At 41.6% G+C, this 576,716-nt stretch overlaps 5 protein-coding genes across 7 annotated transcripts; 4 read left to right on the forward strand and 1 right to left on the reverse strand.

Annotated features, from left to right (window-relative positions):
- The first annotated feature begins 8,670 nt into the window (after nucleotides 1-8,670).
- On the forward strand, nucleotides 8,671-127,149 carry plpp1a (phospholipid phosphatase 1a). Of its 3 annotated transcripts, none has more exons than XM_041194829.1 (6): nucleotides 8,671-9,320; nucleotides 44,083-44,237; nucleotides 63,987-64,267; nucleotides 94,962-95,019; nucleotides 120,704-120,880; nucleotides 126,640-127,149. In XM_041194829.1, the coding sequence occupies exons 1-6, from the start codon at nucleotides 9,263-9,265 to the stop codon at nucleotides 126,763-126,765; spliced, it is 855 nt and encodes a 284-aa protein (XP_041050763.1). In that variant the 5' UTR covers nucleotides 8,671-9,262; the 3' UTR covers nucleotides 126,766-127,149. The 3 variants fall into 3 exon arrangements, with proteins under 3 accessions (XP_041050763.1, XP_041050841.1, XP_041050931.1); XM_041194907.1 differs by lacking the exon at nucleotides 44,083-44,237 and adding an exon at nucleotides 54,474-54,625 and having other exon boundaries at nucleotides 8,675-9,320; XM_041194997.1 differs by lacking the exon at nucleotides 8,671-9,320 and adding an exon at nucleotides 54,474-54,625 and having other exon boundaries at nucleotides 44,098-44,237.
- Nucleotides 127,016-290,316, reverse strand: mtrex (Mtr4 exosome RNA helicase). Its single transcript, XM_041193483.1, has 27 exons — nucleotides 290,191-290,316; nucleotides 276,165-276,305; nucleotides 274,070-274,136; nucleotides 271,878-271,940; nucleotides 269,955-270,067; nucleotides 263,493-263,667; nucleotides 261,424-261,514; nucleotides 256,518-256,642; nucleotides 250,290-250,388; nucleotides 247,829-247,931; nucleotides 232,834-232,965; nucleotides 211,665-211,744; nucleotides 208,615-208,725; nucleotides 206,939-207,040; nucleotides 205,263-205,388; nucleotides 196,907-197,057; nucleotides 188,062-188,234; nucleotides 187,271-187,339; nucleotides 180,184-180,312; nucleotides 177,699-177,809; nucleotides 177,305-177,493; nucleotides 173,933-174,096; nucleotides 160,480-160,585; nucleotides 146,064-146,120; nucleotides 137,632-137,794; nucleotides 128,874-128,978; nucleotides 127,016-127,356 (listed from the first exon to the last, which is right to left on the reverse strand). The coding sequence occupies exons 1-27, from the start codon at nucleotides 290,286-290,288 to the stop codon at nucleotides 127,304-127,306; spliced, it is 3,096 nt and encodes a 1,031-aa protein (XP_041049417.1). The 5' UTR covers nucleotides 290,289-290,316; the 3' UTR covers nucleotides 127,016-127,303.
- A 4,871-nt stretch (nucleotides 290,317-295,187) lies between these two features.
- dhx29 (DEAH (Asp-Glu-Ala-His) box polypeptide 29) lies at nucleotides 295,188-452,454 on the forward strand. Its single transcript, XM_041199536.1, has 28 exons — nucleotides 295,188-295,416; nucleotides 306,202-306,281; nucleotides 327,062-327,175; nucleotides 328,186-328,315; nucleotides 330,242-330,381; nucleotides 337,760-337,909; nucleotides 340,937-341,063; nucleotides 343,291-343,452; nucleotides 343,550-343,721; nucleotides 371,739-371,862; nucleotides 377,270-377,854; nucleotides 379,819-379,962; nucleotides 380,369-380,545; nucleotides 382,393-382,533; nucleotides 385,253-385,397; nucleotides 387,627-387,747; nucleotides 400,480-400,564; nucleotides 401,183-401,271; nucleotides 401,583-401,711; nucleotides 414,763-414,838; nucleotides 422,081-422,305; nucleotides 424,145-424,281; nucleotides 428,068-428,158; nucleotides 428,427-428,750; nucleotides 432,047-432,178; nucleotides 439,474-439,570; nucleotides 447,586-447,647; nucleotides 451,885-452,454. Exons 1-27 carry the CDS (start codon nucleotides 295,251-295,253, stop codon nucleotides 447,639-447,641), a joined length of 4,119 nt encoding a protein of 1,372 aa, XP_041055470.1. The 5' UTR covers nucleotides 295,188-295,250; the 3' UTR covers nucleotides 447,642-447,647; nucleotides 451,885-452,454.
- A 49,370-nt stretch (nucleotides 452,455-501,824) lies between these two features.
- Nucleotides 501,825-505,673, forward strand: LOC121275680 (cyclin-O). The gene is made up of 3 exons (XM_041183221.1): nucleotides 501,825-502,250; nucleotides 502,784-502,969; nucleotides 505,164-505,673. The coding sequence occupies exons 1-3, from the start codon at nucleotides 501,825-501,827 to the stop codon at nucleotides 505,638-505,640; spliced, it is 1,089 nt and encodes a 362-aa protein (XP_041039155.1). The 3' UTR covers nucleotides 505,641-505,673.
- A 27,686-nt stretch (nucleotides 505,674-533,359) lies between these two features.
- Nucleotides 533,360-544,397, forward strand: LOC121284507 (multicilin). Its single transcript, XM_041200038.1, has 5 exons — nucleotides 533,360-533,745; nucleotides 537,091-537,160; nucleotides 538,771-539,000; nucleotides 542,189-542,299; nucleotides 543,794-544,397. Exons 1-5 carry the CDS (start codon nucleotides 533,692-533,694, stop codon nucleotides 544,256-544,258), a joined length of 930 nt encoding a protein of 309 aa, XP_041055972.1. The 5' UTR covers nucleotides 533,360-533,691; the 3' UTR covers nucleotides 544,259-544,397.
- The last annotated feature ends 32,319 nt before the right edge of the window (nucleotides 544,398-576,716 follow it).

The raw sequence follows: 576,716 nt of genomic DNA on the forward strand, positions 1-576,716 counted from the left end.
TCTAGTGGTGTCTGTGTGTCTTAATTGGATTAAAGCCAGCTGGTCTAGAGGCTTTGATGTATAAAAAAAGTAGGTTTGAAATGTTAATTAGGTAAATACAGGGAAGTTGGAGATGTGTAAAGGGGGCAGTTTGCATTTTTAAAGTAAACCATTCAAAAGAATGGGTGAAATATTACACCTAGCCAGAAGAAGTCAAACAATGTTTATTTTTTCCAAAGCTTACTGATAAAATTGGTGCTGTGAAAGGGTTTTATTGTTAGAAGAGGTAAAGTTCAGAAAACCTAGTGATACAATGAGAATTTGCATTCAAAGAGGAAAATATGTATAAAGGAAGAGAAGGCTATTGGTAAAAAGGGAGGGATTCTAAGATCTGATGCCTCCAGACTGTAAACCTCAAGCCACTGTCTGCAAGGACCCAGAGCTGAAAGAAACTCATTTTGTATGTGACTGTCCAGGTATGCTTGGCCAGGGGTCTGTTTAAATCTGTGTTTTACTTGTTGCCTTAACAGAGGTGTAACTGGGAGTCAGATTAATTAGGCGATTTTTTTTTTTTTAGAAGTTATAGTAGTGATTTATAGACATTGGTCAATCCAGAGTGAGAATAATCAACTGGCAGAGAGCGGACTTCAATGGGTCAAGATCAGAGCTGGACCGGATAGACTGGAACCAAAGGTTGCTGGGAGAAACGATAGCTGAACGATGGGCTACCTTCAAAGAGGAGATGGTTTGGGCATAGTCAAGGTATGTTCTCTCAAATGGGAAGGGTAGGACAAACAAATCCAGAGCTTCCTGGGTGGTAAAAGGAGGAGTAGGGCTGATTAGGGTCCAAAAAAGGGATATGCACAGAGGCAAGAGGCATGGCTGAGGTGTTGAATACTTTGCATCCGTCTTTACCTACGAGGTAGATGCTGCCCAGGCCATGGTGACAGAGATGGAAACTTAGTCACTGGAAGGGTTTAAAATTGATAAGGTCTTGGGTAAACTGTCGGTACTTAAAGTCAACAAGGCACCGGGACCAGATGAGATGCATCCAAGAATATTGAAGGAAGTGAGTGGAAATTGCAGAGGCACTGGTAATCTTTAAATGTTCCCTGGATTCAGGGGAGGTGCTGGAAGACTAGAGAATTGTAAACATTACACTCTTGTTCAAAAAAGGTTGTAAAGATCTGCCCTGCAATTACAGGCCAGTTAGTTTAACTTCAGTAGTGGGGAAACTTCTAGAAACAATTATTCGGGATGGAATTAATAGTCAGATGGAAAATTGTGGATTGATTTGGAAGAGTCAGCATAGATTTGATAAAGGAATATAGTGTCTAATTAACTTGCTGGAGTTTTTTGAAGAAGGAGGAGATTTTTGATGAGGGCAAGGCTGTTGACGTAGTGATCTAGATCTTGGTGTACAGGGGACAATTTCAAAGTTTGCAGGTGACACAAAACTTGGGAGAATTATTAACCGAGGAGGGCTGTGTAGAACTTCAAAAGGAAATTGACACGTAGGTGGAGTGGTCAGATAGGTGGCAGATGAAGTTCAATGCTGAGAAGTGAGAGGTGATACACTTTGGCACAAAGAACATGGAAAGACAATATAAAATAAACGATACTATTCTAAAGGGTGTGCAGGAGCAGAGAAACCTGGGCATATATGTACATAAGTAATTTAAAAGTGTCAGGACAGGTAGAGAGAGCTTTTTCTAAAGCATACAGTATTCTAGGCTTCATTAATAGGGGCATAGAGTACAAGAGCAGGGAGATTTTGACAAACCTATACTCAGCTGGAGTATTCTGTACAGCTTGGGTGCCACACTATAGGAAGGATGTGAACGCATTGGAGACAGTGCAGAGGGGGTTTACGAGAATAGTTCCAGGGATGAGACAGTTCAGTTCTGAGGGAAGATTTCATTGGAGAGGAGAAGGCTTAGGGCAGACTTGATAGAAGTTTTCAAAATCATGAAGCAAATGTGAGGTGAGAAAAAACTTGTTCATACAGTGAGTAGTTAGACCATAAGACATAGGAACAGAAATTAGGCCAATTGGCCCATCGAGTCTGCTCCACCATTCAATCATGGCTGATAAGTTTCTCAACCCCATTCTCCCGCCTTCTCCCCGTAACCTTTGATCTCCTTACTAATCAAGAACCTATCTATCTCGGTCTTCAATACACTCATTGACCTGGCCTCCACAGCCTTCTGTGGCAATGAATTCCATAGATTCACCAGTCTCTGGCTAAAGAAGTTTCTCCTCATCTCTGTTCTAAAAGGTCTTCCCTTTACTCTGAGGCTGTGTCCTCAGGTCCTAGTCTCTCCTACTAATGGAAACATCTTCCCCACATCCACTCTATCCAGGCCTTTCAGTATTCTGTAAGTTTCAATCAGATCCCCCCCTCATCCTTATAAACTCCATCGAGTATAGACCCAGAGACCTCAAACGTTCCTCATATGTTAAGCCTTTCATTCCTGGGATCATTCTCGTGAATCTCCTCTGGATCCTCTCCAGGGCCAGCACATCCTTCCTGAGATACGGGGCCCAAAATTGCTCACAATATTCTAAATGTGGTCTGACCAGAGCCTTATAAAGCCTCAGCAGCATATCCCTGCTTTTACTTTCTAGTCCTCTCGAAATAAATGCCAACATTGCATTTGCCTTCATAACTACTGACTCAACCTGCAAGTTAACCTTAAGAGAATCCTGGACTTCTTCTCCCAAGTCCCTTTGCACTCCAGATTTCTGAATTCTCTCCCCATTTAGAAAATAGGCCATGCCTCTATTCTTCCTACCAAAGTGCATGACCTCACTTCCCCCGTTGTATTCCATCTGCCACTTCTTTGCCCGTTCTCCTAACCTGTCCAAATACTTCTGCAGCCTCCCCGCCTCCTCAATATTACCTGTCCCTCCACCTATCTTTGTGTCGTCTGCAAACTTAGCCAGGATGCCCTCAGTTCCTTCATCTAGATCATTAATGTATAAAGTGAAAAGTTGTGGTCCCAACACTGACCCCTGCGGAAGAGCCATGGGCTCTTATCTTACTGAGCAGCCTCCTGTGCTGCACCTTGTTAGGGTTTGGAATACACTGTGTGGTGAAGGCAGGTTCAACTGAGGCATTGGATGAATACTTAAATAGAAACGATGTGCAGGGTTACGGGGAAAAGGCAGGAGACTGGCACTAAGTTTAAAATGCTTAGAGAGCCAGTGCAGACATGATGAGCCGAATGGCCTCTGTACCATAACTATTCTGTGACATATGTATATGCTTACAATTTTTAAATGAATAAATGTTTAATTTACTTTTATAAAAACTTCTCGAGACTCAGTGGTCTTATAACTGAATTCAAAGCCTGTATCTCGAACATACAAATAGCAAAAATTGGGATAAGGCAGTTGTTTCAAGTTTCCCTCTGGAATTTGAACAGCTCAGCATTTACCACCTGCTGTATCAAAATCATAAATATAGTTTCAGGCCATGCATTTATTTGTTGTAGCTGGATCTTACTGCATGGGATTAGCTTGCTCTAAAGAACAGTGACTACTCCCTTTTGGGAAGTAGTTTGGGAAATATTGAAGACATGATGAGGTGTGATACAAATATAAGTTTGTTTTTTTCCTTAGTTCCTCTTTGTGTTTAGAACATCTGTTCTCATCCTCTGTGTCTCACCTATTCCAGTAGCCATGGCATTTTGTGTGGTTGGTCCAGCTGAGTTTCTCAAAAGGAAAAAAAATTATATAGCACTTTTCATGACCTCTGGATGTCTCAAAGCACCTTACGCCAATTAAGTACTTTTTTTCATTATTAATTCATGGGATGTGGGTGTCGCTGGCTAGGCCAGCATTTATTGCCCATCCCTTGTTCAGGGATGAGAGTCAACCACATTGCTGTGGGTCTGGAATCATATGTAGACCAGATAAGAATGGCAGATTTAGTCAACTAGAGGGATTTTTACAACAATCAACAATGGTTTCATGGTCATCGCCAGACTTTTAATTCCAGATTTGTTTTTATTTAATTCAAATTTTGCCATCTGCTGTGGGGGGATTTGAGCCCAAGTCCCTAGGGCATTACCCTGGGTATCTGGAATAAAAGTCTAGTGACAATACCACTATGCCACTGCCTTCCCCTTCCCCTACACTTTTGAAGAGTAGTCACTGTTGTAATGTAGGAAACATGGCAGCCAATTTGTGCACAGCAATCCTCCACAAACTGCAATGTGTTAATGACTGGCTCATTGTTTTTGCGATATTGAATGAAGAATAAATATTAGCCAGGTTAACTCTCCTCCTCGGTTTCATGACATTGTGAAACCAGTTTGCAATCATTCACTCTGCCTGTCAATGGTGGGCATCGTTTTCGGATGTCAGGAACGTCATTGTAATATACCTGCATATCATTATAATCCCAGCTTGCTGGAATCACCTCCACATGCTGTACCATCTGAGCATTCATGCTGACGTGTTTCATAATTGTACATAAGCGATGTGCACCTGGCAAGCTTCACTTCACTTGGGACTTCAAGGTTTGTTTGCCTACCTTCCTTCAGGCAACACTTGTGATCATCAGTGCCAGACTTTGCAGATAGCACCATGTCACTTATAGGGAGGCTCACAGGCAGGTCTCTACCTACCAGACCAGCTGTAAGGCGGGTATGGCTTTTCAAAGACTGCAGGACTAGAGCTTGCTTGGGAAAGGAGAGAAATAGCCTCAGGCAAGGGAACAGGCTGCAGGGTGAGGGCTGTACTGGGGAAGGGGGGTGGCCACATGTTGATCTGTGCAAGTGGCCTCAAGATGGGGAGGGCTGAGAGGGCAGTCTCTAGAGCAGATGAGGCCAGATGGAGATGTGGTTATGTCCCTTGAGCTGGCAGTGAAATGCCAGTGAATGTGATGGGCTTGAGTGTGAGAGTTTAGAGTGATGATAGGTTGCCTTACCCTGGCAGCACGGAGGAGATCATTCATCCTCTTTCTGCACTGGATGGCCAACCTCTTCTGTGCAGCATTAGCACTGTTCACCACTGTCATCGCCTATCATACCAGAGTGGTGAGATTGCTGGACCTCCTGTAGTTAAAGCGGGGACAGGACATCATAGCGGACCTCCACAGTGTCCAAGAAGCGTTCAAGGGTGCATTACTGAAATGGTTGTAGTCTTCTTGCCTTTCGGGGCTATGTCTTCTGTGCAGCAGTCCTGGCCTGGAAGCACAGAGGCGTGCACGCAGCTGCACTTTAAATATGGCGCCCGGCATGAGGAAGTGACGGGGTGACTGCGTGATGGGCAAACAAGAGCCTGCCTGCTATTGAAATGGTGTTTTTCCTTGGAATGCATGATTAATAAGGCATAACTGGGACAATTTGGTGTGAAAAGCCACCAATACAATGGTGGGTAAAATGTTCTTTTTTCTGCCCACTACTACATTTAGTGTAAATCTGGGATGATTCTGCCCTTAGAGTTGGACTTAAACCCAAAACTCTGTGACTCAGAGGCAGAGTGCTACCACATGAGCCACACTGACAGGGTGGTGAACGGCAGGATGTTGATTTCGGGCTCGGCAGGATGCTGAACTCTTCTTCCGCCGTCTTCGTCTCCGGGCTCACTTCTTTGGGCAGGAGTCCTCTCCCAGTTCAACGGATCCTTTTACCCATCTCCAATATTCTCCCTCCACCTGGACCCCTCCCTCTGGATTCTTACCTTCTCTTGATCTTTTCATTGAGAACTGTCGGCGCGACATTAGTCGTCTCAATTTCTCTGCTCCTCTCACCCATTCTAACCTGTCTCTCTCTGAACTTACTGCACTCCATTCTCTCAGGTCCAACCCTGACATTGTCATCAAACCCACTGACAAGGGTGGTGCTGTTGTTGTCTGGCGCACTGACCTCTACCTCGCGGAGGCTGAGCGTCAACTCGCAGACACTTCCTCCTACCTCTCCCTGGACCATGACCCCACCACTGAACATCAAGTCATTGTTTCCAGGACTGTCACTGACCTCATCTCCTCTGGGGATCTCCCTCCCACAGCTTCCAACCTGATAGTCTCCCAACCTCGGATGGCCCGCTTCTATCTCCTACCCAAAATCCACAAACAGAACTGCCCCGGTAGACCGATCGTCTCAGCTTGTTCCTGCCCCACAGAACTCATTTCTCGTTATCTTGACTCCCTTCTCTCTCCCCTTGTCCAGTCCCTTCCCACCTACATCCGTGATTCCTCTGACACCTTACGTCACATCAACAATTTCCAGTTCCCTGGCCCCAACCGCTTCCTCTTCACCATGGACGTCCAATCCCTCTACACCTCCATCCCCCACCAGGATGGTCTGAGGGCCCTTAGCTTCTTCCTCGAACAGAGGCCCAAACAATCCCCATCCACCACTACTCTCCTCCGTCTGGCTGAACTTGTTCTCACACTGAACAATTTCTCCTTCAACTCCTCTCACTTCCTCCAAATAAAAGGTGTGGCTATGGGTACCCGCATGGGCCCCAGCTATGCCTGTCTCTTTATGGGGTATGTGGAACATTCCTTGTTGCAGTCCTACTCCGGCCCCCTTCCACAACTCTTTCTCCGGTACATCGATGATTACTTCGGTGCTGCTTCATGCTCTCGTCAGGACTTGGAAAAATTTATTAATTTTGCTTCCAATCTCCACCCCTCCATCATTTTCACGTGGTCCATCTCTGACACTTCCCTTCCCTTCCTTGACCTCTCTGTCTCAATCTCTGGTGATAGACTGTCCACCAATATCCATTACAAACCCACCGACTCCCACAGCTATCTCGACTACAGCTCCTCACACCCCGCTTCCTGTAAGGACTCCATCCCATTCTCTCAGTTCCTTCGTCTCCGTCGCATCTGTTCCGATGATGCTACATTCAAAAACAGTTCCTCTGACATGTCCTCCTTCTTCCTTAACCGAGGTTTTCCACCCACGGTCGTTGACAGGGCCCTCAACCGTGTCCGGCCCATCTCCCGCGCATCCGCCCTCACGCCTTCTCCTCCCTCCCAGAAACATGTTGGGTCCCCCTTGTCCTCACTTATCACCCCACCAGCCTCCGCATTCAAAGGATCATCCTCCGCCATTTCCGCCAACTCCAGCATGATGCCACCACCAAACACATCTTCCCTTCACCCCCCTTATCGGCATTCCGTAGGGATCGCTCCCTCCGGGACACCCTGGTCCACTCCTCCATCACCCCCTACTCCTCAACCCCCTCCTATGGCACCACCCCATGCCCACGCAAAAGATGCAACACCTGCCCCTTCACTTCCTCTCTCCTCACCGTCCAAGGACCCAAACACTCCTTTCAAGTGAAGCAGCATTTCACTTGCATTTCCCCCAACTTAGTCTACTGCATTCGTTGCTCCCAATGTGGTCTCCTCTACATTGGAGAGACCAAACGTAAACTGAGCGACCGCTTTGCGGTCTGTCCGCAAGAATGACCCAAACCTCCCTGTCGCTTGCCATTTCAACACTCCACCCTGCTCTCTTGCCCACATGTCTGTCCTTGGCTTGCTGCATTGTTCCAGTGAAGCCCAACGCAAACTGGAGGAACAACACCTCATCTTCCGACTAGGGACTTTACAGCCTTCCGGACTGAATATTGAATTCAACAACTTTAGGTCGTAAGCTCCCTCCCCCATCCCCACCCCCTTTCTGTTTCCCCCTTCCCTTTTTTTTCCAATAACTTAAAGATTTTCCTTTTCCCACCTATTTCCATTATATAAAAAAAACCCCACTAGAGCTATACCTTGAGTGCCCTACCATCCATTCTTAATTAGCACATTCGTTTAGATAATATCACCAACTTTAATTTTAACACCTATGTGTTCTATTGTACTATTGTCGTTGACATCTTTTGATGATCTGCTTCTATCACTGCTTGTTTGTCCCTACAACCACACCCCCCCCCCCCCCACCTCTTTGTCTCTCTATCTCTCCGCCCCCCACACACACACCTTAAACCAGCTTATATTTCAACTCTTTCTTGGACTCGAACGCAAGTTCTGTCGAAGGGTCATGAGGACTCGAAACGTCAACTCTTTTCTTCTCCGCCGATGCTGCCAGACCTGCTGAGTTTTTCCAGGTAATTCTGTTTTTGTTTAGGATGTTGATGGTGCTGGATTTCGTGATGAATGTCAATAGCAAGTTCTTGAGTTCTTATTGTTGGAAATGATCATTCCCTAGCACGAATGTGGTACAAATGCTGCTTGTCACTTGACTTATCAACAAGTCTCAACGTTACGGATTTTTTGTACTATTCGGATTCTGCGTATTCTATAATATACTATTTTATGATGTAGAAGTATTGCAAACGATGACATAAAGTTTGTTTCGCTACAAGACATTGCTCAATGTAGACAATGGCGTGATCCCTTGCATTTATTTCCAGAAGGCTGTAACATCAGGCATCAGTGTGGCTACCTTAGTTTGGTAGGATATTTCGATTTGGGTTTGGGAGGAGTGTAATAGGGTCAAGATTCTGCAATGTTGAGGCTCGATTGCAAAATTCATTTGCTTTGTACTCACGTATCTGTACAATCTAAAAAGTCATTTATGGTACAAATACATGATGGATTCATTAGCCTCACGTCACTGTATTGGTTTTTCCATTGAGGCCAGGAATGGATTGGCACTCCCCCAACCTTTTCTATTTCCTGCAGCTGGACAGCCTGGACTTGTACTGCCGGGGTTGGCGCTGACGTTTTTGGTAGGCGTTGCTTTGGCGAGCAGCCTTTTGTTTGGGCGGCCCCGGGGACAGAGTGGGGTCGGTCCGGGGGTTTTTCAGCCTCTCATTGTTCCCATTGTGACGATGCTGCCGCCGCCAGAGACCGGGTTCTGAGCCTCGCCAGCTAGCTCGAGCCCGATCAGCCCTGCGGAGGGCGGGACGGAAATCGGGGCCGAGCGGGAGAGGAGACGAGGCTTTGATTTTTTTTTGAAGGGGCAGGGGCAGGGGCAGGTGTGTTTGCTCTGTTCTCTGTCGGTGGTGTGAAGTAGGACATCGACAACAATCACATCTACACATCAAAGCTTGGATCTCCTCCTTCAGCTCGGCAGCAGAGATAGCCTGTGTCGGCCATTAGTCTTCACACTCATTCTCCAGCAGTTCACATTGTGCGGACTGCTGCCAAGGCGTCCTTTTAAACCGCACTCCCTTTCCCCTCCCACACACACCCCGAAGCGAGATCGTGCCGCAGACAAAACCAAGCAAATTTCAACTACTCGCAGAACTGGCTGCACGGGAAACATCCACCATCACCCCTTCAACACACGAGAACACCGGGAGGAAGATGTTTGACAGGCAGAGAATTCCCTATGTTTGTTTGGATATAATATGCATTATACTGGGTAAGTTTATATACAAATATTTATATATTATGGGTATATTGGTTTCCCTGCATCCAGCTTTTTGTTTATATGTTTGTCCATTTGAATGCGATTGCACATGATTTTTTAATAATGAACTTGCGATGTGTACTTTCACTGATTTCGGTTACTCCTGCCGTGTTTTGCTTCTCAACTCTCAATGAATGCGATGGTAAAAGGAGACGAGGTGAAGGATGGATGTGACCTGTGAAGTGTTCAGATTCTGATTAAAGAGGTAAACACGAAACAGTACGGGCTTGTTCTGGCACTCAATTTCTCTGCAGGAATAAAGTATTATTTTAACAGACGGTAAACTACTGCTGGCAGTTAAGTATTTGCTGCCACCACCCCACCACCGCCCCCCTCGTCACAAAGGGAACCGGTTTGTTAATGTGATCCAGGCGGTCTCCGCAGTCAGTCACTTAGTGTCAGCCCTTGGCAGCCTAAATTGTTGACTAGAGCAGATTTTTCTTTTTTCTCTCTCCAGTTAGTCCCTTTGCCTTTCTCCCTTCGCAGCTACGGAGCAAAACTTTCAGAGTCAAAAGAAAGGACACGAATTGATAAAACGGTTCGCTGCAAAAAAATAATTAAATTCTATACGGACTACAAAAGAAGGAGAATTAAATTAATAATTATTTAATTGCCCCAAATTGGATTTTAAATATTTAGCTGAACTAGTCAGAGAAACGGTGGACTTCAATTGTGATTTGCTAAGATAAGAAATATTGCTAAGCAAGGAACAAATGTAATTCATATTTTAGACATAGATTATTGACATTGAGCCAAAGCAGTCATCAGTGTAGTAATATTAATGATTTCTTAATCCCTGTCGAACAATTTTGGATACAGTTACCAGTTCGTAAACAATTCAGTGGGCTTTGCTCTTTCAGCGGCAAAGGTTTACATCAAGTCAGGTGAACTTCACACACGGTAACATTTTCAGTTACTTGAAAGAAGTTCTACGTTCTTTATTCGGTTGCCTTTTCAAACCTGGTAATATACTCAACTTTTATTTGTGGTAACAGTATTATTTTAACACTTGCTCAAGATCTTGGCAATGGGCCCGGGAAGAGCTGTTTTCATTTTACCTGTTATTTCTAGGACGGTAATGACATAATGGATATAATGACAACGCTAAAATTGGTTCAGACAAAGTCATTCGAAGAATAAAAAAGGACTGCCATTTATGCAGCGCTTTTCACGACCACCAGCTCTTTACAGCTGTAACTTTTGAAGTGTTTTCAGCCACTGTTGTAGGAAATGCACAGCTAATTTGGGCACAGCAAGTTCCCAGAATTATCACAAACAGCAATATGATAATGACCAGATAATTTGTTTTGTGTGATGTTGATTGACAGATAAATATTGGGCAGGATGTGTTGATAAGGTCCAAAATTACAGTAATGAAGTTAAAAATTATTATTATTAATGTTTGAATCTTGTGCATCCTGGTATGACTCATCGGCTCAAGTTTAAATGCAGATTGTAAAATGGTGCATATAATTCACTCTGCTAAAGTAGTAGGACATTGATTCACCTCTGTGATCCTGACATATTGACTGATTGCAGCTTTCTCATTGCAGAATTCTTCCACAAGTCATAGTCATTATGGTGCAAAAGGAGGTCATTTGGCCCATCAAGTTCATGCCATCTCTCCATGGAGCAAACCAGTCAGTCCCATTCTCCCCGCTCAATCCCCATAGCCCCAACCCTGGAATTTATTTCCCTCAAGTGCCCATCTAATTTTCTTTTAAGATCATTGATCGTCTCCATTTCTATCACCTTCGTAAACTGAGAGTTCCAGGTCATGACCACTCAGAATCACAGAATGGTAACAGCACAGAGGAAGGCCATTTGGCCCGTTGTGTCTGCGTCAAATCTCCGAAGGAGCAATTTACCGAGTGCCACTCCCTGGCCTTCCCCCCATAGCGTTGCAAATGCTTCCTTTTCAGACAATAATCCAATTCTTTCTTAAACGCCTCGATTGAATTGCCACCACTACACTCTCGGGCAGGACATTCCAGATCCCAACCTCTGGCTGTGTGGAAAAAGGTTTTCCTCATGTCTCCATTGTTTCTTTTGTCATTTACCTTCCACCTGTGCCCTCTTGATCCTTCCAGCAAGGGAAAGTTTTTCCCTTTCCATCTGTCCTGATCCCTGATGATTTTGAATACGTCTGTCAAAGGTATGACATAATGGATATAATGACAAAGTTAAAGTTGGTTCAGACAAAGTCATTTGAAGAATAAAAAAGATTGGCATTTACGTAGCGCTTTTCATGACCTCCAGACGTCTCACAGCTCTTAACCTTCTCTTTTCCAAGGAAAACAGTCCTAACTTCTCCAATCTATCTATGTAACTGAAGTTCCTCATCCCTGGAACCATTCTTGTGAATCTTTTCTACGCGCTCTCTAATGCCTTCACACTTTTCCTAACATGTGGCACCCAGAACTGGACAAGAAACTCCAGTTAAGGCCGAAAAAATGTTCTTTACAAGTTTAAACTAACCTTCTTGCTATTGTACTCTGTGCCCCTATTAATAAAGCCTAGGATGCTGTGTGCTTTATTAATCTAGTTCTAAGCCTGTCCTGCCACCTTCATTGACCTAGGCACACATAGATCCATGTCCCTCTGCTCTTGCACCTCCTTTAGAATTGTACATTTTATTTTATGTTCTCCCTACCAAAATGTATCACTTCACACTTCTCTACATTGAACTTCATCTGCCACTTGTCTGCTCATTTCACCAACCTATCTATGTCCTTTTGAAGTTTGACATTATCCTCCTCACTGTTCACAATGCTTCCAATGCTATCATCCGCAAATATGAAATTGAAAGGAACAGCTCAAAATTGGATGTGAGATCCACACCACCCAGAGAGTTGGAGAGTTATGTGATGGAGTGAATAGCTAGGTGATAAGACCTTGAGAAGATGGTTCATCAGACTGTTTCAATACAGCTACCACACTGGCATCTAACTGGCAATCTGGAAAATTACCTAGGTATGTCCTGTCCACAAAAAGCAGCACAAATCCAACCTGGCCAATTACTGCCCCATTAGCCTACTCTCAATCATCAGCAAAGTGATGTAAGGGATTGTTGACAGTGTTATTAAATGGCACTTACTCAGGAATAACCAGCACACTGATGCTCAATTTGGGTTGCAGCATGGTCACTCAGCTCCTGACCTCTACTGTTTTTGTCACTTAGCCAATATCATATTCATGTCGCCTTTATTCCACCAAAATTTATAACTTTGCTTACAATTCTGTTATGTGGCACTGTATTAAATGTCTTTTGGAAGTCCATGTACACCACATCAGCAGCTTTACCCTACCCTCATCAACCCTCTCTGTTGGCCTATAGTTGCTGGGTTTATCTTTACACCCTTTTAAACAAGGTTGCAATTCTCCAGTCCTCTGGTACCACCCCTGAGTTTAAGGAAAAACTATGGTCAGTGCATCTGCACTTTCCACTGTCACTTCTCGTTGTATCGTTGGATGCATCTCATCTGGTCCTGATTCCTTATCAGCTTTACGTACAGCCTATCCTACCACCACCTTATCAATTTTAAACACTTCAAGTGTCTGAATTACCTTGTCCTTTCACCATAACCTGTTCAACATCTTCCTTGGTAAAGATAGATGCAAAATATTAATTTAATACCTCAGCCATGCCCCCTGCTTCCATGTACAAATCTCCTTTTTGGTCCTTACTTGACCCCGCTCAACCTCTTCCAAACCTTTTACTATTTATATGCCTACAGTAGACTTTTGGATTTTCTTTTAAAGTTAGTTACCAGCCTTTTTTCATACAGCCTTTTTTCATACTCTCTTTGCTTTGCTTTTCTTATTTGCTTTTTCACTTCCCCACTGAACTTTCTATATTCAGTCTGATTCTCAGTTGTATTATCCACCTGACATTTGTCGTAAGTACTTTTTCTGCTTCATCTTAATCTCTGTCTCTTTCATCATCTAGGGAGTTCTGGATTTATTTGCCCTACCTGTTCCCTTCATGGGAATACACCTTGACTGTGACTAAATTATCTCCTCTTTAAAAGCAACCTATTATTCAGTTCTGTCGAAGGGTCATGAGGACTCGAAACGTCAACTCTTTTCTTCTCCGCCGATGCTGCCAGACCTGCTGAGTTTTTCCAGGTAATTCTGTTTTTGTCTATTATTCAGTTACCATTTTGTCTGCCAACCTTTGGATATGCGGCAGATAAATTGGAAGCATTCTTACCCCATTGAAGTTGGCTTTTCCCCGGATAATTATTCTTGCTCTGGATTGTTCATTGTCCTTTTCCATAACCAACCTAAAGCTTATGATACAATGGTCACTGGCTCCTAAATGCTCCCTTGCTGACACTCGATCCACTTGACCCACTTCATTCCCAAGAACCAGGTGTAGCAGGGCCTCCTTTCTCATTGGACTCAAAACAGATTGCTATAGAAAATTCTCCTGAACACAATTTCAAAACTCTTGCCCCTCTCTGCCCTTTACAATACTACTATGCTAGTTTATATTTGGGTAATTAAATTCCTCCCTTTATATTGACTCTATAATTCTTGCATCTTTCTGTAATTTCCTTACAAATTTTCTACATCCTTCTCATTAGTTTGTGGCTGAGCAACGTAATTGCACCATTTTTATTCCTTAGCTCTAACTAAATAGATTCTGTCCCTGATTCCTCTGGGACACCCTCCCTCTCCTCTCTGATGCTTTCCTTAATCAATACCATCACCCTATTCCCCTTTCCTTCTTTTCCTGTCTTACCTGAACACCTTGTATCCAGCAATGTTTAATATCCAGTCCTGCCCTTCTTTGAGCCATGTCACTGTTATAGCTGCAACATCATATTTCCAAATGGTAATCTGCACCTGTAACTCATCAATCTTGTTTACTACGCTCACATACATAGTAACCCTAATTTAGACTTTATCACTTTCTCCCTTACTCCGAACTCATCTCATACCTTACTATTTCCTGCTGTAGTACTGGGTCTCTCCGAGTATTCTATGCAGCATGGTATTCCATGCTGATATTATTTCTTCGTTCCCCAAGTTAGTTTAAGTCCTTCCCAATAGCATTAACAAAGAAAACGGTCCCGGGTCTGTTTAGACGCAACCTGCCTGATTGGTATAGGTTCATCTCCCACAGAGCCAGAAATCTACAGCTCTCCCTCCTGCACCATCTTTCTAGCCATGCATTCATCTGCTTTATCCTCCTATTTCTATACTAACTTACGCATGGAGCTGGAAGTAATCCAGAGATCACTGTTTTGAAGTCCTGCTTACTAAGCTCCTACCTAGCTCCCTGAATTTAGACTGCAGGAACTGCATCCCTCTTTCTGCCTTTATTATTGATACCAACATGGACCACGACTGCTAGCTCTTCACCCTCCCCACTCAGAGTGCTCTGCAGCCGTTCAGTGACATCCATGACCTGGATGACCATGACATGCAGTGAGGCAACATACCTTCCTAGATTCACGTCTGTGGCTGCAGAAAAGTCTGTGTATTTCCCTGACTATTGAATATCCTATCATTCTTGCTCTTCCAGTCTTCTTTGTGCCTCCTTGGTGCCATGGACTTGGATCTGACTGCACTCCCCAAATGAATGATCACTCTCATCAGTATCTAAAACTGAATACTGGTTGGAGAATAAGATGCACTCAGGGGCTTCTGCATTAAGTGTCTGTTTCTTCTTGATGGCTGGTGCCCACCCATTTCCACTCATTGCTTAAAAAATGTTCTTGCTATATATTTATACAGAAAATGTTATTTAGCCCATCAGATACGTTATTTACCACAAAAAACCCATTCCACTTTTTAATTAGCACAACCCATTATAACTGTAGGTTCGGCAAAATTGTTTCTTGAAAAGGAAATTATGCTAAACTCCAAAATATTTGTCGGACCTTCTAATCTGGTTGATTTCAAAGCAGAATAAATCGAACAGTGTGAGGTTCAACATGTTCTACATAACATTCAGTCATCTGTTAGTACTTTTTGTTATAATTCTGGACCCTCATCTTAACCAGATAGTCACCCAGCCCAATATGTTAATCAACACGGTGATGCACAACATTTAGGGAAACATTAAATGTCACTATCGCCATGAAATAGGATTCATGTCTATTCTGGAGACGCCCTGCTGCACTAATTGTAGATGTTGATTCTACAATTGTTGTAGTCGATAGCATAGCAATTTGCTCCCACTGCGGATATATTTAACCAGGACTGTATCTGCCACACTGTCCACACATTTCTTTTACTGTAAGAATAGCTTAAATAGTGGACAAAAATAGTGGAAATGAAGTTTCCTTCTTCCTTTATGATCAATGTACTTTTTTTGTGGAATTATGACAGAAGTCCGCAGTGTATTTCCATTTGTACATTGTAAGTCAACCAACCTTCCAGGGCTCTTGATGGGGGGCATTGTCCATAAATCAGTTCTGATGGCTTTGGAACTTTTTGTTCTATAAAGAAAGCAGCAAAAACTTTTGGATGAAACTGGCCAGGCATATCTTCCACTTGCACTCTGACAAAATATTTAATGAGCTGTAACTGTCACAGCCAACAAACTTTAGATTCCGTTCAGTTCTGTAGAAAATAAAATTGACCTTTTGCCAGACTGACAAAAATGAAGACTCAATATTTGAGTTTTGCTGCATAATGAGACATGTTGTCAAACCTTTTCGACTTGCATTCATCAGGACAGATGCAAGAATACCAAATTTCAAAGGGAGCAACAATTGATACAGCATGAGAAAAGGGTGCTGATTCTGATTGATCAAGGTGTTGCCATGGAGTTTGCATCAGTGAAATATTGTCCCCATAATTTTGGTTAATTCAAAAAAGTGCAATGCGTGGACATGATCCTTTTTCCTGCAGAGGACAGGTCCGTGGGTATGAATATTTGTGACTTCTAATGAGTATAAGCAAGCCATATTGCAGGCCCAACCGAGAATCTTAAATTGATTGTTAGTCTAATTCTTAGCATACTTGGGATTATTCAGCAAGTGCTGTACAATCGCAGAATCACATCTAATGTTAGATATTATGTTCTGAGTTTTGCAAGCACGGGCTGGTTGAGTATGATTGGTACTCACCGTTTCTAGATTTTTGCCATTCATTTTGATCTATCCATTTTAGGTCCAAATTGGACACCCTAAATTTGCCTACATTGGACTCCATTTGCCACAGTTTTGCTTATTCACTTAATTTGGAATATCTCTTTATATTCTTATGCTTCCATCCGCACTGCTTACAATGTTAACTATATTTATGTCATCAGCAAACTAGCATACATGCCTCTTTATCTGGTAATCTAATTTGTTAACATGTCCAGTGAATATTTGTGGCCTCAACACAAATTCCTATGCTACACCAGTAGTCATATGCTGCCAATATGGGTACCAGCACATTATCTCTACCCTCTGTCACCTGCCACTCAGCCAATTTCCTAACCAAGTCAATAATTTACACCAACCTACATAGAAGTTAAGAGTCCCCCATTAGAACCACTCTGTCTTTACTACATGTTTGTCTAATCTCTGCATTTGTACATTCTGCCACTTCATAGTTACCACCAAGGGGCCTACGCATAACGTAAAAACAAAATACTACAGGTGATAGAAATTTGAAATAAAATCAGAAATAGCAGGTCAGACAGCATCTGTTGAGAGAGAAGACCTTTCGTCAAAATTAGAAATGTAAATTTTAAGTGAAGGAGGGAGAGTAGGAAAAGAACACACGGGAAGGTCTGTGATAGGATGGAGGAAAGGGGAGAATTAACAATAGGAGATGCTCCATTTGCGTAGATGAGCCTAGCTCCAACAATACTTGAGAAACTTGATGCCAACTAGAGCAAAGCATCCTGCTTGATCAGCACCCCCTCCTCAATTGGTGTACGGTAGCAGCAGTATGTACCATCTATAAGATGCACTACAGCAACTTGCCAGGGTCCCTTTAAACACCACCTTCCAAACCCCTGACCACCACCGCCTAGAAAGGCAAAGGCAGCACCACCACCTGCACATTCCCTTCCAAGTCACACACCAGGATGACCTGGAAATATTTTCACTGTCACTGGGTCAATAATCTAGACTTACTTCCAAAAACCACCTACACTAGATGGATTACAGTGATTCAAGAAGACCTTCTCAAAGGAAATTACAGATGGGCAACAAATGTTGGCCTTGCCAGTGATGCCCACATCCCACAAAAGAATAAAAAAGATTGATGATGCAGGGCCAAAAGGAGTGATAATGGGACAAGTAACGAAACAAAAGATGTGTCTAGAAGAGATATGAATGGCAGAATCATAAACAGCCACAGGCAGGTAGCAAAAATAAGAGCAAAAGAAGAGTTAAGCCAAAACCTCCAAAGGAAAACTAAATAAAATGGGCAGAGATTGCAGTCTAAAATTCTGAACTCAATGTTGAGTCTGGAAGGCTACAAAGTGCCTAACTAAAAGAAGAGTTGTTATTCCTCCAGCATATATTAAGCTTCATTGGAACACTGCAGGTGACCAAAGACAGAGAGGTCAGCATGAGAGCAAGGTGGAGAATTAAAATGACAGCCTACTGGAAGCTTGGTGTTATGCTTGTGGACTTGATGGAGCTCCGCCCAGTCACCCAATCTTCACCTAGTCTCCCTGATGTAGAGCAGACCACTGTGAGAAGTGAATACAGTATATTAAGTTGGAAGAAGTATAAGTAAATCACTGTTTCACCTGGAAGGAATGTCTGTAGCTTTCTAGAGGCGAGAAGAGAGGAGTTAAAAGGGCAGCTGTTGCATCTGCTGCACTTGCACGGAAAAGTCCCATGGGACGAGGGGAGGTGTTGGGGATGATTGAGGAGTGCACCAGGGTGTCGGAGAGTGCACAGTCCTTTTGGAATGCTGAAAGGGGAGGGGAAGATATGTCTGCTTGTGGCATCCTGCTGGAGGTGGTGGAAATAGTGGAAGATGATGCATTGAAAACAGGCTGGAGGGGTGGAAGTTAAGGGCAAGGGAAATCCTATTATGGTTTAGGGAGGGGAAAGGCTGAGAGCAGAAGGGCAGGAAGTGGGATGGATAGGGTCAAGGGCCCTGTTGACCATGATGAGGGAGAATTGTCGCTTGAGGATAAAGGAAGACATATCAGAAGTATTGGTATGACGGCTGCATCATCAGAACAGATGCAATGGAGACTGAGAAACTGGGAAAATAGAATGGAGTCCTTACAGGAAGCGGGGTTTAAGGAACTGTATTTGGGATAGCTGTGGGAATCATTGGACGTGCAGTGGATATCAGCCCATTCCCAGAGACAGAGATTGGAGACTCCCACTGCAATCTTAAATTCTTTTCCATTTCTTATTCCTATCCATAAAATCCCCACTGCGTGTTTACCTCTTGTTATATCTTCGCTTATCATTGAAATGGTTTCACCATTAAGAACTAAAGGTGCTCCTCTCGCTCTCCCCAGAGGGAGAAGGACTCCTCTCCCTCTGCCAGTTTCGCAATCCTTCCAGTATACCTTATAACCCGGTATATTCACTTTCCAGTCCTTCCATGGTCTTGCAGCCATGACTCAGTAACGGCTACCATGTCATACCCTCTAAGTTGAATTTGTACAGCAACTCATTCAACTTGATGCTTATACTACATGGTGCTCCAAGGTGCCATGGTTAGCATTCTGATTGTTCTTCTAACAGTCTTCATCCTTATCTTCAGAGTTAGCTATTTACCTGTTGTACCTGTCAATTGTATCTTTTATATTGGAATGTGAAGCATCATGTGTTTTCTATAGAGAACTTTCTGACTGCCCCTTATCAGTCATAGAAAATAAGGGCAGGGGTAGGTCATTTGGCCCTCCGAGCCTGCTCCGCCATTCAATATGTTCATGGCTGATCCTCTATCTCAACACCAAAGTCCCACGCTCTCCCCATAACCCTTGATGCCTTTAGTGTCCAGAAGTCTATTTCCTTCTTAAATATATTCAGTGTTCTGACAGCCTTCTGTGGTAGAGAATTCCATAGGTTCACCACCCTCTGAGTGAAGAGGTTTTCCTTGTCTCAATCCTAAATGGCCTGCCCTGTATCCTGAGACTGTGACTCCTTGTTCTAGAACCCCCAACCAGAGGAAATGCCATCCCTTCATCCAATCTGTCCAGCCTTGTCAGAATTTTATACGTTTCAATGAGATCTCCTCTCATTCTTTTAAACTCCAGTCAATACAGGTCTAGTGAGCCCAATCTCTCCTCATACGACAATCCTACCATCCCAGGAATCAGTCTGGTGAACCTTTGCTGCATTCCCTCTATGGCAAGTATATAAGGAGACCAAAACTGCACACAATACTCCAGGTGTGGTCTCACCAAGGCCCTGTACAGCTGCAGTAAGAGGTCCTTGCTCCTGTACTTAAGTCCTCTCGCAATGAAGGCCAACATACCATTTGCCTTCTTAACTGCTTGCTGCACCTGCATGCTTTATTTCACTGACTAGTGTACAAGGACACCCCGGTCCCTTTGTACATCAACATTTCCCAATCAATCACCATTTCACTAATACTCTGCCATTCTGTTTTTCCTACCAAAGTGGATCACTTCACACTTATCCATGTAATACTGCATCCGCCATGTATTTGCCCACTCACTCAACCTGTCTAAATTGCCTTTAAGCCTCTTAACACCCTCCTCATCGCTCACATTCTCACCAAGTTTTGTGTTGTCAGCAAACTTTCATTTTAAAAGTGCTTGCATTTCTAATGAGAGTTTGCGATGTAAGAGAAGTTAAGCCAACATGGGTAGAAAAACTGGGCTGTTGCCTGGCAACAGGGTCCAGAGAGGTAGGCCCCTCCCACAGACATGCACACAGAAAGAACTAGAAACAGCAGTTTGATTTGGAAACTGTTTGAATTCAGTTGGTTTTGAAGACAGCTGCCAAGCAGAAGCAACCCAGAAGGGGCAGCTAGCCAGTTCCAAGCTAAAGTTGGTTGAAAGTAGTGGCTCGGGCGAGACCGGAGCAAAGGAGACAGATAGCCAGTCCCAAGCTAAAGAAGAAAATCCCTAAGCAGACCTTCTAGTCAAAGGACGGACAGGAACCTGGAAAAGGTCCTGTTAAGTGAAGTTAAGAGGGCAGAGAAAGACTCCAAACTTCAAGCTGAAAGCTCCAAGCTGCAGGAAGCAGAGTCAAAGCGATGTAAAGGCTTGTGGAAGCCAGAAGATCCAAAGAGACAACTGAAGTTCTGTAGCTCTTTGCTATGGACATGTGAAGCAGTGATGCCCTGTTGACGGCTGAGTCGGTGAGAATGAGTGCATGGAAGACAGCTTGAGGCATGTGGTGACACAGGGAAGACGAACATCAGAAGGAAAGTTCGATACCATGGAGGTGAACCCTTGCGGAAGGTGTCTGAGAGAAAGCATCAGTTTGGGAGAAGATTCCAAGGAGAGTTCTTGAAAAGTGGAGATTGAAAACCCTTGTGTAAAAGACAGAGCTCAGTGAGACTGGTTGGCTCATGGTGTAACAAGCATTTGGTGAGGGCATTTTGGAGAAATCCAAAGCATCTGTCTGGGATGGCATCTGTCACTTGGTTTCAGAGTGTGGTGTGTCTGACCTTGGGTTGCCTATTGGTACATGGACTGTTACCTACTGTGAACATTAGATTATAAGATAGCTTTTGTGTCTTATGTTATCGTTACAAATTGTACATATCTGTAAAGGTATAGATGTGGGTGAAGGAGTACTGTAATTTGGCTCATCTTTTCTTATTTAATAAATGTTTTATGTTTTTGTTAAAAGTTCATCAGCTGACTCTGGTGACTCTGTTTAGTAGCCCCCTCTGCATGTATCTAAACAAACAAAAGTTAGGATCTATCAAGCTGGGTTCCACCCTGGGATCAGGCCTGTCCAGGGGTAACCTCAGCTGGGGATCATAACACTTTATAATAGACTCTAGCATTTTCCCTACTACTGATGTTAGGCTAACTGGTCTGTAATTTGCTGTTTTCTCCATCTCTCCCTTTTTAAATGGCGGGGTTACATTTGCCATCCTCCAATCTGCCGAGACTGTTCCAGAATATACAGAATTTTGGAAGATGACAACCAATGCATCCACTATTTCCATGGCCAACTCCTTTAGTACACTGGGATGTAGATTATCGGGCCCTGGGGATTTATCGGCTTTAAGTCCCATTAATTTCTCCAGCACTTTTGTTTTATTAAAACTAATTCCCTTCAATTCCTCTTTCTCGCTAGACCCTTAGTTCTCAGAAGTTATTTGAGTCTACTTCTGTGAGGACAGAACTAAAGTAGTTGCTCAATTTCTGTCATTTCCTCGTTCTCTATTATAAATTCTCCCGTTTCAGACTATGAGGGACCTACATTTGTCTCCACTAACCTTTTTCATTTTACATACTTATAGAAGCTTTTACAGTCTGCTTTTACGTTCCTTGCAAATTTACTATCATACTCTATTTTTCCCCTCTTAATCAATCTCTTGGCCCTCCTTTGCTGAACCCTAAAATGCTCCCAATCCTCAGGCTTGCTAGAAAAAGTAGCAACTTTATATGACTCCTCTTTGGATCTAATACTATCCTTAATTTATTTTGTTAGCCATGGTTTTCTTATTGTGTTTTTGTGCCAGAAAGGAATGTATAACTGTTGCAATGCATACATTCGTTCCTTAAATATTAGTCATTGTCTATCCACCATTATGCCTTTTAATGAAGTTCCCCAATCTAAGCAAACTAAGTTTCCTTTAAGATTTAGGACCCTAGATTCAGATCAGATTACTTCACTTTCCATCCTAATGAAGAATTCTATCATGTAATGGTCACTGTTCCCTAAAGGACCCTGCACAACAAGATTATCAATTAAACCCATCTCTAGCACAATACCAAATTTAGGATAGCCTGTTATCTGGTCGGTTCCTCGACATATTGGTCTAAAAGAAACCCATCTCATACACATTCCAGGAATTCATCTGCCACAGTATTATTGCTAATTTGTTTTGCCCGTCTGTATGTAGATTAAAGTCACTCATGATTACTTAGCACCCTTGTTACATGCATCTCTAATTTCCTGTTTAATGCCGTCCCTACCTTACCACCACTGCTTGGATGGCTGTAGACAACTCCCACTAATGTTTTTTGCCTCCCTTAGCTCCACCCAGATTGATTTTACATCTAGATTTTCTGAGCCAATATCCTCTCTTACTATCGTACTGATTTCATCCTTAACCTGGGATCCTTAACCTAGGTGGCCACGCCACCTCCTTTTCCTTTCTGCCTGTCTGTCGCAACATTCACCTGTGTTTAGCTCCATCAACTTATTATAGTATTCAAAATAATGCTGCATTAGTTTTAACATAATTTTATGCCAAAAAAGGCCTTGTTTGTTGAACCATTATATTTAACATACGTAAGACATGTGAAGATAGAACTGTTGTTAATTATATAGTATTGAGTAATTATGCTCAGCTGATGGGTATTAACTAAGGATTTACTTGTATTCCTATGAAAAGGAACAGACTAAACTGTGGTTGTTGGATGAGGAGATGTATGTTTGTAATGTGCATCTCTGTAAATAAAAGCTTATAAAGCATGTAAAGATTAAGATCCAGTACTATACTTCACTGCTTTCTGAAGTAAAACAACTGTCACCATTTTTCTTCCCCTTTTTTTCTGGCAGTGGTGTCTTATGGCAGGGTACCACAAGTGTCTGGGGCCAAGTGGCCATTACGTATGGTAGCACAGCACTACATTTGGTCAAACATATTTGAAGCATGAAAGGGATGGACATGAGGCTGGAGATCAATGTTAGTGGTCTTAGAGCTGAGTTCTGTAAGTGTTAATCACAAAATAATTCTAAATTCCAATTTAATTCTAAATGTCCCATTTCCGGCTACATTTTTCAGATAAGAACTTAATCAGATTGTGATGGATGTAGCTGATAACCGCAAGATACTTAAGAACCTCACTTTGTGGTGCAATATGAATTAGATGGCATTAAAATAATACACCAGCCCAAAGGTTCTTGTAACAATGTAACTGGCAAATTCTACCTAAGTTTATATCAAAATTTACCCCAATCCTACTGTTGGCAACTTGTACCAAATATCCCGAAAATCTCAATCACCTATGCCTGAAGGTAAAAATCTTTGTCAAACAAATGAAAATCATCATAAACAATCAGGTCTGAGGAAAGCCTGGAACATACATAAAGGAAGACTTAAAATCCATAGAGTCACAGGGCTGGATTTAACACTCCCCTGTTGCTAGTTTTGAAGGCAAGGGGCACATAAAATCCGGTGGGTTTTGTGCCCATCACATCCCAGCACACCCCTGCACTCGCTGCACTTTTACCAGTGGTGGGAAGGGTGGGGGTGGTGGTGCTGTCAAGTGACTTATCTGCCCATAGGCCTTTTGAGCTCTTGAAGTGGCCATTTAATACCCACTTAAGGATCTTATCCCGCCATTGCTAGTATTTAACTGGTGGCGGGAGTGTGCAACCCAGCAGCTTTCCTGCATGGATTGGTGGTGGGAAAGGGGGATGACTCTTTAACAGGTTCCCTGGCCCTATTAGAGGGTCCCCGCAGGCCTTCCCACTACCCTGGTTCCCTGACCTCTTGATCCCCCACCAGGGCCTGCCAATCTGGCCTTGCTGAGACCCCCAGGCTTACCTCTGGTCAGAGCTCGGCATGCCTTCATGCAGGTCTTACAGCAACAAAGGCAGTGGCCTCCTCTCCTGGTGGTGCTGCCAGTACTGGAGAGCTGCCAGCCTCTGATTGACCAGCAACTCTTTGAGGCAGCAAGATGGCTGCCTGGAGCAAGGGCAGGTTTCCCTCTGACCTTTTAGCTGAAGGGCCGGGGACCACAGCGCCCCATTAAATCCAGCCCATAAAATAATCCTGCACAGAAAGAGGCCATTTAGCCCATCAATTCCATGCCAGCTCTTTGTAGAGCAATCTAGTTGGTCCAATTTACCAACTGAGCCAGTGGAGATACTTACCTACGTTTATTGAAAGAAAAGTCATATTTTGATGTAAAAGGCATACTAAAACCCATTAATTTTAACATTTGATGGGTGCTAAACATGGACAGGTGTTCAGCTAAACAAAATAAGTGACAGCCATTCACTGACTCATTCCTCAGGGCAATGCCTTGACCTAACAGGGTCAAGATACCTGGTTTAAATTTCAAACAATTCTTGGCAGTTAACTGTCAGTCACCATCAGTGGTGTATACTGCATGCCAATGTCACTTGCCATCCAATTAACACTCTCTTCACATACGGTATAAATTGTTGTTTTCCCCCTTATATTGGTATTCTTGTGAGTAACCTGATGAGTGCAAGATGAAAAGCTTAGATGTCTCTTTTTTCAGCAATACTCAAAAATGAGACATGGTTAGCAGAGACTTGAAGAAAAAGAGAAAAGCGTGTTGTTTGCTTTTTCAGTCTAAACAGTACTGAAAAAGTACTTAAGAGAAAAAATAACATTTACATTCAGATTCATGTTTTATTTGCCTGTTTGTGGTTGATGAATATGGGTCCTTATCAGACCTGAAGGAGGACAAGATGTTGGCGATACCACTGGGAAGCAGTGCAGATTTTCTTTAAATATGCAGTGTCTTGCTACTAATGTGCTTTGGGAGCAGACAGGACATCCTTACACTTTGGTTCAGTAAACACATTTCCCAAATATTTCATGTTATGTTTAATGTTTCCTCAATGGCATATCTTAAAACCACAGTCCCTAGTTGCTCAACAAAATTGAAGCCCACAGGATTAAAGGGACAGTATGGATACCAAATTAGCTACGAGTCAGAAAGCTGAGAGCAGCTGTTTATCAGACTGGAATAAAGTATACAATGGTATCCCCCAGCGGTTGGGATTAGGGCTACTGCTCTCTTTCATCTACGTTAATGACCGGAACTTGGGTCTAAAAGATAAACTTTCAAAGTTTGCTTAAAAGGTGGAAGTTTGGGAATATAGTTAACAGTGAGGTGGATAGTAGCAGGCTACAGTAGAATATAGACTGGTGAAATGGACAGACACATGGCAAATGAAATGTAATGCTTAGAACTGTGAACTGATGCACTTTGGAGGGAAGTTTGAGTAGAGGCAATATAAACTAAATTGCACAATTTTAAATGGTTATCAGGAGCTAAGAGACCTGGGGGGTTCATCTACACAAATCTTCAAAGGTGATAGGACCCATCAATAAAGCTGTTTATATTAAAAACTAGGCATATAGAATCCCTGGCTTTATAAGTTGAGGCATATAATTTAAAAGCAAGAAAGTTAAAGTAAACCTTTATAAATCACTGGTTGGCTTCTGCTATAGAGTATTGTGTTAAACTCAGGCACCAAATTTTGGGAAAAATGTTAAGACCTTAGAGAGGGTGCAGAGAAAATTTACTGGAACCGCACCTGGGATGAGGGACTTCAGTAATACAAAGAGACTAGAGAATCTGGGAGTGTTCTCAAAGAGAGGTTAATGGGGGATATAATAGAAATATTCAAATTTTAAGAAAATGTTTTGATATAGTGGATAGGGAGAAATGGTATTCACTGGTGGGAGGGTTGATAACCAGAGGACAAAAATACAAGATAATTAGCAAAAGAAACAGGGGAGAGGTGAGGAAAAAAATATTTCTGCAGCAAGTTAGTGATGATCTGGAATGCACTGCCTAAAAAGGTGGTGAAAGCAGATTCAACAGTAATTTTCAAAAGAGAATTAGCTATATACTTGAAAAGGAAATATTTATAGGGCTATGAGTGGGGCCAATTGGATAAGTCTTTCAAAGAGCCACTTACGCGCAATGGGCTGGATGGCCATCTTCTGTGCTGTAAGATTCTGTGAACTGTTAGATTTCTTTCTGTATCACTTAGAGCTGGTAGATTTTTTATTGAGATTAGATTTTTTTTCCCCAATTTCTGGAGAGAGCAAGGCTCACCTGAGATTATTTTCTTCCTTGATTAGGCATTTCCAAGGTTGGATACCATTCCTAGTTCCAAGAAAAGTTGGTAACTCCTCTGAGGGTTTTGCCAAAGCAGCTCTGACACTGATCCCTCACTTGTGTTGCCTGGCATGCACTTTGTGACATATAAAAATAGCAAATGCTGGAAATACATAATATGTTTCTCAGCATGAGGAAAGAAAAATCTGAGTTCTTATGAAGGGTTTCACCTTTCTTTTCCCTCTCTAGATGGTGGCTATTTCTGCATTTTCTGTTGCCCATTGCCCCCACACTCCCACTTATCAATATTTGCAGTTCACTTTACCTATTGGTAAACCCCTTCACTTTTCCTCTGTCGTCATTGTCTCTAGTCCCGTATTGCAACTGCGTTGAATTTGGAATGTGCAAAATTGGGTGCAAGCATGGCATTGACCAACTTACCTATTTTATTTTGTAGTTTCTGTAGCAAAGGTCAACTTTAGTGCTTATACCCTAACTTGCCCAATTTTTCAAGAACGTGGATGAGATCCAAATGTCAACAGCCTGGCACACCAAGAGGTTCTAGAATCAGCGATTAGCTAAAATGGGTGGCTCTGCAAAAGAAATTTACTAAACACTCCATTCAAATGAAGCAGCGCTTCACTTGCACTTCCCTCAATTTGGTCTACTGCATTCACTGCTCCCAATGTGGTCTCCTCTGCATTGGAGAGACCAAATGCAGACTGGAACACCTTCGGTCTGTCCGCAAGCATGACCCAGACCTTCCTGCCGCTTGCCATTTCAACACACCATCCTGCTCTCATGCCCACATGTCCGTCCTTGGCCTGCTGCAATGTTCCAGTGAAGCTCAATGCAAACATTGAATTCAACAACTTCAGATCATGAACTATCTCCTCCATCCTCACCCCTTTTTGATCCCTTTTTTCAAATATTTTTTAATTTTTATATAGACATTTTTTCCCACCTATTTATTACTTTTTAAAAAAATATTTCCATTCATTGTTTTATTCTCATCTTTTAGCCTATCTTGAACCTTGCTCCCACACCGTCCCCTCCCTCCACCACATCCCACTAGGGCCATCTGTCACTGGGTCATCCTGCTTTCTACTCTTAATGTCACCATTAGCACCTCCTTTAGCCAGTATCACCACCATCAACACCCCTTCCACCTTTTGTTTATGACATCTTTTGCAATCTCTTCTTTGCTTCCACCTATCACTGGCCTTCTATCCAGCTTCATCTGTCCCACCCCCCTTATACAGTATATATTTCACCACATTTCTATTTCTCTTTAGTTCTGAAGAAGAGTCATCTGGACTCGAAACATTAACCCTGTCTTTCTCTCCACAGATGCTGTCAGACCTGCTGAGTTTTTCCAACAATTTTTGTTTTTGTTTCCGATTTCCAGCATCTGCAGTATTTTGCTTTTATCTTAAGTTTACTAATGGATTGTCTCTTTCAGTATCCTTTCCTGTGTTTAAAATATTGAGTTATTGTTTGGACACTTCAGCTCCAAATGCAAAAACAGACCATACTGTCTTAAAACCTCTCTGACATATACTTTTCTTAATTGTTTAAGGGACTTGAGTGCTACCTAGAGTGTGGCTTCTGTTTAGGTGAAAATGGCAAGTTATGTTCATGGTGGCAGCACAATCTTTGCAAACATAATAAGCATGTTTACTCTGATTTGGGAGTAAGTGCTGTTTAACTGAAACAACGGCCCACAGGTAGCCATCTTTTGCTCAATTGGACCCTGGTGTGCTGTCATTTGCAATATATGTGATATCAGTAATTTTCTGTTTTTCACTAGAATTATAATGCAGAGAGAGCGTTGGAGCTGTTGTCCAGGAGCTGCCTGCAACTCTTGTCTCTACAGGGCATTGCTCTGCACGGATACATCTTTCTTTAAAAGTTCATAAACAACATATCCAATCTGGGTTTGCACAGCTCATCGTTCATTGGCATACGTTATTGTGCAAGTCTGGCCTTTATGTGCATGGAAAGATTTGTGCCTAAATATGGTGGAAAAATGTTAAACAGCAAGTTAATCAGGAGCAGATGGCCAGACCCAAGCAGAGTTGGCTGTGGCAGCGGATGTTACGTGGGTACTTAATGATCTCAATAAACAGCAGAGAGCAGAGTGACCTGTAATATACACAGTTATTTGGAAAACTGATAGGGGAGAGCAAACTCACCTCCTTCTCTACCCCAGGTCATTAATAACAGCTCCCAAATAATTTTGACTGTTTCTAGAAAGCACTTGGCAAGGTTGACACTTAATTCCATTTTCTTGACAAACTTCCTCTAATTATTCATTACATCATATCACTTAAAAAGCTTAAACAAATCATAAAAGCAAACTTTTTCTTTCCTTAATTTGTCAGCAAATGCCTGTAACATATCAATATAAACTAACTGTTCCTGTCCAACTTTTCATCAATGTACATATATTAAAACACATTCTCTTTGGTGGTCTGACACTCTGCCCATCTCTCACCTTTTAATACAGCCTTTCCACCTTTTTTTCCCCTTCTCTCAATTGATTTCACACTCTCTGTAACATATTTTTGTTTCTTGTTTCTAATTTCCCTTTCTCTGTTTTCCTTTTTAATAGAATCATCAGATTCTATTGGAAGGAGATGATTCGGCTCATCCTGCCTGTGCTGGCTCTTTGAAAGCTATCCAATTAGTTCCACTTCCCTGCTCTTTCACCATAACCTTGTAAACAGTTCTTGCCCTCTTCCTGCATTATAATTCTGGAGGAAAAGAGAAAATCAACTTTTACTGGCAATGCTTGCTTTCATTGCAATTGGCAGCCCACCAGTGCCCATGTGAGTAATAGATGGTTAGCTGTCCTGTTTCAGTGAAACAGATCAGCTCCAAATTTCAGATATATGTCCAATTCTCTATTGAAGGCTGTTGAATCTGCTTCTACAGCCTTTCAGACAGTGCATTCCATATCATAAGAATGCACTGCATTAAAAAAATTGCATCTTCTGTCTGGTTTTTTTTCTCTATATTTCTATTGTTTGATTTTCAAACACAATGCTCATGTGGAAAACAAGAAATGTACAGGGACTGGGGGCAGAAACAAAGGAGAGGTGCTCACTATTGTGTCCAATGCCTCCAGTGTTGTCATCAGTCAGCTTCCTGCCAAAGGCCCAGCAAGTATTGTTACGCAACCTCTGGCATTGGATGAGAAGACAGATATGAAAAGCTAAGATCTCACCCTGTAGATTATTTTTTTATAAATTATATATAAAGATGTGCTCATTGCTATCTCTAAAAATTTCAAATTGGACAAAGTCCTAAAATGGCAGAATCTATGTCTGTCTGTGACCCCGAACAAAAGAAGCAACCTGGTAGTATCAGGGAAACTCATACATTGTTATCCCTGAAGTTCCACGAATGACCCCTGTGGGCTGCACAGACCAAACTCGAAGGCCATCTCATTTCATAACCTGGGGTGGTCAACAGGAATCCGCTCGCTTGCTAAGTAATACAAAGGGCCCGTAACGTTCCTTTCAATTCTTAATGGTTGAGATGTTTAACAATCTCTGGGACCTAGATGAGAGATACACGTCTTTTGTCAAAGACAGTGTGGAGAGGTGGGAATCATGAGACATGGGCCTTTGGCTCGTGAAACCAGTAATATTGCCTTGCTGAACTGCAAAGTCTTAGTCTGCATTTTTATCATCTGACTAGCAGCCTCACAGACAAAGCAGTTTGGACACCTGGCCCCATCTACACTGCTTCTGCTATACCATCGCCTATGAGACTGATTGTATCATCTCAGCCTGCCTATCACATGATGTGAAGTCCACACCACTGGAAAAGTGAATTTTCCATCATCTTTTCAGCTCACCGACCTCCATGAAGGAATAGCTCTTTGGACATTGATTCTGGACTATGGAACCCACAATATTCCTTTTCTCTGTGGTCTCTTCACTGTAAATCTTTCTTTTCTCAATCCCTCTCTTTTTATGTATGAATGCAAAGGAGGCAACGTTGCAACTTTGAGTATTTTTTTTTATTCATTCACAGGATGTGGGCTTCGCTGGCTAGGCCAGCATTTGTTGCCCATCTGTAGTTGCCCTTGAGAAGGTGAGGGTGAGTCGCCTTTTTGAACTGCTGCAGTCCATGTGGTGTAGGTACACCCACAGTGCTGTTAGGAAGGGGGTCCCAAGATTTTGACCCAGTGACGGTGAAGAAACGGCGATATATTTCCAAGTCAGGATGGTGAGTGACTTGGAGGGGAACTTCCAGGTGGTGGTGTTCCCATCTATTAGCTGCCCTTGTCCTTCTAGATGGTAGTGGTCATGGATTTGGAAGGTGCTGTCTGAGGAACCTTGGTGAATTCCTACAGTGCATCTTGTAGATGGTACACACTGCTGTTACTGTGTGTCGGTGGTGGAGGGAGTGAATATTTGTGGTTGTGGTGCCAGTCAAGCGGGCTGCTTTGTCCTGGATGGTGTCAAGCTTCTTGAGTGTTGTGGGAGCTGCACTCATCCAGGCAAGTATGTGTAAATAAACTAACCCTTTGAGTTCATCCTATCTTGAGTTTGCTGTGGGATTTTTAATAGAAAATTGGGTCACACTAAAACTGAGAGGTTGGGAAATATGCCACCATTAAAAAAGAGGGAAGCAAATCAAAAACACCTTTCTGTTTCTGGATGGGTGGTGAGAGGAGAAATTATTGCTGTTTAAATTAAACCCCCTCCTGAACATAACACAGAGAAATCAGATAGAATTAAATCCATTAGTTATAAACAAAGAAAAGATTGAAGTAAAGGCAGTGTAGCTTAGACAAAATAAAAATGATGGGAAAGGGAGTAGTTTATCTAAAAAAAAGTTAGTACATGGATTTTTCTTTCTTTCATGGGATGTGGGCATTGCTGGCTAGGCCAGCATTTATTGCCCATCTCTAATTGCCTTTGAGAAGGTGGTGGTGGGGTGCCTTCTTGAATGGCTGCAGTCCACGTGGTGTAGGTACACCAACAGTGCAGTTAGGAAGGGAGTTCCAGGATCTTGATCCAGCAACATTGGAGGAACAGCAATATAATTCCAAGTCAGTGGCTTGGAGGGGAGCTTGCAGGTGGTGGTGTTCCCGTGCATCTGCTGCCCTTGTCCTTCGAGGTGGTAGAGGTCACAGGTTTGGAAGGTGCTATCACAGGAGCCTTGGTGAGTTGCTCCAGTATGTTCAGAGTATGGGAAGTGAGGAACCTGGAAGAAATTATTTCACAGGAAGATCTAGACTTAATAGCATTAACAGACACCTGACTGCAAACTAGACAAGAACAGGATATAAACATGTCAAAAGGAGATAGAAGATATTGAAAAGCTAAGAAAGGAGGTAGAGTGGAAATACGAGGAAGGGCTTATGAAGATTGGAAGGGATACAGACAGTGTCAATTTAAGTCAGCTTAGCTCAGGTCATTCATCTCTGTAAAGTGCAAGTTATCAAAAATAACTTCCTCCAAATCATGTCGGACAAAGTTCTCTTAATTGAACTATAATAAAACCAGTGAATACAGTTCTACACATGCCTAATTGTAACAATGGGCACACTAATAACCCTGTTGCCCAATCAAAGGATCTTGTGTTCTGTGGGGAATTTTGGCCTTAAGATTTCAATGCACCACATGTAAGCTGATCAAGCAAAATCAGTGATTCAGGACAATGTCCCAGTAAAGTATGTGTTCAGCAAATAATTAGGTTGAACATTTGTACAGTATATGCCATTGTACGTTTCTGCCTCCTTCCCTAATTCTGTGGGATCCATGGGCCACAGGTTTCTCTAGTTAACCAATTTTTGCCTTTGGTGATGTTGCACAATACGGGTTGTTTTGTGTCCATTTTTATTTTGACTTTACACCTCACAATCCAACGTGTGCCATGCTTCCACAGAAAAAGATTTAGTTTTTACTTGCACACATCCATGTGTGTTAAATATTTTTTGCTGACATGAATTTTGCTATGCTCTACTTAATGTTTTCTTACAGGTGTAACCACTTCTTTCAAAGCATTCAGATTGCATTCACTCTGAGAATTAGCTCTTAAATTCTGCAACTTTTATTAAAGACAAGTTTAAAAATAGATATGCTTAACCATAAGCTTAATAATAACTTCTTAATCCCGCATATTTATTATAAACACATAATGCAAGCATATAATTAAACATTTTTCCTTTACAAACTATCTTTCAAGTGTTGTTTACAGTGCTGTTTTTATATTCAATGAATTTCCCATTTTCCCCTACTCTTTTGAAGGTGCTGTATCACATTACAAGAACTCACCATTTTCTGATAGCTCACTCAAGCCTAGATGGCTAGTGTCATCAGAATATTCAATTGTAGAAGGAATCAAAAACATGAGACACCTCCAGCGATAGGAGTAAAGTTGTTTCTCCATTGCTACCTTATTCTTTGAATTCCACCTGCCACTATGAATTAGACAAATTCATAGCATTGGGAGCCAACACGGATGGAAAAATTGTTTTATGGAGAGCAATTTCTGCAATCTGTAATAAGGTCGAGAATGTAAGTTGCCCAGTTTAATGTCCTATCTGTGTCTCGACGTAAGTACTTCCTGGACAATATGCTTTTTATATGCCACTTGTAGTTATCCACAGGAACAGGCTGGTATTTTTATCAGTTTGATTACATATATTTAAGAGTTATGCAAAGAAATGTTGAAATAAATTTTACAGTGGAGGACTGCACTTACTTAGCAACTCAAATGTAAAATTTCATTTCTGCTTATAGTTGTAGCATGTTTGCAAAGTGATACAGGAAGAAATTTGAACATTATTTTCTGATTCATATTGAAATAACAATAAACCTCTTCAGGTTCTCATATCCAGTTTAGTTGTTTCAGAGCTTTCACACGAAAGGCAGATAAAATTATGTTTAACCCCTCACCAGCCTTTTAAATGATGCAATGTTTCATTGTGGTATAGTTATTTTCTTCATTCTTGTCCCAAACCAAATATATATCCCTTTTTGGCTAGTGAGGGGTCAAATCAGCCAAATTTCATGCACTCAATTACTATCTGGTGACCTCTGCTAGAAAATGGATGCTTATAGCTGTTCGATGAGAACAAGATCAAGGTCAACAGTGTTTCCCCACAGGGTCGCGGAGTTTGCCAGTAGTTGGTCTCTGAGATTGTATGTGAAATATGATTACTTGTGTAACACATCAGAAGAAGAAAGGAAAAAAGGCTCCTCAGCATATCCAGGCCAAAAACACAGATGTTTGCTTGTACTGATCCATAAATGGCCACCCATAGGTCACTGGGCTCTGTTGGGCTGGGATATCCTGATGATTGATTTCCTATTCTTTCATCCCTATGGGTGGAGACTGGGCTGTGCTAGACATGCACTGTTGGCATTTTGGTGGAGCTTGGAATGGGTTAGGTTATGATCAGTAGCATTTCAGATGTGCTGATATTTATGGAGGGTAGAAGACGTGAGGCCAGGCAGAAGAACGTTGGTACTATTGAAAACAAAAACAGAATTACCTGGAAAAACTCAGCAGGTCTGGCAGTATCGGCGGAGAAGAAAAGAGTTGACGTTTCGAGTCCTCATGACCCTTCGACAGAACTTGAGTTCGAGTCCAAGGAAGAGTTGAAATATAAGCTGGTTTAAGGTGTGTGGGGGGGGCGGAGAGAGAGAGAGACTATTGAGTCTGGAGGTCACCAAGCATATAAGCACATTGGATATTATGCTGTTACAGCATTTTCATGGCCAAGTTGAAAGCTAGTAAGCTCCTGAAACAAAGGTTAATAAAGTTAAGCTTTGAAGTGCTCTTGCATTAGTTTCCAATCAAAATGAACCCTTAATGCATCAGCCACCTGTTACTTCTTTTATTCTATTTCTCCAGACCTTTACTTCAAATTTTCGTTGCATTGATGAATATTTTCTCCTGGTGTTCAGACTATTTCTTTTAATGTACTGTAGATGGGTTCAGAAGGGAAATAAAATAAAATACAGAGAAATAATAAATAACTTCTTCCAAAAAGGGGCAAAATGCAACATGGAGGTTAGCAAGAACTTGCCAGATTGGGAATTAGGAAGGAGATAAAAGTTGAAATGAAGGAAAAGAAAATCCCTCAGTCTGAGCTTATTTTGTCAGTAATAACCAGGTTTTATCTTCTATACCCAATTATCACTGCTTTCAGAAGCATCAAAACAAAATGAAAGTTCTGCTGTTTTCAGCGTAATTTGAAAATGTGGTGTTAAACGATGTACGGAAAATTCAGGACATCTCTGTCCTGACAAAAACCATGTCTGATCTTTCAGAGTCAGGATTTTTCTGTTTATCTTCACCAAGTTGTTTGGGAGCTATGTAAATTATTATTTTCTGATAATAGTACAAGTCACTTTGAAATGCAGATAACCATGAAACACTCACATAAGAAAGAGACATAGTCAGTGGCGTTTGTGAAAGTGATTCCACAAGCGGCAGACAATATGTGCTAATTGTTACTGGCCGCAGGTCCACATTATTGTGCATTTACTTGGATGTGCACTTGAAATGCCTACAAAGTTACGTCTGAATGCTGGAAAGTATGATTAGACTGGATAAACTCAAGGGGGATACAAAGCTAAATACAGCATATTCATGATGCACACAAAGAATAGCTGGGTCAGTCAATCAATAGGAATGAGCGGTAAATGCTGAATAGTTAGATCAAAAAGGCCAACAGGCATATAGCCACTTGAATTATCATAGTTTGCAACCAACATGATCTAAAATTAAGAAAGGAAGGAATGACTTACATTAATGCAGCATCTTTCATAAAGCTCAGGACATCCGAAAATGCTTTGTAGTCAAAGAAGTACACATGGCTGTTGGTGTTTAGTGCAGCTGTTTCCACTACACTTTTATAAGGCTGCAAGACTTGAATTCTTTCCCATAAGAATATGAAACAGCTAGAAAAATCTCAAAGTCAATACAATTTCTCTTGAAAATTAAGCAAAGCAGAGTGGCATATCAACATAATACAATATTGGCCATTTTGATATAATTGTTAAGCATTTACTGCTCAGTCCTATTGATTTGTTGGCCCAGCTATTCATTGTGTGCCCATGAATATGCTGTATTTAGTTTTGTCCCCCTTGTGATCTTGAGTTTATCACAAGATTGCTGTTGTGCAGGCCCACATATAAATTTGGTCTTTTTTAAACTAAACTATCTTGTACCATTGATTCACCATACAAATTCATAATAACAACAACTTGCACTTGTGTAGGCCTTTCTTCACTCAGAGAGTCATTAATGTTTGGAATTCTCTTCCTAGAGCAGTGGAAGCTAGGTCATTGAATATATTCAAGGATAAGTTAGGCAGGTTTTTGATCTACAAGGAAGTCAAGGTTATGGGGGAACAGGCAGAAAAGTGAACTTAAGACCACAATCATATCAGCCACATTTCTGTTACTCCTGCTCCTATCTCTTATGTCTTATGTTTATGTTAATGTACAAAATGTACACATGCAACTGGACAAGTAACTGGACCCTGAGTCATGGAGGGAGAGATTAAAAGAGAAAGTTTTCTCCAACACTGGATTTTGAGATGGTTTTAAAAGATGGGGAGGAGAATGGTTTAGAAAAAAGGTTCGAGAGAGTAGGGCCAAGACAGATGAGAGCCATGCCAACACTGGTGAACTGTGGCGAGTTGTTGAAAAAAGCAAGCAGAGGACTGAAGGCTATGGCGGGTAATGCAAGGCAGGAAAAATTTGCAGAGAAAGACTGGGCATGAGTGTGGAAGGATTTGAATATAAGGACAAGTTACTTAAATTAAAATGTTGAGGTCAGGGAGGCAGCGTAGGTCAATAAGAAAAGGGTGATTGACATGTGGAACAGGATAATATTAGTTACATTTTGGCCACGTAGAATTTCAGCATTCTGGTGGTGGGGAGGCAAGAAACCAGAGCATTGGAATAATCAACTCCAGAGATGGAAGAAGCATGGCTAAGAAAAGTGCCCGAGGATGGAGACAACAATATTGCTCATGTGCAAATTGACAGCGTTGATCTTGGATGGAATGTGTTTGAAGTTCAATTTGGGGTTGAACAGCATGCCAAGGTTTTGCATGGTCTGGTTTATTCTGAGCAAGTGGTGGTGGTGGGAGGGGGCAGGTGAGTGTGAAGGAGAAATCAGTGGCAAGGGAGAGGAATTTATGACAGAAGCCAAAGATGATTGCTTCAGTCTTAATATTTTGTTGGAGGAAGTTATGACCCATCCATAATTTGATATTGAACAGATAATCTGATATGTGGTGGTGAAATTGAAAGAGATGGGGGAAAGGTGGTACTGGGTATCTTCAACAAACGCAGAGAAGCTGACCCAGTGCCTGTGGCTGATGTCGCCAAGGGGCAGACTGCAGATGAGGAAGAATAGTGAGCCTAGAATAGAAAGCTTGGGGAACTCCAGAAATCAGCTTGTGGGGCAGAAAGAGAAGTCATATTGTGACTATTGTCATATTGAGAGGCCTAGATAGGGTAGACAGTAAAGGCTTTTCTTCCCCTAACTGAGGGGTCAGTTACCAGGGGGCATAGATTTAAGTTTATTGGCAGAAGGATTAGAGGGGATATGAGGAAAAACTTTTTCACCCAGAGGGTGGTGGGTGTATGGAATTCACTGCCTAAATTGGTGGTTAAGGCTGAAATACTCAACTCATTTTAAAGGCACTTGGATTTGCATCTGAAGTGCTGTAATCTGCAAGGCTACAGACCAGGTGCTAGAAAGTGGGATTAAAATGAGTGGCTAGTTAATTTTTCACCTTTTTCTGGCCAGCACAGACATGATGGGCTGAATGGCCTTTTTCTGCACCGTAACTTTTCTATGGTCCTATGATTCTATTAGCTTCAGAATGTGCAGAATTAACCCTGATATCATCCCTTTTTCTTTCCAATCTGCTCTACAAGAGTGCATCTTTGCTCTACCCCACCAGGACAATTGCCTCTTTGTCTCTTGCAAATAAATATGTCCCTGATGACTTTGTTCATAAATGTGTGTCAACCATGGCTCAGTTGGTAGCTCTCTACTAGGCATGAGGGACCGCATGAGCTATCACTGCCTCTAATTCGTATGTTCGTATACTTTCTTGCCCCTGAGTCACAAGGTTCCAGGTTCATATCCCATTCCAAGGCTTGAGCACAAAAATCAAGGCTGACACTCCAGTATAGTACTGATGGAGCACTGCACTTTCGGAGGTGCTATCTAAAAGATGATATGTTAAACCAAGGCCCCATTTGCCAGCTTGGGTGAATGTAAAAGGTCCCATGGCACTATTTTCAAGAAGAGCAGGGGAGATGTGTAAAGTAATCTCTAGTGTCCCAGCCAATATTTACCCCTGAATCAACATCATAAAAACAGATTATCTGGTTATTATCATATTGCTGTTTGTGAGAGTTTGCTGTGTGCAAATTGGCTGCTACGCTTTCTACATTATGACAGTGAATACATTTCAAAAGTCCTTCATTGGCTGTAAAGTGCTTTGAGAAATTCGGTGGTCATGAATAGTGCTATATAAATGCAAGTCTTTCTTTCTACTAGTCATGCAGAGCAGGAAGATCCTGAGAGAGTTTGTTAGCCAGTTTCAGCAGTGATAAGAGTTGGGGCACTGCAGTTTTCTTCAGCATATGTGCATCAGGAGGGGAAAATCAGCCAAGGCCCCTGCTCCTGATAGCTATGCAGTAACCTGTTTGGTAAAGTGCCAATGTGTAGTTGTTGGTTGAGCACAGGGTAGGGCGTGAAGAAGCCTCATAACGGACTGTCCTACAAAGTTGCATTATTCAGTTTTACGGGCGAAGAAATTTTTTTTAAAAGATGTATGAGAAGGTTTGCATTAATTGGCATGGGTCACTTACTTCAACAGATGAGAAGTAAAGGGACTGTTGGAGGAGAAAAGAATAAAAAGTGTGCTCCAAGACAGCAACTTAGGCTGAGGTGATGGTAATAAGCTGTTAAACTTTGCTCTAATGGATACTATGGTCAGAATATTGCTGTCAGCGTGCGGGGGCGGGCCCAACACACCAATGCGTAAAATGACTCGAGATGACATTGGGCATGCGTCCCGACATCATCATGCATCATTTCGACTTTTCATTCGGTGGGTGCACGTGGGAGGTTGCTGCACGCCCGCTGAACTGTCAACAACCTATTAAGACCAATTAAAAAGCTTATTAACAATGCTGCCCGTCCAACCTTAAGTTGGGCGGGCAGGCGAAGAGCCCAAACGGCCTTCCCATTTTTCAGGAAACCTCATCCATGGGTTGGATGAAGTTTCCTGAAGGATTCATAAAATAATTTAACAAATTTTGCAACACTCACAAATGTCCCAACTCATATGACACTGTCACATGAGGGGACATGTTTAAATCATTTTTCACTTTATTTATAACAACATTTTTTTATCAACTTAATCTCCCTGAGGCAGCTCCGTGCCTCAGGGAGATTGCTGTGCATGAAAGAGTGCTGGCCCCAACTCTCCCTCCCCCACCCGCACAGGTAGCGCTGAGCGCTATGGAACGCGCATTACTCTTGGCGAGCTTTAATTGGCCCACCCACGTAAAATGGAAGCGCACAACTGATTGCAGGCAGCGATTGGCTCTGCTCCCGCTCAGCCTGCCTGACTTAGGTAAGATTCAGCCCTATGTGATCTCAACCTCTTATTGCAATGTCGCTTTGTAATACTTTTTAAATTAAATTATGTATGTATGTCCAAAACTAACCTGTTATTGCCCACATCATTAGTTCTAAATCTGTTATCAATATTTAATGAATCTATCCACAGGATTAAAAAGAAATTGCTTTAAATTTGTCCAGTGTTGGCACGGCATTGATCGCTGAACAGTTCTGAGGAAGTGAAGTCTGCCTGATTCATTAGTGACTAACTGCAGAACTGGGATCAATCCTGCAAAATAGGTGCATCTCATAACAATTTTTCTACCTCACTACTCTGGCACACATTAGTCTGAACTGAAGCTTTATTTGCTTTAAGGATTGAGTGATGTTTTATATTTTAATGCATCAATGTGAGAATGTGTTTCTGCTGTGGATGCATGCTTTTTTAGAACTGTTCAAACTAATTTCACTTTCCAAATGACCTTTACATAGCCGTGAGAGGTGAAAGGATTATGTCTTTGCCCATCCTGAAAGGTTGAGTAAATCCACCCATGTTTGAATTGTCAAGGCAGTTTGACCTAGATGGCTGGAGCCAATCAAACTCAGAAGCCAGATGTGAACCATTGAAATTGCTGAAGCAGTCAGTGGTTCAGGTCACTACCCTACTCAGCTCAAAAGTGTTTGTTCAGGTGCTGTCTTTGGATTTCTTGATGAATGGAATAACCTATAGTTTTTTTAATATAAGAAATCACTACCAAGCCTATATATCAAAAGCCCTGTTATACTGTAACCAGCCACAGTTGGGCATGTTTAACTTTTAGCCTCTTATTGCACTCTCCCTTTAAATTTTTACAAACATCACAATTTTCCTCATTTAACACTAAAGTATTTACAAAAATAACTCATAACTTGGAATTAATTCTGCCTTCAGATGTGTAAAGTGATCTGTTTTTGTTTACTTCTGAGAGTTGCTGATGTGGGCGGATCTATTACTGTTAGACTGGAGTCTAACAGTAGCCTGCAGTCCAGGTCAAGTTGCCCATTCAATCCAAATGTACAGAACATTGTGATTATGTTGCTGTGCAACTTAGTAATTAAACTGAATTGGAGGATTTATTTTCAAATAAGCGTTATTTTGGATAGTACTTTAGAATGAGAGAAAATTGCATGGTTTAATAAAAGAAATACAAGCTTTAATAAAATAAAATAAAAGCAAAAGCTTTTACAAGCTTTAATATCTGCAAGCTTTCTACAAGCTTTGATATCTGTTTTAGGCCCCTGTAGGTATAGTTTATAATCAGAACAACACCAACACCAATAAACACCCCTTCCATCCTTTTGTGATGTTAGACATTAAAGGAAAAGGTATGGGCAGGGGATAGAGCAACAAGGCTCCAGAAGTCTGCAGCCAGCATGGGAATTAATTTTGCAATTTCTGTTACAAGTTAAGAGATTTATAAAAATGATTATTTGGAAGAGTTTTCTATTGAACCTCCTCCCCCATATTAATCTTTTACTTTAAAGGAAAATCAGTCTTGAATGTGTTTCTATTTTACATTTAATATGTTGCTCATGAATAAAACCCTTGTCAGTTCTGCTGATCTGCTGGTCTGATGTACAGAGATTTAGCTCAAGTGTAACTTCCCTTAAGGAGGGCCTTGCTTCTTTATCCAGTACATTCTGAGTATTAGCCCACAGAGGGGTCACAATCGCATGTATTCAACACTTTGACTTTACCACTTGTGTGTCAATAAATAGGTTCAAGGTGAGCACAAACTGCCAGATATGTCTCCTATAATAAGATAATTGGACATATGTTGGCTACTAAGCAGATAAAGTGGCTAAAATATCTAATCTGGAATCAATTTTAGTGTTATGCAATGATGCCTTTTAAGGTGAAAGCTTCTCCTATTAGTAGCTAGAATTGGAGAGAAAAGGCAAACTTGCCTGAGGGAGGTGCTCGGCCACCTGGGAGTAGGCATAAAGTTAATGAAATAAATAAGGCCCTTTTACATTATAAATGAGTTCAACACAAACTAGGGATCTATAATTATTGGGTTAAGTGAGTTGATTTATTGATGTCAATGCAGAGAGCTGGTTTTGTGTATTTACCTTGTATGTAAGTGGAGCAAAGCATGTTTATGGAAGCTGTTTATTCAGGTCTAAATGTAAAAACAGGAGGTCCTAGATACTTAAAAGTGGATAGTTATATTTAGAAAAGAACCTGAAAAGAGCATAAAAGAGATGGTGTGGCATGGATGGGGCTGGGGACATGGGGGATATGTACTTAGTTTTCATTTCTTAGTTTTTGTTGCCCTTTTTTGCTCCTCCCCTGAGTAAGCAGGTTCCATAGGTTTTGGCAGTCCAAATGCGGATGAAGAAAAAAGCTCCAAATTGCTGGTAACCCAAATTAAAACCAGGTGATAGAAATACACAACAGTGCTACCAGCATCAGCAGAGAGATGAGACAAGTTGTTTCAGATGCTCTATAGCACAATGTTTTATTTTTTCCAATGTTGACAGACCAGTGTATTTCCAGCATTATGCGTTTGTGTTCATATATGTTCACTTTGAAACTGGGATCGCTGTTTAGAGACAGTGAGGTAGACCTTGACTTTGGATGATAGTTTAAAACAGGTGATAGCAAGACAGCAGCTGGTTTTACATCTCTGCTGGTTGACATCAATGGAAATGAAAATGGGTGGCTGCTCACTAACACCCATTTTACACTGTTGTAAAAAGTTGAGCTTTCCCCAATTTGGACACTATATATGGTCACACTGCACAGAGTGGAATATCACATGCCAGAGGTAGCAATGATATGACCCCCTTCCCCTCGTAGAATACATGTTAAAGAACCATTGAAAAAGTAAACTGAAAACACACTATTGAAAATAAAATGAAGGCAACTTCTCTTTAAGTAGACACTGCTCAGGCTGTCATGAAGTCTGTGAGGTCATTTTGTCCTTGGATAATAGTATAAAACACATATTGAATCAGTCACTTGTTACATATTTCACCTGATTTTCCATTTCTATTGAATTCAGTGGAATTCAGGAGAGATGATTAAAATATGGCTGATTCAATAGCTACCACTGCCCGCTATTATCCAAAGTTAAGGTTGCCCTCTCTGTGTGGAAGTGCACTGAGCTATTCACACCAAGAAGTTTCTAGATTAAACCTCTCACCTGTCCAGAGTGATGGTAGGAATGTCACAGGTTTAGGGATAAAGAAAGGAAAATCATCTATTCAATGAATTCTGCTGACAGCAGCTCCTATGTGGTCATTGGGTGAGGGTAGGATTGGATTTGGCAGCTTAGATAAATTGGTGAGGAATAGATTACCGTGAGGCAGGTTAGTTTTACCTCGTTGATGTGTTGTTGCAGTTGTCATCCTGCTCAATGCAAGAGAAATCACAATCGAATGTGGTTTGTGGATGGTGCCCAGTGCCTATAGACATGTACTTCATTATAAGATATCTCCGGGAGAAGAGGGGAGAAAAGAAACTCACTGTTCCATAAGCAAGATTAACATTGGCTCAGAGCTTGGTCATATCTAAATGAGCAGATCTGAGCAGTAATCATACTATGATGAACTTAGACCCATGTAGGAGTGGTGTATTTATTGACTGTCTTTGATGTTCTGTTTACTCACTGCTAAACTACTGTTACTATTTCCTTCAAAATTACATTAGTTAAGACTTCCTGGACTTTTAAATATAATGAGCTTTTTTTTTGAACTGGAACATTAACATTAAAACTGCTAACATTAGTGTTCTGTATTGTGGCATTGAATAAATCAGTGGGTTGGACTATTAGATCTGTAATGTAACACTTTAAACCGTGCAACCTGTAATCAGAAACAGAGATGACTCTTCAAGCACTATGATTGGCCTCGGATCCTTTGGTTGATGAAGGGGAAGGTTGTCTCGGGATCCTGCCCCTGATTGCTATCTAGAGAGTCCTGTGCATGTTGCTTGTAGACTAGGTCAGGCTCTGAATTTCCCTCCATAGCCAAATAACTGACTCATTGTCAAAGTTCACATGTTAATTCTGGAAACTTAGTAAGGAACCAGAAGGTGACTGGCACGTGTGGCTCCATAACCCATCTAAGATTCAGTGCTTTTAAGAGAGAAGGGGAAATGAAAAATTGCAAGGGGAAATGAATAATCTTATAAGGTTTATTAAATAGCAAAGAAAAATATCACTACTTTTTGAATGGAAATTTCTGATAAGATAAAGATAAAAAGATCAATGTATTTTGAAACTGCTAACTTTATCCAAGTACAGAGATGTTAAGTACTCAATACATGGCTCATTGTGGAGAAATGGTGCCCAAGATGAGCGAAGTTTCTTAGTATGACTTCAGTTTACAGGAGAACATATTGGGGGAAAATAACCATTATACTCCCAACTAGGAATATCAGCATAACAAAACATTGTACAATACATAAATTTTGCCCCAAGCTGATTGGGAGATGCCCAACTAGTCTCCTTCTCCAAAATGAAACAGATAGCAAAACTGTCGTTCAGCAGAATAATATTACACAGTATTTCCAGATAATCTATAAGAATCTCAAATCACTTCTCCAGTCTATGACTAAAGACTTGTTAGTTATGTTATGGTGTTTCTATTTATTTGGTGAAACTAACAAATAAAAATATTGGTCCTAAGATGAGCCTATGAATGCCATAGCAGTGGTTTTGTGAAACAAAGCTATGGCATTTCTTGTGTACAGGCACATCACTGAGTTTGCTTTCTGCAGTATGTGGACTGCACTTAGCCACATAAATTTTAAACAAAGATTAGGCATAATTATTAAATTATGTCAACACTGAAGGAATAGATATAAATCTCAAAGATTGGGGATCATGGACATCCAATGGTATGGTTTGACAAGTGTTCGTGCCCATGAGCTGTCATCAATTCTAAATAGCTGATCTGAGCCATTTGTCTCAGACTGTTGCTGAGTGGATGGGAGGCACTTCACCACAGGATGGGCGGAAAACTGGAAAGCATGTCGCCCCACCCCAGGCCACTGCATGCACATCTGACAAATGGGTTGTTTTGTAATTTGAATATTTTGGAATCAAGATTCATAAATGTTATCTGCTATTGTAAAGTAGTTTAAGGTGCACTTAAAAGCTCTTTTTTCCTTCTTCACAGCTGGTATGCCATTGGGCGTTCTAAATTTGTTCAAAATAAAACCGTTTGAAAGAGGTTTTTTTTGTGATGATGAAACCATCAAGTTCCCTTTCAAGAACAGTACCATCACTTCCACTGTGCTGTATACAGTTGGGCTTTCACTGCCTATATCAGCTGTAAGTCGCCTCTTATTCTTCTAAATTCCAGTGGATACAAGCCTAACCTGTCCAGCCTTTCCTCATTAGGACAATTTGCCCATTCCTGGTATTAGTCTTGTAAACCTCTGAACTGCTTCTAACTCATTTACATCTTTCTTTAAATAAGGAGAGACCAGTACTGTACACAATACTCCAGATGTAACCTCCCTACTCTTGTAATCAATTCCCCTCACAATAAATGATAACATTCAATTAGCTTTCCTAATTACCTGCTGTACCTGCATACTAACCTTTTGTGATTCATACACTAGGACACTCAGATCCCTCTAAATCTCAGAGCTCTGCAATTTCTCATCATTTAGATAATAAGCTTCTTTTTTATTCTTCCTGCCAAAATGAACGATTTCGTATTTGCCCACATTATACTCCATTTGCTAGATCTTTGCCCACTCACTTAACCAATCCATATCACTTTGTAGCCTCCTTACATCCTCTTCACAATTTAGTTTCCTACCTACCTTTGTGTCGTCAGCACATTTAGCAACCATTCCTTCATCCAAGTTACTAAAATAAATTGTAAAAAGTTGAGGCCTCAGCACTGATCCCTGTGGCACACCATTCATCACATCCTGCCAACCAGAAAAAGACCCATTTATGCAAATCTCTGCTTCCTGTTAGCCAATCTTCTATCTATGCCAATACATTACCCCCTACACCATGAGCTTTTATTTTCTGCAATAACCTTTGATGTGGCACTTTATCAAATATCTTCTGGAAATCTAAGTACAGTACATCCACCAGTTCCCCTTTATCCACAACACATGTGACTCCTTCAAAGAACTCCAATAAATTGGTTAAACATGATTTCCCTTTTACAAAACCATGTTGACGCTGGCTGATTGCCTTGACCTTTTCTAAGTGCCCTGCTATAACATCTTTAATAATAGCTTCTAACATTTTCCCTATGACAGATGTTGAGCTAACTGGTCTATAGTTTCCTGCTTTTTGTCTCCCTTTTTGAATGAAGGAGTTATATTTGTTATTTTCCAATCTAATCAAACCTTCCCCGAATCTAGGGAATTTTGGAAAATTAAAACCAGCGCATCAACTTTCTAAGTTAGCCTGCGGATTGCATTAAGAAAGAGTGAGCACAGACACAGTGGGTCGATGGCTTTCATCTGTGCTATAAACCTTTATGGTATATGTAATGTGACTAGTGGTTTTGAGGGTCAGGCAATAGCTAATGTCTTAATTAAAATAAGATGCTTATTTTAAAAATAGGATTTTGTCTGTTTGTAACTGCATGCGCCTGGCTACTGACTTCTATTTTGGCCATGAATGCTTTAATCTTTTGGAAATGTCAACAGCTGCACATTCAGGCACTGGCTTGCTCCGGCCTATTATTTTTATTCAACTAAATTATTACTGCAGCCAATCAATGTTGCTATGTCTGATTCTTTCAGCTATTTTGTACTCTTCCATGTAATGTCAACTAGTCTTGGACAGGATCAACTTTCGAGTTTAACCTGCAAGATCCTTGCGCTGAAGAATATGTGATTCTTAAAAAGCCACTGAGAAGGAGCAGGGTTGCACCAGTTCCAGCACTTGAACAGTGCTGATCAACTCAAGAGTCACAAATTTATACCTCGGCTTCCACTGATTTCTCTTTGTTGCTCCATCTTTGCCACTTTTCTGTCAGAACCATATGTGATGCTGGAGCATTCCAAACCTGAGGGGTAAAATGCTGATTGAGTCAAAGATTGGGCAGAGAGGCAATATTGCCAGCCTGTTATGGAGTGACATTGACTGCAGTTGTTGAGAATTCAGCATGCCATCCTGGTTGAATGAAAAGTCATGATAACTGGGGAGGTAATGAAGTCCTGAACTACAATAAAACTGAGGATGCAAGGGCTCTCCCCACCTGGGCCCACAGGATGCAGCTCACTGTCAAACTGATACACTGCATTGAGTGCAACTTGGTGGTGTTGAGTAGCTTTGAGAATGAGAGACTAGCAACATGAAGAACATTATAAACATTGTAATTCAGCAGTATCTTTATTGACTCTATGATTAATAGAATAGTTTCAGCTAATGTTCAAACAGGATGCACAGACACATTGAGTGGTGCTCACAGTACTGCAGATGACTTCCATTTATACTTTGGAAACTGCAGCTGCATTTCAGCTAAAGGAAGATGAAAAGAAAGTGTTCTCAGTTTATTCCTAAACTCCATGAGTTAAGAACTGTTTTGTGGATTAATATCATTGTATTTTTAGAGTACTCAGTGTTACATGTAGAAGATTATTTTTAATGTAGGAATTATATGCATTGTTGGTCAAATGTTCAGTGCTCAAAGAATTACTCTTGCCTCACCGCATACACAGGTACTGCAGATTTCTTGCAGGTCTAGTCATGCTGCAGTGCAATCACGATGCACTCCTTTGAAAAACTATTTCACATTAATTTAAATGGGCACTGTGGACTTAATAGTTATAACCCACAACCCCGCCCAAATTAATGCTACTTTCATTGCGTTTGTCCATGGTGATGGAAATTAGTTTGACCCAATTCACTTGCCACTGAAAATATTGTGAAGTGCATGTCCTAGTTTATGGTAATTTATTAGTAATTGGTCAAGAAAAACTTAGTGAACTGATTAGCACTTTATTGTTTTGCTGTTGGAGGAAAAATAACTTTTCCTTTGGAGTTCCCAGTGAGGTGCTAGAAACATTGCTTTCAGCCAGGGGACTATGATTAATCTTTCTACCTCCTGATTTCTTGTTTGGACAATTCCATTAGTGCTGTGGCTAAAATATGGGATAACAAAATGAAGTCATCTGTGAATTCTGTGCCTGCTACGTAGTGAATTTAATGTCACTGTATGATAGATTGCAGTGTCTTGGTTTTATTGCTGCCATAAAATTCTCTTCTAGAAACCGTGTTATTGTATCAGTTTTAAGTTGCCATGGGTAACCCTTTCATCCAGTAGCATACCAACTTCAGATCTGACAACTTAGAAGACTTCTTGCTGACAAAGATGCCGTCCTCTTTGCAGAAATTAAAAATGCGCATCAAAAGGGAATGAGAGAATATTGAACAACATGGGTTGTTTCATGGCTTCCTCTATCAGGGGTTTCTTTGAAGCTGATCTGTATGAGTTGTAACGTAAATTAGTTAGTAGAGTGAAAATTGACAACTTAAGCTGCTTAATGGTTCTAATATTGCATTTCCAAAATAATTGACATACATATTGGCTATCTCCATGATCAGCAGTTATGTTCATCCTTTTTGTACAATTTTTGGCCATTATATTTCAAAGAGAAAATAAAATAGTAATTGTCTCATCATGATGGAGTGCATTTAGCAGACCAATATGTGGCAGAGCTCATTATGTGAGTAATTCTGTCGGTGCTGGAAGTCAGAAGTAGAGTGGGTTTAATGCTTTGTCATAATCCGGGTTTCCTGGTTGGATAGATTTAGCTACAGAGAAATCGTAGAGTAGTAATTCCATTGTTTACAAGTTGACTTTAGGAACATGGGGCCAGAACCTTTGTGCAGTGGCAATCACAGTCAGATTGCCTCTCCATTCCTTTTTACTTACCTTAGTTGGGAGCTGCACATTTCTCACCTAACCTTACAACTCGGGCCTGCTAGGAAATATGCAGTACCGGCACCTGGGATTCCTCTGTGCAGGGCAGCAGCATCGGGGGAATTGAAGCCATGCCCCCTATTTGCAGAACTAGCTGCCGTAAACGAGGCAAGGTTATAGGTCCCAGCCAATTTCAGAAGTCGGGGAGAAGGTAAGTGAGTATGGTCAGTGGGCAGGATGGTGGGGGAGGGTAGAATGGGATAGGATGGATCGGGGAATAGGATGGGTCGGGTGGAGGTAGGATGGGTCGGGGGATAGGATGAGCTGGGATGGGTGTAGGATGGGTCAGGGGAATAGAATGGGTTGGGGTTGGGGTGGGGGTAGAATGGGTCAGGGAATAGAATGGATCGTGGGAATAGGATGGGTTGGGGGTGGGGGTAGGATGGGTCAGGGGTAGGATTGGCTGGGATGCACATAGGATGAGTTGGAGGAATAGAATGGGTTGGGGATATTTGGTTGGTCAGTTGGGGGTGATGGGGTAGTTGAGAGTGGGGTGTAATCAGGAAATGGAGGGTAGTTAGAGGCAGGGGAATAGTCCAGGGGCTGGATCTTGAGGTCGGTGAGCAGGGGGCGGGGCCTGCTCGTCGATGCATAAGGTGACATGGAATCAGCTGTGCGCCCGCTGACCTGTTAACGGCCAATTGAGGCCATTTAAAAAGTAATTAGACTAGTTAATGGACCTGCCCGTCCAACCTTAAGGTAGGCAGGCAGGCTGGGAGCCCTGGCGGGCTTCAGAAAAGGCATGAAACCTCATCCATGGGTGTGATGAGGTTTCATATAGGTTTTTAAAAATGCAATAAAAGTTTACTTAGTGATGGACATGTCCCAACTCATGACAGTGTCACATGAGGGGACATGTCAGGGAAATTTAATTTCTCTACATGTACCACTTTTAAATTTGGCAGTACTTAGCCTCAGGGAGATGAGTGCACTCTTTCGTGCGCATGCTTGAAAGAGCACACTCCCGGCTTAGCACATGGAGCGCAGAATGCTTCCTGGCGGACATCACGCTGGGCGGGCCTTAATTGGCCCGCCCACATAAAATGGTGGTGTGCCCCCAATCGGGGGCGCTGATCGGATGTGCGCCCGCTCCTGAACTTCTGAACTGGGGGGTGTAGTTGGGGGGGGGGGAGGGGGTTGGGAGGAAAGTTGTGGGCGTGGGGTGTAGCTGGGGAATGGGGCGGTAGTTAGCTGGTTCTCAGGGGTTGGGAGGTTAGTTGAGGGATTGGGGTTAGTTGTGGTGGGGGTCATAGTCAGGGAATAGAGAGGGTGGTCAGGGGGGTGGGCTGTAGTCCACGGGTAGGGGGGAGTCAGATGGTTAGGAGGGTAGTCTGGGGGCTGGCATGTAGTCGGCAGTTTGGGAGGATAGTTGGGAGTTGGGGGGCTAGTTGGGGGCAGGGCGTGTAGTTGGGGGGACCAGCAGGGTGTCGGGTGGGTCACTTGTATAGTTACCCACTTCTAACTTTTCCTTCTATCCAGCTTCACCTGCTTCAACCCCCTTAAACAGTATAAATTTCATCACATTTCTACTTCTATTTAGCTCTGAAGGAGGGTCATACAGACTCAAAACATTAATTCTGTTTCTCTCTCCACAGATGCTGTCAGACCTGCTGTGTTTTTTCAGCATTTTCTGTTTTTACTGTAAATGCAGTCTGACCAGTGACCTGCCCAGTGTCAAATGGTGTCCTTTGAATTATACTAAATTGTTCTGTTAGTATAGCCCAATACTTTGATAGCTTTAGCTATGATTTCCATATAATGGTCATGAAGATTTAGTGATCTATGCATAATAACACCAAGATCTTTTTCACTGTCAACTTCCTCCAGTCTAATCCCCTGCAGTGATATTCTGTGTTGGCCTTAATAACATGCATGACATTTATAAGTAAACACCTTTGCATGGTCCATCCCTTTTCATGGAACGGACTCCAGGAAACTCAGTGGAACACATAACGAGGAAGTCAAGTGAGGCATCCTGGGGAAACCAACAAAATGCAAGATGCAAGTAAAAGAGGAATGATAAGTTGGGGTGGTGAGGAGGCCAGACCTGGGGTGGATCTGCAGGTGGAAGCACATTTAATTGCGCACTCATATTCAAACATGGGTAATAGTCTTTTCAAAGGTCTTGCTTGGGTTTTCTTTCTCCTGCTAACATTTAAACTTTCCTGAGGCAGAACACTGCCAAGCAAGTCAGTGTACCTAACAGATGTCTGGGCCTCCTGCCCTTATCTTAACCCACAAACCAATGTCTGTAGAAAGGTAGCACTTTGTAGATCAGATTGGAGGTTCCTCTTCCATGTGACAACAATACCATCAGACCTCCCAATGATATACCCATGAGCCATGAATGCCTGTCTAATTGTTATCCTTGCAGTTCCTTTGGATGGCTCTCAATCACATCACAACATGTTTCAGATAGTACTACATGGAATATTGATCCAATACCATCAGTCTTCCACTCCCACTTGAGTTGAAAATTGCTTGATTTTTGAGCTCTACTTTAATCACTGAATTTAAAATATAAAATTCATTAGTGTTATCTTCATTGTCATTATAAATGCATCTTTCAATCTTCAGAAGTAAAGCATTTGATTACTTTGCTTGGTAAAACAGCGTCTTGGGATGTTTTACTGCGTTAAAGATGATATATCAATGAAAATTATTGTTGTTTCCAAATATAAATTAATTCCTTCTGTTCTTCTCTCTTATCCTGAACTTATGCTAAGATATATTCCACAGCTGTAACCAACCCTTTGAATAATTCAACGAAGGAGTCATACATAGGTGGGAGCACAAGCGGTGTCAGAACAAAACCCAACAAGGATAAACAGTATAACTGAATTCTATGTTATCCTCTCCTAAAATAAACTCTTTAACAGAAGTTTCTGGTTAATGATTTGGAAACTCGTTTCTCACTTATTTAAGCTGGAGATGCAAAGTTTGTAGAAGTGGGAATTTAAAAACACTCATTTTAGATATTACACAAACATATGAAGGTAGGACACTCGGTCCTTCGAGCCTGCTCCGCCATTCAATAAGATCATGGCTGATCTGATTGGGACCTAAACTCCCCATTCCCGCTTACCCTTAATAGACTTTCACCCTCTTGCTTATCAAGAACCTATCAACCTCTGCCTTAAAAATATTCAAAGACTCTGCTTCTGCCATCTTTTGAGGAAGAGTTCCAAAGACTGTCAACCTCAAAGAGAAAAAAAATGCTCCTCTTCTCTGTCCTAAATGGGCGACCCCTTATTTTTAAACAGTCGTCCCTCGCACCAGATTCTCCCACAAAAGGAAACATCCTCTCCACATTGACCCTGTCAAGACCCCTCAGGAACTTTATATATACATTTCAGCCAAGTCACCTCTTATTCATCTAAACTCCAGTGGACTCAAGCCTAGCCTGTCCAACCTTTCTTCATATGACAACCTGCCCAATCCAGGTATATTTGTAAATCTTTTCTGAACTGTTTCCAATGCATTTATATCCTTCTTTAAATAAGAAGACCATATCAAACCCTTTATTGGAATTTCAGCAATCAAGGCAAGAAATTGTTTAGGCAGAAACATTGAGGCCATTTATAGTACCAATTGCCTAAGTGGCTGAGATAAACTAACTCAGCACAGATCATCCATTAAACAGAAGATTTTGCCATTTTCAATTGCTTTATTCACACTATGGATATTTACCTAATAAAGGCATCAAAGAGCTTCTGGGAAGAGTTATTTTATGAATAAACTGTGGAAATGTGTACTTCGAAGTCTGATAATGCCACCCCTTAACTCCATTTGCTCTGTACTTTATCATGTTCCACAGGCACATCAAAAAATCTTTGTTACTGATACAGATCTCTATATAACTTTGCTATGGTTTCATATTAGCTCATCAACATCTTGTGTTTTTGTTTTATTTCTTGGTTAGATTAGCAATCTGAATTAACCTGGAGTCAATAGTGGGAGTTTTGTGACTTTTCCACAAATATTTTTGTAGTTACTTTGTGCTGCTGAAGTTTTGTAATTTTGCTGAAGATTGGTGTGAAAGTTTTACAACCCTCATTGAATTTGAGAGTTCCAAACAATGTTGTTTTGTCTTCCCTTCTCTTCATTTTTGTCCATTTTCTGCCTCTGCATCGCTCCTTCCATAAAGCATCTTGAATTATGTGTGAGATGTGCAAAAGTGCACTCAATATAACCCACTTGTTCCTAGCTTGACCTTTGGCAATAATCATTTGCCAACCTTTCTTTCAATTTCTTGAATGCTGCTGTGTTGACATTAATGAGATCTATGAAACTATAAATTTACATTACTTTAAATAAATGAGTTTGTGACTTTTTATGGAATAGCTATTAATTTCATTAGGAAATAGCTGGGTGTTAACTAGAACAGTGCGTCCATTGGAGTGTAGGCATTTCCAGTCTCTGCACATTACCGACAGCTGCTGCCTCATGAGATAATTAACATGGTTGTCATTTTTGGCAATGATCAAACTAACCTCAGTCACAGGATAATGTTTAAATTATGTGGTGCTTGCTGCTACCCTATCATAAATAAAAAGAAACAAATATGCTTTTTGTAAAAAAAAGAAATTACATAACAGACAATCCAAAAAGAATGTGCAATTTTAAAAGCCATGATTTGTCTACAGTATGCAAACCTTAATTCTTGTTGATTATTTGAAGTCCTGACGGAGAAGCTTGGGTCACTGTAACTCAAAGCAATTTCTAATCCATGGAAATCTTGCTTCATTAAAATTTGATAAATGCTGTCTTCACCATGAGACCTAGATGTGAAGGGATGCCTTGGCCCTGGTTCCACCAAATGCAGTGCAGGAAGAATAATGGGCAGGTGTAGAACAATCTCCTTTTTTTCAGCGTCCTGGTGCTGGATGAACTGTGATGCTTGTTGGGGGAATTGGAAGCCAGTAACTGCCTTGAGTTCTGCCAAACTGCAGTTTTTAGGACAAACTGCTACCTCATAAGCACAATTATTTCTGCCTTACCTACAATGGATGAGGTGAAGAGAAACAAGAAAACTTTCTTTTAATGTCCCTTCCTGATGTTTTCAATGTTCCATGCTGAAAACTACAGTCAAGATAAGCTAAAATGCTGATCATACAGGCCCACAGGAGAATGATGGTGGATCCTGGCAGCAGTAGTAAAATCTGATTTCACTTATAGTTTGCAGAAAATCTTGTTTCAAAATTTAATCTCTGAAGAATAATTCCAGGATTTTCTGTATCATTAAGTCGCATAAACATTTTGCAAATATTTCTTATCATTTGGTAATTGCTACTTATTATTTCTTTGTTACAAAAAACCATTTTGGATTAGAAAACTGAGAAATGAAGTTAGTTTTATTTTATCACTATACTGTTTACTGTTTACACAATGCAGAAATAATACATGCATTTGGTTTAAAAAGAAATGATTTGCACAACATTCTGCTGCATATATAGCCTATATAATCATTAGCACTGTCAGGTTATCATCCCAGATATCATTTCCAATTCAGGGTTCAGAAGGTATATATGGAAACCTGGTTAATTCTGTCCTTTTTTATGACACTAAAATGAGGCTCAGTTCCATGATTAGGAACTCCTGGTGCAGAGCTTTGTGTGGCAGAGTGCCAATCGGGAATTTGGACATGTGCCTCAGGTGCCGTATGTAATTGATCATATCTCCATTTTAACAGACTCCCACTACATAACTCCCACTGACAGCAGCACTACTTCATGAAATTCACAAGAATATCCAAAGTTTAACCAAAAATCGTGGTTTAATTTCATCGCTTTCCCCTGCCTGTCAACTTTGTCTGTTCATGACAGTACAGTTCTGCAGGTGCTGGTAACCCTTTACTACATAACCTAATTGGCCATTCCCTGTGTGAGAGCAGCAGTATATTACATGACCATGGAGGACAAAGACTGTCCCCAGTTTGAATCAAGGGAGAAAACTGGATAGGAATATATAGTTTAATCATAATTGTTTTAGCATTCTTAGCAACCTTTCATTGTCTGAAACTTGGGCAGTTGTAGCTCCACTAAAAATGAAGTTCAAGTTTACAGTGGACTGTTAACATGATCTGAATTCAAGTGTTCAGTGGTGCCATGTATTGATTGTTTGTCTAATCAATCTTTTTCTTGATTCTAGGTTTGTTTCTTTCTTAACTGGTCTTTTGAAAATGGTGACTTTTTTCCTTCCTCTTTTGTTCCCTCCACATCACAAACCATTCTGCGTCCAAAAAATGGCAGGCAGGTGCACTGCAGCTCAGCTGACCTGGCTAGCAGGATGCACACAACAATAGACCCCTCTGACGATTTTTCCATCTTCTATGTGGCCAGTTTCATTTAACAATAATGGTAATGTGCCCATCAAGTGGGGAATCACCTTGGATGCCCATTTGCTGTGATCACATGACATAGCATGTTAGTGTACCATCAAGTGTCACATCATCTGCCTTTACATTTTCTGTTGTTTTAAATCTATACCCAGTAGCCTGGTGCTAGCCAAATAATTAAGTCAGGTAACATTTGGACATGGATCATTGAGCAGCTTATATGGTATCTGATTATACTGACAGTCTGGTTTCTCATTGCTTTTGCTAGCTGGATTGCCCTTTGCAATTCTTACACCGATGCATTCACCATTCAGACGAGGATTTTACTGTAATGATGAAACTATCAAGTACCCATACAAAGAGGACACCATCCCCTACCAATTATTAGCTGGCATATTTACTCCATTTGTTCTACTGGTAGTAAGTCAACTCATTTTTACTCCATACAATTCACTCTGTTGCTTTCGTCTGCTGTTGCAAATTATGTTGCTCACGATCTGGCCTGTGCATCAGTTGCACCATGGAAAACTAAGTCCTTTTTGACTTTACTTTGGTAGCTGCCTCAATGGATTAGTGGATAAATAGACATTCCAGCTTGATACTCAGCCTTTCAATGAAGTTAGCCCAGGTTCATCACCTAGTCAGTGCTGAGTGAACTGTTTTTAGCTGGGGTGGCAGTTTGGGTGTTGCAGTTGGCCGTATTGCCCAGTCACAGTTCCCACCTAACCACTATCCAGTCATTCCTGGGGGAAAGTCTTAACTGTGGATGTCAGATGAGGTCTTAATAGGATTCAGCTAAGATGCCACATTGATGGAATCGTCTATTGACAGTCATTATTTCGGCTTACATAAAAAAATATTGAGGTACTAGATTGCTGATTTTGTCCTGGTAGCTGTCATTGCCTTCTGGAGATAAAGAATATGGAAGGAGTATTCTTAAAATTAAAACCATGTCACTGATTTTCTTAAAAGCAAAATACTGCGGGTGCTGGAAATCTGAAATAAAAACAGAAAATGTTGGAAAACTCAGCAGGTCTGACAGCATCTGTGGAGAGAGAAACAGAGCTAAAGTTTCGAGTCCGTTTGACTGTCCCTGATTTTCATGTCTGTTCATATTGATAAATCAGCAGGTGAAGAAGAAAATTTGGATGGTGAGCTAGTTGTTCATTAGTTCCCGCCCTTGACAGCATTTCTAACATATTCTGTTGAAAGTGATATTGGGTGTGTTTTATAGGTTACTTGATGGGGATAACTTTAAGTAGCCAATTGTTTAAATTATGGGATGTGGGCATCACAGCATTTATTGCCCACCTGCCCTTGAGAGTGAACCAGATTGCTGTGGGTCTGGAGTCACATGTAGGCCAGCAGATCTCTTTCTCCTAAAGGGCATTAGTGAAATGAGTTCTTACAATTAATCATGGTTTCATGGTCACCATTATTGAGACTGGCTTTCAATTCCAGATTTTTTGAGACATAATTGAATTTAAATTCCACCAGCTGCCATAGGTGGAATTTGAACCCATATTCTCAGAGCATTAACTGGGCCTTTGGATTACTAGTCCAGTGACATTACCACTCCGCCACCATGTCCCATCCCCATGTCCCATCCTTTGGCAAAGGTAAATATTTAAAATATTTTCCAATATCTTTGGACCACAGGCCAACTGAGACACTCATCACATTGGCATTATAAATAGCCCCAGGTCATCTTAGATACATAAATGGTCCTGACCCCCGGACCTAGGCTGACATCAGGGTACTACTAAATATGGGCAGAGCTCCTGCCAATGATCTGCCATCATTGTGACTTCATTGCAATTTCTAGGATAATTACTTTAGCTTTGCTGTATTGCTTTAATATCAACTCCCGGGTGTCACTTATACCTCTTAAAGGAGTATCATCTTCAGGAAAAAGAGCTTTATTGTCAAAGCATTTTTAATATGTTTGTTGTTGTCAGCTGTCCCTTAATTTGAGGATGATATCAACTTGGGTCATGTGTTTCTGCTTTGTGACTGAACAGGCTGATTCTCAACTCGCAGATCTTTGGGCAAGTGTGGCAGGACATCCCATTGGGCGGTGGGATCTGGAGTGCATGATTTGCTTCCTCTTCTTTCCTTCTCTGCCATTGCTTTGCCTCATCATTAAGACATTGTGACTCAAACTATTATACAGCTTGATGGATAAGTTGTCACCATTTTGAATGGCAAGCTTCTCCTGGTCATTGATGTCAATGCTGCTGCACTTCAAGGAGAGCTTTAGAGTGTCTTTGAAGTGTTTTCTTTGCCCTCCCCTGGAACGTTGGCCATTTGAGAGTGGAGAAAACAGAACCTGGTGGGGAAGATGCTTTTCGGGCATTCGGATACAGTGTCCAAACCATTGTGATTGATTTTGCAAGAGTTTTTCCTGAATACTTGTGAAGCTGGCTTCAAGACGGACACTAGCGTTTGTTCAAAGGCTCTCTCATTGAATCCAGAGGATGCAGCTGAGGCATTGCTGATGGAATTTCTCTAGCGAGAGCTATAATTATGCATATGCACATCAGTGTGACATCATTGGGAAGAAAATGACATCCAGCCTATCTTTTTCGTCTTGTCCAGTAGTATCGCTTTCCCTTCTCTCCTAAAGATTACCACCTATTACACCCCCTCTATCCCCCCACCTCAGCTGATGAATCACAGTGGTTTGGTAGCATAACTACTGACCAAGTCTTAATGTTCATAACTGCTAGACTGGGTCTGCAGCAGGTTGTGAGTGAATCAACAATAGGAGAAAACCTACTTAACCTCACCCTCACAATCTACTTGTAGCAGGTGCATTTGTTCATTACAGTATTGGTAGGAGTCACCACCGCATGGTCCTTGTAGAGATGATGTCCTGCCTTCACACTGAGGATACCCTCCATCATGTTGTGGGGCACTACCACCATGCCAAATGGGATAAATTTCAAACAGATGTAGCAGCTCAAAAATTGGCCATCCATGAGATTCTCTGGGCCATCAGCAGCAGCGGAATTGTATACAACAATAATCTGTAACCTCATGGCCCAGCATATCCCCCACTCTACCATTATCATCAAGCTGGGAATCAACCCCGATTCAGTGAAGAGTCTAGGAGGGCATGCCAGGAGCAGCATCAGGCATACCTAAAAATGAGGTGTCAACCTGGTGAAGCTATAACACAGAACTACTTGCATGCCAAACAGTGGATGCAACAAGTAATAGACAGGGCTAAGTGATCCCACAACCAATGGATCAGATCTAAGCTCTGTAGTCATGCTACATTCAGTCATGAATGAATGAATTAAACAACTCACTGGAGGAGGAGGCTCCACCAATATCCCCATCCTGAATAATGGGGGAGCCCAGCACATCAGTGCAAAAGATAAGGCTGAAGCGTTTGCTACAATCTTCAGCCAGAAGTGCCAAGTGGATGATCCATCCCAACCTCGTCCTGAGTTCCCCAGCATCACATGATGTCAGTCTTCAGCCAATTCGACTCACTCCATGTAATGTCAAGAAATGGCTGGAAGCACTGGATAATACAAAGCCCCGACAACGTTTCAGCATTAGTACTGAAGACCTAGAACTAGCCGTGCCCCTAGCCAAGCTGTTCCCGTACAGATACAACACTGGCATCTACCCAACCGTGTGGAAAAATGCCCAGGTATGCCCTGTCCACAAAAAAGCAGGACAAATCTAACCACTATCCATTAGTCTACTCTCAATCATCAGCAAAGTGATGGAAGGGGTCATCAACAGTGCTATCAAGCGGCACTTACACAGTAATTACCTGCTCACTGATGCTCAGTTTGAGTTCCACCAGGGCCACTCAGCTCCTGACCACTTTACAGTCTTGGTCCAAACACGGACAAAAGAGCTGAACTCCAGAGGTGAGATGAGAGTGACTGCCCTTGGCATCAAGGAGCCCTAGCAAAACTGGAGTCAGTAGGAATCAGGGGGAAAACTCTCCACTGGTTGGAGTCATACCTAGCACAAAAGAAGATGGTTGTGCTTGTTGGATGTCAATCATCTCAACCCTGGGACATTGCTGCAGGAATTCCTTAGGGTAGCGTCCTAGGCCCAACCATCTTTAGCTGCTTCATCAATGACCTTCCCTCCATCATAAGGTCAGAAATGGGGATGTTGCTGCTGATTGCACATTGTTCAGCACCATTCGCGACTCCTCAGGTACTGAAGCAGTGCGTGTCCATATGCAGCAAGAGTTGGACAACATTCGGTGTTGGGCTGATGAGTGGCAAGTAACATTCACTCTACACTAGTACCAGAAGAGAGAATCTAACCATCGCCCCATGACATTCAATTGCATTACCATTGCTGGATCACCCTCTATCAATATCCTGGAGTTGCCATTGGCTAGAAACTGAACTGGAGCAGCCATATAATTACTGTGGCTACAAGAACAGGTCAGAGGTTGGGAATTCTACAACAAGTAACTCGCCTTCTGACCCCCAAATCCTGACCAACACCTACAAGTAAGGGGTGTGATGGAATTCTCTCCACTTCTTGGATGAGTGTTGAGTGCAGCTCCAACAACTCTCAATAAACTTGACACCATCTAGGACAAAACAGCCCGCTTGAGTGCCATCCCTTCCGCCACCTTCAGCATCCACTCCCTCCACCACCGACTGTTGTGACTCACTGGGGATAGTGCGCTGTAATATCATGCCACACTGTTCCCTGAGCCGCGACAAATGTGAAGTCTGACCAAACCACCAAATTGCCACAATTTTACTTAGCTGCTTAATTTAGGTTAACACCAGGTTTGTAAACTTATTAAGTAAATAACTGCTTATTGAACAACTGTCATTAACCAGTGGCAAAAGGAAGAAATATGAACTGCTAATTTCTAACTCCATAACTTAAACTCTACCCCTTCTTAAATCCGTATACACACATGCAAGACATATAAGACACACAAAACATGGATTTTAAGGGTGGAATAAAACAGCTCAATAGCACCAGTCTGGAGTACAGGATTCGATGAGTTGATTTTGATCAATGTCTTCCAAATTCCTTTTAGTTCTTGTTGATATGAGGTGTTCTTCCAGCACTTTCAGTATTTAGTTCACTGGTTGAGCACTTGCTTTTCAATGCCCTTAACAGTGGTTTTCCCCTTTTCCTTTTTACAGGGGCTTCCTGAGCTAGAGAGCAAGTTATAGAGATGTGAGGAAAAAACGCCAGCTATCTATTATTGGGGAATTATTGGAATCTTCTACACACAGGAAAAAGAGGTTTTAGATCTTGTCCCTTTCAGGCTAGGAGCTATTCAGCTGCACTTCCCTCACACAAAACCTGGTCACCTGGTTAGGAACCAATTAAAATGCTATTGTCAGCCAGCACCCTTGGCCCAGGACTCCTTTCTGGCACCATCCTGTCTTTCATGGCACACTCTGTTCCAGGACTGCAACATTGTATATATATCTTTCACCCTGTTCCAGTGGACATGTCTTTCAAACTTCAGCCATTGTAATTTTAATCCATATTCCAACAGAAAATAAAAAGATATGTTCTTTACAACACTCCAGCAGAAATAAAAAGATATGTTCCTTACACCGACACACAGTGGCAGCAGTGCGTACCATTTACATGATGAACTGCAGCAGGTCACCAAGGCTCCTCCGACAGCACCTTCCGAACCCGTGACCTCTACCACCTTGAAGGACAAGGGCATCAGGCACAAGGGAACACCAGCACTTGCAAGCTACCCTCCAAACCACAGACCATCCTGACTTGGAACTATATCATTGTTTCTTCACTGTTGCTGTGTCAAAATCCTGGAACTCCCTAACAGCACCGGACATGTACCTATACCACATGGACTGCAACGGTTCAAAAAGACAGCTCACTACCACCTCTCAAGAACAATTAGGGATGGGCAATAAATGCTGGCCTAGCCAATGATCCCCAAAGCTCATGAATGAATAGGAAAAGGGCATTGATTCCATTGCTAGTGTTTCATTCTTCAGGTGTCAGTGGCACCATTCATTTATGATTCTTAAAATGGCTATTAGCAGTTTATTTGACAGTGGGGTGAGGGAGGGAGAAAGCTGGGTGGTGGATAGTTCACAGACAACTTCCTGGATAATGATCAGAAAGGGAAGGCATGGATGACCGTCCTTGGAGCAGGGGAACCGAAGCCAACTGCAACTTCTATACTGCTGCCCTGTCTGAGACCACCTAACTCAGCAGGATTGAAATCTGAACCCCCCTTCCAGATGTGGCTCAGGCACTTACTGGATTAACTTGCTGAGTAACCGAGCATGGCTTTTCAGCCTCATTAAACAAAAACTGGTTTTCTAAACACGCTTTCTGCACCATTGACTTGGCACCTTTATGTAATTCCAGTGCAACATGTATTAACAGACCTTTGAACAATGTATCTTAATATGTGTCAGATCAGGAAGATATGGAGTTCCTGTGTTGTCACATTTTTTCCTCTGTTCTCAAGAAAAGCTGCAATGTACTTGTTATATGATAGGGTGTGACTTTGTGATGATACACTGTACCCATTTCAAGGCCATCTTACATCATCAAGTAACACCAATTTCTTATCACTGTCAAACGGGTTGGTTCAATATTTCATGTTTTATGTTGGCTTTGTTTTACACCTGGCTAGGTTAATTCAGAGGGCATTAAGAGTTAACCACATACTGCAGCTCAGAATATCAGTGAAGCAACAGCTTTCTCCTGCCCATAAATTATCAGATTTATTGAACTCAATTTCACAGCTTGTTGCAGTAGAATTTGAATTCACAACTACTTGGCTGTTAGCAAACATCATAACACTATATTACCATACCCATACTGTGGTTATCGAGTTGTTAAGTTCCAACTTGCACAAGTCTGTCATTGCTAGATTTGCCAAGCTGGAGGATTGGTTCAAAAGGAGACTTGATAGTGGGCTTTATACTTCTCAGTGATACCCTGCAATCTTTTCTCACAGAAATCATAGGTAGTGATCAATACCTGGGGCACAGCAGGAGAAGGGGAGAGAGAGAGAGGCAGATTCTCCATTGTCTAAATCACCAAGCCGCCTCAAGTAATTGAAGTAGTGCTGGATCCTGATGTACCTTCAACTGTTGTAGGGCCAATTTATGCTACTTTACCTTTGTGCCAGATTAGTTCAGGGCTGTATTTGCTATTACTGTAAATGGATATCAGTGACTGCCTACTGCAGTAAGCCTATGGTTTCACATCTGTCTCCTCCCCCTCATGTTCTGCTTCTTGTGGACCTTGGACCTCTGCTTCGCCTACTTCCCTTGATATTGCAACGCAGCAGACCGTGATTAAATTGTTCTGATGTAAGGTTGTTGACCTGAAACTTTAAGCCTATTCCTCAGGTTCTGAGTGTTTCCTGCATTTTCTATTTTTGGTTTCCTTTACTGGGCTGTAGAAGTGGTCCAAATTTTGGAGTCTCTGGGCGGGCCTTCCCAGTCCCAGCAGGCGTGTTTGAAGTTGGTCAACTTGAAGTTCAGGTCATCAGGTTGGCAGGCCAATGCATTCCCGCCTCAGTGTGCTCCCACCAGAGGCGGGTCAACAACAGAAGTGGCTACCTACCTGGCAGCAGAGGTTAGCCAATAATTAGCAATTAAGAGTCTATAATGGGGAAAGGAAGGATGCCACCAGGATCTTCCTGGCATCTGAGTGGCCTCCAACAGTGCTGAGTCCAGCAACCCTGGATGGCAGACCATTAGGGAGGGGGGATCAGAGCCGGAGAGTTTATGCCCCAGTGACTGGGTTGTGGGCAAGAAAGGCTGCACTCACGGCCGAAATGATTCCTCTAAGGAGCTTTTTCCTCCACTCTGAGGGGCCTACCAGCTTCAACCCTCATTATTTTTAAAATTGATGCACATGTCATCCCTGTGTTAAGGTGCCTTGCGCTCTCCTTGCTGTTTGAGCAGCACTGACCTGTGCCAGTGAGCTGCCAGTCTTTCAAAGATACCAGCACTTTGATTGAGCTGTCAGTCTCAGGAACTTGCCCTTAGTTGGATAGGGTTCACAGAGGAGGCCGCTAAATTAGCCGCCTCCGGGAAGATCGTGCAGATAGGTGGGACTTGCCATTGGGTCAGGACCCTCATGATGATCAGATGCCATTGAATCATTAATGGAATGAAAGCCCTTCCTGCTTATATGGGCCAAGGGTTTGATGCGAAAAGCTATGATGTCTACTGGGATTCAATCTACCATGTTTCGGTCTCTGGGAATCGTGTCACTTGGTTAACGTTCTTTGCCTCATCCAATTGATGCCTCACTTCGGAAGGACAACTAATAAATTGTTCCTGTTATGAACATTATGGGGGAAGTTTTCCCAGGGTCTCAGAGGCACGTTGGAGGTTGAAAATCGTGAAGAAAGTGGTCATGCCAGTTCCTCAATGTGTTCCTGTCTCCTTGGTCTTTTCCCGGATGCAGTTTCAGTGCTGTGATGGCAGCCTGCTCAGTAGCTGCAAGAAGCCAGTTAAGGCTCATCAGCAACCAATTAGCAGTAATTTTCCAGTGTAAGTGAAAGTTTTTCTGTTATTGCACAAGTCACTTGCTATGTCTGCAGCTCATCAGGTAAGAAGAGGTGTGTACAGAGCAGGAGTTCTTAGAGTACTGAGACAAACAATGCAAATCTACCACCTTAAGGTGCAAATTGGCAAGCCTGAGGTCTTCTGCAGGCAGACGCTTGCAATCTCCTTCCAGTTTCCTGGAGACTGCAGTAAGAGATAGTGCTTGTTGATGAGGAAATGATAGCCATTGCCTCCAGCCATTTCACTCCTCTATTTTGTACAGTCCTCTTTTATCCCCTGCACTCCAGCAACACTCTGCATACACAGTGAAGGTTGCCTGCTGGCCTTGCAAGTTTCACACATTCAATTACCCTCCCGCCTCCCCAATCTTTTCACCATTCCGAATTGGGCAGTGATTCTGAAGATGGCCCCTTAATTGGGCATCTCTTGTAAGTTTCCTGGGAGGCGGGCTGCTGCTGCTCATTCGCAGTTTGGGACTCAAAAATGCTCCTGACTGTCAAAAAATTTCAAAGTCCAGGAGATTCAGCCCCTATATCTCTTAGTTATTTGACAGACATTTCCGCTGAACTGATTTTGCAGTGACTTGGAGAGATTTGGTAGCATAGAAGTTTAATGTTGTGGTAACCATCATTGCCACAGATGGGAGCAGTCTGTAGTAAGTCTGCAGTTTTCTACACCATGCGCTGGGCTGTGTGCTGATTTTATGACCTGTGCTTCTGTACCACGAAGCTTCATGTTTTCAACGGAACCACGGAATATCAAACCTATGCGGTTAAGCCAAACATTATGAAAAATAAATACGATGTCTGATTCAGCTACTCCTCCTTCAGCTTCAGCAGTTTTAGCTGTGATAGATATGTTGATCATGGGTTGTTACACTGACCTAAGAACAATAGGTTAAATGCTGCATACCAATTGCTTGTTTCTCAACCAGTGAGCGACATTAACTGTCGCAGTTATAAGTTACATCGTTTAAAAATTGTGGCTTATTAAGGAAGGAACACCGTACACATGAGCACCACTCAAACTTGTCTGATTTTCTAGTGAGGCAGTCATCAAATTCCAAAATATGATTCATAAGAACTCAAGCCATAGAACCCAATGCAAATGTGATTTATTTTTGCTGTTGCTTCTTTTCCCTGTGATTACGTTTGCTGAACTGCTTGTGAATGGCAATGTGCATGCTTTGTGAATTTCTTGTATTCATTATTTCCTGTGCAAAACTGATGCCTGATTTTTCTCTGTTGCAGATAATCATAGGAGAGTTAGTTTCAGTTCATTGGAACCGTTTGTACTCAAACTCCTTTATTAGAAATTCCTATATAGCCACTGTATACAAGGGAATTGGTGCATTTCTGTTTGGGGCTGCTGCGAGCCAGTCCCTGACTGACATTGCCAAGTATTCAATTGGTCGCCTTCGGCCCCACTTTCTCAATATTTGCAAACCCGATTGGACGAAAATCGACTGCACTTCAGGGTACATAGATGAGTTCACATGTCTGGGTGACCAAAGAATGACGACTGAAGCACGGTAAGTCTAAGATTAGCTGTATATGAATTATACAACATTCCAACCATAGGACAGAACTTTTAATCTGCTGCTCATTATGTCTTCAACTTCTTGTACCGTAGAGAACAACGACAATGTATTATCGTGTCTTATAACTTAATAAAATGTTGCAAGATACACATAGGAGCATTATAAATCAAAATTTGACACCGAACTACAAAAGACGTTATTAGAAATAAAAACAAAATGCTGGGAAAATTCAGCGGATCTGGCACACCTGTGGAAAGAGAAACAGAGTTAATGTTTCACGAGATTAGGAGATATTAGGGTAAATGAAAGCTTTGAAAGCAGTTCATACAAGGCTTCCAGACTAATACCTGGAATGGACGGGTTGTCTTATGAGGAAAGGCTGGACAGGCTATGCTTGTATCTGCTGGAACAAAAACAGAATTACCTGGAAAAACTCAACAGGTCTGGCAGCATCGCTGGAGAAGAAGAAAGTTGACGTTTCGAGTCCTCATGACCCTTCAACAGAACTGAGTGAAGTTAGGAGAGGGATGAAATATTAGTTGGTTTAAGGTGGGGGGGGGGGGGGTAGTTGTAGGGAGAAGTAAGCAGTGATAGGAGCTCCTGACCCGACAACCACGCCACTTCTCTCCCCCCAACCCCCCACCTTAAACCAGCTTATATTTCACCCCTCTCCTAATTTCACTCAGTTCTGTTGAAGGGCCATGAGGACTCAAAACGTCAACTTTTTTCTTCTCCGCCAATGCTGCCAGACCTGCTGAGTTTTTCCAGGTAATTCTGTTTTTGTTTTGGATTTCCAGTATCCGCAGTTTTTTGTTTTTATCTTTGTATCTGCTGGAGTTTAGAAAAGTAAGAGGCCACTTGATCGAAACATATTAGATCTTGAGGGGGCTTGACAGGGTGGATGTGGAGAGGAGTTTAAACTAAATAGAGTGGGGGAGGGTTCTGGAAAGGTGGGAGTAGTCAATAGGCCCCTGAACAGTAGCTATACAGTAGGACAGAGAATAAATTAGGACATAATGAGGGCATGTAAAAAAGGCAGCACATTAATCGTCGGTGACTTTAATCTTCATGTAGTTTGGGAAAATTAAATTGGCAGAGGAAGCCACGAACAAGAATTCATGGAGTGTATTCAGGACAATTTCCTAGAATGATATGTTGTGGATCCAACCAGGGATCAGGTTATTTTGGATCTGATAATGTTTAATAAGGCAGGTTTAATAAATGATCTCAGAAGTAACAGATCCCCTAAGAAACAGTGACCATAACATGGTAGAATTTAGCATTTAGTTTGAGAAACTTGGGTCGGAAACCACTGTGCTAAACTAAAATAAGGATAGTTACAAAGGAACAAGGGCAGAGTTGGCTGGAGTGAACTGGGAAAGGAGTTTAGCAGGGAAGGCGGTTGATGAACCATGGCACACGTTTTAAGAAAATAGTTCATGACTCACAACAGATATATCCCAGTGAGGAAGAAGGATTCAAGAAAGGGGATAAACCAACCATGGTTAACCAAGGAAGTTAAGGATAGTATCAAATCGAAAGAAAAGACATACAATGTGGCAAAGATTAGTGGTAAGCCAGAGGATTGGGAAAGTTTTAAAAACCAATAAAAGGTGAACATAGGCCACTTACAGAATGAGGTGGGGAGATAATAGTGGGGAACCAGGAAATGGCAGAGAAGTTGAATAAATGCTTTGCTTCAGTCTTCACTGTAGAAGGCACTAATAGCATTCCAATATAAAATAATCAAGGGGCAAAAGATGGGGAGGAAATAAATACAATAACTATTAGTAGAAAAAAAGTACTAGGGAAACTAATGGGGCGAAAGGCCAATAAGTCCACTGGACCTGAAGGGTTGCATCTTAGGATATTAAAGGAAGTAGCTACAGAGCTAGTGGATGCACTGGTAGTAATCTTCCAAGAATCCTTATATTGTGGAAAAGTCCCAGAGGATTGGAAAACTGTCAATGTAACACCTTTATTCAAAAAGGGAGGGAGACAAAAAAACTCTAACATCTGTTAGAGTCTATTATAAGGGATGTATTAGCAGAGCATTTAGAATTACATAATCTAATCAAGCAGAGTCAGCATGGCTTCATGAAGGGGAAATGATGCCTGACAAAGTTATTAGAGTTCTTTGAAGAGATAACTGGCAGGATAGATAAAAGGGAACCAGTAGATGTAATACATTTGGATTTCCAACAGGCGTTCAATAAAGTACTGCACATTAGGTTACTTAATAAGATGAGCCTATGGTGTTGGGAGTAATATATTAGCATGGATAGAGGATTGGCTAACTAATAGAAGACAAAGAGTTGGGATAAGGGGGTCATTTTCAGGATGGCAACCTATAACTAGTGGAGTGCCACAGGGATCAGCTCTGGGGCCCCACTTATTTACAATATATATTAAGGAGTCGCCCATTTAAAACAGAGATGAGGAGGAATTTCTTCTCTCAGGGTAGTTAATCTGTGGAATTCTTTACTGCAGAGGGCTGTAGAGGCTGGGTCATTAAGTATATTCAAGGCGGAGGTAGACAGATTTTTAAGCAGTAAGGGAATCAAGGGTTATGGGGAAAAGGCAGGAAAGTGGAGTTGTAGATTATCAGATCAGCCATGATCTCATTGAATGGCGGAGCATGGCCTACTTCTGCTCCTACGTTGTATGGTCTTAGGATGTTTCCTCTTGTGGGAGCATCTAGAACTAGGCATCACTGTTTAAAAATAAGGGGTCTCCCATTTAAAATAGAGATAAGGCAAAACTTTTTCTCTCAGATGGTCATGAATCTTTGGAACTCTCTTCCTGAAAAGGTGGTGGAAGCAGAGTCTCTGAATAAGTTTAAGGCAGAGGTGGATAGATTCTTGGTAAGCAAGGGGATGATGGCAGGCGGGATGCAGATTTGAGGTTACTATCAGATAAGCCATGATCCTATTGGCGGAGCAGACTCAAGGGGCCAAATGGCCTACTCCTGCTCCTTATTCATATGACCAAAAACGTGGCCAAGGACTTTTTCTGAGCATTTTAGAAAGGGAAAGAGTTGTTGATTGGCGGATGGGTTTAGGAAGAGAATTGCAGAATAGGAAGGGCCTTAGCAACTGAAGGCATGGATGCCAGTGGTGGTGCAATTAAAATTGGGGATGCTCAAGGAATTAGAGAACACAGTTATATCAGAGGGTTAAAGGGCTGGAGAAGATTACAAAGATAGGGAGAGGGCAAGGCTATTGAAGGATTTGAAAACTGGATGAGCAATTTAAAACTGGCATTGATTAATCAGGAATTAGCAAGCGTTGAGGTGATGGGTGAACAGGGCTTGGTGTGAGTTGGAAACTGGGCAAAAAGATGTTCTGCCTACCACATAAATGAGTAATGTGGTATATGAATTTCAATGCCAGTGCAGTCCCAGGTAACAAGATTGTACATCCCAATGACTGACAGATCATATCAAACAGCATGTCCCTCCAACAAAAGCAGAAAATGTTGGAAAAACTCAGCAGGTCTAACAGCATCTGTGGAGAAAAAATGAACAGTTAATGTTTTGAGTCCTTATGACTCTTCTTCAGAGCTCTGAGGAAGAATCATAAGGACTCGAAACATTAACTTTTTTTTTCTCTTCACAGATGCTGTAAGACCTGCTGAGTTTTTTCAGCATTTTCTGTTTTTGTTTCAGATTTCCAGCATCCACAGTATTTTGCTTTTATCAGCATCTCCCCCCCCAGCTGTTCACAATAGGTAGAGTACTGACTATCCTCAACTAGCCTGTACCTGTAAAATTCAGGACATAATATCTATCGTTAGATGTGATTCCACAGTTGAACAGTGCTTGCTGAACAATCCTGAGTGTGCTAGAGTTACACTAGTAACCAATTTAAGATTATCGGTTGGGCTCGCAATGTGGCTCACTTATTCTTGCTAGAAGCTGCATATCTCATATGAAGGGTCCTGTCCTCTGCAGGCAAAAAGAACTTATCCAGGCATTGCACTTTTTTTAAAATTAAATAAAAGCATGGAGGACAATAGTTCCCTGGTGCATTGACTAAGGCAATGCCTTGACCAATCAGAGGCGACTTGCCAACCAATCAGCACTTTTTCCTCATGCAGTATAAATTGTTGCTCCCGTTGAAATTTGGTATTTTTGCATCTGTCCTGATGAGTGCAAGACAAAAAGCTTGGACAGCATAACTCCTTTTGTGATTTATGCACAAGGATCCCAGAACCCTCTGTACCGCAGCATACAATAGCCTCTCTCCATTTAAATAATATCCTGCTTTTCTATTCTTCCTGCTAAAGTGGACAGCCTCAAATTTTCCCACATTATACTCCATCTGCCAAACTTTTGCACACTCACCTAACCTATCTATATCACTTTAGATTCCTTATATCCTCACAACTTGCTTGCCTATCTACTTTTGTTTCGTCAACACATTTGGCTACAATACAGAAGGTCCCTTCATCCAAGTCATTAATATAGATCATAAAATGTTGAGGCCCCAATACTGGTCCCTGTGGCACTCCACTAGTCGTAGTTTGCCACGTTGAAAATGACCCATTTACCCTGAATCTCTGTTTCCTGTTAGTGGTCAATCCCCTATCCATAGTAATGTATCACCCCCAATACCGTGAGCTCTTACCTTGTGCAGTATCCTTTTATGTGGCAACTTATCGAATGACTTTTGGAAATCCAAATACACTACATTTACTTGTTCTCCTTTATCCACCCTGCTTGTTACATTATCAAAGAATTTTAATAAATCTGTCAAATATGATTTCCATTTCACTGTTAACAAATTTATTAGACTTCTTTTAATTAAGGAAGTAGTAGCAGGACATTTCAAAAATCATAATACAATCAGGCATGGTCAAACATGATTTCCATTTCACTGTTGACTATGCCTGATTGTATTATGATTTTTGAAATATCCTGCTACTACTTTCTTAATAATGGGTTCTAGCATTTTCCCTATGACAGATATTAGGCTAACTAATCTGTAATTTCCAGCATTGTTGCTTGGATAGAGGTATTACATTTGCAGTTTTCCAATCCACAGGGACCTTTCCAGAATCTGTGGAATTTTGGAAGATTACAATCAAGGCTTCTACTATCTCTGCAGCCACTTCTTTTAAGACCTTAGGATGCAGGCCATCATGTCCAAGGGACTTGTCAATCTTTAGTCCCATTAGTTTTCTTAGTTTTTCTCTAGTGATAGTGATTGTTTTAAGTTTATCCTTCTTTTTTGCTTCTTGTTTTTCTACTATGCTTGAGATGTTTTTTGTGCCTTCTCCTGTGAAAACAGATACAAAATCATTGTTTAAAGTCTCTGACATTTCCTTGTTTTCCATTATGAATTTCCCAGTCTCATCCTCTAAAGATGAAAACTGCTCTTTTCCTTTTTATATACTGGTAGAAGCTTTTACTTTTCTTTTTACATTTCTTGCTGATTTTCTCCCAGACTCTAATTTTTCCTTCTTTATCTTTTTTAGTTACCCTTTGCTGGTTTATAAAAAATTCCCAATATTCTGGCCTACCATTAATCTCTGCAGCATTCTAAACCTTTTCCTTAATTTCCTGAGCCAATGATCCTTATCATAGAATCTTTCTTTCTCTATGGAATATATTTTTGTTGAGAATTATGAGTTATCTCTTTAAATGTCTGCCACTGATTCTCTACTTCTTACTTTTTAACTCATTTCCCAGTGCACTTTAGCCAACTCTGTCTTCATGACCTTGTAATTGCCTTTAAATTTAAGACACCAGTTTTAGACTCACATTTCGCACCCTCAAACTGAATGTGAAATTCTATTGTTATGATCACTCTTGCCCAGAGGGTCCTTTACCATTAGGTCATTCATTAATCCTGTCTCATTGCACATTACCAGGTCTAACATATTCTGCTCCCTGGGCGCAGGTGGGTACGGAGCCGATCGCCGCCCGCAATCAGCTGCACGCCACCGTTTTACGTGGGTGGGCCAATTAAGGTCCACCCAGCATGACGCGTACCCACCTGTGTGGGCGGGAGCAGGAGGGAGAGACAGCACCTGCACTCTTTCACACATGTGCATGAAAGAACACAGAAATCTCCTTGAGGCACGGAATTGCCTCAGGAATATTAAGTTCAGTTGTATAGGTTGAAAAAAAGAAAGAATAAAATTATTCAGACATGTCCCCTCATGTGACAGTGTCACATGAGCTGGGACATGTTTATGAATTGTCAAAGAAATTTTTATTTATTTAACAAAACCTTCATGAAACCTCATCCCGCCCGTGGATGAGGTTTCATGCAAAACACGAAGGCCGCTTGGGCTCGTCATCTGCCCGCTAACCTTAAGGTTGGACGGGCAGCCCTGTCAATTGCCTAAATTGGTTCCTAAATGGCCTTAACAGGCCTTTGACAGTTCAGCGGGTGCGCATCTGACTCTGGCACACGCCCACCAAATGAAAGATCGGAATGACGCGCGGTGCCATCAGGATGCATGCCTGATGTCACCGCGCGTCATTTTACGTGTCGGCGTGCGGGGGCGGGCCCCGCGCGTCAAAGAGAAAATTCTGCCCCTAGTTCCAGAATGTATTGTTCTAAGAAACTGTCCCGAATACATAGGAACGTAGGACCATGAGTAGGCCATTCAGCCCATTGAGCCTGCTCCGCCATTCAATATGATCATGCCTGATCATCCACTTCAATACCTTTTTCCAACACTGTCCCCATAAACCTTCATGTCATTGGTATCTAGAAATCTGTCAGTCTCTGCTTTAAACACACTCAATGACTGAGCTTCCACAGCCCTCTGGGGTAGAGATTTCCAAAGATTCTAAAGGCGTCTGAGTAAAAAAAATTCTCCTCATCTCAGTCCTAAGCAGCTTCCCCTTATTCTGAAATTGTGTCTCCTGGTTCTAGACTCCCTAACCAGGGAAACATATTACCTGCATCTACCCTATCTATCCCTTTAACTATTTTGCAGGTTTCAATGAGATCACCTTTCATTCTTCAAAACTGAATACAGGCCCAGTTTCCCCAATCTCTCTTCATAGGACAATTCCGCCATCCCAGGAACAAGTCGGGTGAACCTTCGTTGCAGTTCTTCTATTGTAATAATATCCTTCCTAAGGTAAGGGGACCAAAACTGCAAACAGTACTCTCGGTGCAGTCTAACCAAGGTTCTATACAATTGAAGCAAGACTTTGCTACTCCTGTACTCAAATCCTCCTGTGATAAAGGCTAACATACCATTAGCCTTTCTAATTGCTTGCTGCACCTGAAGGTTAGCTTTCAGTGACTTGTTGACGAGGACACTGAGGTCCCTTTGTATGTCTATACTTCCTAATCTCTTACCATTTAAGAAGTACTCTGTACATCTGTTTCTCCCACCAAAGTGGATAACCTCACATTTTTCCTCATTATATTCCATCTGTCTTGTTCTTGTTCTCTCACCAAGTCTGTCCAAATCCCCTTGAAGCAACTTTGCATCTTCCTCACAACATATATTCCCACCTAGCTTTGTGTCATCCACAAATTGGAAATATTACAATTGGTCCCCACATCCAAATCATTGATATATATTGTTAACAGTTGGGGCCCAAGTACTGATCCTTGTGACACACCAATAGTCACAGCCTACCAATGCGAGAATGACCAATTTATTCCTACTCTTTGTTTTCTGCCTATTAACCAACTCTTAATCCATGCCAGTATATTACCTCCTGTCCCATGTGCTTTAATTTTGCTAACCAACCTCCTGTGGGGGATTTTATCAAAAGCCTTCTGAAAATCCAAGAATACTACGTCCATTGACTCCCCTTTATCAATTCTGTTCATAACATCCTCAAAATTCTCCAAAGATTTGTCAAACATGATTTTCAATTCATGTTGACTATGCCCAATCAGATTATTATCATCCAAGTATCCATTTATCACATCCTTTAGAATAGATTCTAGAATTTTCCTTACTACTGATGAACTCATTCTCCAGGCTATCTTTGCCAATTTGATTTGTACAATCTACATCTATATTTCTTGATTTATATTCAATCCTACAGTGTAGCTACAACTAGGGTGCCTATAAACTACTATGACCAGTGACTGCCTCCCTATACTATTATCTTATCTCCACCCAAACTGATTCTATATCTTGGTCCTCTGGACCAAGATCATTTCTCACCACTGTAGATCTCATCCTTTATTAATAGAGCTACCCCATCCCCTTTTCCTTTTTTCCTTCTGAAAGGTCAATTTGGCATTTGAATATTCAGGCCCCAGCCTTGTAACCACATCTCTGTATGGTTAATGTATCATACTCACTTATTTCTAAAGCACATTTAAAGAGACTTGTTTTCAACCCCGAAGGTCTGATGGATCACTTGGCAAATTGTATTATCCCCATTTCTCATAGTGCTTTTCATGTGCATCAGGATCCTGAGACCCAGTACTTTGCTAACTTTTTCATGCTATCCTAATATCCTGGGCTCAAGATCCAATGAGAGCAACCACCCCATATTTATCTTCAGTTGGTGTTTACAATACCAAACCAGAATATTATGTAATCCTTAGCCCCCAAGTATTTGGTGAATGTTGGGAATTCCTTGCTCTGAGGCTTTGCCTGCTGAGAGTGCATATCTTGAGTTCAGACACAGATATCAACAGGATCAGCAGGATTACTCTCAATGGGCAGAAGGGCCTGCCAACCTCTGTGCCCAGTCTCCGAATATGTGCTCTTCATAGGAAAAGTTCAAACTGGGAGTGCAGCTTCATAAAATAGCCCCATTAAAGTCTGGAAAAAGCAATTGCATGTGATGCCTGTAGGCTGGTAATAACTGCTGATCAGCTATTTGTTGATGCGATTCCTGGAGGGAATTGCCGTTAGCAATCACATCTTTGTGGGGGTCCATGGTCAGCATCAGAAGTTGTGAGTTGGCTTGCTACTGTAACCCCTTCAGAATTAAACTAGCAAACGTTTGCTAATAGACTTGGTACAGTGCTACAGTTAATCTCAGCATCCCTGGGTTAATAAAGAGAAAATTGCTCAGAGTTCTGTTTCGGATCATTTCTTGCTGGAATTGTGATGTGTAAATGTTGGGCTAGGACAGGGTCCGATTTTGGCAGTAGTGGTGAGAAATGGCCACATGGTTGAGGCAGGTGGTCAGAAAATGTGGGATTTACCTCAGCCTAAGCTTTCAGGAGAGAATGGTTGGAGATTTTGAATTAAAATAAAATAGAATCTTATTCAATGCTGATTCTGAACATTATAATCCAACAATAGCTGTGCTTTTACTATAGGAATCAGGGATTCGATGTAATTACAAAATCTGCTCTTCACAAAGCTTAATTGTTAATACTAATAGAATTAAGGAATTCAGTGAATAGCCAGAGTTCGAAAAAGAGCATAATTGGAACAGCAGTGAGAATTTGTCTCTATCTAATTTGTTTGACATTTTACAGGTTGTAGGGGAGTGTAAACCTAGATAGATTTCATTTTGATTAGGTTGAAGTCTGTAATGCAAATATCCTTACTCTCTCAGCAACTAACATCTGTTTGGACAGCTGTTAGCCATAATTCTCATTTTAAACTCATGGGAAAAAAGGCTTCCTAGCCTTAAACCCATCAGTTTACAATGGACTGCATGCTGGCATAGAATTGATATTAATCCTACTCCATGGGAAAATCTTGTCAGGCTTAAAACTCCATTTAACACTAACAAGAAAGAGCACATGATGGTAAAAACACTTTGAATCATGTTCCACAGAAAAGTCTTATTTGGCTAGCACTTGGAGCTGCTAATATGAGACAAATTATTGATTAATATTTGATATTAATTAATTTCAGGCTTGACATTTTACATCATGTGCTATTTATCTGAGGAATCCTTTCTCCAAAAAAAAAGAAGTTAATAATGAAGAATTTTTATCAAAGTAAAGGAAAATTGGGCAGTGTTTACCAGATGGCCAATCCGCTCCCACCAAAATTGAAATTTACCCACATTAAGTATACTTAAACCCCTAATTCTCTAATAACAGTGCTGGAGAACATTCACTATCATCATGAATGCTGACATAGACTTGCGTCAATGAAATTCTCTTGTCAGATGAGAAAATACTTCATCTTATTCTACTTAGGACAGATGAATTGGAGTGTCAGGCATCCTTGGATATCAAAATATCACTGCCTTGTTGCAAAATGTTGAGAAATAACTGCTTATGGCAGGTCTCTTTGTTACTCTAATAAAGAAAACGAAACACGACACAAGGAAGCAACCTATTCAGTAACATTTAAAAATGCAATATTAATTATTAATGCCGTATTAGTTAATTATACTCTTAAGGAAAATGTTTTCCCACTAGAAATGGAAAGCTAGGTCTTTTGTTTTCAATGGAACCTATGATGTAAGAGTTTCAGACATTGTGTTACCTGATTTATTGGCATTTGCCTTTGAAAATAAATAGCAGATGACTAATGATACCCTAATCCCTTAGCGGGTATCTATATTCATTGCAATATGCAAGGCAGACTCCTGCAGCCAGCTACCAAATAGTCTCTGGCTGTGGCTTAATATAGTTCGGCCAGAAATCTGTGTACTTATTCAGTAAAGACTTGCCAACTCATCTTGTGACCTTTGAAGAGTCAAAGTAAGCTGCATGCTTTTCTGCTGAAGTCAAACGCTGCGTAGAGTTACACTTTTATCAACCTTTGCCAAATAGCAGAATAAAAGTATAGAAAGCAAAGGCTATATTTCCATACAATCTGGACATTAAATTTGAACTGACTGTAGAATCTCCTGGTGCATCTGCAGATGGAAAGTAGATCAATAGAAATAATGACTGGAAGACTGGGTGGAAAGTTGCATCTTTATCAGTTTTGTGTTTCAGTAACTTAAAAGTTATTTGCTTTGGTGATTTTTTTCATTTTCTCTTTTCATTGCCTATCTTTGCCAGTTCTTTTCGTAATTGGCAACTGGGAGATGAATTAGAAACACTGCGCAGGATTTTTAGTTTGGCAGGTGCGGAGAAAGTCGGGCATTGACCTAAGCGCGGACCTGGGGGAATGCGGAATGAAAGCTCCCTGAAGGCAGAGAGCTGCCTCAGGGAGCTGAAGAATTTAAAAGCAATGAATAAAGATTTTAACATGCAGAAAAAAATGTCCACGTATCAGAATCAGTCACCTGAACATATACATGATAAAAATTCTGTCCAAGCATTTTTATTTTTTAAAAATTAATAACAGAAACTTCATCCCGCCCTTGGGTAAGGTTTCATCAAAAATGCAAAGTCTATAAGGTTGGACAGACCATGAAAAATCAGAGTCAGTTGGAACTTTAATGGGCTTAACTGCCCTCTTAATTGTCAGCGGGCACGCTTTAAACTTTTGCGTGCGCCCACTGAGTGAAATATCATGCGGGATGACGTTGGGATGCTTGCCCGATGTCATCACGTGCTATTTCACGCTCGAGTGGGTTGGGTGCACGCCTGCATGCTGAGCTAAAAATTCTGCCCAATGTGATTTTTCCTTATTCCTTTCACCTTTGAAAGGTTGCTTGAGTAATCCCTGAACAGCTGAAATTGAGATTAGGAGTTGACTGAACAGGGATAAGATGAACAATAGCACGCATGGTGCACTGTGTTACCATACAAATGGAGGCTGCCACAGGGCTATTGGGGATGCACATCTAATTGGATACTGTACTCATTTTGAGGCACTTTGGTTTCTCTCTAAAACTACCACACACTACCATTTCACTCAATCTGACACCAATGTGAATACCTTAATCTGTGGATGTTATGAATTTTCTGTTATGAATTTACTCCCCAGCACAGAACCAATAGATGGAAAATCCTGATGGACACATAGAAGCCTGCTTACAAATTTCAAAATTGCACTCCAACTCTGCAGAGCTCTGTGATTGGAGAAGGAATTTGTAAAGTATATAATGCAATTAAGAGCAAAGCTATAACTTTCACTAACAGCACATGGAGCTCATAATCACAATTAATAATATGCAAATAAGACAAACTTTTCATCAGCTTCAGCCAAAGGATTTGCGCCATCCTGATATCTTTGTGCTCTGATTTTTTTTTCTGTTGAAATTTCTAAAGTACATTTTCAATTCCAATGTGTTTGGAAATGGATAACTGGATTCCTGTCTTTTCTCGAACAACAGTTTGCTTTATATGACTGGTTTGAAAAAGGTTCTTTTTTAAAAAATGTTCTGTTGTGACAGGAGCCGTTCCTAGCTGGTCTTACATTAATAGTACAACTCCCACCTTCAATAAAAAGGTGAACCGATGCCAGACATTTTCTTTTTATCAAGAAATGCCTACAGGAAGCCATAAATACTCTGGCTGTAGTCACTGGCAGTAACTTTCTGTCAGAGAGGAGTCACATTTTGTACTACCAGCACAAGCAGCATTTATAATATTATGTACATAAGAACACAAGAATTAGGAGCAGGAGTAGGCCATTTAGCTCCTCGAGCCTGCTCTGCCATTCGATAAGATTATGGCGATCTGATTATGGCCTCAACTCCACTTTCCTATCTGCTCCCCACAACCCTTGACTTCCATGTCAATCAAAAATCTATCTAACCAGCCTTGAATATATTCAATGACCCACTCTCTACTGCTCTCTGGGGAAGAAAATTCCAAAGACTAACAACCCTCTGAGAGAAAAAAAAATCTCCTCATCTCAGAATTACATGGGAGCCCCCTAATTTTTAAACTATGGGCAGCATTTTCCCATCAGCGAGTGGCGGGGGGTGGTGGGGGGGGGGTCCACTCGCCAACGAGTAAAATGATTGACAGTGACGTCAAGCGGGTGTCCTGACGTCACCGCACGTCATTCAGATATTCAGTTCAGTGGGCACACAGCCAAGTTGGCTGCATGCCCGCTGAACTGTCAAAGGCCTGTTAAAAAGTAATTAAAGTAATTAACTGAGCTGCCCATCCAACCTTAAGGTCAGCGGGCAGGTGAAGAGCCCAGGAGGCCTTCACATTTTTCATGAAACCTCATCCATGGTCGGGATGAGGTTTCATGAAGGGTTTATTATTAAATAAAAATGTTTGAATTAAATAATAGACATGTCCCAGCTCGTGTGACAGTTTCACAATTAGGGGGCTCCCATGTAATTCTGAGATGAGGAGATTTTTTTTTCTCAGAGGGTTGTTAGTCTTTGGAATTTTCTTCCCCAGAGAGCAGTAGAGAGTGGGTCAATGAATGTATTCAAGACTAGTTAGATAGATTTTTGATTAACATGGAAGTCAAGGGTTGTGGGGAGCAGATAGGAAAGTGGAGTTGAGGCCATAATCAGATCGCCATAATCTTATCAAATTGCAGAGCAGGCTCAAGGGGCTAAATGACATGTCCTTAAATCTTTTTCCCACCTTTATTCAAATTTCCATAACTTAAACAAATCTCCCTGAGGCACCGATCTCTGCGCTCTTTCACCTGCATGCACGAAAGAGCACAGGGAACTACTCAGGGAATCCCCCGCCTGCCCGCACAGGGAGCGCTCAGTGCTTCCGGGCACAAGCCATGATAGGCGGGCCTTAATTTTGGCCCGCCCATATAAAATAGTGGCGCAGACCCAACGGAGGGAAATTTCAGGCCTATGTCTCCTAATTGTAGACTCCCCCACAAAGTGGGGTGCCTTCTCAGCACCCACCCTATCAAGTCCCTCAGGAACCTACCAGGTTATGATAAGATCACCTCTCATTCTTCTAAACTCCAATGGATATCGGCCCAACCTGCTCAACTTTTCGTCATAAGATAAATCCTTCATCCCAGAAATCAGTTGCATGAACCTCCTCTGAACTACTTCTAATGCAATTATATTCTTTCTTAAGTAAGGAGACCATGGAGCAGAATTTTCTGCCTGTTGGGCGGGCGGGCCCAACCCAATCTCCGGCGGGTAGGGAGCCAATCCCTGCCAGCAAAGTGGGCCACACTGCCATTTTACATGGGCGGGCCAATTAAGGCCCACCCAGCATGTAGTCCAGCAGGAAGTGCTTTGCGCTTCCTGTGCAATCGGGGGGATTCCACAAAAGTGAGAGTGCGCTTCTTTGTGCGCATGGGCACAAAAGAGCGCACATCGCCCTGAGGCTAAGTACTGCCTCAGGGAGATCGCTTCCACATGGAAAAATATTAAAAATAGAAAAAAAAAAATTCCCTAACATGTCCCCCTCATTTGACACTGTCGTATGAGATGGGACATGTTCATAATTAACAGATTAACTTTATTAAAATGTTTAAAATCCTGCATGAAACCTCATCCCGCCGCTGGATGCGGTTTCATGTTTTCTCTATTTGCCACTCAGGCACCTGGCCTGCCTGCTAACCTTAAGGTTGGACGGGCAGGTCCTTTAATTGTTTAAATGATCCTGTCAATGGTCTCAATTGGCCATTGACAGGTTGGCAGGCCCGCAGCTGATTTTGCTGCACCCCACCTTCCTGAAAATTTAAATGGGGCAGGATGATGTCGGGGGTTCCACCCAACATCATCCCGTGTCATTTTACACGTCGGCGAGTGGGCCCCACCCCCTGCTCGCCGATGACAAAATTCTGCCCCATAACTGTACACAGTACTTCAGACGAGGTCTAACTAAGGCCCTGTACAACTGTAGCAAGACTTTCATACTTTTATATTCCATTGCTCTTGCAATAAACATCAATATTCCATTTGCTTTCTTAATCACATGCTGTAAGTGCATGCTAACTTTTTGGTGATTCATGCACCAGATCACCTAATTCCCTCTGTACCATAGATTTCTTCAATCTCTCTCAATTTAAATAATATGTTGCTTTTCTATTCTTCCTGCCAAAGTGGAAAGTTCACATTTTCCCACATTATACGCCATCTACCAAATTTTGTCCACTCACTTATCCATACTCTCTGCTTCCTCTTAACTGATCAGTCCTCTAACCATGCTAATATGTTACTCTACACCATGCACTCTTACTTTGTGTAATAGCCTTTGATGTGGCACCTTATCAAATGTCTTTTGGAAATCCAAGTATACCACATCTACAGGTTCCCCTTTATCCGCCTTGCTTTTTACTTCCTGAAAGAACTCTAATAGTCAAACACAATTTCCCTTTCACAAAACCATGTTGACTCTGCCTGATTGCATTATGATTTTTTAAATGTCTGATTATTATTTCCTTAATAATGCATTCTAACATTTCCCTATGACTATTGTTAGGTTAACTGGCCTATAATTTCCTGCTTTCTGTCTCCCTCCTTTCTTCAATAAAGGTGTTACATTTGTGATTTTCCAGTCTGCTGGGACCTTTCCAGAATCTAGGGTATTTTGGAAGATCACAGCAAATGCATCTACTTTCTTTGCAGCCACTTCTTTTAATACTCTAGGATGCAAGCCATCAGGCCGAGGCACATGTCAACCTTTAGTTCTAATAGTTTTCCCAGTACTGTTTCCCTAGTGATTGTGATTGTTTTAAGTTCCTCCCTTTACCTCTTGATTTTTAAGTATTCTTGCGATTTTTTGTGTCTTCCACAATGAAGGTAGACACTTAATACCTGTTAATCGCTTTGGCTATTTCCTTGTTTCCCTTTATTAATTCCTCAGTCTCAACCTTTAAAGGGCCAACACTCACTTTAGATACTCTTTTCCTTTTTAAATACTCGTAGAAACTCTTATTATGTGTTTTTATATTTCTAGCTAGCTTTCTCTCATACTCTAATTTCTTACTCTTTTTTTAGTCATTCTTTGCTCGTTTCTAAATCTGTCCAATCTTCTTAACTACCATTAACCTTCACAGTATTGTAAGCATTTTCTTTCAATTTGACACTATCCTTAACTTCTTGGGTTAGTCACAGGTAGTACATCCTTCTGGTAGTGTCTTTCTTTCACAATGGAATATATCTTTGCTGAGAGTTATCAAATATCTCCTTAAATGTCTGCCACTGCTTCTCTAATGACTTTTAACCCATTTTCCCAGTTTACTTTAGCCAACTCTGTCCTCATACCCTTGTAATTGCATTTATTTAAGACACTTGTGTTAGACCCACACTTCTCACGCTCAAACTAAATATGAAATTCTATATGTTGTGATCACTGTTGCTTAAAGAATCCTTTACTATGAAATCATTAATTAATTCAGTCTCCATGCACATTAGCAGGTCTAAAATAGCCTGCTCCCTGGTTGGCACTAGAACATACTGCTCTAAAAAATTATCCCAAATACACTATGAATTCCTCCTTCAACCGACATTTACCGATCTGATATTTCCAATCTATATGAAGATTAAAATCACCCATGATTATTCCAGCACCTTTCTTACAAACCCTTAGTATTTCTTCCTGAATACTCTGTCCTACAGTGTAATTACTGTTAAAAGGACACATAAACTCAAAATTATTGGCCTGTATTAAATTCACAGCGTTTTACCAACACCCACATTTCTAATTGCCACGAGAGTGTACTTTTTTGTGGAAAGACTTTATTGAAGGAAGCATTTAACTTTTGCTAACTTGCTTATTACAAAAATTTGCTTCAAAGATGCTCTTAAGTCCTAGGCAGCAAATCATCAAATTAACACATCACACTCTCAAAATCCAGTGATATTATGAACATTTTTTGGAAAATCTGTATAGATATTCCCTGATCCCTAAAGGTTGTGAGTAGTAACTATGATCTGCAGTCATCCTTATATCTCCACTATTCAGCCATGGCTTACTGTCCACTATAGACAGTGATATGGTGGTATTGAATGGTGAACTATAATGGAAATAAAAATCAGGACAGATGTAAAATGAACTGCCGACTTGCTATCACCAATTTTACGCAATCACACAAAACATAGGTCTACACAAAAATCCCCAGCATGGAGAAATGTTGTGTCCCATGGAAAGGTTGATCCTTTAAGGTCAAACTTACAGAATTTGATCCCCTAAAATGCCGGTAAAAATCTTAAATTCCATGTAATAAAAATAGGATGTGACTTATTTCTGATTGTTCAATCTGTACTTGTTCTTACAATCTCCAGTATTTCAACAATCAGATCTCATAGTCATGAAGTTATAGAAGGGGGCCATTTGGCCATCAAGTCCATGCCAGCTCTCTATAGAGTAATCCAGTCAGTTCTATTCCCCCAATCTATCACCTGTAGCCCTGAAAGTTCCCCCCTCCCTTCAAATGCCTATCCAATTTCTTTTTGAAAATATTGATCACCTCTTCTTCCAATACCCTTGTGGGCAGTGAGTTCCAGATCATTACCACTCACTGCATAAAATAGTTCTTCCTTATATTCCCCCCTGCATTCTTGTCCAAAACCTTAAATTTGTGTCCCCTAGTCCTTGTATCATCAGCTAATGGAAATAGTTTTTCTTTGTCTACCGTATCTAAACCTGCCATAATTTTTAAAAAATTCTTTCATGGGATATAGGCATCACTGGCAAGGCCAGCATTTGTTGCCCATCCCTAATCGCCCTTGAACTGAGTGTCTTGCTGGGCCATTTCAAAGTTAAACACATTACTGTGGGCTGGAATCACATGTAGGCCAGACCAGGTAAGGTAAGGATGGCAGATTTCCTTCCCTAAAAAGCATTTTTTAATGACAATCAATGATAGCTTCATGGTCACCATTACTGGGACTAGCTTTCAATTCCAGATTTATTAATTAAATTTAAATTCCACTGGCTGATATGGTGGGATTTGAACCATTGTCCCCAGAGTATTAGTTTGTGCACTGGATTACCACTACGCCACTAATCTTGTACACCTCTATCAAAACTCCCTCAATCTCTTTTGCTCAAAGGAGAACAACCCCAGCTTTTCTAACCTGACCTTGTAGCTAAATTCCCTCATCCCTGAACTATTCTGATAAATCTCCTCTGCACCTTTTCTAGGACCTTCCCAAGAACATAGGAGCAGGAGTAGGCCATTCAGCCCATCAAGCCTGCTCTGCCATTCAATATTATCATAGCTGACCGTCCACTTCAATGCCTTTTTCCCACACTATGCCCATAGCCCTTTGTGTTACTGGCATTTAGAAATCTGTCAATCTCTACCTCAAACATACTCAATGACTGAGCTTCCACAGCCCTCTGTGGTAGAGAATTCCAAAGATTCACAACCCTCTGAGTAAAAAAATTTCTCCTCATCTTAGTTCTAAGTGGCTTCCCCCTTATTTTGAAATTGTATTCCCTAGTTCTAGACTCCCCAACCAGGAGAAGCATCTTACCTGCATTTATCCCTTTAAGTGTTTTGTAGGTTTCAATGAGATCACTTCTCATTCTTCAGAACTCTAGAGATTACAGGTTAAATTTCCCCAATCTCTCTTCATAGGACAGTCCTGCAGTCCCAAAAAGAAGCTTCCTAAAGTGTGGTGACTGGAAATTATGGCCGGACAGAGCTTTATAAAGTTCAGCATAACCTCCTTGCATTGTACTTAACACTTCTATTTATGAAGCCCAAGATCACATTTGCTTTGCTAACTACTCTCTCACTATGACCTACCATCTTCAAAGATCACATGAACGCTAAGCCCCTCTATTCCTGCACACTCTTTAGAGCTGTGCCATTAATTCTATATTGCCTCTTCCTATCCCTTCTGCCAAAATGCATCATCTCAAACTTTTCTGTATTAAATTCCATCTGCCATTCTGCGAGTCTGTCTATGTCCCGTTGCAGTTGATTTTTGCCATCTTTATTGTTTGTCACACCTCCAAGCCTGCTATCATCAACAAATTTTGAAATTTTACTCTGCATTCCAAGTCATTGAAATATGGATCAAAAAGGCAATGGTTCTAGCACTGACCCTTGTCGAACAGCAGTGTCTGTTGTCCTCCTGTCTGAAAAACAACCATTCACCATCATTCGCTGTTTTCTGTCCTTAGGACAATTTTTTTTTTACCCGAGCTGACAGAGAATCTCCTATTCCACGAGCCTCAATTTTGTTCGCCAACCTTTCATGTGATACTTCGTCAAACATTTTTCTTAAAATCATTATAGACACCATCCACTGAATTGCCTTCGCCGACCTTCTCTATTATTTCATTAAACATTTCAGTTTGATTAGTCAAGCATGATCTGCCTTTTACAAATCTATGCTTACTCTCCTTAATTAAATGAGGCATCTCCAAATGCCTTTTAATTTTTTCCTGATTATTGTTTCTGAAACTTTACCCACCACTGATGTTAAACTAACTGGCTGTAGTTGCTAGGAATATCTGTACATTGTTTCTTCAATAAGAGTGTCACATCTGCCACTGTCCAATCCTCTGACATCTCCCCTGTATCTGGAAGAGATCGGAAGATTATGGCAAGTCTTTTCACTATCTCCAGTCTGGGATGCATGCCATTTGAACCATGAATGCCCGGTTTTGAGCTGTTGGACCGTTCTGAGTTTAGCGCGATGGTAGTGTGCTCATCTTCACAAGGACTGTGCAATGGTCACTCTTACCTATGTCATTGTCAGATGGATCTGTGAATGTAGATTGGTGAGGACCAAGCCTAGAGGGCTTTCCACCTCACCAACTATCTTAGTCCCTGTCTGGCAGATATGTCTTTCAGGATGTGCCCTGCTCAGTCAGTATTGGTGCTACTGAGCCATTATTAGCGATATTGACGTCCCCAACCCCAAGTACTTTCTACGCCCTTGCCACTCTCAGTACTTCCTGCAAGTGCTGTTCAACATGGAGGAGCACTGATTCATCAGCTGGGGGAGGACGGTTGGTGGTAATCAGTAGGAGGTTTCCTTGCCCGTATTTGATCTAATACCATGAGACTTCATGGAGTATGAAGCCAATGTTGAGGACTCCCATGGCAACTCCTTCCCAACTGTTTAGCAGTGTACTGCCTCTGCTTGGTCTGTTCTGCAGTGGGACAGGACATGCCCAGGGATGGTGATGGTGGCTTCTGCGGCATTGGCTGTAAGGCATGATTCTGTGAGGACATAGCTGGGCAATTTTCCACATTGCTGAGTAGATGCCAGTGTTGTAGCTGTACTGGAACATATTGGCTAGAGCTGCAGCAAGTTCTGGAGCATAAGTCTTCAGCACTATTGCCAGAATATTGTCAGGGCCTTCAGCCATTTCTTGATATCAAATGGAATGAATCAAATTGGCTGAAGAATGGCATCTGTGATGCCGTTGACCTCCGGAGGAGGCCGAGATGGATCATCCACTCGGCACTTCTGGCTGAAGGTTGTTGCGAATGCCTCAGCCTTATCTTTTTCACTGAGGTCCTGGACTCCCCCAACATTGAGGATGGGGATATTTGTATGAGTTATTTACTTGTCCACCACCATTCATGAGCGGTCGTGGCAGGACTGCAGAACTTAGGTCTGATCTGTTGGTTGTGGAATCGCTTAGCTCTATCACTTGTTAGCTATGTGGTTTGGCATGCAAGTAGTCCTGTGTTATAGCTTCACCAGTTTGACACCTCATTTTTAGGCATTCCTGGAGCTGCTCCTGGCATGCCCTCCTGATTCTTCAATGAACCAGGGTTGATAATCTGGTTTGGTGGTAATGTTAGAGTTGGGGTTATGCCGGGCCATGAGGTTACAGATTGTGCTTGAGTACAGTTTTGCTGTGCTGATGGCCCACGCGCATCATGGTTGTCCAGTCTTGAGTTGCTAGATCTGTTCGAAATCTATCCCATTTAGCACGGTGTTAGTGCCACACAGCACGATGGCAATATCCTCAATGTGAAGATGGGGCATGGTCTCCACAAGGAGTGTGCGGTTGTCACTCCAGTTGATACTGTCGTGGGCAGATGCATCTGCAGCAGACAAGTTGGTGAGGATGAGGTCAACTATGTTTTTCCCTCTTGTTGGTTCCCTCGCCACCTACCGCAGATTATAACAAGTCCTTCCACTATTTCCAATAGGAGATGCTATGTCTTTTGGAACTCAGTTAGTCATGATGCAATGGAGCCACTCTTGGTGATGGACATTCAAGTCACTCACAAGGAGTACATTCTGTGCCCTTGCAACGCTGAGTGCTTTCTCCAAGTGGTTTTCAACATGGGGAGTACTGATTCATCAGTGGGGGTGGGGGGGGGTGCTAATCAGCAGGAGGTTTCCTTGCCCATGTTTGATCTGATGTCATAAAATGTCATGAGATCCAGAGTCGATGTTGAGGACTAAGGGAGGCATCTCCCTCCCTCCCGACTGTATACCACTGTGCCACCACCACTGGTGGGTCTGTCCTGCCAGTAGGACAGGACATACCCAGGGATGGTGATGGTGGTGTCTGGGACATTATCTGTAAGATATATTTCCTGTCAGGCTGCTGCTTGACTGGCCTGTGAGACAGCGCTCCCAATTTTGGCACTAGCCCCTAGATGTTAGTAAGGAAAATTTTGCAGGGTGAACAGGGCTGGGTTTGCTGTTGTCATTGCCAGGTGGTCCATCCGGTTCCATTCCTTTTGGTGAACCAGATGGGTTTTTATGACAATCAACAACGGATTCATAGTCATCATTAGACTTTTAATTCCAGATTTTTATTGAAATCAAATTTCACCATCTGCCGTGGTGGGATTCTAACCCAAGCCCCCAGAATATTTCCCTGGGTCTCTGGATTAATAGTCCAGTGACAATACCACTATGCCACCCAAGGCTCCTTGCACAGCTCCTTCCAAACCCACCGCCACTACCATCTAGAAGGACAAGGGCAGCAGAGACATGGAAACACCATCACCTTGAAGTTCCCCTCCAAGCCACTCATCGTCTTGACTTGGAACTATATCACTGTTCCTTCACTGTTGCTGGGTCAAAATCCTTGAACTTCCTCCCTAACAGCACTGTGGGTGTACCTACACCACATGGACTGCAGTGGTTCAAGAAGGCAACTCACCACCACCTTCTCCTGGGCAATTAGGGATGCCCATATCCCATGAACGAATTTTTAAATGTATGACTATGTCAGGCTCTTGCATATCTTACAACCAAAAACTGTGCCAAAATTGGCTGTCATAGTCGTACTCACAGAATCATACCTTACAGCCAATTTTGGCGCATGCCCCAGTTGTTAGATCGACAGGGCTGGGTGTGCCTTGTTGTTTCTAGTCAATGCCAGGCAGTCCATCCAGTTTTATTCCTTTTTGGCTTTTCTGGAGTAGTTTGGTACAACTGAATGCTAGGCTATTTCAGACAGCAATTAAGAGTCAACCACATTGCTGTCTCACATGTAGGCCAGACCAGCTAAGCATGCAGATTCCTTCTCTAAAGGGCGTTAGTAGTTTTGAAACCAGCTTTTGATTCCAGATTTTTATTAATTAAATTAAAATTCCACCAGCTGCTGTGGGGGGATTTGAATCCATGTCCCCAAGGCATTACCTGAGACTCTGGATTATTAATCTAGTGATATTATCACTGCAACACTGTCTTCCCCTTACTGCTCCCTGCTTACTTCACACACCAACTGAAAATTGATAGGCAGGGTGCACTGAAAAAGCTGGCTGTGCTTAGAGTGAATAACTTCAGAGGAAAGGACTGTCTTCAAAGGTGGTGGAAGAAGACCATGAGCAAATATGCCATATGGCTGAAGCAGAAATGCTTGTGAACCACTTAGGAAACATATTTGAACATACATGAGATGCTCTGGGCCATCAGCAGCAGCAGAAATGTACTCAACCTAAATCTGTAACCTCATCACCAGGCATATCCCTCACTCTACTATTACCATCAAGCCAAGAGATCAACTCTGGTTCAATGAAGGAAGGCATGCTAGAAGCAGCACCAGGCATACCTAAATACGATGTGTTAGCTTGGTGAAACTACAACACAGGACTCCTTGCATGCCTAACAGCCGAAGCAGCATGTGATAGACAAAGCTAAGCAATCCCAAAACCAATGGATCAAATTGGAGCTTTGCAGCCCTGCCACATCCAGCTGTGAATGGTGGTGGACAATTAAACAACTAACTGAAGGAGGAGACTACACCAATATCCCCATCCTCAAAAATGGGGAGCCCAGCACATCTGTGCAAAAGATAAGGCTGAAGCATTTGCAAAAAACTTCAGCCAGAAGTGCTGAATAGATGATCCATCTTGGCCTCTTCCTGAGGTCCCCAGCATCGTAGATGTAAGTCTTCAGCTAATTTGATTCACACCATGTGGTATCAAGAAACAGCTGTAGTCACTGGATACTGCAAAGGCTATGTGCCCTGGTAACATCACAGTAGTACAAAGTCTTGTGCTCCAGAACTAGCTGTGACCTTAACCAAGCTGTTCCAGTATAGCCAGAATATTAGCATCCACCTGCCAATGTGGAAAATTGACCAGGTATGTCCTGTCCACAAAGAGCAGGACAAATCCAATCCAACTAATTACTACTCCATCAGCCTCCTCTCTAACATCAGCAAGTGATCCAAGTTTTTGTCAATAGTGTTATCAAGTGACACTTACAGAGCAATCGTCTGCTCATTGATGCTCAGTTTGGGTTTTGCTAGGGCCACTCAGCTCCTGATCTCATTGCAGCATTGGTCCAAATATAGCCAAAAGAGCTGAACTCAAGAGGTGAGGTGAGAATGACTGCCCTTGACATCAAAGCAGCATTTAACCATGTATAGCATCAAGGAGCCCTCAACTACATTTAACTAAATGGAACCCAGGGGAAACTCTTCACTGGTTGGAGCCATACCTAGCACAAAGGAAGACATTTGTGGTTGTTGGAAGCCAATCATCTCAGTTCCAGGACATCACTGCAGGAATTCCCCAGAGTAGTGTCCTGGGCTCAACCATCTTCAGCTGCTTCATCAATGACCTTCCCTCCATCATAAGGTCAGAAGTGGGTATGTTCACTGATGACTGCACAATGTTCAGCACCATTTGCAGCTCCTCAGATACTGATACTGCAGCAAGATCAAACAACATTCAGGCTTGAGCTGATAAGTGGCAAGTGACATTTGCACCACACAAGTGCCAGGCAATGATCATCTCCAACAAGAGAGAGTCTATCCATTGACCCTTGTCATTCAGTGAATTCCCCTAATATCAACATCCAGACATTACAATTGACCATAAACTGAACTGGATCAGCCTTATACACACTATGGCTACAAGAGCTAGGCTGTAGGCTGGGAATTCAAAAGTCAGCAATTCACCTTCTGACTCCCCAAAGCCTGTCCATCATCTACAAGGCAGGAGTGTGATGGAATACACTCCACTTGCCTGGATGAATGTGGCTGTAGCAAAACTCAAGAAGCTTTACACCATCCAGGACAAAGCACCCTGCTTGATCAGCACCCTATCTGGCAATCTAAACATTCACTCCCTCCACCACCAATGCACCATGGCAGCAGTGTGTACCATCTCCAAGATGCACTGCAGCAACCTTCGACAGCACTTTCCAAACCCATCACCTTGACCACCTGGAAGGACAAGGGCAGTAGGTGCATGGGAACATCACCACTTGGAGGCTCCCCTCCAAGCCACATACCATCCTGACTTGGAATTATATCGCTGTTCCTTCCCTGTCGTTGGGTCAAAATCCTGTAAATCCCTTCCTAATAGCACTGTGGGTGTACTTACAGCAATGGACTGCATCAGTTTAAGAAGGCAGCTCACTGTTTCTTTCTCAAAGGCAATTATGGATAAGCAACAAATGCTGGCCTTGCCAGTGACCCCCCACGTCCCAAGAAAGAATTTTAAAAACTGTCCAAAATTGGAGACAGGTAAAGAGAGAACTGGAGAGTCTTTTAAGGCCTTGTCTCGGTTTCATGCTGTTGTTCCATCTAGTCTTGGCTTTAGATGTTGCCTTCTGTGTCTCCTGATTTTTTTTTTGGGCGTGGTATGATAATGTTTATGATGCTGCCCCAGGCAGTGATATTAGTGGTAGGAATTTGCTTGCTTTGCTATCCGAAACGTCTGTCGTTTAATTGCATGTACTTACCCTGTATATGCTAATAAATTAGAATTAGCAGCACTCCTGCAAAAAGATAAGGGATATTATTAAGTGAGGTGACATGCGGGTAGCACAGCCAATCTATATACCTGTTAACAATAATTAGGGATATTTCCTTCTCAAGTTTATTTGTGATCATTTAATTAGAAAATGTCTCTGATAGAATGCTGCTAATTCACACGTGCAAGCAAATTTTGCCGCAGAGGATAAGTTAAAGGAGTAGTTACACTAATATGCCACCAAATTTGGGTACGATATACTACCTTTACTCATACACCTAGTAGAGTTAAGTGAATGTATTCATCAGTCTCAGTGGCATTGTTGCATTTAGATGGGAGGGATTGGGAGGTGGTCCTATTCAGGGGACATGTCTCGGTTTCATGCTGTTGTTCCATCTAGTCTTGGCTTTAGATGTTGCCTTCTGTGTCTCCTGATTTTTTTTGGGCAGGTATGATAATGTTTATGATGCTGCCCCAGGCAGTGATATTAGTGGTAGGAATTTGCTTGCTTTGCTATCTGAGACGTCTTGTGCAACAAGTAAGTCAGAAGACACGTAGCTTAAAACTTACGGCTTTGCGCAAAAGTTAGTCAGAGAGGGCTCAATAAGGATATCTTCCCCTCAAAGCAGGGAATATTTATGATTATTAGATTATTCATAAGATTATTAACATTTAACCTTATTAGATATCCTTTTTTGTAGAATAGTAGAGTGGGAAAACTTTGAAATAGGGCACAGTATAGAATGTTGCCAAGATAGAGGGATTCTGGAAGATAATATCAAGTTTTAAAAGCTTATTGCAGCTGGAAGCAAAAGTCCTTGAAGATTGCCTTTAAACTGCCTGTATAAGATAAAGGCAGGAATGCAGAGGCCTCTCTCTTCAAGATAAGAGACTACAGGATTAAAAGCCTGAGATACATTGGTGAACACAAAAGGCACTATGTAACTCTGTAAGGTTAGCAACAGCCACATGATCTGTTACTTGTTGGTCATAAAAAACATGCTCAGGGATGAAGATTAAGTTGGGGATAGGGAAGCTTTAATTGGATAGCAGCCAGGATAAAAGTAACTAGACCAACCAAAGCCACGTGGAGGAGAGGAATGAAAACCTAATACATGAGACAGAGAATGAGAAGCTCGAACCGAAGACCAAATGCTGCAAGAGTTGTTATCTAGAATAATATAAAGAGTATACAGCCCACATTAGATCATAAATCACTACTTGAGTTTATTGCTATAGTTTACATGAAACTTAATAAACTTGTTCTGACTTCATCTCATTAAAGAAGCCTCACAACTGAATTTGCTGCCATGTTCTGTCCTGCCAGTAAGGTAGCTGTAGAGGAGGGGGGACCGGAGAGTGGTGGCAAACCTCCCAAACCTACAGTTGGTAAAACTCCACAGCCAACAAACCAAACACATGAACTCAGCTTCAATTGATAGTGTTGGGATGGAAATTGGGCATGTGGAGGATAATCATTCAAAATGGGAAATATTTTGGTAAAGGCAAGTACCCTGCCCCTTGTTATTATCCTCTACATAACATGGACAATTGTCCCAAAGTAATTGCTGTTCAGAAGGATGACCTACCATAAGGATCCACAATCTGGCCACCCTTTGTGAGTTGCTGCTCTAGATTCATAGCTATGTAAGGGATAACTTTTGATAAATGAGGAATATTATACCCAAAAATGAGTAATTCATGAGTAAACAGTGGAAAGTTCAGGGCTATTGGCCTTTGGCTTTCATTGCAGAATGAGCATCTGCTTACAAGAGAACCAAGAGGTGGTGCAGGGAAAGACATGGAGCCTTAAATTCTCATGGATGAAAAGAATGGGGATTGGGCACATTACCTATTGGTCTTGCCAAGTTTAAATTCCATCTCAGGTTCTGACTGGGGTGCGGCACGGTTGATTATTTTGCCTCCAACCCCTTCCATAACCTCCTGCCTACCCTATAAAGGAAGCTGTCCAGGAGATGTTCCAGTCCAGCTCAGAAATCCTGTCAGTTATCCACTCTTGAAGCCTCCTCTCACGTTTTGCCTGATATCAGCTGGACTGAGCTGCAGGAGAGCAGGATGCCTCCTTGGCGTTGTCAGGTAGTAATTAAAATAGGTCATTAACTGCTTTTTAAAACATCCTTCCTGGCTTTAACAGTCATTTCCTACTTCCTGAGTTGTCAGCAACTTGCCAGCATCAGCCAAGCAAGTGCACAGTGGGGATTGCTTCTTTAGTGAAATTGACAGGTTGGGGAGGTTTTAATCAGTGAAACTGAAGAGCTGCAGCCATGCCCTGGAGAGAGGCCAGTGCTCACAGCGCTCCTTCTCAGAGCATGCTTTCAGTGATTTGCAACTTCTTGGTAGCCTCCACCATGGCATGGGAGTACTTTATGCAAGTCTACCTTGAAGCTCTGATGAAAAGAGGAGCAGCAACACTCAAATGAGGCCATATGGGTAGAACTTAAAAACAAAAAAGGGGGCAATCACATTTCTGGGAGTGTACTATAGATCCCCAAACAATCAGGGAGAGATACAAGGGCAGATATGTAGACCAATCACAGAGAAGTGTAAAAATAATAGTAGGGGATTTCAACTTCCCCAATATTAACTGGGATAAACAAAAGGTGAAAGGCTTAGAGGGGGCAGAATTCTTAAAGTGTATCCAGGAGAGTTTTATAAGCCAGCACGTAGAAAGTCTTACAAGAGAGGGGGCGGTGCTGGACCTAGTTTTAGGGGTCGAAACAGGGCAAGTGGTAGAAGTGTCAGTGGAGGAGCATTTCAGTGATAGTGACCATAACTCAATAAGATTTAAGGTAGTTGGGGAAAAGGACAAAGATGGACCAGAAATAAAGATACTGAATTGGGGGAAGGCCGTTTTAATATGATAAGACAGGATCTGGCCAAAGTGTACTGGGAGCAGCTACATGCAGGAAAATCAGAGCAGTGGGAGTTATTCAAAAAGGAATTAGTGAGAGTGCAGTGCTAACATGTTCCCGTAAAGGTGAAGGGTGGGACCAACAAGTCCAGAGAACCCTGGATGTTGAGGAATATCCAGAATTGGATAAGGTAAAAAAGGGAAGCATTTTTCAAGGCGGTGACTATTTGTATAGGTGAGGGTAATGCAGTTGGTGTAGCCTACATGGACTTCAGTAAGGATTTTGACAAGGTCTCGCATGGGAGACTGGTCAAGAAGGTAAGAGCCCATAGGATCCAGGGCAATTTGGCAAATTGGATCCAAAATTGGCTTAGTAGTGGGAGGCAGAGGCTGATGGTCGAAAGTTGTTTATGTAACTGGAAGCCTGGGTCCAGTGGCATACCGTAGGGTTCAGTGCTGGGACCCTTGCTGTTTGAAGTGTACATTAATGATCTAGACATAAATGTAGGAGGTATGATCAGTAAGTTTGCAGATGACAGGAAAATTGGTGGTGTAAATAACGAGGAGGAAAGCCTTAGACTACAGGATGATACAGCCAGTTGGGCTGGTCAGATGGGCAAAACAGTGGCAAATGGAATTTAATCCTGAAAAATGTGAAGTGATGTATTTTGGGAGGATTAACAAGGCAAGGGAGTACATGATGAATGGTAGGACCCTAGGAAGTACAGAGGATCAGAGAGACCTTGGTGTGAATGTCCAGAGATCCTTGAAGGCAGCAGGATGGGTAGATAAGTTGGTTAAGCAGGCATATGGAGTACTTGCCTTTATTAGTCGTGGCATTGAATACAAGAGCAGGAAGGTTATGATGGAGTTATAGAAAGCATTAATTAGGCCACATCTGGACTTCTGTGTGCAGTTCTGGTCGCCACAATATAGGAAGGATGTGATTGGACTAGAGAGAGTGCAGAGGAGATTCACCAGGATGCTGCTTGGGCTAGAAAGTTTCAGCTATGAAGATAGACTAGATAGGCTGGGTTGTTTTCCTTCGAGCAAAGAAGGCCGAAGGGAGGGACCTGATTGAGTTGTGCAAAATTATGAGGGGCATAGTTAGGGTAGATAGGAAGAAACTTTTCACCTTAGTAGAGGGGTCAGTAACCAGGGGGCATTGATTTAAGGTAAGGGGCAGTAGATTTAGAGGGGATTTGAGGAAAAATGTTTTCACCTAGAGAGTGGGGGGTATCTGGTAAGGGTGGTAGAGGTGGGAACCTCACAATATTTAAGAAGTATTTAGATGAACACATAGACGCCTTAGCATACAGGGCTACGGGCCAAGTGCTGGAAAATGGGATTAGAGTAGATAGTGGCTTGATGACTGGTGTGGATACGATGGGCTGAAGGGCCTCTTTCTGTGCTGTAAAACTCTGACTCTATGACCAATACCAATAATGCCAATGACAACAGCAGGAGCAACACCAACAGCAGCTGTCGTCTCCTCAAACACAAGCATAGGGGATGGATACAGGGATCCATCTCCAAAGGGGTGAGACCCACAAAAACAGGGTCTCCTAGCAGAGGATCAGCTCTTGTGTGAATATTTGTGCCTCATGAGGCTCAGGCTTTCATGCCTGGTCATTTCTGATACTTGTAGCCTTCTTGAACGTGAGCTGCTTCCTCGTGGACCAGGTAAGCAGACATTGCTAGTGGCCGGCAAGGTGGCTATCACTGGAGGGCCAAGTCCCACCTCCCCCCAGGTCTTTGCCTCTCCCCAAAGTTGTGTGCTCTCTTCACATGCAATGAGAGAAAGCAGAGAACTATGACTGTTAGAAATGGCTTGTGGGGATAGAAGGGCAACATTTGCAGTGGATGACTGTGAGATGACACAAAGATGTGAGTAGGAGTGTTGACTGTCCAGTGGGATGTGAGGAGGTGACTGGAGAGAAAAGAATGAGTCCAGCTGCAATGTGTGCAGTGCAGGAGAATGCTGGGAAAGTCAACAATGTGGGGCATGGTACCAGCAAGTGTTATGGGAAAACTTTTCCACCCTCCCCAGGTCCTGAGTCCTCTTGGTGCAGGTTGGAGGGACCACACTCCTGCTGCTGACTTCCTTGGCCATTTCTTTGCCCTCTTCCCTGCACGCTTACTAGTTTGAGGGGTTGGCTTCTTCCTCCCATTCTTGGGGAAGATCACCTCAATGCAGTCACTCATCCCTTAGCAGGATCTCCAGAGAGTGAGAGACATAGGAGCCTTCCCAGGTCCCCTCTCCACTCCTGTGGTTGCTGTAGCCTCAGGGATTTATGTCTTGTTGAGCCCAGATTAAAATAATCTCTTTGACCAATTTGGTGTGTTATCCCACCCACCCTGTCAAATTGGTTGAAGAAACTGGAAGTGGAATGTAGTGCCATGACAGTTAAAGAGCCCCAGCAAAGTCTGTTGCAGATGCCTACTGGTTCCTGACCCACTCAAGTCCCACCGTTTCAGCAGAGACTATTGCTTGAGAATTCTGCCTGATGTGTCAGTTATTGTAATATATTCAAGGTGCTTTGAATATGGTTAATGTTTTCAGAAACCATATGAAACTTACTCTGGAAAAATGGTGTTTGATAATGATTGATTGTGTTGGATTAGCTGAACAGAAGCTTTTAAATTGGTTAACTTGGGATAGTATGATAACATTGAAATATAGCCCACTCACTGTAGACAAAATTGGCATTAAAGAAATTCCATTGACTCTTGTGATAGGCAATATAATTATTTCTTGAAAAAATACAAGTTTTATACCTGTCAACTTTAAAGTTTTCTAAAGTTAACCTAAAGTATTTTTACAATTTTCATTATGTATATTTTCAAATATTGAAAGATGTTTGTCACAACCTTGGCTGATTTTACGTATCTGAAAGATCCATTTTTGTTCCTGGAAGTGGCACTTCGGTGAGGATCGTAATAACATTGTATTGTTCATCCCTCTAGGTTATCCTTTTTCTCTGGCCATTCATCCTTCTCCATGTACTGCATGATGTTCCTCGCAGTAAGTATTTTTGCATTTTTATTGGCATTGACACATATTTGCAGCACATTATCTAGCTGTTTGCCTCATGAGCAGTGCCTTCAAATTTGCAAGAGTTGAGATGATATTTAATTTGCAGGTGGCTCCATGCAGCTGAATGTAAGTGTGGGGGAGGGTTTTGTTTGCAACTGTGATAAAACTGAAAAGTGGAGAAAGGGAGCAGACAGGAACTATTAATTGTGATTGGAATCTATCATATTAAATAGATACTGTCTGATTAATTTAGCTGGTTGCCTGCTCAATTGGACATATTTTCATAATCTTTTGACATTTTTAAAGGTATCCGGGACACTGTAGACACAAGGAAACCTCTTCCAAGATCCACAAACTGTGCAGGAAAAAGTGATCAACCTTTAGCAACAGGGGAATTTAAAATGTTTTAATTCATCAGAAGGTTGGTGGCCTCCAGATTGGGACCATGTTCTTCCTTGCATTTCTCAAGCTCAATTTTAGAGCTTTGGTCAGACATGCAACATTTACAGTTATTTCCAAACCTTTCTTTTTCTGCCCTATGTCAATGAGGTGTTTAGTGGCATCTTGATAATATTGCATCATTATATCAAAACACAAATTGCTAGTAACAGTTTAACAGTGCAGTTATTGAAACAGAAAGAAAGTTAGTAATACACTGGTCTCTGCAACAAAATTGTTATTACTCCTTATGCTACTGCAGAGCTTCTCAGATAAGATTTTGGGGTCACGAGCTTTGACGCAGCAATGGCTGCTGTGGAGCTGGGACTGATTTCTGACAGCTACAAGACCCCTTTAAATTCTTGTGGTTTTTTCCTATTGCTGGGTGTGGCCTAATGGACTGCTATCTGAGGCCTGATTGCTGCTGCAAAAACAGCCTGTGAAAAAGTAGCTGTTCTTTTTTTTTAAGAATCCTGCCTTTTCATCAACTTCCCCAATTCATTAGACAATGCCAAACCAACACAAACCCTCACCCTGAGTATGAAGATAGATATAACAAGCTTGCTACCTCTTCTGTCATTGCAACAGCCAATTCAGCTTGTGCAAATCAGTCTAAATTAGAGGTATAAATACTCAGTTTTAATAACTATATATTCATGCTTACTAAAAGTTTTATGAGCCATAATATTTTTGTAGGGAACAAGAATCCTTTATGACTCTATATCACACAGATATTTTCTATTGTGTATGACTAAAACCCTTTTGTTGGGACTATTATATAATCTGGTTCTGCGTGTAATTTGCAGTCATGTGTATCAAATGTCCGTACATGCAGAAATGGGATTTCAAGATTTGATGCAGCAAAGAATTATAGAGAGTTGTGTGAAATTTTAGTTGAGGTTATCATGGACATTTAGCTGCTTCAAGTGCTCCAAACAGTAATGACCGCACAAGCACCTGTCTGAAACCCTATTCAATAGCTGTTGTACTCCCAAATTTTCACTTTAGGGTCACACAAGTTAAAATGGGATCACACTGGGAAAAAGTTTAGGAAGCATTATTTGGCTGAACAGAAAGCAACTGCTTTGGACCAATTGTTTGTAATGATTGAAAGTCGTTTTGTGATAAAATTAACACTGATATTACTCATCATGCTTCTTAATTTATTTTTATGATTACTTATTATTATGGTGTCATGGTTTAAGTTTGTCTATTTTAGCAAGGTAAAAGCATACTGCCCACAATGCAGAACACCACTCAGAATACAAATAATGATAAATAAGACAATAAAAATCAGGAAATAGTGATTAGCCAATACTAAGTTTAGGTTTTGAAATTTTGAAAATGGTTGGAGGGGAGCAAGATAGGGAAAGAATTCTACAGTTTTAAGGTCCTTGGAAAGAATAACTTAGAACAGGAGACTTCAATGAGCCTTCATTGCAGCACACTGGAGTCATAGGAGGAGTAACATGTAGGTTGGTGGCTGCACACCTTGTAGGATGATAACTTCAAAAGAATAAATTGAGGAACACTGTCCAAACTAGAACAAAAACAAAAATACCTAAAAAAAACTCAGCAGGTCTGACAGCATCTGTGGAGAGGGGTACAGTTGACGTTTCGAGTCCGTATTACCCTTCATCAGAATGGGTCATGCGGACTTGAAACGTCAACTGTATCCCCCTCCGCAGATGCTGTCAGACCTGCTGAGTTTTTCCAGGAATTTTTGTTTTTGTTCTAGATTTCCAGCATCCGCAGTATTTTGCTTTTATCTTACTGTCCAAACTAGAAATGGTAAAATAAGCAGTTGGGAACATTTGTGAAAGAGAGAGAAATTGTGGCTCAGAGGTAAAAGGTGAGAGGGTTTGCCTGTAAGGCTGGTATTTTTCTAGTATCCCGTTAAGGTGTATGAGAGGCAATAGAACTTTCAAAACATGGGAACAATGTTGGCATCTTTGAGCTTTAAAAAAAGTTAAGAGTTTTTGAGAGCAAGAGGAAATCTCAATGCAAAGACAAAGCTGTACTTCTTGGGGCCAGATTTAGCATTGTAGGCAATTTATAGTTCTAGTAGATAGTATGAGACATGAAATAACAATGTCAATGTTACTACTCTTTATGTGTTTGACTGCATGACTGTCACTATGGTGCCTGGCTGCCTTTTGAGTTTTAATGCGTTCAAAACATCTCCTGATCAATGTCAGTAAGACAGTTTGCATTAGAGGCATCAATTCCACACGTCTTCTGACTCACTTAGGTGTCACAACCTTAGCATCCTGCTGAGTATCAAAGTCCATATTTGGTTCTTTACCAGGATTTCAGACTTTTTCACAACATTGCCTGTATCCCAACACACCCTCACTGTGATTCTTGCTGTCACCATCTCGGTGCCTGATTTCTCTAAAGACTTGCTCATCATCCTTCTAATCCCTAGCCAATAAAAACTCTATCTCATTCATAATTCTGCTGATTCTCCTATCTGCATTAATTCTCCCGATTAATCATGTCTGCTTAACTAACCTCTACTTTCAGATGAGATCCCACCTACCTGTTTGGGTAGTGCCTATGGCATTGTTCTGAGAAAGAGCAGGAGACTTCTCCCCAATGTTCTGGCCAATATTTATCTCTCAATCAATATCACAAAAACAAATTATCTGGTTATTATCACATCGCTGTTTGTGGGAGTTTGCTGAGAATATTTTGACTGCTGTATTTCTTACAGTAATTACACTTCAAAAAAAAAGTGCTTCGTTAGCTGTAAAGTGCTTTGAGACATCTGATGGTAGTGCAAAGTGCTATGTAAATGCAAACCCTTCTTTCTTATGTCTCCCCATTCTCCGGTGCATTGATTTTAAAATTCTCTTTCTTGTTTGCAAATCTCATCATGGTTTTGCTGCATTCAATCTCTGCAATTATATTAATGCTCATGTAAGACCATAAGACGTAGGAGCAGAAGTAGGCCATTCAGCTCATTAAGTCCACTCCACCATTCAATGAAATCATGGCTGATCTGATAATCCTCAACTCCACTTTCCTGCCTTTTCCCCATAATCCTTGATTCCCTTACTGATCAAAAATCTGTCTATCTCAGCCTTGAATGTACTTAATGACCTCTACAGCCCTCTGTGGTAAAAAAATTCCACAGATTCACTACTCTCTGAAAGAAGAAATTCCTCCTCATCTCTGTCATAAGTGGGCAACCCCTTACTCTGCGATTATGCCCTCTGGTCCTAAAGTCTCCCACAAGGGGAAACAACCTCTCAGCATCCATTCTGTCAAGCCCCCTAAGAATCTTTTATGTTTCAATAAGGTCGCCTCTCATTCTTCTAAACTCCAATGAGTACAGGCCCAACCTACTCAACCTCATCTCAGAAGAAAATCCCTCCATACCCGGGATCTCACTGGTGAACCTTCTCTGGACTGCCTCCAATGCCAATATTTCTTTTCTTAGATAAGGGGACCAAAACTGTTCACAGTATTCTAGGTGTGGTCTAATTAGTGCCTTGTATAGTTTTAGCAAGACTTCCTTATTTTTACACTCCATCCCCTTTGAAATAAAGGCCAACATTCCATTTGCCTTCCCTATTACCCGCTGAACTTGTATGTTAGCTTTTTGGGATTCATGCGTGAGGACTCCCAAATCCCTCTGTGTTGCAGCTTTCTGCAGTCTTTCTCCACTTAAATAATATTCAGCTCCTCTATTCTTCCTGCCGAAGTGCATAACCTCACATTTTCCCACATTATATTCCATCTGCCAAGTTTTACCCACTCACTTAACCTGTCTCTATCCCTCTGTAGGCTCTTTGTGTCACCACTTGCCTCCCTACCTATTTTTATGACATCCACAGACTTGGTGATAGTACATTCATTTCCCTCATCTAAGTCATTAATATATATTATAAATAATTGTGGCCCCAGCACTAATTCCTGTGGCACTCCACTAGTTACAGGTTGCCATCCTGAAAATACCCCTCTTATCCCAGCTCTCTGTCTTTTATTAGTTAGCCAATCCTCTATCCATGCTAATTTACTACCCTCAACAGCATGGGCTGGTATCTTATTAAGCAGCCTTATGTGAGGTACCTTTTCGAACACTTTTGGAAATCAAATATATTACATCTACTGGTTTCCCTTTATCTACTCTGCTTGTTACCTCCTCAAAGAATTCTAATAAATTTGTTAGGCATGATTCCCCCTTCATGAAGCCATGCTGACACTGCTTGATTATATTATGCATTTCTAAATGCTCTGCTATTACACCCTTTATAATAGACTCTAACATTTTTCTCAATGATGGATATTAAGCTAACAGGCCTATAGTTAGCTCTTTTTTGTCTCCTTCCCTTTTTGAATAAGGATGTTATACTGGCAGTTTTTCAATCTTCTGGATTTCCAATCTAAGGATTCTTGGAAGATTACTACCAGTGCATCCACTATCTCTGTAGCTACTTCCTTTATTATCCTAGGGTACAATCCATCAGGTCTAAGGGACTTATCGGCCTTTAGCCCCATTATTTTCCCGAGTCCTTTTTCTCTACTGATAGTTATTGAATTTATTTTCTCCACCCACTTTTGCTTGATTATTTAGTATTTTTAGAATGCCAATAGCGTCTTCTACAGTGAAGACTGAAGCAAACCACGTATTCAACTTCTCTGCCATTTCCTTGTTCCCCATTATTAGTTACCCAGCCTCGTTCTCTAAGGGGCCTATATTCACTGTGGCCTCTCTTTCCCTTTTATATATTTAAAGAAGCACTTACTGTCCATTTTTATATTACTTGCTAGTTTACCCTCAAAGCTTATTTTCTCCCTCTTGACTATTTTTTGGTCATCCTTTGTTGGTTTTTAAAACTTTCCCAATCCTCTGGCTTACCACTAATCTTTGTCACATTGTATGCTTTTTCTTTCAATTTGATACAATCCTTAACTTCCTTGGTTAACCATGGTTGGTTTATCCCTTTCCTGAAATCCTTCTTCCTCTCAGATATATCTTTGTTGTGAGTCATGAACTATTTTCTTAAACATGTGCCATTGTTCATCAACTGTCTTCCCTTCTAAACTCCTTTCCCAATTCACTTCAGCCAACTCTGCCACTATTCCATTGTAATTACACTTATTTTAGTTTAGCACAGTTGTTTCCGACCGAAGTTTCTCATCCTTAAACTAAATGCTAAATTCTACCATGTTATGGTCACTGTTTCCCAGGGGATCTTTTACTCTGAGATTGTTTATTAAACCTGCCTCATTACACATTACCAGATCCAAAATAGCCTGATCCCTGGTTGGATCCACAACATATTGTTCAAAGAAACTGTCCTGAATACACTCTATGAATTCTTGCTTGTGGCCACCTCTGCCAATTTAATTTTCCCAATCTACATGATGATTAAAGTCACCCATGAATAATGTACTCCCTTTTTTACATGCCCTCATTGTCGCCTGATTTATACTCTGTCGAACAGTATAGCTACTGTTAGGAAGCCTATAGACTACTCCCACCAGTGTCTTCTTCCCCTTGTAATTTCTTACCTCAAGCTATATGGATTCTACAACCAAGATCATTTCTTGCTATTGTGCTTATTCCATCTCATATTAACAAAGTTACCCCAACTCCCTTTCTTTCTTGCCTGTCCTTTCAAAAAGTCACATACCCCTGAATATTTAGTTCCCAGCTTTGACCTCTTTGTAACAATGCCTCCGTAATGGCTAAAAGATCATACCCATTAACCTCTATTTGTCTGTATCTTCAATCACCTTCCCTAACTTCTGCTCAGTGCCCTGCAGGCTCTTGTGTTTTGCAACTTTCATTACATAAAAGGGACTGTATAAGTTTAAGCTGTTGTCTGATGAATTGAAGGAATCATAATCAACCATTTGTTTTAAGAAGGCTGGATAGCTTGAGCACTGAGTGCACGTGATCTGAAGGAACTTGATGAGTGTAGAGTGCAAGGAATGGGAGATAGCAGATAATGAATGGCCGAGATCACTGGTAAAACAAGCAGAGGGAAAGGACAGTGGAATTCAGAATGAAATAAACAATAATGCTATTATAATATATAGTAACTTTGGTATTTAATAATATTAGAGGAGAGTTTCTAATACTGGAGGCTCAGAAGACTGTCATACTGGAATACATAGAAGTTATTAAAGGGTACAAAAAATACAAATTAAGATGCAGCTTAAAAGGATAATAGAGTAGAAGTAGTGCCTACAGCTCCTCGAGCTTGCACCACCATTCATTTAGGGCTGATCTTCTCAACTCCACTTTCCTGTTCTCTCCCTATAGGATATATCCCTTGATTTCCTAAGAGACCAAAAATCTATCTCAGCTTTGAATATATATATGATAGAACATCCACAATTCTCAGAGATGGAGGTTTGCAAAGTTTCACAACCTTCTGAGTGAAGAAATTTCTCTTTATTTTAGTCCTAAATGATCGACTCCTCATCCTGAAACTGTAGCCCCTATGTTCAGGAAAGATTATCCAGCCAAGGGAAACAACCATTCAGTGTCTATCCTGACTTCTCTTCCCCCACATTTCCTAACCACTATGTTTTATGCTCAGCTGTAAAACACAGAATTCCAAAATAACATTTTGGTTTTCACAACTTATGTTCTTAAAAGTTGCATGTTCTCTGATTTTGAAAGTAACTGTAAAGGTGCAATTTTTGGTCTTTCTGATTTGGTACTTTGCTTTCCCTTCAGTGCATTTTTTTTGGATGGCTTCAATTTCCTGGAATATTTTTTTAAAATATCAAATTTTCAAGGTAGTTGCTGTCAATGGCAAACAGGTCCCACTAAATAAAGAAAGGAACAGCGAGGAAGTGGCATTGTACAACCTGAATAGAGGCAGCATTGCCGGCACTGGAAGGACAAGCTCACTCCTATCAAAAGAGGATGTCAATTGAGGGAATTAACTGGGTAGAACTTGGGTTTTGTGAACACTCAAAGGTTAAGCTGTAAAGGAAGTGCTACCAATAACATTCAGTTGAAAACCAAAGAAGTTTACCGCACAAGAAGAAACTATTTAGCCCATGATGTCTGATCCAGCTCTTTGCTAGACCAATCCAAAAATCAACTCTATTGACTTGTAACAACACTCTTCTTTAAATATTTCTATTAAAAAGTGCAATGGGTATGTTTATCAAGCATTCAATTTGGTAAAGCATTCCATACCTCAACCATTGTTGGTGAAGATATTATTCCTATCCCATCAACTTACTTCCTTAGTGACAATCTAAACCAAAGCTTCTCCCTTTAGCTATGGCTGCATCACACTTCCTTTGCTGCTTTAATGAAATAGCGAGCAGCTGAGGGGAGATTTTGTATTTTTAAAGTACAGGACATATCCTCGCTCACCTAAAGTAGCTTATTCCTAATGCTTTATCAAGTGACCTAGTTCATGTGGACTAGGATTTAAATGTCTTTTTGAATGATACTCTATGCTTGGAGTAGAGTCACATGGACTCTAGTTTCCGTTGTGACTGTTCTATATTGTTTAATTCTCAGCACAGCGTTTAGTTATTGAATGCTGCATATGAGAATAAGTAAAGTGGAGAATCTGCACTGGTCCTTGCAGTGAGTCATCTGGAAATCCCCACTCAGTTCATGTTTTTTCTTTTGAAGTTCAATACATTTCTGCAAGACATTATGACCCATTAGTGTTGACTAATCACCAGGTGACAGCAAATTAACAACAGCGTTACTAATAAAGTATGTTTAACAATGGACCATTTGCTTAGCAATTTGGAAACGAAGGGCTGTGTGCAGTAACATTTAATGCATAGGTAGTGGAGTTAAGAATTTCCTGACATACCAATTGCAAACAACATCCTCAAGTGTGTGAGATTGTGATTGTAAGAGTATAGGTACTTGGTTCTAAACTGGCAAACTAGTACTACCGCTGTGGTTAAGTTTATTTCAATTTTAATCATCATATAGCTTGATCATTAATTGACAGTTTCCCCCCCAGGTTCTTGAAGGCAGGGACTCGTGCTAGGGTTTAGTTCTATAGTTAACAGCAGCTCTCCTGCAATTTGCCCAAGTGTCCAATTCTTAATATGTAAGCCATGACAATGCTGGTTAGCAAGTTTTGAACCATGCATGGAGATGCAGCCTTGGGGTAGCCCAATCTTGTTCTAGTGAACATCTAGTATTGTTTTAAAATGGATTATAATGGTTTTATTTATTTCGTAATTTTAGTTAACCATTTCACTGCATTACCTCTAAATATGTTTTATTCATTTAGTTTTTATGGCCTAAATGGACAATATTAACAAACCATGATTGACTCAATCACTAAACAATTTTAGTTCTGCAGTGGTGGTGTAAAAATAGTACAAGGAATCTGTGGATATGTCAATGAAATGGATCACAACTCTTTGTGGTGACTCTACAGCTGTACAATGCAGCATTTTGCCAGTGACCCAGATAGCAGCAAATCTAGTATTTTTCTGGTTTTAATTTGGAGTGTGAGAGAAATCATGGTTTATCAAATTTACAGGGACTAATGTTGACTAAACACAGGGAAAATGTTTGTTATCTAATATAATTTGACCTCTCCTGTAAGTTTTGCATTCTTTATACCTGCTTTCGGTGTCTGGTCTGAGTGGTAATTCTTCACTTGGGACTAGATTTGTTAATTGTGGAGGACATCAAAGCAATTCCCAATCCTGTCCTCATCTGATACCCACACAATAGGAATCCTGTGATTTTATTTTGCTTAACCTACTCCAGTGTAACTGAGACAGATTGAAGAATAGCTTAGATTAGGTAATAACACAGTCTGAGCAGCTCCCTGCTCTATATGTCTCGGCTTCACACCAGGTGGTTTGTTTACTAACTGAACTATCGGATGAGCTACTTTTGAACAGACACTTAACCGGCCTAGGAGAAATTGCCATTTATAAATAATATTAGCCATTTTGCATCTTCACACATGTCCTGTTTAATTTTAGCAGTATAAATTTTTTTTATTAATTCACAGGATTTGGGCTTTGTTGCCCAGGCCAGCATTTATTGTCCATCTCTTGTTGCACTTGAGAAGGTGGTGGTGAGCTGCCTTCTTGAACCTCTGCAATTCACGTGGTGTAGGTACACCCACAGTGCTGTTAGGAAGGGAGTTCCAGGATTTTGATCCAGCAACAGTAAAGGAATGGTGATTTATTTCCAAATCAGGATGGTGAGTGACTTGGAGGGGAACTTCCAGGTGATGGTGTTCCCATCTATCTGTTGCCCTGGTCCTTCTAGATGTTAGTGATTCTGGGTTTGAAAGGCACTGTCTAAGGAGCCTTGGTGAGTGGAGCAAGTGTCATACAGTCACATACAAAGGCTAAACAAGGGTGTGATTTCAGCTCCATTGATATTCATTTCCCCTGCTGTTAGTAGAATCTCAGAAGGAATGTAAAGGCACAGCACATGTTCTAATAGATGTTTTGTTATATACTCCAACACAATCTTAGTGTACAATAGCAAATGCCATTTGACTAAACTTTGACACTACAAGTGTTTGGAAGACATAACTGTGACTAATCAACATTGTTGAATGCTGGCCAGATGGAAATCAACTCCTCCAGAAGTTATAGTTTCATCGTCAGCAAAAAAAATCTTAAGAGCATTCAGAGAGATGAGTATAATCAGATTTGTTCAAGCCATAGTTATGCTGTTAAATCTCAGTGTAAGTATAAGCTAATTACCAGAACCAACTCTTGGAACCAGATGTTCAGTAGGCAATGGTGTTGCTTGTGGGAAGAATGGGCCTGAGAATGAACACAAACAAAAAAGCCTCAAATTTTCGAGCATCAACAAAAATCAAACATTTTTATCCCCTGCTCCAGTATAAATCAAGAAAGGGACACAAGCACAATGGGCCTTAAATTTAACTCGTCAGCAATTTAAAAATACTTTACTAAATTTTAAACAAACTCTGTCTCATGGAGTCTGACCCTCTATAGAAAATACAAAACCTCTATGCCTGAATCACAGCTCCCCAAAACAAGTGGGATCAGGGCATGTCAGAAGCTACAATGCAAAGAGTCTGGAACAGAAACCAAGTTTCTGATTTTAATGCGGGGGTTGGGGTTGAGGGGAGCAAGTGTCAGTCAACCAATCCACACTCAGGCAGTGGATGCAAGGTCATTTTAAATATCACGAGTTTGTGTGCCTGCATTTTACCAGTCATTTTATTATTGACCGTAGGCAGCCAAGTTTCCCAGGCCTCAGCAAACTTGGCAGCTTAAAGGTAGCGAGAAGGGCTGAACCCCTTTTGCTGCACTGCTTGTAGGCCAGAAGAAGCACAAGTGTTTCTTCCAGGCCCAACAAGCATCCCATGCCCGGAACACCATCTCCTTCCTCTACGATTGGAACTCCTGTGTACCCCCATCCTCCCATTGGATTCTGCCCTCCACTCCATCCCCCATGACCTTTCTCATCTGTCGGCCATCTTAGGCTTTGACCATGTCATGTGAAGCAGACGTCCCGCCTGAAAGGCCTCCAGCCTCAATCAAGCTTCCTGTGTTGGCTGAAACCCCACTTAAAGGAACCCTTCGATTAAAGTTGGCAGGGCATTTGAAAAACCCATTCATCCAGCTTTCCCTATCGCTCAACAGTATCCCATTCCATATAAAACTCACCTCCCAGTTAAAACCAAAATCTATGCCCCTAAAAAGTGATAGATTTCCTAAGCATTTTTAACACTTGGGATTTATCACTAAACAAGATGGGCGATTTCCCCTCATTGTCTACTGTGCTGTTTTTCTATAATTGAACCAAAGGTTCCAACTTTCTATAATTGGAACCAAAGGAAACCTTTGTGAAAATCGGGTGCCAATGGTTGTTTCAGGCCACTTTTTGAAATTTTAAAAATTCATTTACAGAATGTGGGCTTCGCTGGCTGGGCCAGCATTTATTGCCCATCCCTAATTGCCCTTGAGAAGATGGTGGTGAGCTGCCTTCTTGAACTACTGCCATCGTCCATGTGCTGTAGGTACACTCACAGTGCTGTTAGGGAGGGAGTTCCAGGATTTTGATCCAGCGACAGTGAAGGAACAATGATATATTTCGAAGTCAGGATGGTGAGTGACTTGGAGGGGAACTTCTGAGTGGTGGTATTCCCATGTGTCTGCTGCCCTTGTCCTTCTAGATGATAGTGGTCATGAGTTTGGAAGGTGCTGCCTAAGGAGCCTTGGTGAGTGGATTGCTACTGAGCATAACAGGCTGTGTGTGCTATGGTCAACTTATTAAGACCCTTAACAGTCAAACCAGCAACAACAACAGCTTATATTTATATAGCACCTTTAACCATAATGAAACGTAACAAGGCATTTCACAGGAGCTTTATAAAACAAACCCATAAAAAGAGATAAGAAATTAGGTCAGATGACCAAAAGCTTGGTCAAACCGACTGGTTTTAAGAACTGTCTCAAAGAAGGAAAGTGAGTAGAGAGGCCGAGAGGTGTAGGGAGGGAATTCCATAGCTTAGGGCCTAGGCAACTGAAGGCATGGCCACCAATTGTGGAGCAATTATGATTGGGAATGCACAAGAGGCCACGATTAGAGGAGGGCCATGAGGCTGGAGGCAATTACAGGGATAGGGAGGGGCAAGGCCATGGAGGGATTTGAAAATAAGGATGAGAGTTTTGAAATCAAGATGTTGCTTGACCAGGAGCCAATGTAAGTCAGTGAGCACAGGGGGTGATAGGGGAACAGGTCTTGCTGCGAGTTAAGACAAGAGCAGCAGCATTTTGGATGACCTCAAGTTTATGGAGAATAGAATGTGGAAGACCAGCCAGGCTTGTGTGTGAGTAGTCAAGCCTAGAGGTATTGAGGGCATGGGTGAGGGTTTTAGCAGCAAATGAGCTGAAATGGGGTGAAAACAAGCAATGTTATGGAGGTGGAAAAAGGCAGTCTTAGAGGTGGTACGAATATGAGGTCAGCAGCTCATCTCAGATTCAGATGTGCCATCAAGGTTGCAAACAGACTGTTTTAACCTCAGACAGGGAGACAGATGGGGTCAGTAGTTAGGGAATGGGGTTTGGAGTGGGGATCAGAAACAATGACTTCAGTCTTCCCAGTATTTAATTGGAGGAAATTTCTGCTCATCCAGGACTGGATGTCAGATAAGCAGTCTGATGGTTTTGCAACAGTGGAGGAGTCGAGAGAAGTGGTGGTGAGGTAAAGCTGGGTGTCATTGCCTACATGTGAAAACAAATACTGTGCCTTTGGATGAAGTTGCCAAAGGACAGCATGTAAAAGGGAAATAGGAGGGGCCAAGGATTAATTCTCAGAGGACAACAGAGGTAACAGTGCAGGAACAAGAAGAGAAGCCATTGCAATTGAGTCTCTGGCTACGATTAGATAGATAAGAATGGTACCATGTGAGAGCAGCCCCTCCCAGCTGAATGATAGTGGAGAGGCATTGGAGAAGGATAGTGTCGTAAACCGTGTCAAAGGCTGCAGACAAGTTGAGAAGGATGTGGGGGGAAGGTTTATCTTTGTCACAGTCACATAGGATGCCATTTGTGACTTTGATAAGAGCATACCATAGCGGGGCGGAAACCTGATTGGATGGATTCAAACATGGAATTCTGGGAAAATGGGAATTGTTTTGGGAGATGACAAGACACTCAAGGATTTTGAAAAGAAAAAGGAGGTTGGAGATAGTAGTTTGCAAGGACAAAAAAAATCAAGGATTAGTTTTTAAGGAGAGGGTCTTAAGCAGTTCGTGAAAGGGTATGTTGGAGACTGCTACCCGAAAGGTAAGATTTTGTTTACTTGCTTTTTTGTGGAGCTGCAATGAGCGCTTCTGACCACTGCTCACCTCCTCTTGATTGCCTGTCTGAGGTAGCCTCCTGACTCAGGCATTACATAATTTCTAGGCCTTCCAGAAAGGCTTGTATCTCTCAAAAAGAGGGAACAAAACTGATAATTGAAACCAGAATGCCTCAGCATAGTTGCTAAAGTTCTAAAACATTTTACTTCACCATTAATTACTGTCATCAATCTTATTGTGCAAGTTCTACCCTGCTTAAATCACATCAAAACACTTTATAGCTATCCTACATCCAGAAAACTTGAACTGTACCAAAGTGCAATCTTTAAATAGCATCTTAGATAGTTTGTAAAAAGATATGTTTGTTATATCTCTTACAGCATCCTGCAAATGCAAAGGTTGAAATGAACTCAAGATAAATGCAGATGATGATAATTAGCATCTTAGCTCATCATATAGAACCCAACCCTACCCCAGTCATTACAACTGTTGCTTATAAATATCTGTTGATGCTTTTAAAAATACACGTTTGTTGCCTAGATAAGCTGACGGAGAATCAGAATGTTGTTGGTTAAGATTTAATTATGTATTAATGAATCACATGGGGAGCAGATGGCAAAAATATGAACAGATCACCAAATGATGTATCATTTGATGTCATCATTAACCATTGCTGCCTGTTATGACTCAGAAACATGTTTATACCTACTGTAATTATGCTTCTCCAGCCCAACACCTGCAAATAAATCAACGATGAGACATCGGTTTATTAGTGGAATTGGCAGCAGTAATTATGAAACTCAAACATTTGATACCAGGTGAAGGGAAACTCAGCATCAGATACAAATACCTTTGAGTCCACACCCAAATCTATTGAATATTCTTCTTCCAAAGTTTCTTACATTTTTTACATTGTCCACCAAAAGCAGAACAAATCCTATCCAGCCAATTACCGCCCCATCAGTCTACTCTCAATCATCAGTAAAGTGATGGAAGGGGTCATCAACAGTGATATTAAGTGGCACTTACTCAGCAATAACCTGCCTACTGACACTCAGTATCTACTATCTTCAGCTGCTTCATCAATTACCTTTCCTCCAACATAAGGACAGAAGTGGGGATGCTCGCTAATGATTGCACAATGTTCAGCACCATTCGCAACTCCTCAGACACTGAAGCTGTCCATGTCCATGTGCAGCAAGATCTGGGCCAGAATTTTACTGCCCTCTTGGGGTGAGAATGGGGCCATAAAATGAGGTGAGGCATTCTAAACTCCATTGACTATGGCGGGATCGTAAAACCCCACTGGCGTAAAATTCAGCCCCTGGACAATATTCAAGCTTGGGCTGTTAAGTGGGAAGTAACATTCATGCCATACAAGTGTCAGGCCATGACCATCTCCAACAAGAGAGAATCTAACCATTTTTTCTTGATATTCAATGGCATTATCATCACTGAATCCCCCACTGTCAACATACTGGGGGTTACCAGAAACTGAACTGGACCAACCACATAAATATTGTGGCTAAAAGAGTAGGTCAGAGGCTGGGAATTCTGCAGTAAGTAATTCACTTCTGGCTTCCCAAAGTCAGATACAAATACCTTTGAGTCCACACCCAAATCTATTGAATATTCTTCTTCCAAAGTTTCTTACATTTTTTACATTGTCCACCAAAAGCAGAACAAATCCTATCCAGCCAATTACTGCCCCATCAGTCTACTCTCAATCATCAGTAAAGTGATGGAAGGGGTCATCAACAGTGATATTAAGTGGCACTTACTCAGCAATAACCTGCCTACTGACACTCAGTATCTACTAGTCCACCATCTACAAGGCAGAAGTCAAGAGTATGATGGAATACTCTCAAATTGTCTTGATGAATGCAGCTCCAACAACACTCTAGAAGCTTGACACCATGCAGGACAAAGCAGCCCATTTAACTAGTACCCCATTCACCACCGCCGCACAGTGGCAGCATGTGTACCAGCTACAAGATGCATTGCATCTCCTTTGACAGTACCTTCCAAACCCGCAACCCCTATCACCTAGAGGAACGAGGGCAGCAGATGCATGGGAACACCAACACCTGCAAGTTCCCCTCCAAGTCACTCACCACTACCTATAATGTAGTTGAACAAAGAACAAAGGACAAAGAAAAGTACAGCACAGGAACAGGCCCTTTGGCCCTCCAAGCCTGCGCCGATCATATTGCCCGTCAACTAAAACATTTTGCACTTCCAGTGTCTGTATCCCTCTATTCCCATCCTATTCATGTACTTGTCAAGCTGCCTCTTAAACACCACTATCGTACCTGCTTCCACCACCTCCTCTGGCAGTGAATTCCAGACACTCACTACCCTCTGCGTAAAAAACTTGCCCCGCACATCTCCTCTATATTTTTCTCCTCTCACCTTAAATCTATATCAAAAGCTGAATTAAAAAGCAGGGAAGTTGTGTTAAACTTGTGTAGAGCCTTTATTAGACCACACTTGCAGTACTTCGTATAGTTCTGGCCACCGTATGACAAAAAGGATACAGAGATACTGGAGAAGTTGTAAAAAGGATTTACTAAGGTGAAACCAGAACTGAGAGGTTATAATTGCCAGGAAAGACTGGAGACCCTGGGGCTGGGATGGCCTGATTGAGGCTTTTTAAGTTAATGAAGGGATTTGCTCAGGTAAAATGAGAGTAGATGCTTCCATATTTGGGGGTATCCAAACTTATGTATGAAAAATAAACACAAGTCCAGGGCATTCGGCCGAATAGTGCATATCTGTGCTGAAAGTTCTTTGCAAAAAATAACTTCTTCATTGAACTTGCTCTGTTTCCCCTGGTTGTACCATTTTTGGTCATCTTTTACCTATTCCCTTCAGAATCTTGAATTTGAGCCATTTTTGAACATTTTCTTCTCCAGACTAAATAATCTAAGGCTCCCCTCGTTGTTGAAACGGTGTAAAGTAAGTATAAGTTTAGTTGCTGTTTTCTCCACTGCTAACAATGCTTAGATGTCCTCAATGCAGTACTGTAAACAGAAACAGTGCTCACCAGTATCTTGTACACTCATTGTACCCACTGGAGTTTGTGCTCCATTCATGTGGCTACATATCCCAAGATCCGTTACTGTACTTGTTTCAGTGAGTTACTTATCAATGATCACATCTCTCTCATGTTGTATCATGTAGTCTAGAGATAATTATGCTATATTCCCTCCTATTATTTCCCTTCCCTAGCCTCAGTACCTGGCATTTTTCCACGTTAAATACCATTTTCTACTCATCACCCCACCTTCCTAACCAATGAAGGTCCCATTATCTCTTCCCTAGAGTTCAAAGCCCCACCAATGTGTGCCCTCTTCAAACAGAGGATATTTTTTTCTGATCCCCAGCTCTAATAATTTATAATGTTAAAACAGAAATACCCATAGCTCTGATCCCTGCAACACACATCTGATGACCCCTTGTCATGTTGACTAAGCTTCATTCACTACCAGGCATTACTTTCTCTAGTATAACTCATTTTTAACTAAATCTTGCCTTTGTTTCTATGTATTTTTGCCAGTGGACTTACCACTTGTTTGGCATGGTATCAAAAGCCTTGCTGAAACATAAATATGTAACATTCAGAAAATTTGTCTTACCAACAAAATCTGCCACTTCTTCAAATAACTCTAGCATATTTGTTAGGAAATACCTTCCTCCCATGAATCCATGTTGATTCCCACACCATATCTATTGTATTTTGTTACCCCTTCTTCACAATGCCTTCTAATAAGTTATCACAACCAACATTAGGCTCATTGATTTGTAGTGTTCTGAATGATCTTTCTTCCAATCCACAGGCTACTTCCACTTTGAACGGTTCCTTAAAGACAGTGGCAAATACATTACCAATTTCACTAGTTACTTCGATGCACTCTTGCATCTAATCCATCTTGACGTTTTTTCTGTTATATTATTTGCCTATCTGTGAATGCTTCATCTGAAAATTCCATTTAATATAATTTTTTCCCAGTTTCCTACTGGTAAATTGAAGCTGCCCATATCCATTGCACTTTTTCCTGTGTACACTTCTCTTATTTGACTATTGAGTTCAGGTCCAGTCCTCCCTCCTGACCTGGTGAACTACAGCTAAAGTCTATAGCTAATTTCCTTCCTCACGCCTTTCCACAGGGTTTAGATCCATGGATCAGATATGCCCATTCCTGTTGGGTCTTATATGAAAGTTCTTTTTCAAATAAAAATGTTGTTTTTTCTTTCTCTGAAAGTTATCTGTATCTATGTACACTTGTCCAATCCATATTAATGTTGAGCTAGATCTCGGCACTATTTTATCAGTCTTTCTTTCTCGCTAGCAGTGATTTCCATATTTTCCCTACTCCCTAGATTGATGAGAAACAAAAACAGAAAATGCTGGAAACGTTAAGTCAATCAGCATCTGTGGAAGGAAAAGACGAATTAACCTTTTGATCAGAATTCTTGCATTTGCAGTTTTTTGCTTTTTGCCCCAGACTAATGTGTTTATTTATTGTCAGTGTTTTCCCGTGTACAAAAATCCTTATGCTCCAAACATCTTACATTCTATATCAGTGTCTACACTTGAATCACTATATACTAGACCCTGTCCTATGTCATCACATTTCTACCTCTGTCATTGTCCTATGTCATCACTTTTCTACCTCTGTCACTGTCCTCTGTCATCACTTCTCCACCTCTGTCACTGTCCTCTGTCATCACTTTTCCACCTCTCTCACTGTCCTCTGTCATCACTTTTCTACCTCGGTTATTGTCCTCTGTCATAACTTTTCTACCTCTGTCACTGTCCTCTGTCATCACTTTTCTACCTCTGTCACTGTCCTCTGTCATAACTTTTCTACCTCTGTCACTGTCCTATGTTATCACTTTTCTACCTCTGTCATTGTCCTCTGTCATCGCTTTTCTATCTCGGTCATTGTCCTCTGTCATAACTTTTCTACCTCTGTCACTGTCCTATGTCATCACTTTTCTACCCCTATCACTGAATGCTTCTCTTTTCTGGACCTGTTCTGTTTGCCATTCCTGTTGCACTAGTTTAAATGTGCCTATCTGCAAGGACACTTTTAATAGTCCATTCACACTTTTAAACCTTTCTTTATCTGATAGAAGGCTTTATCATTTGCAAGGATCTATCTACAACTCCCTAAAATATAAGCTGTTTAAGGTAATTGGTAGATAAGTTGTAGAGATAAGATACATTCTTTGGTTCATGGAATACTCACTGTCTCTGTGTCAAAATCCTGGAACTCCCCCCTAACAGCACTGTGGGTCTACCTACACCACATGGACTCAGCGGTTCAAGAAAGTAGCTCATCATTACCTTCTCAAGGGCAATTATGGATGGGCAACAAATGCTGGCCTAGCCACAGATGCCCACCACCCATGAATGATAAAAAAGCTGATTTCAGCTGAGCAATGGTAAAGGTGTTAAAATTGCCTTCAAGCTCCCTGGGAAAATAATAGTCCTTGGTTAACTAACTAATTTGAAAAGCAGCTGTGTCGCCTGAGAGTTAGTCATGCTCTTCTGTCTCCAAATGAAATAGCCTCCTTCCCAATAAGTTAAACAACTGCTTTCCCAATGGTAGGGTAGTAACCCCAATGGGTAACTAGTTGGGAAAAAAGGAACCACTATAATCTGCCAGAAATACCCTGAGTCATTTTGGTTTATTTAAATAATATTTCTCCAGCATTGAATATTAATTGTTCTAATATACTGCAAGGTTATGCAATTTGAATTTGTGAATTACTAAATTACTAATGTCCTCGGCCCAATCCTCTTCAGCTGCTTCATCAATGACCTTCCTTCCATCATAAGGTCAGAAGTGGGGATGTTCGCTGATGATTGCACAATGTTCAGCATCATTCATGACTCCTCAGATACTGAAGCAGCCCATGTCTAAATGCAGCAAGACCTGGACAATATCCAGGCTTGGGCTGACAAGAGGAAAGTAACATTTGCGCTACACAAGTGCCGGACAATGACCATCTCCAACAAGAGAGAATCCAACCATCGTCCCTTGATGTTCAATGGCATTACCATAGCTGAATCCCCCACTATCAATGCCCGTGGGGTGGGGGGGGGGGTTACCATTGATCAGAAATTGAACTGGACTAGGCATATGAATACTGTGGCTACAACAGCAGGCTAGGAGTCATGCAACGAGTAGCTCACCTCCTGACTCCCCAAAGCCTGTCCACCATCTACAAGGCACAAGTCAGGAGTGTGATGGAATACTCCCCACTTGCCTGGATGAGCGTGGCTCCCACAACACTCAAGAAGCTGGATACCGTCCAGGACAAAGCAATTCACTTGGTTGGCACCACATCCACAGACATTCACTCCCTCCATCACCGATGCACAGTAGCAGCAGTGTGTACCATTGCAGGAATTCACCAAGGCTCCTTGGACTGCACCTTCCAAACCCATGACCACTATCACTTAGAAGGACAAAGGCAGCAGATAGATGGGAACACCATCACCTGCAAGTTCCCCTCCAAGTCACTCACCATCCTGATTTGGAAATATATCGCTGTTCCTTCACTGTAGCTGGCTCAAAATCCTGGAACTCCCTCTCTAAAAGCACTGTGAGTGTACTTACACCACATGGACTGCTGTGGTTAAAGAAGGCAGCTCACCACCACCTTCTCAAAGGCAACTAGGGATGGGCAATAAATGCTGGCCCAGCCAGCGAAGCCCAAATCCCGTGAATGAATTAAAAAAAATTACTGTAGGTTCCAAAAGATTGAATTTCTTCAAGCCCCTGTTCTAGTTTTCTCAATATCTTGTGGGGAAAGGAAAATCTATTCTGCAACTTGACAATTCAAAAGCACTTATAAAGCTTGTTGAAGTGTGGTTTTAATAGCTTCATGTTATTATGGTATTCCACTGCAAGTATATATTAAGCTGAATGTTAACTCTTGTGGATTGCCTGAACTTTTGCCATGATCCAGTAGAAGAGGTATTAAATGAAGATGGAATAAAAAGCATATTAAGATATTGTTGAGACAAATTTAGCTTTTATAAATATACATTTCAAACATTTTCGTGTAATTTTATAATAATAAAGTGCACCCAACAAGGCGAAATCATATCTTCTTTTTCATGTATATGTTTCAGTTTCATTGGATTTTCTGAAGGACAATTCATATTCTTATTTGATCTCCTAATGCAACTGGAAATGCTTTGCTTGGTTTAATTTTCAGGTCCACTACATTGTAGAGCCAGTAATAGTTTTGCACTGTAGTAGTTGAGTTTTGAAACCCACCCCAATTAGTTAGTATTATGTGCAATGGTTTGTGAAATCTTAATTTAGTTTGTGAGCAAGCTAGTGCAAGTAGTTTTAACCTTGAAACTCCTTAAAGAAGTTTTCTCAATTGAATTATCTACAACTCTCCATCTGCCTCTACACATGCCTCACTTCCATTTCTGCTAAAACTCTTGTTGACATATTTGTTACTACAAGTACAATTATTCCAGCGCTCTCTTACCTGCCTCACAAGTTCCACTATACCTAAATTACAACTTGCCCAAAACAGTGCTGCCCATATTCTAACCTGCACACAAACAAGCTGCACTATCATCTGTGCTCACCAGTCACCCCATGCTCCAACAAATTAAGTTCAAAAGCCTTTTCCTCACCTGCTAATTCCTTCATAGCCCCGCCCTTCCCTACAATTACAACCACTTCCAACCCTATGTGCCAGCATGTGTCTTCTGCACTTTTGCTGCCACTGAGTGTCCCCCACCAATTGCTCCATTCAGAAATCTTCAACCCACACTCTGGAGTACCTTCATTTTGCTTTACTCTCCGTCCTTCAAACACCATCCCTAACTCTTTCACCATGTCTTTGATAACTTCTCTTAACATAATCCTTTTCCCATTACTGTTGAGAAGGATGAGTAATAAATTGAGAAAGATGGGTAAATGCTGGCCTAACCAGTGACTCCTACATCCCCTGAATGAATAATAAAATAATACTAACCAGATACTGAACAGTGATGGGAAAAAGATTAGGTTAAGAGAGGTTATCAAAGACATGGTGAGAGAGTTAGTTAGCACTCTGTGAAGCACTGTGGTATGTTTTATTATGTTGAAGAAATTTTAAAGAAAAATAAGCACTTGTTGCTGGCAGGATGCTTTCCTCCAACTTAGCTATGTTACATATTGAATTACACTTTCTAAACCACTTAAAATTGTATCCAAATGTTATTAAATTCAAACAGTTATGCTTTGCTCTCATGCCCCAAATTACAGTTTTTTCCAATTTGTGCATTGTACATTCAGGAACATTTTTTAAAAAAGATAAGCGAAGTTATGCTGATTAAATAGTCAGTTTGTTTAAAATACTTGGCTACTAGGGAGCCGTCTTGTGTCATGTCTGTGGAATGTCACTTGGTGTTATTCAAACATAATTTATTGCTGAGCTTCAGGACAAAAAGGTCACAGCAATTTTTTAAATCAATAAATGGGCAATGCCCATCCCTAATTGCCCTTGAGAAAGTGGCAGTGGCCTTCTTGAATCGCTACGGTGCATGTGGTGTAGGTACACACAATGCTGTCAGGGAGGGAGTTCCAGGAATTTTGGCCCAGCAACACTGAAGGAACGGCAATATGTTTCCAAGTCAGGATGTGGTTGTGCTTCCGTATACCTGCTACCCATGTGCTTCTGAGTGATAGAGACCGTGGTTATGGAAGATTCTGTTGAAAAAGACTTTAAATCTTTTGGATGGTACACAGAATCAAAGAATCGTAACGACCCAGAAGGAGGCCATTCAGCCTATCGTGTCTGCACTGGCTTTCCACTGGGCATTATGACCTAGTGTCATTGCCCTGCCTTTTCCCTGTACCCCTGCACCTTGTTTCTATTCAAATAATCATTTAATGCCCTCATGAATGCCTCGATTGAACCTGCCTCCAGCACACTTCCAGTCAGAGCATTCCAGACCCAAACCACTTGCTGTGTGAAAAGGTTTTTTCTCAAGTCACATTTGCTTCTTTTGCAAATCACTTTAAATCTGCGTCCTCTCATTCTTGATCCTCTTAGGAGTGAGAACAGCTTCTCCCTATCTACTCTGTCCAGCCCCCCCCTCATGATTTTGAAAACTTCTATCAAGTCTCCTCTCAGCCTTCTTCTCTGCAAGGAAAACAGTCCCAACTTCTCCAATCTATTCTCATAACTGAAGCTTCCCATCCCTGGGACCATTCTTGTAAACCTCTTCTACACTCTGTCCAATGTGTTCACATCCTTCCTGTAATGTGGCACCCAGAACTGTACACAATACTCCAGCTGAGGTCTAACGAGGGTCTTATATAAATTCAGCATAGCCTCCCTGCTCTTGTTCTCTATGCCCCTGTTAATAAATCCCAGGATACTAAATGCTTTATTAATTGCTCTCTCCACCTGTCCTGCCACCTTCAATGATCTATGCACATATACACCCAAATCTTTCTGCTCCTGCACCCCCTTCAAAATTCTACCCCTTATTTTATAATGTCTGTCCATGTTCTTCCTACCAAAATGCATCACCTCATACTTCTCCACTTGGAACTTCATCTGCCACCTATCTGCCCACTCCGCCAGCTTGTCTATGTCCTCTTGAATTTCCATACCATCCTCCTCGCAGTTCACAACACTCCCAAGCTTTGTATCATCGGTAAACTTTGAAATTGCCTCCTGCACACCAAGATCGAGATTATTAATATGTGTTAGGAAAAGCAAGGGTCCCTGGGGTACTCCACTACAAACCTTCCTCCAGCTGGAAAAACATCCATTGACTATTACTCTCTGCTTCCTATTTTTCAGCCAATTTTGTATCCACATTGCTACTGTCCCTTTTATTCCATGAGCAATAAATTTTCTCACAAGTCGGTTGTGTGGCATTGTATCAAATGCCTTTTCAAAGTCTATGTACACCACATCAACAGCATTACCCTCATCAACCTTTTCTGTTACCTCTTCAAAAAACTCGAGCAAGTTAGCTAAACACAATTTTCCCTTTAGAAATCCATGCTGGCTCTTCCTTATCAAACCATATTTTTCCATGTGACTATGAATTCTATCCCGAATAATTGTTTCTAGAATCTTGTCCACCACTGAAGTTAAACTGACTGGTCTTTATTTGCTGGGCTTATCCTTACAACCTTTTTTGAACAACGGTGTAATGTTTGCATTCTCCATTCCACAAACACCCACGAGCCTAGGGAAGGATGAAACATTATGGCCAGTGCCCCTACAATTTCTACTCTCACTTCCTTCAATATCCTTGGATGCATCTCGTTTGGTCCCAGTGTCTTGTCAACTTTAAGTACTGACAGTCTATTCAATACTTCCTCCTTATCAATTTTGAACCCTTCTACTGACAGAGTTTCCTCGTTTGTCGCCATGACCTGGGTAGCATCTACCTCCTTGGTAAAGACAGATGCAAAGTATTCATTTAATATCTCAGCCATGATCCCTTCGTCCATGAGTAAATTCCCTTTTAGGTCCCTAATCGGCCCTACTCCTGCTTTTACCACCCTTTTACTATTTATATGCCAATAGAAGATTTTGGGATTTCTCTTTATGTTGGCTGCCAGTCTTATTTAATAATCCCTCTTCACTTCTCTAATGTGCTTTTTCACCTCCCATCTGAGCCTTCTGTATTCCTCTTGGTTCTCAATTGTATTCTCTACCTGACACCTGTCATAAGCACACTTTTTCTTTATCTTATTTTCAATCTCCTTTTTCATCCAGGGATTTCTGAACTTAGTTTGCCTCACCTTTCCCTTTCAATGGGATATACCTTGACTGTGCCGGAACCAATTCTTTTTTGATGGTAGCCCATTGTTCAGATACAGATTGTAATTTAATTTTGCTTTTTCCTCAAAGTGTGCTCTACGTAAAGCAATAATAACTTTGCAAAAAGAAAACTTAATAAAAATTATTTTTCAGAGAACTAACTGATATTCAGAAAACAGCAGTGATTTGAAAGAAATTCAAACTTAGTTTTAAAAGTTAGAAATTTCATCTTCGTTCATTCAGATGGAAATTCCTCTGTCCAATATTGTGAATCACTGTTGTAGAGAAACCACATTTATAAACTGCCAGAGTTCTTGAATCATAGTTTATTTAAGAGAAAACATTCAGATTTCCCTACATCAGTGGAGAGTTAATTGCTTAACTTCCCTGTTTGGTTTGCATTTATGACAGAGACATTTTAGTAATGCGCTGTTTTGAACATGAACTGCAGAAAATTGTGATTACATTATGGTTTGGTGTATAAGCGTTGTACAAAGAGTTTCCATTTCCAATATTTCAGTATAATCGTAATCAAACTGCGAGTGAGATTCCAGTTTATACACTAACTACAGCTTTGTTGTGATGTGCCCTGAATGAACACTCATTAACTAACAAGGTTTATTTGGATTGTTTAATGGGTGGATGTCCTGTCTAGTGTGTAACAGAGGCATAAAGACCAGAAAAACTCGTGGTTCAATGCCAAGCCTATGCAGATTGGGTGAAAAAAATTAGGGTTAGCACCTATTGTTGATGAAGGCATGTGCATGGACATTGGTTGATGATGGAATTGGTTTTGATTGTGATGACTCTATGACCAAAGAGCCTGCTATCTGTGAAGAATTACAAGGTGTTATAAAGCTTCTGGTACCCAAGAAACAATACCCTGCAGTATGAGCTTCTAGGAGAGAAGGGGAAAAATGTATGGGTGGGGGAAGGAGAGAAAGACAAAAAAAATCACTGGAAAGCTTTCATTGATGTTTTAATTATATATACAATTTGTTACATAAGCCTTTAGGGATCCGCTGGAGTATAGGTCTTCAAGATCAAATGAGTAACTTCTTTTGAAACCATTAGAAAGCTGGCTCCTGAAATATCTCCAGTACTCTCAAAAACTGGCTATTACTATCATTATTGTAGCATTAAATCCCATAGATAAATTATATAATGGTGAGATTTTTCACATTTTCACGAAGTGTATGCTCAAGATGTCCCAGCAGTATTTTTGTGTTGCTTTTAAATATGTGCATAATCTAGGACTCACACATGAATCGTGAAATTTAATTCATCAGTGAAAAATCAACTGAGTTGCACAATGATTTTGCAAGTTTTAATCCTATGCATTGCTTGGTTTGGCTTTAAAACAAAGGGATTTTTCCCGAAGGTCTTTTATTTTCACTGATGAGAACAGTAATTTAAGAACCATGATAAAAGTAGTAATGCTTAAGAAAAAAATCAAATTTATGATGAATAGAAATGGAGAATTTCAAACTGAACTTCAGCACACATTTTGGAACATGAGAAAGATCATTTGAGTGAACAATTAACCGTTTTTCCTTTACCAAAAAAGAATGGTTTCTGTTGTCAAAAAACAAGTTCATACTGTTAAATACCCAAAAAAACACATCATGACTTTAACATGAATTTGCATTTTTGATCAGCTTTACCTACAGGCACGAATGGTGGGTGATTGGTCCAGACTGCTACGTCCAACAATTCAATTTGCCTTAATTGCATGTTCAGTTTATGTGGGTCTTTCACGTGTGTCTGATTACAAACACCATTGGAGCGATGTATTGACTGGACTCATCGAAGGAGCTGTTGCTGCCATACTAGTTGTAAGTAGAAACAAATTCTTCATTTATTGCACTGTCATTATTGACCATTTATCACTAAAGCAAAATACTGCAGGAGCAGGAAATTTGAAATAAAAACAGAAAATGCTGGAAGTACTCAACAGGTCAGGTGGCATCTATGAAGAGGGAAGGTGATAATGTTTCAGGTTGTCAACCCTTCATTTCAACTAGTGAATATTTTTGTTATATAATTACCATTCAAGTGAATAGGTAACTTACAGAAAAATCAAATTTATAGCTTGAAAAATTTGTGTTATGAATTTGTAAGTTTCAACTTGGTTTCAATCACAAAACATAAGTGATCATTATCAGGTACGTTAATTCACAATGCTAACACACAATCATTTACTGCTTTGCTTAAGCAAATATTACTGCCTTACATTCAACTGTTTATCGAAATGCTACAACTTACACACAACTATAAAGGACAATCAATCTCTTGAGCCTACTCAACATTTCTGTTTGCTAAGACAGCTCCAATCTGTTTTCCTGACTTCGGATGAGCGCTTGAGGGAAATAGCTTGTAGGGCTGTAGGGATAGAGCAGGGAATGGAACTTATTGACTACAGAGAGTCGGCATGAACTCAAAAATGTCAAATGGCCTCCTCTGTGCCATAATGACACTCGACTATTCTAAATATCCCCTAATACATTTGCTTCTCAACTAACTATCCCTCTCCCTCTTAAACACCTCAAGTGAATTTGGTGTGGGCCTGTGTCTTCCACATTCTCACCACCATTTGTATGAAGATTTTTTTTCCTGGATTCAACTTTCAGCAGCTTAACTCAAAATCTAAAATCAAGTCTCATTAGTCTGGTTACAGCACTAGAAGGAAGAGTAACTCTCTACTGATGTTGCTAACTCCAAATTATTTCAAATATCTCAATTAAATTATTCCTTCAGCTCTGCATTTTCAGAAAATGGAACTCGTGATCATCAGGTTTCTCACAATAGCATCCCTTCATTGCCCTGGTTTCTTTCAATGCAGGTAGAGCACCAAAAACTGGAAAAATTCTAAAACAAGCAAATAAAAATTGAAAGGACCCCATATACTAACTCAAGACCTTTTGTAAGTTAACTGGAAAATTAATTTACCATATAAATGAACAGACATATAGTGAAATTACCATTTACATATGATAAAAATAAAACTTCTCATTGTCCATTGTTTTAACCATAAAAAATAGGATTATGTATCAGAGAACAGGAAAATTATGACAAATCACTTAATCCCTGCCTAAGCATTAACTCAGTGACATTAACTCCTAAGTTTTTGCATAACGATAGAAGACTGTGGCATGAAGCATTGGGTGACACACACTGGTACTCTTTACCGAAATCCTGGCAACTAACAACATACCAATTTCCTGTAAGAGATCAAATTCAGACAATTTTAGGTAGAATTTTTGGATGTAGTTTTATTCTGCCTTCCCTGGCTGACTATGCTAGATATGGTGAGTCAACAACAACTTGCATTAAATAGTGCTTCTAATGTAGAAAAATGACCCAAGGGAAGATTGGGAACCAGTGTAGGTGAAGAAGGGCAGGAATGATGATTAACAGGACTTGGTGCCGTTTTCGATAAGCTGAAGTTCAAGATGGCAGAGCCTGCCAGGAAAGAAATGGAATAGTAGAATCTGGAGGTGGCAAAGGCATGTTTGAGCATCTCAGTAGCAGATGAGCTGAGGTAGGTGAGGAGGTGAGTAATTTGGAGAGGTGGTATTTGTGATGGAGAGGATATGGGGAAGCAGAGTAGGGATATAAATAGGGCATTTTCAAGTTTGCAGGCTAAGTTGCAAGGATCAGTGCTGGGGCCTCAATTATTTACCATCTATGTTAATGACTTAGACAAAGAGACAGAGAGTAATCTAAGTTGGCTTTACAAAGCTAGGTGGGAATGCAAGCAGTGAGAAGGACACATAGAGGCTGCAAAGTAATGTAGGCAACAAGGAGACAGATGGAACATAATTTGGGAAGGTGTGAGATTATTCATAGAACCATAGAAAAGTTATGGCACAGAAAGAGACCATTCAGCCCTTTGTGTCTTCGCCAGCCAAAAAGAGAAAAAAGAAACTAGCTGCTCATTTTAATCCCATTTTCCAGCATGGTCCATGGCCTTGCAGGTTACAGCAGTTTAGGTGCAGATCCAGGTACCTTTCAAATGAGTTGAGCGTTTCAGCCTCAACCACCAGCTTAGGCTGTGAATTCCAGATGCCCACCACACTCTGGGTGAAAATGTTTCTCCTCGTGTCCCCTCTAATACTTCTACCAATCACCTTAAATCTAATTCACTTTAATAGTAAGAACAGAAAAGCAGAATATTTTTTAAAAGGCATGAAACTTATAAATGTTGATGTTCAGGCGGACTTGGGTAACCTAACAAGGGACATTGTTAGTATGTACCTTCAGTAGGAAGGCAATGGCATGTTGGCCTATATTGCAAGGGGATTGAAGTACAAGGAATAGGAAGTCTTGCTACAATTATACAGGGCTTTGGTCAGCCCACACTTGGGGCAAAATTTTACCCTTGGCGGGTAGGCTCAGGGTGGGGGGGTGTGTTTGGGAAACTGCCACCCGCAATTGGCACCGGACCACTGAGCGCTGCCTGTGTGGGGCGGTAGGTGGGGAAGAGGAGGGCGAGCGGGCTGGGCGCAAACTTCACGCATGCTTCATAATCTCTGTGCCTCAGGGAGATGAAGCTTTTTTAAGAAAGAAAATAAAAATGTAATGAAACATGTCCCCTCGTGACTCACCTGAGCAGGGACATGTTATTAATTCAGTTGTTAAACTTTTATTTTTATTTGCTTTTGGAAACCTCATCCTGCCTGTGGATGAGGTTTACAAAAAAATGCAAAGGCCGTTTGGCCTTTTCGCCTGCCCACCAACCGTTAGGTTGGACAGGCAGCAAAAAATTTAGGTTAATTGATTATTTAATGGCCTTAACAGGCCTGTTAATTGTTGGCGGACGCACAGCCGGCTCCGGTGCGCGCCTGCCGACCGCACTATCGCACGAGTAAGTGTTGATGTCGGGACACTTGGCCGACGTCAGCGCGCGTTATTTCACACTCGAGCAGGTAGGGCGCTGTTCTGGTCTCTTTATCTAAGGAAAGATATACTTGTTTGGAGGTGGCACAGCAAATGTTCACTAGCTTGGTTCCTGGGATGAGGTTATCCAAATTGAGAGCCTGAGTAAATTGGGCCTATATTCTCTGGATGTTTAGAAGGACGAGTGATGATCTCATTAAAACATAAAAGATTATGAAAAGGCTTGAGAGGGCAAACACTGAGGAGGTTGTTTCCTGGCTGGGGAAACGAGAACAAGGGGGCACAGTATCAGGATAAGGCCCTGATCCTTTAAGATACAGATGGAGAAACTTCTTCACTTAAAGGGTTATGAACCTTTAGAATTGTCTACCCCAGAGAGTTGTGGATGATTCATTACTGAATATATTAAAAATGTCTAGATTTTTGGTCTCATGGAATCAGGCGATATAGGTAGTGGGCAGGAAAGCAGGGTTGAGGCTGAAGATCAGTCGTGACCGTATTAAGTGGTAGGGCAAGGCTTGACAGGCTGGATGGTCTACTCGTGCTCCAGCACAAAGTAGAATGGGGCCTCAAAGTTCAACCTGAGGAAATGGCTGTTGACGGGTATGGAATTGGTCGCAAGGGTACTAAGTTTGTAGCACGCATCAGGGCAATGGATGTGACCTGAGAGTCATTGTGGCATAGAAGGAAGCCATTCAGTCTATCGAGTCTATGCTTCATTAAATCTCCCCTCAATCTCCTTTGCTGTAAGGAGAACAACACTAGTTTCTCTAGCCTAACCTTGTAGCTAAAATCCCTTTCCTTGGAACCATTTTGTAAATCTCCTCTGCACCCTCATCATTCTTAAAGTGTGGTGACCAGAACCGGATGCAATGTGGTGTCACATTTGCCACTTTTCAGTCCTCTGCCATCTCTCTTGTATCTAGGGAACATTGAAAGATTATGGGAAGCCCCCCACTTCGCTCAGCAACATGGCTTATAATTCGGAGGAGGTGACATAGCCACACCTACCAGTACATCCCATCAATTTTTGCCCACAAATTGCCTCTTCTAACTATAGTTTGTCAGCATCCCCCTCCTTAGTAAACATTGACACAAAGTACTCATTAAGTATTTTCACCTTGGACGAAGTGCTTAGAGGGGTAGAGCAAGATCCACCCTGCCTCTTATCAGCCCCTTACTATTTACATGCCAGAAGATTTTTGGCATCCCTTTTATGCTAATTGTCATTCTATTCTCATTCTCTCTATTTTGCTGTAGAAATAATAGACTAACAGCGCTCACTGTTACCAAAGTGTAAATCGGACAGTAACTTACAGCATATGCTCACACACTGTTAAACATGAAGCCCTGGAAGTTGCTGGCAGAGTTGCCCTGAATCTTCAGAAAAGAAAGATTCACTACAACAGAATGTCCAAGGGACTCGGCATTGAAACAAATAGAACAGAGTGAAGTTGCGACACAAACATGATACTTGCAAGGAAAAGTTTTGCCCTGTTTATTCCAATGTAATCAAATTTTTAACATCCTTATAAGTCTTATCTGACACTGAAAATTAACATCCACGTGTCAGCTTATTCATTTATTAAAAATTAAAATGTAAATATTTAAAGACTTTTTTCTTTTTGTCTACGACTCCCTTAAACCCATCCTGCTTTCCCTCTTTATTTTGCTTTCTATACATGATTCGAACATTCAAACTTACATCTGCTTCGGAACTCTGCTCAATATTAATTCTACAATTTGATTGGTTAGTGATTGTTGCTTTCCCCAGAAGAGGGTGCTGTGCCAAAAAGCTAGGTAATGGATGGGGTAAAAATTGATAGGCAGGATGTACTGGAAGGGCTGGCTATGCGTAAGAGTGACTATCACCTGATCCAAATGATTTGCAAGCCAGGTTGCTAATCTTAGCAAGTTCCAGTACAAAATCCCACAGTCTGTGGGAAAGTGGTAAATGTAATAAATGGTTGGTGGCATTTGTTCACTACTGACTGCAAAATCCAGCCCAATGGTTTTGGTTTTCCTTATTTTTAACTGGAGAAAATTGCAGTTCATCTAAGATTGGAAGCTGAACAAACAATCTGACAACAGAGGATTGATAGGTGGTGAGAGAGCTGTCATCAGCGTACATGAACAAACTAACACCATGTCTTTGGTTGATACTGCCATTGAGTGCCATTTATATTCTTGGGCCACTCTAAAACTAATGGTGCAGGGCTTAGAAGAAAAACCATTGCTGGAAATGCTTTATGGTTTGACAAGTGAGAGTGGAGCCAAGTGATGACAGTCCCACTGAGCTGGACAGTGGAGGAGGATTAATCACAATGTTTACTAACCTTGTGGCATGGAATAAATTCAGACCAATTGAAATGATATCAAGGAACCACAGACAAGCTATTTAAAATAGTTTAATTCTCCAGTTGCTTTTCTGGAAAATGAACTTCAGTGCGACTAGTATTGAATTTTAATCTTTTAATGCTTTTTCCCCCTCAAAATATTAGGTTTGAAAACTTATATTACAATCTCCTGCCTAAAGATATGACTAAATTACAACAATAATCTGTTTGTTTGGGTAAAATGCATAAAGAGAATCGAAAGGCAACTTATTCACAACCATCCCAATTGCCTGCTTCTCCCTGTCCCCTGTGCAAGCTGGGTACAAATATTACTCTAATACATCCTTTTTTAAAATCAGGTGATGTTTGTGTCAGACTTTTTCAAAGTGAGAGTGCCCAGAATATCAGCAAAAGATGAGGAAAATTCACATACAACTCTACATGAGACACATGGAAACCATTATGGCAGAAATCGTCAGCAATGAAGATCGTCATGGGCATCAGCGAATGTAAATCTGTCTGATTGTATTACTGTCAAAACATAGTTTCATGATAAATACCTACTCAAGTTGATAACCGTCTATATGAATAAGCACCTGCTGCTATACCCTCAGAATCCACTTTGTTATATTAAATGTGCTTACATACAATTCAATTTTGTTTATAATTTCAATATTTTTATTTGTACCCTCTTATAAAGGCTGTTATCATTAAAAATGATGAGAAGCAGTTAGATTAGTGCAAAATGTAAAATGTTTATTAAAATAACATGAAGCTTATGTACAGTTTCAGCTGTTGGAAACTTGCTTTGATGGTACTTGAGTTCCACTAAACACAATTTCGATGGAAAATAAAAAAATTACACAAAATCTGCCAATGCTCATCTGTTGACTGTTTATTCCTTTACTAAAGAAATCTCTCCATGAAAATCTTCTGCTTCAATGTTGTTGGATATTTCACAACTCTTGCTGATTGGTTGATTTCAGCTTGAAAGTAGATAGCATTTGTGGTGCTTCTTCAAAATTATAAGTAAAGACTTGCAGCAAATACAATATCTCTTTTGATCTTGGTAATGCCTGAAAATAAAGGATAATCCTATATTAGAAAAAAGCAGCTTTCTCGTTTGATAAAAATTACCGAGTTCTCAGCAGTTGCTTTTTTATATTCACATTTATTTGCTTTGCTGCTGATGCCAACCAACAGATAACGATATAGACCTTACCAAAACTTTCAACTGCTTTGCTGGTTCAAACTAGGAAGTATGCAAGATCAAACAAAAAAAAAGTTTTTCCCTGTAATGGAGCACCTCATTTCTTGCCTTGGCTCAGAACTAGCAACTTACTTCTCTCCTCTAAATGATATCCTGTTTCCTTCTGTAAGTCCTAACTTGTGCCAGGTCATGAATCCATGGGTGCTGATATGGCAGCCATTGGTGACTTGGCCAAATAGCATTCATACTATGTCAGACGAAGCAGTGAGTGTCAAACTATTTAGCTCTGGGAGGACCTCATCACCATCCCAAGGGCCTGCCCTTGCAGAATATCTTTCCAGCATGCGTGAGGTTCACTGGTACACTTTCCCCTCAGCTCAAGGATTCTGACAAAACCGACCCTGGCATCCCAATTGCAAAGATCAGTTACCCCACACACAATGAGAATAAACTCTGGAATTTTATTTTTGATTTAATATTAATTCTCATAAAGTTCATATAATGGTCTATGAATAAATACAAACTTTCGTTTTCAATAGGTATATTAATAAAATGTTGACTCTTGCACCACAACAGTGAAGTTTCATTAGCCTTATGACACTGCTGTTAAACTACTAGATGAATCCAATGTATTCTGACTGTTGCCTTTTTTGGTGCAGCCAAATGTATTTCTGCAAGGTCTGGCATTCCAGTTTGCCAACTATCATGCAGAATTGTCTTTTCAAGGTCCAACTCAGCATGTTCAGCATAAGGCTGACACATTCAGTAGCAGTAATGATCAGCCATGGCCTGAATCTTGGTTCAATTTCCACACAGACACACTGCATTGTCGATTCATGGCGATGGTAGAGCTCTTTCCCACCACTTAACACAGTAGTACCTTGACTTCAGCAATCAAGAGTTAGGTGATGGACTACTTTTTCCACTTACCTACAGATTGAGGCCAGCACCTTGGGTTTTATTTTTTCATGTTGATCTGTCTCTTCTCAGTCCTTTGCTCCTTCAACCTTGCCATTAGCATGGCTGCTAATGGTTGAGATGTCTTTTAACACTTTTCAAAAGCTATCAGAATTTTTGTCCCTTATTGTGATATTCCCCACATCCCATTAAATTTATTTTGGATTGAACTTTCCTCTCATCTATTCTTTAGATCTGCCCAAAAAATATGTGAAATCAAGTCAATAAGCTGAACCTCAGGAGTGGAATAGCTTTTCCTTTGAACTGCCACCCATTTGATAGAAAAGGTAAATGTAATAACCATGAATATGACAAGATATTTTTCAATGAGAATAACATGACTACAAAATATGATTGCAGACAAAAAAAACACATTTAAAACTTGGCAATATGGCCCTCCTAACTAATAGTTATTTAAACACAAACCTTCTGCGAATTTGTTTTCCAGTTCTGTGTTTCCTATAGCCTTTGCTGCTTGACACATCTGTCGCAGGAGTTCTTCCAATCGTCTCATGCAACGAATTATGCTCCCTGTTTTAAAATTCAGTAAAATGATTCATGTTGTGTTACGTTGACAGAAAATGACTTTATCCAGCAAATATTGGTTGTATTAATTTCATTAAAATTTTGGTAAGCTTAAATAAGCAACTCATTGTCTCAAGCGTTAGCTTAGTGCTCTTTAATCAACTTTAATTTCACGATTTTGCTCCATATAACAAGCTGATGCAAAACATCCTTACAAAATATTGCCAAGCAAGTAGTTCAGTTTGATAAAAAGTTGGTGTATGTATCGAAAAGATAAATATAATGTTGGTCTGTGTAATGGTGCATGAAGATTCTAGCAACACATACTGGAGTGCAGAATTTTGACTGGCAGTTCCATAATTTTCAAGTTTACATATTAAAAGAATTGTTTTTTCTGTTCAAGGTCTGTTCTCTCCCTATCCACTATATGCAACTGAAAATATCATCAATACATTTTATCATTAAAACAAGTCTCAAAATTTGCTACATAATGGAGACCCATCCTTTCAAATCTGTCACTTCAGTGATGTTAATTATGGACAGATGCTATCTGAATCCTAGATAAGAACAAAAACTTAGTTTTATAGCACTTTAATTATTGTACTTCGGACCCCATGAAGTCTCATGTCATCAGGTCAAACATGGGCAAGGAAACCTCCTGCTGATAACCACGTACCACCCTCCCTCAGCTGATGACTCCATGTTGAACATCACTTGGAGGAAGCATTGAGGGTGGCAAGGGTGCAGAATTTACTCTGGGTGGGGACTTCAATATCCATCACCAAGGGTGGCTCGGTAGCACCACTACTGACTGAGCTGGCTGAGTCCTAAAGGAGATAGCTGCTAGACTGGGTCTGTGGCAGGTTGTGAGGGAAACAACAAGAGGGAAAAACACACATGACCTCATCCTCACCAACCTGCCTGCCGCAGTTGCATCTGTCCATGACAGTATCGGTAGGCGTGACCATTGCAAAGTCATTATGGAGACAAAGTCCCGCCTTCACATTGAGGATACCCTCCATCATGTTGTGTGGCACTACCACTGTGCTAAATGGGATAGATTTCAAACAGCTCTAGCAAATCAAGACTGGGTATCCATGAGGCGCTGTGAGCCATCAACAGCAGCAGTTTTGTACTCGAACACAATCTGTAACCTCATGGCCTGGAATATCCCCCACTCTACCATTACCATCAGGCCAGGGGATCAACCCTGGTTCAATGAAGAGTGCAGGAGGGCATGCCAGGAGCAGCACCAGGCAGACGTAAAAATGAGGTGTCAACCTGGTGAAGCTATAACACGGAACTACTTGTGTGCCAAACAGCATATGCAGCAAGTGATAGAGCTAAGTGATCCCACAAACAATGGATCACAGCTAAGCTCTGCAGTCCTGCCAAAACCTGTTGTGAATGGTGGTGGACAATTAAACAACTCACTGGAGGAGGAGGCTTGACAAATATCCCCATCCTCAATGTTGGAGGAACCCAGCACAACGGTGCAAAAGATACGGCATTCACAACAATCTTCAGCCAGAAGTGCTGAATGGATGAACTATCTTGGCCTCCTCCAGAGACCCCCAGCATCACAGGTGCCAACCTTCAGCCAATTCAATTGACTCCACGTGATATCAAGAAATGGCTGACGGCACGGGATATTGCAAAGGCTATGGGCCCTGACAATATTCCGGCAATAGTACTAAGACTTGTGATTCAGAAATTGCTGTGCCCCTACCCAAGCTGTTCCACTACAGCTATAACACTGGCATCTAGCCCGCTATGTAAAAAATTGCCCAGGTATGTCCTGTACACAAAAAGCAGGACAAACTACTCTCCATCATCAGTAATGTAAGGGGTCATCAACAGTGCTATAATGTGGCACTTGCTTAACAATAACCTGCTCACTGTTGCCCAGTTTGGGTTCCACCAGGGCCACTCAGCTCCTGACCTCATTACAGCCTTGGATCAAGCTTGGACAAAACCCTTGAACTGAGGGTGAGTGTGACTTGCCTTGACATCAAGGCAGCATTTGACCGAATATGGCCTCAAGGAGCCCTAGCAAAACTGGAGTCAATGGGAATCAGGGGGAAAACTCTCTGCTGGTTCGAGTCATACCTAGCACAAAGGAAGATGGTTTGGTTGTTGGAGGTCAGTCATCTAAGCTCCAGGACTTCACTGCAGGAGTTCCTCAGGGTAGTGTCCTAGGCCCCACCACCTTCGGCTGCTTCATCAATGTTCAGCACCAATTGTGACTCCTCAGATACTGAAGCAGCCCATGTCCAAATGCAGCAAGACCTGGACAATACCCAGGCTTGGGCTGATATGTGGCAAGTAACATTCGCGCCATACAAGTGCCAGGCAATGACCATCTCCAACAAGAGAGAATTCAACCATCGCCTCTTGATGTTCAATGGCATTACCATCACTGAATCCCCCACTATGAACATCCTGGGTGTTACCTTTGACTAGAAACTGAACTGGACTAGCCATATAAATATGGTGGCTACAAGGGCAAGTCACAGGCTAGGAATCCTGAGAGGAGAAATTGACCTCCTGAGTCCCCAAAGCCTGTGCACCATCTACAAGGCACAAGTCAGGAGTGTGATAGAATACTTCCCACCTGCCTGGATGAGGGCAGCTCCTACAAGACTGAGGAAGCTGGACACCGTCCAGGACAAAGCAGCCCACTAGATTGGCACCACATCCACAAATATTCACTCCCTCCACCACTGATGCACTATAGCAGCAGTGTGCACCCCATCTACAAGATGCACTGCAGGAATTCACCAAGGCTCCTTAGACAGCACATTCCAAGCCCATGGCCACTACCACCTAGAAGGACAAGGGCAGCAGATACACGTGAACACCACCAATTGGAAGTTCCCCTCCAAGTCACTCACCATCCTGACTTGGAAGTATATTGCTGTTCTTTTACTGTCACTGGGACAAAATCCTGGAACTCCCTTCCTAACAGCACTGTGGGTGTACCTCCACCACATGGTCTGCAGCGGTTCAAGAAGGCAGCTCACCACCACCACCTTCTCAAGGGCAGCTAGGATGGGCAATAAATGCTAGCCCAGCCAGTGAAGTCCACATTCCGTGAATGAATTTTTTAAAAGTACAGAAATACCTTTACACTTGGGTAATTATCAAGGGGGAGGTGATGAAGTAGCAAAGTTGAACAGGGGAACATGATCTAAAAGGTTTTTGAGTAAAGTTTTGAAGACAAGGTGGAAAGTGGAATGATAGCGATGCTGAGAGAAGGGTGTTCAGGGTCCAGAAGGAACAGTCACCCATAATGGAATAGAAAATGAGCAGCGGGCTGGTGTTGGAGGCCCAGAAATAGCAAACATGGCCATAGGGCTGGAGTATAATGCAAGGGCTGAAGCCATGAAATGACTTGAGTGCGAGGAAAATAAACTTAAAAGTTGATCCTGGGACACGGAAAGCCAATGAGAGCTTAGTAAAAATGTAGATGGCAGGGATGTGGGTCTCAGTACAAGTGCACATGCCTGGCATTCTGGATCATTTGTAGTTTGTGAATGGGAGAAGTGGTGAGGGCAGGAAAGAAAAATTTGGAAGTCAGTTATGAAGTGCGACAGGTGTTGATTAGGATTTTGGCAGCAGAGGGGGAGACAGGGTGAAAACAAGGGATGTTGCATAAATTTGTCTTTTTCTTTCAATGATGACTTTAAAACTTCAATCTGGAACTATAGGAAGTCCCAGCAATTAGTTTTTGTTCTACTTGTACAATGGGTTTGTCGCAAGAAGTTAATGCCTGTCTTTTGGTGGCAGGGAGAGATTTAAACATTCATATTTCCTGTTGAGAATTCAGTTCCAATGAAAAGTCATGTAAAGCAGAATTCAGTATATTTGTGGTATTAACTTTATATACAAGATGGGTTTTTGTAATAAAACAGTTGACTCAGTTGTATTTAGCATTCCCCTTCTTACTACAAGAATGTTACTTGAATAAATTTAAAAGGACATATGTCAGGATCCGATGCTTTACCAAATGAATGGCAAATATGGCATGAATGGAAGTCAATGGTAAGCTGAATGAATAACTTACCACAAGCCAATACTTTCATGTACAACATGCATCCTACTTACAGCAAAAACTTAATGATTTACAAGTTTAAACACACTCCATTATATATTCATTTTGGATGCATTGTTTAAATGTGGAGTACTACAAAGTGACAAGCCCAGTGTCATGACATCATGTTTGCAATGTGACTGATATTAGCTTTATTTAATGTATGTTGCAGCAATGTGCATTGCTGAATAAAGCTAATGTGTCATTAAAAAGATATGGTGGTTGCTCAGGGAAGTGTAATCCACAAGGCACAAACCTCAGATTTGGACTCCACCATTATGTGCAAATATAGTTGCATTTTGAGAAGGCTGTGCATCATTTGTACATACAGGGATTTGAAAACCTAACAAAAAATGTAGCACATTTACTTTCAACATTAACTGGGCTGTTATTGGAACAATTTTTATTTTTGCATGATAAAATAAACTATTTTCTTTGTTTGTTGGTCTACAAAGCTGCCAGAACCCCTGCAAATAAGCTGGCATACTTGCAAATGAACTTATATCCATGAATCCCAATGGTTCCAAGAAGCCCCAAACCCATCTGGAATGAATCATAACAGGGCAGAAACCCAAGGCAACTAAAGTTGCTACACATTCCAAAAGCAGAGCCACGCTGCACTTTGGCACAGATCAGGTTTCATTTTAATCTTTAATTACATGTTACCAGTACAAACTCCTCACTGCAAATGTACTATTAATCCAAGCATTTAAGTACAGGTTAGTAAAGCATCATTGACAACCTTAAGTTCTCCTGTGAAGTACTTTGAGATGTTTTACTATGTTAAAGGCACTATACAAATGCAAGTTGTTGCTGTTAGCAAAACTTCCGACTTCAATGCTTAAAAATCTAGAATGCAACTAGCTTCCAATCATACCTCATTTGAGAGTAAGTTAATGTGAGTTGGGTGGGTGGAGGGGGGCAATATTGATATCTACTGTTTCTAATTTACATCAATGACTTGGAATCTGAAACTCAAAGGAAATTGGTTCAACTTGCCAATTATACCAAATTAGGAAGTTCAGTGGAATCAAAAGGTGCCAGCTGTAAAACTGAAGAATCAGCTAACTAAAATGAGTGGGTCAAACAATAGCAGGTGAAATTTAATACAGACAAGGGTAAAATATTACACATGAAAATGAAAAATATGTGACACAAATATTCCAGACTGATGGTGAAATAGCTGATAATTTAAATTGAAAGAAACATAAGTGTTTTACTTGACTCAATACTCCAGATTATGCAGAGCAATCAACAATGCCAGTAGGACATTAAATTCCATGGCCAAAACATTGCAATATAAATCACAGGAAACTATGATCAAGTGTGCTCTGGTTACACACACCTTGAGTACTATACTCAGTTCTGATTATTGAGAAGAGCCTGGAGCTGAACGTTGGATTAGGGGTCTGAGTTATGAGACAAGATCTGAGAACCTTGAGTTTTTCAGGCTGAAACAGAGGCATCTTATAGAGATAGACATAATTTCTTGCATGAAATAGATAAATCATGCAATACCACTTTAAATTATACAGTGGGAACAGGAGACAGGTTAAAGTAGTAAAAGGTAACTTTAAAATCTTTTTCACATAAAGAATAAACAATACATAGATTGGACTTCTGGTCAGAATGTTGAGAGGTGAAAATTCTGGAATCATTAAAGAAACAATTAGGTGCAACAATGGGGGAAGTATAGGTCTGTTATGAATGGAAATACTGAGATGGGATGAATGGTTTTCTCAGCTGCAGTTATTTTGGGAATAGGATTTTATTACAGCCCTGTGTGATTAGAAGGGGCTAAATTATTTTCACTGCTTTGGAACATAATGGAAGCATCTCTATATAAAGAACGAGGAGGTGAAAGTTTGAGAGAAATCAATGTCCCTTACTGAGAAATCAAATGCTCAACATGAGCTTTCTTTACATAGAGATATAAACAAATTGTCCACCATCTCCAGTTAAATCTGAATCCCTGAACAAAGCAGTGTAAAACATTTATGTGTTCTTCTATGGTTATAGTGAGGCAATCTACCTTTAGGAATTTAAATATACGCTTTTGCATTCTTGTCAGGTACAATGGGTTCACTGTCACTATATCAAGTTCACTGATTGTGAGCTGATATGAGAGCAATCTTTAACAGGAAATAGTAAATACAAAAATATCTACCTAGTTTATTCAGGATAGGCTACCCAAGAAAGAAAGATTCAGGCCTTCTATGCTCACATCTTAAAAACAAAAAGCAACGCTAGTTCCCTTTTGTCTGACCAGTAAGGTGCTGACATTGCTGAAGTGCAAGACTACTGTGATATTGTCAGTAACCTGACTCATTATCCTGGATGTCTGCATCAAAACATTTAAGACCAGCCACATTGCTTTGAGATGGTTGATGAGGCCAGTGGGAGCAGGCAAATGTTAGACTGTAGGTCCTTTTTGATCACATATATCTCTTGAACTTAAAAGCTCTTAAACAAATTTTTGCCAGCTTCTACTCTTAGGTTTTAAGGTTTTGGGTAGACTCTTTATAAAAGCCTGGCATTGGCAACAGTCAAGTGAAAGTACCAAGTTTCATCCGAGCTCTATCTCCATCGTGAAACATAATGTGGAAAATTAACTATGCATATACATACTGAAAGCAGCTGAATTAACAGAAATGACCAGCCATATAAAGCTGATCTGGACTACATAAGATTGAAATTTGGAATGAAAAATACATCTAGATTAACATATGCAGCTGTGAAATCCAAATTAAAATAAACATAAAGGTTGAATGTTATGGAGGACAAAGCTGTGACACAGTGCAGTGTAGCGCCAGAATGGAGGAAGTTTATGTTTAATCCCAAATTTTAGTTGCTGCTGAGAGTAATTAATGGATGCAATGAAGGCAGGCAGCTCTCCATAGGGGGAATCCGAAGGACAGTTGTTGTCAGGTGCCCCTGGTGGCTGCCAGAGCAATAACATGAAAGAGGTCTGAGAAACAGGAGACACATAGCCAAACTTAAAAAAGGAGCTGGGGTGAAAAAAAGGGGTTTTCAAAGTATGTTAAAAATGGATATTATGGAAGCATCTTTATTAATAGTAATGTATTGGAAAATGTTTTTGCATAAAAACTTACAGAACCTATTATGATTTTGAGGGGCTTTTCCACTCAATTTCCTTGCCTTAGTACTCTCTTTGAAACTGTAGCTAAGGAAAGTAACAGGTTTTGATTCAGGGAAGAAAAAAAAAATCAACATGGATCCGCTAAGGGCTAATTATACCTCTTGCCATTTGGCTGATACTGAAAAGAACGGGCCAGCTGTCAATGCTCTTGGCCAGGGACTATAAACCATGGAGACCAAAATATTTTTGTATTCAATTTATTGGAATTCATAATTTTTGCTCACAAATTTAATTCTCAAAATGGGCTTGAAAGATATTAGAAGATAAATTCCAAAATCAGCTAATGTCATTTGGTTTAATTATCCTACTTTAACACTTAACAACCAAAGGCCATGCACAGAGAAACTATCAAAGTGATACTAAGAGGAAGAATGAACTAAACGTACTGCATAATCAAACTAGAACAATTAATCATAGCACTGCACAGCATAAAAGAAAGCACCAGCCCATTGTGCCTATGATACCCTGCTAATGACAACAATCTGTAAACTAACTACATATTGTCCCTAAAGACATTTACATTCCTTGACTTCAAAAATGTATCCACTGTTCCCTTAAAATATGCAAGTCCCTGCCTCAATTACTCCCTATAGAAAAGCGTTGCATGGTTTGTCAAGAAATTTCTCCTAATCTTTCTTTTCACTCTTAATGACAATTTTACGAGGGCCCAGATATTGTTTATGGTCACATGCAAAGAACAGGTTGTTCTTTCAACTTCCAACCCATTTCTCTGGCATTTCAAATCAACTTTGTTCTCTATTCCTCAGAGGTTTTACATGAAGGTTATTAGGAGATCATTTTCTCCCAGCTTCATTGTAAGTGAAATAACTTTACAACTACAACTGAAAAGTATTATAATTATCGCTGAAAAAAGACATCAAAGCTTTTCATCTTGTACTCATCAGGGCATTTGCAAGAATACCAAATGCATTCTCTTCTCATGAAGTATAAATTGTTGCCCCCTTTACATTTGGTATTCTTACAAATGTCCTGAAGAGTGCAAGACAAAAAGGTTTGACATGTCTTTTTTCAGTGATACTCAAGCTCTACACTACCAAATGATTATTTATTATGTCAGGAGTATGTTATATGGAAATAAAACTCTATGCATGCAGGTTTAAAGCTCCAAGTGTTATTAATTAAAGTTATGAAACAAGGTTTTAGCATTTAGTGCATCTAAAATGATATTGGGATAGCTATTAATGGACGAAATACAAACTGTAGATGCAAAACTACTTGAAAGCATCAATCTGTGATATTGCCTTGATACCTATAAATAAGCTTGTGGCTTCACATGGATAAAGGAAACTTTTTTTTCAAATGCTAAATCAAAATAGCTGCAGGAAAAAAGTATGCTACCAAGAACATTGTTATATTCAAAAAAAATTCATAAAAATATTTATTACCCTCAAAAACCTCTGTCATTTTGCAGATCTGAGCAAAAGTGGCTCCATTCGCCCATGTAAATACAACGTCCATTAAGTGGGGACGAAATGAGTCCAGGTACATTTCCTCATCGACCTCCAGTTTGGCTTCTGCTGAAACTTTGGCTATTCTCCTAGCACATTCCTGAAATCAGACACGAGAAAACATTACCTGAAGTTAATTTCAATTCAGGTTTTTGCAATCACAGAACAGGCATATAGTTTCACAAGGGATTTGTCTTCTCCATGCTTAAGAGGTGTTGGTATTTATTAATGTTCAAATTATATTGCTAACTGCATTGATGACACCTGTCTGCTTATAAAGGGAGAGTTATTGCTAGATCTACTCACGTGTAACATGGTCAGGTAGGGGAGATAAATGTGACTGAGAATGTCACAGATAGTGACAATAATATTAAACAAAAACAGAATTACCTGGAAAAACTCAGCAGGTCTGGCAGCATCCGCCGATGCTGCCAGACCTGCTGAGTTTTTCCAGGTAATTCTGTTTTTGTTTTGGATTTCCAGCATCCGCAGTTTTTTTGTTTTTATCGACAATAATATTAACCCTGATTTGTGGGTGGCGGGCTCCCAGAGGTAATGATGGGATAAGTGACCAGATGGTCTTATTTTGGTGTTGATTGAGAGGTAAATATAGGATTTTAAAAAAAAATTTAAATGTGGTGCACAGAATATAAATTCAAGTCTTTAACCCCAGGGGTCTGTGGACACTCAAGTCATTGGGCATATTCAAGGTAGAAATCAATAGATTTTGGGGTACTAAGGGAATTAAGGGATATGGGTATAGTGTGGGAAGGTGGAGTTGAGGTAGAAGATCAGCCATCTTCTTGAATGGCAGAACAGGCTAACATGGCTGAATAGCCTATTCCCGGTTCTTCTATTCTTAAATGGTTTTAAATTCAAATAAAATGGAAAAAAACATAGCACAAAAAGCAGAGCACCAGATTCATTTAAGGCATATTTTTGAAAGATGAGGAAAAAACTCTGTGAGATGAGGTGGAAAGAGATATTGGCACACAGGAAGTACTGTAGATCAGTATGGGAGACTGCAAAGCAGAACATCTATGAAAAAAGAAAATCATTTAATGTTTCAAAATGCTGTAAAAACAAGCTAAAACCACTGGCAACATAATGGGCCAAAGAGTATGATGAAAATGATGAGAGAACATGGGAAAATAAGGAAGGAGATTAAAAAACGGATAAGAAAACCATAAAGGTAGTATGAGGAGAGAATCTCAAAAATATATAAAATAATAATGTAATCCATAAATATATCAACAAAATTGTCAATTCACAGGTGGGTGTCTTAGAGAAGATAGTGAGTTTGTAGAGAATATGCTGAAATCAATGAAAGCTTTGCTTCAGTGTTCACAGAGGAGGGTATTGCAAAAAATATAAAATTGTGGTGATATAATAAAAAATAAAATATTCGGAAATGCAGTTAAGCTAAAAGAGGATAAGGGGACAAAGTGTGGGGTCTTAACGGGATACATCGGAGGATTCATTGGAAAATCAGGGAAGAAATATTTCAGGATTCTACTGGGACTGGATGTGTGTCAGAGGACTGAAGAGGAGTCAATGTAATATTTATTTTCAAAAGGGGAGACAGAGCTAACTCAGGTAATTACTTGCTAGTTTAGTTTAATATCTATGGTAAAATTCTGAAGACTTTAGTTAAAAATGAAATTGGATCAACAAAAATTTCAGTCAATCCTGAAAAGAGATCTTTAAGGAGGTGACAGATTGATGGATAAGAGAAAATGTGGAGTACATGGACTTTATGATCAAAATACAAAAGTAGAGACTCTTGTAAAAAACTAAAGGGTATAGAGTTAGGGAGAAAATTGGTACCAAATTAGATCCTAAACTGTTTAGAAGGAAAAAAATCAAGGGTGCTTAATTTTAGCGTGGTTAATTGCTTCACCATTGCTGGCTGTGCCTTCTATGCCCCAAGCTCTGGAATTTCCTTCTTAAACTTATCCGCCCCTCTAACTTTCTTTAGGATTCACTCTAAACTCTATCTCTTTGACCAAGCTTTTGGTCACCTATTTTAAGCCTCATATGGCTTGGTGTCAAATATTGTTTGATAAAGCTCCTGTGAAGCATCTTGGAATGTTTCACTATGTTAAAGGTGCTACATAATGCGTGTTATAACTGTAACTTTTGGAAACGGGTAGCAGAATCACAGATTACTGGCTAGAGACTCTTTCAGTTCACTGTCATTTGGATATAGGGCACAGGAGTAGTGTTCAACTCTGCACATGATACAAAAATAGAAGGCACAGTAAATCATTTTAAGGACTAATGAAAGCTGCGAGAAAATACTGATAAGATGGTGCAATGAGCAAAAGTGAGCAGTTAGAATTCAATGCAAGTGTGAGGTGATACATTTTGTTTTAAAAAGAATAATGTATATGATTTGAATGGGAATGCCAGGTGAAATAAAGAGCCGAGGGATCTGGATGTTCAGATTCACAAGACATTAAAATAACACCACAAGTGAATCGCACCTTAAAAAAGCTCTCAGAATATTGAATTTCATGGAAAAAAGTAGTTGAGATCTAATAGTAAATCTATATATAATCCTAGTAAGACCACAGCTGGGGTACTGTGCAGTTTTGAGCTTCACACTGCAGAAAGGGTGTTGAGGTAATCAGAAGGGTATTAACACAGAATAGAATACTGCGAGGTATGAACAAATACAAATACAAATACAAAGAAAGGCTTGAAAAATTGATGTTGACTTTGTAAGAACAAAGCAGATTATGGGTTGATCTAATAGAACTATTTAAAATGATTAAGAGATACAAAGAAAAAGTAGAAAGTAGCATTTGTATAGTGTGTTACATGACGCCAACCCATCTCAAATCACTTCACAGGTGATGAATGGCTTTTCAGGTGTAACTCTTTCGAGTACAAACACGTTTCCATCTGTTCCTATTCAGATGAAGTTACATTGTTTCATAGTTTGCCATTGTGAGATTTGAACTCTTGATACTCTTTTGAGTAAACCTGTTTCCATCTGTTTCAGATGAAGTTACATTGTTTCATAGTTTGCCATTGTGAGATTTGAACTCTTGATACTCTTTTGAGTAAACCTGTTTCCATCTGTTTCAGATGAAGTTACATTGTTTCATAGTTTGCCATTGTGAGATTTGAACTCTTGATCTTGGGGTTATAAACCCAGTACCATAACCACTTGGCTATTTAGGCCAAGCAAAGCATGGTCAACTGCTATCAGCTCTTTTGAGTACAAACCCATTTCCATCTGTTTCAGATGAAGTTACATTGTTTCATAGTTTTGCCATTGTGAGAGTTGAACTCTTGATCTTGGGGTTACAAACCCAGTACCATAACCACTTGGCTATTTAGGCCAAGCTAGTTTTGCCATTGTGAGATTTGAACTCTTGATACTCTTTTTGAGTAAACCTGTTTCCATCTGTTTCAGATGAAGTTACATTGTTTCATAGTTTGCCATTGTGAGATTTGAACTCTTGATCTTGGGGTTACAAACCCAGTACCATAACCACTTGGCTATTTAGGCCAAGCCCAAACCATCTGTTTCAGATGAAGTAACATTGTTCCATAGTTTGCCATTGTGAGATTTGAACTCTTGATCTTGGGGTTACAAACCCAGTACCATAACCACTTGGCTATTTAGGTGTAATCATTGCAGTAAAGAGTGGAAATGCAGCAGCCAATTAATGCACCGCAAGGTCTCACAATAGCAGTGAAATAAATTACCAATTAAACTGTTTGTGGTGCTGATTGGAGGATAAATATTGGCAAAACTATTGGGAAAAACTGCTTTTCTTCAAATAGTGCCATGGATTGGAACAGAATGTGGGCTCTAGAATGAAAAGATATAGTTATACGATTAATTGCAACAGATTTAAAAGGGCAGCAGAAACTTTCTTCCTGAGACAAGAGAATCGAGAGGCTGTAGTATGATATATGGAGTAGTGACTGAAGCTGAAACTACATAATATTTAAGAGGACATTAGATGACTGAAGGAAACTGAAATAAAGAGGCTACTTAGAAAAAGGATGGCCCATAAAATTTGTATGGCTGCCTGTGTGGAGATAAACACCGACATGGATTGGTTGGGCTCAAAGGCTTGTTTCTGCATTGTAATTTCTGTGTCATTTAATGGCTTATGCAGCCCGTAAGAAAGTAGAATAAAACAGCAAGACAATAAAACACAATATACATTAGAATCAATATTATTCAGATAATATTTAATGTCAGATCATGCAAGTCTTCCTAAAGTCTTTGTATGGCACATCTTGACTTGTTTTTCCAATTTTCTTGGCTTATAGTGTTCACATTTACCTTTAACCAAAATGAAACTCAGGAAGCAAGTTTGAAACTATTGAAATAAAAATAAAATGAAAAAACTCAGCAGGGCTGGCAGTATCTGTGGAGAGTGAAATAGATTCCAATATGACTCTTCTACAGAACTTAGCTATTGAATTTTGCTTAAATTACCTATATTTAAATATCAAAAAATTAGATTAGATTATAATTAGATTTAGACATTTAACTTTGCATATGGCAAATGTATGGAATACTTCTGTATAATAAAAGCAAAATACTGTGGACGCTGGAAATCTGAAGTAAAAACAGAAAATGCTGGAAAAACTCAGCAGGTCTGGCGGCATCTGTGGAGAGAGAAACAGGGTTGTTTCTCTATCAGGTTCAGGTAAAACCTTCGACCGCTTGAGTTCAAATCACTTCTTTACTGATTAAGATAGCAAATGAAAACCTCTTCTGTCTATAATTTCCTCACAACTGATCTCCCAAAAATTAAACCACCACGTCTGTGTTAAGGCTAAGGTAGTTGCAACTACAGAGAAAAAAAAGGTAAATTACAAGCTGGTAGCCACCCCAATCAATCTGAATTATTTGCTTCAATATCCTGAACAGAGTATTGAAAATGGCACCTAACAGAATCATAGAAGGTTTACGGCACATAAAGAGGCCACTTGGCCCAGCCTGTATGTCCCGGCCGACAAACGAGCCACCCAGCCTGACCCCACTTTCCAGCATTTCCAGACACCTTTTAAATGAATTGAGGATTTCTGCCTCTACTACCCTTTCAGGCAGTGAGTTCCAGACTCCCATAACCCTCTGGGTGAATTTTCTTTTCCTCATTTTCCCTATAATCTTTCTACCAATTACTTTAAAACTATGCCCCCTTGATACTGACCTTTTCACTAAAATAAACAGGCTCCTCCCATTCAGTCTATCCAGACCCCTCACAATTTTGTGCATCTCAATCAAATCTCCCCTCAGCCTCCTCTGATCCTTGGAGAACAATCCCAGCCTATCCATTCTTTCCTCAAAGCTGCAAGTACCAGCCCTGGCAACATCCTTGTAAATCTCCTCTACATCCTTTCTATAATCAGGTGACCAGAACTGCACACAGTACTCAAGTTGTGGCCTGACTAATCTTTTATCTAGTTCCAGTATAAACTCCCTGCTCTTATATTCTATGCCTTAGCTAAAATAGCCATAGAAAAGTTAGGGCATAGAAAGAAGCCATTCTGCCCATCGTGTCTGCACCAGCTGAAAAAAACTAGCCGCCCATTCTAATCCTACCTTCCAGCAACCATAGCCTTGCAGGTTACAGCACCTCAGGAGTAGATCCAGGTACATTTTAAATTAGTTGAGGGTTTTAGCCCCAACCACCAATCTGGGCAGCGAATTCCAAACAGCTACCACACCCTCTGGTGAAAAGGTCTTTCCTATTATTCCCTCTAATCTGTTTAGCAATCAACTTAAATCTGTGTCCCTTGGTAACTGACTCCTCTGCCGTCCTTACATGTTCTGGCCTACATGTGACTTCTGTCTCACAGCAACATGGTTGACTCTTAAATGCCCTCTGAACAAGGACAATTAGGGATCGGCAATGAATGCTGGTTTAGCTAGCAATGTCCATATCTTATGGACAAATAAAAAAAAGCACTAATTACATAATAAATGAAAGGATTCCATTTGCCTTCTTAACCACCTTATCAACCTGTCCTGTTACCTTCACTCCAAGGTTTCTCACTTCCTCCACACCTCTCAGTATCCTTCCATTTTTTGTGTAATCCTTTGCCTTGTTTGACGTCCCCAAATGCATCGCTTCACACTTATCTGGGTTGAATTACATTTGCCATTTTTCTGCCCATCTGACCAGTCCATTGATATTTTCCTGCAGTATACAGCAATCCTCCTCAATATCTACCATGTGGTCAACTTTTGTGTTGTCTTCAAACTTTTTGATCATACCCCCTACATTTACGTCCAAATCATTTATACCACAGAAAGCAGGGGACCTAGTTCTGAGCCTTGTGGAACCCCACTGGAAACAGCTTTCAAGTCACAAAAACAACCATTAACAATTATCCTTTGTTTCCTGCCACTGAGCCAATTTTGTATCCAGCTTGCCACATTCCCCTGGGTCCCATGAGCTTTTATTCTTTTAACCAGTTTGTCATGTGAGACCTTGACAGAAGCAGTAAGTAACAATTAAATATTGGGAAGGCTGAAACCATTGCTTTCGATTCCTGCTCCAAACTATGTTTCCTAGCTACCAACTTCATCCCCCTTGCTAGCAACAGTCTGAGATTAAGCCAGGCTGTTTGCAAACTTGGTGTCATATTGACCCCGAGATAAATTTCCGACCAGATATTTGCGCCCTCACTAAGACTGCCTATTTTCACCTCCATTGCATCACCCCACTTTGTTCCTGTCTCAGTTCATTTGCTGCTGAAACTCTCACTTTGTTACCTCTGGACTTGACTATTCCAATACATTCCTGGCTGGTCTCCCATATTATTCATTCCATAAACTTGAGGACATTGAAAGCCCTGCTGTCCATGTCTTAATTTGCACCAAATCCCCTTTACCTATCACTCCTATGCTCACTAACTTACATTAGCTTCTATTCAAGCAATGATTTTAAAATTCTCATTTTTGTTTTCAAATCTATCCATGGCCTCACCTCTTCCTAGCTCTGTAATCTTCTCCACCCCCACAACCCTCCAAAATGTGTTCACACCTAATTCTGGCCTCTTGCGCATTCCCGATTTTAATCATTCCACCACTGGTGGCCATGCCTTGATTAGGCCCTGGAATTCCCTCCCCAAACCTCTAAGCCTTCTGTACCTTGCTTTCGTCCTTTATGACGGGACTGAAAACCAAGCTTTTGGTCATCTAACCTAACATCTATGTGGCTCAATATCATAACCTGTAAAGGGCCTTGAGATACTTAAATAGCAACTTTAAGGTAACAAACATATGTTGTTTTGGAAACTTGCAGTTATTTTAATATTCTTTCATGCGATGTGGGCGTCACTGGCTAGGCCAGAATTTATTGCCCAGTTGTAATTGCGCTTGTGAAGGTGATGGTGAGCCACCTTTTTGAACCGCTGTATCTGGTGCAGATACAACCCAAAGTGCTGTTAGAAGGGAACCACGAGTTTAATCCAGTGGCAATGAAGCAACAGTGATGTCTTTCCAAGTCAGAGCAGTGAGTGACTTGGAAGGGAACTTGCTGGCGGTGATGTTTTCAAGTGTCTACTGCCTTTGTCTTTCTAGGTGATAGAGGTTATAGGTTAGGTAGGTGCTGTCAAAGAAGCCTTGGTGCATCTTGTATATACACACTCCTTCCATTGTGCTTTGGTGGTGGAGGGAGAGGACGTTGAAGTTGGTGGATGGGGTGCCAATCAAATGGGCTGGATGGTTTCGAGCTTCATCAATGTTATTGCAGACACACACATCCAGGCAAGTGGAGAGTATTCTATCACACTTCTGACTCTGACCTGCTCTTGTAGCCACAGTATTCATATGGCTGGTTCAGTTCAGTTTCTGGCCAATGGTAACCCCCAGGATGTTGATAGTGGGGAGATTCAGCAATGATAATGCCATTGAACATAGAGGGGAGATGGTTCGATTCTCTCTTGTTGGAGATGGCCATTGTCTGGCACTTGTGTGGCACAAATGTTATGTTATTTTAGTTTATAGAACTTGCTTTGAAAGCAGTACTGAAGAAATCTTGGGAAAATTGAAAAAAATTTCTCTGCAGAAAAGTACAGCTAGTTTTGTACACATTGTAAAATTAGTTACCAAAGCTTTTGTTGGTGGGAGGATGGATGGGGGCGAGGGGTCTGTGGAGGGATTCTGTGCACAAAATATGATCAAAACCGATCCCAAAAGGCATTGTAACAGAAAAATAGCTACAAAACTATGGCTTATTTGTCACTTTAAGTAGAAATACAACAATAAAAATAAATAGCTATTAATGATTTGTACAAGTGTATGAACAGTACCCTAAGTGTCTGAATAAGTACATCCAAACAGAAGAGCAGTTTCAGTGACAACTAGCTATTAAGAAATACCTTACCTGCATCTGTCGTAATGGGCCTGCTAGTTGTTCTGTCAGTTTGGGCATTTCATTTGCCTATAAATTAAATTACACACATTCAAATTACAGTATCGCTCAATAGTTATTGTGCATTAAATAGATGATTCAGAGATTTAGCGCTACACAGCAGTGGGAATCTCCCAATTTTTAGTCTTGTTGGATCACTTAGATGCATATCACAGACCCCAATGGGCCAGATACAAAGTTTAAACAAACATTCCCAATTATGTGCACATGGCTGAAATTGCTGATTCAAACAGATCTTGGGATTCAGATTGAGGACTTATACATTAATAAAAGAATGGTACTGAGAACAGACATTTCTGCAAAAGACAACAGGAAAAACAGAGTGAAGTAAAACATTTTAGCGGTCAGGCTATTTTAGCTGGGGTTCCAAAGTCCAGCTTTTGGATCAGGGTTGTAATTTTGTATGATTGCATTAGATTAACAAAAATACACAAAGTTGTTACATTTCTGTGATGTATCAGGGATGGAGAAAGTTATTTGGGCACTTTGTTCCAGAAGGCAGTCACACCCTTGAGGACAAGGTCTTCTGGTGGTTAGGAAAAGGGGGTGTGACTGCAAGTGAGGAAGGTAAAGTGATCAAGAAGGTACAGGTGAAGGATCCACAGCCCTTGCAATTATCCACAGGTTTAAGGTTCTTGCACCTTGAATGAATGAGAGTGGGGTCTGCAGAGTAGATGAACGAATAACTAGGAATGAAGCTGTAGTAGGGAACGGTATAGTCAGGAGGGTAGACACAGGTCTCTGCAGCTGAGAGCGATTCCAGAAGGCTATGTTGCCTGCCCGGTGCCAAGGTTTGGGACACCTGATCGGGCTGGAGAGGAACTTGCAGTTGGAGGGGAAAAATCCAGTGGTTGTGGTCCATGTGGGTGTCAATGATATAGATAAGACTAGGATAGAGGTCCTGCTTAGGGATTATGAGCAATTAGGGGCAAAAGTAAAAAGCAGAACCACAAAGGTAATAATCCCTAGAATACTACCTGAGCCATGAGCAAATTGGCGTAAGGTAAATAAGATTAGAGAGTTAAATGCATGGCTCAAAGATTGGGGTGGGAGAAAAGGGTTTCAAATCATGGGGTACTTCACCTGAGCTGAGGAAAGTGGGAGCTGTACCGATGGAACGGATTTCACTTGAACTATGCTGGGACCGGTGTTCTGGTGAGTCGTATAACTAGGGCAGTAAAGAGGGCTGTAAACTAAATGGTTTTGGGCTGGGGGCGGGGAGGGATCATGTGAGCAGAGATGTGGTAATTAAAGGGAAAGGCCAAGGCAATAGTACAGGATAGCAACATGGGTAACAATAACCCAAATGTGCAGGAAGGGACAGTGTACAAACTTAAGAGTGCACCAGCAGATAAGGCCACAGTTTGCAAAAATAGTAAAAAGACAGAACTAAAGGCTCCGTATCTGAAATAAGAACAGAATGTGCTGGAAAAACTCAGCCAGTCTAGTAGTATCAGTGGAGAGAGAAACAGAGTCAATGTTTCGAGTCCATTATGACGCTTCTTCAGAACAATGGCCTGAATATTTCAGGTGGCGGGCGGGCACAGCAGGGGCGGGCAGGGGCGGTCAATCGCTGCCCACGATTGGCTCCATGCTGCCATTTTACACGGGCGGGCCAATTAAGGCCCACCGAGCATAATATGTGAGCGGTAGCGCTATCTGTGCAGGCCAGGGGAGGAGGGAGAGTTGGGGCCACAGAGTTGCCTCAGGTAGATTGAATCGATGTTGAAAAAATTAAATAAATGATTAAGAAATTTATTAAAACATGTCCCCTCATGTGACTGTGTCATATGAGATGTGTCATGTGTTTGTGACATGTGTTTATTTATGAACATTTTAATTTAGTTAATAAAAGCTTTAGGAAACCTCATCCCGCTCATGGATGAGGTTTCCTAAAAAACATGAAGATCGCATGGCCTTCTCGTCTGCTTGCCATCCGTAAAATTGGACAGGCAGCGTTTACAATTGCCTTCATTAGTTCTTTAATGGCCTTAATAGGCCGCTTACATATCGGTGAGCACACAGCTGACTCCGGCGTGCGCGCACTGATCGAAACATCATAACTCAGTGCGATGATATCGGGACGCATGCCCAACGTCATCACGCATCATTTTATGCGTAAGTATGTCGGGCCCACCCCCCCGAGTGAAAAATCCTGCTTTCCGTTTCTTCCTCCAGCACTTTGTTTTTATTTCAGACCTCCAGCATCTGCAGCATTTTGCTTTGTACCTGAATGCATGTCGCATTCATAAAATAACGGATGAATTGTTAGCTCAAATAGATTTAAATATGTATGATCTGATAACCATTATAAAGATGTGCTGCAAGGTGGCCAAGGCTCGGACCTGAATATTCAAGAGTACTTGACATTTTGGAAAGACAGGAATCCAGGAAAACATGGTGGGGTAGTTCTGTTAATTAAGGATAATGGTGTTACAATGGTGAGAAATGACCTTAGTGCAAAAGATCAAGATGTAGAGTCAGTTTAGGTAGAGATAAGAGATAGCAAAGATAAGCCATTGGTGGGAGTGGTTTAAAGATGCCCTTATAGTAACTACACTGTAGGATGAAGTAAACAGGAAGTAGTAATGGGGGCTTGTAAGAAAGGTACTATTTATCTATATATAGATTGGACGAATCAGATTGATAAAGGTAGCTTGTAAGATGAGTTCACAGGGTGTTTTTGTGACACTTTCTTAGAGCAGCACATTCCAGAACCAGACCGCAGGCTACTCTAGGCCTGGTAATGTGCAATGAGACAGGATTAATTAATTCAGAGTAAAGGAGCCTCTAGGTATCAGTGGTCATAACATGATTAAATTTCACATTCAGTTTGAGGGTAAGAGGCGCAGGTCGAGGACTCATTTTTAAACCTTAAATAAAGGGTATGAGGGCAGAGCTGGCTAAACTGAATTAGTAAATTAGGTTAAAAGGTAGGACAGTAGAGGTGCAGTGGCAGACATTTAAGGTGATATTTTATAACACTCAGCAAAGGTACATTCCGGTGAGAAAGAAAGACCTAGGAGAAGGATGCACCGCCTGTGGCTAACTAAGGAAGTTAAAGATAGTATCAAATTGAAATAAAAAATGTACGCTTTTGCAAAGATGAGTGGCAAGTCATTAGAAGACTCGTTCTGGTGAAAGGTTATCAAGATGAAACGTTAACTCTGTTTCTTTCTCCACAGATGCTTTTTTAAAATTCATTCACAGGATGTGGGATTTGCTGGCTGGGCCAGCATTTGTTGCCCGTCCTTAATTGCCCTTGAGAAGGTAGTGGTGAGCTGCCTTCTTGAACACATTGCAGTCCGTGTGGTGTAGATACACTCACAATGCTATTAGGAAGGGAGATCCAGGATTTTGACCCAGCGACAGTGAAGGAATGGTGATATAACTTCAAGTCAGGATGGTGAGTGACTTAGAGGGGAACTTCCAGGTCAGACCTGTTGTGTATTTCCCACATTTTCTGTTTTAATTTTGTAATGGGTGAAACCTTCTGGTCTTCGTATTGTTGGAGCCTGGACAGACGACCAAATATGCGCCTGTGGACCCTGTGGAAGTCCTGACGTGTGGATCTGCTTGGGAATTGCCTGGGAAGTTTGAACTACTGATGGGCAATTCCCTGCTCCCTGGGATCCTCGACGAATATCTCTAAATCTGAGTTGGAGTCAGGAACTTGGGACAGATCTGTGATACCTACCCTGAATAGTTACCCAGGAAATGTTGGACAGAAAAAACCTAGTCTAACATCCAGTAACTTCACAACTCACCCCCCAACACCCCCGGCCACCCGGCTATCTCCTTGACCCGACCAGCCCACCTCACCCCCTGACAAACAACACCCCCCCAAACCTAAACCAGCACCCCCCGACCCATCCACCAACTCACCCACCTCACCCAACTAACCACTCAGCTACCCACTTTATCCAAACTACTGACCATACCCAATTACCCATTCACTCATTCACCCACTGATCCATTTACTCACTCATCCACTCGCTAACATTCAGACTGGACATTTAACCTCACCACACAGCAGCTAGTGCCATAAAAAGGAAGGGTGGTGGGGGGAACATGTCCTGTCTTATCCTGACTCTACTCCACTTTGATGGAGTTCCCCAATGGACACTGCACATTTCTGTGAAAGCCAGGCTCGGAAGGGTCCCGAAGAAATGTGCCGCAATGTCAAGTCAATGGAACTTTCGAGCAGAGTGGCAATCTGACTATCACTACCACTGCTCGGAAGATCTGGCTGTAAATTCCAAATAGAAATTTCGTCAAAGAAGGGAACTATGATTCTATATATCCAATTATACTCCTAGCTCTATTTGTAGCATAGAAGTTTAAATTGGGAATGTGGTATAATTCCCAAAATCTGATACACTGGCTTACCAATGCTCCACCATATGAGCTCCATCTTTCCAAAACCACTACCAAAGTCTTATTCCACTAATTCTGGCCCAGTTTGCTTCCCTTTCCGATCAGCACTGGTACCAGAAGGCCCCTACACAATGGAATGCACACTCTAAATCCCACTATCTGGTTACTCCTTTACTTATCATCAAAATCTCTTCAAAGCTTAGCTCTAGCATAATTAAAGCAGCTCCCCCAGGAGGTTCTACACCTCTGGATCTTTACTACATTAAAAGTTAGTGGCACTGTATCATCCAAATGATTAGGAATTTTACCTATATCCAGCACTATTTAAATTGTTTTATTTTCTTATGCGTTTTTTAAAATCACAACAAGCCTATATACAATAGCAATACTTTGACAACTTCTAATGTGGCATTTCAGAATTTTCCAAAAGTCCATACATCAAAAAAGCTGAGATCAATTTTAAAAACAAATGACAACTATTTAACTTCTCTTTTGAGGCACTTATGATTGCATTAAGAATGCATAAGTTTTAAAACAATCACTCAGAAAAAAACACTAAGTATTTAAAAGGTCGACAAATGTTTATTACTGAATTAGTATTGATAGCTAGTTACTTTCATATGAAGCTACCAATATGAGAAATTATGATTCAATTCAATTGCTCTGCAATGAGTTCCAGAAAACTATTTTGTACCTATTAACTGACTAGAGCACAGTATAAGGATTGTTAAAGGAATATTCCAGGCCACATGCTGAAAACAGAACTTAGCAGTACTGCAAAACAGGGTGCCCACTCCCTGGAATTTCTTTATCTAAGATATTAAAAACTACTTAGAAGCTACATCATGAGCAGATCATATTTATTGTCGGTACTCCAATATCCTGAGTGATGTGATCTGATAAATAAACTATACATTGCAGTTTATCTGCAAAGCAGTAACTACAGAAACAGATGATCTTGGGTGTGAAAAGTGTATCAGTAATTGAGAGATAGGAAATTTCAAGAGGAAAAAGATGGTCAAATTTGACAATAAAAACTTAAGTGAAATTACAGAAGAAATGGTCAGCAAAGGAAATATTGCATCACCATTGAATCTATAAAGCCATCAAAATTAGAACACAATTTACATTTATTGCCATGCATTTTAGGCCTTAATCTGTATTTTATAAAATTTGGTATTGGGAATAGAAACCATTGACAATGCTCAATAACAGACAGATGGCAGAAACCTCAAACCAGGCAGGCAAAAGGAAGTTGCATTAAGACTGTTGAGCACTTTGTTTGTATAGTTTTGTAGACTGAAAAGTAAATCACGAATAAAATGTAATCAAACTGTGTTAAAGAACACAAAAGCATAACAGAATTTATTCATTTGATTAATGAAAGAAGTGAAACAGCATGAAGTTATCCAGAACTACATAAAAGAAAACATGTTGAAAATTTAACACCTTAGGATTTTCTGCATGCAGGAACCTAGAACTATAAAGGGATTTCCGACTGTAAAACCAGCCAAGCTAAAGAGAGGGCTTATGCCATAAAATATAACTTCTAGGTATAATAATCTGTCTTAATGCAGAAATCAATGACAAAGTTGTTAAAAATTAGTACATAATACTAGTCATTGAAAGTTCCACAGAACAGTTTTTCTTTGAATTTTCTCCTTTGCTCTCAGCTGGGGTATGGGTCTATATGTACTGACATTCCTATGATATCTTACCTGAGTGGTCATTCTTCACATGCAAGGCTGGGCAGATGACTTGAAAAAAATTGCAAGCCAGCATGGGTGAGCCCGAGCTGTGCTCAACCAATGTTGAAACATACTCTTTCTCAACAGTAGTCAGTAATTTGACATTGGGAGCAATTGGGAATTTGGAAACTACATGGTTCTGGAATGCAGACAGCACAACTATTATTAGATAAATTACCCTCCACTGGGAATCAAGTCAATAACCTTGTAACTCATACAGTTCAGCAATGCACCTCATGGCACCTGAAACTGGCTCAAATTAGAAAAGCCAAAATCTGTGAAGAAACCAACTTTGGCTTGATTTTCAATCAGGGTGCATCATAGCAAATTTACAATCATGAGGTATGGAGAATTCTCTCATCACAAAATTACTCCACAGATGTTAGGATCAACTTAGAATTAAACCTATGGACCAACCTATCCTGTCAGTTATTCTTGCAATTAACTAACTTTCCTAAGTAAAATCAAGAAAATCAACAAGGCTGCTTTCCATTGCAGAAATCATAAAAATGTCACAAAGTTGTGAAGCACCAAAATCAGATTGGGCAAATGTCTACTATGAGGATCCTTTAGGCTACCTTCATAAGTCAAGAAAGGATTAATACATTGGTGAATAAACTTATAGCCTCTAAATAAACATCAAGCAATGGGAGATGAAAGAATATTATGATTGTCACATGGACATAAACTCAGCACTGAGTTCAATAATTTCAGATCACAACCTACTGTTAGAATCTTTTGGACTGTAGGTGTTGGTTATAATTCTGCTGTAGTCATTTCCAGCTCCTCTAGACCTCTCTCCAGAGTTTCTTTACTTATCCCATTACCACACAGTTTTTCCTTTCACTATCACCCCTTTATCATTTAATCTCCCATGCCTTCCACCCCATCAATGATGTCTTTGTTCTTTCCTTGCCTCCCCCTTTCCTTACTTCTATGCTTAAAATCTAGTATGTCTCTAACTTTTTCCAGTTCTGATGAAAAGTCATCAACCTGAAACATTAAGTCTATTTCTCTCTCCACCGATAATGCCTGATTTGTTGAGTATTTCTACCATTTTCTGTTTTTCTTTCAGATTTCCAACATCGGCAATATTTGGCTTTTACAATACTATTTTTCCAGGCTTATAACAACTTAATAGGCAGTCAACTGGAAGTTATTTGATGAATAATGCCAAATTAGGCTTTGCTCATTCAAAAACTGTGATGTACTTGGCAAAATAGGTAATCAGAATCATTACTACATGCTGTCCCTATGGTGTCAAAGTAAGTTGGGATGGAGATAAATTAATAAGAATTTCACATTGCTGAATGTTAGGCTTCAGTAATCCTTGTGCACAGAACAATTATGGAAAGTACTAGTCTACAATACACCTTTTCCTCAATTGATGTAATTCAAAAAAAATCTACAATTTTAATATTGAAACTATTGGGGAGAGACTGCTTTTGTTGATTCTGGGAGTAGGTAACAGTTGTCAATACAGGCTACATCAATAACTGACCAAAAATGCTGTAAATGGTGTGCAAACAAATCTGCTATTAATCTTGTGGTGTGGTGCATCCAAATAAAGGTAGATTGCTGTAGAATATGCATAGAAGTACAGAAATACAAGACGTATGACCTTGAATTCAAGCTATATCTATGTTATGAAAGCCCTTCTCTGGTCTAAGCACCAGGAATTCATTGCTTTATAAATGCCCTTCTCTGTCAAACCTATGAAAAAAGCATAAATTTGCAAGATGTGAGGCAAGAGAATGGTGTTTATTACATTCTGAACTTTAAGAGGTTATTTATTCCAGGACAGGACATGGGCTATTTGCATCAAGTATTACATTAGACTGCTGGAAATCCACTCATATAGGATTGGAATCAATTCTAACAGCTTGAATTTGGCCACCCCACAATGTCAGTTGTTTTCAAAATATTTACTATTTGGCCTATCCATTCTTCCTAACAGAGGCTGAGTTCCTGAACATGAGCCTATCAACCGTGGCTATGTTGGTAGTATACTCCCAAGTCAGAAAGGTTGTGAATTCATAATCCACTCAGACAGCTGAGCAGATAATCAAGGATAGTACAGCATGGAAGGAGGCCATTTGGCATATCAAGTCTGTGTCGAGGCTGAAACTTCAGTGCAATATGAGAGTTTCAGATCAGAGTTGAAACAGAGGCCCAGTCTGCCCCCTCTGTTGGTTACAAAAGGTTTCACACCAATATATACTGTTTTACAACAGTATATTTTGCTCCAAGAAATAACCCCCTCTCCCTACGACTTTGCTGCCACTCTTCACACTCATTGTTCTGCTAAGATCATGCAGTTTTCCATAATTATGGAAGGGAACTCTACAATTACTAATGCTGCTCTGGACCAGTAACAAGAGAGACAACTCAGATAAACTCCTTAATATTCTGTCCTTCCCTTGTGATGAGCGCTTTGGCTTCTCTTTGGCAGGCTCTCATGCTGATGAAACTTACTTTGGGAAATTACGGGGTGACTCATCAAATCCTGCCTTCCATCATCATTGTCAATCTGCTGCCAGATCAATTATTTCTGAAGTGCAGCATTCTATAACAAGTCTATTTTGTCTGATGTGCGGCTCAGACCATATAAAATATTAAAACAGAAATGCAACTGATTAATTAATCGTTTGTTGAACAAAAAACAAACTGAAGCACTGTTTTTTCATATTATGTGGCACCACCAGTATGTGAAATGGGAGTTAGAACAGATCTAGCAGCTCAGAACTGCGCATTTGCCAAAGCTTTATGGGCCATCAGCAGCAAAAGAATTGTATTCAACCACGATCTGTACCCTCATGGCCTGGCATATCCTTCACTCTACCATTACATCAAGCCAGTGGACCAACCTTGGTTCAATGAGCAATGTAGGAAAATATGCCAGGAGCAGCACCAGACAGGCCTAAAAATTAGATGCCAACTTGCTGAAGTTACAATACATGGTGAACAGCATAAGCAGCATGCTATTGACAGGGCTAAGCAATATAACAACCAAAGGATCAGACCAAAGCTCTGAAGTTCTGCCACATCCAGTTGTGAGCAGTGATGGACAATTAAACAGGAGGCAGCTCAAAAAGCATCCCATCCACATTGATGGTGGGTCCCAGCACATCAAGTGCAAAAGATAAAGCTGAACCGTTTGCTACTATTATTAGCATGAAGTCCTGAGTGGATGATCCATCTAGGCCCCCTTCTCAGGTCTCCACCATCATAAATGTCAGTTTTCTGACAATTTGATTCACTCCACATGTCATCAATGGTTGAAGGCAGTGGATACAGGAAAGGTGATGGGCCCTGGCAGTATCCCAGCTGTATTACTGAAAATTTGCACCCTTTGCCAAGCAGTTCTATGACTGATACAACATTGGCATCTACCTAACAATATGGAAATTGCCCAGGTATGTCCTGTCCACAAAAAGCAGATTAAGTCCAACTCAGCCAATTACATCCTCTCAGTCTGCTTGCGATCATCAGCAAAGTTATGCAAGGAGTCGTCAACAGTTTTATCAATTGGCACTTAACACAGTAATGACCTGCTCACTGATGCTCTGCTTGGATTTTGCCAGGGCCACTCGGCTCTTGACCGCCATACATCCTTGGTCCAACATGGACAAAAGAGCTGCAGTCTAGAGGTGAGGTGAGAGTGACTGCCCTTGATATCAATGGGACATCTGACCAAGTGTGGCATCAAGGAGACCAAGCAAAACTGAAGTCAATGGGAACCAGGGGGAAAGCTCCCTACTGGTTGGAGTCATACCCAGCAGAAAGGAAGATGTTTGCTGTTGTTGGAGGTCAATCATCCCAGTTCCAGGGTTTTGCTGCAGGAGTTCCTCAAGGCCCAATCGTCTTTAACTGTTGCATCAATGACCTTCCCTTCATCAAAAGGTCAGAATCGGGGTGTTCGCTGATGACTGCACAACGTTCAGCACTATTCATGACTCCACAAATTCTGAAGTAGTCCATGTCCATATGCAGCAAGACCTGGACAACATTCAGACTTGGGCTGATAAGTGGTAAGTAACATTCACGTCACAAGTGCTAGGCAATGATCATCTCCAACAAGACAGAACTTAACATTTAATGGCATTACCATCACTGAATTCCCCACAATCAAAATCCTTAGGGGCTTACCACTGACCAGAAACAACACTCAAGAAGCTCAACACCATCCAGGACAAAGCAGCCCGCATGTCTGGCATTCCATCAACAAGGTGTACTGCAGCAACTCACCAAGGCTCCTTCGACAGCACCTTCCAAAACTCTCAAATTCCACCACCTAGGAGGAGAAGGGTAGTGGATACTTGGAAACACCACCATCTGCAAATTCCCCTCCAAAGCACACTCCATCCCAACTTGGAACTACATTGCTGTTCTTTCACTGTCGCTGGGTAAAAATATTGGAACAGCACTATGGGTGTACCTACACCACATGGACTGCAATAGTTCAAGGCAGCGGCTCACCACCACTTTCTCAAGAACGATTAGGGAATGGCAGCAAATGCTGGCCTAGCCAGCTATGCCCACATGCCCTAAATGAATTTTAAAAAGGCTAAACAGTTTCTACCTTCACTTTCTCAGATGTATTCTCAGCATCTTTTGGCAGAGCAAGGTCATCAACTCAGGGGTCCTGGAATGTGCTAATTCCATCAGCATATACTCATTACTAAGCCAGTGACTTCTGGACTGGCTTGGCCATGCTCATCGTATAGATGACAGCCATATGCCCAAAGATTTTCTGTACTGTAAACTGGTCACTGGGCCCTGACCTCCTGGGCGTCCACAACACCACTATAAGGACACCTGCAGGCAAGGTAAGAAGATTGTGGGCATTGACAACTGGGAGAAAGTTGGTGGCAGCCATGGCCTTTGGAGGCTGACATTTTGGAAGGGTATTGAAAGTGGTGAACAGAAATGATGAGCTCAGCTGGCCAAGAACAGGGTCCAGAGAAGACAGAGGCCTGTGAATCGTGCACCTTCTCAACCCAATTCCTTCCTCAGCAGCAAATGCAACAGAGAATGCCATGCCAGAGTGGGGCTCCTGAGCCACACCAGGCGATGTTTAACACAAGTACTAACCATCAAGGCTCAAACCATCTTATTACAAGACGGAAAGCTGTCACTGACACACAGGAATGTATTGTGATCATTCTACAAATTTATAGTTTAGATGTAAACTGTACTGGCTATTCAAGTGCTGGTTAATTCAAGCAGTAACACTAGCTGAATCAACAATCAGCTTAACACTATCCAAGTTTCACAACATTAGTACAAGTATCATCTCCTAGTTCACAATTAAGCTGGTAACCACAGAATCTCAGATAGAAAGCTACATTTACATCAAACTTTATAAAAATTTCCAGAAATGTATTTATACTATTCTATAAAGTTGGACCATGAAAAGATTTATTTTAGTTCACAGAATCACAGAATGTTAACAGCACAGAAGGAGGCCATTCGGCACATCATGTCTGCACCGGCTCTCCAAATGAGCATTATGACCTAGTGCCATTTCCCTGCCTTTTCCTGTACTCCTGAACCTTGTTTCTATTCAAATAATCATTTAATGCCCTCTTGAATGCCTCGACCACACTTCCAGTCAGTGCAGTCCAGACCCGAACCACTTGTTGTGTGAAAAGGTTTTCTCTCACATCACATTTACTTCTTTTGCAAATCACTTTAAATCTGTGCCCCATCGTTCTTGATCCTTTTACGAGCGGGAACAGCTTCTCCCTATCTACTCTGTCCGGCCCCCTCATGATTTTGAACATCTCTATCAAATCTCCTCTTAGCCTTCTTCTCTCTAAGAACAGTACCAATCTCTCCAATCTATCTTAACTGAAGTTTCCCATCCCCAGAACTTCATTCTGCAGTATCCCTAATGTGTTCACATCCTTCATGTAATGTGGCGCCCAGAATTGTATACAATACACCAGTTGAGGTCCAACGAGTGTCTTATACAAATTCAGTACAATCTCCTTGCTCTTGTACTCTACGTCCCAATTAATAAAGCCCAGAATACTATATGCTTTATTAACGGCTCTGTCCACCTGTCCTGTCACCTTCAATGATGTACATACACATCTAGGTCTTTCTGCTCCTGCATCCCCTTCAAAATTTCACCCCCTATTTTATATTCTGTCCATGTTCTTCCTACCAAAATACATCACCTCACAATTCTCTGCATTGAACTTCATCCGCCACCTATCCGCCCGCTCCACCAACTTGTCTATGTCCTTCTGAAGTTCTATACTATCATCCTCAGAGTTTACAACACTCCCAAGCTTCATATCATATGCAAACTTTGAAACTGTCTCCTGCACACCAAGACCTAGAGCATTAATATATATCAGGAAAAGCAAAGGTCCCAATACCTACCCCTGGGGAACTCCTCTACAAACCTTCCTCCAGCTCAAAAAATATCCATTCCTCTCTGCTTCCTATTTTTCAGCCAATTTATACCCATGTTGCTAATGTCCTTTTTATTCCATGAGCAATAACTCTTCTCACACGCCTGGCACTGTATCAAATTAATGTCCTTTAGGGAAGGCAATCTGCTGTCCTTACCTGGTCTGGCCTACAAGTGAATCCAGATCCGCAATAATGTGGTTGACTCTTAAATACCTTTTGAACAAGGATATTTAGGGATGGGCAATAAATACTGGCCTAGCCAGCAACGCCCACATCCCATGAACGAATAATAAAAAAAGAAAAAAGTGCTTTTTGAAAGTCCATGTACACCAATCAACAGTATTACCCTCATCAACCTTTTTTGTTACCTCTTCAAAAAACTCCAGCAAGTTAATTAAACACAATTTCTCCTTTAGAAATCTGTGCCGGCTTTTCCTAATCAACCCATATTTTTCAATGTGACTACTAATTCTATCCCGAATAATCATTTCCAGAATCTTTCCCACCACTGAAGTTAAACTGCCTGGTCTGATCCTTACAACATTCTTTGAACAAGGGCGTAACGTTTGCAATTCTCCGCTCCTCTGGCACCTCCCCTGAGTCTAGGGAAGACTGAAAAATTATGGCCAATGCCTCTGCAATTTCTATTCTCACTTCCTTCAATATCCTTGGATACATCTCGTCCAGTTCCGGTGCCTTGTCAACTTTAAGTACCGACAGTCTATTCAACTCCTTATCAATTCTGAACCATTCTAGTAACAGAGTTTTCTCGTCTGCCACCATGACCTTGTTAGTATCTGCTTCCTTGGTAATGACAGATGCAAAGTATTCATTTAGTCCCTCAGCCATAGCCCCTTCCTCCATGTGTAAATTCACTTTTTGGTCCCTAATTGGCCCTACTCCTCCTTTTAACATCCTTTTACTATTTATATGCCTATAGAAGACTTTGGGATTCCTCTTTATGTTGGCTGCCAGTGTTTTCTCATAATCCCTCTTTGCTTCTTTAATATGCTTTTTCATCTCCCATCTGAACCTTCTGTATTGCTCTTGGTTTTTTAAGTCAATCCTAGGTGTCAGACTGGTAGTACTCATTTTATTTTTCCCAAGAGACAATATTACCAAGTTTTGTTGAACTGTCCACATTTTAGAAATATGTCAATTCCCCCAATGGCTGAGTTGGAATGTATATTCCCTAGTGTGCAACTGATCTAACAGACTTGGAAGGATTTGAGTCTGATCCATGATCATTGTTGAGCTAAGCGGATCTCAGCTTGCAAAAAAAAGACTTGCATTTAGTTCTCTCTCACTTTGAAAAGTGCTTTACAGCCAATGAAGTAATTTTAAAGTAAAGTCAGTATTGCAATGGAGGAAAGAAGGAAGTCAGTTTCTTCACAATAAGCTCCCACAAACACTAGGTAAACCAGAGCAACAACAGTAATGGAAGGACCCAGTTCCTGTAAAGTGCCTGTGTATGGAGAGGAGTAAATTAAGCTGTTCTCTTATCCCCTCTCTCACAGTTACATAACCTGTAGAAGCTACTATGATGGACAAATTACTAAGTTTATTCAACCAGGGCCAAAATAGTTACCATCAAGGGCCAGGAAAGAAATGGAAATACATGTGGAAAAAAAAATCTCAAACTGTTGATATTTTCAGATACAAAAAAACCTTCTAAATTTGAAGTCAAGATTTAGTTTCTGTGTACGCAGAAAAAAATTAAAAATGTGCCAAAATGTTCACACATCTGATGATTACATCAGCAGAATCAGTTTACAGTGCATTTTTCTTAACGGAGAAGGGCGAGTAAGTGTATTTACCTTCTCTTGAAATACAAAACAGCTAAGTAAAGCTGTAGCCTGCTCAGCTGCCAAATCATTGAAGATCCCATTAAACATCATTTCTGTCAGAAGAAGTTCATCCGCACTACAAGAGAAACGAATGATCTGGTTACACCAATCACAGAAAACACTGATGGTCATTTGTATAATTCATGCTTTACTACTACACAGTTGCATTGCATAAAACAAATTGAATATATAGCACTCATCTTGTATAGGATGGCATGTCTAAAAATTGGACAACAAGTTAATATAGCTGTCAAATAAAACATGCAACATCTAAGATTTTATAAATAGGGGTACCAGAATCCAAAAGTATGGATCATAGATCCAATACAAATCATTGGATGGTCTAATGTATCAAGAATGGCTGAGCATTTAAACAAGTATGAGCTGGTCAAAAGCAGTCAGCATAAGAACATACTTAAATAAAGAACTTAATGAGAGGTGGTGGTAAGAGAACGGATTAGTCCAAGGTAAACTGCAATCAAAAATTGACGGGACAATGTACTGTTTTAAAGAGGAGACAGTTCAGTTACAGCCAAGATGCATCACTACAAGGGGGAAAGGAAGTGCAACCAAAGCCAGAGCTTTCCAGATGACAGAAGAGACAGAAAGTAAGATGGAGCAGAAAAGGGTGCACATGACAGATGACAGGTTGATAATACAAGTGAGACTAAAGGTTCGGAGGGAAAATGAAATAAGAGAAGCAAAGAGTGTGTGAGAAGTGACTTAGCAGCTAACATGAAAGGTAGTCCAAAAGTCTTTCACAGGTGTTTCAATAGTAAAAAGACACATGGCAGATGAAATTTAATGCAGGAACGTACAAGGTGATCCATTTTGGTAGGAAAAATGTGAAGCATGTCACGAGGCATTACCCTTTTATTTTTGAAAATGTGATGTTTCAACTTTCAACTGACTGGAAATTTTGCAATTTGAACTGAGACAGAGCCAACTAGTAAAAAATGCAAGGCCACTTCCCAAGGTGAAGGTGAGAAAAAAACAAATAATCCTTTGAGGTGTGTGAAGAGAGAGAGACATTGCCTGTAATCCAGACACTCACTGAAATTCGTAACTGTCAAAGGAAGAGATGTTAAAAATGCAAAGTACTGGATATTGAAACGATGGCTGCTGCAGACAGACATACCCAAAACTTGTTGGTGCAAAGAAAACTTCATTTTTTTCATAATACTATTGTGGGATACTAAAGCAGGCTTGTGGGGCCTGTGGTTTTTTATTCATTCATGGGATGTGGGCTTCGCAGGCTGGGCCATTTATTGCCCATCCCTAGTTGCCCTCCAAAGGTGGTGAGCTGCCTTCTTGAATCACTGTAGTCCATGGGGTGCAGGTACACCCACAGTGCTTTTAGGAAGGTGTTCCATGATTTTGACCCAGTGACAGTGAAAGAACATCGATATATTTTCAAGTCAGAATGGTGAGTAACTTGGAGGGGAACTTCCAGGTGCTGATGTTCCCATCTAACTGCTGCTCTTATTCTTCGAGATGGTAGTGGTCATGGGTTTGGAAGGTCTTGTCGAAGGAACCTTGGTGAATTCCTGCAGTGCATCTTGTAGATGGTACATACTGCTGCTACTGTTTGTGAGCGGTGGAGGGAGTGAATGTTTGTGGATGTGCTGCCAATCAAGCAGGCTGCTTTGTCCTGGTGGTGTCAAGCATCTTGAATGTTGTGGGAGCTGCACTCACCAGGAAGGTGGGGAGTATTCCATCACACTCCTGACTTGTGCCTTGTAGATGATGGACAGACATTGGGGAGGCAGGAGATGGGTTATACGTCACAGGATTCCTAGCCTCCGACCTGCTTTTGTAGCCACAGTATTTATATGGCTAGTCCAGTTCAGTTTCTGGTCAATGGTAACCCCCCAGGATGCTGATATTGAGGGATACAGTGATAATAATGCCATTGATCACCAAGGGACGATGGTTAGATTCTCTCTTGCTGGAGATGGTCATTGCCTGGCACTTGTGTGGCGTTAATGTTACTTGCCATTTGTCAGCCCAAGCCTGGATATTGTCTTGGTCTTGCTGCATTTGGACATTGATTGCTTTAGTATCTGAGGAGTCGCGAATGGTGCTGAGCATCATGGAATCGTCAGCGAACATCCCCACTTCTGACCTTAGGATGAAGCTGTTGAAGATGGTTGGGCCGAGGACACTACCCTGAGAAACTCCTGCAGTGATGTCTTGGAGCTAAGATTATTAATGTCCAACAACCACAACCATCTTCCTTTCTGCTAGGTATGACTCCAACCAGTGGAGAGTTTTTCCCCCGATTCCAGTTTTGCTCGGGCTCCTTGATGCCAGACTCAGTCAAATGTGGCCTTGATGTCAAGGGTGTCAGTTTGTGTGCTCGCCTTGCGGTAATATTATTGGATGTTTTATATATTAAGAATCTATTTCGATGGTTGCCTGGCAAAGGGTGTTTATTTGGGAGTCTAGCTAAGTAGAAATCTTTTAGAAAATAAACTGAAGACAGGCTGCAGGGTTTAAATCATCAAAGGGGTTAGGTGTAAAAGAAGGCATTTTGAAATGGAGACGGGCAAGCTAAGGTGAGATCCTAGCAGATCGAATATGAATGGGAGTTTGTATTGGGAGATAAGTGGGGAGTGAAGTGTCAGCTGTTTGAATTTAAAAGAGACATGACAGGAAGCTTTACAACTGGCAAAAATTATAAATCATGACACAAAGTTATTAAGTTTATTTTTCCCAAAAGTGCTGGCCATTATGACAACATGAAAGATTTTTATATTCTGGGAAAGGTAACTTCCAAAGAATGTGTATAACAATGGATTTAAAGATCAAAAGGGGAGAAAATATATTTAAGGAAAGATTGAAAGCTGTATGAGAGGAGTGACCATATGAGACCCTGAAAGATGGGCTGTGCGAAGACAGACTTGTGAAGAGCAGCTTCTAGCCCAGAGAAGTGTTTGCTTATTCCGGAAATCAAGGTTTTGTTAAAAGCCTTGGAATTTCCATTGTCCAGTGAGAGAAAGAGAGCAACTGTGAAATACCTCGCTTACAGAAATAGTGGGTGCCTTGCAGTTATATTATTGGATGTTTTATAGATAAGAATCTATTTGCACTGTTGCCTGGAAAAGGGCGTTTATTTGGGAATCGAGCTAAGTAGAAATCTTTTGGGAAATGTCAAAAGACTAAATTTAACTGTGTGAGTGTAATCTTGTGTGTTTAAGTTTTCTTTTGTTAATAAGTGTTTTAATTTAATCTTTAAAATCTCCGAAAGTGGTAGTGGACTCTTTACTTCTGACTTCAGTGCACATACCTTCTTGTAATAAAAATACAAATTGCAAATCGTTGTGATAAAAATGTAAATTGCAAATCGTTGTGATAAAAATGTAAATTGCAAATCGTTGTGATAGCTTGGCCAAGCTTCCCTTTGGAATTTGGTCAGCCTGGCAATTACCACCTGCTATATCATAACATTGGAAATATACAATGGATGAAGTGTTTCGAGGCAAGGCTGCCCAACCATTAAAGAGAGATTGCATGTGACACAGGCAGTGTCAAGAAAGTCTCAGGAAACAGGCTGAGGGCTGCTCTCTCTACCTCCCTCTCTTTTGAAATAAATGTGTCGCTCAGTTCAAGAAGCCAACTCTACCAAAAACCTACCAGCAAACTGAGATCACGTAATAATTGCAACATCTTCTACATCTAACCACATCCAAGAAACCAGCTAACCTAAATCATCCGCAACGTTTAAAATCTATACATCACAATCAAAGGACACAATGTAAATTCTTTACCTTTTTTATTGGACTCTAACTCCTCTTATTTCTGGATTGAGAGAGTGTGTATGTGTGTGTGTGTGTGTGTGTGTGTCTGCGTGCGTGTGCGTGCATGTGCTTGCGCGCACACGCCCAAATGACTGCATGAGGGCTGAATGTGTGACGTTGCACTTTTGTTATTTTTCTCAGGTTTAGTGGTTAATAAATTTGCTCGCTCTTTAACTCAAGAAAACCATGTTTGATTGGCTCCTTATTGCTCACAGCTTAAATAGTTAAATACATTCTGATTTGGAAAACGCATATCCTTGTGAAAAAGAAACAAATCTTTGTTGTGACCAATTGAGGAGGTTGAATAGAGGGGAGCCAGTTCACCCCTTCTCACCTGGTCATAATAAGAGACAATATGAAATAAACAATACAATTCTAAAGGGGATGTAGGAACAGAGGGCCTCAGGGTATATAGGCACAAATTGTTGAAGCTGGGAGGACAGTTGAGAAAGTGTTCAAAAAAGCCGAAAGGATCCTGCACTTTATAAATAGAGGCATTTGAGTACAGAAGCAGGGAGTTATGGTGAACCTTTATAAAGCACTGGTTCGGCCACAACTCGAGTACTGTGTCCAATTCTGGCCACTACACTTTAGGAATGATGTGAAGGCAGTAGAGTCTATGCAGAAAAAATTCATGAGAATGAAGTCCCTCAACCCTGGAACCAATTATGTGGATAGATTGGAGAAGCTGAGACTGGTTGAGAGAAGATTTGATAGAGGTGTTCAAAATCATGAGGGGTCTGAACAGAGTGGATAAGAGAAAATGTACCCATTGGTGGAAGAGTCGAGAACTAGAGGCCACCAATTTAAGGTGAAGGGCAAAAGAACCAAAGGCAAAATGAGGAAAAAAATTTATGTAGTAAGTGATTAGGATGTTGAATGCTCTGCCTGAAAATGTGGTGCAAGCAGATTCAATGTGGCTTTCAAAAGGGCATTAGATAGTTACCAAAGAGAAAACATCTCCAGGGCCACGGGGTAAAGTGGGGGAGCAGGACTAGTTGTGTTGCTTTTGCAGAGAGCTGGCAAGGGCACAACATTTTATGATTCCATTCTGTAAAGAAGGGTGGTGCCTTGAGGGACCAAAAGGAGATCTATATATGGAGGGAGAGGGCATGGCTGGGGTACTAAGTAAGTACTTTGCATCTGTCCTTAACAGGGAAGGAGTTGCTACTGAAGTCATAGTGAAAAAGGAGGCAGTTGAGATACTGGATGGGCTAAAAATTGATGAAGATGAGTTATCAGAAATGCTGGCTATACTCAAACATGATAAGCAACCAGGGTCAGATGGAATGCATCTGAGGATGCTGAGGGGAGTATGGGTGCAGTGATTCAAGAATGCCACCACCACCTTCTCAAGGGCAATTCAGGCTGGGCAACAAATTCTGGCCTAGCCAGCAACACCCACATCCTGTGAAAGAATATATTTTTAAAAACTTGCAGGGGCACTGATCATAATTTTCCAAGCCTCCTCAGATATGGGGGTGGTGCAAGAGGACTGGAGATTTGCAAATGTTACACTTTTGTTCAAAAAACGTGTGATGATAAGCTCAGCAACTACAGGCCATCAGTTTAACCTTGGTGGTGGGAATGATTTCAGAAATGTAAATGCAGGATAAAGTAACATTTACCTGAGCAGGTGCTGACAAATTAAGGAAAGCATTAATTTGTTAAAGACAAATCGTGTTTAACTAGCTTGATTGGCATTTTTGTTGAGTCAGTGGAGAGGGTTGATGTGGTTTATGTGGTGTACATGAGCTTCCAAAAGACATTTGATAAAGTGCCACATAACCAGTTTGCTAGCAAAGTTGAAGCCCATGGAATAAAAGGGATAGTGGCAGCATGGATGCAAAGTTGGCTGAGTGACAGGAAGCGGGATAGTGGTTGTTTTTTTTGGGCTTGAGGAAGGTATACAGTGGGGTTCCCCAAGGGTTGATACCAAGACCAGTGCTTTTCTTGATATTAATGACCTAGAGTTGGGTGATCAGGGCACAATTTCAGATGACACAAAACCTGAAATTACTGCAAACTGTGAGGAGGATAGTGATGGACTTCAAGAGGACACAGAATGGCTAATGGAATGGGCAAACATGTGGCAGATGAAGAGTAAAGTGCTAGCAAGAATGAGGAGAGGCAATATAAAATTCCAAAGGTGGTGCAGGAACAGATGGAACGTGGGTATATGGGCACAAATCATTGAAGGTGGCAGGGCAAGTTGAGAAAATGGCTGGAAAGACATATGGGATCCTGGATTTTATAAGTAGAGGCAGAGTGTGCAAAAGCAAGAAGGCTATAGTGAAGCTTGGCCTTAACTGGAGTATTGTGTCCAATTCTGAGCATTGTATTTTAGGCAAGATGTGATGGCTTTAGAGAGGGTGTAGAAAAGATTGACAAGAATGGTTCCAGGAAAGAGGGACTTCAAATATGTGGATAGTTCAGAGAAGCTGGGGTTAAATGCGAACATACAAACTAGGGGCAGGAGTAGGCCACTCAGCCCTTCGAGTCTGCTCCACCATTCAATAAGATCACTGCTGATCTCCTACTGCAATTCCACTTTCCTGCCTTATACCTGGATTTCAAGATTCCCTTAGCGCCCAAGAATCTATTGATATCAGTCTAGAATATAGTCAATTGCTGAATGTCCTCAGCCCTCTAGGGTAGATAATACCAAGGATTCAGAGTTGAATGAAGAAGCCTCTCCTCATTGCAGTCCTAAATGACCAACTCTTATCCTGAGACTATGACACTCCCCAGTACTGGAATTTCTCCAGCGAGGGTAAATGGCCTCTTAGCAGCTTCCTTGGCAAGTCCTTTTAAGAATTTGATACATTTCAATGAGATAGCATCTTATCCTTTATATTCTGGAGAATATAGGCACATTTTACTCGATCTTTACTACCAGGATAGCCCTCTCATCCCAGGAATCAGTCCAGTGAAGCTTTGTTGCACCCCTCTAAAGCAAGGACATCTTAGGTAAGGTGACCAAAACAGTACGCAGCACTCCGATTGTAGTCTCAACAAAACCCCACATGGTTGCAATAAATCTTAAATACTCTAATTCCTTTGCAATAAAGATCCACATAGGATTTGCTTTCCTGATTGTTTGCTTTAAACATGTTAACTTTCTGTGATTCATGTACAAGAAACCCCCAATGCCTCTGAAGACCAACATTTAAGAAAAGAAAGATTTGTATTTATATTCCACCTTTTACGACGACCAGGCGCCCCAAAATGCTTTACACTTTTGAACTTCATGAAGTATCATCACTGATATAATGTAGGAGTGTATCAGCTAATTTGCATACAGTAAACTCCCACCAACAACAATGTGGCAACAACCAGGCAATCTGTTTTACTTTGATGTTGATTGAGCGATAAATATTGGGCAGGACCTCCAGGGATAACTATCCTGTTCTTTTTCAAACTAACGCTATGGGATCTTTTACCCCACCTGAGAGAGCAGGCCCAGCCTCCGTTTAACATCTCAAATGAAAAACAACATCTCTGATGGTGCAGCACACGTTCAGCACTGCCCTGGAGTGTTAGCCTAGACCTTACAACTCCGGAGCAAAAGTGTTGCCCTACTGACCACAGCTGACACTTAATAGTTTGTCACCTTTTCAATAAAAATTCCGCTTTTATATTTTTCCAACAAAAGTGGATACTTGCACATTTCTCCAACATTATCCTACATCTGCCACCTTCTTGCTCACTGAAATAACTTCGATATAACTTTTCCAGCCTTTGTGTTTTTACCTCACAGCTTACTTTCCCATCTAGCTTTGTATCAGCAGCAAACATGGATATGATACACCAGGTTTTTTTCAACTAAGTTACTGACATAAATAGTAAACAGCCAAGCCCAAACACCAATCTTTGAGCCAATCCATAGTTAAAACCTACCAAACAAGGTGGTAGATGTAGCTCAGTGGGGAAAAGACCTGCTTGTTCCTACTGTGTTTCTGTCCTTCAGGTGATCAGTTAGCTCAGTTGGCTTGATGGCCTGGTTTGTGATGCAGAGTGACACCAACAACACGGGTTCAATTCCCACACTGGCTGAGGTCATCCAGCCTCATGAGGCCTTCTCAACCTTACCCCTCGCCTAAGGTGTGGTAACCCTCAGGTTAAACTCACCACCTGTTATCCCTCTATAGAGAGAGCAAGCTATAGTCCTCTGGGACTACAGTGACTTTCACTTTTTTCACCTCTGTCCTTAATTTTCAATCCATGCTAATATATTACCCCCCCCCAATACTGTAAGCCTCAAACTTGTCTAACAAGCTTGTGTGATGCTTACTGAATGCCTTTTGAAAATCCAAATGTATTATATCCTTATACTGTTCCTCCTTACCTACCCTACTAGCTGTACCCTCAAAATCTCTAATAGATTTGTCAAGCACCATTTCATTTTCATAAGACTAGGCTGGCTCTGCCTAATCATCTTCACAACCTTCCAAGTACCTTGTTACCATGTCCCTAATGATATAATCTGGCATTTGGCCTGTTTCGTCTCACCCTCATTCCTTAGAGCTTTATTTGCTACCTTCCAGTCCATTTGGTCCAGAATTTTAAAAAATCAAAACCAATCATAACTTCTTTTAAAACATTATGGCATAAGTTATCAGGTCCAGAGGATTTGATGGCTTTTAGTCTCATCAATCTCATTGGACTTTAGTTCTCCACAATTTCTAGTATGTTTTCTGTGCCTGTTACTGTGAAAACAGACACAATATTTGTTTAATTTCTCTACCATTTCCTTATTTCCCATTATAATTTCTCCTATCACGGTCTCCAAAGGGCCTATGTTTACTTTGCTTATCTTTTCATTTTTACACATCCAGAAACTCATACAATCTATTTTTATATTTCTTGGTTTGCTCTTATATTCTTATTTCTCTTGCTATCAAACTCTTGGTCATCCTTTGCTGATTCTGAAAACCCTCCCAATCTTCAGGTTTACTACTCTTTTTGGCAATGTTGTAAGCTTTTTTTAGATGATTACAATCCTTAACTATATAAGCAATAGCTGGGCCATTTTCTCATGGAGGTTTTATTCCTCAAGGGAATACATTTTTGTTGAGAATTATCAATTATTTCTTTAAATGGTCGCCCTTCTTCATCTACTGGCATATCTTTTAACCTAATATCCCAATCTACCTTAGCAAATCGCCCCCATACCTATGTAATTGGCTTTGTTTAAATTTAAAACCCGGTTTTGCACTCAACCACATCACTCTCAATGAGAATTGTATCATAAAATGATCACTCTTTCCTAGAGGATTCTCTATAAGATTACTAATTAACATGGTACAATCCTGGATCTTAAATAGCCTGTTCCCTGGTCGATTCCTTAACATATTGTTTGAGAAAACTGCAATTAACTTGTCCTCCAAACTATTTTTGTCAATATGGTTTGCCCAGTCAATGTGAAGATTGAAGTCACCCAACATTATTGCATTGCCTTTATTACATGGTCTTCCAGCTTCCTGATTCATACTGTAACATTATAATGACTGTTAACAGGCCTGTAAACCAGCACTACCAGCGTTTGTCCTTTTTTTTCCTAGTTCTACCTATAATGATTCTAATTCCTTATTTTCTGGGTCAAGATAAATTTGTGAAGGTTAGGACATATCAAGCTAATCTAGTTGAACTTTGTTTTTGTAGGCGGTCACAAACGTGGTGTCTAAATGGATTTCCAGAAGGCATTTGATATGGTTCCACCTTAAGACATAGGTTGGTGATTAGATGGGAAGTGGGAAACAGAAAAGGAAAAACTGGGAGCTCTGATTTGTGCACTATCACGAGCAGTTTTTCTCAAGGATCTTTGCCTCAGCATTTCACTGCAAATTAGTGATCTGGATGAAGAATTAGAGAGCTAGAAACCCAAGTTTAGATATGACACTGAGACAGGAAGACCAGTAATTGTAAGACAAAGTTGTGTACATAGAGGCAGGATGTTACAAGAGAAAATAGACAGATTGAGTGAGCAAAACTATGACAGATTAAGTTCAATATGGGGAAGTGTGAAGTCATTCACTTCCAATCCAGGGAAGACAAATCAGCATATCTTCTTAATGACAAGGAACTGCTGAGGAGCAAAGAAATTTGGGAGGCTAGGGACACAAATCACTAATTCTTAGTGCACAGGTTCCAAACATATTCAAAAGGCATCTCAAAAGACTTGTAATTCCAAAGTTAGGAAATTATGCTTCACTTCTACTGTGCCTTGCTCAAAATGAACAGCAGCTAGTATTTATATTGTACCTGTAATGTAGGAGGAGAATGCTTCACAGGGTCATTATCAAAAATCTGATAAATTCACATAAGGCAATCTTTGGGCAAGTTTGGTCAAAGAGGTTGGTCTTAAGGAGTGTCTTAAAGGAGAAGAGCTAGAGAGGCAGAGAAGTTTAGGAGGAAGTTCCAGAACTTAGGGTCAAGGCAGCAGAAAAAACAGCTGCCAATTGTGGAGCAATTAAAATCGTGGGTGCACAAGAGGTCAGAATTAAAGGAGCAGAGTTCAGACACCACCTTGTAGTGCTGAAAAAGATTACAGAGATATGGGGGGGTGAAGCCATGAAGGGGTTTTGAAAATAAGGATAAGAATTTTAAAATCAAACTGTTTCCAGACTTGGAACCAATGTGGGTCAGTGGGTACAGTGGGTAAACCGTATTTAGTGCAAGTTAGGACATGAGCAGCAAAACTTTGGATGAATGGCATCCAAATCAGATGGGAGAATGGCCAGGAGAGCACTGGAATAGCTAAGTCTAGAAGTAACATTGGGGTGGGCTGAGGCAGAGTCAAAGACGGTGTTAAAGGCTGATGGAAGTCAGATTCCACATGAAGAGCTGTGTTCAGTGTGCAGCACCACATATCAAGGAAATATACTGGCCTAGTAAAGGGTACAGGATAAATGCACCAAAATGATATCAGGGCTTAAAAAGCTGCAAGGACAGTCTGTATAGACTTGGCTTATGAGTTCATATGGTTGAAGTGTGATCAAATCAAGGTATTTGAGAAGAGAGAGAAAAAAAAATAAATTTATATGGTGCTTTTCATGTCCTCAGGATGTCCCAAAGCACTCTTTAGCCAATAAAGTACTTTTGAAATATAGTCACTGTTATAATGTAAGGTATGTGGATGTCAATTTGCATACAGTAAGGTCCCATGTGACAATGACCAGATAATCTGTTTTCAGAATGATACAGGAAAACTATACAAGAGATACAATCTTAAAAATTAGAACAGGCTGTTTAATTGTGAAATCAGGAAGCGCTTTTGCAGCATAAAAGGTAGTGATAATCTGGAATAGAACTCATGCAAGCTCAGCTGAAACTTTTAAGACTGAGATCAACTTATTGTTGTTAGATGAGGACATCAAAGGATATGAATCAAAACCAGGGAAATTGTACTGAGGTACAGATCAGACATGATTTAGTAGAACGGCAGAAGAGGCGCAAGGGTCACCTATTCTTCCAATGTTTCGGGACCTTGCATTAAGAAATCAGATATGGTCATGCAGAATATAGTTACAACATGATATCAGGGCAACAGAATTTAATTATGAGGAGGAACTGAGATATTATAACAGAGAAAGTTAAGAGAATTAGTGATCAAAAACACTTAAATGAGGGGCTTTGACAAGGTAAATGAGGAATAACAATTTTCACTTGCCAATGAGTTAATAATTGGCATAAATTTATATTAAGAATGAGAATTTAGGACAACTATCTTTTAGCCATAGTTTTTTTTTAGAATATGAAGCACTCTACAAAAACAACTGTTCAAATAGAGTCCATAAAGTTTTTCAGCGGGAAGTGGGTAAATGCCTTTTTTTTTAAAAAAGAAAGGGTATGGGGAACAAGGGGAATGGAACAAAGTAGATAATTGTATCAGAGCTGACACAGGCTTGATGAGACAAGTGAATTCCTTCTCCACTATTAAATTTTATAACCCTACCTCAGAGCATTTTGCATTAAGGGTGACAAAAGAGTTGCCTGAAAAAAATAGACATTTTGGAGCTTTTTGTCTTGCACTCATCAGGACACTTCGCAAGAATACCAATGCAAGGGGAAAACAACAATTTATACTGTATGAGAAGAACAATTTATACTGTATGAGAAGAGAGTGCTAATTGTTTGGTAAGTGGACTCTTACTGGTAGAGGCATTTGCACTGGAGAATGCACCAGTGATGGTGACCGACAGTTAGCTGCCAAGCATTGTTTGAAATTTAAACCAGGCTGCTTCACCCTGATTGGTCAAGGCATTGCCCTGAGGAATGAGTCAGTGAATGGCTGTCACTTATTTTGTTTAGCTGAAACAGATGCAATGTGTGTGCATGTGCTTTCTGTCTGCAAAAAACAGGGCCCTGTGTATTAATATATGTAGCTTCCAGTACAGGCAAGTGCGTCACACCGTGAGCCTGACTGACAATCTTAAATTGGTTGTCAGCTTCCAGTACACGCAAAAACGTGTCGGACTCACTGTGCGGCATGTGTGTGAGAGAGACTTAATTAAATTAGAGGTGGCTAGTCTGGGTGCTTTAATGTTAGAAAAGTTAGGTTTGAAATGTTAATTAGGTAAACATGGGAAGTTTAGAAACATAGGTGTTAAGGGAACATTTACATTTTTAAATAAACTAGACTAGATTGTTTTAAAAAGAGGGAATGTATCACCTAACAAGATGAAGTTAAGCAAGTGTGTATTTATTTTTCCCAAAGATTACTGGTAAAACTTAGTGCTGAGAGAGATTTTTATTATCAGAAAGATAAAGTCCAAAGACATAGTGAAATAATGGGAATTTGCATTCAAGGGGGAAAATATGTATTACGGAGCAAAGGTTGCAAGTAAGGGAAGGCAGTCGAAGATTCAAAACGTGTGAAAAGCCTTCAGCACCTGCGCCTTCAGGGACTGAAGTTAAGAGAACTCATTCAAGGTATCGTTTACTTTGGGTTTTTAAAAAATGTGTTACTGTTGCCTTAACGAAAGTATAACTGGGAGTCAGATTAAGTAGGGGATTTAGAAGTTATCATAGTAGTAATTTGTAGATCTATGCATGTATTTCAAGTCATTTCTGCTGTTAATAAATGTTTAATTTAGTTTTGTAAAAGCCTATAAGACTTAGTGGTCTTATTACTACTGAATTCAGGGCACACATCTCGAAATTTATACAAATTACAAAACAAATTGTGGCAGTTGTTTCAAGTTTCCCTTTGGGATTTGAACAACTCAGCATTTACCATCAGCTGTGCCATAACCACAAGTTCTATACTACCAAGAGTCTAGATGACAAAAGAGTGGGTGCCAATCAGAAGAGGAAATTTGCTAAGGTGAGGGATGAAAGCCTTACCACTGTAACCTGAAAGTAAACCTGCTATGCACTTATCCTAAAATTGTAGTATAAATGCAACATAAAGGAGAACTAAACATTTGTGTTGCACTGGGCCACATTTACAACTGAAGTTTTAAAGTTTGCCCAGAAATGAAGCGTGCTTACAATGGAGATTAGAAATTATGGCATTAATTAGGATAGGGGGAAATAATGTAATTCAAAGTGAAATATCCAAGTGTTTTCAGAAAGTGTAGATAATATAAACTGTATTGCTAGCTTTCTTGATGCCTGACCTGCTTATTTCACAAGCAACTCGTCCTTTCATTTCGATGACATCAGACGAAGTGGCAAAGCCTAATCGCCTGATGACTCGTTTACGGCATTTCAGTTCATCCATCTGCAAAACTGTTCGTGCTTTCTTCAGCTCTCGCTTCGCTGCTTTGATATCTCCAGCAATCTATATATAGAAAGATATGAATATTTAATACATGCAATTAAAGTTTAATAGGTGGCATAATCGACCAGGTGGTACAAATCTCAAAGCAATTATCTACAGGGTATCAACGCTTTGGTTCAAAGTTCATTCAAGTTTGTCACTTTTTGTTCTCATTTCATGTCAAAGGCTTTTCATCAAAACTCGAAGATGTTGCAGGTGAACAACTTTTAAGCAAGTGGAAAGCCAGGCAAAAAACAGGGAGGGAAAAAGAACTGAGTGGTAGGGTGCAGGGCAGGAGTGATTAAATTACAGAAGTGATGATGGTGCAAGGCAAAATGAAGTGATAATGAGTGAAGTAACTCTTTCGAGTACAAACACGTTTTCCATCTGTTCCTATTCAGATGAAGTTACATTATTTCATAGTTTGCCATGGTGAGATTTGAACTCTTGATCTTGGGGTTACAAGCCCAGTACCATAACCACTTGGCTGTTTAGGCCAAGCTCCTGAGTCTGCTTAGCTTCCGAGATCAGGCGTTTTCAGACTAGTATGGCCGTAGGCAGTTAGAGAAAGGTCCAGAGGATGGTTATTTAATGATCATAGCAGAATAGCAGATAAGAAGTGAAGCATGGGGGATCTGGCAAAATAGGGAGGCTCCCAAGAGTGCAGCGGATGAAAGGCAATGAGACCCTATTTGCAGGTCATTGACCTGAACCATTAACACTGTCTTGCACTTCACAGATAGTGCTTCACTTGTTGAGTGAGTGTTACATCATCGAGTTTCATCAAATCTAGACCACAGAAACAGGCAATTCGGCTCATTAATCTATGTGATATTTATGCTTCACACGAGCCTCTTCCCACTCTTGATCTAACCATGTCAGCATACTTTTCTGTTCTTTTTTCTCCGGTGTTTATTTAGTTGCCACTTAAATGCATCTATACTTTTTAGCTCAGTTACTCCTTGTGACGGCAAATTCCACACGCTTACCACCCTTTCGTTAAAGAAATTTCTCCTGAATTCCCTACTGAATTACTACTGATGATCGTGTTATCTAGTCCCTAGTTTTTGATGGAAAACATATTTTTTATGTTTACTCTAACGAACCCCATCGCCATTTTAAAGACCTCTATTAGATCACCCCTCAGCCCTAAAGAGACCAGCCTGTTCAGTCCTTCCTGACAGTCATACCTTCTTAGTTTTGATATCATACATGGAAACTTTTTTGTTTCTTCACCATTGTCTCTATATAATACGGACACCTGGCTATGAAGAGTACCTCAAAGGTTGTCTAACCAAGGTTCCATAGTAGTTCAACATGACTCTCCTGTTTTTCAATTCTACCCTTTTTGAAATAAACCGCAAATCTTGGTTTGCTTTGTCCTATGGTTGGGTTAATCTATGTCATGACTTTTAATGATTTGTGTATATGTACCAAGGCTCGTTTGCCCCTCTACACCATTTAAACTCTCATTATCCAAACAGTATGTGGCCTCTTTACTTCTACTACCAAAATGTGCATTTTCACACTTAGTATATTGGAATTTACTTGCAAATTAAATGCCCATTCTGCAAGTTTATTAATAGCTTCATGCATTTTGTCACAATCTTCCTTTGTATTAACTGCACCCCACAATTTGGTTATCCACAAATTTAGAAAATGTACTTTTGATTCCAGAGTCCAAATTGTTCATGAAAATTGTGAACAACAGTGGTTCCAGTAAGATCCCTGTGGAACAGCACGTAATGCCTTTGCCAGTCTGAGCAGTTGCCCTTAAGCCTATTTCTGTTTCTCTTTTGTAGCCAACTTGATATTCATTCTGCTAACTGGCCCCTAATTCTACATGTCCATCCTTGGCCTGCTGCAACATTCCAGTGAAGCTCAACGCAAACTGGAGGAATAGCACCTCATCTTCCGATTAGGCACTTTACTGCCTTCCAGACTTAACATTGCGCTCAACAACTTCAGATCATGAACTCTCTCCTCCATCCTCACACCTTTTTGATCCCCTTTTTTCAAATATTTATTTTTAAATTTATATATATATATATATATATATATATTTATTTTTCCACCTATTTCTATTATTATTTTAAAAATGTATTTCCATTCATTGTTTTATCCCTACCTTTTAACCTATTTTGATCTTTTCTCCCACACCGTCCCCTCCCCACACCCATCTGTCACTTGCTCATCCTGCTTTCTACTCTTAATGTCACCATTAGCACCTCCTTTAGTCAGTATCACCACCATCGACACCCCTACAACCTTTTGTTTATGACATCTTCTGCAATCTCTCCTTTGCCTCCACCTATCACTGGCCTTCTATCCAGTTTCACCTGTCCCACCCCCTCTTAAAGAGTATATATTTCACCACAGTTTTACTTTTCTTTAGTTCTGAAGAAGAGTCATAAGGACTCAAAACGTAAACTCTGTCTTTCTCTCCACAGATGCTGTCAGACCTGCTGAGTTTTCCAGCAATTTTTGTTTTTGTTTCAGATTTCCAGCATCCGCAGTATTTTGCTTTTACTTAATTCTACATGCCCTGACCTTATTCATGAATCTGCTGCGCAATATTTTATCAAAGGCCTTTAGAATATCCAAATATATTAAACAGCCTGTATTATCCATGTATACTTTTACTTCTTAAAAAAAATCAATCAGATTGGTCAAGCATGACCTTGCCTTTGAAATGTGCGCTGACTGCTCTTCACTATATTTTCAGTTTCTAGATATTTTCTTCTTGCATTTTTATTCAGATTTCATTATCTTTCCTAATACCAATATTAACCTAAGTGGACTATAGCTCCTTATACTTTTTCTATCTCTTTTAAAAAAAAATTAAGTGCTTTTAGCATTTTCTGTTTTTATTCCACATTATCAGCATCTGTAGTATTTTGCTTTTGTTTATAATATATTTTTCTTTGATGTAAATTGTCATTTGTTCTTCAGACCCGTCTATAGCCAATGGTTCTCAACTGTTATTTTTGGTTTCATTTATCTTTAGCCAGTTTTAATAAGAGATAAAATATTTTTTATGAACACAAGGTATTGCCAAAAGGATCATACGGACACAAATCAGCTCATACTTCAATGCTTCCTTAACATGCATTAGGATGCCAAAAGTTTATAGGTACTATAAAGATACCCATAAATACCATTTTACAGCCATGATGAAAACAATTTAGTTTCCTCCTAAACAATGTATCACTCAATGTAGGTCCCTTACCTGTGCTTTCCTCTCACAAAGCCTGTAGACAGTTTCCAAATTTGAGTCATTGTGCATAGAATGTGAATACATTCTGTGCTCAAAAGCCTCAATTTTCTGGATTACTTTCTTCAGTCCCTGATCCTTGATTCCCATATCATCAATTGGATCCAGTAAAGGTACACCATCAGGAAATCTCTTCTGCACTTCCTAAAACACACAGGTATGGTAGGAATAAACAGTGACAGAGCAAAAAAGCTTTGAAAATACATTTCATGTGGAATTTTAAAAAATCTTCGACACATTTTCTCAAAAACGCATTGTAATCATTTCAGGTTTAATGTGCTTTAAATAAGAAACCGAGATAGCTGGGAATGGGACTGGTACAAGAATACATCTATATAAAATAATTTACCTGTATTGATTTCAAAACACTTTGCCTATTGTCTATTGGCCTCAGATCTTTTGGAATATATAAACGCACACTACTGATGGATGTTATTAAATGAAGTAGGATGGGAACAACCTGTTGAATAAAGAAGAAATGAACACTATATTATTGCCAAATTCACAGAATACAAAAATGTGCTCAATCTATTGGCATTTGATGAATTAGCTCAAAGGATATAAAGTATATGGAAAAAGTTATGAATATCCTGCCTAATCTATGCACCCATTAATCTATGGAACAGAACACACAGAAAAACTCACTGCAGGATCAGACAAAAATGGATGATGTGGGATAAAATCAGGCAAGGGGGTAATTGTTTTATCACAATTTAATCATGCAAACTTAGGGCACTGATAAGATCCAGCATAGATTTAACATGCATAGAAATTTGGAAAGTGTTATTAAGTATTGGAAAGTCCTGTTCTTATTGAATGGCGGAGCAGGCTTGAAGGGCCGAATGGTCCTGCTCCTAATTCATATGTTCCTCTCACATCGTCTGCCAATTAATGATTAGACTAAAACCAGGAATGGAGGAGGGGGGGTGGTGGATTGTCTTATGAGGATAGGTAGGACCAATTAGGCTTTTATCCACTGGAGTTTAGAAGAGTAAGCGGCGACTTGATTGAAACTGTTAAGATCCCGAGGGGTGTTGACAGGGTGGATGTGGAGAGGATATTTCCTCTTGCTGGAGAATCTGGAACTAGGGGCCACTGTTTAAAAATAAGGCGTCGCCCATTTAATACAGAGATGAGGCGAAGTTTTCTCTCTCAGAGGCTAGTGAGTCTTTGGGACTCCCTTCCTCAAAAGGCAGTAGTAGCAGAGTCTTTGAATATTTTTAAAGCTGAGGTAGATAGAATCTTGATAAGCAAGGGGGTGATAGGTTATCAGGGGTACGCAGGAGATACAATCAGGTCAGCCCTGTTCTTATTGAATGGCAGAGCAGGCTTGAAGGGCCGAATGGTCCTGCTCCTAATTCATATGTTCCTCTCACATCGTCTGCCAATTAATGATTTGTGCATTTTTTTTGCTGCTTCATGCATAAAGTGATGTCCAAAAACTCAGGTGTCCAAGCATCTGAAGATGCATTAGTAACATTAAAAAAAAACTAATTAGATTAAAAACTAACAAGAGAAAAAAAAATCTGATCATATCTTTATGTGTAACTATATATGTGGGGGTGGGGGGAGGGGTGAGTGGGAAGGGCGCCCAACAATGTTTTATTTACCATAATTGATTTTATACGCTAATGTGTATATCTGTAGGTTCCTAAAGTTGGCACTTGCTGGTATGCACCTACATTCTTTGGGCTTAACTAAATGGGATATCTTCCTCTTGGGCAAGAGCAAGCGCATTCCATGTTGGGAATACAGATAAATTCCTTAACATGGATTTCTCCTGGGCTTGGTTTAGAGTTTCTTCAGAATGAACTTGAAGAAATGGATCACTGGTCGGACACTAAGATTACTCCAAAAAGGTACACATTTAATAAATGGGTAAAGCAACATGTCTGACAGACATATATAGCATAAGACACAGAAGACAGATGACAGAGGGAAAATGTGACCGCGATAAAGACAGAGATGGAGAAAGCATAATAAAACGTCAAAGTCAAGTTTAAAAAAAATGCATGAAAGCCAGAGAAGGAATCAGTGCAAGATGGGAGAAAGCAAATACGAAAAGCAAACAGCGATTATGAAAAAAGACTGGCAGCTAACATAAAAGGAAATCCCAAAGTAAGCTATAAGCGCATCAATAGTAAACGTGTGGTAAAATGGCGCTGATCATGGTGAAATCGTCAGTGAATCACCCCATTCCTAATTTCTAGATGCAGCACAGGCCATTGGTGGTTGGATGGCAGATACTTCCTTGAGGAGCTCTTGCAGCCATGTACTGGGGCTATACTGATTGGCTTGATAAGCGCAGCAGGGAGAGTTGATATCAGATTAAATATAATTGTTTTTATAACATTTTTTTCACATGTCAAAAAAGTTCAAATCAAATCAAAGCAATGAAATATATATATTATTTGTCATTTTATCAAGTCATTATGCTAATACTAAATTAAACAAATTATGCCACTATCGTGTTTTTGACTGTAATACCAGGAATAAGAATTAATTAACATAAGAATGGAGTTACAGTACAATCTCTGAACTCAAACTGAATAGAGAAAGGCGCCTTGGTATGAAAACCTTCTGACTTTTCAAGGACGTGCACTTAAAAAATCTTGATACTGATGCACAACTGACAGTATCATCCCACCATGAGCATCCACATATCTAGACATATTTAACACAATAGGTTGCTAAAAGTGTGCAATCAATTGGGATTAAAATTTCCAGTGGTCAGGGTTTAGGATTTGGACTTGCGCCAGAATTATTCACTACCAATTAAATGGCTGTATTAATGTTGTTTTCAACTGAATTGAGATCAACTGCAATCCACAAACCTGCATTTCTCCTTTGTCGCCTGGTTTTGCTGGTTTAGCTGCTCCTGATGCTGCAAGCTTCACACTGTCTTTACTGCAATGCAACAAAACTTCCACCACATACAAGGGATCCAGTTCCCCAGTGTTAGGCTGTGAATATGAACAAGGATTAAAAACTAAAACCAGAGTTCTAATTTCTTTCAGTATATTTTTAATATTTGTGCATATTTTCTATTATTGGTAGCCTGTAAATCATAGAGAAACTAAACACATGAATGAAACTGCCAAGTCTTTTTAAAAGAGACATGCAACACAATGGTTTTTAAACTTAAATGTTTACTTGTGAAATTTTATGACTTTAATATTAAATTAATATCACAAAACATTTGTAAATTTAATAAAGTTGTACGTCAGGATTTGTAGAATTAATGATAAAGTAGCTACCTAGATCTGAAGAAAGTTTAGCAATAAGTAGGGATAAAAGAAAGAAGGTCCAACTTAGAACACTGATTACGATGATATAGTGGAATCTGTTTTGTGTTCTGTATTCTGTATATAATTTATAAATTAACATAGGGGAATGTATTTATTGAATCTAAGGTAATTGCTGATGACATCTAATCTGTGATCAGATATTCAAAAAGATCTAGAATAAATCAATGCTCTGTATGAAGTAGGCAGATGTATTTTAAGTTTGGTTATGTTATGTTTTGCATATTAAAGCAGGAAAGATAGGTTCTCTGAACAAAATGAAAGAATAACTATTTTGGAAAACTGTTAGCAAAAGTGGAAAAGGAGTTAAGATATTATGAAACTTAACAAGTCAAGTGACTCGAGGATTAAATTGACAACAGCAGCATACAGATCAAACAGTTCCAGTATTCATCTGCAAAGTTTGTCGAGGTCGGCCAGCATAACATCAGCATCAATAACCCTGGGCTTGGGAGGGAATCTAAGGCATGCTTCCTGCTCCATATCACCAACAATTCCTGCTGAAAAATGCATCTAGTGGACATCCAGTAAAAACAAGATTTGGCTTAGCCCTGATTATTTCCTTCATTCAGCTGTCTCCAGTCATACTTTGGGGCTCATATTGAAACCAGGTTATTTAAATCATGTAATGGAAGAGATATAGTGTGTCCAAAAAACTGTAATCCAGCATGATTAAGCACAGGACACAACAAACAATGATTTAATAATCTGCAATAATTAGCATCTGTCTGCGTTCACTGATCATAACAAAAAAAAAGGAAAGCATTGCACAGTTTTGTGCCGTTCTGGGAATTCTGGAAGAGGGTGACAGCCCAATTTGGTTCTCTTAATAATTTATATTTGAGTAGTCACTAACATTTTCTTCGTAAGAACAAATTGAATGAGATGTATTTGAACTCTCAACGCTATTTTTACAGGAATATGCTCAGTATGCTGGAGAATGTATTCACATTTACTTAATATGTACAGCATATGGAAAGCAGAAGACAAGAATTACAACTGTTTTTGCCAATTGCACTTTCCATGAAAATCTGTGACAAGGAATCTGAGGCATCAATAAAGGGATATTACTCCAGGCTCAACAATATTTTCTGTCACAAACAACTGGTGGGCTGTAGTGCAGTGAATAAAATCTTTTGTTTCCAAGTGGTTCTTCTGTCTTTTTGCAGCTGATAAATCAACTAAATTAATCCAATTAGATGGTAAGCATCTCAGTTCAGCATCTAATATCTGCCATTGTATAGTGAGATATTGTCATGCCTGCAGCTGCCACCCATAATTCACTCACATCACCACCTTTAGTGGTGACCTCTTTCACGGAATACAATATCTGATTAGGGTTGAGTGGCATCCTTCATTGCTTAAAGTGCTTTATTCGCCCATGCTAGATTGGTGTGTTAAGTTAGTGATAACAACTTTTAATTGATCCAGCTTGCCTAGAGAATAGAAAAGTTTGAGGCAGTTGTAACAAGCATAGGTTCTCTAACCTCTTAGTCATATAAGCCATATAAGCTATGGATATGAGACACTGATGGTGGAAGTACCAGTTGTTCACATGAAAGAGCACTTTTTAAACCTTGGGGTGAGCATAAATATGTCTAATAGTTTGTTGAAAAAAAAGAGTAGAACAGAGAGGAACACCTTCAGTCTGTCCTCAAGCATGACCCAGACCTCCCTGTCGCTTGCCATTTCAACACTCCACCCTGCTCTCATGCCCACATGTCCGTCCTTGGCCTGCTGCATTACTCCAGTGAAGCTCAACACAAACTGGAGGAACAACACCTCATCTTCCGACTAGGCACTTTACAGCCTTCTGGACTGAATATTGAGTTCAACAATTTTAGATCATGAACTCTCTCCTCCAACCCCACCCCCTTTCCCAATAATTTATATATATATATTTTTCCCCACCTATTTCCATTATTTTTAAATGTATTTCGATCCATTGTTTTATCTCTGCCTTTTAGCCTATTTCGATCCCTTCCCCCCACCCCACCCCCACTAGGGCTATCTGTACCTTTATTATTATCACATTCCTCAGATAACATCACCAGTTTCAAAACCTCTTTGTCCTTTTGTCTATGACATCTTTTGGTTATCTCCACCTATCACTGGCCCTCTATCCAGCTCTACCTGTCCCACCCCCCTTAAACCAGCGTATATTTCACCTCTCTTCTATTTTTCCTTAGTTCTGTTGAAGAGTCATATGGACTCAAAACATTAACTGTGTTCCTCTCTGCAGATGCTGTCAGACCTGCTGAGTTTTCCCAGGCATTTTGTTTTTGTTGTCGAACAGAGCTATTCTTTGGATGCTGCATTTCAGATTATACAGCCTTTACTTAACTATCATAACTAAAAAAAGGAAACATATGTGGCTACTCATCAAATAGTTGTCACTATTAATGAATTCAGGAAGAAGTTGTTCTTCAACAGGCAAGAAATATGTTATTCACTGCTTTCTGTTAACCAGCCCAGATTTCCTACTATGAACATAACTATATAAATAATTTGACACTGAGTTTTCTTTCTTCTCTAAGGTCTGTAATTACAGTTGAAAAAATAGACTGGCTATGAACAGGTTTGGAGGTGGAGGATTTTTGCCTTATAATTTTATTATATTGGAGATAAAGCCATCTGCAACTAACTAGCTAGGTGTTTTCATCTGGCAATTAATCAGTTGGGACTTAAAGAGCTAATAAGTAACTATTGTTCATTTTTTCTTTGGTCAGAAAGGTACAACTGTTTAAAAACAGGCCAACACACACATGTGCGTGCACACACAACACAAACGCACACACAGGGGTAATCATTTGGATTGTTGACTCATCAGACGTTGAAAAATTGCTGTTGAGGCATTTCAGCCTGGATGCTGATCCTCAGCTCCAAGCTTAGAGCTCACTTAATAAAGAAATACATACTAAAACCTTTTTCCTAGTTATGAAATTTCCTTCTTGTTGTACTGCTGTACAGGTGATTGTTAACAAGAGCTCCATAGCAGTTTGGTCTTAAGGAAAACCTTGCAAAGATGCTTTTGTTTAAAATTTCTCAGGATGTGGATGTTGCTGGCATTTGTTGTCCATCCCCAGTTGCCTTAAAGCAGCAGTGGTGGGCTGCCTTCTTGAATTGCTGCAGAACTTGTGCAGATGGTACTCATACAGAATTTTTTTTCCCCCATGGAATGTGGGCATTGCTGGTTAGGCCAGCATTTATTGCCCATTCCTAACTGCTCTTGAGAAGGTGGTGGTGCCTTCTTGAACGTCTGCCATCCATGTGATGTAGGTGCACCCACAGTGCTGTTAGGAAGGGGGTTCCAAGATTTTGACCCAGCAACAGTGAAGGAACTGCAATATATTTCCAAGTCAGGGTGGTGTGTGGCTTGGAGGGAAACTGGCAGGGGGTGGTGTCCCCATACATCTACGGCCCTTGTTCCTCTCAGTGGTTGAGGTCACGGGTTTGGAAGGTGCTGTTGAAGGAGGCTTAGTAAGTTGCTGCAGTGCTTCTTGTAGATGGTGCACACTGCTGCCACTGTGTCGGTAGCGGAGGGAGTGAACATTTAAGATGATGGATGGGGTGTTGATCAAGTGGGTTACTTTGTCCTGGATCGTGTCGAGCTTCTTGAGTGTTGTTGGAGCATCCTGTACATATGTACTGAGTCACAGTGCACCACTGGTGAAAGGAGTACTGAATTCACTGGCACAAGAACCAATCAAGCAAACTGCTCTTTCCTGAATGTTGCCAAGTTTCAAATGTTGTTGTGACTGGCAAAGTATCCTGTTACGCTCTTGTCCTAATGGCTGCCTCAGTTAAGCTTCTGTATTCAAATTCTCCAAGATTCATACATTTGCTGTTTTACTGATTCAACCAAAAGGAATGTTTCTGAGATCCACAACAGCTTTAAAACATCTCACTTTGCTATTTTGAGCAGAGATCTTGTGTGAAGTGTGGTTCAGCAGTCCAGTGGAATATGTTGTTTTGTCTTGTTTGCTTTAATAAACTTAATTCCTGGTTTCCAGTTTGAAATATATATTGCATAGCATTGCTGGCATGCTACTCAGGGAAGAGTCATATGGACTCGAAACGTTAAATCTGTTTCTCTGTCCACAGATGCCGCCAGGTCTGCTGAGTTTTTCCAGCATTTTCTGTTTTTATGCCATCAGGAACATCCCCACATCAAGAAATCTCCTACTTAAACCCCATATAAAGCCTCAGAATCTTTGGAATACTGGTTAATTTCAAAGGTACAAAAGAACATTTGCATTATCTGACTGATGCTTTAAAATATCTCAGGGTGATGATATGCATAAGGAAAAGATGAACACCAAGATAAAAAGGATATTATAATAGGGGTATTCAAAAGCTTGGTTAAAGTAATGGGTCTTCAGGAGTCTCCAAGGAAGCCACAAGATAGCAGACAAAATTCCAGGCGTTGGACCCAGGTGGCTATAGGTACAGCCATCAACAGTGCAAAAGAAGGAGACATGCAGGTGAAGCCAGCATCGGAGGAATGGACATTTGGGGATGTAGGTGGCGTGTAGGACTGAAGTAAATGAGTAAGATTGGGAACCGTGAGACCATGGAAGGAGTTAATCACAAAAATTAGAACTGTAAATTTGAGGCACCGGAGGATTGAGAACCAATATGGGCCAGCAATGAGCCAGGAGTGAATGATGTTATGAAGGCGGTCTAATATTTTCACCTTTCCCATCACACACAGGGGGAAATTGCATCATTGTTATTTGTAACTAGGACTTGAAGTGAAATAGGACAGGGCCAGCAAAGTTTTAGATGAGTAAACATTTGCAGAGGATGGTATGGAAAGTCAGCCAGAAGAGTATTAGAACAGTCAAGACTGAAGTTGACAAAGGCATGAATGAGAGTTTCAGTGGCAGATGGGTTTAGGTAAGGCAGATGCAGATCAAGTTATTGATGTGGAAGGAGCCAAAACTTTGTGATGGGGAGGATATGAAGTCAGAAACTCAGCTTGAGTTCAAATAAAATAGTAATGGTGTAAATAGTCTGAAGAAGTGGCCAGGGAGGTGGTTATAGGAGCTGAAGATGTCTTTAGTCTTCCTGTTTAGTTGGAGGAATTTGCAAATCATGAACAAGCAAACCTCACTCAAGCAATCCAACACTGGAAAGTCAACGGATGGGTCAACATTAAGTGGTGGAGAGTACAGCTGTACAAGTGGAAGCAGTGAATGATGTTATCAAGAGGCAGCATATAACTGTGGAAGAGGAAGAGACCAAGGATAAATCTTTGTCCCACTTCTGGTGCAATGGTGTAGTCATGGGAAGACTGCCATGGTTAGAGGTGATCCAGCTCAATGCTTCTCAAAATCTTTTTGGTTGAAAAACCCCTTTTTAGATGGATTAATAATCACAGAGCTCCCATCTAAATTAAATTGCTATATATTAGTCTTAATATGAAACTGCTGCATAGAATGGGCTTTTCAATAATGTTTAAAACAGGTATACACGTATAGATTCCAGTGAGATTGGTGTGCTTGCTGCTTACTACAGAGTCTGCATTTGGCAGGAGCCTGGGAAGAACACTTAAGAAGGAAGGAGAGAGAGCCTGAGCCAAGACAGCAGAACATGCTATCTGAGTACAAGATCCTAAAAGTAAGTTTATTCAAAACTCTTCTACCACAAAACAACAATTACCACAGAGTCTAAATCAGTGTGTGTGTGATATAATTTGAAGAATGAAGGCGGTCTAATATTTTCACCTTTCCCATCACACACAGGGGGAAGTTGCATCATTGTATGAGGAGAAAAGCCCAAACCAAACATGCCAAAATAGATCTGCCAAATCTTTGCTTTGGGTGTTGGCCAAATTTAAACAATCTGGTATTAATTTGAGAGGTAGTCTGTCGGTGCTCTATACATACATTCAACTGAACCTTAATTAAGAAGCAGCTATGGGTCACCAGCTAAATGGTACAAAGCAAAGTACACTCCATTAGGCATTCCACTGCACACTGCTTTCCCATCAGATTCTGAGGCAGTGAACAAACAAATTAAATAATAAGCTCTGTTATATTGTACCTTTCACTCACTCATGAATGTCCCAAAACATTTTGCAGCCAATTAAACACTTCTGAATTCTATCCACTGTGCTAACCTAATGAATGCAGTAGTTGATTTGCACAAAGCAAAACCCTAGTAACAGATACCTGACCAGATGAGCTGTTTTAGTGGTGTCGGCTGAGGGATAAATGTTGGCCAGAACACCAGGAGAACTCTTATAGAAAGAAAGAGATGAGAGAGAGGGAAAGATACATCTTGCCAGTCAAACAGGTGAGCACCAACATTTCTCCCTCAGCTTTAAGCGTATGGGACATTTTAGTTTTTATCCTTTCACGGAACGTGGGCGTTGCTGGCAAGGCCAGCATCTTTATTGCTCATCCTTAATTAGCCTCGCGAAGTTGGTGGTAAGCTGCTAAGTATTTCACATTATTGACAACCACAAGCTTTTATCAGTCAGGTTGTTTTATACCTTCAATTAAACAATACAATGCTTAAACAAGTGTTCCAATAAACATTATGTTCAGCGAGTACACCATCCTTCCTTAAAGATTAAATTTTTATATACCTTATTAATCCAACTGTTTACCTTAACATTAGATTTCTTATTGAAATTTATGACAACTCCCCAACCAAAGTCATCGTCATCATTTTTCACCTGAAAGATAAAAGATTATTACAGATTACCTAAAATTCTGTTTTTCTATGTAGTTCATATTATATAGCAAAGATTATGGACAGCACCTCCCAAATCAATGAACTCTACCATGACAGCAAGGTGCATGGCAACACCACCATCTCCAAGTTTCTCTCCAGGACAAAACACCATAATGACTTGGAAATATTTCCTTCATAAATGCCTTCACTGTCATTCGGTCAAAATCCTAGAACTCCCTATCTGACAGAATGTGGCAGTACCTACAGCATAAACTGTAGTGGTTCTAGAATGCTCCATCATCTTCTGAATTGCAAATAGGGAAGGGCAATAAATGCTGGTCATGCCCATGACGCCCATATCCCGTCAATTGAGCAATCTTGACATGTTATTTTTTATTTTACACAAATTATATCCAATCTACAGCAAAGAAAATGGCCATTCGGCCCAACTAGTCTGTGCTGTTTATACCGCAAGTAAGTCTTAATTCATACTGGTTAAACAACAAAACACAAAACTAAGTTGAAAGGTGTTTGACTGTGAGCAGCATTGAATAGAATAATGGTGGAAGGAAGCAACAAAGTTGAAAAGGCTGCTTGGTTCTTAGCCTTCATGTGTGTTGTGAGTTGCTTGAGTGTCCCCTGCTGAAATTCAAAGCAATGTAAACATGATCATAAATGTACAGCATGCCTCGGGAGAAACAAATGATAACGACGTAAGCATACCTTAACAAGCCTGCCTGGCTGAAGAAATGGTAAGCAGTATTTTGGTTTATGTATATATTCCTCAATTTCTTTACCCAGTTTAGCCAGTTGCTGCCTTATTTTGTAGTAAGTAACGACACTTTCTTCATTGGGAATTTCAATTTCATTGTACTGCCCTTCCAATATCTTGACCTCTGTAAGACACACAAAATAATGAATTACACAAGGTGAGCTATATTTACATTTTTTTTTTGTTTGTGGGAAGGCCAGCGTTTATTGTCCGTGCCGAATTGCCCTTGAGGAAAGTGATGGTGAGTTGCCTTCTTAAACCACTACAAGTTTATATGGTTTAGGTACACCCACAGTGCTGTTTAAGAGGGAGTTCTAGGATTTTGACCCACTGACAGAAAGGAACATCGATATAGTTCCAAGACAGGATGCTGTGTGACTTGGAGGGGAACTTGCAGGTGGAGTGGTGCTCTTTTACACCTGCTGACTTTGTTCCTCTATGTGGCAGAGGTTATGCGCTGGAAGATGCCTTGACAAGTTGCTGCAGCACATCTTGTAGATGGCACACCATGGGGGGACTGAACGTTTAAGGAGGTGGATAGGTTACGAATGAGGCAAACAGCTTTGTCCTTGGTGGTGTTTAACTTCTTGACTTTTGTTAGACTGCTCTCATCCAAGCAAGTGAGGAGCATTCCATCACTCTCTTGTAGATGTTAAAAAGGCTTTGGGGTGAGTGATGTGCCACAAATTTTCCAGCTTCTGATTTGCTCTTGTTACCACAGTATTTTTATGGCTAGTCCAGTTAAGTTTCTGGTCAATGGTGACCCCCCACCCCCCACCCCACCTCCATCACCCCCACCCCCACCTCTCCTCCTCACATCCCCAGGATGTTGATGGCAATGGTATGCCATTGAATGTCATGGGGACGTGGTTAGATTTTCTCTTGCTGGAAATGGTCATTGTCTGGCACTTGTGTGACACAAATGTTACTTGCCACTTCTCAGCCAAAGCTTGAATGTTATCCAAGTCTTGCTGCATGCGGCAAACTGCTTCATTATCTGAGAGGTTGTGAATGGAACTGAACACTCTCCATTAATAAGCATTCATTAATAATGAAGCAATGAACTGAATACTTGTAATATATACAATGGGCACAGGTGAGCACCATATGGCACTCCATCTCAGAACAAAGACTGAAGCTTTTTATAAGGAGGTGGATCTTCTGTGGCATTGCCTATATTAAAAGAGAGGATTTGTTATCTAGAAAAGGAGATCTGGGTTTTTTAGGAATTTTGGTGCAGGGGATGGATTAAGACAGAAAATGCTGGAAATACTCAAGAGATCTGACAGCATCTTTGGAGAGAGAAACAAGAGTAAATGTTTCAGGTCATCAGAATAATTCTCGCCATCCATTATTAAAGAAAACTTTGAATGTTTATAGTGCCTTTGATATAATAAAAATTCCAAGGCACTTCACAGGAGCATTATTAAATAAACAAAAACAAAAAATGCTGGAAAATCTCAGTTCTGACAACATCTGTGGGGACAGAAAGACAGAGCTAATGTTTCGAGTCCATATGACTCTTCTTCAGACTCTTCTTCATTATTAAACAAAACTTGACACCAAGCCACAAAGATGTGTTACGGCAGATGATCAAAAGCTTGGTCAAAGAGGTAGGTTTAATGTGTATGTCCAAGGAAGTAAGGGGGTAGAGAGCCAGAGAGGTGTAGGCAGGGAATTCAAGAGCACAAAGCCTTGACAATCGATGGCTGCCAATGGTGAAGCAATTAAAATTGGGGATGCGCAAGATGCCAGAGTTAGAGGAATGTAGATATTGTGGGGCTGGGGGAGATTACAGAGATAGGGAAGGCTGAGGCGATGGAGGGATTCAAAATTAAGATTAAGAATTTTAAAATTCAGGCATTGCTAAGCCAGGAGCCAACCAAGATCAGTGAACAAAGGAATGATAGGTGATTGGGACTTGGTGCAAGTTAGATCATGGGCATGATTTAATTCTCAAATGAGCACTGCACTATTTTAAACAATAGTTTCTCACATCACCTTTATGGTCAGCATTAGATTGACAAAATGAACACAAATTTCTGCAAGGATTTGTATAGGATTTCCCAAATTCATTTCACAAAGCACAATTGCAGGTGGCAGAGAGATGCTCACTTCAAACATATGGCTGGGTTTGAACCAAAATGTTCAAATCAGGAAGATGAGGAAACACACTGACCCCATGTACCAAATGAATTGCTGAAGCAAACTACAGAGAGCTGTGGCAATTAAATTGATTACACCCACATGCTACCCCCGGAATTTACCCCCAAGAGCCTGCATAAAGTTGCATTAGCAGAGGCCCGAAAGGCACCAGCTGGAATTTTGGATGCACAAGGTATTTATCAACAAGAAGTTTCTTCTCCTATACTTAATTACTCTCCTGTTCCTCCAACCTTCTGCTAGGGTACACAATTGCAGCTTGTATAAAGCTAAAGGGAAAGAATCCCACTTCCCATGACAGGCATACTCCTTCAACCCTCAAAAATGATCCAGGCTGACTGGCCTAGTCTTAAACTGGTACGCAGGACTTTCTAGGTCAAGAGACCTGGGAGTTAAATGGATTGCCTCAGTACAATCTCCCGTTGTCAAACGCACCATCTTAGAGTCAACCTAACCTGAAAGAAATTCTTGCACATGAGCAAACAAACTCTTCCATTGCATGCCAAGTTCCAAACTATGATAGGAAACTGCATGGATTTGTTCTGCATGATTGTGAGATTCTGTTGACCAAAGTTCCATTCAGCCAAAGAATTGCACTCAGCTGATGTTAACATCCAGGAGAAAGACAAAGGATTGGGATAGATGCCCTCATACCTTCCAATCAAAACCTTTGAGTTCCATTCTTGAGTTATGCCATGCACTGTTCAGTCAACAGCTTCTGAAAACTCCTTATAAGTAGCATAACAGTGTATAGCAGGACATAAATATAGTTAAGGCAGGTAAATTTCTGATTTCAGATACCTCAACATTTTGATTGGGGTGGTTGCTTGCAGTACAAAAAAATGTGAAAAAATCTGAATTGATGCTATCACTGTTGCATGAATTCTATAGGCTGATTAACTATAAAGCCAAGATCAACTTCTTTATCTGAAGAACCTAACTGCCATGAAAAATAACTAAATGGACTGCAACAGTTCAAAGAACGCACTGCCACCTTCTTAATGCAACAGGAGATGGGAATAAATGCCAACCTTGCCAGCACATTCAAAGAACGAATAAAATTTACATAGGTAATGCCTCAGAATGAACTCGAGGTTTTGCTGCAAGAAATCATCAAAAGTGCCTTTTTATTGTTCATGAAATGTGTTTTAATAGTAAAAAACAATTTAATGCTGAAATCAGCTTTGCATTAATTTATTCTCAGCTCACACTTTGAAGAATCAACTTTAGCAAGAGAATCCAGACAAAGTGCTTGCTTTCTGCTTTTTATTATTTCATAATTTATCAATAATGATTACATCATGCTCCCCAGGTAGCACTTTGCCATGAACTTTTGTTTTTGGTCCTTGGGGTATGCAATAAATTATTCAAATTTTTTTTAAGACTAGTTTCCTCAAATCTGCACACAATTACTGTACTGAGCAGATTCAGTACGTCGCTTATTCTGCCTGATCCTTTATAGATGCCTGCTGGGATACTTATGACAAGGTTAGTGAACCTACCCACAGGGGTTCAAACTCAAATCAAAATACATTATCATAATGTATAAGTGACAGCCATAAAACATCTACATTGACTGAAAAACAGGTTGTGGCATTATAAAGGCTATATTTGCCATTTATACAGTCATCATACAAATAGGTTTACCTAACCTTTTTTAATTAAAAAAAACATACTTGAAGAATATTACAAAATAAACAATAAACAACCTCAGAACGAAGTAGTTTTTAAATTTTATTATTTTTAATATAAACTGCAGCTTACCCACAAAAATAAGAAAGTAGAAAGAGAGAACAAGAGCTAATATTCCAGAAAATGCCCAATTATGCTTTAATTCTGGCTTAAATTAAAATCTTACAGCACTTTATCAATTGCCTACTTAAAGAAATGCAATGGGTGAGTTGTGGGTATCACATTCTTTAATCTAGGAGTTAAATAAATTATTTTTCTTAGAGCTGAAATCAGGTTCTTTTCACATTTAATTAATTTTGTACAATTAAATTAGGAAATGTCTGACTACTTATGTAAACCTAAACAAACTGAATACGATTTAGCAAACATTTGGCCTAATTGATCAAGGTCAAATGTAAAACTTTTGAACTGGAAATGGTGAAAAGAACAAACCAACAAGGATGAGAGATCCTTGTTGCAGTCCTACTCCGGCCCCCTTCCACAGCTCTTCCTCCGGTACATCGATGATTACTTCGGTGCCGCTTCATGCTCTTGTCAGGACTTGGAAAAATTTATTAATTTTGCTTCCAATCTCCACCCCTCCATCATTTTCACGTGGTCCATCTCTGACACTTCCCTTCCCTTCCTTGACCTCTCTGTCTCAATCTCTGGTGATAGACTGTCCACCAATATCCATTACAAACCCACCGACTCCCACAGCTATCTCGACTACAGCTCCTCACACCCTGCTTCCTGTAAGGACTCCATCCCATTCTCTCAATTCCTTCGCCTCCGTCGCATCTGTTCCGATGATGCTACATTCAAAAACAGTTCCTCTGACATGTCCTCCTTCTTCCTTAACCGAGGTTTTCCACCCACGGTCGTTGACAGGGCCCTCAACCGTGTCCGGCCCATCTCCCGCGCATCCGCCCTCAAGCCTTCTCCTCCCTCCCAGAAACATGATAGGGTCCCCCTTGTCCTCACTTATCACCCCACCAGCCTCCGCATTCAAAGGATCATCCTCCGCCATTTCCGCCAACTCCAGCATGATGCCACCACCAAACACATCGTCCCTTCACCCCCCTTATCGGCATTCCGTAGGGATCGCTCCCTCCGGGACACCCTGGTCCACTCCTCCATCACCCCCTACTCCTCAACCACCTCCTATGGCACCACCCCATGCCCACGCAAAAAATGCAATACCTGCCCCTTCACTTCCTCTCTCCTCACCGTCCAAGGACCCAAACACTCCTTTCAAGTGAAGCAGCATTTCACTTGCATTTCCCCCAACTTAGTCTACTGCATCCGTTGCTCCCAATGTGGTCTCCTCTACATTGGAGAGACCAAACGTAAACTGGGCGACCGCTTTGCAGAACACCTGCGGTCTGTCCGCAAGAATGACCCAAACCTCCCTGTCGCTTGCCATTTCAACACTCCACCCTGCTCTCTTGCCCATATGTCTGTCCTTGGCTTGCTGCATTGTTCCAGTGAAGCCCAACGCAAACTGGAGGAACAACACCTCATCTTCCGACTAGGGACTTTACAGCCTTCTGGACTGAATATTGAATTCAACAACTTTAGGTCGTAAGCTCCCTCCCCCATCCCCACCCCCTTTCTGTTTCCCCCTTCCCCTTTTTTTTTCCAATAAATTATAAAGATTTTCCTTTTCCCACCTATTTCCATTATATATATATAAAAAAAAACCCACTAGAGCTATACCTTGAGTGCCCTACCATCCATTCTTAATTAGCACATTCGTTTAGATAATGTCACCAACTTTAATTTTAACACCTATGTGTTCTATTGTACTATTGTCGTTGACATCTTTTGATGATCTGCTTCTATCACTGCTTGTTTGTCCCTACAACCACACACCCCCACCCCCCCTCCACCTCTTTGTCTCTCTATCTCTCCGTCCCCCACACACACACCTTAAACCAGCTTATATTTCAACTCTTTCTTGGACTCGAACGCAAGTTCTGTCGAAGGGTCATGAGGACTCGAAACGTCAACTCTTTTCTTCTCCGCCGATGCTGCCAGACCTGCTGAGTTTTTCCAGGTAATTCTGTTTTTGTTAAGGATGAGAGATGAACTTGTGCAATAGAAGAGTGAGTAACCGATGTTACCCAGCATGATATCTTCAAAATTCCTTAGTGACATTATTCTTGCCGTTATCCAGTCAGGTTTATGATAAATGATGGATAAAAAACAAAAAAAAGTGCAATTTTCCTCGGTAGCTTTTAAGCAGAAACTAATTCTATGGATTGTTTTTCCTTTTTGCCTATCTCCGTCACCACCGCAACATTGCACAACTTTGATCCCGCCTCAGCTCACCTGCTACTGAAACCCGCAGTCACTCCTTGTTACCTCTAGGTTTGACTATTCAAATGCACCCCTGGCTGGAAAACCACATTCTGTCATCCGTAAACTTGGGTCATCCAAAATTCTTCTGCCCCTATCCTAACATGAACCAAGTCCCCTTCACCTATCTACCCATCCTCACTGACCTACATTGATTCCCAGTTAAGCAATCCCTCAATGTTAAAATTCCCATCCTTGTTTCAAAATCCTTCCATGGCCTTGCTTTCCTTGCTTTTGTAATCTTCCCCAGCCCCACAACCCTCTGAGATATTTGGGCAGATACAATTCTGGCTGATTGTAACTGCTCCATTGCTTGTGGCCATGCCTTCAGTTGCCTATGCCCTTAGCTCTAAAATTCACTCCCTTCACCTCTCCACCCTGCTTTCGTACTTTAAGCCACTCATTAAAACTCATCCCTTTGACCAAGCTTTTGATCATCTGACCCAATATCTCCTTGCATGGTTCCGTATCATATTTTGTTTTACAATGTTCCTATGAAGCACCTTGGGATGTTTAATTACATTAAAAGTGCAACATAAATATAAGACGCTGTTGTTAATTCTTTCAGGTTCCTGTGAGTTAACATCGTGCTAAATACCAAAATGATAATTTTAAGCTATAGTCAGGTTGCTGATGTCCACTTGTCAACTTTCAGGATTAAATTAGATAGGTGAAAGAAAAGGGATTAGAGATATGGAAACAGTTTGACTATATGTATTAAGCATTGGTTGGTCACATGGAAGGCAAACACAAACACTGAGTAGATGGGCTAAAAGGCCAGTTTTCATCCAGTCCCATTCTAAAGCTGATCTCCTCCCATTAGTTCTTTCAACAAAAAAATGGTCACAGGAATTTTGCAGGAATAGTATGTGTAACCACTATATATATGGTATTGAATTATAGAATGATTACAACATGAAAGGGGACAATTCAGTCCATCAAGTCCATGCTAGTTCCACTCCCCACCCCTTTATACATATCCCTGCAAACTCTTTCCCTTCAATGCTTTTACAATTCCCTTTTGAAAACCAGGATTGAATCTGCCTCCACTCACCCTTTCATGCACTGCATTCCAGGTCATATACAATTGCTCCATAAAAAAAGTTTCTCATGTCTCCCTTGGTTCTTTTGTTAATCACTTCAAATCTGTATCTTCTGGTTTTTGACTGTTCTGCCAATGGGAACACTTTATCTCTACCTACTCTGTCTAGACCCGTCATTATTTTGAACAGTTCCATCAAAATCTCCCCTCAACCTTCTCGCTCTAAGGAGAACAACTTCAGTTTCCCCAAGCAATCTGCGTAACTGAAGTCCCTCATCCCTGGAAACATGTTTCTAAACCTTATTTGCACCCTTCAATATCTTCACATTGTCCCTGAAGTGTGGTGCCCAGAACTGGACACAATACTCCAGTTGAGTTCAAACTAGTGTTCTTTTTATGTAAAGGTTCGTCAAAACTACCTTGCAAATACAGTAGGATTGGTTGACTGGAAAATTAAGCACACCAATGACAATATTGGATAAATGTCAAGAGAGGTGGCCATCACTACACTTCTGTCCTCTTCAGTGGTTTGGTGTAAATCCTAACTAAACAGATAGGATATACCAATGTGTTGATAATAAATTAACTGAACTGGTACAACCTCCAGCCAGATCTTAATGGATGTGAATTTACACACATGCTAGTCATAATTTGGCATTAATTAGCAGATTCAAGAATCACAAGGAGAGTGAGTGTGGAAAATGGAAATGGCAAACCGACAGATTTAAGGCGTGTTTCTTTGAGTTTTGGGTACATGGCACCATTTGCAACTGGGGAGATTGGATACAAGGCACTATTTGCAACAGGAGAAAGCATCTCATCTATTTTATAAGATATGCAGTAAGAAATTGCTCACTATTTGACACACATTTGTAATTTCATTCTAAAATTATTGGTGTTACTTAATGGCAGAGAGTGCAGGAAAAAAACTTTAAAAAGGTAGGGAAATTTTCTTTCCACAGAACAAATACAGCTTGATCTACATAGAGTCATAGAGTCATGTACACAAAAACAGGCCTTTCGGGGAACGGGGAATACTGAAGTACAGAGGACAGATAGCTAGATAGCTTATTTTGTGTACATGATCCTGAATACAGAATGCTATGTTGATTCCCAGGTGTCAATGTTCAGGATGTGGGAACAAATATAACTGGTATGGGAATGAGAGGGTGAGCAGCCAGAGGTCAAGGATCATGGATCGTTTTGAAAGCATTAAGGGCTGGGACCAGCCTCAAAACAGCAATTCTGAGTACCTTAAACCGAATGGCACATCAAGCTGTTTCACCCAACTGGGATTGTTGGCTTTAGTTTTAATGATTACACGACTTGGCAAAAATCTATTGCAACCGAACTCCACCATAATTGAAAATACATGCATTAGATATTGGTTATACTGATTTCACCAGCCACAAGATGAAATCTGCGATGGCCTCAGCAAATTAGAAGAATGGAAATACCATGCCTGTAATGAGTACATTCTAATTCAGAGCATTATGAAAATCATAAGCTCCAGGCCAGGTTATTAAACTGTGAAACTTAGGGAAAATAATTTTACTCACTTTCCACCACTCCTGGGATTGCCTTGTAATTCTGGAATTGGTAGAAGGATTTTTCCAACATGTATTCAGGATTGATCTCTTCAACACGAAGAAGGTTCAAAACCATGTTATAGGTCAGATGAAATGCACTGTTAAGGGGATCAGCTGAACCCTGGAAAATGAAAAACCAAATTGCTGAAACATGAAAATAAAAATCATTTTGAGTTTCATTTTCACTTTTCTATTCTCGATAATCTGATGACACCAACTGTCGTAAAGTGATTTGCTACAAAAGATAGTGTAACCAATAAAACAAGAGATGTTTGCCTCATCCCTATCTGATCAATTCTTTGAGAAAAATATAATTGTACAACTTAAATGTGGTAACCTTCCCACCCTGGAAAACAGCATTAATCATGCAGGCACTGCTGAACAGGGGAACCGTGTCAGTTAAATTCTCGTCATAGCTGTAGTCCTCCAAGGAGACAGAGGCTTTGTACTTCAAGAACCAAGTAGCAAGGTCTTTGCAGCTGATTTTTAAAAAATTCATTCATGGGATGCGGGCATCTCTGACGAATTGCCCCCAAGAGGGTGGTGGTGAGCTGCCTTCTTGAACCGTTGCAGTCCATGTAGTGTTGGTACACCCACAGTGATGTTAGGGAGACAGTTCCAGGATTTTGACCCAGCAACAGTGAAGGAAGGATGATATATTTCCAAGTCAAGATGGTGAGTGGCTTGGAGGCGAACTTCCAGATGGTCAGCAAAAGGCATACAAGGAGGCAGGCAAAGCCAGACTGTGAAGGAGACTGAGCGAATTAGGTTTATGTGGGAATATGGTGCACATGAGATAAAGGTGTGGTATACATAGGAATTATTCTAAGTGAATTCATGAGTAATTAAATTAAGTTGACTGAATAACCTAAGTAAAAAAGGCAGGACAGGTGTTATGTTGCAGCTGCTGAATGTGGATGCTTTTGGACACCAAGGCAACTTAGATATACACGTCTGCAAAAAGAGTAAGCAGCTACAGAAATTTTGGATCAGGATTATTGGTCTGGAAGCCGAACTGCACACACTGCATAATGGAAGGGAGGGGGAGAAATACCTGGACACTTTGGCCAGGATTTTACAGCCCCGCTGTGGCATGCCCCACCAGCAGAGCAGCAAGCTATTTAGATCTCCATTCAGTTTGGCGGGACCATAATAACACGTTGGGTGGGAGGTGCCGTAAAATCCTGTTCTTTATTCCAGAAGACAGTCACACCTGTTAGAATAGGGTCATCTGTTTTGGTCAGCAGTGAGGGACAGGAGGATGTGACTGTGAGTTAGGCAGGTAATGGGACTGAGCAGGCAGTAGTTGGGCAGCCTCAGACTTTACAACTGTTGAAAAGGTTTGAGGTGCTCCACCACCTGTGTGAAAGAAAGTAAGGTCTGCGAGGTGGATGAGCAGGTTGGCCATAGCACCATGGTACAGGTAGTCATTCAAGCGGGGGGAGCAAAGAGGAATGTAGTGGTAGTATGGGAAAATATAGTGGGGGATTGACACTGTCCGTTGCAGCTGAAAGCGAGAGTCCAGAAGGCTTTGTTGCCTGCCCAGTGCCAGGATTCGGGACATCTGCTCAGGGCTGGAGAGGAACATACAGGGGGAGGGGGAGGATCCAGTTGTCGTTGTCCATATAGGCGACAACGAAATGGACAGGACGAGGAAAGAGGTTCTGCTTAGTCAGTATGAGAAGCTAGGTACCAAATTAAGAAGCAGAAGCTCAAAGGTAAATCTCTGGATTGTTACCTGAGCCACATGTAAATTGGCATAGGGCAATTAAGATTAGGGAGATGAATGCATGGCCCAAACACTGGTGTGGGAGAAGTGGGTTCTGGTTCATGGGGCACTGGCACCAGTACTGGGGGAAGTGGAGACTGTACTGTTGGGACGGTCTATGCCTGAACCACACCGGGACAAAGGTTCGCTAGGGAAGTAGAGAGGCCTTTAAACTAAACAAGGGGGTGGAGAGGGATCAAGCTTGGGTAGATGTGGCAAATCAAGGGGTAGATTCAGGCAGGAGAACATACTGACAATATGGGAAATGAGAATCATAGAATAGCAGGAAGGGACATAGAGATAAAACCAAAGAATGTACCAGTAGTCAAGACTAGATGATATAAAGATAACAAAAAGACAAAACTAAAGGCTCTGTATCTGAATTCATGTGGCATTCATAACAAAGTAAATGAATTGATAGCACACATTGAAATAAATAAATCAATCTGATAGACATTATGGATACATGGCTGTAGGATGACAAGGATTGGGTCCTGAATATTGAGGGATATATGACATTCAAGAAGAATAGGAAGTTAGGTAAAGGTGGAGAGGTAGCTCTGTTGATCAAGCATGGCATTGGTGTAATGACGAGATATAACCTTGGTTCAGCAGGATCAGGATGTACAGTCGGTTTGGATGGAGATGAGGAAAATAGGGGAAAGAAGTCACGAGTGGGAGTGGTCGACAGGCTGCCTATCAGTAACCACAATATAGGACAAAGTATACAAGAAGAAATATTGGGTGCTTGCTATAAAGGGATGGCAATAATCATGGGTGATTTTAATCTATATATAAACAGGAAAAATTAGATTGGCAGTAGTAGCATGCATGAGGAGTTCACTGAAAGCTTTCGAGATAGTTAGTAGAGCAGCACATTCTGGAAACAACCAGAGAGCAGCTTATATTAGACTTGGTATTGTGTAACATAACAGGATTAATTAATGACCTCAGAGTGGTAGCAGCGACCACAACATAACTCCATTTTAGATCTAGTTTGAAAGGAAGAAAAGTGGTCTAAGACTAGTATTTTAAACTTAATTGAGGGTAACTATGTGGGCATGAAAGCTGAGCTGGATGAAGTGAACTGGGATATTAAGCTCGTGACAGGTCAATAACGAAGCAGTGGCAGACATCTAAGGGGATATTTCAGAATGCATAATTCTACATTCCTACTATAAAGAAAAATTTTAAGGGAAGGACCCATCTTCTGTGGTTAATTGATGTGATTAAGGAAGGCATCAAACTTAAGGAAGAAGCATAGGAAAAACCACGCAAAGATGAGTAGCAGGTCAGATGATTGGTCAGGATACAAAGAACAGCAGAGAATGACTAAAAGTTTAAGCAGTAGGAAGAAATTAGAGTATGAGAGGAAGCTAACTAGAAACGTAAAAACAGATAGTAAGCGTTTCGACAGGTTTTTAAGCAGGAAAAGAGTAGGTAAAGTGAGTGTTGATCCTTTAGAGAGTGACAATAGGGAATTAATAGTCGATAATAGGGTAAAACAGATTAAATGACCAAATATTTTGATTCAACAAAATATAAAAGCAAAATACTGTGGATGCTGGAAATCTGAAACAAAAGCAAAGATTGCTCGAAAAACTCAGCAGGTCTGATGGCATCTGCGGAGAGAAAGACAGAGTTAACGTTTCGAATCCGTATGACTCTTCTTCAGAACTTCTTCAGATTGCTCTTCAGAAATATTTTGCTTCTGTCTTCACGGTAGAGCATACAAAAGACATTTAAGTAATAGCTGTAAATTGGCAGGTGGAAGGGAGAGAGGAACTTGGTGAAATTACAATCACTAGGGGAGCGGTACTGAGCAAACTGATGGAGCTGCGGGCTGACAAATCTCTGGGTCCTGATGAACTGCACCCTAGGGTCTTAAAAGAGGTGGCTAATGAGGCAGTAAATGAGTTGGTGTTCATTTTCCAAAACTCACTAGATTCTAGAAAGGTTCATCACACTGGAAAGTAGCAAATATAAACCCTCTATTCAAGAAGGGAGAGAGGCAGAAAACACAAAGCTTTAGGCCAGTTAACTTTGACATCTGCTGTGGGGAAGGTGTTAGAATCATTCATGAAGGAGGTTGTACTGGGCACTGAGAGAAGCTCAAGGTAAATCGGGAAGAGTCAGCATGGTTTTATGAAAGGAAAATCATATTTAACCAATTTATTGGATTCTTTGAGGAAGTAACATGCGCTTTGGATAAAGGGGATGTACTGTATTTAGATTTCCAGAAGGCATTTGATAAGGTGCCACATCAAAGGTTATTAAGGAAAATAAAAGCTCACGGTGTAAGCGGTAACATGTTGGCATGGATATAAAATTGGCTGGCTGGCAGAAAACAGAGAGTACGCATAAATGGATCTTTTTCTGATTGGCAATATGTGATGAGTGAAGGCCCGCAGGGGTCTGTGCTGGGGTCTCAACTTTTTACAATTTATACCAATGACTTAGATGAGGGGAGTGAAGGCATGGTAACTAAATTTGCAGATGACAGAAAGATAGGTTTGAAAGTATGTTGTGAAGTGGACATAAGGAGTTTGCAGACAGATACAGATTGATAGCTTAAATGACTGGGCAAAAATCTGGCAGATGGAGTATAATGAGGGAAAATGTGAAGAATAAAAAAGCAGAGTATCACTTAAATGGAGAACAGCTGCAGAATTCCGAGGTACAGAGGATGAGTCACACAGTGCATGAGTCACAAAAAGTTTGGATGCAGGTACAGCAAGTAATGAAGAAGGCTAATGGAATGCTATCCTTCATCACGAGAGGAACTGAAAATAAAAGTAAGGATGTTATGCTTCAGTTATGCAGGGCATTGGTGAGACCACATCTCGAATGTTGTGTGCAGTTTTGGTCTTCTTATTTAAGGAAGGATGTCAATGCGTTGGAGGCTGTTCAGATGAGGTTTACTAGATTGATACCTGGAATGAGAGTGTTATCTAGTGAGGAAAGGTTCGACAGACAGGGCTTGTCTTCACTGAAGTTCAGAAGAGTGAAGGATGACTTGATTGAAGTATAGAAGATCCTGAACGATATTGACAAGGTGGGCGTGGAAAGAATGTTTATAAACTGCTATAAAACTAGGGGTTGGCTTTTGAGGACAGAGATGAGGAGAATTTTTTTTCTCTGAGGGTTGCATGATTTTGGGACACTCTGCTTCACAAGGTAAGGGAGGCGAGGTCATTGAATACGTTTAAGGTGGAGGTAGATTGATTCCCTTGTCTAATAAGGATCTAAGGTTATTGGAGTAGATGGGAATGTGGAATTTGAAACACAAACAGATCAGCCATGATCTTGTTGAATGGTGGAGCAGGCACGAAGGGCCAAATCGCCTACTTCTGCTTCTATTTTGTATGTTCATATTGGTGTTCCCGTGCGTCTGCTGCCCTTGTCCTTCTAGATGGTAGCGTGGGTTTGGAAGATGCTGTCTAAGGAGCCTTGGTGAGTTTCTGCAGTGCATCGTATAGATGGTACACACTGCTGCTATTGTGCGTCAGTGGTGAAGGTAATGAATATTTGTGGATGGGGTGCCAATCAAGTGGGCTGCTTTGTCCTGGATGGTGTCAAGCTTCTTGAGAGTTTTGGAGCTGCACTCACTCGGGCAAGTGGAGAATACTCCATCACACTCCTGACTTGTGCCTTGTAGATGGTGAACAAACTTTGGGGAGTCAGGAGCTAAGTTACTCGCCGCAGGATTCCTAACCTCTGACCTGCTCTTCTAGCCGCAGTATTAAATGACTAATACAGTGCAGTTTCTAATCAACGGTAACCCCAGGATGTTGATATTGGGGGATTCAACGATGGCAATGCCATTGAATGTCAAAGGGCAATGATTAGATTCTTTTTGTTGGAGATCATCACTGCCTTTGTGTGCCGTGAACATTACTTGCCACTTGTCAGCCCAAGCCTGGTATTGTCCAGGTCTTGCTGCATTTGGACATGGGCTGCTTCAGTATCTGAGGAGTCGCAAATGATGCTGAACATTGTGCAATCATCAGCAAACATCCCCACTTCTAATCTTATGAGGGAAGGAAGGTCATCGATGAAGCAGCTGAAGATGGTTGGGCCCAGGCAAATGCCGCTTGATAGCCCTGCTGATGACCCCTTCTATCACTTTACTGATGATCGAAAGTAGACTGATGGGACTTAATTGGCTGGGTTGGATTTTCCTGCTTTTTGTGTACAGGACATACCTGGGCAATTTTCCACATTGCTGGGTAGATGCCAGAGTTGTAGCTGTACTGACTAGTTATGGAGTACAAGTCTTCAGTACTATTACTAGAATATTGTCAGGTCCCGTAGCCTTTGCAGTATCCAGTGCCTTCAGCCGTTTCTTGATATCATATCGAGTGAACTGAATTGAATTGGCTTGGCTGAAGACTGACATGTGTTATGCTAGGGACCTCAGATGGAGACTGAGATGAATTATCCACTCGGCACTTCTGGCTGAAGATTGTTGCAAACGCTTCAGCTTTATCTTTGTTTCTCCTTATGTTCTGATGAATTATTCTTTAGGTTCACCCAGTCACAAATAGAGCAGTGATTATGCAATGCAGCAGGGACGACATTTTGGCAAGTATACAAGTCGTTCTCCCAAACTGTGTGACAAAGATATTCATTTAAATTTTTCACGTCAAAGCCAAAATATGAACACATAGTGTTGCTCAAGGACTGACACAATCATGAGATTTTATGCAATGACAAAGATGTTCCAGAAATGGTCACACCATTTCAGGGATGGTTTATTTCAAGGAACAGCAGTTAACGGTGAAAACCTGCCCCATATTCAGCAGAATGATGTGGGGGAAAATCAGACTTCCTCCAAAAAAATGCGAAGAGTGGCCATTCGCGCACTGAAACACGCCTCTGCACCCAGACGAAAATTCGCCCCAAGTAATGTGAATAGATATTAGGACAGACAGCCAAAAACTTGGTTACTAAGAGGAATGAGGTATAGAGAAGTTTATCGAGGAAAGTCTAGAATTCAGGGCCTTGGCAGCTGAACGCATAACACCAAAGGTGTGACAAAGGAAATCGGGAATGCACAAGAAGCCTAATTTGGAGGAATAGAGTTCTTGGACGTTTTTTACAAACATACGAATTAGGAGCAGGAGTAGGCCTCTCAGCCCCTTGAGGCTGTTCCACCATTCAATAAGAACATGGTGATCTAATTGTAACCTCAAGTCCACATATCTGCCTACCCCCGATAACCTTTCCTCCCTTTGTTCATCAAGAATCTATCTACCTTCGCCTAAAAAATTGGTACTGTGATAGATTTTTTGTTATTCAAGAGGTAAAGTCCAAAGACATGGTGAAATAAGGGGAATTTGCATTCAAAGGGGAAAATATGTATAAAGGAGAGAAGGCTGTGTGTAAGGGCAGGCATTCTAAGGTCTAACACAAGTGTGAAAAGCCTCTAGCATCTAAGCCTCAAGCTGCTGTCTATAAGGAACCAAAGCTGGGGAAAACTCACTTTGAATTCAACTGTTCAGGGTGTGTGTTACTTTGTCTGGGTCTTTCAAAATTTGTATGTCTTATTGCTGCCTTAATGGAAGTATAACTGGGGGTTAAATTAACTTGGGGATATGAAGTTATCATAATAGTAATTTGTAGATTTTTGTATGTACTTAAAGTCATTTGTTCTATTAATAAAGGTTTAATTTAGTTTTGTAAGAAACCTATAAGACTTGGTGGTCTTATTACTACTGAATTCAAGGCAAGCATTTTGAAATATATACAAATTGCAAAGCAATTGTGGCCGTTGTTTCAAGTTTCTCATTGGGATTTGAGCAGCTCAGCATTTACCATCAGCTGTGCCATAACAACCATCTACAAGATGACCTGCACAACACCTTCCAAACCTACGACCTCGACCACCTTGATGGACAAGGGTAGCAGACAAGGGAACACCGCCACCTGCAAGTTCTCCTTCAAGTCACTACCATCCTTACTTGGAACTATATTGCTGTTCCTTCGCTGTTGTTGGGTAAAAATCCTGGAATTCCCTCCTTAATAGCAATGATTACTTCCGATTACCACTCTCCACCCACATTCCCCCGCAAACCTGGAAAAAAGACTGTAGCCCAACGCACCTACAACTCCACTTTTAACATCTGAAACTGTCTGGTCTCGCAAGGTCACTGAAGTCAATAGCAATGTCTGAAAATTACAACTTAAGCTATTTCTTACAACTTTACTGATCATTCACACTGTGATTCAAGAATGGGGTTAGGCAGTTTATGAGAAGTAAACCAGCTGCCACAAACATACGTCTCAAGTTATAACATTAGTGTTATTTGGAGGTGTACTTTTCATAAATATGCTTCATCCATATATTAATCAACACTACAATGCAGGGAGTTAAAACCACAAAGTTGGGAAGATATTTTAAAGCATGTTAATAAAACTAGTATAGAGAGCTGGGGGCTTGGTGTCTTTCATTCTGATAATGATTAACCCTTCAACTAAGAATGATACCATGTTTAATCTGATATAAATTTCAAGCAAAAACAATACAAGGGAAAAATGTGACACCAAATCTATTACCTTTAGAAGCTGTTTTCCAACTGTTGGACTCATCTTTTCATCCACCATAAGAATAACAATTCCTCTTTCGTCCATGCCACGCCTGCCAGCTCGACCGGACATCTGAATGTATTCCCCTGAAGAAATCTATTAGGAAAAGGAAAATAGAGTGCATTAACATTTTGGACAATGTTTTTGAAAGTATACCACTGCTGCAATATGAATCAATATTTGAACAACATTAATTTGACCAAGTAGAAATGGATAAATCGACATACTTGAATCAAATGTAACTTAAGTAAACTACAACGTCATCAGAATCATTTACCAATTGAAATATTGAGTTATGCATGTAACATTTGCAACTTACTCACGAGAAGAAAACGAGAATAAATTGTATTGCACTTTAATAAATAAATGAAACTGCCAATGATGCAGGTAAGGCTACTTCATTGTCGCATTAGCTTCTAATGCAGCAATTCTATGCATCAATTAACAATTATATATTTATTGAGGGAGCAAAGAAAGGGACGAGATCAATGTGACACATATAAACCAGTAGTAGTCGCCAAATTACAAGCAGATACAATCACAGAACATAATTTCCCAAAATGCTGATAAAAAAAATCTCTGAATCTTGCATTATAAAAACCAATTTGGACTTATTCAAATGTAGCAGCTACTCAATGTGCTCAACCAGAAAATGGCTTTTGAATTCAATGTCTCTGTACTGGCATTCAGGCCTACCCGAGTTTCTGGTTTCCAGAAAATCAGTGGAACCAGTCTGGGTCACATGCCACCTTAATGCATGTCAATCACCTAAACAGCCAAGGAGCAAAGGAAGCACAAAATCAACTGGACACCTATTCATGCACTAGCATCAGTTTATAGCACATAGAGAGCAGTACAGAGCCTGTGATTCTCAGAAAAATAAAAGCACAAAATCAAGGAAATGAGCTGTAAAACAAAGTTCTGGAAAATTCTATGTATTAGAACATTCTAACTTTCCAACTACCCTAATACGGTGGTCTCAACTACGAGCAGATGGAATGACGGGATGCGATTCCCCAAAATATTGAGAAAAATCTCAGAATCTCATGTAATTAAAACTGATTTGGACTTATTCAGTCACAGAAAACTGGTGGAATAAAAACAGAAATTGCTGGAAAGACATGTTTCTTAGGCAGAAAATGCAAATCTGGACTGTTCAGCCTTTATTGAAATCTTTAGCGAAGACTGAAAACTAAATGGGCATTTTATTAAGGTTGGAAAAATCTGACGGCGGATGAGGAATGAATCAACAGAAGATTGTTAGGTAAAATAATAAATCAGATGTTACAGATATATGAAGGATAAAAGCTTGTGGAGGAAGCAAAGGAGGCAAAGATCTGAAAAATCACAGAAGTCCTGAGACAAAAATGTGAGAAAATCTGCTGATTCTTTCCCCCTATTAGTTACAGTGAGATACCCAAATATCAAAATTTGTGTACTTGAAACATGCCATACAACAAATTTAACCACTACAAAACCACTTCCAAGAGTGATGTACAAAGCTGGCCTTCAAAATAACTTTGCTTACTCAGTACAATTCATTCTCACCATTATGACAATGTGCTTAACAGCTTTTTAAAAATTAACTAGCATTGCAAGTGCTGTGAACAATATAAAAAAACTGAAAAAAGGTAACTTCTCTATACCCAACGGAAATCTTTCCCATCAAATTTGCGTGCACTGGTGAACAGAACTGTCCTTGCTGGCATGTTGATGCCCATAGCAAAGGTCTCTGTTGCAAACAACGCCTAGAAAAAAAAAGCAACACCATTAAATTGAATCAAACTAGTGCACAAGTATAAATCTTTTAACTTGAGAGTTTAAAATATTCAGTAGAAACCATCAATCCTTATTACCTAGAAATGAAGGCTGGTGTATTAAGTATCTATTCATATAGGCTAACAAGCCACCTGGTTCCACCAATCCATTACAAAAATTACATCACCTACACCACATGGACCATTGGTTCAAGGTGATGGCCAACCACCATCTTCAAGTCAACAAAAGATGTGCAATAAATGCTGGTTTTTCCAGCAATATTCCAAGAATTTACTTCTTTTTGAAGTTAAAATACACACTGGGAATCTTTAAGTACACCAGGTGAAATCCAACAAACCAGGAAGGAAACTATATTCAAAGATTGTTTTCTGAAACAAATGATATAACTTTTAAAGATATCTATTTGAACTTGAACAAAAATTGCTAAATACAAACATCAAGACATAGGAATAGTGGTGTGCCATTCAGCCCCTTGAGGCTGCTCTGCCATTTAATTAGATCACGACTGATCTGTACCTCAACTCCATTCATCCATCTTTGATCCATATCCTTTGATATCCATACCTGATAAAACTGACAATCTCAGTCTTGAAACTTTCAACTGACCGAACATTCAAAGTCTTTAGAGGGAAACAAATTGCCATTATCCTCCGAGTGAAAAAATGCTTTCTGATTATGTTCCTGAATGACCCTGCTCTAATATTATGATTCTATCTACTTGTTCTTTGAACAAAAAGAAGTAAATTCTTGGAATATCGCTGGAAAAACCAGCATTTATTGCACATCTTTTGTTGACTTGAAGATGGTGGTTGGCCATCACCTTGAACCAATGGTCCATGTGGTGTAGGTGATGTAATTTTTGTAATGGATTGGTAGAACCAGGTGGCTTGTTAGCCTATATGAATAGATTCTTTGAACAGTGCTGTTCAACTGCTTATCCAATATGTTTAAGTTGTAGATGAGCCAGAACATCCTCTAAATAGGGGCACTAAGGGAAAAACTACCCTGTTATCTATCAGAAACTTCATTCTAGCCAGTTATTCTACTCACCTTACAATATTCACTCAGGCTGAAGCCAATGGCTCTAACCTCAATATTTTGCTGAAGCTTGAGTATAATTTCAAATCCGATATCCAGACCTTCACCAAGACTGCCCATTTCCACATTCCAGATATTAGTCACTTCCAGCCCAACATCCCCAAAACACTGAATGCTCATCCACATCTGCACGGTTACCTCACTCACTGCCAGCCCCACACAACTTTAATTTATCTCTACTGCTTGCATCTACTCAAAATCAAGTCCCACCCATCCATATGAACATATGCATGTACGAATTAGGAGATATTCTGCCCCTACAGCCTGCTCAACCATTCAATAAGATCATGGCTGATCTGATTGTGGCCTCAACTCCACATTCTTTCTAACTGCCTTTCATCTTATTCGTATCGGCTCTACTGGTTCCTTAACACAGTGACCTATATGTTGTGTAAAGCACTCTATAAGTCAATTGCAAAATATATTTAGTAAGGACAAACTTTACCTTCAGAAGTCCTTCAGAGAAAAGAATCTCAATGGTTTCTTTCAGTATAGGAAGCAAACCTCCATGGTGGATTCCAATTCCTCTTTTTAAAAGAGGCAAAACATGTTCAACCTGGTTACATAGGAATTAAAATGTCAATAAATAGCATTTCAAAAATGCACACATTGGGATTTAGTGATAAAGGGTATGGTTTTGTAATTGCAGAATATGTTCACTGCTCTCTTCGCATTTCATGTAGGCAGCAACTCATATCAACTTACCAAAGGCATTTGGCAGCCTTCTGCCACCTCAGCCTAAGTGACCATTCTTCACGTGAAAGCTATGCTTGCCTCCTAAGCATAATAAAATCTGCAATTGGTACTCCAGCACCACTCAATTTCTACAAGTAATTCAAATCCATAGTGCTTAATATGAATTATAAAGTCTCCACTGTATACTACAAGCACAAAGTACTCAACTCACTCTCAGCCAGTCTATCAGCTGCTTTTTCAAGCACCAAGTCTGCTGGGAGATCAAAATAATGAAAGTAAGATGGAACATGATTGTGAATGAAAAGCATGTAGCAACTGGTCTCATGTTATTGTTTTCTGAAAAATTGCAATGCAGAGCATACCCTAAATTTTTGTGTTACGAGGTTTTCACATGCAGTTGCATTCTCTCACGCTGCACAAAAAAGTATCTAAACTAAATGATAGGCCGGTTCTTACTGATCTGCATTTAGCAGCTTGCTTATAATTCCTCAGCTATAAAACTAATTTTAACAATCTAAGCAAGGCTTGAGGCAGTGATTAAGAGAAAGATCTTGGCCTAGATTTTGCTCTCGGTGGTGAAAGAACAGTTTTCTTTGTTCATTCACTCAACTTCCTTGTCTCAGAAACCTTTACCCATGGCTTTTTCTTTCTGTCTTCAACTATTTCTGTTTCTGCCCCTAATTCAATGAAAACTGCTGTAATAAAAACAACAACTGCTGGAAGTGCTCAACGGGTCAGGCAGCATGTATGGAAAGAGAAACAGGGATAACATTTTCGATCTGTGACAGACCAAAATGCCTCACCTGCTGAATATTTTCAACATTTTCATTTTTATTTCAGATTTCCAGTATCCATGAATGCGTAATAAAAACAGAAAATGCTAGAAAAACTCAGCAGATCCAGCACCATCTGTGGAGTGGGAAACTGAGTTAACGTTTCAAGTCTGTATGACCTTTTTGAGAGCATGTCTGTTTCAATGCAGTGTTCACGACAGAGGATTGGCATCTTTGAACGGAGCAAGCAAGATTATTTGACCAGATTCCAATACCCTCACTGAGATAGAGTCCAAACCAGGAAGTAAAAAGCACAAGGTTTTATCTACATTTAAATCATGCGGAGAATCATGTACAGAATCACGTAGAGAAAGCTAAATAAACATTGGGAAATACAGACAGGATTAAAGGAAAAAGATAGAGGAGACAAATGGAAGTAGCAAAAAGAAATGCTAATTTTATTTTTTAGGCTGCAATATTAATTTCCTTCTGAGGAAATGAGACTTCACAATTGTAAATTTAATTTGATTTTAATTTTTAATTTTTGAGTGCCATTTGTTATTCAGCAGTAATTATCACTTAAGACATTTAGAAGCTGCTTACTCCTAAATGTACCAGCCCTAACTTGTTCAGCCATTCTTAGTACTGAACTAGTGGGGAATTACGAAGTTCGCGCCATTTGTGATTTCAATGCTAAGTCTATTGGCAAGGACTGCAACAGCACACCCTATGGAGGAGCAGGGTGTCCTGAAGGCAACTTCTGGATTTCCTCCCAGTGCTTTAAACTTAAAATTCTCATTTTTGTGCTTGAATTCTTTATGGCCTCATCACTCCCTACCTCCATAACCTCCTCCTGTGCTACAACCATCCTCCACCAATTACTTTTCATTCCTCTGACTCTGGCTTCTTGCACATTTGTCCGCCCTTGAGAACTCACCACTGCTGGACTTGCCTTCAGCCAGCCAAGTTCCATTCCTCAGAGTTCCCTACCTAAAACTTCTCTTGCCAGCCCATCAACATCTAATTTTTGAAGGCTTTAAAACCCACCTTGTTACCATTTTACACCTTTCTGCCTATTTCCCATACACCTATGCAAAGTACTTCAGGACATTTTTCTATCTTGAAAGGCATGATATAAATGCAAGTTCTTGTTGAAGAACTTATCCAACCTCCTCTCCAAAATACTTCACAATTCCACCATCTAACTAAGGTGGCTTTCCCCACTCCTATCGAGAGATTACTTTCCTCCCTCCTTCCTCCCTCCCTCCTTACGCATCTATCTTAGCTGTTCTTGCCAACTTCCTACATTCAATATACCACAATAAGAAATGAATGGCAGAGAATGGCTCTTTGAACTGAGGGCAATGTACCAAAACAGAGACAGAAAGGGTTGGGGATAGAAAGCAAAAGCCAAGGGTAAAAGTTTCTCAGGCAGGAAAGGTGATTGAGTGGCGTTACGAAGAGATGGGTGTTAAAGCCACAAATGATCTGGGCTTAGGAATTGGGGAACCCCACTCAATTTGGCAGAAGGCACCATAAATGAGTGTAGAAAATCAATGCCTTTTGTTTCACTCTATCAACTTCAACAAAAACAATCCTCAGAAGCTTAACACAATGCAAATCAACTTAACCATTCAGCTACAAATACAGAGTCCAATATTCCAACTTGGGCTGAAGAATTTACCTAGGCTAAATATGTCAACAAACTTGGGAAAGTTGCATATAGTGAGTGTTTCTATTTTATCCAAAACTCAATGGTCAAGGATTCACAAATAGGCTATGCAGTGACTCTCCAAGTTTCACATGAAACAGATAACCAGCAGATGTGTGTGGCATAATTTAATATTGACTTGCTCATGTAACAGCAGCATTGTAACATCATTTTAATCAACATAGCTAGAACAAGACGCATATTAATTTTTAATATTCCTTGCAGTACTCCTGATAAAGTTATTCAGAGGATAAATTTGACTTACTACTTGGATTTGCTTGAACAAGGTACCAGATTTGGTACCAAAACACTCACCTGAGGTAGTTTTTTATCTTCATCAGACAAGCAGTCAATAGCATTGTTGAATACTTCTTCCACCAGCTTTTTTTCATCTTCTGAGGGGAGAGAAATATTTTGATGGCTTAAAATTTGCTTTTTACAATTCTATAGCACAAAGTATTTCTAACCATTTATAAAAAAAGCAATTTCTCACAATAAAACTAAACATTAAAGGAAAGTTCTTCCAATTTTACCTTTCATTTTTATTTTTCATCTTGCTTAATAAGAACATAAGAAATGGGAGCAGGAGTAGAGCATACAGTCTAATATACGAGGGCAAATGAAAATTACTAGTTCGTACATCTCAACTAATGTTTGGTGTTATTTCACTTACACTTTATCAAATCTATATAACTGCGATATTAATGTACACAAATTCAGTAAAGCATGGAGGTGCATTTCTTGTAATGTCAACAAACTTGCAAATGCTCCTTGTTCACATATCTATTAAACTGTCTCAGGTCTCGCTGTGACAAGGTAAATAGTGTTCCCAACTACTGGTTGGGAATTCCTTCCAATATCAGAGTCTCTTATGCTATCTTTGGTGTAAGCTTTCAATTCTGAGGAGCCTGGAATAAGTGGAGTGTCTTGTCACTAGAAAGGACTCAGGGCATTCAAGCCAAATTTGAGAATTATCCATTTGCCATGGGGGCTAAAGCTGATGACAATCCTTGATGAAAATGATACAGGACAAAAACTAAAATTGAAATGTGAGAAACTGAACAAACAGCTTTGATGAAATGGTTCTCCACATATTTAAAACCTTGCAAACAAACTGAAGAAGTAACACCTGAACAATGACTACATTTTTACTGATTTGAAGATAGAAAGCAACAACCTGTATCTAGTAATTTTGAACTTTTGTATTTTTTCAACTTCACAGTGGGACAGAAAAGAACAGGATGGCAAGCCCAAGCTTGAGGTAGGGCACAGAAAAATAGGAGAAAATTGTCATAACATCCAGCACACCAAGTGGTCTAAATGCCAGATGACTTTCTCCCATGCTGGGTGACAGCAATTCCTAATTGAATGTGGAAGTTGAACAAGCAAGGAGGAAAGCAAGTTTTCCCTAGCCAATAATGAGTTACAGGCTTCTGACAAGGTCTTGCATGGGAGACTGGTCAAGAAGCTAAGAGTCCATGGGGTCCAGGGCAATTTGGATCCAAAATTGGCTAAGTGGCAGGAGGCAGAGGGTGATGATCGAAGGTTGTTTTTGTGACTGGAAGCCTGTGTCCAGTGATGTACTGCAGGGTTCAGTGCTGGGTCCCTTGCTGTTTGTAGTCTACATTAATGATCTAGGCACAAATGTAGGAAGTATGATTAGTAAGTTCACAGATGACACAAAAATTGGTGGTGTGGGAAAGAGCGAGGAGGAAGCCTTAGACTACAGGTCAATATAGATGGGTTGGTCAGATGGGCAGAACAGTGGCAAACGGAATTTAATTCTGAGAAGTGTGAAGTGATGCATTATGGGAGGACCAACAAGGCAAGGGAGTACACGATAAATGGTAGGACCCTAGGAAGTACAGAGGATCAGGGGGACCTTGGTGTGTATGTCCATAGCTCCTTGAAGGTAGCAGAACAGGTAGATAAGGTGGTTAAGGCAGCATTTGGGGATACTTGCCTTTACTAGCCGAGGCACTGAGTACAAGAGCAGAGAGGTTATAATGGAGCTGTATAAAATATTGGTTAGGCCACATCTGGAGTACTGTGTACAGTTCTGGTCGCCACACTATAGGGAGGATGTGATTGCACCAGAGAGTGTGCAGAGGAGATTCACCAAGGTGTTGCCTGGGCTGGAGTATTTCAGCTATGAAGAGAGAATAGATAGGCTGGGGTTGTTTTCCTTAAGAGCAGAGAAGCCTGATTGAGGTGTACAAAATTATTAGAGGCACAGATAGGGTGGACAGGAAGAAACTTTTCCCCTTAAGTGGAGGGGTCAATAACCAGAGGGCAGGAGGCTTAGAGGGGATTTGAGGAAAAAAATGTTTCACCCAGAGGGTGGGGGATATCTGGAAAGGGTGGTAGAGGTGGGAACCCTCACAACATTTAAGAAGTATTTAGATGAACACTTGAACACCATAGCATACAAAGCTATGGGCCAAGTGCGGGAAAATGGGATTAGAGAAGATAGGGGCTTGATGATCAGCGCAGACACGATGGGCCAAAGGACCTCTTTCCGTGCTGTAAAACTCTATGACTCGACGGCTATGAGCATTATAGCAAACCACCACATGCAGGCAAGGTTGGTGGAAGGAGGTTACAGAAATATTCAATGACAAAAATTCCCAAACAATTAATCTGTTATTTCAAACAAAATTTTAGCAGCTATTTGTTCTGGAGGTTACAATGAAAACCATCTTTGGGTAACTTGACCTGTTTCTTGATGGAGTACGTCATCTTCCTGCCAAGGGAACTGCTTAATATTCTATATCACTGCAAGGTGTTGAATATGACTGTGAAAATCTTTTAATTTACAAACCACACTACTTCCATCATACTAATGGGCCCCAACTATTAACTTTTCTTTTTCTTAATGGAGAGAAACCGTACAAAGTTCAAGTTTGTGTATATGACATGTGAATTCCAGTTAGCTCAAAATGTGAGCCCCTAAAACCATTCCATAATTCTGGTTTAGTCAGTTTTGGGGGGAAAATAACAAAATTGAACCCAATTTTCCTGCCCAAAAAGGTTCAATCATGGCTTTTTTACTGACAGTATTTGTGAGGAAGCTTCACTAAAGCGCAAAGAATACCCTCGGAAAATTTCCCTGCCTACAGTTTTGAATCCTGTTTTCAAGTTTCTGGGAGCTCTGCAACACAAAGACATTGGAAGTGCTAGAGGGAGTGCCAATGATTTCTTCCTGGCCTCTGAGGCCAGCCCCAAATGAAAGAGCCACTTATTGTGACACCATTAAATCAAAAGCTTCTGGATGGAGATTTGTTATTTGACATATTGCATTGGAAAAGCCATAATGGTTTCTCCAACAATTGAATGAAGTCAGTCTTTTAGGGTCAATATTCTTTAAAAGATGGATACTGATTTGAGAGGTGACCATATGTTTTTTTTTTATTTATTCATGGATTGTGGGCATTGCTGGCTAGGCCAGCAATTATTGCCAGCTAGGCCAGCAATTATTGCCCATCTCTAATTGACGTTGAGAAGGTGGTAATGTGCTGCCTTCGTGAACCATTGCAATCGACAGTACTGTTGGGAAGGGATTTACAGGATTTTGATCCAGTGACAGTGAAGGAATGGTGATAGAGTTCAAGTCAGGATAGTGTATGACTTGGAAGAGAACTTGGAGGTGGTGGCGTTCCCAGGCATCAGCTGCCCTTGTTCTTCTGTGTGGTAGAGGTCAAAGGTTTGGAAGGTGATGTCGAAGGAGCATTGGTGAGTTCCTTCAGTGCATCTTGAAGATAATACACACTGCTGCCACTGTGCATCGGTGGTGGAGGGAGTGAATGTTGAAGGTGCCAATCAAGTGGGCTGCTTTGTCCTGAATGATGTTGAGCTTCTTGTGTTGTTGGAACTGCACTCATCCAGGCAAGTGGAGAGTATTTCATTATGCTCCTGACTTGTGCCTTGTAGATGGTAGACAAGCTTTGGGAAGTCAGGAGATGAGTTACTTTCTGCATAATTCCCAGTCTCTACACTGCTCTTGTAGCCAAGTATTTATATGGCTGATCCAGTTCAGTTTCTGGTCAATGGTAACCCCCAAGATGTTGATAATGGGGGATTCAGCAACAGTGTGCCACTGAATATAAAAGGGAGATGGCTGGATTCTCTCTTGTTGGAGATGGTCATTGCCTGGCATTTGTGTGGGACGAATGTTTCTTGTCACTTATCAGTCCAAGCCTGAATATTGTCCAGGAGGAGTCGTGAATGGTGCTGAACATTGTGCAATCAGCAGTAAACATTCCACTTCTGACCTTATGATGGAGGGGAGATCAATGATGAAGCAGATGAAAATGGTTGGGCCTGGGACATTACCCTGAGGAACTCCTACAGCGATGTCCCGGGACCGAGATGACTGACCTCCAACTATCATCTTTAGTGTTAGGTATGATTCCAACATACATTCAAGGGCTTTAGAGTAAAGGGAAGTTGGAGATGGGACAGTAGTTCACAACTACTGTCAGTGAAAAAATTCTAAAGTCAGGAACAATCACCTTGTGATGAAAGCAAATTACCGTCATTGTTTGAAACTGAAAATCTCTTTCAATGCTTCAAATAAAGTCTTAGAAACTAAAATAGTAAGCTGTTTTCTTACAATAATTATCGGCTTTGTGAGGAGCCAGCTGATTCCCCACAGTGCCGTTCATTCCTAAATATCTTTAAAATGATCTCCTTCTATGCCATAAGTTTTTAAAACAATTTTTTCCAAAATGTGAAACTTGCAGACAATTTTTAGACATATTGAGATAGATCTTAGAATCAAGTTATTTTGCTACCAAAGAGGTAACAAAAATAAGAAAAGCCAACGGACAATAAAGGAGCTGCTCTGTTCACATGCTTCAACTGGAGTTGCAGAATTGATTACAGATATAATTACTTGCCGGATAGGGAAGAACCATTTTAGTACCAAGAATTATATTCTGTCCTGGAGCCCAAAAGGAATAATTTAATAAATAGAGTTCCACTGTTTTATCAGATCTTTTCACTGGTATCTAAGATGATCGGTGGCCTCATAGCTGAGACGGGATCATTTTGCCCACGCAAAACAGCTTTGTAAGATGTCTACGGAAGTCTCATGGTAACAAAATTTGAGAGAAATGCATTTTAAAGATAATTAAACTCTTGCAACTTTGTTCGGTCTCTGTAAATTTGATAAATACTTGCAGCTCTAGATTCATGTTGTAATTTTTAACTTTACTGTAATTATAATTTTTATAAGTAAAAATGGTTACTAGTTTTAACCAGAACATAATCTAAAATATGATAGCCTTTACTGCCTGATCCATCTCTCAATATAAAAAGATGAGCAGCATCATACGTGATTGGCAGGGTGAAATATCACATGGAAAGAGAAGCAGGCACACTACCTCTATTAACATGTATAAAGTTACAAATTTCAAACCATAGGTTTTGCTGATAGAAATTGCCGATTGCTGTGACCTACACCACCGAAACAGATTAACTGATGAGTCACCTCATGCTGCTTGTGGAAGCTTACTTTTTTGTATGGGCTCTATTGTCTCAGATACAGATAATACTGCTTTCTTATTGTTATTTACAATTAAAAGCAGGATCTCTCTGAAGTTTTCAACAAGACATTCCAAAATTGACTCATAGAGGGGGGAATGGAAAGAAGTAACAAGAATGAAATTGGGAAGCATGTTAAACTTGCACCATTCTGCTGCATTAAAAAAAGCACATTGGTGGCATTGTTGTACTGGATATCTCAGTTTGGTCTTGCAATTCAATACTACCTCCAAGACAAAACAACATTTTTGCAGATCAATGGTCATATAATTTTGTTAAAAAAAATCTTCTATTTCAAAATGCTAGACAACCTTATAAATGCATGGGAAAAACTGGAAAAGTCATTTAACATGTATCATATTAACATGCATATAAAGCCACAAATACATCCTTCTAAAGCCAAGGAGGCCCCTTCCTCAGGTGCAATGCATATTTATTTAGGCCTTTGGAAAACCAGTGCTTAAAGCCTTTATTTCCTGTTTTCTTTGAAAACGTATTAGGATTTATTAAAAAAAAATACACCAAACCCTCAACAGAGTAGAGGGAATTCAGAAACTTCATACTTGAATCAAATACAGTTTAGCTGTTTTCCGACACATATTTCACACAAGTGCCAGCCTTTACCCGAGTCTTTTCCAACTGATTCAAAATCATGATTCATATATTGACCAATGCTAATTCAATAATTTAAATACTAACATATTTCACAGGAAAACTTTGATAAATGACTGGTTCTGAAGTACTTAATAGTCGAATAACACAAATGTTTTCTGTAAATTATGCAAAACCAACAAGAACTTCTTTTGAAATATAATGCTGTCTATCAAAAATGGAAATCAATCTATTTGAAGTTGCTTAGGATAAAGTGGGTTAGAAACATTTTCTTGACTTTACCAGTTATATGGTATGTCTCAAATGTAAATACTAAAAAAAAGTTCTGTTTGAACTTTATGGAAACACCAATAATGAATCACTATCAGAATAAATTAAGTAGATACCTTAACTGAAAAAAATAAAACCACAGCTTGGAAATATTTAGAGCTTTTCCTTTTAATGCAAAGTTAATTGCTGGATATTTAACATGAAGGCAAATTACAACCATTTATTTTAATTATATAAATTTACAATAAATATTTATATATACCCGTATTATATCTATTTTAAAATACAGCTACTATGCTCATTATATACAATAGCCAGTTGCAGTCTCATCATCTTGGATTGTCAAAGTTTCTTACCATATTACTCAGATAGGGTATCTCAAATGAAATTGGGAAGCATATCAATTATGAACAGCCTACAGAAATCTACTACGCCTTCAAGAAACAGCACAATTCAAAGTTAACTTGTTACACCTTTAATTCTTCTGTGTTTTAACTTGTGGGGATCTAAAATCCAAATACCATCAAGCTCACCTTTTCTTACTAAACTACTAAACATGTAAGCCGTGTTCCCATATGCCTGCTTTGGAGTGAATATACTCCTCCACCATCTGCACAGAATTTAAGAAATAGGAATTATATCCCCTTGCCTCTAGTCCCTAGTGTGCACAAGCTTCCCATTGCTCCTTTGGCTTGGACCATCCTAACTGTTAGGACATTGGTTCAAAACATCATCGAGACCCAAGTGGAAAGAATAACTTTCACACCAATACATATCTTCAGTCCCATAAATCAGCATATCTGACTGGTGAACTGTTAGCAGCATCCTGGACTAATATCATCCTGCCTGATTTAGTACCAGATTACTGCTATGAATGATCAAGATAGTTCAAACCTCCCATTGCCAAGTTGGTCAACAATTAAGTTGACCTCCATATAGACTCAAAGCATTGAAGTGTATTATTACTGCCTTCCTAACCATAAAATAAACATGCATTCACACCTCATGGAATTTTGTTTCATCCAATTGGAGTTATGGAGCTGCAACAGCAATCTTCTTTCTCTTTGCAATCTACATTTACAAGCCCATGCCTGCATACTTGGTTTTCGGATAATATGCTCATTCACCTGTTGCTCCAAGCTTTAGAATGTCCTCATCGGATACATGACGCACCTGTGCCTTCAGCATTTTCAACACAGCACATTCTGCGATCTGCCAGCCAGCTTGATACGTTTCCATATTCTTGGATGCCCAATTCTCATACAGGGTGACTAGTTTACTCATCACCAAGTGCTTAATCCAGAACTCGATGCACGAAGCTTTGGAAATCATCTTGCCCAATGTGAAACTCATTCCTCCTCCAAGTTAGTGTAAGTGAAGATTGATGTCAGCTGCAGGTCCTCTCTGTCTGCAATTGCATTTATTTTATTGCCAGAAGTTCACCTTATTGTCTTGGTCCCGGACCTCAAATATGGGCCAAAAAGCTCTTCCACTTTTTGCTGAGGAGCTTTGCATCAGGAAAGAGAAATTACGACATAAATCTGATACTCCACAAGCTTAATTTGCGTTTGATCTTCACTGATATTGCAGAGATTTGTACTTCTCACCAAAGAAATAAAGCTACAGTTCTGTTGGAATCCTCATGTATCATACTAAGCTAACAATTCAGACAGACACTACTTGTATTTTTCAATATCCACTCTTGATCTGAACCAGCCATAACAATGCGTTAGTTAATTAGTTAATCCCACTGATCAGTCCATTATTCAGTTTAGCAAACGAGAGATATCAGATTGCCAAGCAGCCTGCAAATAATTACTACAATTTTTTTGGCCTGCATCAAAAGTCTCATGCTTACAATGACATAGATGAATGGGTGACATTGGATAGCCTTCACTCACTTTTCTTTCAAGTGAGAGGGGCTTTGTGTGCCTTATACCAACTCTTACAAATGACCTTCAACTAGAGTATAAATCACTTAGTTTCCTTGAAGATCAAAACAACAACATTATTTTGACATGCAACAGCAGATTCTAAGCCATGGATCAATGGTACAGTTTGTGCTTCTGTGTCAGAAGACTGTGATTACAAGTCCCACTCCAGAGACAAGCACATAATATAGTCTGACTACTCACTATAATATTGAGGGAATGCTCCACTGTCAGAGGTGAGACATTTTGGATGATGTGCGAGACAAAGGCCGCCTTAGCCCTTATGAGTAAACTATTTCAAAGAAGAGCGTGCTGGCCAATATTTGTCCCTCAGTGAACATCACTGCAACAAGATTTGGTCATTACATCCTTGCTGCTAATGAGGCCTTGCAGTTCACTGATTGGTTACCAGATTTCTCTAAGTTACAGCGGTGACTAGTTCAAAAAAGTACTTAATTGGCTGTAAAGTGTTATGAAGTGTCCTGAGTTCACAAAAGGATATAAATGAAAGTGGTTCCAATATTTCACCATGATTAGAGTCTAAAATAATCATGATCTCTTGGAATACTAATGAGGATTTACATATATACTCTTTCAATTCATACCTGCCAACACTTAGGCACCCACAGCAAAAGATTCCAATGCCTGGTGACAAACTGTTACTCAGTTCATAATCTAAAATACATAATATAATATAAACATAAAATAAAGGCTTCAAATCTGTAATGCAGTTAATAGATCTCACCAGGCATTTCACATCACAAGTAGAATCCATTTTAGCTGGGTTATCACAGTTTGTAAGCATGTGTACAGACCAAATTTCCTGTACCTGACACATGATAGATGAAAAAGAGGTTCTAAAAGGTGCTTCAAAGAATGGCCATTTCTGATTATTAGGTACATAAACTAGACCCATTAGCCGCAATCTGAGTTAGCATTATGACAAATATTTAATTGAGCATGACTACACACAATAGTAGAGATACATACATTCCAATGCATGAGGTAAAAATGTAAACATCAGCTGTCATCCTAAACTTATTCAACTTTTCATCATGTGGTGTTATCTGCAGTTTAACTTGTATCAAGCACTTCCACAGATAAGCAACTATAGTTTTCAAAAACTTGGAAATAAAAATATTGCTGTACCAAAATTTCTAACCACAAAATTTAGCTAACATGGGGAGATTTCCTCTACTTGCTACATTTAACCAAATCATCTCCTCAATTATAAAGAAGTGATTTACAATTTTGTTCTATATAATTCGGAGGGCAATTTTTCCACCATTCTTTTCCTGAGATTTTGTAGGTGCGACATTTCTCAGCAGAATAAAGGGCAATGCAAGAAGCACTGCATCCTCTTTCTGTTCAGAAGAAATCAATAAACAAAGAAACGTACTGTATAATCCTGTCTTGCCTGGAAAAAAAATCTCATCCATTACATGCCAAGAATTAAAGCAAATTATCCCCGTAAGGAGACAAAAGTTGTCAGTTTAGAAAGATAGACTGTGGGTAACTCAAAAGCATGAAACACCTTATGTCTGTGAACCTACTCAATTTTTCAGAAATTGAGTGAGTGATGTTTATTCCTTGCCAGATACTTCCAAGAAACATGGTCTGCTTGACTGCTCTCTTAACCTTCAAGTCCAAAGTCAACATAATGACCATAGAGGAGATATTATCCAGGCACTTGGCAACCAAGAAAGTTCAATTTATTAACATATAAGGCGCTAAAAGTGACTCTACAGGGTTCACTTTGTGAATGAATTTCATTATTAACAGACCACAGTCAGTACATAATGAATTTGAATCCAATTTTAATTGCATGCTTAATTCTAAGGTAGATTAGTAACTGTCTGGGAGAACTAGCATTGAGAAACTATCATGGTGTTAGTTCTTAGATATTAAACAAAAACCAATGGAAACAGCCACTTAAAAAGACAGTTTGGAAAAATGTCACCTTTGTTTTCAATAATTACATAATGTTGCACTGCAAATAGAACTGATTTTAACAAGAATAAGTAAATTTCCCAAAATCAATACAATGTAATTTGGAAAAGCTCAGGTGGAACAAGAGCTGCTGTGGGATTTATTTCATGCAATCTAACCTAAAAATCACTGTGGTAATCAGGAAATTGAGTTAGTGCAAAGTATATTGTAAAGCTATTGAAGACCTTAGGGCGCAGAGGCGATTCACTCGAATGGTCTCAGGGATGAGGAATTTCATTTGTATGGAGAGACCAGAAAAGCTGGGATTGTCCTCTTTAAAACAAGAAAGGTCCAAGGGGAATGGAATACTGGTGCTCAAAATTATAAAGGGTGTTAATGGAGTAGATAGTAAGAAATTGTTTCCACTGGCAGGAAGATTGATAATTAGAGTTTGTAGATTTAAGATAACTGGCAAAAGAACAAGAGGAGAAAATTCTTATTTCTCAGTGAACTGTTATAATTTGGAATGCACTGCCTAAGAGGGTAATGGAAACACTTCAATTGTAACTTTCAAACGGCAAAATTGAAAAGGAACATTTGTATGTCTTTGGGGAAAGAGCAGGAGAGTGGCACTAATTGGATAGCTTTTCAAATAGCTAGCACGGGCATGATGGGATAAATAGAACCATAAGTACTGTATGATTCTAACTTTAAAATCACATGCTCAATATATGCCACAGTTGTGCCATGTGCTATATGTGACAGCATCAGAAGGACTAACTCAATATTTTAAAAAGGCGTTGGAGGTGACTTTGCTATCAAAAAATAACGAAAGGACAATAATTTTAAACAACTGCACCTTTAGTTAATGTTTTGGGGCAGCGTGAAATAGTGTGATACTACAGATGAATCAGAATTCAAATTTCATTAATATAAAATCAGGAAATTGTTTTCACTGTGAAAATTACATCCTGCTAAAACATAATTTTATCAGTACACTAACTGTTGATTATTCTCAGTAAATTAGTAAATTTACAGCAAAGTTTAATACATTGGCATGGACGTCACCATGCAGCGACTACATACATACATATTCAAATTACCTTTCATGACCTCTGGGCATCCCCCAATGTGCTTTGCAGCCAATGGAGTGCACAGTCAACGTTGTAATTGTCCAACAGACAATTTGCATACAAGGTCCCACAAATAGCAAAGTGATAATAACCAGATAGACTGTTGCAATGAGATTGGTTAAGGGATAGATAACAGCCGGGACACCACACAGCACTTCTCAACTCTTCTTTGAAATCAGACCATGGGATCTTTTATGACTACCTTTAACATCACATCCAAAATACTCAAAACAGTACAGCAGTTCCTTTAATACAGCACTGGAATGTCAGTCTCGATTTTGAGCTCAGGTTCCTGGAGAGAGACTTGACCTACAACCTCTGACTCAGACATGGGAAAGCTACCACTGATTCATGGCTGACACTTTAGTTATATACCAAGTCTGTAGGTAACACTAAACATGCATGGGAGAAGAAAGTTACAAAGATAGACAAGTACAACACAATGGTCAATAGATTTGAATATGGTAAACTATGAAATTATCCACTTTGGATCTCGAAGAGAGAACCAGAACATTTCCTTAATGGAAAGAGACAATAGCTGTGGGATTTAGTTGTAGAGGTACACATATCAGTAAAAGCTAGAACACAGGTACAAAAAATAATTAAATGTTGGCCTTTATCTGAAGGGAATTGGAATTCAAAAGTGAGCAAGTAATGCTTTAATTTTCTAAACACTGAATTTAGTTTTGTGTACCAAACATCAGGAAAGATATAGTAACAAAAAAAAGCACAGAAAATGCTGGACTTATGAACAGTCATCATGACCTGAAACATCAACTATTTTAGACACTGTCTGAACTGCTAAGTATTCCCAGCATTTCTCACTTTTATTTCAGATTTCCAGCATCTGCAGTATTTTGCTTTTCTATCAGGAAAGATATAATGGCCCTGGAAGGGATACAATATAGCTTCATCAGATTGATGCCAAAGCTTAAAGGGTTAAATTTCGAGGGCAGGTTGCTTAAACTTAGCTTGTATTCCCTTTAGTATAGATGGTTGAGGAGAAATATGATCAAGGTGTTTAAAGTGATTGAAGGATTTGATAAGAGTAGATACAAAGAACCAATTTCCTCTGGCGAAGGAACACAGAAAAAGAAGCCATAATCTAAAAATAGAACTTATCCATTTAGGGGTGAAGCCAGGAAGTATTTTTTTTCCACACACAGGGTACTGGAAATCTGGAACTCAGCCCACAGGAGACTGTGGAAGCTCAGTAAGGTTATCAAGGGATATGGAGCAAACCATGGGAATGGAGTTGAGTTAAAGGTCAACTATGCTCTAACTGGATGGTGGAATCGGCTCATGGGGTTGAATGATCTAGTCCTCTCAGTAGTATGTGGAGTAACCTAAAGGGTATTGCCACAGAAGCTCAATTAAAAAGAAAAACCTCAAGTTAAACAAAACTGCCTTCACCAGCTCCATTGTGCGGCAATGTCATTGATATCAGACAACAATTTTAAGTCAGATTCCAAATGCATGCTAACATAACAATCGGTCAAGGTAACTGCTTTGAAATCACCCCAAACAGCCACTCATTTTTCATTTCTAATTTATCTCTCACATGATGCCAACCACATTGAAACGTGGCTCCCACTTATCATTCATAGTGAACTGGACAGAGTAAGCTATTTGACAACCAAATCCCTATAGATCCTCGCTAAAATCACAGAGATATGCATTCCCAACAGGGAACACTCGATGTAAGTCAGCAGGTTGAATTTTCCCCTCTGCTCATCCAATGGCTCTCAAGACAATTTGCATTCATTTTTCAGTAAACAGTGCACTGTAACTTAATTTGTTTTCTCAATAAAAGGGTAAAAAAAAGTATCTCTATAAATTATAGTGCTATTTTTTTCTCTTGGAAATTTAAGTTTTGTACTCTTCATATTACTAATTTTGAATTAATTTTGACATGCAATTTTAGTTGCATGTGTTTTCAGCCATTATAACATCAAAACTAATCATACTTGTAATGAATTTTATTTCTGAGCAATTTGTCTGCCATTTTTCACTTCTTTTCTAAAACCAAAGTACTGTTGTTTGGGTATGGCTCTACGGGTACCAGGAGATCTCTGATGCTTCACCCAAATGGCCATTCTTCATGTGTAAGCCATAACATTTACTATCAAGAAACAACTTATCCTTGATAGAATATGAGAGCCAAACCTAGTCATTCAATGAAGGGACCAAATTTATAGTAACTAAACACTGATAGGTGTGCAAGTAAGTAGTCAAAAGGACAAAAAGTCTGCAAAGAGATGTAGATGGATTAAGTGAGTGGGGAAAAATTGGCGGACGAAGTGTAATGTGGGAAAATGTGAACTTGTCCACTCTGGCAGGAAGAATAGAAAAAGCATTATATTATTTGAATGGAGAGAGGTTGCACAACTCTATGGTATAGAGGGAATTGGGTAACCTGGTACATGAATCACAAAAAGTTAGCATGCAGTTACAAGTGATTAAGAAGGCAAATGGAATGTTGGCATTTATTGCAAGTGGAATGGAATATAAAAGTAGGCAAGTCTTGCTGGAGTTGTACAGGGCCTTAGTTAGGCACAACTTGAAGTACTGTGTACAGTTTTGGTCTCCTTAAGGAAGGATGTAACTGCATTAGAAGTGGTTCAGAGAAGGTTCACAAGACTGACTCCTGGGATGAAGGGGTCTGAAGGGGAGATGTTACACTCTCCGATCCTGCAACGACCACACGAGACTCAGGCTTCCTTTTAACTGATTTTATTCAAGCATGTGCAAGGGGGCCACAATCATTCCTAAGAATGAAGACCCAGCCACCTGATTGATTACATTTCACTACTTTTGTACCTTTCCTTATCATAACACATTTGAGAACATTTGAATACATCCAATTGGTAACTGACACACCGACTCCATATTATCTCTATCCTATTGAGTACACAAACATGTGATTTTACTATCCAATTATTCTAAAGCATGTATCCATAACGATATTATCCGATCAGGATTAAGGCATGCATACATGAACCTTGATTCTTGCAACTCAAGGCTGTTTGTGTTTCATCTTTGTCCATTGTTCATCTTCCTATAACTAAGCTAAAACCATTTTGTCCCTTCCCTTGTCTGACATAGAAGCACACTTAATCTAATTTATGTCATACTTTATCTCCAGCCTGGCTCTCAAGCCTGTGCAATGTCCGTCTGGTTTTCCTCAACTATTAAAAAGTTTAGCATCAATGGCTGCCTGGAGATTTTAGGGGTATTTCAGTAAATTCTTACTGTATTCTCTTTTAGTATTTTTAAATTCTCCCTAACAGGTCATCTTATGAGGAAAGGTTGAGCAGGTTGGGCCTATACCCATTGGAGTTCAGAAGAATGAGAGGTGATCTTACTACAAGTTAGAAGATCCTGAGGGCACTTGACAGAATGGGTGCTGAGAAGATGTTTCCCCTTGTGGGGAGTCTATAACCTGGGGGCATAGTTTAAAAATTAGGGGGCTCCCATTTAACTCTGAGATGAGGAAAAATATTTTCTCTCAGAGGGTCCTTAATCTTTGGAATTCTCTTCCCAAGAGAGCAGTGGAAAGTGGATCATTGATTATATTGAATGCTAGATACATCAAGCTAGATTTTTGATTGACAAGGGATTCAAGGGTTAGGGGGAGCACGCAGAAAAGTGGATTTGAGTCCATGATCAGATCTTATCGAATTGCAGAACAGGCTCGAGACCCCGAAATACCTCCTCCTGCTCCAAATTCTTGTGTTCGTATGCCACTGGATGTCTATATATATGCACACCCAGAAGTAATTATATTGCCACGAGTAGCAGGAGGAACATTTTTTTTCACGCCCTGTCTAGTGTGCTGAGGGCAAGTGTAATGCTGTGCCACCAGGTTTACTGAAGGTAGCTATGTCAAGTCAGGTCAGGTGCTATATATAGGTTCTTCCCAATATGGCTCAGCTACTCACTGGTTAAATTTTATTAGCCACTGGAGAAGTCACTGAAATATTTCTCTGTAGGTTGCACAACTCTCAATACTAGAATATTGTTACAGTTGAAATATAAATCAACACTGTGAAATCTTTCCTTCCCCCGTGTCTCCCTTATTGCAACTAGCCATTTTTAAAGTTTTATGCTTCTTGTCAACACTTTCAAGAGTACAGAGAATCTCTTTTTTTTAAGTTAACTCTCCATTTTTTATTTGTCTCTCATAAACACAGGCCTTTTCCTGGTCAAAATGTAACCTGCTCATTTACAACTAGATTAGCTTATGGACCATCCCACTACTTATTTTTGTTCAGCTGTGAGTTCCTCTTCCTCCATTCGAATGACCTAGCTAATGAGGCAAATTCAGCCAAAAGGCACAAAAGTACAAATTACCACCCACTTGTTCATCAAAGCATCTACACAGAAGCCAAATTATGCAAACAGGCCACTTCATCCACCAGTGTCAGTGTTTACACATTCTGCAAGCAAATAAATCAAATCACATTTACACATCTATTTCTATATCGCTTCATCTATCTATCTATCCAATCGAATATTAAATGTTGGATGTATTTGATGCATCAACTACTAAGCCTGGAAGTGAATTCCCTAGACCTATAATTGTTCAACTCAATTCTAAACCTTTTACACTTACTCTTGTATCTATGACTTCTCATTCTCGAGTCCTCAACTGCTAGAAACAGCCTACTTCTATTTACTCTGTGCAATCCTTTTATTGGCTTAAACATTTTTGTTGAAGTGCCCAGTTATCTGCATTGTTCTAACAAAAAAAGTCTCAATATTAAGTATTTTCTTTGTATTTCTATTTCCTCATGGTATGACAGAAGGTTGCTTGAACATAGAGACATAGGGAAGTATAGGATGAATATTTTTGGTGGCAAATCAGAAGTGACATTACAGTTCAAGTTGCTGATACAGCATTGTCTCTTCCCTCCTCCCCCAGAAAACATTATAATCACAATAGCTCAGCAACTCCAATGAAGCAAAGTTGATTCATTACACTGCTAAACCCACAGGTGGAACCATGGCTATAACTCCCCAACATGCACTTACAGTTTTAGGTTCATCTCCCTGAATTACTAGAATAAAGATTTCAACAGATGACCTAACTCCCAGCAGCATTAAGGGAACCATATGGATACTGCTTGACTCAAGAAACTAATCATGGAATTCAAGTTACTTAAATTACTTGGCACATAAATATTTTATATTATTTATATCAGCAGAACTGTTAAAAGGAAGAAAACAATGTTGGATCATTGGTACTGGCAGAAAACAAAATGAATATTTATTGTATTAAAAATATGCTGCATAGTCTTGATCTGGCAGCACCCTTACACAATGGTCTAAAGGAGCAAAGGGAGATTAGGCTTGCATGTACATATACACATAACAAAGTATTACACATCAACCACAAAACTGGATTGCTCATAGCTGCAAAATTTGTGAGGCCACCAAGCATTTTGGAATAATAAATGATTGAAAATTTATTAAGAGATATAGGTGTAACAGAAAATGCAATTTGCAGTCCAAGCAAACATGCATAAATATGTTTAAGTTAAAAACTTACTTGGCTAAATACAGTCAAGTTCACTCATCTGTCTAAAAAGAAAGCCGAAATGCTATAAAGTATAGAAGTATACAATCAAGGATTTTTTCAAATATCACATGCAATGGTTCAAAGCAAATGCAGTCAGATGTTTTTATTGTTCCTGTCACTGACACACCGTCACATAATCTTTTCTCTCCCACAACTTAAAAAGCAACACCTTGCAAGGCCTCTAGGTTCTTTCCCCCTCAACTAGAATACCTGAAAATGCATATTTATTAACAGGTACTAGGAAAGGCACATCATATTTACAGTTATAAAATCTCATATTCTGAACTGGTACAGCAGTGTAGCAGATACAGCACTGAATTAACAACCTAGAGGTCATGATTTCCAATTCTATCAAAGTAAGTTAAGATTAGTTCAATAAATCTGGTAATTAATGGGCTAACACCAGAGAATTGAGAACTGCAATAAAAACCTGACTGTTTCAGGCAATAGAACCTGCCTGGTTACTGCAAAGAACCCCAATCTACACAGGTCAACTCTTAATGCCCTAAGGGCAAAAAATACCATCATGCTAGCTCCCAAGAGCAAATAAAACTTAAAAATCTTCATAGTTCTGTGTACTTGTACATGCACCTGACCTTGAACATATGCCACAAATCATGCAGTCTTCAGCTAGTTTCACGCTGTCTTTCCACTCCCAAGTGCCTCCATAAAATTGGATTGTTCTTCAAGTCATATTTTGTTGTCACTATGACATTAGTATCGATACCGAAAATATTTTACCAGCGTCCAATGGATTTTTACCTTTAAATAACTACAGTTTAAAATTTATCTAGAGGAAGCAATGCAATACCTATCTCATGAACTGCAGCAAACCTTGTGGAACTTAAATTTTGGGAAGCTGGTGAGAATAAATTATGAAGCATATTTCAGGAATTTGGCTAAATTTCTCTGGAAAATTGGAGGCTATGAGTTGGCCAAACTTTCAAGTTGGCAAAGAAAAGGTAATCCAGGATGATTGGCAGAAAAAGATTCAAATGCCAGGCAGTACAAGTTAAAACTTAAGAAATTCACAATAAGAGATGAAACTTTTCACTCAAAAGGCAATAATGTTTTAGATGAAGTTAACAGGAAAGACTATTGAAGTTGAAAGTGTAAATTTAAGAATCAATTGCATGCATTTCTTGAGAAAGGAAGAATTGGTGAATCTGCTGAGATGTCAATTAAGTGTCATGAAGGGTCATGAGGACTCAAAACGTCAACTCTTTTCTTCTCCGCCGATGCTGCCAGACCTGCTGAGTTTTTCCAGGTAATTCTATTTTTGTTTTGGATTTCCAGCATCTGCAGTTTTTTTGTTTTTATGTCAATTAAGTGGAGCTGATCTACACAAAAATTAATTTGACTAGTTGTTTGCAATGATATCTTCCTGTTCTTAAAAATTCCAATCCAATTAGACTGAGCAAACACCAATTTGATTAGTGACGCTCAGTATTGACTGAAAGGCAAAAATAAAATTCTTTTTTCATACTGTATTTATCTATATTTATTCTTCCAGATGTTGACGATGGCAAGACCAGTATTTATTGGCATATCTACCTCAAGAAGGTACCTTCCTGAACTATTGCAGATGGTGAAAGTGCCTCCACAAATTTGTTAACAGAGCAAGATCCAGGGCTTTAAACCAGCAAGATGGAAGTAAAACTGCAATATACATCCAAATCAGAGTGCTGTGTCTTGGAGCAGAACTCAGAGACTTGGTACTCTCGGTGATAGAGGTTGCGGGTTTGCGTGGTGCTGCCGAAGAAGCCATGATGAGTTGCTGCAGTGCATCCTGTAGTCAAGATATGCTACTACCACAGTGTAATGACAGTGGAGAGAGTAGACATTTAAACTAATGTATGGGGTGCCGATCAAACATGAGAACATAAAAAATTAAGAGGAGTAGACCATTCTGCCCCTCGAGCCTGCTCCATCATTCAGTACAATCATGGCTGAACTTGCAACTAATCTCTACTTTCTTGTCCACTCCCCAGATCCCTCGATGCCCAGAGTCCAACAATCTGTCTCTTCAAACTGTAATTATACTCAATAATGGAATATTCACAACCCTCTGAGGTAGAGAATTCCAAAGATTCACAACCCTTCAAGTAAAGAAGTTTTTCCTCATTTCAGTTTTAAATGATCACTCTCACGCCCCTATACTGTGCCTCTATGTTCTAGATTCCTCAGCCAGGAGAATCAATCTCTCAGTGTCTATTCTCTCAAGCCCCTGCAGAATCCTGAATGTTTCAAAGTGATCATTCTTCTAAACTCCAATAGTATAGGCCCAATTTACTCAGCCTTACATCATAAGAGACTCTCTCATCTCAGGAACTAATCCAGTGAACCTTCGCTATACAACCTCCAATGAACCTTTATCCTTCCTTAAAAATGTAGACCAAAATTCTACGTCGTGCTCCAGGTGTGCTCTCACCAATTGTACAAATGTAGCAGGTCAAACTTATTCTTGTACTCCAATCCTCATGCAGTAAAGACCAACATGCCATTTACCTTCATGATGGTTTTCTGTACCTACATGCTAACTTTGTTTCCTTGGGCGCATGCACCCAAGTGTCTTTGATAATTTTGAAATTTCATACCCATCAAAAAAACATTCTGCTTGTCTGTTCTTACTACTTACTATCAAAGTGGTAACTTCAACCTTCCTCCAATTACTCCAACTGCCAAATTGTTGACCATTCAGTTAATCTGTCTACTTTGCAGCCTTTGTGGGATCTCCTCACGCTTACAATCCCACTTGGCTGTGCATTATCAGCAACAAGTGGATGCATTACTCCGTCTCTTCATCTCAATCATTAACATAGACTGTAAATAGCTGAGGCCACAGCACCGATCTTTGCAGCCCTCCGCCAGTCACAGTCTGCCAACTTGAAAATGCCCCATTTAACCCTACACTTAGCTTCCTGTCTGTTAACAAATTCACTATCCATGCAAATACATTACCTCCAACTCCATGCATCTTTATCTTGCATATTAGCCTTTTGTGTGCACATTATCAAATGCCTTTTGGAAATCCAAGTATATGACATCGACTGGCTCTATCTGTCCTACCAGTTACATCATTAAAAAACTCAATGCATTGGTCAAACATGATTTCCCTTTCGTAAAAACATGCTGACTCTGCCTGATCATACTGTGATTTTCAAATGCATTGTTAACACTTCCTTAATAAGAGATTCCAGCATTCTCCCAATAACTATGTCAGGCTAATTGGCCTGTAGTTTCTGCTTTCTCTCTCCCTCCTTTCTTGAATAGCAATGTTACATCTTCTAATTTCCAATCCACCAGAACCGTTCCAGAATCTGGGGAATTTTGGAAAATTATAACCAACGTATCAACTATGTCTGCAGCTACCTCTTTTAGAACACTCAGATCAATAATCTGGAATTTTTGGTTTTTAGCCCCTAAGGTTTTTCCAATAATTTGTTGATACTAATTACTTTAAGTTCCTCACTCTTATTAGCCCCTAGGTTACCCTCTAGTTCTGGTACATAATTTGTGTCTTCTACTGTGAAGACAAACACAAAATATTTGTTCAATGCCTCTGCTATTTCCTCGTTCACCATGGTAACTTCTCCTGTCACTACATCTATGGGGCCAACGTTTATTTTACCCACTTTCCTTTTTATATATTTATAAAAGCTCCTGCAGTCTGCTTTTACATCCTGGCTAATTTACTCTCAATTTTTTTTTCCCTTTTAGGAATTTTTTGGTTGCCCTCTGCTGGTTTCTAAAACACTCTTAAACAGAGTTGCTGCTATATTTACAATATTATAAACTCCTTCTTTCCATCTAGTATTACCTGGACACCCTGAAGTACAAAAAGATTTGATTGGAAAGGACAAGCTCACAATATCACAGGCTATAGAAACTGCTAGAACACACAAAGCCACAAGTAGACAGATGAAGACATTTACTACCCAAACATTAGCCTTCAGTTAAATAAATGATAGCATGGTTGATGCAGTGAAACAGCAACAAAAGAAAGCATAATGGACAGAGAGAAAGATGTGCAAGTGAAGAGAGCTGTAAAAAATAACACTCGATGAAGCTCCAGCATTTTGAATCAAAGTGTGAATATTTCAAACCTCTGGGAACAAGAAGACATAACAGCAAATCTAAGAAACTAATATGACAAAAACACCTGCTATTCCTACTTGGTCTAGTATTGCTGTTAACGCTGAGTCTGTTAGAACAACAACTACATAAAATGCTTCCAGCTGACCATGAGGCCATTGGAGATTCATTAGTAAAAGGATACCTTCAAATAGGAACTGCACATGGACTCATGCTGCTCACAAGTTATTCAGTGAGCTTTGTAAAATAAATGTTAACATTTAACAATATGCCAGTCGGCTCTATTAAATAAGAAAAATGGATGAGAATTTTCTCTCTTACACCATTTCTTTGAATGATGTTTAGCATTACTGTGGAATTAAGATGTTTAATCTTGCAAGTACTCCTACCTGTATTGAAGTCCAGTTTAGACATCTGCAGAGCATATGCTTCACAGTCTTTTTTGCTGAAGCTGAAGATGATAACAGGCTGAAAATTCCTTTCCATGATCATCTTTACAATTTTGAATACATTTGATGGTCCTACAAGTCAGAATAACAGCATTTTACATGCATCAATGTAGTTAAATAAAAGTTCAATGCACTAAAATAAGTCATACAATATAAATAATGTTACAGTTACAGCTCATGAATTCAGAACAAAACACGTAATCCAACATTTTCCCTATACTAACCATAAACCTTATTCCAGGAAACAAAATGTTATTAATGGAGAATGATATTTCCTCTGCAGCAACATAGACATGGCGTTTGGCTATAAAAAAAGGTCACCGCATTTAAAATGATTGCTTGATTAAACCTTCCCTTCACTTGCACCTACAAACACATTTTATGACTGACTCTAACTCAGGAGATTCTAATTCATTGATAGAAATGACACTGACTTAGCACAAGGACTTTTTGCAATTACTCTTGCAAATGCAACTCTTGAATCTGTGGAATATTGGCTTCAAACATAGAAATTAATTTGAAAGACATGTTCTGGTAAATATATGAAAAATATTCCCAATTTGGTAAGCTTATCAGAGGTCTTTACAAGCTGATTTGGTAATTGTGACTACCATTCCGTCAATTACTTTTTTTGTTTTCTCCTCTGAATTTTCTGATCAAGGTGAAGGATGTTCGTGCCAAGTACTGGAGATCCCCAGGTCAGGTGTGGCATGACTTAATGCAGGGTAAAGTTCGAACAATGCAAGTCTGCAGCAGCCTCCAAAAAACCCTTTTGCATCAATGAGTCATTTTCCCATTTCTCTCACGAGCCTTCCCAAGCAAGATTGCCAATTTAGCAGGAACAGCTTTATGACGTTGGGCCACACAAACTCAGAACTAAGTTGAGATGTCTCAAATGTAATATAATGTGGGGAAATGTGAAATTAGTCACTTTTTTAGGAAGAATAGAAAAACTGAATATTTACTAAATGGTGAGAAACTATTGAATATTGGTATTCAGGGAGACATGGGTATCCTTGTATAAGAAACACAAAGTTAACATGTTGGTACAACAAGCAATTAGGAAGGCAAATGGTAGATTGCCTTTTTTGCAAGAGGGTGCAGCACTAGTGGAAGAACGTCTTGGTGCAAATGTGCAGGGCTTTAGTGAGCCACTATGCACTGTTTTGGGCACCATACCTCAGAAAAGATATAGTTAACTTAGAGGGGGTGCAATGAAAGTTCACCATACTGATTCCTGGGATGAAGGGATAGTTCTATGAGAAGAGATTGAGTAGAATTAGCCTTTACTCTCTGGATTTTAGCAGGATGAGAAGTGATCCCATGAAACAGTTAAGATTCTAAGAGGGCTTGACAGGGTAAATGCTGAGAGGCTGTTTCCCTGGCTGGAGAGTCTAGAAATAGGGGCAGTTTCAGGATAAGAGGACATCTATTTCGGACTGAGATGAGGAGAAATTTCTTCACCAAGAGGTTTGCAAATCTTTAGAATTCTCCAGCTCAGAGAGGTGTGGATGCTTAATCATTAAATACATTTCAGGCTAAGACTAATAGATTTTTGGACTCTGAAGAGGATTGATGGATATGGGGATCAGATGGATAAGTGGAGCTGAGGGCAAGGATCAACCATTATTTTACAAATGGTGGAGCAGAGTCTAAGGGGTTGTAGGGCTTACTCCTATCATTTCTATTCTTAATTTATTTCATGAGAAAATTTTATCCAGCAATTGGAGTTAGATTTAAGGGTCAGTTTATTTTTCAGATGGTTTATACTGTGCCCAGCATAGGAGTGCTGGTTACTAATATCAGATGCATAATGCAAAATGTTTCCAATTTTGCACCATCAAGTAATTAACATCAGTCTTAAGCTAATGTTTTGGCGTTTATTCGTAAGTCTAATTTGGTCATCACAGAATAGTTACAGCGCAGGAGTCCATCATGTCTGTGCTAGCTCTCTGAATGAGCAATTCACCTAATGGCACTCCCCCACCTTCTCTCCATAATCCTACATATTCTTCCTTTTCAGATAATAATCAAATTCCCCCTTAACTGCCTCGATTGAACCTGCCTCCACCACACTCTCAGGTAGTGCTTCCGGATCCAAACCACTCATTGCATTTAAAAGTTCCTCATGTCTCCATTGTTTCTTTTGTACCAGGCTTATCGAACCCATTATCCGCAAAGCCCTTCTATCCTGGCCCGCAGAGACAGTTCTCAACATGCCACTAAGATGGTAAGTGGAGTGGAAGATTCTGAAAGGAACTGCTCCTCCAATCACAGGCCGTTCCTCTCATGCATTTACTGCTGGGCTCAGTAGTGAGCCTATCAGCAAATGTGGGAGAGAGAAAGGGTATGAATGGAGGAGCAATGAACACTGGCGGCAGTGATTGTGCTGGGGAGAAACAGGCTTTCGGGGGGGCGGAGAGAAAGAGAGAGAGAGATGCTGGCTGCAGCGACTTGGGGTGGGACGCTGGCTGTGGGGTCCGGAGGTGGGATGCTGGCTGCGGGGTCTGGGGGGCAGGGGAGGCTGGTTTGTTTTTATGTGTGTGTCTGTGAGAGAGGGAGAAAGTGTGTGTGTGAGAGAGAGACAGAGAGAGTGAGTGAGTGAGAGAGAGAGAGAGAGAGAGAGAAAAAGAAAAAGAGTGAGTGTACGCAAGTGTATGTCTGATTCACTCCTAGTTTTAGGTTTCTCACTCACCACAACACACCAACACATACTCACACCCACTCACACAGTGGGTGATGGTGAATGACTGAACACACCGAGTATGGAATGAGCTGGATACACACATTGTCCCCCAACACAATCGAATAGCCATTTTTATTAATTACTGTTTTTTTAAAAAAAAAAGTAACAATTTATTGCTTTGACATTGCTTTATTTTTGCTCAGTGAGTTGCTTTTCTTCATAGCTAAACTTTTTTTGAAATTCATCTTAATGTCGTGCCAAACCTTCTTTCTGAAATTTGCTCATCAGCCTCTTGGAGTGAGAAAAAATGGAATGTGGCCCCCAAAGTGAAAAGGTTGGTCAAACTTGTTTTGTACCTTAAATCTGCCTCCTCTCATTCTCCATCCTTTCACCAATGGGAATAGTTTATCCCCATCTACTCTGTCCAGACCCTTCATGTGTTTGAACACCTCTATCAAATCTCCTCTCAGTCTTCTCCTCTCTAAGGAGAACAGTCCCAACTTCTCCAATCTAACTGCAGAACCGTAGTTCCTCATCCTTGGAACCATTCTTGTGAATCTTTTCTACACTCTCTCCAATGCCTTCACTTCTTTCCTAAAGTGTGGTGCCCAGAACCGGATACAATAATTCAATTAAGGCCGAATCAGTGTTTCATACAAGTTTAATGTAACCTCCCTGCTTTTGTACTCTATGACCCTATTAATAAAGCCTAGGATATTGTATGCTTTATTAACCACTCTCTCAATCTGTCCTGCCACCTTCAATGACTTATGCACATATATACCCAGGTCCCTTTGCTCATGCACCCACCTTTAAAATTGTACCTTTTATTTTATATTGCCTCTTCATGCTCTTCCAATCAGAATGAACATTTTTCTGCATTGAATTTCATCTGTCACTCCACTTGTCTGCCCATTCCACCACTGTCTGTCATTTTGAAATTCTACACTATGCTCCTCATAGTTCACAATGTTTCCAAGTTTCATATCATCCACAAATTCTGAAATTGTGTCCTATGCTCCAAGGTCTAGATCATTAATGTATATCAGGAAAAGCATGGGTCCCAACACTGATGCCTGGGGAACTCCACTGCAAACATTCCTCTAGTCCTAAAAACATCCATTAACCACTACTCTCTGTTTTCTGTTACACAGCCAATTTGATATCCATATTGCTACTGTCCCTTTTATTCCATGAGCTATAACTTTGTTCAAAAGTCCTTTGTGCAACACTGTATCAAATGCCTTTTGGAAGTCCATATACACCACACCAATAGCATTGCCCTCATCAACGCTCTCTGTTACCATTTCAAAAAACTCCACCAGGTTAGTTGAACATGATTTTCCCTTAGCATATCTATGCTGGCTTTCCTTAATTAACTCACATTTGCCCAAGTGAGTATTAATTTTGCTGCAAATTTCTGTTTCAAGAAGCTTCCTCACCAGCAAAGTTAAACTGACTGGCCTGTAGTTGCTGGACTTATCTTTACTCCCTTTGGGGTCATGGGGTGAAAAGCATCTGCAACAGGAAAAAGAATATTGCATTCTGACAAAGTATTTGACAGCTGGGATCAAAGAAGTAAAGAATTCCTCGTGTAAGGAATTTTGTTCCACACAAATCACAACACTGCATTTACTTTGTCAAAATGTTCACTATATGATTGGGTATAGCATTAAAAGAATCTGATTTTTTTTAAATACCAGAAACTTATCAAGGCAGTGTTTTCCTTCAATGTCTGCATTTATGTAGCATTACTGAAGCCTTGAAATATTTCAAATGCCTAATGAATTTTGTAATACAGTCCCAACTGCACATAGTAGGCACAATTATGCTTAACATTATTTCCCTGCTATATTTGGAGCCGGTAAACCCATCTGAATTGAAACAAGACACTGCAGAGATTGAACTAAGAACATAATAGGAGTAGGCTGTACTGCTCCACCATTCAACAAGATCATAATTAAACTTAAATAAACTTCATTTTCCCATGCTATCCCCAAATCCATTGATTGATCCCTTAATGTCCAAAAATTCATAATTCTTGGTCTTGAATATATTCTATAACTGATCATCTACAATCCCCTGGAATAGAGAATTCCAAAGATTCACGGCCCTCTGCAAGAAAAAATTTCTCATCTGTCATCAATGGCTGACCCCTCATCCTGAGAATATGACCCCCCTAATATTAGATTCTCCAGTTGGGGGAAACAGCATCTCTCTGTGCAGTTAAGCGCTCTAAGAACTTTATACATTTCAATGCGATTCCCCTCTCATTCTTCTGAACTACAGAGAATATAGGCCTATTCATGGGATCAACGTTTTATCCCAGGAGCTTCATTGCACTCCCTCTATGGCTGTGTGTCCTTCCTCAGGTAAGATGACCAAGACTGTATGCTATACTCTAGGTGTTCTCTCACCAAAGCTGTATATAACTGTAGCAAGATTTCTTAACTCTTACCCTCCAATTCCTTTGCATTAAACACTAACATACTATTTGCCTTTCTTAGTTGAAAACAAAAAACTGCAGATGCTGGAAATCCAAAACAAAAACAGAATTACCTGGAAAAACTCAGCAGGTCTGGCAGCATTGGCAGAGAAGAAAAGTGTTGATGTTTTGAGTCCTCATGATCCTTCAACAGAACTGACTGAATATTAGGAAAGGGGTGAAATATAAGCTGGTTTAAGGTTGGGGGGAGGGGTGGTGGTGGTTGTAGGGACAAGCAAGCAGTGATAGGAGCAGATAATCAAAAGATGTCACAGACAAAGGAACAAAGAAGTGTTGAAGGTGGTGATAGTATCTAAACGAATGTGCTAATTAAGAATGGATGGCAAGAATGGATGTTTCCAGGACTGTCACTGACCTCATCTCCTCTGGAGATCTTCCTCCCACAGCTTCCAACCTGACAGTCGCCCAACCTCAGATGGCCTGCTGCTACCTCCTACCCAAAATCCACAAACAGAACTGTCCCGGTAGACCAATCGTGTCAGCCAGTTCCTGCCCCACAGAACTCATTTCTCGTTATCTTGACTCCCTTCTCTCTCCCCTTATCCAGTCCCTTCCCACCTACATCCATGATTCGTCTGACACCTTACGTCACATCAACAATTTCCAATTCCCTGGCCGCAACCGCTTCCTCTTCACCATGGACGTCCAGTCCCTCTACACCTCCATCCCCCACCAGGATGGTCTGAGGGCCCTTAGCTTCTTCCTCGAACAGAGGCCCGAACAATCCCCATCCACCACTACTCTCCTCCGTCTGGCTAAACTTGTTCTCACACTGAACAATTTCTCCTTTAACTCCTCTCACTTCCTCCAAATAAAAGGTGTGGCTATGGGTACCCGCATGGGCCCCAGCTATGCCTGTCTCTTTTTGGGGTATGTGGAACATTCCTTGTTCCAGTCCTACTCCGGCCCCACCCCACAACTCTTTCTCCGGTACATCGATGATTATTTCGGTGCTGCTTCATGCTCTCGTCAGGACTTGGAAAAATGTATTAAGCTTGCTTCCAATCTCCACCCCTCCATCATTTTCACATGGTCCATCTCTGACACTTCCCTTCCCTTCCTTGACCTCTCTGTCTCATTTTCTGGTGATAGACTGTCCACCAATATTCATTACAAGCCTACCGACTCCCACAGCTACCTCGACTACAGCTCCTGACACCCCACTTCCTGTAATGACTCCATCCCATTCTCTCAGTTCCTTCACCTCCGTCGCATCTGTTCTGATGACGCTACCTTCAACAACAGTTCCTCTGACATGTCCTCCTTCTTCCTTAACCAAGGTTTTCCATCCACGGTGGTTGACAGGGCCCTCAACCGTGTCCGGCCCATCTCCCGCGCATCCACCCTCACACCTTCTTCTCCCTCTCAGAAACATGATAGGGTCCCCCATGTCCTCACTTATCACCCCACCAGCCTCCGCATTCAAAGGATCATCCTCCACCATTTCCGCCAACTCCAGCATGATGCCACCACCAAACACATCTTCCCTTCACACCCCCGGCGGCACTCCGTAAGGGTCGTTCCCTCCGGGACACCTGGTCCACTCCTCCATCACCCCCTACTCCTCAACCCCTACCTATGGCACCACCCCATGCCCACACAAAAGATGCAACACCTGCCCCTTCACTTCCTCTCTCCTCACCGTCCAAGGGCTCAAACATTCCTTTCAAGTGAAGCAGCATTTCACTTGCATTTCCCCCAACTTAGTCTACTGCATTCGTTGCTCCCAATGCGGTCTCTTCTACATTGGAGAGACCAAATGTAAACTGGGCGACCGCTTTGCAGAACACCTGCGGTCTGTACGCAAGAAAGACCCAAACCTCCCTGTCACTTGCCATTTTAACACTCCACCCTGCTCTCTTGCCCACATGTCTGTCCTTGGCTTGCTGCATTGTTCCAGTGAAGCCCAACGCAAACTGGAGGAACAGCACCTCATCTTCCGGCTAGGCACTTTACAACCTTCCGGACTGAATATTGAATTCAACAACTTCAGATCTTTAACTCCCTCCTCCATCCCCTCCCCCTTTCCGTTTCTTCCCCCTTCCTTTTGTTTTTTCCAATAATTTATATAGATTTTTCTTTTCCCACCTATTTCCATTATTTTTAAAACAAAAACAGAATTACCTGGAAAAACTCAGCAGGTCTGGCAGCATCGGCGGAGAAGAAAAGAGTTGACGTTTCGAGTCCTCATGACCCTTCGACAGAACTTGTTATTTTTAAGCCATTATTTTTAAATCTTTTATGCCCTGCTACTCTTTCCACCTCACCCCCACTAGAGCTGTATCTTGTATGTCCTGCCATCCATTCTTAATTAGCACATTCGTTTAGATAATATCACCACCTTCAACAATTATGTTCCTTTGTGACATCTTTTGATTATCTGCTCCTATCACTGCTTGCTTATCCCTACAACCACCACCACCCCACCACTTCTTTCCCCCCACCCCACCTTAAACCAGCTTATATTTCACCCCTTTCCTAATATTCAATCAGTTCTGTTGAAGGGTCATGAGGACTTGAAACATCAACTCTTTTCTTCTCCGCCGATGCTGCTAGACCTGCTGAGTTTTTCAAGGTAATTCTGTTTTTGTTTTGCCTTTCTTAGTGTTGGTTGTACCTGCATGTTAATTTTGTGATTTCAGTACACAGGCACCTAAATTGCCCAGGATGCCAACTTAATCAGCCTCTTACTAAAATTGATAATTTCACATTTCCTTCCCATTAAATTCTATCTGATACCTTCATGTCCAATCATTTAGACAGTCTATGTATCCCATTGCAGCCTTTTAGCATCCTCTTCACAAATAACGCCCCCACCCAGCTTTGTATAGTCAAAAATCATAGACAGCTTACACTTGGTTCCCTCATCCTATTCATTGATAAAGGTTGTAAATATCTGAGGCTCAAGCACTGATTCCTGCAGCAATTCACTGGTTATACCCTGGTACCCAAAAAGTGACGTATTATTCCTACCCTCTGTTTTGTGTCCTCTAATGGATTCTCAAACTATGCGAACATATCATGCCCAATATCATGCAACAACCTCTTAACAGACACCTTACTGACTGCCTTCTGAAAGGCTATATATACATCTCCCTTATCCACCCTGCCAGCTACACCCTCAGAAATGTCTAATAAATTTGTCGGAAACACAATTTCCTTTTCACAAAACCATGCTGACTTTGCCAAAGAGCACGGTGATTTTCCAGGTGCTCTGTTACCACATCCCTGATAGGTCTAGGATTTTCCTTACTGATCCCACATTAAATCTATCGGTTGACTTAAACTTCCCAAAGTCTCCTTTCCAACTGCCGCCAGTAGTTAACAATGTGAAGACCTCAGGCAGCTTCAAGCAGTTGTTCGAGCTGTTAACAACCAAGGGAGACAGTGGAAACTTTAGGCAGTTTCCATCTGCTGATATGTTTAACATGATATCAGTTCAAACTCTGCTACAATGTGTTCATTCTACTCGCTACTCTGTGATTCTAATATTTGCTCACTTACAGTGCAAAGAAAATACTAATTGAATGCAGGCACATTTTTAAAAAACTGGCCTTTAAATAGTTGCTAAGTATGCTCAATAATGGCTCAAAATAGCTAGCGCCTTTGTAATTGACACCTATGTTGATGACAAGTTTATTTTTTATTAATTCATGGGAAGTAGGCTTCAGTGGCTGGGCCAGCATTTATTGCCCATCTCTAGCTGCCCCTGAGAAGGCGGCGGTGAGCTGCCTTCTTGAACCGCTGCAGTCCATGTGGTGTAGGTACACCCACAGTGCTGTTAGGAAGGGAGTTCCAGGGTTTTGACCCAGAGGCAATGAAGGAACGATGATATATTTCCAAGACAGGATGGTGAGTGACTTGGAGGGGTATTTCCAGATGGTGATATTCTCATCTACCTGCTGCCCTTGTCCTTTTAGGTGGTAGTGGTTGCGGATTTGGAAGGTGCTGGCTAAGGAACCTAGGTGAATTCCTGCAGTGCATCTTGTGGATGGTGCACACTGCTGTTACTGTGTGTCGGGGTGGAGGGAGTGAATGTTTGTGGATGTGATGCTAATCAAGCAGGCTGCTTTGTCCTGGACGGTGTTGAGCTTCTTGAATTTTGTGGGAGCTGTACTCATCCTGACTTGTGTCTTGTAGATGGTGGACACCTTTGGGTAGTCAGGAGGTCTGTTACTTGTCACAGGGTTCCTAGCTTCCAACCTGCTCTTATAGCCAGCATATTCATATGGCTAGTCCAATTCAGTTTTTGGTCAATGGTAATCCCTAGGATGTTTATAGTGGAGTATTCAGTGATGGCAATGCCATTGAATGTCAAGGGGCGATGGTTAGATTGTCTCTTGTTGGAGATGGTCATCGCCTGGCACTTGTGTGGCGCGAATATTACTTGCCACTTGTCAAGTTGGATCTTGTCCAGGCCTTGCTGCATTTGGACAGGGACTGCTTCAGTATGTGAGTAGTCACGAATGGTGGTGAACCATTGTGCAATCATCAGCGACATCCCCACTTCTGACCTTATGATGGAAGGAAGGTCATTGATGAAGCAGCTGAAGATGGTTGGGCCGAGGACACTAATCTGAAGAACTCCTGCAGTGATGTCCTGAAGCTGAGATGACTGACCTTCAACAACCACAACCATCGTCCTTTGTGCTAGGTATGACTCCAACCAGTGGAGTTTTCCCCCTGGTTCCCATTGACTCCAGATTTGCTCAGACTCCTTGATGCCACACTTAGTCAAATGCTGCTTTGGTGTCAAATCACTCGCACCTCCCTCGGGGGTTCAGCTCTTTTGTCCATGTTTGAACCAAGGTTGTAAATGATTAGCAATATTTGCTCAATAGTTCATGAAAAATGAAGATGATCTAAAAGGTTAGCACTGTATAATGAAGTAGGCACCGTTTTTTAGCATGGGCAAGAAGCCCATTGGTCATCTTTGAATACACCTCATCAAATATTAATCAATTTCAAAAATAGTGGAATGGAGTTCAAGCAAATGAACACTTCGCTCATCATGTAACGTCTATTTTTCTAAACAATTAGTTTGATTTTCTCAGCAGTTATTAGAGGCCCTGTTAAAAATATAATTCATAGAATACAAACAAACCTTCACTGACTATCAATTTTGCAAATAAATTGTACAGGATTCAGAAGCAATCAGTGGCACACAAATGCCAGACTGCTGCCAACAATCGTAACAAATATCTATAATTAGGGGACTTTTGAACATGTATAGGCATTTCAGCAATCTAAGAGCAAGAACTGTATTTTTTGAAACAATTATACATTATTCAGTAATATTCTGTCTGGCCTCATAGTAAAATGGAAATGAAGAGACAACTGATGCACCACTTTTCACTGAAATTCAGCAACGTTCATTTTTGAGATCTATAAACTTGGATTATGCTATCTCTACTGGTCTTACATTTAAATGTTCCACTACAAAATCTAAGTTTTACTGAATAGCGAATGCTTTTGCTGGATTATACCAGTACATCATTACATGCACATTCTACTCACACCGAGATAAGAGCACGTGTGTCTTGCATTTAGAGGAATGAATGGAGAAACTGGGGCTGTTTTGATTCAAATAGCAATTGTGAAAAGATCTGATATGGGTGCAGAAAATTGAGAGACGTTTGATAGTGCAAATGGAGGAAAAGAAAAATATTCTCACTAGTCAATGACTTATTTTTAAAATCGAGATAGTCGCTGAAAGTCACATTAGAGTTTTTTTTAATGCAGCTGGTTAAGGGGATATCCCAGTGCAATTATCACTGAAAGCAGAGTAGAAAATAACTTTTAAAGAAAGAGTTTGATAAATATTGTAAAATAATTCAATTTTAAAAATTATTGGGGTAAAAAAAAATGGTTATGCAGGAAGATCTTTCAAGAAGACAGCGCAAGTGCAATGAGGCAAATGACATTCGTGCATGCTTCAAAGCTGTATGATTTTATGGAAATGTCCACTCTCAACCTCAATTCACCCAACAGCAATTGGTGCAATTATTTCTTCTCAAATAACAGGGATGAGAGTGAGTAAAGACAAAAAGATCTGACATTTTTTTATGGCAAGGAATCATGTACATTGTAATGCAAAGCGGCAAAGTCACCGCAGCCCGAGAGGACAGAAAATGATCTCACTTTTTAATGATATGCTGTGAAATGCAAATGCGCATTTAGAAATAAATAATTAGGATTTGATAGCCATTACGGAGGCATGGTGCAGGAGGACAAGGATTGGGACCTGAATACTGAAGGTTACAGGATATTTTGGAAGGACAGGTGAGAAAAAGCTTCTTCAAACAGCGAGTAGTTAGGGTTTGGAATGCGTTGCCTGGAAGTGTGGTGGAGGCAGGTTCAATTGAGGCATTGGTTAATTATTTAAATAGAAACAACATGCAAGTTAACAGGGGAAAAAAGCAGGAGATTGGCATTAAGTTAAAATGTTCAGAGAGCCTGTGTCGACATGATGGGCCTAATGGCCTGCTTTTACACCGAAACAATTCTGTGATTCTGTGACAGGAAACGAGGAAAAGGTGGAGGGATGGCTCTATTAGTTAATGATGGTATTAGTACAACTGATAGGGATAATTTAAGTTCAGGAAGCCAGGGTATGGAAACAGTTTGAGTAGAGATAAGAAATGGTAAAGGCAAGAAGTCACTTGTGGAAGTTGTGTACAGGCCCCCTAACAGTAACCACATGGTAGGGTTGAGCATAAAGAAAGAAATAATTGGAGCTTGTCAGAAAGGCACGGTGATAATCATGGGAGATTTTAATTTACAAAAAGACTGGAAAAGTCAGATGGGTAAAGATGGTCTTGGCGAGGAGTACATTGAATGTTTTTGGGATAGTTTGTTAGAACAGCATGTTCTGGGGTCAACCAGAGAGCAGGCTATACTAGACCTGGTAGTGTACAATGAGATGGGATTAATTAATGCTCTCATAGTGAAGGCGCCCCTGGGTAGCAGCGACCATAATACTGAATTTTACATTCAGTTTGAGGGAGAGAAGAGTGGGTCTGTGACTAAGTTTTTAAACTTAAATAAGGGCAATTATGAGGGCATGAAAGCTGAGCTGGATAAAGTGAATTGGCAAATTTGGTTAAGGGATAGGTCAATAGAGATGCAATGGCTAATATTTCAGGGGATATTTCAGAATGCACAGAAAATATCAAAGGGACAGATACACCATCTATGGTTAACTTGAAAGGTTAAAGACAGTATCAAACTTGTAAAAAAGCATATAATTGAGCAAAGACAGGTGGCAGTTGAAAAGATTGGACAGAATATAAGGAAAAGCAAAGAATGACTAAAAGACTAATAAGAAGGGAAAAATTAGAGTATGAGGGGAAGCTAGCCAGAAATATAAAAACAGATAGTAAGAGTTTTTATAAATATTTAAAAAAAGAAACGAGTTAATAAAGTGAGCCTTGGTCCTATAGAAAGTGAGTCTGAAGAATTGATAATGGAAAACAAGGAGAGGGCAGATGAATTGAACAGGTATTTAGCATCAGTTTTCACTATAGAGGATACAAGAAACATCCCAGAAGCAGCTATAAACCAGGAAATAGATGTGAGGGAGGAGGTCAGGAAAATTACAGTTAGCAGAGAATTGGTACTGAATAAATTGTTGAAGTTGCGAGCTGACAAGAGCCTGGGTCTTGATGGACTTCATGCTAGGGTCTTAAAATAATTGTCTGGTGAGATAGTTGATACATTGGTTTTAATTTTCCAAAACTCCCTAGACTGGGGGAAGGCTCCATTAGACTGGAGGATAGCAAATGTAACTGCATTATTCAAAAAGGGAGGGAGACAGAAAGCAGGAAACTCGGACCAGTTAGCTTAACATCTGTTGTAGGGAAAATGTTAGGAGCTATTATTAAAGAAGTTATAGCAGGGCACTTGGATAAGCTCAAGGTCATCAGGCAAAGTCAACATGTTTTTGTGAATGGGAAATCATGTTTAACCAACTTATTGGAGTTCTTTGGGAAAGTAACATGTGCTGTGGATACAGGGGAACAGGTGGATGCACTGTATTTAGATTTCCAGTCAGCATTTGATAAAGTGCCACATCAAAGGTTATTGAGGAAAATCAAAGCTCATGGTGTGGGGGTAACGTACGATAGAAGATTGGCTGACTAACAGGAAGCAGAGAGTAGACACAAATGGGTCTGTTTCGGGTTGGCAGGATGTAATGAGTGATGTGCAGCAGGGATCAGTGCTGGGACCTCAACTTATTACAATATAAATGACTTGCATGAAGGGATGGTTGCCAAATTTGCTGATACACAAAGATAGGTAGGAAAGTAAGTTGTGAAGAGAACAGAAGGAGGCTACAAACAGATTTGGATAAGTTAATTGAGTGGGCAAAGATCTGGCAAATGGAGTATAATGGGAAAATGTGAAATTGTCCATTTTTGGCAGGAAGAATAAAAGAGAAGCATATTACCTAAATGGTGAGAGATTGCAGAGGTCTGAGGTGCAAAGAGATCTGGGTGTCCTTATGCATGAATCACAAAAGGCTAGCATGCAGGTACAGCAAGTAATTAGAAAAGCTAATGGAATGTTATCATTTTTTATGAGGCAAATTGAATACAAAAGTATGGAGGTTATGTTTTAGTTGTACTGGGCACTAGTGAGATCATATTTGGAGAACTGTGTACAGTATTGGTCACCTTATTTAAGGATGGATGTAAATGTGTTAGAAGCAGTTCAGAGAGGGTTTACCAGACTAATACCTGGAATGGGTGGGTTGTCTTATGAGGAAAGGTTGGACAGACTGCACTTGTATCCACTGGAGTTTAGAAGAGTAAGAGGTGACTTGATTGAAACATATAAGATCCTGAGGTGTCTTGACAGCGTGGATGTGGAGAGGATGTTTCCGCTCATGAAAAAATCTAGAACTGGGGATACCTGTTTAAAAATAAGGGGTCACCCATTTAAAACAGAGGTGAGGCGAATTTTTTTCTCTTAGAGGGTTGAGTGTCTTTGGAACTCTATCCCCAAAAAGGTGGTGGAAGCAGAGTCTTTAAATATTTTTAAGGGAGAGGTAAGCAAGGGGTGATAGGTTATCGGTGGTAGGTGGGATGCAGATTTCAGGTTACTATCAGATCAGCCATGATCTTATTAAATGGCGGAGCAGGTTCGAGGGGTTGAGTGGCCCACTCCTGCTCCTTGTTCGTAATTTTGTTATATTCCAGGCAACTTCAAATGGGCAGAATTATTAGATTTTAAGTCAGTAGTTTTCCTTTGTTTACCTTGTAGTACCATCAAGACAGTGGGCCAAAACGTTTGTATAAAATCACCAAAGGGACCTTAGCATTTCAATATTTCAGCATTCAATGCAGCTAGTGCATGCAATACAGGATGAAGCCCATACTAACAACAGAACGTGAACTTGCTTCACTTCGCATGTACATAATCCAGCAAAGGACTAAGGAGAGTGCAAGGCAGAGGTCGGAAAAACATTTCAAATTCCATAATCAAAAAGTTGGAATTCTGCCAAAGGGCAGAAGTTTCTCATCCCTGAAATAAGCTAAGGAGGGAGAGAAAACACTTCAAATATGGATCACAAATCACAGAAGATGCAAATTAAATAGAAAAAAGATTTCAAGCTGCAGCAAAAATGGTGCAGGGAAATAACAGGAGAACGGCTAAAACAATACCTTAACGAAGATACAATGCCTAAATTCGTTGCATGATCAGGCACGCTGCCGCAAACAAACACATCACTTTTTCAGTACCTTTTGTTCCTCCTTTCCGCCCTTTTGGATCACCCTTTGCAAGATCACCGGCATCTCTCAGTACCTGCATGGCTGTGTTGAAGTTATCTTCTCTAAAATCTCCCTTTGATATACAAAAAAAAAGATGCATTTTTCTGCAAAGTAAATACTTATTAGAATCAAGAGTGGCTATAAAGTTGGAGAGAAGTACTATCATCTTTCTGCATTTGTCATACTAGAAATTATTTTCCAATTTCCAAGGTCAAAGTCATTTTGCATATCTAAATTTGTGCGCTTTGTGATCAAAACCAGCAAATGAAAATTAAGCTGCTCCACCTCTGATGAAGATTACACACCAAAAACATGAATTTCCTCACTTTTCTCTTCACAGATGCTGACTGATCGGTTTGTGTATTTCCAGGAATCTCTGTATTTATTTTAGAAATAGTCCCTATTCTAATTTACTTTAAGGGGAAATTGGAGTTAAGCTGTGATTGTCTTCTGGGTATAATTTACTTCAGTAGGTCTCCTTACAACTAGCCATCTCTGCCTTGCCTCGTTTCCCGCTTTCAATGGCCTTAAAAATGTATTTTTCCGAAATGAGTTAACACACCTCTTAAACACCATGCAAGGCAGGGGCTGGAGTGGACGAAACCTATACATATTTATTATGGTGGAATGCCTTGAGTAGCAAGAGACAGCTATAATGTAAACAGTTGCATGATTAATTTAACTCTGGGAACACACATGCTTGAGGACATACATGCTTGGACAATACTTTATAGCGATATTGGCATTTGAACAAATCAGTATAAAAGACAGAATGCCAGGCAACAGCTGCATTGCCAGAAGCAGTGCATGAAGTTTCAGTGCTGCAGTCACATTTTCACTCTTAAGCATTCTAAAATGCAAACCTACCATTACTCCAGCAGTATCAGATTGCAGAGCAGATTTATTATTTTATTTATATAAGTCACTCGAACATTTCTAATTCCATTTGCTTCTTTTTGTTAATTGATGACTTAGGTAAAAAAAAGCACTTCAAGGACCAAGTGAAATTGAACCAAAATAGAAAAATTGTAGTCATCGCTGCAGGTACTACAAAGGTAGCTTTGAGCTGTTGTTTACAATCATTTTTGCTGATTTGATTAAACTTACAATTAGAATGAGTGAATAAATTGTGGAAAATGGAATTCTGATGCAAAGGAATGGTCAGTGAACCAATAGTGCTCCCTCTGTCAAGCTGGGACACAACATTTTTTTGCCCATTCTAAGCTATCAGCTGCAACAGGATTCCAGTTATTCCCAGCTAAGTTTGTCTCCCAACTTTGAAATTAGTGATCGTGCGGTTATCATTTTTATCTATTAAAATTAATATACTGACCAATCTTCAACTGGTTATCTACTTTAGGTAAAATTGAGAACACAATATTTTTCAAAAGAAATGCACAGCAAAATGCCTAAATTACAAGTACCAGTAAAATGTTTAAAACTAAGTGTTAAAGCCAACTGGCCATAATCTGTAAATGGTACTGGAATAAATTGGGTATCACTGTTAAATCTTTCTTTAAAATTTCACAATTATCTCAAATTTGATTTAATATCTAGTTGCCTGTGCCTGAACATTAATTTAAAAACAGATAGTGACAATATTTCTAGTTGTGGATATTTGAAAATAAATTAAAATTTGAGAAAATGCAGGGCTGACTCAAACATACCAATTTATTACACGAAGCAAGGACAGCTAGTTCCTACCATAGGCCTGATTTCAAAACAATTGACGGACAAATTGTGAAGCATCACAAAATCTCCAATTAATTGTTCATGTTTAAAAAATGAGCAAATGGTCAAGTAACATTCCAAGTTTATTTACACAGGAGTCAGTTAACTATGTCACCCCATGGGAGCAATTTTGGACTTCTGCTTGAAACAAGCATGAAGATGTCAGAGTGGCATGCTATTTACCTGCTGTCAGCATCACGAAGCCCAAGCTATTAATAAATTTGGGCCTCATTTAACAGGGACAGCTGGTGAGGGGGTGAGGATGGGGGTAGGCAAAGAAGGCCTTGCATGGAATGACAGTTGAGGTTCAATGACCTCAGAAAAATTAAAATGCATCTTATCACCTATTTTTTGCATGGCCTCCTGTGATCCATCTAAGGATACTCCACCCACATGGCTGAAAATCGTAACCAAGATCCTACATCTGGTGTGGGACTTGATTTATAAATTCCAATAGTCTCTCCCTTTGCCCTGGAAACAGGCAGACGGCTGCTCAGGCATTCACAGGCACATCTGCAACTTTTATCAAACAGACTTGGAGTCAATAGGGTGACCAGCACCCAGAAGTTTCACTTGCTTAGCCACTTTTCTGGCAAAAATAACCCATCTAATATTGTGAATTTAAATATTCATGGTACAAAGTATACAAACAAAATTTAATTAATCTATATAGTGCATTTCAAAGTTCTGCTTCACTTACATTTTCATCGACTACTAGGTGCAATCCATCACCTCCTGCTGGAAAAATATAATGCTGCAGCGGTGTCGGTCTGTAGTCGGTATAGATCACATGGCACGGCTAAAACAAAAATTATGATTAAGAAGCTGAATATAAATTACAAAATGTGGATTTAACCACAAATATACACCTCAAATACAGCAATTAGTTTATAAGTCATACATTTCAATAACATTCAATATTGCAACAATATTGCACACAATTTAAACTGCTAAAATATTGAAGACTTTTTTTAAGCTTACAATTTCAGAAATGCAAAATTTAATAGATTACATAGATGGTTGAATCTATGGGAATATATGGATACAGGATAAAAACTAATAGGCTGTTTTGAACCAAATGACCTATTTTGTGTTATTTTTGCATAATTTTATGATAAAACTAAAAGAAGGTGTGAATCCAGCTCCCAATTAGAATCCTATTTTGTTAGGAGATGAGGGAAAACATGCCTACTTGAGATCTTCTTGAATTCTACAGCCAGAAGGACAGGGCTATTCTATTAGAAGTATTCCAAATGTTTTAATTTTCTTCATGTCAGAGAGCATGGTTTTAACATTGAGAAATTGTGATGAAACAAGCCGGGAAAAGGAATCTTGATCAGTTACTGGTTTGTGAACTAAGATGCCACCTAGTGTGCAGAATACTGTCAGATTCTATTGGACCTGTCAATTCTGAAACCAGTTGAAAATAAACAAATCTGTTTACTATTTTAAACTACATTTAGTGGGAGAAAAGGCTTGTACTTCAATAAACACAAACAATAACATTATTAACCATCAGGAAATAACAAAAATAGGAATTTGAGTGTACAAAGCATCCCTGAAAGTAATCATGCTGCTTATGCTCGAGAAAGCAATGTAACTATAAGTTTTGAAAAGATTCAGATAAGTATGAGAATAAGGGAACATTATAAATAAGCTAGTGGAATCAGGGGTACAAAACTGTTCACGTTTTTGGATTAACCAAAATAAGTAAGTTGTGTTACAGTACACGTTTAAATAAAATTCACATTTCCACTGCAAAACCCTGAACCAAAATCAGGCATTACATTAAGGTGATTAAATTGCCTCCTTCCAGGATGATGAAATTGATCCCAGTTCTAATCTTGCCTCTAAGCTCACATTCTTCATGGCCTGACTGAATCCTTGAAAGAAGTGGAGCTAAAAACAACTCTGCCAGTTTCTCCCACTTGAATTTATCAAAAGGCCATTTGTGGTAATCACTCCAAGGCATTGAATCCATGGAAAACTCATTTCAGAATTGTGCGTTGTACAGGTTAATGCCTTCAGACTGTGATCCTTAAACTTTTAGTACAAACCGGTATTCCTGTTTGGATTAATCAAAAGACAAACAGAAAATCTGGTAGTATAATGTGTGGTAGAGTATATTGTTGGGGTTAGGTGAAGAGGGGTGGGAGGAGATTGGTGTAGAGCATGAACACCGGTATAGCTGAGGCAAATGGCCTGTTTTTGTGCCATTGGCTTGATGTATCATGATAAAATAGCTTAATGCACATATCGGGACAAAAATGCAATGTTGGGAAAATACACACGGGATGTGACTGACAGCATGATCAAACAAATAGCTTTTAAAGGACCTTTTGAAGGAGAGAGGGATGGCAAGGAAGCGGACTTAAACAAAGGGCTCAAGTGTGCGGGAACAGAACAATTGAACGTTCTGCGACTGAAGGCTGAGAGAAGAGGGAGAATGCAAAAGACGCCATAGCATGAAGAGTTAAGAACGTAAGAAAAAGCAGCTGGAGTAGACCATATGGCTCATTGAGCCTATGTGCCATTCAATGTGGCTGATCTTCGGCTTCAACTCTACTTTCATGTTTGCTCTCTATTGTCAACAAAACAAGAAATTGTAACATCTTTCATCTGCTAATATCACTGTCACTTTTCTTATGTACTGGAGGACAGGTGGTTTGGGTAATTGGAGTAAGAGTCTGAGTGACTGCACAAGTCTAAAACCAATAATCAGAAGAGGTTTTGATATGTTAATGAACCGAGAGGAACTTCAATCAGAGTTTTACATAAAGCAATAACAGGACTGTTTTTGAACAGAGTTGTTTTAGTTCAAAGGGGGGTGTATGCAGGTTGTAAAAGGTGTAAGTAAGGTAAAGGTAGGGTAAGTTTGTTAAGAGCTAGGGATAAGGAACGAGTTTAATCAATTTTGGGAAGAAAGCATTTCTTAAGAGACTGGTTAAGACAATAAAGAGATCAAAGGGAAGGAATGCATTTAAAGAAGACAGCAGGGTAGCTGGTAGATCTCCCAGGAGACAGCAGGGTAGCTGGGCAGAACTCCCAGAAGACAGTGTGAACAAGGCCAGACTGGGAGAACGAGGTGCTGTCAACCTCAGAGGTCACAACAAGGAAAAGGCACCGTGTGGTAAAAATTTCTAGAATTCTACACATTTTAGAATCTATAAGGATAGTTGCTGAACAGAAAAGGGGAAGGTTAGCTCTGAGGGTAGTTAAGTTAAGATCTTATGGAACTATTTTAAATTACTGTTTACTGTTTAAAGCCATTCTTGTGTTTAAGTGTAATTGTTTTTTTTACTTTATTCTTTTAATAAATGTTTACTTTAATATAAAATCATCACAAGTACTCAGGGACATCATTTCCTGATTTCAGAACGCCTCCTCATACTATACAAATTGTAAAAGCCATTTTCGCAGCTGTTTCCAAATTTCCGTCTTGGATTTGGGCAGCTCAGCATTTACCATCAGCCGTGCCATAACACCATATCCTTGATTCCCCAAGGCACCAAAAATCTATCTCAACCATGAAGATATTCAGATGGAGCATCCACAACTCTTTGGGGTAGAGAATTGCAAAGATTCACAACACTTTAGGTAAGAATTTCTCCTCATCTCAATCCTAAATGATTGCCCCCTTATCCTGAGCCTGTGTCCACATGTTCTAGATTCCCCAGCCAGGAGAAACAAAGTGTTTACCCTGCCAATCACCTCATCTTTTGAATTTAGCTCTTTTGTCCATGTTTGGACGAAGGAGGTCAAGAGATTAATGGCCCTGGCAGAACCCGAACTTAGCATCTGTGGGGAGGTTATTGCTAAATAAGTGTTGCTTGATAGTACTGTCAGCAACACTTTCCATCACATTATTGGTGATCAAGACTAGACTGAATGGGGTGGTAATTGGCCTTATTGGATTTGTCCTGCTTTTTGTGGACAGGACATACCTGGGCAATTTTCCAAATAGTTGGGAAGATGCCAGTACTGCAGCTGTACTAGAACAGCTTGGCTAGGGGCATGGCTAGTTCTGGAGTACAAATCTTCAGTACTGCACATGGTATGCTGTCAGGACCCCATTGCTTTTGCAGTGTACAATGTCTTTAGCCATTGCTTGGCATCGTGTAGAGTAAATAAAATTTGCCGAAGACTGGCATCTGCAGCCGCATAATTGTATACCGTAGGAGGAGGCCGAGATGGATGATTCACTCAGCACCTCTGGCTGAAGATGGACACAAATGTTTCAACCTTGTCTTTTGCACTGTTGTGCTGGGCTCCCTCATCCTTGAGGATGGTGTATGTGGAGCCTCCTCCTACAGCTAATTTTTTAATTGCCCACTACAATTCACGACCAGTTGTGACAGGATTGCAGATCTTAGATCTGATCCACTGGTTGTGGGATCGCTTAGTTCTATCGCATGCTGTTTCCATTGTTTGGCATGCAAGTGTCGTACCTTCACCAGGCTGACATCCCATTTTGAGGCATGCCTGGTGCTGCTCCTGGCATGCCCTCCTACATTCTTCATTGAACCAGGGTTGATCCCCCGGTTTGATGGTGATGGTAGAGTAGGGGATATGCCGGGCCATGAGGCCACAGATTGTGGTTATATACAATTATGCAGCTGCAGATGGCCCACAGCGCCTCATGGATGCCTATTTTGAGTAATACTGAATTTGGACATATAGCATGGTTACAGCACTGTCAATGGGTTGATATTGTGGAGTTCCTGACCAAACATAATAGTGGAAAAACCATTACCAGAAGGACTCAAGTTGGTGAGACAGGGATGATAGGACAGGGTGTCTTACTATGAGTCAGGTATAGAATTTAAACAATTTGTTTGTCAGGTGGAACTTGGGAAGACTGAAAATTAAGTGTTAGAAGAATCATAAATCTTGGGCAGAATACAGCCAAGAAATGGAGCTAAGAAGAGTTTAATCGAGCTCATGGTATCCTGCACTTAAGGGTGCCAAGTCTACCAGAATATGAAACAAATCACCCCAGTTCTGCTTCTGAAAGCCTGGAAGAATTTGATAAGAGAGCCAGTACCAGCTATGGGTTGCATGGACTTAAACAAGGACTTGGGGTTCAACAGATTGGGACTCAGGATGACAGAGGCAAGCTGAAGAATGGCAAGGTGAACAGCTTGTCTAGTATTGTCGACCTGCTGCATCCTCAGTAAGTCTTGGGAGGTGAGCAACAGAAAGTGTAGAGGGGCTCGTGTTGCCTTCAATAATGCTGTAGAGCCAGGAAATGTAGTCGTTTCCCACTGTCTTCAATGACCCCCTAGTATGCCCTTCCAAACTACAACTTAAGCAGAAACAAAAACAGAATTACCTGGAAAAACTCAGCAGGTCTGACAGCATCGGCGGAGAAGAGTTGACGTTTCGAGTCCTCATTACCCTTCAACAGAACTGAGTGAAATTAGGAGAGGGGTGAAATACAAGCTGGTTTAAGGTTGGGGGGGGGGGGGTGTGTGTGTGTGTGTGTGTGTGTGTGTGTGTGTGTGTGTGTGTGTGTGGTTGTAGGGACAAGCACGCAGTGATAGGAGCAGATTCAAAAGATGTCACAGACAAAGGAACAAAGAGCTGTTGAAGGTGGTGATATTATTAAACAAATGTGCTAATTAAGCCATTAATTAGCACATTCATTTAGATAATATCACCACATTCAACACCTCTTTGTTCCTTTGTGACATCTTTTGATTATCTGCTCCTAATTAGCACATTCGTTTAGATAATATCACCACCTTCAACACTTCTTTGTTCCTTTGTCTGTGACATCTTTTGATTATCTGCTCCTATCACTGCTTGCTTGTCCCTACAACCACATCCCCCCACTTCTCTCCCCCCAAACCCCGCCCCCCCCACCCACCCCCACCTTAAACCAGCTTATATTTCACCCCTCTCCTAATATTCACTCAGTTCTGTTGAAGGGTCATGAGGACTCGAAACATCAACTCTTTTCTTCTCCGCCGATGCTGCCAGACCTGCTGAGTTTTTCCAGGTAATTCTGTTTTTGCTTTGGATTTCCAGCTTCCGCAGTTTTTTGTTTTTTTTACAACTTAAGCTGCATGTTTCATTCAAAATTAAGAATATATACAAGTGTTTTTAAACGCAAAATTCAGGTTTCAGTCCTTCGTTGAGTTCTAGTGGTTTTAGTAACCTGTATATTGGCAAGCATAGTTATTTAGTATAGATTGATGGATACATAGGACCAGAAATAGTCAATTCAACCCAGCATCTATTCCATCATTTGATTAGATCAATGCTAATCTGTACCTCAGTTCCATTTACCTGCCTTTCGTTCACATTCCTGGGTAATCTTACATGATATAAAGTTCAGCCAATCTGAGTCTTGAAAATATTAATTGAGAGACAGCATCCACTTTTCAGGGGGAGAGAATTTCAGATATCTAACATAGTTAATGTGCAAAAATTCTTCTGAATTTCAATCCTGAATGGCTTGGCTCTAATTTTAAGAGTATGCCCCTTGTATTGGATTCCTCGTGCGGCAAGCTTCTCAGTATTAGCCCTCTGAATCCCTTTATTATTTTGAAGACCTTAATTAGATCAAAAAATCACGTTTATGCAATCGGTCTTCATAGCTTAACCCTTTAAAGCCCAGTGTCATTCTGATGAATGAGCACAGAGCCCGCTGCAAAGCCAATATATCCTTACTGAGGTGTGACATCTGTAACCAAATATAGTTCTTCAACTGAAGTCTGGCTTTGAAACCCTAGTACATCACTTGTCATTTCCCACCAGGGTATACTCTCTTTCATCCTACAGTTTCCTACTTTCTAACCAATTAACTTCCTTCTTCAACAGTCAACAGGCCTCCATTTTCAAGGGGTCCAAGTTAATGTCAAGAATACTCCAGTTTCTCCCTCAGCATTACTGCACTAAAAGATACAAAATAATACATAATTACCTGCTTGTGAAGGTGGCATATCCATTCGGCAAACTGACGTGCATTGGGGATAGTTGCAGAAAGGAACACATAGTGAACATTGTCTGGGAGAAGAATAATCGTTTCCTCCCAAACAACACCTCGCTCTGAAAATAGAACATAATAAATTTAACTTACGTTTCCAAGAAAATTGTTAAATAGTGCATAGTCTAGCATCTTGTCACAACGAAGCAGAATCTAAGAACTGGCTCACCAGCAAAATAGCCCTTCGTTAATGGAATCTTCATACAGATCCAAAATTTTCCCCTCTCTTTTAAGTGCTAACTGAAAAATATCTGCCTGTACTAAACTTCCAAGTAGTATACTTTAAACCTTGCATGTTTTTGGTAATAAAACCAAGGACAAAGATCCAAACTGCTAATCCAAACAGATATATGTTCAGAAAGCTTCAATCTGTTGCAATTTCATTGGCTTGGAAATATGTTTTTTTTCCACACATTTTTCATCTTCAGAAAGACACTTACTTGCAGGCTAATCACTTAGAACACTATGAGATGTCCAAGAACAGCACAAAATTAATATCTGCAATTTTTATTTCCTTGTTAATCTCTTTCAGTACAGGATCATCAATCTTTGTGTGTGGGTGTGTGTGTGTGTGTGTGTGCGTGCGTGCGTGTGTGAGAGAGAGGGAGAGAGCAAAGAGAGAGAGGAGAGAGATAGATGGTAGAAGGAAGTTAACATCAATCTAATTTTGTTATCATAATGTCAAGAAACTATCATATTTTTCCTAATATTATTGTGGGACATTTTAAAGCAAGCTTATGTGTGTGTGGCTAAGTTAATTAAACTGGAGACAGTTAGGCTGTAAGATTTACATTATCAAAAAAGTGAGGTGTAAAACAGGCATCTGAGATGGATATGAGTATAGCTCGTGTGAGGTCAACAGATGTGCAAATGAAATTTGCATTTTTATATAAATTAGATAAGGTGTTTGATTTTCAAAAGAACATTGTAAAGTTTTTACAACTGGCAAGATATATAGGGCAAGGTTACTACATTGATTTTTCCCAAAAGTGCTGGCCATAATGAGAATATGAAAGATTACTATATTCTGGGAAATGTAACTTCTAAAGACAAGTGGCAACAATGAGATTTAGAAAACAAAAGGGATAAAATGTAGTTAAAGAAGGATGGAAGTCTGTGTGAGGTGTGGCCGTGTGAGATCTTGAAAGGTGACTGCGTGAAACAATTAGAGAAAAGCCTCTAGCCACCTTGCAGAAATTTGCTGTTCCAGTAACCAAAGCTGTGTAAAAGTTTTTGGAAATCCATTGTCCAGTGGGTGCTTCTGGTAATATTGCTGGATGACTTTATAAATTCAGAATCCATTTGGACTGTTGCCTTAAAGGGGATGTGTAGTTAGGAGCCTGGTTAAGTAGAACTTTTGGGAACTGTTATAACTGTGTAATTGTAATCTTGTGTTTGTTTAAGTTTTTTCTCTTCCTTTGTTAATAAATGTTTTAATTTGATCTTTAAAATCTCTAAAGGTGGTAGTGGATTTATGACTTCTGACTTCAGTGCACATGCCTTCTCATAATAAATAAATTGCAAAATCGTTGTGATAGTGTGGCCAAGTTTCCCTTGTGGATTTGGTCAACCTGGCAAATACCACCTGCCATGTCATAACAAAATGAACATAAGAAATCGGAGCAGGGTTAGGCCATTTGGCCTTGCAATCCTGCACTGCCATTCAATCAGCTCATGGTTGGTCTGACTGTGGCCCAAGTCCAGTTCTTGCTGGCTTTCCATAGCTCTTGAGTCCCATTTAGATCAAAAATCTAGAACTTGGCCTTAAGTATATTCAAAAACCCAACCTCCATTGCTCTCTGGGTACAGAATTGCAAAGACTAACAATCCCCAGAGAAGAAACTCCTTCTCATTTCCATCTTAAATTAAGCCCGATATTTGGAACCTGCAACCCATAGTTCCAGATTCCCTATGAGGTGAAACATTCGCTCAGTGTCTACTCTGTCAAGCCTCCTCAGAATTTTAGATGTTTCAATAAGGTCGCCTCTCACTCCTTTTCCATTGAGTATAGGCCCAAACTACTCAACGTTTCCTCATTAGACATTTCCTTCATCCCAGAAATCAACCCAGTGGACCTTCTCTGAACTGCCTACAATGCAAATATATCCCTCCTGAAGGAAGGAGACCAAAACTGTACACAGTACTTTAGGTGCGCCTTAACCAATGGTCTTGTCGTAGCAAAACTTTCCTACTTATATACTTCATTCACCTTGCAATAAAGGCATACTAACTTATTGTGATTCATGTACAAGAACATGCAGGTCTCTCTGTACCAAAGCATTTTGCAGTCTCTCTGTATTTAAATAATATTTGCTTTTCTATTCTGCCAGCCAAGTTCTCATTTTATGACATTATACTCCATCTGCCACATTTTTGCCCACTCATTTAATTTGTCAACAAACCTTTGCAGAACATGTTCTCCTCACAACTTAATTTCCTAACTATCTTTGTATTGTGAGAAAATTTGGCTACAATGCATTCAGTCTCTCCATACAAGTCATCAAAATAGAGTGCAAATAGTTGTGGCCCCAGCACAGACCCCTGTGGTACTCTACTGGTAACAGCTGTCAACTTTAAAATGACCTATTTATCCAGATCCTGTTTCCTGTTTGCTAGTCAATTCTTTATCCATGCTTAATCCATATTACCCTAACACCGTGATTCCTATCTTGTGTAGTAACCTTTTATATGGCACCTTATCAAGTGCCTTTTGGAAATCCAAATACACCACATCTACTGATTTCCCTTTATCACCCTGCTTGTTACCTCCTTAAAGAATGCTAATAAATTTGTCAAACATGATTTCCTTTCTCATAAAAGCTTCAACTTTTTTTCAATGATTTTCTAAATGTCCTGCTCCTACTTCCTTAATAATGGATTCGAGCATTTTCCCATTGACAGATGTTAGGCTAACTGGCCTACAGTTTCCTGCTTTCTGTCTCCTTCCTTTCTTGAATAGAAGTATTACACTGTGGTTTTCCAGTCTGCTGGGACCTTTTCAGAATCCAGGGAATTTTGGAAGATTACAACCTATGCATCCACTACCTCTACAGCCACTTCTTTTAAGTTCCTAGGATGTAGGCCATCAGGTCCAGGGGGCTCGGCAGCTTTTTGTCCCATTAGCTTTCCAAATACTTTTTGCTAGTGATTGCAATTGTTTAAAGTTCTCCCTCCCATTTGCCTCTAGATTTTCTATATTATTCTTGAGATGCTTTGATCTTCTACCGTGAAGACAGGTGCAAAATACTTGTTCAAAGCCATTTCCAAGCTTCCTATTATTAATTCACCAGTCTTATCCTCTAAGGAACCAATGCTCAATTCAGCTACTCTCTTTTTACATACCTGCAGAATCTTAGTGTCTTTTTATATTTCTTGCTAGTTTACTCTCATATTCTAATTTCTCTCTCTTATTTTTTTCATCATCCTTTGCTGGTTTTCAAACTTTTGCCAATCTTCTGGTCTACCACTAATCTTTGCAACATTGCATATCTTAGCTCTCAATTTCATACCAGCCTTAACTCCCTAAGTTAGCCATAGATGATGCATCCTTCTTGTAGAGCCTTTCTTTCTGTAAAGAATATATCTTTGTTGAAAAGTAAGAAATATCTCCTTAAATGTCTGCCATTGCTTCTCCACCACCTTATTTGTAACCTATTTTCCCAGTCCACTGTAGCCAACTCTATCTTCTAACTTTGCAGATGCCTTTATTCATGTTTAAGGCACTAATTTCGGACTCTAGTTTCTCACCCTCAAACTGAATATGAAATTGTATCACACTATGATAACTCTTGCCTACAGGATGCTTTGCTATGAGTTCATTAATCAACTCCATCTCATTATATATTACCAGGTTGAAAATAGCCTGTTTCCTGCTTGGTTCCAGAATATATTGTTCTAAGAAACTGATCCAAATACACAATTTGAACTCATCCTTAAGACTACCTTTATCAATTTGATTTGCCCAATCTATATCAAGATTCAAATTGCCCTCGACTATTGCAGTGCTTTCTTACAAGCCCCTATTATTTATTAATTTATACTCTGTCCTCCAGTGTAGCTACTGCTATGGGGCCTTTGAACTATTCCCAACAGTGAGTTCTTTCCCTTGCAATTTCTCATCTCCACTGAAACTGATTCTACATCTTGATCTTCTCAGCCACAATCATTTCTCACTACTATACTGATCTCATCCTTTATTAACAGAGCTACCTCACCACCTTTTCCTTTATTTCTATCTTTCCAAATGTCCAAATGAATATTCAGCTCCCAGTCTTAGTCACCTTGCTACTATGTCTCTGTAATGGCTATCATGTCTTACCCATTTACTTCAATTTGTGCTATCAATTCATCTATCTTGTTATGAATATTGCACGCATTCAGATAAAGAGCATTGAATTGTGTCGTTTTACCATTTTTCATACTCTGACCCTATTTGCTGGTGCATTCTTATCTTTGTATACTCTGTCCTTCTTGTCACACTTGGGTTATCATTCTCCATATCGCTACCCAGCACATGAACATTTCCTCTGACGATTTAGTTTAAAGCCCTCTCTACAGCCCTAGTTTAATGATTTTCCAGGACACAGTTCAAGTGAAGGCTGTCCCATCAGTACAGCTTCCTCTTATCAGTACTGCTGCCAGTGGCCAATGAAACAAAACCCGTTTCTCCCACACCAATCTTTGCATTCAACTCTCTGATCTTATTTATCCAATGCCAATATGCTCATAGCTGAGGTAGTAATCTATTGAGTATTACTTTTGTGATCCTGCTTTTCAATTTTGCCTCACTTTGCAGAGTGCCTCCCCAATATCACTGCATTTTCTTAATCAAGTGTTTACTTACCTGCATCTCTCATATAATGGATTTCATCAAAGATAACCCAGGCTACTTCTCTCATTACCTCTGATCCTCTGTACAGCATACTCCTTAAAATCTGTTTTAAAAAATTCAATCATGAGGTTTAAATCACAAGAAATACAACATACTTTGGGACATTAATGAGCACATTAAACTTCTGGCCGTTTTTAACAATTAGAAATCTTCTTCAATCTAGTCAACAGTAAACTGAATTGGGCATTGAACAAAGAGGAATAATGATTATTATTGTGAAGGTTTCTCTGAAGATGTGTTATATAAAATATTAATTTATAATTTTATCAGCTGGGCATACATATACATTGAACGTATTTGAAAAGAATACTTTTCCTAAGCAAAGGTCATTGGCTTACAACAGCTACTACGTTGCATTTGCAAAGCACAGCCTACTTTTATGGAGACACGGGCTATGGAGCTCTCAGAAAGAGGTCACGCGACCCAGCTCTTGGGTGTTAGAGGATACTAGAATTTTGGATAGTCAGAGAGAGACTGCCACAGGGGCAACAGCCTTACCCCATCTCTTTCTCTTCTGAAATCCCTCTCATCAAAGCTAAGCTGTTTGTGATTTGAAAAACTCACCATAAGACCTCATTACTGCAAGCCGAGAGTTCTTAAAGGATAATTCCAAATCAACACTGCTGTCATCCCAAGAACCAGCAGCTACTGTGGACTGGAATTCGTCAGCTGTGAACAAGCAGCTGTACACTCAGGGAATATATAGTTTTTTTGAAACAAAAACAGAATTACCTGGAAAAACTCAGCAGGTCTGGCAGCATCGGCGGAGAAGAAAAGAGTTGACGTTTCGAGTCCTCATGACCCTTCGACAGAACTGTCGAAGGGTCATGAGGACTCGAAACGTCAACTCTTTTCTTCTCCGCCGATGCTGCCAGACCTGCTGAGTTTTTCCAGGTAATTCTGTTTTTGTTTTGGATTTCCAGCATCCGCAGTTTTTTTGTTTTTATATAGTTTTTCTGACTTCACTTATTACTTGGCCAAGTTTTTAATATCTAATATTTTGCAGAGCTTTAGTTTTTTGCATGCTCAGGGGTGGGGGTGGGGGTGAGGATTGTGTGTGTTGTTTTTACATTAGTGGGCAGTTGGGCATTTGAAACCTTTTGTTAACAATTTCTGCATCTTTACCTGAGTGAATTACAATAATAAAATTAACTCTTCACTTGTTAACTTAAGAAACCTGGTTGGCTTATTTTTTGCAACGAGTTATCCACAGCTGAATGTACGTTAAACTGGCAATAACACCCTGCTTTTACATTCACATTCTTTTATAACCAACTCAGGAGTGGGGCAAAGGGAGGAATCAGTTCACCCCTGCTAACCTGGTCGTTAACAGAGCTCATACTAGGCCCACCTGAAGTCAAATTAAGGCAAAAAAAGCTGGGGAAAAAAATCAGATTTGCAGTGTTAAATGCAGAAACCTGTATTATTAAACAAAATGCTACTCTGCTGCCAGCTATGAAGAGCATCCAATTTTCTTTTATCAATTGAGAACCTTCGCACAATAACACAATTGAGATTAGGAACTTACTATGCTCGAAACCATAGGAATTAGTTCTCATCTTAGTAGTCAGGGCCATGTCATCAAAATCTAAGCTGACTAGCAAATTTAATTTAATCAGTGTAACGTGTTTGATGATGTTGGATGGATTTTCTGCTGAAACAGAAAACTAATTAGGATAGTTTTACTGACATTTATCAGTTCCATTTTCAAACCAAAAAGCCCAGATATTAACTATTGTTATTAGTCAGCAGAGCTGCTAACTGCTGAATTAAGATCATAAATCATAAATTAATGGACTTGTAGGTTAAATCTTCATTTAGTTCAGAACCCAAATTCGATTGGCCGGGGTTTTGCAGCAATAACAGTGAAGCTATCAGCACTGAAACGCCTCACAAAAGTCAGCTGAATGTCAGTGGGCATCAATAAGCATTTGCCGTTGTCTGCAAAATTCACATCATTTTCTTTCCATAACACAAGGCAAGTAAGCAGGAATAAATGTCAATGTACAGATCAACATTACCTCAGTTGTCATGACCAGACAAGAGGCTGTTGGATTGATAGTGACATCGCCTGTCATCAGTCCTACATCCTGGAATTCTTCATACATCTCACGATACTTCTGATTGCTCAACGCTTTGATAGGACTGGTAAAGATAACCCTTTGCTTATCACGTAAAGCCAGGGCTATTGCATACCTAAGGAGCAAAAAAGTTTCATTTTAAGATTATTTTTAAAACACGCAAATGAGAACACCCGCTGCCTTTCATTCTAATCACACTGATAGAAGGGGAAACAAAGAAAAATACAGTTATTGTAGAAAGTGTTTTTTAAAAACAAAATTAGAGAATAAGAAAACTAAATCTAAAGTAAACAGATAAACATCGGAAATACGAATGTTTTGACCATGCTGATGATATGAAAATGCTGATGAATCTGTTACTTATTTTCATTTTTTGTGCTTTTATTTTTTTTAAAAGAAGCCAGAAATAAGGGCAGCTTTAACACAAAGGGAGTTTCATCAATCCCACACAGTCCTTTAAGCGTCACACAATAAATGAAAGGAGATCTGAAAAATTTCAACCGATCAGAAAAAGCTAGACACTTGAATCCGATTGAAATTTTTGAAGAGATGATTAAAGTACTGGATAGAGGGATATCTATAAATGTTATTATATGGACTTACAAAAGGCATTTCATAAAGGCCCTCAGAAGAGACTGTTGGTTAAAGTTGCAGCTCATGGAACTGAACATAAATTACTTACATGGTTCAGAAACTGGCTGAGTATGGGAAACAGGCAGGAACTCTAATTGACAGGGTATGACTAGTGGTGTCCTGTAAGGAATTATTTTGGGGCCTCAACGACTCACTTTTTTGATTAATGACTTAAAGATGGGATAAAATGACACATATCCAAAATTTGCCAGTAACACAAAGATAAGTAATATTGTAAGCAGGTAAATGGATGCATAAAATTACAAAGAAATATTGATAGGTTAAATAAATGAGCAAAATTGTGGCAAAAAGATTTTAATGTAGGCAAGTGTGAGGTCATCCACTTTAGACCTAAAAGTCCACAACAGGGAACTTTCTAAATGGTGAAAAGCCAGAAACACTGGAGGCCCAGAAACACAGGTTATTAACATTTCATGGACAGGTGCAGACAATAATGAAAAAGGCTAATGGAATGCTGGCCTTTGCATCCAAAGGAGCCAAATACAAGGGCATAGAAGTCATGCTTCAGCAATACAAAGCACTGATTAGGCCACATCTAGAATATTGCAAGTAGCTCTAGGTCTCACACCTTAAGAAGGAGATTTAGCCTTGGGAGGAGTATAGTGTAGACTCTAAGGGTTAAGCTATGAGGAGAGATTAAACAATCCTTTGCTATATTCTCTGAAATTTAGAAGGTTAAGGAGTGATTTGACTGAAGCTTGAGAGATATTAAGGAGCACAGATTTGGTAATTGTGAGGAACTATTTCTGCTCATTGGCGAGTCTAGACTAAGGGCCATAGACTAAATATTCGAGCCAGACCTTTCCGGAATGAATTTAGGAAAGATTTCTTCATGCAAAAGGTAGAAGAATTTTGGAATTCTCCTTCAGAAATGGCAATTGATGCTGGATCAATTGTTAATTTTAAAACTGAGATTGATAGATTTTTATTAGCTAAAGGTATGAAGTGACCAGAGCAATGGGAGATATCTGAAGTTAGGTCACAAATCAGCTGTAATATCATTGAATGGCAGAACAAATGGAAGGGGCTAAATGGCCTACTACGATATTTCTAGAAAATGAACAGGACTGACAATGAAAAAAAATCATATAAAGTTAACATGCAGGTATAGCAGGCAATTAGGTAGGCAATTGGTGTGTTTGCAATTACAACAAACTTAGTGCAATTGTACAGAGCCTTGATGAAAGCACCTGGAGTACTGTATACAGTCTGGTCTCCTTACCCAAGGAAGGATAGAAAAGCCCTGCAGGGAGTTCAACAAAAATTCATCAGATTGATTTATGGGAGGAGGAGATCATCCTGAGAAGAGATTCATTGAACTGGAGCTATATTCCCTTAAGTTTGGAAAAAATGAGGGGCGGTCTCCTTGAAACATAAAATTTTTAAGGGGCTTGAAAAGGTAGCGGCAGTAAGGTTGTTTCTCTTGACTGAGGAATCTAGAACTAGGAGGTCACAGGTTCACAGAACTATTACAGTGCATAAGGTGGTCATTTGGCCCATCATGTCCCAAACAGCTCTCCGAATGAGCAATTCACTTAGTGCCATTCCCCTTGCCTTCTCCCCTGGACCCTGCACATTCTCCCTCTTCAGGCGATAGTCTAATGTCCTTTTTAATGCTAAAGTTGAACCTGCCTCTGCCATACTCTCAAGCAGTGCATTCCAGACCTAAACTACCTGCTGCATGAAAAGATTCTTCATGCCGCTTTTGCCAATTGCCTTAAATCTGTGCCCTCTCATTCTCGATCAGTGGGAACAGTTTCTCCCTATCTAGTGTGTCCAGACCCCTCATGATTTTGAATACGTCTATCAAATCTCCTCTCAGCTTTCTTTACACATTTCCTAACTTCTCCAAACTATCTTCATTATTGAAGTTCCTCATCCCTGGAACCATTCTCGTAAATCTTTTCAGCACTCTCTCTAGCCTGAAGTGCGGTGCCCAAAACTGGAAGGATTACTCCAGCTGAGGCTGAACCAGTGTCTAATACAAGTTCAACATAACCTCCTGGCTCTTATGCTCAATGCTGCTGTTAATAAGGCCCAGGACACTGTATGCTTTAGTAACCATTCTCTCAACCTGTCCTGCCACCTTTTATGACTTATGCACATATAAACCCAGGTCCCTTTGCTTCTGTACCCCCTTTAGAGTTATACCCTTTATTTTATATTGTCTCTCCGTGCTCTACCTACCAAAATGAATCACTTCGCATTTCTCCACATTGAACTTCACCTGCCACTTGTCCTCCCATTCCATCAACCTGTCCTTTTGAAGTTCTATATTACCCTCCTCACAATCCACAATGCTTCCAAGTTTTATAACATCCACAAATTTTGAAATTGTACCCTGTATATCAAAATCTAGGTTATTAATATGGAAAAGCAAGGGTCCCACACCGACCCCTGGGGAACTTCCACTAAAAATCATCCTCCACCCCAAAAACATGCTTTAACCACAATCCTTTGTTTCCTGTCACTCATCCAATTCCATATCCATGCTGTTCTAGTCCCTTTTATTCCACAAACTGTAACTTTGCTCACAGGTCTGTTGTATGGCACTGTATCAAACACCTTCTGATTGTTAATTTTGTCCTGAATTATTGTTTCTACAAGCTTCCCCACCGCTAAAGTTAAACTGACTGCCCTGGAGTTGCTGGGCGTATCATGACACCCTTTTTGAACAAGCATGTAACGTTTGCAATTCTCCAGTCCTCTGGTACTATCCCTGAATCTAAGGAAGAGGAAAAATTAAGACCAGTGCCTCCACAATTTCCACTCTCACATCCCTTAGTATTCTTGGATGCATCTCATCTGGTCCTGGTGCCTTACTCGCTAAGTACAGACAGCCTATCCAAAATTACCACCTCATCAATTTTAAACCCTTCTAGTGTCTGAACTACTTTACTTCACCATGGCCTGGGTAGCGTCTTCTTCTTTGGTAAAGAAAGATGCAAAGCATTTGCTTAATACCTCAGCTATAGCCTCTGCCTACATCTGTAAGACCCCTTATTGGTCCATAATCGGTCCTAATCTTTTACCACCCTTTTGCTATTTATATGTCTATAAAAGACTTTACGATTTCCTTTTATGTAGGCTGCCAGTGTTTTTTCATACTCCCTCTTTACTTCTTATTTGCTTTTCCACTTTACCTCTGAACATTCTATATTCAACTTGTTTTTCAACTGTATTTTCTACTTGACATCTGTCATAAGCACATTTTTTCCTTTATCTTAATTTCTATCTTTTTTGTCAGTCAGGGAGCTCTGGCTTTGTTTACCCCATCTTTCCCTTTTGAGGGGATATACCTTGACTGTGCACAAAATACCTCTTGTCTGAAGGTCGTCCATTGTTCAGCTACCATTTCTCCTGCCAACCTCTGACTCCAATTTATTTGGTCCTGATTCACTCTTGGCCCATTGAATTTGGCTTTCCCACAGTTAATTATTCTTGCTATGGATTGTTCTTTGTCCTTTTCCATTGCCAGCCTAAAACTTATGGTACAATGATCACTGGCCCTTAAATGTTCTCCCACTGACACTCGATCCACTTGGCCCACCTCATTCTCAAGAACCAGGTGTAGCAGGGCCTCCTTTCTCATTGGACTGGAAACACTGCTGTAGAAAATTTTCTGAACACACTCTAGGAACTCTTGCCCCTCACTGCCCTTTAGTACTACTGCTACTCCCTACTACTAAACTATATATTTGGATAATTCAAGTCCTCCATTATAATTGCCCTTTAATTTTTGCACCTGCCTATAATTTCCTTGCAAATTTGCTCTTCTACATCCTTCCCACTTGTTGGTGACCTATAGACAACACTGAGCAATGTAATTGCACCCTTTTTCGTTCCTTAGCTCGAGCCAAATTGATTCTGTCCTCAATGTGTCTGGGACATCCTCTCTCTCGAGCACTCCAATGATCTGCTTAATCAATGCTGCCACCTCTCCCCCTTTAGTCCCTTTGCTTTCTTTCCTGAACAGCTTCTATCGAGGGATATTTAACACCCAGTCCTGCCCTTCTTTGAGCCAGGTGTCTGTTATATCCATAACATCATACTTCCACAGGTCAACTTCTCAGAATAAGAAGTCAGCCACTTAGGACTGATATAAAGAGAAATTTTCTCAGATGTTGTGGATCTTTGGAATTCTTTATCCCAGAGAGATGTAGATGTTCAGTTGTTGGGTATATTCAAGTTAGAGACTGATAGATCTTTGGATACAAAGGAATATGGAGGTGGTGCAAGAAGGTGGAATTGAGGGAGATCAACTATGAGGGTGCAGGCTTAAAGAGCCAAATGTAATCCTGTCTCTATTCCTTATTTTGCCAGTATATTATGTTCTAATGAAAATTATCACAAGCTGTTGCAAAAGTTACTTATACAATTGGCACCATTTATAGTGGGCATCTTCAGTGAATATGATTGGCCTATTATACGCAATGCCTGGTATGATTTATTCAGACAAACCAGTAATGTCCTCTTTAATTTTGCTTGGAACCAATGTCAACTGGAGGGACTAGTCCAAGGACAAGGGGACAATTAACTAAGACTGAGTTGAGGAGAAATTTCTTCAATTCTCCATGCTAAGAGGGCAATGAATGCTCAGTCATTGAAAATGTTCAAGGCAGACAACAATAGATTTTGGGATTCAAGGGATACAGGGATTGGGCAGGAAAATAGAATTGAGGTCAAAGATCAGCCATGATCTTATTGATTGGTGGCTTATTCCTACAATTTCTTGTGTTTTTATGTAACATTATGCCATTGCTTCTTGGAGCGAGTACCTGAAGATTTGCAGCTGCCTTGGGCTCAGCAAGCCTGTATTTCAGAGAAGAGTGCTTACAAAGCCCACACCATCTGCAATATTCATGGTTATAACAGCAAAACTGAAAATGATGGTGAATGAGCAAAGGTCTTACAACAACTTCATTGAGTGGAAATATAAACATTATGACTTTATACCATATTTTGTAATGAGACTGTGCAATGCTCAATTCATCTAGAGCATCCATTTTGATAAGAGATATAGAACAATCAAATCACTCCTTAACCTTCCAAATTCCAGAGAATACAACCATGCTTTAATATCTCCTCATAGCTTAACCCTTAAAAGAGTAGACCATACCATCCTCGAGCCTGCTCTGCCATTCACAACACGATCATGACTGATCTTCTTCCTCAACTCCACTTTCCTGCCACTCCCCATATTCCTTGATTCCCTGACAGATGACATGGGACGTGGACATCGCTGGCTTAGCCAGCATTTATTGCCCATCCCAAACAACCCTCGAGAAGGTGGTAGGGTGCTGCCTTTTTGATCTGCTGCACTCCATGTGTTGTAGGAACACCCACAGTGCTGTTACATGAAACCAAAGTTGGGAACAATCTGGTTTCATCTCTGACTGTTGACAGGAGGGGAATGAAACCTGTAGCTATGGAATGAAGTTTTGAACAGGGACCAAAAATAACGGCTTCAGCCTTCTCAATATTTAAGAGAAGGGAATTTCTGCTCATGCAGTACTCATGTTGGTTAAGCAATCTGACAATTTAGCAACAGTGGCAGAATTGAGAGAGTCGGAGGTGAGATACAGCTGGGTGTCGCTGCATACATGTTAAAACTAAAGCTGTGCTTTCAGATGTTGTTGCGAGGGGAATCATATAGATGAGAAATAGGAATAAATAAGAAATGAGGATTCCTCACTTCCTTAACAGAAACATTCAAGCAAGTTAAAACAAATCGTAATGAGTACTTACTCAGCACAAACTGTTTTGCCAGCTGATGTATGTGCAGACACCAGTACAGATTGATTGTTATCAATGCAAGCAATGGCCTCTCTTTGAAAAGCATCAAGAATAAAAGGATATTCCTGTAATTAAGATGACTTACTCAGAAGCAGTAATGATAACATTTTACTGGTTGTTTTCCAATATTAATCAATGTCATACATTCATTCTTGATTTTTAAATAATACTGTACATCAATTTTATATGATAAATAGCAAATAGAGATGATGGCATAGTGGTATTGTCACTAGTAATCCAGGCTAATGCTCTAGGGACAAGGGCTCAAATCCCACCATGGCAGCTGGTGGAATTTGAATTCAATTTAAAAAAGATCTGGAATATAAAGCTAGCCTCATTAATGGCAACCATGAAACTATCAATTGCCATAAAAAACCATCTGGTTCACTAATGTCTGTTAGGGTAGGAAATCTGCTGTCCTTACCTGGCTTTTCCTACGTGTAACGCCTGATCCACAGGAACCTGGTTGATTCCTCTGAAATGATCTAGCAAGCTACTCAGTTCAAGGTAATTTGGAATGGGCAACAATTACTGGCCTTAGCACTGATGCCCACATCCCATGAATGAATAAAATAAATGGATCAGTTCAGTAGCAACAAAGACTACAGCTGACCTGACGAACAGTGATGGCTGAAAACAGGACCATGGCTGACTAGTGGTAGCACAATGGGGCATTAAAGTTGGTCATTGTAATGTTAGAACTGAGGGGAGGGGAGGGCCAAATTCTTCTGAAGATAAATCAAACAAAATATTAAAAGTAAAAGCAGCAAATGGCAAATTTAAACATGAACCAAATTTACCTGCTTCTTTCAGAAGATCCAACAGTTGAGTGAATCAGAGGCAAGACTTCCTCCAGAGGTACCCGACTGTGCAATAATATTGACTAGCTTACATTAGCAATTTTCTTTTTAAATGTACTTTTACAGGAATTTATAAGAAAATGTTGATGCAAAAAGTGTGACAAAAACATGATAATAGAAGACAAACGTTGTAGACAGGAAGTGCGCATGAAGGTAGCTTTTTAAATTGGGAAGCAATCTGCATTTATTTAATGTCTTTCCTTTCCCCAGGTTGTCTCAAACTGCTTCCCATCAAATGAAGCGCCACAACAGTGACTGCTCTTTAAATACGTTGAGAAATGTGGAGGCCAATATCCAGGGTGTGGGGGTGTCAGGAAACATGGATTTCTGAGGGGCCCAGGAAGAGTTCAGTGAATGTAGCTTTAGCAAAATGCCTGTTGTGCTCCAGCAAATATACTGTTATAGCACCATCTTGTGGCCAATTTTCAGTATTGTAGTTGGAATTGACATAAAGGACTTTAAGTTCAGTTGATTAATAAGTCACAAAGTTTAAATCATGAAATGATATGCTCACAGCACCTTCTACAGGTGTAATGCCATTAGAATGCCATGACCAGTGTTTTTAATTATGTTGTGATTGTGCTATAATTATGTCTTCTTATTTGGTGCCAGATATTATTTCTTTTTCTTAACTGTTAAAATGAATATGACAAGGTTCTATCTTTGACAATGTCACTCCAATAACTCCACAAAGCACTAAGCTTTTGGAGTGTGCTTGAGAAAGCCCAGAACAGAAAATTAAAGCCAGAAACTTGATTAAACATGTCTCAGCTACGCCCATGGAAAACAGAGCTTTAAAATTTGTCCCAACCATCTGACCAGAAGAAGTCTAACTTTGATACGAAAGTATATGCCTGTAACCAAGCCAATGCTGGAGGCTGAGTTAACACATTGATGGCACAGATAAAGAATTTCACAGTGAGCTAAACCCTTTTTACATTAACGTTAAGACAGCTTATGAAAGTGGCAAAATGGCTTCCATAGACAGTAGCACAAATCCCCATCTCTATTATACCTTTGCTGCTTTTCCGACACGAGGTTTTAGTTGCTGATATTCATCGCACATCGGAATGGCCACCTGAAATTAGGCAAATTAATGGTTAATTCATTTGCCACAACTCCAAAATAGAATTATCAAAGCCCACTTCAAGTTCACATGAAGGAAACAACAGCAACAGTGCACGATTAAAAACATCTGAAAACTGAAGGAAAAATGTTTTAAAAATTAGAAGTGAGACAGGATGAAAAAGTCTGCCCATCTTGTTTGATTTAGTGGTATATTACCAAATTCACCAGGACATAAGATACAAGTACAATAAGAGAGAAATTATGGTGTCCAACATCTATGAAGGAATAATATTTTAACATATAGTACTCTCCAAAGTAACAATATTCTTTCTACGATTAAGGAACCAAAAAACATATTGTTCTCAAATGCCAATGATTATTGATTACTCCTGCATCCTTACTATTCTGCTTCTCTGCTGGGAATTTTTCACTTCACTGTTCTTGCTGATTTCCATCCTGCTCCATTGCTGAATGATCTTTGTTTTGTGGTTTCCTGCGCCTCCTGATTCCACTCACTTTTCAGAACTCCTTAGTCACCATGAGTCGGACTGGCTCTTCAAACTCTTACCGCTGTCCCCTAATCCATATAAGTTTCATGAATTTATCTTTAACTGTGTCTGGCTCAACCACTGTCAGTCCTTGGATTTCACTTCTACTGCACCTTGTTTCTCTGCTCATATACCAGATCCCTGGTGTGTGACTAGCATCGAGATCCCTACTCACCTCCACTGGACCCCTGAATCAACCTTTTTGGTTCAACATCCATGCCCCCACATCTATCCCACCCAAATTGTATTGGTGGAGGTGTGACACCTCGACATCAAATCTCACTCTGGTCTGTCCCCACCACTCCACCCAATTCCTCTAGCATCTTCTCTTTTGAGTATCTCATCTTGTTCCACACCCTTCATCTCTCGTTTAAAATTATCATTCTTATTACCCTCCCACCTTAAGTTTCTCACCAAAATACAGCCCTCACATCATGCTGGATTATATTTACTCCTCTTTGCAGATGTGTCAGAAAACTGATGCAATGTTGTCCTGACATGATCAAGCTGAGAACAGCCACTCTCCGAAAGGCAGTAGCACCATGAAAAATACCACAGTTTCTTCACATAAAGAAGTGCTTCTCCCATTAAAGCTGCCATTAATGGCTCGCAGTATCCCAATCTCCCAACACCTCAAACTTAAAATTCTCATTCTTGCTTTCAACTTCATTCATGGTTTTGCTACTCCCTATTTCTGCAACCTCCTCCAGCCAAACACATCATCCTCAATCTATCCATTCCAATAACTGTGGTCTCTTGACTTCTGTAACCCAACAGTGGTAGCAACGAAATTCTTTCAAATTCTGTCCTGGGACCCCTGTGCCTCACTCTCCTCTTTTAAAGACGCTACTGAAACATAATCTGTTGACTAAGATTTTAGTCATCCCCCAGAATAGTTCCTTATTTGGTCTGGCATTCAGTTTTGTCTGATTATGACTCTGTGAAGTGCCATGGGACATTCTTCTCTGTAAAAGGTGTTACATAAATGAAAATTGTTGCTGTTGATTGTTAACACCAACCATACTAGTTGGTTCCTTAAGTTAACAGCACAATAATATATCAGCATCTTTTCTCCAGATGTATCAGTGACAAGTACAGAAAGTCAAGCTCTAATAAAGAGATGGAAAAATTTAGAACTTGACGTGCAAAATGCATTTGGAAATTTAATTATTTACATAATATAACTTGGTATCTCAATACAAGTTCAAAACAAGCTCAATGCACTAATCATGTTCAAGTATCTAACGAGGCCTGCAATATACATCTTGGAACTATATCACCGTTCCTTCACTGTCGCTGGGTCAAAATCCTGGCACTCCTTTCCTAACAGCACTGTGGGTATTTCTACAATACATGGACCGCAGTGATTCACGAAGGCAGCACACCACCATCTTCTCAAGGGCAATTAGGAATGGGCAATAAATGCTGGCCTCGCCAGTGACACCCACATGCCATGAACAAACCAAAAAAAGATGGCCACAAGTGAATTTCACAAATATTTTATATTTACACTGAGTGTTTTATAAAGTTAATTTCATCAATAGTGAAAGTTGAGAAGAAAGAAGAAAGCAAATATCTTTAAGGCACTTACCTCATGGTTACATCCTTCTACTGTATCAAGTTGTTCCACCTTCACTTTGGGCATCAAGTCTGCAAGACTAAGTTACTATAAAATTAACAGGCATGCCATAACATGAAAATTCAACACCAATGTATTCATGGTGAATCAATCAAATCAACTTTAAAAACAAGATATTTGTTCATGTGAAAACAGACTTTCTGGCCTTGACTATGTCCCAGAATGCACAAAGACTCAGCACTTCTATGTGTATGCTAAAATATCACATATGTTGTGGCAGCAGATTATCATTGAACACAATGGAGTAAGTATAGCCAATAAACTGTTTCCCTAGCCCTATGATAATGACTGGGGGTTAGCAGATACACTTAAGTTCCTATGCTTAATTTTTAGAAACTGAATGCACCTCTCCAACAAATACACATCTAATGAAAAAAGAATTGTTTTGCACTTAGCTTATGATTATTTTGCTCAAGTGCCAAGATGATATAAGATGGTATGTATGTATACATCTGTTGTTGACTTAGGACGTGATACTAAGTTTTATGCAGAATCTTACCCACTGAGTTGAAATGGAAAACAAGTGTTATTGCAAAGGTGCTAATTTTCATCATTGGCTCTCAATGTTCTATCTATTTCTATATTTTCTGCTGTGCAGGAGGAGGATGGGGTGGGGTGGGGTGGGGGGGGGTGGTAAAAATCTCTTCAGTCTCCACTGATTTAAAAAAAATACAAACACCATAAAGAAGTGTTCAAGCTTTTTTTCACCAGCTGTCCATTCACATTTTTCTGGATTTGTATGTCAGACAACTGGTGCAGTCCTACCCCGATACCTTCTGAAACTGAAGCAAGCAGCCTCAAAAAAGCAGCAATACAGTTAAAATTGTCAAGTTTTCTTCACATAAGGAATACAGTTGTGCCAAACTGCCATCAATGGTTTCATCAGAACTCTGGGATGAGTTTATGGTTTTAAACATTTCTGTAAATTTTTAAGACCTGAAAAATCTACAGAAATGTTCAAAACCAAAACTCACCCCAAAATGATTGATAAATTCATTGCAAGTGTCTTCAGTATCAACAGATACAACCTCCTCCATATGAAGAAATCATGAGATCTATTCTGATAACTTTGCATATTTCTGCTGGCTTTCAGGGATAGCATTCCTCAGTTCCGCCATGACAAGGCCAATGCTGAACGGGTATTCTGACAAACAGTCATGGGAAATGGCATTATTCAATCTGGTACAAAACGAGTAGCCATGAGCAGAGTGCTGTTGAATGCAGCATTTTGCCATGTTCATGCTTACGTATTTACACATGCAAACATTATTCTCAGAAATGCAGCACAGAGATTGGAGTGGAAACTCATTCTGCACTCTCACACATGAGCCATGTGGATGGCAGTTAGTCAAAAACAAATAAAAAATACATGGAAGCAAACATTACACTGGAGATCATTCCAGGGAGACGGTGGTTTTGTGGTAATGTCGCTTGACCAGTAATTCAGAGGCCCAGGCTAATGCTCTGGAGACATGGGTTCAAATCCCACCGTGGTAGTTGGTGGAACTGGAATTCAGTTAATAAATCTGGAATATAAAGCTAGTCTCAGTAACTGTGACCGTGAAACAATCATAGATTGTCGTAAAAACCTTCACTAATATGCTTTAAGGAAGGAAATCTGCCATCCTTACTTGGTCTGGCCTACATGTGACTGTGACTCCAGATCCACAGCAATGTTATTGACTCTTAAATGGCCTAGCAAGCCACACAGTTCAAGAGCTTATGGGATGGGCAACAAATGCTGGCCTTGTCAGTCATGCCCCTAAAAAATTCCACCTGGTCCCCCTCCATTACCACTCCAAGATCTAGGACATTTCTAGGATTTAAGAAAAGCTGACTGTCTAAAAGTAAATGGTTAGCAACCAATCATGGGATCATGATGTTTCAGTTTTCACAGGAAAGCAAATCAAATTCACCAAGTTTAACAATTACAGACTAATTAAAATAACAAGTGTATGTTACATGTTCCTAATATTTTGCTTTGAATGTTAACTATATTCAATGTAGCTGTTTTGTTTCATGTTATGATTTTTAAAGAAATTATTACTTAATTTCTTCAGTGGACACAGCTTCAAGTTTGGGCTTTTTTCCAAATAATACATCATCTGGATTATCAGGCTCGACTTCACGCTTGCTCTTCACTGATGAGATTGCATTAGCTCCTTGAGCAACTCCAGCAATGGTCTTCCTACAGAAGGCAAATTAAAAAATGTCACCAACATTTAAAAAATAATTTGGTTTTAATCTAGGCAATCTTTAAGTGATACACACTGAGTTCTCAAAAAGTTGACAGTATGATTTCCTTGATGGACATAAACCATTTTGATTAGAAGTATTTGTCAAGAGCAAAAGGAATTCCATTAATCTAGGGACCAAAAAGAGGACTTACACATGGAGGAAGGGGGTACAGCTGAGACTTTACATCAGTCTTTACCAAGGAAGCAGATATTATCCGGTCTATGGTGACAGAGGAGGAAACTCTGTCACTAGTAGGTTCAAAATTGATAAGGAAGAGGGAATGAATAAACTGTCATTACTTAAAGTTGACAAACGCCAGGGCCAGATGAGATGCATCCATGGATATTGAAGGAAGAGGAGTGGAAATTGTTGGGGCACTGGCCATAATCTTGCCGTCTTCCATAGACTCAAGGGGCTGGAAATTTGCAAACATTGCGCCCTCACTCAAAAAAGGTTGCAAGGATAAGCCCAACAATTACAGACCAATCAGTTTTAACTTCAGTGTTCGGGAAGCTCCTAGAAACAATTACAAGAGAGAATCTAACCATCACCCCATGACATTCAATGGCAATACTATCACTGAATCACCCACTATCAACATCCTGGGGGTTATCATTGACCAGAAACTGAACCGGACCAGCCATATGAATCTGTGGCTACAAGAGCAGGTCAGAGGCAAAGAATCCTACAGCGAGTAATTCACCTTCTGACTCCCCAAAGCCTGTCCACCATCTACAAGGCACAAGTCAGGAATGTGATGGAAAACTCTCCACTTGCCTGGACGAGTGCAGCTCCCACAAAACTCAAGAAGCTCAACAGCATTCAGGACATTTCAGCCCACTTCATTGGTACCACATCCACAAACATTCACTCCATCCACCACCAATGAACAGTGGCAGCAGTGTGTACCATCCACAAGATGCACTGCAGGAACTCACCAAGGCTTCTTAGGCAGCATCTTCCAAACCAATGACAGCTACTGTCTAGAAGGACAAGGGCAGCAGATACATGGGAACACCATCACCTGGAAGTTCCCCTCCAAGCCACTCACCATTCTTATTTGGAAATATATCGCTGTTCCTTCACTGACAATGAGTCAAAATTCTGGAACCCCCTCCCTAACAGCCTTGTAGGTGTACCTACACCACATGGACTGCAGTGGTTCAAGAAGACAGCTCACCATCACCTTCTCAAGGACAATTAGGGATGGGCAATAAATGCTGGCCTGGCCAGTGACACCCACATAAATGAATAAAAAAAATTAATAGTCACATGGAAAAATGTGGGTTGATTAGCAAGATCCAGCATGGATTTCTTACGGGAAGATCATGTTTAACTAACTTGGGAGTTTTTTGAAGAGGGGACAGAGAGGGTTGATGAGAGTAGTGCTGTTGATGTGATATACATGGACTTCCAAAAGGCATTCGATACAGTGCCGCACAACAGACTTGAGAAAAGTTATAGGTCATGGAATAAAAGTGTCCCTTGCTTTTCCTGATATATATTAATGATCTAGATCTTGGTGTACCGGGGATAATTTCAAAGTGTGCAAATGATACAAAACTTGGAAGCATTGTAAACTGTGAGGAGCACAGTGCAGAGCTTCAAAAGGGCATAGACAAGTTGATGGAGTGAACAGATAGATGGCAGATGAAGTTCAATGCGGAGAAGTGTAGGAAGAACTTGGAAAGACAATATAAAATAAGTGGTACAGCTCTAAAGGGTGTTTTTTTTTGCAGGAGCAGGGGGACCTGGGTGTATATGTGCGTAAAGCATTAAAGGTGACAGGGCAGGTGGAGAGTGCAGTTAATAAAGCATACAGTATCCTAGGCTTTATTAGCAGGTGCATAGAGTACAAGTGCAAGGAGGTTGTGCTGAACTTGTATTGGGCACAAGTTAGACCTCAGCTGGAGTACTGTGTACAGTTCTGGGCATCACACTGTAGGAAAGGTGTATAAAATTATGAGGGAACTAGATCGAGTGGAGAGGAAGGACCTATTTTCCTTAGAAGAGAGGACTATATCAAGGGGCATAGATTTCAAGTAATTGATCGAAGGATTAGAATTTGAGTAGCAAAAGTAAACGTTGGTTCCTTAGCAAAGACAAGAGAAATTATCATGCGGATGAGAAAGTGGCAGAGGTATTGAATAAATATTTTGTATCAGTCTTCACACAAGATGACACAAGTTTCATACCAGAACTAGAGGGCAATCTAGGGGCTAAAAAGAGCGAGGAAATTAAAGAAATTAATATGAGAAGACAAAAATTATTGGAGGAACATAAATGGCTAAAATCTGACAAATCCCCAGGACCTGCTGGCCTAAACCCTCGGGTTCTACAAGAGGAAGCTGTAGAGACAGTGGATGCACTGGTTATGACTTTCCAAAATTCCTTAGAGACAGGTATGGTCCAACAGATTGGAAGTTGGCAAACGTTGCACAACTTTAAGAAAAGAGGGAGAGAGAAACAGGTAACTACAGGCCAGTTAACCTAGCATCAGTTGTTGGAAAAAGGCTGAAAACTATTATGAAGGAAGTATTGCTGAAAAAAAGAGAGATGTCTAAGCTTTTCGTCTTGAACTCATCAGGACACTCGCAAGAATGCTAATAAGGGGGAAAAGAACAATTTTTCCTGTATGTGAAGAGAGCGCTGATTGGTTGGCAAATGGCATTGCCATGGAGAATGCAGCACTGATGGTGACTGACACTTAACTGCCAAGCATTGTTTGAAATTTAACCCAGGCAGCATTCCATCGATGTAATGACACCTAAACTCCGATACCCGTCACATATTTCCATTATGTGGATGATACGTTTGCTGTATTTAAATTCAGAGCTGTATATAATAATTTCTTTACATGTCTCAATGAGCTCCATCCTGCACTCAAATACATCTATGAAATGGAGCAGTCAAAAGAACTCCCCTTCCTTGATGTACTAGTTGAGAAATTTGCCAGTGGATTCTCTACCATAGTCTACCCCAAGCCTACCCTAACTGGTCAATGTACGTGTTGGGATTCTTACAGTTCCACACACTATAAGATTGGTCTTATCGGCATCCTTGTAAATAGGGCCTGAGCTATTTGCTCCCCATGCAAGCTTGATGCTGAAATAGGGCACATAAAAGGCCTCCTGCAGGAATAATGGCTACCCTGATCAGATCATTTTGCGCTGTATAGTGCACAAACTCATGAACGAGCCTAGGGTCGTGGAAAATGCGCAGTCTACCTCAGATTACCCTGGAAGGGCAAGGTATCTCAAAAATTTCAGCAACAGGTGAAGCTAGCTGTTTCACACTACTATTATGCAGTAGCAACATGAGAGGTATTCGCCACTAACACAATATTGCCGTCAAGCCAAAAAGGCATTTTGCCTATCACACAAATGAGTAATGCAGTATATGAATTTCAGTGCCAGTGTGATGCTAGGTGTATAGGCTGTATGTCCCAAAGACTGGCAGATCGTATCAAACAGCATGTCCCAGCCGCTGTACACAACGGGCAGGGTACAGACCATACCCAACCAGCCGGTGTTTGCAAAACTCAAAACAAAGTGTCCAACATTAAATGTGATTCTGCGATTGGACAACATTTGCTAAATAATCCTCAATGTGCTAAGAATTACGCTGGCAACCAATTTAAGATTGACAGTTGGGCTCGGAGTCTGGCACATGTGCGTGCACTGGAAGCTAGATATATATTAATACACAGTGCCCTGATCTTTGCAGGCTGACAAAAGATGTACATGTATTGCATCTGTTTCAGCTAAATAAATTACATGACAGCCATTCGTTGACTCATTCCTCAGGGCAATGCCTTGACCAATTAGTGTCAAGCTGCCTGGTTTAAATTTCAAACAATACTTGGCAGTTCACTCTCAGTCACCATCACTGGTGCATTCTCCATGACAACGCCTCTACCAATCAGAGTCCACTTGCCAACGAATCAGCATTCTCTTCACATCCAGTATAAATTTTTGTTTTCCTCCTTATATTGGTATTCTTGATGAGTGCAAGACAAAAAGCTTAACATTGTCTCTTTTTTCAGCAATACTCAAGTTCTGTACTACCATATGACTAGTTATTGAGGAAATCTTAACAATACATTTAGAAAAGCACGGAATCATTAAAACAGGTCAACATGGTTTTACTAAAAGGAAATCCTGTTTGCCAAATTTATTACAATATTTTGAGGATATAACTAGTAGGCTAGATAAAGGGGGAACCAGTAGGTGTAGTCCACCTAGATTTCCAAAGGGTATTTTATAAGGTGCCACACAAAAGGTTAACAGGCAAGATAAAGGCTCATGAAGTTGGAGGTAATATATTAGCATGGATAGAGGATTGGTTAACAGATAGAAAGCAGAGATTGGGCATTTATGGGAATTTTTCAAGTTGGCATGCAGTGAAAATGGGAGTGATGCAAGGATCAGTGCTGGGGCCTAAGCTATTTACGATCTATATTACTTTCTGATTCTTCATCTAAGTCACTAACGTATCTAAGTTTGTTGAAGATACAAAGCTAGGCGGAAAGGTAAGCTGTGGAGGGGACACAGAGAGGCTGCTAAGAGATATAAACTGGTTAGGTGAGTGGGTAATAAGATAGCAGATAGAGGCTAATGTGGGGAGGTGTGAAGTTATTCACTTTGATCATAAGAATAGAAAATCAAAATATTTTTAAAAGGTGAGGAACTTCTAAATACTGATGTTCACAAAGACTTGGGTGTGCTTGTACAAGGAACGCAGAAAGTTAGCATGCAGGCGCAGCAAGCAACTAGGAAGGCAAATGGCATGTTGGCCTTTATTGCTAGGGTATTGGAGCACAGGAAAGAGAGCTCTTGCTACATTGTACAGGGTTTTAGTGAGATCACATCTGGAATACCATGTGCAGTTTTGGTCTCCATGTTTAAGGAAGGATATATTTGCTTTGGAGGCAGTACAGCGAAGATTCACTGAATTGGTCCCGGGGATAAGGGGGTTGTCCGTTGATGAGAGACTGAGTAAATTGGGCTTATATTCTTTGGAGTTTAGCATAATGAGAGGCAATCTCATTGAAACATACAAGATTCTGAAAGGGCTTGATAGGTTGGATGCTCAGAGATTATTTTCGCAGATCGGGGAATCCAAAACACAGGGCACAGTCTCAGGATAAGGGGCCAATCATTTTGGGCTGAGATGGGGAGAAATTACTTCACTCCAAGGGTTGTGAATTTTTGGAATTCTCTATCCCAGAGGGTTGTGGATGCTCCATTGTTGAATAAGTTTATGGGTGGTATAGACAGGTTTTTGGTTTTGCAAGGAATAAAGGGATATAGGGAGCAGGCGGGAAAGTGGAGTTGGAGCTCAAGATCAGCCATAATTGTACTGAATGGCAGAGCAAGCTTGACAGGTTATATGGTCTGCTCCTGCTCCTATTTCTTGTGTTCTTGTACAAGGAAATAATCTCACTGGAGAGAAGTACTACAGCTTCCAGGAATGTCAGATGAGTGGAACTGTTGAAATTGAAAACATACAAGAGAAATCAAATGATGTATAGAAATCCAGGACTATCTGTAAGCCTTCTATAGAAATTACTGTATCAACCAAAGATCTATGTCAACTAAAGGTACATCCAAAGAGTCAAAAGTTCAGATTTCTGAGTTTAAAGAGACAATAGAACATCAGGCTGACAACAAAGAGTTAAGAGCATCCAGAAACAGATCAAAGCTAAAATAAAAATGCCTGGAAAAACTCAGCAGGTCTGGCAGCATCTGCGGAGAGGAACACAGTTAACGTTTTGAGTCAGTATGACTCTTCAACAGAACTAAGTAAAAATAGAAGAGAGGTGAAATATAAGCTGGTTTAGCGGGGGGGGGGGACGACGACACACAGGTAGAGCTGGATAGTGGGCCAGTTATAGGTGGAGATAGCCAAAAGATTTCACAGACAAAAGGATAAAGAGGTGTTGAAGGTGATGATATTATCTAAGGAATGTGCTAATTAAGGGTAGAAAGCAGGATAAGCAAGGTACAGATAGCACTAGTGGGGGTCGGGTGGGTGAAGGAATCGAAATAGGCTAAAAGGCAGAGATAAAACAATGGATGGAAATACATTTAAAAATAATGGAAATAGGTGGGATATTGGAAAAAAAAAAAGGGGGGGTGGGGATGGAGGAGAGAGTTCATGATCTAAAATTGTTGAACTCAATATTCAGTCCGGAAGGCTGTAAAGTGCCTAGTCAGAAGATGAGGTGCTGTTCCGCCAGTTTGCGTTGAGCTTCGCTGGAACAATGCAGCAGGCCAAGGACGGACATGTAGGCATGAGAGCAGGTTGGTGTGTTGAAATGGCAAGCAACAGGGAGGTCTGGGTCATTCTTGCAGACAGACCGCAGGTGTTCTGCAAAGCAGTCACCCAGTTTACGTTTGGTCTCTCCAATCTAGAGGAGACCACATTGGGAGCAACGAATACAGTAGACTAAGTTGGGGGAAATGCAAGTGAAATGCTGCCTCACTTGAAAGGAATGTTTGGGCCCTTTGACGGTGAGGAGAGAGGAAGTGAAGGAGCAGGTGCTACATCTTTTGCGTGGGCATGGGGTGGTGCCATAGGAGGGGGTTGAGGAGTAGGGGGTGATGGAGGAGTGGATCAGGGTGTCCCGGAGGGAACGATCTTTAAGGAATGCCGACGGGGGGGGTGAAGGGAAGATGTGTATGGTGGTGGCATCATGCTGGAGTTGGCGGAAATGGCGGAGGATGATCCTTTGAATGCGGAGGCTGGTGGGGTGATAAATGAGGACAAGGGGGACCCTATCATGTTTCTGGGAGGGAGGAGAAGGCGTAAGGGCGGATGCGCGGAAGATGGGCCGGACACAGTTGAGGGCCCTGTCAACGACCGTGGGTGGAAAACCTCGGTTAAGGAAGAAGGAGGACATGTCAGAGGAACTGTTTTTGAAGGTAGCTTCATCGAACAGATGCAACGGAGGTGAAGGAACTGAGAGAATGGGATGGAGTCATTACAGGAAGCAGGGTGTGAGGAGCTGTAGTCGAGGTAGCTGTGCGAGTCAGTAGGCTTGTAATGGATATTGGTGGACAGTCTATCACCAGAGATTGAGACAGAGAGGTCAAGGAAGGGAAGGGAAGTGTCAGAGATGGACCACGTGAAAATGATGGAGGGGTGGAGATTGGAAGCAAAATTAATAAATTTTTCCAAGTCCCGACGAGAGCATGAAGCAGCACCGAAGTAATCATCGATGTACCAGAGAAAGAGTTGTGGAAGGGGGCCAGAGTAGGACTGGAACAAGGAATGTTCCACATACCCCATAAAGAGACAGGCACAGCTGGGGCCCATGCGGGTACCCATAGCCACACCTTTTATTTGGAGGAAGTGAGAGGAGTTGAAGGAGGAATTGTTCAGTGTGACAACAAGTTTAGCCAGACGGAGGAGAGTAATGGTGGATGGGGATTGTTCGGGCCTCTGTTCGAGGAAGAAGCTAAAGGCCCTCAGACCATCCTGGTGGGGGATGGAGGTGTAGAGGGATTGCATGTCCATGGTGAAGAGGAAGCGGTTGGGGCCAGGGAACTGGAAATTGTTGATGTGACGTAAGGTGTCAGAGGAATCACGGATGTAGGTGGGAAGGGACTGGACAAGGGGAGAGAGAAGGGAGTCAAGATAACGAGAAATGAGTTCCGTGGGGCAGGAGCAAGCTGACACGATCGGTCTACCGGGTCAGTTCTGTTTGTGGATTTTGGGTAGGAAGTAGAAGTGGGCCGTCCGAGGTTGGGCGACTATCAGGTTGGAAGCTGTGGGAGGAAGATCCCCAGAAGAGATGAGGTCAGTGACAGTCCTGGAAACAATGGCTTCGACATGACCTTAATGAGTTTCTTAAAATAGCTCAGGAGGCAGTGTTAAAACTACATCTCCTTGAGAAAAACAATGAAAGTTTAAATCATGGGAATAAATATAAAAATAAAAGTAATCCTGCATTTAAACAAGGGAAAGACAATACAGCTATGTGCCTGGCTGAGGCTTTCTTTACAGATTTGGACATTAAAAAATCTGCAGCCATGGAAAAGAATAGGGCTCAGGAGTTAGAGCCTGAACAGGATGGTTCAAAGACTGTGCGAAAGGTGATGACAATGTTGTTTTTGACAAAGTTAATCAAACCAAACTAAATCCAAATTTTTCTAACACTGGACGTGAAAAAGCTGTAAAACTTCTTCAAAATGTTGAGGCTTTCTGGGAGAAAGGTACAAAATGCTCACACCTGAAAACAAAGGCAGGAGAAACTGGGATGACTTTCAGTCTCTGAGATGTTAGACAGAGAGAGACAAGCAGAGAGAGAGAGAGGGACAGAGAGAGACAAGCAGAGAGAGAAAGGGACAGAGAGAGTCAGACAGACAGAGGGAGAGAGAGAGAGAGAGAGAGACAGACAGAGGTAGAGACAAAGACAGACAGACAGTCACCCGAGTGGACCTTACTGCTGGTACTCAGTTTGGAAATTCTCTGAAAAATGTTCACTCAATGTTACGCCTCAACAAAGCAGGGGGAAATGAACCTACTTGAAGCTGGAAATAACCATGGACTGATTTTTATAATGACTGCAATCCTGTGAAGAGCATGCTGCAATGTATTCAGATGTGGTGTGAGTTCATGGGTAATGATCAAACATTAATAAGAGTTATCTTTTCCGTGGTTCTGTGATTTAGCTATTAGTTGTCTATTACGTAATGTTTAGCCAATTTTGCTGACAGTTTTGTAGTTACAATAAAAGTCTTAAAACTTGAAATCTTGTGCAATTCCTTTAAGTCAGTCACTGGGAATTCAAATATCTTTTTAAAAGTTATCGGCCTCTACAGGAATTGTAACAAATTGCTTGAGGTTCTCCCCTTTCCCTCAGCTAAGGATTCACCACATCGCCATAATCCTGTCACATGCTATCTCCAAACTTAACTTAGGGAGATGCATCCTTTTGCTTCCATAACTATTCTAGTGAAACATGGCTTTCCTTCCCGGTCCTCATGCTTGCTACTATAAACAGTTCCATTGCCTTGGGCACTTTCAATTACCCTTTCAAAACTGCCGTCATCATCCCATCAAAAGGAAATCAACCCTCGAATGCAATCAATTGCGAACCAGCAAGCAATCTCCCTTTTTCTCTTCAAGATTCTAGACTATGTCCCATCCCAGATGTACCCATCTCTTCCAAAACTGGGTGATTTCCCCTCATCAGCTTCCTGCCACTCCTACAACATCACAACAATTGTAAGGTCATAAAAGTCTTCATACGCATGATCTCTTCTCATTCACCTCTCCACAGCCTTCAATATATTTGACCATACTGAGCTCCTACAACATCTCTCCTCTGCTTATTGTCCAGCTCCATAGGACCATCCTCACTTGGTTGCACTATTATCTTCACAATCATAACCAGCAGTTCTCTTTTCATCCCTGCATAGTGTCTCCACTTTGAATTTCCCTCTAAATAGTCTTCAGTCTCTCTATCCTCTTTTTAAAATTTATTCATGGGACATGGGCTTCGCTGGCTGGGCCAGCATTTATTACCCATCCCTAGTTGCCCTTTAGAAGGTGATGGTGAGCTGCTCTCTGAAACCACTGCAGACCATGTGGTATAGGTACACTCAGAGTGCTGTTCGGAAGGGAGTTCCAGGATTTTAACTCTGCAACAGTGAAGGAACGGCGACATAGTTCCAAGTCAATATGGTGAGTAGTTTGGAGGGGAACTTCCAGGTGGTGATGGTTCCATCTATCTGCTGCCCTTGTCCTTCTAGATGGTAGTGGTCGTGGGTTTGGAAGGTGCTGTCCAAGGAGCCTTGGTGAGTGAATTCCTGCAGTGTATCTTGTAGATGGTACAGACGACTGCTACAGTGTGTCAGCGGTGGAGGGAGTGAATGTTTGTGGATGTGGTGCCAATCAAGCGGACTGCTTTGTCCTGGACAGTGTCAAGCTTCATGAGTGTTGTTGGAGCGGCACTCGTCCAGACAAGTAGGGAGTATTCCATCACAGTCCTGATTTGTGCCTTGTAGATAGTGGACAGGCTTTGGGGAATCAGGTGGTGAGTTACTCGTTACATGATTCCTAGCCTCTGGCCTGCTCTTGTAGCCGCAGTATTTGTACGGCTAGTCCAGTTCAGCTTCTGGTCAACGGTAACCCGAGGATGTTGAAAGTGGGAGATGCAGTGATGGTAATGTCACTGGATGCCAAGGGGCAATGGTTAGATTCTCCCTTGTTGGAGATGGTCATTGCCTGGCACTTGTGTGGCACAAATGTTACTTGCCACTTGTCAGCCCAAGCCTGGATATTGTCTAGGTCTTGCTGCATTTGGAAATTGACTGCTTCAGTATCTGAGGAGTCGTGAATGGCACTGAACATTTTGCAATCATCAGTGAACATCCCCACTTCTGATCTTCTGAGGGAAAGAAGGTCATTGATGGAGCAGCTGAAGACAGTTGGGCTGAGGACACCCTGCAGTGATATCCTGCAGCTGAGGTGACTGACTTCCAACAGCCACAACTATCTTCCTTTGTGCTAGGTATGACTCCAACCAACAGAGAGTTTTCCCCAATTCCCATTGACTCCAGTTTTGCTTAGGCTCCTTGATGCCACACTAGGTCAGATGTGGCCTTGATGTCAAGGGCAGTCGCTCTCATCTCACCTCAGGAGTTCAGGTCTTTTGTCCATGTTTGAACCAAGGACGTAATGAGGTCTGGAGCTGAGTGGCCCTGGTGGAATCCAAACTGGGCATCAGTGAGCAGGTTATTGCTAAGCAAGTGCCGTTTGATAGCAATGTTGATAACCCCTACCATTACTTTACTGATGATCAAGAGTAGGCTGATGGGGCGATAATTGGTTGGGTTGGATTTGTCCTGCTTTGTGTACACAGGACATAACTGGGCAATTTTCCACATAACCAGGTAGATGCTGGTGTTGTAGCTGTACAGGAACAGCTTGGCGAGGGACAAGGCAAGTTCTGGTGCACAAGTCTTCAGTACTATTGCCAGGGCCCATAGCCTTTACACTATCCAGTGCCTCCATCCATTTCTTGATATCACGTGGAGTAAATCAAATTGGTTGGAGATTGGCTTCTGTGAGGCAGGGGACCTCCAGAGGAGGCAGAGATGGATCACCCACTCGGCACTTCTGGCTGAAAATTGTAGCAAATGCTTCAGCTTTATCTTTTGCACTAATGTGCTGGGCTCCCTTTTCATTGAGGATGGGGATAGTTGTGGAACTTCCTCCTCCAGTGAGCTGCTGAATTGTCCACCACTGTTGATGACTGGATTTGGCAGGACTGCAGAGCTTCAATCTGATCCGTTGGTTGTGGGATCACTTAGCTCTGTCTATCACTTGCTGTCTGAGCTGTTTGGCATGCAAGTAGCTGTTATAGCTTCACCAGATTGACACCTCATTTTTAGGTATACCTGGTGCTGCTCCTGGCACACGTCATTGAACCAGGTTGATCCCCTGGCTTGATGGTAATGGTAGAGTGGGGGATATGCCGGGCCACGAGGTTACAGATTGTGTTCGAGTGCAATTCTGTTGCTGCTGATGGCCCACAGCGCCTTGTAGATGGCTAGTCTTGAATTGCCAGACTGTTCAAAATCTATCCCATTTAGCATGATGGCAGTGCCGCACAACACGGTGGAGGGTACCCTCAATGTGAAGATGGGACTTTCTCTCAACAATGACTGTGCGGTGGTCACTCCTACTGATGTTGACACGGACAGTTGCATCTGAGGCAGGTAGATTGGTGAGAATGAGGTCAAGTATGTTTTTCCCTCTTGTTGGCTCCCTTACTGCCTGCCACAGACCCAGTCTCGCAGATATCTCCTTAGGACTCGGCCAGCTCGGTCAGTGGTGGTGCGACCGAGTACCCAGAGTACATTATGCACCTTTTCCACCCTCAGTGCTTCCTCCAAGTGGAGATCAACATGGAGGAGCACTAATTCATTAGCTGAGGGAGGGCGGTATGTGGTAATCAGCAGGAGGTTTCCTTGCCCATGTTTGGCCTGATGCCATGAGACCTCACGGGTCCAGAGTCGATGTTGAAGACTCCCAGGGCAACTCCCTCCCGACTGTATACCTTTGTGCCACCGCCTCTGCTGGTTCTGTCCTGCTGGTGGGACTGATATGACACTGTGAAGATGACTATGTCAGGCTGTTGCTTGAATAGTCTGTGAGGCAGCTCTCCTAATTTTGGCACCAGCCCCCTGTAAGGAGGATTCTGCAGGGTCGACAGGGCTGAGTTTGCCATTGTCGTTTCTGGTGCCTAGGTGGTGGTCTGTTGGTTTCATTCCTTTTTTGTGACTTTGTAGCGGTTTGATACAACTGAGTGGCTTGCTCAGCCATTTCGGCTGACATTTAAAAGCCAATTGCTGTGGATCTGGAGTCACGTGTAGGCCAGGCCAGGTAAGGACAACAGATTTCTTTTCCTAAGTGACATTAGCAAACCAGATGGGTTTTTATAACAATCAACATCATTATCGTCATCATTAGACTTTAATTCCAGATTTTTATTGAATTCTAATTCCACCATCTGCCATGGCAGGATTTGAACCCAGGTTCCCAAAGCATTACTCTGGGTCTCTGGATTACTCATCCAAGGACAATACCACTACACTATCACCTGCGATATTAATTTTCTTTCATTCCTGTGAATCACCTTGGAATTACTTCCACATTAAGGATGTTGTATAAATCGTGTTACTGTGTCGCTTACTAAAATGCATCATTAATTCTAACAGTACTCCTCATGGGTCAATGAGATAAATACATCACATGATACAGGGTTAAATAGTAGAGAGCAAAAAAACGCACAGAATCTAACCTTGTTCTGGTCCATGTTAAGTTATGTGAAACAGGTGGCAGTCAGGGTATTAAGATTTGTTTTACTGATTGTGGGCTTGGGAAAGGAATAAAATAATCAGAGTCTTCCTTCTAGAAAGGTACACATGCATGGAGGTGGGAAAGTACAGGGCCAGATATGGTTTGACCACCAAGTACTGATGAATGCTGGCCAAAAGTGTTCCACCCCACCTCTTCTGTTTTGACTAATTATAGAATCACAGAACAGTTTCAGCAGAGGAAGCCATTCAGCCCACCTAACCCATGCCAGCTCTCTCAAAAAGCTCTACCCCCATAGCCCAGAAATTTATTTCCTTCCAGGAACTTATCCAAATCCTTTTGGAAAGTCAGAATTGAATCTTTCTGCACCACAATCTCACAAAGCACATTCCAAACACTAACCATTCGCTGCATGTAACAAACATCTTTCCTCACATTACTGTTTGTAATACCATAGAAACTGACAACAGTGTTTTCTGTGCTAACACATGGAACGTCAAATCATAGTCTTTCTCTCATCAGCTAATGGGAACTGTTTTCCCTTGTCTACCTTATCAAAACTTGCCATAATCAGGAACACCTCTATCAAATCTCTCCTCTATCTCCTTTGCTCCAAGGAACAACAATCCCAGCTTCTCCAAACTAAATCTGTTGCTGAATTCCCTCATCCCTGAGCCATTCTGGTAAATCTCCTCTGCTTCCACACTATATAGAGGACTCTCGGGGCCATCAAAATGGTTCGGAAAAGGAAATTGGGGGATAGACACTTACAGGAAATACACCTGTACAGGGCTCCAGGGATAGAGCTGAAAAATGGGACTGACTGGATTGTTGTCCAGGGGTTAGGAATGGCCCTGGCTCTTCCCTGTGACTCTCTCATCATTACCCCGAGAGCAGCAGGAGCCGCCTCCGGACCGCGCGCTCTGGGTTTGGGGGGACGGGGGAGTAGTTGTCACCGATTCCCTCGGGTTTGCTTTAACATTGACACCAGTCTTCCTCACCCTGCTTTCCCACAGCCGCCACCATCCCCTCCTTTGGCCTTTTTGGACGATTCTTCTTCGAACACGCTGAACAGATCATCACCAAACGCATCCGCCATCTTTACCCTGTGACCCACAATGCCTAGCGTCAATCTCCGGTGGCCACAAACAGTCAAAGTGAGCGGCAGCAAAGCAGCGCATTTCGACTGCTGGTGCACTCGGTGAGTTCATAAGCCAAGTGCGCCTGATTTCAAGGACGGATTCACTTCCTCTCTAACCTACTAAATGCAATTCATTGAAAATTACTCTCATTCAATGTAATTTGTTGTGGTCCATATTCCACAGTTGAAATTAATTCGCATTCTGTGCTCACTCTTGCCGATCTTCTTTTCCCTCTCTTGGTAAACCCGGTAATCTGACTGAGTGAATCGCTAGAGAACATGTACACTTTTTAATGCATTGAAATAAAAGTAATTAAAATCGGATAGGTTCTATATTACAGTCAGTTGACCCACTCTGCCAGACTGCTGCCCATGTAGTAAAGATAAAAAAATTACCCATGTTAGGTCATTGACAAGGTTCGAGAAAAAAACTTCAGATACGTAATATTATGACCATCTACTAAATTAAACTCTGTTGAAGGTACTTTCAAGAGTTAATTATTTATGTGAATTCAAGATGGACTGTTTGATCATCTTGGAAGTCTGCTGAAGGTTATTTATGGTCTTTTTATTTTAAAAAATCAACATGAATACCCTCATTTCTTTCCTTTCTGAAAATGCAATTCTGAGCCTTGAAATGCATCAATTTCACATGGAGCTGAAGATCAGTAATGAAATATTCCCTGAGTGTTGGAGTTCCTGAATATTGAGTATGCTGAATGAGGAACTGCAGATCCAAATTAAGGAGCTGCAGTCTGAGCTGCTGACATTGCATCACGTCAAGGAGGTGGGGGGGGAGTTACCTGGATGCTTTGCTTCAGGAGGCGGTTACACCCCTCAGATTGGGTCATTCAAACTTGGTCTGTGACCAGGGACAGGAGAGTATGACTGCAGGTGAAGCAGGTATGGGGATCCAGGGGGTACTGTCCGAGGATCGTTGGCCCCTGCAACTGTCCAACAGCTACAAGGTTCTTGCAAGATGTGTGGATGAGAGCGGGGACTGCAGGGAGGATGAGCAAACTGGCCTCAGCACTATGGTCCAGGGAGCCATTCAAGTGGGGGGAGGAAATAAGAATGTAGTAATGGTAAGGGACGGTATAATTAGGGGGATAGATACTGTTCTCTGCAGCTATGAGCGTGAGTCCCGAAGGCTGTGTTGCGTGGGTTAAGGATATCTCCTCAGAGCTGGAGAGGAAATTAGAGTGGGAGGGGAGGGATCCAGTTGTTGTCATCCACATTGGTATCAACAACATTGATAGGATTAGAAAGGAGGTTCTGCTGAAAGAATTTGAACAGTTGGGAGCGAAATGAAAAAGCAGAACTTCCAAGGTAATAATCTCAGGATTACCATCTAAGCCACAGGCAAACTGGCGCAGGGTAAATAAAGTCAAGGAGTTAAATGCGTAGCTCAAAGATTGGTGTGGGAGGAGTGGGTTTCAGTTCATCAGTACTGGGGTCGAAGGGAGCTGTTCTGATGGGACAAGCTTCACTTGAACTGTGCTGGGACCAGTGTCCTGGCGAATCAAATAGGGCTGTAGAGGGGGCTTTAAACTAAATACCAGGGTGTGGGGGAGGGTTCTAGAGAGGGGATATGTAGGCTTACAAAGCAAAAGGATATGGAGGCATTTCAGGGCAGCTATTTAGGTATTGATATCTAGAGTGTGACAGGAGGGACAGAGTTTATAAACATAAAAAAAGCAGCAAATAGAGTCAAATGCAGAAAAAAATGGTGAAAAGGCAAAATTAATGGTTCCTTACTTAAATGCATATAGTATTCAGAACAAAATAAATGAATTAACGGCATAAATAGGGGTTAATGGGTCTGATCTTATAGCCATTATGGAGATGTGGTTACAAGGAGATCAAAGCTGGGAACTAAATATTCAGGGGTATGTGACTTTTTGAAAGGACAGGCAGGAAGGAAAGGGTGGTGGGGTAGCTTTGTTAGTACAAGATGGAATAAGTATGAGAGCAAGAAATGATCTTGGATCGGAATGTGTAGAATCCAAATGGGTGGAGGTAAGAAATAACAAGGGGAAGAAGACAATGGTGGGAGTAGTCTATATAGGCCCCCCAACAGTAGCTATACTGTAGGACAGAGAATAAATCAAAAGATAATGAGGGCATGTATGAAAGGCAGTACATTAATGATGGTTGATTTTAATCTTCATGTGGATTGGGAAAATCAAATTGCCAGAGGTAGAGACAAGCAAGAATTTATAGAGTGTATTCGGAACAGTTTTCTAGAACAATATGTTGTGGAGCCAACGAGGGATCAGGCTATTTTGGATCTGTGTAATGAGGCAGGTTTAATAAATGATCTCAGAGTAAAAGATCCCTTCAGAAACAATGACCATAACATGGTAGAATTTAGCACTCAGTTTGAGAGTGAGAAATGTGGGTTGGAAACAGCTGTGCTAAACTTAAATAAGGGTAATTACAAAGAAATGAGAGCAGAGCTGGCTGGAGTCGACTGGGAAAGGAGTTTAGCAGAAAAGATGGTTGATGAACAATGGCAGACGTTTAAGAAAATAGTTCATGATTCACAACAAAAATTATAGGACGGGGATAAACCAACCATGGTTAACCAAGGAAGTTAAGGATAGTATCAAACTGAAAGAAAAAACATAAAATGTGGCAAAGATTATTGGTAAGCCAGAGGATTGGTAAAGTTTTAAAAACCAACAAAAGATAACCAAAAAAAAGGGAGAAAATAAACTTTGAGGGTAAACTAGCAAGCAATATAAAAGTGGACAATAAGAGCATCTTTAAATATATAAAAAAGAAGAGAGAGACCAAAGTCAATATAGGCCCGTTTGAGAATGAAGCTGGGGAAATATTAATGGGGAACCAGGAAAATGGCAGAGGAGTTGAATAAATACTTTGCATCAGTCTTCACAGTAAAAGAAGCTAACAGCATTCCAAAAATACTAAATAATCAAGGGGGCAAAAGGGGTGAAGGAAATAAATACAATAATTATCGCGAGAGAAAAAGTGTAAGGAAAACTAATGGGACTAAAGGCTGCTATGTTCCCAGGACCTGATGGGTTGCATCCTAGGATATTAAAGGGAGTAGCTGCACAACTATTGGATGCACTGGTAGTAATCTTCCAAGAATCCTTAGATTCTGGAAAAGTCCCAGAAGATTGGAAACTGCCAATATCACGCCTTATTCAAAAAGGGAAGGAGACAAAAAAAAGATAATTATAAGCCAATTAGCTTAACATCTGTCATTGGGGAAATGTTGGAGTCTATTGTAAAAGATGTAACAGCAGAGCATTTAGACATGCATAATATAATCAAGCAGAGTCAGGATTGCTTGATGAAGGGGAAATCATGCCTGACAAATCTATTAGAATTATTTGAGGAGGTAACAAGCAGGATAGATAAAGGAGAACCAGTAGATGTAAAATATTTAGATTTCCAAAAGCGTTAGATAAGGTACCACACATGAGGCTACGTAATAAGAGTCCATGGTGTTGGGAGTAGTATATTAGCATGGATAGCGGATTGTCTAACTAATAGTAGAGAGTTGGGATAAGGGGAGTGTTTTCAGGACGGCAACCTATAACTAGTGGAGTGCCACAGGGATCAGTGCTGGGGCCACAATTATTTACAATATATATTCATTGCTTAGATGAGGGAAGTGAATGTACTGTTGCCAAGTTTGCGGACGGCACAAAAATAGGCCGGAAGCCAAGTGGTGAGAATGACACAAAGATTCTACACAGGGATATAAACAGGTTAAGTGAGTGGGCAAAAACTTGGCAGATGAAATATAATGTTGGAAAATGTGAGGTTATGCATTTTGGCAGAAAGAATAGAGAAGCTGAATATTATTTAAATGGAGAAAGACTGCAGAAAGCTACAGTACAGAGGGATTTGGGGGTGCTCATTCATGAATCCCAAAAAGCTGACATACAAGTTCAGCAGGTAATAGGAAATGTAATTCAGAGTTGCATCTCAAACATACCAATTGAAAAAAATAGGTTATGACAGTTGTTTAAAGTTTCCCTCTGGGATTTTAAATAACTCAACCTTTACCAACTGCTGTGTCATAACAAGGTAATAGGGAAGGCAAATGGAATGTTGGCCTTCATTTTAAAGGGAATGGAGTATAAAATCGGGGAAGTCTTGCTAAAACTATACAAGGCACTAGTTAGACCACACCGAGCATACTGTGAAAAGTTTTGGTCCTCTTATCTAAGATAAGATATACTGGCATTGGAGGCAGTCCATAGAAGGTTCGCTAGGTTGATCCCAGGGATGTTGAGAGGTTGTTTTCCCTTATGTGAAAGTCTAGGACCAGAGGGCATAACCTCAGAGTAAGGGGCCGCCCATTTAAAACAGAGATGAGGAGGAATTTCTTTTCTCAGAGCGTAGTGAATCTTTACTGCACAGGGCTGTAGAGGCTGGGTCATTAAGTATATTAAGGCGAGATAGACAGATTTTTAATCAGTAAGGGAATCAAAGGCTATGGGGAAAAGGCAGGAAAGTGGAGTTGGGAATTATCAGATCAGCCATGATCTCATTGAATGGTGGAGCAGACTCGATGGATCGAATGGTCTACTTCTGCTCCTTCATGTTATGGTGTTAATACAAGGTCATGCTACTAGGTTGAGACCAAGGAGAGTGGAAGAAGGCTCTTGCAGACCATACGCAGTGACACAGACTAGCTCAGCTGAGTGTCTTTGCCTGTGTTGTGAATTCTATCCAATACTATGCTTATAATACACACCAGCCAATCAGGCCGACACTTCCGGGGAATTCTGCGCGTTTACCAATGGTCTTTGATGTCATTTCCTGCAGATCGCCGGGTTCAGGTATTAGCGCATGCGTACTGTGTTTTAACCGGCTCCATTCCACCCGAGAGCGCGAGTGGCTGTGATAAACGGTTTCCAGTGTCTCGCGGGAGACTGAATGGGGGGAAAGAAGAAGAAGAAGCGAAATGAGGTCGTGGTGCTGGCCGCGGCGGCGTCCCGGATCCAGCACCCTGGCGGAGCCGAGCCTGCAGCTGATAGACAAAATCAGATCCCACGGCCAACGACTGCTAAACCGAGCACGAAGGAAGTTAAAGCCAAAGCAGGTGCTGTGCGGGAGCGGCGCTGAATTTCTGTTCTGTTCCAGTGCCGGTGCTTTCTCTAATGGACTTGTCCATTGCCCCTGGCCTTGCACTCAGTGCACAGCTTTCAAAACATTAGCTTCAGTGGGGCACAATCGGCGCCACAGTTTTCACTCCGGTGGTGTGCGGGGCTGCATCAACCGAGAAGTTTCCTGATGGACCTTCTGCCCCTAGTGTGGTCGGGGAAAGGGGTAGGGTGGGTGTGGCGGGTTTGCTCGGTCCAGGATGTTGACCCAGGGATGATGAAGAATGTGCAATGGGGAGTTTGACTCGGAGATGATGCTGTATGTTGATAATGTTGCAGAATCAGTTTGGGTGGAAATAAGGAATAGCAAGGGGAAGAAGTCATGGGTGGGAGTCATCCATAGCCCTCTGAAGAGTTGCCTCATTATAGGACAAAGTATAATTTGGGAAATAATGGCGGTGTGGAAGGGCACTACAATCGTCATGGGTAATTTTAAACTGCATATTGACTGGGCAAATCAGTTTGGCAGGGGTAAATGGAAGATGAATTTGTGGAGTGCATCAGGGTTTGTTTTAGATCAGTAATGTGTAATGAGGTGGGATTAATAAGTGATATCATAGTTAAGGACACTGTAGAGATTAGTGATCACAATGTGGTAGAATTTCAAATTCAATTTGAGGGTGAGCAACTCTGGTCTCAAACCAATGTCCTCAACTTAAATAAGGGCAATTATAGAGGTATGAAGAAAGAGTCGTCTAAAGTGGGCTGGGAAAATAGACTAAGGGGAAGGTCAGTGGCTAAGCAGTGGCAGACATTTAAGCAAATATTTCATAAAGTTCAGCAAAAAATTATCCTGGTCAAAAAGAAGGGCTTGATGAGAAGGATGAGCTACCCCTAGTTAACAAATGTGGTCAAGGAAAGTATCCAAATCAAAAATTAAGGCATACAAAGTGGTGAAAACTAGTGGTCGGCCAGAGGATTGTGAATCTTTTTAGGAACCAGTAGCAGGTGACTAAAAAGCTAATAGAGGGAGAAAATTTATTATGAAAGTAAATTGGCAAGAAATAGAAAAACAAACATCAAGAACTTTTACAAGTATATGGAAAGAGAGTGGCTAAAGTGAGCATGGGACCCTTGGAGGATGTGACTGGAAAATTGATAACAGGGAACAGGGAAATGGCAGATAATTGAAACCAATATTTTGCATCGATCTTCACAGTGGGGGACACTATAAACATCCCAAAGATATCAGACAAGCGAGGAGCTAATGGGAGGAAAGAATTTGTAACAGTCTCTATCACGAGGTACAGAGTCATAGAGGTCTACACCACAGAAAAAGGCCCTTTGGCCTAGCAAATCTGTGCTGATCAAACAAGTACCTAACTATTCTAATCCCATTTTCCAGCATTAGGCCCATAGCCTTGTTTGCCATGGCATCGCAAGTGTATATCCAAATACTTAAGTATTTGACAAACTATTGGGGTTAAAGGTAGACAAGTCGCCAGGACCTGATGGCCTGCATCCAAGGATTTTAAAGGAAGTGGCTGCAGAGATAGTGGAGGCATTGGTCAAAATATTCCAGAACTCACTGGATTCCAGCAGGGTCCCAGCGGATTGGAAAATCGCTGATGTGATGCCCCTGTTCAAGAAGGGAGGGAGACAAAAAGCAGGAAACTATTGGGCCAGTCAGCCTAACATCTGTCTTTGGGGAAATGCTAGAGTCTGTTAGTAAGGAAGAAATAGGACATTTGGAAAAGCTTAACACATTCAAACAGAGTCAACATGGTTTTATGAAAGGGACATCATGTTTGACAAATTTGCTAGAGTTCTTTGAGGATGTAACAAACAGTTGATAAAGGGGAACCGGTAGAACCGGTATTTGGATTTCCAGAAGGCACTCAATAAGATGCCACAAAAGGTTATTGAACAAGATAGGAGCTCACGGTATTGGGGGTAATGCATTAGCATGGATTGAGGATTTGTTAACACCCACAAGACAGAGTCGGGATTAATGGGTCTTTTTTAGGTTGGAAAGAAATAATTAGTGGAGTGCCACAAGGATCAGTCCTAGATCCTCAATTATTTGCTATCTAAATTAATGACTTGGAGGAGGGGGCAGAGTCTAATGTATCCAAATTTGATGACAATACAAAAATATGTGGGAATGCATGTTGTGATGAGGACATAAGGAATCTGCAAGGGGATATAGATGGTTTGAGTGAGTAGGCAAAAAACTTGGCAGACGGAGTTTAATATAGGAAAGTGTGAGGTCATGCACTTTGGTAGGAAGAATTAAAAGGCAGACAATTATTTAAATGGAAAAAGACTCAAAAAAGTGCAGCACAGAGAGATCCGGGTGTTGTGCATGAAACACAAAGTTAGCATGCAATTGCAGCAATAATTAAGAAGATAAATGGAATTTTGGCCTGTATTGCTAGGGGGTTGGAGTTTAAAAATAGTGAAGTCTTTTACAGCTGTACAGGGTGTTGGTGAGGCTGCACCTGGAGTGCTGTGTACAGTTTTGGTCCCTGTATTTAAGAAAGAATATACTGGCATTGGAGGCAGTTCAAAAAGAGACTTACTGGACTGATTCCTGGGATGAAGGGGTTGACTTATTGAGAACAGCTAAACAGGTTAGGCTTTAATTCATTAGAGTTTAGAAGATTGATCGGTTGATCTTATTGACACGTACAAGATGCTGAGGGGGCTTGACATGGTAGATGTTGAGGAGATGTTTCCACTAGTGGGGGAATCTGGAACTAGGGGACATAGTTACAGAATAAGGGGGCATTCATTTAAAACTTGAGATGCAAAGGAATTTCTTCTCTGGAGGCAGTGCATGTCTGGAATTCTCTACCCTCCAGAGTTGTGGGAGCTAGATCACTTTAGTATTTAAAGAGGAGGTAAAGATTTTTTAAATATTGTGGAGTTGAGGGCTATGAGGAGCTGGCACAGAAGAGGAGTTGAGGTCTGGGGCAAATCAGCCATGATCCTATTGAATAGTGGGACAGGCTTATGGGGCAGAATGGCCTACTCCTATTTCTTATGTTCTTATGTTCTAATGTTGCTCTTCGCGATGGGGATGGAGATGATGAGGGGATGGGGACAAGAACGGGAGGTACTGTTTCAGTCGCCTTGTGAGTTACTGCCATGCATCCTGTGGGTCCTGACAAGGGCAGCTTTTACTGCTGGTTGCCCGAGAAGGGTATTGCTGAGCCACCTCAGAACTGCTACAACAGTGCTGTCATAGTGTCCTGGAAGCTATCCCACAAAGCTGAAATTGATGAAGAGGTGGACCACAGAATAGCTCAGCCTATGGTAAATTATGTACTCAAGTTTGAGAATCTATTATCTCATGACATGAAACTCAAAGTCTGTTGGGCAGTAGTTTTCCCGACACTTGTCTACCATGCTGAAATTTGGACAATTTATAGACACCATATCAAGCTCCCAGAGCAACACGAATACACACTTAGAAGGACCTTGTGAATCAATCGGAGGACAAAGAACAAATCCTTCAAGGTGCATATATGTCAAGTATTGAGGCCATGATAACCTCACATCAACTGGGATGGATGGGACCAGGTAAGAATGCCCAACTCGGCTGTACAAACGGGTGCTCTACTCAGATCTATGCCTTGGAGTGCACATGGGAGCCAAAGGAAATGTTTCAAAGGCAACTTTGAAGTCTCCATGAAGGTCTGTTCTGTGAACATTATCACATGGGAAGCAGATGCTGAATCTTGACCCAAGTGCCTATTCTTCTTCAAAAATGCGTCAAGACCTACAATCAACAAGAACTGTCAGAAAGAACTGAGGGCAGCTGCTCAAACCAACAATCCACCACCACCAATACTGGCTGGCAACGGATGTGCTCTCTCTGGAAGAGCCTGTAAGGGTTAGTGGTTATAGCCATCTGTGAGTCCATAGTCAACACAGACATCTCACAGAGATAAAAACAAAAAAACTGCGGATGCTGGAAATCCAAAACAAAAACAGAATTACCTGGAAAAACTCAGCAGGTCTGGCAGCATCGGCGGAGAAGAAAAGAGTTGACGTTTCGAGTCCCCATGACCCTTCGACATCTCACATCTCACTTCCACCCAGCTATCTGCAGGAAAGCATTATCCTCAACACAAGCTTGCTGATTGAGGTTTTGGGGAGGGAGGTCCACAATTTTGACCCAGCGGCAGTGAAGGAATGGCAATATAGTTACAGTTCAGGGTGGTGTTCCCATTCATCTGTTACTCTTGTTCCTCAAGACAGACCAAGGCTGTAAAGAGGTAAGGAACTGAGTGGCCCTGATGGAACTCAAACTAAAGGTCACTGAGCAGCTTAATGCTGTGAGAGTGCTGCTTGATAGCACTGTCGACACCTGCCACTTTGCTGATAGTCAAGAGTGGACTGATGTGGCGGTAATTGACTGAGTTGGATTTGTCATGCTTTTTGTGCATGGGACAGACCTGGGCAATTTTTCACATTGCTGCATAGATGCCCTTGTTTTATCTTTGTTCAAACAGCTTTGCTAGGTGTGTGGCTCATTCTGGAGCATAAGCCTTCAGTACTGCACCTTGAATGTTGTCAGGGCAAGCAGCCTTTGCAGCATCCAGTGTCTTCAGCCTTTGTATCATATGAAGCAAATAAAATTTGCTGAAGGCCGGCATCTTTCTTGGAAAGAGATGGTAATGGATGATCCATTCGCCACTTCTAGCTGAAGATGGTCACAAATGCTTCAGCCTTGTCTTTTGCACTTATGTTCTGGGCTCGTCCATCATTGAGGATTGGGACACTTGTGGAGCTTCCTCCTCCAGTTACTGTTTAAAAACAAGGGGTCATTCATTTAAGACAGATGAGAAATTTTTTGAGGGTAGTGAGTCTTGAAGTCTTCCTCAAAAGGTGGTGGAAGCAAAGTCTTTGAATGTTTTCAAGGCAGAAATAGATAGATAGATTCTTGATTAACAAGGAGGTGAAAGGTTATTGGAGGTAGGCAGGAATGTGGGGTTGAGGTTACAATTAGATCAGCCATGATCTTATTGAATGGCAGAGCAGGTTGGTGGGACTGAGTGGCCAACTCCTAATTTGTTGTTTGTTAGTTGTTTAATTGTCTGCCACTATTCACGACTGGATGTGGCAGGACTGCAGAATTTGGATCTGATCCATTGGTTGTGGCATCATCTAGCTCTGTCTATCAGATGCTGCTTCTGTTTAGCCCACAAGTAGTCATGTTTTGCTTCACCGGTTGACACCTTATTTTTAGGTATGCCTTCCTCCTGCAGTCTTCATTGAACCAGGATTGATCCCCCGTCTTGATGTTAATGGTAGAGTGATGAATATGCTGGACTCTGAGGTTATAGATTGTGATTGTATTCAATTGTGTTGCTGCTTATGGCCCACAGTGCTTCAGTTTTGAGTTGCTAGATCTGTTTGAAAGCTACCCCATTTAGCACGGTGATAGTGCCACACAACACAATGGAGGATATCCTCATTCTGAATACAGGACTTTGTTCCCACAAAGACTGTACGGTGATCACTCTGACCAATACTGTCATGGATAGATACATTTATGATAAGTAGATTGGTGAGGACGAGGTCAAGTAGGTTTTTCCCTCTTGTTGGTTCCCTCAGCATTTGCTGCTGACCCAGTCTAGCAGCCAGGTTCTTCAGATTTGGCCAGCTCGGTCTGTCGTGGTACTATGAAGCCATTCTTGATGGACATTGAAGTCTCCCAGCCAGAATATATTCTGTGCCCTGGCCACTCTTGGCATTTCTTTGAAGCAGGGTCAACATGGAGGTGTACTGATTTCATAAGCTGAGGATGGTGGTAGCTGGTAATCAGGTTGGTTCCTTGCCCGTGATTGAGCTGATGCCATGAGACCTTGTGGGGTCCTTAGTCAATATTGTGGACTCCCAGGGCCAACCCCTTTATGATTGACCGTAAGACATAGGAGCAGAAGTAGACCATTCGGCCCATCGAGTCTGTTCTGCCAATCAATGAGATCATGGCTGATCTGAATGAACTCCACTTTCCTGCCTTTTCCCCACAACCCTTGATTCCCTTGCTGAATAAAAATCGGTCTATCTCAGCCTCGAATAAACTTTACGACCCGGCCTTGACAGTCCTCTGTGGTAAATAATTCCACAGATTCACTATCCTCAGAAGAAATTCCTCCTCATCTCTGTCTTAAATGGGCAACCCCTTACTCTGAGATTATGCCCTCTGGTCCTAGACGCTCGCACAAGGGGAAACAGCCTCTCAGCATCTACCCTGTCAAGCCCCTTAAGAATCTTATGTTTCAGAAAGGTCACCTCTCATTCTTCTGTTCTTCTAAACTCCAATGAAGACAGGCCTAACCTACTCAAAGTCTCTTCATAAGAAAACCCCTCCACACCTGGGATCAACCTAGTGAACCATCTCTCGATTGCCTCCAATGCCAATATATCTTTTCTTCAATAAGAGGACCAAAACTGTTCACAGTATTCTAGGTGTGGTCTAACTACTGCCTCGTATAGTTTTAGCAAGACTGCCCTATTTTTATACTCCATTCCCTATGATATGAAGGCCAACATTCCATTTGCCTTCCTTATTACCTTTTGACACACCAGCTGGTAAAGGCTGAGTTACTTAAAATCCCAGAGGGAAACTTTAAACAACTGTCATAACCTATATTTTCAATTGGTATGTTTGAGATGCAACTCTGAATTCAAAAATGAAACCACCAAGCCTGCAGAAGCTTTTATAAGAATTAAATTAAACATTTATTAATTTTACAAGGTATTAAACACATACACATCTACAAATTACTACCATAACTATTAAACAAACCCCCAAATTCATCACTCCTAAAATCTCCCAAGGCAACCATAACCCAGATACTTTAAGTAGTCAGCAAGCAAAGCACGTTTTATCTTTTGAATTCAAAATGAGCTTCCTTTCAATTTGGTTCCTTCGCAGATGCTTGCAGGCTTATAAGTGGCTTACCTCTGCCACACAAAAAACTCTTCTGTATATACCAAGCCTTTCCTTTGAATGTAAATTCTCATTGTATCACCAGGCCCTTTAAACTCCTCCTCTTCTAACAATAAAACCTCTTTCTTAGTACCAATTTTATTAGTAATATAAACCTATTGCTTGGAGTATTCTAGCTAGGTGCAAGATTTCACCGCCAGTCTTTGAATGGTTTATTCAACAAAAGTGAAAATGTGCCCTTTTATCTTACTATTAACATCTCAAAACTATATATCAAAGCACCTAGGTTAGCTGACTTTAATCCAATTAAGACACCCACAGACATACCCAGAGACACCAACCTTACTACAAGCCCATTTAAAATAATTTCCAATAACATAATGTACATTAATATCTCCATAGATAAAAACAAAAAAACTGCGGATGCTGGAAATCCAAAACAAAAACAGAATTACCTGGAAAAACTCAGCAGGTCTGGCAGCATCGGCGGAGAAGAAAAGAGTTGACGTTTCGAGTCCTCATGACCCTTCGACAGAACTTGAGTTCGAGTCCAGGAAAGAGCTGAAATATAAGCTGGTTTAAGGTGTGTGTGTGGGGGGCGGAGAGATAGAGAGACAGAGAGGTGGAGGGGGTTGGTGTGGTTGTAGCGACAAACAAGCAGTGATAGAAGCAGATCATCAAAAGATGTCAACAACAATAGTACAATAGAACACATAGGTGTTAAAGTTAAAGTTGGTGATATTATCTAAACGAATGTGCTAATTAAGAATGGATGGTAGGGCACTCAAGGTATAGCTCTAGTGGGTTTTTTTTTTTAATTTTATATAATGGAAATAGGTGGGAAAAGGAAAATCTTTATAATTTATTGGGAAAAAAAAAGAAGGGGGAAACAGAAAGGGGGTGGGGATGGGGGAGGGGACTCACGACCTAAAGTTGTTGAATTCAATATTCAGTCCGGAAGGCTGTAAAGTCCCTAGTCGGAAGATGAGGTGTTGTTCCTCCAGTTTGCGTTGGGCTTCACTGGAACAATGCAGCAAGCCAAGGACAGACATGTGGGCAAGAGAGCAGGGTGGAGTGTTAAAATGGCAAGCGACAGGGAGGTTTGGGTCATTCTTGCGGACAGACCGCAGGTGTTCTGCAAAGCGGTCGCCCAGTTTACGTTTGGTCTCTCCAATGTAGAGGAGACCACTAGAGCTATACCTTGAGTGCCCTACCATCCATTCTTAATTAGCACATTCGTTTAGATAATATCACCAACTTTAACTTTAACACCTATGTGTTCTATTGTACTATTGTTGTTGACATCTTTTGATGATCTGCTTCTATCACTGCTTGTTTGTCGCTACAACCACACCAACCCCCTCCACCTCTCTGTCTCTCTATCTCTCCGCCCCCCACACACACACCTTAAACCAGCTTATATTTCAGCTCTTTCCTGGACTCGAACTCAAGTTCTGTCGAAGGGTCATGAGGACTCGAAACGTCAACTCTTTTCTTCTCCGCCGATGCTGCCAGACCTGCTGAGTTTTTCCAGGTAATTCTGTTTTTGTTTTTAATATCTCCATGACAACCTGTTCTACTTGTATGTTAGCTTTTTGGGACTCCAAACTCCCTCTGTGCTGTAGTTTTCTGCAGTCTTTCTCCATTTAAATAATATTCAGCTCCTCTATTCTTCCTGCCAAAATGCATAACCTCACATTTTCCAACATTATATTCCATTTGCCAAGTTTTTGCCCATCCACTTAACCTGTCTATATCCCTCTGTAGATTCTGTGTCATCTTCACTGCTTGCCTTCCCACCTATTTTTGTCATCTGTAAACTTGGCGATAGTACGTTCACTTCCCTTATCAAGTAATTAATATATATAAATAATTGTGGCCCCAGCACTGATCCCTGTGGCACTCTAGTTCCAGGTTGCCATCCTGAAAATTCCCCCCTTATCCTATCTCTCTGCCTCCTATTAGTTAGCCAATCCTTTATCTATGCTAATATACTACTCCCAACACCATGGGCTCTTATCAAGTGGCCTTATGTGTGGTACCTTGTTGAATGCCTTTTGGAAATCCAAATATATTACATCTACTGGTTTCCCTTTATTTATCCTGCTTGTAACCTTAAATAATTCTAATAGATTTGTTAGGCTTGATTTCCCCTTCATGAAGCAATGCTGATGCTGCTTGGTTATATTATGTATTTCTAAATGCTCTGCTATTACATCTTTTATAATAGACTCTAACATTTTCCCAATGACAGATGTTAAGCAACTGGCCTATAGTTAACCTGTTTTTTGTCTCCCTCCCTTTTTGAATAAGGGTGTTACATTGACAGTTTTCCAATCTTCTGGGACTTTTCCAGAATCTAAGGTTTCTTGTATACCATTGTGCTGCAATCTTTATAACAGCTCTGTCCCAGCTGCAGGAATGGAGATGGTGGTGGCTGGGACATTGGTCGTAAGGTATAATTCGGTGATTATGACGATGTTAGGCTATCAGTTGACTAGATGTTTGGACTTTGCAAGGTCAAGAGGGCTAGGCGTTTTGTTGTATAGGCATGGATATTCCAGTGCCTCAACTGCTGCCAGGTGCTCTGTCTGGTTTTGTTCCTTTTTGACTTTTCTGTAGTGGTTTGGTAAAAATGAGTGGTTTGCTCTGCCATTTGAAATGAACTGAATACCACTGGAAATAAGGTAATCATATGCACTGATGCAATCAACCACATTGCTATAGTAAGGATGGTAGATTTTCTACTTTAAAGGACAGTAGTGTACCAGGTGGGTTTTTGTGACAATCTGTGGTAGTTCCTTGGTCACCATTCCTGGGACTAGCTTTTAATTCCAGATTTATTAATTGAATTTAAGTTCCACCAGTTGGTGAACATCAGCCTCACACTCTGGATTGCTAGTCCAGTGACATTACTACTACACCACCAGCTTCACCTTTTAGACACAATGATGTACTGCTTGGAGGGAAGTTGCAGGTGGTGGTGTTCCCATACATTTGCTGACATGGCCCTTCTAGGAGGTGGAACTCATGGTGTTTGGAAGGTACATTTCAAGAGTACTTCATTGGCTGTGAAGTGTTTTGTGACATCCTGAGTTTTGGAATTCTAAATCCATCATAAATTGGCTGATGCGTTGTTTTATCATGTAATTTATACTTGTTCTGCTGCTTGGATGGGACTGTGTTTAAGATGGGCTGACTCAAGGTCAGATGTAATTGGAATAAGTAACCATAAATCGAGATTGCTCACTTTCTGGTCATAAATTTTTGAGGGTTAGCATGTGCTGGACAGCTTCAGGTTCTATCTTAGCTCAATTTTAAGATTTCTTCTCATATATACTGATAGCACACATTGAAACATAAGTTGGGAACTCTTTAATTATATGAAACCCTCAAAGCTTCTATGACACTATGTGGTAAATTGGTGCATGTGTTCTTTTATGAGAACAGGAACTTTATACTGTGTGATAGAATGATTACTCTGCTGCTAAAATATCAATATATTTGTCTCTTTAAGATTGAAAGCCTAACTGATCATATATTGGATGAATTTATTCAACATTAATTGAGTAGCTGCAAACATTGACCCCAGTATTTTGTATTCTTGATAAATTCCTTCATTTTTAAAATTTACCCTTGAAAAGCGTGACTATAAATTAATGTGACAGACAAGAAATGTGTACTAGATGTACTGTTTTCTGCAATTTTATCTCTGGTGGAACGCCGCTCCACATTACATTAACTGCTCATGATACTGTATTGGGCCACTAGACCATATTTTCAGATTTCAACTAATATAGTTTTCTATACTTTTTAGGTCCAAAGACATATAGCTTTGGCGCAACCTCCACAAATGAACTGGGTACTACTGGAAATTTGGATAGATCCATTCTTAAGGTGATCATATGCTGTGATGTATTTGCAAGATTTTTGAAAAAAAAATTTATTTGCATTGTTTCTGTTCATATCAAGTGGTTTGTACTTCAAAATTTCTTTATTTTTCTTTCCCTTAAAATATGAAAACTTGATGACTAAAATGGACAGGAAACATCCTGGTGTATATCCGTGTTGTTGCATCATGCCCACTAGTTGCTCTGCAAGATCTGATTTGCTGTTCTTTGCTGGGGAAGTAGTTAATCTCAATTTTGCAGCTGTATTTGTTAACAATTTAGACTAGGTATCTGGAAACGAATGCATTTCCATGCCATAGAACTTGCTGTATTTTGTGTCGACATCAATATCCCATCTAACCTAAGCTTTAACACGGAACGCATTCTCTAAACATGTCTTCCAACCCTATTATACATTGGTGATTTTTATGTTTGTCATGCCAACTGTATCTTACTGGTCTAAATTAATCTCAGAGAAAAATTATGAGAATGTCCATGCTGTGAACTTGCTTTCATAAAGAACCTATTGATAATTTTCTTTCTGCTGGAAAGATTGGCTAAGTCCTTGCATGAATAGTCTACATTCCAGTTTAGGTCTGAATCATAGAAGAATATTTTTTATTTTTTTATGGGATGTGGGTATCGCTGGCAAGGCCAGCATGTGCTGCCCATTCCTAATCGCCCTTGAAGGTGGTGGTGATAAGCTGTTTCTTAAACCGTTGCAGTCTCTTCTGTAACGGTTTGGTACATTTAGATTTGGTACTTTTCAGAGGGCAGTTAAGAGTAATTCACTGTGGGTCTAGGGCCCCATGTAGGCCAGACCAGGTAAGGACAGCAGGTTTACTTTCCTAAAGGACATTAGTGCACCAGATAGGTCTTTACAAGAATTGATAATTTCATGGTCACCATTATTGAGACTAGCTTTCAATCACATTTGTTAATTGATCGAATTTATTAATTGAAATATTATTATTGGATCGTTATATAATTGAAATGCATATGACCTCTGCATCAGCCTGGATCTCTATTTAAGTAGTCTAGTGACTACCACTATGCCACCATCTCTCTAGTATTGTGCAGAAGCAGGCTATTCATCTCGTTGAGTCCATGCTGGCTGTCTGCAAACACAGTTTAGCTCATCTCACTTCCTCATTGTTTCCCTGCAGGATTGCAGTTTTTATTTTCTCTTCAGTAGCTTATCCAAATCCCTTTTGAAAGCCATGATTTGAACCTGCCTCCACACCCTCTCAGGTTGTGCATTCCAGATCCTAAGCACCTGCTGTATAAAAACAAATTTTCCTCCTGTCGCTTTTGGTTCTTTGCCATTCACCTTAAATTGGTGCACTCTAACTTTTGGCCCTTCCACCAGTGGGCATAATTTCCTCTCTATCTACTCTGTCTGGTCGTCTCATTTTGAACATCTCTATCAAATCTCCTTTCATTCTGCTGTAAGGAGACCAACCCCAGTGACTCCAATCTATCCACATAACTCAAGTGCCTCTTGCCTGGAACCATGATTATAAATCTCTTCTGCACTGTAAAACCTTCCCATCCTTCCTAAGGTGCATTGCCCAGAATTGGAAACATGTTCCAGTTGAGGCAGAACCAGTATTTTGTAAGGTTCATCATGACTTCTATGTCTGAATTTCTAAAGCCTGACAATGCCTTTTTAACCATTTTCCCCACCTGCCCTGCTACCTTTAATGATTTGTGCACATATACCCACAGGTCTCTGCTCCTGCACCCTCTTTCGAATTGTATCCTTTAAAGTTAAAATCATTTTTCTTTGTCCTTCCTATCAAAGTGAATTACTTCACACTTCTCTGCATTAAACGTTATCTGCCACATGTCCGCCCATTCCACCAACCTGTTTTATGTCCTAACTATCTCCTCACCGAGTGCTCACAAGTTTTGTGTCATCTGCAAATTCTGAAATTATGCCCTGTACCCCCAAATGTAAGTCAATAACACATGTCAAGAAAAGCAGTTGTCCTAGTACCAGCCCCTAGGAAACCCCACTTTATAACATCCTCCAGTCCTGAAAAACAAATATTCATGGCTACCCTTGTTTCCTGTCACTGTTCCTTTTATTCCATGGGCTTTACATTTGCTGGCAAATCTAGGATATGGCATTTTATCAAAGCCTTTTGGAAGTCCATGTACACCATATCAACTGCATTATCCTCTCGATTCCTCTGTTTAACTTCATCAAAAAACTCAAGTTAGTTCAGTATGATTTGTTTTTACAAATCCATGGCGGCTTTCCTTAATTAATTCACAATTGCCCATGTGACTGTTAATTTGAAAAATGGTAGTCAAGGACAAATCCTTTCTCACCAGTGAAGTTTAATTGATTGGCCTGCATTTGCTAGGTTTATTCATAGACCTATTTCTGAACAGAGCTGTAGCATTTGCAATTTGCCAGTCCTTTGGTATCACCCCTGTATCTTAAGTATTGGAAGATGATGCAATTTTCATCATTAATCATTCCACCCTTGGCATGCTCCAGTACATCCCACCCAGTCCTGGTGACTTCCCAACTTGAAGTACAGCCAGCCTTTCTGATACTGTTATGATCCCAGCTAAGCTTACCCCGGACAAGCCTGATCCCAGAGTGGAACAGAATCTTAACGGCATAGAAGGACGCCATTCGGCCCATCATGTCTGCACTGGCTGTCCAAATGAGCATTATGACCTAGTGCCATTACCCTGCCTTTTCCTTGTACCCTTGCACATTGTTTCTATTCAAATAATGATCTAATGCCCTCTTGAATGCCTCGTTTTGAGCCTGCCCCCACCGTACTTCCAGGGACTGCATTCCAGACCCAAACCACTTGGGTGAAAAAGTTTATCTTGCATCACATTTGCTTCTTTCGCAAATTACTTTAAATCTGTGCCCTCTAATTCTCAATCCTTTTACGAGTGGGAACAGCTCCTCCCTTTCTACTGTCCAGCCCAGTCATGATTTTGAACATCTCTATCAAATCTCCTCTTAGCTGCCTTCTCTCCAAGGAGAACAGTCTCAACCTTTCCGTTCTATCCTTATAGCTGAAGTTTCTCGTCCCTGGAACCATTCTTGTAAACCTCTTCTGCACTCCCTCCAATGTGTTCACAACCTCCCTATAATATGGTGCCCAGAACTGTGCACAACATTCCAGCTGAGGTATAACCAGTGTCTTGTATAAATTCAACATAACCTCCTTGCTCTTGTACTCTATGCCTAGGATACTATATGCTTTATTAACTGCTCTCTCCACCTGTCCTGCCATCTTCAATGATCTATGCACATATACACCTAAAGTCTTTCTGCTCCTGCACCCCCTTCAAAATTTCACCCTTCTTTATATTGTCTGTCCATGTTCTTCTTACCAAAATGTATCACCTCGCACTTCTTTGCATTGAACTTCATCTACCACCTATCTGCCCACTCCAACATGTCTAGGTCCTCTTGAAGTTCCACACCATCCTCCTTGCAGTTTGTAACACTCCTAATTTTCACATCACCCACAAACTTTTAAATTGTCCCCTGCATACCAAGATATGAGGAATAGCAAGGGTCCCAATATTGAGCCCTTGGGAACTCCACTAAAAACCTTTCTCCAGCCCGAAAAATATCCATTGACCATTACTCTCTGCTTCCTATTTTTCAGCCAGTTTTGTATCCACATTGCTACTATCCCTTTTATTCCACGAGCAATAACTTTTCTCACAAGTTGGTTATGTGGTACTGTGTCAAGTGCCTTTTCAAAGTCCATGTACACCACAACAACAGCATTACCCTCATTGACCTTTTCTATTACCTCATCAAAGAGCTCCAGCACAATTTCCCCTTTAGAAATCCATGCTTTCTCTTCCTTATCAACCCATATTTTTCTGTGACTAATTCTATCCCGAATAATTGTTTCTAGAATCTTGCCCACCACTGAAGTTAAACTGGAAAAACTCAGCAGGTCTGGCAGCATCGGCGGAGAAGAAAAGAGTTGACGTTTCGAGTCTTCATGACGCTTCTGTTCTTCAGTTCTGTCGAAGGGTCATGAAGACTCGAAACGTTAACTATTTTCTTCTCCGCCGATGCTGCCAGACCTGCTGAGTTTTTCCAGGTAATTCTGTTTTTGTTTTGTATTTCCAGCATCCGCAGTTTTTTGTTTTTTGTTTTTATCACTGAAGTTAAACTGACTGGTCTGGAATTGCTGTGCTTGTCCTTCCAACCTTTTTTGAACAAGGGTGTAATGTTTGCAATTCTCCAGTCCGTTGATAGCACTCTGAGTCTAGGGAAGACCGAAAAATTATGGCCAGTGCCCCTGCAATTTCTACTCTCATTTCCTTCAATATCCTTGAATGCATCTCATCCGGTCCTGGTGCCTTGTCAACTTTAACTATTGATAGACTATTCAACACTTCCTCCTTATCAGTTTTGAACCCTTCTAGTGACAAGCTTCCTTGTCTGTCACCATGGCCTGGGTAGCATCTACCTCCTTGGTAAAGACAGATGCAAAGTATTAATTTGATACTTCAGCCATGGTCCCTTCATCCATGTGTGAATTCCCTTTTTGGTCTCTAATCGGCCTTATTCACCACCCTTTTACTATTTTTATGCCTGTAGAAGACTTTGGGATTCCCCTTTATGTTGGCTGCCAGTCTTTTCTCATAATCCTTCTTAGCTTCTCTAATATGCATTTTCACCTCCCCTCTGGACCTCCTGTATTCCTTTTGGTTCTCAATTTGCCTATTGTCCTTTTCTATCATCCTAAAACGTGCAAAACAATGATCACTATATCCTAAATGCTCCCCAACTGACACTTGGAAATGAGGCGGGCTAAGTGGACCAAGAACCAGGTCCAATAGTGCGTCTTTTCTTGTTGGATTGGACGCACACTGCTGTAGAAAATTCTCCTGAACTCAGTTTAGGAACTTTTTGCCCCTCTCTGCCCTTTACAGTACCACTATCCCAGTCAACATTCGGATAACTAAAATCGCCCATTATAACTACTTTATAATGCCTGCATCTCTGTAATTTCCCTGCAGATTTGTTCTTCTAAGTCCTTCTCAGTATTCGGCAGTCTATAGACTACATCGAACAATGTAATTGCACCCTTCTTGTTCCTTAGCTCTAGTCAAATTGATTCTGTCCTTGAACCCTCTGGGACACCTAGTTCTCCTCTTTCTTGAGCCAGGTCTCTGTTATTGCCACAACATCATTTTTCCACATGGCAATCTGCACCTGTTACTCTCCAATCTTATTACTCTGTTCCTTGCATGAACATAGATGCATAGTAACCCTGATTTAAATTTTGTTACTTTCTCCCTTACTCCAACTTTACCTATTAACTTACTATTCTCTATACTAGTGCTATCTGTGTCTCCTAGTGTTTTGTGCACCCTGGTATTCCCCTCTAATATTTTTTCTTGGTTCCCACACCCCTGCCGAATTTAGTGTAAAGCCCTCCCAACAGCACTAGCAAAAGGCCCATAAGGAACTCAGTCCTAGCTTTGTTCTGGTGCGACCTGTCCAGCATGTACAGATGCCATCTTCCCCAGAGCCAGTCCCAGTGTCCCAGGAATCTAAAGCCCTCCCTCCTGCATCTTCTTTCCAGCCATGTATTCCATAAAACTGTAGAACCATAGAAAGGTTACAGCACAGAAGGAGGCCATTCAGCCCATCTTATCAATGCCAGCCCAAGGACACCCAGGTGCCCTTTCTAATCCCACCTTCCAGCGCCCAGCCCATAGCTTTGCAGCTTACAGCACTTAAGGTGCAGATCCAGGTACTTTTTAAAAGAGTTTAAAGTTTCTGCCTCTACCACCAACTTGGGCAGCGAATTCCAGATGCCCACTACTCTCTGTGTAAAAAAAAACGTTCTTCCTCATGTGCCCCCTACACCTTCTGCCACTTATTTTGAATCGATGCCCCCTGGTTCTAGAATTCTCCATCAAGGGAAACAATTTTATCCTGTCCACTCTATCTATTCCCCTCATAATTTTGTACACCTCAATCAAGTCACCTCTCAGCCTTCTTTGTTCTAAGGAAAAAAACCCCAACCTATCCAATCTCTCCTCATAGCTACACTTTTCTAACCCTGGCAACATTCTTGTAAACCTCCTCTGCACTCTCTCCAGAGCTATTACGTTCTTCCTGTAATGTGGTGACCAGAACTGCACACAATATTCCAGTTGTGGCCTCACCAGTGTTTTATACAATTCCAACATTATATCCTTACTTTTATATTCTATACCTCTGCCAATGAAGGACAGCATTCCATATGCCGCCTTTACAACCTTGTCTACTTGAACTGCTGCCTTCAGGGACCTGTGTACTTGCACGTCAAGATCTCTCACTTCATCTACCCCTCTTAGTATATTCCCATTTATTTTGTAATCCCTGTAACTGTTTGTCCTCCCTAAATGTATGACCTCACACTCCTCTATGTTAAAATCCATCTGCCACTTTACCGCTCACTCCGTCAACCCATCTATATCGTTTTGGAGATTATGGCTATCCTCTACACTATCCACTACTCAGCCAATCTTTGTGTCGCCTGCAAATTTCCCAATCGTGCCCCCCAAGTTCATGTCCAAATTGTTAATATATAACACAACAGCAAGGTCCCAACACTGAGCCCTGTGAAACACCACTTGAGACAACTTTCCATTTGCAAGGGGATTGATCAACCATTACCCTTTGTTTCGTGTTACAAAGTCAACTTTTTGTCCAGTTTGCTACATTACCCTGAATCCCATGGGCTTTTACTTTCCTGACCAATCTGCCATGTTGGACCTTGTCAAGTACCTTGCTAAAATCCATGTACATAACATCCATTGCACTACCTTCATCAACCCTTCTTGTCACTTCCTTAAAGAATTCAATCAAATTTGTGAGGCAAGACCCTCTAACAAATCCATGCTGACCATCCCTGACTAGTCCATGCCTTTCCACATGACAGTTAATCCTATCTTGCAGGATTGATTCTACTAATTTGCTCACCACCGATGTAAGACTAACTGGCCTATAATTGTTTGGCATTTCCTTTGATCCCTTTTTAAACAATAGAACTAGGTTAGTATTTCTCCAGTCCTCTGGTACCTCCCCTGTATCTAGTGAAGATTGGAAAATCATCCTCGGAGCATTTACTATCTCCTCCCTGACTTCCTTCAGCAGCCTTGGAAACAATCCATCTGGCCCTGGTGACTTATTATCCTGCAAGGATTTCAACCCTTCGAGTACTTCCTCTCTCTTTATGACTATCCCGTCCAATATCTCGCAGTGTTCCTCCTGGTCTACTCTATCTACATCCTCCCTTTCCTTTGTAAACACGGAGACAAAATATTCATTCAAAACCCTTCCCACAGCCTCTGCATCTACACACAAGTTTCCATCTTCATCTCTGATAGGTCCCACTTTTTTCTTAACTAACCTTTTAGCATTAATTTATTGGTAAAACATCTTTGGGTTATCTTTAACTTTACTTGCTAATCTTTTTTCATGCCCTCTCTTTGATTTCCTTATTTCCTTTTTTACTTCATCCCAGCACTTCCGATATTTGTCTAGGCTATCTGCGGTATTTAGTTCCTTTTGCCTGTCATGCACTTTCTTTTTCTGTTTGATCTTCCCCTGTATTCCTCTAGACAACCAGGGGGGTCTAAATTTGGCAGTACCACTCTTATTTTTGTAGGGGACATGTCTACTTTGTCAATTAGGATCTTGCTTTTTAGTGCTTCCCACTGGTTTTCCACTGTTTTATGCCCCAGCAGTGCTGTCCAGTCCACCTCAGCCAAGTCCCTTATTCCTGCAAAATTTGCCTTCCTCCAGTTCAAGACTTTTACTCCTGCCTTATCTCTGTCCTTTTCCATGGTAATGCTAAATCTAACTGAAATGTGATCACTGTCCCTGATATGGTCGCCAACTGTCACTTCACCCACTTGCCCTTCTTCGTTCCCCAAGACTAGGTCTAGAATGGCATCTCCTCTTGTTGGGTTGTCACTAATTGGTTGAAAAAATTTTCCTGGACACACTGCATGAATTTTTCTCCCTCAGTGCCCCTTATATTGTTTCAATCCCAGTTGATATTCGGATAGTTGAAGCCTCCTACTATTATTGCCCTCTTGTTCTTATAAGCAGAAATTTGCCTACATATTTATTCTTCTGTCTCCCTTTTCACTATTTGGGGTTCTGTAGTATACTCCTAGTAGTGTGACTGCCCCTCTTTTATTCTAAGCTCAAACCATAAATCCTCGTTTGTTGACCCATTTAGTATATCAGCCCTTCTCACAACTGGAATTGATTCTTTAACCATTAGTGCTACCCCCCTCCTTTTTTATCTCCTACTCTATCGTGTCTGAAGACTCTATAACCGGGGATATTTAGCTGCCAGTTTTGTCCCTCCTTTAGCCAGATCTCTGTTATAGCAATGACATCCTGCTGCCATGTGTCTACCTGTGCCCTTAACTCATCTACCTTGTTTGTACTACTACTTGCATTGAAGTATAAACAATTTAACCCTGTCAATTTCCTTTGCTGGACACTTTTTAAACTTTGCTTCTCCTGTAACTCCATGTCTATCACAACGTCCCTAGCTAATGTTCTACCTCCATTTTTCTGATCTGAATCTGACCTATCTGATCCTATTCCTGGGATCCCATCCCCCTGCCACACTAGTTTAAATACTCCCCAACAGAACTAGCAAAAGCCCCCGCAAGGATGCTGGTCCCAGCTCTGCCTGGGTGCCCGTCCGGTTTATTCATCTGCCTTATCCTCCTATTTCTGTACGCACTGGCACGTGGCACTGGGAGTAATTTGGAAGTTACTCCATTTGAGGTCCTGCTTGCTAAGTTTCTACTTAGCTCCCTGAATTCTGATTGCAGTACCACATCCCTATTCCTACCTAGGTCATTGGTACCACTGTGGACCACGACCTCTGCTGATCACGCTCCCCGAGAAGAATGTCCTGTAGCTGCTCTGTGACATCCTTGACCCCCGGCACCAGGGAGGCAACATACCATCTTGGAGTCATGGCCACAGCCACAGAAACGCTGGTCTGTTCTCCTAACCAATGAATCCCTTATCACTATAGCTTTTCCTTTCTTCTTTCTTGCTTCCTGTACAGCCAAGCTGCTCGTGGTGCCGTAAACTTGGCACTGACTCAGACTCCTCTGAGGAACCAGTGCCCTCACCAGCTTCCAAAACGGAAAACTTATTTGTGAGCAGGACCCCAGGGGATGCCTCCACTACCTGTCTACTCCTCTTGGACTGCCTGGTGATCACCCATTCCCTTTGTTTCCCAGGCCTTTAAGCTGCAGTGTGACCAACTCCACGTAGCTCTCAGCCTCGTGGATGCACGACAATGACTTCAACCGCTGCTCGAGCTCTGAAACCCAGAGCTCAAGTCTCTGCAGCTGACAGCACTACCTGCGCGTGTGGTCAGCTAGGACACTGGTAACGTCCATGACTTTGCACATATTACAGGACATAACATTCCACTTGACTGAGATGCCCTGCCATGTCTTAATTCTACTTCCCTTACATTAACTTTATTCAGCGTAGGTTTATTTATATTACTTTATTATATTGGCCCTGAAATTTCCCTTTTTCCTGGCGCTTCACAGTTAAATTCAAGTTTAGGAACTTTAAATTAGAAAAGTGTAATATTTTTAATCACCAGTTTCTACTTGCCAAGGCCACTGCTCTTCCTTTTGAGCAAAGGTAGATAAAGAAAGGAGCACCTCCTCCCTTCTCACTGAGCTCCCTCAGTCACCAAACTCCAACTGAAGCTGTCTGTTGTAGCCAAGCGCAGCACTCCAGTGCAGACAAAGTCAGCGCAATAAGATGGCCCACTTTTATACTCTCTGAACCTAGTCTCTGAAAACCTGATTTAGCTAGTTGCAGCTGCAAGCTGAGCCTGTAAGCCCTGTTTTAACGCTGGACTAAAACTCACCTTCCAACCCTAATAGCAACTTTTAATTAAAAGCAAAATACTGCAGTTGCTGAAAATCTGAAACAAAATCAGAAAATGTTGGGAAAATTCAGCAGATCTAACGCATCTGTGGAGATAAAAGAGACATTTTTAAAAAAAGGACTCGAAACATTAACTCTTTTTTTCCTCTGCACAGATGCTGTTAGACCTGTTGAGTTTTTCCAGCATTTTCTGTTTTTGTTTCAGCAACTTTTAGTTGATTGCTAAATTAAAGAAAGACTAGACTTTAGATAGAATTTAATCCTTAAACTCCCTCAGCCACCTAACTCCAACTGAAGATCTCTACTGCAGCCAGAAACAGCACTCCAGTGCAGACCTGGAGCCCAGCTTGATATATCCTAAATTTTAAGTTGTTTGTTTAGATATGAGCAGCCACCGGAGTCAGCTGATGAACTTTTAACAAAAGAATAAAACATTTATTAAACAAAAAAAGATTAACTATATTTCAATACTCCTTCACCCACAACTATACTTTTTTCTGAGGTTTTGTAACTGGTGTTATCCTATCTTATACTTTAATAGGTACACAGTCCATGTAAACCAATAGGCACTCTGCGGTCAGACACAGTGCCATCTCAATCAGATGCTATGGATCTCTCATCAACTCCTCCCCCTCCACCCCCACAAAGGGGCTTGTCCCATCATGAGCAAACAGGTCTGACTGAACTCTGTCCTTCACATGAGGGTTTCCAATCTTCATCCTCTAAGAACCCGCTTTTGAATCTTCTCCTGAACAGATGCTTTCTCTCATGCCTTCTGAAAGGGTTCACCTCCAGGGTTTCAAACTCTCCTTCTGATATTCCTCTCTCCTGGGTCACCACATACATTCAAGCTGTATCCCACGCACACATTCTCAGCAACTCATTTGTCAACAATACACCACTGCTTCACATGCCCATAAGAGTTACAGACCTTCAGCTGTCTCTTTGGACTTTCTTGCCTTTTGTAATTTGTTCTTGCTTTAAATCTGCTTTCTGCAGCTTTTGTCTTTTTAAACTTGAAGCTTGGAGCTTTTCTCTTTGCTCCTCACTCTTAACTTCACTTAACAGGACCTTTTCCAGGTTACTCCCTTTCCCTTTGACTAGAGGGTCTGCTTGGAACTTTCTCCTGCTCCTATTTTGGGGTCTTTTCTTTGATTTGGGACTTGCAATCTGTCCCCTTTGTTCCAGTGTCTCCTGGCAGCTACTTTCGAAACCAACTGAACTTGAACAGCTTCCAAATCAAAACTCTTGTTTCTAGTTTCTTCCTGTGTGGCTGTGGGAGGGACCTGGCTCTCTGGACCCCTGCTGCTTGGCAACAGCCCAGTGTCTCTACTCTTGTGTTTGTTTTAATTAGCTTAGAGTTATAAAACTCAGAAATGCAGGCACCTTTTAAAGAGAATTTAAAACTCAATTTGACCTTTTAACATGCAAATACAGAAATACAAATCAAACATAAACATTAAAAGCCCATTCCTAACACCCACAAATACAAATATAACTTGAGTAAATTATCTCTCTTCTAACAATACCTCCTCTTTATCAATCTTTAGCTCATCCAGTATCTCAATTGCTTCCTCTTTGATTATGACTTTGGCAGCACCTTCCATTGGCAAAGACCGATGCAAAGTACTCATTTGGCACTTAGCCATGCCCTCCAACTCCATGTGTAGATCTCCTTTTATATCCCTAATCAACCCCACCACTCCTCTTGTCCTTTTACTGTTTATATTCCTGTAGAAGATTTTTTGATTCCTTTTTATGTTGCCATTTTCTTTGTATTCTCTCTCTTTGTCTTTTGGCCCCTTTTTCACTTCTTTCTCTCCCACCACCACCCCCCCCCCCCCCCCCCCCAAATTTTTTTATATTCAGCCTGGTTCTCAATTGAATTATCAATATAGTAGCTGCTATATTCAGCCTTAGCCTGGTTGACCTTGCTCTACTTCTTTCATCATTCAAGAACTCTGACTATGGTACCCCTCATGGGAATGTACCTCAACTGTACAAGAACCATCTTTTTAATGGCAGTCCATTGTTTCATTGCATTTTTTTGCTTGACAACCTTTGATTCCAATTTATCCAGGACAGACCTGTTCTCAACCCAGTGAAATTGGCCTCCATTAATGCCGTTTTCTTGCTCCAGATTGTTCCTTGTCCTTTTCCATAGCTAATCTAATCCTTATGATATGATTATCCCTATTCTCTAACAGTCCTTGTACTGACACTTGATGTGCATACCACAAAACTGGATCCAGCCATGCCTTTTTCCTGGGTGGGAAATGTAAGGTCAAGAAAATTCTCATGAGCACACTTCAGAAACCTTATCCTTTTTTCTGCTCAATAAACTACTATCCCAGTTTGTAGTAGGATAATTAAGTGCCATGTTAATAGCATTCTATAGCTCCTGCAATGTAATGATACCCCTCTTGTTTCTTGGCTCTAACCAAATAGATTCTGTCCTTGATCTCTCTAGGATATCTTGTCTCTCCAGCACTGTAATGTTTTCCTTAATCAATACTTGCTGCTCCTCTTAATGATCTTTCCTGAGCACCTTGTATCTCAGAATATGTAGGACCGAGCCCTGTCCTTTTTTGATCCAGGCCCCCATTATTGCCATAATTTCATATTCTCACATGATTACCTGTAGCTCAACAATCTTATTTACCACACTCCGCGAATTCACATTTATGCATAGTAAACCTAATTTAGGCTTATTACTTTCCCTTTCACTTTGATTCCACTCAATACCTTAATATTTCCTACTTAAGTGTTATTTGTGTCTCCCAATTCTCTGTGCACCTTGGTTTCCCTCACTAATATTGCCTTCTGGTTCCCACACTCCTGCCAGTTAGTTCAAACAGTCCCTAATAGCGCATTGGGAAAGAGTGAATGTTTGTGGATGTGGTGCCAACTAAGCAGGCTGCTTTGTCCTGGATGGTATCAAGCTTCTTGAGTGTTGTGGGAGCTGCACTCATCCAAGCAAGTGGTGAGTATTCCATCACACTCTTGACTTGTGCCTTGTAGATGGTGGACAGGCTTTGGGGAGTCAGGAGGTGAGTTACTCGTCGCATGATTCCTAGTCTGACCTGCTCTTGTCACCACAGTATTTATATGGCTAGTCTAGTTCAGTTTCTGGTCAATGGTAGAGCCCCCAAGATGTTGTTAGTGGGGGATTCAGTGATGGTAATGCCATTGAACGTCAAGGGGCGATTGTTAAGCTCTGGGTTTCAGAGAGAATTTAAGTTGCTGCAGCTGACAACACTTCCTAAACTTGTAGTTATCTGGGTCAGTGTCCTGGAGTTCCCAAATGGAACAATATGTGCACTCAATGGGTCTGAACTGCCCTGCATACTCCTATTTATTAGACTATCAAACTTGCTACTTAAAAAATAAGTCTCACCAGCTACTCTAATCAGCTGCCACTCTTATGCCACTTTGTAGGGAGGTTAACTGATATGTTTTTACTTAACTATTATCTAAAAAAACCTTAATTTGAAAAATTTGGATGACTTCAGTTTTATCCACTTCCATTTAGTTTTTATATGATCTGATTTATTTAAACACAGAAGTTATCTAATTGGCTTTAGTTTTTTAGTGCTTATCCAGCTATACCCTGCTTTAAGTAGTCATGCTTTAAGTAGTCATGCATAATGTAGTTTCATTATCACGTAGCTGGAAAATTACCATCAGTTTAATTGTTTTGCGTGCAGCTAGTTCTGTTATAACATACTTTGCCAAAAATATCTGTACTGTGGGCACAACATTCAGCGAATGTCCAGTAGTTGAGAAGGTCTGCAAGTACAATACAAACTATGTGCTTATGTCCAGGCTCGAAAAGGCATGCAACTACAATAGGGATGTTGTGTACATGTGCAAGGGCTTGTGGAGAAGGCACACCCCTGGCAACTAACTGTACATGTTGCTGGGTAGCTTGTGAAAGTGCCTAAACAGGCAGTTAACTGCCTGTGTCCCTGGGAGTTCAAGAAGGGGTGCAACTGGCAAGTTTAATATCTGTGCATGCCAATGGAAATTTTGTGAAGGCACTATTCAACATGCACGACATGCTGCATACATGCAAATGATCAGCTGCGCATTTGGAAAATGCATCAGATTCCCTATTCATTCTGTCCATAGTGCTTTTGTCTGGTGTTTTTTTACTTTGTTATTTTACCCTATAAAATGTGAGTGCAAGGTGGCTAGTAAACGACTATTGTGTGGCAAGGGCTCTTCTAACCAAAAGAAGAGGCAAACTATCACTTCGGAGCAGAAAGTAGAAGCGCTATCGGGTGATGGCTATGGTAAGAAGGCAACCGCCATTGCAAGTTCACTTGGCCTTCTGTTAAGGACTGTGCACCATCAAGAAGAAGAACATCGTTCCGGCTGCTTCTATACAGCAGGTTCCGTGCACGGACCACCGTCTGGTGTGGGCGGAGCTCACTTCGTTCTGCGCTCGGACGGGGTCCGCGTACTGGCATTTTAATAACCTGTTGTTGGAAGACCAGCGGTTCCTGGACTCGTTCCATCGCTTCTGGGCCGGCTGGAGAAGGAAGCGGGGAGGCTTCCCCTCCTTGAGGCTATGGTGGGACGTGGGCAAGACTCACGTCCGAGTTTTCTGTCAAGAGTATGCGAAGGGGTCGACAAAGAGACGCAAATCCAGGGTCGAGGAGTTGGAGAAGGAGGTGCTCGACCTGGAGGCATGTCTCCGTCAGCCCGACGCGGACCCGGCCCTGCGGTCGGTGTACGATGAGAAGAAGGGTGCGCTGCGGGACCTGCAACTGGTCGGGTCTCGGGGTGCGTTCGTGAGGTCGCGGATCTGTTTCCTTAAGGAGATGGACCGTGGCTCTCCCTTCTTCTACTCACTGGAAAAAAGGCACGGGGTCCGTAAGCAGCTCTTTACGCTGCTGGCCGACGACGGATCCCTTGTCTCGGATCCGGAGGGCATCAGGGCCATTGCCCGAGATTACTACACTGCCCTGTTCTCTCCGGATCCGTCCAGTGAGGAAGCTTGCAGAGTTTTGTGGGAGGACCTGCCGCAGGTCGGCCCGGAGTGCGCCGGAAAGCTCGACTCCCCTATAAGTCTGGGGGAGCCGACCGGCGCACTCGACGGTCTTTCTAGGGGCAAAACCCCGGGACTAGACGGGCTGACCGTGGAGTTCTTCAGGGCGTTCTGGGACGTCTTGGGGAGCGACTTCGCGGGGGTCCTGGGGGAGAGCATTGCTACCGGGGAGATGCCCCTTTCGTGGTGCAGGGCCGTGATTGCCCTGCTGCCGAAGAAGGGGGATCTCCGCCTTCTTAAAAACTGGCGCTCGGTCTCCCTCCTCAGCACGGACTACAAAATCTTCGCCCGAGCCATGTCTTCTCGGCTCGGCACCGTGCTGGACCACATGATCCACCCTGACCAGTCCTACACCGTCCCGGACCGAACCATTTATGATAACATCCATCTGGTCCGGGACATCATCCACCATTCCCAGAGGGCTGGTCTGTCGAGCGCCTTCCTGTCTCTCGATCAGGAGAAGGCGTTCGACAGGGTGGATCACGAATACTTACTCGGAACTCTGCGAGCTTTCAGGTTCGGGACGCATTTTGTCGCCCGGATCCGACTTCTGTACACCGCCGCGGAGTGTCTAGTGAAAGTTAACGGGTCCCTGACGGCGCCCCTTCGCTTTGGGAGAGGGGTACGTCAGGGCTGCAACCTGTCTGGCCAGTTGTATTCTATTTGCGTGGAGCCTTTCCTGCGCCTCTTGCGGAGGAGGTTGTCGGGATTGGTTCTGCGCGGGCCGGGCATCGGGGTGGTCCTTTTGGCTTACGCCGATGACGTGCTCCTTATGTTTAGTGACCCGGCTGACCTGCGGAGGATGCGCGAGTGCCAGGAGGTCTACTCTGCCGCTTCTTCTGCCAGGATCAACTGGGGTAAATGTTCTGGACTCCTGGTCGGTCAGTGGCAGATGGATCCCCTACCCGAGGAGCTCAGGCCTTTCACCTGGAGCAGGACCAGCCTCCTCTACCTGGGGGTCCATTTCTGCCCCGCTGAGGAATCCTGGCCGGCAAACTGGCAGGAACTGGAGACGAAAGTCACCGCTCGCCTGCGGCGCTGGACAGGACTGCTCCGAGTGCTATCTTACTGAGGTCGAGTTCTGGTCATAAGCCAGCTGATCGCCGCCATGTTGTGGTATCGGCTGGTCACTTTGACCCCTCCCCCGGACTTTGTCACAAGAATCCAGAGATTGTTAGTCGACTTCTTCTGGGACAAAAGATTGCACTGGGTCGCTGCCGAGGTTCTGAGTCTCCCGCTTAGGGAGGGTGGTCAGGCGCTAGTGTGCCTACGCACACAGGTGGCGACTTTCCGCCTTCAGACCCTGCAGCGATACCTCTACGTCAAGCCTCCTCCTAGATGGTGTGCCCTGATGACGTATTTCTTCCGTCAGGTGCACGGCCTGAATTATGACGTGCAGCTCCTGTTTATAGAACAGCTGGGCCTCAGTGGCTCCTTGCAGGCATTGCCCGTCTTTTACCAGGACCTGATCAAAGTCTGGAAAGTGGTCGCCTCGCGACGCAGCTCTCCCCCGTCAGGAGTAGCGGCTATCGTCAGAAAGCCGCTGCTCAGGAATCCGCCCCTCCGTCCTTTTCAGTGGTTGGCGGAGAGGAGGGCTGTGGCCGCAGGGGTGACCAGGATCGGGGACGTGCTGGGTGGTGGAGGACTGGGCTGGATGCTCCCGCAGGAGTTGGCGCGACGCGCGTCTGTGAGTGTCCAGGTCGCAGCCGATGCCATCCAAGACCTGAGAACGGTCGTGCTCGGACCCGACGTTATTTTGGGTCTTGAGGTGGCCCAGGTGCGCGGTGGCCTTCCGTCTGAACGTTCCCCTGTTCGGACAGAATTCCACATTGGCCCCAAGCCCCGAACCCTCCCTCGGGTGCTGGTGCCCCGCAATATGAGCCGCCTCGGGGACATGCCCTCCGTGCCTTTTGGCACAGCAAAGAGGGGATTTTTGTACGGACTGCTGCTGCACACCTTCCATTTTCTCGCCCTTGTCCGTCGACCGGACACGCCCTGGCATGCCTTGTTGCCGTCCGGTGGCAGAGGCCCCCGATGGGAGGCCCTCTACGGAGGTGTCCTCCCCCTTTCTATCGGGGACCTGGGTTGGAGGGTGTTGCATGCAGCAGTCCCCTATAATAAGAGGATGCATAGGTTCACGGACTCAGAACACGTGCCCTTTTTGCGGTCTTGTGGAGTCCGTGGACCATGTATACATAGGGTGTTGTAGGCTGCACTCCCTTTTTAGTTATTTGAAAAACCTTTTATTGATGTTTTGTTTGCACTTCAGCCCCACGCTCCTGATCTATGGGCACCCGGTGCGGAAGGGGGTCGGGAAGGAGGAGGACCTCCTCGTGAACCTGCTCCTGGGCCTGGCCAAGTTGGCCATTAACAGGTCCAGGCAGCGGGCGATCGACGGGGGAGTCCCGCCCGATTGTCCCTCTTCCGCGGCTACGCTCGCTGCCGGATGTCCCTGGAGAGGGAGCACGCGGTGTCTGCTGGCACTCTCGAGGCCTTCCGTGCTCGGTGGGCACCGCGGGGACTGGGGTGTTTTGTTGACCCCTTTCATCACATTTTGATTTAAAGTTTGTAAGGTTCCTTTAAACTTTTGTCCTTGGTTTTACAGCTGACCTGAATTAGGGGCTGTGCCTGATTTATCCCAATTTTGTCGATTTGATTTTCATTTAAAAGATTATCAAGAAGAACATAGATAATGGTTAGTGGCCAAAGTGCAATTTCTCTAAGCACGGCAAAGATTATCTGAAGTTAGTGCAGCATGTTAGAAATTCTGGAATGATTATTGAGAGTTTTGATTGAGAACTCGAACCAAAGGAACATGTCTGTTATCACATGACTATCCAAAAAAAGGCTGAGCTTGTTTAACGACCTGAAGCAACAAGTAAGTGAGAGTTCTATTACTATCAAGTTTTAATGCAAGCCATTAAGTGGGCTGATAGAGTCAAGAGAAGCCATAGCCCACATAAGCACCAGGATTCAAGCCAGCTGAAGATCAGTTGACTTTGCTGGGTGGCAATGCAGCAGGTAACTTTAAGGTAAAGCCTTTGCTTGTGGATTTCGAGTGGTACACAAGCAATGAAGGGTTACAGCAAGGCGCACCTTTGTGTGATTTGGAGGACAAATAAGAAGGCTTGGGTGACAGTTTCTTTTCCCCCAAGTGGATTTCAGAGCATTTTTGCCCAGCTGGGTAAAGGAATATTGTTCTCAGAACATCACTTCTAAAGCTTTGCTACTTCTGGACGATGCCCCAGGACATCTTTCAAACCTGAGCGGCCTCTGCAAACATGTCCGTGTGGAGTACATCCCTAAGAGCACCACATTCTTGAACCAAACCAGGGATCAAGGTGTTAATCGCCAAGTTGGATATGTTAGGCCTATATCGATTGCAGTTTAGAAGAGAGGCGTGCAGTTTAGAAGAGAGGTGAGCTTATTGAAACATATAAGGGCCTGAAGGGATTTGACTGGATTCTGAGAGGATATTTCCCCTTGTGGGGGAGACTAGAACTAGTGGACACGGTTTTAAAATAAGGGCACTCCCATTTAAGACTGAGATGAGAATTTTTTTTTTAAGGGCAGTGAGCCTGTGGAATTCTCTTTACCATAGAGCTGTGGAGCCAGGGTCATTGAGTATAGAGTTTGACTCTCCTGTTAGCCAAGAATCTAAGGGTATGAGATTAAGGGTGTTCTTATCAAATGATGGAGGAGGCTCAAGGGCATCTATGTGTGAGTTTTGCATAAATTATCAGGAGATTATTGAAGGAAAGCTGATGGTATGGACGTGGCTTCAACATTGTTTAGGCCATTAACAATGAGGCAAATGTTGGGGAGGAGATGGATTCAAGTTGCTCATCACAGAAACAGTTGTGAACGGCTTCAGGGAAGATCTTCTGCCATACGCTGCTACAGGAGCATTGGAGGAGACCATTCAACCTTTCAAGTCTGCTCTGTCATTCAATAAGATCATGGCTGATCTCTACTCTACTTTGCTGTCTGCTACTCAGAACATAATCCTTGGCTCCCTTGTCTATCAAAAATCTATCTAACTCAGCCTTGAATTAATTCAATGACCTAACCTCTACTGCTTTCTGAGGAAAATAGTTCCATAGACTAACAACCCTCTGAGAGAAAACATTTCCCCATATCTGTCTTGAGAGACCTCTTACTCTTTAAAAAAAAAACTGTTTCCTAGTTCTGGTCTGTTCCATAAGAGGTGACATTCTCCTGGTATCCACCCTATCAAATCCCTTCAAGATCTTATTGTTGGTGAGTGTTAACTTTTTCTGTGAATACTAAACCTTGTGTGGTATTGGGGCTGGAAGTCTTGGATTGGGAATGCTTCTTTGATGTAAATAGCTTTGCTTTATTTAGTAGTTTTTCAGGAACTGAACAACTTTAAAATGAGGTATTGGTGTACTAATTGTGAACAAATCTAAAATAAATAGCCCCTATATCCTCCTTTACAATCTGGTTATAAGTTTTTTTTAAACTAGTACTTTATGTCTCTAGGCCTGTTTTGCACAAATACTGATATGCTTAGTTCAATTAAACTTTTAATTTCTCACCACCAAGCTGAAGCAAATGCCCTAAGTTTAGAGAGAGAGAAAAAGAGAAATACCAACCCATCACTTAAGCTGCTTTCCTCTGATATACTTGGATTTTTTCTTTCTTCTACTGAATGCAACTGCTCTGCTCTGAACTGTTTAGCTCTTTATACCTGTTGGCCTTGCTCTGCTGCTGCTTTTATACCCACTGGTCTCTTGTGTTTCTGTTGCTGGTCTCGTTCTGCTTGGTCATCACTTTTTATATACACTGGTCTTCTGAACATGATATTTCCAGGAATATTTTGTACCTAGTTCAGCCCTTTTTATTGACTTCAGCCTCTGTTATCACCACAACATCATATTGCCATGTTTCTGTTTATGGCTACAGTTCACCAACCACATTTACCATGCTTTTGTGCTTTTACATGCATGCATGGTATACACTGAATTAGGTCTTGGTGTACTCCATCTTAGTCTGACCCCTTGTAATATCCTGCCCTAGTTCTTTGTTTAGTGCTATCTGTCTTTCCCAAAGCTTGGCACACCTTGTTTCTCATTTCTAATGCTATATCCTGGTTCCCATACCCCTGCCAATTAGTTTAAAGTTCCTCTCACAGCACTTGCAACCTGCCCCTAAAGGTTATTGGTCCCAGCCCTATTGTGGTGTAACATGCCCAATTTGTGCAGGTTCCATCCCCTTCAGAAGCCTTCCTAATGTTCCAGGAATCTAAAGCCCTTCTCCCTGCACCCTCTTGCCATGCTTTTATCCGTTCTAAGCTCCTATTCTATACATGCTAGTGTGTGACACGGGGAGTAATCTAGCAATTACTAGCTTTTGAGATCCTACTTCTTAGTTATGAAAAAACAGACTATACCCTGCTACCTTATTTCCTCACACTGAAGAATTGCTGTCAAAATGCAGATGATTAGTCTGCTGTAAAGCACTTACATTTGTTCCAGAAAGTATAGATATTGTGTTTGCAGCATGACGCTATCAGACATTCATAGTAAGGTTGTGTTCTCATATACTTATTGTTCAGTGTCAAATAATATCTTGTCACATTGACATAGTACTGGTCACCTTTTAATTATGGAGACCAGCTAAAAGTGCTTTGAATGTTGTAAGGAACAATATCAAATCTGGGGAAGAAATACAGATGTTCTTGAGGCACATAAATGCACCTGTTGATGTGTTAACACTTTGTAAATGAAGTATGACTAAAATTAACATTAATTATTTCTTAAAGGTGATCATTAAGCCTGAACTGGAACAAAAAATTATAAGGTTGATCAACCAATTCAAAACGCAACATAGCAAATCAGGAACCATTTCTGGAAGGCTCACAGCTAAAAAGTTGCAGGTAATGCTCATCAATTGGTAGAATTTCAGGAGCTTCAGGGAGTCTGGTTTGTGCTTGCAGTTAATACAAAGTGAATTATTTCCTATCTAGATGTCTATAAATAGGTATGATTGCATGTGTGAATAGCTGCAATGATACGTTCTGTAAACATGAGGGGATTTTTTCTGCACTTAGTGCAGCGAAGTTGTAGGCCATTGAATTTGAAATTTATTTGTAACTTTGTGATAGCTGTCCCAGCAATGACATTCCCCTTTTCTTCCTGGGAACACTAATGCAGTTATGCTTGCTAGCTTATAATGATGTCAAATCAGTAGCAATAGGAAAAAATATATAAATGATTATTATAAGGCAGTATGAGTTTTAACGAAAAAGGACAAACTTACGTTTTTCCAGTGGCATACTTTTTATTTCTTGAGAGCTTTCAGGCAACTGCAGGCATGATGTCACGTTATCGTTTGAATTAAAATAAGCTGTGATGAAACTTGAGACAGACTTTTGCAGCATAGAAGATTTGTCACTGAAAGACACAAAAGCAAATTGCAGGTTTATTTAATTGTCAAGTTCTGTTTATAACACTTGTTGAGTATTTATGGCATATTGACGTTTGGCGCTTTGGGCAAAATGGCAAATATGACTATGCATTGTGTGGGAAATGAGTGATGTAAGTACTGCAGGGAAGTGGGAAGTTTGTTACAAAAACAGAAGATTCAGGATTTTAGTCATCTACTGATGGTTATGCAAGGAATAACTTTGCTTAAGGCAGCAAAACATTCTTGGGGTTCACAGGAAGTTTGACTCATAGAGTCTGAGTCTAAGTTTGCTTCTGTGGTTTACAATATCTAATCTTTTAATCATGGTGTCCCTTTCAATTCTGACACGTATTTCTAAATATTACCACAAGATTATGAAAAGTTCAATTTAATTGCAAGATTTGATTTTCATGCTGTTTGCAAAGGTATGGAATAGTTCTAAGTTTGTGTGGACTTATTAACTGACTGTTACTTGTGCAGGACCTGTACACAGCTTTGCAACGATTTTCCTTCCGTGCAGAGGACATTGAAGAAGCCATGAAAAATACTGTCATTTATGGTGGGGACCTTCATTCTGCTTTGGACTGGTTGTGTTTAAATCTTCCTGATGGTAAGTTGTTTGAATAGAAATTTGTTGTAGCATTTGTTGTGGATTTATCTCTGAATAGGTAAGAATGAATTAGTACTTGCCATTTTCGCCTCCAGAAATTAATGTTCCCTCTTCAATCCTAGTGAAAAGTCATTGATCTACAATGCTTCCTTCCACAGATGCTGCCTGACCACTTCACTATTTCCAGCATTTTGTTTTGATTTCAGATTTCAAAATTCACTGTATTTTGCTTTTGTATTCCAAAATATATTTTCCTTATATAAGTCTATCATCTGACTTGCAAGAAGCACCACTTTATAAAATCTGCTAATATAGTCTTTTACGAAAATGCATCTAAGGTCCATTTCCTTGACCATAACTTAACCTTTACAGTGTCACCTTTGCTGTCACACATAATCATGATCAAAATTCTAGTCAAATATTTTGTTTGACTCTTGTAATTGGCTCAAATTGGAAAATATTTTACTTAAACAACTTATCTATTGGAAAGTAGGTGGTATTTTATAAAATGTAAGTTGCCAATAATGAAATTGGTGGTAGCGAATGTAATGGAGCATTGTTTAAATACTTTGAGGTTACAATGCCTCTGCATTGTCTTTATGGTGAAAGGGTGGTCAGTTAAAACATGTAGTGCTTAGATATAGTGGGAATTATCATTGTACAAACTGTAGGTAAAGAATGGCTAACAGAAAAAGGTTGTTAAAAGGTTAGTTAGGCACTGGTAGTTTTGGAAAGACAAATTACTATAATGTAGTGCTTCTCTTGTTTGGATAGTCCAATTGTTGTGACTCAGTTTGTATTTCCCAGTGTTATTTGGTGATTATTGGAGTCCCAAGTATTTTATAATATAACTTTGTACATCAGGGAGGTGCAGGCAAATTGGTTGAAATTATTTGAAAGTTTGATTCATTTTGGGATACCATTAAAAAGCAATGAATGCAAGCATCTCTCCATGACTTTTAACAGCATTACTCTGTGAATCCCCGACCAACAACACCTTTTGAGGATTACCATTGGTCAGAAACTTAATTGGACTAACCATATAAATATTGTGGCTGCAAGAGCAGGTCAGAGGCTGGGAAGTCTGTAGTGAATAGCTCACCACTGGACTCCCCAAAGCATGTCTGCCATCTCCAAGGCACAAGTCAGGAATATGATGGAAGACTCTTCACTTGCCTTGGTGAGCCCGTGCAACAACACTTTAGCTCAACACCATCCAGAACAAAGCAGCTTGCTTGATCAGCACCCATCCACTGCCTTAGATGTTCACACTCTCCACCACAGGTGCACAGTTAGTGTGTGCTATACACAAGATGCACTGCAGCAACTCACCAAGGCTTCTTCAGATCTTCCAAACCTGTGACCTCTACCAACTAGAAGGGCAAGGGCAGCAGATGCATGGGAACACCAGCACCTACAATTTACCCTCCAAGTCACACACAATTTTGTCTAAGCAATACAATTACAATGGCTTTGGTTATAATTAAAATTGAACTGAACAAAGTGATTATACTGTTAAATTCCCTAATTAGGCTGTTTCATTCCATATTTCGTTTTATTTATTATGTGTGCTTTCTATTCACTGAGGTTACAACTTTGTACAGCTGCCCTTGTGATCAGTTGTCTTCTGCCCTGTCAAAACAGTAGATGAGCAATCTACTTCTAGACTCTGCTAGATTTAACTGGATATCCAGAGGCAAGGAAGATCTTATGGAGAAGAATAGAGTCTGTGTACAGCAGGTCCCTTTGGACAAGTTACATTCAGGAGCTATGGATACAGAGAATTGTGAATGTAGTCCTAATATCCTAATGCTGTGGCACATCATATGTGCTTGTCAGTTATTCATTACAATAATTTAAATTGGAATAATTTCTAATTGAATTGGAATGATATTAATTTAGAATGACATGTAACTTTTATTCAAGACACGTTACCTGATGGGTTCAGTCAGAAAATGCAGCAGGAAGAGATTAAGACAAAGCCCAAGTTTCAGATGCCTACAAAAGCTGCAACAAAACATGAAGTATCTGAGGGTCAAAGGAGTGATCAGAAGCCCCAGGCCAAGGTGAGAATATGAATCTTTTGTCGGTTTAATGTTTTTAGCAAAAAGAATGGAGATTTGCCTGATGATGACTCACTGCCTTTATCTCCCTTCCCTCCCTAACCCAGTACCTCGGTTCTTACTTCATGGATGTGATCTTAATGCACTATTAATTCAGTATGTTGCTATTTTCCTCTCTTTTTGAAAAAGAAAAGGGCCAATTCATCAATGCTGAATTTAATGTGTGCTGTCTGTGTGTGTTTATGATGTGGCAGATGTATACCAGGTGCACCAAACCCACAAGGAAAACTTGGTTGCACTATCACAATGGTTTCGCAATTTGTCTTTATTATGTGTGCTAAATTCAGAAGTAATAAGTCCATCAAGACCTTTAGCAATTTAGGAAAAAAAATTAAATTAAAATATTTATTAACAAAATAAAAGATGTCAAACACATACATAAGACTACAACTGCCAGAATAGCTCCTAAAATTCCTAATTAATCTGACTCCCAGTTATACTCCCTTTAAGGCAACGGTCCGAAATAGATTTTAGATTTAACACAGACTCAAGTTAACACGCTATCTTGGACAGTGGAATTCCAAATGGCTTTTCCTCAACTCCAGTTTTGTAAGGCAGCAGACTCGAGCACAAATGCTGGAGGCTTCGTTGAGGCTATTTCACACACTCCTGTTAGATCTTACATGGCCTTCTGACACAACCTTTTGTTCTCCTTTATATGTGTTTCTCTCTTTTTAATATGTAAATTCTATTGTTCCATATGTCTTCCTCATAATATAAAAACTTTCATGTTGCCAATATTGTCAGTAATCTTTGGGGAAAAATAAACACATTCCTTAGCCTTGCTTATCAGATGAGTTGTAAACAGACTAAGATCCTTTTGAAATCCAAATATCCCTTCATTTATCTAAAATAGGCTAATTCCCTTCATACTTTATATGCAAAGCCAGCATCCATGTTTACTCATTAGCATGTCAAGCACCTAGCTTCTTTTGATTTAAAGCTTGCACTCTGTTTGACTACAAAATGTAATTAAATCACACTTTGACACAACTATACTTATCCCCATAAACCTGCTTCACAATAAACCAGAAAAACATTATGAAACTTATGATACTTTCATGACATTTGTTAGATGAGGTAAAACATGTTGAAAGAATTGCTTAATTTTTGGGGCACAGATACATTATTCAAAGCTCATATGTAGGTGGTCTGTCATGCCCCTTTGGTGGCTTGATCTGTCCATCTCTTAAATGACCTCTGCTTTTTTAAACTGCTACTGAAGCATGTTACCAGTGTTTAATAGCTTACATTACTTCTGATACTTGCCACAATTGATACGTTTAGCCTGTGCCCAATGAGTTTTGGTCACTGCATCACAGAAGAATATGATTGCACTGTAGAAGGTTCAGAAGAGATTGAGCATGTTGCCAGGAAAAGAGAATTTTATCTATGAGAAAGATTGGATGGGATGGGTTTATCATTGTTGGGAACACAAGATGCTGAGGGGAGATTTAATTGGGATGTATAAAATTATGAAGAGCAAAAATAGAGTGGATAAGATGGAGCTGTTATGTGAATGGGAGGTAAAAAGCTATGAACATGGATGTAAAGTAATTGGTAGAAGAAATAGAGGAGAATTAGGAGTATTGGGCAGACCCACAGTTCAGAATTGGAGTGAGGCCAGTCTGTGGACTGCCTGCATTCTGAAAAAAATGCAAGTGTGATCTCACAGGGAAACCGGTAAGTGGTTGGTGAGCATTTTTCTCATTCACTTTTCAAAACTTGGGAAATTTATTAGTAATGGTAAGGTTTTTAATTAGTAGTAAGGTTTACTAGCAATAGTAAAGCTTATTAGGATTTATAGATTTTATTGTTTATAATTTAATAAATGCACAAAGATGGCAGGGCATGTGATGTGTTGCACCTGAAGTATGTAAGTGCTGAAGAACACCAGTGTGATCCAAGGCAACCACATCTGCAGTAAGTGTCTGCAGCTGATGAGCTTCAGCTCAGAGACAGAGCTGGAGGCCAAGCTACAGACACTGCGATGCATCACAGAGGGGGGAAGTTACCTGGACACTTCACTGCAGAAGATAGTCAGGCCCCTTCAGAAATAGTCATCTGATTTGGTCCATGGTCAAGGACAGGAGGCTGTGACTGTGAGCGAGGCAGGTAAGGGGATAAAGAAGGTAGGATTGGAGGAACCTCAGCCCTTGCAATTGTCCAACAGGTTCAAGCTCCTTGCAGCTTGTATGGATGAGTGAACTAACCATGGCATCAAGGTATCAGAAGGCATTCGGATTGGGGGAGTGAATAGGAATGTAGTGGTTGTTGGGCTTAGTATAGTCAGGGGGGTAAGAAACAGTTCTCTGCAGTCAAGAGCGGAAGTCCAGAGGGCTGTATTGCTTGCCCAGTGCCAGGATTTGGGACATTGCTTGGCTGGAGAGGAATGAGGGTGGTAGAGGGGATCATGTGAGAGGGGATGTGGTAAATCAAAGGGAAACAGCAAGGTAATCGAGTAGGGTAGCAATTTGGGTAATGAAAACCAGAGTGACAGGAAGGGACGGAGTTTACAAACTTAAGATTGCATCAGCAGATAAGACCAGAAATTGCAAAAATGGTAAAAAAAAAAGACAGAGCTAAGGTCTCTACCTGCGCATGGCATTCATAACAAAATGGATGATTTGTTAGCACAGAAAGAAATAAATATGTATGATCTGTTAGCCATTACAGAGAAATGGTTGCAAGGTGACCAAGGTTGGGATGATTTTTTTTTCATTCATTGGGATGTAGGTGTCACTGTCTAGGCTAACATTTATTGTCCATCTCTAATTGTCCTTGTGGTGGTGACCTGCCTTCTTGAACCACTGCAGTCCATGTGGTGTAGAATGAGACCTAAACATTCAAGGGTACTTGAAGTTTCAGATGGACAGGAAGCTGGGAAAAGATGGTGGGGTAGTTCTGTCAATTAAGGATGTCATTAGTACAGTAGTGAACAATGGCCCAAGATTGCAAGAGCAATATGTAGAATTCGTTTGAGTAGCGAAGAGACCTGAAAAGTAAAAGGTCAATTGTGGGAGTAGTCTATAGACTTCCTAACAGTAGTTACACTGTGGCACAGAGTATACAGGAAGAAATAAATGGGGCATGTAAGAAAGTTACCGCAACAATCATTGGCAATTTTAATCTTTGTGTGGATTGGTAAGGATAGCCTGGAAAACTACTTCATAGTGTATTTGGGACAGTTTCTTAGAACAAAACGTTCTCGAGCCAACCAGGTTGCAGGCTGTTCTAGACCTGGCAATGTGCAATGAGACAGGATTACTTCAGGGTAAAGGAGCCTCTCAGCGACAGTGATCATAACATGATCAGTTTGAAGGGAAGAGGTGTGGGCTTAAGACTAGTGTTTTTAAACCTAAATAAAGGTAACTATAAGGGTATGAAGGCAGAGCTGGTTAAAACGTAGGACTGGAGAGATGCAGTGGCAGACTTTAAGGAGATATTTAATAACTCTCAGCAAAGATTTATCCCTGTGAGATCCTTTTTGCTAGGAAGACTATTAGACCTGAAGGCTGACAAGTCCCTTGGACCTGATGGCCTGCATCTAGTGTCTTAAAATAAGTGGCTGCAGAGATAGCGGAGGCATTGGTCATAATCTTTCAAAATTCCTCATCCTGGAAAGGTCCCATCTTCAAGAGAGATGGTTAGATTTTCTCTTGTTGGAGATGGTCATTGCCAGGCACTTGTGTGGTGCGAATAATAGTTGCCACTTATCATACCAAGCCTGATTGTTGCTCATGTCTTGCTGTGTATGGACACGGACTGCTTAAGTATCTGAGGAATCACGAATGGTGCTGAACATTGTGCAGTCATCAGCGAACATCCCCACTTCTGACCTTTACGATGGAGGGAAGGTCATTGATGAAACAGCTGAAGATGGTTGGGCCAGGACACTACCCAAAGGAATTTCTGAAACAATACCCCAGAACTCTGGTGATTGAACTCAAACAGTCACAACCATCTTCCTTTGTACTAGGTATGGCTCCAAACAGGAGAGAGCTTTTTCCCTTTATTCCTGCTGACTCCAGTTTTGCTGGGGCTTCATGATACTATGCTTGGTTAAGGGCAGTCACTCTCTCCTCACCACATTTGTACCGAGGCTGTAATGAAGTCAGGAGCTGAGTGGCTTTGGTGGAACCCAGATTGAGCATCATTGAACGGGTTATCTAGAAACTTTCTTCAATGCATGCCAAATGGTGTGGTCAGACAAACATGTGTTGCTTGGAAAGTTGACAGTTGTTAATCTTTTGACAGAAGTGCTTGTTTTGGCAATAAAATTGTTTTCACAGCATTACATTTGGTCTCGGGCAACAATCACTAATGACCTGACAAAGATAAATGCGTGATCGATAGTCCATAATTAGAGGTTTTGTGCGAGGGACAAAATTGGTGCAAGTGCTGCTCTGTAGGTTAACCAGTGGGTTAGCTTAGCCAATTTGTCAAGTCTTCAACGTTTTTAACTCTTAAGCTATTCATTCTAGCAGATCTGTTGTTGCATTGCTCATGGTGGGTCAGAGGTTTAGTAAGATGGGCATTGTGCCAACTAGTGTTACAAAAGGCAGTATTGGGAATAACTGTCTGATTTCATAACATTGGAAAAGGGGTTGTGGCCTGGAACTACTTGAGGGAGTCCTGGATTCTGGAAACATTAGAAAGGGAGGTTTTGGGTCTGGCTACTGGGTTATAAGGAAAAGGGTTCTGGAATCATTGGCAGAGGGGGCCTAAGATTTTTCTGGGACAATTGGGGGAGCAGTCTTGGAATTTTGAGAGTACAAAGGGGTGCGGTCCTGGCATTTGGAGATATTGGTGGTTCTGACATCTGAGCATTGGGAAAGAATCCCAGGTTTTGGAAGTAGAAGGGCAGCATTCATCAGGGGTGGCTTTTGGATTCAGGGGAATTGGGGAGATGGTTGTGAGGGGTAGTATGTGCAAAAGATGTGAGGTCAAGTAGAGCTGCACGAGCTGCTGCAGGGAGAGCTTCTTTTTCCATTATGAGTGTCTTGTATCTGCAGTGTGTACTATCACAATTTGCCCTTTGAAGTTTTGAAAGGTTGGGTAGTACTGTTGGGTGCTGGTGGCAGTTCAGTATAGTGCTGCCACCAGCATTGAGAAGCATTTAGGTAGTTGGGGGGGTGCAGACCCATGACACTGGGACCTAAACTACGTTTTGTCCTGATGAAAAATATTTTGTAAGTTGTAAGAATGATTCAGAAGAAAATTTTGTAAACTGAATTTTTTGCAACTGCATTTTTAACAGTAACGGAGGCCCACAGAATGATGAAATCCAGCTTTGAGCAATGGTAGCTTCTTTCTTCGCTTCCTGCTGGGACTGTTTCCGGGTCAAGATTCGCCAGATCACATGGACCAGTATTACTACTTATCCAAGAAAATTGCAGTTGATCCCTTTAAAATTGATGCAAATTCTCAAATCCTTTTCAAACATTATTGAGAAAACACAATTGCAGATTCCACAGACCTTTAAAAAATAACAAATTTTCTTCATTGTACTGCTTCTAGGTCAAAGGTTGTTGCACTTGAAACAGCACTGAGGCGGTAGTAAACGCACAATGTATTCTGGGATGGGGATCTCAATGCCTGTATCACCAAGAGTGGCTTGGTAGCAACACTAATGATCAAGCTGGTTGCATCCTGAAGGACACATCATCCAGCACGGCCTGCATCATTTGGAGAGAGAAGGAATTTGAAGGAAAAATCCACTTAACCTTGTCGTCAGCAATCTACCTTTTCCAGATATTTCCATCTATGATCATATTGGTAGAAATGACCACCTCAAGTTCCTTTGGAGACTAAGTCCTGTCGTCACACAGAGGAAACTCTCTGAGTCCATGGTGTTGTTTGGCACTGTGCTAAATGGGATACATTAAGAATAGATCTAGCAGCTCAAAACTGGGCATCCATGAGGTGCCATGAGGCCATTGGCAGCAGCAGAATTTATTCAACCATAATTCATAACCTCATGGCCTGGCATATCTCACCCTCTGCCATCACCAGGGGATCAATCCTGGTTCAGTGAGGATTATAGAGGTGCAGTGCTTGTCATAGCTAAAAATATGTGCCAACCTGATGAAGTTACTGCACAGATCTGCATGTGTGTTCAAAAATGCAAGCAGTCTGCTGTAAACAGACCGAAACAATCCCACAATCAGTGCGTTAGATTAAAGCTCTGCCATCTTGCCACATCCACTCATGAATCGTGGACAATTAAACAGCTGATGGGAGGAGGAAGTTTCATGAACATCCTCTTCAGTGGTGGTTGCACCTAGCATATTAGTGCAAAAGGCAGTGCTAAAGCGTTTGCAGCTATCTTCCACCAGTGCTAAGTGGATTATGTCTTGATCTTCACCGAAGGTCCCCACCATCACTGCTAGCCTTCAGACATTTTAGTACACTTCACGCAGTATCAAGCACAAAGATACAACAAAGGATGTGAGCCCCAACAACAACATACTGTAGTGCTGAAAACTTGTGCTCCAAAACTAGCCGCACCACTCGCTGATCCACCCTCTTCTACAGGACAATGTGTAAAATATGCCCAGGTATTTTGCATTCACAAAAAGTAAGATTAATCCAATCCAGCCAATAACTGCCCCATCATATTAGGCAATTGCAATTTTTCAAACAGCCTGTTTTTCTGAAGATGTGACAGATACTTAAAAAAAAAATCAGTAATAAATAATCAATTGTAAATAACTGCTGAAAGTGCAGCTTTCATTGTTATGCATTTTGCTGTCTTAAATGTGTGAATCTAGCTTTTTAAATAAAAATAAATTATTAGCTAAATTAAGTATGGAACTATTTGTAAACTATACTACACAGGAATGGACTATTCAGCCCAATCAGTTTGTGCTGGAGTTTATACTCCACTCAAGTCTCCTCCTTTACTTCCTCATCTAAATGTCAACTAAATCTTCTACCTCCTTCTCCTTCATAAACTTACCTAGCTACTGACTGATGCTCTTGTTTGCTCTTTGTGGTAGTGTGTTCTGCATTCTTGCTACTCTTGAAGAACTTCCTCTGCATTTTCTATTTGCATTCTTGGTGAATATTATGCTATTTACCTCTAGTGTTGCTCTTCCCTATAAGTGGAAACATGCTGTCTAATCTATCTAAGCATTTCATAATTTGAAATACTGATACCAGGTCACCATTCAACTTTTTTATGGTTATATTCTCTCAGTTCCAGTGTTTGTACTTTGAGACAAATATCTGATTCCTTAATTATTTTGTAAAAGACAAAAGGTTGACATTTTTGAAGTGAATGGTAAGGAACTTGAATGCGATATTCTCTTGTTCATAGGCAGCTGAAAATCAAAGCGCACAAGTTAGCATGAAGGAATGGATTTTGCAATATGCTGAAAAAGCAAATAATAGCGGTGACGATGACAATGGCGATCAGGATAATGAAATACCTGAGGCAGCTTCTGAAAAGGAAGAACACTTTGATCCAGTGAGTATAAAAGTAATTTTGACCTCACTGAAGAAGCAAATTTGGAGTGTATTTATGTCAAAAAATAACTTCATTTGACTGGAAAATGGAAGTCTTTACATGTCTGATTTCCTCATTCTCCTGTAGTACTGCAAGTTGAGCTATTACAAGTAAATTTAAATTACAATGGCATTTGCTAACAGGCAAAACCTGAGGTTTGCTTTAAAGCAGAAAAAAGTAAAGCAAACATTTGGTGAACTGTTTAGAATGATGTATTGAACTATAAGAGATTTTGTTTAGTTCTTGCAACTAGCCTGGTCATTGATTAGCTATCACAACAAATTGGTCAAAAATATTTTCTCCAATGCATATTTCTGTATTCTAAGATCATGAATATCTCTTCCAAATTGCAATTTATTTGAGTTGTATAGTAGATTGTAATATTAAACATAAGGCAGTTGCCTTGTAAGTATCTTAAGGTGTTGGATCTTGGAATTGCCTCTTTCTTCTTTCTCATAATTTTCTTCCTCCTTGAAGATATTGAAGACCCCTTGATGGGTTACAGTTCTGTCAATGGCTCAGGTATCTCAAGTTCATATCAATAATGGTATCGTGTGAAGTGAATGTCAGCAGGCTATTTGACCACAGGAAACATCATAATTAAGTTTGATAATGCATTAATAAGCAGCTTTTTCTTAGTCTATCTAGCCCAGGAGCCTTGACCGTGATTTGTAAGGGACCTAATAGGGTGCTGTCTGAAATCAAGTAACAGAATAGTTAAGTGAGCTAATTTTCCTGTGGTTTCACCTCCCTCAGGAAAAGAGAAATTTCAGAGAGGTAGCCTTCTGGTTAGTTGGAAGAGGTGGAATTTTGAGAGTGCAGAGTTTGCACGTTCCTGTCAGGATTAAAGGCAAAATTAACAGGCATAGGGAACCTTGGTTTTCAAGGGATAGTGGCGATCTGGTTAAGAAGAAGAGAGGTGTATAGCAGGTATAGGCAACAAGAAGCAAATGAGGTACTTGTAGAGTATAAAAAATGTAAGAAAATACTAAAAAAGGAAATCAGGAAGGCAAAAAGAAGACATGAGGTTGCTTTGGCAGATAACGTGAAGGTTAACCCTAAGGGTTTCTACAAGTATATTAAGAGTAAAAGGATAGTAATGGACACAATTGGTCCCCTTGAAGATCAGAGTGGTCGTCCATGTGTGGAGCCTCACGAGACGGGGGAGATCTTAAACAGTTTTTTTGCATCAGTATTTACTCAGGAAACTGGCATAGTGTATAAGGAAGGAAGAGAAACAAGCAGTAGTTTCATGGAACATATAGAGATTAAAGAGGAGGAGGTGCTTGCTGCCTTACGACGAATAAAGGTAGATAAATCCCCCGGGCCTGACATGATATTTCCTCGGACCTTGAGGGAGACTAGTATAGAAATTGCAGGGGCCCTGGCAGAAATATTTAAAACGTCCTTAGCCACGGGTGAGGTGCCGGAGGATTGGAGAGTAGCTCATGTTGTTCCGTTGTTTAAAAAAGGCTCCAAAAGTAAACCAGGTAATTACAGGCCAGTGAGCCTGATGTCAGTAGTAGGTAAATTATTGGAAGGTGTTCTGAGAGATCGGATATATAATTATTTGGACAGCCAAGGGCTGATTAAGGATAGTCAGCATGGCTTTGTGCGTGGTAGGTCGTGTTTAACGAACCTTGTAGAATTTTTCAAGGAGGTTACCAAGAAAGTAGATAAAGGAAAGGCTGTGGATGTTGTCTACATGGACTTTAGTAAGGCCTTTGACAAGGTCCCACATGGGAGTTTATTTCAGAAGGTTCAGACACTTGGTATCCGTGGAGAGGTTGTAAACTGGATTTGAAATTGGCTGTGTGGGAGAAGACAGAGAGTGGTAGTGGAGGTCTGTGACTAGTGGTGTGCCTCAGGGATCTGTGCTCGGACCATTGTTGTTTGTTGTCTATATCAATGATTTGGATGATAATGTGGTGAATTTGATCAGCAAGTTTGCTGATGACACTAAGATTGGAGGCATTGTGGACAGCGAGGAAGGCTTTCAAAGCTTGCAGAGAGATCTGGACCAACTGGAAAAATGGGCCAAAAAATGGCAGATGGAATTTAATGTAGAAAAGTGTGAGGTGTTACATTTTGCAAGGTCAAACCAAGGTAGGACATACACAGTAAATGGTAGGGCACTGAGGAGTGCGGATGAACAAAGGGATCTGGGAGTTCAGATACATAGTTCCCTGAAAGTGGCGTCACAGGTAGACAAGGTTGTAAAGAAAGCTTTTGGCATACTGGCTTTCATAAATCAAAGTACTGAGTATAGGAGTTGGGATATTATGGTGAGGTTATATAAGACATTGGTGAGGCCAACTTTGGAGTATTGTGTGCAGTTCTGGTTGCCTACCTACAGAAAGGAAATCAGTAAGATTGAGAGAGTGCAGAGAAGATTTACTAGGATGTTGCTGGGTCTTAAAGAGTTGAGTTACAGGGAAAGATTAAGCAGGTTAGGACTTTATTCCTTGGAGCGTAGAAGAATGAGGGGAGATATGATAGAAGTTTACAAAATTATGAGGGTATAGACAGTAAATGCGAGTAGGCTCTTTCCACTTAGATTAGGAGAAATAAACACGAGAGGACATGGCTTTAGGGTGAAAGGGGAAAGGTTTGGGGGAACATTAGGGGGAACTTCTTCATTCAGAGAGTGGTGAAAGTGTGGAACGAGCTACCATCTGACGTGATAAATGCGGGCTCACTCTTAAGTTTTAAGAATAAATTAGATAGATAAATGGATGGGAGAGGTCTGGAGGGTTATGGACTAGGTGCAGGGACTAGCGGAATAATATTTCGGCACAGGCTAGAAGGGCCGAATGGCCTGTTTTCTGTGCTGTAATGTTCTATGGTTCTAGATGGATCTAATGCTTTTTCTTCTTATAATTTCCTAACTCTATAATTGCATATGATTAGCACGAAGTATTGCGGTTGCCAACAAGCTTAAGATCTTTTGATGGCAATTCAAGCGAATTTCACTTTTTTATTCAACAGAATGATCTTTACTTGGAACTGACAGCAAAATTACTTGATACCAAAGAGCGGGCTCTGTCCTTTAAACAGAGCAATAACAAACATGCTCACAGAGAAGCAGGTGATAGAATTAAGATACTGCAACAGGGTAAGGACATTGTTCCTCTGTTTAACTGATGTTGTAGAGTTTTGATCACAGTAATTTCAAAGGTTAATTGTTACGCCATTAAAGTAATCATGGGCTGGAAGGGTGAGAATCAGGATAATATCCGAAAAAAAATGGCTTTCTGATCACTTCTGATCCTTGCATTGAAGATTATGTACATCTTGACATGGTAGAAGTTAAATCATAAGATTCCGCAGGATGAGGACTAGCAGTTGAGATTAGATGATACTTGTGATTATGCAAGTTTAATTACAATCACAGTTGTAAACTATGGAAATCTGGAATACATTTTAAAGTAGTGAAATGTTATAAATAATTTACTAAACCTGTTCTGACAAATAATCTGGCCGCAGGTTACGTTTGAAACCAAATTGGTCAAAAAATATTTCTGAAATGTGAAGCTCTGGAGGAAAGCATTCTATAGAACAGTTGTGCATATCTCTCCTCTAAAATGCAATTTATTTGATTTCAATAATAATTGTTTTTTTTAAACGAGGCTTTCTGCTGATTCAGTGGGTGTTAAAGATTCTATGGCATTATTCAAACAACAGGGAAAATGTGATTTAGGAATTTTGGTCTATATTAAGTTAAGCCATAACAAATCGAACAGCCATTGTTTCAAACATTGGAGATTACGATACAGATATTAATAACGTTCTTGGACTATTTTTCTTGTGCATATGTCAACAATTGATGTGATTGTTTATAGCACCAGCTTTCTATAGCAGAAGAGTTAATGGATTGAATCCTGCTAAAAATATAACACGTTAACAGCATGGATTGTTACTAACGAGAAAATTGAGCAGCAGGTTTAGCGGATTAAGAGATAAGGCATGAGTTGCCAACCTCCTGAATTTGCCAAAAGCAAAACACTGCGGATGCTGGAAATCTGAAACAAAAATAGCTGGAAAAATTCAGCAGGTCTGACAGCATCTGTGGAGAGGAAGACAGAGTTAGCGTTTCGAGTCTGAATGACTCTCCATCAGAACTAAAGTTCCTGAATTTGCTGGTTGATTTGCTCAGCAGCGCTGTTTGTTTTTGACAACCAGCATCTTGCCCTTAGTCTCCCTGATATTTTTAAGCATTTACTGGATTGGCATGCAGGTATTTGCCCATTAAATCTTTACTAATAATTGTCTGGCAGTTAACAATGCGAGCACCTTTTTGTTGACTCAATAATTGTCAATCTTGTGCCAATCAACCTCTTTGGTTCAGAAATGGTACAGTATAATCTGTGGAGTCTCATTCCTTCAAGTGGTAAAATGTTGTTGGAGATTTTTTAAAATGGCATTTTTTATTTCTTTTCCTTTGACTCTTTTTTTTTCCTCTTGCTTATAATCCAATTGTTCATTGTCTCCTTTTGCATCTGATTTGACTTCAATTCATCCACTTTTCTCCATGTTCCTGTTTCTCAATCTTTAATTATCATTTGGTTAAGGCAATTTCCTTCTGTTCACATAGCTCCCAAATGCCCTGTTGCCCTTGCCACACCATTATTAACTCGCAATTGCAGCAAGTAACAGTGCAAAAAATTTTTGAGTTGTAGATTACAGAAAAAAATCATAACTAATGGGTCATGGCACAAGCTACCGATTCCAACCCAATGATACTTTGGATTGAAAAAATATGGATGTAAGTTTATATTAAGTGAAGTTGAATTAGTGTAGGTTTAGAAAGAGCCTCAGTGAAATTGTTGACATATTGCTTTTGCAGTATGGAAGGAATTAAGATATTAAAAATGTTGTGATATTAAAATTTTGCATATATATTTATTAGAATGGCATGTTTAACTTTGGTTGTATGCCATAAGATTACGTTACAGAAAAGAGCAACAAGACTGATCAAAACCTAAAAAAGCTGGGGTATGCTAAATGATTGCAGAATCTTAACCTTTTATAGTCTAGAAAGAAGGCAGTTAAGAAAGTAACATAATTTTATTGTAAAGACTGGTTATTATTTCAAAGTTTGACATGAATAAGTGATGCAATAACATCAAATCACATTGCACTTTGCTGAATTGTTCCTATGAAATTTAGTTTTTTTATGAGGCCAAATTCTATGAATTATTGTCCAGGCTGGAGTTTGGCAGTTTTCCATGTGTCTTGAATTAGCATGAAAATGAATGAACTTCTGGGTTTATTACAGTATCCTTAAGCTGTGTACTTTGGATAAAATTGTCTGTATTTTAAATTTTTTACTTTTGGTGTAGAGATTAAACAGTTGGAGAAACATCCTGCTTTTGATCCTTCAATAAAGATGGTAGATCTAAAGAAGAATGACAGAAGCTCCGCCAGGCTTAATGATGATAAGCATGAAGCTGCCCTTAACTTAACTTTGCTGGAAGAATCTGCAACAAAATTAAAAGAGGAAAGTAAGTAACTGAACAATATAACACCTGTGATTATATAATACATTTTTAGCATTTTTTTTAGCACAATACTGTTTTTTTTAACTTTCTGACCTTATAGCTATTATAGCGAAAAATGAGCCAAAGGATGTACGGAACTTTGACTATACTTCACGAAGTTGGACAGGAAAATCTCCCAAGCAGTTTCTGATTGATTGGTGCCGGAAAAACCTTCCCACAAGTCCAGCTCCGAACTATCGTAAAATTTCTGTGGGTAGATTCTGGAAGTGTAGGTTTGTGTCTTTTGTTATATCTTTTGTCAAAATTCAGAAACATATTGACATTTAGCCTTTAGAATGAAGTAGATTTAAGGGAACTTGCATTGCTCTCAGCTAATCAATTTTTGTTGGTTTTAATTCATGGCTTTTGTTGAAAAATAATTGTGATCTATTCATATATCAAGAATAGTTTTACTTAAACAGCCATTTCCACTCTTATTATCTGCTCCTTAATTTTTCTCTCTTTTTGGCTAACCATTTTTTCTTCAAGTTTAAGATGTTTTACTTACTTGTGTTTGTCTCCTTCCCTTTTCCCAATATCTATTTTGAAGATGGGAATGACTTCTTGTAAAGAGTTTTCTAGGAATAATACCAGGTTATGAAGTTAATGATAGGTCTTTATTTGATTGATCTGACCTTTTATTTCAGTTGTGAAATGGAAGTTTGTTAACAGGTCCCTTATTGACAGAAAGGTTTACCATTGTCTTTACTTACAAATGTTTATTCTTCTATTTTCATGTGGTCAGCTCCATTTAGGAAGAATTTACTTTTTTTTTTCAAATTAATTTGCTGTTCTGAACAACAGTGTCAAATCTGGGAGTGTTCTTAACTTTAACAGCCTTAAGTATTGTTGCAGCAAACTGTCTTAATTTGATAGTCTGAGCATAGTTCCAGCTTTTTAAGCAAGTGTTGGTAATTTTTGTAAAGTTTATGGTTTATCAAGTTTCTGCATTTCAGATTTTTAACTTTATGAAGTCTAAAACTGGCTGACTTTAAGACTGTAGCTATTAATGGATGGGTACAGTTTATTTAGGAAGTGGGATTTTTGATACAAGATGGCCGAAATGATAACTTGAGGTTCCAATCTGTATTCGGTGTGCTGGAGGAAGTGGTGCGTTAAAGGGGTTGTGATGATCATGGGCGTTGATTTTTTTTTTGTGTGTGTGTGTTATGATGCGGGGGAACCTTGAACCAAAACAACCAAACAAAGAAATTAGCAACGCGATTTCGCAGTAACTTTTACTTAAAACATGAATCGGCACTAAAGCAAATTAGACATGAACTAACGGGCAAATGATACTACAAATAACCAGGAAAATTTCACTTGAAATAGTCATTCAACAAAGATACGTCTTAAACAAGTACAAGCATTTGCCTTCAACATGTACGGCTTTATGTGACTACACAGTTCCACAATACACTTATTTACTCATGTAGGGTAAGCTAGGAGTCCTATCTGACAACGGCTTTCACCCCTGAGTTTGGTTGGTGCGATTGTCATCAGCAAGGAAGACCTCTATGAAGCCTTTCTTCCTTGGGTCACAATGGTCCTCTCCAGAATTCCTTTTCAACTGACCAACCAATAACACCCTTGTTCGTGATTTGACCACTTCCACAAAAACTCTTTGGTACTTCTGAGCTATTCATGCAGCTTTCCTGGTTTTATGCTGTATTAGCTAGCTGGCACATTGCCTCCAGGACCTCCTGTTTCCTTTTGCAACAACCTAAAACTGACCTCTTCCTTTTTCTTTCATTATGTCACAGGATATGGGCATAGCTGAGTAGGCCAGTATTTGTTGCGCTTCCCTAATTGCCCTTGAGAAGGTGACAGTGAGCTGCCACCTTGAACAGTTTTGGCCTATGTGTATAGGTGCACCCACAGTGCTGTTAGGAAGGGAGTTCAGGATTTTGACTTGGTGACAATGAAGGAAAGGCAGTATAGTTCCAAGTCAGGATGGTGTGGATTGGAATGGGGCCTTGGAGGTGGTGGTGTTTCATGCATCTGCAGTCCTTGTCCTGTAGCCCTTCTTAAAAGCTGTAGAGGTAACAGATTTGGAAGGTGCTGTTGAAGGAGCCTTGCTGAATTGCTGCAGTGTGGATGGTACACTGTGGTTGGGGGGAGGTGCGGGGTGCCAGTCCCGTGGGCTGCTTTGTCCTTGAATAAATTGGAAATACAGTCATCCAGGCAAATGGAGAGTGCAGCATCACATTCCTGACTTGTGCTATATAGATGAAAGGCAGGCTTTGGGGAATCAGGAAGTGAGTTACTCGCTGCAGAATTCCCAGTCCCTGAACTGCTCTTGTAGCCATAATAGTTATATGGCTGGTCCATTTCAGTTTATAGTTAATAGTAACACCAAGGATGTTGATATGGGGGATTTGATGAAGGTCAAATTTGAAGGACAAATGAGATGGTTAGATTCTCTTATTAGAGATGGTCATTGCTCAACACTTGTGTGGCGTGAATGTTACTTGCCACTTGTCAGCCCAGGTCTTGCTGCATTTGGAGATGGGCTGCTTCAGTATCGGAGGAGTCGTGAATGGTGCTGAACATTGCAATCATCAACAAATTTCCCTACTTGGACCTTTTGATGGCAGACAGGTCATTGAAGCAGCTGAAAATGGGCCGAGGGCACTACCCTGAGGAACTCCTGGGACTGAGATGATTGACTTCCAACAACGGCAACCATCTTCCTTTGTGCTAGGTATGACTCCCAACTAGTGGAGAGTTTTCTCCCTAACTCCCATTGACTTCAGCTTTGCTAGGGCTCTTTACCACACTTGGATGTATGCTGCCTTGATGTCAAGTGCCCTGCCCCTGGCGTTCAGCTCTTTTGTTTGGACCGAGGCCGTAATGAGGTGAGGAACTGAGTGGCACCGGTGGCACCCAAATTGAGTCAGTGAGTAGGCTATTGCTGAGTCAGAGCTGCATGATAGCACTGACGACACCTTTGCTGATGAACGAGAGTAGACTGGGGTTATAACTGACCAAATTGTATTTTTCCTGGTTTTGTTTGTGCACTAAACTTAGTTGGGCAATTTTCTTCATTGCTGAGTAGATGCTAATATTGTAGCTGTACTGGAAGAGCTTGGCTGGGGATGCAGCTCATTCTGGAGCATAAGTCTGCAGTGCTATTGCTGGAATATTGTCAGGGATCATAGACTTTGCAGTGTTCAGCCGATTCTTGATATCGCGTGGAGTAAATCGAATTGGCTGAAGTCTGGCATCTGTGATGCCGGGGACCTCAGGAGGAGGCTGAGATGGATCACCCACCCAGAACTACTGGCTCAATGTCGTTGCAGATGCTTCAGTGTCCTCTTTTGCTCTGATGCGCTGGTCTCCCCCTTCATTCAAGTTGGGGATATATTTGGATCCTCTTCCTGCAGTTAATTGTTTAATTGTCTGCCACCTTTCACAAATGGTGATGGTAGGTTAAGGAACGGAACCCTAATCAAAGACGTAGCAGTAAAGCATCTAGAAAACGAAAATACGCAATAACCTCTCCAGTCCAGAATGCTTGGAACCAAGGCACTTCTAGATTTCAGAATTTTCTGGATTATAGAATAATGTTAGAATGCCTAACCGGATATGAGTATGTACCTGAGACATAAAACATGCCATAAGTGGTGTAAAGCTACACAAGTACACATTTTCAAATCAATTTGTTTGAACATTTGGGCTGATACACCAATGCATAGGGGTCCAGAATAAAATTGAGCATTGTCAGCAGTTAAGCAATACACTTCTTTATATTCCTTAAGGCTTGTAAATCCCAATGCATTCATAGCGTACAGTTGAAGACAGCTGCAGTTATCTCAAATTGTTAAATAATCTGTACTCTCTGCTTCCCAAACTATTTTCCTTTGTGACCCAATTTTACTGCACAGGCACAAACACACCTGAGGGTTATGAGGTTGCAGATGGCAAAGTGGATTTGAGACCGCAATCAGATCAGCCGCAATCTAATTGAATAGCAGATCAGGCTTGAAGGGCTGAATGACCTCCTCCTGCTCCTAAGTCCTATGTTCCTATAATTGGCCCCTCTCCCCTTCACCCACCCCACACACACACACACACACACACACACACACACACACACACAATCAGCCTCTTTTTTTTTGCTGCACACGCATGCAGTCAAGCATGCGCACAATCAGTTTGTCTCCCCATATATTCTGTAATCAGCCCCTCTTCCCCCCATTTTTGGCTTAGCTTCCAGTGCCTATGAGACAGTGTTGCCAGTGCACAGCAAGGAGCTCGTATGGCAGGCAGATGAGCAGAAACACAGCAAAGTTTGAAGCTGCCATTTACCTTCCCAGCTCAACCGCGTGAACACCTGGCTTTTCCCACAGAGCCCAGACAAATGAGCCAGTCACTGAGTTATCTTTGCCTGTACCAACTCAGCACACAACATCCCAGACCAGTACAGTACTCAGATCTAATTGTTTCCTGAGGTTAAAAAACACTTTTGGGCTCACCGGCTGCCCTTGCTGAACCTCCTGACTGGTTCGTCTCCACAGGCACCATTGCAACCTTGGAGGAGGGGAAGATTGTGACCCCCAAAAGCAATCTCAACGACCCCTCGGCTGAAAAAAAAATTGGGACTACTGGTGTTTCTGGATTTCAGATTTCTGGACTGGAGAGGTTACAGTGTATTATAGGGCTGTCAGCACAGATTCCACGAAGGAAGGTCATGCTTAACGAACCATATTGATTTTTTTTAAAGGAAGTAACAAGTTAAAATAAGTGGAATGTGGTAAAAGTAATATATTTGGATTTCCAAAAAGCTTTTGATAAGGTACTGCATAGTAGATTTCAGATCAAGATCTGAACATATGGAGTCAGGGGAAGGTAGAAGAATGCATAGTAAACTGACTACAAAATAAAAAGCAAAATAGGAGGTTAAAATTAGTTACTGAAATTGACAAATGGTGAGAAATGCTGTTTCACAAGGATCCATACTGGTACTACTGTTGTTCACCATGTATGTAAATGACTTGGACTCAAATCGGATGTATAATTTTAACATTGTCGATTGACACCAAGTTGGGTGAATATAGTTAATACAGAGCAGGAACAGTGTGGCTTGAATTGATTGAGAAGCTAGGAGTTTGAATGAGGAAGGTTTTCACCCTCCAGTATTTGGTTTTTACAGCATTGCGATTGGAAGAGGCTGATTGGTGACTAACTGGTAAGTTATTCTACTTATAACAAATAGCTCGTAATGTTAAGGTATGGCAGGGCAGCTTAGTGATTGGAATGTGGGAAGTTGTGGTCACCATGTGCCCTAGACAAATGCGTTTGCAAGAAGTGTCAACAGCTGCAAGAGCTTGAGTTCTGGGTTTCGGAACTCTAGTAGCGGCTGGAGTCACTGTGGTGCATCTGTGACGCAGGGAACCACGTGGATAGCACGTTGAGGGAAATGGTCATACCGCAGATTAGGAGTGTGTAGATAGAGAGGGAATGGGTGACCGCCAGGCAGTCGAAGAGAACCAGGCAGGGAGTGCTTGAGTTGGTCTCGCTCACTAACCGGTTTTCCATTTTGGATACTAGTGAAAGCAATGGTTCCTCAGAGGAATGCTGCAAGAGCCAAGTCTGTGGCACCTTAGGTGACTCAGCTACATTGGAAAGGAGAATGAAGAGTGGAAGGGCAATTGTAATGGGGGATCTGTTAGTTAGGGGAACAGACAAGCTCTTCTTTGGCTGTAGAAATTACTCCAGGTTGTTATGTTGTCTCTGGTGCCAGGGTCAAGGATGTCACAACGGCTGCAGGACATTCTTTGGGAAGGGGGCGAATGGCCAGAGATAATGGTCTACATTGTTAGGAAGAGGGTTGAGGTCCTGAAAGCAGATTTTAGGGAGTTAGGAAAGAAATAAAGTAGGACCTCAAAAGCAGTAATCTCCAGATTACTCCCAGTACCATGTGCTTGTGAGCATTGGGGTAGTAGGATTGAGCAATTGAACACGTGGCTGGAGAATTTGTGTAAGAAAGGCATCAGATTTTGAAGGCATTGGGACTGGTTCTGGGGCAAGTGGGACCTGTGCAAATTGGACAGGTTGCACCTTAGCAGAACCGGGGCTAACATTCTTGCATGAAGATTCGCTAGTGCTTTTAGGGAGGGTTTAAAGTAAATTGGCAAGGGGATGGGAACCTGAGAGGGAGCTTGGGTTGGAAGGAAGCAAAACTGCTAATAGGAAGTAAAAAAGTAATAAGCCAAATTAGAAACTAGACGAAACGAAGGCAAGCATCAAATAGGATTAGATTGCAGAATAATATTTTAAAAAGACAAATTTAAGGGCATTCTATCTGGATGCATGCAGCATTCGCAATAAGGTAGATGATTTGAAGGCACACATAGAGGTGAATGGGTATGATTTAATTGCCATTCCGGAGACGTGGTTACAGGGTGACTGTGACTTGGCACTGAATATTGAGTTTTGAGAATATTTATCATTTAGAAAGGATGGGCGAAGGGGTAAGGGAGGTAGGGTAGCACTGTTAATACAGGACGACATCAGTACATTAATGAAAGAGGATCTTAGATCAAAGGATCAAGATGCCAAATCAGTTTGGATGGAGCTGAGAAACAGCAAGAGGCAGCAAACATTGGTGGGAGTTGTTTATAGGCCACCAAACTATAGTGGTAATGTTGGGCATGTATAAATCAGGAAATTAGAGCAGCATGTAACATGGGTAATACAGTAATAACAGGTGATTTCAATTTACATATAGACTGGGTAATTAGCGCCCATGCTTTGGAGGATGAATTCTTCGAGTGTGTGCAAGATGGGTTTCTGGAGCATTATATTGAGGAACCAGCTAGGAATTGGGCTATTTTAGATTTAGTATTAACTAACGAGAAAGGTCCGATTAATAACCTTGCTGTAAAGGAGCCATTAGGAAATAGTGGCCATAATATGATAGAGTTTTATGTCAAGTTTGGAAGTGATGTAATTCATTCTGAAACTATGGTCTTAAATCTGAATAAAGGAAATTGTGAAGGTATGAGGGGCAAGTTGGTGATGATGGATTGAGAAAATGCACTTAAAGATTTGATGGTGGCAAACAATGGCTAGTATTTAAAGAAGTATTACATGGTCTACAACAAATATACATTCCTCTAAGACACAAAAATCCAAAAGGAAAGGTGAATCAACCGTGGCTAACCAAAGGAAGTTAAAGATGTATTAGATCAAAGAAAGTGGCTTGTAAGGTTGCCTGCAAAAGTAGTAAGCCCAGTGATTGGGAGCAATTTAGAATCCAGCAAAAGATGACCAAGAAACAGATTTTTTTTTTAAAAAAAAAGGTAAAGAGAATATGAATGCAAGCTAGTGAGGAACATAAAGGCAGACTGTAAAGGTTTCTTTAGGCATGTGAAAAGGAAAAGATTAGCTAGGATAAATGTGGGCCCATTACAGGTAGAGACAGGGTAATTTATGGTGGAGATTAGGGAAATGGCAGAGAAACTAAACTATAATTTGTCTGTCGTCTTAGAGGAAGATACAGAAAATCTCTCAGAAAGACTAGGGATCCAAGGAGCATACGAATTAGGAACAGGAGTTGGCCACTCCGCTCCTCGAGCCTGCTCTGCCGTTCAATGAGATCATGGCTGATCTGAATGTAACCTCAATCCCACATTCCTGCCTATCTCCAATAACCTTTCACCCCCTTGTTAATCAAGGATCTATCCACTTCTGCCTTAAAAATATTCAAAGGCTCTGCTTCCACCGCCTTTGGAGGAAGAGTGTTCCAAAGGCTCGCTACCCTCAGAAAAAAATTCTCCTCATCTGTCTTAAATGAGCAACCCCTTTTTAAACAGTGACCCCTAGTTCTAGATTCTCCCACAAGAGGAAACATCCTCTCCACATCCACCCTGTCAAGACCCCTCAGGATCTTAAAGGTTTCAATCAAGTGAAAATAAGGAATGGAAAGAAATTCAAGAGGTAGTACTTGAAACATTAATTGCATTGAAGGTTGATAAATCCCCTGTGCTTGATAATCTACATCCCAGAGTATTCAAGGTTGTGACTGCAGAGTGAGTGGATGCATTGGTGGTAATCTTTCAAAATTCAATAGATTCTGGAAAGACTCCTGTAGACTGGAAAGTAGCAAATGTAGCCCACTGTTTAGGAAGAGAGAAAACTGAGAATGACAGGCTTGTTAGTTTGACATCAATAGTAGTGAAAATGTTAGTCTGTTATAAGGAATGTGATAAGTGGACACTTTGACAATAATGATATGAATGAGCAGAGTCAACATGGACCTATGGATATTGTTAGGGTCAGGAGAGAAACAGGCAGACTGTACTTATATCTTCTCACCACCTTTTTGGTCAGTAGAAAGTGTTTTGCATTATTTTTAAAGTATGCGGTGACATGTTTTCCCAAACCCTCTATAATTCAGTTTACTAATAACCCACAGCAAACTTGTGTTATGATTAACTCAGATTAGTTTATTTCACATTCAAAAACCTGAAGGTGTGTTTGCAATTTCCCACTGCACTATACAGACAGTGAGGAGGGATAGAAAAGAGCTTTACAACAATGGATAGTTACAGTACAAGAATCTCAGAAATTAATATTAGTTCACGTGATTTCCAGTGTCCAAATCCAATGAGGAATTCTTTGACATAGGAACTACAGTTCAGTTGGCTGAAGACTGGAGTCGTCAAGTTCACTTGACAGTTGGTACTGATACCACAGATGAAGTAGGTACACAACACAAACTGCGTCAGTTCAGCAGGTGATGGTAGGAACTTTTCCAGCAGAGACAGACTTCAAGGAGTAGGCTGTTGTTTTGCCTGGAGTTTTTTTTTTCATTATTCATTCATGGGATGTGAGCTTCCCTGGCTGGGCAAGCATTAATTGCCCTTTCCAAGTTGCCCTTGAGAAAGTGGTGGTGAGCTGCTGCCTTGAACTGCTGCAGTCCATGTGGTGTAGGTACACCCATAGTGCTGTTAAGAAGGGAGATCCAGGATTTTGACCCAGCGACGGTGAAGGAATGATGATATTTCCAATTCAGGATAGTGAGTGACTTGGAGGGGAACTTCCGGGTGGTGGTGTTCCCATCTATCTGCTGCCCTTGTTCTTCTGTATGGTAGTGGTCAAGGGTTTGGAAGGAGGCTGTCGAAGGAGCCTTGGTGAATTCCTGCAGTGCATCTTGTGGATGGTACACACTGCTGCTACTGTGTGTCGGTGGTGGAGAGAGTGAATGTTTGTGAATGTGGTGCCAATCAAGTGGGCTGTTTTGTCCTGGATGGTGTCAAGCTCCTTGAGTGTTGTGGGAGCTGCACTCATCCAGGCAATTGGGGAGTACTCCATCACACTGCTGACTTGTGCCTTGCAAATGGTAGACAGGCTTTGGGAATCAGGAGGTGAGTTATTCATCGCAGGATTCCTAGCCTCTGACCTGCTCTTGTAGCCACAGTATTTGTATGGCTAGTCCAGTTCAGTTTCTGGCCAATAGTAACCTCCAGGATGTTGTTAGTGGCAGATTCAGTGATGGTAATGCCATTGAATGTCGAGGGGTGATGGTTGGATCTCTCTTGTTGGAGATGGTCATTGCCTGGCACTTGTGTGGTGCGAATGTTACTTGCCACTTGTCAGCCCAAGCCTGGGTATTGTCCAGGTCTTGCTACATTTGGATTTGGACTGCTTCAGTACCCGAGGAGTCTCAAATGGTGCTGAACATTGTGCAATCATCAACAAACATCCCCACTTCTAACCTTGTAATGGAAGGAAGGTCATCGATAAAGCAGCTGAAGAGAGTTGGGCAGAGGACACTACCCTGAGGAACCCCTGCAATGATGTCCTGGAGCTGAGATCACTGACGTCCAACAACCACAACCATCTTCCTTTGTGCTAGGTATGACACGAACTAGTGTAGAGTTTTTCCCGATTCCCATTGACTCCAGTTTTGCAAGAGCTCCTTAATGCCATAATGTCAAACAGCGTACTGCCTGTGAGGTGAAAGATGTAATGTTAAAACTGTCTAAAAGCTAGAGGCTTGGGTCTGTGACATGGCCCATTAATGGTTAATTGTAACTTAACAAACAGTTTCTGTGCCTTTGGCTAGTATTCTATTATTCTGCCTTTAGGAGAGAGACAAGATGGTGATTAGCGTCTCTTCTGATATAACAAGTTTCAATCTCTCTCTTTTTTGATAGTTTAGGTTGGAGATCCAGTTCCTCTATAATTCCTCTGCTGTCATTGATTACAAAGGGCCTGTACAATGAGGTGCGAGATTCCACAGGCTGAGAATAATTCTTTTGCTCTTGTAACTCATGTGACTTGTCGCAGTCATCTTTTATGGTTCAGCAGAAAGTCCACTTTTTTTAAAGTGGCAAAAGGCTGAAGTTCTGGATTTCTATTCATGTCACAGGGATCCAAGAAAAGGAAGTCATGTTTGACAAACCTGTTGGAGTTTTTTGAGAGTGTTATTTTTATTATAGATAGAGGAGAACCAGTGGATGTAGTATACTTGGATTTTCAGAAGGTTTTTAGTAAGGTCCTACACAGGAGGTTAGTAAATAAAATTAGAGCACATGGGATTGGGTGTAATATACTGCTACGGATTGAGAATTGGTTAATAGAAAACAGTGCAGAAGAAAAGGGTAATTCTCAGGCTGGCAGGTTGTTACTAGTGGGGAACCACAAGGATCAGTGCTGGGGTCATAGCTGTTCACAATCTATATAAATGATTTGGATGTGGGGATCAAATGTCATATTTACAGATCTGCTGATGACACAAAACTAGGTAGGGACGTGGGCTGAGAAGGACGCAAGGAGGCTTCAAGTGGATTTGGACAGGTTAAGTGAGTGGACAAGAACATGGCAGATGGAATGTAATGTGAGTAAGTGTGAAGTTATCCACTGTGGTCTAGAAAAACGGAAAGGCAGAATATTTCTTAAATGGTGAGAGGTTGGGAAGTGTTGATGTCCAGAGGGACCTGGGTGTCCTTGTTCATGAGTCACGAAAAGTTAGCATTCAGGTCTAAAAATAATTGGGAAGGCAAATGGTATGTTGGCCTTCATCACAAGGGGCTTTGAGTACAGGAGCAAAGATGTCTTACTGCAATTGTATGGAGCCTTTGTGAGAAAACGCCTGGAGTATTATGGTTTTGGTTTCCTTATCTAAGGAAGGATATACCTGCCATAGAAGGACAGCAACAGAGATTCGCCTGACTGTTTCCCCTGACTGGTGAGTCTAGAACCAGGGGACACAGTCTCAGAATAAGGGGCCGGCCGTTTAAGACTGAGATGAGGAGGAACTTCTTCACTCAGAGGGTGGTGAATCTTGGAAATTCTCTGCCCGAGAGAGCTGTGGAAGCTCAATCATTGATCATTGATCATGTTCAAGACAGAAATTGATAAATTTTTGGACATGAATGACATCAAGGGCTAAGAGGATAGTGGGGGAAAAATGGCATTGAGGTAGGTGATCAGTCATGATCTGTTTGAATGGTGGAGCAGGCTTGATGAGCCAAATAGCCTACTCCCATTTCCTATGTTTCTATGACTGCAATAATATACTGGAAAATAATAATGAACTGGCAGAATAGGCATATGATTGGCAAATGAAAATATATAGCTAAGTGTGAGATGGCATATTTTGGTAAAAAGAATGAAGAGCCCACAATTAAATGGGGTAGGGGAAAAGAGGATACAGATACAGAGGTCAATAAGGCTCTTGAATGATAAACACAGCAATGAGGTTTGTTTCTAGTCAGCCAGAATGTTGAAGCAGAGGAATAATATTAAACTTGTCTAGAACTCTGGATAGATTAGATTTGGAACATTGAACGGTTGTTCTCACCTCCGGATTGTGAAAAGGTTGGACTGAAACTGGGGAAGCTATGGAAAACATTTTTCAGAACAATACCAAAGATTCAGCCTATTGGGAAAGATTGAAAGGCTTGGACCTCTTTTTTTCTAGAAAACAGTAAACTGGCAGGATGACCTGTTGGAGCTCTTGAAGATTATGAAAGAATTTGAAAGGGTAAATGTAGAGAAGATGTTTTCACTTGCAGAGGAGACCAGAATTAGGGGCCATAAATATAAGTTCATAAACTAATATTTTCAGAGGGAATTCAGAAGAAAATTATTTTCCAGAGAGTGGTTACATTGTGGAACTCTGTGCTGCAGGGAATAATAGAGGCAAATTGATTGATGCATTCGAGGGAAAATTAGATGAGCACATTGTGGATTAGGAATAGACAAAGAGGGGTGGGAAGAGACTCGAGTGGTGCATAAGTGCTGTATGAATCTGATTGGCCAAGTGGTTTCTTTCTATACTGTCAGTACTTAATGTTCAAGGATCTCAGGAAGGGAAGGGTAGATGATAGAGAGAAGTGAAATATTGGATGGCAGTTGAAGTACATGCCTAGGTCAGGGTGGGGTTTTTTGGCAACAGAAGGGCACTAGGTGAGCAGGAAAGCATTTAACCATGTTGACATAAGACATAGTTGAATGCTGTAGAGTAGCAAATGTAATCCCCTTATTTGTCTCCACAAGTGGAAATTCTAGAATGAATTTTCAAGGACCTGTTGGTGGAATATTTAGGGAGATATAGATTAAGTGATAAAATGGGATCTTAGAGCAATTTAATATAATTATTTGTTAAAATATGGATGCAGTTAAGGCCGACACGTAAAATGATTTGCGGTAACGTCGGGCGGAACTCCTGATGTCACCGCGCCCCATTTAAATTTTCAGGAAGGCGGGGGCGCAGCGAAATCAGCTGCATTCCTGCTGACCTGTCAATGGCCAATTAAGTCAATTAAGTAATTAAAGGACTTGCCTGTCCAACCCTAAGGCTGGCAGGCAGGCCAGGAGCCCCGGTGCGAATTAGAAAAAACGTGAAACATCATCCATGGGCGGGATGAGGTTTCATGTAGGTTTTAAAAAGATTGAATAAAGTTTTTGTAAAAATTATGGACATGGCCCAACTCATGTCAATGTCATATGACATGTTAGGAAAATTTTATTTTTCTATTTTTAGGTTTTTAACATTTAGAGCCGATCTCCCTGAGGCTGCACTTAGCCTCAGGGAGATGAGTGCGCTCTTTCGATTTTGGGACGCCTCCCCTGCCTGCACAGGGTGTGCATAGCGCTTCTGTGCAGACGTCATGCTGGCCGGGCCTTAAATGGCCCGCCCATGTGGGGGGCGCTGATCGGAAGCATGCCTGCGCATGCCCGCCCTTCAACTTCACCCCCAACAGGGGGAAAATTCAGCCCACGAACATATAAATTAGGAGCAAAAGTAGACCACTCCTCCCCTTGAGCCTGCTCCACCACTCATGGCTGATCTGATTGTAACCTCAACTCCACATTCCTGCCTATCCCTGGTAACCTTTCATCCCCTTACTTATCAAGAATCTATCGACCTCTGCCATAAAAATATTCAAAGACTCTGCTTCTACCACCTTTTGAGGAAGAGAGTTCCAAAGACCCACGACCCTCAGAGAAAAAAATTCTCTTCATCTGTCTTAAATGAGTGATCCATTATTTTTAAACAGTGACCCCTTATTCTTGATTCTCCCAAAGGTAGAAACATCCTCTCCACATCCACCCTGTCAAGACTTCTTGGGATCTAATATGTTTCAATCATGCCGCGTCTTCCTGTTTTAAACTCCAGCGGGGACAAGCCTAGTCTGTCCATCCTTTACTCATAAGACAACCTGCCAATTCCTGGTATTAGTCCAGTAAATTTTTTCTGACCTTCTAATGCATTTACATCCTTCCTTAAATAAGGTCAATGTCGTACACAGTATCTAGATGTGGTCTCACTAGCGCTCTGTATAAATGAAGCATAATCTCCCTACTTATGTCTTTGATTCCCCTCGCAATAAGTGATGACATTGTATCAGCTTTCCCAGTTACTTGCAGTACCTGCATACTAGCCTTTTGTGATTCATGTATCAGGACGCCCAGATTCCTCTGCATCTCAGAGCTCTGCAATCTCACCATTTAGATTATATGCTTTTGTAATCTGCCTGCCAAAATGGACAATTTCACATTTTCATTTGCCAGATCTTTGACCACTCATTTAACCTATCTTTGTCCCTTTGTAGCCTCCTTATGTTCTCTTCTCAATTTAATTTCCTATTCATCATTGTATCATAAAATTTAGCAATCATACCTTCATCAAAGTCAGCTACATAAATTTTAAGAAGTTGAGGCCTCTGCACTGGTCCCTGTGGTTCTGCACTGATCTCTGGGGTTCTGCACTTGAGACACCTTGCCAGCCAGAAAATGATCAATTTATGCCTACAGTTTCCTGTTAGCTAGCCAATCTTTTATCATTGCCAATATGTTACTCCTTACACCATGAGCTTTTATTTTTTGCAATAACCTTTGATGCTTTCTGGAAATCTAAATACATCCACCCTTTATCTGTAACACACATTACTTCTTCAAAGAACTGCAATAAATTGCTTAGGATGATTCCCCTTTAACAAAACCCATGTTGAATCTGTCTGATTGGCTTGAATTTTTCTAAGTGCCCTGCTATAACGTCTTTAATTACTTCTAACATTTTACCTATGACAGATGTTAAGATAACTGGCCTATAATTTGCTGCTATCTGTCTCCCTCCCCATTTTCAATAAAGAAGTTGCATTCGCTATTTTATGTGGTCTATCATTGAAAAATAATTAAGAAAATTAGTATCCTTGCTGTTGGGGCAAGTTGTCTTCATTTCCTTGAACGATCAAGACGGCAAAATAGCAAGGGTGGTTAATGCCAAAGATGTGGACAAACTGCAGGGAGAGTTTAGGAATGGACCAACAAGTGACACATGCTGCTTAATGTAAATAAGTATAAAATCATGCACTGAGGAAAACAAAATAAACAGAAGGATTATAGGTTTAACGTAAAAAATGCTTGGTGTGATTCCATTGCTTGGAGTCATTACTAGCCTAGCAGAAGTTGGTTGTTGTTGTTGGAGGTCAATCATCTCAGTCCCAGAGCATTACTGCAGGAGTTCCTCAAGGTGGCATCCTAAGCTCAGCTGCTTTGTCAGTGTCCTTCCTTCCATCGTAAGGAAAGCTTTGGGGATGTTTGCTGATGACTGCACAATCATCATTCATGACTGTTCAGATACTGAAGCAGTCCAAGTACAAATGATAATAGCCAGGCTTGGGCTGACAAGTGGCAAGTCATATTCGTGCCACACAAGTTACAAGCAATGACTATTGCTAACAAGAGGATCTAACTATCGCTTGACATTTCAATGGCATTACCATCACTGAATACCCACAATCAACATCCTGGGGGTTACCATTGAGCAAAACTGAATTGGACTATATAAATACTGTGGCTACAAAAGTAGGTCAGAGGTTAGGAATCATGCCACAAGTAACTCACTTCCTGACTCTGCAAACCCTAATCACCATCTACAAGGTACAAGTCAAATATGTAATGGAATACCCTCCACTTGCCTGGATGAGTGCAACTCCAACAGCATTCAAGAAGCTTGGCACCAGCCACAAAAAGCATCCCACTTGATTGGCACTCCATCCACAAGCACTCACTCCCTACAACACTGATGCCCAGTGGCACCAGTGCGTTTCAACTACAAGATACACTTCATGAACTCGCCAAGGCTCCTTTGACAGCACTTTCCAAACCCATGACCGTTAATACCTAGAAGGACAAGGGCAGCAGATACATGGGAGCACCACCACCTGGAAGTTCCCCTCCAAGCCACTAAACATCCTGACTTGGAAGTATATCGCTGTTCCTTCACTGTCGCTGGCTCAAAGCCCTGGGGCTTCCTAACAGCACTGTGGGTGTAACTACACCACATGGACTGCAGCGGTTCTAGAAGGCATCTTGCCACCACCTTCTCCAGGGCAATTAGGAATGGGCAATAAATGCTGACCTAGCCAGTGACACCCACATCGCATGAATGAATAAAAAAAGAAATACTGATGTGTATCAAGAAAGAAATCTGATACACATGGTAGATAAATCACTTGAAATTAATTAAATTTGTGACTCTTATCAAAAAAACATGGGTTATTGGGTTGTATAAAAAGAGGAATGGTGATTAACAGGTCACTATTTATAATCTTGGTCCAGCCCTATCTAGATGATTGTGTGCAACTGCTACAAATTTGTTGTTACAAAAAAAACTTGCTATTATAAATATCTTCTTGATTCAGTGGTGTCAGTTGTTTGTTTAAGCATTTTTTAAAAATACAGTTGACTCAGTGGCCCGTATTTGCGTGAATGCGAGGATAATTCAGGAATGTATCAATGGCGTCTCCTTGTGACCTGGAGCAAATGCTTTCCTCTTTGCATTCTTTTTAAGTGTTTCTAGTGGCTTCATCTGAAATTTAATCTACACCTTTTTGTACTGCTGTCCCATGAATGATAAATGCTGCAGTGTTATGTTTAGCTGAGGAGTCATATTATTAGTGTTCTGTTTAGACATACTTGATTGACCAGGATTAGATAGTCTGTTCATCGATCTGGGGAGAAGGGTAATGGGAAATGAAAGGGTGTTGGGGACTGAACTGGGGGGATTTGATACCAAGAGCAAGAAATGAAATATGTCAGATTGCTGCTGTGGGAGAGTCAGTGACATGTCGTGACAGGTGCTCTAGAGAGTAACTTGAGGTGTATTAGAGGGAGGCGGTGATTTTGACTCAGGTGGAAACCCTACAGTTGGTTGGATTGGAGGGAGGGCATATTGTTTAAAGAAAAATGCGTTGGGCTGGATTCAATGGACAAATGCAAAATCAGTTGTGAAAAGAACTGGATGTGTGGGATTTTTGAATCCAGGGTAGTGGCTAATGTATGCCTGTGGCTTGAGAAAAAAACCTTAAATTACATAGGCACAAGAGAGAGCTATACAAAGCAAGAACATTTTAGAATAGAGAATCGGCGATCAGAAATAATCTCCAGTGGCCAATGCTACCTCATCTACGTGGAATTGGTGACTCAAGCCCAGAGCTTGAGTCCAGGTTGGAAAAGGAAGGTTGAAAATAGAGGTCAGAGGATTCTGGTCAGGAAGGAAGTCAGTAGCTGTGGTAGGTTGACAGCCAGAGTGAAATGCAGCAAAGAAATCTTTTTTTAAAAAAAAAAGTACAGTCAGTGGAGATGAGATAGGCAGAGAGATCTGCAGACAGTTTGGATAAAAATGTAGCTTATAAGAATGAGAGGCAATCTCATTGAAGCAAACAAAATTCTTAGAGGATCACGGAGTAGATGCAGGAAGGATGTTCCCCCCTGGCTGGGGGTGGCTGGAGCCAGGGGGCACAGCATCAGAATAAGACATAGGCCTATAGGACTATAGGACCCCAGAGGGCTGTGGAGGCTTAGTCATTGAGTGTAGTCAAAACAGAGTTTGGTATATTCTTAGATATTAAAAACATCAAGGGATATGGTGATAGTGCAGGCAAATGGCACCTGGGATCAGGCTTAAGGGAATAAATGGCGGCCTACCCCTATTTCCTATCTTCCTAAGACAAGGTCATTGACTGGATTCAATGGAAGTGATGGGTGTCTAGCACCCTGGCTGGAGGGTTGGCAGGAGCCCCATAGCCACTCTTTAGGGAAGATCCACAGAATTAAGTGCCACTTAGGCACTTGATAGGCCAATGGCGGACCTCCCCCGACCACCCTACTCCCCCAACCCCCACCCCGAAACACCAGGTTCAAGGACCTTGTGGGTGGAAGCCCTGCCCACTGAGGTGCTGGCCAGTCAGAGGCTGGTATCTCTTCTGCACACAGTAGTGCCACCTTTGAAGTGATGGCTGCTGCTGGTATGACAAACCTGAAGCTTTGGATTGAGGAGGAACCCAGGCGCAGGAGAGTGATGGTGAGAGTGGGGTGTCGCAGAGTGAGGGTTGTGGGAGACAGCTGAGGGGGAAGTTGGAGGAGGAGTGGCTCTCAGCAGGATCCCCTTCCTGATGCCAGGTCCTGAAAACAGACAGAAGTGCCTTTGAACAAGCACCCCACCCGTAACCCACAAGTAGTCACACCAGGGTTTGCTCATCGCACGCCCCCCCACATGGCGAGCCCCCTGTCTGCTGCTGGGTTAATACCATTAACTGGCTATATAAGGGCCTCAATTGGCGGCAGAGCGGTAAGGCCATCCACAGGCCTTTACATCACAGACTTAGTCAGAATGGAGGAACCCATCTGCCCTACTACACGTAGCCTCTTCCACCACCTCACTACGAGGGAGGGCATTAAATTCCACCCCTTGTCTTTTGTGTAGACAAAGTTACAGTGAGATTTGAAAACATTAGCTTACAATTATGAAGGGCTTTGACAGAATAAATTGGAAGAAAATGTTTCGACTTGTAGAAGGGTCAATAACCAGAGAACACAGATTCCAGATGATTAGCAAAAAACCTGGAGGGAGGTGAGAGTTTTTCACTCGGCGAGTTGCTGTGATTTGTAAGGGCGGTGGAAGTAGACTTAGTGGTAACTTTCAAAATGGAATTGGATAAATACTTGAAAAGGATATGTTTTCTGGTCAATGGGGCAAAAGGAAGGAGGTGTGGGATTAATTTTGAAAGCTCTTTCAAAGTGTTGCAATGTTGGGCCAAAACACCCACCTGCACTGTATCATTGTATAATAATTTTTTCTCTTCTCCTCCTCCTCCTCTTTGGGAAGTGTTGATTTTGTATTGCAGATGCTGTTCACCCTCAGTCAAATGGCCAACATTTGTTAGACCAAGATGATTGCCCTTGAAGGCAGTGCAGATGGGTCTGATCATGCTCTCCACACATGCGCACACGCGTCAGTTCCCCAGTCAGGGGCTGCTTACTCTTTAGCTGCCCAGCCATACAGGCACTTGCATCTGTAATCATTGCCGGAGACCAGCTCGCACTTCCTTCCATTTAGATGGTGGGGGGGTTTTCAGGAATGCATTGTTCAGAAATGTCTCACAGGAGGCAGTGACAAAGCTACTCCAGTAACAGATTTACATGTGGCACTGTGTAAACATCGGGCTCTGGAGCAGGAGTCTAAATACTATCAGCGGTCACCAACATAGAGGTGCACAATTGTGAAGGAAGCAAGATTGCCATCAGAGCCAAACATGTCAAGCAGATGTCACTGTGATGGAGAGTGTGGATACCACAGGGGACAGAGCACCGTGAATACCAGAGGGTATCAGCCATGGCTCAGGAGTAAAACTTTGTGTTCCGCCAGGGTCAGTCAGCTCCAGACCTCATTACAGTCTTAGTCCAAACAAGGACAAAAGAATGAGTGAGGTGAGAGTGACTCAATTATGTCATAATTATTGACATAATTTGACCAAGTGTGGCATCCAGGAGCCTAACAAAACTGAAATTAATGGGAATCGGGGAAGACTCTGCACCGGTTGGAGTCATGCCTGGCACAAGGGAAGATGGTTGTGGTTGTCTGAGGTTGATCATTTCAGTCCTGAAACATTGTTTCATGATCCTCAGGGCAGTGTCCTAGACCCAACCATATTCAGCTGCTTCATCAATGACCTTTCCTCTGTTATAAGGTCAGAAGTGGAAATGTGATTGCTTGGTGTTCAGCATCGTTTGCAACACCTCAGATACTGAAGCAGTCCATGTCCAAATGCAGCAAGCCCTGGACAACATTCACGCTTGGGCTGACAAATGGCAAGTAATATTCGTGCCACACAAGTGCTGGGCAATAATAATCTCCAACAAGAGAGAATCTAATCATCTCCTCTTAACATTCAATGGCATTACCATTGCTGACCCATTATCAACATCCTGGGGGTTACTATTGCCAGAAACTTAACTGGGGCAGCTAAATAAATACTGCAGAGCTGGGCATTCTGCAGTGAGTATCTCACCTCCTGACTCTACAAGGCACGTCAGGAGTGTGATGGAATACTCTCTATTTGCCTGGATGAGCGCAGCTCCAACAACATTCAAGAAACTCAACATTGTTCAGGGCAAAGCTTGATTGACATCCCATCCCAACATCTTCAATATTCACTCTCCACCACAGTGGCAGTAGTGTGTACCATCTACAAGATGCATTGCAGCAACTCACCAAGGCCCCTTCGACAGCACCTTCCAAACTCACTACAAAGGACAAAGGTAGCAGATGCATTGGAACACCGCCGCATGCAAGTTCTCCTCCAAGCCACACACCATTTTTACTTGGAATTATATCACCATTCTTTCAATGTTGCTGGATCAAAATCCTGGAACTTCCTTCCTCACAACACTGAGTGCACCTATACCAGATGGGCTGCAGCAAGAAGGCAACCCGCCATCTTTTCGAGGGCAATTAGGGATGTGCAACAAATACTGGCCTTGCCAGAGGCACCCACTTCCCATGAAAGAACAAAAGGGAATGTCTCTAATAGGGTGTAAGGTAGGAGAGATTAAATAACAAAGGGTTAATGATGCAGAGGGAAAAGGGGATGGTAATTGTACATGTTAAGAACATAAGAAGTAGGAGCAGGAGTAGGCTATTCAGCCCTTCGAGCCTGTTCTGCCATTTAATGAGATCATGGCTGATCTTCTCTATATCCCTTGATGTTCTTAATATGTAAAAATCTACCCATCTCCATCTTGAACATCCTCAACGACGGATCCTCCATAGTCTTCTGGGACAGAGAATGCCAAAGATTCACCACCTGCTGAGTGAAGAAATTCATGTGCATTTCAGTCTTAAGTGGCTTGTCCCTTATTTTGAGACTGCGTCAGAGGAAGCATTCTTCCTGCATCTACCCTGTTGAGCCCCATAAGAATATTGTATGTTTAAATGATATCACCTCGTTCTTTTAATCTTCAGAGAATAAAGGCGCAGTCTATTTAATCCTTGTAAAACAATCCCTCCATCCCAGGAATTAATCTGGCAGAGAAACAAAAGGTGGGGCTAGAGGAGGCATTAACATCAGTCGTCATTAACAGCTATTGTCTGAAAAATGGAAGCAGTGGTTATAATTTGAAACACTAACTCTTGCCCATGCAGGCTGGCTATCGATAGCGCTTGCGCACATGCACACTTGTCAGCGCGTGCACAGGATCCAATGGTGTCATTTGCAGGAGAAACAAATCCACCCTTGAATGGTGATGGCTTCTTTTTGGCAGTCTTCAAAATTAATAATTATTTCATTGCCTATGTAGCCCCAAAATGATTTATACTGCAAAAAAAATGCAACCAGTTGGACCATCCCGCTGAACTAATTAAATGGCTTGTCTGAAATTTCAAGCAATTGATCACTTCCTCAGCCTCCCTGTCTGTTTCTCCTGCTTTCTCTCTCTTTCTCACCCACCCACCATTTCTCCTCATTGCACTTTTTGCTTAGTTTCTAAAAAAGACAACAACGTGATGTGTCATTTTAATTGGGATTTATGGGTGAAGATGAGTTGGCGGAGTGGGTCCCATTTGCTACTTGCTCTTTTCAGCCCTCTGAGGTATCAGGTGAGTTGTGCATGGAGGGTGTTGTTAAGTGTTAACTTGATGCTGCCAGCACTGTAGTATTTCCAGTTCCAGGGCCAGTGATGTGCCCTGCTACATGTTGCCCCTATAAAGATGGTGGCTGCACATGTGTGGCATTGGCAGCAAATGCAGCCAGTTTGAATTTGTTGAACTCCATGTCAAGTCATGAAGGCTGTAAAGAAGTCAAAGTGGGATTGGGGTAGAGAAATAAAATGACAGGTGACCAGAACCTTGGAATCACGCTTGCAGGCTGAACATTCATGTTCTGCAAATTGATCACTCATCTGTATTAGATCTCCCCAATATAGCAGAGATCATATCATGAGCACCAAATACAGCATACTTTTTTTATTTCATGACCCGTGAGTGTTGCTGGCAAGGCCAGCTTTTGTTGCCCATTCCTAATTGTCCTTGAAGGTGACAGTGAGGTACTGAAGTCCATCTGGTGACAGTAAACTCTCATTTGTCATTTATTCTCTCCCGCCTTACACGTTATCATGGACCTTCCCTGTTGTTTTTTCCTCCCCTCTCACTTTCCCTGCCTCTGTACTTGTACTTATTCTTTCATGGGATGTGGGCAACTCTGGCAAGGCCAGCACTTGTTACTGATTCCTAATTGCTATTGAAAAGGCGATGCTGAGAGGCCACCTTGAACTGCTGGAGTCCATTTGGCGTAGGTACAGGCACAGTGCTGTTAGGAAAAGGGAGCTCCAGGAATTTTTTTCTGTGACAGTGAAGGAACAGTGATATAATGGAGCGGACCTTGCAGGTGGTGGTGTTCTAATGCGGCTGCAGTCTTTGTTCAAGGCAGTAGAGGTTGTGGGTTTGAAAGGAGCCTTGGTGAGTTGAGCAGTGCATCTTGTATATGGTAAAAACTGCTGCCACTGTGCACCATTGTTGGAGTGAATGAATGAATGTTTAAGGTGGTGGATGGGGTGCTGCCCAAATAAACTGCTTTGTCTTGGATGGTGTCAAGTAGAGTGTTGCTGGAGCTGCACTCATCCTGGCAAGTGGAGAATATTCCATCACACTTCTGATTTGTGCTTTGTAGATGGTGCACAGGCTTTGGAAAGTCAAGGTGAATTATTCACTGCAGAATTCCCAGTCTGACCTCCTCTTGTACCCGTAGTATTTATATGGCTCATATTTCATCTGGAAGGGATGTTCGAGATCCTGGGTGGAGTTAGAGCAGGTGCTTTATATCCTGCCCCAGCTTGGTTTGACCTTATATTTCTTGCCATACAATTATTGAGGGTCCATTTCGGAGTGGTTTACACGTACCTTCTCTAATCTGGATCCGAGTGCTTGCTGCTGCCGGTCAGTCCCTCCACAATAGCGGTCTAATTGCCAACTTTGGCTAACATTTATGATCTATCTGTTATGTGACCCTCTGCTTGTTATTTCCACTTATTTTCTCTTTTCCACTGGAACATTTGGCCTTCTACACTGATCCAACCAAATTTAGTGTAAACTTTAGGAACGGCTTTTTTTCTCCTTGGCACTTTGCAGCACTCTAAAGCAGCACCAAACCTTAATTTCTCTCCATGGGCCTTTTCTCTTATTTCTCTGCTTGTTTCTTCTATCTGCCTTTCAGTTTGGAGCTCTTTTACCTGTTTTGTCCTTCTTTTGCCTCTTTAATGTTGGACATTTAATCTTTCCAGCACATTTCATATCCTAGGGCCAGGATTTTACATTTGGCGTGCGGGGGAAGGCCCGACACACATGCGCGTAAACTGACGCACGGTGACATCAGCGTGTGTCCCAACATCACCATGCACCATCGTGATATTTCGGAAGGTGGGCGCGCTATGAGTATGGAGGCATTAATTAACGGGCCAGTTATGGCCCTTGAGGCAGCAATTGATTTCTGTTTTGTGCAGCCTGTGCGTTTTTGCGCCTGTGCAACTCCCTGAATTGGGCAGGTAGGCCACATTTTCAAAAACCTCATCCACAGGCAGGAAAAGAGGGGTGAGCAGGCTCGCTAATGCGACTTGTTAAAACTTTAGATTATTACTTACTGCTGCTTGCTTGTGTGAACTGGACAACTTCATTTCGCTTCAGAGCTGCTTTGATAGAAATAACAGGCTTCAGTTCAGGGCTCCGGAGGAGTCACAACACTTGGGGCTTTCCAAGTATCAGACAGCCTTCCCTTATCCTCGGAATGGGGATTGTGGTCTCCGCTGGTGGCACCTCCTCCTGAGGAGGAGGAGAGGGCCAGAAGGGGGAGGAGGCCAGGTGTCCCTCTTCAGCCTCCAAGGGACCCACCTGTGGGAGAACAGGTGCAGGTACAAGGGGCACAGGGCCAGCAGGTAACCCAAGGTGTAAAGGGACACAGAAGACGCCACTATCCTGCTACCAGGGTTTACAGGCTGTGTTGCAGCTACCTCAGTATGTCTGAGGTGCAATGCCGAAGGAAGCTCTGCCTCTCAAGGGAAACGGTGACCTCCATCTGTCAGATGATTGGCCCTGACATCAACTCCAACTGTGTGGGTGGACACCCCATGCCAGTGGCGCTGAAGGTCACGGTGGCCCTCAACATCTATGCCTCCGGCTCTTTCCGGGGTCAATGGGTGATCTTTGTGGAGTCTTCCAGTCAGCTGTCCACAGTTGTCAAGTTGGTGACATTCGCTCTGTTCAGGCGTTCATTGACTTTCATTCACTACTGCATGGATGAGGCCAGCCAGGCAGAGTGAGCCAGAGACTTTGCTGCAATTGCTGGGTTCCCTTGCATCCAGGGTGCAATAGACTGCACACATATGGCTATCGAGGCGCCAACAAGTGAGCTGGGACCCTTCGTCAACAGGAAGGAATTCTGCTCCATGAATGTGCAGATAGTGTGTGATCATAGGATGCAGATTCTGCAAGTCTGTGCAAGGTACGCAGGCAGCTTACATCCTCAGACACTTCCAGGTGCTGAGGCTCTTCAGTACTCCAGCCTGGCTGGATGGATGGCTACTGGGCAACAAGAGCTATCGTTTCAAACAGTGGCCTATGACACCTCTCCGCCATCCAAGGACAGAGGCTGAGCAGTGGTATAATAGGAGCCATGCCTCCACAAAGGCAGTGGTAGAGAGAACCATCGGTCTTCTCAAGATGCGCTTCTGATGCCTGGACTGTTCGGGGGCGCACTGTGATACTGCCCCCCACCCCCTCCAGATTATGTGTCACTGATAGTGGTTGCGTGCTGTGCTCTCCACAATCTGGTCCTGGAAAGGGGGGAAGGCAGTGGAGGAAGATGATGTTGACGCAGCTGCTCTGGCAGTAGACAATGAGTCCAGTCTGAGGACGAGCACGCTCAGGAGAATGCTGAGGGGATTAACATTGACCTGGGTACCTCCAGGGAGGCAGGCACACCTGGCAGGCTTTGATCCAAGGCTCATTCAGCTAGCCTACCAAAGATGAACCACTACCACATGCCAGGCTCCATACTTGATACCTGACAGGAACATTTGCTTGGTCAACAACTTGCACTTTGTGACATTTCAATAAAACTCAATGACAAGCAAGTCACTTATAACATCATGGGCTCTCCTTCACTTGCAGAACTAATGAAGCACCAGAGGCTTGCTGAGAACAAACACACTGCTTTGGAGCCTGGCATTTATAAATTAAATGTAAAGGTGTTCAACATCACAGCAACTTAAAAAGAACTTATAAGTGGGGCAAAGAAAGAACACCAGTGATAAGCCCATGTTGTGCCTAAAGTGATTTATATTTGTGTTTGCAGGTGCGACATCTAGGTGCTTTTCCCCCGCCGTTGCACTCTGCTGACCTGTTGGCCTTGATGACCTTGGTGGGAGCTTTCTGGACCGTGTAGCCTGTATTGGCCCTGCCTGGGTGGCAGTGGCCAGGCACGGCTGGCATCTCCCCAATCGCCGTAGCCTCACTGGATGCCACAGTCACTGGCAGAGGGGCAGGGGAACTGCTGCCCTCATCCAGAGCACCCTAAGAGGAGCCCGCAGAGACGCCAAGCAGCTCATGCGCCAACGTCAGGTTGTTTTGGACCTCCCTCCTCACCATTGATGGATGGTTACCCAGCTGGGATACTGGGTGCCCAATCTACCTCCCACACTGACAATGACCACCAGCAGTCATTGTCGGTGTGAGGGCTTGCTGGTCCGAGCGCATCCCCAGGAAGCCCTGATTGAGCTCCTAGAGGAGCCTCTCCATAAGAGTCGCCTCTCTATCCATGGAGGAGACAGTGCATTCGACCATGAGGGTCATTGCATTGCTCATGCTCCACACGGACTCCTCCATCACAAAGACCATGGCACGCATTCCCTCATGTATCTTCATCAGATCCTCCGCACACCCTGCTGGACTTCCACTATCTGCTGCCTCAGAGATGACTCCAGAGGCACGTCATCAGGAGCATGTTCCTGGTCCCCAGCAGTCCTCTGACTGCCAGTGCCCTGGGCACTCTCTGCCTCCACCTGCACCTCAAGTGAGTGTGAGTTGCCTTCACTGCTGTGCACAGAGATACTAGCCGATGATCTTAATTCCACCGAGGTGCTAGTATCTGCGCTGGTGCCTGCCTGGCTGAGAGGGTGTGATGCTGGTGCATTCAGATCATCCGTGCCCTCGGGTGAGCGGTGGTCTCTCAGGCTTCTGAGGTTGAGGATGTTCTGGTGAGCGTGAAAGGAAGAATAAGGACATGTTTGGTTGAAGTGGTTACACTGTTGATGTGCATGCCTGCCACCCAGAGAAAGGTGCCCTCGTCTTTCCATTATCAATGGGGATTCCATGTTGGAGGCTAAAATCAATATGCAGACAACAGTGGAATGGTTGCAATGACAGACATTCTGACAACAGTGCACTACACTGTTACCTCCCTGTGACACCCCAACCTTACCGCTGTTGGTTGACCTAGGCGTGTGATGCCTCTCTAATTCCAGTGCCTCATGCTTGTATGTGGTCAGGATTAGAAGGTGGGGCGGCCCTCCGCCACTCTGCAGCCTCTCTGCATTATTGTGGGCTGCCTATTCTTGAAAGGAGAGAGGAGCATTGATTAGCCCACTCTGCACCTGCATTGCCATTAAACATAAAAACATAGAAAATAGGAGCAGGAGTAGGCCATTTGACCCTTTGAGCCTGCTCTGCCATTCATCATGATCATGGCTGACCATCCATCTCAACAGCCTGCTGCCACTTTCTCCCCATATCCTTTGATCCCTTTTGCCCCAAGACCTATATCTAACTCCTTCTTGAAAACATACAATGTTTTGGCCTCCGCTACTTTCTGTGGTAACGAATTCCACAGGCTCACCACTCTCTGGGTGAAGAAATTTCTCCTCATCTCAGTCCTAAATGCTCTACCCCATATCCTCAGACTGTGACCCCTGGTTCTGGACTCACCCCACCATCGGGAACATCCTTCCTGCATCTACCCTGTCTAGTCCTGTTAGAATTTTATAGGTTTCTATGAGATCCCCCGTCATTCTTCTGAACTCCAGCTAATATAATACTAATAACTCAATCTTTCCTCATATATCAGTCCTGCCATCCCAGGAATCAGTCGGGTAAACCTTCGCTGCACTCCCTCTATAGCAAATACATCCTTCCTCAGATAAGGAGACCAAAACTGCACGCAATATTCCAGGTGTGGTCTCACCAAGGCCCTGTACAATTGCAGCAAGACATCCCTGTTTCTGTACTCTAATCCTCTGGCTATGAAGGCCAACATACCATTTACCTTCTTTACCTGCATGCTTACCTTCAGCGACTGGTGTACAAGGATACCCAGGTCTCGTTGCACATTCCCCTGTCTCAATTTATAGACATTCAGATAATAATCTGCCCTCCTGTTTTTGCTACCAAAATGGATAACCTCACATTTATCTACATTATACTGCATCTGCCATGCATTTGCCCACTCACTCAGCTTGTTCAATCACACTGAAGCATCACTGCATCCTCCTCACAGCTCACCCTCCCTACCAGCTTTGTGTCATCTGCAAATTTGGAGATATTACATTTAATTCCCTTATCTAAATCATTAATATATATTGTGAATAACTGGGTTCCCAGCACTGATCCCTGTGGTACCCCACTAGTCACTGCCTGCCATTTGGAAAAAGACCCGTTTATTCCTACTCTTTGTTTCCTGTCTGCCAACCAGTTTTCTATCTGTCTCAATACACTACCCCCAATCCCATGTGCTTTAATTTTACACGCCAATCCCTTATGTGGGACTTTGCTGAATGCCTCCTGAAAGTCCAAATGAACCACATCCACTGGCTCCCCCTCATCAACTCTACCAGTTACATCCTCGAAAAATTCCATTAGATTTATCAAGCATGATTTCCCTTTCATAAATCCGTGCTGACTCTGTCCAATTCTGCCACTGTTTTCTACGTGCTCAGCTATTAAATCTTTTATAATGGACTTGTGCAGGTATTTCTCTGCTCCCCTTTTGATATTGTTCAGTATGGTATTGGTTCAAATGAAGCATTTCTATCCAACATATTGACCATTTTTATGTTATCAGATGCTGATGTGATTTTTGCTTTGTAATTTTATTAATCATTGTAACTTTTTGTTTAGTGGGGAAAGCTGCAATATTTCCTAACAGAATTTCCTTGCCTTTACATATGATGCCTTAACATTATTTATTCAATAATATTTATATGGGGAGCTTTAATTGGTATTTAGAGTAAAAAATCAAGGTTGGTATGTCTATTGGCTAAGTTATGATGTGCCCTTTCCCAAGAATAGTCAAAGGGAAGGAATTTCAATTGGTGTGAGTGCTGAGCTAGCAGTCAAAATGCTGATATTTTCTACCACTATACGTTGGCATAAACCTGCCACTAAATATTGTCTTTGTTTTATTCAGTGTAAAAATAAATAGGCAGAAAGATGGAATACTGGAAGTATGTCCCACAATTCTCACGGAAGATTCCATGCAGGCCCAACATCTTGCATCTACATTGGCCCTGTGGCATTTAGTCAGAGGACAGGTAAGGTGAAACATTAAACATCCATTAATTATGCATTTGCCAGTTAATGCATTGAGAAGTCTGCATATTTTTTCTTCCATGCCTGGAGGAATGGAAAAATCTCCTCAAAATATTATCTTCTGATGATATATGGTTCCACAGGTGCTGGGCACTCTTCAGTACTTCACCTTAGTGCCCACTCACCTAGATTTCCGCGAGGAGCATTGGTAGTCTGAGCACTTCTGGGCAAGGAAGTAAGAGACAACCAGAGACAGAGTTCATCCTCCCAATTGCTGTGTGGCGAATAAGTTTTAAAAATGTACTTACATGTGTGGATGTTAAGTGAAGTTAGAACCTGACTTAGCTGTGCTGCCCACTGTCATTCCTAAATGACTAAGTAGCCTAACAGGCATGATCTAGATGAGTGGGCACTAATGTGAAGTACTGAAGAGTGCCCAGTACCTTGTGGGACAAAACATCACCAGAAGATAATATTTTAAGGAAAGGAGAAAGAGTAAGAAGAAGAAAAAATTGTAATCAAAAATACAGTTGAAGTGCACAAAATCATGATTGGACTGTATAATGTTCTTTCCTGTTCAAGTATTTTTTTAAAAAGAAGGTTCTTAAATTCTATTGCTTCGTTTCCTTATATTTTTTGAGGAAAAATAATTGAAATTGTATTGCCTCATGTGAACAAACATTAATTTGAGGAAATACCAATCCTGACAGTATTGAACTAACTTTGGAATGCTTCAGCAAACATTTTGCTTTGACCATGTTTTTTGCGCTTCCTTAATTGCTTGCAAGCAATGGCACTTAATAAATGTTAGAAAAATCAATGGAAATTGTAAACCTTTGATTTCCTTTTTGAGATAATTTCAGCTTGCTGGCCTTGTTTCATTTGTTTAAGTGAGAAAACAAAACATTTAATCCTGTTAAAATAATAGTAATTATAATTGCCTTCCTGCTCCCCTCCCCCCCACCCAAACCCTTTATTGGAGTGCTGTGTAATGTCATGAAAATTGCAGTGTATCCCTGGAGGGAGCATTGAGAGATCTCCCTGAAGGAGGGCACCTTGTACTGCTTGGATTTGAGAATACATGCTGGCCAGTGTTCAGACACGTTTACAAATTACTCAAAGGGTGCTTTGGAACCTACATAAATTTAAGTCAGCTCTTAGAATGCAAATTAAGATATACTGTGTTAGTGGGGAAACCCTACCAATGTTCTTGATATATTTGAAACTTAGCGGCAGGGCAGAACTCTGTCTATGTACGTAAGCACTTAGGTACAGAGCAGTCCAGATCACAGCCCGGCTGCATAAACAAAGTACTGTTGGCAATGAATGGACAGTATCATTTTACTTGTATGCTTGGGTTTCCCTTTCCACCCAACCCTTTTTGCTCTTTTCAAAATGCATATAGAGGTGTGATATTGGTCTTAATTGTATCACTCATGGTGCAGTCATTTAATACATAAATTTGCTGTGCCAAAAAGCTGTTTTTAAAAAGAAAAATAACATGCAATTGTGTGGCAAGAATTGTCACTTTTTTTTGATAACGTAGTTAGGGTTTAATAACCACTATTGCCTCAATTCATATGATAATTTGTCATGTGTGACAAAAGGGTGTTTGAAGGGTGTATTGAGGCCAAAGTTGAAAAATACTGCTCCTGGGATATGGGTGTCTCCAAGCAGCATTTATTGCCCATGACTAATTGTTCTTTTTTTTAAAATGGGTTTCTGGCCACCTTGAACTTCTGCTGTCTTTCATGTATTTAAAATGATGTCATCCGTAGAATTCTAGAATTTTGACTGACTAACCACGATGGAATGATGCTGTATCTCCAAGTCAAGATTGGTATGTGACTTGGAGGATAGCACGCAGGTGGAATTCAATTGACGTTGAACTGTAGAAGCCTACCGCATAGTAGGAGGCCATTTGTCCCAATGTTTCTGTCCTGGTTCTGTGTAACAACTATCCATTTAGTTTGACTCCTTGCTCTTTCCTTGGAGCCTTGCAATTTTTTTCCCTTTTCAAGTACTTATACAATCCCCTTTTGAAAGTTATTAAATCTGCTCCCACCTTTTTCCAAAGAAGAGTCATATTGGACTCGAAGCATTAACACATTTTTTCTATCCACAGATGCTGCCAGTTTCTAGCACTTGCTGTTTTTATATCAGCATCCACAGTATTTTGCTTTTATTCTACCTTCTTCTTCTTAGACAGTCCCTTGGGATCGAGGATAACTTGTTTCCAATCTGGTTTGGTGCGTTCTGAGATGGCTGATAAGCCCAATGTGTGATCTGCAGACTCTGCCACTTATTAGGCAGGTGAGAGGTTTGGAGGTTTCTGTGCTCTCTCCAAAGCCTCAACTTCACCCCTGTTTGCTGTAGTCTGTGTTTGGTGCCTTCCCGAATGAACATTCTCCATTTTGGTTGGATTGGTCGCAAGCCAGGGACTCCCATGAGTCGGCGCGAATGTTTGAATTGTTTGGGGATACTTTGAGGATATCCCTAAAGGATTTCCACTGTCATCCTGGGAGTCTCCTGCCGTAACCAACTCCGAGTAGAACAGTTGCTTCGGGAGTCTGGTATGAGTCATACAAACGACAGGTCCCATCCAGCAGAGTTGGTTTTCAGTGATAAGTGCCTCGATGCTGGATATGTTGGCTCGAGAGAGGACACTGCTGTTGGATCGCCATTCTTGCCACTGAGTTTATAAGATTGTGTGAAGGTGGTAGTTTGGTGGTACTTTCATGCTTTGAGGTGCCTGTTGTAGGTTGTCCAAGTCTATGAAGCATATAGGAGAGCAAGAATCATTGCTGCCCAGTAAACCATGACCTTAGTCTCTGGTTTGAGATCCTAGCTCTCAAATAGTCTTCTTCCTCAGTTGGCCAAAGACTAAGCTGGCACGTTGCTGAATTTCATTACATTTGTCAGACTTCATCAAGAGGGGGATCACGAGATATAGAAAATGATCCACGTTTTCCAGGTTCTTGTTGTTGATAATCGATGCGGGAAGGTGATGTGGTGTGGGAGCAGGTTAGAAGAGGACCCTTAGTTTTCTGTGGATTTAGTGAAAGGCCAATTTTTCTCTATATGCTACAAAGTAAGAGTTGACAATGACCTTGAGCTCAGTTTCTGAGTGAGCACACACAAAAGTGTCATCTGCAAACTGAAGCTCAATAACTGAAGTTGTAGTCATTTTGGCTTTTGATTGAAGGTGACATTAGTTTCCCATCAGTTCTGTAGATTTTAAAAAAAAATTCTTTCATGGAATGTGAGTGTCGCTGGCTAGGTCATCGTCTGTTGCCATTTCCTATTTGCCCTTGAGAAGGTGGTAGTGAGCCACCTTCTTGAACTGCTGCAGTCCGTCTGGTGTAGGTATACTGCTGTTAGAAAGGCATGGATTAAATCTGTTTCCATCATCCTTTCAGGAAGTATGTTTTAGATCATGTCATTCACTCCGCAAATAAAATACCCCTCATTTCTCCTTGTTCCTTTGCCAGTTATTTTAAATCCGTGTCCTCTGCTTACTGACCCACTACCAATAGATAGTTTCTCCTTGTCTGCTCTTACAAGTTTGAATGCCTCTGTTCAATTTCCCCTTAATTTTCTCTGTTTGAAGGAGTACAAACCCAACTTGACTAGTTTCTCCACATAACAGTACTGCTTTGCCCTGGAACATGTCTTCTTTTTTTAGTATTATTGCTGCTTCATTCATCTAGGTGAGTGGTGAATACTTGTTCATAATTCTGAAATGAAGCTTGTTGATGTCTGAGACATATTGCATATCTCTTGTAATTATAATGCTGATAAGGCTGGTCCAGTCAAGCTCTGGCCAATGGTGACTCCCAGAAAATTGATCATGGGGAGCTCATTGATTTGTGGTTCCTGTGCACGTCAGCAGGAAGCATTTGGGTCTTATTGGAATGGTCATTGCCAAATATTACTTGTTCATGTTATTCCATGCTGTATGTTGTTCAGGCCCTTGTGTCAGCTGGCATGGGCTGCTTCAGTTTTGGAAGTGTCATATACGAAGCACTGCAGAATTGATTTAAAAAAAAATTCATTCATGAGATGTGCGTGTCGCTGGCTAGGCCAGCATTTATTGCCTGTCCCTAATTGCCCTTGAGAAGGTGTTGGTGAGCTGGCTCCTTGAACCACTGCAGTCTTTGTGATGTAGGTACTCCCACAGTGCTGTTAGGGAGGGAGTTCCAGGATTTTGACCCAGTGACGGTGAAGCAGCAGTGATATATTTCCAAGTCAGGATGGTGAGTGGCTTGAAGGGGAACTTCCAGGTGGTGGTGTTCCCTTGTGTCTGCTGCCCTTGCCCTAGATGGTAGTAGTCATGGGTTTGGAAGGTGCTGTCTAAGGAGCCTTGGTGAATTACTGCAGTGCATCTTGCAGATGGTATACACTGTTGCCACTGGTGGAGGGATTGAATGTTTGTGGATGGGGTGCTAATCAAGCAGGCTGCTTTGTCTTGGATGGTGTCCAGTTTCTTGAGTGTTGTTGGAGCTGCACTTATCCAGTCAAGCGGAGAGTATTCCATCACACTCCTGACTTGTGCCTTGTAGGTGGTAGACAGGCTTTGGGGTGAGTTACTGCAGGATTCTGAGCCTCTGACCTGCTCTTGCAACCACAGTATTTATACAGCTAATCCAGTTCAGTTTGTGGTCAATGTACCTCCCAGATGTTGATAATAGGGGATTCAGCAGTGGTAATGCCATTGAATGTCAAAGGTCAGTGATTAGATTCTCTCTTGTTGGAAATGGTGATTGCCTGGCAGTTGTGTGGCTTGAATGTTACTTGTCAGCCAAAACCTGGATATTGTCCAGCCATGCTGCATTTGGATTTGGACATGGACTACTTCTAATGGACACGTTCAAATGCCAAATGATCATGTACAACCAGGCTCATTGAGCACCTGCCAGTTTGAGATGTTCAGGCCATTTGTCTTAAATTTTGTTTTGTTGAGGTATTGTCTGTCTTCTTACTATAACTTTTCTCACAACACTGGGCTTCTGCTCGAGTAAGATGGTAATTTTCTCTGACTATTCATGTTGTTTTGTAACCAGCCACCATTGAAAAGCACAAAATCAGTGTGAGGTTACTTTCCCTCTGATTTTGTGGAAGTACCTGTCCTCTCCTTCACACTGGTGTTCAAATATATTTTTGAGCTTTTTGCCCCTGTATTCACAACTGTGTGGTCAGTTGTCATACCTATTTCATCATATTTTGTCTGATTAAGGGAACAGCAGAATAGCAAACATGTCAGAAGCTATGAATTGTGAAGTTTTAAAATGAACACTTTTTTTGTCCTTGGTGTTTGAATGGGATAAATATATTCTTAACCATGCAGAATGACTACTTCAAACTTCTATGCATCAGATTTTAGCCTTTTTTCTTTTTCAAAAATTTTAGGCAATACATCAGTTGCTCCCACCTACATATAGGGAAGTGTGGATTGATTGGAGTGAAGCTGAGAAGAAGAAAACTGAAAAAAGGCAGATAGAAAGGAATAAACCACGAGAACAATTCATCACCAGACTGTTAAACACACTAAAACAAAAACCATCCACTTGTATTTCATCAACAGCAGATGATCCAGAAGACTCCTGGGAGAATTTAATAACTGAGGATGACTTCAGAAACCTATCTATTGATAAGGAGAGGGCAGATAATTTGGACTCAGCAAAGATTATTTTAAAAAACTTGCAGAGTTCTGTCAAATTTCATAAGCTTTTGAAAGACAGGCAACTGTTACCTGTCTTTCAACACAGAATGCAAATACTTGAAACTCTGAGAAGACATCGAGTCGTGGTTGTAGCAGGTGAAACAGGCAGCGGGAAGAGTACTCAAATTCCTCAATTCCTTTTGGAAGATTTACTATCGAGTGAGACTACAAAATGCAATATTATTTGTACCCAACCTCGAAGGATTTCAGCAGCGAGCCTGGCAACAAGGGTTTGTGAAGAACTCGGTTGTGAAGAAGGTCCTGGAGGAAAAGTAAGATATAATCTATTTCAGAAGCGAAGTGGGTCATTTTGAACAAAATGGTCCTAACCCCTACATTTGAGAGCTGTATTTTTTTCGTTTTAATTGAGAAACCAAGGTTAAGGTCCTTGGTGTCTGCATTAACGAGACAGAAAATGGTAAAGATGATGAGACAAATTCAAGTAATGATTTAAGTGCTGACATATTTGGGCTTAAGATGATAGGAGGAAAGAAGGCTAATGTAGGTTAGGAGTTTCACAATTGCTGCTGGTAAAGCATGAGTGAGTACAGAAGACTGCCATGGGTTTTGACTTCAATGCAGGAATGTGTAAGGGAGTATTTGGAGTTCAGAAGGAACAAGAGTGAAGGCTCAAAAGAATTGTTGGTTGGGTTCCTAATTGGAAGCAACCCAATTCACCAGTGATTAAGTTTTGAACAAGACTTAAACCCACAAGGTAAGACTAGATTTTTTCGATAGCAAACTCAAAAGAAATTTACTTAGAGGAATATAAATTGATACAGGATTATAATATACAATTAAATAAGTCCAAATATTTAAAAAATCGTTCATCTATACAAATAAACCTTCTCCAGTTTAATACACAAATTTGTACCTGTAATTAAAATCCTCCACTTTCTTCTTTCTACACCAGTTTATTTGCTTATAAATGAGTCTAAAGTGTTATCCATTCAAAAGACTTTAACTACACTTTTCAGTTGGTATTGGTATGAAATCCAGCTGACTTTCAATTGGCTTACACACTTTATTTTCTCATTATGGCTTTGTCTACTGAATTATGGGCTGATTGTTAAAATCCTACTAAATGTTTTACCATCTTTCATAAGTAGTTTCCTGGGCTCAACAAAACCTGAAAAGAAATAGCAAATGAAGTCAGCAATCTGAAACAAAGGAATAGAAGAGTAAACACACAAAATTTGACAGGCCAGCTTCCAGAGGACATTTTTGGTCATTACTTCTTCTAAAGAGCGTGATATCTCATATTGCCAAGAAGAATGATATGCCATGTACCTCCAGTTCCAAAGATGCTTTCGTAAATTGCTTCATGTTGGGCTCCTTTTTATAAATTGTCAGTGGGTTTCAAAGGTAAAACATGGATGTGGATTTGTAACTGACTGAAGGGAAAGGAGGAGTAATGCAGGGACCGTGAACAAAATAGAAGAGGCTGGGTTTTCAGTAGTTGTTCCTAGAGTTAAATGTTTGAGACCTCGCTTTATAATCTCCTTGGTTTTTAAATTCATAGATGGCACCAAGTTAGGAATTGTAGCTCCAGAGGATGTGTTTGAAGTACTGAAAAGAGAGCTCATATGGACTACTTTGAATTTACTGATTGAAGCCAATTAAGTCACAAATTTTAATGTATTAAATCTCCCTTTTGTCACAGTCAGAATTTTATCAGATGACCTCCTTCTTCTTGTTTTATGTTGCCATACTGATCGGGTTCTATATTTGAGTTTGTTTTTAAAAAAAAATCTTCTTGCCACTTTGTAGATGGTGTAATCACAGAAAATAATCCAGCCGTCCCTTTGAATTATTATTTTTTCAGACTTCCGTCTTGTGACAAAGGCACAAAATCTGCTTTCCAAGAAGGTCGCAGTGCTTGCATTGAGATTAGCAATCCTTTAAATACATGCTTGTAACCTGAAAGAAAGTTACCATTTGGATTTTTTTCTGTACTTAAAATGTACAGCCTGATTAAGTTGAATATTTTGTTTTGCTCAACGCGATGACAGATTTCCAAGTTTTACCCAGGTTGATTGCTTCCTGCAAAAGAGTATCAATTGAGTAGGATTCATGATAGGCAAATTGTCAATTTCTTGAGAGGACTTGGTATTAGCAGAGACAACATTTTATAATTTCTGGGCTAGATTTGTGCTTTGAGTCACTGGTATCTTGAACACCATATTCTTACGAAGAAGCATGCTTTTGTAATTTGGGTTAATGTCTCAATTTGCAGAATTCTCTTTGTGGTTATCAAATCAGACTGGAAACAAAAGTTGGGGAATCATCCAGGCTTTTATACTGTACCACTGGTGTCCTCCTGCGGAAACTGCAGCAAGATGCGCTTCTTACCAGTGTGTCTCATGTCATTGTGGATGAGGTAAGTAAACTTTGCTGTACTTTGTTCTTGTGTAATAAAATGCACTATGCTATGATGATTGGAGTAGTTTCAATGTAGGTTAGGTGCAAATCCTGAATTCCAAGCGTTGTAACTAAAGGATAGAACTTGGTACAGTCCTGGACCACATGGTGGTTTTATCCACTTGAAATGCTGAGGATATGCACTTGGAACATGCCCAATTCGTTAACTTTTCAAAACAGGGTTGATGTTTTAAGCTAAGGAATCAGTTAAGAATTTAGAAGAATTCACTGTTCATCCATTAATTTTTGGTTTTTCATTGCTGCAAAATATTGCCATGTGTGCTTCAAGTATAAGTCTTAGTTGAAAATTAGTTGCTTTAACCTGTTTTAAAAACCCGTTTCCTGATTGTCTCTTTATGTTGCAGGTTCACGAGAGGAGTGTGCAGTCAGATTTTCTGTTAATCATCTTGAAGGAGTTAATGCAAAAGCGTTCCAATTTAAACCTAGTTTTGATGAGTGCAACTGTGGACAGTGATAAGTTTGCAAAGTACTTTGGACACTGTCCCGTTATCAATATCCCTGGGAGAATTTATCCAGTACAGGTGAGAACAAAGAATGAGAGCATAATAAGATAAAAGCAAAATACTGTGGATGCTGGAAATCTGAAGTAAAAACAGAAAATGCTGGAAAAGCTCAGCAGGTCTGGCAGCATTCATGGAGAGAGAACCAAGAGTTAACGTTTCGAGTCCGTATGCTGAAAAAGAGTCATATGGACTCGAAACATTAACTCTGTTTCTCTTTGCCAGATGCTGCCAGACCTGCTGAGTTTTTCCAGCATTTTCTGTTTTTATTATAATGGGAACATAATGTTTTACTTTCATGAGTATTTTCACAATACTGGTGAAGAATATTGTTATAAAGAAGATTAAAATTCAAATTCTTTAAAACAAGTGGGCAAGAGCTTTATAACGTTCTTCAATAATCTAATCATAACAGGAAAAAGCAAAAAGATGTTTGTTTTTCTTGGCAAAAACTGCCTTGTAACAAACGGCTTTATTACGTAACTGTCATCACTTGGTGTTCTCCAGTGACCTTAAGCATACAATAATCATTTTTTCTAAAAGCCCTCAATTCTGATAGAATGCCTTTGGAACTGTAACATAAATTGTATGATCAAGCTTTCCTCCATGGAATCTCACGCATTCCTCCAATTATGGAGATTTCAAATCCCTCCCTATTCATTAACTAGGAATCATTATGCTTTGTCTTTCAAACGGCTTTCTTTTATCGCATATTTTACAAACATCTGCTCACCATCTCTTAAATATCTCCAAATTCAAACATCAGCTTGTACATGTAACATGCATCTCATAGATGCTAAAAATTTGTGAACTTATCATGTAGGACTGCTGAAAATTACTCCAAATTTTTGCCATTTTTTTATGCACAAAGTAGATTGCCCTGTAACATTCATGATGAGGAGTAAAAACTTTGAACAACCAAACCTTATAGCACATGCAAAGTTTGTGCTAACTTTCCCAGGAGAAAATGCATTGCCTGTTTAATGCTTGCATAGACTCTCCGTTTTTAAAAACTAACTCCCATAAATTTACCTCAAAATTTATGATAATGTTAGATTTATATGACAGAAGCCTTTCAAGACACCATAGAAAATATAAAATGAACTGAACTTTAATCAATACCATTGTAATCATCTGAAAGGGAATGTTATTAAAAGCATGACCAGGCAGTACCTCAAGGGAAATAAACAGGAAGTCAGTAACTCGTTTTCACTTCAAGCCGATCCTGATAGCAGCCCTTATGTTCTCGGACACCCGCTGCAACGACTGTTATCATGGTTTTGTTAGTCTTGTACCTTGCCAGTCCTTTGTGACACATGCGTATCTTTTTTCAAGGTCATTGACTACACTTAGATCATGTAGTTTTCCTATTAAATTGTTTATTTCAACTGCTTTCTAATGAATTATTTTAATTGCATCAAGTTCAATTTTAAACATCACATGTTGGTGTCCATCTTTGAAAATTAGGGTGCCATTGAATAATTACAATGTTATCTAAGTTATATCTATCATACACATCTTATCAAACAATATAGCAAGACTAATGTCATTTACTCTGACATTCACATCAGATCAATTTTACATTTAACTACTAAAATCTCTCCAGTATTTAAAAAATACTTGTATACTATAACCTATTTTATGTCTTATTTATTTAAAGATTTGCTTACATGCATATTTGTGTCATGCACTTGTGTAACCTGACACACCAATTATTCCACATTTTTAGCAATGGTTTGTTTTTGGTATTAATTACATTGTGGACTTTCTCTGTTTCATTTTCTGAACTATTGCACATACTATTTATCTTTAGTTTCAAAATGTAGATCAACTGTGTCTCTTCTAAATTCCCTCCTAATTATATGCAGGTTTTTCATTTGGAAGATGTGGTAGAAGAGACTGGCTACATATTGGAAAAGGATTCTGAATATTGTCAACAATTTTTGGAGGAGGAGGAAGAAGTCAATCTGTCTGTCACTGGCAAAGGAGGAAGAACCTTTCAGCATCAGGTTGTTTAGAAGTGGTTTGTGACCTAAATTCATATGGTATTAAATGTAATTGAAGCAGTATTCTATATCATATATTCATAGACGTTGCAGGACAGGAGGTATTTTTTATTTTAGCTGTATTAAACCAGTGACATGACCATGGGTGAAATTGAGTCATACAGCTGGATAGTATAAATAACAGTTCAACTGGAATTTGTACCAGTTGGTAGAATTGACTGTATAAGTTCACATTGTAAGCAGGAAGTTTTCTCAGTTTCCTTCGTTTTGTTGACTGTCACTATTCAGACAAAATTAATTACAATTTCATCTAAATTAACAGATTTATATTTAGAATGAATTCTTATAGGGACGTTTATATGAACATATAAATGAACATTAGGAGTAGGAGTAGGCTCGAACCTGCTCAGCCATTCAATTCACGGCTCATCTGATTTTTAATCTCAACTCCACATTCCAGCTTACCCATGGTAACCTTTCACCCCCTTGCTTGTCAAGAACCTATCTAGTTCTGCCTTAAAAATATTCAAAGACTCTGCTTGTACCACTTTTTGAGGTTGAGAGTTCCAAAGACTCTAAACTCTCAGAGAAAAAAATTCTCCTATTCTGTCTTAAATGGATAACCCCTTATTTTTAAACAGTAACCCCTAGTTCTAGATTCCCCCATAAGAGGAAACATACTTTCCACATCCACGCTGTCAAGACCCTTCAGAATCTTGTATGTTAGAATATGTCCATATTCTAGTTGACTAATGGCCAGCTGTTGAGTGTCATGTTTTTGAGGGAGGAGGAAAGTGATTAGGGTCCTTTTAGGATTGTGTTGACATCAAGGTGACATGCCTGGTGACAGAAGAGAAAACAAAAATCTGTCAAGTTAGGTTTTATACTGCACTTGGTCTTCTTAGATGCTGTTGATGAGCCAGCTTGATTTTCCAGTGGGAAGTAAAAGATTTGGTCTATTACTAGGGATAAAATTCTCTGATTTGGTTCTGGTATCCTAATGGACAGGGTGGTTTGAACTGAATGAGTAATGGGAAGCTTTGGACACTTGCGTTCTTGAGAACAGACCTACAAAATTCAGTTAAATCCAGCCACATATGACAAATATAATTAACTTGTGCAAGTTGAGTCTACTGAGCTGCATAACCATGATTTGTTATGTTAAGATGTCTGTATTTTATTTGATAATGCAAAAACAAAAATCTTCATGCGTATTACGTTACAGAGAGGAAAAACTCCTGTTTTTTTTGGGGGGATGTGGGTGACGCTGGCTAGGCCAGCATTTATTGACCATCCCTAATTGCTCTTGTTCAGAGGCCATTTAAGAGTCAACCACATTGCTGTGGGCCTGGAGTCACATGTAGGCCAGACCAGATGAGGACGGCAGATTTCCTTCCCAGAGGACATTAAAAACCCAGGTGGGTTTTTACAACAATGGACAATGGTTTCATGGTCATCATCGGACTTTTTTTAATTCCAGATTTTTATTGAATTCAAATTCCACCATCTGCCATGGCGGGATTTGTCATTACCCTGGGCCTTTGGATTTCTAGCGCAGCAACAATACCACCACGCCATTGCCTTCCCTTCACTTACTGTCCATAATCAGTGTGCGTTTTGAAAAGGAAGAGGTGTTTTTTTTAGCCTTTGAGTGTGTGGCTAATTTTGAATAACCAGCAGTAAACTTCATGGATTTGAATAAAGAATTATTTTTTCACGTATTCACCTTGAAAATCTAACACTGTCAGTCACTCAACTCACAAACATATACTTGAGTAAAATACAGTTAAAGAGAATAGTGCACTTTTATAAGTTTATAAACAAAAGAATTGTTCCTAATTCACGTGGTTGGCTCTTAGAAATCACACAGTGCAGGCCAGGCCTGGTGAAGAAGAGGTTTTTCACTCCTGAAGTGTAGCTAGATGAATTCAATAGCCGAAGTTGAATACCAGAGACATCGCAGGATTCTTCCAAAGAGATGGACTTTCTGCAGGTCACAAAGTTTGTTACCTGTAGTCTTGTTATTATGAAGTCAGTTTTCTGTATTGGTGGACTTTAAAAAGAACAGGCTTGGCGACCTTGCAATGTTGCATTCTCCAGGTCATAAGGCATAAATGTTGCTGCCTCTTTGTGTTTCTGAAGTTGTCTTGTCTTGCAGAGATAGCCCTTGAGATTAAAAGAGAGACCAACTGGCTGCCTTACCATGTGACTTCTCACAGACCGCTTTTCCCAAATATGATGTTGTGCTTCAGTGGATTATCCATAGCCTGGGCTATTTGCACACATTTACCCTGGGGGTTTAAGACAATCTTAGTTTCACAATGACCCATTCAAATCAGAAAACACCTTTTGGGTAGTTTTAGGAGATGAGTATTGACAATTCTTAGTCTGGAATGTGTCCTTTTGAGAGTGTGGTACTTTGAATCCACAGACCAAGTCAGGTAACTCTTGGCCATCTTTTGCAGCCTTTTAATGTTGATTTTTGAAAGAAAAGCCAATTCCAGAAGATTCCACACTGATTACAATTCATGTTTCCAAAGTTATGAGTAGGCCATACTTTTACTGGGCATGACAAAAACCTTGTGTTGGAAATAGTTGTTTGAGACATTGTAAAATTTCAATTTTCAAAGTTATGACTGTTGAAATCTCTTTTGTTACCTCTCTTTCCCTCTTCAAAGGTCATATCTGTTCTCTAATTGGTCACTGTTCATATCTATTTCAGGAATATTTTGTTAAAGGGACAAGACCTGAGCATAATTTGGAACTTGACCTTGAAAAGTACAGTAGTCGTACTTGTCATGCTATTCAGTACATGCATCCAACTAAAATAAATGTGGATCTCATCTTGGAGCTCATTAACTTCTTGGGTAGGTGAAAAAGAAAATTCCTGTAGTGACCCAACTAAAGTTACACCTGCACAATGAACTTGTTTCTCTTTACAAATACTTACTAATGAAGTGTGTGTTTTCAACATTTCTATTTTTATTTGATTTCCAATGGTCACACTTTTTGAAATCTCTGAATATTTTAACTTACTGAAAACTAATGAGTTTTGGTTTTTCAAAAAAAAAGTGCACAAATGAAAACATTTACTTGTTATGGTCACTTCTGAAGTGCTATAATGGTAACATCTTAAATTATTCAGAGAATCATAGAATGGTTACAGCACAGAAGAAAGGCATACGGTCCATTGAGCCTCAGCTGGCTCTGTGAAGAAATGATTCACTTACTGCCACCCATCCGCCTTCTCCCTGTAGCCCTTCACATTCTTCCTTTTCAGATGATGATCCACTTCTTTTGACTGCCTCAATTGAATCTGTCTCCACCACAATCTCAATTAGTGCGCTCCAGATCCTAACCACTCACTTTGTGGAAAAGATTTTCCTCATGAAGCCTTTGCTTCTCTTGCCAAATACTATAAACCTGTGCACTCTTGTTCCCGATCCTTCTACTAACGGGGAACAGTTTGTTGAGACCTCTCATGGTTTTGTAAATTTCTATCAAATCTCCTCTCAATCATCTTTTCTCCAAGAAAGATAGCTCCAACCTCTCCAATCTATCTACGTAACTCAAGTTCCTTATTCCTGGAACCTTCTGGACTTAATATTGAGTTCAACAATTTCAGTTCATGAACTCTCTCTTTCATCCCCACCCGCTTCCTGATCCCCTTTTTTCCAATAATTTATAATTTTGTTTTTTACAACTATATATAATTTTTCTTTTCCCTCTTATTTTTAAATTTATTTTGATCTATTGTTTCATCTCCACCTTTTTAGCCCATTTCGATCCCTTCCCTCCACCCCACCCGCTCTAGGGCCATCTGCCACTAGCTTGCTTCCCTTAATGTCCCCATTAGCACATCCTTTAGATAATATCACCCCTTTGTCCTTTTGTCTATGACATCTTTGGCAGTCTCTTCTTGGCCTCCACCTATCACTGGCCTCCTGTCGAGCTCTCCTGTCCCACCCCTTTCTACCAGCTTATTTTCATCTCATTTCTATATGCCTTAGTTCTGATGAAGGGTCATACGGACTCGAAATGTCAATTGTATCCCTCTCCGCAGATGCTGTCAGACCTGCTGAGTTTTTCCAGGTATTCTTGTTTTTGTTCAATTTTTCATGATTCTTGTGCTGTAAGGGTTTGTGCAAAGCAAGTGGATGGGTTTGGACAGCATGATAAATCTCAATATTACAGCTTTAGTATGTAGACTGTGCAAGTATGTGTACAGAAAATTAGGTGCCGTGGGCATATGCAGACACACATGGAATGCATTCTAAGGCTTTTCTATACATATGGCATGATTGAGTTTCTGAGGAGGCTGAAATGCATGCTATTAACCTGATTGTGGTACTGAAGTATCTAACCTTAATATGCCACATTCGGGTTGCTTGCTTGTAACCACATATGAACACATGAAAGTGGAGAGAAAAATACCAAGTGGTCCATCTAACCTATCAGGGACAGAATCAGTGTAGCTGATTTTTGGATATATTGAGGTTTAAGGATCACTGGAAACCAAGAAGAAAAGCATGAAGAGTAATCAAGTGTAGAGGTGACTAAGGCAAGTACAATGGTTTCAGTGTCTGTGGGGTTAAGGTGTGGATAGTGATTTGTAGATGTTAGAGGTGGAATTAATTTGGTGATGGATAGTGTTTAAAGTTTAATCCAGGGTCGAACAGAATGCCCAAGTTATGCTTCAGTATGAGACAGTGAATGAGATGAAAACAGTGACCAAGGGAGTGAAGATAGTGGTGGACGTTGAAGAAAATGGCTTTGGCCTTTTGGATGTTGACAAGGAAGATGTGACTTGGCTAAAATTTGATTTTGGCTATGCAGCTTAACACAATGGATGTGATTGAGAGACGTGATGGCTAAGTATAGCTGAGTGACATCATTGTACATGTGAAAGCTGACCACTTGCCTGCAGGTGGTGATGTTGAGAAACAGCATTTAGAGGAGGGGGGTGGTGATGTGTATGGATGTTGGAGGTGACAGCAGAGAATAAAGTTGGCATGCAAACCTTGATGTAGGCCAGAACTTTCAATGTATTGTAATATAATGATTTGTTTGAGTTGATGAATTTCATTTCTTTTTAGAAAAAAGTGCCCCGTTCAGAGAAATTCATGGTGCAGTGTTAGTATTCTTACCAGGTCTGGCTTATATTCAACAACTTCATGATCTTCTAACTACAGACAAAAGGTTCCGAGACAGGAAAAGGTACAATTTTTTCTCAATTTGTGACAAATATTTGAATTGCATGATTATTTTAAAGTTTAATTTGATGATTAGCACTAAGAAATACTTACACAAGAATTGTGAAGTACTAACCACCTTGGTGTTCTACACGTCCAATTATAGTGCTGTATGTAAGGCTTATCCACCAGCTATTCAACCTACATCTCTTTCCCAAAGCCACTTAGATGAGGAAGGGTAGGCCGTGAACGTGTATCTAAAATATCTAGGTGACTGACACATTGCAACTAGCCCTACATAGGTCCTTCTGTTGTGCTGAAGGCAGATTTCTGCCACATAGCTGGTGAGGGTACCACAGGATTATGTTGTCCAGAGGCAGAATACATGAAACAAGTTTGTACATCTTAGTGCCTACCTTGATTGTGTTACAAGGAGATGAGCTGTTGCAGCAAAAACTCTGAATCTCCAACCGATGGAATCATTGTTCAGTGGAATATAACGCATGTCTATAGTGTGGTAACAAGAATGGGGCAATGTACAGCTCTCCCTCGTTTAGCACTCCCAATGCATCTCTAAAAATAACGGTATGCTAAACAAAAATGTGCTAAATGCAAATCACTTTCCCAGAAGAAAGCATGTAATAACGGTGGATGACAATCTTGACCTGTAATTTTTACATTAAAGAACTATTGGCTGCCTTGAATTCAACTGGCTCATATTCCTCTTACTAACTTACTACCCTTACTAACTTTATCTCCTGTTTGCTGCTTCCTGCCTCCTGCCTTCCGCCTCTCTCTCCTTCACTTACCCTTGCTGCTTCCCACTCCCACCCCTCACTCCATCCTGCTCCCTCTCTTTCTCTTGCTGCATCACCTATCGCAACCCCCTTGCTGCCCCTCTCCCAAGCTCTCTGAGAAGGGCAGTGAATGAGAGGGACTGAGGGATCAGGAGAACTGGTGGTGAGTGGGAGAGAGTAAGGTGGTTGGGAGAGAGAAGTGGTCAGTGGAAGGGAGTGAGGAGGTCATGAGAGTGAAGCAGTGAGCAGGTCTGGGGAGGGAGTAGGAGAATCTGGATAGGGGAGTGGCATAGAGAGCGGGGGAGTTGGTGAAGGGAGCGAGTGAGTGTGTGAGGGGAGTGATGGTGAACAGAGGAACTAAGAGGGTCGGGAGAGTTGGTAAGGGAAACAGCAGTGTGTATTTAAAAAACCAGACTGAGCACGTGGTTGTTGGTGCATGCGTAGTAACCACACTAAAACGAAAATGAAGGTAGCACTATTCAGGGTTCCATGATTAACAAAGTGCTAAAACTGTGAGAGTGCACTTTAAATGGGGACACTTGTATTCCTGTTTCATAGAGTTGTACTGCTCAGCCTATGGTTTGAAGAATGTCAGTGCCTCATGCTATCTGTGATTGCCTGTTCTCTAAAGACAGATAACACAAATTGATGCCTGATAGTAAGAGATTTAAACTGAGTCGTTCCTCTGATTCAGACCTTAGATAACTAAATCAAGTGAACATTCCACACCTACTGTTTCTCATGCAAGTGGCTTTTGTAAAGAATTGAGAATTTAGCAACTGGGTTGGATGGGGTGTAGTCTTCTGTGGCATGCTCTGTATACTGATTTTCTTAAATAAAATCTTAACTCTGAGGATATGGACCTTAATGACTAGGCTGGCATTTATTACCCATCCCTAGTTGCTATGATGTGTTGGCAGGCCTCCTTAAACTGCAGCCTGATACAGCTGAGTGCCTTGTAGGCCACTTCGTTGTGCAGTTAAGAGTCACTCACTGCAGCTCTTTCTTTAATTCTGAGCCTATTTCTCTGCCTCTTTCTTTGAGCTTAACTTAACTGGACCTCTTCCTGTCCCCTGTCTCCTTCCTTTACCTGGGACTACATTTTGGGACCTCTCCTTTGTCCCCCTCCTTCCGGGGAGCAGGACATGGTAAAGGCGCTCCAGTACATGTCATCTGACTTGCTTTTCCCACCGTTTGTCCTTCCTTGCTTCTACGTAGGATCGGTTCCCGGCCTGAAGGTAAAGTTAAATGGCGCATGTGCAGCCATTTCCCGTTCTGACCTTTCTGTGGTTCTAGCTTCAATCAGCTGCGCACGTCATATATATTGTGATGAAACTGAAATACTTAGCTTAATCTGAAGTCAGAGGTCGGGAACTCCAGTTTCTGACGAGCCTTGGGTCTTCTGTGCATGTGTCAGCTCGGAAATGGCTCGTTAATTTTACCTTCAGGCTGGGAACCAGTCCTGTGCACTTCCACAGAAGCGGGGAAGGGCAAAGGGTGTGAAAAGCAGGTCAGATGACATGAACCAGAGCGCCATCACCAAGTAGGTGTCCCAGGGAGAAGGACCCGGGAGGGGGACTGGGAGAGGTCCCAAAACGTGATCCAGGTAAGGGATGAAGACAGGACAGGAAGAGGTCCAATTAAGTTGAGTTAAAAGAAAGGAGCAGAGGAATATGTTCAGAATTAAAGAAAGAGCTGCATTGAGTCGACTTGGAGCGAAGTTGGGCTTGAGAGAAGGTGACTGCATACTGCAAGCCACTGGGGCAAAAGTATCCCTTTGAAGCAGTGGTGTTCAGCTTGGCATGACCGAAGATCTGAAATTGTGTTTGGAAGGTGACGCTTGAGTGTAGTCGTAAATCCAGGGGCAAGGAATCTTGGAAGGTGAGATTAAAACCCTCCAAGATCGGCCATTGTTGAAACACTCCAGTGGGGCTGCTTTTGGAGAGAATTCCAAGGTGAGTATTCTTCAAATGTGGAGATTGGAAACCCTTGTGAGAAAGACGAAGTTTGTGAGATTGGTTGGCTCACAATGTGACAAACGTCTGGGTGGGTTGTTAACTCTATGGAAATGTGCTTTGGTTGCACCTATGTTTTATTGTGGAGTGTTCAGTGTGTTAGAGAGAGAAGATGGGGATTTTAAGTTCACTGAGATGAAAAACTCAAGGCTATTGGAAGTAAAGGCTGAAGCATTTGCTGTAATCTTCAGCCAGAAGTGCTGAGTGGATGATCCATCGCAGCCTCCTCTGGAGGCCTCGGCATCACAGATGCCAATCTTCAGCCAATTCGATTCACTCCACATGATATCAAGAAACAGCTGAAGGCACTGGATACGGCAAAGGCTATGGGCCCTGACAATATTCCGGCAATGGTACCCAAGGATTGTGTTCCAGAACTTGCTACGCCCCTAGCCAAGTTGTTCCAGTACAGCTACAACACGGTCATCTACCCGGCTATGTGGAAAGTCACCCAGGTATGTCTTGTACACAAAAAGCAGGACAAATCTGACCCTGCCAATTACTGCCCCATCAGTCTATTCTCCATCAGTAAAGTCATGGAAAGGGTCATCAACAGCACTTGCTTAGCAATAACCTGCTCACTGACGCCCAGTTTGAGCCACTCAGCTCCGGACCTCGATACAGCATTGGTTCAAACATGGACAGAAGAGCTGAATTCGTGAGGTGAGAGTGACTGCCCTTGACACCAAGGTCGCATTTGACAGAGTGTGGCATCAAGGGGCCCTTGCAAAACTGGAGTCGATGGGAATCTGACGGAAAACTCTCCGCTGTTTGGACTCATACCAAGCACAAAGGAAGAAGGTTGTGGTTTTTGGAGGTCAGTCATCTCAGCTCCAGGACATCACTGCAGGGGTTCCTCAGGGTAGTGTCCTCGGCCCAACCATTTTCAAGCTGCTTCATCAATGACTTGTTTCCTTCATAAAGTCAGAAGTGGGGAAGTTTGCTGATGATTGCATGATGTTCACCATTCGCGACTCCTCAGATACTTAAGCAGTCCATGTCCAAATGCAGCAACGGCTGGACAATATCCAGGTTTGGGCTGAAAAGTGGCAAGTAACAGTCACATCACAAGTGCCAGGCAATGACCACCTCGAACAAGAGAATCCAGCCATCGCCCCTTGATGTTCAATGGCATTACCATCACTGAATCAACATCCTGGGGGTTAGTATTGACCAGAAACTGAACTGGACTAGCCATTTAAATACTGTCTCTACAAGAGCAGGTCAGAGGCTAGGAATTGTGCAATTGTGTAACGCACCTCCTGAATCCCCAAAGCCTGTCGACCATCTACAAGGCACAAGTCAGGAGAATGATGGAATACTCCCCACATGCCTTGATGAGTGCAGCTCCAACAATGCTCAAGCTTGACACCATCCTGGACAAAGCAGCCAGCATGATTGGCACCACATCCACAAACATTCATTCCCTCCACCACTGATGCACAGTAGCTGCAGTGTGTACCATCTACAAGGTGCATTGCAGGAATTCACCAAGGCCCCTTCAACAGCACCTTCCAAACCCATGACCACTATCATCTAGAAGGACGAGCAAATAGATGGGAACACCACCACCTGGAAGTTCCCCTCCAAGTCACTCACCATCCTGAAATATATCGCCATTCCTTCACTGTCACTGGGTCAAAGTCCTGGAACTCCCTTTCTAACAGCACTGTGGGTGTATCTACACCATATGGACATTAGCGGTTCAAAAAGGCAGATCACCACCTTCTCAAGGGCAACTTGGGATGGGCAATAAATGCTGGCCCAACCAGCGAAGCCCACATCCCATGAATGAGTAAAGAAAAAACGTAGTTAACTGAATAATCAGTTATAGGGCTTGGTAAAGTGATCAGTTTAGCAGAGGTGCTAGTGGAAGATTGAATTTAGTGAACTCAGTTGTTTTCTCTGCAGTTGAAGCAGTGAGTTTAGAGTGCAGTTTTAGTATCTAGGGGGAAAGATACAAGTTGGGTGAGAAACATCAAGTGAATGCTCAAGAATTCACAGCAAGAAACTGTGTTAGTCCTAAGCGAGAAGCCTTTGTGTAACTCTGCACTGGTTTATGTGCCTGTGAAGATATTGCTAGGATAAAGGAGTAGTAGGAATTTGAATCGGCATCTTGTGTTTGTGTTGAAATCTTTCCAACCTTTTTGTCTGGTGTAACATGGTTCATTTTTCTTGTTTAAGTAAATACTTTATTCTTTGTATTAGAAGTTCATCAGCAGACTCCTATGATTTTGTTCAGTAACTTATCTCCATGGTTTCTGAAAAATCAAAAGTTAGGATCTATCAAGCCAGGTTACACTCTGGAATCTGACTTGTCCAGTGAGGACATCAGCTGGGATCATAACAGTATTGAGAAAAATGCAGGAAGCTCCATGTTAGCTGTCACCCATGATGATTGACAACTGCAGGCTTCGTTCTGTTACTTAAAGTAAGTTCCTTAGCAGTTCCATCCTTGTTTTGTATAATTAACAATAGATGAAAACTCAACAGTGAAACCAGCTTCATATATGAACTGTTTCGATCAGTTGTTTGCACTGTTAAGTGTGGGAGGCAGTTAGAAAGTGGAGATATCACGCATCGTCACCAGGTGATTGAGGAAATTGAGGCAGGAGTGGATTTCTTTCTCATGTCTCATTTCCGTGGATGCTCTGGGCCTGTGCAGTTGTGTAGCCCAGATCCTTCTCATGTCTTGAAGTCAAGGATAGTGTAAAGGAAGCTTAGATGTGACATTATGTTTCTATACTCATTTTCTTCCCATAGCACCAAGTACAGCGGAGAAAAATATCAGAGTCTTATAATTGACAGTCTAAAAATACCTCACACAATATTGCCCCCTGAAATATCCCCTGGAGTGATGATATACAAGATGGCTCAACAGCAATATCCCTCTCTGCATTAACCATTCTGCCCATAAGTGAAGCAGGAGTCAAGTGACCAAAACTCTGTGACCAAAAAACCACTAAAATTAAAGACAGTTTGGCAAATCACCTCAAAGATAACTGATAACCAGGGCTACTGCATTAATATGTTCAGTATCTTTTGCGCCCTGAAGAAAAACAGACCAGTGTTTGTCCAGGAGAGCTTTCAATGTGGACAATGTGATAGACTTGACAAAACTTTAGCCCCCATTTGCACAGCTGCACAACACCTTAGGCCTTTGTCATCTGAATATTCAATTCTTGGACAAACAAAGTCAAGTACAGGAAAATTTACCCTGTGGGTCGCTAACCTTCTCTCCCCTCCCACCATGCCACCACCCCCCACCCCCATTGCGAGCAATTCAAGTAGCTTGCATCTTGCCAAAAAGTAAAAACATTGCTCCTCCCTCTGTCCAGGAAACATCCATTGCAGCTTCATGATGCCAATGATTGAGAAAGAGCAATACCCTACAAGGACTGTGGGATACTTCACCTCACATTCACAATGACCAAACATAGGGCTGATGTTTGCTTTCTGAGTAGCCACCCACCCTGCCAGGAAAGAGGAGAATATGCCAAGAAACATCTGCCATAAAAGGTAATACTAGGTGCAGAGTTGACCAGTTTTGCCTCTTGGTTTGCCACCCTGGTTGTATATGGGTTGTGTTGTATCTTTTTTCTTAATTGTATTTGATTACGTTTCCATTTACACCATCTTTCAATGATCTTGTATGTTCTGTTGATGTAACTGGCAAGTGGAGTGGGCCATTATCTAGTCCCACCCATATGCCTGGACTTGTGCATTTGAACAGCAACTGTGTGCGTGTACACTTTAGGTTGATCGGTAGAACACAGATTACCTAGAGACTCCCAAGCCAAGATTCTGTGTATAAGTAGTTTCAAGCCCTTGTATTCCCCATCAAACTTACAAGGTTTCTACTTTCTTTGCACTAGACATTCCATAACTTTCACAAGTGTAATCACAAAAATAAATTCAACACAACCAGGATTATTAGATGGGTCGATCAAAAATTTGATAAATGAGGCAATTTTTAAGCAGTCTTAAAACTTTGGAAAGATCAAGGGGTCTATGAAGAAAATTCCATATTGTTTGGCTTAGGCAGCTGAATGTATAGCTGTTAATTGTGAGACCAAGGGAGAGGGGTGGTGCAGGAAACCAGCGTTAGAGGGATGGAGATAAAGCTATTATCCAAAGGAGATTGGAGGTAATGAAGATTGAGTCAGTGAAGGAACAGGCACACAGATAATTTTAAATTCGAAGCACTGGAGTCAATGTAGGTTAGAAAGGCATAATGAGGAATAGAATATGGGCAGCACAGGTTTGAATGAGCTTAAGGCGACAGTGTGTAATGGATATGAGATTAGCCAAGAGTGTGTGTTGGATTATTCAAGGCTGAACCAACAAATGGATGGATGAAGGTTACAGCAGAATCATTGGCGAAGGCAAGAAATATTATGAAGGTGAAACAGGCAGTCTTTAGATTGGAGTTGATATGTGTTAAGATCCTTGGCCATACTCCCAAGTCATTGGTAAGGTTCGCCCAGGGACCAATAAAGTAGATAAATTTTGAGATTTAAGACAATTGCTAATAGAACAAAGCCAGAAGATTCCATGGGTTTTGAATAAATAAAAATAAACTTTGCTACAGAAGGTCAGAAAGATATAACAATTTACAATATCTATTTTATATTCTAACATTGAACTACTATGAGGCACATATGAATTAACAGGCAAACTGTGGTCAGGCACTGAACAATCAATGGCAGATGTGCCAAGACACAGTCCATGGATTTCTCAACAACCCACCCAGACGTGAGTAACACTGAGTCAACCAATCTCGCTGAAACTGCCTCTCAAGAGGGATTCAGTCTTCATCTTCCAAGTTCTAATCTTGGAACTCTCCCAAAGGTCCCTCCAACCTGCCCACCTGGCAGGCTTTCAGTCTTGTCTCCTGAGATTTTGTTCCCTGGAACCTTCCGTTGCGTCCTTGGATCTTCAGTGCTCCTCCTGAGCCCTCTTCAATTACCAGACCTGGACGGCATCAGTGATCTCATAGGTTTTGGTGTTGTCTCCTCAGATTCCATTATATTGGACCCCTGAGTATACGTTCAAACACTAAATTACAGGCACACCTTCAGATCTTCAGCTGCGCTGAGCAGAATGCTACTGCTACAAAGGGGTACATTTGCCCCAATAGCCCACAGCACAGAGTCACCAAGCTCCCTTCACTTGAAGTCTGCCCCATGCAGCCCTTTTCCAGTTGAGCCCGTTTCTCTGCTCCTCTCTTTCCTTAAATGGGTTCTGTTTCTGTCCCTGGTCTCTATCCCTTATCTGGGACTTCCTTCTAGGATATCTCCCTGTCTCTGCCTGGGACAATAGTCTTTCATGGCACTTTGCTCCCGGTCACCTGACCTGGGTTTTCGCACCGTTTTTCCTTTCTCTCTCTCTCTCTCTCTCTCTCTATGCACAGGCATACTGGGCCTGCCCTGGCCTGAAGAGCTTAAAGATGCAGATCTGCTGAATTGCACATGTGCGGCCTATTCTCAGTCTGAGCATGCACAGGAAGTCCCGAAGTTTGTTGGGACTTGGAGTTCCTGACCTCTGCTGTCAACATTAAGGTAAATTTGAGTTTCATAACATATACAGGGGTTGCAAAGTGGATGGTAGTGTAGAGAGTTATGCTGTTGGATTAGTCGTCCAGAAACTTGCGCGAAAAATTCAGTTGAGAATGCAAGATAAACGCCTCCAAAAGCAAAGGCATGTTTCTTGATCAGAACATAAAATATCCACAAGACTTGTGCATTTCTGTGGTTGTGATCCCTCCTTTAATATCTAGCAGCAATTCTAAACTCTACAAAACTGCATGATTTTCCTGTTCAGCATATAAGATAACACAGCGCAACCTGTTCCATAATGGTCTTGAGAAGATCTCTCTCAGTAATTCCCTGCCTCTTTGGCTGGTTTCAGTTTGTACTAGGCAACATACCAGTGCAGCTGCTTCAAGACTCAGCACTCTTATCCAGGCTTCTGTGGTCAGGCAGTAAGCTCTCAAAATCTCTGAATCAAGCAAGAAGGTAGGGCTCAGTCTTTGATATGTCGGACACTATTGGGCAGTCACGCTTCAGGGAGTTATGGTTTGGATTTGGGCTTGTCCTATAACCCTGGCTGAACACAGATCAAGGCTTCCCATTTCCTCCCGCATAGCTGGCACTTCAAAGATGTCATGAAAAGCTTGACAAAGACCCAGAAACATCTGGTAATTGCCCTATTTCCTGCTTGGATTGAGGCTTGCATCTACTTGAGAATACCTTTTTCCAATCCAAAATTCCTTAAAAAGATAGAGCTTGGAATTATGTTATACCTTTAACATCTTTGGAAGTCCCATAGCATTATATAACCAGTAGATTACTTTTGAAGTTTAGGTTAAAGGAGCAGCCAATAACAATGCACTTAACTATGCACCAATGAGCATATCAAATGAATGACCAGATAATCTGTTTTTGGTGACATTGAAGGAATGTTGGTCAGGACACTGGGACAATTTTCTGCTCTTCAAACAATTTTATGAGATCTTTGACCATCTAAAGAAACCGACAGGGCCTTGGGTTTGACATGTCAGCTGAAAGACACCATCTAAAACAATGTAAACTTCATACTGTATTGAAGTGTCTGCCTAGATTGTGTATCCAAGGATTGAACCTTTAATTTTCTGACTATAAGATGAATACAAATTCCCACAAGTATATTTTCATCATGTTTGTTTCGTGATCAAGAAAAACACAATCTTCAAGAAACCTGGGGAGCAAGATCTAAAACTACAGGTGACATGGGAAGAATGGGGAGTGGCATGGATACAAACCCTTGTGAATGTTGCAGCAGAATGTGCAATGGTCAGATCAAAATTATGGATCAAACATATACCACATTGCAGTTCTGAAGAAAGTTCCTTGATGTGAAACTAACTGCTTTACCTCTCCATAGATGCTGTCATACCTGCTGAATATTTCCAACATGTTTTGTTCTTTGCCACATCCCATTATTGTGTACAAATTCCTCCCCAGGCAAGAATAATGGAGGAGCTGAGGGAGAGGAGTGCAATGCTGCAGATGCCCTGGCTCTGCTTCCCATTGACCCATTATGGACACACATTTGTCCATTGATTGGCGCCACAATCATTGCAAACCTGAACTTATACCTGACTTAACCATTAAGCACTGATTTTTCTCTTCCTGCATGCATAGATAAGCGCAGCTGTCATTGTTAGCTGGATGATTTTGTCTGCCTTCTCTCAGCAAACATGAATGAGACATATGTAGGAATTGTGGGAAATAGGCAATTGGAAAATCATTTCTGGAAACCAATGTAACTTGCGTATATGGTACACAGTCCTATCACCCCTTGGGGAAAGTCAAAGGGGACCATAAGCTTGCAACCACCACCCCCCACCCCTCCATGATTCCATGTAAGTTCATGTCATGTTTACGTGAGTCTTAAGGTGCACAGTCCCCTTAACACAGCCAAAACACATGCGTCTCTTCAACTTAATTCCTTAGCATGCCAATTACCTCGGTGTGCATAATGCGCAATATGACTAACCACAGTGTCTTCATTAGAATATCTGTGTACTTCTGTCTTGTGTTTTTTGAAAAGTGTGTGGTTTGTTGTGTCTGTTAGAGAAGAAAGAGAGAACTTGCGTACATATTGTGCCTTTCGTGTCCTTAACATGCATCAGAATGCTTCACAGCAAATTTAAATACTTTCCCAAGTGTCGTCATAGTTGTAATGTAGTAAAATACGACACCCAGTTTGAGCACAGTGACCAGATAAAGTCTTTTTAAATGGAGTTGATTGGAAGATAATTATTGACCAGCACCATAAGATGTCAGAGCAGAAGTAGGCCATTTGTCCCATCGAATTTGCTCTGCCATTCAGTGAGATCGTGGCTGATCTGATAATCTTCAACTCCATTTTCCTACCTTTTCCCCATAACCCTTGATTCCTTTACTGATTAAAAATTTGTTTATCTCAGCCTTAAATATGCTTAACGACCCAGCCTCCACAGCCCTCTGCTTTAAAGAATTCCACAGATTCACTACCTTCGGAAAAGAAATTCCTCCTCATCTCTCGCTTAATTGGGTGACCCCTTGATCTGAGATTATGCCCTCTCGTCCTAGACACTTTCACAAGGAGAAACAACCTCTCAGCATCTACCCTGTCAAGCTCCATAAGAATCTTATACGTTTCAATAAGGTCACCTCTCATTCTTGTTAGCTTTTTGAGATTCATGCACAATGACCCCCAAATCCCTTTTGTGCTGTAGCTTTCTGCAGTCTTTCTCCATTTAAATTATAATCAGCTCCTCGATTCTTCCTGCTAAAATGCATAACCTCACATTGTCCGACATTATATTCCTTTTGCCAAGTTTTTGCCCACTCACTTAACCTGCCTATATCCCTCTATAGAAACCCTGTGTTCCCCAACATTTCTGGTATGTTATTTGTGTTCTCCTTTGTGAAGACAGAACCAAAGTATGTATTTAGTTGGTCAACCATTTCTTTGTTCCCCATTATAGATTCACCTGTTTCTGACTGTAAAGGACCTACATTCGTCTTCAATCTTTTTCTCTTCACATACCTATAGAAACTTTTACAGTCAGTTTTTATGTTCCCTGCAAGCTTACTCTCTTACTCTATTTTCCCCTTCTTAATCAATCCTTTGGTCCTCCTTTGCTGAATTCGAAAGTGCTCCCAATCCTCAGGTCTGTTGTTTTTTCTAGCCAATTTGTATGCCTCTTTCTTGCATCTAATACTATCTCTAATTTCCCTTGTAAGCCATGGTTTGGCCACCTTTCCTGTTTTACTTGTGCGCCAGACAGGAATAAACAATTGTTGCAGTTCACCCATGCACCCTTTGAAAGTTTGCCATTGCCTATCCACCGTCATCCCTTTAAGTAACGTTTCCCAACCCACCATAGCCAACTCGTACCTCATACCATCGTAGTTTCCTTTATTAAAATTCAGGACCCAAGTCTCAGAATCAACTACGTCTCTCTCCATCTTGATGAAGAATTCTCTCATATTATGGTTGCTCATCCCCAAGGGGCTTCGCACAACTAGATTGACAATTATTCCTTTCTCATTACACAATACCCAGTCGAGGATGGCCTGTTCTCTCGTTGGTTCCTCAACATATTGGTCCAGGAATTCCTCCTCTGTGGTATTGTTACTAATTTGATTTGCCCATTCTATTTGCATATTGAAGTCACCCATAATTACAGATGTTCCTTTTATTGCATGCATCTCTAATTTCCTGTTTAATGCCATTCCCAACATCACCACCACAGTTTGGTGGTCTATATTCAACCCCCACTAACCTTTTTTTGCCCCTTATTGTTTCTCAGCTCTGCCCATCCAGATTCCACATCGTCAGAACTAATATCTTTCCTCACTATTACGTCAGTTTCCTCTTAAACCAGCAATGCAACTCCACCGCCTTTTCCTTTTTCTCTGTCCTTCTTAAATACTGAATGCCCCTGGATGTTCAGTTCCCATCCCTGTTCACCCTGCAGCCATGTCTCTGTAATCCCGACTATATCATTCCATGTTGCTGGAGCAGACAGGAGTATTCTGTCAGACTCTTTATTTGTGCTTGTGGACAGGCACTGGGGAGTCAGAAGGTGAAATATTCAGCTTCTAACCTGCTCTTGTAGGCACAGTATTTTTGTGGCTGGCTCAGTTAAGTGTCTGGCCAATGATGATGCCCAGTATTTTGAGATGATAATCCCAGAAGAGGTGGTTAGACTTTCTCTCGTTGGAAATGGTCATTGTCTGGCTCTCTTGTGGTGTGAATGTTGCTACTTAGCAAGTTGCTGTCCAAGTCTTGCTACATGTGAGCTTCATTATTTCTTGGATGAGCTTGATAGCCTGAGCAGAGTAGCCATCTGACTTTCTTTTTAAATTACATATTTATTCAAAATTTGTTTTCATGTTGCTAAATCTGTAGGTACAGAGTGATTGCTTTGCACTCCATCCTTTCATCACAAGATCAAGCTGCAGCTTTCACAGTTCCACCTCAAGGGGTCAGGAAGGTAAGACTTGTTTTATCAGATCCTTCTTAACATTTTATCCCAGGGATAGAGCCCTGGTTCCTCCAGTCTTCAGAACTGAAGTGGCATAAAGAGTAACAGCATATCAATGTTTTAATGACTGCAAATGCGCCATAGAATCTTAGAATGCTTAAAGCACAGAGGAGTTATTTGGCTTCTCAGCTGGCCCCACTCTCAATACCCCATAGCCCAGCTTTTTTTTTTCTCTCCAGAAAACTATCCAATTTCTTTTGAAAGCTAAAATCGAATCTGTCTCCACTACCCTCTTCAGATGGTAACCATGCGTAAAAAGGAGTTGAATTATTTGCTGCACGACTCCTAGCCTCTGACCTGCTCTTGCAGCCACAGTTTTTATAAGATCGAGCTAAGTTTCTGGTCATTGGTAACCCCCAGGGAGTTGACATATGGACGTGAGTGGTCACGGTATTAGTTCTGTGTTTGAAAAGGTGTACAACTTTCAGCAAATCATGCAGTATTGTATTGTCGAGTTTCTATTTACTGAACTCATTGCTGCAGAAAGGTGGTATACGTTGAAACTCAAAGTGGGATAGGTAATTAAATCCTTCATAGCTGGTGACTTAATTGTTTATTCCTTTACAGATTGTTCTGGCAACGAACATTGCAGAAACAGGTATCACAATACCTGATGTAGTTTTTGTCATTGATTCTGGAAAGACTAAAGAAAACAGGTTTGTTTACAACCTGGTTATTTGTTAACTTTTTAAGTAGAGACTAGGTTAGAAGTGCCTTTCAGATTTTGTAGTTCAATAAAAGTTATGAATTATGTTTAAAATCTGTCAGTATTACAAATCAATATAATTATGAGCAATTCTCATTTTAGTCATCAGGCTGAAGTATGAAATAATAATTTGTTCTGCATTACATAACATATGCAACTGAATGACATCAATATTAAATTATCCGAGTACTGAACATCTTTCAAATCTTTTAAAATGACTATGTGCTTGTATAAATGTATATGTATTTTAAATGTTTGTAGGTACCATGAAAGTAGCCAAATGAGCTCATTGGTGGAGACCTTTATCAGCAAAGCTAATGCGCTTCAGCGGCAGGGTCGAGCTGGGCGTGTCAGAGAGGGATTCTGTTTTCGTTTGTATACACAAGAAAGGTGAATACTCAAAATCTCTAACATAACTCATGTCTCAAATGGTGAAGTACTTTTTTATCTAAAATTTCAGTAGTGAGAAATCCTTTGATTATTTTCTGAAGTATTTTCTGAAGAATTTTAACAACGTAACATGTCTCCTAGTGTTGCTCCAGGGCAAGTTGATCTGCTGTGTGTGAATTGGAGCGTTGGACCCAAGTATTCATTGGGAAGGGGGGGAAGACATAGGGCCAGGGAACAAGAGGAGGATGAGAAGCTGGAATTCAAACAAGGAAGGGATAAGCTTGGCTTCTTTTACTTGACACTTGGGTAATTAGAGGTATTCCTGGGACAGACTTCAGAAATGGGGGCTTGGCTTTGAGGCCGGGATGTTGGTTTTACAAGTTGGTTCTGTACAAAATATAGCATATTTTCATGATTCTTATATATTACAAGCCATTTTATATGTTTTTGTGATTTCAAACTCATACTTTTCTATAAAATATGGGATCATGGAATGAAAGAAGCACAGCAGGCCATTTGGCCTGTTTTGTCCATGTCAGCTCTCTGCACAAGCTTCTCAGCTTATCCCACCCTGCTGCCTTTTCCCAGTAGCCCTGCAAATCTTTTCTCTTCAGATACTCTAACTACTAGGCAGTGCATTCCAGATCCTAACCACTCACTGCATAAAATAGTTTTTCCTTATATCGTCTTTGGTTCTTTTGCTAATCACCTTAAATCTTTGTCCTTTGCTTCTACCAACTGGAGCAGCTTCTCCCTATATACGCTGTCCAAACCCCTTATGATTTTGAACACCCCTGTCAATGCTCATCACCTTTCTCTGGAAAGAGAACAGCTCCAGCTTCACCACTTTATCCAAATAACCGAAGTTTCAATACGGGAACCATTGTTGTGAATCCACTCTGCACCTTCTGTAATGTCTTTACGTCCTTCCTAAAGTGTGTTGCCCAGAATTGGATGCACTGAACCATTTGAGGCCAAAACAGTATTTTATAAAGGTTCATTCTTTTGTACTCTATGCCTCTTTTTATAAGGCCCAGGAACCCATATGCCATATTAACCACTTTTTGCCCTGCCTCCTTTAAAATTATGCATATGTCCTTTTGCATATAAGCTTGGGTCCCTCTGCTCTAGAATTATATCCTTTTATTTTATGCTGTTTTTCCTTGGTCTTCCTCCCAAAATGTATCACTTCACACTTGTCTGCCTTAGATTTCATATGCCATGTATCCACTTGTTCCATTAGCACTACCCTCCTCACAGTTCACAATGTTTCCAAATTTTGTGTCATCTGCAAACTTTAAAATTGCTTTCTGCGCACTCAAGTCTCTAAGTCAACTGTTCACTGCTACTTTGTTTTATGTCACTCAGCCAACTTTGTATCCATGCAGCCATTGTCCTTTTTTTCCCATGGGCTTCAACTTCTCTAACACTTTAAAAACTCTTCTCCCTCTCTGCCCTTTATAGTGTTACTATTCCAGTCATATTACGATAATTAAAGACCCCCCTCCCCCCAATTATAGCAATTCCGTTGTTTTTGCATCTCACTGTAATTCTTTGCAAATCTGCTCCTCCATATCTTTCTCAATAGTTAAAGGTCTATAAAATACACCCAGTATGGCCCCTCTATTGTTTCTGAGCTGTAACCAAAAAGATTCTGTCCTTGACCCCTCTCGGGCACCCTCTCTTTTCAGCACTGTAATATTATTCTTAATCAATCCTGCCATCCCTCCTTTCTTTTCTTCCCTATCTTTCCAAAACACCTCATATCCACGAATATGTTGAACGCAGTCTGGCCGCCTTTTGAGCCAGGTTCCTATTATTGCCATACCATCATGCTCCAATGCTGCTCTAGCTCAACAACTTTATTTGCCACATTCTGTGCGTTCACATTGTTATGATTATCTTCTGAGGTGAGGGGTTTCTTGGGGATTCTCCCAGTGCATCTGGCTAGGTGAATCAAAGAACAAAGAAAAGTACAGCACAGGAACAGGTCCTTCGGCCCTCCAAGCCTGCGCCAATCATTTTGCACTTCCGGGGTCCATATCCCTCTGTTCCCATCTTGCTCATGTATTTGTCAAGTTGTCTCTTAAACGCCACTATCATACCTGCTTCCACCACCTCCTCTGGCAGCGAATTCCAGACACTCACTACTATCTGCGTAAAAAAAACTTGCCCTGCACATCTCCTCTATAGTTTTCTCCTCTCACCTTAAATCTATGTCCCCTAGCAATTGACTCTTCCACCCTGGGAAAAAGCTTCTGACTATCTACTCTGTCCATGCCACTCATAATTTTGTAAACTTCTATCAAGTTGCCCCTCAATCTCCATCGCTCTAGTGAGAACAATCCGACTTTCTCCAAAATCTCCTCATAGCTAATAACCTCCAGACCAGGCAGCATCCTCTGCACCCTCTCCAATGCCTCCATATCCTTCTGGTAATATGGCAACCAGAATTGCATGCAGTATTCTAAGTGTGGCCTAACCAAGGTTCTATACAGTTGCAGCATGACTTCCCAGCTTTTATACTCAATACCCCTGCCAATGAAGGCAAGCATGCCATATGCCTTCCTGACCAGCTTATTTACCTGTGTTGCCACTTTCAGTGACCTGTGGACCTGTACGCCCAGATCCCTCTGCCCGTCAATGCACTTAAGGGTTCTGCCATTTACTGTATATTAAATTCCACTAGCTGCCTTGGTGAGATTTGAACCCATGTCCCCAGAGCTTTAGCCTGGGCCTCTGGATTGCAAGTCCAGTGACACTACCACCGTACTACCATTTCCCCCTCACCCTCTAACCCTACTTAAATACTCCAGTTTGGATTTCCCTAGCCTGAGTATAGGCCTCATTCGCATCCTTGCGTACTGACTCCAAATCAGAAACACCCCTGGTTTCTGATGGCCCTGTGCTCCTTATTCTGTCTGGCAGTAGATCCATCTGCCTTCTGCAAGCTGCTCCCAGGTTGACTGCCTAACAGACTGTGAAAACAGTAGAGACACATCAAAGCAAAAAAAGCTCCCTAATCACATTTCACCCCCCCCCCCCACCCTTGCCCCCCGGCCCATGACAAGTATATGCACACTTTCAAACCATCAATATAAAAACAAATTTATGGAAAAACTCAGCAGGTCCGACAGCATCTCCAGAGAGAGAAACAGAGTTAATGTTTCGAGTCCATATGACTCTTCTTCAGAGGTCTGAATTTTTCTAGCATTTTCTGTTTTTATTTCAGATTTCCAGCATCTGCAGCATTTTGCTTTTATCTTTCAAATCATCCTTTGTTTACCAGGTGCCTTCAAAATTTCCTTTGATCTGGGGAAAATGCATGAATAATTTAAACCTCCTTGTTTACAGCATTCAAACCAGCTTCTGAGATGCCTACAGAAAGCCTGTCTCAAGGGATATTCAGAGAAGCCACGATAATCCTAGATGCGAAGACTTCTCACCACTATCACAGCACACATTGAGACTTTCCCTTGATATGCAACTCTAGGCCTATTTGATAAGTTATCCAGACCAAGCTTTCTTGTGCCTCCTACATTTAACAATTAAAATCACTAAAAAAATGCTAATATACATATTTGTAACAACACATTCTTGCATTTTAAGCCTGATTGAGACCTTATTGCATTTCCTGTTACTCTGACCCCCATCAAATCCTTGACTATTTCTTAATACGGTTGGCTGCCTGTGTTGCACAATTCTTTGTGCGTCTTGGTTTTCTTCTGTAATGTTAGCTTCTCGTTCCCACCCCCCCCGCCAAACTAGTTTTTAACGCTCCTTGCTGATATGAGGAAACCACACTGCAAAGACATTGGTACTGGCTCTGTACAGATGCAAATTGTTCCTATCTTCCCCCCAACCAGTCCCAGTCTTCCAAGAATTTAAAGCCCTTCCTCCTGCATCATCTCTCCAGAATGCATTCTCCTATTGCTATTCTCGCCCCTTGGAGAAATTACGACCTCTGGCATCCTGCTTGCTAATTTCTTTCCTGGCTCTCTAAAATCTGCTGCCAGGACCTCATCCCTTTTTCCTATGTCATTGGTACCAATATGGTCCAGCACAAGCATTGGCTGTACACCCAGCGGTACCCTTTAAGTGCTCCTCAGCTGCCCAGTGACATCCTTGACCCTGGACCAAGGAGACAACATACCATCCTGGATTCACGTCTGTGGCTGCAGAAATGGCACCTGTCCCCATAACTATAGAATCCCCATTCACAATTGCTTTCCCAATCTTCCTCCAGTGCTCAGCCAGCCGTAGTGCCAAGCACTTGGATTTGGCTCTGACTATACTCCCCTGAGGAATCATCTCTTTCGCCAGTAGTCAGTATTGAATACCGGTTGCACTACCTACTTGTCCTCCTTGTCTCCCTGATAGTCACCCATTTCCTCTCTGTTTGCACATCCTGAAGTTGCGAGGTGACTACATCAAGCAAGTTCTAGCAATGAAAAATGCAACCTCACATACACACCACAGTGACTCCTGCTGTCATCAAGCTCTGAAGCCCGGAGCTCAAGTTGCTCCAGGTCATGCGAAGTGTGCTGGAGCTCCCACATGGAACAGGATGCTCATTTCACAGGACTAAGTTACCCTACCATGCCTATATTTATTCAACTATTTACTAACTTAGAAGGAAACTTGAGATTTAACAAAGATTCATCAGCTGCTCACCAATCAGCTGATTGCCCTGTACCAAGCTCACTTTATTTTATGGAGAGTTAATTTTAAATGTTTTACTTAATTCTTAAGATTTATATGCCTCAGATTTTAAATCATTGAACAAGTTGGAACCCTTTATTATTCCCTTATTTCATTTAAATGTTATCCCCTCAATGTGGTTCATTACTTGAATACTGATTGTAACGCATGATAAGTTAACAACTTAGCTTTAGTTTTTATAGTAATGAATTGTTCCTGTCTTTCTTTATAGTTGATTAATTTATGTTAATATAAAAACTTACCAGTAGACTTGCCCCACATGACTTCTTGGCCTGTGATGCCACTTGGTGATCTTTTATTCCCTTCCCATTTGATCCAGACTCAGTGCTACTCTGCTCTTGGGCCTCCCCTTTGTCCAATTATTCAAAGGTTATTTGCAGTTGTATTAATTGTTTTAACTGGTTACACTAGCCACCCTTTCTAGATTAAAGCACTGCCCTGGTTTAGTGAAAGTAACCCTTGATACTCACCCACCTGCTACCCGCTGTTCTGTGATCTCACTTATAGAACGGTTATGGCATAGAAGGAGGCCATTTTCCTGACATGTCTGTACTGGCCCTCTAAAGGAGCAATTCACCTAGTACCACTCCCCTGCCTTTTTCTATACTTCTGCAAATTTTTCTTTTCAGGTAATCATTCAATTCCCTTTTGAAAGCCTCATTTGACCTTTCGTATTCTATGCCCCTATTGACAAAGCCCAGGATGCTGTATGCTTTATTAACTGCTTTCTTAATCTGCCCTGCCACCTTCTATGATTTATGCAAGTAAATGCTCAGGTCCCTCTGCTTCTGTACCGCTTTTAGAATTGTACCCTTTATTTTGTATTGTGTATCTAGTATTGTGTTCTTTCTAGTAAAATTAATCACTTCACACTTCTCTGTATTAAATTTCATCTGCCTCTTGTTTGCCTACCCCACCAGTTTGTCCATGTCCTTTTGAAATTCTACACTACCTTCCTGACTGTTGACAATACTTCCCAAGTTTTGTACCATCAGCATATTTTGAAATTGTGCCTGTACATCATGGTCTAGGTCATTAATATATATCAGGAAGACCAGGAGTCCTAACAATGATCCCTGGGGAACTCCATTTTAAACCTTCCTCCAGTCTGGAGAACAACCGTTCCCCATTACTCTGTTTCCTGTCAGTCAGCCAATTTCATACCCATGTTGTTTCTATCCCTTTTATTCCATGGGTTCTAACTTTGCAAACAAATTTGTTGTGCAGCACTTTAGCAAATGCCTTTTGGAAATCCATGTACACCACATCAACCGCATTACCTTCATCAACCCTCTGTTACCTTATCAAAAGACTCAAGAAGGCTAGTTGAGCATGATTTTCCCTTAGCAAATCCATGCTGACTTTCCTTAATTAACCCACATTTGCCCAAGTGACTCTTAATTTTGTCCTGAATTATCATTTCTAAAAGCTTCCCCAAACTGACTGGCCTGTAGTTACTGTGCTTATCTTTACATCCTTTTTTGAACAAGGATGTAACATTTGCAATTCTCCAGTCCTCTGGCACCATCCCTGAATTTAAGGAAGATTGGAGAATTATGGCTCGTGCCTTTGCAATTTCTGCTCTCACTCCCCTCAGTGTGCCTGGATGCATTTCATTCAATCCTGGTGTCTTATCAACTTTTAAGTACTAACAGCCAATCCAATATACCTTTAGCAATTTTAAACCACTTGGTAAAGACAGATGTCAAGTATTTATTTAATACCTTAACCATGTCCTGTGCCTCCACACTAAATCCCCGTTTTATTTCCCTAATCAGCCCCACTCCTCTTATCACCCTTTAACTATTGATATGTCTATAGAAGACTTTTGGATTCCCTTTTAAGTTAGCTGCCAGCCACTTCTCATATTCTGTCTTTGCTTCTCTTGTTTGCTTTTTCAATTGCTCTCAGCTATCTATATTTGGCCTGGTTTACCATTGTATTACCCACCTGACATCTGTCATAAGCACACTTTTTCTGCTGCTTCATCTTCTGCATCTCTTTCATTATCCAGGGAGCTCTGGATTTGTTTGCTCTACCATGGCTGTGCTTCTTTAATGACAGTCCATAGTTTGGCTATGGTTTTGCCTGCTAATCTTTGATAACAATTTGTCTGGGCTAGATCCATAACAATATAAGAAATAGGATCAGGAGTAAACCATTTGGCCCCTGGAGCCTGCTCCGCCATTCAATAAAATCATGGCTGATTTTCTCGTGTTTCGATTTCCACATTCCCACCTAACCTCGATAACCTTTGATTCCCTTGCCTAACGAGAATCTCTCTACCTCTGCCTTAAAAATATTCAATGACCCCGCCTCCTCCACCTTCTGAGGCAGAGAGTTCCAAAATCGCACAACCCCCAGAAAAAATTTCTCCTTATCTCTGTCCTAAAGGGGTGACCCCTAATTTTAAATCAGTGCCCCCGAGTTCTGGACTCGCTTACAAGAGGAAACATCCCTGCGACGTTCACCTTGTCAAGGCCATTCAGGAACTTGTATGCTTAAATCAGACCATCCCTCACTCTTCTAAACTCCAGTGGAAATGAGCCCAGTCTGTCCAACCTTTCCTCATAAGACAACCCACTCATTTCCAGGTATCAATCTAGTAAACCCCCTTTGAGCAGCCTCCGATGCATTTACATCCTTCCTTAAATAAGGAGACCAAAACTGTGCACACTAGTCGAGGTGTGGTCTCACTAATGTCCTGTATAACTGAAGCATAACATCCTTCCTTTTATGTTCAATCCCTCTCGTAATAAAAGATAACATTCCATTAGCCTTCTTAATTATTTGCTGTACCTGCAGACTAACTTTGTGATTCATGTGCTAGAACACCTAGATCCTTCTGCACCTCCGAATTATGCAACCATTCTCCATTTAAGTAATGATCTGCGTTTTTTGTTCTTCCTGCCAAAGTGAACAACTTAAAAACAAAAAACTGCGAATGCTGGAAATCCAAAATAAAAACAGAATTACCTGGAACAACTCAGCAGGTCTGGCAGCATCGGCGGAGAAGAAAGGAGTTGACGTTTCGAGTCCTCATGACCCTTCAACAGAACTGTTGAAGGGTCATGAGGACTCGAAACGTCACCTCTTTTCTTCTCCGCCGATGCTGCCAGACCTGCTGAGTTTTTCCAGGTAATTCTGTTTTTGAAGTGAACAACTTCACATTTTCTCATATTAAACTCCATTTGCCAGATCATTGCCCACTCACTGAGCCTATCTATATCCATCTGCAACCTCCTCCTTCACAACATACTTTCCTACCTATCTTTGTGTCATCTGCAAATTTAGCTGCTATGTCTTCACTCCCCTCATCTAAGTCATTGATGTAAATCCTAAAAAGCTGAGGCCCCAGTGCAGACCCCTGTGGATTCCACTCGTCACATCCTGCCAATCTGAAGAAGACCCATTTATGCAGACTCTGCTTTCTGCCTGCCAGCCAATCTTCTATCCATGCTAATATGTTACCTCCTATACCTTGCACTTTTATTTTCCATAATAATCTTTAATGTGGCACCTTATCAAATACCTTCTAGAAATCCAAGTACAGTACGCCTCCAGCCTCCTGTTTATCCACCACGCATGTTACATTTTCCTTTCACCAAACCGTACTGACTCTCCACGATTGCCTTGAGCTCTTCTAAGTGCCCAGTTATAACCTCCTTAATGATCAATTCTAATAACTTCCCCACGACAGATGTCACACCAACTGGCCTATAGTTTCCTATTTCCTGCCTCCCTCCCTCGAATGGAGGGGTTGTATTTGCTATTTTCCAATCTGATGGAACGTTTCCAGAATCTAGCAAATTTTGAAAAATTAACACCAGCTCATCAGCCATCTCTTTTAAGACCCTAGGATTTAGTCCATCAGAACCTGGAGACTTGCCAGCCTGCAGCTCCATCAATTTGCTCAGTACCATTTCCCTAGTGATTTCAATTTCACCAAGTTTCTTTCTCCTGGTCACCTCCTGATTTGCACCAATACTGGAATATTTTTTGTATCCTCTATAGTGAACACATAAGCAAAATATTTGTTCATCTCTTCCGCCATTTCCTTATTATCTACTATTTACTCCCCACTGACGCACTCTCTATAGGACCAACACTCTACTTACTCTTTTCCTTTTTAAATACCTGTAGAAACACTTGCTATCCGTTTTTACATTCCTAGCTAGCTTCCTCTCGCACTCTAATTTCTTTCTGCTGATTACCCATTCTTAGCTCATTGAAGTTGGCTTTCCCCCAGTAATTATTTTTACTCTGGATGATTCTTTGTCCTTTTCCATAGCTAACCTAAACTTTGTTACAATGATCACTGCACCTTAAATGTTCCCCTGCTGACACTTGTTCTACTTGGCCCACCTCATTCCCAAAAACCAGGTCTAGCAATACCTCCTCTCTCATTGCACTGGAAACATACTGTTGTAGAAAATTCTCATGAACACACTAGAAACTCTCTTGTCCCTCTCTACCCTTTACACTACTAATATCACAGGCTATACTTGGATAAATAAAAGTCCCCCATTTATAGCAACTTTATAATTCTCCTTGCAAATTTGTTCCTCTGCATCTTTCCCACTAGTTGGCGGCCTATAGACTACACTGAGCAATGTAATTGCATGTTTTTGTTCCTTAGCTCTTGCTAAATAGATTCTGTCCTTGACCCGTCTGGGACATCCTCTCTCTCCAGCACTACAATGTTTTTAATCAATACTGCCCTCCTGTACCCACCCCTGACCCTTTCCTATCTTTCCTGAACATCTTGTATCCAGGAATATTTAATGCCCAGTCCTGCCCTTCTTTGAGCCAGGTCCAGGTTATCATCACAACATCTTGTTTCTGTGTGGCTACCTGCTTCTGCAACAAGCCAATCTTATTTACTATACTCCATGCATTCAAATACATTCACTGTAGCCCTAATTCAGGCTTTATTACTTTCCTTTCTATGCTGAGCACGCTTAATGCTATGCTATTTTCTACTCTAGTGCAAAATGTCTCTCCCAATATTCTTTGCACACTGGTGCCTACTGGTTCCCACACCCCTGCCAAGTCAATTTCAAACTTCTCCAGTAGCCCTAGCAAATCAAGACGGTTTGTCCTGGCTCTCTATTTGGGTGCAACACATCTGGCCTGTACAGGTCCCATCATCCCCAGACCTGATCCCAAGGCTCCAAGAAGCTAAACCCCTCCCTCCTGCACCATCTCTCCAGCCACGCATTCATCTTCTGTATCCTATTTCTATACTTGCTTGCGGGTGTACCAGGAGTCATGTGGAGATTATTTTTGAAGTTCTGCTTGCTAATCTCCTACCTTGTTCCCTAAATTCTGACTGCAGGATGGCATGTCTCTTTTTACCTATGTCATTGGTACCAATGTGGACCACAATCGCTGGCTGTTCACCCTTCTCCCCTCAGGGTCCTTCGCAGCTGTTCAGTAACATCCTTGGCCCTGCTCTAGAGAGGCATCGTGGATTCACATATGCGACCGCAGAAGCTCCTGCCTGTTTCCTTAACTATGGAACCTGCAATGACTATTGCTGTTCGTCGTCTTTGTGCACCCCTGTCGAGCTGAGCAGCAGTGATGCCATGGGCTTGGCTCTGGCTGCATTCCCCAGATGAGCTATCACTTTCATCAGACCTGAATCCTGGTTGGGGAGTGGGATACACTCAGGGGACCTCTGTACTACCTGCCTACTACTACTTGAGTGCCTGGTGGTCACCCATTTCCCCTCTCCTTGCATACTGTTAAGTTATAGATGCGGTCACCCAACAAATGTGCGATTCACAAAGCTTGCACTCTCACAGATGCGCCAGAGTGATGTCAGCTGTTGTTCAAGTCCTGGCAGCTGGAACTTGAGCTTGACACTTCCTCCACATACGATTATCTAGAGTCATGAAATGCCTTACTGTTTCCAAATGGAATAAGGTGTGCACTCCAGAGGTCGGCGCAATCCTGCCATTCCTCTATATATTAGATAATAACACTATACCAATGAGCTACAGCTCCCCTTGTATTTTTTTAATTCTTTAACTGCCGTGGTGTGGTTTAAACTCCCATCACCAGCTAAGCTTCTGCATTTCTAACCCAGTAAGATAACCTCTGTGCTATTGTACCCTAAGTCAATATGGATTGGTTTTTAACCCAGGTGCCAGAAAATTCTGTTGGGCTCACTGCACCACACAGTTTCTCCCATTAAACATGTTGATAACTACCATTATAAATATTTATTTATGACCTCTTGTGAGATTTAGTGCTGTTGTGCTTTTTCCCCAGCTTGAAAGCTTAAAAACAGCAAGTTGGCAGTCTTGCTTTTGTTACCATTCATAAATTCCAATGTTGGTTCTGGTTCTCTCTAAAAAATGGGTTGTAGGCCTTCAGGTAAAATTGTGTCATTAAAGAATGATTTATTCTACTGAAGAATATACAGGGTAAGATGAGACAAAACGGTCAGCTTCTGTCAGTTACTGAAGAGTTCAGTAATGCAGAAAACCTAGAAGAGTACAGTAATTGCAGGGGAGAAATTAAAGAGTAAGTTGGTGAAGCAAAGAGAGAGCATGAAAGGATATTGACAAATAAGATCAAGGCAAATGAAAGATTTTTTCTAATGATAAGAGCAAGCGGAAACTAAGGAAAGAGTAGGCCTATTGGAGACTAAAAAGCTAACTTGTGTTTGGAGGCAGAAGATGTGGGCAGGGTCCTGGATGGATACTTAGTGTCTTGTCTTCACAAAAGTAAAAAACAAAGGCTTGAATTTATATAGAACCTTTCAAAACCTTAGCATGTCTCAAAGCACTTCACAGGCAATGGAATGCATTTGAAGTGTTGTTGTAATGTAGAAAACATTGAGCCATTTGAGCACAGCAGGGCCCCACAAATAGCAGTGTGATAATGTAACCAGGAGACAAGGGATAACTTCCCTTGATAAGCTGCTGCCTTGAACCGCTGCAGGCAATCCGGCATAGTTGTGTATACCCACAGTGCTGTTAGGAAGGGAAGTGAAGAACGCCGATACAGTTCCAAGTCAGGATGGTGTGTGGCTTGGAGGGGAACTTGTAGGTGATGGTGTTCCCAGGCATTTGCTGCTGCTGTCCTTCTAGATGGCCTAAACTTAGTGGTGGGAAAATAATTGAAAAATCATTGAGGGGAGGCATAAGCCTTCATTTGGAAAGGTATGGATTAATCGAGGGCAATCATCATGGTTTTGTTAATGAAGTATTATTAACTTGATAGTATTTTTTGTGATAGCAAGGAGGGCTGATAAGTGTAAGTGCGCTTGATGTCATCTATGTGGATTTCAACATGGCTTTTAAATGAGGTCCACATGGTTGACTGCTTAGAAAAATTAAAAGCCTAGGGATCCAAGGCAAAGTGACAAGTTGAATCCAAAAGTGATTTCTTTTATATTATCAGTGATGAAGATTTAAATAGAGGGGACATTATTAATAAGTTTGGAAAAGATCCATAAAATTGGCCCTATGGTTGACAGTGAGGATGAAAGTTGTAGACTACAGGTATGCTCAGTTGGAAAGACAAGTGGCAAATTGAATTCAATCCAGAGAAGTGTGAGGTAATGCATTTGGGGAGGGCAATCAAGGTGAGGAAATACACAGTAAAGCAATATACTGAAAAGAGTGGAAGAGCAGAGGGACCTTGGAGTGATTATCCATGGATCCTTAAAGTTAGCAGTACAGGTAGGTAAGGTGATTTAGAAGGCATAGGGGATATTTTCCTCCAATAGCTGAGGCATAGAATATAAGAATGGGGTATTATGCTAGAATTCTATGAAGCACTAGTTAGGCTAAAGCTTAATTAGCTAGTATAGTTCTAGTCACCTCAGTATGAGGAGTTGATCGCACCAGAAAATGTACGGAGCAGATTTAAGAGAGTTTTGCCAGGAATGGAGAATTTTAGCTGTGAGGAAAGATTAGATATGCTGAGGCAAGAGCAAAATGCTGCAGATGCTGGAAATCTGAAATACAAATAGAAAATGTTGGAAATACTCAGCAAGTCTAGCAGCATCTGTGGAGAGAGAAACAGAGTTAATGTTTCGGCTTGTGACCTTTCATTAGAACTGTGCGTATTATTCAGTCAGCAGTAATTTGTTTGTAATTTATTGAAACCAATTTGTATTTTTGCTTTCAAGATATTTATGTGCTTTTATTTGCACTCCATTTGAAAGTCTTTTATGTGCTTTGAAAATATTTTTAATATTTGGGATTAGTCTTAGTGTTTCCTATATGCACATACACTTATTAATGAAGCTGTTTTAATTTTATGTCTGGAACCATATTTTTAAGGAATAACATAGGTTGCTTTATTTCTCTAGGTACGACAGTTTCATAGATTACTCTGTCCCAGAAATCTTACGCGTGCCGCTGGAAGAACTTTGTCTTCATATCATGGTAATGTTTTCTTATACGTAATTAAAATTTTTAATAATTGCTGAGAGGACTCTTTGCTTTGCAGCCAGTGTATCACTATCAGTAATAGATTTAAAGCATGTGCATGTAAAGAAAGTTTGAATAATCTGTTTAAATTCTAGATCTTTAAGGAGCAGTAGTTGCTTGGGTGGTGTCAAAGATGACAGGAAGTGTGCATGTCTCTCCTTATTTGATTGAATTAAAGCCAAGTTGGGAAGAGAATCTCATTAGATATTGGAGAACAAGTTCGGTTGTATGTAATAATGTTTGTGGGATCCTATTCATGGTAATAAGCATTTTTTTTTCTTTCTCTTTCTAAGCCTACCGCCCATTGCACTAACTTTGCCCTACGACAAAACTCACACGATTCATTCATGATGTGGGCATTGCTTACAAAGCCAGCACTTATTGCCCATTCCTATTTCCCTTGACAAGATAGTGGTGAGCTATCTTTGACCATTGCAGTTGCGTGATGAAGATATTCCAGCAATCCTGTTAGGAAGGGCCTTCAAGATTGTGAAGCAGTGGCGATGAGGGAATGGGTGATATATTTTCAAATCAGAATGGTGTGTGACTTGGAGGGGAACTTTTGTGGTGGAGCAGACTGCTTTGGCCTGGATGATTTCGAGCTTTTCTTTAATTCATTCATGGGATGCAAGTGTCTCTTGCAAGGCCAGCATTTGTTGCCCATCCCTAAGTGCTCTTGAGAAGGTGGTGGTGAGTGGCTTTCTTGAACCACTGCAGTCCATCTGGTGTCAGTACACTCAGTGCTGTTATGTAGTTCCAGGATTTTGATTCAGCTTCAGTGAAGGAACAGCAAAATCGTTCCAAGTCAGGATGGTATGTGGCTTGGAGGGCAACTTGCAGGTGCTGTTGCTCCCATGTGCCTGCTGCCCTTGCCCTTCTAGGTGACGTAAGTTGTGGGTTTGGAAGGTGCTGTCGAAGGAGCCTTGGCACAGTGAGCTTCTTGTACATGGCAGGGGTCAAAATATTTTGTTTTCAGCGTGTTCTTTTTGAGACTTCCTCAGGCTACATTTTGGTTTTGGGGACTTCAAAGTGTCCTCAGCATTTCAGCTTTTCATGCAGTTAGTGCATGTAATATGGGATGAAGTCCATAACTAACAGCAGCACATGACCTTGCTGAATTATGAACATCAAAGGAAGGGAAGCTTCAATAAGAGGGCAAGTGCCATCACCCATGAGCTAAGGTTGCCTGCCATCTGAAAAGTTTCTGCTCATTGCCTAAATACAATTCCCAATTTACAACAACTAAGACTGCCCCCTCATCCACCATCACCACAGGAAAATTAAAATGGGACAGACCTTCTCTACTGGCTGCTGCCCTTGAGTACATTTTTAATTACAAAAAGTGCAGTGTTTCTCCTTTTTCTTGCAAATTCTGACTGCACAGTAACATCAAATTTAAATTCCATAGACCTAGCTAATCCAAGGTGGTATTCAACACTTCTTTGGCCTCTTGCTGCCAAACAGCCATGTCGACATTAGCCTTGATCTTGCAAGGGCACACGAGGACTGGGAAAATCACAATGTACAAGTCTGAAGTTCACCAACATTCTGTTTACTGCAAATGGGTCATCCCCATTATGAGTTCTCTGGCTAGTGCCTCTATTTCAATCTGTGTCAATGGCCTTGAGCTAATGACCCCTCCATTTCATTACCAACTATATCCTAATGCTTCTGAATCGTCAAGCCACGAAAGGCTGGATTCTCAGTTGGAGTAACATCAGGATTGTTATAGGACGAGCCTTCCAATTCACTTCAGTCCCACCATTTTCACTATATGACCCCGATGATGTTGCGGTGCGTTACCACTTCTCTACTCCTCTTGCTCCACGTATCTGTCTCCCCTCCTGTTTCTTTAGCCCAATGGTTTCTTTGCTTCGAAGTGCCAGGCCTCAATGCTGCACATGGCCATGACTTCCTGTGTGCTACTTACACAAAGGATGGACTGGTTCATTAAATCAAAATTGGAGTTAATAGAACCAAAGTAGTTTTGTAAGTAGAAACATTTGCATGGCTCTGCATGCGAAAATGTAATCTGACCTGATCTGTACTCCGTGCCTTGTTACTGGATTTCTGGCTGCTGCCCCTCTCCTCTCTTCAGCTAGTAACTGGTTGAAGCAATTGATGATGGTGCAGCTGAAAGTCTCCTTCATGACAGCAGTGGGATCAGCCAGAATAACTGCTCCATGACCTCAAATCATAGATTCCCTTCCTCACTCCTTGCTGCTCTCCAACTATAGATTCTGTCTCTGGAGGAGCAACGAGAGCACGGGGGAGGAAAACTGTAATTAGAGGAACTGGAGCAACAAACATGGGAGAGACAGAATCTGTGATTGGAGGAACAGGGCTTCAAAGATGTTGTCTGTCCCATGCTCACTGCTCCTCCAATCAAACCCTGCATGTTTTCCCGCTGTCAACTGGACACCTGTGCCTGCAATTGTTCATAGAGGAGCCATAGCGTAAGGTTATATTGTATGGGGTGACCTTATTTGAATTCTTCACCCTGCCATTTGCTTTTTCATGGGCTACTTGTGAAGTTTTGAGCGCAAATTCACCTGCTGCTCTCGTGTATTTTGAACCCTGGTTTATGGTAGACACTGCGTGTTGGTTTTGGAGGGAGTGAATTTTTAAGGTGGTGAATGTGGTGTCGATCAGGCACGCGGCTTTGTCCTGGATGCTGTTGAGATTCTTGGGTGTTATTGGAGCCACACTCTTCCAGGCAATTGGAAAGGATTCCATCAGACTCCTGACTTGTGCCTTGTAAGTGGTGGGCAGGCATTGGGAGTCGAGAGGTGAGTTGCTCGCTACAGAATTCCCAGCCTCTGACCTGCTCTTGTAGCCATTGTACTGACATGGCTAGTCCAGTTCAGTTTCTGGTCAATGGTAACTCCTAGGATGGTGGGGGATTCAATTGTGGTCATGCTGTTGAATGCCATGGGGAGATGGTTCGTTAGATTCTCTCGTTGGAGATGGTCATTGGCCACCACATGTCACTAATCAGCTCAAGCCTGAATGTTAACATGTCTTGCTGCTATGGACATAGACTGTTTCAGTATCTGAGGAGTCACAAATCATACTCAACATTGTGCAATCACAGTGAACATCTCCACTTCTGACCTTTATGGAGCAAAGCTCATTGGTGAAGCAGCTGAAGATAGTTGGGCCTTGGACCCTACCCTGAGGAACTCCTGCAGTGATGCCCTGAGGCTGAGATGATTGGCCTCCAATCACCCCAAACATCACCCTTTGAACTAGGTAAAACCAGTAGAGAATTTTCCTGCTGATTCCCATGCACTTCAATATTGCTTGCACTCCTTGATGACACAATCAGCCAAATGCTGCCTTGATGTCAAAGACTGTCACTCTTATTAGGACCAAGGCTGTAGATGAGGTCAGGAGCCAAGTGACCCTGGCAGACCCTGCACTGAACATTGGTGAGGAGGTTATTGCTGTGTAAGTGCTGCTTGATAGTACTGTTGATGATACCTTCCATCACTTTGCTGATGAGTAGACTGATGGAGTGGTAAATGGCCCAATAAAAGAAAATGCTGGAAAAACTCAGCAGGTCTAACAGCAACCACCTTCAGTCAGAAGTGCCAAATGGATGATCCATCTCAGCCTGATCCAGAGGTCCCCAGCATCACAGATGCCAGTCTTCAGCCAATTCAACTCAACTCCACCCGAACTCAAGAAGCGGCTGAAGGCATTGGATATAGCAGAGACTTTGGGCCCTGACAACATCCCACCAATAGTACTGAATACCTGTGCCTTCCTATCCAAGTTGCTCCAATATAGCTACAACAATAATATCCTACCGACAATATGGAAAATTTCCCAGGTCTGTCCTGTCCATAAAATCAGGGAAAATCCAACTGGGCCATTTAACATAAAAGCAAAATACTGCAGATGCTGGAAATCTGAAACAAAAACAGAAAATGCTAGAAAAACTCAGGTCTCACAGCATCTGTGGGGAAAAAAAACAGAGTTAATGTTTCCAGTCCTTATGACTCTTCTTCAGAGCTAAAGAGAAGTAAAATGTAATGAAATTTATACCGTTTAAGGGGGATGGAGCAGGTGACGCTGGATAGAAGACCAGTGATAGGTGGAGGCAAAGGAGAGATTGCCAGAAGTGTCATGGACAAAAGGACAAAGGGGTGTTAATGATAGTGATACTGGCTAAAGGAGATGCTAGTGGTCACATTAAGGTCGGAGAGCGGAATGTGATAATGGCAGGACAAGGGTAAGTGGTGGGAAAAAAAGATTGAAGATAGAATAAAAGGTGGCGATAAAACAATGAATAGGATAGGATAAATGGTGGCGATAAAACAATGAATAGGGGTTTTATCCTACTTTCAAATCTTTTTTTCCCACCACCGTGCCCTCTCCCAACAAGGGCCATCTGTCACTTGTTCATATTGTTCTTTCCAGAGTGCTTACCCTTGTCCTGCCATTATCACATTCTGCTCTCCGACCTTAATGCCACCATTAGCACCTCCTTTAGCCAGTATCACTATCATTAACACCCCTTTGTCCATGACACTTCTGGCAATCTTTCCTTTGCCTCCACCTATCACTGGCTAAATTTGTTTGGCCCTTTCGAGTACATATACCTTGACTGTGTCTAAATTATCTCCTCTTTGAAGTAGCCCATTGATCAGCTACTGTTTCTTTTCTGCCAGCCTATGATTCTGATTTATTTAGCCCAGATCTGCCCTCACCCAATTCAAGTTGGCTTTTCCCCGGTTAATTTTTCTTACTCTTGGACTATTCTTTGTCCTTTTCTATAGTCAGCCTAAACCTAATGATCACTGTCGCGTAAATAATGATGGACAATTAAACAACTCACAGGAGGCGGTGGTACCACAAATACCTTCCTCCTCAATGATAGCACAGCACATCCATGCAAAAGATAAGGCTGAAGTGTTTGCAAGAATCTTCAGCCAGAATTGCCGGTAGGTGATTCATCTCAGCTTCGACTGGAGGCCCCCAGCATCACAGATGCCAGTCTTCAGCCAATCTGATTCACTCCACATGATGTCAAGAAACAACTGAAGGCACTGGAAACTGCAAAGGCTATGGGCCCTGACAATATTCCAGAAATAGTACTGAAGAATTGTGCCCCAGTACTTGCCGCACCCCTAGCCATCGTGTTCCAGTGCAACTACAACACTGGCATCCACCTGGCAATGTGGAAAAGAACCCAGGTATGTCCTATACAAACAAAGCAGGACAAAACTAACCCAGCCAATAACTGTCCCATCAGCGTACTCGCGATCATCAAAGTAATGGAAGGGGTCATCAACAGTGCTATGAAATGCCACTTGCTTAGCATTATCCTGCTTACTGATGCTCCGTTTAGGTTCTGCTGGGGCCACTCAGCCCCTGACTTCATTACAGCCTTGGCTCAAACATGGACAAAAGAGCGGAACTCCAGAGCTGAGGTGAGAGTAATAGCCCTTGACATCAAGGCAGCATTTGACCAAGTGTGGCATCAAGAGGCCCTAGCAAACCTGGAGTCAATGAGAATCAGAGGGAAAAATTTCCACTAGTTGGAGTCATACCTGGCACAAAGGAAGATGGCTGCAATTATTGTCAGTAAGTCCTCTTAGTTCCAGAGCTTCCTCAGGGCAGTGTTCTCGGCCCAACCATCTTCAGCTGCTTCACCTTCCCCCCATCATAAGGTCAGAAGTGGGGACGTTCGCTGCTGATTGCACGATGTTCAGCGCCATTTGTGACTCCTTAGATATTGAAGCAGCCTATGTCCAAATACACCAAGACATGGACAATATCTAAGCTTGGGCTGACAAGTGGCAAGCAACATTCACGCCACACAAGTGCCAGGAAATGATCATCTCCAACAAGAGAGAATCTAACCATCACCCCTTGACATTCAAAGGCATTACCATTGCTGAATCCCCCGTGATCAGCATCCTGGGGTTACCATTGAACAGAAACTGCACTGGACCAGCCATATAAATACTGTGGCTGCAAGAACAGGTCAGAGGCTAGGAACCCTGCAGTGAGGAACTCACTACCTGACCCCCAACGCCTGTCCATCATCTACAAGACATAAGTCAGGAGTGTGATGGAAAACCCTCCACTTGCCTGGGTGCGTGCAGCTTCAACAACACTCAAGAAGCTTCACCCCATCTAGGACAAAACAGCCTTTTTGATCGGCACCCCATCCACAAATATTCACTCCCTCCACCGCTGACGCACAGTGGCAGCAGTGTTTACCATCTACAAGATACACTGCAGGAACTCACCAAGCCTCCTTTGACAGCAGCTTCCAAACCCATGACCACTACCAACTAGAAGGATAAGGGCAGCAGACACATGGGAACACCACCACTTGCAAGTTCTCCTCCAAGTCATTCACCATCCTGAATTTGCTGTTGCTGGGTCAAAATCCTGGATCTCTCTCCCTACAGCACTGTAGGTATACCTACGCCACTGGGCCTGCAGCGGTTCAAGAAGACAGCACACCAGCACCTTCTCAGGGCAGTTAGTGATGGGCAATAAATGCTGGCCAAGCCAGCAATGCCCACATTCCATGAATGAGTAAAACAAAAGTTTCTCTTGCTGACACTTGATCTACTTGGCCTACCTCATTTCCAAGAACCAGGTCGAGCAGTGTTTTCTTCCTCATTGGACTGGAAACATACTGCTGTAGAAAATTTTCCTGAAAGCACTCTAGGAACTCTTGCCCTTCACACTATATATTTGAATAAATCAAAGTTCCCCATTATAAGTACTCTGTAATTTCCTTGCCAATTTGTTTCTCTACATACTTCTCTCTCGGTGACCTATAGACGACACTGAGCAATGTAATGGCACCTTTTTTGTTCCTTTGCTCTAGTGTAATAGATTGTGCCCTTGATCCCTTTAGGGTATCCTCTTTCTCCAGCACTGTAATGCCTTCCTTAATTATATTGCCACCCAGCTACTTTTCTTCCTTTCCTATCTTTATTGAGCATCTTGTATCCAGGGATATTTAACACCTAGTCTTGCCCTTCTTTGAGCCCAGTCTCTGTTGCAGCCACAACATCGTATTTCCACATAGCAATCTGCGCCTGTAACTCACCAACCTTTTTACAATACATGACATCACTTGTTGTTGGCATGCATTACCTATCTAATTTCGTACATAACTTTCTTACAGATTGCGATCTTACTAAACCATTTCTTTTTTATTTTTAGAAATGCAATCATGGACCTCCAGAAGATTTTCTTGCCAGAGCTTTAGATCCACCACAACTCCAGGTCATTAGTAATGCTATGAACCTGCTGAAGAAAATAGGAGCCTGTGAAATCAACGAAGCTAAGCTGACTCCATTAGGTCAACATCTTGCTACGCTTCCAGTAAATGTGAAAATTGGGAAAATGTTGATTTTTGGTGCCATTTTTGGCTGTTTGGAACCTGTGGTAAGTGGATTGAGGAATAAATTAAGATTTTAAACCAAATTCAGTTTTACTTTTTAAAAACCTATGGGAATCATAATAAATATTAAGACAAATTATCTCAAGTAGTTTGTCCAATTTTTTTTATGTTGGATTTGATCATCTGGTCAATTTTCTAACACTGTTGGCGGTGGGGAATCTTGCTCATCACTGTCTGTATATGCTGTTAGGTTGCTTATCAGTGAGGCAGTTAAACATGAAACATAAGTTCCTTCATTTAAAAATTGAGAAAACTGAATCAGTTGTCTTCAACCGCTGCTACAAAATACAAATGCAAAAAACCTTCACAACAAATTTATGCCACTCCTTAGCTGTTGTCTCATGCCAAATCAGACTTTTCAACGCTTTGACAGTCTGTTCTGTATTATCTTCATCACAAAGCAAGTGCGTCCTTCTGCTTGTGTAACGCCATCTGCCTCCAACACTGCCTTAGCCCATCTATTGCTGAAACCCTTAACCATGCATCTGTCACCTGTAGGCATTATTACTTTGTACTGTACCTCTGTTCCTAAACCTTCCATAAACTTCAACTCATCCTCAAAGCTGCTTCCCATTTCTTATGCTGTGCCAAGCTTCATTCGCCTCTCGTTTACATTGACTGCTGTTGTTTCCTGGTCCACCGAGCTCTGAGATTTAAAATTCCCATCCTTGTATTAATGGCCTTATCCATTATTATTTCTATCACCTGCTCTGGCCCTAAATCCCTTTTCCTCTCACCAAACTTTCTGTTCCTTCAACCTGTGGTGCAGCCCTACCCTTCCTTTGACCCAAGTAGTGGTTATGCCTTCAGTCCCCAAGTCTCATCCATTTTAAAAGTTCCATAATAAAAACAGAAAATGCTGGAGAAACTCAGCAGGCCTGGCAGCATCTGTGGAGAGAGAAACAGAGTTAATGTTTCAAGTCCGTATGACTCTTCAGAGCTAAAGGGAAATAGAAATATGATAGATTTTATACTATTTAAGAGGAGGTGGAGCAAAATAGAAGGTCAGGGATAGGTGGGAACTCAGGAGAGATTGACAAAGATGTCATGGACACAAGACAAAGGGAGTGTTAATGTTAGTGTTCAAGACTAAAGGTGCTGATAGTGGCATAAAGGTAAGATAGCAGAATGTGTTAATAGCTGAACAAGGGTCAGCGCTCTGAAAGCACAACATAAAAACGGAGATATGGGGGTGTTGGGGAAAAAGGATTAAAAAAGGAGATAAAAACGTGTGTGTGGGTGAATTTTTTTTTAAATGAATAAATAGAAATTTAAAGAGTGCATTAAAGAAGGTGTAAAGATGGAGGAGCGAGTGAACGGTCTGAGATTGTTGAGCTCCAACATTATGTCCAGAAAGCTGTCAAGTGCTTAATCGGAGATGAGGTGCTGTTCCTCTAGTTTGCATTGGGGTTCACTGAAACATTGCAGCAGGCCAAGGACTGACATGAGGGCAAGATGGTGTGTTGAAATGGCAAGCGACAGGAAAGTCTGGGTCATACTTGTGGACTGATAGCATCTTTCCATCTTTAAGATCCTTAAAGTCAATACCTTTGACCCTGTTTTTGGTCACTCCTCCAAACCTCTTTTGTCTTGACATCCTACATTCTCCCTTGACCCTCTATGAATGGCCATGTTACAGGGACTATATTGATGTAAATTAGTATAGCAGCATTGGAAGTCATGGGCAACATACTTTTTTGACAGGAACTGACAGCATGGAAGGTTCCCCATCACCCATGCTTATTGTGTGATCTTGTTCTGCTTACTGAAACTATTTACAATGTAGATCAAATAATGCTTACAAAATTATACTTTTTTTCCAGGCAACTATTGCTGCAGCCATGACTGAGAAATCTCCCTTTGTTACTCCAATAAATGGAAAAGAAGAAGCTAACCTTGCAAAAGCAGCTTTGGCATTGGCTAATTCAGATCATCTCACTGTTTACAATGCATATTTAGGGTATGTTACAACACTGTAACTCCTGCCTTTGACCAGAAAGGCATCAGGAATGGTTGTGTACACAAAGCAGTGCGGCCTCCAGCACATGTGCTACTGTTCCTGACACCTTTCTGCTTGGTGGGTAGCAGGAGCTTTGGTGAAGTTTTAAAAAGTTGCTTTAAAAACTCTGAAGACCACAAAACTGTATCTATATGACATAGTCCAATAGCTTCTTGCTCAGATCAGTGGGGGGGGGGGTGGGAGGGCAACCGCTTGTAAGGTTTCAGGCAGCGTTGTGAACTTGTCAAGTTTTTGTGGAGCAAGTTCTTGTACAGCGTGATGGGGAGGCAGTGGCGTAGTGATATTATCACTGGACTAGTAATCCAGAGACACACGGTAATGCACTGGGGACCCAGGTTCAAATCCTGCCATGGCACCTGGTGGAATTTGAATTCAATAAAAATCTGGAATGGAAACTCTAATGATGACCATGTCGATTGTTGTAAAAACTCATCTGGTTCATTAATGGCCTTTAGGGAAAGAAACTTGTTGTCCTTGCCAGGCCTGGCCTACATGTGACTCTAGACCCACAGAAATGTGGTTGACTGTTAAATGCTCTCTGAAATAGCCTAGCAAGCCACTCAGTTGTATCAAACCGCTACAAAGCCTCAAAAAAAGAGTGCAACCAGACGAACCACCCGGCATCGACCTGGCACTAGAAATGACAATGGCAGTCTCAAGCCCTGTCGACCCTCCAAAGTCCTTCTTACTAACATCTGGGAGCTAGTGCCAAAATTGGGAGAGCTGTCTCATAGACTAGTTAAACAACAGCCTGACATACTCATCTTCACGGAATCATATCTGACAAACAATATCCCAGACATCACCGTCACCATCCCTGGGTATGCCCTGAACCACCAGCAGAGATGGCGCACAGTGGTATACAGTCGGGAGGGAGTTGCCCTGGGAATCCTCAACATCGACTCCGGACCCCATGAAGTTTCATGGCATCAGGTCAAACATAGGCAAGGAGACCTCCTGTTGATTACCACGTACCACCCTCCCTCAGCTGATGAATCAGTGCTCCTCCATGTTGAACACCACTTGGAGGAAGCACTGAGGGTGTCAAGGGTGCAGAATGTACTCTGGTGATAGTGTCCATCACCAGGAGCGGCTCGGAAGCTGGCCAAGTCCTAAAGGACACAGCTGCCAGACTGGGTCTGCGGAAGGTGCTGAGGGAACCAACAAAGAGAGAAAAACATACTTGACCTCAACCTCACCAACCTGCCTGCCGCGGATGCATCTGTCCATGACAATATCAGTAGCTGTGACCACCACACAGTTGTTATTGAGATGAAGTCCCACCTTCACATGGAGAGTACCCTCCATCGTTTTGTGTGGCACTACCACTGTGCTAAATGGGATAGATTTCGAACAGATCTTACCTCATGGCCTGGCATATAGCCCACTCTACCATTACCATCAAGTCTGGGGATCAACCCTGGTTCAGTGCAGGAGCAGCACCAGGCACACCTAAAAATGAGGTGCCAACCTGGTGAAGCTACAACACAGGACTACTTGCATGCCAAACAGCATAAGCAGCAAGTGATAGGCAGGACTAATTGACCCCACAACCAACGGATCAGATCTGAGCTCTGCAGTCCTGCCACATCCAGCCATGAATGGTGGTGGACAATTAAACAACTCATTGGAAAAGGAGGCTCCACAAATATCCCTCTCCTCAATGATAGAGGAGCTCAGCACATCAGTGCAAAAGATAAGGCTGAAGCATTTGCTCCAGTCTTCAGCATGAAGGGCCAAGTGGATGACTCATTTCTGTCTCCTCCGGAGGACCTCAGCATCATAGATGCCAGTCTTCAGCCAATTCAATTCAGTCCACATGATATCAAGAAAAGGCTGAAAGCACTGGATGCTGCAAAGACTATAGTCCCTAACAATATTCCAGCGATAGTACTGAAGACTTGTGCTCCAGAACTTGCCTCAGCCCTAGCCAAGCTGTTCCAGTACAGCTACAACACTTGCATCTACCTGGCTATGTTTAAAATTGCCCAAGTATGTCCTGTTCACAAAAAGCAGGACAAATCCAACCCCAGCCAAGTATCGCCCCATCAGTCTACTCTCGATCATCAGTAAAGTAATGGAAGGGGTCATAAAAGTGTAATCAAGCGGCACTTAGCAAAAACCTGCTCACTGACACCCAGTTTGGGTTTTGCCAGGGCCACTCAGCTCCTGACCTCATTACAGCCTTGGTTCAAACATGGACAAAAGAGCTGAACTCCCAAGGTGAGGTGAGAGTGCCTGCCCTTGACATCAAAGCTACATTTGACCGACTGTGGCACCAAAGGAGCCCTAGCAAAACTGGAGTCAATGGGAATTGGGGGGAAATCTCTCCACTGGTTCGAGTAATACCTAACACAAAGGAAGATGGTTGTGGTTGTTGGAGGTCAGTGACCTCAGCTCCAGGACATCATTGCAGGAGTTCCTCAGGGTAGTGTCTTCGGCCTAACCATCTTCAGCTGCTTCATCAATGACATTCCCTCCACCAAAAGGTCAGAAGTGGGGATGTTTGCTGATGATTGCACAATGTTCAGCACCATTTGTGAATCCTCAGACACTGAAGCAGCCCATATCCAAATGCAGCAAGACCAGGAGAATATCTAGTCTTGGGCTGACAAGTGGCAACATTCGCACCACACAAGTGTCAGACAATGACCATCTCCAACAGGAGAGGATCCAACCATCGCTCCTTGCTGTTGAATGGCATTACCATCACTGAATCCCCCATTATCAACATCCTGGGGGGTTACCATTGATCAGAAACTGAACAGGACTAGGCAACTAAATACTGTGGCTACAAGAGCTGGTCGGAGGCTAGGAATCCTGCAACGAGTAACTCACCACCTGACTCCGTAAACCCTGTACAGCATCTACAAGGCACAGGCCAGGATTTTGATGGAATATTCCCCACTTGCCCAGATGAGTGCAGCTCCAACAACACTGAAGAAGCTTGACACCATCCAGGACAAAGCAGCCCACTTGATTGGCACTATATCCACAAACAATCACTCCCTTCACCACCGATGCACGGTGGCAACAGTGTGTACCTTCTACAAGATGCATTGCAGGATTCACCAAGGATGGGATGGGCAAAAATTGCTGGCCCAGCCTGCGAAGTCCACACCTCGTGAATTAATAATATTAAGAGAGAGTAGTTCATGGTACTCTTAATCTCAATATCTTGATTTTGAGCTCCACATTGGGTAATTTTATTTGATATTCTATTTAAGATGAAAATGAATTGTACTCAATGAACTGAGTGAGAAACTTTTGGGCAAGATAGTTTGGGCATTGCTCTTTGGTAAATATGGTTCATTGCAGAATGAAACGTTGAAGCTGACACATTCCTTGGAAGGCATCTGGATTTAGCACCTAGGGAACCAGTTATTGTTGTTGGCACTGCTATTTTCTTATTGGCATTTTCCCCATTTAATCTATCATGGCTTTGCTATCTTGGCCTTTTATTTTCAGGCACACTTTTAGGTTTGTGCATGCAGTGGATGCAACACCAACTTCTCTCACTGTAGTTGCATCTGCACATGTGCAAAAGTGCTTCCCCCAGTGTTGTGGCACAAATGTTACAACTAGTCTGTCCGTGTGCAGTCCATTATTCATTAAACATAGAAAAGGAATGTTTTGAATTTTAGAGCTTGAAGTATATGCATTAGATACTTTTAATTTAACTTGATGTTTTTGTATCTAAATTTAAATGTGTGTTTGCATCTTAAGATGGAAGAACATAAGATGTGATGGATATCGTGCTGAAATGACTTACTGTAAGAAACATTTCCTGAGTAGGACTGCACTTCTAACAATGGAGGTTTGTGTTTTTTAATTAAATGCTTAATTTTGTGGCTTTCATTCAAGACTTTCATGTTGTTATTTGGTATCCTTCCAGATCTTGAAGGTTTCTCATGTTGACAAAGGATTGGAAATTTATAGAGTGCATGCTAATTTTGACTTTTTTTAATTTGGCTTTTATTTGAAGGACATGTTTCTATCTGAATTTTATTGGTGAAATTGTAATTGTAACGTATAACCACTTGAATGGTGGCTTATAATATGTTTCATCAAAAATAAACTTGCAGGATATCAAACAAGAACTCATCAAGCTGATGGAAACAGCAGGTTTTGTGTCACCAAGAACCAGAAAAACTAAGCATCAAAGTTGCAGTAAAGAGCCCTGGGCTGAACACCCTAAAAGGAGCTTAGAAAAGGAGTTCCCCCTTCTTAAAGCTGTACTAACAGCAGGACTATATGACAATATTGGGAAGATTATTTACACTCCATCAGTGGACATCACTGACAAGGTGATTTGTTCTGTAGAAACTGCACAAGGTAAAGCACAACTGCATCCTTCATCTGTCAACAGGGATCTGCAGACCAATGGCTGGCTTTTGTACAAAGAGAAGGTAAATCATTAATAAAAATATTTGTGTCCATGTTTGTTGTGAGCTTTTTAGGATGACTAGCTCTTATGTGTCTCTCTCCAGGTTGCCACCAGGATTTTGTTAGCGATGGTAGTCATCTCACTGCCTTATCTCCTCCGGCTAACGTTTCGTGTTCCCTTCTTCTGCTGATATCTCACCGAGTCCCACTACTTAGCTGTTTTTCAATCCTTTCAGTGCTGTTCTAAATTCTTCCAGATTGATGCTGGCTGTCAGTCATTGATTTGCAGCTGCTATGACTGTTCTCTTTTCATTGATAAGAGAGTTAATGTATTGGCTCATCTCTCATTGATTTAATTCCCTTTCACTAAGGCTGTACTACCTGCACCCTGGATCGTACGTACATTTTCCACATCTTTTGTTAATCCCCCTAGCAGTTGTTATTCGTGAAACTGTGTTGCCACTGCTGCTGAGATGGCCACTTGCATTACAAGATGGCAACTGAGATCACTCTGTGCATACACAGTGGTCCTTGCATACGCGGGATGATCGCTGACATCATTCCATAGTATCCAGGTGGAAAACAGTCAGTATTGATTTATTCATGCGTGGATGATGTCATTACACATCATCAAGGTGTGAAGTGAAATGTCTGATGCATTAAGTGATTAGTTGTATGGCCTAATGGATGAGGCATTGACTTCAGTATAAATCGTGATGTTATCAGAGGGTTGAAGGTTCAAGTCGTGCTGTAGTCATCTCACACAGATACCTGGTTAAATTCATGAAACTGAACCTCATTCCCACTCGCGAGCTGAAGGTGCTGATTTTCCTGCCAAACATTGCAAGGCTCTTTAGAAAAACTGTTCTTTTGCTGTTTTGTGCCTTTATTTCTCTCACCTTAGTAATTTGTTTAGTTTCTAACATAAAATATAATTCATTCCGATAAATTATTGATTAGTGTGTCAGCCGTACCACAGCTGCCTTAGTCACAAGGTTATAGAGTAAGGTACACCCAGGAGGGCTTCCTGAGACAATATGTTGATAGTCCAACTAGGGAAGGGGCAAAACAAAAACAGAATTACCTGGAAAAACTCAGCAGGTCTGGCAGCATCGGCAGAGAAGAAAAGAGTTGACATTTCGAGTCCTCGTGACCCATCAACAGAACTGAGTGAATATTAGGAGAGGGGTGAAATGTAAGCCGGTTAAGGTGGGTTGGGGGAGAGAAGTTGGGGGGTATGGTTGTAGGGACAAGCAAGCAGTGATAGGAGCAGATAATCAAAAGATGTCACAGACAGAAGAACAAAGGTGTTGAAGGTGGTGATCTTATCTAAACGAATGTGCTAATTAAGAATGGATGGCAGGACACTCAAGGTACAGCTCTAGTGGGGGTGGGGTGGAAGGACTAGCAGGGCATAAAAGATATAGATTTAAAAATAATGGAAATAGGTGGGAAAAGAAAAATCTATATAAATTATTGGAAAAAACAAAAGGAAGGAGGAAGAAACGAGAAGGGGGTGGAGTTGGAGGAGGGAGTTCAAGATCTAAAGTTGTTGAATTCAATATTCAGTCCGGAAGCCTGTAAAGTGCCTAGTCGGAAGATGAGGTGCTGTTCCTCCAGTTTGCGTTGGGCTTCACTGGAACAATGCAGCAAGCCAAGGACAGACATGTGGGCAAGAGAGCAGGGTGGAGTGTTAAAATGGCAAGCGACAGAGAGGTTTGGGTCTTTCTTGCGGACAGACCGCAAGTGTTCTGCAAGTGGTCGCCCAGTTTACGTTTGATCTCTCCAATGCAGAGGAGACCGCATTGGGAGCAACAAATGCAGTAGACTAAGTTAGGGGAAATGCAAATGAAATGCTGCTTCGCTTGAAAGGAGTGCTTGGGCCCTTGGACGGTGAGGAGAGAGGAAGTGAAGGGGCAGGTGTTGCATCTTTTGTGTGGGCATGGGGTGGTGCCATAGGTGGGGGTTGAGGAGTAGGGGGTGATGGAGGAGTGGACCAGGGTGTCCCAGAGGGAATGATCCTTATGGAATGCCGCCGGGGGGGATGAGGGGAAGATGAGTTTGGTGGTGGCATCATGCTGGAGTTGGTGGAAATGGTGGAGGATGATCCTTTGAATGCGGAGGCTGGTGGGGTGATAAGTGAGGACAAGGGGGACCCTATCATGTTTCTGGGAGGGAGGAGAAGGCGTGAGGGCGGATGCGCGGGAGATGGGCTGGACACGGTTGAGGGCCCTGTCAATGACCGTGGGTGGAAAACCTTGGTTAAAGAAGGAGGAGGACATGTCAGAGGAACTGTTTTTGAAGTTAGCATCATCAGAACAGCTGCAACGGAGGCGAAGGAACTGAGGGAATGGGATGGAGTCCTTACAGGAAGCGGGGTGTGAGGAGCTGTAGTCGAGATAGCTGTGGGAGTCGGTAGGCTTGTAATGGATATTGGTGGACAGTCTATCACCAGAGATTGAGACAGGTCAAGGAAGGGAAGGGAAGTGTCAGAGATGGACCATATGAAAATGATGGAGGGGTGGAGATTAGAAGCAAAATTAATAAATTTTTCCAGGTCCCGACGAGAGCATGAAGCAGCACTGAAGTAATCGTTGATGTACCGGAGAAAGATTTGTGGGAGGGGGCAGGAGTAGGACTGGAACAACGAATGTTCCACATACCCCATAAAGTGACAAGCAACTCTAGTCTGCATAATCCCTCTTTATAGCTGGATTACAGGGGTTAAATTACCATTCTGGAAAATGTATACTGTACACTCTCCAAGGCCCCATTCCCTTTCTAAGATGTGGTACCCAGAACTGCTCACAATCCACCAGGTGTGTTGTAAATAGGGCTTTGTGTAGTTGAAGCATGACTTCTAGCTCTCTGGATCTGAAGGCCATTAGCCTTTTTGATTATTTTCTGCACCCAATCATGTCACTTTAATAATCTGCATACCTGGACCCTTCCCCCCCGCCCTGTGCCACAAAGTCTCTTTGGATCTCCACTGTTTCTAGCTTTACACTATTAAGATAATATGTGTCCTATATTTTGGGCACCTCACATTTGCCTTTTTTGAAATCCATTTGCTACAGTTTTGCCCATCTACTTAATGTATCAGTATGTCTTTGTAATTTTATGTTTCTGTCATATGTTATCATGGAACAGCATACAACTCTCGTGGAATATTTTTATAAACAGTACAAGTTTACAGGGTAAATGGTACTCAGTCTGCTTTAAGTTGCCATTTAATTATTGACGAGCTGAGTTTTAGATTTTAGAAGAGAGATCCTCTTGTTGACAGAGCTATTTAATAATGGGACTAATCCATTTCTAGGTGAAATATGGCAAGGTATATGTGCGAGAGACAACTCTGACTTCACCTTTTCCAGTCTTGCTGTTTGGTGGTGATATAGAGGTGATGCACCGTGAAAGATTACTTACAGTTGATGGATGGATACATTTCCAGGTAAAAATATTTATTTAATGTACTTTGCTGAATTCCATTGAAAAACAACCTTTTAGCACCCTTTCTAATATAATTCTATAAACTTGAGTTCAATTATAACACTGCTGCGCATATCCTAACTCTCACCATATCCCATTCACCCATCAACAACTTTGCTCACTGACCACCATTGACTCCTGGTGTCTTGATTTTAAAATTCTCATTCTTGGTTTCAAATCCTTCAGTGGCCTCACCCTGCCCTATCTCTAAAATCTCCTCCAGCCCTACAATCCTTTGAGATCTTGGTGGTTCTTCAGTTCTGGCTTGTGGTGCACCCCTGATTTTCTTAGCTGCATCATTGGCAGTCGTGCCTTGGGCATAAGCCGTGAATACTAGTGTGATCTAACTCTCCCACCCCACTACCTTGCTGCCTTAATTTTTAAAAAGTGACCTGCACAAATATAAGATTATAGGATAGGATGAGGATTTCCCTGGAAATTTCTCTTGCCTTCAGAATTGGAGAGGATGACATGTCCTACAGGACGGAGAAGTACATACAAACGTACATATGAGTCAAAAGGTAGAGGAGAGAGACAAGAAAGTGCAGCCGAGATCACAATCTGATCAGCCACAATCTGATCAGTCGTGATCTTATCAAACAAATGGCCCACTGCTGCTAATCAATATGTTCTGTTTCCATTCAGTTGATGTGCAGGTTCATGTGGCCATTAGCAGCACAACATCTAGGCGGAGAAAATATACCCTGAAAGTTGTTCAGATGCATTTATCTTTTGTAGTCAACTGTGCTACCATTGTTTAATGGAATACCTAATCTAAGTGGATGGCTTCTGGTGACCAGGGGATGTGCTATTGAATTGTGGTTAATGACATCAGTTTGAAATCCACAAACCACGGTTAGATGAAATCACCATGAGGTACATGCTTCCATTCGTATTCAGAACATAATATAAGCATGCTCAAGCCACCTTCCATCCTTTCTCATCTGACTCTATCAGCATAGTCCTATATTCCCTTCACCCTCACATGCTTATGTAGCTTCGTCTTAAGTGTATCTGCACCATTCACCTCAAACTTTTCCCATTCCACCTTCGCAATTCTTTTAGTCATATGGAAACCAACTGTGTACAGTCGTCCAAGTGAGGCCCAATCAAGATCTCATAAGTATAACTTCACTTCCATACTTTTGCATTCTATTCCTCTAAATATTAATCCCAGTGCTTTATTCCTATTCTTTGTTAGTACTGATTCATATGTTTATTTTCCCAGGTCTCTGTTCCCCTACCCCTTTTAGTTCCTAAACTGCCAAGAAATAGTTCCTTGCTCTTCACACTAAAATGAGCTACCTCACATTTCACTGTTTTGAATTTGCCATTTGTGCAACCAGTGTTGATCTTCGCCTATTTAGGTGCAGTTCTCCAATTATTGCTTATATATGCCTTCCTTCCTTTCTGCCTCTTTGCCTCTCCTCGCCTTTCTCTTGCCCTATCCTCTTCCCCTCCTGCCTTATTCCATTCCTTCGCCACTTTTCATCTCCTCTCTTTGCCTCTCCCTTCCCTTTCCCCAACATTACATCTTTTGTTTAATATGCTCCACCCTCTCACATCTCTTGACCAGACTGTTCCATTTGACCTTGATTTTCTGCATGAAGTTCCGTGGGTGATGAACTAGTCACTGCGGGTGGTGGGGAAGTTGGTGACATATGAGACAGTATTCAAGCAGATGTTGTTGTTACAATTATAATTAGAGACTAGATTCAAAACTTTTGTAGACACTAGGGATGGAATTTTCCATGCCCGCTGGCATTGGGCATGATCGGTAGTGTGAGTAGGCAATATGGCGCGATCGGTTTTACGATTGCAGGAAACTAGTTCGTGATTGTCCGCTCAAACTGCCGATGGCGGGCTGCATTTCCTGCCATTGAACGTCGGGAGCCTCATTGTAATACACCAGCGTTTCATTATCAGACCAGTCTGACGGAATCGTTCCTCTTCACACACCAACACCACCCCCCCCCGCCCCACGACCCGCTGGATCGTCCATCCACACTGGGAGGAAGGCATGCTGATGTGTTTCACAGCAACTTAAGTTTCACAACTTAAAAGGCGGCCTGTGCTTTGAGGGGAACTTGGAGATAAGCACACAATAACATTGTGCAGCACTCGCCTGTTGGACTTCAAGCCTCGGGGGTTGGGGTAAGGGCAGCCTTGCAGTTCAGGCAAATGGTGGTGAGAGGGGCAAGGGCAGCCCTGCCACTGAATATAGTGCACAAGCATTCAGGATGGGGGATAGGGTGGATGAGGGAAGTGGCCATGCATTAGAGAAACCTGTATAAAGTGACAATTCCTCTGAAACTGAGACAGTTCAGGTGTAGCCACATTGATGCGATTGGGTCAGGCTCCCAGCTTATCTGCCTACTCAAGTGCTCAGGATCTTCCCCCCGACCCAGCGCAGACTGCAAATTCATGAGCATTTTAGTAGACTGCAGAACAGTTGGGTGACTACACTTCTTGCTAAAGCTGGCCAGGGAGCAGTCACTGCTGGAGGCACTCTCAGCCCCTTGCAATGTCAGCATCCTGGTTTGGACCAGCCTCCCTCATGGTTTAAGCTAACAGGGCAGCCATGCAGCGCACTAATCTCAGGCCATCAGAGTGGTGGCCAGTGCTCTCCGGGAAGCAATAAAGGACTGTCATAATTAACCAGGACAGGTTCTTAGTACACCCATGCTAACCTCATGTCTCTCATCCTGTAGGATCATGGAGCCTGATGAAGAAGCTCTGTAAGCTATCAGGCATACATCTAGAAAACAATGGAGGAGAGCACAACTAAGATTCCTGACTGCGCAGAGGCAGGAGCAGCAATCTCAGGAAGAAGGGGCAGGGCTGGGCTCTTGCACACGCTGCTCAAGAGCCCCAGTGAGCCATTGCAGGCCGACGCTAGCGACACCCAGGGTCTATAGATGCCGCCTTTTATTCTTGCAGATGACCGAGAACCAGCGTCACTGAAGACTGCGCATGTGTAGGGAACTGGTTGGTCACATCTGCCAGATACTGCAGGATTTGGCGGGGACATGGAGGACATCCACTGCCTGTGGCCATGAAAATGACCGCAGTGCTCAATTTCTATGCCAGTGGCTCCTTTTAGGGCTCCACAGGTGACTTCTGCGGGATCTCTCAAGCCTCCAACCACAAGTGCATCCAAGAGGTCATGGATGCCATCTTTGCGAGGGCATACAACTTTGTGCATTTTGCCCAGAACCAGGACAGCCAGGATGCAAGAGCGATTGGATTCGCCCAGGTCTCGGGTTTCCCACAGGTGCAGGATGCGAACGACTGCACTCGTGGCGTTTAGATTTCCGTCGCAACACACTGTGCACTACATCAACTGCAAAGGGTTCTATTTGCTAAATGTGCAGACGGTGTGCGGCTACCAGAAATGCATCCTACAGGTGTGCGCATGGTTTCCGGGGACTGTGCACGGTGCCTACATCCTCAGTTGGTCACAGATCCCTGGAGTCTTCCAGGGCCCACAAAAACTGCAGGGATGACTCCTTGGGGATCAGGGTTACCCGTGGCTGAAGACACCCGTGCGGTGGCCTCAGACTGCAGCAAAGCAACGCTATAATGAGGCTCATGCTGCAGCTCGAAACTTGGTGGAGCAGACCATCGGGATGCTGAAGATGAGCTTCCAGTGCCTGGACCGGTCTGGTGGAGCCCTGCTATACAGTCTGCAGAGGGTGTCGTTCATCATTGTTATCTCCTGCACCCTTTACAACTTGGCACTCTAACAAGGAGACGAGTTGACTGAGGAGGAGATGGAGGAGTTGGAGGTCTCCTCCCGTGAGGAGGATGCAGATGAGGGTGAGGCAATCTTCGGAGGCAACTGACGGGTTGAGGCCCTCGCACTGGCTAGATGAGGCAGGTGCGCTCGGGAGGCCCTCATAGCTGCTAGATTTGTGGAGGATGATGATGACGTGCACCTGAGGTGACCCCATAAATCCTCACATTGCATCTGTGAACGTTTGACTCCAGTCTAGCTTATGGCAGCGTGAATGCTCTGTGTGTTCCTGTCATGGAGACGGAGTAGAGGCCCTAACAGTCACTTGATTGCAGGAGGATGATGATGACATGTATTGAGGACGCTCCATAAATCTTCATATAGGCTCTGAGGATGTCTGACTCATGTCTGGCCAAGAGTAGATTGCTTGCGCTCTGTGATTAGGATCATATCATAGAGACACAACCATGAAACTTTAGAAGCATCTGATCCTTTGTCCACCTTCAACACCTGAGCCCTTCAGGAGCACAGTATCAATGATCACAGATGTTGAAGAGATGGGGGCCAGCCCCTCCTTGAAGGTGCTGAGAGCACACCAAGAGAACAAGGGAACTCTGTTGTTCCTGTCCACTACGTTCTGGCAGCAATGACAAATACTGCTGAGGTGCAGGCAACAGAAAAATGCCACTTTCATCTGAAAGGACACGCCTATTAATGGGCTTTCTCCATGAACTGGGAGGGAAGCTACACTAAAAAATTGTATCATTTATTATCTTAAAGCTTTCATTGTCGCCATGTTCCAGTGAGTGTGAGACTGGACCATCACTTTGGTCTGTCGGCTGCAAAGAGCACAAGGAAGAGGCCCTGGACTGAGACACCTGCCTTTATCTTGTGCAGAAAAGTTTTGCATCTGAGTGTCAAGAACAAAGTTCAATAGGCAAGGAGACATTCTTGGGAGCTTATTGACAATAGTGAACAGTATGTACAAGTGATTAACACCCATGCCCAGGCTGTGCAACTAACTCCCCATAACTTTCCTTTTCCTGCCACTATGCCTTGGACATCCACAGCGGAGGTGGAGGCAGCCTGCTGACTGTGACACCCTGTCTGTGATGACCTTTAGCGGGTGTCTTTGGGAGGGCCAAGACTTGGAGAGCTCTGGACTTCTTTTGGGATCCTGCTGTGTGGCGGTGGCACCCTCCTCCACCTGTGGAGCTGGAGCTGCTGAGGTCATGGTGAGTAGAATCAGATGGGCCGGACACTCTTGGAGTCACCTGGATGGATGGGCCCAGAGCGTACACCTGCTGATCTTCCTCCCTGTGGGTGCCCAGGGGCACCAGGCAGACTCTGTGAGGAGCAAGGATAGCTGGTGTGAGATAGAGCTGCCTGGCACCCCTCTTGTGTACACACTGTTGGAGGCCAACTATAGCATCAGTTATGGAGTTAAGCCTGCGCACCAGTGCAGGAGCAAAGTCCTGGACCAAGGCCTCCATGGCGGCAGCCATCCTACCAGTGTTGACCTTGTGTTGGCATGCAGCCACCTTCAACTCAGTGGAGACATATGGACTCCTCCCCCATCACGCCTTGCAATCTGAGGAGTGCAGCGGGTATCCCTTCCTGATGTTCCCGAGCTTGCCTTTGTAGCTCCAGCAACTGTGACATGACCAAGCCCAGAGGCTTGTCATCTGACTTGGACTCAGCAAACCTCTGGCCTCCAGTCCTCCAAGTGTCACAAACCTGCGAAGTCCCTGCCTCTACCTGCTGTGATCGGACGGTGATCCAGATTGTGATCCCGGGGCTATTCTAAAGCTTGGTCCCACCAATGTGTGTGTCCCTGCGATGGTGGAGAGTGTGGGTGAGCGCTGTGAGAAGATTTCAGGGATGGTGCCTCCAGATTCCTCTTCAGAACTTTCTTTGGGACTTGACTGGAGGCCCTGGGTCATGGACTCCATCGGCTGTTTGGCAGATGTGCCTGCGGAAGCAAAGAGAGCTAACTAGTGCATGGCAGTGGCCTGTGAAACAGGACATATCACTCCCAACATGGTTGTCTGATGGATGTTGCACTGCTGAACCCTCACTTGGTAGAGTGCCACCGACCCCACCATCAGTACAGGACCAGTCCAGACCCTCGCCAGTCAGCTGGATGGCTCTGTTTTCAAAGCCTGTGAGGACCTTGATTTCGGGCATACCGCCACCGGTCTGTGACCTTGCCCTCATGTGTGCCAGCTTTTCCTGCTTGAATAGAGACGGAGGAAGTGTAAGCAGGATTCTGCCAGGCCTGATGATAAATATGGAAAAACTCAGCAGGTCTGGCAGCATCGGCGGAGAAGAAAAGAGTTGACGTTTCGAGTCCTCATGACCCTTCAACAGAACTTGAGTTCGAGTCCAAGAAAGATTTGAAATATAAGCTGGTTTAAGGTGTGTGTGTGGGGGGCGGAGAGATAGAGACAGAGAGGTGGAGGGGGGGGGGGGGGTGTGGTTGTAAGGACAAACAAGCAGTGATAGAAGCACTATCCTTACAACCACACCACCCCCCCCCCCCCCCCCCCCCCCCACCTCTCTGTCCCTCTATCTCTCCGCCCCCCACACACACACCTTAAACCAGCTTATATTTCAAATCTTTCTTGGACTCGAACTCAAGTTCTGTCGAAGGGTCATGAGGACTCGAAACGTCAACTCTTCTTCTCCGCCGATGCTGCCAGACCTGCTGAGTTTTTCCAGGTAATTCTGTTTTTGTTTTGGATTTCCAGCATCCGCAGTTTTTTTGTTTTTATCTCAGATGATAAATATACCTGGCATGTATAGGTGGTGAGTGGTCCCATGGAAGGGATGAGGACAATGACAGTGAGTGAGATTGAGTGAATGTCCCTTGAACTGGCAGTGAGTGAGGACACCTTTGGATGTGTGATGGGTTTGAGTGTGCGAGTTGAGAGTGATGAGAAAAGTGACTTCCCTGGCAAAATGGAGGAGAGATTCACTTATCTTCTTGCGGCTCTGGGTGACTGCCCTCTTTTGAAGGTGCTGACCACCGCATACCAAGCCGGGTTAGTGCTGTTGCTGCCCGCCCTGTGGCCAGAGTGGGGGTAGAAGGCATCCCGGTGGGCCTCCACGGCATCCAAAAAGGGCTGGAGGGAGGTGGTCGCTGAACCCTGGAGGCTGCAGTCGTCTTAAATTTCAGGTCCATGTCTTCTGTGCAGCATTGATGGTCTGGAAGTACTGAGATGTGTGTTTGTGACTGGACTTTAAATATGGCACCCGACATGCTGCAGCGGCGGGGTGCTGGCGGGCAGGCGAACGAGAGCCCACCCACCATGGAAACGGCATTTTTCCCAGTAGTGCATAAATAATGTGGCATGTTCGCAATGATACGGTGTGAAAACCCACCATCGCAGCTGTTGGGTAAAACGTCGTTTTACCTGCCCGCTACTGCACTCGGTAGAATTGTCCCAGATTTAATCTATGTTTATAACTAAATGAAATTTTCAGTATTATTTCAATGTTAAAAATTTCTAATTTTATAGGCTCCTGTAAGGACAGGAATCATTTTTAAGGAACTGAGATTCTTAATTGAATCTGTTCTGCTGAAGAAACTTGAAGATCCAAAAATGTCAATTGAAGGTAATTTCAGTTTATTGTTTTGTTTAAGAGATATGAATCCTATTTCTGCAGATTATGCATCTGTTTGTAGGCTGTGTGTTGATTATTTGTTGGCATTGTTTCTGATCTGAATGCCCTCCAATCCTGAATTGATGAGAATCTTGGCACTGATGGCAAACTTCTAAATTATTCCTTCTCATACTCCTGTTTTTTACCTAGCTTTAATTTATGCTGCGTAACACATTCCCCAGATCATGATTATAACAATAGTCTCTTACTGCCTCCTACTTTTCACTTTCTTAAAACCTATTACGTTTCTAATAACAGGCCATTGATCTGAAACGTTAACTTTTTTCTTTCTCTACAGATGCTGCCAGACCCGCTGAGCATTTCCAGCATTGTATTTTTCCTTCAAATTTCCAGCATGCGCAGTATTTTGTTTATTGTTTAAGATACAATGGCTCTTAACTTACTGAATGAGTGGAAGCTTTATGAATAAGAAGCATATATGAACCACTAAGAACTGCAGGTATTGCTGGTGATGCGCATTGGGATTAGCATTTGTTCCTCTTTCATAAGTCCTTTTTAACGATTAATTCTCTGGACATGTGTGGCTGGCAATACCAGCGTGTTATTCCCCATCTCTAGCTGCCCTTGCCTTGTACTATTGCATCCCATGTGGTGAATGTGTCACCATAATTCTCTTTGGAAGGAAGTTCTGTGGTTTTCACTCAAAAACAACCTCTAAAGCACCTTTAAAGTAATAAAACGCCCCAAGGTGCTTCACAAGAACATTATAAAACCAAGTCTGACAAAGAGCTACATAAAGTTTTATTAGGTCAGATGACCAAAAGCCTGGTCAAAAGAGGAATTTTAAGGAGTGTTTTTAAGAAAGAAAGTGAGCTGAACAAGCAGAGGGATTTAGGGAAGGTATTCCAGAGTTTGGGGCCTAGGCAATTGAAGGTGCGATCACCAGAGGTGGATTGATTGAAATTGAGGATGCATAAGAGGCCAGAATTAGTAGTGCAGATATCTGAGGGTTGTGGGGCTAGAGGAGATTAGTGATAGTGGCGGAGCCCTGAAGGGATTTTGATTGGCTGGCAGCTCTTGGAGGTTGGACATCCTACCTCAGAGGAGCAGAAGCCATGACTGCAGGGAACTAATTTCATGAACGGAGCAAGATTCAGTCGTGGCTTCCAGGGCCAGCAGAGGCAGGCTTGCTCCCAACTTTCTGGCCAGTGGGTGGAGCCATCACATCCATGTAAAATTCTGGCCTTGGACTGGGAGAGGATCCACTTGTCGTGGTCCATGTGGAAGCCAACAACAAAGGTAGGATGAGGAATGAGGTTTTATGGAGAGTTTGAAGAACTGGGGTCTAAATAAGAAGCAGAGCTTCAAGAATGTTCATCTATAATAACTACCTGAGCCACATGCAAATTGGAATTGAGTCAAGCAGATCAGAGAGTTCAAAGAATGTGTAAAATCTTAAGAAACCCATTGTGTCTGCACTGGCTCTGACTGAACATTATGATTCAGTACCATGCTCCTGCCTTCTCCCTGTAACCCTGCACCTTGTTTCTATTTAAGTAATCATCTAACGCCCTCTTGAATGCCTCGATTGAACTTCCATCACACTTCCAGGTGGTGCATTCCAGACTTGAACCACTCGCTGTGTGAAAAAGGTTTTTTTCTCATCACATTTGCTTCTTTGGCAAATGGCTTCAAATCTGTGCCCTCTTGTTCCCGATCCTTTTACAAGCGGGAACAGCTTCTCCCCATCTACTCTGTCCAGCACCCTCATGATTTTGATCACCTCTTTCAAATCTCCTCTTAGCCTTCTCTGAAGGAGAACTGTCCCAACTTCTGCAATCTGTCTTCACAGCTAAAGTTTCTCATCACTGGAATCGTTTTTGTAAACCTCTTTCCTACTCTCTCCAATGCGTTCACATCCTTCCTAAAGTGTGGCACTCAGAACTGAACAGATAAGAGCCTGCCCAGCCATTCAATAAAATCATGGATGATTTGTCACTTTCTTGTCTGCCACCCATAACCCTTGACTCACTTGAGATCAAAAAACTGTCTAACTTGGTCTTGAATATATTAAATTACCAGGCCTCATTCCTCTCTGGGCTAGAGAATTAAGTCTAAGCACCCAGAAGAAATTCCTCTTCATTTCAAGATTAAATGGAAGACCCCTTATTTGTAAACTCTGCCCTCCAGTTCTAAATTCCCCCATAAGGGCAAACATTCTCTCAGCATCTACTCTGTTAAGCCCCCTTAAGAATCTTGTTTCAATACATCATCTTTAATTCTTGTAAACTTCAACATGCTCAGCCTTTCCTCATAAGACAACCCCTTCATCCCAGGAATTGACCTAGTAAGCCTTCTCTGAACTGCTTCCAATTCAAACATATCCTCCCCTTAAGTAAGGAGACCAAAACTATGTACAGTACTTGTAGGTGTTGATGCACTGCATTGTTGAAGATAGAGTTTTTCAGAACTTTAAACTGCCTCTTCCAGTGGATTAAGATGGATGATAATGAACTATTTGAAGAAAAGTGGGGAATTCTTCCAATTTTCTTCCTTTACCAGTTACCAAAAACTGTTCCAGGTGTGGTCTCGCCAGTGCCCTGCACAGTTGTAGCAAGAATTCCCCACTTTGGTACTCCATCCCCCTTGCAAAAAAAGCCAACATTCCATTTGCCTTCCTAATTACTTGCTGTACCTGCATGCAAACTATTTGTGACTGAAATTAGATCCCTCTGAATCGCAGCATTCTGAAGTCTCCATTTAAATAATATTCTGCTTTTTTATTCATCCTGTTAAAGTGGATAACGTCACATTTTCCCACATTATATACCATTTGCCAAATATTTACCCACTCACTTAACCTATCTATATCCCTCTGCAGATTCTTTGTATCCTTGTAACAACTTGAGTTGGTACCTATTTTTGCACTGTCAGCAAATTTGACTACAATACAGTTGGTCCCTTCATCCAGGTCATTAATATAAATCATAAATAGTTGAGGCCCCAGCACTGATCCCTGTGGCACTCCACTCATTTCAGTTTGCCAACCTGCAAATTACTCATTTATCCCAACACCATGAACTTTTATCCTGTGTAATAACCTTTAATGTGGCACCCTATCGAATGTCTTTTGAAAATCCAAATACACTATATCTACTTGTTCCCCTTTATCCACATCCTCAAAGAACTTTAATAAATTTTTGAAACATGATTTCCCTTTCCGAAAGCCATGTTGACCCCGCTTGATATTTTTATGATTTTCTAAATGTCTTGCTACTACTTCCTTAATGGATCCTAGCATTTTCCTAATGATAGATGTTAGGCTAACTGGTGTATAGTTTCCTGTATTCTGTCTTCCTCCTTTCTTGAATAGAGGTATTGCATTTGTGGTTTTCCAATCTGCTGGGCCCTTGCCAGAACTTAGTGAATTTTGGGAGCAGCCACATGGCTAAAATTTGGTACAAGCTTCTGGTAAACTCCACTCATGCCAGAAATCTCAACTTCTCTTTTGTTGTAACCATGGGGAAATTCATGATGGCTTTGACTTTCACATCTCTCGAAGCTACCTTACCATGTCCAGTGGTTTGGCCTAGATATGTAACTTGCGCTTTTGCAAATTCATTTTTAGCTCGGTTCACCACCAAATTAGCTTCTTGCAGTTGATCAAACAGTTCTTTCAGATGCTCCTTCCATGTTTGACTGAAAACCATCAAGTTGTCAATATAAACAACACAATTGTCATACCAAATGGCATAACTTTAAACTGATATAGTCCATCTGGCATCACAAAAGCCATCTCCTTTGCTCTCTCTGATAACTGTACTTGCCAATATCCTCTCAGCAAGTCAATCATTGTGATAAATTCTGATTGTCCCACTTTCTCAATGCAATCTTCCAACTGTGGAATAGGATATGACTCCGCTTTTGTCACTGCATTCAGTTTTCAATAATCTGTTCATAGTCTTTATGTTCCATCCGGTTTTGGTGCCACCACAGTAGGCGAACTCCAGTTCCTGCAGTTAGACTCAATGATGTCATTTTGAAGCATGAATTTGATTTCCTTCTGTATTTGTGATAATTTTGCTGGATTTAATCTATAAAGATGTTGCCTTATTGAAACTGAATCACCAGCATTTACATCATGTGTAGCTAAATTTGTCCTCCTTACAAATAGCTTCGTGTGCCTGCAATAGCTTCTCCAAATCACTTTGAAGGTAACTCAATGTTACATTAAAAATTTTTAAGCACCCCCTCATTATCCAATTTGATTAAACGAAAATCTATTTCAGAAACTTCCACTTCTACCTCTTTCTCTTTATCTACTACCACTAATATCCCCTTTTGGTCATCTTCCTGTCAAAGTACTTTTGAAGCATAATTACATGACATACCCTCTGCTTCTTTCTTCTATCTGGAGTATTTATTTAATAATTTATTTCACTCAGTTTCTTTTCAACCCTGTAAGGCCCACTAAACCTTGCCTTTAATGGTTCAGCCAGTACTGGTAATAAAACTAACACGTTCCCCAGCAACAAAATTATGAGCTGTGGCTGTCTTATCTGCCTTTGCCTTCATCATCTGCTGTGATATCTTTAAATGTTCCTTAGCTAACTCACATGGTATAACTACCATCCATTTTTCATCTGCAAGAACATGAGATGGCCTCCACTTTCTCATTAACACACTACCTTTAAGGTAACAACATTATGGAATACATTCTGCTTCTGTTTCTGAGTAAACTGTCTGATATAACTGCTTTATTCATGGATTCTTCTGCTGTAACTCTACCAATTTAACTGAACTAAACACTTCAGCTTCATTCCCCCTCCCTGAACAATCTTATCAAAGATAGTTTCAGCTAATTGAATATCAGCATTTTTTCCCTGCCTTTTAAATTCCTCCTCTTCTCTTTTAACCTGAGAGTTTGTGATCTCGTTTCTACACAATCTGGAAACAATCCAGTATACTCTTTGCACAACATCTCTGTTGAATGCACCATTACAGTAAGCATTACCAATATCTGTGACCCAACTATATAATTACGTAAAATAAATTGAATCTCTGCAATGGGCAATTTTTCCACTACTCAAACAATCACCTCACCTGTTCCACTTGTTAAATTTGACTTCCATAATGCAATAAGTTTAGCATCTCCATGAATCCCGCTTGTTATCACTTTTTCCTGCAATACTCCTGATCAACAAATATCACTATCCCATAACATTAAGGATTGACTAGTGTTCAGGGGAATTAAATGTATTGAAAGAGAATAAGTGAGAATTTGCTGAAAATACTTAAAACCTCCAGGCAGCTAGTGCTACTAAGCACATTGGCAGTTGAAGATTGCCAAATGAACCTTGCACAGCCTTGAGAGTTAGACCAGAGAAGAAAAGCATGACATCAAGAATAGATTAAGTGTGCTCTTTAACAGATAGGGATGGGGCAGATGGTTTTAGCTTAGATATGAGAAGATGAACAATGGACAAAGTGGGGGCTTTGATGAAACATGGACACTCTTGCGTTACAAACCAAGGTCCGTGTATACGTGCCTTGATTCTGACTGAATAATATAACTACGTATACATGCTTCAGAGTGATTGGATAGCATAATCACATGTTTATGTACTCAATAGGATAGAGAAAGTCAGATACCAGCATGTCGGTTACTGATTTGATGTATTCAAATGAATTCAAATGCATAATGATAAGAAAAAGTACAAAAGTAATTAAATGTAATCGATCGGGGAGCTGTGTCGTCATTTTATGGAATGGCTGCAGCTCCCTTGCATATGCTTGAATAAAATCGGTTTAAAGAAGCCTGAGTCTCGTGTGGTCGCTGCAGAATCGGAGAGAGTTTGAGTTCCACTACAACTAGCACCTGTGTCTCTTAAAATTTTAATATCTTTGCTCCACCCTGTACACATGGAAAGACTTCCCCTTCACATACAAAATCTTCAAATATTTCTGTAACTAGTGAACACATTCGCACTTCTTTACCTATCACTGATTCTTCCTATGTTACCTGTGCCCATCTACCCCCGATAACGTGAATTAGAAGTTATGGGAGGGTAGAAGGGAATGCGGAAATCGAAACACAAGATCAGCCATGACCTTATTGAATGGCGGAGCAGGCTCAAGGGGCCGAATGGTCTCGACTCGTAGAGCCTACACTCATAGATGTTTACAGCACAGGAGGAGGCCATTCGGCCCATCTTGTCCACGCTGGTCAACAAAGATCTGACTACACTAATCCCATTTTCCAGCACTTAGCCCAAAGCCCTGGAGGCTATGGCAATGCAAGTGAATATCTAAATACTTATTCAATGTTACGAGAGTTTCTGACTCAACCGCCCTTTCAGGCAGTGAGTTCCAGACTCTCACCACCCTCTGCGTAAAAGAATTTCTCTTCAACTCCCCTCTTAGCCTTCTACCTCTTATCTTAAATCTATGCCCCCTGGTTATTGATCCCTTTACTAATTGAAAAAGTGCCTTTTATCCACTCTATCTATCCAGCCTACTCCTGTTCCTATTTCATATGTTCTTAAACCACTGATTTTTCCTATGCCTGGATATCTGAACCCACAGTACTCTTATCTCCAAAACTTTTCTGCATTCCAATTACTGCAAAAGATTTGCCCTGTAACTTCCAACACATTGCCTTTGTATGCCACACCTTATTACAATGAAAACACCTCAGTTTTCAAGTCTCATTCCTACCCTCAGCACCTTCCTTTCTGGTCTGAGAAAGAATTTCCTGAGAATTTGCAACTATTCATCCTTTTCTTTGACTACCTACCTTCCTTTCACCTTCCCACTTTCTAACCTCAGATTTAAAAGGGTGATGAGAAAAAGGTTTAGATCTATGAACTAACTCATCATCAGCTATCTCTGCTGCTTGCCTTGATGTTTTAACCCTATGTTCCTCCACATGAATTCTCACTACCAAAGGAATTGAATCTTTAAATTCTTCCAAAGGAATTACTTCTCTCAGAGCTACATTTGTTGTCTCTACCTTTTACTACCTGTATCCATCGATCAAAATTACTTTGTTTTACTCTCTGAAACTCAATATGAGTTTGACCAGGCGGTTTCCTTATATTTCTAAATTTCTGCCTGTAAATTGTTCCCATTATATTTGGTGTTCTGTCATGTATTTATGTCCCCTGTTGTAAATTACTGGAGCCGCAACCTTTCAGCATAATTATTAGTATCTTGGATGAATAAAGAATTACATATCCAAGTTTGCAAATTATACTCAGTTCAAGAGTCACTGCAAGTTGGTGGTAGGGAGTGGGAATTTGCAAAGGATTAGACAGATTAAATAAATGGACATAACAAAGGCCAATAGAGTTCAATGTGGAGAATTTTGACCTGAGAAACATAAATTTAAATACCAGTATTTTATTAATTGTGAGAAACCAAGAGCTGCAGAGCAGCAGAGATTTGGTTGTTCTCATACACATAACTAAGATCTAGCATATTGCTACAAAAAATAATCAAAAATGCTAATGTAATGAGGCAAAGTAATTTAAAGCTGTGTGATATACAAAAGCAAGATTACATACACAGACTAATAGCTCCCTCACAGTAGATGAATTCCGTAAAAAGCAGTCCAGTGCACTTTTTGAATGGTCTGTGGAAGTTGGTCTTGGATATTGTTTTTAGAAAGGTTACAGGAAGTGCATGCAAAAGCATGATGTGTGAAGTTAAAAAGAAAAGCTTACATTTATATAGCACTATATGTGACTTCTGAGCATTCCAAAGCTCTTTAGAGCCAATTTAAGTGTTGTCACTGTTGTAATATAGGAAATTTTGCAGCCAAATTGTGTTCCGTAAACAGAAATTAAATGGCTCGATCGCCATCTTTAATATTAGCCAAGACATCAAGAGAACCCCCCCTCAAAATTCATGAATATGATTTTGAAAGTTAATTTGTTTTACCTGTTTCAAAATGTATTTTGTTAAGGCTAAGACAAATGTATATTTTTTGTTATTTTTCATTTCAGATGACGAGATAATACAGATAATTATGGAACTGATCAAGACTGAACATGCTGACTGAAATAAAGTATGATTCCCTAATGCCTTGCTATATCTATGTACAGATGGCAAAAAGTAATATATATTTGACTCGCAAAGTCTAGGTTTAAATGATTAAATTGAACATTGCAGAGTTTTTTAAATGTTATTTTAAAATCCATATAATGCTTGATGCTAATAAATGTTGCACTGCTGCCATTGGTGAGTTTTTTAGTTGCTTTATTCATTACTGATTTACTAAGTCGGCAGGTTTCAATCCCAATTATGTAGTGTACCTTTTATTTAAAAATTAACTTACTTATTAGGACCAAGGATGTAACACATTTTTACAATATTCCTTATTGCAAACATTGCATATTCTTAGGTCATGTATAGCACAGGCCAGAGTTATTTATAAAATAAAAACAGGAAGTGCTGGAAAAACTCAGGTCTGGCAGCATTTGTGGATGAAGAAGAGTCACATTGGACTTGAAACATTTACTCTGTTTCTCTTTCCACAGATGCTGCCAAACTTGCTGGGTTTTTCCAGCCCTTTCTGTTTTTATTTCAGATCTCCAGCAACTGCGGTATTTTGACTTGATTTTAGGTTGATGCTAGTCCTGTTCTGACTCTAGCAATATTTCTTATAGTAGACACATTTTCATCCATTGCCACTGAAAAAATGTTAGACCATAATCAGTATTCAAATTGAAGAGTTCTGGTTGGATTTTTATCACAGAATGACTACAGCACAGAAGGAGACTATTTGGCCCATTGTGTCTGCACCAATTCTCTGCAAAAGTAACTCGGCTAGTCCCACTCTCGTGCCCTTTTCCAATAGCCCTCCAAATGTTTTCTCTTCAGGTGCTCATTCAGCTCCCTTTCCAAAGCCCTGAGTATACCCATCTCCACCACAGTCTCGGGCAGTGCATTCCAGACCTAGCCATTCACATATAACAATTCTTTGGTTAATCACCTTAAATCAGTGCCCTTTGATTCTTGACCCTTTCGCCTATGGGTAGAGTTCCTCTCTTATCTGCTCTGTGTACGCCCCTCATGATTTTGAATATCTCTGATGAATCTCCTCTCAACCTTTTCGAAGGAGCACAACCCCTGTTTCTCCAACCTATCCACATAAGTCCTTCATCCCTGGAACCATTCTTGTAAATCTTTTCTACACCCTATCTAAAGCCTTCATATCTGGTCTAAAGTATGGTGCCCAAAACCGGACACACTTCCAGTTGAGGCCAAACCAGAGTTTTATAAATATTCTTCAAAATTTCCTTGCTTTTGCACTCTATGCCACTATTTATAAAGCCCAAAGTCCTGAATACCTTTTTAACCATGTTCTCCACTTGCCCTGCCACCTTCAATGATTTTGTGTGCATGTACCCACAGGTCTCACTGTTCCTGCAGCCCCTTTAGAATTGTGTCTTTTACTTTATATTGCCTCTCGTTGTTGTTCTTGATAAAATGTGCACCTTCACATTTCTTTGCATTAAATTCATCTGCCACATGCTTGCCCATCCACTGGTCTGCTCAGGTCCTCTTGAAACCTATCACTATCCTCCTCACTTAACAATCTGTCCCTCAGCCAAGTTCGTATGTGTGCTGCCACTGACCCTTTTATTCCATGAGCTTCAAGACTGCAGACAAGACTATTATGTGGCAATTTATAAAATGCCTTTTGGAAGGCATACACCAGATCAACCACATTATCAGGTAACAAATGGTTGATGAGAATAAAAAAAACTCTCAATATGATTTGCCTGTAACAAATCCATGCTGGCTTTCTCCAATTAATCTGTGCTTGTCCAAGTAACAATTATTTTGTCTCAACAGCGTTTCTAAAAAGCTTTCCCATCACCAAGGTTAAACTGACCTGTAGTTGCTGGGTTTATTCTTACATTTCTTTTGAGCAGCATTTAGAATTTTCCAGTCCTCTGGCACCACCCCTGTATCCAATGAAGATTATGGCCAATACCTCCACCATTTCCATTCTTATTTCCCTCAACATCCCTGGATGCATCACATCCAGTTCTGTTGACCCAAGAGAATGAGGATGAAGGTATCGCACTCGGGGAGAGAGACTGCGAGATACTTGAGCAAATTGATATAGGGAGTGACAACGTATTGGAGTTGTTGGCAAGCTTAAAAGTGGACACATCTCCAGGTGCGGATGATTTGTGTCCCAGACTGCTGAGGGAAGCAAGGGAGAAGATTGCAGGGGCTCTGACCCAAATTTTTAATTCCTCTCTGGCCACGGGGGAGGTGCCAGACGACTGGAGAATAGCTAATGTGATTCCACTATTTAAGAAGGGTTGTAGAGATAAGCCAGGGAACTACAGGCCAGTGAGTCTCACTTCAGTGGTAGGGAAACTATTGAAGAAAATTCTGAAGGAGAGAATCTATCTCCGCTTGTCAAGGCAAGGTTTGATTAGGGATAGTCAGCATGGCTTTGTCAGAAGGAGGTCATACCTAACAAATTTGATTGAATTTTTTGAGGAGGTGACCGGGTGTGTAGATGAGAGTAGCGCAGCTGATGTAGTTTATATGGATTTCAGCAAAACCTTTGACAAGGTCCCACATGGGAGACTTATAAAGGCGGCACATGCACATGGGATACAGGGTAATTTGATAAGATGGATTCAAAATTGACTTAGTTGTAGGAGATTCAGGATGCTGACAGAAGGCTGCTTTAGTGATTTGAAGCCAGTGTCCAGTGGCGTACCATAGGGATCTGTGCTGGGTCCCCAATTATTCGTCATTTATATAATGACATAGATGACTATGTGGGGGGTAGGATTAGTAAATTTGCAGATGACACAAAGATTGTCTGGGTGGCTAACAGGTTGAGTGTCTTAGGCTACAGGGAGATATAGATGGAATGGTCAAATGGGCAGATAAGTGGCAGATGGAATTTAACCCTGATAAGTGTGAAGTGATACATTTTGGAAGGAGTAATTTGACAAGGAAGTGTTCAATGAACGGCCTGACACTAGGAAGTTCTGAGGAACAAAGGGACCTTGGCGTGTGTGTCCATAGATCTCTGAAGGCAGATAGGCATGTTAGTGGGGTGGTGAAAAAGGCATATGGGACACTTGCCTTTATCAATCGAGACATAGGTTACAAAAGTAGGGAGATCATGTTGGAGTTGCATAGAACCTTGGTGAGGCCACAGCTGGAGTACTGTGTGCAGTTCTGGTCGCCACATTATAGGAAGGATGTGATTGCACTGGAGGGGTTGCAGAGGAGATTCACCATGATGTTGCCTGGGATGAAACATTTAAGTTATGCAAAGAGGTTGGATAGACTTGGGTTGTTTTTGTTGGAGCAGAGAAGACTGAGGGGGCGACCTGATCGAGGTGTACGAGATTGAGGGGCATGGACAGGGTGGATAGGGAGCAGCTGTTCCCCTTAGTTGCAGGGTCAGTCACGAGGGGACATAAATTTAAGATGAGGGGCAGGAGGTTTAGAGGGGATGTGAGGAAAAACTTTTTTACCCAGAGGGTGGTTATGGTCTGGAATGCACTGCCTGGGAGGGTGGTGGAGGCGGGTTGCCTCACATATTTTAAAAAGTACCTGAATGAGCACTTGGCACGTCATAACATTCAAGGCTATGGGCTCAGTGCTGGTAAATGGGATTAGGTAGGTAGGTCAGCTGTTTCTCGTGTCGGTGCATACTCGATGGGCCAAAGGGCCTCTTCTGCACTGTGATTCTGTGACTGTGTTCATAGCACAGAACTGCAATATGCAAATAAAATGCAGTACCAATAACTGTTGATAACGTAAGTGCCACATTGGTGTTGTTTTCTTGAGAAAGGGAGCCAAGCGACCTTGTCGAAGTTCTGTAATCTCCACCTAATTTATGCTAAGTGAGAAAATGCCATTTGGTGCAACAAACCTCCTTCCAACAGATCACTTACAACCTATCAACTCTCTCTAACTTAATGATTTGGGAAAGATATAAAAAAAATAATTTTTGAAGGTAAAACTGAAATTTCTTTCAGCCTATTAAAGTTGATCTAAATTCCAGGTTTTGTTGATGTCTAACAGGAAGATAGCAGCTAGAAAATAAATTATCATGTTACAGTGGCATTGAAGTTATGAAAAAAGATGAAATTCTGACTGAATTTTTTGTATAAATTCAATGAAAAGAATAAAGCACAGCATAAGATATTACTAGCTTTCCAGCTTTTATTCCACACTCATTGAAATAGCATAACAAAGGAACTTGATAAACTAAGGGGACTGAAGACTAATGCATGTCCTGGCATTTATCCTAGGGTTCTGAAGAAAAAAAGATGAAGACATTTATCTGATGGTATGATAACTGTGCAAGGATTGGCAATCACTGATGAGGTTCCACAGGACTGGAAGCAAATAAATATAACTATATTTAAAAAGGACAACAAAACTGAATGAGGCCTCTTAGCCTAACAGTGACAGCTAATGTAATGAAATCTAATCTGGAGCATAACTATGGAAGAACAAAAGACAGCCAGAAGGAAATGTGCTGTCCTGAAACTAATGTCTTTGTTTTGTGTATGTTTCAGGTAAGTATAGGCACAGCATCTCAAACCCAGCTCTCCAAAAGAAGTGATGTCCAAAAGCTGCCCTGCATAAATTTTAATTATTATTCAACGCATTCATCAGGACAATTTACAAGAAAATGATTGTCAGAAGAAACAGCAAATTTATACTCTATGCGCAGAGAGTACTGATTTGTTGGCAAGTAGATTCTGATTGGTAGAGTTGTTGCTATGGAGATTTAAACCTGGCTGCCTGACTCTGGTCAAGACATTGCCCAGGGGAACGAACCATCCAATGGTTGTCACTTATTTTGTTTAGCTGAAACAGGAGCAATATGTGTACATGTTCTTTGCCTGCAAACTGTATTAATATATGTAGCTTTCAGTACATACAAATGTGCCACACTACGAGCCCGACTGACAATCTTAAATTGGTTGTCAGTGTCATTCTTAGCACACTGAGGATTGTTTAGCAAATGTTGTCCAATCGCGGAATCACATCTAATGTTGGACATTGTTTTGAGTTTTGCAAGCACTGGCTGGTCGGGTACTGTCTGTACCTCCCTTATTGCAAACAGCGGAAGGGACATGACGTTTGATATGACCCTCCAGTCTGTGGGATGTATGGCCTACATACCTAGCATTATACTGGCACAAATTCATATTCCACATTACTCATTTGTGTGATAGAATGTCTTTTTGGCTTGATGGCAACACACTGTTAATGGTGAATACCACTCATATTGCTACAACACAGTAGCAGTGTGAAACAGCAAGCTTCACCTTTTGCTCAAATTTTTGAGATACCTTGCCCTTCCAGGGTGATCTGTGGTCGACTGGGCACTTGTCAGGAGCAAAAGTGACAGCCTTGGGCCTGTTCGAGTTTGCGCGATATACAGTGTGAAATTATCTGATCAGAGTAGTCGTTATTCCGTAGAATGGCTTTGATGTGCCCAACTTCATCAAGCTTGCAAGCTGAGCAAATGGCTCAGACCCTATTTACATAGTTGTGGATAAAGCCAATCTTATACCATGTAGAACTGTTAAGAATCTCAACATGTGTATTGGCCAGTGAAGGTAGGCTTGCAGTCAACCGTGGTAGAGAAACATGTGGCAGATTTCTCAAGGTACATCAAGGAAAAGGGTGGTCATTTCACTGCTCCATTTCCAAGGTAAATTTGAGCACAGGATGGAGTTCATTAAGACATGCAAGGAAACTATTACATGCAGCTGAAGATTTATCATCTACATATCGAAAATGCGCAAGGCGTAGGAGGTTAGGTGTCGTTCCATTGAAGACATGTTTCTCATGGATCCCAACAAAGATGCTTGCGAGAGCTGGGCCTACAGGGGATCCCATGGCAACACCATCTATTTGGGCATACATGTTGTCATTAAAAGTGAACTCAACTGTACGACTTGCCCAGTACATAACCTCGATGAATACTGATTCATGCAATGATCGCAGATCTAGGTGGCCATGATATAGTGCTGCAGCACAAATATCTGGCTTCCTTAAGTGGAACATTGGTGAATAGGCTAGCAATGTCAGATAAGCATGTGGACACAGCATTGCTGTCAGTATGCAAGTCCTGTATGGTCTTTGCAAATGTGAAGGAATCTTTCACCGTGTATCTGGAAAACTTGCTCAAAACTGGTTGTAACAATTCGCTCAATCATTTGGCCTTCTCCATTCCACTGTTCGCAACGGGAAAGGCATAGACCATGCGAACAAAAGAATTAGCAGCAGGAGTAGGCCACTCAGTCACTTGAGCCTGCTCCGCCATTCAACAAGATCATGGCTGATCTGAATGTAACCTCAACCTCACATTCCTGCCTACCCCTGATAATCTTTCACCCCCCCTTGTTAATCAAGAATCTATCTGGTTCTGTCTTAAAGACTCTGCTTCTACAGCCTTTTGAGGAAGAGAGTTCCAAAAATACTCAATCCTGTGAGGGGGAAAAAATTTCTTCTTATTTCTATCTTAAATAAGCGACCCCTTATTTTTAAACTGTGATCCCTAGTTCTAGTACCCACCCAGCCTGTGCTTGCAAAACTCAGAAACAGTGTCCAACATGAGATGTGATTCTGCGATTGGACAACATTTACTAAATAATCCTCAGTGTGCTAAGAATTACACTGACAATTTAAGATTGTCAGTCAGACTTGCAGTGTGGCGCATTTGCATGTACTGGAAGCTACATATATTAATACACAGGGCCCTGTTCTTTGCAGACAGAACATGTACACACATTTCACCTGTTTCAGCTAAACGAAATAAGTGACAACCATTCGCTAGTTCATTCACCAGGGCAATGTCTTGACCAATCAGAATCGAGCTGCCTGGTTTAAATTTAAAACAACCCTTGGCGATTAACTCAGTCACCATCAACTGGTGTATTCTCCATGCCAATGCATCTACCAATCAGACTCCACTTGCCTACAAATCAGCACTCTTCTCATACAGTATAAGTTTGATGATTCTTCTGACATTGGCATTTTCTTGCGAATTGTCCTAATGAGAGCAAGACAAAAAGCTTCAACAAAAAAAACTTTTTTTCAGTAATACTCAAGTTCTGTACTACCAAATGAATATTTATTATTAGCTGAGTAAAATAATTTACCAGCTTGCTTGGCTACATGCTGCATCGGTGCAGTGGCGCAGCTACTAGTTATCAGCTTTGCATGCCTGGCTTTTCCTGTGTTTTGAGTAGTCCGAGTGACCCTTGACGCAGCCCAAACTGCCTGACCTGAAAACTGCAAGATCTGAAACCCAGCACTGACTCAGTCCCAAGGTTGCTGGTTTTGAGATCCTGTACCTGGATATGGTGGATGTGCCAATGAAGGTTTAGTTAACTTAGAAATACTCAATAAAGTTTTGCATAACAGGGACTTTGGATAAAATCTAGATGAATCCAGAATTAAACATAGGACTGCATAAGAAACTGATGTAGAGAAAAGTAGAGAATGCATGCAAGGGGTGTCATGTCACACTACTTTGATTAGCATGAGGGCACTTAGTAGTTGTGTACTACTTGTAGGATCTGTTTTAGAAATTGCTCTTTTAAAAAACAAATAATTTTGAGATTATTGTACAATGCCTTTATAGTTTATTTCTCAATAAACTTTCTTCCTCTCAACTGCCTGTTCAATAATTGTAATTATATCAGAGTTATAAGGGAAATTTGTTTCCTTTTCCTATGATGCAGAGCCATGAAGAAAAACTGGGCAAACATAACTAAAACAATAGCCAATTCCAATGTTGGTAAGTTTTTTGTAAAGGTTATTGTAAAAATGTAGAGTTTATTCAAAGTTGCACCATATTTTGGATCATTATTTATTCCCTCTCATTCCACTGCCAGCCATTAGATTTTGCTGCATAGGAGAGCTTCATTTTGGTTAGTCATCTTGATTTGGTTGTTTTCTAGACTAGTTCTTTACTTATACTTTTCTACTTAATTTGCAAAATATGGGATATGAAGTAATTAGGTGAGAATATTATGTTCAAACATGAAAAGACATCTCAGAATATGCTTTATTGGAAATAATTTACCTACTTTGCTATTGTATGCTCAATTTAATGCAAATAGCTAAGATTGCTGAGGGATTTTGCTGTCACATTTTTTTGCAAAGGTATCTGGACATGGCTTTTGTTGAAGTATTAATTTTAATTGAGCTCACAGTGCTTTATAAATGCTGTCTATGGTAAGAAACCCGGGGTGCTTTTTTAAAAAAAATATTCGTTCACATGATGTGGGCTTGGCTGGCTGGGCCAGCATTTATTGCCCATCCCTAGTTGCTCTTCAGAAGGTGGTGGTGAGCTGCCTTCTTGAACACTGCAATCCATGTGGTGTAGGTTCACCCACAGTGCTGTTAGGCAGTTCCAGGATTTTACCCCAGTAACAGTGAAGAAATGGCGATATATTTCCAACTCAGGATGGTGGGTGACTTTGAGGGGAATTTCCAGGCAGTGGTGTTCCCATCTATCTGCTTCCCTTGTCCTTCTACATGGTTGTGGGTTTGGAAGGTGTTGTCAAAGGAGCCTTGGTGAATTCCTGCATTGCATCTTGTAGATGGTACACACTGCTGCTACTGTGCGTCGGTGGTGGAGGGAGTGAATGTTTGTGGATGTGGTGCCAATCAAGCAGGCTGCATTGTCCTGGATGGTGGCAAGCTTCTTCAGTGTTGTGGGACCTGCATTCATCCAGGCAAGTGGGGAGTATTCTATCACACTCCTGACTTGTGGCTTGTAAATGGTGGACAGGCTTTGGGGAGTCAGGAGGTGAGTCAGTCATCACAGGATTCCTAGACTCTGACCTGCTCTTGTAGCCACAGTATTTATATGGCTAATCCAGTTCAGTTTCTGGTCAATGGTAACCCCCAGGATGTTGATAATGGGGAATTCAGTGATGGTAATGCCATTGAACATCAAAGGGCAATGATTAGATTCTCTCTTGTTGGAGATGGTGATTGCCTGGCAGTTGTGAGGTGCAAATGTTACTTGTCGCTTGTCAGCCCAAACCTGGATATTGTCCAGGTCTTGCTGCATTTGGACATGAATCACTTCAATATCTCAGGAATCGTAAATGGTGCTGAACATTGTGCAAACATTGACGAGCACCCCCACTTCTGACCTTATGATGGAAGGAAAGTCATTGATGAAGCAGCTGAAGATGGTTGGGCTGAGGACACTTCCTTGAGGAACTCTTGCAGTGATGTCCTGGAGCTGAGATAACTGGCCTTCAGCAACCACAACCATCTCCCTTTGTGCTAGGTATGACTCCAACATAAAGTGCTACAAGAGATGCAAATGAGAACCAAATACACCAGTTTATGTTATGCTGTTTCTCATGTTCTGCTCCGATCTGAAAGAGTGAAAATTGTTTAGTCTTTTCTGTGAATCATCCAGGTCAAGAATTTTTTTTTTTTATTTGTTCACAGGATATGGGCATTGCTGGCTAGGCGAGCATTTGTTGCCCATCCCTAATTAATCTTGAGAAGGTGGTGATGAGCTGCCTTCTTGAACCACTGCACTCCATGTGCCAGCATACCCACGGTGGTGTTATGGAGGGAGTTCCAGGATTTTGACCCAGTGACAGTGAAGGAACAGCAATATAGTCTAATTCAAGATGGTGTGTTTTTTGGAGGGGAACTTGCAGTTGGTGATGTACCCATGCATCTGCTGCCCTTTTCCTTCTAGGTGGTTGAAGTCACAGGTTGTGGGTTTGGAAGATGCTATTGAAGGAGCCTTGGTGAGTTGTTGCAGTGTATCTTGTTGATGGTAGACACTGCTGCACTGTGCAGCGGTGGTGAAAGGAGTGAACGTTTAAGTTGGTGAGTAAAGTGCCAATCAAGTGGGCTCCTTTGCGCTGGATGGTGTAGAGCATCTTGAGTGTTGGAGCTGCGCTCACCCAGGCAAGTGGAGAGTATTCCGTCACACTCGCAACTTGTAGCTTGTAGATGACGGACAGGGTTGAGTTCAGCTCCTTCTGTCCATGTTTGAACCAAGGTTAGAAGTTGAATGGCCACGGCGGAACTTAAACTGAGCATCAGTGAACAGGTTATTGCTGAGTAAATGCCTCTGGATGGCACTGTCAGTGATCCCTTCCATCACTTTGCTGATGGTCGAGAGTAGACTGATGAGGCAGCAATTGGCCCGTTCGGATTTGACCTGCTTTTCGTGGACAGGGAAACCCCGTGCAATTTTCCACATTATCAGCTAGATGCCAGTGTTGTAGCTGTACTGGAACAACTTGGCTGGGTGTGTGGCTAGTTCTGGGGCATATGTCTTCAGTGCTATTGCCGGGATATGTTGCCAGGGCCCTTAGCCTTTGCTGTATCCAATGCCTTTAGCCACTTCTTAATATCACATGGAGTGATTCAAATTGGCTGAACACTCTGAAGAAGAGTCGCCCTGGACTGAAACGTTAACTCTGTTTCTCCCTCCACTGATGCTGAGTTTTTCCAGCACTTTGTTTTTGTTCCAGACCTCCAGCATCCATGTATTTTGCTTTCATTATTAAGGCTGAAGACTGGCATCTGTGATGCTGGGACATCAGGATCAGAAGGAGGCAGAGATGGTCATCCATTCGGATTCAGCAATTCTGTCTGAAGATGGCTGCAAATGCTTCAACCTTGACTTTTGGCACTGATATGCTGGGTTCTCCGTAATTGAAGATGGGGATATAACCAGTCTCCTCTGGTTAGTTGTTTAATTTTCCACCACCATTCACGATTGGATGTGCAGGACTGCAGAGCTTTAGATCTGATCCATTGGTGCTGCTTCCGTTGTTTGGCATCCAAGTAGTCCTGTGTTGTGGCTTCAGGTTAACGTCTCATTTTTAGGTATACCTGGTGCTGCTCCTGGCATACCCTCTTACGCTATTCATTGAACCAGGGCTGATCCCCTGACTTGATGATAATGGTAGAGTGGGGGATATGCCAGGCCATGAGGTTACAGATGATGGTTGAATATAATTCTGTTGTTGCTGATGGCCCACAGTGCCTCATGGATGCCCAGTTTTGAAATGTTAGATCTGTTTTGAAATCTATCCCAATTAGCACAATGGTAGTGCCACACAACACGATGGAAGATATCCTCAGTGTGAAGATGGGACTTAGTCTCCACAAGCACTGTGCAGTGATCATTCCTATCAATGCTGTCATGGACAGATGCATCTTTGACAGGCAGATTAGTGAGGATGTGGTCAAGAATTTTTTTTTCTCCTCTTGTTGGTTGCCTCACCACCTGCTGCAGACCCAACCTAGCAACTATGTCCATCAAGACTGCCAGTTCGTGGGATTAATTGCTTGATTTCTGGTCAATTGCCACTTTTGCATGAGATTCAAAGTGGAGGACCACAGAATCCATGCATGCTAATTCTGTGTGAGGAGGGCATTCCATCTTGGTAGTTTTGGCATATTATTTGCTGTTGCTGCCTTTGCTGGTGGATTTGAGAACCACTCCTCATCCAAAGTGTTATCGGGGACCTTTTTACAGTTAGTCAGAATTTAAATGAGGTGGCATTCTGCAGGATCGGACTGCCCGAGAAATATGTTCTCCTCTTTTGTTTTCATTTTATAGGGAGGACCACAGGAGATTTAATATTATTGAAATTTTCATTTTACTTCATTTACATTCATTTACAATTTACTTCACTCAAACTTATTCTCCCAAGTTTAAGGAAGGCAGATTTAGAGGGTTATTGAGATAGGCTATCTTAGAATGAATAAACCACGTTGTACTTATGTGTTAACATAATATGACCCTCAGTGCTTTCTACAAATTGAATATCATTGGAATATTACTGCTCATTGTTTTTAATATACGTGTTGAGCAGTACCAGTATATCCATGTAATCTTCCCTATGTTTCTATTTTGTTATGCAAAAACACATGAAGTGTACTCTTCTAGTTTGCTATGGTTTTTAATTACACCTGTTTCTAATGTATTATTTTGAGTGCATCAAATACCAAAGCCCCTCAGATAGTTCAGTATTGGTGAATGGCATAGGGTTATTGTTAATTTCATAACAGTAGCTGGCAGATTAACACTGGAATTCCAGAAGAAATCTTACAGTTTTTCATACATTTGGAAACATTTGACTATTCATTTTACAACTGATATCAAGCGAGTTTGGAAAATAATTATATTAATGCACCACTGTATCTTGGTAGTTCTCGCAAATAAATATCCCATATCTTCAAAATAATGTGAAAAGTTGCCAACTGACTCAGTTTCTTTGTAAATTTGGCAACAAATTGTCAAAATATCCAATTCATATTTGATTATTTTAGAAAAAAACACGTGTACCAACTTTGACATTATGGGCAGAATATTGAGCTCGGTGGGTGGACGCATGCCCAACCGGGCCGAGCATAAAATGATGTGCAATGACGTCAAGCAAGTGTCCTGATGTCATCGCGTAGTGCCGTGATATTTCATTCGGCAGGCCAGCGCCTGAGTCAGCAGCGCGCCTGCCGACATTTAAAAGGCCTATTAAGGCCATTAAAAAGGTACTTAAATTCAAATTTATGCTGCCCGTCCAACCTTACCGTTAGCGGGCAGGCAAAAATGCCAAGCAGCCTTTGCACTTTTTAGGAAGCATCATCCACAGCGGGATGAGGTTTCCTAAAGCAAATAAAAATAAAATAAAAATGTTACACTTGAATTAAAGCCATGTCCCTGCTCGTGTGACAGCTGAGGGGACATGTTATATGACATTTCTGTTCTTTGAACAGCGCTTCATCTCCCTGAGGCAGCTCCGTGCCTCAGAGAGATTGAAGTGCTCTTTCGCACGCCAAGTTCATGCTAGGCCCGCTCGCCCTCCTCCCCCTGCCCACACAGGCTGAGTGCTGTCACTTACGTTCCATGCTGAACAGGCCTTAATTGGCCTGCCCATGTAAAATTACCGTGCGGTAACAATTGCAGGTGGCAGTCGGCTTCCTGACCTCCCCCCCGCCTAGCCTTCCCACCAAGGGCAAAATCCTGCCCTATGACTTTAGAAACTCGTTAGGTCATTAAGATTTGCATAGAAAGTACTGTCATACAATCTAAGCAGTTCATTATTATTAATGTTGCAACTTGTCATTTAACCAAAATAAAAACTTGCTTTTATGTTGTGCCTTTCATGACCATAGGACATGCCATGAACTTTGTAGTCAATTAATTGCTTTTGAAGTATAGTCACTGTTCTAATGTAGAAACTTGACAGCCAATTTGCACACAGCAAGCTCTCAACAGCAGTGTGATGATGGCTAGACTGGTTTTTGTGATGTTGATTGAGGAATAAATATTGGCCAGGACACAACAATGAATCAGTGAAGCTCAACGCAAACTGGAGGAACAGCACCTCATCTTCCGACTAGGTACTTTACAGCCTTCTGTTCAACAACTTTAGATCATGAACTCTCTCCTCCATCCCCACCCCCTTTACGATCCCCCCTTTTTCCAATAATTTATATATATTTTTCTTTTCCCAACTATTTCCGTTATTTTTAAATGTATTTCTAGCCATTGTTTTATCTCTACCTTTTAGCCTATTTCGGAACCCACCCCACCCCCACTAGGGCTATCTGTCCCTTGCTTGTCCTGCTTTCTACCCTTAATGTCCCCATTAGCATATTTCTTAGCTAATTTCACCACCGTCAATATCTCTTTGTTGTTTTGTCTATGCTATCTTTTGGCAATCTCCACCTATCACTGGCCCTCTATCCAGCTCTACCTGTCCCACCCCCCCCCCCAACCCAGCTTATAGTTCACCTTTTTCTATTTTTCCTTAGCTCTGATTAAGAGCCATTCGGACTTGGAACATTAACGTTGTCCCTCGCCACAGATGCTGTCAGCCCTGCTGAGTTTCTGCAGGTATCTTTGTTTTTGTTCACAACAGATAACTCCCCTGATCTTTGGAATAGTGCCATGAGATCTACGTCTACTTGAGAGAACAGATAGGCTTCGATTTCACAGGTTTTTGGTGCAAAGGTGGGGTGGAGGTGCTGCTTTTTATATTTTTTTCAGCCTCCAGAGGTTGGTGAGTGTTCAAGGCTTTTATCAGGTGTGCAGGTAGGTGATTGTTTTGTGAGTTTTTAAGATTTTCTCCCTCTAACGCAGTAGTTTAAATCGGTACTGGGGAAATATAAGTAGTGCATTAAATGTATAGCTTAACTAGCTAAACTACTTAGTAGAACAAAGGACAGCAGTTGATCACTAAAATTGAAATCTAATTATTTAAATTAAACACAGTAAAGATCACAGGGCAGGTGATGTGTTGCAGCTGTAACATGTGGATGCTGGTGGATATCGGTGTGATCCATGACAACCACATCCACAGTAAATGGCTTTAGATCCAAGAACTTCGGCTCTGAGTTGATGATTTGGAGTCCAAGCTTCGGACACTGCAATAGATCTGGGAGGAGGAAAGTTACCTGGGCACTTAGTTCCACGAGGCAGTCACAATCCTTGTGCTAGGTACTTCAGATATGATCCCTGGACAGGAACAGGAGGGTGTTGATGAGGAAGGTATGAGGATCCAGAAGCTAGAAATGGAAATACCTTGAACCTGTAGGACAATTGCAAGGACTTAGGTTCTTGCAATGTGTGTGGGGAACAAGAGCAGGAACTGCAGGGAGGATGAGCAAACTGATCAGGGCACCAGGGTGGAGGAAGCCATTCAAGTAAGGGGAGTAAAAAGGAATGTAGTTGTCGGGGGCAGTATAGTTAGGGAGGTAGATACATTTTTCTGCAGCTTTGAGTGCAACTTCCAAAGGCTGTGTTGCTGCCCGGTGCTAGGGTTTTGGATATCTGCTGAAGCAGAACTTGGAGTGGGAGGGGAAGGATCCAGTTGTTGTGGTCCATGTGGCAGCTCCAACAATTTACTCAGTACCACTTCTCTGGTGATTGTAATTTTCCTGAGTTCATCCCTACCTTCCATTTCCTGATTTATAGCTGCTTCTGGGATGTTACTTGTATCTGCTATAGTGAAGACTGATACAAAATACCTGTTCACTTCATCTGCCATTTCCTTATTTTCCATTATCAATTCTCCAGACTCACTTTCTATAGGACCAATGTTCACTTTGCTAACTCATTTCTTTTTCAAATATTTATAGAAAATCTTGCTATCTGTTTTTATATTTCTGTCTAGCTTTCTCTCGTACTCTAATATTTCCCTCCTTAATAATCTTTTAGTCATCCTTTGCTGTTCCTTTTATTCTGTCCAATCTTCTGGCCTTCCACCTATCTTTGCATAATTATGTACCTTTCAGTTTGATGTTAGCTTGAACCTTTCTAATTAAGCACAGATGGTGTGTCTGTCCCTTGCACTTTTTCTTACTTGTTGGAATGTATCTATTCTGTGTATTCTGAAATAACCCCTCAAATGTTTGCCACTGCATCTCTATTGACCAATCCCTTAACCTAATTTGCCAATTCACTTTAGCTAGCTCTGCTTCCATGCCTTCATAATTGCCCTTTTTTAAGTTTAAAAACATTGTCTCAGACCCACTCCTCTCTCCCTTAAATTGAATGTAAAATTCAAGCATATTATGGTCGCTGTTACCTGGGTGCACCTTCACTCTGAGCTCATTAAATATCTCCATCTCGTTGCTCAATACCAGGTGTAGTTTAGCCTGCTCTCTGGTTGGCTCCAGAGTATGCTGTTCTAAGAAACTATTCAAGAAACATTCTGTGAACTCTTCACCTAGGCTACTTTTGCCCATCTGACTTTTCCAGTCTATATGGAGATTTAAAATCTCCCATGATTATTGCCATGCCTTTCTGACAAGCTCCCATTATTTCTTCCTTTATGCTCCATTCTACCATGTGGTTACTGTTAGGGGGCCTGTACACAACTCCCACAAGTGACTTCTTGCCTTTACCATTTCTCATCTCTACCCAAACTTTTTCCAAATCCTGGGGCAGTTTTTTCCGGTCAGTGAGCGGGGGCGGGGCCCACTTGCCGACACATAAAATGATGCAGAGTGAGATCAGGCGTGCGTCCTGAAGTCTCCGCGTCATTTTAGATTCTCAGTTTGGTGGGCGCGCAGCCAACTCGGCTGCGTGCCTGCTGACCTGTCAATGGCTTATTAAGGCCATTAAAAAAAAAGTAATTGAAATGATTAATGCCTGCCCAACCTTAAGGTTGGCGAGCAGGCGAAGAGCCCAGGTGGCCTTCCAAAAAAGCATGAAACCTCATCCACGGGTGGGATGAGGTTTCATGAGGGATTTAAAATTTTCATAATATTTTTAAATAAAAGTAATGGACATATCCCAGTTCATGTGATGGTGTCAGATGAGGGGACATGTCAGGAAATTTTTTTCTAACCTTTAAAATTTTTTTATAATTTCAACTGATCTCCCTGAGGCGGCACTTTGCCTCCTGGTTCAGGGAATTCCCCACCCCCAACCTGCACAGGGAGCGCACATCATGCTGAGCGGGCCTTAATTGGCCCGCCCACGTGCTCTGATCGGGGGCGTCAATTGGGAACCTGCCGGCTCCCACACAACCCCCCAGACAGGAGGAAAAATGCTGTTCCTGGTTTCCTGTACTTATGTCATCCCTCTCTATTGTGCTAATACCATCATTAACTAACAGAGCCACCCCTCCACCTTCTCCTCGCTTTCTGTCCTTCCTAAATATCCGAGACCCTTTAATATTAGGTCCCAATCCATGTTCTCCTGCAGCCATGTCTCTGTAATGGCTATCATATCGTACTTATTTATTTCTATGTGCGCTCTTGTTTTGAAGGCTGCGTGCATTCAGATAAAAAGCCTTTAATTTTATCCTTTTATTGTTTATATAAACCTATAGTCTCATCTGTTGATTTACTGTTAGATTTGCACTCTCTATCCCTTCCTGTTACGGTCTGTTTTTTATTTCCTGTAATAATACCTTTCTCTTTTGTCTTGTCTCTACTCTTTGATTTACCACATCTTCCCAAATTTATACTCTTGCCCCACTACTTAGTTTAAAGACCTCTTTGCTTCCCTAGGTATGCGCCTTGCAAGAACACGGGTCCCAGCACGGTTCAGGTGCAGACCATCTCAACAGTAATGATCCCACTTTCCCCAGTACTGGTGCCAGTGCCCAACGAACCAGAAATCACTTCTCCCACACCATGCTTTGAGCTACACGTTCATCTCCTTAACCTGATTGTCCTATACCAATTTGCACATGGCTCAGATAATAATCCAGAGATCATGACCTTTGGATTTGTTACTAATAAACCATAAATAGAGGAGTGGTTAATGGACAGGAAGCAAAGAGCAGGGATAAATGTGGCATTTTCATGTTGACAGATTCTGACTAGTGGAGTTCCGCAAGGATCAGTGCTGGAGCCTCAACTATTTATAATCTATATTAACGAATTAGGCGAAGAAGCATTGTGTAAGTAAGTTTGCTGATGATAAAAAGCTATGTGGAAAATAAGCTGCGAGGATGAAAAGCTGTGAGAGGGCACTGAGTGTGACCTCAATGGAATGTTAGAGTTTGGTGAGGAGGGGAGGAGGTACTCACTTGCTTTTTCTAACTTTTTCACCCTGTAGGAATTTGTTCTGGCTCTACTACAGGAGAAGAAACTAACTATTTGGTGAACTTCTGGTGAGTGGTTAAGATCTGTTCTATTCCTAAAGTTTAAAATAGTACAAGAATTTGTGGTAAAATTAATAAAATACATAAAAGAAAATAAGTAATTGAATAAAATAATGAAGTAATTAATTGAAACAAATAAGGATGGCAGGACATTAAACTGAAGGGCATGAAAGATTCCTTGACATTATTCAAAGATGAGGTGAGTGTGCTACTGGCATGCTGACTAACTTTCATCCCTCAACCAACATCACCAAAGCAGAGTGCATGGTTAAATATCTCATTTGCTGTTTGTGGGATCTTGCTGTACTAAATTACCAGACTTTGAAGTCACTTGTTATTTAAGCAAAAATAATTAATTGGTTCAGTGTGTTATATACATGCAAGTTCAAATGCTCATGTTCAGTTTTTGCATTATTTTCCCCATTCTAAAAGCCTCATTTTTGATCAAACCTCTTTTCTTATTCACAGAACCCTCCAACTAAATATCGGGAAGATTGAAGCCATTATCTTTAGTTACTACCAGAAACACTGTTCACTGCCCCCCTCCAACTCCATTCTTCTCCCAAGTAACTGTCCAAGGCTGAATCAGGCTGTCCGCAACCTTGATATCGTATTTGACCCTAAGTTCAGCTTCCAGTCATTTACCTATGCCATCACGAAGACTGCCTACTTCCACCATTGTGGAGTCATCTGATTCCACACCCCATCTCAGCTCATCTGCACATCCATGCCTTTGCTGCGTCTAGGCTTTACTATTCCAATACACCCCCAAGCAGCCTTCCATCCTCCATAAACTTAAGCTCATCCAAAACTTTGCGCATATTTTAACTCTTGTCAAGTCCACCTATCACCCTTGTGCTTGCAATTTTACATTGACCCCTGATTAAGCAATGCCTCCGTTTTAAGTTCTAATCCTTGTTTTAAATTTCTCCACCACCTTGCCATTTTGTATTTCTGTAACTCCCTCCAACCCTATAACCCTCTGAGATATCAGTACTCCAATTCAGACCTCATACCAATCCCCAATTTCCATTGCTCCACCATTGGTGGCTGTACCTTCCGCTGGCAAGGCCCTACACTCTGCAATTCCCGCCCTAAACCTCTACCTGTCTACCTCTCTTCCCTCCTTAAACCTTGGTCAAAGAGGTAGGTTTTTGGTTTCCTGCCTTCTTTGTGTGGCTTATTTTTTAAAAAAAATAATGCTCCCATGAAGGACATTGAAAGCTCTACATAAATGCTCATTGTTGAAAAAATAACACTTTGGATATAACCAATTTTATATGAGAAAACAAGGTAAAGAGCAATAACTCCAAACTCTACTAAAGCTGAAAACAATTGGTAATTGAGAAGCAGTCATTCAGTGTTGCAAAGCTTGACAGCCATTGGAAGAAAGAAAGACAGTGCATCAATGAGTTCCATAATGTTGAACAAGTCAAAGTACAGTACTTCAGTAGCAGACTATGCAGTGAGTGTTAGTTTGATGAAGTATCAGATCTCAAATGTTAACCCTTTCTCTTCCAGGTACAGATTGACCTTTTACGTATTTCTAAAATTTTCTACCTTTGATTAAAAATAGCAGCAAGCTTCATCAGTCCATGTGTGCTATATATACCAGAAAATACACGTTAATATCACCATTTGAAATAAGCTACAGATTTTTTTTTCAAGCAGTTCCATACCTGTTATCAACTGACAAAATATATCTAGAACATGATCTTGTATGCAGTTGAAACCGAAGTGCTGTAATTGGAAATTATTGACAGAGGTATTGTATCCATTTCAGACAATGAGCACAAGCTGAATGCAATACAAGTTTCAAGGAGCGAAGGTCAGCTTTACTCTAAATTTGAATCCCTGAAAATCAATTGTTTGAACTTTAGGAACATTTCTGACACTAAATAGCACTTCATTTACTGGAAATTTTACTAACACAATTATTCCAAGAAAACGTGGTGGCAAAAGGCAAGATTGACAAAAAAATAGATTTATTCTGCAGTATATCAGAATTCCAAAATGGCTCTGAATTCCATAATCTGCCATGCCATCACCAAAGGTACACAGGCTTTGGGAACTCTTTCAAATTTTCCTCAAGAAGTTTAAGAAGAGATTTGATTGAGGAGCTGAAAATTATGAGGGCCCTGGAAAGAGTGAATAGGAAGAAACTCTTCCCACTTGCAGAAGGGTCAAGAGCCAAAGGTTACTGACTTTTTTATTCATTCATGGGATGTGGGCTTTGCTGGCTGAGCTAGCATTTATTGCCCATTCCTAGTTTCCCTTGGGGATGTGGTGAGCTGCTGCCTTGAATGCTGTAGTCCATGTGGTGTACCTCTTTTGGAGTAAGCCTACTGCACCTGGTATTCCCAGGCGGTCTCCCATCCAAGTTCTAACCAGGCCTGAGTCTGCTTAGCTTCCGAGATCAGACGAGATCGGGCATTTTTTTTTTAGGTACACCCACAGTGCTGTTATGGAGGGAGTTCCAGGATTTTACCCCAGTGACAGTGAAGGAATGGCAATATATTTCCAAGTCAAGATGGTGAATGACTTGGAGAAGAACTTCCAGGTGGTGGTGTTCCCAGCTATCTGCTGCCCTTGTCCTTCTAGATGATAGTAGCTGTGAGTTTGGAAGGTGCAGTCTAAGGAGCCCTGTTGAATTTCTACAGTGCATCTTGTAGATGGTACACACTGCTGTTACTGTGGTGGAGGGAGTAAATGTTTGTGGATGTGGTGCCAATCAAGCAAGCTGCTTTGTCCTGGATGGTGGCAAGCTTCTTCAGTGTTGTGGGAGCTGCACTCATCCAGCAAGTGGAGAGTATTCCATCACAGTCCTGACTTGTGCCTTGTAGGTGGTGGACAGGCTTTGGGGAGCCAGGAGGTGAGTTAGTCATCTCATGATTCCTAGCCTCTGACCTGCTCTCGTTGCCACAGTATTTGTATAGCTAGCCCAGTTCAGTTCCTGATCAATGGTAACCCCCCAGAATGTTGATAGTGGGGGATTCAGTGATGGTAATGCCATTGAATGTCAAGGCACGATGGTTAGATCCTCTCTTGTTGGAGATGATCATTGCCCTGCACTTGTGTGGTGCGAATGTTACTTCCCACTTGTCAGCCCAAGCCTGGATATTGTCCAGGTCTTGATGTATTTGGACATTGTCTGCTTCAGTATCTGAGGAGTCACAAATGGTGCTGAACATTGTGCAATCATCAGCGAACATCCCCACTTCTGACCTTACGATGGAAGGAAGGACATTGATGAAGCAGCTGAAGATGTTTGAGCCTAGGACACTACCCTGAGGAACTCCTGCAGTGATGTCCTGGAGCTGAGATGATTTACCTCCAACAACCACAACCATCTTCCTTTGTGCTAGGTATGACTCTAACCAGTGGAGAGTTTTCCCCCTGATTCCCATTGACTCCAGTTTTGTTAGGGCTCCTTGATGCCACAGTCAAATGCTGCATTGATGTCAAGGGCAGTCATTCTCACCTCACCTCACTGACTTGGCAAAAGAAGCAACAGATATAAACATTCAAAGCCACAAAAAAGGTGCAGCAAAAGGAGAATAATGTATTAAGTACTCTACAACAACAAGGTCCACTGAAGGCAGGAATGCACTCATCCACAAACACGCTTTTTAATTTTAGTTAACCCAGATACTCGAAAGCAACTTCAGCTGGATCTTACAAATACAGAATGAGTGCAGCATGAGTGTGTGTGTGTGTGTTCTGCTGGATGAACTAATTCGTCATATTCAAGCTCCACTGAGATCTTTGGTTTACTCTGACTCATTTCAGGTATCTATATTTGCATGTCTGAAGTACTGAAAGTAAATTTTGACATTCTTTGCAATGTATCTGGGAAGACAGTCATGCCACAAAATTGGCAGATGCAGTCAGAAGCCATAGGATGGTCGAGGTAGGAAACTGAAAATTTACATTGTAGCGGGGACTGTTGGGAGTTATGGTTGAGATATGTTGCTCATATAGAACAAGTGAAACTTTATTCTGTATCTGTTCTTTGTCACCTGGGAGTGGTTGTGGTTGACACTGGAGCTATTTTTTCTTTGCATATGTCAGAAAATTGGGCACATGCTGCATTGAAAATGTGAAACCTACTCGAAGAATTCATTTACAAACATGAAAACAATTGTGAACATTTTTACACTATGATTTCCTAAAATATGCAATCATAAATTAATTATTCATCTAAATAATGAGCAGCAATCAGTTATTATACATTATCCAGATATAGAGTAAATATCAGTTTGTCAACATACAGTTGTGCAAAGCATAACCGTGTGCAGTCATTCCCAGAGCTCCAAATAAAATGTCCTGCTGTGCTGAGAAAAAAACTAATTTTATAAAAATAACTGACTCATTTGGAAGGAGCATTGTGGTTGGCTACTACCCTACAACTGGGAACTAGCCATCCAATTCTGGAAGAGGTGAGCCTGTCTTCAATATTTCAGTTACTTCAAAGTTAGAACACTGGTCAAAGCCAGGGATGCACTTTGGCAGACAGGAATTCGGGAATGTCTAAGTCACTGGGTTCTTCATGTCAGTGCAGTGCTCCCGACTCCCATTCTCATTCATCCTATTCTGTACTGAAATATGACACCACAGCTTTATACAGATTTACTTAGATTTTTCAGTTAAGAGACTGGGGTGACTCATATATACTGTGCTTTTTGAAAATTCCAAATCATCTTGCTTTGTTGACATATAGGGTGGAATTTTCCATTCTGGAGACTAAGTGTATGGGTGAGCATGAATCCCGCTGGGTGGCAGGGCAGGTTCGTGCACCAGTTCTGCTTTTCAGCTCATTATTTATGCATCAGTGAGGTGCTCGTCGAATCTCTGGCAGGGTGGGCAGTGATTCATCCGCTTTGCTGTTACCTCATGGGATTGAAGGTCCTGGTGCCATATTTAAATGGCAGCCACACGCACATTCACTCGCTGTGGTCCAGGTGTGGGCCACAAGAATGACTCAATTGGCCTGCTGACCAAAAGTACAAGACCATCTGCACTACGGTTTAGCAAGACGTCCCTGGAGAGACTCCTCCAAGCCGTCCATCATGGGTGGGAGGTACACAAACACGAGCATGCTGGCCTGGGAAAAGGTCACCAGGGAAGCCAGCACCTGTGCACCCCAAAAAAAGACAGCCCTGAAGTGCCGGAAAAGGATAAATGATCTGATCTGACCTGCTCGACCAGTATAAGTGAGCCTTCTCACTCCAAACTCTGTCATTCATAAGGGCATCAGGCAGTAAGTGACAGATCACAGCTTCCTAAAGAGTGATGTCATCCTGGGGGCTCAGTACCAGGATGAGGCCTGACCATTAATCATGAATGAGAGGTGGCGTTTGGTAAGATGTCGTTGTCTGGATTTAGATTTGTCTTCAGAAGGTCAGGAAATAATCAGTGACTGATGGTTTTGCTTCTTGAGGTGTCTTGCAATGCTCCAGGCATTCTGCCATGAGTGCATTGATATTTGCAGTAGCATTCCTGCCTCGTGAAGGCTGCCATGCCCAGTGAAATGATGGCACAATGATTGAAAGGGCTTCACCATGTCTACTTGCTTTAAATTGAGCTCTGGTGGAGTGATTATCCCATTATAGAACAGCCACACGTTCCCTCAGGTGCTTAGCCTTCTAAGGATGAAGCCATTGTGATGCATGAATGTGACTTCATTCTGAGATGTTGAGGATGACAAAGAAGGTCTTAATGTCTACCCTACATTGAAGAAACAGGAGAAATGCACTCATATCAGCTAGTCTTAACATTACTCACCCTGAAAACTTGTCACTGAGAGGCAATGGCCTCTCCTGTGGCATGTCTGAATTCTCGACATCTTTGAATTCATCCCATTCCACATCGTCCTCATCCAAGGAGATCTGGACCTCCAACTCCCCATGAGCTAACTCATCTCCATACCTCCACCCCTCCCCAGCTTTCGGCACCAGTTTGTGTATGGCGCAGCAAACTATAATGATGCAGGACACACTCTGTGGAGAGTACTGGAGTGCCCTGGCTGATTGGTCCAAACATCTGAAATGCACCTTCAACAAGCCAATGGTCTGCTCTATTGAGGATCTTGTTGCAGAATGTGCCACACTGTACCTCTCCTCAGATGCACGATAGGAACGACGAATGGGCGTCATTAGCCACATCTTTTGGGTGTACCCCTTATCACTGAAGAGCCAAACCTGAATGCGCCAATGGCCCTTGAAGATCTGTGGCATCTGTGAGTGACTCAGGATGTCAGAGTTGTGTGAACTCCCAGGACACCTCATACAGACATGATCTGTGATCACTGGAAGCAGATGATGCAACTGCATGTATAGAGAGTGGGATCCTTTTCTATTGATAAATTTTAATGGCTGCTGCCAGGGAACTCTTAAGGATCATGTGTGCAGCCGATGGCGCCCTGCACCTGTGGGAAACTGGAGATCACTGTGAACCTTGGCTTGTTTCATCCATGATGAAGTGCACATAAATTGTGTGCTTTATTGAAAAGGGCATTGGTCACCTCCCTTATATATTTGAGTGGATGTTTGAGATTTCACACAGGTCACGAGTGGATCGCTGGAATGATCCACTGGCAAAAAAGTTGAGTGCAGCATTTGCCTTCAGTGCGATTGACATTGGATGGCCTCCCAGTCCATGCGGAGTGAGATCCACAAGGAGAATGTGGCAGATATTATCCACCACATCCCTTGACAAATGAAGGCCTCCGCGACACAGCCTCTTGCTCAGCTCCATGAATGAGAAGTGACTTCTGTACACCCTTGGTTGTGCCAAAGTCTCCATGATTTGGTCCCTCCTTGTCAGCATCTGGGTCTTCCTGTGGCCCCGCTGGCTCTTGTTCCTCAGGATGACAGTCTTCCCTGAGCTATGCCAAACTACTATAGGCCCTTCTTCTCCCCACTCACATCAAACCTAACATGAAGGCAGTGTTTCCTGCAGCCTGCATTCTGCACTCCTCCTTGTCTCTGTGGATAAATAGAATAGAGACATGATTGTACCTAACCCTGAAATGCTCTCCCTCCATCACCATGCCAGGAAGCCAATGTGAAGCCCTAGCCTGCCCTCATTCCAGACATGGCATCCCCAGGCCACCACTTGCAGCTGAAACACACCCTGAAAGTTCACAGGTGGCTCAGCATACCGCTCCGACATGACTGAGCATTCACCAAGAGGCTTTAATATGGGTGAATACAGCCATGCGCTCTTAACCTCAGGCAGGCTCCTGTGAGCCTGCTTCCTGTAGCCTCGACACTAGTTCAGCTTTACACCAATTTCATGACTGCAAGCATTGTGCCCTCATAGAGTCATAGAGAGTCATGGAGTTATACAGCGCAGAAACAGACCCTTCGGCCCATCATGTCCATGCTACCCATCTATTCTAATCCCATTTTCCAGCATTTAGCCCGGTGTGCTATGGAATTTCAAGTGCTCACCTAAATACTTCTGCCGTCTAAGCTATGACCATTCAAACGATAATATGGAGCCTTGTCTTGAACTTGTTGCTTATGTGGAGCAGCGATGGCCCCTTCCTTGTTTGATCCACCTTCCAGGGTCAGATTTACAATGAAACACACAATGCCCCCAAACGACAGGGGGTCCCTAAAAACAGTAGGTCGGATTAAAATATCACATTTAACACACAGTGGAGCTGATGTTTGCCAAGATACATTTAGAATATTAGGGCATTTGCCAGCCTATATTTTAAACCTATTTGATGTTTCAGGTTTCACATGAATTCCGTTCCATGGACTGAAAGACTGGCTAAAAGTAGCACCCTCACTGCAGTTCCTAGCAGAGCCTGTCCAGTTTGGAGTGTCGCTGTCTAGATGGTACAGTGTCGTTGTAAATGTGGTGCGTTTATCCAGTGGGCAGCACATCATTTTTCAAATCTAATATTTACAGGCTGCAGCAAAAAGAAAGCGGACATTGCAGAATGCCCTTTGGAAGTTAATGAGAGCAAAGGAAACGGCCCTAAATTTACTCCATATAAATCTGCACAGTTTACTCTTGTGACCGGCAATGTGGGAGTTTCTAAAAATACAAATTGAAGCACCGGGACATTTGTTGAAATTTGAATGCGCTTTCCTTGCATCCGCATTTCGACAAATGTCCCGGTGCTTCAATATGTATTTTTATTTAATACAACTTATATTTTATTTTTTTTTAAATATTTTATATTTTTAGAAACTCCGACAAACGTAAACACTTTGCTGGTTTCTCAAGAATAAACTGTGCAGATTTAAATGGAGTAAATTTAGTGCCGTTCCCTTTGCTCTCATTAACTTGCAAAGTGCATTCTGCAATGTCCGCTTTCTTTTTGCTGCAGCCTGTAAGGCAGTTGGAGTTGAAGAGCAGAGGAGGAGATGCGGCTGCCGGGCAGTATTTTGCCTTTAGCAATAGCTGAATCCCAGGGCCTGGAATACAAAAAAATCCCTACCAAATTCTCTGAACACTGCAGAAAAAAACAACAAACTGCGCGGGACGCCTAAAATGGACCTTGGAGCGAGGGGGTGAAGAAAGGCTGAAACGCAGTGGGACTTTTAAATCTTCAATCACACTTAAAGAGAGAGCATTTGATAAATTGTAAGTGATAGACACGCGAATACCCATCGATTTAACCCTGCATTTACAATTCTCCATTCCTACGAACGAAGGCTTGAATTCAAGCTGAATCATCAGAAACCAAGAAATCACATGTTTCATTATTTCTTGTCTTTTAAATGCCTTTCTCCATCCTTTATTGTTCTTCACCCCATTCTGTGCAGGACCCGACAGTGTTTGCTCCCTTTGTCCCAGACATCCCCAACAGTGGATATATGCAATATCCCAGTGAGAACATCCCTCCATGATACAGGCATGTTTTTATAATGAAGCACTGATCAATTTGTGTCTTTTCTTGCCTTCGGTTCCCGGAGTTGGATGGTGGAATGCCAAAAATGAAGCTGAGCAAAGGGCCCCACTAACTGTAAACCCGCCACTGCGCCCTTCCCTCTTTCCATGCCTCTGTGACAGACGTGTGGGCAATCAGTGCAAATCAAATGGTGCCCCAAGCCTTCACGGATTCTCACATGAATGTGCTCTGTGAGTTACGATGCCAAACTCCTTCAATCGACATTTGACACATTAACAGATCTCAGCTGAGTCACGTTCTTCATGTTATGAGCTGATAATTATTAGGGTGCCCCGTCAATTGGCCCAAAATTGCAGCCATTGACTCATCCTGCAGAGACCACAGACCCCTCAGACAGACTCAAAACATTAATTCTGTTTCTCTCTCCACAAATGCTGCTGAACCTGCTGAGTTTTTCCAGCATTTTCTGTTTTTGTTTCCCTCAGACCCTTCCCTGGGTAACTTTTTTTTTCAACCGTTAGTTTTCAAGTGCATTATTCCTAGCTGTTGCTGATTATGGTGGTGCTGCGTTTTGTGTGGGTGACCGGTTTCAACCTCCCCTCTTACCCCCCAAGTTCTCCTATCGTCCTCCACCCTCACCACATCCACATTCCCCTTCCTCCAATCACTCTCCTGCCTCACCATGTTCCCTCTGGAGCCACTCGTTATGGATGTTGATATTCCTGTCCTACTCCTCGAACCACTTAATGCAAATGTCCCCATGCTTTTTGTCAGCCTGACCCCTCCCCTTCTTAAGGCCACATGCACTGTTATTGTCAGGGACCCCCCCCCCACCACCACCGTGAGACCATCCAATACTTCCCCATGACTTACCAACCCCCACTTTCCAGGATGCAGATGCCTCTTCTGATGGTGACTGTGCAATCTGCTGCCCAATACGAATTCTCCAGCCCCCAGGACCAACATCTGTAACTGACTGACCACACCCTGGACACCATGCTGTGCCTGACTGTCACTGCCCAGAGAGAGCTTCCCCCTCCCAGGACTGGGGCCAAGACATGAGTGCCATGCAGAGTCCTGTTCAGCCCCAGGACCGTCTTCTGAATCAGCCCCGACAGTGTGGCCTCAGGCTCAGGATTGTCTCACACTACCAACCTCTGTATCTTTGACAATGCCATCAATCCCTGCCCCACCCAACCACACGTCTGTGTTCCACTCTTTCCTCCCATGCTCCACTCTGTCTCCCGACAATGATGCCTCTGCCTTTCCCCTCCCCTCCGGTGCTCTCCTCACACTTCCACAGTCCCCAGTCATTCCTCTGTCTTCCCCCTCCTCACTGTTGCTTCCCGTGCACAGCCTTGGTGCAGCTCCTGACAAGCACCAAGACCTCGCAGCATTGCTGTTAAAGGTAGGCGAAAGAAGCTCAAAGTTGCTGGTAAAGCGAAAGTCGCCAAGTGCACACCACCTACAGACGGCCATTCTAATTATCTACTGGTGAGTTAAACTTGGAGGGAGAATGTGATTCGGGTGAGTTGCATTTTTAATGAGCATTCATGATATGCAAAGGGGTGCAAATATGGTTTCCAAGATGGATCAGCGGGAAGCCTTTAGCCTGCCATGGAAGTCGGGAGAACAAAATTCCAAATTATCTTCCCGCCAGCAGGAAACTGACTTTTGCCATCACTCCAAATTTTGTGCCTCCGCCCGCCATCAGTCCAGCTGCTGGCGGGAGTGGAAAATTCTGCCCTTAGTGCCAGAAAACACCCCTGACAATGCCTCTTTAAATCCTGTTGCAGATTACGTATAGTTTCATAACCTCTAGCTTTCATTCATCATAAAACAAACTCTATCATCTATCTGATAAGTTCCAAACAAAGACACACTGGTGAAGGGTGGTTTTAAATGACTACAGCATCGTCTCTACACATTTCTTTATCTAAAATAAACATGATATCTGCCTTTTAAAGGCAATGATATCTCTATGCTATTGGAATTAAATGGCCTTGGAAGCGGTATTTTGATTTGCGGGCATTACAACACCTCAGACAATTACACAATGGTAAATACATATCTAAAATATTTGTTCACAGCTTTTGGACATCACTGACTAGGCCTGAATTTATTTCCCATTTCATATTACCCTAGAGAGGGCAGTGGTGAGCCATCGCCTTGAACTGCTGTCCTGGTGATGCAAGTACAACTAGAGTGCTGCTAGGGAGGGAGTTCCAGGATTTTGATGCAGCAAAAGTGAAGGGACAGCATTATATTTAAAAGTCAGGATGCTGAGTGACTTGGAGGGGAACTTACAGGTGGGGCTGTTCCATATGTCTGTGACCCTTTTTCTTCTAAGTGGTTGAGACTCGCAGTTTTGGAAGGTGCTGTCAAATGAGACTTGGTGAATTCTTGCAGTGCATCTTGTAGATGGTACACACTGCTGCTACTGTCTGGTGGTGCTGTAGTAATTGAATACTTAAGATGGTAGGTGGGGTGCCATTCAATCAAGTTGGTTTGTCCTGGATGGTGTCAAGCTTCTTGAATGTTGTTGCAGCTGCACTTATCCAGGCAAATGGGATGTATTCCATCACACTCCTGACTTGTGCCTTGTAAGTGGTGGACAGCAGAATTCCCAGCCTCTGACCTGTTCTTGTAGATACGGTATTTATGTGGCAGATTCTGTTAAGGTACTTCTCAATGTTAATCCCCTGGCTGTTTATGGTAGCGATTCAGCGATGATAATGTCATTAAATGTTATGGGGAGATGGTTAGATTCTCTCTTGTTGGAGATGTTGCTTACCACACGCTTGATGAAAAGGTTACTTTCCAGGTTAAGGCGAGAAATCACTTGTGAGAGTTATGTATAGGCCCCTAACAGTAACCACACGGTAGGATGGAGCATAAAGGAAGAAATAATGGGAGCTTGTCAGAAAGGCACAGCAATAATCATTGGAGATTTTAATCTACATATAGACTGGAAAAGTCAGATGGGCAAAGATAGCCTTGATGAGGAATTCATAAAATGTTTCCAGGACAGTTTCTTAGAACAGCATGTTCTGGAGCCAAACAGAGAGCAGGCTGTACTAGACCTGGTATTGTGCAATGAGATAGGATTAATTAATGATCTCATAGGGAAATATTAACCCCCCCCCCCCCACCCCCCCCCCCCCCAGTTGGCGGGGGGGTGGGGGGGGGGGGGGGGGGGGGGCGTTGGTGGGGGGTGTGCGGCGGCGGGCAGGGGCGAGCATGAACCCGATCGGTGCCCCCAATCGGGGCCGAGCTGCTATTTTACATGGGCGGGCCAATTAAGGAATTTTACATTCTGTTTGAAGGAGAGAGGAGTGGGTCTGAGACTATGTTTCTAAACTTAAATAAGGGCAATTATGAGGGCATGAAAGCAGAACTGGCTAATGTGAATTGGCAAATTAGGTTAAGGGATAGGTCAACAGAGATGCAGTGGCAAATATTTAAGGGGATATTTCAAAATACACAGAATAGATACAGTCCAACGAGTAAGAAAAAGTCCAGGGGATGGACACACCATCTGTGGATAACTAGAAAGATTAAAGATAATATAAAACTTAAAGAAAAAATATATCATTGTGCAAAGATAGGTGGAAGGCCAAAAGATTGGACAGAATATAAGGAACAGCAAAGGATGACTAAAAGATTAATAAGGAGGGAAAATTAGTGTGGGAAAAAAATTAGCTAGTAATATAATAAAAGGTAGTAAGGGTTTCTATAAATGTTTTAAAAAGGAATGCGTTAACAAAGTGAGCATTGGCCCTATACAAAGTGAGTCTGGAGAATTGATAAAGGAAAATAAGGAAATGGCGATGAATTGAGCAGATATTTTGCACCAGTCTTCACTATAGAGAATACAAATGACATCCCAGAAGCAGCTGTAAATCAGGAAATGAAGGTGCTGCCGGCACACCCTGAGAGGAGCCCACAGAGATGACAGGCAGCTGGTGCGCCAATGTGAGGTCCCTTTGGACTTTCCTGCACACCATTGATGGATAGGCACCTAGCTGGGATACCATTTCCCACACTGACACTGACCACCTGAGGTCAGTGCCTCTGTGAAGGTTTGCAGGTCTGAGCACAGCCCCAGGAACCCCTTATTCTACCCCTGGAGCCACCCTCTCAATGGAGGAGGCAGTGCGCTTACCCATGATGGTCAACGCAGTGCTCACGCTCCGCATGGACTCCTCCATCGTGGAGACCACGGCATGCAGGCCCTCATGGATCTCTGCCAGATCCTTCGCACATCTCGCTGGACAGCCAGCATCTGCCGCCTAATGGACAACTCCAGAGGCTCATCATCAACCTTTGACTGAGCATTGTCCTGGTCCCCAGCAGGCCTCCGACTGCTGTCATCCTAGGCACTCTCTGCCTCCACCTGCACCTCTCTGCCTCCACCTGTGAAGTGCCCCTGCCAATGTGCATCGAGATACCAGACACTGCTCTAATACTGACTGAGGTGCTGGTATCTGTACTGGTGCCTGGTTCAGAGAAGCGGGTGTGACGTAGGTGAAAGTAACGCCCGTTGGTCCTCCAGTGTCAGCAGTGGCTCTTCGGAGTCTGCAGATTGGACGCCTGCTGGTGAACCTAAAGGGGAGAACAAGGACATGTCATTAGTTAAAGTCATCACACTGCCACTGTACATGCCAGGCACCCTGGTTAATGCTGATCTGCATCATGGTGCCATCGTCTTCCAATGATTAATGGGAACTCCAGTTTCGAGGCTTCCATCAATGAGGAGACTACACTAGAATGGTTGCACAATCCAAAAGTCTCAACTCTGTGCAGTGCGCTCTTACCTTCATCCAGCGCCCTGCCTGTCCACGCCCGGTTGCATGGGGAGCGTGCCGGCTCTCCAGCTCTAGGGCGTCCTGCTCATACCTGGTGAGCAACAGCAAGTTGGGCAGCCCTCTGCCTGTACATGCCCTCTCGGCTTGGTAATAGCTCATCTTCTCCTTAAAGGACAGAGGAGCATTGATTAGTCCACTCTCTACCTGCAGTGCCATTGCAGCCTGGCGAACCCCAGCTGAGGAACACCTCCCAGGGCACACTTGAGTTGTGGCCCTCCAGCCCCAAGGCACTCAGTCCAAGCAGCCAGGGCTCACTCCCTTGGCCAGCTCCAGCATGATTGACAGTTGGAACTCAGACTCTAGCACCCCTGAGGTCCACGGGGGGATGGCCAGACCTTAATGCTTCTGCACACTGACCCATGCTAACACAATACTCGCCCTTCCTGAGCACAGCACATCATTGAAGTGCTTCCAGTACTGGACCCAGATGCGCCACACCATGTCATGGCTGCTCACCCGGGCTGCTATCTCCTCCCATGCCCTTTTGGTGAGGTGCGGTGGCCGCTTCTTCCCATATCTTTAGGTTCACCAGCAGGTGTCCTTCCTGGCAGCCACCTCCTCCACAAGGACAGCTAGGCATTCATTAGAAAAGCGGGCAGCTGAGTGCCCACCCAACCTGCCCTCCTGCCTGGTGTTTGCAGCCGCACTCTAGTCCATCGTTTGAATGGCTGACAGCAGTCCTTCCCCGGCAGCCTTTTTGGGACTGCCTGGATGTTTTTAAACTGGCTGCCGGGTTGCCACTGGACCTGGGGCCAACAAGCCCTGCACCCGCCACAGCCCTTCCCAGCCAGCGCAGAGCTGTGTTTTACACTGGATGGGCCTTAATTGGCTCACTAGCATGAAATTGCAGTCAGGGCCCGATCTTGGGTGGCGGGCAGTTTTGAAGCCACTCCTGGGCCCACCTGCCACGCCCGCCCAATGAGGGTAAAATCCTAAAATAAAAGCAAAATAAGGTGGATGCTGAAAATCTGAAACAAAAACAGAAAATGCTGGAAAAACTCAGCAGGGCTGACAGCATCTATGGAGAGAGAAACAGAGTTGACGTTTCAAGTCTGTATGACTCTTCAGTGCTAAAGAGAAGTAGAAATGTGATGAAATTTATACTGTTTAAGCGGGGTGGAGCAGGTGAAGCTGGATAGATGGCCAGCGATAGGTGGGAACAAAGGAGAGATTGACAAAAGATGTCATGAACTAAAGGACAAAGGGAGCGTTAATGATAATGGTGAGGGCTAAAAAAGGTGCTGAGAGTGGCAAAGGTAAGAAAGCAGAATATTATAATAGCAGAACAAGGGTAAGCACTCTGAAAAAACAACATGAACAAATAACTGATGGCCCTTTTGGGGTGGGGTGGGGGAAGGGGCAGTGTTGGAGATAAAAGGATTGAGAATGAGATAAAAAGGGGGGATAAAAAAGGGGATACAACAATGAATAAATGAATAAAAATAAAAATTACATTTAAAAAAATTAAAAAATAAAAATAAGTGGATAAAAAATAAAAATAAATTTTGAAAAATGGGTTAAAAAAGAAGGTGAAGATAGAGGAGAGAGTTCATGGTCTGAAGTTGTTGAACTCAATGTTAAGTCTGGAAGGCTGTAAAGTGCCTAATCGGAAGATGAGGTGCTGTTCCTCCAGTTTGCGTTAAGCTACACTGGAACATTGTAGCAGGCCAGGGATGCACATATGGGCATGAGAGCAGGGTGGTGTGTTGAAATGGCAAGCGACAGGAAGGTCTGGGTCATGCTTGAGGACTGAGCGAAGGTGTTCCGCAAAGTGGTCACCCAGTCTGCGTTTAGTCTCCCCAATGTAGAGGAGACCACATTGGGAGCAGCAAATGCAGTAGACTAAATTGGAGTGTTTGGGCCCTTGTACAGGGAGGAGGTAAAGGTGTAGGTGTTGCACCTTCTGCAGTTGCATGGGAAGGTGCCATGGGATGGGGAATGAGGTGTTGGAGATGATGGAGAAGCGGACCAGGGTGACCTGGAGGGAACGGTGCCTTCAGAATGCCACCGGGGGATGAGGGGAAGATACATTTGGTGGTGGCATCATGCTGGAGTTGGTGGAAATGGCAGAGGATGATGCTTTGAATGCAGCGGCTGGTGGGGTGAAAAGTGAGGACTAGGGGGACCCTATCATGGTTCTGAGAGGGAAAGGAAGGTGTGAGGGCAGAGGCATGGGAGATGGGTCAGACACGGTTGAGTGGGTGGGAAACCTTGGTTAAGGGAGAAAGAAGACATGCCAGAATCGCCGTTTTGGAAAGTGGCATCATCGGAACAGATGCAACAGAGGTGAAGGAACTGAGAGAATTGGATGGAGTCCTTACAGGAAGCAGGATGTGAGGAGCTGTTGTCGAGGTAACTGTGGGAGTCAGTGGGCTTGTAATGAATATTGGTGGGCAGTCACCAGAAATGGAAACAGAGGTCAAGGAAGGGAAAGGAAGTGTCAGAGATGGACCATGTAAAGTGATGAAGGGGTGGAAATTGGAAGCAAAATTAATTAATTTTTCCAAGTCCAGACGAGAGCATGAAACGGCACCAAAACAGTCATCAATGTACTGAGAAAAGGGTTGTGGGAGGGGGCCTGACTAGGACTGGAAAATCCTGCCCTATGACTTCTACAGTGAGTGTTTATTCTCTGATACTTCAAGAAATCTTTGTTTCCTTTTCTCCTCTAACTTATCTTCACTATTTATTTCAGTTAAATCTTCTGATTCTACTCCAATGGTTTCACCATCCTGTTTTCTCCTAAGTCCCAGCATTAGACATTCCTTATCCCCATTCTAGTTTAAACAATCCCTCAGCACTCTGTTTACCCTCTCCACATATATGCTTTCCTTGTCCCAGAACTCACTTCAGTGCCCCACCCCTGCAGCTCATGCTCAGCTGCTTAATCGCCCTGCCCTTAACTTGTCAAGCAAATGGCCTAGAAAGTAAATATACATCGTTGTTAAACTTGGGTCAGAATCAGAGAACAGGTGAGCATGGTATGCAAATTGCAGACCACCATGTTGTATGATGATAAATTGGTGCTAAAATTACAATCTAATGAAAAATGAGTTGCTTTGTGATTATGTTATATACATACTGAAATCAGCAAACTTTGCCAGTACCACATTTACCCTCCAGCTTTTTTTTCAGTTGCAGTCCAGTTTTAGGGTGTTATTTTTAATTTTAATATACCTGATTGTAAAATCATATATAATGTATTTCAAAACAGCTTCAACTTTCTCAGTTAAGATGTTTTGGCATTCTAATAAGAATGTGCAAAGAGCCACTTTAAAGTTTTTTCATTGGATTCAAACTGGAAGAGAAAGGAGCAGTTATTTTGTTGTCGTAATAGTAGCTTAGTGGCATTTACCAGATAAGTGTTTGAACTTCCCTTTACAACACTTGCTGCTGAGAACAGAAACTCTATTCAACTCCCCATTATATCCAGTGGACTGTGATAAGTACTATTATAGTAGTTCTGTACAAGTAGCAATGTAATACTATTCATTTATCTCCATTCCAATCAGACTCTGCAAGGAGATGAAGAGTTTTAAAAATTTTTGTCCGACTTGATGAATCTGGTTTTGTACGGTCAGTGGTTTCCATTCCCTTTTATGCAGCATATCATCTCTGCTTTCTTTGACTAGCATGTGGGTTAATGTTTCAAGGATTTGCATCCACCTGATTTGACCTGCTGCTGACACCAGCAAAATTTCTGAGTCTGGAGAGAGCTCCAGAATGTGGGATCGAGGCAGCTGAAAGTAGGCATCAGTGGGAGGATGATGCACAAGAGGCCAAAGTCAGAATGCAAGAACACAAGAATTAGGAACAGGAGTAGGACATTCGGTCCTTGAGCCAGCTCCACTATTCAATAAGATCATGGCTGATCTGATTGTGGCCTCAATTCCATGTTCCTGTCTGCCCCCCCAACAAAAATCTATCTAACACAATCTTGAATATATTCAATGACCCAGTCTTCACTGCCCTCTGGGGAAGAGAGCTCCACAGATTAAGCACCCTCTCAGTGGAACTTAGAATTTGAGGAGGGTTGAAAGGCTGGAGGAGCATTGTATCCAGTTGATATTTCCTTGTAAACATTGTTGTTGTCACTTCCCTGATGCAAGTGTGTAGTGCAGTCTAGCAGGTGATTCCTCCTAGCTTCTTGTTATGATGTGTCTATGCCTGTCCTATGATGTGGATGCAGCAAAGATGGATGTTCTATGTCCTTTGAAACATCCAATTGCAAGTCCCAGAGTAGTGATGTGTGAGATCAAAATGCTTTACGAATCATGCCACTTTCATTGCTGACTCTTCAAAAGCTCCTCCTCAACTCAATTATGCAGCATATTAGGATCCCCCATAGCAATTTAAGAAGAAAAGTATGGGGGGGTGGTCAGGGTGTTGGGCAGGGTAGGAGTGGGTTGGGAAGTGGGGCTGGTTGGGCAACTCAAAAGTCCTAGTCAGCAACAGCAATTAATGCATGAAGAAAATGGAGAAAAGCAAGATTTAGGCCAGAATCTAAGTGGAGGACCCACCATCTGTGGTTAACTAAAGAAGTTAAGGAAAGCATCAAACTTAAGGAAAAAGCATATAACTGCGCAAAGATGAGTGGCAGGTCAGAATATAAAGAACGGCAAGGAATGACTAAGATTAATCAGGAGATTAAAATTCACTTGATTCTGGAAAGGTTCCATCAGACTTGAAAGCAGCAAATATAACCCCTCTATTCAAGAATGGAGGGAGGCAGAAAACAGGAAACTATAGGCCAGTTAGCTTGACATCTGTTGTGGGGAAGGTGTTAGAATCGGTCATTAAGGAATTTATAGCTAGGCACTTAGAGAAACTCAAGGTAACTGGGAAGCATCAGCATGGTTTTGTGAAAGGGAAATCATGTTTAACCAATTTATTGGAGTTCTTTGAAGGAGTAACATGCACTGTGGATAAAGGGGAGCCTGTAGAGCTGCTGTACTTGGATTTCCAGAAAGCATTTGGTAAGGTGGCACATCAAAAGTTATTGTGAAAATAAATGCTCATGGTGTAGGTGGTAACATATTAGCATGGATAGTGTAAAGAGGATATCATTTTTTTCTTTAATATTACCTTGGGAAATACTAAAGCAGTTGTGGGGGCTGTGTGTGTATGTTTGTTTGTGTGTCTTTGTGTGACAAATTGAATTAAACTGAAAACAGACTGCAAAGTTTAAATCATCAAAGGGGTTAGGTGTAAAGGCAGCCATTTTGAAATGGTGATGGACAATATAAGATGAGACCTCAGTAGATACAATGTGAACAGGAATTTGCATTAGGAGATAAGAGAGGAGTGAATTATTAGCTGTTTGGATTTCAGCAGAGGCATAACAGAAAGTTTTACAACTGGCAAAATCATAAATAAATAAGGCAAAGTTATTAAGTTTGTTTTTCCTGAAAGTGCTGGCCAGAATGTTAACATGAAAAATTTTTATATTCTGGGAAAGGTAACTTCCGAAGAAAGTTTGGAACAATGGATTTAAAGATCAAAAGGGGAGAAAAAACATTTAAGGAGAGATTGAAAGCTGTATAAGGTGAGTGGCCATGTGAGATCTTGAAAGGTGGGCTGTGTGAAGACAAACTTGGGAAAAGCAGCCTCTAGCCACCCCAGAGAAGTGTTTACTTGTTCCAGAGAGCAAGGTTTTGTTAAAAGCCTTGGAATTGCATTGTTGAGTGAGCGGAAGATAGAAGCTGTGAAATACCTTCCATATAGCAACAGTTGGTGCCTTGTGGTAATATTACCAGATGTTTTATAGATTAAGAACCCATTTGGACTGTTGCCTGGAAAAGGGTGCTTATTTGGGAGTCTAGCTCAGTAGAAATCTTTTGGAAATATTATAAGACTAAATTTAACTGTGTAACTGTAATCTTGTGTATTTAAGTTTTATTTTACTAATAAATGTTTTAATTTAATATGTAAAATCTTCAAAAGTGGTAGTGCATATACTTTACCTGGATTTTTGGTACCAGGAGACAGTCACAGCTCTTAGGGCAGGGTCCTCTGATTTGATCAGTGGTTAGGGACAGCAGAATGTGACTGCAAGTGAGGCAGGTAAGGGGATTCAGAGGGCAGGAGCCTCAGCTTTTATTATTGTCCAACAGGTTTGAAGATTTTTCAGCTTGTTTGGATGAGAATAGGGGTTGCACGGTGGATGAGCGAACTGGCCATGGCACCATGGTACAGGAAGCCATTCAAGTGGGGGTAGCAAAAAGGGATGTAGTGGTAGTAGAGGATAGTATAGTCAGAGGGATTGATGCCATTCTCTGCAGCAAAGAGCGAGCGTCCAGACAACAGTGTTGCTTGCCTAGTGCCAGCATGTGGGACATATGCTTGGGGCTGGAGAGGAACTTGCAGTGGGAGGGGGAGGACCCACTTGTCGTGGTCCATGTTGGTACTAAAGACATAGGCAGGACAAAGAAGGGGATTCTGCATAGTCAGTATGAGGACCTAGGCACAAAATTAAGAGTTAACAAAGTGCACATTGGTCCTATAGAAAGTGAGTCTGGGGAATTGATAATGGAAAATGAGGGGATGGCAGATGAATTGAGCAGGTATTTTGCATCAGTTTTCACAATAGAGAATACAAGTAACATTCCAGAAGCATCTATAAACCAGGAAATGGAAGTTGGGAAGGAAGTCAGGAAAATTACTGTCACCAGAGAAGTGGCACTGAGTAAATTGTTGGAGCTGCAGGTTGACAGGAGCCCGGGTCCTGATGCTCTTCCTCCTAGGGTCTTAAAAGAAGTGTCTAGTGAGATAGTTGATGCATTGGTTTTAATTTCCCAAAACTCCCTTGATTCGGGTAAGTTCCTACTAGACTGGAAGATAGCAAATGTAACTTTGTTATTCATAAAGTGAGGGAGACAGAAAGTGGGCCAGTTGGCTTAACATCTGTTATAAGGAAAATGTTAGATGCTGTTATTAAAGAAGTTATAGAGGACACTTGGATAACCTCAAGGTCATCAGGCAGAGTCAACATTGTTTTGTGAAAGGGAAATCATGTTTAACCAACTTATTGCAGTTCTTTGAGAAAGTAACATGTGCTGTGGATAAAGGGGAACAGGTGGATATTCTGTACTTAAGATTTCCAGAAGACATTTGATAAAATGCCTCATCAATGGTTATTGTGGAAAATAAAAGCTCATGGTATAGCAGGGTAACATATTGGTATGGATAGAAGATTGGCTGGCTAACAGAAAGCAGAGAATAGGCATTAATGGATCTTTTTCAGGTTGGCAAGATGTAACGAGTGGTGTGCCACAGGGATCGGTGTTGGGACTTCAACTATTTACAATTTATATAAATGACTTGGATGAATAGATGGTTGCCACATTTGCTGATGAGACAAAGATAGGTAGGAAAGTAAGCCGTGAAGAGGACATAAGGAAGCTACAAAAAGATTTAGGTAGGTTAAGTGACTGGACAAAAATCTGGCAAATGGAGCATGATGTGTGAAAATGTGAAATCATCCATTTTGGCAGGAAGAATAAAAGAGAACCATATTATCTAAATGCTGAGAGATTGCAGAGCTCTGAGGTGCAGAGGGACCTGAGTGTCCTAGAGCATGAATCACGCAAAGCTATTATGCAAGTATAGCAAGTAATTAGGAAAGCTAATGGAATGTTATCATTTATTGTGAGGGGAATTGAATACAAAAGTAGGGAGGTTATGCTTCAGGGAACTAGTAAGGCCACATATGGAGTACTGTGTACAGTATTGGTTACCTTATTTAAAGAAGGATGTAAATGCATTGGAAGTAGTTCAGAAAAGGTTTACCAGACTAATTCCTGGAATGGGTGGGTTGTCTTAAGAGGAAAGGTTGGACAGGCTAAGCTTGTATCCACTGGAGTTTAGAAGACTAAGAAGCTACTTGATTAAAACATATAAGATCGTAAGGGGTCTTGACAGGGTGGATGTGGAGAGGATGTTTCCTGTTGTGGAAGAATCTAGAATTAGGGGCCACTGTTTATAAATAAGGGGTTGCCCATTTATAACAGATGAGGCAAAATTTTTTTCACTCACCAGGTTGTGAGGCTTTGAAACTCTCTTCCTGAAAAGGTGGTGGAAGCAGAGTCTTTAAATATTTTGAAGGCAGAGGTGGATAGATTCTTGGTAAGCAAGGGGATGATAGGTTATTGGCAGAAGGTGAGATGCAGATTTCAGGTTACTATCAGGTCAGCCAAGATTCTACTAAATGGCAAAGCAGGCTCGAGAGGCTGAATGGCCTATTCCTGCTCCTTGTTCGTATGAATGGCCACCCCTTAGCACTTAGAAACATAGAAACTAGGAGCAGGAGTAGGCCATTCAGCGCTTCGAGCCTGCTCCGCCATTCATGGCTGATCATCCAACTCAATAGCCTGCTCCTGCTTTCTCCCCATACCCTTTGATCCCTTTCGCCCCAAGAGCTATATATAACTGCTTCTTGAAAACATACAATGTTTTGGTCTCAACTACTTTCTGTAGTGGGGAAAATTCTAGAGTCCGTTATAAAAGATTTAATAGCTGAGCACTTGGAAAAAAGTGGCAGAATCGGACAGTCAGCATGGATTTATGAAAGGGAAATCATGCTTGACAGATCTACTGGAATATTTCAAGGATGTAACTGGTAGAGTTGATGAGGGGGAGCCAGTGGATGTGGTTTATTTGGACTTTCAGTAGGCTTTCGACAAGAGATTAGCATGTAAAATTAAAGCGCATGGGATTGGAGGTAGTGTACTGAGATGGATAGAAAACTAGTTGGCAGACAGGAAACAAACAGTAGGAATAAACGGGTCTTTTTATTGGCAGGCAATGACTAGTGGGGTGCCACAGGGATCTGTGCTGGGACCCCAGCTATTCACAATATATATTAATGATTTAGATGAGGGAACTAAATGTAATGTCTCCAAATTTGCAGGTGTCACAAAGCTGGATCGGGGGGTGAGCTGTGAGGAGGATGCAGAGATGCTTCAGTGTGATTTGGACAAGCTGAGTGAGTGGGCAAATACATGGCAGATGCAGTATAATGTGGATAAATGTGAGGTTATCCATTTTGGTAGCAAAAACCGGAAGGCAGATTATTATCTGAATGGCTATAAATTGAGAGAGGGGAATGTGCAACGAGACCAGGGTGTCCTCGTACACCAGTCGCTGAAGATAAGCATGTAGGTGCAGCAGGCGGTAAAGAAGGCAAATGGTATGTTGGTCTTCATAGCCAGAGGATTCGAGTACAGGAACAGGGATGTCTTGCTGCAATTACACAAGGCCTTGGTGAGACCACACCTGGAATATTGTGTGCAGTTTTGGTTTCCTTATCTGAGGAAGGATGTTCTTGCTATAGAGGGAGTGCAGCGAAGGTTTACCATACTGATACATGGCAGGACTGACATATAAGGAGTGATTGAGTTGGTTAGGATTATATTTGCTGGAGTTCAGAAGAATGAGGGGGGATCTCACAGAAACCTACAAAATTCTAACAGGACTAGACAGGGTGGATGCAGGAAGGATGTTCCCGACGGTGGGGGAGTCCAGAACCAGGGGTCACAGTCTGAGGATAGGAGTAGACCATTTAGGACTGAAATGAGGAGAAATTTCTTCACCCCGAGAGTGGTGGGCTTGTGGAATTCGCTACTGCAGAAAGTAGTTGAGGTCAGTTGAGGAAAGTAGTTGTACGTTTTCAAGAAGGAGTTAGATATAGCTCTTGGGGTGAAAGGGATCAAAGAATATGGGGAGAAAGCGGGAGCAGGCTATTGAGTTGAATGATAGCCATGAGCATGATGAATGGCAGAGTAGGCTCGAAGGGCTGAATGGCCTACTCCTCCTCCTATTTTCTATGTTTAACAGAAACTAAACTGAGCCAACCACATAAATGCCATGGCTATCAGATCAGGGTTTGGGTCTACTGCCTAGTTGGGTGCAGCTGCAATGATGTTCAAAAAGCTCAACACAATCAGTCCACTTGATTGGTGCTTCACCCACCATCTTAAACATTCATCCCTTCACTACAGGTGCACCAGGCTGCAATGAGCACCATCTAAAAGATACACTGCAAGCAACTCACCAAAGCTTCTTTGACAGCACCTTCCGAACCCATGACCTTTACCACCGAAAAGGAACACCGCAGGAGCATGGGAGCATTTTCACCCCCAAGCTCCCTTCCAAGCCACACCATTGAATTGGAAGCATATTACTGTTCATCATTGATGCTGGGTCAAAATCCTGGAACTTTCTACCTTACAGCACTGTGGAAGTACCTTCACCATGACAGGCAGCAGCAGTTCAAAAAGGCAGCTCACCATTATCATCTCAAGGCATGGCCAATAACTGCTGACCTTGATAGTGGTGCCCTTAGTCCAAGAATGATTTTTTCAAAATGTTTACTGAAATCATATTTTCAAGAGCAATGAAAAATATGGAAAATAAAAATAATGATTCACATTGATAATGGCAAATTTTAAAATTTTAGGATACGGTGGCATACTTGTTATTCTATTGGCTAATAAGCCAGAGGCCTGGACTAATATTCTAGAGCATGAGAGTTCATGGACGTTTGAGATTTTGGATTGAATTTTATCGAGTGTACTGAAAATAAATAACAATTTCTAATCATACAAAGCTTCACATTGTTGTAGACCACCAATTAATTCATTAACATTCTCTATGGAATGAAACTTATGAACTAACACAGTCTGGCCAGCACTCCAGATCAGCACCAGCATAGTTGATTCTTGACTGCTTTCTGAAGAGGTCTATCAAACCACAACAAAGAATAACAAGATCTTCACCACACAAACTACAGCAGTTCAAAAAGAAGCCAGTGATATACGTATCTTGAAAATATATATTTAAAAATGTATTCAAGATGGTGGAAGACACAAATTAATACAGGTCCTAATTGTTGACTCTTGTGCTCCAATGAAAAATACTTTACTAATCCATCATTAGTGACATGCTATGCTTATTACTTAATTGTTGATTAAATTGATTAATCTAGATGCTCCCAGAGCTGCCAGAATCAAGTCTCAACAGACTGCTCAACACTGTGCCAATTGATACTGGTGAAACTCTGCAGCAACATGCGATCTGCTGATCAGGGGATGCTAAAGAGATGTATGAAGGGATCAGGAAAGCAATAGACCCAGCAGCAACCAACTCATCCCCCTTGAAGAGGCAGGGATAATCATCATTGAACCTAGCAAGTAGATGGAAAAGTAGATGAAGCACTACCACGAACTCTACAGCACAGAGAATGTAGAAGCTCTCAGTACCCTTCCAGATTTTCCTGTTATGGAGGAGCTGAACAACGGGCCCATCATTGTAGAGCTCAAAAAGGTCAATGACCAATCCAGCCATGACCAGTCTTAAAGCCCCAGGAAACTATGGCATTACACCTGAAACCATCAAAGGTGGAAAACAGACACTGCTGCAGCATCTCAGTGAACTTTTGTGTGTCTGCACGAAGGAAAGATTTGTGCCACAAGACGTATGATATTTGCAATATTGCAAATCTTGTACAAAAACAAAGGGGATCATAGTAGCTGCAGCAATTACTGAGGCATCTCCTTGTTCAGTATTGTGAGGAAGGTCTTTGCTTGCATTGCTCTGACCAAATTACAAATCCTGGTGTCACCCATCTAGCCTGAGTCTCATTGTGGCTTCAGAGCTGGCAGATTGACAGTGGTCATGGTGTTCTCACTTCAGCAGTTACAGGAGATTTGCTGTGAGTAGTGCTGACATTACCTTCATTGCCTCACCTAGGCCTTTGATCCTGTCAGCAGCTGGACACTTTAAACTGCTGCAGAAAATAGGCTACTTGTCTGGAATCCTGGGTGTAATTTCTTCTTTTCATGAGAACGTGCTCAGTTCCGTCAACTACAGTGGATCAGTACATTAGATGCTTTCAAGATCAGCAGTGCGCTAAAGCAGGGTTGCGTTCTGGCACCAACTCTCTTTGGTACATTTTTCTTCATGCTGCACCTGTACACTTTCAGTGACTCAGATGAAGGTACCTACCTATATGCCAGAGCTGACGAAAGCTGTTCAATTTGACAAGGCTACTCACCAAGACCAAAGTGTCATGAGTGGCTGTTTGCTGATGACACTGCACTGGCATCCCATACTGAAGCTCACTTGCAGCAGCTTGTAGATCGGTTCTCCCAGGCCTGCAAGGAATTTGGACTAACAATCAGTGTCAGGAAGACCAAAGTTATGGGCCAGGGCATAGAGACTCTACCTTCCATCAACACTGACAACCTCACTCTGGAGGTCATCGACAACTTCACATACCTTGGATCAAAAATTACCAGCAACCTGTCCACAACCTGTCCATTGATGCTGAAATCAGCATCAGGATTGTCAAGGCTGCAGAGAGGTTGAGTGTGGACCAACAGCATACTCACCAAAAATGCAAATTTCCATGTGTACCAGGCTTGTGTTCTCTGCATCCTCCTTTACCGTACTGAAGCGTAAGCAATTTGTGCAAGCCAAGAAAAGTGGCTGAACAGCTTCCACCTCTGCTGCCTATTTTGGGCATCTCCTGACAGAACAGAGTGCTGAACATGGAAGTACACCAGCATGCAGGGATTGTCAGCATGTTTGCACTCTTAAGTTAGTGGTGTCTCCATTGGCTGGGTCATGTGAGCCAAATGGATAATGGCCACATCCCCAAAGGAATGCTCTATGGTGAGCTTGCTACCAGCATGAGACCAGCAGGTCACCCATGTCTGTGATGCAAGGACGTAGAAAAGCGAGACCTCAAGTTGACTTGGGTAGGAGTCGATGCATGGGGACTCCTCACTGCTGATTGGAGTTTCTGGAGACAAGCAGTCAGAAAGGGTGTGGAAAAAGCAGAGGACAAAAGAGATGGCCAGATTGCACGGAAAAGAGAGCCCGCTGGAAGGAAAAAACATAAGTCGATCTCCAGTCAACGTTATTCATCAGTGCCAGCTGTGGAAGGGACTGCCACTCATGAATCGACCTCCACAGCCACAACAGACAATGTCCAATTCAGAAGTGACATAAACATTGGGAACAGTCCATCATCTCCTGAGACGGACGGATGCCAGTTGACTTGTTGATTTCTAATTTTATATGCATTTGAACATTTCTGCTTTATTATTAAATATTAAGTAATTGTAATGTATGAATTATTGCTTTCTAATATCTTCTACAGAGCAACAGACACTTTCACAATAAATTTGCAGAATTGATATCTGGCTGCATTGAGGCAATATTTTCTTTACAGGTCGCTGCACATGTTTATGAACATGCTTATAATTATCACATACTTGATAACTGCCTGAAATTTGAATGGAAGGTAAACAGACCTGGAATACATTCAAAATAAAGAGTATTCATGGAGTTGGCTCAGAATAGAGCTCTGTAATTCTGAGTAATTCCATGTTCGGACCAAAGCTGTAATGAGGCCTTTAAGAAACATCTTGAAATCAATTTTTGATGTAATTTTGAGTTTTGAACTATTGCTATAACCTGCAATCAGATTACAGTTTCATAACATTCCTTGCTATCTATTGTTTTCGATTAAATTAACTGCAGCATCATCACTGTGAGATTGTACAAAGCAAATGATGAATTAAAGGGAGTAATTCAACCATACTGACTTCTGCTGTCAGGTTATGGATGTTGTGAGGGGTTTTACTATTGACTTTCCTGACAGATATTGCTCTCCCTTGGTCAGCTTTCTCAGTGCTTTCTCCTCTACCAATCTTAAGTAATGCCTGAGTAAGAAATGGAGACATTTCTTAAAAAAACACATGTATTCACATGTATAGGCCCATGTGCATTACTGTTTCAAATTTGTTTTCATTTTTTCTGCTGTTAGTACAAACAACTGACGTTTATATATTTAGTGCAGAAAAATGACCTAAGTGCTTTAGAGGCTTTTACAAGACTTAAAAAAAAACGACACCGTCACCATGAGTTAGTTACGGGAGAGAACTTAAAGCTTGATCAAAAATTGATTTCAAGTTGTTTTTTAAAGGTGGAGAGAGAAGAAGAGAGATGAAAGAGTTTAGAGATGGAATTCTGTCCGGGCCACTTGGTTCCAGGCCTCATTACAGCCATGGTCTGAACATGGACCAAAGAGCTGAATTCCAGAGGTGAGGTGAGAGTGACTGCCCTTGACATCATCAAGGCAGCATTTGATTGAGTGTCACATCAAGAAACCTAGCAAAATTGAAGTAAATGGGAGTAAGAGGGAAAACTCTCCAATGGCTGGAGAAATACCGAATACAAAGGAAGATGATGTGATTATTCAAAACCAATAATCTCAGTCCCAAGACATTGCCGCAGGGTAGTGTCCTAGGTCTACCCATCGTCAGCTGCTCTACTTCCATCATAAAGTTAGAAATGGGTATATTCACTGATGATTGTACAATTTTCAGTTCAATTTACAACTCCTCAGATACTGAACCATTCCGTGCCCGCTTGCAGCAAGACCTGGGCTACATTCAGGTTTAGGCTGACAAATGGCGATTAGCATTTGTGCCACAAAAGTGCCAGGCAATGAATCTCCAACAAGAGAGAATCTAACCACCTTCCCTTGACAATCAATGGCATTACCATTGCTGAATCCTCCACCATCAACATCTTGGGGTTGCTATTGACCAGGAGCTTAACTGGCCAGCCATATAATTACTATGGCTGCAAGAGCAGGTCAGAGTCTGGGAATTCTGTGACAAATATCTCACCTCCTGGCTTCCAAAAGCCTGTCCACAATCTGCAAGACAAGAGCCAGGAGTCTGATGGAATACTCCCCATTTGCTTGGATGAGTGCAGCTTCATCAACACTCAAGAAGCTCGACGCCATCAAGAACAAAGCAGTCCATTTGATTCATACTCCATCCCCCACATGAGCACCTTGGCTGCAATACGATCTACAAAACGCACTGCAGCAACTTGCCAATGCTCCTTTGACAGGCTCTTTGTGACCTCTACCATTCAGAAGAGCAAAGGCAGAAGATGCATGGGAACGCCACCACCGGCAAGTTCCCCTCCAAGTTACACACCCTCCTGACTTGTAAATATATTGCTGTTCCTTCACCATCATTGAGTCAAAACCCTGGAACTTTGGTCCCTAATAGCACCATTGGTGTACTTCCTGGATGGCACTGGTTCTAGCCAGCACCTTTCTCAGGGCAATAAATACTGGCCTGGACAACAATGCCCACATTCATGCTGCTGCTTGTAGCTACTCCTACCAGGCGAATTGCTGTCATTGTATGTCATCTATGAATGATTAATAAAAAGGTCAAGAACAGTCAAAGGCTCTGCAACAAATAGTAGACAGCAAGGCAGAGGGGCTGCTCAGCAGGCCAAAGTTGGACTGAAGGGCTTGAGAGGTGAAATAAAGCTGGATGCCATTGCAAAGGTAGGCTGAAGCCAGAGTCTGGAGGCTGCTATCAGTGTGGATGATGCAACCAAAAGGCAACATGTAAGTGAGGAGGAGCCAATGGAGGACATTATGTGAAGTGGGTAGAAAATCCATTGATGGATAGGTGCTGGCTGCATTGGAATCATGCAAGAGCAGTCCCACGGACCAAAACAAGAAGCAAGCATTATATCTCCTGGGTAATTTGGATAACATTAGTCACGTTTTTTATGGTTTTATTTCTCGTTGTTTGGGAAAGACCCTAATTGAAAATTTCCAGGACAATGGGAAAGGCTAGCAGCTTCTTATAGTCTTTGCTGAGTTTGTAAGTATCTCAGTGATAAAAAGTGCATGTTGGAAGGAGAAAAAAAGGAAATTGTTCTTTAGTGTACTATCAAGGATTTGGTGTTTCAAGCAAGAAAAGACTATTAACTTTCTTCAGGAGGAGTCATTAAAACAGATGCCTAATCCATAATGTACTTTGCGCGCTGTATTTCTGCAGTGCATCACTTTGTATTTACCAAATTGTGCCTTAGACCTATTGAGTTGCTTTAAGCTATAAAAGGAAACTTCTGTATTTAATATTCTGTCACACCAAAGAGAATGACATGATAGCACAAAACTATTATAAATACAGTAAACAAATTGCTGCAACTAATCCTTGGATAATACAATTATGATGAGCAGATAATAGCCAATAATGCATTTTCTGGATTATAGAGGGGCAGAATTAATGACAATACATTGAATGAAAGATTTTTTATTTATATTGTGCCTTTCATGAGCCCAGGACATTCCAGTACTTTAACAACAGCAACTTGCATTTCCATAGTGCCTTTAATGTAACAAAACATCCCAAGGTACTTTACGGGAATGTTGTGGAAAGAGCATCTTAAAGGAGGAAAGATATATGAGAATTAAGAAGGGAATTCTAGGCAGCTGAAGGATGCTTGCCAAAGATAGAGTGTTAAAATAGGGAATGCTCAAGAGGTCAAAACTGGTGGAGTTCAGAGATTTAGTGGGTTTATTCAGCTGGAGGAGATTACAGAGACAGGGAGGGGAAAGGCCATTGAGGGATTGAAAACGAGGATGAGAATTTTAAAATTAACCAACGTAGATCAGTTAACACATTGGAGATGGCTAAACAGGAATTGGTGCAAGGAAGACATAGGGCAGAATTTTGCCCTTGTTGGGCGGGCTCGGCAGTGGAGGGTGGGGACTGCCTGAGATCGGGGCCAGACTGCGATTTAACACCAGGTGTGAAATGCAAGTGGTAGCACTTAGCACTGCCTGTGTAGGGGGGGAGGGGAGGAGGTGAGCACGAACCTTGTGCATGCATGCTTGAAAATCTCCGAGGCACAGAGCTGCCTCAAGGAGATGAACAGTTTTAAAAATTAGAAAGCAAGATTTTTAAAATGTTATAAAACATGTTCCATCATATTATAAATGAAATTTAAAAATTTTGATCTTATTTTTATTTTCTTTTGGAAACCTCATCCCGCCTGTGGAATAATTAAGTTGAGAGGTAAGTCTCAAGGTATGAATTGAGGTTTCAACAGCAGATAAACTGAAGTAAGAGCAAAGTTGAGCAATATTCTGGAGATGGAAATATGTGGTGATGTTGATCATCCAGATCAATGGTAGGAAACTTGCAGCCAACAAAATACTTTTGAAATGCAGTCACTGTTTTAATGTAGGAAACACAGTAGCCAATTAACACAAAGTAAAGCCCCACAAACAGGAATAACCAGATAATCTGCTTTAGGTATAAATATTGAACAGGATAACAAGGGGAATTCCCCTGATCTTCTTCAAATAGTAATGTGAAATGATGTATGTCTGCCTAAAAGGCAACCAGGAATTGGATTTAAAAACAAAAAACAAAAAACTGCGGATGCTGGAAATCCAAAACAAAAACAATTACCTGGAAAAACTCAGCAGGTCTGGCAGCATCGGCAGAGAAGAAAAGAGTTGACGTTTCGAGTCCTCATGACCCTTCGACAGAACTAGGCGAATCCCAGGAAGGGGTGAAATATAAACTGGTTTAAGGTGGTGTGGGGGTGGGTTTGGGTGGGGGGAGAGAAGTGGAGGGCGGTGGTGTGGTTGTAGGCAAAAGCAGTGATAGAAGCAGATCATCAAAAGATGTCACAGACAGCAGAACAAAAGAACACATAGGTATCGAAGTTGGTGATATTATCTAAACGAATATGCTAATTAAGAATGGATGGTAGGGCACTCAAGGTATAGCTCTAGTGGGGGGTGGGGGGAGCATAAAAGATTTTAAAATATTTTAAAATAATGGAAATAAGTGGGAAAAAGAAAAATCTATATAATTTATTGGAAAAAAACAAAAGGAAGGGGGAAGAAACAGAAAGGGGGTGGGGATGGAGGGGGGAGGTCAAGACCTAAAGTTGTTGAATTCAATATTCAGTCCAGCAGGCTGTAAAGTGCCTAGTCGGAAGATGCCCCCTTCCACAACTCTTTCTCCGGTACATCGATGATTACTTCGGTGCTGCTTCGTGCTCTCGTCAGGACTTGGAAAAATTTATTAATTTTGCTTCCAATCTCCACCCCTCCATCATTTTCACGTGGTCCATCTCTGACACTTCCCTTCCCTTCCTTGACCTCTCTGTCTCAATCTCTGGTGATAGACTGTCCACCAATATCCATTACAAGCCTACGGACTCCCAAAGCTACCTTGACTACAGCTCCTCACACCCCGCTTCCTGTAAGGACTCCATCCCATTCTCTCAGTTCCTTCGCCTCCGTCGCATCTGTTCCGATGATGCTACCTTCAAAAACAGTTCCTCTGACTTGTCCTCCTTCTTCCTTAACTGAGGTTTTCCACCCACGGTCGTTGACAGGGCCCTCAACCGTATCCGGCCCATCTCCCGCGCATCCGCCCTCACGCCTTCTCCTCCCTCCCAGAAACATGATAGGGTCCCCCTTGTCCTCACTTATCACCCCACCAGCCTCCGCATTCAAAGGATCATCCTCTGCCATTTCCGCCAACTCCAGCATGATGTCACTACAAACACATCTTCCCTTCACCCGCACTGTCGGCATTCCGTAGGGATCGTTCCCTCCAGGACACCCTGGTCCACTCCTCCATCACCCCCTACTCCCCAACCCCCACCTATGGCACCACCCCATGCCCACGCAAAAGATGTAACACCTGCCCCTTCACTTCCACTCTCCTCACCGTCCATGGGCCCAAACACTGCTTTCAAGTGAAGCAACATTTCACTTGCATTTCCCCCAACTTAGTCTACTGCATTCGTTGCTCCCAATGTGGTTTCCTCTACATTGGAGAGACCAAACGTAAACTGGGCGACAACTTTGCAGAACACCTGTGGTCTGTCCGCAAGGATGACCCAAACCTCCCTGTCGCTTGCCATTTCAACACTCCACCCTGCTCTCTTGCCCACATGTCTGTCCTTGGCTTGCTGCATTGTTCCAGTGAAGCCCAACGCAAACTGGAGGAACAACACCTCATCTTCCAACTAGGCACGTTACAACCTTCCGGACTGAATATTGAATTCAACAACTTTAGGTCTTGACCTCCCCCCTCCATCCCCACCCCCTTTCTGTTTCTTCCCCCTTTTTGTTTTTTTCCAATAAATTATATAGATTTTTCTTTTTCCCACTTATTTCCATTATTTTAAAATATTTTAAAATCTTTTATGCTCCCCCCACCCCCACTAGAGCTATACCTTGAGTGCCCTACCATCCATTCTTAATTAGCATATTCATTTAGATAATATCACCAACTTCAACACCTATGTGTTCTTTTGTTCTGCTGTCTGTGACATCTTTTGATGATCTGCTTCTATCACTGCTTTTGCCTACAACCACACCACCCCCCTCCAATTCTCTCCCCCAACCCAACCCCACCCCCCCACCACCACCTAAACCAGTTTATATTTCACCCCTTCCTGGGATTCGCCTAGTTCTGTCGAAGGGTCATGAGGACTCGAAACGTCAACTCTTTTCTCCACTGATGCTGCCAGACCTGCTGAGTTTTTCCAGGTAATTCTGTTTTTGTTTAGGAATTGGATTTCATATCTCATACGAATGATGGCACCTCAGACAGCACAGTTCTCTGTCAGTATTGCATTGCACTTTCAGCCCACATGTTGTGTTCGTGTATTGTGCTAACACGTAGCAAATGAAATTGAACATCGAGAAGGATACATTTTGGTAGAATAAATGAGGATAGAAAATATAACCTAAGTGGTTCAATTTGAAATGTTGTGCAGGAACATAGACCCTGGAGGAATAAGTGCACACATTTTTCAAAGTGGCAGGACAAGTGGAGAATGCTGTTATTAATAGCAGACAAAAGCAAGGAAAATATGCTAAACCTTTATAAAACACTGGTTAGACCTCAGCTGGAGTATTGTGTTTAATCCTGGGCACACTTTAGGAAGGATATTAAGGCATTCGAGAGGCATTGAATATTACCAGGGATGATGTGGGAAGACTGGAGAATCTTGGGTTGTTGCTCTTGGTGCTGAAAAGGTTAAGGGGAGAGTCAAGCTGTTTCCAGTAACAGAAGGGTCAGCAACCAGAGGACATAAATTTAAGATGATTGTCAAAAAAGCTGAGGAGACATGAGGAAAGTTTTTTTTTACACATTGAGTTGTTGTGATTTGGAATACAATGGCTGAACAGATGGTGAAAGCAGACTACATGGTAACTTTCAAAAAGAAATTGGATAAGTACTTAAAAGGGGAAAAAAAGGGGAAAAAAGTTACAGAAGTATGAAGTAAGAGCAGTGGGACTAATTTGATAGCTTTACCAATGAACTAGCACAGATAAAATGGACCAAATGTCCTCCTTCTGTGCTGTATCATTCTCGGATTCTAAATCTCTGAAGTGGGGCTTTGACGCACAGCTGTCTGAATTAAGTGAGCAGCTGTCCCTGAGCCAAAGCTGACACAACTGGTAAAATCTTGCAGATACTGGAAATCTGAAATATAAACAGAAACCACTGGAAAGATTGATACCAGAGAAAATGTCTGAAATTATAAATCGGTCCATGTGTTTTTATGGTTTTCAAACGTCACAATTTAAATAAATAATCTATCACACATTTATGTACCAGCATGTAACTGCGATTTCTTTATTACTTATCAAAATCATTCAAAAGTATTTATAAATTATTCTTTGTTGGTATTATTTTATTCCAAGAACACTGCCAACTACAGGCGTCCATTTTTCTCTAATTTCTAATATTCTACAAAAGCCACTTTTATGGTTACACAATAACGAGCTCGAGGAAACGACACTTGAAGATTAACTATACCCGTTTATTTTTTTGCAGTTGACGTTTATTGGATGTAAAACGAGGATAATTAAAGGGCATTTAAGTAGAACAGGCCTAAACTTTCAATATTGTAACATCAAGATATAAACTGGTGCCATTTTATTTAAAACCAAACCAAAACAACAGTTAAAACGAATTATGTCAGCGCTCGAAGTAGCAAATTAGATCAATTACATGAAAGTAGGAATTGTAGTGAAAGGTGGAAAGACTTGATCGACCATTTCCGTTTCAGCGAGAGAACAGCTTGTGCTGGTTGCTTTTGCACTGACTGGCTGCTAATCCCATAAACTCGGTGAAGCGTTAATAGTGCAGTATGTAGTTAGCGCTTTGCTGCTGAGGTCCTGATATGTTTGCTTGGAATGTGTCTCGGCTCGGATTGCAGCCTGACTGTACAGAGAAACTGCGACTCTCAGTGCCTGGCGTCTGACATCACTCCCCAGGGGAGCCCTCCTTCGCCGAGCTCAGCGCGGCAACTCCCGCTCCTCTTTTTTTCCTGTATTCGAGTATGACATGGTGGAAACTGTCGGCACAACAGAACTCCAATTTCAATAGACTCGCGAAACGGACAATGCATACTTTAGAGGCGGTTGGAACCCCATTATGTTGTATTTATAAACGTGTAGAGTAGGCGTTTATCTCATTGTCTCTTTATTTCATTATCATACCTTCTAAATCACGAATTTCAGAACAAATACCAAATATCATGCAAAGCACAATCTTCAACATCTATTAACATTTTATTTAATGCAAATATCCTTGCATGAGCATCAGGTAATAAAACGACTTTACAGGAAGCAGGCCAGGTTGGTGGGAGCTTTGTTTTGGAAATGTATGTGAATTGTCCCTTCAGAGTTATTGAGATTAAATGTAAGGCGATATTTGAAAATCAGAAATAATCTGCATCTGCTATCTGGGCCTCGGCATTGAAAATATTGCTAGTTTTAACATGCTTTTTCTGGTTTATTTATTTATCCGATAATTTAAATAAATAATCTATCACACATTTATGTACCGGCATGTAACTGCGATTTCTTTATTAATTCTACTTAATTGTCCTTTAACAATCCTCGTTTTACATCCAATAAACGTCAACTGCAAAAAATAAACAGGTATATTTAATCTTCAAGTGTCGTTTCCTCGATATTTAAGACGTGATGTTAAAGTTAAAAAAAAACAAAAAAACTGCGGATGCTGGAAATCCAAAACAAAAACAGAATTACCTGGAAAAACTCAGCAGGTCTGGCAGCATCGGCGGAGAAGAAGAGTTGACGTTTCGAGTCCTCATGACCCTTCGACAGAAGGGTCATGAGGACTCGAAACGTCAACTCTTTTCTTCTCCGCCGATGCTGCCAGACCTGCTGAGTTTTTCCAGGTAATTCTGTTTATGTTAAAGTTAAAGTCGTGATACACTGAAGAAAATCTAGCCTCAAACTTTCACACACCTTTAAAGGCTCGTTCTTACTCAGATTTTCCCGACAATCCCTTCCACATATTGGACAGTGTAATTTTTTTTTAAAAACTCATGACATTTGCATGACAAGGAGCATTTGTTTAGAAGATTCAGTGCATTTCTGTCTCCGCGGTTTCCCTGGGTGAAGTTCAGTTGGTACTTGATCGCCGTTACAGTTGGCTTGTTCTTATCGCTCTCCCATGCTGACAGAGGCACCAATTTGATCATTGTTCACATCCTGATTACTTTGTCTGGTGTTGTCACCTCGCGATTATTTTGTCTGTATTTGTCTGTGAAACAACGTGCCGGTTGTTAAGTGTTTCTGGTGCTTCGATTACAGCAGAAACTGTCGGAATTCTTACAGGTCCAATCGGGGGCAGGCGGGAGCTTTGCTGCTGGGCAGATCAGCCCAGCTGAAATTGACAACTCAGCCCGTTGCTATGCGACAGGTGGGCGCGTGCCGCGGATATTGCAACCCAGCCAAGGCGAGGGGGGGTGGGGGTGGAGAGATGGGTGGGGAATGAACGATGAGCGGTCATTTGACCGGGAAAACTGCCACCCTGCAGCGCCAGGGTGACGTGAAATTAAAAAAAGCGTGGCAACTTTCCAGGCGGACGGGCCAATAACGCGCGAGGCTGCAGCTACCGAGAGCCAGATGTAGGATTCAGAATGAAAGCTGAGCCTTTCAGATCCCCGCCACTGCAACCATGGTCGCCAGCGCTATGGGCGAAGAGCCTTCACGGCAACCGCTGCTTAGCCAGTACAGCCCCGCCAAAAGGAAGCGACGGGACGCGGTGAATGAGGATGTTACTCCCGAAGACAGGGCTGAAACCATCCCTGGCTGCGCCAGTGTCAGAGCGCCGGTTAAAAGACCCAAGAGCCCAAGATACAGAAAACAGAGCCCAGCATCCAGCCGATGTGACAGCGGAATTTGTGTTGACCTGTCACCTTCTTCGAGCCTCTCAGATGCAGACTGTGCCAGTCCCGCTCTTAGAAACAGCTGGTCCTCCCGCGGGCTGACTACTCAGCTTGATTTACACATTTTTAGAGAATACGGGGAGAAATGTTACGATCTTAATCGAGAATCTGAGAAGAAATTTCACCCCCGGAATTGCTTGGCAGGTCAGCTGCAGGTAAGAAATAACATCAAATCGATGGAAGTATTTCGACAGCCCTTAAAACCAACCGCTTAGCGCAGAATTTCTTATGGCCCAATATAATTGCTGCAAATACTGTTTATATCAGAAGTGTTGTAAGCTTCTTTTACAATTGGCCTGCTTACGTTATTTTGAATGGAATAGCTGACCACGCTGTTTACACAGGCGGACACGAGTGCAGCTACCATCGCTGGCACTAACATCCAGTCACTTGTATTTCAAACATTTCCACACTGCCCCAGTACATCCGTCATATGAAATTCCTGATTCATTGGCACAGTTTGCTCCCATCATTAGCAGTGTAGCCACAAATACACTCACCTTAAGTGTTTTATCCCCACAGCCAAAGTTTGGAAGGACGGAATCTGTACTCGGAGGACTGAGAGGTTTCCGCAGTTTAAGGGGACAGGGTGCAACAGACGAAAGAGGCACCATTATACTAGAGTGAATATCTAATGACAAACCTGTCGCTCGGATGTATATTTCTGTATGCTATTGTCTCCTCACAGGTAACTGCAGAAGACCGATGTAAACTGGTGAGCTGGCTGATCCCGGTTCACAGGTACTTTAACTTCTCCTTTGAATCTATGTGCCTCACTGTGAACATCATGGACCGTTTCCTTCAAACGACCCCCGTGGCTTCGGATTGTTTCCAACTTGTTGGGGTAACTTCGCTTCTCCTTGCATGCAAACAAGTGAGTGGTTGGGCTTATTCCAGCGCCCGCTCCTGAAACCCTCTTTAAAACGGCAAGTCAAATTAATCAGAATAAAAGATGCACGTCATTTATTTCACGGAGCTTAAAATCGACTGAATATTGGTCACAGGCGATATTAAAGTGTCAATTCTGATTTGGCTATGGGAGTACCTGCTTCTTCCATTTACAGATCTGAGCCTAACGTGGTGCTTTAGGCTTCCCACAAATAACTGGCATATTTCCGCCAGCTTTCTCCCCTGAACATACTCATAGTGGGGAACATTTCAATGGGCAGAGCAGTACTTCACCCAGAGGGCAAGTCTTCATGTGCCAGGCTAGACACAGAGCACAGACATTGGTGGCTAAGGCGAGGATGGGAGGAAGTTCGCAATGAGCTGAGTGTTGTGGTGACTTGACATCCATGGATACCTTGCGGATAAGGCCATTAGATTAGAATACGGAATGGGAATTTATACTGTGACCTCCTCTCTAACATAAGATAAAATGCCCCCACAGCACCATCCCAGCTAAGATCAGCTAACTCGCCAACAAAGACATCAAACCAGGGCCTTCCTGATTGGTGTGCGGCAGCATTACCCACCGAGCCATGCATTATGGGGGGGTGGGGAGGGGGAGCGTGAAGCAAAATACTGCAGTTTTTCCAGCATTTACTGTTTTTATTTCAGATACACTGTGGGAAGCCTGGAACTTTTTTTGTCGACAGCTTAGCACTAGGCAACAACATGAAAGGCAATAGAATACCTCATTAAACATCACTGAATCATAACTGAACAGTGATGACATGAAGTGTCACCTGATCACGCCTTAAGTGAAAACTAACAATGCATGAAATAACTTTCATATCTGTATAAGGGTGATTCACCTTATAAAGGTGATTCCATAATCCCGTGTTCTCGGCAGGAAGCTGCATTTGTAATGAGTGTAGAGACTACAACGTTTTAATAGTCTGCTATATCCAGCCACATGTCCAACTTGTGTTCATTACCAAACTAGTTTCCTCGCCAATTTTCTATTTCTGAAATGTAATCATAAGACCATAAGACATAGAAGCAGAAATTAGGCCATTCGGCCCATCGGGTCTGCTCCGCCGTTCAATCATGGCTGATAAGTTTCTCAACCCCATTCTCCCGCCTTCTCCCCGTAACCTTTGATCCCCTTACCAATCAAGAACCTATCTATTTCGGACTTAAATACACTCAATGACCTGGCCTCCACAGCATTCTGTGGCAATGAATTCCACAGATTCACCACTTTCTGGTTAAAGAAGTTTCTCCTCATCTCTGTTTTAAAAGGTCTTCCCTTTACTCTGAGGCTGTGCCCTTGGGTCATAGTCTCTCCTACTAATGGAAACATCTTCCCCACATCCACTCTATCCAGGCCTTTCAGTATTCTCCAGGGCCAGCACATCCTTCCTGAGATACGGGGCCCAAAATTGCTCACAATATTCTAAATGTGGTCTGACCAGAGCCTTATAAAGCCTCAGCAACACATCGATAAAAACAAAAAAACTGCGGATGCTGGAAATCCAAAACAAAAACAGAATTACCTAGAAAAACTCAGCAGGTCTGGCAGCATCGGTGAAGAAAAGAGTTGGCATTTCCAGTCCTCATGACTCTTCAACAGAACTAGGACTTAAGAGAATCCTGGACTCCATATTTCTGAATTCTCTCCCCATTTAGAAAATAGTCTATGCCTCTATTCTTCCAACCAAAGTGCATGACCTCACACTTCCCCACGTTGTATTCCATCTGCCACTTCTTTGCCCATTCTCCTAACCTGTCCAAATCCTTCTGCAGCCTCCCAGCCTCCTCAATACCACCTGTCCCTCCACCTATCTTTATATCATCTGCAATAATAATCATTGATTATTTGTTCGAACATAGAACATACACATAAACAGTCAATGAGATGGATGACTAGTTAGTCTGATTTCTGTAATATTGATTGAGGAAAGAATATTGAGCAGACGGCCAGGGGAACCGCCCCTGTTCTGCTTCAGAGAGGGCCAAGGGATCTTTTGCATCCATCCGGCTGGCAAACAGGGCATGGGTTTAAGGCACTCCCTCAGAAAATCGCTGAAGCGTGCGTTCAAATCCTGAAGTAAGACTAAATAACGGCGGAAGCTCAACATGTTGCTTTTTTTTGTTTGATTCTATTTATTCCATCTCCCCAGGTTGAAGTTCACCCTCCCAAAATTAAACAGCTGCTTTCCCTCTGCTGTGATGCTTTTACTGGTGATCAGCTCCGGAACCTGGAGTGCATCATCCTAATCAAACTCGACTTCGAGCTGGCTGCACCGAGTGTGGATTTTTTCTTGGACTATTTCACCAACACGAGGGTGGAGCATCAGCAGCCACGCAGCCGGGCCGTCAGCGCTGAACGCCTAGCCAGGCGCCTTGCTGAGCTCAGCTTCGCCGATTACTCCTTCAATAGCTACCCGCCTTCCTTGCTGGCCATCTCTGCCCTGAGCTTGGCCGATCGTATGTTATATCCCAAGGAAGGTATCCAGCTAGAGTTCAGCGATTACTCGCCCTGCGTGTTGGAGAACTGTATAGCGAGACTGAAGTTGCTGGCGGCTTTGAACGAAGAGTCACTGGCCCTCTTCCAGCTCTTTGGGCCGACAGATAATGAGCTCAGCGCTGAGTTATGAGATGTTTCGCAGTTACACCGCGGTCACGTTTGTTCCCACAGAGCATTATATCAATGTTAGCCGAATAAAATTGCATCCGATTCGAATAAATTGTTAAATGCAGGTATAGAAAATACATAGAAATTGATGTGGCGGTTAGTTTATATTTATGGAATATAGCTTTAGTTTAGGTGAGAACCTGTGGTTAGGTCAGATTGTTTACTGCATGTAGATAGGAATGATAAATATGCCATTAAAATGCAGGGGTGGTGGAGGAAATAACCGAAACTTGATGACAACAATTTAGAAGTTGACCCACTTAATTTAGAACAAATGAAACCACATCCAACCTAAATGCACTGATATTTACTATGGCAAAAAAAGTACTGTAACCTGTAAAATAATGTACATGGCGACTGTATGTATTTTATATTTTATTTTAAGATGTTGAATTCACGAGGCACTATGGATTTATTTCACTAAGCATTTAATTATTTATTTAGTTTGTAGCCCAGTTTCCTTCTCATGACTAATAAATGCTGCTTGCTTACAAATCCCTCCAGTTCTCATCTGTGTTCATTACTAAATCTGTGTCAATAAATGAATCGGTCCATTTATCCAATCCTTTAATTGATTGCCTGCTTAACGCTGCATAAACGTGATTGCGTCGAGTATTCATTCCCTGCCGACTTTCTCCTCTCTGAAGACATTGGTTCATTGAAGAGCCCTCTAACACCTCACCTTTGTGGTCATCTTTCACGTGTGAACCATGTCAGTGGGAAGGCTGTGAGCGTTCACTGTACAGACCAAAGTTGCCATTTTCTAGATAGCAATCACGAATGGAAAAACTGTCTTGTGTTTCCTTCATGTTACACTCAATTCTATATAAGTAATGCCTTGCCTTTATAAAACAGCCTTCACAACGTCCCAATGCCCTGTGCGGCCATTGTAAGTGTAGTCACTGCTGTCGGAAACACGCAGTCAACCTGTACACATGTTCTCACAAAGAGCAAGTGATATTGGTTGTGGGATACGTAGTGGCCAGGACATAAGGGAGAACTCCCCTGCTGTTCAAAATTGTGCAACACATTGGTTTTAAAGTCTCATCAGAAAGACAACACCTCCAATAGTGCAGCTCTTTCCCAGAACTCGATTTTGTACTCAACTTGTTGGATTGGAACTTGAACCCAATCTATGACCTCTGGGTCAAAATGCTAATACTGAGCATTATAATGCACCTACTGCAGCCTAGTTGTGATCAGAAAACTCAGAAATTGAACCTTGGACATTCCTCACCTGTATAGCTCAGTCCCATACTGGGTTGCTTATTTCCTGCTGACGTATCAGGTAATTGGAATTTTGTAAAAGCCAAATACTGTGGATGCTGGAAATCTGAAATCAAAACAAATGCTGGAAAAACTCAACAGGCCTGGCAGCATCTGTGGAGAGTGAAACAAATTTACCATTTCGAGTCCACATGACTTCTTCAGAGCATTGAGCTTTTGTCCTTATTTTAAATTTCACCTTTCAGAAATAGAATTTAAACTGAGAAGAATCAAGCCAAGGAACAGCTTTTCAATGATAGATAAACAAATTGAAATCTGGACAAGATCTGCATTGACCATCCTATATGTATTCATATTTAAACCTTTCCATAATTGTCAACCATACTATTAGTAATACCACATCATTTATAATCATTGTACAGTATGGTTGTTTGATAAATCCAAACAGGTTTATTTTAGACTGGAGCACAAATAAATGGAAGTAATTAGTATAAACTATTGTAAAATATTTTTTAAAATAGCAATCAGACAGCAGGCATAAAGTAATCATGCATAGATGCAAAGAAATGAATTGTATTTATTCATCTCATCCATAGGATATCCTAAAGCTCTTCACCTCCCAATAATTAATTTCCCTCACTATGGATATGTAGTCAAACTGCTAAAATAGAACCTACTTCATTCTGGGAAATCTGGCAGTTCTCCCAGAGTTTCCTTGCTGCTGACAAACAAAATGAAAATCATTATCCCTGTATCCTTAAACAAAAAGTCAGTATTTGTTCCATTGACCATTCTTGAACTTTCCACAAGCCAGAGTCAGAACCAACCCTGAACTGAGAATTGGTTTAGTAGAATGATAGTGGGGTTTAGAGGGTTAAATTACCAGGACAGGTTGCATAAACTTGGTTTCTATTTATTTCTATTCAATCTCCCAGTTCTGGTGAAAGCTCAAGATCCGAAACGTTAACTGTGCTTCTCTCTCTCTCTCTCTCTCTCTGGAGATGCTGCCACAACGGTTGAGAATTTACAGCATTTCCTGTTTTTATGTTAAATTTCCAGCATCTTCAGAATTTTGCTATTGGTTTATATTCACTTGCATACAAGATCAAGGTGTAGTCTGATCGAAGTGTTTAAAATGTTAGAAAGGATTTGATAAAAGGATTTGAAAGGATTTTAAATCAATTCTTCCGGTGGGGAATCAAGAACTAATTTAAGCAAAATACTGCGGATGTTGGAAATCAGAAACAAAAATAAAAATAGCTAGAAAAACTCGGTAGGTCTGACAGCATCTGCGGAGAAGAATACAGTTAATGTTTCGAGTCCATATGACTTTTCATCAGAACATAGTATTTAAATTCAGGAGCAAAACAAGGAAGCACATTTTCACAAATAAAGATACTCTCTGCCCCCAAATTGTGTGGATGCTAGGACATTTGGAGCTTCCAAGGCTGAGCTAGATTTTTGTTCGGTGAGAATATCAGGGGATATGGAGTAAGGGTGTGTTAATGGAATGGAAGCACAAATCAACCATGAGCTAAGTGAATATTGGGGAAGGCTGGAGGGGCTGAATGGCCTACTCCTGTTCCTAAAGCTCTCCTGTTGTTCTTGTCATGTTGATACCTGGTCGCTGATTAAAGAAAGGCTTTATTGCAGCAGGCTGATTCAATCTCATTTACTTTCCATTTAAATACCAATGATCAATAATTTCCATATATAAAGGAAATAATAATAAAAAAGAGATTGCTTCCAAATTTTAATAATTACTATCCGTTCCAAAGGAAATAGAAACCCACAGAAATACAAGCTCTCTCTCACCTTTATCATTTACTATTAATAGACTTCATGTAAACACAACTTTACAAATAAAAGTTACCCCCGAGGTACATTACTAAGTTGTTATTGACATTCACTCAGTTCCTCATTTTGTACACGTGTTGGCTCAGACCGACCCCTGCACAGCAAAACATTAAATCAGCATCTTAAATCATCCGAAGTGTTTTTGTGTTTATTTACATACATTACAGCCAGTACTTTACTTTAAAAGAACTCTTTTACCATCTCACATCCACCTCTCCTTAAAAGGACACACCGTAAACATAATCGTATTATAATAAGAAAAAATATCATTTTCCCAAATAATAATGCAGTCTAATAGCAATAATTAATAACTTCTCGATAATACGCATTTATACTATTCACTGTCTTGAAAGCGTTAACATTGGGCTGTGTTAAATCAACATATATTAGGTTCCGTAGTACTTTCATGGCGGGATTGTTTAGTGACCACACTAATATCGCTCTGTCAGACTGACAAAGCTCGGTAATTGCCCTTTACGATGATCACCATGATCCGATCTCTCGGGGCTGAAAGTACAAACGCTTTTCGAGCTGTCATGTAACAAGGGACTTGGGTTTAACGTCGGACCTCGTTAAAGGCTACATTTCTGAACATTTGTCCAGTTGTGTAAAATTACAGTTGAGGTGGCGCCAATGGGCGAGAAAAGGGCGCAACGCGGAGTATTACAGCAGATTAAGGAAACGAATGGTCTCTGGAGGCTGTGGCAGTTTAAATGTAGCGCTCTGGCCGTGCACAGATTGACTTGTCTTTAAGGCGCCACCTCTGGCGCTTCCTCTGCCTGTTTGGAAAGGACATTAATTGCTCCTTTCTGCGACAATTAAGCATCTCCAGGGACGCTAATCCCGTAGAGACGGAATGGGAAGGGTTTGATTGGGTGAAGCAAATAACGGTGCATGTTCCTGCTATAAGACCAACATCGTTCCAACCGACAGTCATTTTATTCGTTAGCTTTAGGTCATTTAAAACATAAATGATCAACTTACCAAGCATAATTGATAAGCCTTCAGAGTATATACCACAGTAAAAAAAATCGTATTCATTGATGCTAAATAGAAGTGGAAATATATCTCTCAATATTGTTTTAACTGAAAAGCCAGTGGAAATGCAAAATGGAAGAAAAGTCTTTGGAGAAATTTACCCGAACAGGATGGTGGAGTTGCCGATCCGCACTTCTGGCAAAAAACAACCAAAAATTAACCAAAAGGTACACACCCCTACTTAGCGAATCTTTAAATCGTCCCTTAATGAAGAGTTTAGTCATCGGAGAGTCAAGAGCGATTTCTCTTTTCAAATTGGTTGTCAGTGTTGGGGTATTAGTTATACTTTATATTTCTGTATAAGTAAACTGCCCGATTAGCAATTAATTTACTGCATGGTGATAGGAATTGTTTTAGGAAAACTTGCCGTTTTAATATCATCTTAGGTTAGTTATAAACAGACAATTCTCCAGTCAGTACATTTCTTCTATTTAATGTAGAGTTGATATTTTAATTTCAATTCTCCGTCTTTGTACGCTTCTGGATGCTTATTATTGATGCATTTGAACAATATACATATTTTAATATTTAAATTATATTTATAAAAATACTGCTTTTTATTCTTTTTAAATTGCTTTTACCCTGCGATGTGCAGAAAGATCACCACAAGGTCCACGGGTCGACCTCGCAGGTGACCATTTATTCCGAAGCAACAGTGAATACACCAGACTCAGGTACAGGCAGCAGTTTTATTCGATCCTTTGGACACACATATGTACATCGTGTCATCTTTATTCAAAACTCAGACCGCTTTGTTTTTAGCATTCGTGACTATAGATGAAACGGTATGGCAAGATTTGGCTGATTGCACATCAGGTCTGCACCAGGAATCTTCAAATGAACCCGCTCCGCAGGTGTGTGTCGCGGCTGGATTATTCTCATTCGTCTTTATCGTGTGTGTGAGTGAGCGAGAGAATATGTTGCTGTCTGAGAGCGAATGAGTGTATGGGAATACTTGAGCTGGCGAATGCACCAGTAATTGTGTGTGTGAGAGATTCTGTGAATGAATGAGATAGTGAGAGTCTGAATAGCTAAAATGAGAACGAATGTGGAAGTCTGAATGAGTAGATGAATGATAATCAGAGAGTGCATTGTGAGTGTGTGTGTGCATAAGTGATTGAATAAAAATTGTATGTGTAAGGGAGTGCGCTAAATAGGTGAAGATGCATGGATGAGATTGTATATGAGTGTGTGGATGAGTCTGTGTGAGCCAGTTAGTGTATGTTTAAGCAGTGAGAATATATGAATAGGAGAATGTGTATGTATAATAATGTATGTGAATAAGTAGCAAACCTACTGAGTGTGTGAATGTATGAGTTGTTAATTCTTTTTGTGAGAGTAAGTAGCTTTACATAATCACAGAATTTTTACAGGGCAGAAGGAGGCCATTCGGCCCATCGTGTGTGCACTGGCTCTCCGAATGAGCAATTCACCTAGTGCCATTCTTCCACCTTCTCCCCATAACCCTGTATATACTTCCTTTTCAGATAACAGTCTAATTCACTTGATTGAACCAGTCTCCAGCACACTCTCAGGCACAGTATTCCAAACATTAACCACTCACTGCAAGCTTTTCCTCATGTTGCTTTTGCTATGTTTGCCAATTACATTAAATCTGTGCTCTCTGGTTCTCAATCCTTTCATGAGTGGGAACAGTTTCTCCCTATCTACTCTGTCCAGACCCCTCATGATTTTGAATACCTCTATCAAATCTCCTCTCAACCTTCTCTTCAAGGAAAACAGTCTGAACTTCTCCAATCTATCTTCATAACTGAAGTTACAAACTATTCTCATGAATCCTTTCTGCACTCTCTCCAATGCTTTCACATCTTTCCTAAAGTCCAGTGCCCAGAACTGGATGCAATACTTCAATTGAAACTGAACTAGTGACTTATACAAATTCCAACACAACCTTATTGCTCTTGCACTCTATGTCCCTATTAATGAAGTCTAGGATACTGTATACTTTATTAACCACTCTCTCAACCTGTCCTGTCATCTTCCATGATCTATGCACATATATATAGAGGTCCCTTTGCTTCTGTACCTTCTTTAGAGTTACAATATTTCATATTGTCTCTCTGTGCTCTTCTTACCAAAATGAATCACATCACATTTCTCCACATTGAACTTCACCTGCCACTTGTCCTCCCATTCCGCCAATTTTGGATTATCCTCCTCACAGTTCACAATGCTTCCAAGGGTTCATTTCATCTGCAAATTTTGAAATTGTGCTCTGTACACCAACGTGTAGGTCATTGATGTATATCAGGAAAAGCAAGGGTCTCAACACTGACCCCTGGGGAACTCCACTGCAGACCTTCCTCCAGCCTGAAAAAATCCATTAACACTACTCCCTGTTCCCTGTCACTCAGCCAATTTTGTATCCATGTTGCCACTGTCCCTTTTATTCTATCAGCTATAACTTTTCTCACAGGTCTGTTATGTGGCACTGTATCAAATGCCTTTTGGAAGTCCATGCACACCACATCAACAGCATTGCTCTCATCAACCCTCTCTGTTACCACTTCAAAAATCTCCAGCAACTTAGTTAAATATAATTTTTCCCTAACAAATCCATGCTGGCTTTCCTTAATTAACCTGAATTTGTCCATGTGGCTATTCATTTTGGCCCGAAATATTGTTTCTAGAAGTTTTCCCACTGTTGAAGTCAAACTGACTGACCTGTAATTGCTGAGCTTATTTTTACTCCCTTCTTTGAACAAGGGTGCAACATCTACAATTCTCAAGTCCTCCGGAACCAACCCTGAGTCTAAGGAAGACTTGGGCTGACAAGTGGCAAGTAACAGTTGCTCCACACAAGTGCCAGGTGATGACCATCTCCAACAAGACAGAATCCAACCATCACCCTTTGACATTCAATGGCATTACCATCACTGAATCCCCACTATCAACATCCTGGGGGTTACCATTGACCAGAAACTGAATTGGACTAGCCATATAAATACTGCAGCTACAAGAGCAGGTCAGCGGCTAGGAATCGTGTGACAAGTAACTCACCTCCTGACTGCCCAAAGCCTGTCCACCATCTACAATGCAATAATCAGGAGTGTGACAGAATACTCTCCATTTGCCTGGAAGAGTGCAGCTCCCACAACACTCAAGAAGCTTTACAGCATCCAGGACAAAGCAGCCTGCTTGTTTGGCATTACATCCACAAACATTCACTCCCTCCACCACCGACGCACAGTACAGCAGTGTGTACCATCTACAAGATGCACTACAAGAATTCCCCAAGGCTTCTTTGACAGCACCTTCCAAACCCACAACCACTACTATCTAGAAGGACAAGCAGACACATGGGAGCACCACCACCTGGAAATTCCTCTCCAAGTCACTCACTATCCTGACTTGGAAATATATCGCAAAATCCTGGAAATCCCTTTCTAACAGCACTGTGGGTGAACCTACACCATATGGACTGCAGTGGTTCAAGAAGGCAGCTCACCACCACCTTCTCAAGGGCAAGTAGCAATGGGCAATAAATGCTGGCCCAGCCAGCGAAGCCCACATCCCATGAATGAATAATAAACCAAAGTTATTCTTACCCTGGATTGTTCTTTGTCCTTTTCCATGGTCGCCTTAAACCTTATGATACAATGATCACTCTTCCCTACATATTCTCCTGCTGACACTTGATCCACTTGGCCCATCTCATTCCCAAGAACTAGGTGTAGTAGCGCTTCCTTTCTCATTGGACTGGAAACATACTGCTGTAGAAAAATCTCTTGTATATACTCTGGGAAATCTTGCTCCTCACTGTCTTTTACATTACACCTACCCCAGTCTATATTTGGATAATTAAAGTCCCCCATTATAACTATTTTATAATTCTTGCACCTCTCTGCAATTTCCTTGCAGAATTGTTCCTCTACATCCTTCCTACTGGCTGGTGGACTATAGGTTACACCAAACAAAACCAGTCCGGCCTGTACAGGTCTGATCTTCATCAGAGCTGGTCCCAATGTCCCAAAAATCTAAAGCCCTCGTTCTTGATCCATTTTTCTGGCCCCACCTTCATCTGCTTTATCCTCCTCTTTCTATACTCACTTGCTTATGGTACTGGGTTTAATTTGAAGATTACTACTTTTGAGGTCCTGCTTGAGAATTCCCTATGTAGCTCCCTAAATTCAGACTGCAGGGCCACATCCCTGTAACCTGTACCAATGTGGACCATGACTGTTGACCCTCCCCCTCAGGGTATTATGCAGCCATTCAGTACCATCCTTAAGCCTGGCACCAGGGAGGCAACCCTGGATTCACATCTTCAGCCGCAGAAATACCTATCAATTCCGCTAAATGTTGAATCACCCATCAGTAGGCTTATTCTGTGTAAGTGATTGATTTATCCTGTGTGGTGTTTGTGTATGTGTGAGAGTAAATGGTTTATTCTGTGTTTGTGAATGCTTTATTCTCTGTGCGTATGCACGTTCAAGTATGTGCACAGACCACTGGGTACTGCTTCCATCTTTTATTCCGTTGAATTATTCAGATCATGTTATTATTTAAATTTAGAAAAAAATTCTGTTCTACAGATTATACAGATGTTGTGAGAAATCACATTTCTAAATACGTTTTGATTACAATGTTCATTTTAGAAAGAATATTTAATTGCCTTTAATTATACATGTTCAAATTATGGAATTCATGACAAAAAAAAAACAAAATCAAGTGCTTTGGACCCTCCTGCATAAGTGCCTTTATTCTAGTTCATGGAAATTATTGTTTTCGTCAGTTAGAAATTTTTGGCTTTGAGGATCACCATCTAGAAAAGTTGTTAAGTGATGAAGGAGGTTAATAAACTTAACCAAATGAAATTGAGTTTTGAGAACTTTAGCCTAATTCCTTTCTATTGCAGGCTGTTTTTTACATTGTATCTAATGTTGATGTTACACTCAGCTTGAAAATAACATCTAAACTTAAATTGTCATAAGATAGTTGAGCAGACAAGTCATAGGTCCTTCATTCCAATCCACATACAATAGTTAGGGCTCAAATATTTTGAAGATTATAATTTGAACACTCATCAGTGTTCAAAAGACTTATCATTCATCTTCTAGTTTTGTCTATATGTCACAGGAGAATTATCAGTCTATAGTGCATAACACACAAGGCACATGGGATAGTAAAACTGAAAAATTCAAATTCTTAAACATTATGAGGTGAATTTCCTTTGGATCACTCATCCTCCAGAAACAATGAAAATGAGAAGGGATAGGGAATCATTTATGCCAGGTCTTTATCTCCACCATCCAGTCCAGTACTGGGATTTCCAGTATTACCTTGAGGAGCAGTGGATAAGTGTGTGCTTGAATTAGGTGTAAACATTATTAATGAAATAAGGTGGCAGGTGGAGTTCATAGCTGGTATACCTCGCCTTCTGCTGCGACTATCTCTGGGGTGCTCACACAGTGCTGTTGAGGGTCTGGGGTGGATGGGGGCAGTGGCAACCTAAATATGGAAACTCATTGCTGACATCTTTTTCTACTGGTACTTTCCCCCACAGCATCAGTTTTGGATATAGAGCCCCTCTAGCTGTTGCTGTCCAGCAGCTGTGGAAAGGCTAGTGGCCAGGAATGCCACTACAGACTTATCATGCCTGCAGCTAAAATCTTGTTTCCTCCCACTTATTCCCAGTGTAAGATCCTGCCAAGGGAGGACCTGTGCCTATGGTAGAAAACATTGGGTTCTTTATGTCTCTCATAGGTGTAGTGTACTGCTGAGGCTCTGTTCTTCACTGTTGCCTAGTGGTGATGGGAGAGGAAAATTGGCCCTGTATGTTAAGTTTTATTATCACTGTATTCTAAGTGGACTGTTTAACAGCTTAATCCATGCAGTGATTCTGTAATTTGTTCAGCTAATGATAGTCATCAGGGAAATATCCATTCCGCGCACAGTGAACAGTATAAATAGGAACAAGGGTTCTGTCGAAGGGTCATGAGGACGCGAAACGTCAATTCTTTTCTTCTCCGCCGATGTTGCCAGACCTGCTGAGTTTTTCCAGGTAATTCTGTTTTTGTTTTAAATAGGAACAGTGCTTGCTAAAGGGCCATTACATTTAAATGTAACTTTGTGATTTTGAATTTTTGATTCCTGGAATCCAGTAATTACAAAAAGAAAAGGTTGATAGTAAAACCAGTTACGGTACAATGAATAGAAGTACAATTTTGTTATAAGATACAATAGAGACAGAATGATTATTCTCATATTTATGCCACATTTCACTGTGCATGTGCCAGTAAGTCATTTAGCAACTGTATGTGATTGAAATGCCCCATGATTACTGTATTACCCTTGCTACATGGACCCCTAATTTCCTGATTTATACCATGCCCTGCATTACCACTACCATTTGGTGGCCTATAAACAATTCCTACCAATGTTTTCTTCCCGTTGCTGTTTGTAGCCCCACCCAACTGCTTCTACATCTTGATCTTTTGATCTAAGATCCTCTCTCACTAATGTACTGATCTCATTCTTTATTAACAGCGTTACCCCATCTTTTTTCCTTTTTTGCCTATCCTTCCTAAATATCAAATGCCCTTGAACATTTAGTTCAGGTTCAAGGTTCTTGCAGCCTGTGTGGACAAAAGCAGGGACTGCAGGGTGAATGAATGAACTGACCAAGGCACCGTGGTGCAAAAAGCCAATCAAGTGGGGATGTATTAGTAAGAATGTAGTGTAGTAGGGGACAGTATAGTAAGGGAGATAGACATAGTGCCCTGCAGCCGAGAGCGAGACCAGGCTGCTGTCTTGCCTGCTTGGTGCCAGGGTTTGGGACATCTGATCAGGGCTGGAGAGGAATTTGCAGTGGGCGTGGAGGTGGGGTGGGGATCCAGTTGTTGTGGTCCACATAGGTACTAACAACGTAGGTAGGACGAGGAAAGAGGTTCTGCTTAGAGAGTATGAGCAGCTAGGGGTAAATGAAAAAGCAAAACCTCAAAGGTAATAATAATTACCTGAGCCACGAGCACGAGGGTAAATAAGATTAGAGAAATGAATGTGTGGCTCAAAGTTTGGTGTGAGAGAAATGGGTTTTGATTCATGGGACATTGATTCATGGGGATACTGGGAGCTGTACCATTGGGATGGTCTTCACCTGAACTCTGCTCAGAACAGCGTTCTAGTGAGTTGTGGTGGTATAGAGGCTTTAAATTAAATAGTGGGGGTGAGGGATCAAGTGTAAGAAGATGTGATAAATTAAAGAGAGAGGACAAGGCAAGAGAGCAAGGTAGGAATAAGAGATAATTTGAGTGTGGCAGGAAGGGCCAGAGCATAAAAAACATAAGAGTGCACCAACAGGTAAGGCTAAAGATTGCAAAATAATAAAAAGACAGAATTAAAGGCACTCTATCTGAATGTACACATCATTCGCAACAAGGTAGATGGATTAACAGGTCAAATGGAAGTAAACAATAATGATCTAATTGCCATTATGGAGACAAAAACAAAAACACTGCGGATGCTGGAAATCCAAAACAAAAACAGAATTACCTGGAAAAACTCAGCAGGTCTGGCAGCATCGGCGGGGAAGAAAAGAGTTGACGTTTCGAGTCCTCATAACCCTTCGACAGTTCTGTTCACACCTTAAACCAGCTTATATTTCAACTCTTTCTTGGACTCGAACTCAAGTTCTGTCGAAGGGTCATGAGGACTCGAAACGTCAACTCTTTACTTCTCCACCGATGCTGCCAGACCTGCTGAGTTTTTCCGGGTAATTCTGCCATTATGGAGATGTTGCTCTGGGATGACCAAGGCGGGGACTGAATATTCCAGGGTATTTGATATTTGGAAGGAAAGGCAAAAAGGAAAAAGAGGTGGGTAGCACTGTTAATAAAGGACAAAGTCAGTATATTAGTGAGAGGGGATCTTAGATCAGAAGCTCAAGATGTAGAATAATTTTGGCTGGGACTAAGAAACAGCAAGGGACAGCAAACATTGGTACAAGTTGTTTATAGGCCACCAAACAGTAGTGGTAATGTAAGGCATGGTGTAAAACAGGAAATTAGAAGCACATGTAACAAGGGTAATACAGTAATCATGGGGTCTTCAATCTACATATAGATTGGGTAAACAAAATAAGCATGAATATTGCGGAGGACAAATTCCTGGAATGCATTAGAGATGGTTTTTCTAGAACAGTATGTTGAGGAACCAACTAGAAAATGGGCTATTAGCGATCTAGTATTGTGCAAGGAGAAAGAGATAACTAATAATCTCATTGTAAAGGAACCTCTAGGTTCTAGGATAGAATTTTATATTAAGTTTGAAAATTATGTAGTTCAATCAAAGAGTAAGGTCTAAACAAAGGAAACTGAAGATACGAGGGGAAAATTGGCTGTGGAAGATCAGGAAACTACATTGAAAAGTATGATAGTAGACAGGTAATGGCTAGCATTTAAAGAATTAATGCATGGTTTACAGCAAATTTACATTCCTGTGGGACATAAAAAGCCAACAGGAAAAGTGATCCAACCATGGCTAACAAGAGAAGTTAAAGATTGTATTAGATCAAAGGAAGAGGCTTATAAAGTTGCCAAAAAAGTAGTAAGGCTGAGAATTGGTAGCATTTTAGAATTCAGCAGAGGACCAAGAAACTGATAAAGAAAGAGAAATTAGAATATGAAAGTAAACTAGTGAGAAACATAAAAACTGACTGTAAAAGTTTCTATAGGTCTGTAAAAAGGAAAGAAAAATGTGGGTCCACTATGGGCAGAGTCAGGAGAATTTATAATAGGGAATAAGGAAATGGCAGAGAAACTAAACAAATACTTTGGGCAGAATTTTCTGGATGACTTGCGGGTGGTGGGCCCTGCACGTCAGCACTTAAAATGGCGCATGCTGATGTCGGACGAATGTCCCTACGTCACCGTGCACCATCGCAAGATTTAGCTGGGTGGGTGCGTGATAAAGTGCGACACGCGCCTGCCATTAATTAAAGGGCTTTTTAAGGCCCTTAACTTGGCAATCAACACCGATTTTGAGGCGTTCGTGCAATCTGCAGCTCGGCGCATGGGCACAACGGGCTGGCGGGTAAGTGACTTTTTAACAAAACTCATCCACAAGCGGGATATGTGGGCTCAGTGGGGTTGTCAATGTTTTATGTGAAGTATTTATTACAGCAAGTATTTTAAACTTGCCTGTGTGATTGGTAGCAGTTCAGATCGATTTCCAGCAGCTTTCTCTGTACTTTGAACCTTCAGCTCAGCAGTCTGCAGTCAGGAATCTTTATCGGGCCTGCAGCTTTCCGGAGGCCTCCATTTAGCCAGAGAATGGGTTCTGACTTCTTGACTGGAGGCAGCTCCTCTGAGGAGGAAGGGAGGGCTAGAATAAGGAGGAGGCCAGGATTGGAAATCAGCCTGCAGGGGAGCCACATTTTGGAGGCCAGGCACAGGCACATGGGGCGTGGGGCCAAGAGGCTGCCCAAGGTGAAAGGGGCCGCAGAAGATGCCACTATCCTGCTGCCAGGGTATACAGGCGGCGAAGCAGCTACCTCAATATGACTGAGGTGCAGTGCTGAAGGAGGCTCCGACTCTCAAGGGAAACAGTCAACTATATCTGTCAGATGATTGGCCTTGAGATATCTCCTAACTCTGTGCGGCTCTGAAGTTCACAGTTGCCCTCCACTTCTATGCATCTGGCTCCTTCCAGGGCTTGGTGGGTGATCTTTGTGGTGTCTCCCAACAGCTGTCCACACTTGTGTCAAGCAGGTTACAGATGCTCTGTTCAGATGGGCATTGACCTTCATCCACTTCCACAGCGACCAGGCAAGTCAGATACAGTGAGCCAGAGGCTTTGCAGCCATTGCTGGCTTCCTCCGCATCCAGGGTGCAATAGACTGTACACATGTGGCCATCAAGGCACCAGCAGGTGAGCCCGGTGCCTTCGTAAACAGGAAGGGCTTCCACTCCATGAACGTGCAGATAGTGTGTGACCACAGGATGCAGATTCTACAAGCTTGTGCAAGGTACCCAGGCAGCTCCCACGACGCCTACATCCTCAGACACTTCCAGTTGCCAGGGCTCTTTAGTGCTCCAGCTCGGCTGGATGGTTGGTTGCTGGGTGACAAGGGCTATCCCTTGAGAAGATGGCTGATGAAGCCTCTCCGCCATCCAAGAACAGAAGCTGAGCAGCGCTACAATAGGAGCCATGGCACCACAAGGGCTGTGGTGGAGAGAGCCATCGGTCTTCTCAAGAAGCGCTTCCGACGCCTGGACTGCTCAGGGGGCGCACTCCAGTACCCCCAGGTCGCGTCTCTGTGATAGTGGTAGCATGCTGCACTCTGCAGAATATTGCACTGGAAAGGGGGGATGCAGTTGACGATGAAAACCTTGACACAGTGGATGAGGCTGCAAATGATGAATCCAGCAGTGGCTCAGAGGATGAGGAAGCACAGGGCGATGAAGAGGGGCAGCACACCGACCCGCTACTACACCAAGGAGGCAGGGACACCTGGGACAATTTAATCCAAAGAACCTTCAGCTAGCTCCACTCACATGGATCTGCAGGACCAGCATTGCCTGGCGCATCCATATGCAGCACATAAGTGCTAAACCTTCCACCTTATCAGCTGCAACTAAGGGCTTAGTACATAAACATTGATGTCCACTCAAACACTCATGAGATGTCTGTGAAACATACAAATGCAACACAAAGGAGACGCCCTCAGCCATGGTAACACATGTGGACTTTATTCCCATCCATCAGATGGTGCCACCAAAAACATGACAAAATGTTGCTCCGACGTTGACAAAAATAAATTCCTTAATCTAGGGAACAGAAAAGCACCAGTGACATACCTATTGAATACCTAACATGCCTTATGCTTACGTTTGCGGGTGCTACATCTTGGTGCCGTGCCATCGCTCGGAGTGGCTTGTGAGACAGCTTGCTGACTCTGCTGTCCTGTTGGCCTCGATGACCTTGGCGGCTGTCCTCTGGTCTGTGGAGCCTGTGTTGGCCCCGCCTGGAAGGGAGTGGCCAGTTCCAGAACTGGCACCTCCCCAGTTGCCTCAGCCTCAACAGATGCAACAGTCACTGGGAGAGGGGCGGAGGAGCTTCTGCCCTCACCTGGAGCTCACTGAGAGGAACTCGCAGCGCCGACAGGCAGCTGCTGCGCCAACGTGAGGTCACATTGGACGTCCCTGCTCACTGCAGATGGATGGGCACCGAGCAGCGACACTTGGTGCCCAGAACATCTTTCACATTGCCAAAGATCACCTGTGGCCATTAGTGCTGTGAGGGCTTGCCGGTCTGAGCGTAACCCAATCAGATGCTGATCAATCCGTTGGAAGCCCCTCTCCATGAGAGTCACCAATCTCTCAATGGAGGAAGCCTGAAGCTCTGTCCTGAGGATCACGCCATCACTGACACTCTGCCTGAATTCCTCCACCACAGAGACCAAGTTAGCACACCCTCATGCAACCCTGTCAGATGCTACCGCACACCCTGCCGCTTGTCCTGCAGCTTCTGCATAGCTGACATCTCCAGAGGCACATCATCACGGCCCGACTCAGCATGTGCCTGGCCCCCTGCAGTCCTCTGGCTGCTGGTGCCACTGGCACTCTCTGTCCGTGCCATGTCCTCCAGCGATTGCGAAGTGCCCTCTCCACTGTGCCACGGGACACTAGCCGATGTTATATTCCCCACAAATGTGGTAGTTGCTGCGCTTGTGCCTAGCTCGCTGAAAGGATGTGACGTTTGTGCCAATTGACGCCCCTCATGGGTGGAGGGGGGGGACTCTGGACGTGTTGGTGGCGGCCATGCGGTAGTGATGCTGAAATTAACAACAAGGACAGTGCATCAGTTAGTGTTCAGTCAGTAACACCTTTCATCCCTTTCCCCCCCAGGCTCATAATGCTCTCAAACTTCAAGAACCTAAGGAGACGAACATTGGCGGGGTGGTAAATAGTCAAGAGGAGGCCCAAACATTACACGTGCATACAGACAGGCTGGTCAGATGGCCTAAGGAATGCCACATGGAATGTTGTGTGGATAAATGTGAGGTTATGCATCTGGGCAAGACAAACATGGTATGCGAATACAGCAGAAATGGTAGGACCGTGGGAAGGAAGAACGATTACAGGGACCTTGCTGGGCAGACCGTTTAAGGTAGCAGAACAGGAATATAAGGCATTTAACAAGGTAAAAGCCAGGCTTGCCTTTATTAGTCGAGGAATAGAATGTAGGAAAAGGGAGGTCATGTTGCAAGTGCAGAAAACGCTGTCGAGGCCACAGCTACACTTCTGCGGTCAGTTATGACCTGTGCTTCATGGGAGGGATGGGATTGGAGTGGGGAGAGTGCAGAGGTTCCTGACCTGGATATACGCTGGCCTGGAGAGTTGGAGTGATGAGGAAACATTGCATACACTTATGACATTTGCTGTGGATCACAGGAGATTGACAGGTCACATTATTGACCTTCATACCGTTAAGAGGGGCATAGACCAGGTGGACAGAAGGCAACATTTCCCCTTGGCCAAGGGATGACTAACGTGATGGCATTTATTTAAGCTGAGTGCCTTGAGGTTAACAGGTGAGGGGCTGAGCCCATTTTGGACAGAGTAATGTGGGACGCACTGGCTGAAAGGATGGTGGAGGTACAAACTCTCCTAAGATGCAATAAGTCTTTGGATGTGCAGCAGCGATATCATGGCATGTTAGGCCATGGGGATAGTGGTCAGAAATGGGTTAAGGCGACTTTGGAAGGTGCTAGAGATGCGCATCCTCAAGGGGCCGAGGGACCTTCGTGTATGACCCACACGTCAGAGTGTCTCAGTCTGTGCATGAGCAGTGTTGCTGCATTAACGATTGCAGCAATTGGATGGTGGGGAGACACAGTGTATGGGACTGTGGGCCTCAAATACCTGGCCGCTGCACCCCAGCCTCACTGACACCTGCTGACCTGGCTGCTTGGCTCCTTTCTAGCTCCATGGCCTGTTCTTCGAAGTGGGTCAGTGTGTGCAGCATGGCCTGGCCACCACCAGTGCATAAACGTTTTTGTGTGTTGTATGCAATTTTCGCCTGCAGAACAGAGAAGAGGATTTATTGGGGCTGATCGCTCATGTACTCTGCATGCACACGCCGCACCCCAACCACAGTGGCCCATCTGAGGCCTCCAGCGGCTCCTGTCCACACTACTGGTGATCAGTCCCCAGAAGATAGTACGGCTGCTCCCAAACCCCTCCCCTAACGGCCACATTGGACACATTTGGCGTCCATTACTTTCAATAACACTCGGGTATTAGTGCCCATGGCAAGGAGGCGCAACTAGGTGTGGCACCAAGACCAGCAGATGGCACTTGGCCACGACACCTTGAGGCACCCCTTCATCATCTTATCACCATCAATAAGACGTGTGTTGGAGTTCTGAGTATGTGTCTAGCGGCCTCCCCTGCAGGTTGCCCCCAGACTACTCAAATGCGACAAACACCAACATATGCTGTGGGGAGAACCCATCTTCCCCTCAAACACTAAGGCTGATGTAAGCATGGTCACTATCTGTTTGCCCACCCAGTGTGCGTCAAATGCCCAGTGCAGTAACGACACTAAGATATGGGGGGGGGGGCCTCAAAGGCTAAGGCTACCTGCTGGGTAAAAAGGCCAAGGCCAACATGGTACTCACCCTACCAGAGTGCAACAAATCATTGAAGCGCTTGCGGCACTGGGTCCATGATCACCGGAGAGCATCCATGGAGCTGACCACACCCGCCACCTCCTGCCAGGCCCGATTCATGACGTGGGGGGCTCTCCTCCTGCAATCTTCGGGAAACAGGACCTCTTGTCGTGCTGCCACCTCCTTGAGAAGGGCAGAAAGACAGGCATCAGAGAAGCAAGGGGTACATTGGCCCCCTGCTGACCTATCCTGCAGCCTGCCCTCCTCCTCTGGCCTGCCCTCCTCCTCTGGCCTTCCCTCCACCGGAACCTGCTGTGCAGACCCCCTGGGCCATGGTGATCAGCCTACAGGAGGCTGCCTGGCCTTTAGTTATACAGTCTCCAGATTCCCCATTGGAAATGGCAGTCTGCAAAATTTTAAAAATCCCAATCTCCACGGGAGTGTGAAGTGCACTGGACAGGCCTTAATTGGCCTGCCTGCACAAAATGGCGGCACAGCCTGGATCGCCAGTGGCGATCGGCTCCGCACCCACCCGCGATTGTGTCAGCTCCGCCCGCCCGACGAATGGAAAATTCAGCTCTTTGTGTCTGCCTTCACAGGAGAAGATACAACAAACCTTCCAGAAATACTAGAGGACCAAGGGACTAGCAAGAATGAGGAACTGAAAGAAATTAGTATTAGTAAAAAAGTAGTACTGAAGAAATTAATGGGGCTGAAAGTTAATAAATCTTCTGGACCTGATGATCTATTTCGCAGAATGTTGAAAGAGGTGACTGTAGAGATCATGGATGCTTTGGTGGTCATCTTTCAAAATTCAATTTGTTCTGGAACAGTTTCTGCAGTTTGGAAGGTAGCAAATGTAACCTCACTACTTAAGAAAGGAGGGAGAGAGAAAACAGGGAACTATAAACTTGTTAAGCTGTTATCAGTAATGGGGAAAATGCTAGAATCTATTATAATGGATGTGATAATTGGACACTCAGAAAATAATGGAAGAATTGCACAGAATCAACATGGATTTATGAAAGGAAATGTTTGACAAACCTGTTAGAGTTTTTATTGACGACATAACCAGCAGAATGGAGATCCAGTGGATGTGGTGTATTTGGATTTTCAGAAGGCTTTTGATAAAGTTTCACACAAGAGGTCAGTAAACAATTTAGAGCATGTGGGATTGGGGGTAATATACTGGCAAGGATTTAGGAATGGCTAACAGACAGTAAACAGAGCGTAAGAATAAACAGGTTATTCTCAGGTTGACAGGCTGTGACTAGTAGGGTACCACAAGGACCAGTGCTTGGGCCCCTTCTATCCATAATCTATTATCAATGATTTGGATGTGAGGAACAAATATATGTTTCCAAGTTTGCTGATGACACAAAACTAAGTAGGAATGTGAGTTGTGATGAGGATGCGAAGAAGTTTCAAGGGATTTAGACAGACTAAGTAAGTGGAGAAAAACATGGCAGATGGAATATAATGTGGAAAAATGTAAAGTTTTCCACTTTGGTGGGAAAAACAGAAATGCAGATTATTTTTTAGATTGTGAGAGATTGGGACCTGTGTCCTTGTTCATGAGTCATTAAAAGCTAACATGCAGGTACAGCAAGCAATTAGGAAGGTAAATGGTATGGTGGCCTTTGCAAGACGACTTGAGTACAGGAGTAAAGCTGTCTTGCTGCAATTGTACAGAGCCTTGGTGAGACCTCACATGGAGCACTGAGTACAGTTTTAGTCTCCTTACCTGAGGAAGGATATACTTGCCATAGGAGTACAACAAAGATTCACCAGACTGTTGCCTGGGATGGCAGAATTATCCTATGAGCAGACTGGGCCTGTATTCTTTGGAATTTATAAGTAAGAGAGGTGATCTCATTGAATCATATAAAATTCTTATAGGGCTCAACAGGGTAGATACAGGAAGGATGTTTCCCCTGGCTGGAGGTGTCTAGAACCAGGGAGCACAGTCTCAGAGTTGGAGGTAGGCCATTTATTACTGAGATGAGGAGGAGTTTCTTCACTCAGGGAGTGTTGAATCTTTGGTATCCAAATTGCAGAGGGCTGTGGAGCCTCAGTCATTGAGTATATTCAAGACAGAAATTGATTTATTTCAAGATATTAAAGAAATCAAGGGATTTTGGGATAGTGCGGGAAAATAATGTTGAGGCATAAGATCAGCCATGATCTCACTGAATGGTGGATCAAGCTTGAGGGACTGAATGGCCTACTCCTGCTCCTATTTTCTATGTTCCTATGTAAATAAGAACAGTAAATGTTGAAATTATACAACAGGTTTTTCAGCATTTAAAGAGAAAATTAATGTTTTGGATATTGATCTGCTGACAGATCTACTTGCAGCTCCAGTATGCTCTAGTTGTTTTGGAGGTGTCCAGCATTTATGGGTTTTTTTGTTTCATTTAACCCATTTTTGAAAATCCTTTCACTGGGTATCAGGAATAACATTTACAAAGGTATCAATATAAAATATAAGACAAATTAAGCGTAAGTTGTATAACAAAAACAATCCTCAGAAGTTACATTTCATGTTTTTAACAAAATTCAAACTTATCATTAGTAACTTCAAATTCATCAGTAAAAACTGAACTGTTTATTTTCCTTCTTGCAGTGGAAATGAATACATAACTCTTTTACATTATTGTGTCAGATTACAATGTTTAGCATAACTTTTTGAGAACTGCAGCATGTTCTCTTCTGAGGTGAAACACTCCATTAATTGAGTTCCTTATGCTTGTTGAAAAAGGATTTTTAAGGTTACATGCTTTGCCATCTCAAGAGATTTGAGAAGCAGCCTAAATTACCAGTTGAGAAGGATCCCACTATGCTTGTCATTGCTCTCATTCTGAGGAAATAAGTTAATTAGAACTAATAAATAAACAAATATAAATTATACTTATGCTATCTATAACTCAGTGATAATCTGTGGAGGACATCATTGCTGGCAGTGAGTTACAACTTGCAATCAGAATGCCTTAATTCAGTTACAGCAGTAAGAGCCAGGCATCCATTTAGGAACATCAATTGAAACTGAGATCAAATTAAAGCTTTCAAGTTAGAGAAAGCTATATCCTGAACAATTTATTATTACTTTGAAATAACATTCCCTTTTGGCTTTTCTTGTTGCTGTCAAGATCCCAAGTTAATCCCATTGCATGGTACAGGTTTCATATTGTAGATGAATTTTAATAAAGCTGATTATCAACATGAAGGATAAGGTATGTGCCAGGTACTATAACAGCGATTCATCAAAAATATTATTATCAAGATGCAATTCAAAATCAAAGGGGCTCATATGCCATGGCAAACTGAATGTGAAGCTTAATATTCATCAGAACTTATTTCATTAAGTTACATAATATTGCGTATATTGATTGTATTAAATCTTAAGAACCAACTTTGGTATAACGTAAAAATGTTATACACTTTAGTATTATAGTGAAGGGGAAATACTTTGTATTAAAATAAGCCCCTTAACTTATTATCCATCATTTCAGCATCCTATATAAATTTACAGAGCAGCCTGATGGTTGATGCCTCACCATTAGACTTGTCATTAGACTGAGCAAGGAAAAGGATAGAGTGATAGGAAAAGAAAAACTTTCGCTGACTCCTAAGCATGTAAATACTAAAAAAATGGATGGGTTGGAGGAGTCATATTCAAGTTCAGGTGAGAATTATATACCGCTTGATTTCATTCAAAGTTATCCATTAATCTTTATATAATCACTTAACATTTCCTTCCAAGGTATTAATTAAAGTCAGTAAGACCATATCAGCTTTTCAATTTTCTAATCATTCCATTTGATTGTATATATCTGATGGACTATCAATTTTGTTTTAATTGTGGGGTCAGATTGCATAGACTAGGCTTGTAGTCCTGTGAGAATAAAAATATGAGATCTAATTTGAGGTATTTAAGGCACTTAAAGGAGTTGATAGGGTAGATAAAGAGAAACTATTTCCTTTTATGTAAGTCCAAAACAAAGGACGATGACCTTAAAATTAGAGCTGGGCCAGTCAGGCATTCAAGCGCTTCACACAAAGGGTGGTGAAAATTTGGAGCTCTCACTTCCAAAAAGCTGATGAGACTATGTCGATTGAAAATTTCAAAATTGAGATTGATGAGTTTTTGTGAGGCAAAGTTATTAAGCGTTTTGGAAACAAGTGGACGAATGGAGTTACGATACTGATCATCCATAATGTAACTGAAAGGGAAGAACAGGCTCATGCAGATGAACTTTTGTCCCTACATTCTTCTGTTTACTCCAAAAGGGCCAACTCCTTAAAAACATAACTAGTTGTTTATCTGCTTTTTCAAAACAAATGTAAAAAAAAAATGTATCTGATTGCAGATAACATTAAAAGCATCTTGATTGTGTTGTTAATCCTCTGTCAGCTTATATCTAGAAGCAGCCACATATTTCACAACAGAATGTAGTTAGGGAGATGGTTGCTTTGATATCATCAAGTTAGTTTAGTATGACAACAATCTGCAAAAAAAAATGTCGATATAACAGCAGAACCGCTCCATAACCCACGCGTCAATACTTTTGTTTTAATAACCACCTCTCTGTTGCTAAAGATACAATATCCAGGAAGTGGACTCTTAGAGAATGAGCCAAATTGTTTCATTATGTTTCAGATCTTGTGTTTTATACTAACTGGTGAAAATTTCACTACAAACTAACTGGTACTATGTTATTTCCATATAGAATCGCAGTCAAATGTTAGTTCCCCACTGAGACAAAATATTATATAATTGGGAAGTTTCAGGACAGTAACCTATGATGCAGTTAAATAAAGTAGATATCTCAGAGAGGTACTTTAGATTCAAATTTTTTAACATTGCTAATATTCTATTCTGTTTCTATTGCTTTATTATTACTAATATTAACAAATAAACCTGAAAGCAATATGTAAAATGAGGAAGTTAAGTAGGTATTGTATCATTCTAATAACCTTCAACAAAATTTATTGTGACAATTGGTTGGAGATTTACCCTGTGTAGGTCCAGGAGCATTATCCATGTTGTGAGGCCCAAATCGAAACAATCCAATTCTATTTGGATTCATGGTTATTTTTCACTAGGATGGCCTATTTCAATTTTATGAGCTGGAAACTTGTAAAGGACTCTTCACGATTCTATTGGTGTTTAAATCCTAAATCAGAATGCAGAATGTTAGTAGCCTATTGAGATATATAAGTAAATTTGTCACTAATTTTAAAAGCAGTTATTTTAATGGAAGACTTCAGTCAACCTAATATAAACTGGAAGATCTCAAGTGGTTAAGAGGTACAGTTGATAAAGTAATGCATGACTGCTTCTTGAGCCTGTGAATTGAGAAGCATCACCTATTTTGATCTGGTTTCCATTAATGACACAAACAAGGACATAGAAGGTTACACACAGGGACAACCACAAAGTAATAAAGTTCAACATGATTTGGGAGTCAGTAATACCTAAGACCAGGTGCTCGGAACTTTAAAAGGCTAAATTCAATGAAGTGAGGGAACAGATAAAGCAAATAAACTGGGGCAGGTTGTTCAAAAACACCTCAGTAGAAAACATGTGGAACACCTTTAAAAGTATAATGCCAAGCATGCAGGTGAAACACAAGCTTGGACTAAACAAATGTGATCATGAATGGATTTTAAAAAACAAATTAGAAGTGACAGAAAGAAGAAAAGTATCTTTATCAATCCTATAGGGGAAAAGCAGAAAGGGCTCATTGAGATGAATCTAAGAAAATACATTGAAAGGGTTATCAAAGGGGGAAGAAGATATCTGCAAGAAAGCAAAACAGCTGAGGCCAAGCATAATAGCAATAAAATACTTCAATCCCAACAACAAGAGGGATATTGCTTTAGTGATTATTCCATTTTCCTTTTGCTGGACTGGGTGACTCCCATCAGTATATACCCACCAGGGATAGTTGACTTCCATTATTTGTACCAAGCACCGACTCTTCACCTGTGAACTGTGATAATGGATGTTATTTAAAAAAAAATATTTCTTGGGAAATTGTGTTATTCTGTGAAGAAGACTGTGTGTCTCTGTGTTTGCATAAATTATTTAATTAAGCTGTGGAAGGTTACTAGAAGACAGATTGTCTGGGAGGTTTGAGATATGAAAGGATAGAGGCGTTAGATCTGCGGCACAAGTGAATAGGCTGGATCGAGTATTTGCATTTTTAGATAAGATGAGAGTTTTTCTGAACATCAAAGGGAAATCAGAGGTGAAAAGAAACATGTTTGCATCTTGCAGGAGTTCCATAGGTAAATAGAGGGTATATTACATTTTATTGATGCAAAAACAGAGATGAAATAGAAACATGAAAGATTTTATATTTGGAAGTATTTGAGTTTCAAAGAGGTCTGAGAACAATGGGACATGAGATTAAAGGTGGGAAAAGATATTTTAGAGTTACTGTAGAAAGCTAGGTCTAGCTGCAGCTCTAGGCAGGGAGAAGATGCGGTTTGAATTAGCCATCCGGTCAATCCAGAAAAGCCTTGGGTTACACAAAGCAATCTCATTCTAAAGCCTTGGATTTCTACAGCATGGTGGGAAAGAGTTTAAGAGGTCATGAGGTATGTCTTTATTAAAGCTACAGCAGTTTGCCTTGGGTAACATCACTGGATTTCTATAGTTAAACATCTATACGATGTTCACTTGTGCATCTGACCAAGTAGAGAGCCTTTTTTGGGGGAATGTTTTATAAGACTAATGTTAAATGTGCAAGTGTAATCTTGTGTGCTTAGGTTTTCTTTCATTCTTGTTAAGAAAATTTTCAAAATCCCAGAAGTGTTACTGGATTGCTTGCTGCTGAGATCAGTACACTTTATTCTTGTTTTCAGAACACAAGAAAGAAAAGGGTATGGCCCATAAGCCAAGTTTCCCTCTGGGATTTGATTTGTGCAGCAATTAACATCTGCTGTGGTTATAATAGAACTTAAACAATGATATGCCTAATTAATTCTATTGTGATGGCCAAAATACAGACCATATTGAAAGGGTGAGCTGCATTCTATCCACATTTTGACATTCACTCCCAAAGTTTTCAGTAAGGGTCACTGAATCAATCAGTAACAGGAACCCTAGATTCTTCCTTTATACTAATCTAAAGTACATTGATGCCATTTGTAGTGTTCAATGTTATCCCAGGCTGAAATTGTACAAGTTAGCCTAGACCTGAGTCATAGAGTTATACAGCACAGAAACAGGCCTTTTGGCCCATCGTGTCTGTGCTGGCCATCAAGCACCTATCTATTCTAAGCCCATTTTCCAGCACTTGGCCCGTAGCCCTGTATGCCATAGCGTTTCAACGGCTCATCTAAATACTTCTTAAATGTTGTGAAGGTTCCTGCCTCTACCATCCCCTCAGGCAGTGTGTTCCAGATTCCAACCACCCTCTGGGCAAAAATATTTTCTCTTAAATCCACTCTAAACCTCCTGCCCTTTACCTGAAATCTATGCCCCATGGTTATTGACACCTCTGCTAAGGGAAAAAATTTCTTCCTATCTATCTTATCTATGCCCCTCAAAATTTTGTATTCCTCTGAAATGTCCGAGGAATACTCTGGTATAAAATTTCAATGCTCAGAGTCCAGATGCAATATTCAAGTGGTTCCTTTATTACACATGTAGGGAGCAAACTCTGGACAACCCAGATGCTTCTCCACCGAGGTTCAAATGAGCAGAGTTTATATGTTTTTAACTATCAGTTACAACTTAATAGTATTAGTCAGACAAAGGCCACAGCACAATGACCCCCCGGTGGACTGATAATTGTGTTCTTGTACAGTAATTGCAGTGCAGAGACTGGGCATTGTCCTTTTGAAGATAGCAAAGAATGTTTGTTCTTTACAAAAGGCTGGCTAGATGTGGTTCGAGGCTATCAGTCGGTGTTAAATAGCCTTCCCCATTTCTTGATTGAGTCAGCCCGTGTTCCCGCCCATGTGTGTCTCCCATTTCCTAATTGAAAATTTACAGCTGAGCCCTTTGTACAAGTTTTTAGCTTTCATATAAGGCTGTGATTGTCTGTGTATGCTTTGACACCCTAGTTGCTGGTCCTGGCTGGCACTTTAAAATAAATCCAAATTTTCTGCATCTTCACCTCTAATCAGGTTCCCCCTCAGCCTTCTCTGCTCCAAGGAAAACAACCCTACCCTATCTAGGATCTTTGCATAGCTGAAGCGCTCCAGCTCAGGCAACATCCTGGTGAATCTCCTCTGTACCCATCTTCAGTGAATCACATCCTTCCTACAATGTGGCAACCAGAACTGCACACAGTATTCCAGCTGTGGATAACTAGCATTTTATATAGCTCCAACGCAACCTCCCTGCTCTTATCTTCTATGCCTTGGCTAATAAAGGCAAGTATCCCATATGCCTTCTTAATCACCCAATTTACCTGTGCTGCTGCCTTCAGGGATCTATGGACATGTACATTAAGGTCCCTCTGATCCCCCATACTTCCTAGGGTCCTACCATTCATTGTGTATTCCCTTGCCATGTTAGCCCCTCCCAAAATCCATCACCTCTCACTTCTCTGTTCCTATGTGTCTGTATAGCTCAGTTTCACATCATTTAGTGCACTTAACCCATTAGACTGAAGGTGATGGCTCTCCATCATGCTCTAATCTTTTCCATTAGATGGCAAAAACATTACAATTAGCATCAGTTTGACCCTTGTAGTCCAGAAGGCAGATGAGAATGTCTGGTGAGGATAGAATGGGTGCAGTCCTGATGTCTGTCCCCAGTCATTGTTTACACTGACCCTGAAGCATGGATACTCGAACGGGGCTGTCTTCGTAAAGAAGAGCTTGCCCCATCTGAAGGGGAGTGCAGAATATTGCAGGGATTATTTAAAAATTTCAACACAAATCAATAATATTTTCCAACTTCCTGGTTGGCTTCCATGTTAAAAATGAACAGTTGATGTTAAGTGCTCTCAACCACTGACATGCTTGCTTTCAGCTCAGCTGCACCCCCTTTCATTAGAAAGTTCAATATTGCCCAGGACAATAAGAACCACTCCCACCACTAGCAGCTGCAGTGCATACAATTGTTTGGATGCACTGCCCCAAGTTGTGTGACTTACACCACTCAGAGGAGGCAATGGGCAGCGAGTGGATGGTTAGCCCATAACCTCCAAGTTTGGCACCATCCATTCTGGGACACATCCCCAAAGGGTCAATATCCCTGCAGCAGCCTAACTACCAGAACTGTGCAGTACCTTCACTTCACAGGTTCCAGAAGAAAGACCCGCCACCACCACCTTAAGGACAACTCGGGGTGGACACTAAATGTCGGCTTTGCCAACAATGCCCATATCCTCAGAGTGAATTTTAAAAACACTATCCATGGGAGGAGCTGCAAACACATTGGAGGCAGAGGTGACATTCGGAGGACTGAGTGAGCGCTTTGATTGAAGCCGACCAAAAAATGGTGTCCCGCTGAAAGTACGTCAGCCCCTGTGATAACCAAGGGCGTACTCCAAAGCTCGTGCCCCAGGGTGCGCGGGGGAAAGAAAAAACTGAATGGATTTGAACTCCTCAGAGTATGTAATTAACCAAAATTCGACAAAACAACGAGAAGTTATGGGAAGAATGAATTGGACCGTACGCCCTCAGTGCGGGCGCTTCCTTGTTTAGACAGTTTGCTTCAGGGCACACACTGCTCTGGGGTGTGGCTGAAATGCTCCTGGAATCAGTGCCAAGCCTCACGAACAGAGGCCGGGTTAATCTTTGACTGCTTCAGTGTGAAGGTATTTGCTGGCTCCAGGTGTAATGTGGTTGGCTCGTGTGGCCGGCCTATTGAGATGAAGCAGGCTATTCAGTGCTGCTGTGGAGACGAGTGGCAGTCGGTGAAACGCGTGCAGTCCAGTGCCATCAACCCAGACCACTGCAGTACTTCAAACTGTTGATCAACAATATGTGTACAGATAGATACTGCTCAACACCGAGTTCAGTCTCACTGTGGGACGCAGCCCTAGGGAATTGATCACTTTGAGGTTGACTCGTTCTATTTGCAGGTCCTTATTACTGTAGCACTCTCAGATCAGTTTAATCTTTGCTGCTCGGAGCATTGCTGTTTCACCCAGGCTCATTGTTGCTGTGTTTACGTGAGCAGAGAGAGAGAGAGAGAGAGAGCAGACAGTTTGCCTTGGGCTGGTGCTATTTACAAGCACTAATAGACTCTTTGTAGACAAATAAGCGATCATCAGCATCTCTGCCAATGGCGCTTCAAACCTGTTACACGCAATTTCCTCAGTGGGGATTTGAATTCCAGGTATGTTTGTTTATGCATTTTTTCACTTATTTTAGGGTTCTGTTTAATATACGTTTAAGTATTTATGCCTATTTTATGGTGTGTGTGCTTTGCCCAGAGGCAGGATCATGGCTCGTTGTCTGTTGAAGCTTCAACCTGAGCGGTTTATCCTGTCATTGCTTTCCACTTCCAGGGGGTAGGGCGAGGAGGCAGCTCCCAAGTCTACCTCAGCCGCAACGGGAAGCGAACTCGCCCTGTTCTGGACCATAAGCTCGCCACCTGAGCCTATATACAAACACATAAACATACACACAACAGAAACTTGCATTATTGTAGGGATTTTGATACAACATACATTCGATGGTGTTTCGTGCAAGCCAGCGGCAATGAATCAGGAAGATCAGCCATGAGCTTATTGAATGGCGAAACAGGCTAAAGGGGCCGAATGGTCTACTCCTGTTCCTATTTCCTGTGTTCTTATGAGTCAGGGGGCATGGTTCAAGGAGTTGCTTTTAGAAAATGGGGAGAATGGTATGAAGGTTTAAGGAGATAGTTCCAGAGGGTCAGGCTAAGAGGGCTGAGCCACAGACAGTGGAATAGAGGTAGTACAGATTAAACGGTAGATCATAAAAGCAAAATACTGCGGATGCTGGAAATCTGAAACAAGAACAAAAATTGCTGGAAAAACTCAGCAGGTTTGACAGCATCTGTGGAGAAAAAAACAGATGTTTCCAGTCTGTATGACTGTTATTCAGAACGAACGAGAAGTAGAAATGTGGTGATATATATACTGTTTATGGGGCGTGGGATGGGTGAAGCTGGATGGAAGGCCAGTGATAGGTGGAGGCAAAGGAGAGATTGTAAAAGATGTCATAAACAAAAGGTCAAAGGTGGTGATACTGGCTAAAGGAGGTGCTAATGGTGACATTAAGAGTAGAAAGCAGAATGAGCAAGTGACAGGTGGCCCTAGTGGGGGTGGGGTGGGGGGAGGGGATGGTGCAGGGGAAAAACGATTGAAATGGGCTAAAAGGTGGGATAAAACAATGAATGGAAATAAATTTAAAAATAATAATAGAAATAGGTGGGGAAAATATATATATATATATAAATTTAAAAATTAATATTGAAAAAAGGAATTAAAAAGAGGTGAGGATGGAGGAGAGAGTTCATAATCTGAAGTTATTGAACTCTGTGTTAAGTCTGGAAGGTGGTAAAGTGCCTAATTGGAAGATGAGGTGCTGTTCCTCCAGTTTGCATTGAGCTTCACTGGAACATTGCAGCAGGCCAAAGATGGACATGTGGGCATGAGAGCAGGGTGGTGTGTTGAAATGGCAAGCGATAGGAAGGTCTGGGTCATATTGTGGAAAGACCAAAGGTGTTCTGCAAAGTGGTCACCCAGTCTGCGTTTGGTCTCTCCAATGTAGAGGAGACTGCATTGGGAGCCGTGAGTGTAGCAGACCAAATTGAGGGAAGTGCAAGTGAAGCGCTGCTTTACCTGAAAGGAGTGTTTGGGCCCTTGGTCAGTGAGCAGCGGGGAAGTAAAGGGGCAGGTGCTGCACCTTCTATGATTACATGGGAAGTGCCATGGGAGGGGGTTGAGGTGTTGGGGGTGATGGAGGAGTGGACCAGGGTGTCTCGGAGGGAATAATCCCTATGGAATGCTGCTGGGGGGGTGAAGGGAAGATGTGTTTGGTGGTGGCATCTTGCTGGAAATGGCGGAGGATGATGCTTTGAATGTGGAGGCTGGTGGGGTGAAAATTGAGGACAAGGGGACCCTATCATGGTTCTGGGAGAGAGAGGAGGATGTGAAGGCAGAGGTGAGGGAGATGGATCGGACACGGTTGAGGGCCCTGTTAACCACAGTGTGTGGGAAACCTCGGTTAAGGAAGAAGGAAGACATGTCACAAGCACTGTTTTGGAAAGTGGCATCATCGGAACAGGTGCGACGGAGGTGAAGGAACTGAGAGAATGGGATGGAGTCCTTACAGGAAGCAGGGTTTGAGGAGTTGTAGTTGAGGTAGCTGTGGCCCTCACCGTCCAAGGGCCCAAACACTCCTTTCAAGTGCTTCATTTTCACTTCCCTCAATTTGATCTACTGCATTCGCTGCTCCCAATGTGGTCTCCTCTACACTGGAGAGACTAAACGCAGACTGGTGACCGCTTTGCGGAACACCTTTGATCTGTCCGCAAGCATGACCCAGACCTCCCTGTCACTTGCCATTTTAACACACCACCCTGCTGTCATGCCCACATGTCCATCCTTGGCCTGCTGCAATGTTCCAGTGAAGCTCAACACAAACTGGAGGAACAGCACCTCATCTTCCAAGTAAACACTTTACAGCCTTCCAGACTTAACATTGAGTTCAACAACTTCAGACCATGAACTCTCTCCTCCATCCTCACCCCTTTTTAATCCCCTTTTTTCAATATTTATTTTTAAATTGTTATGTATATATATTTTCCCACCTATTTCTATTATTATTTAAAATATTTATTTACATTCATTGTTTTATCCCTACCTTTTAACCTATTTCGATCTCTTCTCCCACACTGTCCCCTCCCCCCACCCCCACCAGGGCCACCTGTCACTTGCTCATCCTGCTTTCTACTCTTAATATCACCATTAGCACCTCCTTTAGCTAGTATCACCACCATCAACACCCCTTCAACCTTTTGTTTATGACATCTTTTGCAATCTCTCCTTTGCCTCCACCTATCACTGGCCTTCTATCAGCTTCACCCAGCCCATACCCCATAAACGATATATATTTCACCACATTTCTACTTCTCTTTAGTTCTGAAGAAGAGTCACACGGACTCGAAACATTAACCCACACTAAATTTATCACAATTGTATTGAAGCACCTCAGAGTGCAACATGATGTATGTTGATAACTCCAATACCATTGCACTGTCTGACTGTCGGTAATAATCATATTGAAATGTCTGTAATATTCATTGATTTATTGAAGCACCTCCTGATCCATGTGAATGCACTTTTTGTGATGGTCATTTAGAAATGTTTTGTAATGTTCTTTCAAATATTTTATGAATAAAGTCTATTTTTCCACAAAAAAACTGTCCTTCTCTCCACAGATGCTGTCAGACCTGCTGAGTTTTTCCAGCAATTTTTGTCTTTGTTAAAGGGTAAGTCGAGCCTGGAGGAGGTGGCTGAGTTTATGATGGGATCTGGAAACCATGGGGAGGAATTTGACACAAACAGCAATTTAATTAACATTGACTACATATACCTTACAACGCACAAACCACCTTAAAACTCCCTTGTCTTAAATAATACCGGGGGTAAACTGTAATCATCTTTTGAGGGATGCGACTTCATTACAAAGAATTATTTTCTTTTTTCAGAATCAATCATTGGAAGAAACATCGGAGTTTGACCTGCAGGATTTCAAGGATGTTGGTATGATAATGTGCGGTAAGTACATTTAATGTCATTGTGCGTCTGTGAAGCGATCAGAAAGTACAGTTTTAGCGGAATCGTCATTTCACATTAATGCTGTTCCCATGTCCTCATCAGTCGTTACCATAGCAAACAAAGGAACACACTGATGAAAGATATAACAATGGGCACGGTTTCCATAAAGAAACCCACAGCATGCCTGAACTTGCTGATCCATTAAATGCGGTCATTTTATGTCAGCTTTCCAAAGGTCAGAACATTAAGGTGATGAAAGTCGTTTAAAGGAGATGTTTCTGAAAATATTACAGAACTATTTCCTATTAATCTTGATCTTTCTTAGCACACTCCTACGCACAAATTTAAACTATTGTTAAAATAATCCGGGAGCACAAACGACACGCACCTTAATCACACACATTCCTTTCAAAGCATTTCACGAAACCCTGTAGTTAGAGAGGAACGCAGAGCACTCTCGGCATTGATTAGGGTACAATCATTATTGCGATTAGTTATTGCAGAACAAAGGAGACCTTTCGAATACTTTAGGTGCGAATTGTTTATCAACCTGCCCACTGGACCGATACTGGAGTGAAGCCACAATTGTCCACAATTTCAGCTGCACTAATGTGTAGAGGGACATCAAGTGGTCTGCTACTTCAGGCAAATTCCTACCATGGAACCACAACAAATGCAATGCGCAACTAACAGCGACTTCGGTGCATTTATCGACGCAAAGCTTTTTTTCCGGATGGTGCTGTTTGCCCAGTCAATTTCCAAGCCAAGCAGAAAAGAAACATTTTCCTCTTGTTCCTGCGCCTCAGCCCCAGCACAAGCGTCACTGGACCTCCGTAATGCCCCTAGCGGTATGTTTAGAAAACAACGGGCACAAAAAGTAACCGATCTTTCTTAACAATATTTTCATAGAATCGCGCATTACTGAAGAATGCCATTAGGCCCATCGTGCCCGTGTCAGCTCTTTGAAATAGTCATCCAATTGGTCACAGTCCTCTGCTCTTGCCCCAGAATCCAGCATTTACTCCTTTTTAAGTAGATATCCAATCCCCTTTGAAAGTTACTACTGAATCTGCTTCCACTTTCACATTCCAGATCATAACCACTGGCTGAGTATAAAAATTCTCTACATCTCCCCTCTGCATTTTTTGTCAGTTATGTTAAACCTGTGTTACTGACTACCTGGCAGTGGAAACAATTTCTCCAATATACTTTTTGTTCTTGCAATTTCAAGCATCTCTTCATTGGTCTTATGGTCTGTATATGGAATTTTTAGTATACATCTTAACATCCACATTTCAAAGGCCTCCATTTTCTTCCACAGATCTTTATTTATTGTCCAGATTCCTGAGGAATAGAGGAAAGTGGATAAAATTTAGCATCTTATGATTTTTTCCCTTGTTTCAAACCTGAGTTTTCTTGTTATTAAAAAGACCTTGATATTCATTCAGAAGTGTGGTGCTCAGAAATGAGCATAGTAGTACTTCCTCCACCTGAGATATAGCCAATGACTTATAAAAGTTCACCACAACTTCCTTGCTTTTAAGCTCTATGCCTCTGTTTGTCAATCCAAACATCCTGTATGTTACAGCTACTTTTGTTATTGTCCACAGACCCATCATCTTTGATGCAGCCCATGTCCATGACTGATATAGAACTGCCACTCTCTGACTACGTGTCTGATCTTGAAGCATGCATTTCGTCCTCAATCCCGGGTGTGCACGATTCTCTGATGGAGATGAATCTGCAGGCAGACAACTCACAGTCACCTGAGCAATTTTGGAAGGATGTGGCAGAAGAAAATCAAAAAGCTCTAGGAGATGCTCTGGAGGAAAATGAACATGTAAGAAAAATATATAGAAATAGTTTTCCTGCTGTGCCAGATTTTCTCATAATAACAACAAGACTGTACAATAGCAACTCAGATTCACAAATACTGGGCAATTATCAGATCATTTGTTAAAGAACCAATGGATGTATGTATTTCATGCACACTATTATGGGAACTTCTTGACCATAACATCAGTAGAGGTTCAAGAAGAAAGCCCATCCCCACTTTCTTGAGGGCAACTAGGGATGGGTAATTAATGCAAGCCTTGTCAGCAATGCCCACATCTCTAGAAGGAATAATTTAAAAAAGATCATGCTTATTATGAAAGCTAGCTGGTCCTTGCTAAGTATATGTGTATGTACAAATTTCACATATTTAGCACGACTGGCTAGCTTTGTTGAGCAACAACAACTGTATTCTCTTTCTACTGGAAATATTTGAGCGAAATATGATCTTGCAGAATTTACGCAAATTTTATAACTCTGTTTATTAAATAAAATTATGTTTTTTTTAAAACAGAACACAAATAAACAGTAGTCTATTTATATTAATCTACAAAAGTAACTCAATTGGAGTTACATTGAAGCCCATTCATCATTTTTTAAACTTTTGCTGATGATCATTAAATGGTAGTAACACCAGTGTACAGAGTGAACCTGATGTGGTGATCATACTGCATTCAACTACTTAGAAACATATTAACTCCAGTTTTGAGCAGCTTACTTGAGAAGTGAAATCGAGGTGATGGCAAACACACAAACATACCAAAGAAGTAGGCCATTTGGTCCCTCGGGCCTGCCCTGTCATTGAATATGATCATGGCTTATCTATTTGTGTTTCGAGTTCTACATTCCCATCTACCCCAATAATCTTTGATTCTCATGCCTAACAAGAACCTATTTACCTTTGCCTTAAAAATATGCAATGGCCCCATTTCCACTGCCTTCTGAGGCAGAGAATTCCAAAATTGCATAACCCTCTGAGAGAAAAAATTCTCCTCATCTCTGTCTTATAAGGATGCCCCTTAATTTTAAAACAGTGCCCCCAGTTCTGGACTCACCCACAAGAGGAAACATCCTTTCCATGTCCACCTTGTCATGAGCATTCAGGATCTTATATAATGCAAATTTATATACTTCAATCAAGTCACCCCTCTAAATTCTTTTTGGTAAAACAAAGAAAGTTAAAAACAGATGCCAGAAAAGTATCTGGATTGAAAACAAAAACAGAATTACCTGGAAAAACTCAGCAGGTCTGGCAGCATCGGTGGAGAAGAAAAGAGTTGATGTTTCGAGTCAACTCTTTTCTTCTCCACCGATGCTGCCAGACCTGCTGAGTTTTTCCAGGTAATTCTGTTTTTGTTTTGGATTTCTAGTATCCGCAGTTTTTTTGTTTTTAAGTATCTGGATTGAGTTGATCAGGAAACATTTAGAAATATAAAAGGTAATCTATGATATTCAGCATGGATCCATTAAAAGCAAGATTTGTCAGTCCAGTTTAACAGAGTTTTTTTAAGAGTAATCAGTTAGAAAAATAGAATTCAGTGTAGTATACACTTTTTCAGAGGTGAATTGATAAGTGTCTCAGAACATTCAGAAGTTTGGCATAACTAAGAATATAATAGGATAGAAAGTGGTTGATGAACAGGAGATAACCCTTTTAGTGTAAAAGGGTGTTACTGGGACTGGAATAGAGTTGGGACTGATGGACCCAATTGGTCAGTGTTGGGTCCATATTATTTGTTGACATGTACAGATCATTTAGACATGGGTATAGTCAACACTATTCTGAAATTTACTGATAACAAAGGAGTAGTGTTTGACAAACACTGAAGATCACTGTTAAAAAAAAATCAAGAATGCATAAATTTGTTAGTGGAATGGAAGACAGTTGTTAAATTGCATTTTAAGTGATAAGTATGGGGTAATACATTTTGGTAGAAAAATTGATTATACATTCAATGGAAATGCTGAAGACTGTGAAAGAATAAGGAAATTTTGGGGTCAAATATTCCCTAACTGCACAAGTGCTGGTAGATATAGCTATAAAAAGGCCATCAAAGGTTAGGTTTTATAAATAGGCATGGAGTAGAAGAGTAAAGAAATAATGATGAATTAGTGTAAAACATTGGTTAATCTACAGTTCGAATATTGTGGTTGGTTTTACAAAAAGGATGTGGGCTAACTATTGTTATGAGAGGGGACTTGAAATGCTGGGTCTATATCAATTTAAACAAAGAAGGTAACAAGAAATCTAATGAAGTTTTTTTTAAATTAAACGTTTTGGTAGAACGAATATGTAAAGGCTATTTCTTCTGGTTAAGGAGGGGTTGACAAGGGATCATAATCTTATAATTATTTCTAAGACAGTGAAGACAGGTAACAGGAGAACTTTATATAGAGGTAGTGACCATTGTATCTTTAAAGGGAAAAGTGATTAACATTTGAAGCAGAGGAAGATATAGGACAATGGGGTGATAGTGAGGCTGTGGGATTAATTTTGGATAGCTCAAACAAAGAGCTGGCTCTTTGACATTGTAGACATGATGAGCTGAGTGATATCATTCTATGCCTTAAACTTCTACGGATCTGCAGGCTTTCTACTCTGAGAGATATTTCTAAAGTGGATCAGGAAAATCTAATTCTATTACATGGATGAGTTGGTAACTAGAGACCTTAAATTCAAGATCATCACCAAAAAAATGCAGGGAAAGTTTGAATTGTTTCTAAACAGAGTTGTTAAGACATGGAATCCTCTGCCAGAAAGAGTGACAGAAGCAGAATTCCAAATAGTTTTTAAAATGGAAGTGGATAAATATTTGAAAAAAATAAGAGACAAAGAAAGGCAAGGGAATGAGACTAAAGGGAAAGCTGTTTTAGAAGAACAACACAGAGAACAACATAGAGCAGAAGACCAAATGGACACCTTATGTGCTTCAGGGCAAAAGAGTCATACAGACTCGAAACGTTAACTCTCTCTTCCTCTCCACAGATGCTGTCAGACCTGCTGAGCTTTTCCAGCTATTTCTGTTTTTATTCCTTATGTGCTACAACATTCTATGATTCTACCTTTGCATCATGATTGTCAAAGAAGCTTAAAGTGAAATTGAACTTTCTGATCTCTGAACATAATGCTGATGGATCATATTCTCATCATGTAGAATGTTCACTTTTGTGGTTAATTCATGTTTTCTATTGTAGCTGCAAGTCACTTTAAAGAGAAAACAATATGAAATTGTATCACTGAAGGAAAGGAATGTTCAATTGAAAGAACTTGCCAGTAAGGCAAAACATTTGGCACTTATACTTGATGTAAGTATTATAAATGCTTACAATGTAATTCCCATTTTCATGACAGGAGCATGATTTATTTACACATTTGCACATGTCTGCATCAAGAAATAATGGAGTCCACAAATTTGAGGACTCACTTGTGTTTAAAACTTTGGGAACCTGTTGAGTTAGAGATTAGGGTGTGATATGTATACTGGCTCCTGCACTAGTCAGACTCTTTCTCACAACATAGCAGCACAGTTAGCTCATCAAAACCTGACCTCTGCCTTCAGAAAGCTCTCTGATCACAGCTACCAATCATTTTACACTGCATTTGTAACTAACTATTTGATCCACTGGTGAAAGTAAACACAGGAAATCATTCTTTGCTCTTTTAAGCAACATAAATACAAAGTAACTACAGATTAGGAAAGGACTTCAACCATGTTTTATTGGTGACTTAAGAGGAACCTTAGAGTGCAGGTGTGCAGCCACTGCTACATTGCTGCCAAAAACAACACCATAACTCTCTTTCTTACCTGACTCCATGGAATTTGTGAATCTTGCTAGAAGAGGCAGACTCACACTCTTACATTTTAACATCGTACAGACACCACACCATAATGGTGTTAAACTGGATTTAAAAAGTGCTTACCATTAGAGTTTCTGGATGCTTCACTTACTCAGAAACTACAGTGTCCTGCACTCAAAAATGTTAAAATTTACCATTCAAGTGTGGACATCTGCACATGTTTGTAAGCATTTTTGCCCAAAGCTTTCTCTCAAGCTTGAAATTCTGAATTGCAGCAAGGCAATGTAAACAAGGTACTTCCAGCTGTAAATTGACATGGCAATTACTGATGTGGGATGCTTGGTCATAGTATAACTGCAAACTGATCAATACTACTACACCACCACCTCCTCTCACCCACTTCTGGGTTAATCAAGTGGTACAGGAACAGGAGTCGATCATTCATCACATTCGCTATGACAAACACCAGTTAAAATATCCAGAATGGTCATCATCATACTTCGATATATTATATGGAACAATACACAGTTTGTAAAGGAGAAATACGTCTTGAGCTTGAGTTGATTTATGCAGCAATAAAAGATAACAAGAGCAAGATAGAAAGAATAAGAGCATGGAGAGGAACAGAGACACAGCAGTTGAAGTCAAACTTGGGTGGTGCTGGTGAAACAACCTGTTTTATAATTTGTGCTGCTTTCTTTTCCAAGTCAATGGAAAGAAAATCTGCCGGGCATAAAACAGCTGCCAATTCACTATTGTTCAAGGCTTAATTATGTCCTACAGACTTTGTGTCCATGAGCAACAACACAGGTGGTCAAGTGGTATTGGTCCACAAGCTTTTCCTTAAAGGTTTATAATATCACCTTAAATCACTGATGAACTACAGCATTGTAACTGTCAAGTCTTAGTATCTGTCGCAGATATATGGTAGGGTGCAACTGTAAGCAAGATACCTAAAGCAACTAACTCATTAAGGAATTTTTACTTCTATCTTTTACCAGAAGCTAATGAAGCAGGAATGCCAGAATGGCAGCGACACCATGTCTGAGACCTTTCCCTTGAAATCCTCAGCTAAGCGCCAAAGAGTGGAGGGCACATACTTTGACAACCAGGACTGTGATAAAGTGGATGAGATTTTAAGAGACATCTCAGAAAAATGCAATGTAGCCTTGCAAACATTGAATGACAAAGACTCTAAACAGTTCAGAGCAAACCACTGCTCAGAAGAAACCAGTTATAATAAAAGCCAGGAAACTATCAACATGTATGGAAGTTTCAATGGGCTTCAAACATCTTTGGCTTGCAATGCAGCCAGTTTAGAAACCAGTGAGCTGGATAATGATGTGTCTTTCAAGACTTCAATTCGTGATCACTGCACAATAAGGACATTAGCTTTTCCTCAGGGTAATGCATTTACCACCAGGACTCCCAGCGGTGGTTTCAAATTTCGATGGATTCCCAGTTGATTGGGATGATCAGCTAACTACACTGACAAGTGGGACTTCAGTAACTGTACTTTAGCAAATACCTTACATGAAAGAATTCCATGCAACACCTTTGCACTGCCAGCACTTAGAAAATGTAATCTGCCCCAACAAGCATTATATTTCAGGTCACAAATATTTCAAAGTTATATATAAATGTGGTTTTCTTGTTTGTATATATTGTATTAAAATATGACGCAACAAATGAAAATGTTAGCTTTTTGTCTCATTTTTATTCATAGCAAATGATAGATGCACTGAAGCAATCAACTAGCTATATCCTTCAGGGTTTAAAATACACAGCTCTTAGAAAGAAAATGTCATTTCCTGTATATGGCTGTTTTGTGAATAGTTGGATTTTTTTTGCTTATCAACATGATGGCTACATATTGATTTGCAGTGTACTACCTCAAACAACAGAAGAAATACAAACTGCCAGTGCAATTTATTCTGAGGAGAAAATTCATGTCTGTTTTCTTTTACTTCTGTACATGTGTTCTAGGACACTTGAATACAGAGGAAACAGCTCACGATTTGTACATGATAAAAGTTTATAATACATTTTCTAATCCTGTCTTAGTGCATTCTTGAGTGGAATCTTTTAAGAGTTCATCCAAGTACCCCACTAGAATTGCTTGAATGAAGTAAAGACTTGGTGCAAATGGACAAAGATACAGCATTGGCAATCAATACAACTCCAAAATTACATATGAACACATGAACATACAAACATACGAGTTAGGAGCAGGAGCAGGCCACTTGGCCCTCTGTGCCTGCTCCCCCATTCAATAATATCATGGCTGATCTGAATGTAACCTCAATCTCACAGTACTGCCTACCCCCGATAACCTTTCACCCCCATGTAAATCAAGATTCCATCTAGCTCTGCCCTAAAAATATTCAAAGACTGCTTCCACCACCTTTTGAGGAAGGGAGTTCCAAAGACTCAGAACCCTCTGGGAGAAAAAAAATTCTCATAATCTCTGTCTTAAATGAGCGACCCCTTATTTTTAAACAGTGACCCCTAGTTCTAGATTCTCCCACAAGAGGAAACACCGTCTCCTCATCCACCTTATCAAGACCCCTCAGGATCTTATAGGTTTCAATTAAGTCGCCTCTTATTCTTCTAAATTCCAGTGGATACAAGCCATACCTGTCCAGCCTTTCCTCATAAGGCAACCTGCCCATTCCTGGTATTAGTCTGGTAAACCTTCTCTGAACTTCTGATGCATTTACATCTTTCTTTAAATAAGGAGACCAATACTGTACACAATACTCCAGATGTGGTCTCACCAATGCCCTGTACAACTGAAGCATAATCTCCCTACTCCTGTGATCAATTCCCCTCACAATAAACGATAACATTCTATTAGCTTTCCTAATTACCTGCTGTACCTGCATACCAACATTTTGTGATTCATGCAGTAGGACATCCAGATCCCTCTGAATCTCAGAGCTCTGCAATCTCTCACCATTTAGATAATAAGCTTCATTTTTATTCTTCCTGTCAAAATGAATGATTTTACATTTGACCACTTATATTCCATTTGCCAGATCTTTGACCACTCACTTAACCTATCTGTGTCACTTTGTAACCTCCTTACGTCCTCTTCACAATTTACTTTCCTACCTATCTTTGTGTCGTCAGCAAATTTAGCCACCATTCCTTCGGTCCCTTCATCCAAGTCACTTATATAAATTGCAAAATGTTGAGGTCCCAGCACTGACCCCTGTGACACACCGCTCATCACATCCTGCCAACCAGGAAAAGACCCATTTATGCCAACTCTCTGCTTCCTTTTGGCTAGCCAATCTTCTGCTACCCCCTGCACCACGAGCTTTTATTTTTTGCAATAACCTTTGATGTGGCACTTTTTATCAAATGCCATAATTCATAGTTGCCCAAATTTATAGTTTGCTGAGCAATTATAATTGCTGGAAAATTGTTATGAGTTACGCCAAAAGAATGCCAATCGAATACAGATCACGCACAAAAAACTGTAGTTGGCAATTTGTAACCAAAACAAAAAATATTGGAAACATTCAACAGGTCAGTCAGCATCTGTGCAGACAATAGTTAAGTTAATGTGAACAATTTTTCAATTGCTGAACACTGGTGTCTCGTTTGAAAAATGGGTGATTGTCAGTTTGAAATCACTGGTGCTGGGGGGTTGAGGGAAAGGGGTATCTTTGACATACAGGCCTCCCAGATATAATTATTAGATAGGCCTGTAAATAAATGGGTCAACCGCACAGCAAACTCTTTTATGCGAGAGACTATTCAATTATACAAACTGGAATACTGTGACACTGGAGGACTTCAATTGCAATTCTGAAGTATAAATGGATGGAATGTGTGTCACAAGCACTCATCCAATTTGTATCAGGCATTGAGCAGCCTAACCCCATGGTCCTTCAAGGGACACCAGTACGCCATGGCACAAAAGGTTCACAAAACCTATCTCTTTTAAATTTGTAGGGAAGGAGGAACAGGAGTGTTCCAGACCATTAAGTTAGCTTGAGAAGGAGGACAATTTGTTTTATGTAGAGATAAAAAAAATGACAAGATGAAGTTACTTTAATAGAAAACTTCAATCAGCTTTAAATTGGGAAAACACAAATAGCTCAACATCAGATTTGGTAAATGTAAAACGTAGCTACCCCAAGAAATCAGTGTTCATTTTGATCTGGAACAAAAACAGAAAATGCTGGAAAAACTCAGCAGGTCTAGCAGCATCTGTGGAGAGAAAAACGGAATTAACATTTCGAGTCCGTATGACTCTTTAAGATTAAGATTTGTTTCAGATTTCCAGCTTCTGCAGTATTTTGCTTTTATCTTCATTTTGACCTAGTGTTCATTGAATTAAGGTAGACTGGTCTCTCTCATCTGTAATTATCTGATTGTATAATGGTGAGCACACTGTCCAGAATAACCCTTTGAATAAAACAATGTTGTTACCGAGCCCACCCCACGATTCCAGGTTTGCAGGAAGTGAAGTGGTAATATAGTAATATAAATACAGTAATATAAATAGAACATGAAAATGCTATGTGTTGAGTCCTTGGGGATGAAGTACTATTGTGTGATTTTAGTAATTAATGTGTAACAGATTCATGTGAAATCTCACTGTTGCTTTACTGAAGTTAGAAACCAAATGTAAATGTATTCATTAACTGGTAGACAGGGGTGTGTCTGACCAAACTCACCGAGTGATTTGTCACTGGTATGACACAATAGAGTTTCAGCTCATTTGTTTAGCTTCTGTCAAGATGTCTATTCTAAAATTCACGAGAGTAAATGTTAAAAAGCATTAAGAATATGATTTGTTTGTAGAGGGAAATTAATCTTCATGTGTTTCTAAGTATTAATCTCAACATCCTGGATTTTAATTTCCAGTTACTTTCCTTTCCAACTTTGAATTACTCAAAATCACATGAATTACTCAAAATCATGATTTATACACACCTGATATTGGTGATATTGGTGATTCTCAGCAGTAGTGTGTGGAAAGCATATATTAACAATTCCCATGATAGTTCCTTCACATTCCCACTTCAGTTATTATTGTGTTGCTTTCGGTTATCTGTATGTTGATTTTGTTTTCATTCACATTTGGTCTTCATCATTCACCTCTTCATTCACCTCTAAAGGATAATGATCCAACTCAAATATTTCAAACCCACCTGCCCCACTTGTGGCAGTCTGCAGATCATGCACTGGACTTATCAGCAATCTCAGAACCTATCAAACTGGACTGGAAGCAAGTCATCCTCAACCCTGAGGCAATGCCTAAGAAGAATGTTCATTCAACTGATACCTGGGATGGGGGGTTATCTTATCAGGAAAGGTTGCACAAGCTGGGCCTGTATCCAATGGAGTTTAGAAGATTGGCGCTGATTTTACTGAAACATATAAGATCCTGATGGGACTTGACAGGGTGGATCCTGAAAGGGCATTTCCCCTTGCGAGAGAGACTAGAACCAGGGGACCAAGTTTAAAAATAAAGGGTCTCCCATTTAAGATGGAGATGAGAATTTTTTTCTTTCAGAGGGTCTGAATCTTTGGAACTCTCTTCCCCACAGAACGAAGGAGGAAGGCTCATCAAATATTTTTAAGGCAGCAGTATATAGATTCTTGACTAACAAGGGAGTCAAAGGTTATTAGGGGGCTGGATTGGGGGGAGGAGGGGTGGCGGGTAGACAGTGTGTGAAGTTGAGGTCATAATCAGATTAGCCATGACCTTATTGAATGGTGGAGCAGGCTCGAGGGACGGAATGGCTTACTTCTGCTACTAATTTGTATGTTCATATATAAGGATTTCAAATGGTGTAAGTGAGGCAGGTGCTCGGATTTGGGTTTCAAAAAGTCCTTTGTGTCGAAAAGGAGAGATTTGGGAAAACAGCAAGCAACACTTCCTTTCGTTGTTCCTCTCAGCCCCCTAAAGGTCAGTGCCAAACTTACCTACCGGCAGCTCCACTGAGTGTCAGCCTGGTTTTAACACCCCAAAATATGGCACTTCTGACAATGCAGTGATCCCTCAGTATTGCACTGAAGCATCAGTCTAGAATTTTGTGCTCAAGTATCTGTAGTTGGACTTGAACCACAATGTTCAGATTCAGAGGTGAGAGAGCTATCAACTGAACTGACACTATCAGGGCTAATATGGTAACATCTGTTTGCTTACCTGTTAGCATGGGACAAAACCTGTTCTTATCAACATTTGGACAGCCGGTAATGTGGATGATAAGGATCAGGGGTAGCATACAATAGCCTGATTAACTTTACTGTATTAACCATATAGAGGACACATGATAGAAGACTGTTGATGTCAACTGAACAATTATTTTAATTGTGGATCAACACTTCTATTAGCTACCATTGTGTTCATAATTTTATCTAGCCATTGTTACTCTCAAATTACAAGTTGGGACTTTGAATTTAAGAATGAAATAAGTTATAAGTTAAGTAGATTGATAGAAAACTCAATACCTACAAGTATGAAGTACTAATTCCTGTCTTGCTGGAGGAGATTTTGGGGAGAACCTTTTGAGACTTTGGAAAGGTTAATTATTTCACAGTCCATTGTAAATTGGATATTTGTTGGTTTTTGACATTTAATTAGTCAAATTTTGTGTGTTCATCAAACTATTTTAAAATGTTATGTTAATATCCAAAATGTTGTTGGTCCCCATAGTCCACCAAATATGAGTAATCAAAAGAAAAGACGGAAAGAAAGGAAGAAAGACTTGCATTTAAAAAGTGCTTTTCACAATCAGCTGACATCTCAAAGTGCAGTACAGCCAATGAAGATGTTTAAAACATTTTTAACAGAAAATTACGAGAATTATCTGGGATTCAAAGGAAGTTAATTTCATAGTAAGTAGCATGTGAGGTGCTCTGGAATGCTATATGTTTCATAGTGTGTTGTGTTTTGTTTCGCATTTAGCGAGTTTTCAAGGAATCGGTTCTACGTGTTTGCAGTCATTGTCATAAAGATTAAACAAAACTTACGGAAAATGGATATATGCATGGCAAATAGTTGAAGTATCTTCAGGAGATAAATGAGGATTTCTTTGTGCTTTTCGTGTAGCCACATCCTTGTACAATAATAAATGATCAAGAGTAGTTTGAGGTAACAACCTAATAGCCTTAGAATCATTTCTAAACATTGTTTCATTCTGGGTTAAAGTTTGTTACTTGCCTTTATATTTTTTTGAACAAGAGAAACTGAAGTCAAATGAAGTAAGCTAGAATGGACAGTAACTTACTTTGACTCAATAGCATTTACTTACAAAACCACACAATGCTCCTCTGTACTGTACACCTGTTTAAATGCTGCTGCCCGTGATTAATTGTGTTACTGTATTTGCTTTTTGTAGCAAAGAAACTATATTTGGAAAGAGATATATGGTGAATATCACTGCTTAGCTTTTCATTCATTTCTTTGTCAGAAAGAAAGTTTGGATGGCTAGGTACACTCAGAGATTGTAATGACACTTTCATATACCTGACATATTGGGTTAAAGTCCCGGAACTCCCTGCCTAACAGTACTGTGGCTGCACCTACACCTGATGGACTGCACCAGTTCAAGAAGGCAGCTCACCACCACTTTCTCAAAGGCAATTAGGGATGCAACATAAACGCTGCCCCTGCCATCAATGCCCATGTCCAATGATCGCATAATTAAAATATAGTAGTAGTGAATGTGACACTCACATAACATGACATAACATGTTGATTTATTTGAAGACTGGATGCTTAGAATGATCCCAATTATTCCCACTAATGTGTATTGAGTTTTTCTTTTGCCAACATTGACCTTTCAGACATTTTGTAAGTTCTTCAGAATATTGCGAAATTGTGGGAATACCGGTAAGAAGATCATTAAAACATTGAGAGGAATAGATGACGCAGATGTACACCTGTTTTTTGATTTGGACAATAAAAGCAAAAAGAAAGGACAGATGTTTGACAGCAATGAGTTTCAAACAAGACTTAGAATATTTTTAAAAATGATTAGGATAGGTATAATCGCATTTAATCCCAATTCCTAAGTTCAGCCTCCTGAGATGGTGGTGGTGGACATGCTCCTTGAACAATTTAAGCCATTGTTGTGATGGTACTCTAACAATGGTGTTAGGTATGGAATTCCAGGATTTTTCCTTGATGATGGTGAAGGAATGGCAGTATATGTTCTTTTAAAGATTCAACCACAATGCTGTGGGTTTGGAGTCACGTGTAGGCCAGTCCAAGTAAGGAATGGCAGACTTCCTTCGCTAAAGGACATTAGTGAACCAGATGGATTTTTACGACAATTGATTCAAGGTCATCATCAGACTTTTAATTCCGCATTTTTTTTTTACTGAAGTCAAGTTTCACCATCTGCCATGGTGGGATTCAAAGCCAGGCATTCGAACCCCAGAGCATTACCCTGGATCTCTGGAATACCAGTCCAGTGACACTATAGTGACAATACCACTATGCCACCACCTCCCCAAGCATGTGAACCAGGTTGATAAGTATGGGGGGGGGGGCGGTGGGGGGGTGCGGGGCGGTGGTGGGGCTAACCGAGATCATCAAATATTCTAGGGGGCATATGGTCCAAGTGCTGTTCGGTTGAATAGTAGGGATGGGAGGATAATTAATTATTTTGAAGCTTTGCTTGATCATTATTGGAACCAGGGCATGAAATTAGAAGAATTTATATGATAGATTGTACATGGTTTGTAGAAGGAGTGGGTTTGATTGGTTCATTAAATTTTTTCTTATTTCATTGACCACAAGAACAGGATGGAAGATTGGAGAGAGATTACACACAAGGGATTAAATTTTCAGGCCCTGCTGAGGTTGGGAATGCAGATGGACGGGGCATGAAAATACTGGTGAGGCCAGACTGCTTGTTTCCCAACCCATAATCCCCATACTAGCCATTTTTGGCCAGTAGATTGCAGATATAAGGCAGTTAGCCAATTAGGTTCATAAGAGCTTTGTTAACTAGGGGTAAAGGAGGCTGACTGGAACTTTCTATTGAGCCTCCAGTTTTCCGGCATGGTGGGAGCAGTGTAACCGTCTGGGGATGGGCACCCGGTGACAGGCCTTCTCTGCCAGTCTGGGTGCTGATGCAGCCAAAGGCCACTCTGTAGAGGGAGCCCCTCCCACCTCCCCCCACCAACACCCTCACCCCCCCTGTCCCCACCACTTTCCACAATGACAATCTGGCTGCTTTTTCTGTTTTCTAATTAAGCTTTTAAAAATCTTGGTGAGAGGGCGCCTTCACGTTGACACTTTTAATTACCCTCTACTGGAACTGGCTGCTCTTCTCAAGCTGGAATGCCTTTGATTGGCCCTCCAGCTTTGAGAGGCTGCTCAGCCCTTAATTAGACAGGGAACCTGTCTCCATTGCCAACCAAGGGACCACAGCAGTCAAAATTTCAGTGAGTGATTGATACCCCCAGGGGAAGGGTTTAGGCGTTGAAATAATACCTGCTTCTGTTTCCTGCTCCCGAAGTGAAAATTCAGTCAATGACTTCTCTTTAGTACCTCTGAGTCCCTAATTTTTTTGTTTTATTCGTTCTTGGGATGTGAGTGTCGCTGGCAAGGCCAGCATTTTTCCCCATCCCTAATTGTCCTTGAGAAAGTGGTGATGAACTGACTTCTTGGACCGGTGCAGTCCATGTTTTTTTGAATCTCAGTATAAATGAATCGTTTCCTAGGCCACTTCAGAAGAGAGTAAAGAGTCAAAAACATTGATGTGGGTTTGGAGTCACATATAGGCCAGACTGGGTAAGGATGGCATCTTTCTTCCCCTGAAGGACATTGGTGGATTAGGTGGGTTTTTACAACAATCCAGTAGTTTCCAGTATTTGGCTATCTCTGTCTCATAAGGAAATGGTTTGCACTGTGGTGGTCAACCCTGTCTTAAGCTTCACCTGGTGTGGTTCAGAAGTCCCACTCTGGCATAGCAGTCTTGGCTGCATTTGCTGCAGAGGAAGACAGTGTGCTGGGAAGGTGCATGATTCACTAGTCTCTGTGTTCCATGGGCTCTTTTCTCATCCATCTGAGCTCCTCTTCCCATGCCTTTCCAAATAGTCAGCCTCCAGAGGTCAAAGCCATCACCAACTGTCTCCCAGTGTCAATGTCCGCCATCTTCATATCTCGCTTGCAGTTGTCCTTGTAGCAGAGATATGGACGCCTAGGATATTGTGTTCCAGTGGCCAGTGGACAGTGGTCACTATCATCAATGTATATGGCTTCATCCATCTGATAGGCATGGCTGAGCCAGCATAGATATCATTGGCTAAGCAGTGAACGTATATAGTGAGCACAACCCAGGGCCTCTGACGTGGTGATCCTGTCCCGCCAAGAGATATTGAGGATACTTCTGAGACAATGAAAGTGGTAGCGGTCCAGCATTTTCTCCTATTTAGCATTCATGCATCTTCTGCACAAACTTCTCTGTCTCTACTGGAGGAAGGAGGCAGTGCCCTAGGATACACGTGATGCAAAGATTGTGACCCTGTACATGAAGAAGGTCAACCGCAGCTATTGCAGTAACAATTGAGACACCCCACTGCTGAGAAAAGCATGTGTCCAAGTTGCTCTTGTCAGACTGCAGATCCTGTCTGAACACATTTATCCCGAATCCCAGGGTGGTTTCAGAACGGGAAGATTTACAATTGACATGATGTTGGATCCTAGTCACCAGTTTGTTGGATCCAGTTCACACGCTCATTGTAAGGGATGGCCGATTTGGTACTAATGATAGAGTTGAGTAGCAGACACTTCATAGGTAGAAACACTATGGGCAGAATTTTGCCCTTTGTGGCCGTGCGGGCCCCGCTGGCTCGGTGGCGGGCAGACAGCCGACCCCCGCTGCTGAAACGGGGCCCACCGCCATTTTGAGTGGGCGGGCCAATTAAGGCCTGCCCAGCGGCCTTCCCGACTATGCACTTCCTGTGCGGGGGGTGGGGGAGGGAGTCCCCAGCTGTCAAAGTGTGCTGTTTTGCACATACGCACGAAAGAGCGCACTGCTCCCTCAGACCAAGTGGTGTCTCAGGGAGATTAGTGACAGTGCACAAAAGTTAAAAAATAGAAAAATATAAATATTATTAACATGTCCCCCTCATGTGACAATGTTACACGAGATGTGACATGTTAATAAAAACGACATAAACTTTATTATACTTTTTAAAAATGGACATGAAACCTCATCCTGCCAGTGGATGAGGTTTCATGTATTATCAGAAGCCCGCTGGGTCTCCTGGCCTGCCCGCCAGCCTTAAGGTTGGATGGGCAGGGTCTTTAATGATCTTAATTAGCCTGTCAATGGCCTTAATTGGCCATTGACAAGTTGGCAGGCGGACAGCTGATTTCGCTGTCCGCCTGCCTTCCTAAAGATTTAAAGGGTTCCTCCTGATGTCATCCAGTGTCATTTTCCTGTTGGCGAGTGTGCCCCGCCCCCAAATCACCAACGGGAAAATCCTGGCCTATGTTCATTTACAAAGGTACTCAGCAGCAACTAAACATGTGCTTACACTTCAGACTCTATCTCTACATTACTCTCACAACTAACCACTGACTACAGACTACTAACTAAAGAGGTAGCCTGCGCTAATCTGCTATTTGATACTAAGATCATGTGACTTTCCTTAATAACATTCTTCTTAAAGTTATATTGCACATCAGATTACCACTTCCCCATTTACGTGGTTCCACCTGCCAGCTTGGCATAGAGGTATTTGATATTTGGTATGGGGTGTCTGTCCAGCTTAGCCACTTTATTAACCGTCAATATGTAGTCTCCACAAATACGGATACTCTGGTCAGGTTTAAGGACAGGGACTATGGGTGCTGCCCATTCTGAGGACTGCACAGGTTGTATAATGCCCAGTTTTTCTAGTCTGTGCAGCTCGGTATCGATCTTTTCTCTTATTGCAAAAGGTACTGGCCTGGCCTTCATGAATCAGGGATCCACATAAATTTTTGCCTGAAGCCCCTGGATTTTCCCAAGTTCATCCTTGAAGACTGTGGCATTCTTTTGTAGTACTTTTGGAAAATTTCAGCCCATTCCAACTTTATCTCCTTCAGCCAGTTTCGCCCTAGGAGGCTTGGCCCCTCACCTGCTACTACTATCAAGAGTAGCTTTACTGACTGGCTCCCATAATGAACAGTTAATCTTTTTAGGCCTTTGACTTGAATGCCCTCACCCATGTATGTTTTTAATTGGGCAGTTGTTTCTTCTAAATTTAATTGATGCTGGCCATTATTCAGATATTTGGAGGTGTGTTCCCCAATTACTGTAGTGGAAACTCCTGTGCCCACTTCCATTCAAACAGGGCTGCCATTCACTTTCACTGTTACATAGATTGGTTCTGTTTCTCCAACCTTCAAATTTTGCAACAAATAAATATCTGAATCTGTTGCTTCAGGCTCTTCTACATTGTAGATCTCACTGTAATTTCTTTTGTTTAAAAGCCTGCTTGGCTCTTTCTTTACACTGTCTCATTATGTGCCTGTTTTTATGACAATAAAAACATTCTATTTTTTTAAAGTGCTAATCGTTGAAAAATTGTTTGCTTCCACCTCTACTGATATTACCCCTTGTTTTCGTTGCTAAGTCGATTTTTCTCATTTTCCTGCGAGCAGGGGCTGTTTCCCACCCCTTGGCAGAGTCTTGCATTTTTGTGCCCTTTTTGGCTGGGGCTTCCTGCCTGATGTGGAGGACGGCGCTATTTTACACGCCCTGTAAGGCTTTCGAACCTCAAATTACACTTTCCATTGCCAGTGCAATCTCTAGCACCTTCTTAAAATCCAAACTTGTTCCGGATAACAATTGCTTCTGAATCATGTCCTCATTCACACCTGACTCTAAATGGTCTCTAAGCATATCGTTTAAGGATGTACCAACCTCACAATGCTCCGTTAATTGCTTCAAACTTGCCACATAGCTTCCAACTGTCTCCCCTGAGGCTCTAATTCTTGAATTAAACTTGAACCTTTGTATCATTACTGAGGGATTGTTTGGTAATGGCCCTTCACCAGGTCCACTAATTCATCAAAATTTCTCCAGTCTGTGGCACTGGGTGCCATTAAACTTCGAATCAAGCATCTACTTCTTCTCTTCTCTTCCCTCGTAATCTCATTTGCTTGGAAAAAGAATAAGAGACACTCAATGTAGTGGAACCAATCATCCGTTGCTGGATCGAAAGGATCAATTCTTCCGAATTGCAGCATGCTGTGAGGGGATTATTTCAATGACTTGAACAGAACTTCGACTTACAATTGCTGTGTGAGGAACAGTGTCAATTTTGTTTCTCTTGTTTTCTTCTGTTTACTTGTTTAATCCTCATCACCAGTTTGTTGAATCCTAGACATCAGTTTGTTGGATCCTATTCATGCGCTTGTTGTAAGGGGTGGCTGATTTGGTACTAATGATAGAGTTGAGTGGCAGATACTTCATAGGTAGAAACACTATGTTTATTTACAAAGACACTCAGCAGCAACTAAACATGTGTTCACACTTCAAATTCTGTCTCTACACTACCTCAATGACTAACTACTGACTACAGACTACTAATTACAGAGGTAGTCCATGCTACTCTGCTATTTGATCTTCGTTAATAACATTCTTCTTAAAGCTATATTGCACGTCAGATTGTCACACACAGGGGAGGATTTTCCCCTCGGTTGGGCGCGGTGGGTGGGCCCAGGAGTGGCTGCAAAACTGACCGCCACCCACTATTGGGCATCGGCCGCTGAAATGCTGGGTGGGGGGATGGGGTGGGGGAGGGCAAGTGCGGAAGTCAGCTAATGCGAATGGGTGCACTTAGTGAAATCTCCCTGAAGGCACTGGGCTTCCTCAGGGACCTGAAGATTTTCCACTTTACAAATAAAGATTTTAACATTAAGGAAAACATGTCTCTTCATGTGGCTCCGTCACATGAGCAGGGACATGTTAAAAATGAGATTTAAAAGTTTTTTTTTAAATCAATGGTCGAAACTTCATCCTGTCCATGGATGAGGTTTAGCAAAAAGTGCAAAGGCCATAAGTTGGACAGCCAGAGAAAAATTTAATTCAATTAATTGATTAAGGACCTTAATAGGCCTCTTAATTGTCGGGGCGTGTGCTGCTACCTCTCGCACACACACACAGACCAAAATATTGCGCAAAAGATGGTCAGGACGCTCGCCCTACATCATCGTGCACTATGTTTCTCCCGTTCAAGTCAGGCGCACACCTGCCTGACAAGGGAAAAATTCTGCCCATTATCTTCTCAGTCTGGCAGCTGCAAGAGAAATGATGTGAACAAAGGAGTCAACTATGGGCATATTTTTGCGGTCCTCTGCCAATGGGTTTGCAAGGCGAGAGCCTGTAAAACTCCCTGGGTAGCCATCCTGCTACTACTCCCCCCGCCCCCACCCCACCACTGCCCAGCTCTGATCTGTCTTCAATTTTGCAGAGGCAGGCAAGGCCTAGGGTGGCCTGCATTCCCTTGCCCTAACTGAGGCTCGTAACTGGCCAATAATTGTCCATTTAATGGCTGCTTCCCACCTGGCCTCAATTTGGAGGCTTGCAGGAGGAGTTGAAGGGTGGGGGGAAGGTGAAACCTGGCAGGTCACCCTGCTCGGGCCTCAGGTATGAGTTGGGGGGCTGCCACAAGGGCCTCCTTTTAATATTAGGCACCCACCCCACCCAAGTTCTGACACCTCGCAGGTTCTCCCTCACCTCCCAGCCTCTCTATCAAGAGCCCCAGCCCCCTCACCCCATCCCCATCAGGCCTCTTCTCCCTTCCTCGCTGTAAGACCCCTGCACTTACCTGGCCCTGGACTTGGAATCTGGGTACTGCGTGAAATTCAAATCCTGGCCACTGCTGCTGCTTGCTCTGTTTGGACTACAGAGCTGCTGGCCAATCAGATTGACTAACAGCTCTTGGAGGTGGGACTTCTGCCTGAGTGATGGATGGAAGTCCTATCTCCAGTCAATTTACACTCCTTCGAGTGCTCCCCACCAATTCCTCAGGCAGCAGGGTAGGAAACCCCACCACCAAAGGAGTTTTGCCCGATCTATTGCCTTCATCAGTCTCACCAAGTCATTTGATCATGTAAGCAGAGAGGTCTATTTAAGCTGCTGCAGAAAATTGGCTGCCCGCCAAAGCTGCCCAATGTGATCTCCTCTTTCCATGACAACGTGATGGGTAAGGTCAGCTATGACGGCAGCATCAGAACCCTCTGAGATCAGCAGTGACACTAGCATCGACATTCTTTGGTATATTTCTCTCTCTGTTGCTGTCATATGCCTTCTGAATGTCTCCCCAGGGATGATGGTGGAATAGTGGTAATGTCACTGGACTAGTAATCCAGAGGCCCAGACTAATGCCCTGGGGAGGCAGGTTCAAATTCCACCATGACTGTTGTGGAATTTAAATTCAAATAATAAAATCTGAAATTGAAAGCTAGTCTCAATAATGGTGACCATGGAACTTCCATTGATTGTTGTAAAAATCTGTCTGGTTCACTGTAGAAAAGGAAATCTGCCATCCTTACAACAGCTCTCTGAAGTAAGCCACTCAGTTCAAGGGCAGTTGAAGATGGGCAACAAATGCTGGCCTTTCCAGAGATGCCCACAACCCATTAAAGAATAAAAAAAATCACAGAGGGTGTCTACTTACATACCAGAACTGATGGAAAGCTGTTCAGCTTTGCTCACCTGAGATCCAAAACAAAGGTGTGCCAAATCCTCATCAGAGAGTGGCTCTAAACTCATGCTGCCACGTTAACATTCCATACTGAGAAACACCTTTAGCGGCAAATGGACAGGGTCTCTCACGCCTGTAAAGATGAGGTTTGAGCATCAGCTTCAGGAAGACACATGTTGCCACAATGCCATCTATGGATCTATCAGCATTGATAATGTGACGCTGGAGGTTGTTGTTAGCTTCACCTATCTCGGCTCCACAATCACTAGCAATCTGTCACTGATGCTGAAATCAACAAACACATCAAAAAGCTGCAGCTGCTGTGTCCAAGCTGAGAGAGAGTGTGTGGAACAACTGGCAACCTGACTGAGAACACTAAACCACGAATTTACCAAGCCAGCATTGCTCAGTGCATCAGTTGTCCAGTGCTGAGACCTGGACAACAACATGGCAGTTCAAGATCATTATTAATGAGACAAGCATTCTATTCCAGATTTATTAATGAATTGAATTTAAATTCCTCCAGCTGCCACAGTGGGATTTGAACTCATGGCCAGGATTTTATGCCTGGCGGGCGGATGCACACACGACCCAAAGGGATGTGAAGTAGCTCAAGATGATGTCGGGCGAGCGTCCCGACGTCATTCAGCACACACAATCTTCAGGTCAGCGGCCCCGCATGGGTGTCAGATCCACGCCTGCCAACAATTAAAGGGCCAATCAAGGCCATTAAAAAGACAATTGATCCCGATTTTATAAAGGCAAAATACTGCTGATGCTGGAAACCAGAAACAAAAACAAAAAATGCTGGAAAAACTCAGCAGGCCTGACAGCATCTGTGGAGAGAAAGACAGAATTAACGTTTTGATCCCGATTTTATGTTATCTGTGCGATTTCACGTTCATTGCACGGGCAAAACTGGCAGGTGGGCAGCCCACTTATAATGAAGCCTCATCCAAAGGCGGGATAAATTTATTAGTGAGATGTTTAGGAGGTAGTTTGCTGCTGGCTGCTTATTTGAACTTGACAGCTTCATCTCAGCTCTGAGTTTCATTCTTAGCATTTCTCGGCATCATTTCAGGACTCATTTTGCTGTCTCCAAGGCCCCTGAAAGATTTTGACCATGTGGATCCTTCCAGGCACCAGACAGCCTTCTGTTACCCTAGTAATGGGGATTGTGCTCTCGGCTTGTGGCACCATCTGAGAAGGAAGAGAGGGGCAGAAGGGAGAGGAAGCCTGGCGCCCCTATGCAGCTTCCACCTGTGGGAGGAGAGGCGCAGGCTCAAGGGGCGCAGGGGCAGCAGATAGTCCAAGGTGGAAGGGGCCACAGAAGACGCCACCATCTCCTGCCAGGGTTTACAGGCAGCAATGCAGCTACCTCAATATGTCCGAGGTGCAGTGCCAAAGGAGGTGCTGCCTCTCCAGGGAGACCGTGACCTCCATTTGTCAGATGATTAGGCCTGAGATCAGCTCCAACTGTCTGGGTGGACACCCCATGCCTGTGGTGCTGAAGGTCACAGTGGCCCTCGACTCCTATGCCTCTGGCTCTTTCCAGGTGTCAGTGGAGGATCATTGTGGAGGCTCCCAATCAGCTGTCCACTGTTGTGTCAAACTGGTGGCTGAAGCTCTGTTCAGGTGGGTAATGACATTTATTCATTTCTGTGCAGACGAGGCCAGCCAGTCTGGATGAGCCAGGGGGTTTGCGGCGATTGCTGGCTTCCCCCACATCCAGGGTGCAATAGACTGTACACATGTGGCCATCAAGGTGCCAGCAGGTGAGCCCGGTGCCTTCATCAACAGGAAGTGCTTCCACTCCATGAACGTGCAGATAGTGTGTGATCACAGGATGCAGATTCTACAAGTCTGTGCAAGGTACAGACCCAGGCAGCTCCCATGATGCTTACATCCTCTGATACTCACAGGTCTCAAGGCAGTTCACTGCTCCAGCTCGATTGGATGGATGGCTGCTGGGTGACAGGGATTATCCATTATCCAGCACCCAAGAACAGAGGCAGAGCAGTGTTATAATAGGAGTCATGCCTCCACAAGGGCGGTGATAGCGAGGAACATAGGTCTGCAGAAGATGCACTTCCAATGCCTGGTCCGTTCAAGGGGAGCACCACAATAAACTACAGAGCAGGTGTCACTGATAGTGGCTGCATGCTGCGCTCTCCACAATCTGACTCTGGCAAGGGGGCTACCCAATGGAGGAAGAGGATGTTAATGCAGCTCTACAGGCCACAAAGGATGAATCCAGTGGTGAGTCAGAAGATGAGCACAGTGAGGAGAATGCTGAGGGTATGGAGGTAGACCTCGGTAACTTCCAGGGAGGCAGGGACACCAGGGATGCCTTGATCCAACGTTCCTTCAGCTAGGCTGCCATTGATCTGCTTTCATCTCACGCCAGGGCTGCTGCCTCCATCCCGGATGTCTGAGATGACTCTTTCCTTTGAACCCAGAGTCCACTCAGTGCCTGTGCAATAAAGTTTAGAGCCACTCACGTCCAGCATGAGATACTGACGTGCCCTGTGCCTACAAAACAAGTGAAGCATACTCAGGCCATTAAGACAAAAGCAACATTTATATCACGTTGGCACTCACATCAAATGAACATAACAATATCTGGTGTTAATGGTCACACCAGTAAACATATTAACATAACATGGCAGAACAGAAGATCACACGTGAACTGTCCCTCTTCTGCTCATGGTGCCTTAAACTCATGTTTGAGAGTGCTACGTTTTGGTGCCCTCCCCTCACTGACAGTGGCATTGGAGACAGCCTGCTGACTCTGCTGTCCTGTTGACTTCGATGACCTTGGTGGTCGTCCTCTGGCCTGAGGAGCCTGTGCTGGCCCCGCCTGGGAGGGAGCGTCCAGCTGGCCTCTCCCCAGTCATCATAGCCTCATCAGATGCCAGGGTCACTGGCAGAGGGGCGGAGGAGCTGCTGCCGTCATCCAGCGCACCCTGAGAGGAGCCTGCACAGATGACAAGCAGTTTGTGTGCCTATGTGAGGTCGCTCTGGATTCATCATGAATGGACGGACACTTAGCTGGGATACTGGGCCTCATCCATCTCCCACATGATCACTGACCTCCTGTGGCCAATGCCTGCATGAGGGCTTGCAGGTCCGAGCGCAGCCCCAGGAACCCCTGATTCTGTTCCTGGAGCTGCCCATCCAAGAGCGTCACCACTCTCTCCATGGAGGAGAGAGTGCGTCTGGCCATGAGAGTCAACACAGTGCTCATGCTCCGCATGGACTCCTCCATCACGGAGACCAAGGCATGCAGACCCTCATGGCTCTCCGCCAGACCCTCCCACACATTTCACTGGATATCCAGCATCTGCTGCCAAATAGGTGACTCTAGAGGCTCATCATCTGTCTTTGAATCAGTATCATCTTGGCCTCCAGCAATCCTCTGACTGCAGCACACTGCGCACTCTCTGCCTCTGCCTCCTCTTCAAGTGAGTGTGAAGTTCCCTCACTGCTTTGTACCAACATTGTAGCCAACAATCTAATGCCCACCGAGATGCTGGTACCTGAATTGGTCTTTGGTACAGAGAATGGTTGTGATGCAGGTGCATCTAAAGCCAAGTGTTCCCTTAGGCATCAAGGGTGGCTCTTCGGGTTCCTGCATTTGTGGGTGAGCTAGCTATTCTAGGAGAGAACAATGACATGTCATTAGTTAAAGTCATCACACTGTCACTGCGCATGCCAGGCACCCTGGTGAGACAATGGAGATCTGCATCATGGTGCCATGGTCTTTCAGGTTTGAGGCTCCCATTAATGATGAGACTATACAAGAATGTTTGCACAATCCGACACTCTCACCTCTGTGCACTTCACTTTTACCTTCATCAGAGATCCTCTGCCTCTCCACGACCACTGAACGAGGTGGGTGGCAACTCTCCAGCTCCAAGGCATCCATTTCGCACCTCATTAGAATGAGGAGGTTTGGGGGCCTCCTCCTATCTTAGTCCTTTCATTGGTGTTATGGCTTCTCTTCTGAAATGACCAAGGAGCATTGATTTGTTCACCCTCTACCTGCAGCGCCACTGTAGCCAGGCAACACCCGCCCCCCCCAGCTCTGGGACACCCCCCTTGCAGGGCACACCCAGGTCGCGGCTCTTGACCCGCAAGTCACTCAGACCAATCAGCCAGGGGCTCACCCCCTTGGCTGGCACCTGTGTCAGTCACAGTTGGCACTCAGGCTCTAACACCGCTGAGCTCCGCAGGCGGGTGTGGGGTGGGGTGGCCAGCCTGAACACTTCTCCACACTCATCCATGCCAACTCGGTACTCACCCTTGCCGAGCACAGCAGATCGTTGAACATTTTGCCGCACTGCGCCCATGTGCACCTCACAACATCGTGGCCGCTGACCTCGGCTGCCACCTCCTCCCAGGCTTCTTTGGTCAGGTGACCTCCTCCTGCCATCCCTAGGTACTAGAGTGTCCTACCTGACACCGACTTCCTCCACAAGGACCGTGAGGCACTCGTCCAAGAAATGGGGGGCCGTGTGCCTACTTGCTGACTTGCTCATTTGTCTGACTTCTCCAGCTGCTGGTGAGGCCATTATTTGAAATGGTTTCCTGGACAGACTCCAAAGATTCTCTCCTGGCAGCCTTCAGGGAGCTGCCTCTGCCGTTTTAAAAGCTGCCCTTCCTGACCATTGAGAAGACACGTTTCATGCTGGTCAGACCTCAATTGGACACCCAGCATGAAATTGTGCTGGCAACATGACCGCAGCCAGGAGCAGATTCCACATCCGCTTCCGCTTTTGCTGACTTGGCGCACATGCCAAGCGTGAAATTCAGGCCCATGTCTCTGGAGTATTAATGTTGCTATCTAGATTTCTAGTCCAGTAATATTACAGTGATGCTCTCACCCAGTCCAAATGGAAATCCTGTCGGAGAGAAGAGGAGAACTTCTTCAAGGAGGGTATTCCGGAAAAGAAATGGTAGTGTATTAAACACAAATACAAAAACAAAATATTGCAGATATTGAAAATCTGAATTAAAAACAGAGAATGCTGCTTTCAGGGCCATAGTCTGAGCTTCTGAAAAAGAGGAGACACCAATGGCTGGTTACTTCTTTAGGATAGAAGCTGCGGGAGATTGCAGTGAAGCTGCCACGTCCATTGATACCTGCAACTCATCAAGTCCAGTTGCCTCTGTGGAGGGAGAAACACTTAATGTTTCAGGGCAGTAAACTTTCATCTTTCTGATAGAATTGCATCTTACGGATGAGACGTCAAAGATCCCATAGCACTATTTCAAAGAAGACTAAGCGAGTTCTCCAAATGTATAGGCCAATATGTCCTTCAACCAACATCAATAAAACAGATTATCTGGGCATTATCACATTTCTGCTTGGGGTCCTGGCTGTGAGCAAATTGGCTGGCACATTTCCTACATAACAAGTGACTACACTTTGAAAGTACATTATTGGTCATAAAGCGTCTTGGGAGATTGTGAAAGGCACAGTAAAGGGAAATTATTTAATTACTGCATGTTCACTCTCAGGCAACAGCTGGGGTAGTTTTACTCAGGGAAAATTTGATAGTGTTAGCAAGAATATAACTCTGATTGATTTACAGAGCATTAGGGAGCTGGAGGAATGTGCTACCTTCCTGGCTAAGGCCAAAGATAAAGATTGCTCATGGCTCAGCATCATGGAAAGAAGACTCTTTGAAAAGCAAGAAACCTGTTTGCATTCTGCGCAGTCAGTCTCTGAGTATATGTGGCAATTGACAGTTATGAATGGAGTCTATAGCGTTTATTTTTAGCAACATGAGGGCAGCTGTTATTTTATTGCAGGCATCAATGGACGTGGCAGCTTCACTGCAATCTCCCACAGCTTCTATCCTAAAGAAGTAACCAGCCATTGGTGTCTCCTCTTTGACAGAAGCTCAGACTATGGCCCTGAAAGCAGCTTAGGACAGAATGAACAGCCCTGTGTACCAACTTTCAGACTCTGGAGGCTGCAATGTAAGCTGCTGCCTCTCAGGACTTTAATGATCTGATAGCTGCCATTCATCTAGCCACATAAGGTCGAAGGCCACACAATAAATAAGCAAAATGGTAAGTCGGCAAAAGTGAGGATACTTGAAATCAAAGAAGAAATAAGATATGGAGGAAAAATCTTCTGCAACGATTAATAAAGGAATAATTGCCAAAATACGAATTATAAAGGATCTTTGTTCACAGTAGATTTATGGCATCTGGGAACTGAAACATGTGGGGAGGGTGGGTGATGGATTTGAAGGGCCAGGATGAAAAGATTAACAGGGTTGATTTTGGGATTCAAAATAGAGTTTCTCCCAGCATGAAAAAAAGGAAAAAAAGGTAATTGGAAGTCAAGAATAATTTTAAATGATGTGAGAAGGTGAAGAACTGGGAAAGATAGGAGCACTCCTGGAAAAAGGGAAACGGCGGCTTTAAATCATGCAGCTCCTGCCACATCATGAACCAGGTGAGATCGCTGAGGTAAACTAGCTGAGGGAGAGAGATATATTCCCATTGGGAGAAAGGCAGTGGTAACAGTATACTGGAACAGCCGGGTCACTTAAGTGTGAAGAACAGATTAGTAAATAGTTCTGGGAATAGGTTAAATGACCAAGTAATTATTGGATTATGAATAGGAGAATTACAGTGTAAGATTAATGATTCTTGCAATCATGTGTAATGTCACAATAAGATCTTAGCACAGCTGATATGCCAATGGGATGTGATAAACATGTCCCATAGGAGACATTTCTGAGAAAGGTTCAAGCCATTATCAGCCAGAAGCTATTTTTAAGCTGGGCACAACAGTAAAAAGACAATGAAATGAAAACAGTAAATGTTGGGAACACTCCACAGGTTTGGCAGCATCTGTGGAGAGACAAATGGAACATACAACATTACAAATAGGAACAGGAGTAGACCATTCGGCCACTCGAGCCTGCTCCACCATTCAATAAGATCATGGCTGATTTTCTTGTGTTTTGATTTCCACATTCCCATCTAACCCCGATAGACTTTGATTCCCTTGCCTAATAAGAATCTATCTACCTCTGCCTTAAAAATATTTAATGACCCCGCTTCCACCACCTCTGAGGCAGAGAGTTCTAAAGCCGCACAACCCTCTGAGAGAAAAAAATTCTCCTCATCTCTGTCCTAAAAGGGTGACCCCTAATTTTAAAACAGTGCCCCCTAGTTCTGGACTCACCCACAAGAGGAAACATCCTTTCGACGTCCACCTTGTCAAGGTCGTTCAAAGAACAAAAAACAAAGAATAAAGAAAAATACAGCACAGGAACAGGCCCTTCGGCCCTCCAAGCCTGCGCCGATCATTTTGCCGTCAACTAAAACATTTTGCACTTCCGGGGTTCGTATCCCTCTATTCCCATCCTATTCATATATTTGTCAAGCTGCCTCTTAAACACCACTATCGTACCTGCTTCCACCACCTCCTCTGGCAGCGAATTCCAAACACTCACTACCCTCTGTGTAAAAAACTTGCCCCGCACATCTCCTTTATAGTTTTCTTCTCTCACTTTAAATCTATGTCCCCTAGTAATTGAATCTTCCACCCTGGGAAAAAGCTTCTGACTATCTACTCTGTCCATGCCACTCATAATTTTGTAAACTTCTTTCAAGTCGCTCCTCAATCTCCGTCGCTCTAGTGAGAACAATCCGAGTTTCTCCAACCTCTCCTCATAGCTAATAACCTCCAGACCAGGCAGCATCCCGGTAAACCTCCTCTGCACCCTCTCTAACACCACCATATCCTTCTGGTAATGTGGCGACCAGAATTGCATGCAATATTCCAAGTGTGGCCTAACCAAGGTTCTATACAGCTGCAGCATGACTTCCCAGCTTTTATACTCAATACCCGTGCTGATGAAGGCAAGAATGCCATATGCCTTCCTGACTACCTTATCCACCTGCGTTGCCACTTTCAGTGACCTGTGGACCCTGTACACCCCGATCCCTCTGCCCGTTAATGCACTTAAGGGTTCTGCCATTTACTGTATAATTCCTGCCTGTATTAGACCTTCAAAAATGCATTACCTCGCATTTGTCCGGATTAAACTCCATCTGCCATTTCTCCGCCCAAGTCTCCAACCGATCTATATCCCGTTGTATCCTTTGACAATCCTCTTCACTATCTGCAACTCCTCCAACCTTAGTGTCATCTGCAAATTTACTAATTAGCCTAGTTACATTTTCCTCCAAATCATTTATGTATACTACAAACAGCAAAGGTCCCAGCACTGATCCCTGCGGAACTCCACTAGTCACAGCTCTCCATTCAAAAAAGCACCCTTCCACTGCTACCCTCTGTCTTCAGGGTCTTGTATACTTCAATCAGATCATCCCTCAATCTTCTAAACTCCAGTGGAAACAAGCCCAGTCTGTCCAACCTTTCCTCATAAGACAACTCACTCATTCCAGGTATAAATCCAGTAAACCTCCTCTGAACCGCCTCCAATGCATTTACATCCTTCCTTAAATAAGGAGACCAAAACTGTACACAGTATCTGAGATGTGGTCTCACCAATGCCCTGTATAACTGAAGCGTAACATCCTTACTTTTATGTTCAATCCCTCTCATAATAAAGGATAGCATTCCATTAGCCTTCTTAATTACATGCTGTACCTGCATAGTAACTTCTTGTGACTCATGTACTAGAACACCTAGATCTCTCTGCAACTTAGAATTATGCTGTCTTGTAATACTCTGATTTTTTGTTCTTCCTGCCAAAGTGAAAAACTTCACATTTTCCCACATTAAACTCCATTTGCCAGATTTTTTCCCACTCAATCAACCTATCTATATCCATCTGCAACCTCCTCATGTCTTCTTCACAACATACTTTCCCACCTATCTTTGTGTCATCTGCTAATTTAGCTACCATGTCTTCACTCCCCTCATCTAAGTCATTGATGTAAATCGTAAAAAGTTGAGGCCCCAGCAAAGACCCCAGTGGGACTCCACTCATCGCATCCTGCCAATCCGATAAGGACCCATTTCTGCAGACTCTGTGCTTTCTGCCAGCCAGCCAATCTTCTATCCATGCTAATGTGTTACCCCCTACACCATGCACTCTTATTTTCCGTAATAATCTCTGATGTGGCACCTTATCAAATGCATTCTGGAAATCCAAGTATAGTACGTCTACAGGCTTCCCTTTATCCACTGAGTATGTTACTCCTTCAAAAAACTCCAATAAATTGGTTAAACATCATTTTCCTTTCACAAAACCATGCTGACTTCTTCCAATTGCCTTGACCTCTTCTAAGTGCCTGTTATAACTTCTTTAATGATCGATTCTAACAACTTCCCCACAACAGACGTCAATATAGTCCTATAGTTATATAGGCCTATAGTTCCCTGTTTTCTACCTCCCTCCCTTCTTGAATAGAAGGGTTAAATTTGCTACTTTCCAGCCTGATGGAACCTTTCCAGAATCCAGCAAATTTTGGAAAATTAACACCAGCACATCGACTACCTCATTAGCCACCTCTTTTAAGACCCTAGGATGTAATCCATCGGGACCCGGAGACTTCCAGTCAGCAGCTCCATCAGGTAACTCAGTAGTTCTCCCTAGTGATTTCAATTTCACCAAGTTCGTCTCTCCATTTCACCTCCTGATTTGCAGCTATTACTGGAATGTTTTTTGTATCCTCTCTAGTGAACACAGAAGCAAAATATTTGTTTATTTCTTCCACCATTTTCTCATTATCTACTATTAACTCCCCACTGTCAGTCTCTGGAGGACCAACACTCACTTTACTTACTCTTTTCCTTTTTAAGTACCTACAGAAACTCTTGCGACCAGTTTTTACTTTTCTAGCTAGCTACCTCTCATTCTCTAATTTCTTTCTCCTGATAAAATTTTTAGCCATTCTCTGCCGTTCTTCATATTCTGCCCAATCACCTGTCCAGCTGCTCATCTTGTATGCTTTTTCCACAGGTCTGGCAGCCTCTGTTGAGAGTCAAATGGAGTTTAAGGGTGGAATCTTATTGAGGCATCAGGGACCTTGCCTGCCGGCTGGACAGCTGGTGAGAGACCCGTGTTGTCACTTTCTGGGAAGACCTGTCAAACCCAAGCCAAACAGGCAGTGGTGAGGCCATCGCTAGAATCTAGGCCTTCCCTTAGAATCAAGACCCAGAGGGCAGAAATCTCGACTGCCAACAGCTGGCAGCCAATCAGAGGCCAGCAGCTCCTATGCTGATCAGCGCCATGGGGGAGATGGTGGCTATTGCAGGAGCCACAGGATCATGAAGCCACAGGTAAATAATGTGGGAGGGGGTTTGTGGAGTGGGGGTCGTGGGAAGAAGAGTGTAGAGGGGTCAGCAGCAAGGGCACAGGGGTGGTTCTCAGCGGGACCCTCCCTTCCCAATGTTGAGACCTTTGATCAGGTACTGAGTGTCTTTGATTGAGGGACCACCCAACCCCCACCACCCCAGGAGGTGACAAGCTGACTGTAGTTTTACCTGTTCTGCATGTCGCATACCGACAGGCCCACCTACCACTGGGCTGAGATCAGTGGCAGGGGGATGAGGCCCTTAAATGGCCAATTACTTAAGGGCTTCAATAAGCGGTGCGGCAGGAAGATTGACCATGGGCCTTCACTCCCAGAATTTAATTCTGGTGAAGGCAGGAAGGTGGCGGGGTTTTAGTATACCACCACTCTGCCGAATTATATGCCCTTCCCTCCTCTAAGCTCGCCACCAGTGAGTGCACAAGATTCTGCCCAATGTTTCATGTCGATGACTTTTTCTCAGTTCTGATGAAAGGTCATTTACCTCAGATGTTAAATCTCTCCCTTTCTTCACAAATGTTGCCGGACTTGTTTATTTCAGATTTCCAGCAATCGCTGTGTTTTGCTTTTGTAGCGGTAAAAAGCAGTGAATGGCCTCATAAACCCATAATGTGCATCACTTTCAGGTCATAAATGTTGGTTAAGTTCATGTGGGTGGAACTTGTAGGTGGTGGGTTTCCCATGTGGCTTCCCTTGTTTTTCTAGGGATAGTAGCTTTTTAACCTGGGGTGGGGGGTGGTTGGAAGAGCAGTAGGCCTCCATGAAGCTGTCAGTGTCGGGCAGGACCATTTCAACTCCTGGGCCTCACGTATTGCCTTCCCAATCGCCTGCAAAATTGGCCCATGGCATTTCTGCCGCATTCCTCAACTCCATTCAAAGTGCAAATGTGCCTCTTAAAGTGGTAGCATTTCCCACAGACAAGAGTTGAAGGGCTACCTGCTGCATATTCTGATGCATCCTTCCAGGGCCCTAATGGAGGAACAATGGGTCAAAAGGGAATTATTGATCTTAAATGCCCACAGGAGCCTCCAAAGTCCAGTTCCATGCAAGTCAGGACAGAGATCTCTGAATAGGTTCGGGGGCAGCAGCATCATCCCAGATGTTTGATGTAGAAAGACGATCATTACTTCACAAAAGCACCAATGCTCTTCACTTCTTTTTAAAAAACATTTAAACTGCTAAGCATAAAAAACAATATTCATCTGTTTCGCCTTCTACAATCCTGGTAGTTGCATGATACAGATACAATGGTGTTGTTGACCAATCATAAAAATCAATCTCGACTAATTATCCTACAACAGACACATACATAAGCCAAGGTCACTTGCAGTGTGGAAAATTTTGGAAACCATGGCTGGAATATTCTGGGCACACTGGTGATGGGCTAGGCAGCAGGAAGGCTGGCACAGGAAGGCGTTGAAAGTGCCTAACCTTTGCCTGCCACCAAGCCACTTTGCCAGCAGCAGAAAGGTCAATTAAGCCCCACTTCCTGCCACCAAGGGCATTTCCCCCTCATCCTGCCCTCCCAATGGGCTCCAGTGGGATGTGGGGGTTTGGCGGTGGGGAGGTGGGTGGGGGGCTGGCCCTCCTTTTTAGGTGCTCCATGGCCCATGAAGGGCCCCACCCCTTATCCTGCAGGTGTAGCCCCTGCAATGGCCACCACTAGCAGTGGCATGGCTCAGCTGCTGACCCTCTGATTGGACCGGCAACTCTTAGGGCAGGCCGCTGTCCTTAATTGGAACTCTCTGGGGCACCACAGCTAGGACCTCAGAGTAGGGTCCATGCAAGCTCACTTTGCAGCTTTTGTGGAAGGATGAACAACTGCCATGCAGACTCTGAGCTCCAGAATGGAGACACAAGCATCCACCTTGGACAGATGTGTGGAGTGAGCAGAAATGGGCTTTGAAAAGCTTGTTCATCTTCTGCGATCTGCTCTCCCACAGATTACTGGAAATGATAAGACCCAACCTGAAGGGAGTGGCAATGGCCTGATAGATATAGCGTGTGCTGGCCTCTCGTAGAATGTCAGCACATCTGCACATTCACTTCTCGCCCTTAATGTCAGGCAAACAGCTGGGCCAGACTGTTCTGGCAGTAGCTGAGTTTCAGCAGAGCAATTTGATTACCTTTCTGTTCATTCAGTAATCGGAGTTTGATAAACAGCCTGACAGTTCAGAGACAATGGAGGTATCAAGAGAAGTGAACATCGGAGCTAGAATTGAGTGTTGTCAGTGTACAAGTGAGGACTGACCCTGTGGGGCTGGATTTTAAGGGGCACTTGGTCCCCGCCCACTGGACTAAAAAGTCAGAGGGAGCCCACCCACGATCCTGACAGCAATTTAAGGTTGGGAGTAGGGTTAATTGCTTTAAGGCAAGACTATTGCTCCTTTTAGAGAGCTGCTGGCCAATTGGATGGTAAGCATCTCTGAATTTGCAACAGCACCAGTTGGGAGTGGTGGCCACTGTTGAGACTACATGCAGTCCTATTACATTGTGGAATCTAGGTAAGTCCAGGGTCATGGGTCTTGCCAAGGGGGATGGTGGGGTCAGTTTCAGGTGGCTAAGGTAAGGGTTAAAGGAGGGATACCTTGAATAGGGGTTTCTCCGATCAGCCCATGGGACTCAAAAAGTTGGTCCTGCTCTTACCTGACACCAGCCCATGCAGCTAAAGCTCCTGGGCTACCTGCATGGCCCCTGCCACGGGTAAAACACTGGCAGAAAGGATAAAGCTCTTAAGTGGCCATTAGTTGGCCACTTAAGGGCCTTAACAGGCCTATGGGTGGACTGGCCCCCTGATGCCTCCTTCACCTTCCATAAAATTTCAGACTGATTAATCAATGGGTGGGTAGGTGGCAGGAAAGTTAATACAGCTGGCAGGGAGAATACAATCTGGCCCTATGCCTTTGGAGTATGTTGCTGAGGGACAGCATGCATGAGAAATAGGAGACGATGAAGAATGGATCCTGGGGCGACACCAGAGGTGATGGTGCGGGTGCAGTAAGATAATGGCATGATTCCCTGACTATGATTAGACAGATAAAAATATAATCCAGGAAAGTGCAGTCCACCCTGCTGGACGTTGGTGGAGAGGTGCTGGAATAGAATGGTGTGGTCAACTGTGTTCAAAGTTGAAAATAGGTCAAGAAAAATGAGGTGGGATCATTTACCACGGTTACAGTCGCCTAGGGCGTCCTTGGTGACTTTGGTCAGAGACATTTTGATACCATAGTGAGGCAGAAATCTGATTGGAGGCATTCAAAAATGTTTGATAGGGTAGATATGGAGAAAATCTTTATACTTGTGGGGGTGTCCTAGGCTACAGATATTAAATATAAGATAGTCACAAATAAATCCAATGTTAATTGTAGAATAAATAGTTAATATCAGAAGCATACATGATGCTGATGTAATAATGATGTCAGATCACATGGCTGAAAGGTAAGAGAGAGAGCTGGAAGAGACAAAAGCTCCAACCTCATGCAGAAGTCTAAATGTGTAAATTCTTGCTGTAGATTAACAGTTATGGTTAAAGAGACCACAGACTTGAGCAGCATACTTTTGGGAGATTAGGCAATCCTGCAAACCCCATCTAAATCCCCACCACGCAACAAAACATTAATTTCAGGAGAAAAAGGTATTAGAAAATTAGTAGTGACATCTCTCTTGATTTTACTCCCATTGAAGATAATGGAAATAAAAGTCCAAGGAAATAGAAATCAAGGAAGGTGTAAAACAAGCTGTCAATTCGCTATTACCCATTTTACCAAAACTTGCACAAAGTCAAAATGACCTCCTATAATTTTAACAGATAGCCCAGGCTGATACTTCGGTGCAAAGCTGAGGGAGCATTGCGTTGTTGGATATGTGAAAAAAAGTGCCTGAATTGGGGATGAAGGAGGCTTTGTTATTGCCATTAATACCCTGTGAGGACATTTTCTTCTAGTAATACGAGCGTTTGTTATAAACTTGTCGAAGGTGAAATTGGTCTCTGCCAGTAGCATGGGACAGCTTGTAGCAAAATGGCAGGCGATGTTTTACATGCCAGTTTTTATTTTCCACTGACTTGGAAAATATTGCCAAGATTTTTAATATCAGACAAGTAAAAGAAACACTGAGGTTTGGGAAACAAGTGTCCAAAAGGAGTTTAAACTAACGTTCTGTGAAATTGAGTGGAAAGAGGATGTGAATGGTGAAAACTCAGCTTTCCAAGTTGCTATGAGTTTGTTTCATGCTGTTGGCTTAGACCAATTTCAACCCCTGTAATTCTTTAAGTATTTCTTCAGCAGCAATAAACAACACTGACTCTGGATAAAATAATAATTAAAAAAAATTTATTCATGGGGTGTGGTCTTCGCTGGCTGGGCCAGCGTTTATTGCCCACCTCTAATTGCCCTTGTGCAGGTGGTGGTGAGCTGCCTTCTTGAACCGCTGCAGTCTATGTGGTGTTAGGAAGGGAGTTCCAGGATTTTGACCCAGCGACAGTGAGGGAACGGTGATATGTTTCCAAGTCCGGATGGTGAGTGACTTGGAGGGGAACTTCCAGGCAGTAGGTCTTCCCATCTATTTGTTGCTCTTGTCCTTCTAGATCGTACCAGTCGTGGGTTTGGAAAGTGCTGTCGTAGGAGCCTTTGTGAATTCCTGTAGCGCATCTTGTAGATGGTACACGCAGCTGCTACTGTCTATTGGTGGTGGAAGGAGTGAGTGTTTGTGGAAAGGGTGCCAATCAAGCATGCTGCTTTGTCCTGGATGGTGTAAAGCTTCTTGAGTGTTGTTGGAGCTGCACTCATCCAGGCAAGTGGAGTGTATTCCATCACACTCCTGACTTGTGCCTTGTGGACAGGCTTTGGGGAGCCAGGGGTGAGTTACTCACTACAGGATTCCTAGCCTTGGACCTGCTTCTGTAGCCACAGGATTTTTGTGGCTAGTCCAGTTCAGTTTTTGGTCAATGGTAACCCCCAGGGCGTTGATAGTTGGGGATTCAGCAATGGTAATGCCATTGAATGTCAAGGGACAATACTTGTCAGCCCAAGCCTGGATATTGTCCAGATATTTCTCCATTTGGACATGGCCTGCTTCAGTATCTAAGGAGTTGTGAATGGCCCTGAGCAGTCACCCAACAAAAGTTGCAGCTGAACAAAATACTTTTGCCAAAATACTTCTGTTACCATCTGTATGATTGCATAAATTATAATTCTATAGAGGCTAGCGCAGACTAATGAACCAATTGAAGATGCTTTTTGAAGCTTTCTCTAAGCAGTTACTTTTTAAGCTGATTAGTTAAAAATTGCTCAAATACAAAAATCAGGCATGCTTGTTTTAGAAAATTTATGGCTGCAAATAAGTGCTGTTTAGATGCATGAATGAGAATAATGATTTTCTGGAAAATATAAACCTCTGAATGATGCTGGCTGGATAACTCCTACACATCTGTGGCACAGATGGATAACCAATATTTTTCACTAGTGAGTGAACACTCATTAATTCAATGCGATATTCTCTACAGCTGATATTATTTAAAGGGGCACAACTTGGCAAACTTTTTTTTCCATTTGTTTTTGAAAATGCATTAGCAATGATATATTCTTTTGTTAGTAGAGGTCTTGAATATTGCTGAGAAAAGAGAGGCGTGCTGCTGAGGCTTTTTATCTTGCACTCATCAGGACAAATGCAAGAATGCCAAATTTCAAATGGTCACAACAATCAACACTACAGGTGAAAAGGTGCTGATTGGTTGGCAAGTCATCTCTGATAGGTTGAGATATTACCATGGAGAAAGAAATGGGGAAATATAAGCTCCCCAAACTTCCAGCTAATTAAAAAAAGATGCAAGGTTTGAACACATTCATCATGTTTGCAGAGAATGGGCCCTTGTTTATGAATCTATGTTGCTTCTAGCAAGTGTAAATGAGCCATGTTATGAGCTTGACTGATTATCTTATATTCATTGTTACTGTCGCTATTAGCACACTTAGGATTGTTCAGCAAGTGTTGCCCCATCGTGGAATCACATCTACCAGTCAGTTTTTGCAAACACAGGCTGGATGACTACTGTCTGTGCTCTGACCAATACGAACAATCAAAGGAACATGCTGTTTGATTCGATCAGCCAATCCCTGGGACATCCAGCCCTTGTACCTGGCATCACACCGGCACTAAAATTCATACATAATGTAGTTCAATTGTATGGTAGGCAGAACATTTTCTCGGACTGATGGCAGCATCCTGTTGGCAGAAATTACCATGCACTGTGTTAATAGCAGGACAAGGGTCAGCTGTGAACTCTGTGAATGCAAAACATAAGAACAAGAGACAAATGGTCCTCTTGGTGGGAGGGTTGGGGAAAAAAAGTTGGATTAAAAAAGGGGTCAAGATGGGGGAGAGAGTACATAGTCTGCAGTTGTTGAACTCAATGTTAAGTCCGGAAGGCTATAAAGTGCCTAATCGGACTTCATTGGACTTCACTGGAATATTGCAGCAGGCCAAGGATGGACATGTGGGCATGAGAGCAGGGTGGTGTGTTGAAATGTCAAGTGACAGGGAGGTCTGGGTCATGCTTGCAGACTGAGTGAAGGAGGAACAATTGAACCCAACCCTTTCTGAGTACAAAGTTTTGTTGAAATCTGTCGCTTAGCTTTTTTATATATCGTTTACAGACAAACAGGCTAACAGGCAAATTGTTATCTTACCCAGCTTCAATTGTGGACGTAATTAAGAGTCAGCACTGATATTGAGGAGACTGCAAGAAAAGTAAAGATTTGTTTAAAATTGCCATTGAAATTCTCATATATTCACAACAAAGTGTATTTTAGGGCAAAGCAGCCATTTGACTGGCACCCCGTCCATCACTGGCGCACTGTGGCTGCAGTGTGTACTATCTGTAGTATGCATTGCAGTAAGCTACCATAGTTTCTTCAACAGCATCTTACAAATCTTTGAACTCTACCACTTAGATAAGCGAGCAGCAATTGCATGGGAACACCTCCACCTCCAAGAACTGCCACCCAGCAACCCCACAGTTCTCATACTATCTTGAATTTGACGTGCATCAGCGTCCTTCATTGTTACTGGGTCCAAGTTCTGGAATTCCCTACCTAACAGCATTGTGGCAGTACACTCACCACACAGATCAGGGTAGATCAAGATGAAGACCTACTACCACCTTCTCAAGGGCAACCAGGTGTGGACAATAAATGCTGGCCTTGCTAGCGACACCCATACTCTGAACCTGAATTAAAAAAAGCTCAGTCAACGATGTGTGGAGGAAGCAAGAAATGGGAAATAAAGAAATGATCTTAAAAGCGTTAAAAAAAAAACAAATGTTTCACTCTATACAATGCAAACTAGATAAGAAATTTAGGAAAAGGAGAATTCGTTTTCTCTCAGATGGTCATTAGTCTGTAGAATTCACTTTCTCAGAAAGCAGAGGAAGCTGCGTCATTGAATTTGTCCAGGGCAGAGTTAGATAGATTTTTGACAGACGAGGGAGTCATGGGTTATGGGGCAGGATGGGGTAGACAGCAAAGTGGAGTTGAGACCACAACTAGGTCAGCCATGATCTTATTAAATAGTGGAGCAGACTTGAAGGACTGAATGGGTTACTCCTGTTCCTAAGTTCTATGTTCCCATGTTTATCTATTTTACCTCTCACACCAAGTGAAATAGCTATTATACCAGTCATTTTGAACTATCACCAAGGCCAATTTCATTCCAACTATCTGGTCATTTACCTCATGGCTTTTTGTAGGAAGACTTGTGCACAAACATGTTGATATTTTTTCTTGTATCCATTTCCATTCAACCTTCAACCTTAAAATACTAACATGAAACTTTTGAAACTCATTCGCCTGAAATCTTGCATTCCGAGGTAGGGCGCGTGCCTGACCCAAACGCACGTAAAATTGCGCAAAAAGGCTTTGGGCATTAGACCCA

This window comes from Carcharodon carcharias, chromosome 1 (assembly GCF_017639515.1).
Source record: "Carcharodon carcharias isolate sCarCar2 chromosome 1, sCarCar2.pri, whole genome shotgun sequence".
Classification (NCBI taxonomy): domain Eukaryota; kingdom Metazoa; phylum Chordata; class Chondrichthyes; order Lamniformes; family Lamnidae; genus Carcharodon; species Carcharodon carcharias.

Coding starts and splice junctions, on each gene's coding strand:
- plpp1a (XM_041194829.1), top strand. CDS start 9,263: ATGTTTGACAGGCAGAGAATTCCCTATGTTTGTTTGGATATAATATGC. Junction 44,238..63,986: donor TTTCACTGCCTATATCAGCT/GTAAGTCGCCTC, acceptor TCTCTGTTGCAG/ATAATCATAGGAGAGTTAGT. Junction 120,881..126,639: donor CTGTTGCTGCCATACTAGTT/GTAAGTAGAAAC, acceptor TTTTAAAATCAG/GTGATGTTTGTGTCAGACTT.
- mtrex (XM_041193483.1), bottom strand. CDS start 290,288: ATGGCGGATGCGTTTGGTGATGATCTGTTCAGCGTGTTCGAAGAAGAA. Junction 250,389..256,517: donor TATGCCACCTTCACAAGCAG/GTAATTATGTAT, acceptor TTTTTGTTTTAG/CCGTGCCATGTGATCTATAC. Junction 205,389..206,938: donor ATGGGAAAGATTTCCGTTGG/GTATAGAGAAGT, acceptor TTTTCCTAATAG/ATTTCTTCAGGGGAATACAT.
- dhx29 (XM_041199536.1), top strand. CDS start 295,251: ATGGGGGGAAAGAAGAAGAAGAAGCGAAATGAGGTCGTGGTGCTGGCC. Junction 328,316..330,241: donor GTGTTTAAATCTTCCTGATG/GTAAGTTGTTTG, acceptor CTTTTATTCAAG/ACACGTTACCTGATGGGTTC. Junction 379,963..380,368: donor CTCATGTCATTGTGGATGAG/GTAAGTAAACTT, acceptor TTTATGTTGCAG/GTTCACGAGAGGAGTGTGCA.
- LOC121275680 (XM_041183221.1), top strand. CDS start 501,825: ATGGTCGCCAGCGCTATGGGCGAAGAGCCTTCACGGCAACCGCTGCTT. Junction 502,251..502,783: donor GCTTGGCAGGTCAGCTGCAG/GTAAGAAATAAC, acceptor GTCTCCTCACAG/GTAACTGCAGAAGACCGATG. Junction 502,970..505,163: donor TTCTCCTTGCATGCAAACAA/GTGAGTGGTTGG, acceptor CCATCTCCCCAG/GTTGAAGTTCACCCTCCCAA.
- LOC121284507 (XM_041200038.1), top strand. CDS start 533,692: ATGGCGCTTCAAACCTGTTACACGCAATTTCCTCAGTGGGGATTTGAA. Junction 539,001..542,188: donor CTCTGGAGGAAAATGAACAT/GTAAGAAAAATA, acceptor TTTCTATTGTAG/CTGCAAGTCACTTTAAAGAG. Junction 542,300..543,793: donor ATTTGGCACTTATACTTGAT/GTAAGTATTATA, acceptor ATCTTTTACCAG/AAGCTAATGAAGCAGGAATG.